At 44.4% G+C, this 565,082-nt stretch overlaps 7 protein-coding genes across 24 annotated transcripts; 3 read left to right on the top strand and 4 right to left on the bottom strand.

Moving 5' to 3' along the window:
• Positions 1–134,433: 134,433 nt before the first annotated feature.
• POLR1A (RNA polymerase I subunit A) lies at positions 134,434–212,426 on the bottom strand. Its single transcript, XM_080685128.1, has 34 exons — positions 212,278–212,426; positions 203,949–204,153; positions 202,683–202,832; positions 197,506–197,613; positions 196,454–196,539; positions 196,224–196,327; positions 191,132–191,218; positions 190,093–190,198; positions 189,633–189,795; positions 186,778–186,948; positions 186,518–186,640; positions 183,468–183,698; positions 178,347–178,601; positions 169,716–169,907; positions 163,005–163,154; positions 161,778–161,961; positions 160,286–160,368; positions 160,015–160,173; positions 158,197–158,295; positions 157,102–157,254; positions 155,660–155,742; positions 153,340–153,505; positions 152,302–152,523; positions 151,314–151,528; positions 149,746–149,913; positions 148,761–148,896; positions 148,124–148,281; positions 142,397–142,523; positions 140,968–141,078; positions 139,977–140,276; positions 138,911–139,111; positions 137,105–137,222; positions 136,115–136,279; positions 134,434–135,821 (listed from the first exon to the last, which is right to left on the bottom strand). Exons 1-34 carry the CDS (start codon positions 212,352–212,354, stop codon positions 135,721–135,723), a joined length of 5,157 nt encoding a protein of 1,718 aa, XP_080541254.1. The 5' UTR covers positions 212,355–212,426; the 3' UTR covers positions 134,434–135,720.
• Positions 212,427–212,805: 379 nt separating this feature from the next.
• Positions 212,806–248,718, top strand: PTCD3 (pentatricopeptide repeat domain 3). Its single transcript, XM_080686524.1, has 24 exons — positions 212,806–212,928; positions 214,917–214,969; positions 215,077–215,113; positions 219,689–219,734; positions 224,445–224,513; positions 224,953–225,057; positions 227,699–227,822; positions 229,113–229,228; positions 230,756–230,826; positions 233,116–233,203; positions 233,877–233,937; positions 234,202–234,284; positions 234,935–235,079; positions 236,959–237,009; positions 239,600–239,689; positions 240,394–240,422; positions 241,500–241,606; positions 242,484–242,562; positions 242,661–242,751; positions 243,661–243,746; positions 244,455–244,603; positions 245,854–245,895; positions 246,304–246,462; positions 246,766–248,718. Exons 1-24 carry the CDS (start codon positions 212,825–212,827, stop codon positions 246,848–246,850), a joined length of 2,070 nt encoding a protein of 689 aa, XP_080542650.1. The 5' UTR covers positions 212,806–212,824; the 3' UTR covers positions 246,851–248,718.
• Positions 248,719–248,841: 123 nt separating this feature from the next.
• Positions 248,842–299,407, bottom strand: IMMT (inner membrane mitochondrial protein). 12 transcript variants are annotated; one of them, XM_080686512.1, is made up of 15 exons: positions 299,223–299,405; positions 286,185–286,258; positions 285,055–285,244; positions 279,331–279,439; positions 277,336–277,473; positions 276,910–277,005; positions 272,416–272,552; positions 266,490–266,593; positions 264,985–265,120; positions 264,082–264,211; positions 257,939–257,953; positions 256,425–256,648; positions 252,429–252,560; positions 250,677–250,806; positions 248,842–249,766 (listed from the first exon to the last, which is right to left on the bottom strand). In XM_080686512.1, exons 1-15 carry the CDS (start codon positions 299,265–299,267, stop codon positions 249,153–249,155), a joined length of 2,274 nt encoding a protein of 757 aa, XP_080542638.1. In that variant the 5' UTR covers positions 299,268–299,405; the 3' UTR covers positions 248,842–249,152. The 12 variants fall into 12 exon arrangements, with proteins under 12 accessions (XP_080542638.1, XP_080542643.1, XP_080542644.1 ...); XM_080686517.1 differs by having other exon boundaries at positions 277,336–277,440; XM_080686518.1 differs by having other exon boundaries at positions 277,336–277,437.
• An 89-nt stretch (positions 299,408–299,496) lies between these two features.
• MRPL35 (mitochondrial ribosomal protein L35) lies at positions 299,497–315,007 on the top strand. 3 transcript variants are annotated; one of them, XM_080686511.1, is made up of 5 exons: positions 299,497–299,786; positions 304,558–304,634; positions 308,608–308,797; positions 309,464–309,608; positions 312,801–315,007. In XM_080686511.1, exons 2-5 carry the CDS (start codon positions 304,592–304,594, stop codon positions 312,987–312,989), a joined length of 567 nt encoding a protein of 188 aa, XP_080542637.1. In that variant the 5' UTR covers positions 299,497–299,786; positions 304,558–304,591; the 3' UTR covers positions 312,990–315,007. The 3 variants fall into 3 exon arrangements, with proteins under 3 accessions (XP_080542637.1, XP_080542636.1, XP_080542635.1); XM_080686510.1 differs by having other exon boundaries at positions 299,528–299,603; XM_080686509.1 differs by lacking the exon at positions 299,497–299,786 and having other exon boundaries at positions 304,543–304,634.
• Positions 315,008–318,747: 3,740 nt separating this feature from the next.
• Positions 318,748–422,039, bottom strand: REEP1 (receptor accessory protein 1). 3 transcript variants are annotated; one of them, XM_080686505.1, is made up of 9 exons: positions 421,795–422,039; positions 367,940–368,012; positions 356,414–356,490; positions 355,447–355,567; positions 351,812–351,925; positions 334,205–334,379; positions 330,250–330,285; positions 323,619–323,770; positions 318,748–321,726 (listed from the first exon to the last, which is right to left on the bottom strand). In XM_080686505.1, the coding sequence occupies exons 1-9, from the start codon at positions 421,824–421,826 to the stop codon at positions 321,655–321,657; spliced, it is 852 nt and encodes a 283-aa protein (XP_080542631.1). In that variant the 5' UTR covers positions 421,827–422,039; the 3' UTR covers positions 318,748–321,654. The 3 variants fall into 3 exon arrangements, with proteins under 3 accessions (XP_080542631.1, XP_080542630.1, XP_080542632.1); XM_080686504.1 differs by lacking the exons at positions 323,619–323,770; positions 330,250–330,285 and having other exon boundaries at positions 421,795–422,021; XM_080686506.1 differs by lacking the exons at positions 323,619–323,770; positions 330,250–330,285; positions 351,812–351,925; positions 355,447–355,567 and having other exon boundaries at positions 421,795–422,036.
• Positions 422,040–496,616: 74,577 nt separating this feature from the next.
• On the top strand, positions 496,617–560,664 carry KDM3A (lysine demethylase 3A). Of its 3 annotated transcripts, none has more exons than XM_080686502.1 (26): positions 496,617–496,777; positions 497,268–497,474; positions 504,372–504,527; positions 505,966–506,076; positions 511,978–512,080; positions 513,021–513,145; positions 513,386–513,458; positions 513,568–513,656; positions 520,653–520,816; positions 522,533–523,050; positions 529,759–529,963; positions 533,415–533,629; positions 536,818–536,970; positions 537,099–537,194; positions 537,561–537,688; positions 539,372–539,567; positions 543,532–543,704; positions 544,068–544,304; positions 546,031–546,202; positions 548,974–549,061; positions 549,947–550,077; positions 556,879–556,998; positions 557,079–557,215; positions 558,876–559,052; positions 559,135–559,269; positions 559,967–560,664. In XM_080686502.1, the coding sequence occupies exons 2-26, from the start codon at positions 497,298–497,300 to the stop codon at positions 560,063–560,065; spliced, it is 3,978 nt and encodes a 1,325-aa protein (XP_080542628.1). In that variant the 5' UTR covers positions 496,617–496,777; positions 497,268–497,297; the 3' UTR covers positions 560,066–560,664. The 3 variants fall into 3 exon arrangements, with proteins under 3 accessions (XP_080542628.1, XP_080542627.1, XP_080542629.1); XM_080686501.1 differs by having other exon boundaries at positions 557,076–557,215; XM_080686503.1 differs by lacking the exon at positions 536,818–536,970 and having other exon boundaries at positions 557,076–557,215.
• LOC308256196 (nuclear transport factor 2-like) lies at positions 499,879–500,259 on the bottom strand (the record flags this gene model as incomplete). Its single annotated transcript, XM_080684263.1, has 1 exon — positions 499,879–500,259. The coding sequence occupies one exon, from the start codon at positions 500,257–500,259 to the stop codon at positions 499,879–499,881; it is 381 nt and encodes a 126-aa protein (XP_080540389.1).
• Positions 560,665–565,082: the final 4,418 nt, after the last annotated feature.

Below are 565,082 nucleotides of genomic sequence, written 5' to 3'. Positions count from 1 at the left end.
TTGATTCTTGTATGTGCCCTGAGCAGGGATCAAGCCCCCAACCTTGGTGTATCCAGATGACACTCTGACCAACTGAGCTACCTGGCCAGGGCAGGAATTTAATTTTAATTTGGCAAATATCAAAAGATAAAACTTCCATTACAAATTTTCTCTGGGATCCTCAGTAATTTTTAGAAATGTAAAGGGGTCTTGTGACCAGAGTTTGAGACCTGCTGGTCTAAGCCACCCAGAGGCATCCCATCCTCCTTGCCTCTAGGATTGGTTCATGGGTGCCCATAGAAACCAGACTGATCCAATCAGAGGGAATCTCAGGAATTTATTGGATGGTGGGAGAGAGATGCTTTCATTTCCTGGTAGACAGGAACCAGGCAGTAAATGGCCTCAGAAGCTGCTGATAAGGCAGCAATTTTAAGTATTGGAAGAGGTTATCTTAGAAAGAGAATAATGTTGTGGGAAGCAGGGAGAGAGGTTAGGAAGAAACCATTTCCTTTTTGACATTTTTGAGCCACCAGATCAAACCACCCCACGGCCCATCCTACTGTTTGCTATACATTCCAGTTTTATGAGCTAATTAATTCCATTGTAGGTTAAACCAGTTAACCTCAGGTGCCCCAAATGCCGCATTGTGACCTGTTTGTGCATATTTCTATCTAAACCAAGTACCTAATGTCTCAGATAATATAGTTTGTAGGGTTTACTCATTCAGCCTTTATCATTAAAACACGAGTTAGCTTCTGAAGTAAAGTTGGAAGGCAGAGTGGGCTCTATAAGGAAAGACTAGCAGAGACAAGTAGGGTCAAAAATGCTAACAACATTTTTGAGGAAACCAAGATGGCAGCATAGGTAAACACCTGAACTTGCTGCCTCGCACAACCACTTCAAAACTACAACTAAAAGACAAAACGGACATCATCCAGAACCACAGAAAGGCTGGCTGAGTGGAAATTCTACAACTAGAAGGAAAGAGAAAAGCACACTGAGACTCAGAGGAGCTGCGGAAGTAAAGTGCAGAGGTACGGAGGTGAGCAAAAGGGCTGGCAACTGAGTACACGGCTGTCTTTTTCATTCGGGAGGGAGACACAAGCTCCCAACTGCTCTGAACTCCAGTTCCGGGCGGGACTCTGGGAACCCAGACTCATATGGGGAGAAACTGGACTGTCTGGCATCGGGCGAACTCGAGGGCGGCTTTCTCTCAGAGGTGCTTTCAGCGATTACCGCGGGACATTGAGACCCGGGGGCCTCTTAGGGCAGGGCTGACAGGAAGCCATTGCTGTTTGCTCTGCCCTGAGACCCCACCCCACGAAGCCATTGCTGTTTGCTCCACCCTGAGACTCCGCCCCACCCAAGCTGTGCACAGAGACTTTTGCATATGAATGGCCTGGTCCTTTGAAATCTAAAATTACCTAACAAACTGCAGCTGAGTCAGAGAGACCCAGAACATCCAAAAGAAGGCCCAAGGCCCTACAGGAGCTTGCATTGCTTCACAGCTGGGCCTCATCTGGGCACCTCCAAAAACCAAACAAAGAAGAGGAATCTGTAGATCTCTCCATAGCTCCTGCTGGGTGGCCTCAGGCAGAGGCTAAATTAGCACCTCCTTGGAGATCCAAGAGCCAGTGTACCCAGTGGTCAGAGTGGGACCATCCAGGTTACAACTCCTCAGATCCATAAGGGACACACTCAAGGGGCAGATTCAGTAAGCACCAAAGCCCCACTGAAGCAAATCTTGCCCCATAAGGGTGTCTCCAGCACAGAAGTTCTTCCATCGTAGACACAGCTGATCCTCACAGCCAATTGGCCTGGAGGTCAGTGCCTCCCAGTGATAACAACAACAATCAAGGCTTAACTACAACAAGATTGTGCACACAGCCCACAAAGGGGTGCACCAAGAGTGTCCACCTCAGGTAACTGGGGAGACTGAGCCACTGGGCCCTAGAGGACACCTACCACACAAAGCCACTCTGTCAACACAGGGAAGCAGCTAAAATGTGGAGACAAAGAAACAGGTCACAAATGAAAGAAATGGAGGATATAGAGTTCAAAACCACGGTTATAAGGTTTTTCAAGAATTTCCTACAAAAGGCCGATAAACTTAGTGAGACCCTCGAGGATATGAAAAAGGACCAACTAGAAATTAAGCATACACTGACTGAAATAAAGAATAATATACAGAGATCCAACAGCAGACTAGTGGATCACAAGAATCAAGTCAAAGATTTGAAATACAAAGAAGCAAAAAACACCCAACCAGAAAAGCAAAAAGCAAAAAGAATCCAAAAATATGAAGATAGTGTAAGGAGCCTCTGGGACAACTTCAAGTGTACCAACATCTGAATTTTGGGGGTGCCAGAAGAAGAGAGAGAGCAAGATACTGAAAACCTATTTGAAGAAATAATGACCGAAAACTTCCCCCACCTGGTGAAAGAAATAGACTTACAAGTCCAGGAAGCGCACTAAACCCCAAACAAAAGGACCACACCAAGACACATCATAATTAAAATGCTAAGAGCAAAAGACAAAGAGAGAATATTAAAAGCAGCCAGAGAAAAACAGTTAGTTACCTACAAGGGAGCACCCATACGATTGTCAGCTGATTTCTCAACAGAAACTATGCAGGCCAGACAGGAGTGGCAAGAAATATTCAAAGTGATGAATAGCAAGAACCTACAATCGAGATTACTCTACCCAGCAAAGCTATCATTCAGAATTGAAGGTCAGATAAAGAGCTTCACAGATAAGAAAAAGCTAAAGGAGTTCATCACCGCCAAACTAGTATTATATGAAATGCTGAAAGGTACTCATTAAGAAGAGGAAGAAGAAGAAAAAGGTAAAGATAAAAATTATGAACAACAAATACATATCTATCAACAAGTGAATCTAAAAATCAAGTGAATAAAAAATCTGATGAACAGAATAAACTGGTGAATATAATAGAATCAGGGCCATAGAAAGGGAGTGGACTGACAATCCTCAGGGGTAAAGGGGTGTGGAGGGTGTGGGAAGAGACTGGACAAAAATCATACACCTATGGATGAGGACGGTTGGGGGGTAAGGGCATGGGGTGGGGTGGGAACTGGGTGGAGGGGAGCTATGGGAGGGGGGAAGAAGAACAGCTGTAATAATCTGAACAATAAAGATTTATTTTAAAAATAAATAAATAAAATTAAAAAAACAAAATGGTTACTGAAAACTAAAAAAAGAAAACATTTTTGAAAGCAATGATAAAGTGTGGAATATGATATTGAATAGCAAGATTATAGCAGATTTTTTAAAAATACATTTTTATTGGTTTCAGAGAGGAAGGGAGAGGAAGAGCCTGCAACCCAGGCATGTGCCCTTGACCGGAATCGAACCCGGGACCCTTCAGTCTATAGACCGATGCTCTATCCACTGAGCCAAACCAGCTAGGGAAGCAGATTTTTTTATTTCATTGCATTTATATATTTCTCAAATTGGACAACATAAGCATGTATTGCTTTTATTTTAAGGAAAAACTAGAACTATATTATTATTGTTACTGGAGGCCCGGTGCACGACATTCGTGCATTGGGGGGGGAGGGGTCCCTCAGCCTGGCCGGAACGGCGAGCGGGCCTAAGCCAGCAGGTGGACATCCCCCGAGGGGTCCTTAGCACTGTTGCAGAGGTGGGAGAGGCTCCCGCCACCGCCACTGCGCTTGCCAGCCATGAGCCCGGTGCTTGGCTGAGTGGAGCTCCCCCATGGGAGCGCACTGACCACCAGGGCGCAGCTCCTGCGTTGAGCGTCTGCCCCCTGATGGTTAGTACATGGCATAGCGACTGGTTGTTCTGCCGTTCGGTCAATTTGCATATTAGGGTTTTATTATATAGAATTCTTATTGATTGATTTTTGAGAGAGAGAGAAAGAGAAACATCAATTTGTTGTTCCACTTATTTATGCATTCATTGATTACTTCTTGTATCTTTCCTGATCTGAGATCGAACCCCAACCTTGGCATAGTGGGATGACATTCTAACCAACTACTCAGGCTAGAGCTACCTGGCCAGGGCCTATATTATTATTTATGTATTTATTTATTTAAATATATTTTTATTGATTTCAGAGAGGAAGGGAGAGGGAGAGAGAGAGAGAAAATCATCAATGATGAGAGAGAATCATTGATTGGCTGTTTCCTGCATGCCCCACACTGGAGATTGAGCCCACAACCCAGGTATGTGCCCTGATTTGGAATTGAACCATGACCTCCTAGTTGATAGGTCAATGCTCAACCGCTGAGCCACGCTGGCCGGGCTATGTTATTATTTTTTAATAGCCCACTGAATGGGCTTAGAGAGCAGGTTGGCATGGGGATATGCCAAGAGAACTCTTGCGCTAAAATTGCTGGCTTGGAAGAAAGAAGATCTGTAAGGAATGCAGTGTGGCCAGAAAACAGCGTTCCTTTCATTTACAGTTTGCCAGGAGCCAAAGATTCAAGGGGATGAGCAGGAATCCCAAGGGTTAAGGAATCATTAATTATGCCTCAGTCAAATCAGCTGAAATATTTGCAGTTAAAAAAAAGAGGATAGAGGTCAATGTAAAGATTATGTCAACACTGGGAAAGGCTTAAGATATAATATTAAGTGAAAACAAAAAAAAGAGGACAGACATTATATGCAAACTTCTATCATGTGGCCAAAAACTGGAAGAGAACTTAAAAAAAGGAAACCGTTGTGGTGTTAGGATGGTGGGATCATGAATAATCTTGCCTTTCTTTTTAAGAAATGGCCTTTCATGTTGTTATAATGTTGTTTTTTACAATAAATAAAAACGAGTGGAGTCACTGGTTCAAATTACTGAAGTCTCGGAGTCCTCTCCAGATGGCCTGTTTCTTTGTGCCAGCCAAATGGCTCTCATTGGACACCAAAAAAAAAAAAAAAAAAAAAAAAAAAAAAAAAAAGCTGTGCCTTCCCCGGGACCTGGTATTTTCAAAGCTATTAGGGGTGGCACTGATGTGGCTATTTTATAGGTGGACAGAGGAAAGGAAGGAAAGCAGTTGTGGCAGCCAAAATTGAGGATGTGTGTGAAGCAGGGGATCAGGAATCCCTGGCCCTCTACCATCACCTTATTGTGGGGGTCCTGGCCCAGCCACTGTCTGTCTTTTTCTCCTGGTGGGCTTCACCTTGTGTCCAACTCCTATTCTCATCTTCCTCAGATGCAGTCTTTCCCGCAGTCCCCAGGGCGGGGGGTGTGTGGGGGGGGCGGGGAGCACAGCTGCAGCCAACAGAACACAGACTGTCTGCTGCCCTGAAGCACAAAGGAAGTCAGTCCCTTGAGGTTTTTCTAGGAATGTTTCCTGTGAGCAATCACGGGAGAAGCAGGAGTAAAACAAACAAGGGAAAGAGACAGAAACATCAGGGGAAGGCTTTCTGTTGGCAGAGGGCAGCTCAGATGGAACAGTCCCACGAAGACAAAAAAAAAATTTTTTTTTTTGGAAGCTGTGGGACACATCTTCAGACACGTAGAATCGGGCCTCATTCTGTCTATTATATAAAATTGCAAAAACATTTGCGGAGTGCCTATTATGTGCCAGGTATTATGCTAAGTGCTTTACATAAATTAATCATTTTATCTTCAAAACACCCATTTGCGGTAGGATCTCCTATCCCCATATCTTATCTAAGGAACGTCAGGCTTGGAAAAACTTAGGGAAATGAAGTACACTGCCCAAGGTCTCATGGCTAAGAAAAAGCAGAACCAGGATTTGAATCTAGGCCATCAGACTCCAGAGCACACCTAAGACATGGTCCTTGCCCTGAAGGACCAAATGGTCTAACTGGAGAGAAGGATATTTTAAAACTGATTAACAAATAAAACCAATAGCATAATGAGATATAAGAGAAGAACTTTTAAAAAACCCTGGGAGCTTTAAGGGAAACATGGCTGGATATTCCTCAGAGCTCAAGGACACCTCAACGCTGTGGAAATAAAAATTTTGACCAAGAACTGCAAGACAAACAAAAGCTTTATTTGGGGGTCGTTTTTTAAAGAATTGCAATCCAGGAGACACAGATTTGGGTAGAAACCTAACATGTGCCAAAGGGAAAAGGGACACAGTTTATAAAGACAGAAAAGAGGGGGGTTTTCAAAAGGATTACAAGTTGTTTTGAAAGACTTGTGATTGGTGCTGACAAGTAAACTTAATGTATGTGATTCCTGATTAATTGCTTATGTCTATTGCTAGGTGAAATTTTTATTTTTTAATAGGAAGTTCAATAATGCCAAACCATTTGTATCAGCATGTACTCATTTGGTTTAGCTCAGTTCAAATGTTCAGTTTTGACTTCTGGTCAAGATGGTGGAGTAGCTAAGGTTGCTTCTCCCATGACCACATCAAAATTACAACTGAATTATAGAACAACCACCCTTGAGAAGCACCTGAACACTAGCTGAACGAACTCCTATAACTAAGGATATAAAGAACAAGCCACACAGAAACTGGTTGAAGGGTGGAGACACAAAATGAGCTGGTCCCACACCCATGTCTGGTGGTTAAGAATCAGAGGGAACCCTAGCTGGTTTGGCTCAGTGGATAGAGTGTTGGCCCATGGACTGAAGGGTGCCTGGTTCAATTTTGGTCAAGGGCATGTACCTCAGTTGCAGACTCGATCCCTGGTCCTGGTCAGGTCACATACTGGAGGCAACCAATCAATATGTTTTCTCACATTGGTGTTTCTCTCTCTCTCTCTGTCTTCTGCTCTATCTAAAAAATAATCGATGGAAAAATATCCTTGGGTGAGGATTAACAACAAAAAAGAATCAGGAGGGATATCTCAGCTTCAGATGTGCCCCCTGAGAACGAGGCGTCCCAGTCCCACACCAGGCTCCACAATTCAGACCACCAGTGTTGGGAAGAGGAGTCCCCACAATATCTGGTTGTGGAAATCAGTGGGTATTCCGTCCAGGTGAGACAGAGGGCTGCTGGAGTCCCAGGCATTCCCTTTAAAGGGCTGAGCAAGGATTTAGTTGCTAATAGACTCACTTACTTTGAGCTCCAGAGCTCAAGTAGCAGCTTGAAAAGGGCCAGGGACATACAAAAAGGAACTGAATTGTCTGGCTTCAGAGTGAGGTCTGGAGGGACAGCTCTCTTCAGTTAAAGTGCCCGTAGGTGCCATTGTGCTCTAGCTTTCACCCCTTTGAGCCTTCAGGCACAGGCCACACCAAATCAGAGCTCTCCACTAATCTGCCTAATACTACTCTCACCCCACCCAATTCACACACCTAGCTGGAACCTCTTTCAGAAGCTAACCCAGCCAGCCTTGGCTGTGCACTGTAAATTTTCCTAAAATCTCTCAAAGGCCCACAAACTCCAAACAAGCAGCAGCTGGCTCAGAGTTCCCTTGCTAAATGCCCCCAAATTCAGCACTAGTGGAAGCCCACCTTGGTTCACAGGATAATCACTCCCAGGTGCTTCCAAGCCCAGCACAGACAGCTACCAACCACAGATTACTCTGTAGCTCCTACCAGGTGGTCTCAAGCCAAACACAGAGAGCAGTTGACTTTAGCTTGCATTGGAGCCTCTCCTAAGAGTCTCCAGAACCAATACACTTGGTTGCTATCTTCAGAACTTAACAGAGTACCACCCAATTAGTGCTACAAATAACAAACCCAAGGGGTGGACTCCACAGACACCAGAAACCAGCTAAAGTAAATCTTGCTTCATGAGGTCATCCCCCGCATAACAGCTTGTCCCCTGTAGTCAAGACTAGTCCTTATAGCCAGTCAGCCTGAGCATCAAACCCACCCACTGACATACCTACAGCAATCAAGGCTCACCTACAAGAGAGCACACGCAATGCAAACAGGTGAACAGGGAGACTGTGCCACTGGACCCCACAGGATCCCTACTACATAAGGCCACTCTGCCAAGACCAAGAGATGTAGTTCTACCTAATAATAGAAACAAATACAGGGAGGTAGCCAAAATGAGGAGACAAAGAAACAAGTCACAAATGAAAAAATAGGACAAAATTCTAGAAAAAAAACTAAACAAAATGGAGGCAAATAAACCACCAGCTGCAGAGTTCAAAACACTGATTATAAAGATGATCAAAGGACTTAGTGAGAACTTCAACAAAGAGATAATAAGCATTAAAAAAAGAACATAAAAACCATAAAAAACGGTCAGAAATAAAGAATACAATAACTAAAATGAAGAACACATTATAAAGAAATCAACAGCAGGTTAAATGCAGCAGAGGATCAAAGAATTATTTGAAAAACAATGTAGCAGAAAACACCCAATTGGAATAGCAAAAAGAAAAAAGGATAAAAACAACAACAAAAAATGAGGCTAGTTAAGGGACCTCTGGGAAAACATCAAACATAACAACATTTGCATCATAGGGGTACCAAAAGAGGAGAAGGAGCAAGGACAAGAACCTAGGTGAGGAAATAATGATTGAAAACTTCTTTGTACTAGGGAAGGAAACAGACACACAAGTCCAAGAAGCACAGAGAGTCCCAAACAAGATGAACTCAAAGAGGCCCACACCAAGATACATTGTAATTAAAATGCCAAAGGTCAAGGACAAAGAGAGAATCTTAATAGCAGCAAGAGAAAAGCAATTAGTTATCTACAAGGGAGCTCCCATAAAATTGTCAGCTGACTTCTCAACAGAAATTTTGCAGGCCAGAAGGGATTAGCATGAAATATTCAAAGTGATGAAAAGCAAGGGCCTATAACAAAGATTACTCTATCCAGCAATGCTGTCATTTAAAATTGATGGAGAAATAAAGAGCATCTTAAACAAGAAAAAACTAAAGAAATTTGTTGCCAACAAAGCAGTATTACAAGAAATGTTAAAGGATCTTCTTGAAAAAGAAAAAAAGACATAAATATGAATCATAAAATGGCAATAACTACATATCTATCAACAATTATTTTATTTTACATATATTTTTATTCATTGATTGAAAGAGAAAGGGGGAGGAATAGAGAGATAGAAACATTGATGACAGAGAAACATTGATCAGCTGCCTCTAGCATGCCTCCTTCTAGGGATCAAGCCTGTAACCCGGGCATGTGCCCTGACTGGGAATCAAACTGGTGACCTCTTGGTTCGCAGGTTGATGTTCAACCACTGAGACACACTGGCCAGCCTAACAATTATTTTAAATGCAAATGGATTAAATACTCCAATCAAAAAATATACGATGTTTGAAGGGATGAAAAAACAAGACCCTCATATATGCAGTCTACAGGAGACTCAATTCAAATGGAAAGACACACACAGACTAAAAGTAAAGGTACAGAAAAGATATTTAATGCAAATGGAAATGGGGGGTGTAGAGCTGGGGTAGCAATACTTAGACAAAATAGACTTGAAAACAAAGGCTATAAAAGGGACAAAGAAGGACACTACATAATGATAAAAAGGTATCAATTCAACAAGAGGAGATAATCTTTGTAAACATTTATGCACCCAACATAGAAGCACCTAAATATATAAAGCAAATATGGATGGACATAAAAGTAATATAGTCATAGAAGAGGATATTAACATCCCATTGCCATCAGTGGATAGACTTTCCAGATACAAAATCAACACAGAAACAGTGCCCTTAAATAAAAAATTAGACTAGGTGGATTTAACTGATTTTTTTTAGAGCATTTCATGCCAAAGCAGCAGAATATACATTATTTTCAAGGGCACATGGCACATTTTCTAGGCTATACCACATTTTTTTAGGTAAAAAAAATAAAACACAAGTCTCAATGAATTTAAGATTGAAATCATATCAAACATGTCTTCGAACGCAATGGAATGAAACTAGAAACCAATTACAAGGAAAAAATTGAAGAACACACAAGCACTTGGAGGCTAAATAGCATGCTACTAAATAACGAATGGGTTAACAATGAGATCAAGGAAGAAACCAAAAGATACCTTGAGACAAATGTGAATGAAAACATAGTGGTCCAAAATCTATAGGACTCAGCAAAAACAATCATAAGAGGGAAATTCATAGCAATACAGGCCTACTCAAGAAAACTCTCAAATAAACAATTAAATCTTACACCTAAACAAACTAGAAAAAGAACAACAAAGAAAATAAAAAATGAGTAGAAGGAAGGAAATAATAAAGATCATAACAGAAATAAACAAAATAGAGTCTAAAAAGGTAATACAAAAGATAAGAAAACAGCTGATTCTTTGGAAAAATAAATAAAACTAATAAACTTTTAGCCAGACTCATCAAGAAAAAAGTGAGATGATTCAAATAAATAAAATTAGAAACAAAAGAAGAAAAGTGGCAATTGACACTACAGAAATGTAAAGGATTATAAGAAAATACTACAAACAACATCAACAAATGAAACATTTGGGAAGAAACAGATAAATTCCTAGAAACATAATATCTTCAAAGACTGAATCAAGAAGAAACAGAAAATCTGAACAGACCAATTACTGCTAATGAAATCAAATCAGTATTTAAAAAAACTTTCAATAAACAAAAGTCCAGACCAGATGGATTCACAGGCAAATTTTACCAAGCATTCAAAGAAGAATTAACACCTATCTTTCTCAAACTGTTCCAAAAATAATTGAAGAGAAAGGAAGGCTCACAAGCTCATTTTACAAGGCCAGTGTTACCCTGATTCCAAAAATAAAGACATTACAAAAAAAAAGAAAATTATAGGCCAATATTCCTGACAAACGTAGATGCAAAAATCTTCAACAAAATATTAACAAACTGGATTCAGCAGTACATTGAAAAGATCATACACCATGATCAGGTGAGATTTATTCTTGGGATGTAAGGTTAATTGAGTATTTGCAAATCAATTAATGTGATATACCAAATAAAGGATAAAAAATCATATATTGATAGATGCAAAAGTAGCATTTGACAAAATCAAGCATCCATTTATGATAAAAACTCTTAGCAACTCTTGGCAAAGTGGAATAGAGGAAACATACCACAACATAATAAAGACTGTATATATAATAAAGACCACAGCTAATATCCTAGGCAACAGGAGTAGCTAAAAGCATTTTCCTTAAGATCAGAAACAAGACAAGGATGTCCACTCTCACCACTTTTATTCAACATAGCATTGAAAGTCCTAGCCACTGCAATCAGACTAAGTAAGTAAGTAAATAAATAAATAGATGGCATCCAAATTGGAAAGAAGTAGTACTGTCATTAGTTGCAGATTACATGATACTATATAGAGAGAACCCTAAAGATTCTACCAAAAAAATATTAGAACTGATAAATGAATTCATTAAAGTATCATGATACAAAATAAATATTCAGGTTGGCTGCATTTTATGCACCAATAAAAATATCAAAAAGAGAAATTAAAAGAACAATCCCATTTATGATTGCATCAAAAAGTAAAATACCTAGGAATAAATTTAACCAAGAAGGTAAAAGATCTGTACTTGAAAAATTATGACATTGAAGAAAGAAACTGGAGAAAATGCAAATAAATGGAAGCATACAGTATACCCTGCCCAAGGATAGGAAAATTTAGCATCATTAAAATGTCCATTTACACAAAGCATTTATTTATTTAATACCTGACAAACTACCAATGGCATTTTTCACAGAATGAAAACAAATAATTCTAAAATTTGTGTGGAACCACAAAAGAATCCAAATGACCATAGCAATATTGAAAAGAAAGAACAGAGTCGCCCTAGCTCCGTGGTCGGCAAACTGCAGCTCGCGAGCCATATGCAGCTCTTTGGCCCCTTGAGTGTGGCTCTTCCACAAAATACCACGGCCTGGGCGAGTCTATTTTGAAGAAGTGGCGTTAGAAGAAGTTTCAGTTTAAAAAATTAGGCTCTCAAACGAAATTTCAATTGTTGTACTGTTGATATTTGGCTCTGTTGACTAATGAGTTTGCCAACCACTGCCCTAGCTGATTTGGCTCAGTGGACAGAGTGTTAGCCTGCATACTGAAGGGTCCCAGGTTCAATTCTGGTCAAGGGCACCTTCCCAGGTTGCAGCTTGATCCCCAGTAGGGGGTGTGCAGGAGGCAGCTGATCAATGATTCTCTCTCATCATTGATGTTTCCATCTCTCTCTCTCCCTCTCCCTTCCTTTTTGAAATCAATATATATATATATACTAGAGGCCCGGTGCACGAAATTTGTGTATGGGAGGGTGTGTCCCTCAGCCTAGCCTGCATCCTCTCCAATCTGGGACATCCCTCTCACAATCCAGGACTGCTGGCTTCCAACTGCTCACCTGCCTGCCTTCCTGATTGCCCCTAACTGCTTCTGCCTGCCAGCCTGATCACCCCCTAACCACTCCCCTGCCAGCCTGATTGATGCCTAACTGCTCCCCTGCCAGCCTGTTTTCCCCTAACTGCCCTCCCCTGCAGGCCTGGTCACCCCTAACTGCCCTCCCCTGCAGGCCTGGTCACCCCTAACTGCCCTCCCCTGCAGGCCTGGTCACCCCTAACTGCCCTCCCCTGCAGGCCTGGTCACCCCTAACTGCCCTCCCCTGCAGGCCTTGTCCCCTCCAACTGCTCTCCCCTGCAGGCCTGGGTCCCCCCCAACTGCCCTCCCCTGCAGGTCTGATCACCCCTAACTGACCTCCCCTGCAGGCCTGGGTCCCTCCCAACTGCCTTTCCCTGCAGGCCTGGTTGCCCCCAACTTCCCTCCTCTGCCAGCTTGGTCACCCCTAACTGCCCTCCCCTGCAGGCTTGATCGACCCCAACTACCCTCCCTTGCAGGCCTGGTCCCTCCCAACTGACCTCCCCTGCTGGCCTGATTGCCCACAACTGCCCTCCCTTGCAGGCCTGGTCCCTCCCAATGGCCCTCCCCTGCTGGCCATCTTGTGGTGGCCATCTTTTGTCCACATGGGGGCAGGATCTTTGACCACATGGGGGCAGCCATCTTGTGTGTTGGAGTGATGGTCAGTCTGCTTATTACTCTTTTATTAGATAGGATAGAGGCCTGGTGCACGGGTGGGAGCCAGCTGGTTTGCCCTGAAGGGTGTCCCGGATCAGGGTGGGGGTTCCCTTGGGGCGTGGGGTGGCCTGGGCAAAGGGCCTGTGGTGGTTTGCAGGCTGGCCACGCCCCCTGGTGACCCAAACGGAGGCCCTGCTATCTGGGGTTTATTTATCTTCTACAATTGAAACTTTGTAGCCTGGAGCGGAGCCAAGGCTTCTGCTTGCTCCGTGGCAGCAGCCATTTCTATTGGGATTTATGTATCTTCTATAATTGAAACTTTGTAGCCTTAAGTGAGGCCTGGGCTGGCCAGGGTGTGTGGAAAGCTTGGCTTCCTCCATCGCAAGGGGCAACCCTAGCCTCCTGCTATTTCCAGCTCCAAGGCTGCTGCCATTTCTGTTTGGATTTATGTATCTTCTATCATTGAAACTTTGTAGCCTTGAGTGGAGGCCTGGGCCAGCAAGGGCAGGCGGAAAACTTGGCTTCCTCCATTGCCGGGGAAACCCAAGCCTCCCTCCTGCTCTCTGTGGCTGTAGCCATCTTGGTTGGGTTTATTTGCATATTCACTCCTGATTGGCTTGTGGGCGTGGCTTGTTGGCGTAGCGGAGTGATGGTTAATTTGCATATTACTCTTTTATTAGATAGGATATATATATATATATATATATATATATATATATATATATATATATTTTTTTTTTTTAAAGAACAGAGTTGGAGGTATCATACTAACTGATAGCGAAGTATACTACAAGGCTATAGTAATCAAAAGAGCATGTTACTGGCGTAAAAACAGACACATAGGTTAATGAAACAAAATAGAGAGCCCAGAAATAAACGCACACCTGCATGGCCAATTAATCTATGACAAAGGCAGCAAGAATATACAATGGGGTAAAAACAGTATTCAATAAATGTTATTGGGGAAACTAGACAGATACATGCAAAAAAAAAATGAAAGTAGACCACCTTCTTATACCATATGCAAGAATAAACTCAATATGAATGAAAGATTTAAATATAAGACCCAAAACCATAAAACTCGTAGAAGAAAACATAGGCAGTAAGCTTTCTGACATTGCTCTTAGTGATATATATTTTTTTTTGGATATGTCCCTTGGGCAAGTGAAACTAAAGAAGAAATAAACAAGTGGGACTACATCAAACTAAAAAGGTTTTGCATAGCAAAGGAAACCATCAATAAAACCAAATGATAACCTATCAAATGGGAGAAGATATTCACCAAAGATATAGCCAATAAAGGGTCAATATCCAAAATATATAAGAAGTTTATACTATTTAACACCAAAAAGACAAACAATCCAATTAAAAAATGGGCAGAGGACCTGAATAGAAAACGCTCCAGAGAACATACAGATGGCCAATAGACATATAAAAATATACTCAATGCCATTAATCATCAGAGAAATGCAAATTAAAACTATAATGAGGTATCACCTCACACCTGCCAGAATGGCTATCATTAATAAATCAGCAAACAAGTGTTGGTGAGGATGTGGAAAAAAAGAGAACCCTTGTTCATTGTTGGTGAAACTACAAATTGATGCAGCCACTACAAAAAACAGTATGGGAGAGAGAAACCAAGATGGCGGCATAGGTAAACACCTAAACTGCTGCCTCGCACAACAATTTCAAAACTACAACTAAAAGACAGAACGGACACCATCCAGAACCACAGGAAAGCTGGCTGAGTGAAAATTCTACAACTAGAAGGAAAGAGAAAAGCTCACAGAGAATTGGAGGTACGGCAAAGGGTCTTTGTGCACGCAGAGAGGAAGGGCGGCTGAGAGCCTGGCTGACTTTCTCTGGCGGAAGGGGGAAGGAAGCCCCCGACCGCACTGAACCCCAGTTCTGACCGCACAGAACCCCAGTTCTGACTTTCTGGGCGAGCCCCTGGGGACCCACGCTCTTACGGGGGGAGTCTGGACTCTCGGGTGGAGACTCGGGAGCCGGGGAAGGCGGAGGACTGAAAGCCCGCGTGCCAGTGCGCACAAAGGCTGCGGAGGTTACCACAGGCTTTCCCTAGTGGAAGGGAGTCAGAGGCTCCTGAATGCACTCAGCCCCAGTTCTGACTGCAGTGAACCCCAGTTTCAGGCGAGCCCCTGGGGACCCACGCTCTTGTGGGGGGAGTCTGGACTCTCGGGTGGAGACTCGGGAGCCGGGGAAGGCGGAGGACTGAAAGCGCGCGCGCGCGCCAGTGCGCACAAAGGCTGTGGAGGTTGCCACAGGCTTTCCCTAGTGGAAGGGAGTCAGAGGCTCCTGAATGCACTGAGCCCCAGTTCTGACTGCAGTGAACCCCAGTTCCAGGCGAGCCCCTGGGGACCCACGCTCTTGTGGGGGGAGTCTGGACTCTCGGGTGGAGACTCGGGAGCCGGGGAAGGCGGAGGACTGAAAGCGCGCGCGCGCGCGCGCCAGTGCGCACAAAGGCTGTGGAGGTTGCCACAGGCTTTCCCTAGTGGAAGGGAGTCAGAGGCTCCTGAATGCACTGAGCCCCAGTTCTGACTGCAGTGAACCCCAGTTCCAGGCGAGCCCCTGGGGACCCACGCTCTTGTAGGGGGAGCCTGGACTCTCGGGCGGATACTCGGGAGCCGGGAAGACAGAGGTCTAAAGGCACGCACGTGCGCGCAAGGGCAAGGCTGACAGGAAGCCAAGACTGAGACTCCACCCCATCCAAGCTGAGCACAGAGGCTATTGCAATTTGGCAAGTCTAATCCTATAAGGCTGTCTCTAGCACCGAACTTCTCCCAGCATAGACACAGCTGATCCTTACAGCCAACTGGCCTGGAGGTCAATTCTTCCCAGTGATACCAACAACAATCAAGACTTAATTACAACAAGGCTGTACACACAGTCCACAAAGGGGTGCACCAAGAGTGTCTACCTCAGGTTAACTGGGGAGGCAGACCCACTGGGCCATATTGGAAACCTAGCACACAAAAAACAGTATGGAAGTTCCTTAAATAAATTAAAAATGAAACTACCTTATGACCCAGCAATTTCACTCCTGGGTATTAACCCAAAGAAACCCAAAACAATAATTTAAGATATATGCACCCCTATATTTATTGCAGCATTATTTACAACTAGAGGCCCAGTTCACAGTCTGGGACCCCTTGGGGGATGTCTGCCTGCTGGCTTAAGCCCGCTCCCTCAGCCAGCATGTGGACATCCCCCAAGGTGTCCTTAGCACTGTGGATGTGGGAGAGGCTCCTGCCACCACTGCTGTGCTCACCAGGTGTAAGTCCGGCTTCTGGCTGAGCAGCGCTCCCCCTGTGGAGCACACTGACCACCAGGGGGCAGCTCCTGCATTGAGCATCTGCCCCCTGTTGGTCAGTGCGCGTCATAGCGACTGGTTGTTCTGCCATTTGGTTAATTTGCATGAGCCTTTTATTATATAGGATAGCCAAGATATGGAAGCAATCTAAGCACCCATCAATAGATGAATGGATACAGACATGGTATGTATATACAATGGAATATTATTTGGCCATAAAAAAGAATGAAATTTTACCATGAGACAACATGGATGGATCTAGAGGGTATTATGCTAAATGAAATAAGTTGAGAAAGACGAATACCATATAATTTCATTTATATGTGGAATCTAAAGAACAAAATGAACAAACAAAACAGAAATAGACCATAGAGAAAGCAACCTGATGGTTGCCAGATTTAAGGGGGTTTGGTGGGCTGGGTGAAAAAGGTAAAGGGATTAAGAAGTACAGATTGGCAGTTACAAAATAGTCATGGGATATAAAGTACAGCTTAGGGAATATAGTCAATTACATTGTAATAACTATGTGTGGTGCCAGATGGGTACTAGACTTATGGGGGATATCACTTCATAAATTACATAAATGTCTAACCCCTGTGCTGTGCATCTGAAACCATTATAAAATAATATTAAATGTGAACTGAAATTGAAATATAACAATTTTTTTAAAGAAAAATATAAATAGAAGAAGAAACAACAGGTGCCCTCAATGAAAACACATAATTAGGCCCTTCAAACCAGACTCTGAGGGAAGTAGTAAGTCCTATTTCTGAGGCAGTGACTTCATGTCCTCCATATATTGGGTTAAATAAAACTCAGGTATTTTCTATATATTTGGGTTAGGATTGAAAGATTAGCATGGGTTTAGTTGTTCCAAGTTTTCCACCTGGGATTCCCTAAGACAGTGGTCGGCAAACTCAACAGAGCCAAATATCAACAGTACAACGATTGAAATTTCTTTTGAGAGCCAAATATTTTAAACTTAAACTTCTTCTAACACCACTTCTTCAAAATAGACTCGCCCAGGCCATGGTATTTTGTATTTCATTTATTTTTCATTAAATACTAGATTTTTGACCTAGTCCAGAAGTAGTATTTGGGAGTGGAAGAACGTCTGCTTTTCAGGATTGAGTGGCATTATTGCCTGAATATCCCCACATTAGAGTGACAATGCAAGAAGTAGCGTGGTAGCTGCTTAATGCCCATTGAGTTGTGAACTCATGCTCATCTGAATCATACAAGAGAGTGTAGATACACATTTTCAAAGGGACAAAATCCCAGATTCTGCCTGAACCATTTATTTTTTCAAAACTGATAAAGTTATCAGGAAGAGTCCAGATTGTATTTATGGGTATTCCCTTGTGGGATGGGGAAACTTATGGATGAATCTGGCTACAGGAAGGTCTTATCAACTCTTTTTGAGGTTTGAGACTTTAAATCCAGCTTTACTAGTATGTCCAATTAGGTTTTGTAAGTTTTCAAGGCTTAAAGGCCAAGCCACTAATTCTGTTTTGATTATCTTGGGTGACTATCCAATTAAATTGGTGCTGTTGGATAACTGTTAGATGGCAGAAGCAGAAGAGTGTTGAAGGGGAAATAGGGTAGTCGTTTCAGTAAGCAGACATAAGATTTGAGTATGTTTATCTGAAGATAATATGTTTTCTCAAGAGTTTGTTCAGGCAAAACTTAGATTATGACAGCAATATAATCAGTAAATGAAACAAAAGTGGTCAAAAGGAAGACCAAGTGCAAGGGTTTCTGGGTGGAATCGTGTGTGACTGGCCTGGTCTGGGTCTAGGGAGAGCCATGTATATCAGATGCTGTCTGCTTTGATCCTGGAATGAGAACTAAAGTGTTGGTCTCGGGTTGTTTAGAGATATTTTGACTTAAGATCTGCAATAGGCTGAGTGACCATTCAGGTGTGACTGTCCTTTTTAAATGAGAAATGTGAATGCATGGGTCAATACCTTTAAGTTTAGCAGCATAAGGTTTAGTACGTAGTGCCTGATATGGCTTCTTCCATTGGGACCGAAGGACATCCTTATGAAGATGGTGTTTCCAGTAGACATTATCCTAGGATTGGAGATCATGATGTACATCTTCATCTCCTGGGAACATGCTATAGAATGATTATTCCATGAGCTGTTAGTCTTAAGGGTCCTTATAAATTATCTACAGTAAATCAGGTGGTCTACTTTCAGCAGTGCAAGTTCATAGATTCCCTGATCTACTCTTATGGGTCTGCCAGTAATAATTTCAAATGGAGATGCTCTATATTTGCCAAAGGGAGATCTAAGGTTGAGTAATACCAAGGGAAGAGCCTTAGGTCAAGGTAGATGAAAAGACTCCATGACCCCAGCTGGTGTAGCTCAGTGGTTGAGCATAGACCCATGCACCAAGAGGTTGCCGGTTCAATTTCCAGTCGGGGTACATGCTCAGGTTGTGGGCTTGATCCCCAGTAGGGGGTTTGAAGGAGGCAGCTGATGGATGTTTCTCTCTTACTCTCCATCTCCCTTCCTCTCTCTCTCAAATCAATTAAAAAAGCATTAAAAAACAAAAGACTCCATGAGTTGTGCTAATTGAGTTTTAATTATCACAGTCCATTCTACAAGATCAGAAGACTAGGAATGATAAGCACAATGAACATGTTGTACAATTGGCCAGATCTTGCAAACAGATTGTACAACTTGTTCTGTGAAATGAGTTCCCCAATCACTATGGAGATCTGAGAAAATCCTCCAAGGGGGAGAAGATCTTTTCTAGGAGTATTTTACTTATTGCTGAGGCTGTGGCTCTGTAGCATGGGTATGCTTCTACCCAACGAGAAAACATACAAATCATTACAAACATAGACTTGTACCCTTCAGAATGGGGCCACTGAATACATTCTATTTGCCAGACCTAAAAGGGTCCTAAAGGCAGGAGGAAATGCGCCATAGAGTTGTGAATGGGCTTTCCAGGGTTGCACTTTGGGCAGATTTGACATTTTTTGTATACCTGGGAAGCTGTCTTTAGAGATGGCTTACATTAGTATTGTTTTCCCCATGAAACCATTTTGTCGGTGTTTTAGTGAGTTAAGTCATGTATATATTGTAACGTGTGATGTATGCAATTAAGGAGGAGGGGTCAGCCACTTGGACCTACCCATTGATTTCTTTTAGGGTCAAATTTATAGCTTCGTTCTAACCATTACTTTCTATTTTGTTGAGCATCTAAATTCTGTGCTTCCGTAATATGATCTTTTCAATCTTCAATTACATCAGCGACTAGCACAGGTGCTTCCATTAGAGGCTGAGATTGTTTTAATGCTACTAATTTAGCAGCAGTATCAGTCAAATGATTACCTCTACTTTCTTCTGTGTTTACCATTAAATGTCCAGGGACTTTTATGATTGCTAAAGACTTAGGAATCGAATAGCCTCTAAGAGTTCTAAAACAGAAAAACTGTTTTTTATCTTTTGTCCAGAAGTTGAGAATTCTCTTTGTTTCCAAAACACAAAAATATGAACAACACCAATAATAGATATTATATTATGCTCATATTATGTTATGTATGCTCATATTATAAAAGGTAATTTATATTACCTTTTGTCAATATAAATGTTAGCCATAACATAAACTGATGAACAAAAATAGAACCAGAGACAAAGAAGCATCGAACAGACTGTCCAACTTATGAGAGAAGGTAGGTAGTGGGAGGCGGAAGGTGGGGGAGGGGGTAAGAGATCAACCAAAGGACTTGTATGCATGCATATGAGCATATCCAATAGACAGACAGTAGTGGGGTGAGGGCAAGTGCTGGGAAGTGGGAGCAGTCAGGAAGAGGTCAATGTGGGGGAAAAAGGAGACTCATGTAATACTTTCAACAATAAAGGATTTAAATTAAAAAATAAAAATAAAAAATGTTAGCCATTTTGCCTTTGGCCACATTGCAAGCTCAATTAATACAAAGAGCTCTGCTGGTAGAGCAGAAGTTGCCTGAGGCAGCAAACTGGTCTCAATAGTTTTATTTAGAAAGACTATTCTGTAGCCTGCTTGACAGTGGCTTGTCTCATCTTCTAGGTAAGAACCATCAGTAAACCAAACTAATTCAGCATTTTCAACAAGTTTTTCCTTACAATAATAAACTCAAAATGAATTAAAGACTTAAATATAAGATTCAAAACCATAAAACTCCTAGAAGAAAACGTGGACAATAAAATCTTGGACATTTATCTTAATAATATTTTTCCTGATATAGCTTCTCAGGCAAGGTAAACAAAAGAAAAATAAACAACTGGGATTACATCACACAAAAATGTTTTTTTTACAGCACAGGAAGCAATCAACAAAATGAAAAGATCCACTGGATGAGAGAACATATTTGCCAGTGATACATCAGATAAAGGGTTAATACCCCAAATTTATAAAGAACTCCTACAACTCAATACCAAAAAACAAGCAATACATTTAAAAACTGGGCAGGTCCTAGCCACAGCAATCAGACAATAAGAATAAATAAAAGTCATCCAAAATGGAAAGGAAGAAATAAAACTGTCATTATTTGTAGATGACATAATGCCACACATAGAGAACCCTAAAGATTCCATCAAAGGACTACTAGAACTGATAAATGAATTCAGTAAAGTAGCAGGAGACAAAATAAATATCCAGTTGCATTTTTTATACACCAATAATAAACTATCATAAAGGGAAACTAAGAAAACAATCCCATTTATAAATTCATTAAAAACCCTCACAACAACCTAAGAATAAATTTGACCAAGGATGTTGAAATTATAAGACACTGAAGAAAGAAACTGAAGAAGATATAAATAAGTGGAAGCATATAACGTGTTCATGGATAGGAAGAATTAACATAATTAAAATGTCCACATTGCCCAAAGCAATCTATAGATTCAGTGCAATTCCTATGAAGATAGCAATGGCATATTTCACAGAACATGCACAAATATCCCAGAAATTTATATGGAACCACAAAAGACCCTGAATAGCCACAGCAGTCTTGAGAAAGAAGAACACAGTTGGAAGAATCACACTATCCAATATCAAACTATACTACAAAATGAAAAGATAACCCATTGAATGGGAGAACGTATTGGCCAATGATACGTCTGATAAGGGTCAGTTCCAGAAACTGTATGAGGATATAGCAGTTTGAGGGATTGAGTTAGCTCAGCTTCCCAGAGGACTCCTAGCTCCATTTTAGACTTCTCTCTTGGCGATGCCAACTCCATTTTGCTGTTATTTTTTCACAGGTGAAACTTGAATTTGTCTTTGAAGGATAAGGTAGATATATTGGTAGGTATATTAGTTTAAGGCTGTATTTGTTTTTTAATGCTGTGTAACATGTTACCACAAATATAGCAGATTGAAACAACACACATTTATCATCTCACAGTTTAAGTCTAGGTACATTGTGACTGGATTCTCTGCTCAGGCTCTCACATGACTGAAATCATGGCCAGGGCTGCAGTTCGTATGTGGGTTCAGGGTCCTCATTCGAGCTCACTGGTTTTGGCAGAATTTATTTCCTTGCAGTTACAGGATTGAAGTCCTCATTTTTTGGCTAGCTGTCAGCCAAGAACCACCCTCAGCTCCTAAGGGCTGCCCATAATTCCTCGCCGTGTAGCCCATGGGAATTCACAACATGTGTGTTCGCTTTTTTCCAGGCCAGCCTGAGCACAGCTCCATGACTTTCTTTTCTGCTACCAATCAGGCAAAACTCTCTGCTTTTGAAAACCTCAGGGGGTCAAGTCAAGCCCAGATAATGTACTAATTTTCAAATCAACGGATTTTGGATGTTAATTACACCTGTAAAATCCTTTCACAGCAACACCTAGATTAGTGTTTTATCGAATAACTGGGAGAAAATATGCATGTACCAGAGGCTAGGAATTTGGGGAGCATTCTTAGAATTCTGCCTATAGTAGGCAGTACATCTTAGCAAATGGAGAAGATGATGAAGATCAACGAGGAAGAGGAAATAGGATGAGCAAAAGGTTCTGGGAGACTGCTGGAAAATGAAGAAAGTAAAGTGTCATGTTTCCAATAGCTTAACAGACTAGTTTCTGGAGAAGTCTGCCAAGTAAAAAGTCCCAAAGATGCTGGAGAAACTATTAAAAACATGCTTTCACAGCAAGGCCGAGCTGGTAGGAATGGGAGGATACTGCTCAGAGGCAGAAAAATAAGAAAGTGTAAATCCAGAGAGGTGAGCAGAAGCCAGAATTTCCCCTGGAAGTTTTGTTTCACCCGTACAGTGTTCATCTGCACTGCAGTTCGAAAAAATAACTGAGTTTGTTGCTAACTTTTAAAAACTGAGAGAATTGACTTAAAAAAAATCCACATTTTCTAGCCTCTCTGGAAAAATCTGAAGTTCTGGCAACACAGGGTGCTCAATTTCCACATGGTAGCAACGGGCAAGAGCTGACTGTCCCCTTTATTTATTTGTATTTTTTTAAATATGTTTTTATTGCCCTAACCGGTTTGGCTCAGTGGATAGAGCGTCGGCCTTCGGCTTGAAGGGTCCCAGGTTCGATCCCGGTCAAGGGCATGTACCTTGGTTCCGGGCACATCCCCAATAGGACGTGTGCAGGAAGCAGCTGATCGATGTTTCTAACTATCCCTCTCCCTTCCTCTCTGTAAAAAAAAAAAAAAAAAAAAAAAAATCAATAAAATATATTAAAAATATATATATATATATATATTATTGATTTCAGAGAAGAAGAGAGAGAGAGAAACATCAATGATGAGAAAGAATAATAGATAAGCTGCCTCCTGCATGCCCCATTACTGGGGATTGAGCCTGCAACCCAGGCATGTGTCCTGACCAGGAATCAAACTGTGACCTTGTGGTGCATAGGTTAACGTTCAACCACTGAGCCATGCCAGCCGGGTCTGACTGCCCCCTTTAGATGGTCTCTCCAACTGCCATAGTCCCCATATATTGGTTCCACTTCCTATTGTCTCACACCCAGCTTTCTTCACTCATTTAAGTTACCTCCCCCTCCCTCTACACCCCTCCACCCCTAGTCATCTAATCTCATCCCTTTTTTTTTAAATATAAAAATTCAATTTCTCCTGCCAGGTGAATAAAGGCCAAATGCCTTAGGCCAGTGGTCGGCAAACTGCGGCTCGAGAGCCACATGCGGCTCTTTGGCCCCTTGAGTGTGGCTCTTCCACAAAATACCACGGCCTGAGTGAGTCTATTTTGAAGAAGTGGCATTAGAAGAAGTTTAACTTTAAAAAATTTGGCTCTCAAAAGAAATTTCTATCATTGTACTGTTGATACTCTGTTGACTAATGAATTTGCTGACCACTGTCTTAGGCTAGTAAATCTTTCAAAATCCGGCCTGAAGTTTTGTGACCTCTGGACTGAGAAAGAGGATGATGTGGAAACTTGAAAGGTTGGTCCCAGGTCTCTTCTGCCTCTTCAAAGATTACCTTGTCTAGTCAGGTTTGGTTTTGTTTTATTCAGAGGAGCCCTGTCAGGTCCTCAGAAGCAGAGACCTCCTCTTCTCTGAACATTCTACAGGATAGAGCAGTGGTCGGCAAATCGTGGCTCGCGAGCCACATGCGGCTCTTTGGCCCCTTGAGTGTGGCTCTTCCACAAAATACCACGTGCAGGCGCGCACGTACAGTGCGATTGAAGGAGTACCCTAATTAAGTTAATAACAATGTACCTACCTATATAGTTTAAGTTTAAAAAATTTGGCTCTCAAAAGAAATTTCAATCGTACTGTTGATATTTGGCTCTGTTGACTAATGAGTTTGCCGACCACTGGGATAGAGCATATTGCTTGGCTTTTAGAAGGTAGGACAGACAACCTGGTGAGAAATTAGCTCTCTTGCATTATGCTAAGTGAAATAAGTCAGTCAGTGAAAGAAAAATGCCACATGATCTCACTCATTTGTGGAATATAAAGAACATTATAAACTGATGAACAAAAATAGATACAGAGGCAAAGAAGCATCTAACAGACAGTCAAACTACAATGGGAAGGCTGGGGAGGGTGGTGGGGGAGGTAAGAGATCAACCGAAGGACTTGTATGCATGCATATAAGCATAACCAATGGACGCAAGACACTGGGGGAGGGCATACGGCGGGGGGGGGGGGGGGAGAGGGGATGTGCAGGGGGGAGTGGGAGGGAGAGGGGAGGCTGGGGGAAGGTCAATGGGAAAAAAAAGGAGACATGTACTACTCTTTGTAATACTTTAAATAATAAAATAACATTTAAAAAAAAGAAATTAGCTCTCTTTTTCCCCCTCAAAATTTCATTCCAAAAAAATGGAGGTATTGTTTCTTCTCTCCAGCCCCTCAGGATTGTTGTACCCTAGGGATTTGGGTTTCCCTGACCTTAGCTACAGTGGATGGCCGCCTAGAGAGGCTCCTTGGCCTGTGATCGGTACCATTGTTACCATTCACCTTCAGGTCTTGTGCTGCACATCTGCTGCTCCAGGGCCCACAGAGATGCCCTCACCACACAGAGCTCAGCAATAGTATGGGCCACAGGACTTCCAGCTTCCTGCACAGCTGTGGTATTTAGTTCTCAGTACCTGGGCATCTGCAGAGGTTCCTATAGAAGGTTCTCCACGTCCTTGGGCATTTTAGAACTGGCATAAGTCTCAGCCTCTGTAGGAAGTCATCCACTCACACCCAAAGTTGGACATTTAGATCAGGACTTGAGTTTAGGATTCCCACCATAAGTCCCCACTTTTCTTTTCCTGGGGCACCTTTTAAAATAACCACTTAGAGTTAAGTAGTGACCTCTGACCCAACCACCTTATAAGAAATAGGTGATTGCTACCCTGCTCTCTATCTCCTGCTCACTCATGACTTAGGATAGAAAACTGACCTTCCCCAGGTTCATTACCCGCTCCCACTCCTGTCACTCTACTTCCTTTACATGAGTGTATTGAAACTTTGACTTCAACCCAAATGACCCTGTGGCTTTCACTTCCCAAAGTGGGAGCTCAGATGCTGAGGGAGCCACCTGAGGTGGCTTGTGCCCCCTCATTCAGCAGGTCATAATGTGATTTTTTTTTAACAGAGAGAGAGAGAGAGAGAGAGACATTGATTGGTTACCTTCCATATGCACCTGACTGGGGATTGAACCCACAACCTAGGTATGTGCCTTGACTGGGAATCAAACCCACAACCTTTAGGTGCATGGGATGACATTCCAACCAACTGAACCACCCAGCCAGTGTGTAATCTGATTATTCTTAATTCAATTCACCAGCTCCAGCTTCTCAACACACACTGTTAGGCTAATCTCATGGGCATTTGTGAAATAGTTGTGGAAGCTCCACCAATAATGGAAATTGAGGGAGGTGGAAACGGGAGACTTACCAAGCCTTCAATCATCAGGGACATGTCATCTATACTTATCCCAGAAAGCCACTTCTTTTGTGGCCAATCTTACTAGGGCCAACGTGGGGGTGGGCGGGGAGGGGACGGCAGGGGAGGGGGATCACAGCATTCCCATGTTCTGAGCACTTAAAATAAATTTTTTACTGAAGTATGAGACCTACCACAAAGTTTAAAAACCACAAATGTATAGTTCAATGCATCATCTCTAGCTGAATATACCACATCAAGAAACAGAGCATTGCCTCCCTTCCCAAAGCCTGCCTCCTGGCGCCTTCCGGTCACCATCATCCTCCTCTTGCAACGGAAGCCACTCTTCTGACCCCTTGGATGTAGCCTGTGTTTGAACTGTATGTAGAAGACATTTTACAGTTTGGACTCTTTGTGTCTGGTTCCTTTCACTCAATGTTGGGTTTGTGATTTTATCTGTGTTGCTGCATGCAGTTTAAATTTGTTCATTTTTCATTGCCACGTAGTGTAAATATATCAATTTTTTTGTCCCCTCGACAGACATTTGGCTTGTTTCAAATTAGACTATAACAAATAGTGCTGCTGTGAATGTTCTTGTTCATGTCCTTGTGCTTTTTAACTTTCAGGAAGAGGAAGAAACAATCTTAAGAGAGTAGTGGGAAGACTAGGGGTCCCGTGATCATCTGACCATATCACTCATGATCATAACATTTTAATGAACTTAGATTATCTATAAGTACACTATCATATTCTTGGCGTTTTCTATGTACAATAAGTCCTCACATCATTAATAGGTTCTTGGAAATCACGATTTTAAGCAAAACGATGTATAGTGAAATCAGTTTTACCCCTAGGACAATTGATAGAAACAAGAGTTCTATATTTCTGGTCACAAAAATATCACCGAACTTCTGAATAAAGATCCCAAAATTCTAATATTAAACATTGAAATAAATGTGAGCTCTACATACATTTTAGAGAGATTAATAAAAACAAGTAAGATCATTCTTTTCCAGACCCCTGATTTCAGTCCAGGGTCTCGGGTGGCCGGAGCCTCTCCTGGCAGCTCAGGCCACAAGGTGGGACCCACCCTGGACAGGACCTGCTTCCATGGCAGGGCCCCTCACACCCGCACACACAATCACTCAGACCGGGACAACGCAGACACACCAGCTCCTGTCACGTGCACACCTTTGGATGTGGGAGGAAACCGGAGTCCCCAGAGAAAACCCACGCAGACATGGGGAAGCTGTGCCAACTGCACCCAGACAGCAGCCCCCGCCCAGAATTGATTTTTTTCTCATCAACATTATAACGAAATGATGTTGAATGAAATGAAGTTATTTGAGGACGTGCTGTACTCAGTTTAGACACATAGAAACTCAAACAGAGTCAGAGATGGGAGAAATTTTATGTTAGCATCCAGCCCAGAATTTCCTGAGCTTCAGTTGACAAATTCCATCTCCCTGAATTTTGCCATAGTCTTGTACCATCTGTACTATCACTTAATATTTTTCTTCCAATTGTCTAACTTTTAGTCACTTCAAAGTTAGTCTTATCCTAAGCAATAATAGCTGTAAACTCGTAGCTTTGATGTGCTAGCTATGTTGTTTTTGTTACACATTAAAATAGACATATAATGACTCAAAGTTTGTCAGCCCGCTACCTATGTCAGATATTCTTTGTTGCCTCCTTATGGCCCATTCCCTGGCCTGCTATGTCTGGGAAGCTGACCTCTAAACTATCTCAACCTGCTCTCCGGCTTTGGCTTGTGTTCAGCTGAGCGGCACTGGAGGGTGGCTAGAGGTCAGGGTATTTATTCCCTGGGCCTCTGCCCTGCTCTACCACAGTTGGCTGTGGCTGCATTCTCTATCCAAGACTACAGGTCTGGTCAGACAGCCCCTCTCTCGAAGCTAATAGTTTCATCCCCTCGCACCTTCAGGTCAAGGAGTGATAATGGCTTCCAGATGTTGCAAGTCCCTGACATTTTACCATCTCTTGTTGGCTCCCTTCACTGTGCTCAAGCCTTTATAAACAACCTTTCACTCAGTCCTCCTCAGCGGCCCTTCATGGAGCCACCTGTTTCCTGCTGGGAGGGATGTGATGTCAAATACCACCATTGGTAGGCACACCTTCCTTGCACCTGTACAGGTGCTAGCTAGACCCAGGAGGCAACGCATTTATCCAAGGTCCCCCAGCCGAGAGTGCTAAAGCCAGGAATGTCTCCCTAATTCAATGCGTTTCTCACCATAGATGTTGCTCCTTAGGGGGGAAATTAGTCAGTTTCAATAACGTCGTCCAAACGTTCAATATTGCAAGTCCTCTTACTAATCTCTCTCTCTACACATACTCACCCGTCCTATCCATTTGTTGCTGGGCCCAGATCTAACTGAATCACAGCTGGCTCAATTCTTCTCTCCCCTAACACAATACTCACAAATGTCCTGCTCCAGTCCTCCCAGAGCACTTCTCTTCCCTCAGACACACCTGCCTTTCACCTCTCTCCTTAGATCATGTATCTTTTCCTGGAAACAGCCCAACAACCTAACCTTCTTCTATAAGCCTGTTGCCTATCTTCTCCCCTTTATCCAGAAATAATCATTGCCTCCCCTATTCTCCCATTACTCAATCTTAGCACTGGCCTGAATGGTAACTACTGGTGTATGAGTTTTCTCGACTACACAGTGACTGATTCTATCAATGACCATCCGGAATTCGTACCCACCACAGAGCCTGTCTCAAATAGGCCCTCATAGGGCTATGTTGAATTAAACTGCATTCATTAGGCCATCAAGAACATTAAAGCCTGGAAGATGTTCTAATGGGTCATAGCTGAATTCATATCCTGGTCATTTTTATGATTGTTTATTTTAAAATAAGATATTGGAGACATGATCTGAGCCTAGAGGATGGGGGAGGGGCCATTTCCCAGTCTCCTATTCTTCCCTTGTGAGGCCTGAGGGAAAGGAGGAGGAAGTGGTTATCTAGTTTCATTATGGATCTTTCAGCTGAAGTCCTTAGATGGGCAGCATTGGACCTATAGAACTCAGTAATCATGTGCAAACTGTTGAGTATGTGTGGTTAGAAGGGGAGTATCTGGGGGAAGAGTTGTCGGGTGGGGGGGGGGGGTGGTCTCAAAGCTCTCCTTGAATTCCCAAAAGTACCCAGCTCCAAAGAGCATTTTGGACAACCTCCTTCCTTCTTTGACCTTGAAGATAAAGGAGGTCTTGATGATCCCACATCTGAGGTTGTGTCAAAGCCCCCACACGTTATAAATTGTCCTTTCTGAGCATGGATCTCCCACAGGGATCTTGAGGAAGGGTAGCTTTGACCTCAAGAGGTACCTTATCTGGGAAGTAGGTGTTTGAATCCAGAGTCAAGGCCACATCATTGTCTCTTTCAGATATAGTTTCTATGAGCATGTGTCCAGGGCCTGAGCTTTGGAGGCAAAGTCCTTTGTGGAGAGCATCAGCTCCTACACCAAGAGCAGCCCCTGTGTTTACCACTGACAGTGAGCTCCCCACAGGCAGTCGACTCCCAGCCTCAGGCACCTTGAGCTAGGGTGGTCACATGCACAGGGGGCGTGTAGAGTTCCCCAAGAGGGGCCAAGCTCTTACACGGCAATCTTCCCTCTGGTGGTTGTAGGCTTCCCCCAGAGGAGCAAAGACTAGGATGAAGGTTGAGTTTTAGGGTTGATGGGTGACCCAGGGTTTACTGCCCACTATTCCCTTTATCGCTCTCACCCAGAGCTGAGAGAAGAGGCCTGAACAGTGGGTGAAATTTAGAGGGGCCTGACTGTGGCTTCAATCCTATCAGTTGGTGGTGTGCCCAACGAGTTCCCAGCTCTTGTTCTCGAGGGTCTTCTGGTGCCCTTCCTACCGCACATCACCCTGGGAAAGTGCACCACACCCCAGACTATCACAGCTCCCACCCACACCCAGGAAAAAGCATCCACTGGATGTGAGGAGCCCTGGGTTCATGTCCCAGCCCTGCCAACAACTACCTTGGGCAAGTCACTTAGCTTCTCTGGGACTTAATTCCCTCAGCTGTAAAAGGGAGATATTAATCCTATCAGGCCCTCTGTGCTACTTTGAGGATCAAGATGATGAATGTGAAAGTCTTCAATTTACCCTAAAGTGTGATCAGTATTTATTATAACTTGTCCTGGAACCTCTTTCTTCCTTGGGCTGAGATATAAGTGGTTAGTAACGAACTTCTGTTTCCCTTCCAGACAATTATTTGTACTTGTAACCACGACCTCCTATGCCTTTATTTAGAGAAAAGAGTAGGGAATAACTCTAAGTTCACGGGCATGCTGGCCAAGAGCGACTTCTGAGCAGAGATCCTGCTTCCTTCACTGGAGACTTTGTTGGTGTTGCCATTCTCCTTGGGAAAGGGGGACCTTGTTATCTACTTCAGGGAAGTCATTGTGCAGAAGGCTGGTGGGGGAGAGACTTTCCGAGGACAAAAAGCTCCATGGCAAACCCAACTTCACACGATTCCTTCACTTGATGCTTCGATGAGGCTGTTCTGAGCTGAAAACACCACAGCAGCGTGATGGGGAAATAATCCCTCCTGTGCATCCCAGTGTTAGACTGGTTAAAGGGGAGAAAACTGCCAAAGAGTTTAGCAATGTTTGAAGTCTCGGGCCAAATTCAAGGTGTTTGTTTTCATGCAGATAAGTTGGCAGCTGCTTTCTTTCTCTCTTGCTTCATCCTTCCTTCTGCATACCACGCAAATTCTTGTTTCCCACCCAAAGGGCTCAATTTCTTTCTGAGCCATATCGGTTTTCTAGTCTCCCATTTCCTCCTCATCCTACACATATGGCCACTGCTCCATCTCAGAGTTTCCCAGTTAACCTTGGTATAGCCACGCAACGCCTCTCTCAGCATTTGGCTCATAAATGAATTCATCCTTCAGTCTAACTCAATTCTCTATGTCACTCTCCTGTTCCCAAATTCTCATCAGGCTCCTCATTATCTACTGAATTAACGTCCATCTCCTATGCCTGGCCTCAGAAGCCTTCTTCCATATGGTCCCAGGGCAGCAGCCAGCACAGACCCAGGGCCAGATGTACCATTTCCATGGGCTGATACAGCCCCAGGCCCAGGCAGGGTGCATGGCTTGGAAAGGGGAGTTTGACCTGGATATTACCCCATTGAACCCACTCACCCTGGTGCCTTTGTCAGGCACCTGTTGGTCCCAGACACCCTTTTCAACCTCATCTCCTGCTTTTCCTTTACTTCTACCCAGCTCCCTGGCCCAGTGCCCTACTCACTGCCTCTCTTAAAGACTCACCCTGTCCTGTGTCTGCACATTTGTTATGTTATTACGTCCACCAAATTCTTTAATTTATCTCTTTAAAAAACAAACAAACAATAATTCATTCCTTTTTCTTCTAAAGCTTTGTGAATTTACAAAAAGAAAAGATTAAAGTTTACAGACTAAGAGGTGAGACCCTGAGCCACCGCGATCACTGGGTGTTCGGCAGATATGCACGGACATCTGATTTGTTTCATCTCCTTCAAAGATGCTGCAGCCCTCACACACCATCTCACATGACATACTTGGCTCATTAGTCAAAGTCACTGGAATGGTACAGAGGTTTTGGTTTGGCGGGATTTTGGTTTTTTTTTGGGGGGGCCTCCTGCTATAAAATGAAATTGTCAGTTCATTTCTGAAACAAATTGGTCAATAAATTCATTTTGTTCTGCTTTTACTTTACACAAAGCTTCACATTCAACCCAATACCTTTTGAGCTGCATTTTCTTCTCTGCTGATTAGTGCTTGGAGTTGCTGCTGTTGGGCTTCTCTCTGCTTTGCTATAGATTTGAGCAAGTTCCAAGCACCAATGGCCTTTCGCCTGAGCTCACAGCAAAATCTCTTCCTTTATCTTTCCATACCGTTGGTTAAGAGAGGCCCGGCTGAGAAATAGTAACAGGCAGTGAGAAACAAAAATGAGACTATTTTATCTAATATGCATTTGTTATACATTTAAGATATACGTTTTTTAAAATTAATACACTTCTTTTTGAGCAGTTTCATTTTAGGTTCACAGAAAAATTGAGAGAAAAATACAAAGTTCCTTTATACTCCCTCATCACTATTAACATCTTGCATTAATGTGATACATTAGTTTTAATTAATGAACTAATATTAATACATTATTTTATAATGGTTTCCATTTGAGATCACTCTTTGCGTTGTACATTCTGTGGGTTTTGACAAATGTCTAATGACATGTATCCACCTTTACAACATCATACAGAATCCCCTGTGCACCAGCTTTCATCCCTTCCTTCCGCTCCTACTATGAACCTCTGCCTGTGTTTCTTAATCCTGCGTTCTCTATTTCCTCCAAATCCTGATGCTGACAAACCCACCTCAGCGCCCCTTGTTTGTGGGGTAGAGTAGGAAAGGGAGAACTGGGGAGGGGGTGCAGGTGCTGCAAGCTTCCCTCTGCTCTCCAGGTTTCCTCGGGGCTTTGTTCTTTTTTTCTGCTCACCCAGTACCCCTCCAGGAAGGAGGGTAGCTACCCAAATCAATAAAAGCCAAACCTACTACTTTTCTCCCCTTCTTCTTTGAGCTGCCTCACATTAGATCCAGGAAAAATGAGAGGAAATAGTCACTCATGAAAGAAAAACATCCAATGGCTCAGTGGTTGAGCGTCAACCTATGAACCAGGAGGTCATGGTTCCATTCCCGGTCAGGGCACATGCCAGGATTGTGGGCTTGATCCCCATTTGGGTGCAGGAGGCAGCTGATCAATGATTCTCTCTCATCATTGATGCTTCTATCTCTCTCTCCTTCTCCCTTCCTCTCTGAAATCAATATAAATATATTTTAAAAATTAAAAAAGAAAAGTGAAACATACATCCTTTTATTTTGTGGTGATGGATTTAAATGTTTCTAAAAACACATTTTATCTGAATGTTGGTAGAAAGCATCTATTTCATTATACTGGCAAAGTTCAAGTGTTAAAAATAGGGTTTGGGAATATGTTTGTAACTCATGTAATTTTGAGAATTTCCAGTAACAGTCTAGCAATGTTCTTTCCAAGAAAACAACTCTGGTTGTCCTGTTTGGGTGTCAAGGAGACAACCATATGGGCAAGGTGACAGTCAAAATATGTAGGAACTTATAAGCACTGGTGCATATTAGTCAGGATGCACTGAGTTATGTTGCAGTAACAACCCTGCAACATTAGTGTCTTAAAATAGATTTATTTTTTGGTCACATTTCATGCTCCTCCTGCATTGGTGGGGGTAAAGGGTGTGCTTGCTTAAATGCTCTGCTGTTACCATCTTGAAATTCTTAATAATTTTTAAAGTTTTTATTGAATTATTGGGGTGATATTGGTTAATAAAATTATATAGGTTCCCAAGTGTACAATGCTATAATACATCATCTGTATATTGTATTGTGTGTTCACCACCTAAAGTCAAGTCTTCTTCCATCACTTTTATCCCCTCTTTATCCTCTTCTACATACCATAACCCCTTTCCCTCTGGTAATCACCATGCTGTTGTCTGTGTCTACGAGTCTTTATGTTTTTTGCTTAATCCCTTCACCTTTTTCACCCAACACTCTAACCCCTCCCCCCTTTGACAACTGTCAGTTTGTTTTCTGTATTGGTGAGTCTGTTTCTCTTTTGTTTGTTAGTTTATTTTGTTCATTAGATTCCACATAAGAGTGAAATCATGGCACTTGTCTTCCTCTGACTGGCTTATTTCACTTAGCATAATGCTCTCCAGGTTCATCTATGCAGTTGCAAAAGGTAAGATTTCCTTCTTTTTTATGGCTGAATAGTAAATGTACCGCAGCTTTTTTTACCCACTCATCTAATGATGGGCACTTGGGCTGCTTCCAAATCTTGGTTATTGTAAGAAATGCTGCAATGAATATAGAGGTGCACACATTCTTTGGAATTAGTGTTTCATGTTTCTTTGGGTATATTCCCAGAAGTGGAATCTCCGGGTCATAAGATAGTTCCATTTTTAACTTTTTGAGGAATTTCCATACTGTTTTCCACAGTGGCTGCACCAATCTGCATTCCCACCAACAGTACACAAGGGTTCCCTTTTCTCCACATCCTCACCAACACTTATTGTTTATTGATTTATTGATGATAGCCATTCTAACAGGTGTGAGGTGATATCTCATTGTGGTTTTAATTTGCATTTCTCTGATGATTAGTGACACTGAACATCTTTTCATATGTCTATTGACCATGTGAATGTCCTCTTTGGAGAAGTGCCTATTCAGGTCCTTTGCCCATTTTTTAAATGGATTGTTTGGTGTGTTTTTTTTGTTGTTTTGTTTTCTTTTTTGGTGTTGCGTTTCATAAGTTCTTTATAAATTTTGGATATGAATTCCTTATCAGATGTATCATTGGTGAATGTGTTCTTCCATTCATTGGATTATCATTTTCATTTTGTTGATGGTTTCCTTTGCTGTGCAAAAACTTTTTAGTTCAATGTAGTCCCATTTGTTTCCTTGCTGGAGGAGTTATATCAGAAAAAAATATTGCTATGAGAATGTCTGAGATTTTACAGCCTATGTTTTCTTTTTCTAGAATTTGTATGGTTTTGAGTCTTACATTTAAGTCTTTTAATCTTTTTAAATTTATTGAGACTTGTCTTGTGGCCTAACATATGGTCTATCCTAGAAAATGGTCCATGTTCACTTGAAAAGAACATATATTCTGGTACTTTGGGGTGAAATGGTCTGAAGACATCAATTAAATCTATTTGATCTAGTGTGTCATTTAGGGCCACTGTTTCCTTATTGATTTTCTGTCAGGAAGATCTATCCATTGATGTCAATGGCATGTTAAAATCAGACACTGCCTATGACAGGCCCTGGGCAACATGTTTGGAGCTACAACGTGATCCACAGTTGGTGGTTGCCTCTGCTGGGCCTTGGTGTGAGTGGGAAGGACAAAGCTGTGCACCAAGGTCAACTCCCACCAGCACTCAGCCCGGGGGCAGGTCAGCAAAAGACCCACAGCACTCCAGTATCTGCCTCTGCCTGCCAGCCACGTCAGGCCCTGTCACTGAAAGAGCCTCTAGCAGTACTCCAGTTGCATGAGGCAGGTTCAGTGAGTCACCAGGTAGAGATGATTGGAGTTCATCAGATTGGTACAGGTTCACACTCAGTGCCAGGATTGGGTCTGAGGTCACTCAGCAAAAGCCTCAGGGTATGGCAAGTCTAGCTGCTCTCCACTGGCTGCCCACAGATTTTTGTGGTGTGGTGGGTGGGGTCTCATGGAATCATCGGGGTGGGGCTAAGAGTTTATCAGTCCCAAACAGACCAAGATTTGGCTCTGTGAAGGGAGGCTCTGCACCACTCAGACATGTGAGGGAGAATGGCCCCCATCCCTAGAGCCACATAACTCAGTCTGTCCCAGATTCTGCCAGGGGCTGAGCTCAGCAGGATGGTGCTGCCAGGAATCATGAGTCACATTGGTGGGGCTGGATCTCCTGTGCCAGTCAGGAATGGGGAAGATGGGGAGGTGGCCCCCACCCCAGAGCCACCCAACTCCGCCTATTCTGGATTCTGCCCAGATCTCCTGGGGAGCCCATGCTTGGCAGGGCAGGACCACCAGGAGCCCAGAGGGTAGGGCTAGCATATCTCCCAGGAGGTCAGGTTCACTGGAAAGTGAGGAGAATTACTCCTGCTTCAAAGGCACACAACCTAGTCACTGATACCCCCTGAGTCTGCCTGAACCTCTGCCCCCTGGCTCAGGCAGCTGACTCCTCAGCAGGGCATGTGCTCCTCAGGATAGGGTGATAGGGACTCCAGAGGGTGGGGTTTTGCATTCCCCAAGCTGATGCCACAAGGAGGGGAGTGCTCCACCCAAGAAAGTGGATATCTCTGGTGTGGGAGAGGGACTCAGCACAGGGATTCTGGTCCCTTCAGCTCTCTCCCGAGAGCCACAAACCCCAGTCTCTCCTCACACGACTCTAGTCCACTTCACCCTCAATAGACATTTTAACTAAGAAGACGTACAGATGGCCAACAGGTACATGAAAAGATGTTCAATGTCACTAATTATCAGGGAAATGCAAATCAAAACACAATGAGATATCACCTCACACCTGTTAGAATGGCTATTATCAATAAAGCAACAAATGACCAGTTTTGGTGAGGATGTGGAGAAAAGGGAACCCTCGTGCACTGTTGATGGGAATGTAAACTGGTGCAACCACTGTGAAAAACAATATAGAAGTTTCTCAAAAAATTAAAGACAGAATTATCATATTTTACTTCTGGTATTTATCCGAAGAAATCTAACGCACTAATTCAAAAAGATATATGCACCCCTATGTTCATTGCAGAATTATTTACAATAGCCAAGATATGGGAACAGCCTAAGTGCCCACCATGAATGAATGGATACAGAAGATGTGGTACAGCCCTAGCCGGTTTGGCTCAGTGGGTAGAGCATCAGTCCATGGACTGAAGGGCTGTGGGTTCCATTCCGGCCAAAGGCACATATCTTGGTTGCAAGCTCCATCCTCAGCCCTGGTAGGGTCACGTGCAGGAGACAACCAATGGATGTGTCTCTCTCACATCGATGTTTCTCTCTCTCCCCCTCCCTTGCACTCTCTCTAAAAATCAATGGAAAATATCCTCGGGTGAGGATTAACAAAAAAAGAAAAAGGAAGGAAGAAAAGAATGTGGTACATATATGCAATGGAATATTACTCAACTTTAAAAAGAAGGAACTCTTGCCATTTGGCAACATGGGTGGACTTTGAGGGCGTTATGCTGAGAGCTGGAGCTCTGAGCCAAGTGATATCAATCTGCAGAGGTCGGGCAGCTGAAGACTGAGTTCAATCATGTGGCCAGTGACTCAGTTAATCATGCCTTGTAATGAAATCCCAAGGAAAATCTGGACACTGAGATTTGGGTGAACTTCCTGGCAGGTGACCACATCAGTGTGCTGGAAGGATGATGTAGCCTGGATTCAGCATGGGAAGGACCTGGGAGCTCTGAGTTCAGGACCCTCCCAAACTTCTCCCTATGGGCCTCCTCATCTGGCTAGTGCCGATTTGTATCCTTTATAATAAAACCAAAATTGTAAGTATAGCACTTTTCTGAGTTCTGTGAATCATTCTAGTGAAACAACATCCTGAGGGAGAGTAGGAAGCCAGGACCTCTCCTACCTCTGAGGGACAAGCAAGGAAGTGGCTAGAGTATGGGCCACCTGGTAAGAGCTGTACCTTAAACTCCCAAATTTGTAGCCAGTTGTTCAGAAGTATGGGTGGCCTGAGGATCCCTGAACTGTGGCTATGTGAAGCATGACAGTTTTGTTGGAGACTGTGGCCTAAACCTGTGGAGTCTGGGGAGTTAGTATCAGAACCACACCGCAGTATTGCAAATATGAAGGGCAGGAAGGAAGCCATACTCCCCATGGTTGCCATTGGTAACAAGAGTGAAGGAGATGAAGAGGTCTCCATGGGCAAAGCAAGCCTTTCCGGACCGTTGCTCTTGCAACCAGGGCATTCTCCCTCCACTGCCAACCTCAGAGGAGCTGGGTTTTGGTAATAAAATATGTGAGTTTTCCCAGGCCTCATAGGTACAAATGAGGTTATATTTATGTCCTTATTTCTCAAGTTCTTCCCACATCCACCCCTAAGTGCCAGTGCCCCATGACAATTTCTAGAGTGCCCAGGATGGCTCGTGTATGCTCACAACAAACACAGTCAGCTCTTTCTGAGGCCCACAGGGCACTGTAGCTTCCACCAGATGGGACTGCATTGGATAAACTCTGCTTGCCCCTCCGGGTCCCCTCCCCACTTTCCTCAGCCAGGCCTGGTGTCCTGCAATGCTGACCTTTATGAGTTGCATCATCCAGGCCACTTGCCCTGGTTTATGGTCAGGTTCAGCCAAGGAAGGCGCTGGAAGGAGGAGGAAAGTGAGGTCAGGGTGTTTATTTCCTGCTGCCTCCCAGCAGTGGGTTGGCTGATTCCCCTAAGAAAGGCTACAGCTCTTACGCAGGTGCAAGAAGCAAGGACACAGCTATCTTACTGTATGTACACTGCACAGGCGTGCCCCTCTATAACCCAAAATAGTGAGGTCACTATTTGGAAATAAGCGTTTTTTGTCTAAGTCAGTATTAAAGTATGTTACTGACCAGCAGGTAGCAGGCTTGGAGGAGGCTGCTTAGTGAGGCTGTAGCTCTAAGGATGGCTCCTGTATAGCTTCCAATGTTGGAGGCTGCTGCAACTTTGTAGGAAAGATGTATGGTTACCTAGCTGGTGTACAGCTACTTATGGGACTTTACTTTGAAGAACTGCTTTCTCTAATAGCTCCTGTCGTAGCAATGGCTACTTGGCCACTGGCTCCTACAATAAAGACTCTCTTATATATACCCATGACTTCTTTTGTCTTCTCCGTCGAATATCTGGCATCCCAGGAGGTCCAGTCCAGGAGATCCAGTCCCTGGCAGAGGGGCTCGGACCTGACACTCCCCTTGACCTCTGGTAGCTGGAGCACATGAACGAAGTACAGCCAATCAGGGCCTCACCTTGGCTTGGTCCCTCACTACGAGTGAGAACTTGGGTAGATTACCTAACCTCTCTGAGCTTCAGTTTCCTTATCTATGAACTGTGCTCCTCAATGCTCGTGTTCTCCAGGTGCTGGAAAGAAGAGCTGAAAACAAGCTGAACCCATAGCTCAGTGTTGTCTAAATAGTCCTGTGTGTGGTCTCTCGGTGGCCCTGTAGTGGGGGTGGGAGTGGGTGGGGGTTGGGAACACACTAGAGGGGTGGGGTGAGAGCAGCATGGATGCTGGTGTCAGGAGACCCGAGTTCTAGTCTTGTCGCTGACATTCATGAACGAACTGGGAGCTCTGAGTCTTATTTCATGTACTGTGACATAGGGAAATACTAGTGCCTGCCTCACAATGGTGTAAACAGTGAATAGGCCACTGATATTTTCATAGTTTATGATTCACATACCATAAAATTCACCCCTTTAAAGTACACGCTTTCATTGCTTTTTATACTCACAGAATTGTGCAACTAGCACCACTCTCTCGCATTAGAACATTCTTATTGTCTGGACCCATTATCAGTCACTTCCTATTCTTCCCCCAAGAGGTTTATTTTCAAACTGTGTAGTGCTATACCCATTTTGATTGGTATAGAAAAGTTGATTAGTAATAGCACTTCATCATGGCTGCACAATAGTCTGCTTCTGAAGTAATATCACAATGCTTTATCAGGATCAGTAATACGTGGCTTGAGAATTGTGTCAGGAGTAAGCTCAGCAGGGGAATGTTAAAGATAAAGATGTTTAAGAAACACAATTTATTTGTCTCTTATAGAATAGCCTAGGAAGCTGACTACTCCATCTTCCCTAGGCTATGGCTTTCTTCCTCAGGACCCAAAATCTCAGCAAGAGCTCCCGCCATCATCTCCTTGCTCCAGATAGCAAAATGCAGGAAGGGATGAACAGGGCATGCCACAGGTCTTTAAGGAAGGGTCTCAGAAGCTGTCACACAACACTTATGCTAACATCTCATTGACCAGAACTCAGTTATATGGCCACACCTTGCTGTAAGGAAGGCTGGGAATCTAGCCTTATTCCAAATAAGCAGTTAAAATTTGAGGTTTGCATTGTTATGAAAGAGGGGAGAACAGTATTAACATCTGTCAGCAATTGCTATAATAATTCTGCATAACAAATAACACATAACTCAGTGACATACAGCCATGAGCATTTCTTTTCTTGCTCTTAGGTCTGTAGGTTGGCAGGGAAAGGCTGCAAGTCTGCTGGGCTAGGACTGAAGCTCAAGTTGGCTCCAGTCTACGTATCTTCATATTTTCCTTGGACCATCCCTACTAGGACATGTTCTTTTCATAAAATTGCAGGAGCACAGGATGCCTCTTGAGACCTCTTGAGTCACTCCTGCCCACATTCCACTGACCAAAGCAAGGCACATGGCCACTCCAATATCCATGGCAGGAGCTGTCCTCCACTCACACTACTAGGGAACACTGTAATGTCACATGACAAAGGGTGTGTGTGCAAAATTCTAATACAGGAAGTGTCTGAAGAATGGTTGAGCAATGACTAATCCTGCCACAGAGGACAACCAACATTCCCAGGAAATGCAGTATCAGTGGCCTTTGTCCCCTGAGATCTCCCAGGGGCATCCTGCTGCTGTTCTTAAGATTGAAGTCTCGCCCTGCCGGTGTGGCTCAGTGATGGAGCTTCGACCTATGAACCAGGAAGTCATGGTTCAATTTCTGGTCCGGGCACATGCTCAGGTTGTGGGCTTGATCCCCAATGGTGGGCGTGAAGGAGGCAGCCGATCAATGATTCTCTCTCATCATTGATGTTTCTATCTCTCTCTCCCTCTCTGAAATCTATAAAGATATATTAAAATAATAATAATTTTTTTTAAATTGCAGTCTCCTGCTCTGGCTTCCTACTTTTGATGGCCCCACTTTCCAGGTAGGGACTGTTTTAGTATAGCCTCTCTCATGGGCTTTCTAAGCCAGAATTCCTAGTTCCTGGCCTCACCAGCTACCCTACCATTTCCTCTGAGATCTCACCAAGAGAAGCAGGGCTTCCAGGGGTTCTGGACTACCCGCGCCCCCCCCGCCCCCTGACCCCGGCCTGGGACCAGCTGTGGTCACACCCTTCTGCCCCAGTTCCCAGGGGTCCAACCAAGGTCAGAGCCCTTTCTGTTCAGTCACCCAAACACAAAAGTGTTCTGTTCTGCTTTCTTGTACAATATGGTTTGATGCTATATCTGGCAGAGAGTGAAGGCCCTCAAGTCACAGAAAGGCTTGTTTATCTTTCCTGGAGTAGGACAGGAGTCTACAGCAGTGAAAATTCAGAACTCAGATTCACTGTTCAAAGGGTGACCTTTCCATAGTTTATGTTCTCAATAAATCACCCTGCTAAATTGTAATTGGTTGAGCTTAAGGCAAAATTCCAAGAGGCTTCATCAACATTTTAGTGTAAATAACCTTCAGTGTGTTTCAGTACTGCTATCCTGCTTAGTCCATTTCCATTAGTAATGTGAATAAATCATTTTCTTGGATACAGTCCAAAGTTAGCACCAATTATGAAACCCACTCAGGAATTAGTTAATGCAGAAGCTATTGAAAAACAGCTTTCTTCAATAAGAGCTGTCCACTCTCTGCTACCAGTTTCCCTCCTGGAAGGTTGTTTTGGTGTGGTATTTACAAGCTGATTTCTAAACATCCTCTCAAGAAGGTTACATAAAAAAAATAAGCCACAAATCTTTTATAAAGTTAAACATACACTTATAACCCAGGAGTTCCATGCCTACGTATTTTCACCCCAGACAGATGAAACTTCTATCCATCCCACACAGAGACTTGCACATAAATGTTCATAGCAGCTTTATTCTTAACAGCCCCAAACTGCAAAAACCCACATGTCTATCAACAGATGAATGGCTAAACAAATTGTGGAATCTACGTACAATGGAAAACTCTTCGGGAGTAAAAAGGAAGGGACTGCCCGTACATGTGACAACATAGATATTACGCTAAGTGAAAGAAGCCAGACATAAGAGATCATGTACTGTTTTATTCCATTTATATGACACCATCTTGGTCAGTTTGGGCTGCTTAACAGAATACCATAGACTGGGTGACTTATAATCAACAAAAATGTATTTCTGTAGGTGGGAAGTCCAAGATCAAGGGGCAGGCAGATTTGGCATCTGGTGAGGGCCGTCTTTCTGGTTCATAGATGGCTGTCTTCTCAGTGTGTCCTCACAGAGCAAAAAAAGGCACAGGAGCTCTCCGGGATCCCTTGTTTAAGGGCACTAATCCATTCGTGATGGCTTCATCCTCATGACTTAAACTCCTCCCAAAGGCCCACCTCCTAATTATCACATTGGAAGGTGAGGTTTCCACATATTTTGGGGCAGTGGAAGAGAATTTCCCACTCTCCCCTTCTTTAGTTCTTATGGCTGGATTAGTTATCCTAATATATAAAAACCCAGGGTCTGTAACGACTGACTGAAGGCTCGACCAAACACCAAAAGTCAGTCCTGCAGTCAGGTGACCCAGCACTGACTGCCGCCAGTGTGGGTGCAGCGACCCAGCACTGACTGCCAAGGGAGCTGCAGATCAGGACCAGAGAGAGGCCCAGAGAGAGAGGCAGGGTCTGATCTGCAGCCTCCATGGCAGCTGTTGATCAGCTGTTGTCTCTCTTTCTCTCCGGACTTCGCCAATAGCCATGCCTCTGTTTTTCTCCGGGCCTCCGTGGGGGCTGCTGATCAGCTCCGCCTGTCTGATCAGGCCTGGAGGTAGACCCGGAGATGCTGACTGGCATAGAAACTGACTAATCAGAACCAAATCTGGGTGAACTGTGAGGAGCCAATGGCTGCCTAGGAGGCAGAGCTTTTGATGCTGACTGGCATAGAAACCGACCAATCAGAACCAAATTGCCTGGCAGGGGAGAGCAGTTGGGGGCAAGATCAGACTGGCAGGGGAAGGCAGTTGGGGCAACCAGGCCGGCAGGGGGAGGGCAGTTGGGGTGAGATCAGGCCAGCAGGGGAGGGCCATTGGGGGCGAGATCAGGCCAGCAGGGGAGGGCAGTTGGGGGCAACCAGGCCAGCAGGGGAGGGCAGTTGGGGGTGAGATCAGGCCAGCAGGGGAGGGCAGTTAGGGGTGATCAGGCAGGCAGGCAAAGGGATTAGGAGCAATCAGGCAGGCAGGCAGAGGTAGTTAGGGGCAATCAGGCAGGCAGGCAGGTGGGTGGTTAGGAGCCAGTGGTCCCAGATTGCGAGGGGGATATCTGGCTGCCAGTTTAGGCCTGATCCCACAGGGCAGCCAGACATCCCCCAAGGGGCCCCCGATTGGAGAGGGTGCAGGCTGGGCTGAGGGAACCTCCCCCTCCATGCATGAATTTTGTGCACCGGGCCATTAGTTAAATAATAAAATTGACACAAGACTAGACTAACAGAAGAAAGGAAACAATTTAATACATGTGCACAGGAGAATCAGTATGATGCTCAGATCATAAAAGGAGTCTCAAAAGGTGATTAAACTAGGCACCTTTTTATACTTTTTAGATAAAGAAACAGTAAGTGTGTGAGCCGTTGACAGGACAAAGAAAGTTAGTGCTTATTAGAAAGTGTTCTAAGCAGGTTTGGTTATTTGTAAGTGAGGAATCTAAGCAAAGTCTGGGCCCAGGTAGTAAACTAGTAAAGGCATTATGAGATTTATTTAGACTCACTTTTTCTACTCTGGATTTTATAAGATAAAGTTGTGTCTCAGGCCTTCAGGGGTGGAAAAGGCAGCTGTCATGGAGATTTGGTTACTGTTTTTAATGGGACAGAGGAGAGTCAGAGAGCTTTTCCTGCTCTGGCTGCTTCTCGGGTGATTTTAGTTTGAAATAATTCATATGCCGTAGTGGAATGTCTTGGAACAGCCTGCCCTGGGCCCTGGCAATATGAACTTTGGAGGGACACAAACAGTCTGTCTGAAACAGATACCCTAGAAAAGTTAAAAACAATCTATGGTGTAGTCAGAACAGTGGGATTGATTGGAAAGAGGGGAGAAGGAATTTTCTAGGTGATGGAAATGTTTTCTGTCTTGATTGGGGTGATGGTGACACCATGTATATATTTACCAAAATCATCAAACTCTGCACATTAGATCTGAGCATTTCACTGTATATAAATTATACCTCAATAAAAATACTTTTATAGCCCTAGACAGTTTGGCTCAGTGGATAGAGCATCAGCCTGCAGACCAAAGGGTCCCGGGTTCAATTCCAGTCAAGGGCAAGTCCCTCGGTTGTAGGCTCCTCCCCGGCCCGGGCCTTGGTCTGGGCTCGTGTGGAAGGCAACCAGTCGATGTGTTTCTCTCACATGATGTTTCTCTCTGTTTTTCCCTCTCTCTTCCACTCACCCTAAAAAAATCAATGGAAAAATATCCTCGGGTGAGGATTAACAAAACAAAACAAAACAAAAAACTTAAAAAAAAAATCAGACTATTTTCTCAAATGTCCCAAGAGCAAACTTAGGAGATCCATGTCCTGAATATTAATGGAGACATTGATGACCTTCGAGCTAGAGAGGTGGTTTGCAACATGCAATCAACAGCCAACTGGCAGCATTTTAATTTTGTGTCGTCAATCATTTACGAAAGAATTTTCTGAAAATGGAGTATGAGGCTCATCCAAACAGGTCCTTAAAACCATTTTTCAGGTGGATCTCTGTTCAATAAACTTAAAATGTCATTATGGGTGGCTTTGACATCAAGGTTCCATGATGGTCCCTTGCTGAGAAGCAGGGCTTGTCCAAGCCTTCAGTCCTTGGGTCTGAAGAGACTGTGACATACAGGTCAGGAAGAGCACCTCTCTAGCCCCAGACAAAACATGAGATTGTGGAGGCACCACAGAGTTGGAGGAGACCACGGGCCCTGTTTGCTGGGGTGGTGGAAAGAGCTCTGGGCTTGGAGTCCGGAAGCTTGAAGAGAAACTTTGCCCTTCCAATAACCTTCACTGACCAATAAAGCTATCTGGGGTCCTGCAGACACTCAACCAGAGAGAAACAGTGCTGTGACCTTGGGCAAGGCATTTGCTGCCGATCCTGCAACCTATCCAGGGCCTCGGGACTCCTGGAACCGGATGTTCATTATCACACTCCCTTGACTCAAATCCTTTATAATCCCCATGCTCCTGTTTCTGGCAGGAAGGGCAAAAATCTTTCTTCTATTGAAGACCTTGCTTTGTTTAATGTAGCCTGGGCCTGACACCAGCCATGAGTTTTCTCCCACATGCTCAATGGGGCAAGCTCTTTTGATACAGCAATACTGAAAAAACAAACAAAACAAAATACACTCCCCCCGCCCTCCCCCCCACACACACACACATACACAATCCATGCATAAACTGCTAAGGAAGACAAAGAGCTCCTACTCCCATTCCAAATTTTCTTTGAAATGTGTTTTCCTTCCCACCCTGTAGGGGCAGGGGTCCCTCCCAATCAGGGGCGGGGGGGGGGGGGGGACATTGTTGGGTGCTGTCAGTTGCTGAGTGGCCTAGCCAGGCTCCTGCTCACTTGCTGCTGGGATGATCATGTACAATGCACTTCAAGGGTTTGGCTAAAGATCCCCTCCATTCTTTTTTCTTCTGGTCACCATCTTCTCAGTCTCATCAAGACTACTTGCCTCAGCACTTTCATAACATGTGCACAGATGTATGTACACCCAACCACACCTATATACCATATCCATGGCGCACAGCACAGAAACACACACACATACTACACACATAACTACACATCACACACACATATAGTGCATACACACACACACACACACACACACACACACACACACACACACACTCAACTATTGTTCCATGATGATCCCTTGCTGAGAAGCAGGGCTTGTCCAAGCCCTCAGACCATGGGTCTGAAGAGACTGTGACATATTGATCAGAAAGAGCACCTCTCTAGCCCCAGACAAAACATGAGATTCTGAAGGCACCACAGAGTTGGAGGACAGATACCAGTACCCACAGCCTCCAGTGCTTCTCAAACCCCAGGTTACAGGGAAATGTTGCTGGGGGCTGATTGTCCCTCTCCCCATTTTGATCATGCATAGTTTGCTGATACCCGCCAATAATGTTATTTTAAGCAACTAGCAGACAAGCTGTCTTTTCAGTCATTTAACCCACTCCAGTTCTGTATAATCCTGCCAGTGACTGCTGTTGCTGGTCACTTCAAGGAAGTCATTGGTAGAATAAAAAATGCACATAGCTGGAATGCACCACGATGGCCCCACTGGTATTGAAATGCGTCTGTACCAACTGCTAAACACCTGCTGTCAGGAGCCCCTGAAGGCCATGCTCCCTGCAGCTCAGGCCCTTCTCCTGGGCCTTCTCAGATTCAACAGCTAAAGGGCTAGTGCTTTGCCTTTCAAGGGAGCCTGACACACTGGTCCCTTGGTGTGATTAGTTGTGGTCCATGATGCACTAGTTGTTGTACTTCAACCATTATCCCAGTCCTCAGGGAATGGGGTAAGGCTGCCTTGCCTGCTTCTAGGTTTTTTATGATTGTCAAACATATTTTGTCCAAGTACAGAGTAAGCCCTTCTCTGTGAATGGGGCCATCATTAGGGACTCAGGAGGATATGGCCCAGTTGGTGGCAGTGAGAGTCCCAGGAGGAACCACAGCCAGGCAGACCTACTTACCAGGCGGGGAAGCCACGGGGCTCAGGGAGGACAACCAGTCCAGCAGAGAATGAGGGTCTGGAGAATAAGACCGCAGCAGTAGCAGTCAGCATCCCTGTCCCCTGCCCCGGACAATACCGTGGGATGGAACTCTTCAAGTCAAATGGCCTTATGTTTGCGAAGATTTTTCCTTTCTAACTAGGCAAGTGGGCTTGATGCTGCTGAGCAAGTTTTAATTCTTAAGCAATTCTCCTTTCCCTGAAAGGGAGGCCCTGCAGGGAAGACATCACAGGCTGAGACAGGCAGACTCTGCAATGGAGGCCCAGGGAGTGGTCGCTGGAACGCTTCCTATCTGCAGCCTGAGTCACATGCCGAAAGGGGAATGCCAGGCTTGTGTTTACTCATATGGTCATGTCAACCACACTGTGATATGTTGATCAAACTAAAATCCAGCTTTGAAATAATACATATTGCCATGCCTAGAAACTCAAGATAAACGGTTTCTGCTTTGAATTGCATGGTTTACTTGAAAATTGCAATGCACCTATCATTTACTCTGAAGCCTTTATGTCAACCTTTGACCAAAAACACTAAAGTTCTGGAGAATATGATGAAATAAATGTTATTGTCTGCTTAGCACTGTGCCTGAAGCAGAAAAGATGTTCAACAGATGGTAGCAATGTTCATTCTCTTTCATTAATTTTTGACAAACATTTAAAAATTTTATATCTAAGCCAAAAGAGTTAGAAAAAAAAAAAAAAAAAAAGCAGTCACCCCTGTACTTGAGACTCCTGTAGGAAGATTTTAAAAGACATTGTAGCCCTAGCTGGTTTGGTTCAGTGGACAGAGCATCGGTCCTCAGACTGAAGGGTCCTGAGTTTGACTGCCAAGGGCATGTACCTGCCTGCAGGCTAGATCCCTGGTCCTGATCTGGGCGTGCAGGAGGCAACCAATCGATATGAGACACATCGATGTTTCTCTCTCTGTGTCTCTCCCCCTCTCTTCCACTCTCTCTAAAAAATATAATAAAATATGGAAAAATATCCTCCAGTGAGGATGCACAAAACAAAACAAAAAAGGCATTATAATTATTGTCCAGGGTTTCTCAATCTTGACACTATTGACACTTGGGGCCAGATAGTCTTTGCTGTCTATGTATAGGGTGTTCAGGACATTGTAGGATGTTTAGCAATATCTTTGGCCCCTCTCCCAGGATGCCAGTGGCACCCCCTTCTCGACTGTGTAAACCAAAAAATGTCTTCAGACATTTGTCAAATGTCCTCTGGGCAGAAGAAAGGTGCAAAATTACCTCCAGTCAAGAGCAACAGATCGTCAAATTCTCTCTGTATGAACTGTATCAGAGGGGAACAAATTCTATGCTCAACCACAACTATCTTATTAAAAAGTAGCTCTGGCTGGTTTGGCTCAGTGGATAGAGCATCGGCCTGCAGACTGAAGGGTCCCAGGTTCGATTCCAGTCAAGGGCACATGTCTGGGTTGTGGGCTCGATCCCCAGTAGGGGACATGCAGGAGGCAGCCAATCAATGATTCTCTCTCATCATTGGTGTTTCTATCTCTCTCTCTCCCTCTCCCTTCCTCTCCGAAACCAATAAAAATATATTTTTTAAAAAAAGTAAATCTGTTGTGCAATTGGCCCTTTTGCCTAGCTCTAGCCCGCTGACAGTTTGGGACATGCTCAGATCAGCCTGGAGCTGAATTTGTGGAGAAGCAGCCATCCAGAAGTGCTTATTCCCAGCAGAGATGTCAGAGAAACCTTGCCAATGAAGAGTACTCATAGATACTGAATACATTATTTTTTAAAAACAGCTTTTAAAATGTAGGGTTAGTGTTAGGTCTGATCAAATAATCGAATTGATACCCCCTTCCTAGGAAACTGACCTTTGGGTCATTTTGCAATTGACATTCCCTTTTGCTTAGATCACATTCCATTTGCTCTAATTTTTCTCTCCGGACTTGCCCAGGATATGTACCCGCCCAGAGAATTTCCCACACAGAAAAAGCCCGCATAGAGTCCTTTAAAATCTCTGACTCCCCATCCCTGGGTGCTGGCACCATTTGGGGGCTCAGCCCATCTGGTTTCCAGATGACCTAATAAATGTATAATTCTTCACCACTTTCGGCCTCATGCATTCCTCTTTTGATGACCCTAACAGTTAATAGTGTGAAAGCAAGGGAAATCCTCAGAGGCCCAAGTTGAGAAAACTCAAATACAGTTCTGCTGAAGTCAGAACTCACCCTGAAGATATCTGCCAATCCCTAGGGGGCCTAGAGCTGGGAACAGGAGCCAAACTCTGGGACCTATGTGGGATAAAGGTAGGATCAAGGACTCCTTCTCAGGCCAGTTCCTCTGAAAGGTAACTGAAAAAAGCAAAACAAAAAAACACCACACCCTCAATGTTCTGTCTAGGTCTTGGCTCTGAGTTGAATGGAAAAAAGATCTTCTCTACTAATTCCTAGTCATAAGCCTACTCACATTTGTTTTAAGGGCTGGAATTCACACTCCTTATGTAATTACAAATTCAAAACTAAACATTTAGTGTATAAGAGTACCAGGTTGGTAGTACCCCAGGCACCTGGCAGAAGAAATGCAAATCCTCCTAAGAGGAGCACATGCCAAACTCACACCTCAAAACATCACAACAGATAAAACACTGAGAAATATTCAATAACACTAAAGAAATCATAAATATTTAGAAGAGCCACCAAGAGTTAGAGTCAGCAGAAACAACAATATGCAGAATCAAACCCCCAGAGACAATAGATATGAAATGATTGGATACATATAGAAAATAAATATGTTTAAAGAAATAAAAGAGACTAGAAGTGTGACAGAGAAGTAAGAATCTATTAAGATTGACCCAACAGAAAGGAAGAAATATGTGCTGTTTTTTGTAGATGATACATTTATGTGTATAGAAAATTCAAAAGAGTCCTGGCCCATGTGGCTCAGTTGATTGGAGCATCATCCTGTATACTGAAAGGTTACAGGTTCATTTCACAGTCAAGGCACATACCTAGGTTACAGTGCAATCCATGGTCGGGACACAGATGGAGGGCAACCAATCAACACTCTTTCATATCAACATCTCTCTCTCTCTCTCTCTCCCTCCCTCCCTCCCTCCCTCCCTCCCTCCCTTCCTTCCTCCTTCCCTCCTCTTCTCTCTAGAAATCCTCAAGTGAGGATTTAAAAAAATCCAAAAGAATTTTTAAACTAATTATTAAAATTAAATAAATTTAGCCTGGCTGGTGTGGCTCAGTAGTTGAGCATCAACCTATGAACCAGGAGGTCATGGTTCGATTCCCAGTCAGGGCACATGCCCAGTTGTGGACTTGATGCCCAGTATGGGGCATGCAGGAGGCAGCCAATCAATGATTCTCTCTCACCATTGATGTTTCTATCTTTCTCACCCTCTTCCTTCCTCTCTGAAATCAATCAAATATATATATATTTTTAAATTAAATAAATTTAGCAAGGATGAGGGATAAAGGTAATACACCAAAACCCATTGTACCCAGAATAGCCAAAATAATAAAAAAGAAGAACAAAGTGGAGCACTCACACTTTTTAATTTCAAAACTTACTACAAAGCTGCAGCAATCAAGATAGTGTGGGTCCTGGTGCAACAGTAAACAGATCCATGGAATAGAATTGACAGTCCAGAAATAATGGGACAAAACTTTGCAAATAATATGTTTGATAAAGGACTTGATTTAGAATATATAAAGAGCTTCTACAACTCAGTAATAATGTGGCAAATAACCTAATTTTTAACATTGGGCAAAGAATCTGAATATACGTTACTCCAAAGAAGATATACAAATGGCCAATAAGCACATGAAAAGATTCTCAACATCATTAGTCATCAGGGAAATGCAAATCAACACATATATGTTCACCTGATTGATGACAAAGGTGGCACATGCAATTCAGTGGAAGACAGGGGAAGAGATGTTCTTTTCTAGAGCAATCCAATAGCCAAAGGGACAAAACAAATCTTGACAAAATAAATCATTCACAAAAATCAATTCCAGGTGGACTATAAATCTAAATGTGAAAGGTTAAAAAATAATCTTTTAGGATAATACTTGGGCAAATATTTTTAAACATGACACAAAAATTACTAACTGAAAAGGAGAAAAATAATAAATTGGACTATATTAAGATTGTTCATTGTCTATCCCAACTATTGTTTTTCTCTTCCTTATGCCAGAACCACAAATTTATTTGGGGTGGCAATGTCAACTACTAAAGTTGCATAATTTTTAGCCTTCCTTGCACGTAGGTATGGCCATGCACTAAGTTCTGGGAATTGAAGTATAAATAGAAATGTGTAAGACTTCTGGGCAGAATCCTTATGAAAAACAGGGCAAGCCCTCCTTTCCTTGCACCACATGACTTATGATAATGCAAATGTAAGGGCTGGATCTCCAGAAGCTAACTTGGACCTTGAGAAGGGAAGTCATGGGCTATAGGGCAGTAGAGTAATGAGATAAAAGACCTATAACAGTCAAATATTGTCTAGCATCTAACCACGTATATGTGAGAAATGATCTTCTTTTACAAATTACGATTATTTTGAGATTTCTGTCACATGTGCTTAATCGAGTTCTAACTAGTATAGACATAAATTGTCAGATCCAGAATGCCCAACAAATCTCATGCAATAAAAATAAAAGGAAATGTATATTTAGATAGCTTTGTGGTAAGATCGCAGAACACTAGAGACAAAGAAATCATAAAGACAGAGAGAAAAGACAAAGAATGATAAACTATTGACTTGCATAAAAACAGAAGCCAATAAACAGTTCAATGATATCTTCAAAATATTAAGAGAAAATAAGTAACATTTTATATCTACAGAAATTCTCATATGAAAACAAAAGAAAAATAGGTATTTTCAGCTAGAACTTTCCACCAATAGACCCTTGACTGATAGAACTTAAAAAGATATACTTTAAGAATAAAAATGAGCCCTAGCTGGTTTGGCTCAGTGGATAGAGTGTTGGCCTGTGGACTGAAGAGTTCCAGGTTTGATTCCAGTCAAGGGCACGTGCCTGGGTTGCAGGCTCAATCCCTAGTAGGGGGCATGCAGGAGGCAGCCAATCAATGATTCTCTCTCATCATTGATGTTTCTATCTCTCTCTCTCCCTCTCCCAAATCAATAAAAAAATATTTTTAAAAAAGAATAAAAATGAGTTCAGAAGAACAATGTAAGGTGCCAGAAGGAAAAGTGAGCAACAAAAATTATAAACATATGGAGAAATATAAACAAACATTTGACTATATAAAATCATCATCATCATCATCTCTAATTGTGTGGTTAAAAAGAACTAAAATTCTGGGCAAAAATAGCATATAATTTAGGAGAGAGTGGTTTGAGTGAAAGTGTTCTAAGGCCTTTGCAGAATTAAGGTATTCTAAAGCCTTTGTATTTGGGGGAGGAGATTAAAGACATTAACTGTACAGATGCTATCAAAGCACAGAACTAAATAAATGGAGAGATATTCCATGTTCATAGATAGAAACTCAATATTGTCGAGATGCCAGCTCTTTCTAGTCTAATCTATAGATTAAATGCAATCTCAATAGAAATCGTAGCAAGTTATTTTGTAGATATTGACAAACTGATGCTAAAGTTTTTATGGAAAGACAAATGATCCAAAATAGCCAACTTAATATTGAAAAAGAAGAACAAAGTTGGAGAATGGACACAACTCAACTTCAGGACTAACTATAAAGTTATAATAACTAAAACAATATAGTATTGGCAAAAGAATAGACAAATACATTAATATAACAGAATAGAGAGCCTGGAAATCCACCACATAAATTTAGTCAACTGATTTTTGACAAAAGAGTAAAGACAATACAGTGAAAAAAAAAAAAGACTTTCTCTTCAACAAATGGCGGTAGAATAATTGGACATCTATATGCAAAAACTGGTTACAATCTTTATAAAAATTAACTCAAATGGATCAGAGACCTAAATGTAAAATGCAAAACTATAAACCTTTTAGAAGATAACATAAAAGAAAAGGTAGATGACCCTGGGTTTGGTGATGACTTTTTAGATGTGATACCAAAAGCATGATCTATGAAAGAATTGATAAGCTGGACTTCATTATAATTAAAATTGTCTGCTCCAGGAAAGACACTGTCAAGAGAATGAAAAGACAACCACAGCCTGGAAGAAAATATTTGCAGAAGACACATCTGTTATTCGAAGGACTGTTATTCAAAGTATACAAAGAACTCTAAAAACTCAACAATAAGAAAATGACCCACTTTTAAAATGGCCTTATCAGACACCTCATCAAATAAGATATATATATGTCAAACATATGAAAAGATGCTTCACATCATATGTCATCAGGGAAATTAAAACAATGAAATACCACTCCACATGTTAGAATTTTCAAAAACCGAACACTGACAACACCAATTTCTGAAAAGGATGTGGAGCAACAGGAACTCTCATGCATTGCTGGTGAGAATGTAAAATGGTATAGCCACTTTGGAAGACAGGTGGCTTTTTACCACCTAACTTAACGTAAACATACCCTTACCATGGAATCCAGCAATTGTGCTCCTTGGTATTTACCCAAAGTAGATGAAAACTTATGTTCATACAAAGGCCTGCAAAAGAATGCTTATGGCAGCTTTATTCATAATTTTCAAAACTTAGATGCATCCTAGATGTATAAATAAACTGTGGTACATTCCAGACAATAGAATATTATTCAGTGCTAAAAAAGAAATGAGCTGTCGAGCTATGAAAAGATATGAAAAAACATTAAATGCATATGACTAAAGCTACTCACTGTATGATTCCAACAACATGACATTCTTGAAAAGCCCAAACTATGGAGACAGTAAAAAAAAATCACCGGTTTCCAGGAGCTGGGGGTGATGGAGGGATAAACAGGTTGGAGCACAAAGGATTTTCAGGACAGTGAAACTACTCTATCAGATACAATAAGGGTAGATACATATCAGTATACATTTATCCAAACCCATAGAATATAGACCAATAAGAGAGAACTAATGTAAACAATGGACTTCGGGTGGTAGTCTGTCAGCATAAAATCAACAATTGTACTTCTCTGGTGGGGGGTGCCGATATTGGGGGTGGCTATGCATGTGTGGGGGCAGCGAGTATATGGAAAACCCCTTTACCTTCTGCTAAATTTTGCTGTGCATTTAAAACTTCTCTAAAAAAATGTTGATTTTTTTTTAAAAAAGAGAAAAATTATAAAAACAAGGAGAAATTAGCTCATTCATGATCATAATGGGAGATGTTAATACACCTCTGTGTAATTTACAGACCAAGCAGATAAAAAACAAAAGTCAGTAAGAATATTGATGATTTGAACAACACAAATAATGCTTGACTTACATAGAACTCTGCACAAATCAATTTAGGAAAACATTCTTTTCAAGCACCTAAGATATATCCCATAAAAATTGATCACATACAAGTATATAAAGCAAATCTAAAGAAAGTTCAAAGCATCGAACATACCGATCACATAGATTCATACAGATCACATTGTCTAGCAAAAACAATGAAGTTAATAAGTAACAAGAAAAAATCCAAAGATTTGAAAATTAAAGCAGATCGTCTAAATAACTCATGCCATTGGTCAAAGGAAAACTGATGGTTTGAGGCTCCAGACTTTCATGAGTGGAAACAACTAGTGACAAATCTCTGATGGGAGGACTGAAGAGCCTGTAAGAAAAGAGGGTCTACTGCTGAATTTGAAGCTCCTTTTACTTTTTCAGCATTTTCTGGATAAAGAGGACCCCTCTTCTCCAATACTCATCTGTCAATCACGATTGGCCCTGCTTAGGTCACATGTCCATAATTGAACCAATCCCTCTGGATAGAGAAATGGGGTCTTGATTGGCCAGCCTGGGTTGGGTTCTATCTCCGTGTAACGAAAATAGGGGTGGGAGTGTTTTTTTTAAATGTGTGTGTGTGTGTGTGTGTGTGTGTGTGTGTGTGTGTGTGTGTTTATTTCAGAGAGAGAAAAGGTGAGGAAGAGAGATAGAAATATCAATGGGTTGCCTCCTGCATGCCCCCTACTGGGGATCGAGCCCACAACCTGGGCATATGCCTGACCAGGACTGGAACCACAATCTCCAGGTGCAGGGTAAGATGCTCAACCAACTAAGCCACACTGGTGGGGCGGGTGGGAGTGTCTTGACTGCTAGAGTCTCCAAAAGCTCATGGAGTTAGAAGGAAGTCCTTCCTGGGAAGGTAGCTTGACAAACAAAATCACTCTTCCTCCCATAAATAGAATGCTCTAAACGCCCCCTGACTAGCATAACACAATGACTGTATAAACAAAAACTGTAAAAACCAAAATCATGTCTCATTGTCACATCCAACCCCAAGCCCAGGATTTCTGGGTGATGTGCTTTTCTCTTTCATCAGGTTCCAAAGCAGCCCTTCATGGATTTGGCAGCCCACAGCTAAAAGATAAGTTTAACCACCCTCACATTCCCAGGACCCAATGACAAAGGGAAAACAGAGACATTGCTCTATGTCTCCCATTAGGCAACAGGGAGAAGGGAAAACCTCAAACACTCCATGCTCTGCAGCACAGGGACAGGGACAGCCCCAGGCAGAGCTGTCAGTCTCTGGGTCAGCCCACCCAACTGCCCCCCTTCCTACTAACTGCTAGGACACCCTTGACGAGGATTTCCATGGCCACTTCTGAGGAGGGTGTAGAGGAAGGAAGACTCCCCATCAGGGGTCAGTTTAGTGGCCACTTCCTCTCAGCAAAATTGCAGGGCCTGGGACTTGCCTTGGGGTTTGGAGCAATCACAGACCACTGTTCATCAAGCTTGGGAGTTTCTGGAAATAGAATATCCCCACAATCCTAGTGGATGGATGTTCTATTTGAGTTTACAAACTGTTAACTAGTAACTAACTCCAGAAGTCTATTCCTGGTCACGGTCCTTGAACTGAACTTGCCCTTGCGGTTTCTGAGATAAGCACAGTTCCTTTGGCCTTGTGCTCAAATTGAGGGCTTTCTTCTGGACTTGAAATGAGAAACAGAGCTAATGTGACCCCTACCTCCAGTCTACATCCCAGTGCATGCTGGGAAAAGAGAGTTTATTAACTCCAATTGCAGGCTATATCCAGGGGTGGATCTGGCTTTAGGCATAGCTAGATGTTGTGACTCAAACAATACTATCAAGGTTCTGTCTTAACCTCTCAGTCTGCTCGCTTCTGCTTGGCCTCCTGCAAAATAAGTCTGTGTCCTTATGTCGGGAAAGATAGTTCCTAGAACCCTCAGATTTATGCCCTTTCAAATTAGTAAATAGCCAAGAGAACATCTCTCTCCCATATTGATCACAGGTAATTCTCTTATTGGCCCCTCTTGTGTTACATAGCCATATCTGTGGCCTTGTGGGTGTGGCACTTTGGCCAGCCAGAGTCAGGTACCCACCCGGTCATGAGGGTAGGAGATGGTGCTGGGCACTATGATTGGCAGCTCTGTAGAGGTTATCTGGAGTGGGGTGAAATGCTCCCAAGGAAGGGATGCTGGGTAAACAAAGACAGGAAAGGTCCACAATAGAAGGGCAAGAGTGAAAATGAAAGCCAAATAGTAGGATAAAGCCTAGGAAGAAACTCTCCAAAAGTTCATGTATCATAGGGACCTCCAGTGTGACTCTGAGCTTCCTGACAATGAAAGCCAAGACGGAAATATGATCAGTGATGCAAACCAGATGGTAGCTGAGGTCCCCAGGCCTGGGGAGGTTCAAAGCACATCCCAAGTTTCCTCCGTCTCCCTAGAGGCTCACTTTCTCAGAGTTTATGATCCCACAGGGCTACCTCTGTTCCACATCACATGGCTCCCAGATGGGAGGCGTACTTTTTCTTTGACTTCTACTCACACGAAGTAGTTAGTGAAGATTTTCATAGGAAGACAAAGTTGTGGGGGTGGAGGATGGTCTTCAAATGTCCTTTGGCTCCTGTTACAGGCTGCATTGTGCTCCCCCAAAACCTATCTGCTGAAGTCCTAACCCCCAGAACCTCAGAAAATGACTGTGTTGAGAGAAAGAGTCTTTAAAGATAAAATTAAAATGAGGTTGATGTGGATGGGCCCTAATCCAGTATGACTGCTGTCCTTATGAGAAGAGGAGATTAGGACACAGACACACACAGAGGGAAGACCATGGGAGGGTGCAGGGAGAAGCAGCCATTTATAAGCCAAGGAAAGAGGCCTTAGAACAGCAGTTCTCAACCTGTGGGTCGCGACCCCTTTGGGGGTCGAACGACCCTTTCACAGGGGTCGCCTAAGACCATCGGAAAACACATATTTCCGATGGTCTTAGGAACAGAGACACCGTTCCTCTATCTGTCTCCAGGCAGGTCCGCCCACATGCAGATACGTCCACATACAAGTACCCGGCGCGATGATGTCATCGCGCCAACCCCATCACATACACCCCATACAATACAGGTGTATGTGACAGGGTTGGTGCCATAATGTACTTATTCGGACCAGTCACACATGTAGAGAGCAGCTACTGTGTTGAAAGCAGCAGTAAAACATTGTGGGGGTGGAGGATGGTCTTCAAATATCCTATTGGATGTAAAATGATACTTCATGAATTATAATTACTGGGTAAATGTAAAATCATGTCCTATAAAATCATCAACTACTGCAAAAAAAATATCTGTACCATGGGAACTTAATCTGGATGCTGATCGGTCTTTTTATATACAGCTGTGGTTGATGTGAATACTAACCCCTTGTGATAGTAACAGGTATGTAAAAAAAAACAACACAGAATGGTAAATCATAGGAAACTTTAATGAACTGTATTGACTGAACTATGCCATGTATCCTCTTTTGTATTATTAAAGCTATTGTTATATATTATTTTCATTATCAAACCATCCCATGACAATGGATCATGTAGAGAAGAATGTTAAGAAAAGAAAATATAGTGAGGATTTTTTACAGTATGGTTTTACCTCAATAATTACAGCAGGAATTGAGAAACCGCAATGTGTTATTTGTTGTGAAGTTCTATCAGCCGAATCTATGAAGTCGAACAAACTAAAACGCCATTTTGATAACAAGCATCTGAGCTTTGCCAGCAAGGAGACCAACTATTTTAGAAGCAAAGCTGATGGACTCAAGAAAGCCAGACTTGACACTGGTGGCAAGTACCACAAACAAAACGTAGCAGCCATTGAAGCTTCATATTTGGTGGCACTCAGAATCGCCAGTGTGCTTTCTTCTTTCCTGACAGTCCAGATTCCCCCAGAATGAGTCTGTTTCCCAGTGTCTCGCCAGGGACTGGAGTTCAGTGCAGTCGGGAGCTTCCTTCTCCCTCCCGCTTTAGAAAGCCAGCCGTTGCCCTAGCTGGTTTGGCTCAATGGATAGAGCATCGGCCTGCAGACTGAATGGCCCCAGGTTCGATTCCAGCCAAGGGCACATGCCTGGGTTGCGGGCTTGGGCCCCAGTAGGGGGTGTGCAGGAGGCAGCCAATCAATGATTCTCTCTTGTTGATGTTTCTATCTCTCTCTTACTCTCCCTTCCTCTCTAAAATCAATAAAATATATTAAAATTTAAAAAAAGAAAGCCAGCCGCGCACTCAGCTGCCCGTGTACACAGCCACCCGTCCTCTCCACATGCGAGTCTCTGTACCTCAGTCTTTTGCAGCTCCTCTGAGTCTCAGTGTGCTTTCTTCTTTCCTTCTAGTTGTAGAATTTCCACTCAGCCAGCTTTCCTGTGGTTCTGGATGGTGTCCGTTTTGTCTTTTAGTTGTAGTTTTGATATTGTTATGCGAGGCAGCAGTTTAGGTGTTTACCTATGCTGCCATCTTGGTTTCTCCTTAATCTTTGCTGATATTCTTGATCAGGTAATCCAGGAAATTAAATCTGCTCCACTTCCAATATTTACCGTGTTCCCCAAAAATAAAACATCCTCCGAAAATAAGACCTACTTACAGGTTTCCTTCTGAGTGAAATATAAGGCATCCCCCGAAAATAAGGCCCCCAGGCTCTGTCTCAGAATGAAAATTAATTTACCGTGAACTGGTCGCTAGGGCCGCCCCGACTGGCGTCTAGCAACCAGTGACGTTATGCGGAGTCCTGACGTCACTGCTGTGTGGAGGTGGAGCGGAGGTCGGAGTGAGCGGTGAGCGCGGGGCGGGAGAGAGGAGGAGACTTTCGCAGATGCGTGTAGAAGAACAGGAGGATTAGAGTGGATGGGATGCGGCGAAGGTGGTGAGTGCTGGTCTGTCTCTGGTGACACTACCTGATGCTCGCGGTCGCCTTCATGATGACTGAAGGTTCTCAGTCAGTGGCAGACCCTGCTCCAGCCCAGATCCAGGCCCCAGCAAGCCCAGTGACAGTCCCCAGGCAGGCCCCAGGGGGTAAATGTCTGATAAAGGGTTAGGGGGGATGTCTGGTGAAGGTGTTCAGTGGCACAGGGGTGGGGGGAGGGGGATCACTTAAAATGACACAGGAGGATCAGAGGGGGCAATCAAAATGACACAGGAGGATCAAAAGGGGTTACTAAAATGGTAATCCCCCCTCTGATTCTCCTGTGCCATTTTGATTCCCCCCTCTGATCCCCCCTGTGTCATTTTGAGTGATGCCCCTCCCTCCACCTTGATACCCCAATTCCTTTTTTTTACCCCTAGTAATGAGCGCAAAAAGAAAAAGCTACTCCATGGAGTACAAGAAAGGAATCGTGGAAGACTCTTGGGGCCAAAATCTTACTGCTTTCTGCAAAGAGAAGATGTTGAGTATCCGATTGGTCTGAAAATGGCGAGCAGAGTATGGTAACCTCATTGAATAAGTGGACAAGGGAAATGCTAAAAAGCGCAAGTGTGGATCAGGTCAGCAACCATTATTTTCCGAGCTGGAAGACCTGATCTGTGAACGGGTTGTTGACAGGAGAGCAAAGGCTTTGGTTGTGAATAGGGCTCAGATTCAAGAATTTGCCCTTGCAATGGCACCACAGTTTGACATAGCCCCCGAAGACTTCAAAGCATCACAACACTGGCTGGATAATTTCCTTCAGCAAAGTGAACTGTCTTTAAGAAGATCTACAACATTGTTTAGGTTGGAAGATACTCAAGTTATTAAGCGAGCACTTGCATTCAAGTCCTTTATTGATGATGCTGACTTCTCTAAATACAATCTTCCAACATGATTGCTATGGATGAAACTGCAGTGTTTATGGGCCAATCATCTCAAACAACAATTGAACAGGGGGGTGCCTCCTTAGCGTACATTCCCTCCACTGCTTACGAAACTGCACGTGTTTCCTGTATTTTGGCAATTCGTCTGGATGGCACTAAAATCCCACCTTTAATCATTTCTAAGGGCAAGAAGGAAAAGATTGAACGTGTTTTGGGCGTTTTTATTCTTGAAACTGAAAAAGCCTGGGCCACACAAGCAGTTATAAGGAAGTGGGTCGATTTAATGCTGCCGCTTGTTATGCGAGGGAGCCAAAGAGGTCTGCTAGTCTGGGATGCAGCCAGCACTCACCGCACTAAAGACATGAAGACATTTCTTCACGAAAAAAAAAAATAGATCAGATAATGATTCCAGCAGGAATGACGGCCTATCTCCAGACTCTTGATATTGCAATAAACAAGCCATTCAAAGACAATTTGTGCATGGAAATTAATGACTACATTGAAAATAGAATGGAGAGAAATCAGCGTGGAAACTTTGTGAAACCTAAACTGCAAGAAGTTGTGACTTGGGTGAAGAATTCATGGGAGAAAATCACTGACAGTTGCATTGCAAATGCACTGCGAGCAGGCTACCTTGACAAGAAGTACTCATTTAAAGACAGTGCTATTGCTAAACATGTGAGATTTGGTCCACTGATTCTGAAAGAAATGGAGTCACAAGAAATTCACCAGGAAATTCAGGAATTGGATTGTTATGATGATGTTCCAGAAGATGATGACATGATTGTCATTGAATAAATGAGTAAATTCTTGATACTGTAGGATTCACAGTTAGTCTGGTTTGTGTTGACAACTACCGTACTACCATACCGTATACAGGTAATAAATTTCCTTTATTTTCATTTAACAATAAATGTGTACCATATTCTTCTTCATGGAAAAATAAGACATCCCCTGAAAATAAGACCTAGCGTGTCTTTGGGGGCAAAAATTAATATAAGACACTGTCTTATTTTCGGGGAAACACGTTAGTATCCAGCTTGATGAATCTACAGACGTTACAAACTGTTCACAGTTACTGGTTTACTTGAGGTATATTAATGATGGTGACTTTAAGGATGAGTTTCTTTTTTGCAAACCTCTTGAAATGACAACTACTGCACGTGATGTATTTGACACACTTGGTTCATTTCTGAAAGAGCATAAGATCTCTTGGGAAAGGTTTGTGGTGTTTGCACAGATGGTGCTCCAGCTATGCTAGGATGTCGATCTGGATTTCAATGTTTGGTACTGAATGAGTCACCAAAAGTCATCGGAACTCACTGTATGATTCATTGGCAAATATTAGCAACGAAGACGCTGCCACAAGAGTTACAAGAAGTAACGAAAAGCATCATAAGTTCTGTCAATTTTGTAAAGGCGAGCACTTTAAACAGTCGACTGTTTTTGCAACTGTGCAACAAGTTGGATGCGCCGAACAATGCTCTGCTATTTCACACTGAAGTGATATGGTTGTTGAGAGGAGAAGTTTTAAAACATGTTTTGAGCTTCGTGATGAACTCAAAACGTTTTTTAATCAGAAAGCAAGACCGCAGTTTGAAGCACTTTTCAGCAATAAAAGTGAACTGCAGAAAATAGCTTCCTTGGTTGACATCTTTGCCATCTTGAATGAGTTAAATTTATCACTGCAAGGACCAAATGCAACATGCCTCGATTTGTCTGAAAAGATCCGATCATTGCAAATGAAACTTCAGCTTTGGCAAAAAATATTGGATGAAAATAAAATTTACATGTTGCCTACCTTATCTGCTTTCTTTGAGGAACATGTCATTGAAACAGACAAAAGGATTATGATGATAATTTCTGTGAAAGAACACTTGCACATGCTTGCAGACAAAATTTCATCGTACTTTCCAAATCTACCTGACACACCATTTGCACTTGCCAGAAGCCCATTCACAGTCAAAGTTGAAGATGTTCCTGAGACAGCACAAGAGGAGTTCATTGAACTTATTAACAGCTATGCAATGAGAACTGATTTCTCTACAATGCCAGTTACAAAATTCTGGATCAAGTGTTTGCAGTCATATCCTGTTCTGTCTGAGACTGTGTTGCACCTTCTTCTTCCATTTCCAACAACATATCTTTGTGAAACAAGGTTTTCCAGCTTGTTTGTTATCAAGTCTAAATACAGAAGTAGACTTGTTGTGGAAGATGATCTTCGTTGTGCTCTTGCAAAGATTGCCCCGAGAATTTCTGATCTGGTGAGAAAGAAGCAATCTCAACCTTCGCACTGACGTTGGCTTTTTATGCATACTGTTGCAAAATGTAGCAATGTAGTTTACTGTTGTTATATTAAGACTGTTACCCATGCTACACCATGCTTCAAGACAAAATTTCATTTATTTGTAATTAGAAATAAATATTTCACAATATATAATTACATATTATTTTTGTGATTAATCACTATGCTTTAATTATGTTCAATTTGTAACAATGAAAATACATCCTGTATATCAGATATTTACATTACGACTCATAACAGTAGCAAAATTACAGTTATGAAGTAGCAACGAAAATAATTTTATAGTTGGGGGTCACCACAACATGAAGAACTGTATTAAAGGGTTGCGGCATTAGGAAGGTTGAGAACCACTGCCTTAGAAGAAACAAACCCTGCCGACACCTCAAACTTAGACTTCTAGCCTCCAGAACGGTGAGAAAATAAATTTCCGTTGTTTAAACCCCAGTCTGCAGTATTTTGTTATGGCAGCAAATTAATCCAGCCCCTCACCTGCCATTTTACAGGAATCTCTTCCTACTCTTCCCCTGGCTTCCCTGAATTTCCTGTCCTCCTTCTCAGAGGCCAGATTCCCTCTTGGTCTCAGGCAGAGCTGTCTGCACCTTATCTTGAGTGCGTGCCTTACAGAATCACCCAGTTCTCCGGCTCCTACTCCCATGCTTTCAGCTTATCAAAATATTTTCCCAAACAAGGACTGCTTCCTGCCTAAGAAGAATTCTACCACCCGCAATTAAGATCAAAACATTTCCCCTCGGGTTCGCATCATGCCTGTGCTGCAGACAATGCCTGGGTTAGAGAAGTGTTCCCGAGATCCTCCTGGAAACCCTCAGGAGAAATGTTTTTGTGACAAACCAGAAAGATATCAAGAGCAAGAACAGTCAAGTCGTTTTTAGACTCACAGAGCAGGTTAAAGCAGGAAAGGTTCCAATAAATCCTATTGTTTAAGAAATAATCTAGTAAAGAGCTTCTAAATCAAAGGAAGGAAAAGGAGGGACAGGAAGAGGAGGGAAAAAAGGAGGCTTCATCCCCAGGGGCCTTAAGGGAGCATCTGGATCCTCCCCTCAGTACCCTAAGCACCGCCCTAGCCTTCAAACTTTGAGCCTCCCTCTCCTCCTGGGCCTGACCTCTCATGTCTGATGGAGCCTTTGTTACCCTTTGCTGGTCAGCTGTGGTCCCTGACACAGCCTTCCTTTTGCTGGAGCTTCCCTACCCTGAGCTGGTGTTTTCTCTCTGGCCAAGTAACCAGACCCAGCCTCCAGATGCCCCTTCCACTTCACCCTGGGACAATCCCACACTCCAATTAACCCCACCTTCTTGTCCCTCAGATTGTCCCTCAGGACACGGGCATCAGCGACCAGTGATGTGCCTGAAGGTGAGCCTGGTGGCACCTATGTTACTTGGTGACTTAGACAGACCTGGGAAGTCCCTCTCCAGGGCTGTCTCTGCACACACAGCTGTTTATTGTAGTTGTGGCAGCAAATCCTTTCTCTCATGTTGTTTTTTTTTTCCACCCCCAAATGCCAAGCACAGAGGCAGTCACATAGGAATTGTTTCATGAATGCCATTGGGAATGGCAATGTTTGCCACAAAATCTATTTTGGTAGAGTCTCTGCCTCACCTCTAGGGGCCCCGTGGTGGTGGTGGTAGGGGGTTGAGGTGAGCCCATTTGGTGGTGGCTGGGCTCTGACTCCAGCCCGGGACACGTGATGAAGAGCTGAGGAAGTGTCCTTCCTGTTTCCTTCCTGCTTCCTGTTTCCTTCTACATGCCATGAGCACACGCTTCTGAGTTGCCTTCCTCCTGTTCCACAAACACTCTGAGGTTTCCTGGCTGACATGTCAGTTCTTCCTCCGGACACAGGGGAGGAACTCCTGGAGTCCATGGCAGCAACGGCACGTTGGATCCCAGACAGAAAATCCCAAGAACAGCTCTAATGACCTTGATTTTGGGTCAAGGTAATTGGCTTCATTGCTGTGCCTGGTAATCTGACCCAGATAGAGCATCCACTTCTTACCCCGGGACACAGACCACAGCTTGACATGCTGTGACACCCCATGGGTTGTGGAAGGGGAGTGACCACACAAACCTGCACAGGGCATGGCTGCCTATGAGGCTCTGTCGCCGAGAGCTTGCTCTCGTTTCCCCTCGCTGCTCTCCACGATATTTTGCCACCCTTTTAAAGAGTGAAGAAAGGGCCTGAGAGAGGCCAGGGGCTTGCTCAATACCACACAAAGTGGCCTTTGTGCTCCTGGTCAGTGTTCTTTCCACACAGAAGGACCACGTGGGGTCAGGAGGGGTGGGAACATCTTGTGTTCTCTCGACACTCACACCTTCCCAGGGTGTCCCGCTCTCCCTCCCTCCTGGACACGGAGACCAGCACTCACCTGCCACCCTGCTGGCACAAGACTCACTGGGTTTGAGTTTGCAGAGGAGAGACAAGACAACCACTGTATGTGTTGCCCATCCTTGGTCCTGAAAAGGGCACTTGAGGCAGGAGCAAGGCCTACGGAATTCTTGGCACAGGGTGAAGTGGAGCAACTGGGTGGTGGGGTAGGGTGCCCTATCCTTGCCTTGGGGAGTCTAAGTAGCTCCTGTTCTGAAGTGTTTAATTGGCCAGGAAAGTGTGCACGAAGAACAAAAAGGCAAAAGTAAACAGCGGTTACACTTACACACAGTTAAGAACTTGCCCATCTGCAAGTTCTGGTGTTTCAACATAGTTTCAGATCCAAAGTAGAATTTTAACCCTCATTACTTCCCCCAAATTAAATCCTAGGGCTGCCTTTGCCAGAGAACAAAGCTCTGGCTTTCGGACCTCCTCGGGTCCCGTAATGAATGTCTTCTGTTTCCATTTTTTTAAAAATATATATTATTGATTTTTTACAGAGAGGAAGGGAGAGGGATAGAGAGTTAGAAACATCAATGAGAGAGAAACATCGATCAGCTGCCTCCTGCACACCTCCTACTGGGGATGTGCCCGCAACCAAGGTACATGCCCTTAATCGGAATCGAACCTGGGACCCTTCAGTCCATAGGCCGACGCTCTATCCACTGAGCCAAACCGGGTAGGGCTTCTGTTTCCATTTGAGGGCTGCTCCTGGCATGCCCTTCTCCTTGCTTAGATTCAACTCTCATCGACTGGCACAATATTAGGGGTTTTCACCCGCACCACCTCATGCAGCCATAAGATTGGTTCCTTCTCTCAACTTCAGAGATGAGGAATCTGAGGTTTCCCGTGGTTAAGTCATTTGTCTAAGATCAGCAGACAGCAAGCGGTTCCCACGGTGCTAGCCAACATCACACTGACATGTGTAGACATGACATGGATCCAACTAGGTCAGGACCTTTCCTAGCCCCAATGATATTGTTTATGTTTTTCTTACTACTCCCCAACAGCCTCAACCACATCTTTCAAGTTATTCAATTATCCATATGTTTGATTGACCTGTCTAGATCTTCTTCTGAAGGGCTGACCTTCCTCAACACCCCTCCTCATCCTCTCGGGACAAGGCGTTTCATCACAGGCTGCAGAGGCTCTCTGAGGCCCTGTTAAGAATAGTCTATTCCCAATGCCTGACTATTCCTCCCTCTGTACCAGCTACTCCTGCTATACTGGATGGAGGTAGCTAGAAATTCTGTTTGCTTAACAGGTTTTCTCATCCCTAGTCTTCTGGTAACAATGCTTTCCCTTTTTTTTGCTTTGGGGAACTTCCTCTCCCTTAGACCTAATCCTCATCTGCCCATGATGATTCTCCTCTATTACCAGAGATGAGTGACAGAAGTTTGCCCAGTCAGAGGACTTGATCCCTCTGGCCATCCTGATTGGTCCAAAAATGAGCATGTGACCTGATCCACTGATTACAATTTTCCCTTCTTCAAGCAATGATACAATGAATCTACTCTGCTGGTACTGGCATCTTTTTTCATTTGTCCAATTATTCCCATGGAATAAATACCTGGTTTGGAATTGCTGAGTCATGTGTATGTACATTTTTGATATTGGCACATTTTGTGAGGTTGCCCTACAGAAAGGTTGGCCCAAACTTACACCATCCCAGCAATACGTGAGAGTCGGCTCTGCACAACAGCAGCTGGCGTTGTCAATCTTTACATGTGTGCCCTTCCGGAAAGTGAGGACAGCTGTTGAAATCTGTTCCCCATCAGGCCCTCTTTTTGAGTCATGTTCCTACATGCCTGTTCCTAAAGTTACCTACCCCTGACCTTGCTTCTAAATTTCTTGCCTGATCCTGTGTCCAAATCCATTGGTCTGGTATCCAAGTCTCACTCTACAAGACTGGAAAGTGAGTCTTTACCAGTCATCCCCCTTTTCCCTTTGAACTCCTTGCAGGTGCTAAGAGTAGTTTGGAACCCAGTAATTACTTGTTGAATGAATGAATAAGTGAGTAAAAACTCTTCTGTTAGTCACTCATTCCCTGCTCAGTTTTGGGTGGTGCCTTTCGTCAGTCAGGGCTGACCTGACAAATAAATGCCTAAGAACATCAGATTTCAAGAATCCCAATAGTCTAACGGCATCACCTCTTTTATTATCTCTATCTTTTCCTCATTATAATGAGCCTCATAACCCTTAAGTTAGGATGATGTACATTGCCCTGTCCCCAGAGTTCTTCCTTGGCTCTTTTTTTTGGTTAATCCTCACCCAAGGATGAGGATATTTTTCCATTGATTTTTAGAGCGAGTGGAAGAAAAGGAGAGACACACAGAGAGAGAAACATTGATGTGTCGACTGGTTGCCTCCTGCATGCGCCCGGACCAGGGCCGGGGACCTAGCCTGCAACTGAGGTATGTGCCCTTGACCGTAATGGAACCCGGGGCCCTTCAGTGCGTGGGCTGACACTCTATCCACTGAGCCAAACTGGCTAGGGCTTCCTTGGCTCTTAAAGCACTTTGCCACTTGTGGTTGTAATTGTTTTTTTATTAATTGATTGATTGATTATTTTTATTGTTGACAGTATTACAGCTGTCCCCATTTGCCCCCCTCCACCCAACCCCCGCCGCATCCCAGCCCTTTCCCATGCTATTGTCTGTGTTCATGGACTATGCATATATGCACATATGCTCCTTGGTTAATCTCTCCTGGTCCCTTCCCACAACTCTCCTCCCCTCTGAGATCTGTCAGATTGTTCCATGCATCCATGCCTCTGATACCATTGTAATTAACTTAGTTATTAATAACAGGAAAGGAATAAAGGGGTAAGCCAGATATTATAGGCATGTCATTTAGGCAACTTCACTAGGAAGCTACAACTCTGCACTCCCCAGGGGTCCAACCAAGGAGAGATATACACATGCCCAGTAAAGATGGGGGGATTAGTGAAGGTACTTGTTGTCAGTCACACTTGAGAACAAAGGTCATTGGGCAAAATGGGCGTGGCTGATGCAAGGACTCAAACTTTGGGATATTTAATCCCCTGAACAGAAATCACGCCCCTCTGTGCTCTCTTGCTTCCTCTTGCTGCTCTTGGGACTCTTAGGATTTGTGTGACTCTGGGCTTGTGGGCTCCCTTGCTTTTGCCCGGTTGGCCCACGGCCATGCGGGCCCCATTCACAGTGGACTCATGTGTTAGAAATAAGGCAGGCCCCCCAAGTCAGGGGTTCTGGTAGAATACAAAACATACTCGGGAGCCAGGCAGCAAGGCAAATATCTTTACTTCTACGTAGAGGGGTGAGCACACATGGTCTGGAAGCACGCATGCACACTGAGCAGGCGGTCTGCTCGGGCTTATCATCCCTGACACATGTGACCTGTTCTTTGCTCTTGATTGGAGCTCAGGCGCACAGGCTTTCACGATTGGCTAATTCAAAGGGAGGGGTTGGCCTTTGCTGTTTCAAAATGGCGGCCCCCAGGGGAGCTGCAAGCCATGCAGCCAACATGGTGGCTGCCAAGTCACGCAGTCCAAAATGGCAGCTGTCTCAACTGTTCTTTGACAGAAAAGATGTCTTGTTTATTCTCACACATGTACTGCAACTAGCCTGATACTGAACTGGACCCGGCTCTAACATGGAGAGGACACTCTGGACTCTGACTCTGCTTCTAGCTTTACCGAAGGGATGTAATGCCATGGAAATAAAGCGTTCTGCCATCTCATCCTCCAGTGGGGCCTCCAGAAATGCTTATTTCGGTGGTACCCTAAGAACCCCACTTCCACCGATAGCACCTCTGGACCTATTCTATTCCTCAGTTTTTAAAGAGTTCGTTCATCACGTTCTTCATGGTCCCTGTGATGTTTGCTTGCTCTTCTAGAGGGAATCCCCATGGCCATTCCTGAAGTGGGGCTTGGGGTGCAGGGGATGCTTGGAAGCCATGCTTTAGACCTCAGTTTATGTCCATCAGTAAAATTGCTTTGTTTTAAAAATTTATCTTCTGGGTAGTTACATCCCAGGCCGGTATCTTCACTGACAAGGTGAACCTTTACCTTAACTGAGCCTATGTGTCTTTTTGCATCTATGATAACATACCCTTTGAAACGTCTGGGTAACTTGTAACTTCCCTATTTCTGGACCTAATGTGCTGGGCGCCAGGAAAGATACCACAAAATCCTTCATTGTTATCATGTTAATTGTTCCTGCACCCACCTAAGTATGTGTCTATCATTTTACTTTTTATCCAATCCCAGGGGTTTCCCTGCTTTGCTTTCTCCCGCCTCTCTAGTCCATCACCAATGGAGTTCATGTAACCCACCTATGTCCCTTTCCTTTGATTGCAATGTATAAATACAGATGTCACCCACCGTTCTCTGGAGCATTATCTCAATTCGTTGAGGTTCTGCTTCCTGGCATATGTTGACAGTTTGGCTCAAATAAACTCACAAAAATTCTTAAAAATAAATTTGTTTTCTACATATCTTATTAGGTCTATTCTTAGGTGCTTAATCTTTCTGTGTATAATAAATGTGTTCCTTTTCCTGTGATGTTTTGAAAGTGGCTATTGTTTGTTTATTACCACATGATTTTTGTATCTTGGTATTGTTCTTGGCCACCTGACTAGAGCCTCTCACTTTTATGAGTTTTTAAGTTTATTCTCTTTGATTTTCTAAGTAGATAAATATCTTCTAAATAGTAAATATCTTATATTAGAAAAGATGATTTTTTAACAGCTTCATGGAGATATAATTCGTTTCTCATACAATTTACCTACTTAAGGGACACAATTCAATGTTTTTTTAGGATATCCACAGAATTGTACAACTATCATCACAACCAATTTTAGAACAGCAAATAGCAATTTTTAAATTACTTTTCTAAGAAATTGAATTGGTTAGGGTCACCAGTGGACTGTTAAGTAGTAATGGTGATCATAGAAAACCTTGTCCTATTCCTTACTTTCCTGGATTGCTTGATTTTTCACCACTGAATAGGATGTTTGCTAACTGGTCTTTGTCGTGGTAAGAAAGTTTCCTTCTGCCCTGGCAGGTTTGGCTCAGTGGTTGGAGCATTGGCCAGTGGACTGAAGGTCGCGGGTTTGATTCCAGGTCAAGGGCATGCCCCTCGGTTTCAGATTCAGATGATCCCTGCTCCGGATCGATGTTTCTTCGCCCCCTCCCTGCCCCTTCCCTCTTTTTCACTCTTTCTAAAAATCAATGGAAAAAATATCCTCGGGTGAGGATTTTAAAAAGTAAGTTTCCTTCTACCTCCAGCTGGCCAAGAATTTTATGTTCTTGTTTAGAAATAGGTACACATTTTATCAAAACCACTTACCAAAGCATTTATTGTTATGGGAATATCTTTTCTCCCATTTAATCCATTAATGTAACAAATTAATAGATTCTCTGCTTAAAACATCTTTGCATTCTTTATGTATAATCCTTTTAAGATACCATTAGATTCAATTTGCTAATAGACTATTTAGAATTTTTGCCTTTCACTTTTTAGTGCTAGTAGCCTATAGTTTTTCTTCCTTCTTTCTTCATTTTCTTTTCTTTTCTTTTCTTTTCTTTTTTTAACATGCTGTGGTAAGCCAAGGTCACGCTTTTCTCAGGATGTGTTCAAATAATGACTAAGCAAAACTGAGGAAGGTACAAGGGCTGAGCTATTTTTGCCCAACACAGGATTCCTCTAATGGGCAACCTTTGCTCTGGAGCTTCTCGTTGGGCAGACAGAGGTTTGGACAGAACTGCCTGCAGCTCTGACAGTTTCTCCTGCCAATCTGGATGCCACCTTTTCCCTTTCACAGGTGCTGTTCATCAATAAACTGCCTGCATGCCTACCTCCATTCAGTATCTGCTTCCCACAACCCACAACTGATGCATAGGCCACCCTTTCCAGTTTGGCATGTAGACTTTTGTTTTCTATACTCTGGAAGAATTTATGCATCACAGAAATGATCAGGTCCTGGAAAATTAGATGTAATTCACCAACAAAATCATCCTGAGCCTGTTTTGTTTTTAAAGATTTTTTATTGATTCTTAGAGAGAGAGGAAGGGAGAGGGAGAGAGGGAGAAACATTGATGTGAGAGCATAACATAGATCAATTGCCTCCTACATGCCCCCTACTGGGGATCAAGCCTGGAACTTGGGCATGTGCCCTGACCAGGAATTCAACTGGCCACCCTCTAGTACACCGAAGGATGCCCAACCAACTGAGCCACACAGCTAGGGCTTTTTATTCTTTTAAGGGAAGGAACTTTAACAATAATTATAATTTCTGCTGTGGTTATTGGCTAATTCTGGTTTTCTATCTCTTTTTGTATAAATGTTAGTAATTTGCATTTTCCAAAAATTCTGTATTTTGATATAGATTTTAATTTTTAAGATTAATTTTTAGTAGTTTCTTAAAATATTTTAAAATTTCATTGATAGTATCCTATCTCATTTCAAATGATATCTCTAAAATTTTTATTCAAATATCTTATTTATGAGATTTAATTAGATTCACCTATAGTAATGGTTTTTTCAAAGATTAAGTTTTCGTTTTATTTATTTTTTATGTGAGTGTCCCACATCATTAAATTCTGCCAGTTTTTATACTCCATCCCTCTACTTTCTTTGGGTTTATTTTGATGACCTTTTATTCTAGCTTCTTTTTTTAAAATCCTCACCCAAGGATATTTTTGCCATTGAACTTTAGGGAAAGAGAGTGGAAGGGAAGGAGGAGGGGCAGAGAGAGAGAAAGAGAGAAACATTGACTGGTTGCTTCCCACATGCGCCCCGACTATTAAATTTCAGAACTCTATTGTGAGCTGCACTGAGGCATTTGACTATTATATCTTTTTGGTGAATTGTAGTTTTTACCAATATGAACTAATCTTATTTGCTGTGGTGCTTTTTAATTATTTGATTTTTAAAAATTGTGTTAAAATACATATAACAAAATTTGCCATCTTGACCATTTTTAAGGTACATTCACATTGTTGCGCGACCGTTACCACCATCCACCCGCAGAGCTCTTTTTACATTGCAAAACTGAAGCTCTGACCCATTAAACAGAGCCCCCTTCTCCCGTCTCCTACCCCCAGGCTGCCACCACTGTACTTTCTATAAATCTGTGCTCTAGGTCCTGCATATAAGTGGAATCATACAATATTTATCCTTTGTTGCTAGCTTGTTTCACTGAGCTTAATGCCCATAAGGTCCATCTATGTTGTAGCATGTGTCAGAATTTTCTTTCTTTTTAAGAATGAATAGTATTCCACTGTATGTGTACGTACCACATTTTGTTGCTTGTCCATTAATCCATGAATGGACACCTTTTAGCTATTGTGAGTAATGCTCTGAACATGGGTGTGCAAATATCTCCTCCACTCCTGCTTTCAACCCTTTGGATATACATCTACAAGTGTAATTGCTGGGTCGTATGGTAGTTCTATTTTTAATTTTTTGGGAAAAGGTCACACTGTTCTCCATAGCAGCTGCACCATTTTACATCCCCACCAACAGGGCACAAGGCTTCCTATTTCTTCTCATCCTACCAACACTTGTTATTTTCTTTTTTTGTTGTTGTTCGTTTTTTAAAAAATAGTAGCCATCCAAGTAGGTGTGATGCTTTAATTTTCATTGTTTCTGTTTTAATAGCAATTATGTAATATTTTATACCTATTTAGGTGGTATATATTTCCCTATATTGCATAATTTTGTTTTATATCTACCTTTTGGAAATGGGATACAACTTTATCTTTATCTTTTTATTAACCTAAACTGAAAACGTATGTCTTGTAATAGGCTAATTTAACCTATTCATAGGTACTGTGATTTCATATATAACTAGACCTATTCCTGTCCTTTTATTTCGTGTTTTTATTTATCATAATTTCTTCTTAATTCTTTTTTCCCTATATTTTCTTCAGCTGATTAGATTTTCTTATTCCATTGTTTTTTCTCTTGTGGATTGGAAATTATATATATTCTATTTCTATTCTTTTAGAGATTACCATTTGGCCTATGGGCCAAATCCCGCCATTTGTCTTTGTACAACCTACAGGCTAAGAATATTTTTTAAGTTTTTATTTATTTCTTTCTTAATAAGTTTTTAAATGGTAGAAAAAATCAAAAGAAGAATTACATTTTGTTACACGTGAAACTTCTATAATTCAAATTTCAGTGTCCCTAAATGAAGCATTATTGGAACACAACCATGTTTGTTGTTTACATATTAAATATAGTTGCTTTTGTACTGCAGTGACCAAGCCTAAAATATTTATAATCTAGTCCTTTTTGAATAAAATTGCTCGTCTCTGGTCTAGATGCATCTCCCTCCAAACAAGATAAGAATAATTATAGCCCTAGCTGGTTTGGCTCAGTGGATAAAGCATCCGCCTGTGGACTGAAGGGTCCCAGGTTCGATTCCTGGTCAGGGCACATGCCCAGGTTGCAGGTTTGACCCCCAGTGTGGGGCGTACAGGGGGCAGCCAAACAATGATTCTTTCTCATCATTGATGCTTCTATCTCGCTCTCCCTCTCCCTTCCTCTCTGAAATCAATAAAAATATTTTTTTAAAAAAAGAATAAATATAAAGATTATTTCTTTCTTCCAATCTTCAAGCTTTTCTCCATGCCACCCCTATGTTGTATTCATTTGGGAATTTTAGTTCCAAAAACTGAAAACAACCCAAATGTCCATCAACAGGTGAGTGAACTAACAAATTGTGGTACATCAATACAATGGAATGCTTCTCAGCAATAAGAAAAGAACAAACTATTGCAACACAAACACATCTAAAAGCATGATGCTAAGTGAAAGAAACTAAATGCAAAGGGCAACATACTGTATGATAACATTCTGTGAAATTCTAGAGAAGGCAAAGCTATAATAATAGAAAACAGACCCGTGTCTTTCAGGGCCCAGGGGTTGGGGAACGGTGATTGGCTGCAAAGAAACATGGGGTGATGAAATCCTATATAATAAAAGCCTAATATGCTAAGTGTCCGACCGTTCATTCGACCGTTCAACCAGTTGCCATGACGTGCACTGACCACCAGGAAGCAGACGCTCTGACTGGTAGGTTAGCTTGCTGCTGGGGTCCAGCTGATTGGGACTGGGCGAGACAGGCCGTACATGCCCTCCCGCGGTCCCTCCCCAGCTGGCCTCCCCGGTTGGTCCTGATCGGGACTAGGTGAGATGGCCCCAATTGGCCCTGATTGGGACTGGGCAAGACGGGCCAGACACACGGTAGAGCCCTCCAGCGCTCCTTCCCAGCCATGGTCGTGCACCCGTGTGAGGGACCCCACTGGTGCACAAATCCATGCACCAGGCCTCTAGTATATCATGATGATGGTCATGGTTGCACAACTGTATACATTTGTCAAAATGCATCCAATTGTGTGCTAAAAATTAGTGAATTTTATTGTATATAAATTATCTACACATATAAAAGCTTAATATGCAAATTGTCCCCTCGGGAGTTTGACCTGGAGACAGGGAGTTCGATCACTCATTATGATGAACAAAGGAAGGCCCCAAATGGCAGCCTGCAGCCAGGGAAGGGAAGCCCCGGCTGGCAGCTGACATCTGCTAGGGACCCTACCCATGCACAAATTTCATGCACTGGGCCTCTAGTACCTCAATAATGTTAATTTAAAAAACCTGTTCTGGGAAAAACTGATCTTTCATGGGAGGAAAAAAATCAATGATGAGAAAGAGCATGAGAGAACTTTTTGAGGTGATGGTAATGCTTTATACCTTGATGGAGGGGTTGCATTACACAGGTTTAATGCATTTGTCAAAATTCAGCCAACATACACTCCAGATTTGTGTATTTCATTGTACACAGATTTTACAGCAAAGGATCTGTATTGAACCCTAGTTATGATATGCATATTGAATATTTAAGGGGACCTATCCTGATGTCTGCAATTTACTTGGAAATACATCATCTTGAGAGGCACTGCTGGGAGGATTCCTGGGGTTCAGTGAGGTGGTAACAGCCTCATTGTGAGTGGGACCTGGGTTCAACCCCTGGCACTGTGACCTTGGGCAAGCTAGTTAATGTCTCAGCTGGGGTTTCCTCACAGGTACAATAGAGATAACATCTTCCTCCATAGGGTGTCCATTGTTTATTAAGCAGTTGGCACAATGTCTGGACCCAGTAAGTGCTTGCTCCAAGGGAACCACTGTTATTGTTGTCACTGGTAAGTACACTATAATGAGACCCTTAGAAACCAGATTTGGGCTCTGGTGCTACACTTACAAGCTGAGACTTTCATTCTCACAACAATCCCCAAGGGAGTAGTATTTCCCATACTTACAACTAAAGAAACTGATATGCATGTTCAACATCAAGTCTTCAGATCTTGATCAAACACAGATATGATTTTCTAACTAGAGGCCCGGTGCACGAAATTTGCATGGGTAGGATCCCTAGGCCTGGCTGGCGATCAGGGCCAATCAGAGCCTTCCGGCTGCCGGCCGAGGCCTTCCTTCATTCCATGCCACCCCCTGGTGGTCAGCGTATGTCATAGCGAGCGATTGAACTCCTGGTCTCCTGGTCAAACTCCCGAGGGGACATTTTGCATATTAGCCTTTTATATATATAGATTAGAGGGCAGTGCATGAAATTTGTGCACTGTGGGGGGGGAAGGGTGTCTAGCCTGCACCCTCTCCAATCTGGGACTCTTCAGATATCCCTCTCACAATCCGGGACTGCTGGCTCTAAACCATTCGCCTGCCTGCCAGCCTGATCACCCCCTAACCGCTCCCCTGCCAGCCTGATCAACGCCTAACTGCTCCCCTGCTAGCCCGATTGCCCCCAACTGCCCTCCCCTGCCAACCTGGTCACCCCCAACTGCCCTCCCCTGCCAGCCTGGTCACCCCTAACTGCCCTCCCCTGCTGGCCATCTTGTGGTGGCCATCAAGGGTATGACCGTCAATTTGCATATTTCCTCTTTATTATATAGGACTAGAGGCCCAGTGCATCAGACTCATGCACTTAGTGGGGGGTCCCTCAGTCCAGCGTGTGCCCTCTCTCAGTCCGGGACCCCTTGCTCCTTACCGCCCACCTGCAGTGGAGGCGGGAGAGGCTCCTGCCACTGCCGCTGCACCCACCAGCCATGAGCCCTGTTTCTGGCTGAGCGGTGCTTCCCTTGTGGAAGTGCACTGACCACCAGGGGGCAGCTCCTGCATTGAGCTTCTGCTCCCTGGTGGTCAGTGTGCGTCATAGCGACTGGTTGTTCAGCCATTGGGTCAATTTGCGTATTATACTTTTATTATATAGGATAATTCTTTTGGCAGGTATGGTCGCAGCAAAATTACCATTCAGCAAAGTGTATTTTAGCACCTCCTTCATTTCTTTCCAAGCTTCTCCCCACCAAGTTGGTGTGAGGAATAGAAAGTTGGGGGCAGCCTGAGATTCCTGGGTGATAGTTACACCCTAGGGACATTTCCCAGGACCCCTCAGGGCGATCTAGAAAGCTCTCCCTTCTTCTAGCTCTGGCTGACAGATGCAGCCAGTAAACAGAGAAGATTCACTTGTGATATCCTTAAGGCAGTGCCACTCAACGCCTGGCGCACTGACCAGAAGCATATGCTTAGGGGAGGGAAAATTTTTACTTGACCCTCTTAGGGTTCCTGGCTCAGTCTGAAAATTAAACTGACACAGACTAACAGGAGAAAAGCTTAACTTTTTTTTTTTAATTTTTACATGTATATGGGAGCTTTCACAAGAGAATGGACACCCAAAGCAGTGGCCAGAGCAGGAAGCTTCCACACCTTTTAGACAAAATAAATTTGTGAAGAGCTGACAAGTCTGGGCTAGGGGTAGTAAGGGGTGCAAAAGTAACTAGGAAGTCATGAGCTAGTTTAACAAGGTTTGTTGATACAGATTTCTTATCCCTAGAGGGGTATATAAAAGGACTTTTCACAAGGGAATTCTTATGATCTGTTAGGGCAGTGGTCGGCAAACCGCGGCTCTTGAGCCACATGCGGCTCTTTGGCCCCTTGAGTGTGGCTCTTCCACAAAATGCCACAGCCTGGGCGAGTCTATTTTGAAGAAGTGGCGTTAGAAGAAGTTTAAGTTTAAAAAATTTGGCTCTCAAAAGAAATTTCAATCGTTGTACTGTTGATATTTGGCTCTGTTGACTAATGAGTTTGCAAACCACTGGTCTAGGGGAAATAGAGTGACCTTTGCGCTTCCACTATTTTCTCATATTCCTTCAGCACTTAAGATATTCAACATGCCAAGGTGCTATGTTTTGGGGTAATGGGTCCTGAACCCTATCATATGCATTATCTGAGAGTTTGTCATAAATGACAATTCTGACCCCACCCCCATCTAGACCTACTGAAACAGAATCTCTGGAGTTGGGGCCCAGGATCTGTTTTAGCCAGTTCTGCAAGAGATTCTTCAGCACAGTAAAGTTGAGAAGTACTACTCTAAGGGACTAATAAGGGGACATGGGAGTGATCTTACCTTTTCCCAAAATGGGGGGACTGCTATGTGCTGATGGTCTTTTCCAAGGAGGAAACAAGACTGAGAAGGGGAAATTGCTTTAAAAAATGTTTTCTCATTTTTCTTACTCTCAAAGCATTCTTTTCAACATGTTTTTTTCACACAGAAAAACTATTTCCATATTTCTGCCTCCATAGAAATGATGGTGTGGTGTGTTTGGCAGCATGGAACAAATCAGAGAGGAGTGCAAAGTGGATTCATTCCTGACGTGACCAAGACAGGCAGGAAAGCAGCTTGGTTAAGGGATCTTGGCAGGGTGTTATGGAGCCTCGGACTGGAGGTGGGCCCCAGCCCGTGCTTTAAAACAATTTTTTTTGTAAAAGTCTTCTTATCTGTGGTGCACACACTAGCCTGTCGACTGCTGCCCTGCTGTGCATTCACCAGCTGACCTTGGGTGGGTGACGTGGCTTCTCTCAGCCAAAATGATTATGTGTGTTAAAGTGCCTGGTACCTAGGAGACTAGTTAAAGCAACCTCACTTTGGGTCCTTGCTGTGAAAGGAGGTGTGGTACAGAATGGAAACCAAGAGGTCTTTTGCAGACCTCCATCACATGGAGGGCACCCAGAGTCCCTTGCATCAGGTCTTCCCATAGAGAATCCTTCGAATCAGGGTTTGGTGTGACTCCTCTATTCTGCTGAATGGGTCACTATGGCCGCGCCCCAGTGTGGAAGACTTGGGACACTGCCTGTGGCCACCTTCTTGATGAGCTAAGACCACTCTCCAGTCCCCCAGCGTCTCTCCTCTATCTCCCCGCCCTCCAGCTCCTTGGCATTTTTAATGCATTACCCGCTGAGCCTGGCCTTCAGTATGGTTGGCCAGTCCTTCTCAGACACATTTGGTTCCATGGCTGGTTAATGGGCAGGGGGAAGGAGGAGGTGGGATGGTGGGAAATTCCTCTGGATTTGACTAGATCTTAAAGTAATAATCAGCTTTAGGGTGGTGCATCCACAGCATCAGATGTTCAATCTACAAAGAGCAACCCTCCTGGTTGCATTCCTGCTATACTTTGTTATGATAAAACGATAGTCTCCTTCCCAGCCTTCCTTTGTTGCCAGGTTCTAGGAAGGGGGCGCCAAGGTGGGAAGAACTCTTGCATCTCCGTGCTATTATTGTTGATGGATGTTTCACCCAGGGCATCCTCAAAGGCTCTAATGGGCCTCACTTTGGAGGTTTATCCCTTTCATCTCACTGGAGCTCATAAGAACTTGTGTGCTCAAATGAGGATTCTATCATGTACTCAAGAGCCTAGGAGATGTCCTGTGATGACTCATGGCTGAGACACCGTGCTTGAAAGGCTTTCAAAGCTGCCTGACCCCACAGGAGGTTACAAAATTAGCCATGCATCTCCTCACAACAACCACCTCAATATGCTTTGATATGAAACTCATCATGTGTTATCAAGATGAACACCGGTAGAACTCTCAGAGCCAAGTCTAGTCCAGACAATGGTTTGCTAGAGGGAGATTATATTAGGGGTTTAGAAGACTGGAGAAGCTCCCAACAGTTTATTTTCTCACCCCCCTGGCCAGACCCAGCTCCCCTCACTGCCCTCACCTCTGTTTTATTTACACCTTTTTATTACAGCTCCTGTCTCTCATCACTCCCAGTTCAGATGACCTCTAAACTCCATCCCCAGAGGCAGAAACTACCAGAGTCCTAAATGCAGCTAGAAAAACATCCTAGAAGCAGTGATATCTCACTTCTTAACTAAACTTGATCACTGGCAAGAAGAACCTCACTCCACATCTGGCCCCTTGCCCAGCCGGGTCGGGTGCCAGGGTGTGGCTGGCATGAGATTAAGTTCTTTAATGTATTAACAATAGTGCTGCATTTAATAAAAGTCGAAGAGCTTCTGAACACACATGTTGGAGGAGAAAAAGAAGTAAAATAGAGCTCAGGAGCTAAGCAGAAGCAGGGTATGTGGTTAGAGGGTATTGGTGGGGGTTGGGGAGTGGGATGGGGCAGGAAGGATGATGTCGCTTAAGACCAGAAGCCCAAGGCCCTAAGAACCATGGGGGAATCTTTGCTCTATTAAGGCAATAATAATCAGTTAATTCATTCCACAAACATTTCTTGGAACTGTTCTAGACAACAAAGATGAGCACCAGAGATGGCTGAGTAAAAGGCAAGGGTATTTTTCTGAAATTTTTCCTTCAGAAAAGACCAATCCAAGTAGTCTTACACTGGAATCCGTAGCCTCCTTGCTTACATGCATGCTACCTTCCTCCCACCCTTCCTTCATTCCTTCCTCTCTTCATCTCTCTCATTCCTTCTTCCTCCCTCCTTTCCTTTTTTCTTCCTTTTTTTTTTTTCTTCCCTTCTTTTCTTCCTCTTTTTCAGTAATCACAACTGTCTGGGGAAGATACCTTAGCCTGAAATGACCCCACTGCGACTTTGTTTGTAAAGGTTATCTGAGGACACTGGTGAAAAAGAAATGAGTAAAGAAATTTGAACACAGATTTTCTAAGTCTCCCTCGGAATATAATCTCACAATGAAGAGCTGCATGTTTTTGTAAACAGGGCTTTCAAAGGTCACCGTAAAATTCAAGCTCTGGTGATGACAAGCATATACCTACTGAGTAAATGGGGAGAAAAACTGTCCTAATGTTATGCTAACGGGTAACTGTGGTTTGGCTAAAATTTTCAATGTCAGCATCACATGCGAGTTCAAAAAATATTGTCTTTCAAACTACCTTCTGAGCTCTCTTACATAAAGGCATTAATCTCATTTATGGCAGTTCCACCCTCATAACCAAAAGCCATCATATTGGGGGTTATGTTTCAGCATATGAATTTGGGGGAATACAAACATTCAGTTTATAGCACCCAGCCTCTCAGTTCTATGACCTACTCTACACCAATGGCCTTGTCACCTCTACTCCCTCCCACAGCCATACCCTGGAACCTGTCACTACCATTGACTGTAGCCTTCAATTATCTCAGTTTCTAATGTCCCAGCCCCAAACCACTAGGCCCTGTCTTCCAGAGCTTGTATTTTTCTCCTTTTCTTTCACAGACTCCAATAATTCTTCTTCCAAGTGAGACCTACAATCTATGTATGACTCAAGTATGCTTTTGCTAATAATTTACTCCTTCATGGCTTCATTGTCCTCAACTTAGATTTCACAGCTCATCATCACAGAACTTCCTTTCATATACCCCAGCTCTCTCCATTGCATTTGCCTGTCAGAACTTCAACCATGGCTGACCTAATCAGTAACAAGATGGAGAAGCAAAGTGACAACAAATGTCTCTTCCTTTATCTCTCATCCTGCTTCAGACATGGCTCCATTTCTCTGCCCCCTTTAGAACTCTTTAAGAGGTGTCCAATTACTGTCATCAGTTTCTTTTCTCCCTTCTTGTTGGAGCTCACACTCATTGACTTTGTTACCTTGCTCCGAAGTCCAGTTGTCAAATCCAGTGGGCAAACCTCAGACCTCATCATCAGCCTCCTTTGATGGAGCAGATCACTCCACCCTCCTGGTTTGGACATGCACTCCCCTTGGATCTCCTCTGACCTCGCTACGTCTCCTTACATTTCTCTGACCCTAAACTTTGGAGTATACCAAGGTTCAGGCCTTGGACTGTGCCTCTATCACTCCTTTCTAATCTCATCCAGTCTCATGGGCTACATGACTCCTAAAGTTAAGTCTCTACCAACCCAGATCTCTACCCCAAACTCCAAACTTTGATCTCCAATTTACAATTTGACTTATCTACTTGACTATCTAATGGACATCCCAAACTTAGTATCACCGATCCCTCCAATGTGTGCCTCTCGATCACCTTCATCACAAAATTAACAACTCCAGTTGCTCAGGCAAAAGCATCTCAGGGTCATCCTGGATTCCTTCCTTCCTCTCATGACCTCATGCAACCAATTAGTAAATCATGTTCATGTTCCTTCAAAATACATCAGAGCCCAGTGCTTCTTACCACGGCTTCCAGTATGACCCAAGCCACCATCATCTCTCACCTGTATTATTTTGGTAGCCTCCTAACTGGTCTCCCTGCCTCCATCCTCATCATTATAAACCTCTCTCCACCAAGCAGCTTAAGTAAATTTTTAAAAACTCAATTCAAATCAAATTATTCCTTTTCTCAAAACCCTCTGTAGGCTTCTCATCTCATACAGAGTAAAGGTCCAAATCCTTACAATGGCCCACAGGCCTACTATTATCTGGTCTCCACTGACCTCCTCTCCTACTTCTTCCCTACACCACTCTGCTTCAGCCACAGTGGTCCCTGTTCTTAGATCCAGAAAGCACAGTCTTACTTTGGGATTTTTGTACTTTGAATATTCCTTTTCCTAGGACAGTTTCCCCAGATAGTCACAGGGCTTGCTCCCTTACTTCAGATGTCACTGTATCAAAGATGACTTCTCTGACTACCCTATAGAAAGCCAAACCTACCTCTACCCCTGTCTTCCTGCCCCCTTCAAGTCCTGCTTTACTCGTTCCCCTTGGAGAGGCAGAAGCCAGACACTAGACAAATAAGGAACATGGAAGGCAGAGACTTGGTTGTCCTAGCAATGATTTTGGAGTAAAAGTCAAACCCTGCCTCTTCTCCAGCCTCACCTTTCGCCCTATATTCTAAGCCACGAGCTTTCCTGCACCTCTCCAAGTGATGCCCTGCGACAGTGTCATTGTCACTCTCTTCCCTACATTTGGAATCCCATTTCCCCCTCCTCTGCCTGACAAGCTCAAGCCCATAACTCCAGTGCCAGGGTCTCCCTTGTGAAGTTTCCCCAGCCCACACCAGACCAGCCAGGCTCCCCTGCCTGTGCCTGCACTCTGCTTTACACACCTTCTCATATCATTTGTCAATGACAGGGCCCAATCTGTCTTCCTCCTCTGGCCTGTGAGCCCCTTAAAGACACCATGATGTCTCATCTCTCACCTTCACCTCTGATCCCTAGTCCTTGGCACTCAGTTGAATTGTTGGTTAGCTCAGAAACATTGTGGTATTAGGTGTGACAACAGAGGCCTCTTGAGTAATTGTCGGCAATAGGGAGCTAATCATCTCCATTCATTGGGCAGGAACTTCTATGTAGTATATTTTATTTGCATTTCACAAGAATACCTTGTGAGAGAAGTATAACCAGCTCTATTTACAGATGGGACACTGAGGCAGTCAACACACGACACTGGCCTCCCCTTCTGGGGTAGCTCATTCATTTGAGGGGAGACTTCATTATGAGAATTCTTTAGAGTTCTCCCGTTTTATTTTTCTAAACTAGGAAGCCAGGCTGCTGCATTTCCATTATTTAGTCCCACATCAACTCTAGGAGGAAGACAGTGGAATTCTCATTTACAGAAGAGATCAAAGCAAGACTTCCATAATGACAAAGCCAGGACTTCAAACACTGTCATCTGAGACTGGGAGTCAAATGAAACAACAGATGGGAGTGAAGCAATACCTCAGGGACAGCATTATCTGGAGGAGCTGGCACAGACCAAACAGGAGCGGAGTCGGTGTTCCAGGAGCCTTGGGCCTTCCTCTCCCTCAGCCCTAGGGGACACCCAACTTGAACTCTCCATCACCACTTCAGGGGGTGTTTAAGTATGTGCCTTATAGCTTTACGCAGTGGCAGTGTCGTAGCCAATGAGGTTTATCTGAGGCGTGATTATTGCTAAAAATAAATTTTTTTTACATGTATGTGCCTTATGTGTGGGATGCTGGGATAGATTTCTTGTCCTTAAAAGGGCAAAAGCATAAAGTTTTGATTTAAAAAAAAAAAAGGCAAATACTGGGCCCACACAGAGCTGGGTTGTTGGCACTTGCCAGCCAACGGAGCAGGAAGGGAGATTGAGCAAAGATAATCTGTGGTGAGCACCCGGGTCTGATGAGGACTGGCAGCTTCTTGTAGGAGCTTCACCTGACCAAGGTGCATATTCCAAGCACAGGAAACCACAGAGTAAACAGGGCTTTTCACAACCTGGACTGAATGCAAATAAATTCAAATTGCATGGAAATGCAGCAGCTTGACTTCCTAGTTTAGAAACACTTGAAAAAGTGGTAGCACTTCCCAGAAATGTTTTAGATGCAAAGAAGACATGAAAATGTCCTGGGTGTTTCAGTATTACTTTCCAGAAAGGAAGCAGTGAGGATTAGCAATGGTGCCAAAAAGGACACAGGGCCTGGTTCATCAGCCACTTAATAAATGGTAGTGGGGGTGACCAAGATGGCCACATAGGTACACAAGGTACTCCCGTCCTTCCACAACCACGTCAAAATTACAGCTAAACTACAGAACAATCATAATGCAGAGCCACCTGAAATATGGCTGAACAAAAGTCCTATGACTGAAAATATAAAGAAGAAGCCACATCAAGACTGGTAGGGAGGCCCTAACCAGTTTGGCTCAGTGGATAGAGCGTTGGTCTATGGACTGAAGGGTCCCAGGTTCGATTCTAGTCAAGGGCATGTACCTTGGTTGCGGGCATATACCCAGTAGGGGGTGTGCAGGAGGCAGCTGATCGATGTTTCTCTCTCATCGATGTTTCTAACTCTTTATCCCTCTCCCTTCATGTCTGTAAAAATCAATAAAATATATTTTAAAAAGACTGGTAGGGAGGAGTGGAGATGTGGAACAGGCTGGTTCCACATGTATGTGTGGCAGTTAACATTTGGGAGGGATAGCTCTACTGCAGAGGTCCCACCTGAGAATCCAGGGGACCCAGCCCCACACCAGGCTCCGCAGCCCAGGGTTCCAGTGCCATGAAGAGAAGTCCCCATAACTTCTGGCTGTAAAAACCAGGAGGGATTATGGCTGATTGAGATGGAGGGTGCTAGAGTCCCAGCAGTTCCTCTTAAAGGGCCTGCACACTGACTTACACAGACTCACTTGCTCTAAGTTCCAGAGCTGGGGCAGCAGCTCGAAAAGCACCAGGGACATATAGGAAAAAGCGGAATTACCTGGCATTGGGGCGAGAGGTGGCGGGGGGGGGGGGGGGGGGGGGCGGGGGGCGGGTACAGCTTTCTCCCAGATAGAAGTGCTGGCAGAGGCCATTGTTCCTTTGCTGAGTTCTCCAACCTCCCACAGAGCTGGCAGGCGAGTAGCATGCCTGAGGTTCCATCAACCTAGCTAACACTGTTCCACCCACCTTGGTGATTCCCATATGAATGGCCCGTATTAGCTCATGCTTCAGACTTTCCTAAAAATCTCTCAAACAAGGAGCATCTGGCCTCGGCATGCCCTGTACCCTCTCTAAGCGGCCCTAGGCCTGGCACTAATGGCAGCCTGTATTGGTCCTCTCCTGGGACAAAACCCTGAGATGAATGGAGGTCACGGCCTGCGGGCAGATGCCCTTGGTACGTGTGGACAGGGTGCCCACAGTGTCTGCTCCAGTGCTCTGCCTGACCCAGGATGACCAGCCTGTTGTGACAATGGATCTCAACCCAACACCTTGCTCCTCCTGAAAGACAGGCCTGACTGAAAGTTCCCAGGGGAGGTGGTGCAGCCCTGAGGGACAGACGGGCTCTACAGTCAGCCAAACCTGAGTCCATATCCTGGTGCAGGCTCTGTGACTTCGGGCAAGTTTCTGGGCTTCTCGGCACCCTCATAATAACCCGGGGGTAACATTTCCTGCCCACCAGTGTTAGCTGACTCCCCTCAGTCTCCCCTCCCAGATACTTCCCTGACACAACAGTCAGCACTTGCTGCCCCCACCGCATCTGCACACAACCCTCCCCACACACAGAAACACACACTGCGCCCAAGCCCAGACCCGCTTCCTGGAGAAGATCTGGAAGGACAGCGCTGAGCGGCCACTGTGGACATAGATCCTGGCCAGGGCCTTCCTGGCCTGACACCAGGTACCATATCTACACGCACCAGACGACAGTCCGCTGGGCAGTGGGAAGAGGATTTCAGAACTTCTTTTTATCCTTATTTTTAGTTTTTCTCCTAATATTGTTTTTGCTTTTGTTTTATAATAACCGCAATAGAACTGTGCAAGTGCATAAGTTATCATACATAACAATACATACGCCAGGGCAGTGATCGGCAAACCGCGATCCACATGCAGCTCTTTGGCCCCTTGAATGTGGCTCTTCCACAAAATACCATGGCCTGGGCGAGTCTATTTTGAAGAAATGGCTTTAGAAGTTTAAGTTTAAAAAATTTGACTCTCAAAAGAAATTTCAATCGTTGTACTTTTGATATTTGGTTCTGTTGACTAATGAGTTTGCCGACCACTGTGCCAGGGTATGTGCCTGCAAATGTCTTATGGGTGTGTGACCTGCAAAGTTTGGAGACAACGGCCACGGATCCTCTTTCTTGGCCTGGATAGTTCACAGCTGGCCTTTTCCCTGCTTGGTCCTTTCCCCACACCAGCCCTGCCTGCAGTCTCATTCTCTCCTCCGAGAATGGCCTCTGGCTGAGATTCAGCCCCTGGCTTCTCAAGGTTTATAAAGGAAAATGTCCCTTGTCACTGACATAATTGCCCCAAGAGGCCCAAACTTGCCCCTTCCCAGCCTTGGATTCCCTTCCTGTGGCCCCTCTCACCGCCACCAGCACCACCACCATCTCCCACACCTGCTGCTTTCCTAATCAGAAATGGGCAGGGTCTTCCTGTTGGCTCCCAACCAAGCCCAGAGTCCTGTGTCAGCTGAGCTGAGCCTGCCCACTTCCCCAGCCACCTCCCAGGCTTCTCATTCCCAGACCTCTGCTCCAGCCAGACCACCCCCATGATCCCTACATACACATGGCGGCCAGGGCTCCCTCCACCACAGCTGCCTTATCAGCATGGTGAGCCAAGCATCTCCCCTTCCCACGGGCCTGTGCCCACCCACAGTAGACAGGTGTTCCCCAAGGAGATTGCAGCCTGCGGTCTGGGATGTGGCAGGTACTGGATCAGGGCAGGGTAAGAGGTTTGCCCTGGCCCAGGACAGAGATGGGGCTCCTGCCATGCCCTCTCCTAGGACACAGCAGGGCCCACGTGCCTGGGCCCCTCTGGCAGGGCAGCGAGCAGCAGTGATTGTTGGGCAGGGACAGGGAGTGGGAGCTGGGAGAGCCTGGGACATGGTGGATGAGGGGAGTGGGTGCCAAGACCATCAGCTAAACGGAGGCTCCAAGCCACCAGCACAGGCTTCAATGTCCCATTGCTTTTCACTTACAAAATACAAACTCAAGGATAAAATTATTAAAAACGTCAAGACAATGCACTCAGAGCATTAAATGCCGAATGCAGGACCGTTCTGACAGTGGGGCCTGTGGGACGCCACTGGCCTCGCTCCCCTAAGTCTGGCTGGGCTTCAGGCTAGATCATGAACATGGGTTGTGCATGTTGAATCTCCTCTTCAAAGTCACTGTTTCCCCGGGGAGGCTCCCACCATGGCTGGGTACACAAGATGCCATGTGGTGATATGCTGATAAGCATGTTAAACACTTTAATTATTTAGTATTTATTTTAATGTGTGTTCGAAAAATATAGGACTATCACATTCCAGCTGTAATTTCACAATGAGACTAGCTTAGTCAGTTCAGGCTGCTATAATAAAACACCATAAACTGGGTGGCATATCAACAACAAAAATGTATTTCTCACAATTCTGGAAGCTGAAGTCGGGGTGCCAGCATGGCCCATTTCTGGTGGGGGCCTCTTCCAGGCTGCAGATGGCCAACTTCTCGTTGAAAGAGAACAGGAAAGCTCTCCAGGACTCCCCTGTGAGGGTACCACTCTCATGAGCTCGTCACCTCCCAAAGGCTCCACCTCATAATACCATCACCTTGGGGGTTAGGTTTCCACATGTGAATTGTGGAGCAACACAAACATTCAGTCCCTAACAGGTATGCGGACTCCCTTAGAAACACATTTATTGAGGGAAAATAAATAAGTTGCTCTAAAGAAAAATATTAAGTAAACGAGTGACCTGGTGCACGAAATTTGTGCGGTGGGGGGGGGGGGGTTCCCTCAGCCCAGCCTGCACCCTCTCCAATCGGACATCCCTCTTGCAATCAGGACCGCTGGCTCCTAACCACTCACCTGCCTGTCGGCCTGATCTCCCTAACTGCTCTCCCCTGCCAGCCTGATCGTCCTAACTGCTCTCCCTGCCAGCCTGATCCCCCTAACTGCTCTCCCCTGCTGGCCTGATCGCCCCTAACCACCTCTGCCTCGGCCCCGACACCATGGCTTTGTCTGAAAGGACATCCGGGAGGTCATCCAGAAGTTGTTCGGTCTAATTAGCATATTACCCTTTTATTAGTATAGATCAGTGGTCTGCAAACTCATTAGTAAACAAAACTGCAAACCGCGGCTCGTGAGGCTCATGTGGCTCACGAGCCACAGTTTGCCAACCGTTGGTATAGATAATAGGATGTGTGGTTCTCAGAGATGGCAAAACACGTGAAGATGGTGCCCAGAGTTTGGGAAATAGGGTGCTGGACTGTAGCTTGTCTTTACAAGTCCCCTCCTCTTGCTCATCAGCCCTTCCTCTAGGGGCAGCCAATGCTGAATAAACGAATAAGCAAATCAACCATGGAAAGCTTGGACCCCCAGAGTCTGAGTCTCTCCTTTGAAATTTGTATTTGTAGGACTTTCTCTGATTAATTGACTTAGGATTAATTCCTAGACATTTTAGAAAGATTTGCTCAAGAAATTATTTCCTCTTTACAATATACAGAGCTTTCCCTGGCCGGTGTGGCTCAGTGGGTTGATTGTTGTCCTATGCACCGAAAGGTCTCCAGTTCATTCTTGGTCAGGGACATACCTAAGTTGCTGGTTTGATCCCCAGTCAGAGCCTGTCCAGGAGGCAACCAATCAATGTTTCTCTCCCTCATTGATGCTTCTCTTTCTGCCTCCCTCTCCATTCCTCTCTCTCTCTCTCTCAAATCAATAAAAATGTATTTTTAAATAGTAAATAAAATATGCAGAGCTGGTTTTAGGATAATCTTTGTGCCTCCCTTTTTTGGGGCCTCTCCCTGACTACTAGTTCAGAAAGAGAGCCTGGTGATGGAGCAAATTCACAGCATGATGCAAAGTGTGCTCCCATCCAGCCCTGGGCCCCAGGAGGCTGTGTCCTGCAGGTGGTCTTAGATGACACTTTGTGACATGTACTTCTGGGCATGGATGAACAAGTAGCCAGCTTTATCATCAAAAATTGCCAGCCATTGCCGGTGGTGCTCAGTGGTTAGAGGTGTCTGGGGTTCAATTCCTGACCAAGGACATGTACCTGGGTTTTGGGTTTGCTCCCCGCCCCGGGTCAGGGCTCATGCAGGAGGCATCCAGTTGATGTGGCTCTCTCACATTGATGTTTCTCTCACTCTCTCAAATTAATTAGGAAATTTTAAAAATTTATCAGCCCTTAAAGAAATGGTCTCTAGCTTCACCTCTTAATCAAATTTCCCCTTATCAATTTTTTTAAAAAAATAGAGACTGAACTGTCACCCATGACAAACATTTTTGAAACAAGTTTTTCTAAATTGGAGAAAAAGAAGAAACATATTTAATGGTTGTAGGCCAAAGCCACCTGCAGTTTCAGTAGTCTTTGCCAGGTGGCTGTTTGTTTCTTGAATAATTACTAATATACTAGAGGCCTGGGGCATGAAATTCATGCGTGGGTCTGGTCTCTAGGCCTGGCCTATGATCAAGGCTATCTTCCCCAGCTGCCCGCAGCTGGCCCCACCCCCACCGCCACCCACCTCTCGTTCCCCATTCGCCATCGCCATCGGGTGATCAGTGCCTGACGGCCGGGGGGAGGGACCAAGAGGTGGTAAGTGGGCCTCATAGTGACTGGTCCAGTGGTCATTCTGCTGTTAGGGTCAATTTGGATATTACCCTTTTATTATATAGGATAGAGGCCTGGTGCACTGGTTGGGGCCGGCTGGCCTGCCCTGAAGGGGGCCCCGGATCAGGATGGGGGATCCTCGCTGGGGGTGCGGCTGGCCTGAGAGAGGGGTCTCAGGTGGTTTGCAGGCCAGCCCCGCCCCCGGCTTTGTCAGGAAGGATGTCCGGAATGACATCTGGAAGACGTCCAGTCTATCTGGTCTAATTAGCATGTTACCCTTTTATTAGGATGTTTATATGGGGGTTTTTGTTTGTCGTTTTTTTGTTTTGTTTTGCTGTTTTGTGGGGTTTGTTTGTTGTTAATCCTCACCTGAGATATTTTTTCCAATATTTGAGAGAGAAGGGAGGAGAAGAGAGAGAGAGAGAAAGAGAGAGAAACATCGATGTGAGAGAGACACATCGACTGGTTGCCTCCTGCACACGGATGCCCTGTCCTGCCAGGGATCAAACCTGCAACCCAGGTATGTGCCCTTAACTGGGAATCAAAACTGGGAACCCTTCGGTCCTATGGCCGTTGACCTAACCATTTAACAACACTGGCCAGTGCTCAGGTAAACATTTTGAATGGACTCATACTTTTTAGGACTTACCCATCCCAAATCAAGAGCTGGACATGCATGCTCATTGTAAAAATTTCAACATTACAGACATGGGTGACTCAAAAGGCAAAAGTTTCCTCCTATAACTGCTTTCCAGTGTTTCTAGTCCTTGGTATATGCTTCTGGATTTTGTCTGTGCTTGTGCGTGCACACACACACACACACACACATGCGTGCGCATGGTGCAGGGTGCCACTACTCATTATGTGGTAAGATTTGCCTCTTTTGCCCTAACTGGTTTGGCTCAGTGGATAGAGCGTCGGCCTGCAGACTAAAGGGTCCCAGGTTCGATTCCGGTCAAGGGCATGTACCTTGGTTGCGGGCACATCCCCAGTGGGGGTTGTGCAGGAGGCAGCTGATTGATGTCTGTCTCTCATCGATGTTTCTAACTCTCTATCCCTCTCCCTTCCTCTCTGTAAAAAAATCAATCAATATATATATATATAAAGATTTGCCTCTTTCCCTTGACTCTGCCTTGGACATTGCTTCACATCAGTTCATAAAGATCTGCCACGTAAGAGGACTTTTTACAATGGCTCCTCAGACTCATATTTTGGTCAGATTCAATAGAACACCAAGTGTCTGCTGAACTTGACTTTCTCCCCATCATCACAGGCCAGAAAAGATGACACTCACCAGCTTTTGAGAAATTGCCACCTGTTTTCTAAGACCATCCCATGCTCACTGCCCACAACCCACACCCTGTCCTGCACATCCCACTGTGGGCTGTGTTGTCCATCCTCACTCCCTGGCCAGGTCCACCCACCTGACCCAAAGGTGACTTCTCAGGCAAACCTACCTTCTCAACTGGCCACTATTCTCATAGGAAAAGTCCGAGTTCTAGGGAAGAGTTAATTTATTCCAAAATGTACAAAGAAAAATTGCATAATCAAAACGAATAAATGTTTAATTATGTCAACTTTATTAATTTAATATAGTCAGTATTTATAAAAATTTCATTACATTTGAAAAATGATTTGGAAGTAATATTTCCTCCTTTGCAAGAATTCTTGAAAAGTGCATGGAGGCCCTGTCCAGGTAGCTCAGTTGGTTAGAGCGTCGCCCCGATAGGCCAAGGTTTCAGGTTGGTCTCTGTCAGGGCAAGTCCAAGAGGCAATCAATGAATGCATACATAAGTGGAACAACAAATCAACGTTTCTCTCTTTCTCTCTCTCTCAAAAAAAAAAAATTAAAGCAAGTTTTTTTAAAAAAAGAATAGTGTATGGTATTGTCAAGAAATAGTGTGTCACTCATATACTATTGTTTTAAAAAGCAATATTATTAAAACCATTTAAAAATATTTTGCATCTCGGTTGGTGTGGCTCAGTGGGTTGAGTGTTGATCTATGAACCAGGAGGTCATGGTTCAATTCCCAGTCAGGGCACATGCCCAGGTTACAGACTCCATCCCCAAGAGGGGGCATGCAGGAGGCAGCCAATCGATGATTCTCCTCATCATTGATGTTTCTATCTCTCTCTCCCTCTCCCTTCCTCTCTGAAATCAATAAAAATATATTTTAAAAATATTTTATAATAAAAATATAGACATATGTGAGTATATATATATGTGTATATATACATACCTGCATAATAGTGTGGGTTGTGTTTAACGTGTTTGATGTGTCATCGGAACAGAGTCTTTAAAAGCAAGCGGAAGGCCAGGGGCTGCGCAGGTCTACACAGCACCGCCCACCTCCGGGAGCCTGTGTGCAGCCAGGCTTCCATTCTGCAGGCGGGAGATAGGAGTCCTGCTGAGTCAAGAGGAAGTTCTCCTTGAATAGCCTCTAAAAACAGTCTCTGGCACACGGATCGAGGTATCAGTGGTCTGAGACTAGGAGAATCAGAGGCAGTGTTGAGAGAGCTGACCAAAAAAGGGAAGCCCACAGCCTAGCAGGTGTTTTCAAAGCTCCCTTGGCCCTCCAGAAAAATGTAAGATTCTGTCATTAGAGATAATGCCTTTATTGGCTTAGAACCCACTGAAATGCAAGTAACTTCAGGAGAAAACGGCTCTTTTTTTCCCCCCTTAAAAAAAAAAAGTGTAACATGTATAAAAAGAGCACATGTGTTAAAAGTATGACTTAAAGCCTTTTTACAGTACATATATACACCCCCAGGTTAGCACCATCCTGAAAAATATGAAGAAAATTTCCACCTGGAGCCCTCCCTGCTTCCTCCCAGGGAAAGTTCTCCCGCTAAAGGAACCACTGTCCGATTTCTGCCACCAGAGGCTAGTTTGCCTGTCTTTGAACTTCATATAAATGGAATCACAGGGGCTGTACTCTTTGTGTCTAGCATCTTCGCTCAACGTTGCATCTGTGAGCTTCACCCTGTTGCCGAACGGGAAAACAGGCCTTTCGGGTGATAGATTTAGCCAGGACAGATTGCACACAGCCAGACATGTCTCCTACCACTTCTCCACATCCTTTTCTACATCCTGCAGTTATCACAACTCTCCTTCTTCCTCCCAACACACAGACGTATAAATGGACAAATAAAAATCAGAACTTTTTACAATTTAAATGTCTTTTTCCTCCGTGCAGAAGTTACACATGTTCGTTTAAAATAAGAAAGTCTGGCTTTGAGAATCTTCATGGCTCGCTTAGGACTTCTGGCTTGGCCCAGCCCAGAACAATGAATTGGGTCAGCCCCAGGCTCCCTCTCAGGGACGTGGCCTCCATGACTCAGAGGGAAGTTGCATCTGGTGGAGACACTGGTCCCACTTGAACTGCGTGGTGCCGCCTACCAGGGGTGGGCAAACTTTTTGACTCGAGGGCCACAATGGGTTCTTAAACTGGACCAGAGGGCCGGAACAAAAGCATGGATGGAGTGTTTGTGTGAACTAATATAAATTCAAAGTAAAGGAGCGGAGGGGAGAGCAAGAGAACCGGATAGAACAGCCGGATCCAGCCTGTGGGCCGTAGTTTGCCCACGGCTGGCCTAGGCCCTCCTCCAGGACGGAAGAGCCTAACGCCCTGGCTGCCAGCCTTTCTGTCCCGACTCAGGACAGCTCTCAGAGGCCAGCCAGCTCCAGAGTCCGTGCTCGTGGGGTTGGCGGAGGCCTTCCTTGAGACGGCATGGCTGCCCAATTTCTCCTGCTACCCACTTCTGCTTTTCCCTTCACCCCCACTGCCGCTGGGCACACCACAATAAACTGCCTGCTCACTCATCTCCATCTCAGTCTTTCCCAGGGGACCAACCTGCCCCGGGGAAGAAAGAAAGGATGACACCTAAGCATCATGTGTGCTTTGAACAGTCCTTCCCTTCTGACCTGGCTGAGGCCTGTACTTTCTTGTGGGGAGGGGAGACGCTCTTCCCCTCCCTCACCCCCAATCCCACCCCATGATTCTGCACTTTCATCCTCCAAGAGAATTGCTTACTGGCACTCAGAATCTCCGAAGGAAAAGGGCAAGTTTTGCAAAAAGGCAAAGCCAGATCTATATTACCTATCTGAGCCTTAGTTTCTTCATCTGTAAAATGGGCCTTTTCCAAGGCCACTCCACCCCCTGTGTCTTTCCCACCACCCTCCATTTCCCTCCTCAGCCCCACTTCCACCACCCCTTATCTGAGCTCCCCTCCCCAATTCACCCGCCACACTTCACCCAACAGCATTCTCCCAACAGCATTCTCCAGTGCTGGCGGAGGGGGAGATATAGCAGGGCACAGGTTCCTATGGGGTTCACATTTTACTGGGGAAAATGGGGTAAACGACTGCCTTCACAATTAGCCATTTCATGACAGTTGTGTGAGAGCAGTGCTGCTGGTTGGAGCACTTTAGCAGAGTGGGCTTTCTGAGGCCCCATTTAAATTAAATAGTGCCCCCCAACACCTTCAGTGTCTCCCCCACCTGCCCAACCAAACCTGGATCTGTAAGTCTAATGCAGAGCACTGTGATCTCTCACAACCTCAACTCCCATCACAGGTGCCACAGTTCGCTAGACATTCCCAACTCTGCACACTCACACCCACAGTTCACTAGACATTCCCACCTCTGCACACTCACACCCACAGTTCACTAGACATTCCCACCTCTGCACACTCACACCAATACTTCTCTAGACATTCCCACCTCTGCACACTCACACCCACAGTTCACTAGACATTCCCACCTCTGCACACTCACACCCACAGTTCACTAGACATTCCCACCTCTGCACACTCACACCTACAGTTCACTAGACATTCCCACCTCTGCACACTCACACCCACAGTTTGCTAGACATTCCCACCTCTGCACACTCATACCCACAGTTCACTAGACATTCCCACCTCTGCACACTCACACCCACAGTTCACTAGACATTCCCACCTCTGCAAATTCACACCAATAGTTCACTAGACATTCTCACCTCTGCACTTTCACACCAATTGTTCTCTAGACCAGTGGTTGGCAAACTGTGGCTCACGAGCCGCATGCGGCTCTTTGGCCCCTTGAGTGTGGCTCTTCCACAAAATACAGTGGCCTGGGAGAGTCTATTTTGAAGAAGTGGCGTTAGAAGAAGTTTAAGTTTAAAAAATTTGGCTCTCAAAAGAAATTTCAATCGTTGTACTGTTGATATTTGGCTCTGTTGACTAATGAGTTTGCCGACCACTGCACTAGACATTCCCACCTCTGCACACTCACACCACAGTTCACTAGACATTCCCACCTCTGCACCATTGCTCATACTGACCCTGCCTGCTGAGGCCCAGCCCAGATTCCAGCTCTTCTATAAAGCCTCCTAGAACACCCAGATCACTGCCAAAGCATCTTTTCCCCTTGACGATAGCATTTGCCATTAGCTGCCTTGTGTTAAAGGCTAAGTAGGTTAACTAGCTACAATACTTCTTTGGTTTAAAAAAAAAAATAGTGAGCCCAGCTGGCGAAGCTCAGTGGTTGATCATTGATCTATGAGCCAGGAAGTCACAGTTTGATTCCTGGTCAGGGCATATGCCCAGATTGCAGGCTTGACCCCCAGTAGGGGGCATGCAGGCGGCAGCCGATCAATGATTCTCTCATCATTGTTGTTTCTATCTCTCTCTCTCCCTCTCCCTTCCTCTCTGAAATCAATAAAAAATATTAAAAAATAAAAATAAAAAGGCAGTGGCATGCCTTCATGGCTTGGTAGCATGTAAAATGCCTCCTATTTCCCCAGACTTCGCACCAAAACCTATCATTCCTATAGATGAGTCCTATGGTAGAGGGGAATGTTGATATAATGGCTTAGATTTGGGGAAAATGCACAAAACGGGTATGTGTCACCTGTCTGCTCCCCTCCCCAGGTGAGCAAATCCTGCACAATATAGGTGGGGACCTCGTACAGGCCCACCAGGAGAGCCTCCAACATCTCTGTCCTTCCAGGAAAAGGGGGGTGGGGTCCTGAGAGGCCCCTGGAGACTATCCTACAGCTCTGTGCTCGGAGGCATTTGCAGAGCCAGGGGACATGGCCCCCAACCCAGGGGCAAGCCTGGGACTCAAGGACTCCCACACAATGCCCCATTGAAACTAGTGGCCAGTCAGGATCTTGGTGCCATGGAAACCTCTCTTGGGAGCAGAGAGGGAAAGCAACATCCCAGGCCTCAGACACTAAGTCCATTATCCTCCGAGCCTGCCCTCCCTGAGAGGCCCTACAGCCCCCTCCAGCTCCCCGCCCCACAGCAGCGACAGCTTTCCTCCTGCTGGCCCAGGGGGGGGGGGGGGGGCCGGGAGGGAGGGGACGTAGAGGCCTCACCCACCTCAGTACACTCCATCCTGCCCCGCCTACTCCCTTGAACTCAAAGACAGCCCCATTCTGAGGCCAGAGAGCTCATTTCTTAGCTGCCCTGAGAGTGGAGGGAACACCAGGCAGAGAGAGGCAACCCAGGTAGTCAGTTCCCAGCACACAATCCCCCTTGTGAAGTTGAAAAGAAGAAAACCTGCCCTGGGCAGTTGGTTGGAGCATCGTCCTGTACACTAAAAAGTCACGAGTTTGATTCCCAGTCAGGACGCATACCCAGGTTGTGGGTTCAATCCTGGTCAGAGTGCGTACATGAAGCAACCGATCCATGTTTATCTCACATCGATGTCTCTCTCTCTCTGTCTCTCTCTCTCTCTCTCCCCCTCTCCCTCTTCCTTCCTCTCTCTTAAATCAATAAAAGCATGTCCTCAGCTGATGATTTAGGAAGGAAGGAAGGGAGGAAGGAAGGAAGGAAGGAAGGAAGGAAGGAAGGAAGGAAGGAAGGAAGGGAGGGAGGGAGGGAGGGAGGGAGGGAGGGAGGGAGGGAGGGAGGGAGGAAAAAGGAAAATCTGTTCTCTGGTTGGGCAGCCCCAGAGCCACCGCTGTGCCCTCCCACAGGGAGGAAGGCGAGGCTCCGAAAAATGTCTCTGGACTGGACTCGAATAAATGCATGTGGACCCCGCAGTCCCTGATTCTGCTTGTAGGCCCCACCCATTCTTTTCTCCTCTCCCAAGTCCTGGAAACTTCCTCAGAAACTGTTCCCTAGTGTCCCTGGTCCCACCACCTCCCTCTCTTGTCTCCTGGGACAGAGACCCTGATGCAGAGTAAAATCCCAGCACATCCGGCCCAGAAGAGGCCCGAGGAATTTCATCCCTGTGCCTGCCCCATCTCCATCCTCCTTTACCATTTTGTAGAGAAGCTGAGGCCGGAAAGGGGCAGGGACTTGTATGGGCTCCCAGGGCCAGCCCAGCACCCAGGAACCTGCCTGTGGCTCCGGCCGAATTCCCAGGCGCTGCTCCCTGGAGCTCTGAGCAGACTTGATAGTCACAAGCCCGAAGCAAGCAGCAGAACCCACAGGGGCTGGAAGCTCCCAACCCAACCCATCCAAAGTGGGGGTTTCAAAAACTAGAAGGAAGGGCTTGTGACTACGGCGCCCCCTCCCCCCAACAGTCACCCAGATGTCCCCAGAGCACTCTTTTCACAGACGCCAATATGGCCAATGAGGGCACCTGGCAAAGCACCTGAGTCTGCTCAGGTTCCCGGAGGGAGGGGCTGGGCTGGGCTGGGCGGGTAGCTGAGAGCAGCCTGGGCTTTGGACCCAGAGCTGGGGGGCTCCGATTTTAGCTGGGTGACCAGGGACAAGTTTCATAACCTCCCTTGGCCTCAGTTTCACCATCTGTAAAAAGAGAGCAATAAAAGATGTCTACACACCTTGTTGGGATGGTAGAAGTACTGGCCGAGATAGATAGGAAGCGTTCAGCGGGGCTTGCAGAGAGCGCTCGATAAACAGATCCTGCGGACAGATGATGGATCATGTGCTATTATTATCTACACGCAACCTTTACCCCAAAACTCTGGGCACCAACTTAGGTGCGGGAGCGGGGAGCACAGGGAGGGCCCCGCGTGACCCCAGAGAGGCCCAACTGGCCCGAAGCAGGAGGAGGAGACAGCCAATGGTGGAATCGTAGTTGGCATAAGGCCCGTCCAGGGGCCTCCCTAACATTCCTTTTGGGATTTAACGGGGGGTGGCTGGTCAGTTCCCGGAATGTCCAAGAAAAACAAAGTGGTTATTCTGAGTGAAACTGCAGCCTGGGTGAGGCAGGCTGGGTCTGCTTTAAATTAAACACAGCATTTCTGAGATTCTTTCATCTCCTGGCCACTGTGGGTTAGAGGTTAGCAGAGACATTACCTCATCTCACCTTCCTGCTCTGAGGTGGGGAAGCTGATGGGGTGTGGGCCTCGGGTTGGGATGAAATGTCGGGGGGGGGGGGGGGGGGGGCGCGGAGATGGCTGATAGCCCCACCTGGGCTCCTGGGGCTAGAGATGAGCAGGTCCTCCTTCTCCAACACCCGGTCTCCCTCTGGGGTTGGGGATACTGGATATTTGGGGGTGCAGAAGTGTTTCCATGTTTGTGGTATTTAGCTGAGTAATGACAGCATTTACAAATATACTCCTTTTGGAGGACTTGCAAAAACTCAACTGCAGCTCTGCAAGTTCAAGGCTGGCCCTTTTTTGCGCTCTGTCAAACACGTGGGCGCTGGGTGGCCAGGCCTGCCAGTTCCCCTGCAGAATTTCCCCACAGGAGTGTCCGGGTTAAGGGTGGAGCTCAGTTCTGGTTTGGGAAATGGCTTTTGGCCAGACTTGCAGCTTGTGGGAGTCCTAGAAAATTCCAGGTGCTGGAGTCAGGCAGCCCCAGGGTGGTTCCCACACCCTGAGCGGCATTCCCCTGCTCTGCCCGGACCTCGAATATCCTCATCTTTAAAATGCAGGAGAGGATGCCTACCTTTCACGGTTGTCATGTGGATTGAATGGGATGCAGTGTGTTCAAGGTTCTTTTGTTTCAAATGAAGTAAATCCAGAGTTCTTTGGTTGTAAGAAATAGGAACTTCCTCAAGCTGCTTTATGTTAAAGGGAAGTTTGTGGTATGGAATCAAGGGACCTTCATGAAAAAGGCCCAAGTTCTTTCCGAGAACTGAAACCAGGAACCCGAAAAGAGATTTGCATTTTCTCTCTTCCTGCTCTGTCTCTGCGTGTCCTGGGGTACCCATTCCTCCTGGCGCCTCATGTCCTGGGGTACCAGTTCCTCCCTGCGCCGGCGGCCAGTCTCCTCCCACTGCCGACCAGCTTCATCTTCTCCAGTTACCCACAGCCCAGGCTGCTAGGTCCACCGTCAGTGCTCAGTAGATGAAGGGCGGCTTCTGCTGTGTTACTTGCGTTAGTTGTGTGTGTGTGTGTGTGTGTGTGTTTTATGTTTATTGATTTCAGAGAGAACAGGAAAGGGAGAGATAGAAACATCAATGATGGGAGAGAATCATTGATTGGCTGCTTCCCACTTGCCCCTGCTGGGGATCGAGTCCTCAACACAGTCCCAGGAATCAAACCATGACCTCCTGGTTCATAGGTTGACGCTCAACCAGTGAGCCACGCCGGCTGGGCATGTTCCTTTGGTGTGTATGTTAATAGGAACACGCTGAACATCCCACTTAGCCTCCAGAGGGGCTCCTTCAACTTCTCCACTTGCTCTGTCCCTGGGGGCTGACCTGTGTGCACTGTCTCAACTGAGCTTCCTCGGCTTCTGGGTTCTGGCTGAGTCCAGCCCCCGGTGGGTACCAGCAAGAAAAGGGAGAGCAGGAGGGAGAGCCGGCAGGGCATTCACTGTTCTAGCTCCTTGCCTGTGGCGATGGGCTGGCAGCGGGGTGGCTGGTTCCCACATGGAAGGCCACAGCACCCTCCCAGCCGTCCTACTTCAGTGACAGCCTGTCCAGGTTCCCTGACCACCTCCTCTCCTGTCCCTCAGGCTCCCCATGGTGATGGCTCTCCACAGCTACGACCCAGAGGTGCTGCACAGTCCTTGTTGGCCTCCTTCCATCTTGCCCACAGCTTTATGAATAGTCCATTCATTTGACTCTCTCCAAAAGCAGACCTGTGATTTTGAGTGGCCGTCTCTCTCCTGGGGGCACTCTGAGAATACAGGAAGGTTGAGGGCAAAGACAGCTGCGTCTCCTGGCCTCATCTCCCACTCTGGTTCCTATTGGAAGTGGATGAAGGAGCTAGAAACTCTTTGAGATAGACATCCCAGGTAAGATATGCAGAACTGAGAAGACACCCAGAATTCTGCTAGAAGTGAAAAACAGTACAATTGCCGTGAGCGGGAGGGGGGTTGCGGAGATGACTTCTCTTGTAAGAAACGCTCCATCTTCCTGGAGGATTGTGGCCCACATGAAAGAGTTGGAAATATGCTGCCAATCCAGCGAAAGCCTCTCTCTTTCTCGGAACACAGCTGCCTAAAAGTGAGCGTCATACAGGCTGCGAACAGAGACTACTTTTAAGTTGCCGACTTCCCTGTGTTTTTCACTCCCAAATTCAATGTATTGGTCGCCAGAAACTCAGTCTTTTTCTTTCCTTTTCCAGTTGGCTCCTGCATATCTCCCCGTGGACTTGGCCATGACATTGGCCTATGACAGACCTCCCTGCCCTGGTCTCTCTTGTTCAGTCTGTTCCACAGCTCGCTGTCAAATTTGTCTTGGCCTAACACAGACCCGTGCAGGTCTAGTTCCAGATCGAAAGCACTCCTCGGCCCCCTGTGGAAGTGTCTACCTGCTGCAGCCTGACCGTCAAGGCCTCTGCAGTCAGTCCCCAGCTCAACGTTCTGGTCTACCCCCATTCCAGGAACGTCCCACACCTGACAAGTCAGATTCCTCACTGACCTGCCAATCCTCCCCGCCCCCCACCCCCATCTAGTCTTTAAAATGCAGTTCAAATCCCACTTCCCAGGAAGGGGCCAGAGGTGTCTTCTCACATTGAACCCCTACCATTCAGAAGAGGAGCGCTCAGAGGTCAAGGAGGAAGAGCTGAGGGAAGCATCGCTGAGTTCACACAACAATGACAGTATCTGTGCTTGCCCACTTGGATGTGCCTCCCTGTGCATAAGTGTGGCCACCTCCACCCCAGAGGGGCTGAGGGGAGACCCTTCGGTTTCCAGTGAGGTCATCTCTCCTCAGGCCTCTGCCTTCTCTGGTTTCATCACATGGTGGTGCCAGTGGCCTCCCTCTTCACAGACAAACCTGGAGCCCCTGGTTTTCCCATCTGAATGCTTGGGTCCAAGGTTAAGTGGGAGTCTTGAGGATTCCTGGACACTGGGCTGATCTTATTTCTCTGGAATTTTAAGCGGGCATCAGGAAAGGCACAATCGTATTCTTCGGACAGGGAGTCCTGACCTGGCTTTAGGAAACCTTGTGCCTTCTTTCGCCCACATAGAAAGCCCAAGTCTTCTGCTGCTTTTGAGGTTGAACTTCAGCTGGTTTCAACCATTTTTGGTTACACACTCATACACACAGCTTTGAGCATTCATCACACTTCTGATCATTCAATCCAGAGTTTGCACTTGCCTTGACTACCTAACAAAGGCCTCTACAACACAGTAACGATGAATACCATGTGATTAATTTTTGGTAATTGATTATGCATGCCTTAAGAAAACCATAGGCTTGTAAGGTTATTTTTATCCCCGAAAGAATTCCAGAATGATTAGTTAACCATTAGATTGTGATCACTAACAGTATGAAAATGAAAATAATTTAAATTGGAATACTTCTTAAGAAAAAAATATTTGTCATGGGATGCACTATAATTTACTAAGAATAAATCATGCCTAACTAATCTCATTTTCTTTATTTGTAGTCATCAGACTGACTAAAGATGTGCTGCAGAAGAGAATCAAGGAATGTCAAGCTTGCAACTGAGGTACATGCCCTTGACCGGAATCAAACCAGGGACCCTTCTGCCTGCAGGCCAAGGCTCTATCCACTAAGCCAAACCACTAAGCTAGGGCCTTCTTACCAGTTTCTTGAGATAGACATGAACTACCATCTTGTTTAAGCCATTGTAGTCACTGTATTTCAAGGTATCTTTGTTACTGCAACTTCACTTGTATCTTTACTAATATAATAATTAAACCTACTACTAAGAATATTCTTCAGCTTCTTGTTTCTGAAGATTAATGGGACAGAAAATTGTGGTGGTGTCTACTGGCATTTTTTCCCCATTTCTTGGTCAGTCAATCCATCAGTATTCATTGAGAGCCGCCCAAGTGCCAGCGGCTATTCACAGTGCTGGAGATTCAGTGGGGAATGAAACAGACATGGGCATTTGCTCCAATGGAACCTCCCACATCGTGGGGAGACCAGCATTAAAGAAATGCCACAAATAAATACCTAATTACACATTCTGATTTGTCTTTGAATTAAAAGTATAGTAAGTCTTACAAGGCTCTAGTGGGGTCTTCATTTAGTTTGGAGAGCTCTGGAAGGCCTTCCCGTAAGAGAGACTTTTATGCTAACACCTAAAGAATGCATAGGAATTAACCAGGTGAAGACATCAGGAGAAGTGTTCCTATGGCATGGGTCAAGGTCTAGAGGTAATAAAGAGATTGGTACCTCAGGCATAGGAAGGTTAGTGTGGCCAAAGGAGGGCAGACATTAAGGACAATAGCTTGAACTGGGTAAGAAGGGAGAGAAACATAGCAGTCCAATTATGCAGGGCCTTGAAGGACATCTGTGGTAGGCAAGATTCTTTTTTATTTTTTATTTTTATTGATTTCAGAGAGGAAGGGAAAGGAAGAGAGAGATTGAAACATAGATGATGAGAGAGAATCATTGATTGGCTGCCTCCTACACACCCCACACTGGGGATCAAGCCCACAACATGGGCATGTGCTCTGACCAGGAATTGAACTGTAACCTCCTGGTTCATGGGTCGAAGCTCAACCACTAAGCCATGCCGGCTAGGCGGCAGAATTCTTTTATAATTATTATTATTTTTTTTATTTTAGAGAGAAAAAGGAAAGGAGAGGGGGAGAGAGGGAGAGGGAGGATGAGAGAGAAAAAAACATTGATTTGAGGGAAAAATGGCGGCGGAATAGATAGACGTGTTCCGAGCCTTGTCCCGGAGCAGAAAGAAAGAACAGCTGAGGGTCGCACGAGGAGTGTTTGTTGGCTGGTTGGGAGACAGCTGAATTCCAGAAGGAGGAGGGGGACTGCTAGACGGGGTTCCCCTGACCTGGCAGCCGCCACTGCTGCTGGATCCCCTCCCGGAGCTGCGAGCTTGGACGCGGAGTCTGAGCCATCTTGAACCGGAAAGTGGAGCTTATCGGAAGCCTGAAAATCCACAACTGCGGCACCCATGGAACAGCTGCGAGCCCCAGAACAACGCTCCCCAATTGGCGCAAACACTCGGATTCAGAGGAGCTCTACACTCCACCACGGAAAGGTCCGATTTCGCCTGGGATAAGGTGAGGTCTCCGGTCCCAGTGGGAGAGAGGAACACCCGTTTTGCGGGAGCTGGAGGACCAGGGAAGTCTGTGCCTAGAAAAATCCATGGCTGTTGGGGCTGGCGTGATCTGTGAATGTGAAAGGGGGTCCTCAGAGCTGCTAACAGAAGGGCTCTCTAAAAAGCAACTCATTTTGATCTGACATGCAGGGACACCCTAAGAATTTCAGGGGTGTGCCGGATGCCTAGACTTAGACGCAGCCCTGGAGTTCGCACACTTGGGCTTTTTCCTCTTCAAATCCTTGCTTCTGATTACTAAGCCCAATACATAGGATCACCCAGTTGGGGACACCCTGGGAGACTGCAGGGGAAAGTTGTTTTTCTGGAACCTGGGGATTGGAGCAGGGAGTGACCATTGGAGAGCCAGCTCTGAGGCAGCCCACTCCCACAAACCTGTATTGAGTGCCACAGGGAAAGAAGGCTCTCACACTGCCTAGAGAGGCCATAGATAGACCCGGAAGTCAATCCAGAAACACTGCCACCCAGGGGCTGAATCACAAATTGACTCTTGTGTAATCAAAAATAAAGGAATACGAGAAATTAAGACACACCGCCTGCTTAAAATCAGGACTGGCTTACAACACTGAAGAGCAGTGGAACCCAGGGAACTGCAATACTGTCCGGACTGAGAAACAGGCATGCCAAACAGAACAACGGAGGAAGTGAATGACCTTCACTACTTCACATTTTATTTTTATTTTTTTATTTTTTTTTCATTTTTTGCATCTTTTACTCAAGAAACTAATTTTTTTTCTTTTTTCCTCACTTGATTTTACCTTTTTAATTATTACATTTTTATTTTCAATCCGTATTATTACTACTGCTATTTTAGCTTTTTTTTTTTTAAGTGTCATTTTATTTTCTCTTCATTTTATTTTGGGATTAGTGTTCTACATTCTATTTTTATCTTTCCTTTAGCATCATTTTACTCTATCTCAACTCTACCTTTATCCATCACTCTCTTCCTAACCTTCCCCTTTTCGGTGTCCTGTTTATCTTACCCCTTTCCTGCTTTAGATTTTCCCTATTCTTTCTGTTTACCCCTTGTTAAAATTTCACCCTACTTACATATCTAATCTCCAATCCCCTGCTCCAAGTCCATACACACCTCTCTCTTCGCTGTCGTAACTATCCAAAAATTGTTTTTCTCTCTGTCCTTTTGTTGTTGTTCGCTTGAATGTAAATTATATCGAATTTTTATGCTTTTTTGTGAGATTGTTTTGCTTATTCTTCCTTTGTTTATTTTTTTGTTTGTTTTGTGCTTCTGTTTTCCCTTGCCTCACTCAATATTAGTTGGTGTTGTAGTTTGTATTAATCCCCAGGTACTTGTTGCTGGCATTTGCTGGGATTAGTGATTGTTCTATTGGAGTTTTATCCCCAATATATATAGTCTGTTCCCCTTTCTCTCTTAGCCTCTTTCTTGACTCTCTTACTTTTTTTCCCCTTTTCCCAATTTCATTTTGACACTCCTTTTTTTTCTTTCTTCTTTCTTTCTTTTTCCTCTTCTTCGTTCTCTCCTATCCCCTAATTTACCTTTCTCTGGTGGTCACTTTTATTGGAGGTTATTAATATCGTGAATACATTTCTGTTCAGTGCCTTGTGTGTTGTACCTGGTAGTGCTGTATTTTGTGCCTTTAAATCAACACAGGAGAGAGAGAACTACATAACCAGACACCCAGAGAAGAGAGACCATGGGGAGACAAAGAAACAGCCCGCATATGAAAGAAAAGCAGGCATCAGCAGAAAAGGAAGTAAAAGAAATGGAGGCAAGCAACCTTCCAGAAAAAGAATTCAGAGAAATGGTCATAAGGTGGCTGAAAAGAATGGAAGACAAATTCGACAATATAAGCAAGAACCAAGAGGAAATGAAGAAGAACCAAGAAGAAATGAAAAATGACATCGCTGCTGTAAAGAACTCAATAGAAAGCATCAAGAGTAGACCAGAAGAAGCAGAGGACTGCATCAGTGAGCTAGAAGACAAGATGGGAAAAAATACCCAAGTAGAGCAACTTCTAGAAAAAAAAATTAAAAGGCAGGAGGAGAGCCTAAGGGAACTTTGGGACAACACAAAACAAAACAACATCCGCATAATAGGGGTTCCAGAAGGAAAGGAAGCTGAGCAAGGAATAGAAAACCTGTTTGAAGAAATAATGACAGAAAATTTCCCTGATATAGGGAAGAAAAAACCCACATGAATCCAAGAAGCTCACAGAGTCCCAAGCAAAATGAACCCCAAAAGACCAACGCCAAGGCACATAATAATTAAATTGGCAAACACCAACGACAAAGTAAGAATCTTAAAAGCGGCAAGAGAGAGACAGAAAGTTACATACAAAGGAACCCCCATCAGACTAGCAACTGATTTCTCAACAGAAACTCATCAGGCCAGAAGGGAATGGAATGACATATACAAAGTCATGCAAAGGAAGGGTCTGAATCCAAGAATACTGTACCCAGCAAGGCTATCAATCAAAATTGAAGGTGAAATCAGGAGCTTCACAGACAAAAAAGGACTAAGGGAATTTATTACCACCAAACCAGCAATGCAAGAAATGCTAAAGGGTATGCTGTAAAAAAAAAAGGAAATAGGAAGCGAAGAAGGAACACAGGGGTAAAGGATAGGAATGGCAACAAATAAGTACCTATCAATAATAACTTTAAATGTAAATGGATTAAATGCCCCAATCAAAAGACATAGGGTAACGGATTGGATAAGAAAACACAACCCATGTATCTGCTGTCTACAAGAAACCCACCTCAGAAAAAAAAAGACACACACAGACTGAGGGTGAAGGGATGGAAAAAGGTTTTCCAGGCGAATGGAAATGAAAAAAAAGCTGGGGTAGCAATACTTATATCTGAAAAATTAGATCTCAAAGTGAAGGACATAACAAGAGATAAGGAAGGCCACTTCATAATACTAAAGGGAGCAATCCAACAAGAAGAAATAACTCTGGTAAACATATATGCACCCAATACAGGAGCACCCAAATACATAAAAAAACTCATGGAGGATATCAAGGGAGAGATTGACAGCAATACAATCATAGTAGGAGACTTTAATACCCCACTATCACCATTGGACAAATCCTCTAAACAACAAATCAGCAAAGAAACATCAATCCTAAATGACTCACTAGACCAGATGGAATTAATTGACATCTTCAGAACATTTCACCCCAAAGCCACAGAATATACATTCTTCTCAAGTGCCCATGGGTCATTTTCAAAGATAGACCATATGTTGGGACAAAGTCTTAGGCAAAGTCTCTTCAAATTCAAGAAGATAGAAATCATATCAAGCATCTTCTCAGACCACAGTGGCATAAAACTGGAAATCAACTACAATAAAAACAACCCAAAGAAATCAAACACATGGAGACTAAACAGCATGCTATTAAACCATGACTGGGTTACCAGAGAGATCAAAGAAGAAATAAAAAACATCATGGCAACAAATGACAATGAAAACACTACAATCCAAAATCTATGGGACACAGCGAAAGCAGTCTTGAGAGGGAAGTTCATAGCTCTACAAGCATACTGCAAAAAACAAGAAACAATGGTAATAAATTACCTAACCCAACAACTCAAAGTGTTAGAAAAAGAGCAACAAGAAAAGCCCAGTGTAAGCAGAAGGAAGGAAATAATAAAGATCAGAGCAGAGATACACGACATAGAGACCAAAGAAACAATACAAAAGATCAACAAAACCAGGAGCTGGTTCTTTGAAAGGATAAACAAGATTGATGAGCCGAAACCGGTTTGGCTCCGTGGATAGAGCGTCGGCCTGCGGACTGAAGGGTTCCGGGTTCGATTTCGGTCAAGGGCATGTACCTTGGTTGCGGGCACATCCCCAGTGGGAGGTGTGCAGGAGGCAGCTGATCGATGTTTCTAGCTCTCTATCCCTCTCCCTTCCTTTCTGTAAAATATCAATAAAATATATTTAAAAAAGAAAAAGAAAACAAAGATTGATGAACCTCTAGCCAGGCTCACCAAGAAGCAAAGAGAGAGGACCCAAATAAACAAAATCAGAAATGAAAGAGGTGAAATAACAACAGATCCCACTGAAATACAAAGGATTGTTAAAAAATACTACGAACAACTCTATTCCAACAAACTGGACAACCTGGAGGAAATGGACATATTCCTAGAAAAATATAACCTTCCAAAACTCAATCAGGAAGAATCTAAACAGCTCAATATGCCAGTAACTATGGAAGAAATTGAAGCAGTCATCAAAAAGCTTCCGGCAAACAAAAGCCCGGGGCCAGACGGCTTTACAGGAGAGTTTTACCAAATATTCAAGGAAGAACTAAAACCTATCCTCCTCAGACTATTCCAAAAAATTCAAAAGGAAGGAACACTTCCAAGCTCCTTCTATGAAGCCAGCATCACCCTAATACCAAAACCAGATAAAGACAACACAATGAAGGAGAAAGACAGGCCAATATCCCTCATGAATGTAGATGCCAAAATCCTCAAAAAAATTCTAGCAAATCGGATCCAGCAGTACATCAGAAAGATCATACACCATGACCAAGTAGGGTTTATCCCAGGAATGCAAGGATGGTACAATATCTGCAAATCAATAAATGTAATACATCACATAAACAAATTGAGAGATAAAAATCACATAGTCATAACAATTGATGCAGAAAAAGCATTTGACAAAATCCAACACCCTTTCTTGATAAAAACTCTCAACAAGGTGGGAATAGAAGGATCATACCTCAACATAATAAAAGCTATATATGATAAATCCACAGCTAACATCATACTCAATGGGCAAAAACTAAAACCATTTCCCCTAAGAACAAAAACAAGACAGGGATGCCCACTCTCACCACTCCTGTTTGACATAGTACTGGAAATATTAGCCATTGCAATCAGAAAAGAAGAAGAAATAAAAGGCATCCAAATTGGAAAAGAAGAAGCAAAGCTGTCCTTATTTGCAGATAACATGATATTGTACATAAAAAACCCGAAAGACTCCATCAAAAAACTAATAGACTTAATAAATGAATTCGACAATGTAGCAGGATACAAAATTAACGCCAAGAAATCTATGGCATTTCTATACACCAACAGTGAACTTACAGAAAGAGAGACTAAAAAAGCAATCCCATTTTCCATCGCACCAAAAAAATTAAGATACTTAGGAATAAACCTAACCAAGGAGGTAAAAGACCTATACGCGGAAAACTACAGGACACTGAAAAAAGAGATAGAGGAAGACGTAAACAGATGGAAGAACATACCATGTTCATGGATTGGTAGAATCAACATCATTAAAATGTCCATACTACCCAAAGCAATCTATAGATTCAATGCACTCCCCATTAAAATACCAATGGCATATTTCACAGACCTAGAAAGAACTCTCCAAAAATTCATCTGGAATAAAAAAAGACCCCGAATAGACACAGCAATCCTGAGAAAGAAGAATAAAGTAGGAGGGATCTCAATACCAGATTTCAAGCTGTATTACAAAACCACTGTCCTCAAAACAGCCTGGTACTGGCACAAGGACAGACATATAGATCAATGGAATAGAATAGAGAATCCAGATATCGACCCAAACCACTATGCGCAATTAATATTTGACAAAGGAGGCATGAGCATACAATGGAGTCAAGACAGTCTCTTCAATAAATGGTGTTGGGAAAATTGGACAGATACATGCAAAAAAATGAAACTAGATCACCAACTTACACCATACACAAAAATAAACTCAAAATGGATACAGGACTTAAACATAAGATGGGAAACCATAAAAATACTAGAGGAATCCACAGGCAGCAAAATCTCAGACATATACCAAAAGAACTTTTTCACTGATACTGCCCCTAGGGCAATGGAAGCCAAAGAGAAAATAAACAAATGGGACTGCATCAAAATTAAAAGCTTTTGCACAGCAAAAGAAACCATCAACAAAACAACAAGAAATCCCACTGTATTGGAGAACATATTTGCAAATGTTATCAGTGATAAAGGTTTAATCTCCAACATCTACAGGCAGCTTATACAACTTAATAAAAGGAAGATAAATGATCCAATAATAAAAAAAAAGGCCAACGGACCTAAATAGAATCTTTTTGAAAGAAAACAGAAGGAAGGTCAAGGGACACATGAAAACATGCTCAAAGTCACTAATTATCCGAGAGATGCAAATCAAAACGACAATGCGATACCATCTCACACCTGTCAGAATGGCTATCATCAACAAATCAACAAACGACAAGTGTTGACGAGGATGCGGAGAAAAAGGAACCCTCGTGCACTGCTGGTGTGAATGCAGACTGGTGCAGCCACTGTGGAGAACAGTATGGAGTTTCCTCAAAAAACTGAAAATGGAACTCCCATTTGACCCAGTAATCCCACTCCTAGGAATATATCCTAAGAAACTAGAAACATCAATCAGAAAGGATATATGCACCCCTATGTTCATAGCAGCACAATTTACAATAGCTAAGATTTGGAAACAGCCTAGGTGCCCGTCAGCAGATGACTGGATCAGAAAACTATGGTACATCTACACAATGGAATACTATGTTGCCATAAAAAAGAAGGAATTACTACCATTTGTAGGCACCTGGATGGAATTAGAGAACATTATGCTAAGTGAAATAAGCCAGTCAATGAAAGAAAAATACCACATGATCTCACTCATTTGGGGATAATGGAAAACATTATAAACTGATGAACAAAAAGATAGATACAGAGACAGTAAAGCATCAAACAGACTGTCAAATTACAGCCGTAAGGTTAGGGAGAGGTGGGGGAAATAAGAGATCAATTGAAGGACTTATATGCATGCATATAAGAGTAACCAACGGATGCAAAACATTGGGGGGTGAGGGCATGTATGGGAGTGGGGGGGGGCAATGGTAAGATATGTACACATATAATACCTTAATAAAAAAAAATTAAAAAAAATCATTGATTTGTTGTTTCACTTATTTATGCATTCATTGGTTGCTTCTTATATGTGCTCTGATCCAGGATTGAACTCACAATCTTGGCATTTCAGGATGATGCTCTAACCAGCTGAGCTACTTAGCCAGGCTGTGGTAGGCAGATTCTAAGACAGCCCCAAAGAGTCCCACCCCCTGTGTACACATCCTATATAGTCCCCTCCCCTTGAATGTGGGTGGGGTCTGTGAATACAATAGGATGTTACTCTTGTGATGGCTACATTATATGGCAAAGGTTGAGGAATTTTGCCAATGTAATTAAGGTCTCTAATCAGTTGATTTTAAATTGATCAAAATGGAAATTATCTTGAGCAGACTGAGTAGGTTAGGTGACCCCTTTAAAAGAGTGTCTATAAGCCACACACAAAAGGACAAATACTACATTGTTCTACTTATATGAGGTACTTATTGTAGCCAAATTCATATAAACAAAAAGTAGAATGGTAGTTGTCAGGGCTGGGGTGAGGGGAAAGTGGAAGTTATTGCTTAACAGGTATAGAGCTTTTATTAGGGATGATGAAAAAGGTTCTGTTGATGGATGGTGGTGATAGTTGCACTACAATGTGAATATACTCAATGTTGCTAAACTGTACATTTAAAAATGGTTACACCTTGGCCAGCATTGCTCAGTGGTTAGAGCGTCAGCCCATGCACCAAAGGCTCACAGATTCTATTCCCAGTCAAGGGCATGCACCTGGGTTGTAGATACAATCCTAGTTGGAGCACATGCGGGAGGTAACCAGTTGATGTGTCTCTCTCACATCAATGTTTCTCTCTCTCTTTCCTCTTGCTATCTCTCTCTTCCCCTCCCCCTACCCTTCCATTCTCTCGGAAAATAAATGGGGAAAATATCCTCAGGTGAGAATTAACAGCAACAACAACAAAAAGAAATGGTAAATTTTATATTATGTATATTTACCACAATTTAAAAGGTCTGGATGTCAAAGACAGAAAAAGCAACAGAGATAGTACTAGGTTGACTTTGAGGGAGTAAACTGCCATGCTGTGCAGAGGGCCATGTAGGGAAACACGAAGCAGACTGAGGATCTGTCCTACAGCTGCGAGGAACTGAGTTCCGCTGACAGCCTGTGAGCATGGACGAGGACCCTGGGGTTCAGAGGAGAGCATGGCCCCGTTAACACCTTGATTGCAGCCTGTGGGATCCAGAGCCAAGGACCCGGGTTAGCCATGCCCAGACTCTTGACCCACAGAAACCGTGAGATTATACATGTGTGTTCTTTTAAGTTGCTAAGTTTGTGATAATTTGTTATGCAGCAGTAAGATATTAATATACCTGGCTATGGGTTTAGGATCTTATCCTGTGTCCAAGAAGAATCTATGGGATACTTTAACGATGGGAGTGCCAGGATCAAATTTATACTTTTTAAAGATCATTTGGGCTGCTTCAAGGAGAGTGAGCATGGGAGTAGGGACATCATTTGGAAGGCTACTGAATAGCCGAGGCAAGAGGTGACATGGTTGCTGGGACTCTACTGGTGACAAAGAATGGAAAGGAATGAACTGATTGTAAATATATTTGGAGATGAGTGGATAAAAAAGCTGTGGTACATTTATACCATGGAATACTATGCAGCAGTAAAAAAGAAGAATCTCTTACCCTTTGAGACAGCATGGAGGGAACTGGAGAGTATCATGCTAAGTGAAATAAGTCAATCAGAAAAAGACAAGTATCACATGATTGCACTCATGTGGAATCTAAGTAACAAAATAAAATGAATGGAGTGGATCCAGAGACATGCAAGCATGGACCAGAGTGCAGAATCTCAGAGGGAAGGCAGGGGAGGTGGGTGGGTGGAAGGTAATCAACCAAGGACCTTGTATGCATATATGCATAACCCATGGACACAGACAATAGGGTGCTGAAGGCCTGGGAGGTTGCTGGAGGGGGTCAATGGGGGAAAAGGGGGGACATATGCAATATTTCAACAATAAAAATTATTTAAAGAATATTATATATATATGTATATATGTATATATGTGTGTATATATATATATATATGTGTGTGTGTGTGTGTGTGTGTATATATATATATATATATATATATATATATATATATATATATATATTTGGAAAGTAGGTGATAGATTGGAAAGGTGGAGGGCAGTGATGGAAGGGTCAGTGATGTCTTCTAGACTTTGAACATGAGCAGCTGTGATAGGAAACCCTAGAAGGGAAAATGTGTCTATGGGAAGTGCTTTCCTGAAATCCTTTAGGGAGTTTTCTGTGCTAGTTAGGAATGCATTTAGCTGCAAAAACTCAAATGACTGGGCTGAAATGATAAATATGTTTAATTATATCACGTACCAAAGGCCTGGAGGTAGGAGTTCCAAGGTTGGTTTAGCAGTTTTGCAGAAACTGAAAACTCTGAGCCACATATTCATTAACTCAGCTCTGGCTGGAAAAGTTTCATTCAAGTTCAAGGCTGCAAGCCCAAGTCTATAGGTAATGAATAACCTTGACAGAATGGGAGTCTATTGACACAGTACTTTAGGAAGACAAACCCTGAGTCAGCTATTATATTTTGTTAGATAGCAAAACAGCAAAGCTCAGCACTGGCAAGTGCCATTTTTGGCCATCTCTCTCAACCTTGATAGTATCACTTGCCTCACCCTGAGCTCTGCTGTGGCCCCACCCTGCCAAACCAGGTTGGCAGCCTCTTCCCACCCAGTGTTCCACCGTGGCCTCACCCCACCAAACCCAGAAGGTTTGTGCAGCCCACACAGGGAACTCCCCTTGAACGTCTGGTGCTGGTGCTCGGGAGGAGGGGGTCTTGTGTTTCTGGGTCCCACAGAACTGGAACAATCAGAGGGACAGTTCTTGGCAGGCTACTGCTCCCAGGGCACTGCTCAGACAACAGACTGAAACACATCCACAGTCTTCCCGTGATCATTTCTTCAAGATGGGGAGGGATTGCTGTTTTGCCTAATACATAGAAACAAACACAGAGAGTCAAGCAAAGTGAAGAAACAGAGGAATATGTTCCAAATAAAAAACAAGACAAACCCCAGAGAAAAACCTTAATGAAACACAGGTAAGTAATTTACCTGATGAAAAAGTTCAAAGGAAAGGTCATAAAGATGCTCACTAAACTCAGGAGAAAAACAAATGAACACCGTGAGTACTTCAACAAAGAGATAGAAAAATAAAAGGAAGTTCCAAACAGAAGTTCAAGAGCTGAAGAATACAAAAACTGTACTGAAAAAATTACAGTAGAGGGGTTCAACAGCAGACTAGATGAAGCAGAAGAAAAAAATGGTGATCTGGAATACAGATCAGTGGACATCACCCAAACAGAACAGCAAAAAGAAGAAAAAAAATTAAGATAGTTTAAGTATGGGACAACATAAAACAGAACAACATTCACATTAGAAGAGTCCCAAGAGGAAAAGAAAGAGAAAAATGGACAGAGAACTTATTTGAAGAATAATGGCAGAAAACTTCCCTAACCTGAGGAAGGACACAGACATCCAGATCCAAGAAACCCAGCGGCCTTCAAATAAGATGACCCCAAAGAGATTCACACAAAGACACATTATAGTTAAAATGTCAAAGGATAAATATAAAGAGGGAATCTTTAAAGCAGCAAAAGAAAACCAACCCCTTTGTATTCAGATTTCTCAGCAGAAACTTTACAGGCCAGAGGGAGTGGTTTGATGTACTCAAAGTGCTGCAAGAGAAAACTTGCCACCAAGTTTTTTGCAACTTAGTTTTATTCAGGTTGTAATCTAACCAGTAAGATTATCATCCTATCTAATAAAAGGGTAATATGCAAATTAACCATCACTCCGTCACAAAGATGGCAGTGCCCATAGCCATAAGATGGCGGCTCCCAGTCCTCTCAGCCCCGCCAGAGTCCCCCAGTCCCGGGGTGGGGCGGGGTAGCTGCTGAGAGCAGGCAGCATGAGCAGCCTGGCAGAATGCAAGTGTTCCACACCTGGCCGTGGATGGGCCTCTGGCCAGGCCGGGGTGCAGAACGCATGCATCATGGAGAGCCTCTGGGCAGCAGGCACAGAGCGGCCAGGCCCCACAGAGAGCTACTGGTGCATGGATTTGTGTGCAGGGTTACTAGTTGAGAATAAAAAGAGATCATTTTCCAGACAAGAAAAACTAGAGTAGATCACTGTGACTAAACCAGCCTTGCAAGAAATGTTAAAGGGACTTCTGTAAGCTGAAAAGAATGGGCACTAATTAGTAACAAGTAAATATAGAAAGTAAAAATCTTACCAGTAAAGGTAAATTTATAGTAAAGGTAGTAAACTAGCCAGTTATAAAGCTAATATGAAGGTTAAAAGATGAAAGTAGTAAAAATAATTATAACTACAACTATTAGTTAAGTGATATGCAAAATAAAATGACATAAACTTTGACATAAAAGTTTGGTGGTGGGGTGGGGGAGTGTATGAAAATAGAGTTTTAGCCCCAGCTAGGTGGCTCAATTGATTGGAGTGTCTTCCTGTACACCAAAAGGTTGCAGGTTCGATCCCCAGTCAGGGCGTGTATGGGTGGCAACCAAGTAATGTTTGTTTCACATCTATATTTTTCTCTTTCTCTCTCTCCCACTTCCCCTCTCTCTCTGAAATCAGTAAAAACGTATCCTCGGGTGAGGATTGAAAAAGAAAGAAGAAGGCCTTCTTGACTGGACTAGTGGGACTTCTAGGAAGATGCTGAGGAAATGGAAAGGCTGACGCCCTCTGGTGAGTCTCCTGGGAAGGCCTGTGAGGGGCCTGGGAAGTGATCACAGGCTTTATCCAGACTTGGGAAACTCGCTGGAGGCCAGGACCTGGGTCCCCTCAGACCCTGATCAGAGCAGGGCTCTGCTCCCTTCTCTCCCACGGTAACTATGTAAGACAGTGCCCTTGTGTAAGGAGACAAAACCCGAATAAACCAGCCACAGAAAGTCCTCACTCTGTTTTTGAAGCTGCAAACCCCACAGAGCAGCTGTCTGTTTGCTATGCAGTGTAGCCCCAACTGCCCCCGCCTCGTCCGGTCTCCTCCCCCTGCCCTCTGCTCCCACCCTCCTCTGCAGGCCAACAGGGAGATGTACTGGCCTCACCAAGCCCACACAGCCCTGAGCCTGCTCACCTGCCCTTCCCATTTGGAAGGCTTATCTTTGATCCCCCAAGCAGACAGGGTCCTTGCCCCGGGCCTTCCCAACACACAGGATGGGATGGTCCTGCTGCTAACACAGGCCACCAGCTCCTCAAGGGCAGGAGCACATCTCACAGTGCAGGCATGGCACTGGCTGAGAATTAGTGCCCAGTGGGCAGAGGCCACAGCAGGCCCTAACAGGCCCGAGCCGGGTAAAATGTCCATGTGCAGCAATTCGCAGAAGGCTTAGCCACTTGGCACAGGGCCAGGCTGACTGAGGCAGGTCCAGCTGCTGGTTGAGTCAGCATGGTTAAGCACAGGAACGGGAAGGAGCAGGCCCTCACAGACACACCCTCAATCCACATGAGCTGTGTCCTAACAAGTGGACTTGAGATATGAATATGTTTTCCCTTTAAACATGTACCCATCTTCCCATCACACTCACCCTCACCTGCTCTCAATTTTCCTGGGCCCCCTGTCTCCCATCAGAAGGCAAATCAATCTCTCCATTGCTCTACCAAGGCCACAGAACCTATTTGCTTCTCATTCAAAGTGACGGCAGCCAGAGGGTGGAGGTGAAAGCCTTGGAGTGAGTGGGAGCCCCGGGGTGAGGGGCAGCAGGAAGGGCAAAGGCCTTAGCTCCTTCAGGGGACAGGAACAGAAAGAGCCACCTGTGACCCAGCTAGACCCTAGTCCAGGCTTTAAGACAAATGCAGCACCTCCAGCACAGGGTAAGGGATGAGATTTCCAGCCGTCTTTGGTCATTAGGCCCTACCTCAAGGGCTGCCGTGGAGCTTAAACGAAATCATGGATGTGAATGTGAGCTGAGACCACTACTCGCTTGTGGATTCATTATTAAAAATGTGCCGAGGGCCAAGTATGTGTCAGGTGCTGCATGGGGGCCGAGAGAGGGTGGCAAAGATGAGCACATAGAACAGGGAAAGAAAATACATTGTACATGAGCCATCACACTCTCTCTTTTCTAAGCACAGCTCTCTTAATCAGGAAGCCTGGGAAGGAACTCAGAATTCTCAACACAGATCCCTAGGGAGCCACTCATAACTGAACATTATGAACTGAATGTTTGTGTCCTCTCCCAAAATTCATATGTTGAAGCCCTAAACCCTAGTGGGGCTGTATTTAGAGATGGGGCTCTAAGGAAGCAATTATAGTTAAATTCAGACATAAAGGTGGGGCCCTGGTTCAATAGGGTTAGTGTCATAAGAAGAGCTCATTCTCTCTCTCCCTGTGTGTATACATCATGTGAACACATGGTGGGATAGCGACTGTCTACAAGCCAAGGATAGAAACCTCAGAATGAACCTACCCAGCCAGCATCTTGAACTTGGACTTTGAGCCTCTAGAACTGTGAGAAATAAATTCCTGTTGTTGAAGTCACCTAGTGGGGTGTGTGTGTGTGTGTGTGTGTGTGTGTGTGTGTGTGTTTTAAATTGATTTCAGAGAGGAAGGGAGAGAGAGAGAGAGAGAGAGAGAGAGAGAGAGAGAGAGAAACATCAATGATGAGAGAGAATCATCAATTGGCTGCCTCCTGCATGCCCCCTACTGGGGATCGAGCCCACAACCAGGCATGTACCCTGACCCAGAATCAAACCATGACCTCCTGGTTCACAGGTTGATGCTCAACCACTGAGCAACACCAGCTGGGCAAATCACCTAGTTTTATGGTTTCTGTGATAGCAGCCTGAGCTGACTAAGACACTCAGAAAGAGGAGGTTTGTCATCCCTGGGGCAATGGCATGAAGGTACTAACAGACATAGCTGTATCAGATACAGGGAGCAGCATGCTATGTCCAGGACCCATGTTATTTAGAGAGGGGAGTGGACAGAGAGCAATGCAGCCACCATATCACATACGGATATGTAGGCCATGCCAGGGCCTTGGGACTTAACCTAAACTATTGGCAAATGATCATCAGATCTGCATTTAGAAAGATCAATCTGGCAGCTACCTGCAGGCTTGATGCGGGGCAGGCAGGGTGGGGAGGTAAAGATTGGTAGGTGGCTGCCCCATGGACCAGTTCTGGGATAGATTTGGGCCAGGTGAGGAGATGCACCTGGTGACCAATTGGCTGCAGATAAAGAGGAGAAGGTGAGGTGACTTCCTAGTTTCTGGCCTGGATGATGGATGACCCCCCCCTTTGGCAGGGATATGACCTTTCGTAAGGAGGTCAACTTCTCAGCCTGGGCAGGCCCCAGATTCCAAGCAGAGCAAGTCCCCAAACCTCACTGCACCCACATTCTATTGGTCAAGGATAGGCACAGGCCAGCCCAGATTCAGTGTGGATGGTGACTTTTCGAGGGCATGGATACAGAGAGGCATGACTCTTTGGGGCCACTTTGCAGCAACCCACCAACATGTCCCAATTACAGGCAGGAAGAAAGAGGCAGGGCAAGACCCAGTGCCAGATGCACCTGCTACTTGGCCCTATCGCCTTTGGCAAACCTTTCCTGAGGCCCCACTCAGGGTCTTCCTCTAGGCCAGGGAAAGAAGTGAGTCATGCGACTGCCCCTAGCTGCAAGGGAGTCTGGGAAACTGGATATTTTAACCTGAGCACATTGTCACCACTTCCCACCCCAATCTGAATTCTCAGTAAGGAAGAAGGGGAGGATGGCTTTTGAGTAGGCAAGTAGCGTAGTCTGCTCTAGAAACCTCAGGAAGGTAGGGAGGAAACAGTGGCCACTGAGTACCTTTATGGAGGAGAAACCAGCTCAGCACTGTCCAGAGCACCTCATGAGACAATAAAGAATGTGGTTCAGTGGATCAGGGGTTGGACCTGAGAATGTGCGTCTCCAGCAGGTGCTCAGGGAATGCCAAAGCTGTGGAAAGAAAAATCACACTTTGCATAGCCCAGAACTGGGTTACACTGAGGAACAAGCAACCCCCAAATTTCAGAAGCTTAAATTGCAAAGGGTTGTTTCTTATTCATGCTACACATTCACTGTGAGTTGCTGGGGCTTTGGTCCCAGGAGGTAGGCAGCCAGAGCAGCTGCCTCCTAGAGCAGTGCCGGTGACCTGGCCAGGGGCAAAGAAATGGCAAAGCACCAACTGGCTCTTACAAGCCTTGAAGTTGGATGGCCGGGCCTGGCATCAGGAAGGGAGGGGAAGCTGGTATTGATGAATGATGCTGCAGGCTACCACAGGCTCCCTGGGAGAGGTGGGATTGGAGCGTTGGGCTTTGAAGAATGAACAGGAACTTACCCTGTAGAGAAGGGGGAGAACATTCCAGGCTGAGGAAACACCATAAATAACTACCATTGTTCGAATACCTAGTCTATGCTGGAAGCTGTCAGATCACTTCCTACTTGGCCTTCACAGAACCCCACAATATTTTTAGTCCATTTTATGAAACAAGAGACTGAAGATGTTGTAGAAGGTCAGAGGTCCAGAAAGTGGGAGCCAAAGAAATGAAACCTCATGTCCAGGGCTTTCTCTTCCTCCCCCCGACCTCCCGGCCTCCCCTTCACTCTCTCCCCCCATCCATAGTGGGGCCATTAAGGTTGTGTGGCTGTGTAGGTTGTTTGTAGAATAGTCTGTATGTTGCTGTTTCCCTGGAAATGGCCCCGACCGAGATCCAGAGGATTTGGGGGTGAGTAAATTATTATGGATTGCAATTTTTATTACGGTAAAATATATATAACATAACACTTAGCATTTTAACCATTTTTCATTGCACTGTTCAATGGCAGTAAGTACATTCACCTTGTTGTGCAACCATCACACCATCCATCTCTAGAACTTTTTCATCTTGCAAAACTCTGTCCTCATAAAACAGTAGCTCCTCATTGCCCCCCTCCCAACCCCTGCCAACCACTATTGTACTTTCTGTCTCTATGAGTCTGACTATTCCAGGAACTTCATATAAGTAGAATCATATCCGTATTTGTCCTTCTGTGTCTGGCATATCTCACTTAGCATAGTGTCTTCACTGTTCATCCACATTGTAGCATGTATTGTTTCCACCTTTTTGGTATTGTGACTAATGCTGCTATGACCATGAGTATGCAAATATTTTCTTTAGTCCCTGCTTTGAATTCTTTTTTTTTTCAGAGCTAAGATTACTTTTATTTTATTTTGTTTTTATTTATTTATTTATTTATTTATTATTCAGGTATTATATGTGTACATATCTTACAATTGCCGCCCCCCACCCCACTCCCATACATGCCCTCACCCCCCAATGTTTTGCATCCGTTAGTTATTCTTATATGCATGCATATAAGTCCCTCGGTTGATCTATTTCCCCCACCTCTCCCTAACCTTACCGCTTTAATTTGACAGTCTGTTTGATGCTTTACTGCCTCTGTATCTATCTTTTTGTTCATCAGTTTATAATGTTTTTTATTATCCACAAATGAGTGAGATCATGTGGTATTTTTCTTTCATTGACTGGCTTATTTCACTTAGCATAATGTTCTCTAATTCCAGCCAGGTTGCTACAAATGGTAAGAATTCCTTCTTTTTTATGGCAGCACAGTATTCCATTGTGTAGATGTACCATAGTTTTCTGATCCAGTCATCTGCTGATGGGCACCTAGGCTGTTTCCAAATCTTAGCTATTGTAAATTGTGCTGCTATGAACATAGGGGTGCATATATCCTTTCTGATTGATGTTTCTAGTTTCTTAGGATATATTCCTAGAAGTAGTATTACTGGGTCAAATGGGAGTTCCATTTTCAGTTTTTTGAGGAAACTCCATACTGTTCTCCACAGTGGCTGCACCACCAGTCTGCATTCCCACCAGCAGTGCACGAGGGTTCCTTTTTCTCCGTATCCTCACCAACACTTGTTGTTTGTTGATTTGTTGATGATAGTCATTCTGACAGGTGTGAGACCGTATCGCATTGTCATTTTGATTTGCATCTCTCGGATAATTAGTGACTTTGAGCATGTTTTCATGTGTCTCTTGGCCTTCCTTCTGTCTTCTTTCAAAAAGATTCTATTTATGTCCGTTGCCCTTTTTTTTTTATTGGATCATTTATCTTCCTTTTATTAAGTTGTATAAGCTGCCTGTAGATGTTGGAGATTAAACCTTTATCAGTGATAACCTTTGCAAATATGTTCTCCCATACAGTGGGGTTTCTTGTTGTTTTGTTGATGGTTTCTTTTGCTGTGAAAAAGCTTTTTATTTTGGTGTAATTCCATTTCTTTATTTTCTCTTTGGCTTCCATTGCCCTAGGGGCAGTATCAGTGAAGAAGTTCTTTCGGCATATATCTGAGATTTTGCTGCCTGTGGATTCCTCTAGTATTTTTATGGTTTCCCATCTTATGTTTAAGTCCTATATCCATTTTGAGTTTATTTTTGTGTATGGTGTAAGTTGGTGATCTAGTTTCATTTTTTTGCATGTATCTGTCCAATTTTCCCAACACCATTTATTGAAGAGACTGTCTTGACTCTATTGTATGTTCATGCCTCCTTTGTCAAATATTAATTGCGCATAGTGGTTTGGGTCGATATCTGGATTCTCTATTCTATTCCATTGATCTATATATCTGTCCTTGTGCCAGTACCAGGCTGTTTTGAGGACAGTGGCTTTGTAATACAGCTTGAAATCTGGTATTGAGATCCCTCCTACTTTATTCTCTTTTCTCAGGATTGCTGTGGCTATTCGGGGTCTTTTTTTTATTCCAGATGAATTTTTGGAGAGTTCTTTCTAGGTCTGTGAAATATGCCATTGGTATTTTAATGGGGAGTGCATTGAATCTATAGATTGCTTTGGGTAGTATGGACATTTTAATGATGTTGATTCTACCAATCCATGAACATGGTATGTTCTTCAATCTGTTTATGTCTTCCTCTATCTCTTTTTTCAGTGTCCTGTAGTTTTCCACGTATAGGTCTTTTACCTCCTTAGTTAAGTTTATTCCTAGGTATCTTAATTTTTTTGGTGCGATGGAAAATGGGATTGCTTTTTTAGTCTCTCTTTCTGTAAGTTCACTATTGGTGTATAGAAATGCCATAGATTTCTTGGCGTTAATTTTGTATCCTGCTACATTGCCGAATTCATTTATTAAGTCTGTTAGTTTTTTGATGGAGTCTTTTGGGTTTTTATGCACAATATCATGTCATCTGCAAATAAGGACAGCTTTACTTCTTCTTTTCCAATTTGGATGCCTTTTATTTCTTCTTCTTGTCTGATTGCAATGGCTAATACTTCCAGTACTATGTCAAACAGGAGTTGTGAGAGTGGGCATCCCTGTCTTGTTCCTGTTCTTAGGGGAAATGGTTTTAGTTTTTGCCCATTGAGTATGATGTTAGCTGTGGGTTTATCATATATAGCTTCTATTATGTATGATCCTTCTATTCCCACCTTGTTGAGAGTTTTTATCAAGAAAGGGCGTTGAATTTTGTCAAATGTTTTTTCTGCATCAATTGATATGACTATGTGATTTTTATCTCTCAGTTTGTTTATGTGATGTATCACGTTTATTGATTTGCGGATATTGTACCATCCTTGCATTCCTGGGATAAATCCTACTTGGTCATAGTGTGTGATCTTTCTGATGTACTGCTGGATCCGATTTGCTAAAATTTTGTTGAGGATTTTGGCATCTATGTTCATGAGGGATATTGGCCTGTAATTCTCTTTCATTGTGTTGTCTTTATCTGGTTTTGGTATTAGGGTGATGCTGGCTTCATAGAAGGAGCTTGGAAGTGTTCCTTCCTCTTGAATTTTTTGGAATAGTTTGAGGAGGATAGGTTTTAGTTCTTCCTTGAATGTTTAGTAAAACTTTCCTGTGAAGCCGTCTGGCCCCGGGCTTTTGTTTGCCGGAAGCTCTTTGATGACTGCTTCAACTTCTTCCATAGTTACTGGCATACTGAGCTGTTTAGATTCTTCCTGATTGAGTTTTGGAAGGTTATATTTTTCTAGGAATATGTCCATTTCCTCCAGGTTGTCCAGTTTGTTGGAATAGAGTTGTTCGTAGTATTTTTTAACAATCCTTTGTATTTCGGCGGGATCTGTTGTTATTTCACCTCTTTCATTTCTGATTTTGTTTATTTGGGTCCTCTCTCTTTGCTTCTTGGTGATCCTGGCTAGAGGTTAATCAATCTTGTTTATCCTTTCAAAGAACCAGCTCTTGGTTTTGTTGATATTTTGTATTGTTTCTTTGGTCTCTATGTCGTGTATCTCTGTTCTGATCTTTATTATTTCCTTCCATCTGCTTACACTGGGCTTTTCTTGTTGCTCTTTTTCTAACTCTTTGAGTTGTAGGGTTAGGTAATTTAATATCATTGTTTCTTGTTTTTTGCAGTATGCTTGTAGAGCTATGAACTTCCCTCTCAAGACTGCTTTCACTGTGTCCCATAGATTTTGGATTGTAGTGTTTTCATTGTCATTTGTTGCCATGATGTTTTTTATTTCTTCTTTGATCTCTCTGGTAACCCAGTCATTGTTTAATAGCATGCTGTTTAGTCTCCATGTGTTTGATTTCTTTGGGTTGTTTTTATTGTAGTTGATTTCCAGTTTTATGCCATTGTGGTCTGAGAAGATGCTTGATATGATTTCTATCTTCTTGAATTTGAAGAGACTTTGCCTAAGACTTTGTCCCAACATATGGTCTATCTTTGAAAATGACCCATGGGCACTTGAGAAGAATGTATATTCTGTGGCTTTGGGGTGAAATGTTCTGAAGATGTCAATTAATTCCATCTGGTCTAGTGAGTCATTTAGGATTGATGTTTCTTTGCTGATTTGTTGTTTAGAGGATTTGTCCAATGGTGATAGTGTGGTATTAAAGTCTCCTACTATGATTGTATTGCTGTCAATCTCTCCCTTGATATCCTCCATGAGTTTTTTTATGTATTTGGGTGCTCCTGTATTGGGTGCATATATGTTTACCAGAGTTATTTCTTCTTGTTGGATTGCTCCCTTTAGTATTATGAAGTGGCCTTCCTTATCTCTTGTTATGTCCTTCACTTTGAGATCTAATTTGTCAGATATAAGATTGCTACCCCAGCTTTTTTTTCATTTCCATTCGCCTGGAAAACCTTTTTCCATCCCTTCACCCTCAGTCTGTGTGTGTCTTTTTTTTCTGAGGTGGGTTTCTTGTAGACAGCAGATATATGGGTCTTGTTTTCTTATCCAATCCGTTACCCTATGTCTTTTGATTGGGGCATTTAATCCATTTACATTTAAAGTTATTATTGATAGGTACTGATTTGTCACCATTTTTATTCTTTACCCTGTGTTCCTTCTTCGCTTCCTATTTCTTTTCTTTTTTTTTTACAGTAGACCCTTTAGCATTTCTTGCATTGCTGGTTTGGTGGTAATAAATTCCCTTAGTCCTTTTTTGTCTGTGAAGCTCCTGATTTCACCTTCAATTTTGATTGATAGCCTTGCTGGGTACAGTATTCTTGGATTCAGACCCTTCCTTTGCATGACTTTGTATATGTCATTCCATTCCCTTCTGGCCTGATGAGTTTCTGTTGAGAAATCAGAACACCAACTAATATCAAGCTAGTCTGATGGGGGTTCCTTTGTATGTAACTTTCTGTCTCTCTCTTGCCGCTTTTAAGATTCTTACTTTGTCGTTGGTGTTTGCCAATTTAATTATAATGTGCCTTGGCGTTGGTCTTTTGGGGTTCATTTTGCTTGGGACTCGGTGAGCTTCTTGGATTTGTGTGAGTTTTTTCTTCTCTATATCAGGGAAGTTTTCTGTCATTATTTCTTCAAACAGGTTTTCTATTCCTTGCTCAGCTTCCTTTCCTTCTGGAACCCCTATTATGCGGATGTTGTTTTGTTTTGTGTTGTCCCAAAGTTTCCTTAGGCTCTCCTCCTGCCTTTAAAATTTTTTTTTTCTAGAAGCTGCTCTACTTGGGTATTTTTTTCCATCTTGTCCTCTATCTCTCTGATGCGGTCCTCTGCTTCTTCTAGTCTACTCTTGATGCTTTCTATTGAGTTCTTTACAGCAGCAATGTCATTTTTCATTTCCTCTTGGTTCTTCTTCATTTCCTCTTGGTTCTTACTCATATTGTCGAATTTGTCTTCCATTCTTTTCAGCCACCTTATGACCATTTCTCTGAATTCTTTTTCTAGAAGGTTGCTTGCCTCCATTTCTTTTACTTCCTTTTCTGCTGATGCCTGCTTTTCTTTCATATGTGGGCTATTTCTTTGTCTCCCCATGGTTTCTCTTCTCCGGATGTCTGGTTGTGTAGTTCTCTCACTCCTGCGTTGATTTAAAGGCACAAAATACAACACAGCCAGGTACAACACTCAAGGCACTGAACAGAAATGTATTCACGATATTAATAACCTCCAATAAAGGTGACCACCAGAGAAAGGCAAATTAGGGGATAGGAGAGAAAGAAGAGGAAAAAGAAAAAAAGAAAAAAAAGGAGTGTCAAAATGAAATTGGGAAAAGGAAAAAAAAAGTAAGAGAGAAAGGAAAGAGCATAAGAAAGAAAAGGGGAACAAACTATATATATGGGAAGAAAACTCCAATAGAACAGCTACTAATCCCAGCAAATGCCAGCAACAAGTACCTGGGGATTAATACAAACGACAACACCAACTAATATCAAGCGAGGCAAAGGAAAACAGAAGCAAAAATCAAACAAAAACAAAGAAAACAAAGAAACAAAAAAAAGAATAAGCAAAACAATCTCACAAAAAAGCATAAAAATCCGATATAATCAACATTCAAGCAAACAACAACAAAAGGACAGAGAGAAAAACAATTTTTTGGATAGTTAAGACAGCAAAGAGAGAGGTGTGTTTGGACTTGGAGCCGGGGATTGGAGATTAGATATATAAGTAGGGTGAAATTTTAACAGGGGGCAAACAGAAAGAATAGGGAAAATCTAAAGCAGGAAAGGGGTAAGATAAACAGGACACCAAAAGGGGAAAGGTTAGGAAGAGAGTGATGGCATAAAGGTAGAGTTGAGATAGAGTAAAATGATGGTAAAGGAAAGATGAAAATAGAATGTAGAACACTAATCCCAAAGTAAAATAAAGAGAAAATAAAATAATACTTAAAAAAAGGTAAAATAGTAGTAGTAATGATACTGATTGAAAATAAAAATGTAATAATTAAAAAGGTAAAATCAAGTGAGGAAAAAAGAAAAAAAATAGTTTCTTGAGTAAAAGATGCAAAAAATGAAAATAAAAATAAAATAAAATAAAATGTGCAGTAGTGAAGGTCATTCACTTCCTCTATTGTTCTGTTTGACACGCCTGTTTCTCAGTCCAGACAGTATTGCAGTTCCCTGCGTTCCACAGCTCCTCAGTGTTGTAAGCCAGTCCTGATTTTTAAGCAGGCAGTGTGTCTTAATTTCTCATATTTCTTTATTTTTGATTACACAAGAGTCAATTTGTGATTCAGCCCCTGGGTGGCAGTGTTTATGGATTGACTTCCGGATCTATTTGGCCTCTCTAGCCTGTATTTAGATCCTTCTTTCCCTGTGGCACTCAATACAGGTTTGTGGAAGTGGGCTGCCTCAGAGCTGGCTCTCCGATGGTCAGTCCCCACTCCGATCCCCAGGTTCCAGAAAAACAACTTTCCCCTGCAGTCTCCCAGGGTGTCCCCAACTGGGTGATCCTATGTATTGGGCTTAGTAATCAGAAGCAAGGATTTGAAGAGGAAAAAGCCCAAGTGTGTGAACTCCTGGGCTGCACGTAAGTCTAAGCAGCCGGCACACCTTTGAAATTCTTAGGGTGTCCCTGCACATCAGATCAAAATGGGTTGCCTTTTATTTTTATTTTATTTATTTTTTAAAAAATATATTTTATTGATTTTTTACAGAGAGGAAGGAAGAGGGATAGAGAGTTAGAAACATCAATGAGAGAGAAACATCGATCAGCTGCCTCTTGCACACCTCCCATTGGGGATGTGCCCGCAACCAAGTTACGTGCCCTTGACCGTAATCGAACCTGGGACCTTTCAGTCCACAGGCTGACGCTCTATCCACTGAGCCAAACCGGTTTTGGCAAAATGGGTTGCCTTTTAGAGATCCCTTCTGTTAGCAGCTCTGAGGACCCCCTTCCACATTCACAGATCACGCCAGCCCCAACAGCCATGGATTTTTCTAGGCACAGACTTCCCTGGTCCTCCAGCTCCCGCAAAACGCGCGTTTCTCTCTCCTGCTGGGACTAGAGACCTCACTTTATCCCAGGCGAAATCTGACCTTTCCGTGGTGGAGTGTAGAGCTCCTCTGAATGCGCGTGTTTGCACCAATTGGGGATCAGTGTTCTGGGGCTCGCAGCTGTTCGGGGGGTGCCGCAGTTGTGGATTTTCAGGCTTCCGATAAGCTCCACTTTCCCTTTCAAGATGGCGCAGTCTCCGCGTCCGAGCCCGTAGCTCCGGGAGGGGCCCCAGCCGCAGTGGGAGCTGCCTGGTCAGGGGAACCCCGTGTAGTAGTCCCCCACCTTCTCCTGGAGTTTAGCTGTCCCTTAACTTGCCAACAAACACTCCTCGTGCAACCATCAGCTGTTCTTTCTTTCTGCTCTGGGACAAGGCTCGGAACACGTCTGTCTATTCGCCACCATTTTTCTCCCCTCTCCCTGAAGTCTTAAATATGTGTTTTTTTCCATTGATTTTTAGAGAGGAAAGGGGAGGGATAAAGAGATAGAAACATCAATGAGAGAGAATCATTGGTCAGCTGTCTCCTGCACACCCCGTACTGGGGATTCAGCCCAAAACCCGGGCATGTGCCCTCACTGAGAATCAAACCATGACCTCCTGGTTCCTGGGTCAACACTTAACCACTGAACCTCACTGCCTGCTGGATCCAGAGGGATTTTTAACATGAAGGGCTTTATATGGGCCAGGGGTGCTGGCAGGCTTTGTTGGGATCCAGAGGAAAATGGTGCTCAGCACCGCAGAGCAGCAATTTTCAACCTTTCTCATCTCATGGCACGCATAAACAAATTACTAAAATTCTGTGGCACACCAAAAAATATACTTTTTGCAGATCTGACCAAAAAAAAAAAAGGGTATAATTTTGATATATTTATACCAGATGGCTATTGTTGTGTTGGCTGATGTCATTATTTTATTCGACAGTCTAGCAGGAAAGAGGTCACTGTCAGATATGGTGTGTTTTAAATGTTAAAAATTACTGCCATCAAGGATGCCCGTCCCTTCCACATTTCCCCATGATGTCCTCCTTAGCTGCCCCCCACCTGCTGCAGGAGCTCCACACCCCACCCAGGCCCAGAAAGGCTCTCTGCCTTGTTTAGCTGTTTCACAGGCACAGCTCTTGCCTCCCAAGAAGTTAGGACATTCTTGAGGGAGCATATTGTTAACCCCTCTGAGTCTTCCTTTTCTTCATCTACAAAACTGATAAAACTGCAGCGCTGGTATCCGTCCACCTACCTCACACATTGTCAGAGGTTCAAATGAAGGATGAATGTTAGGGACACGGAGATGCTGGTGACACTCCTCCTGCAGCCACCTGCTGCAGACCTGCCCCCCCCCCCCCCCGCCCGCAAGGCCACCCTCAGGGTACTGCCCGGGCTCGGCTGGGAAGCTTGAGGGGCCTCTGGGGCTATTTCCACAAGGTCAGAAGAGCCCTGGGCTAAAAGAGCTTCTACAAAAAGAGGGCAACAGGTAAGAACACTTCCAATGAAGTTTCTCGGACAGTGGTTCTCAGACTAGATTGGAAGTGAGGCTCCCCCAGAGGGCTTAAGTAAGATACAGAGAACAGGCCCACTTCAGAGTTCCTTTTTTTATTTTAATATTTTTATTGATTGATTTGAGAGAGAGAGAGAGGAAAAGAGGGAGGGAGAGAAGGAGGGAGGGAGAACAAGATTTGCTGTTCCACTTATTTACTAGTAAATACTACTTATGTATTTACTAGTGGCCTGGTGCATGAAATTCATGCACATTAAAAGGGAATTAATTAGAGGAAATATTTTAATATTGCTATTTGCCCTTTCTCTATAATAGAAGTGTCAGAGATGAAAGAAAATTAGTAAAATGTATATGAAAATTTTCCTCCTGTCAGAGTCTGGGGCGCACTGCAGAACCCAGAGTCAAGTCCCCGCCCACCTGCGTGTGCCTTGAAATTGCACGAGACCCAGACCCGGCCGGCCCCACCCCTGTCAAGCCTCACTGGGCAGAGGGTGCAGCCTCAGGACCCCCATCAAGCCCCGCTGGCGGGGGGTGCAGCCTCCCATCCCCCAGTCCAGTGGTGGGCGGGGGCACAGCCTCAGGTCCCCTGGTGCACCCTCAGGTCCCCTGGCCCGGCACTGGGGCGGGGCGGGGGGGGGCACAGCCTGAGGTCCTCCAGCCTGGTGCTGGGGCAGGGAGTGTGGCCTCAGGTCCCCCATCAAGCCCCGCCGGGCGGGGGGCAAGCCTGAGGTCCCCTTTCAAGCCCCGCTAGGTGGGGGCGCGGCCTGATGTCCCCTGTCAAGCCCTGCCAGGCAGGGGGCATGGCCTCAGGTCCCCCGGCCCAGCACCAGGACATAGGGCATGGCCTGAGATTTCCCGGGCCAGGGTGGGGGGCACGCCTTGAGGTCCCTGTCAAGCCCTGCATGGCGGGGTCACGGCCTCAAGTCCCCCGGCCTGGCGCCAGGATGGGGGCCATGGCCTCAGGTCCTCCAGCCCACCACTGGGGCGGGGGGCACAGCCTAAGTTCCCCTGTCAAGCCCCGCCAGGTGGGGAGCATGGCCTCAGGTCCCACAACCCAGCACTGGGGCATGGGGTGCAGCCTCATGTCCCCCCGCCCGGTTCTGGGGCAGTTTGTACGGCCTGAGGTCCCCCATCAAGCTCCGCTGGGCGGGGGACATGGCCTGAGGTCCCCCGTCAAGCCCTGCCAGGCGGGGAGGCATGGCCTGAGGTCCCCTGTCAAGGTCCGCCGGGCAGGGGGTGCAGCCTGAGGTTCCCTGGCCCGGTGCCAGGGCGTGGGGCATGACCTGAGGTCCCCCGGCCTTGCACGGGGGTAAAGGGCATGGCCTGAGGTCCCCTATCAAGCCCCACCAGGGGGTGCAACCTGAGGTTCCATGCCTGGGCACAGCACCACGCAGCCTCAGGTCCCTGCTGATTGCTTGTTAAGGCTCATTATGAGAACTCAGCCTCTGCTGTGGGCGCAGCCATCTTGTGTTACAGGATCCCCATCTCTGCTGTGGGTGCAGCCATCTTGTTATGGCGTGATGGTCAATTTGCATATTCCCTCTTTATTATATAAGATTGGTTGATTTTTCTATGTGCCCTGACCAAGGATTGACCTGAAACCTTGGTGTATCAGGACGATGTTCTAACCAAGTAACCTACCTGGCCAGGGCTCACCACAGATTTTCTGATTCAAGAAGTCTGGGGTGGGGACTGAGAATTTATGTTTCTACAAGTTCCTGGGTGCTGCTGGTGCTACTGGTCTGGGGGACCCCACTTTGAGAACCTCTGCTCTAGAAAATGGAGGAGAAAAGGATACTCATTTTGAAGACTACAGACACAGGCGTTCCCTCCATCCTTCCTTTTCACTTCCCTTCTTTCTTTTTTCTTTCTCGCTTCTTTGTCCCACATTTATTATTAGAACACAAGTCTGCGCTGGGCTGACCAGAGAGCCATTGGCTGCCGGGGGCCAGGCCTGTGGTGTGACTAGATGTGGAGGAGTTGAGTGAGTCAGCCACCAATGGAGGGGAAATACCATGTTCCGGGCAAGGCGCCAGGGCATCCTGCCAGGCCCTGTGAGAGGCGGGGCACTGCACGAAGACAGGGCAGCCCCCCACCCCACCCCTCATCCCCCACTCCTGGTCGGGTGGTCCCCAGGCAGCAGGATGCTGGGTGAACAGCTGGTCTGTGGGGGAAGCACCTGACCCAGTGGGAAGCCTGGCCCCAGGCCCTCGCCCAGCCAGGCCTTCAGAGGCAGGGCTGGAGAGCAGGCTCAGCAGCACAGGGAGCAGCCAGCCTCTGGCCCGTAGATGCCACGTTGTTGAATTTCCCCTTTGCTCCAGTGTCTTCATGCCCCCTCCCGCCCTGGGACCCGTGTTGAACCCCGGAGTTCACCTTCCCTTAGACTCAGCCACCAGACTCCGTGGGCCTCCCGTGCCCTCCCTAACTGACCAGGGTCTCATTCCTCAGGGCTCCCCTTCCTATTTTCAAAGATCGCTAACCAATCTGGTCAATGGAAACTAAGACTTGCCACCTGTGGCGCAGCTGGCATTGTTCAGTGGTTGAACATCGACCTGTGAACCACATCACGGGTTGATTCCCGGTCAGTGCACATGCCCGGGTTGCAGGCTCAGTCCCCAGTAGGGGGTGTGCAGGAGGCAGCCGATCCATGATTCTCTCTCATCATTGCTGTTTCTATCTCACTTTCCCTCTCCCTTCCTCTCTGAAATCAATAAAATATATTACTAAAAAAAAAAAAAAAAAAAAAAAAAGACTTGTGTCATCAGAGCCCGATGAAAATGCCAGGATCCACGTCATGCAGAGGCGCAGCTCCATGAGGGACTCGGCCCGGGCTTCTTCATGCGGTTTAACTCCAGGGCATTGCTTCCTCCTCTTCTAGATCCATTTCTTCAGCCAATAGGATGCACACAGCAGGGCTGTGGGGTTACACGAGATAATATCACAGAAGTCCTTGGCAACTTTACCAGTTGCCCGCCACAGCCAAGGGCTGGCCCCAGCTTCTGAGATTCCTCTGGTAACGCAGCCGGTCAGGCCCCACTCCCTGTGCTGCTCAGCCTGTGTCAAGCCCTGCCTCCGACGGCCTGGCTGGGGGAGAATTTGGTGCCCTCACATCTACCTGCCAGACTCCATGCAGGCAGCCTCTGATATGAAACCCCTTCCTTGGGGTCTGCCTGGGCAGAGAAGTGGCTCAGTGAGGAGACTGGGAGCCCAGACTCCAGAGCCAGCAGCCTGGCCTCAGGTCCTTGAGCCTCCACTGCTGATTGTGTCTGTGGGCAACGTACTGTGGGCAAGGTACTGTGAAGGGAGGGGCGCACTGCAGCCTGCCATGCGGTGAGGGGGATCTGGTGGATTCGCATGCTAAGGGACTTGACCTTGGTGAGCTCCAGGTGAGCCTGGGCATCAGCACTTGTCACCTAGCTGAGCAAGGCCATGCAGGAGCCCACGCAGGAGCCCAGGGCTCTGTGTTCCGCTCCTGACTTTGCTGGCTCCTATGGTGCTCCCTTCAGCACTGTGGGTTAGTCCCGCATGGCGGGGAATTTGCTTTCCAACCAATCTGTGTACCTCAGAGGTGCTTCTGCAGCCCTAACTGGAGTCCAGGGGTGAGCACAGCCCAGCGTGGCCCACAGCTAAGTTATTGGTCCGTAAATAAGTTATTTAAACTTGACAGTCAAGGTCAATAGAAACAAACCAATAGAAAAATGGGCAAAGGACACAGAGAGACACTTCTCTGAAGTGCATGTCAGAATGACCAATAAGCACATGAAAAGATGCTCAGATTTGTTAATAGGAAATTGCAAATGAAAGTGAGATGCCATTGTTTACCGATCAGAGTGCCCAAAGTTTAAGTGACTCCATTTGTAAAGAAGCAATGTTAACCCCCATGCGTGTGCCTGTGGCAGGGCCTCTCAGCTTCCGCACACTGATACTTGGGGCCAGATAATTCCTCACCGCGGGGCTGTCTTGTGTGCTGCAGGCTGTGCAGCAGGGACCTGGCCTCCACCCACTAGATGACAGTAGCACCCGCTCTCCCTCCAGCTGGGACAACCAAAAGTGTCTCCAGACACTGTCAAATGTTCCCAGTGCATATACAGAACCACTGTATATAAACACTTATAGCCATATATCATTTTCTGAACATATTTTCCTAAGAAAATGTTTTATCGATTTTTTTTTTTAGAGGGAAAGGGAAAAGGGGAGAGAAACATGGATGGGCTGCCTCCTGCACACCCCCTACTGGGGATTGAGCCACAACCCGGGCATGTGCCCTGACCGGGAATGAAACTGGCGACCTCTCGGTGCATGAGACGACGCTCAACTATTGAGCCACACAGGCCATGGCGGAACACATTTCATTTTAATCACCATTTTACAGACTAGGAGACAGGCAGAGAGGCCCAGGGACTTTCTCGGGGTCACAGTGTCAGTTGGGTGTCTGATTTCAGAGCTGTTTCTTGCCTGAAACACATCCAGTTGCTCCACCACAGTCGTCTGACTTGTTGTAGGTGGGGGAACTTCAGGGCCATGTGTCCAGGCAAGAGTCACGGTCGGGGAAGGAGCGTTTGCTGTGGTCCAGCTGAGCTCCGTGGTGTCTGAAACCTTCACGGTGAGCCCCAGCTGCAGCCTCCTGCAGGGACACCAGCCTCCTGAGCAAGGCTGACAGCCACTTGCAAAGACCTAGAGCCAGCAGCATGTTGGCTGAACCAGAGCGGCCTCTTCTCAATTCAGGGGGAAGGTGGAGCAGTGGGGTGAGTGTGCGCATGAGGAGGGGTAGTGATGCCAGCCTGGGCCTGGTTCTTTCTTGATTTCCCTCCCTCTGGCCCTCTCCCAAAGCCCTGCTGCTGCTAGCAGAGTGAGCCGTGGTCCTACCCAAGTGGGGGGCTGCAGCAGGGTGTGCCAGCTACATGAAGCCTGGTGGCTCAGCCTTGGGCCTGGCCATGGTGAGGCCGATTTCCTGCTGGCTTGTCTGTTTGGGGCATTGGATTAACGAGCTCCAAGGTAAGAACCCGTGCAGTAGCTCCTGCACCCCTGGGTGTCTGTGCAGTGGGCATCCAAGCTGGGTGGGTGCAGGATGGAGGAGGGAAGGGTGGCAGGGGAACGGTCAGGATATTTGGGTTGGAACATGCCTTCCAGACCTCTGAGCCCAAATCTGTTTTCTAGACTTGCTCACGGGCAGTCACCTGAGCAGCCTGTGACACCGGAGGCAGTCAAGATGCGCAGAGGCGCCCAGCCCTGTTCCCTGTACCATCTGGCTGCTCCCTGGGCCTGTGACAGACCAGAGCGGGAGGGAGCTCTGGACTGACCTGAGCGCCCTGGTCACACTCCTGGGAGGACAAGTGCTGCTCAGGGAACGTGAGGTGCGATCTTCATTAAATAATCAAGGCTTAGCTTTTTAAAGGGAAACTTCTCAGAGCGGCTTCTAAGAAATCCTCTGGTCATGTGCCCCCCTCCTGCCCTGCAGGGGCTCTGCTGGCAGGAGTTCAGGTTGAGCAAGCAGCCCCCTCCCTGGCAAGGAGGAGCTGATGGGCATCCTGCCAACCCCGTCTCCTGGCAGATGTGCACATGCGCCCTGAGAGCGCTATCATATGCACACTCCTTATGGAGGGCGGGTCAGAGCTCAAGATCTTAGTGGGGAAACCAGGTGCCAATGACTCGCTCCTCAGCTCATCACACCTCAGGGAGGCGATGGCAGCTGTGACAGGCACTAAGTAGAGCTTCCTCCAAGCCGTGGGTTCTCCACCTGCTGCACACGAGACTCCTGGGCTCCGCCAGCGCCCAGGCCACACCCAGCCTTGATATCAGATTCTCTGGGAGAGGAGCCTGGGAATCAGTTTTTAAAAAAACACAAGCTCCCAAGGTGGCTCCAATGCTGAGTTAAGAACCTCTGCTCTCAGTGGACTTCGGTACAAAGCGGGACTGGATGCCGTAGGAATTTTGAAATTTCCAATTATTTTGGAGGCTGGGACTGAAGGAAGGGCCCTTTGTAAATGAGGCAGGAGATAAAGGTGCCCCAGGGCTGGGAGAGCTGCGGGACCAAGCACAGGTGCAATGCCTCCCACCCTGCAGCCCGGCCCCCCACTCAGCAGTCTGCACAGAAGCCACTGATGGACAGCATGTCACCTAACCAGCCTTTAAAGTACCAGCCTTTCCTACTTCAGGACCCTCACAGCCCGATCCAATCGTAGGCTCCAAATTTGAGATGGGCAAGCAGCCATATATCATTTGGCTGACAACTCCTAAGTCATTCCTCACTCTGTGTAGGTGCAGATCATGAAGGGCCCCAACATCTGATTAAAACCACCCAAATCTAATCCGTATTACCTCACAGCTACTAGAACGGCTACTATCTATAACCTACATGTATATTTATTTACAGAATCAGGAAATAGATACTGGCGAGGGGGTGAAGAAATCAGAAACGCTGTGCTTGTGTGCTGTTGGTGGGGATGTAGCATGGTACAGTGACTGTGGAAAACAATATGGCCAGCTCCTCAAAACATTAAAAACAGAATCGCCGTGTGACCCAACAATTCTGTCTGGGTCGAAACTCAAAGGAATTGGAAGCAGGGACTTGAGATATTTGTGCACCATGTTCACAGCAGCAGTGTTCACAACAGCAAAAAGGTGGAAGCAAATGGATAAATGGATAACTAAAAAATGTTCTATACACACAATGGGACACTATTCAGCCTTAAAAAGAGGATTCTGACACATGGGACATGGATGAAGCGTCACTTTAAGCAAAATAAGCCAATCACAAAAGGAGAAACACAATATGATTCCATTGGTAATAGTCAAATCCAGAAACAAGGAGAATGGTAGCTGCCAGGGGCTGGAGTGGGAGAGGAATGGGGAGTGTGGAATGGGCAGCTTCAGTTTTGCAGGATGAGTTCTGTGGAGGGATGGTGGTGGTGGATACAAAACAATGTAACCACCTAATGCCATTCAACTGCACACTTAAAAATGGTTAAGATGGTAAATTTTGTTAAACCCCCACACCCTTTCCCCCTCCCCCACCCACCCACCCACAGCCAGCAATGGGCACACACACAGGAGCCGACACTTTCACCAAAAGTGGTTTATCAGAGTAACGGCTGGAAGGAGCAGGGAGGCGGGGAGGAGCCTACACGTACAGGTGGGCAAAGTGGGTCCACAATGGTTTGTCTGGAAAATACAGTAATTAATAAATAGTACAAGAATAAACTGTGTTTTGTGCACTGATAACTGTAAACCAGTTTGCCCACCCTGTATTCATTCGGCTTCTACCTGGGGGCAGGGGACTAGAGAGGAGAGCTCCAGCTCCAGATGGGGCAGAGACCAGGTACTTCCGACGTGCCTGGATTCCTCCCGATTCGGACAGGAAATGTCTGATTCACAGGGGACTTGTAATCAAGCTGGTAGTGTTCTTGATGAGAACCCAGAAAGTCAGCCTAAACGCACACAATCTGTTACAAGCAAGCGAGTAGGGTGGGCGCTGCCACCTGGAACCTGAGGGGAGGACCTCCGACAGCGCTGGCTGCGGCCCACCTCAGGGTCCCAGGAGCTCACAGCTGCGCTGAGGCCTGTGAGCCCCGCCACTCACTCTCCAGGCCACTGGGATTAGAGAACAATATTGTAGCTAGACCCATCCTCTTCATCCGTTCTGGTGTGGGCCTACTTATGTTTCAAAAAAAATCAAATGTGCCCTCAGAGAAGAGCATTTCCAGGACTGAGTATTCCAGGGAGCATGCCGTCTTAAACAGAAGGGAGGCCGCCCACGAGGCTGCTGAACTGAGGGGAGCAGGGCGAGATTCCTGGCCACCACAGGAAAGCTCTACATGTCTGCTCCCAGACCAGGAATAAGAATATTCTAGGAGAGAAACTCAGCTACACAGGAAACACCTGGAAGGAGTGGGCAGGAAGGACAGAGGCCACCTCTCTCTGGACACAGGTCACGGCCTGTCTGTGTCCAGCCCCCTGGCGCTGAGTTTTCTTCTGTGCTGATGCCCGGCCCTGGGGCTGGGCAGCCATGTGCCTCAGACCACAGAGGACTGACTGGCTCCCACAATCGGGGATGAGGGGAAATTAAGTAGGCTTGGCCCCTTACTTTCAAGACGCAGCTTCCCCTGTGGTGCAGGGCTCACGGGACCCTTCTTCCTGTACCCTAGCTGGCGAGCCCTGCTCCTGGGGGTTTCCCCAGTGTGGGCAGGGGAGGCCCAGCTGGCTTCTGTCACATGTCTAGAGGAAGCAGTGTGGTCACTCCCCCCAGCAAGGCCTTCTTCCCCACCCAGACGCACAGCTCCTCCCCCCGGCTTCCTCTCTCCTGGCCTTGGGGCCAGAAACGGGCTTCAGGAGGGCAGGCTGCAGCGGAAGGGGCAGGCTGGGGTCACAGGGAAGGCTGTGGAGCTGAGTTCTCCCCCAGGTCCTCTGCCAAGAACAGGAAGAGGAGCCGAGAAGGGACTGTGCTGAGAAATCCCAGTCCTGAGCTCTCAAATCACAAATGCAGAAACCACAAACCAAGGAAAGAATAAAAAAAACCCAAGCTTTAATTTTTTTTTCTCTCCCAATAGCTAGTTCCAGTGATGTTTATTACTCAGCCTGAGCTGGAATAACCTTAGACAAAAATAGAAACAGCCTCTGGTTTTACTGAGCCTTCGTACAGTCCTGACTTTTAAGTTCACGTCAGGGCCCCTGGCTGTGGTGCCAGAGACCACGGGAGGCCAGACGGAGCAGGGTCTGCACAGAGCAGCGTGGGCCTCAGAGCAGAGCCAGAGAAAGACAGCCAAGCAACTCGTTCCAACAGTGCAGCCTGGCTGGCGACAGGGTTTTACGTGTAGGGTGAGCTGCTGGGGCCCTGGAGAGACCAGCCCAGACTCAGAGCTAATCTGGCCTAGAAGGACATGTGGCCACATGCCAGCAGGGCCACGGCCCTGGCCCAGGCCCAGAAGCTGGGTGGATGGAGGTCTGTGCCACCCTGTGCTTGGCCCAGGGAAAGAGCCTAGGTGGAGTCTGGGGAACTCTGTCCACAGGACCGATGCAGCAGGGGTGAGCGTGGGCGGCGGGCTCTGTCCGCAGGGTTGGTGCAGCAGGGCCGGGCGTGGGCGGCGGGCTCTGTCCGCAGGGCCGAGTGTGGGTGGCGGGCTCTGTCCGCAGGGTTGGTGCAGCAGGGGTGAGCGTGGGCGGCGGGCTCTGTCCGCAGGGCCGGGCGTGGGCGGCGGGCTCTGTCCGCAGGGCCAGACGTGGGTGGTGGACTCTGTCCGCAGGACCGGGCGTGGGCGGCGGGCTCTGTCCACAGGGCCGGATGTGGGCGGTGGACTCTGTCCACAGGGCCGGACGTGGGTGGCGAACTCTGTCTGCAGGACCGGGCGTGGGCGGCGGGCTCTGTCCACAGGGCCGGACGTGGGTGGTGGGCTCTGTCCGCAGGGCCGGGCGTGGGCGGCGGCTGTCCCTTCTCCGGAGCCCAGGATCCCGCCTGCAGTCACTGGCTGCTCAGGGCAACGGGCCCTCACCTTCCTACCTGGAGGAGCAGGGCTCTCACCTCTAAGTTTCCTGCAGCACAGGGGGCCCTCCCCTCGGAGGGCCTCGGGGATTTGCTAAACTTGTGTACGTCCTGAGATGGAGAGGGTGAGGATGACCAAAGCTAGCACTTTCCTGGGGAAGCTGCTCCTCCGAACCCAGCATCACTGCTGTGCTCTGCATTGTCACTGGACCGCCGGGTTCCGGTCTCCTGGTTCTCACCGAAGGGCAGGCCAGGCCGGCCCTCCCGGGGCCTCTGGGCCACTCCAGGCCAGACAGCCGGCTGTGGCGGCTATCGCAGGGGCTGCTTGAGCTCGAACAGGCCTGTCCCGCCCTTGACAACTTTCCCAACCACGAGGCAGGCGGAAGGAGACCTCAGCTCGTCATGGGATCCTGGGGGACAGAGCACGTGTTAGGTGGCTGAGGGAGGAGCTGGGGGTCGTGTGAAGGCTTGGACGGGGCACTTTGGAGCAGCCCAAGGTCCCGGAGGCTAACTGCCCTGCACTTGAGAGAAGGCCCTTTTCCCTTCAAAACAACACAGAGGCGCTTCCTGCCTGCTGCCACCCTCCCCAACCGCTTCCTCCATGAGATCTCGCTTGGGAAAGGCGAAGGCGTGTGGAAAGGTGCCCCAAGAACAGCCCGCTTGTCCGGAGCAGATTCAGGAGGGCCGCCCCGCCCACACTGACCCAGCATGGTGGCCTGCTTCAGGAACTGGAAACTGGTCTCAAACGTCATCTGCTGCAGAGGGGACGAGCTTGACTGGATCCCAAAGCGGTTCAGCGGCTTGTAAACACCCTCAAAGCACATGTAGTCGGCAACCAGGGAGAGATGGCGGGGATCAACCGCAATGCCTGTCACATGGGCAGCAATGTCAGGAAGGATGCAGTGCTGGGGCAGTGGCTCCCGACAGGCTCCACCCCCAGCTCCAGCACGTATTCCCTCCCTAACCGGGCCTGTCCCCCCTTCTCCCTCACTACACTGCCTCCCTGCTCCGCCGCCACAGCCACACAGGAAACAGGGAAACAGGTTCCAGATGGGGTGTGAGAAGTGACAGCACTGCTTTCACTCGAGAACTGAAACCCTGAGGGCTGGACAGGCCAAGTTGTTGTTAGCATGTGCTGCCCCTGGTTTGCTCTCTGACATGTACTGTTGTAAGTTTTTCCCCGTAGCTTGAAGCAAACGGCCTGCACCTGCAGAGGATACACTCCCCAGCCGACTCGCGCGCTCCCCTCTGCCTGACCGAGTTGTGCCCACAGACATCCTGCTGTCTTCCCAGGGTGCCCCATTGTTCGGGCAGCTACCCCAGCTGAGGGTGAAAGCCCGACCCAGCCCCTCTCCAGGACATAAACACTCCTCGGTGCTGACGCCGCCGACACCTGGCCTCAGCTGCGGTGAGAGGATGTAATACAGTTTCTTAAACGCTCATGTCTCCTGGCCTGGCTCTTGCTGTGCGACCTAACAGTTATCAGGCAGAAGCTTTCAGAGGCCGGCAGGTGAGACACAAGTGGTGGCCCTCGATGATGGGACTTGCCACACGACACTGAAACACAAGTCGCCCCTTCCCCATGGTCACTCTCAGGGCCTCCTACAGCTACATGCTCATGGTACCCCATTTCAGTTCCCCGGCGCTGCTGGACGACACCCGAATCTCCCAATGCGTGTCCGCAGTCTCTTACCATACACAGCAAACACGTCCTTGATCTCCTTCTCGATCACGCGCAGGGCGGCCTCGATGCCGTACGTGCTGGCCATTGCATGGATGTCGTTGGAATAGAGGCGGCGCAAGTCCAGGACCTGGGGAGTAAGGAGGGACTGACTGGGAGGGCCCGGCCTCTGCAACCTCCACAGGCGACACCCAGGCTGCTCTCTCCTTGTCTGGCAGTCGAGCACAACTGATGACAAAGTGGCCAACATGTGGCCCAGGATAATCCAGAGGAAACAGTGTGGGCTGAGCTGCCGACAGGACACTGGCCGGGCCCCGGTCTGCTCCTCATTGCCAGAGCCAAGGGACTTGGCGCCCGCTTTAGAGTCAAGGTATTTTTTTTGTTTCGTTTTTGTTTATTTAACGGAAAGACCAGTTTCCTAGGATCGAGACACCCTCGATGGGTGAGGAAAGTTCCCTAGTGGAAGTACAAACACCTGTTCAGGGCACTTGAGCAGGGACAGTCAGCTGCAGGGCGTAACCTGGGCCTCGTCAGGGTCCAGTTCGACTGCCCTGGGGGCCCGATGGGGCTCCATGAGATGGCAGTCACCCCCACAAAAGACCTCGGAGGACCTGGGGGCTCGTCTGGGCTTGTTTAAACAAACTCGCAAGGATGACACAGAGCTCGCCCTGGTTGCCTCTCAGCAGGCGTGAGCCCTCCTGCTCTGTCTTCCGGAGGAAGATGTGGTGAGAGGGTCCAGGGCAGAAGGGGCGTCTGTGGGCAGCTGCTGTAGGGTAAGTCTGCGAGGCGGGAGAGCTCTGCGGCTTGCTGGGGACTAGAGGACCCTGGTTAGAGGGGTCCCAGCTCCCAGTATTCTGTGGGAAACACTTGTGCCCAGGGGCTGAGACAATCTCAGAGCATGGGGGGACTCAGGGAGGTGGGAGGAGCCAGGAGAGCTCAGACGAAAGGATAGACTTGCTGGCGGAGCAGGTGGGACAGAAACGTGGGCCTCTGCCGGCCGGGCCTGGGGGCTGGGCCTGGATCACCTCTATGCCTAGGGCCTGCTTCACCAGATAAAGTAAGCAGCTCCCAGGCCAGCCACTCGGCCAACTCTGTCTTACAACTGTGCTTTGAGAAGGTTTAATGTCAAGGAAAAGCATCTGTACTCAAACTAGTCTGAGAAACGGGGTTACAGTTAAGCAGGTTTCTGTACTGCGAGCCGTAACTGGGCTTACCCGCATTGTAGATCCCACACAGGTGGGCCAGGCCATGCCAACTTGGTTTGGGGACCCTGGGCTAGAAGTGCCAGCGGCTCAGCAAGGGCCAGAGCAGAGCAGCTGGCCCTGGCCCTGAGTGCGAGGCAGAGGCAACGCAGGCTGTGCACCAGCAGAGGGCCTGGGGGCCGTACCTCGGAGGCCAGCAGAGGGATGGGGGGCCGTACCTCGGAGGCCAGCAGAGGGATGGGGGGCCATACCTCAGAGGCCAGCAGAGGGCCCGGGGGACGTACCTCAGAGGCCAGCAGAGGGCCTGGGGGACGTACCTCGGAGGCCAGCAGAGGGATGGGGGGCCATACCTCGGAGGCCAGCAGAGGGCCCGGGGGACGTACCTCAGAGGCCAGCGGAGGGCCTAGGGGCCGTACCTCGGAGGCCAGCAGAGGGCCCGGGGGACGTACCTCAGAGGCCAGCAGAGGGATAGGGGGCCATACCTCGGAGGCCAGCAGAGGGCCCGGGGGACGTACCTCAGAGGCCAGCAGAGGGCCTGGGGGGACGTACCTCGGAGGCCAGCAGAGGGCCCAGGGGCCGTACCTCAGAGGCCAGCAGAGGGCCTGGGGGGACGTACCTCAGCATACTTGAACAGCTCTGGAAGGTTGATTCCTTCTGTGTTTAGGATGAGCTCCTTCTCGTTCTGGCTGTTGGTGGTTTCATTCAGAAGGCACCTCGTGATGCCCTTAGTTGCATAGATGACAGCACTGTGGGCCAAGGACACCACCAGGGAGCTCATGTCAAAGTTAATCTTCATCAGCGGGAGCTTCACCGTCACCTGCCAGAGGAGGAGAGCTGAGCCCAGGGAGATGGCCACCCCGAGCCCCGCAAGAAGGCAGAGGCCGCGCCAACTGGGTTCCCCGCGGTGCTCCAAAGCCCTCTTAGTAAGCACCTCGGCCGGCGACAGGTGGCCCTGCTGGGGGAGCTGGGTCAGTGTGTCTGCACGGTGAACCTGTGGCTAAGCCGACCATACAGAGCAGCCATCTCCAGTCCCCTACCGTGGTGGTAACAGCGGAGCAATAGGTCACAGGTGTCGGTGAGAATGGTGAAAATCACGTTGCCCAACATCGCCCTCGCTACCCTTTCAGTGACCACAAAGCAACACAGGGATCTGTGTGTGATCCTGGTCAGTGACTCCTGCCTGCACGGCCATAGGGCAACCTGAGTGGGTCAGGGCACAGGAAAGCCCTGTGTGGACTGTCTGGGCATCCACACCACCGGCTGCAAGGGAGCCACGTCCCAGGTCAGAGACCAAGGGCGGCAGGCAGCGGGTGGCAGGAATAAGTAAGTACCCTGTGGCCCCATGCAGCTTCCACAGGTGCCGACAACCTGCCGAACCGGGGCTGAATGAGGCGACATGTGAAAGCACCTTATAGGGCCTGGCAGGTCAGACCCCACATACACTCCTACTGAGAAGTCAGAGAAGTGGTCCTCTAGGGATTTGTAAGTCAAATGTGTGAGGCCTGATCTGGGGCAGAGGGTCCACAGCTGTCACCACATGTGAGCTTAAGGGCTCTGGGATTAAAGAGAGACACACCAACTCTCACGTGCCCCAAATGGTCGCCCAGCCCAGCAGCAGGCCCCTCCCGCCGCCCGCTTTCCCCCCCGCCCAGCCACTCCCACCTGTGGCACTGACCACTGACCTGGCACCACAGGCTCTCCTCGGCGTCGTACTGGTAGTCCTCTATGAATGGGTGGGACTCCCGGACGGCCTGCACCCGGCGCTCCACGGCCTCGGCTCCCTGGGGCTCCTGGCTGCTGCTGAGCTTCCGGGGCTGCCTCGAGGGTGGAGCAGGGGCCGAGTTCTCCTCGGGGCCTGAGCCCACCTCTTCATCCTGCTCCTGGGCCGTGGGGGCGCCTTCCCCACGGACGTTTCCTTCCTCTGGCACATCCTCGTCGTCATTCTCCACCCCCTCCTCCTCGTCCTCACTCTCATAGTCGACCTGGCAGGGACGGAGCGCAGGCTGTCGCTGGGCCCACCATCGCTCTGGCTGTCTGCAGAAGCTTTATCTGACGGGCACACCCGGGCCCCACCTGTTCCTGTGGCCTGGGCCGCCATCCTCCTTGCCCCGCTGGCCCCCCAGTGCCCATGCCCCTCCTCACCCTCACCTTGTGAATTCCCTCAGAGCCCCCACCCTGCCCTTTGTCCTTAAGCCACCATGACACCAGAGGACTGGTTTGGGGGAGTGGACAGAGGTATTATCTTTTCATTTTAAAAACAGGAGGCAAGCTGATCGATGTTTCTCTCTCATCGATGTTTCTAACTCTCTATCCCTTTCCCTGCCTCTCTGTAAATTATCAATAAAATATATTTTAAAAAAAACAAAAACAAACAAAAAAAACAGGAGGCAGCCTGACTTCGCCTCCTTGCCAAAGGCCGCTGGGTCCTAGGCACTGATTCAGGTCCAGGGCAGCCAGACCCACAGGGCAGCCCTGGATGGCACCGCCCGATGCCTGCCCCGAGAACACCCTCTTCTCAGCTGAGGTGTGAGGGCAGGCTGGTCTGGCTTCAAGGTTCCTGACAGGTCCCAGCAGAGACAAAGGAGCAGCCTTATGTGTCAGGAATGACCTTTTAGGTCTGACGGAGGAGGGGAGTGTGACCACAGCCCCTCACCCTAGCCCAAGTCCCCTCACCTCCTCCTCTTGCTTCTCCCTGCGTTTGACATCAGAAGCATCGGCGTCTCCCTCCTCCGCTTCGGCGTCCACAATGTGCTCCTCCTCTCCCTCCTCGCCTTCCTGCTCTCCCTGTGGTGAGGCCCAGGAGGAACAAGATTCGCTCCAATTCCCACTGCCCGGGGAATCCATCTGTCCACCCACCAACTGATGCACCTACCTCCCACCTACCCTCCCACCCAACCCAGGGCATCCACCCAGCATCTACTCTGTGTAACCCTGATTCTACAGCTCCTCTTTGGTCTCTGTTTTCACATGGACCACCTGCAAAATGTTGCATTTAAAAAAAGTTTTTAAAGGGCCCAGACTCTCCAAGTCACTAAAAAGAGATGGTGCAAAATATTGTTCCAGATAATTTTGTTGCATGTGGAGATGAAGAGTAAGGGTTGTCATGGTGGAATATTGAGCATCTTAAAAACCAAGTATTTATACCTTTCTCTTTCTGACCTTGGCTCCTACTTTCTCAGTCTCCTTCTGAGTGATTTAATGATAAGGACTGGGCAGCCTTTCAAAAACAGTCCATGCCCATCTCTGCTTGAATTAGCCAACTGGTAGACGTCCATGGCAGGAGACCCAGAATGCTCTCTGGTCGAGGCCAGTCCCTCAGTTTAGGGATGAGGAGACGGGCCCAGAAAGAGGAGGTGGCACAGCTGAGGTCACAGAGCAGGCAGGGGCAGTGCCTGTCTTTGCTGCAGCCCCAACTAAGTACAGCCCAACAAACCCTGGCTCAGAGGACACTAAGGGACCTGCCCCCGCACTGCCTTGGCTCCAAAGGCTTTCCCTTGCTCCTTCCTTTTTGGCCAAAAAGTCCAACTTCCCTGCTTCAAAATGCCTCTGGTCCCTGCCAGACCTGTTGGCCTCAGTGCATTGGGCCTAGGTAAGTCGAAGGCAGAGAACAATGAAACCCAAAAAGAACTTCCAAAAGCCCAGCAGGTACCATTACTTTGAGTCTATCCTCAGGATAAAAAAATCAATTTGGGGCGGGGTGTGGGGAGGGGATGGGAGTGGAATCCTTAGGAACAGACAGATGAATGACCTGGGGCCCTGCCCAGGGCCAACAAGACCACGCTGCTTGCCTGCATGTCCCACCAGACCACGCTGCTCCCCTGCATGGCCCACCAGACCACGCTGCTCCCCTGCATGGCCCACCAGACCATGCTGCTCCCTTATACAGCCCACCAGACCACGCTGCTCCCCTGCATGGCCTGCCAGACCTGAAAAGTCAATGTTGCTTTTCAGCTCTCAGCACAGCAGATAAATGCTAAGTGGAGAGATGGGCCAACATCAGGGAGGGACTGAGGAGCCCTGAAAACAGTCATGGACCCGTCCCAGGAGAGAAGACCCTCCCTGGGCCAGTCCCCAAGGACCCCTGAGGGACTCACTCACTCACCGGAGTCTTCCCTGACTCCCCCGCGTTGTCCAGATCCCGCTGGGTAGCTCTTCGAGTGTTCACGCTTCTGAAAGCTGACGCTTTGTTATTCTTCTTTCTGATGGACTCCATCAGGATTTTAAAGAATCTAAAGCAAGAAGGCCATGCAGACTGTTCAGGAACAGCATCTCCACTCCCCCCTGCTGCAGGGGTAGGATGTTCTGTTCGAGGATTGCACACCACGTAGGCTGATATTGGTTGGGGCTATTCCAAAACCTGGCCTCCCCTGTCAGCTCACATTTTCCCTCTTGCTGTTTCTGAATGGTACATGGCATGTCAGAAAGAACACGGCTCCCCGGCCTGCCAGGCCTGCTCTGAACACATGCTCTGCCCATCCTAGGGAGTGTGGCTCTGAGCACGACAGTCTAACTCCCTCGCCTGTGAAAAGTGGGTATTAATATATTTCATGCATCTTGTTTTAAGGCTTAGCAATCACACTATGTCTGACACCTGCCACAGGGCCTGGCGGAGTGATGCTCAGTAAGTGACAGTTGTTGGTGCAGCTGTGGCTGCCATCTAGCAAAGGGCCGAATCTACAGGAGAGGGTCCAGCCAGGACTGGGGCCTTCCCCCTGCCTGCCCGCCTTGCCTGCCCGCCCCTGCATCTCCAGAAAGTGGGACAGCTCAGGCCTGGTAACTCCTGTCTCCTTGGTGTGCAAGCCCAGCAATCTGATGAAAGAGCTAAGATGTGGACAAGCTCATTGGAATTTCAAAGGCAATAATAACTTACTTTGTGGCAATAAATCCTGTCATCAGGTTAGAAGCAAACCAATTTAAAAGAACCAATTCAAGCACAGCCTAGGGGGCCTTTCCTGCCCCCGCCCCTTCCTCCTGAGATATTTTTTGTTCCCTTAGGGACTCATCCCATCCCACTCTACCGCACCCCTGCTTCTGTGTTTATTACTCTCTACCTGCTTCATCAGGCTGCAACCATACCAAATGGACTGCTCTTTGGTTGGTTGGTTAATCCTCAACGGAAGATATTTTTCCATTGATTTTTAGAGAGAATGGAAGGGAAGAGGAGACAGAAACAGATGTGAGAGACACATTGGTTGGTTGCCTCCCACACGCACGCTGGAATCATTGAGCCTGCAACCAAAGTATATGCCCTTGACCAGAATCGAACCTGAGACCCTTCAAGTCTGCGGGCCAGTGCTCTATCCACTGAACCAAACCGGGTAGAGCTGGACTGCTCTTAATTATGTAAAGTACCAGGTGCCTCCGGTGTCCAGGCAGCCAGCCAGTATTGAGCCTTTACTGTGCCCAGGGGCACAGTAAGGATGAAAGCCAGGAGTTTAGAGTCTTAATGTGAGAAGCAGGCAGGTCAAATGTTTACTATTGGGGGAATTATAAACAAAATCACTGCCACTCTTCCTCCTCATTATTCTTTAAAACTTAGCTGTATGTAGTTTTACCAAGGGCAGAAAAGGGCTCCTCTCCTACTCATCTGGGCAAGAGCTTGGTCACTAGGCACTGGGGCCCGAGCTGAGGGCCCGACGCGGGGAAGCCAGGTTTACCTTTGGAAGAGACTCCAACTGGGAAGCGAAGTCTCTAAAAGGACAGGCTCTGGTTCAAGATCCTGTTCCACCTGAGCTAGAGAGGAGGGCCTGAGCTCCTTGGCACAGTGGGACCACTCCCAGCTCCTTCCACCCACTGTGCAGAGTGCGGGAGACGGAGAGAGAGGACCACGTGTGAAGCACTGGGCCTGCACACAGGGGCTGCTTGCTGCTTTGACTCACCAGGTGGTTACTTTGTGGCAATATCACCCATCTGAGGCTCTTCCCTTCAGCATCCCAAGTCCCCCCACAACTGTCCTCAACCCCAATTACATATCTGCTCCCACCCACCTCTGTGCATGCTATGAGCTCATGCTCAAGCCATTTGTTCTGCTAGTGATTTTCCCAGCCCCTTATTTAACATGGAGCTGCATTCCCCACCTCACCCCACCCCAAGGTTGGGTCTAAGTGCAGATGTTATTCCAAGAGGCCTTCTCTAATCTCCCTGGTTGGGAATCCTTTCTACCTCACCTGCCAATTTGGCAAACAGGACTAGTGCAGAACACACGAGAAGGTGAAAAACTAAACACATGACTGGTAAGTGGCAGAGACGCTGCAGTGTGCGAGTCCTGGAGGTACAAACCGTGTGCCCTTCCGTGATTTTGCCAAGAGCAAGGGAACGAAGGCCCCAGTGACTGCCCGGGAAGGCTTGGCTGATAGTCAGAACGTGGCAACTGAAAGGGAACAGCAGGGGAGGCTGCACAGAAAGCTCCCATTCCACATAAATGATTATAAACAGAGAACATGACCCTTGGCTGTTTCCGAAAGTGCCTGCCAATAGCTCCACCACCTGCAGTTTTCCAAGTCGGACTCACAGAAGCGCTAACTGCAGATGGCTCGCCTGGTCCTTTCATGGCTGGGACCGGAGGCCAGATCTTACACTTCCTGACCCTAGTTCAAGGCTCTTTCTACTTCTCCACCCCTCCCACCCACCCCCCCCCCCCGCCCAGATAATTTACGTAAGTGTTCAAAGCTACCTGCCAGTACGAATATGTGTCACTGTGTATCTATATAGTTTGTTTCCTATCTGTGTTAAAATAGTCTCATGAACCCTCATACACCGTTGGTGGGAATGTAAATTGGTACAGCTACTATGGGAAATAATATGGAGGTTCCTCAAAAAAGAATCCAGCAATTTGACTACTACTGAGTATCTATATAAAAAAAGAATGAGCTGGCTGGTGTGGCTCAATGGTTAAGAATCGACCCATGAACCAAGAGGTCACTGGTTCGATCCACCAGTCAGTCAGGGCACGTGCCTAGGTTGTGGGCTCGATCCCCAGTAGGGGACCTGCAGAAGGCAGCCGATTGATGATGTTTCTCTCTCATAGATGTTTCTATCTCTCTACTCCTCTCCCTTCTTCTCTCTCTAAAATAATAATAATAACAATAATAATAATAATAATAATAATAATAAATGAAATCCATCTGTGATAATATGAATGGACCTAGAGGGTATTATGCTAAATGAAATAAGTCAACAGAGAAAGACAAATACCATGTGATTTCACTTACATGTGGAATCTAAAAAACAAAATCAAAACCCAGACTCACAGAACAGATGGGTGGTGCCAGAGAAGAGAGGGCTGGAGGAAGGGGGAGAAATGGGTGAAGGGGATTAAGAAGTACAAATTTCCAGTTATAAAATAAGTCACGGGAATGTAGTGTACAGCCTGAGGAATATAGTAAAAAATATAGTATTAACTTTGTAAGGTGACAGATGGTGACCAGACTTATTGTGGTGACATTTCACAATGTACAAAAATGTCGAGTCACTGTGTTGCACACCTGAAACTACTATAATGTCAATTATATCTGAATTAAAGAAAAGTGTCATGATCCCCAGCTGGGGGAGAAGGGAAGAAAGGGAGGGAAGGGAAGAGAGAAAAGGGGGCAGGAGAGAGGAGGGAGAAATGAAGGAGAAGCAGCTGTGTGTGGGAGGGTCACGCTTCTGCAGCACACGCACACTTCCTGTGGTCTGTAAGAGGCCTTACTGGGGGCTTCACTGCCCACACCTGACAACAGGGGTCCTAGCCATGCCCCAGCCCACTTTCGGCTCCTTCCCTCACCTCGGGCCCATTCTGCTGAAGTCACAGAGCAGCTCCACCAAGAGCTACTGCACATGCTTTATCACAGCTTTTCAAGTGCACAAGCAAAGTACAAAGTGGGAGTTGTAAAAGTCTTTCACTGCTGGAAGAAGCCAAGCCTGTCCTTCATCAAGAAGAAATTTTAAAAAAGTGATAGATTTTCGCTTAGCTGGTCTGACTCAGTGGGTAGTGTTGGCCTGCGGACTGAAGGGTCCCAGGTTCCATTCCAGGCAGGGGCACATGCCTGGGTTGAGGGCTCAATCCCTAGCAGGGGGGGTGCAGGAGGCAGCCAATCAATAATTCTCTCTCATCATTGATATCTCTCTCTCTTTCTCTCTCCCTTCCTCTCTGAGAAAAAAAAAAGTAATGTACTTTCAACTCCCCAAGATAAGGCAAGTAAAGGTAACTCTCCACACAGCCTGGCCTCCTGCAGACCCACCTGCTTACAGACCTCAAGATGACTAGAAATGGGGCAGAACATCCAACTCCACGTTCTTGATAATGCTCAAGAGGCCACGTGGTCCTAACTCCCATTTCCCAGAAAAGGGCTGCGTGGCCAGCACACACATGCAGGCCCTGGGGAGGCATCTCCTCCCTGGTAATTAATGAGCTGGCAGGCTGCAGCACAGATGGGTCTCCTGGGACATGGCCCAGCACCAGGAAAGCACGGGCCCGCCTGAGAGAACAAACCTCTTACCCAGGTGGACAGCGATGGAGGTGTTCCCGAGGCCCAGCCAGTGACAGCCTTACCCAGGACTCACATGCACCAGGACAGGATCCAGAGGGCTGAGTTCACGTCCGAGCTCCCCATCTGCCACAATACCCATAATCCTAAATGCCACCTGCTTTAGGGGCCCAGCCCTAAGCCAGCTCACTTCTTCAGGGGAGAGGACAGCTGCTCTCTCCTGGCCACGCTGCCTCATGACCGGCCTCTGAGTGGGCGTCACTTGGGCAACGTTTGTGGGACAAGAGAACTCATGGACTTTCCGCTGCTTCTCTGCCATTGGTTCTCTCTGAGCAGCTTAGAGACAGCCAGGCGGTCTAAGTTAGAGGCAGGTGGTCTGTGGTCCGTGGCCAAATCCCGCCAACAGATGGGATCTATTTGGGCCATACCAGGCTTTTAAAAAGATATGAATTGGTTGTTGATATTTAAAAATCAGGAAACTTATTTGTAAAAATAAAAGCAAGTAACTGAACAACCAAAGACAGAAGAAAGATGGGGGCGGGGACTTTCTTCTTCTGTAAACCAGATCGGGCTCCCCGGCTCACACTCCCTCGCCCTGGAGGCAGGTTCTGCGCACTCCAGTCTGCCGGGAGCTTCCCAACCTGCCTCTCCGGCCTGTTACCTGCGAGGCCCTGCAGCCACGAGTTTGCTCTCCTCGATGTGGGGTCAGCTGGCCAATCAAAAGGGCTTTGTTGACTCTGTCTGGCTGGTCCCACCCCGATGTGCCCACCTCCCATTCCTGTGTACTCAGCATTGTGGCCCGTGCTTTTCAAATGTCCAACAGTGACTTGAACTGGAGAGAAAAAGGATGTTCATTCTTCCTACCAGAAGGCAACCAGGATTTCTCTGCAAGAAGCTGGAGGTAACCCAGTTACAGAACTGGCATTTACAAGCAGCAGGCCACAGGTGTACTGCTCATCACCAGGAGATACAAGTACCAGGAACTACATTATCTGCCTGGAATCACATCATGTCAGAAATGAACACCTAGTGCCGGCCCGACATCACAGCAGCACCGCTGTGGCGGGCCGTTCTCTCTGCGGTCACCTTCTTCCATGCCTGAAAGCCTACAAGCCCAAGAAGACAAGGCTCACCAACCAGCAAGAACGGGGTTTAGGAAGTGGTGTGTGGTCAATACAGTCACACTTACAAGCCAGAGGGGAGATGAGGGTTCCAGATTAGGCTGCAGGGCCCACTGCTCCCTAAACACTTCCCATGAAGAACTAATTTGGGCAAATGAGTCCCAACCTTCAGGAGTCCTGAAGCCAGGAGGGCTCAAGACCCACGACAAAGTCAAACAACCAAGTGGCCCGAGTCCTGACCTTGTCTCCATGAAGTGCAGAATGTCCATGGGTCTCAGGCACTTCTCCTGCTCGTAATACGCATGGGGCAGGAACTGAAACCGCAGCTCGTACACCCGGAACTTGTTCTGCTTCTCTCCCATCCAGAAGGATTCCTGGACATCAACTTTCTGCAATACCTAGAACCAGATACACAGGGAGAACCCAATTGCTCAGGTACCAGGGCATTACAGGTGGGTTATGGGAAACCCGAGGGCTTGGGGGACAGGCTGGGACCACTGGCCAAAACCCCAAAGAAATTCCCCAGCCAACAGGTCACCCCGAGAGAACAGCCCCCGCTGCAGGGCGTGGGCTCCAGCAGGGCTGATAAGCTAACTCAGGACGTCTCTTTATTTGTAAGGCACACGAGAACGCTGCGTGATTACTTCTAAAGCTTCCTGCTCAGCCCCACCCCTGCTCAGCACCTGGCAGAAAAGCTCCCCTCTCATTGGTGAGAGTCTGAGCTCAGGGTCTGAACAGTCCTGACAGGAGGCCGTGGGGAGAACGCATTGCCCAGTCTGCAGCAGGTCGCCCAGTTGGCAGCTTGTTCCCCACTCGGCAGCAGGTCCCCAGTCAGCAGCAGGTCCCCCAGTCGGCAGCAGGTCCGAGAGACAATTACCTCCCCCAGGCACACCCTGGTGAGCTGTCTCTTCAGGTTTTTCACTCTCTTCAGGGCTTTTTTGGTGTTGAGTACGGGCACGCTCATCATGGGTGTTTTGATATTGGCGCTGGCCACCATGAGAATCTCCCTCAACCTGTCACAGAACAAGGACACCTGATGGTAAGAGGCACCCAGGTCCCCTTTCTTGTCAGGACCCTTTGGGGTGTGGGACAGACCCTGGGATCTTGCAGGGAAATATGCTCTGGCCCCATGTGACAGCAAGTGACTCTCCTGTCCGTTTCCTCCACTGGAGCGCGACTCCTCAAAAACAGGACTGCATCTTATTCTCGTTTCCTATTACCTGTGCCTTGCATACAGCAGGTGCTTACTAAGAGCTTACTAAATGAATGAAAGGTAACTAGAGTCTAGAGGCACCCTGCTCAGGCCGTGCCCATGAGCTCAGTCAACCTGCACAGCCTGACTGCACGGGAAGGTGGGCCCCACAGGTAAGGATCCTGAGACTGAAGAAGCTAAGGAACCCGTCTAAGACAGTGGCAGGGCCAGGTATGGATGCAGGTGGGTCTGACCCTCACTCTTTCCTCTCACCCACTGGCCATCATCCTGCAGGTTGCATACAGTTACCTGCAGGGCCAGGGCTGCTGTGGGTCATGTTCTAGGTGGATGGTGCCCCAGAGTTGGGCAACCAGGTGGCCCTGCAGGGGCTTGCGAGCAACAGCTTCCCGAGTCCTGCCCCCGGGAGTGGGAAACTGACAAGCATCCAGGTAACTCTGATACAAGAGCCGGCAGAGGGATATATGGGGATTCAAAGAGGCCAGCCAAAGAAACTGCACAGAAAAGCCGAGTCCCCCAAACTCCAACCCTCATGCCCACTTTGATGAGCCCTGACTTGGTCACGGACACACACTCTAATTAAATGAGTTCTTCTCCAGGAGTGGGCTAGGACAGACCCCACATCACGCCCCCCCCAACCCCAGTATCCCACCTCGGAATGCCCAGGGTGACGTTCATCTCCCCTCTGCCAGCGAAGTGGAAGGTGTTCAGCGTCATCTGTGTGGAGGGCTCCCCGATGCTCTGGGCGGCCAGCAGGCCCACCGCCTCTCCCGGGTCGCACAGCGAGCGCTGCCACTTCAGCTGCAGCAGGGTCCGCAACCTGGAAGTGGGGTGGGGACAGTGGTTAGGAGCGGACACCATCCATCTGCCGGTTGGGTGTCCATACCATCCCAAACTAGGGTGCATGGAACTAGTCCCTCTCCCTCCTCTGGGCTGGTATTTCCTAACAAATCATCCTCTCATCCTTAAATTCCTGCTGGCAACCCTGGAATGTCTTCATTAGCCGGGAGGGATCCCAGCGGGGTGGCCAAAGTTCTGCGTGTCCACCTTGGACTGTTCACGTTCTGAGGATGCCGCGTGTCCACTCTACACCAGTTACCAGTCCCCTGAGCAGTGAGCATGTCTAAGCTCCCCAGTCACATTTTCTTCCGTGAACCCTTTCCCCCACTGGTTGTGATAGTGTGGAAAGGTTAAACCTCCTGCTGTACAAACCAGGATGAGGTCCACAAAGCAGCTGTGGGGCGGGGGGCAGGGGGCGGGGGCTGTATTTTCTTAATTAGTGCAAACGCTGCCATGTCAGAAGTGTGGGTCCTATACAATTTTGTAGTTACTAGCTTTTCTTCCTTTTAGAACAGCAGGGAATACTGTCGTATCCCTACACATGGAACAAGGAAGGGCTCAACAAACGGAGACTAAATGGACAGGTGTGCAAATGCAGAAGAAAGCAACCAACTACATTTCTATGCAAGTTCTTTTTAAAAGTCAGACTTTGCATTAACCCAATGTGTCTACTCTCCCAAGTACCTCAAACCAGTATGAACAGGATGAGCAGCCTGGACACAGCAGGTGATCTCGGACGTCCAGCACCGCAGGCCAGGCTTACTGAGCGAGGGCAGGACCCCTGACAACCCCCAAGACCATCCCCACCAGGCATTCCTGGGGCACTTTTGGTGTTTTAACCCGTTGTGGCTCGGTGCTGGTTCCTGTCTGGCTTCCCACCCACCTACACCACAGGATTTTTTTTCCTGTTTTGTGTGTGTGAATGGGCTCAAAGTGAGGAAAACATGTGTTCCTTCTTCCTTAAGGCTTTGAAACCCAAAGCTCAAAGGACCAGTGGAATAATCAGGCCCAACCCTCACAGAAGGCTAAGACATGGTGTCATAAAGCAGCGAATTATTTGCTCTCGGAGTTGGAAGCCACTGAATGGCAATTAGGTTCCCTGACCCCCAACTGGCCACACCCATCACACCAAACTGAAGAGAGGCCACTTCTGAGAGCTGTCCCGGCAGAGCTCTTGTCTCCTCTCGGCCAATGGGGATGCCCACACCTGCTCTTGTCTCCTGTCCCAGAGCCTCAGGGCTTGCAGGCTGCCCTTCTGGTTCACTTCCCTCCCTCCTGCTGGGGTCTGAACCTGGGACACTGCCCCCCTCTCCTGAGGTAGAGAAGGGCCTACAGCAGGTTTCCTTTTGCACGCACCAAGCAATGCATCCACGTCATTACCTGTCAAGAGAAAGCTCTGATTTCTCAAAACTCTTCTCTGCCTGAGATGCCCACTGGCGACTGTAGTCATCCATCTTTTTTTCAAATGTTTCTGACACTGAGGCAAAGTAGATGTCCGGGCGCCAGACGGACAGAGTGGGGTCAGGACAAGGGGCTGCCTTCTTCTGGTATTTCCTTCGGCTCTGCTCATCCAACTCGCCCCACATCCTCAGCACCTGAAAGGAAGGGCGGCTCAGCCACACCGGAGGCACCAGCAGTGGCTACTTCTGGGACACAGGAGGATAAGGAGAATCAAAGGCACTGGCTTCAGAGGCGAGTGTGGAGAGACAGAATCCTGACTGCAGTGAGAAGCCAGCTCTACATTTAAAACGGGGAAACAGAATCCGTCCAGAGCTCAGTGCTCCACCCAATTCTGTGAGCTCTTCGTCCTGGCCCACCAATGATAGGGAGTGAATGTCCAAACTGGGATTCTTTTAGAATAAACAGGGCACTGGTACTAATAATGCCAGGACAGGTGGCAGAGCCAGGTGATCGTCTGCCCCTACCTGGGCTTTCACAGACCCCGCGCCCCATGCTGTCCCACAGCTGCCACTTCAAAGCATGCACCTGCCTCTCGGCTCCCAGCTGTGCTTGGCCAGGAGGCCTCATCAGCAGAGGAGAAGGGGCGAGAGTGAACCCTGGCGTCTCCCTCCCACCCTCTCAGAGGAGCCCCCGAGTGGGCCACCTCCCTCTACTGAGGGCTCCTGTCGAGTGGCCTCTGCCCACAGCCACCTCCCAGCCCCTTCCAGTCTGGGGTGGTGTGGAACCGAAGTCAACAATCCTGGTTCGAACCCTGCCCACACCTCTGCAGTGCCTCCTTACATCACTATTTGACTGCCATGTGTTTCCTGACAGTGAATGAAGCCAGATTTCATGATTACACCTTCCATTAGGGAAACACCCTCCTTCCCTCAGCCCCTGGCCAAGGAGGCACAGCCCCCCAAGTCACCTGGCAGGTCCCGGGGCTGCGGCCGGGCTGACTGGCGCCCTGGAGGTCCGCGGCTCTCACAGCTGCCTGGACTTTCTGGGAATAGCTCAGGAAGGCGCCCGTCCTCTGCAGGGGGCCGGGATGCTTGCTCTGCCATTTTTTGATGGCTCTGAAGTGGCGGAGAGCTTTCTGGGGATCTGCTCTGGATAACACTTCATGGAGATGCTTCGATTTCATGATTACCTAAATAAACACACCACACACACAAGACCAAGAGATGAGGGTGATCCAAGGGCCATGCCACACAACTTCCCGGGACCAAGAGGGCCTTGCGGAACTGTCACGACAGCTTTCACAGGCCGAGCACCCGCTACTCATGGGGGCCCTCACGGTGCAAACCAGACCTGGAACTGGCGGTCCTGGGAGCTGAGGAGTCAGGAGAGAGAAGGGCACACACCGGGCCCCTTCAGAACACAGGGGAAAACCCAGGAAGGAGAAGTGTGGCCCAGAGTTCGGGGCCAGGGCCAGGATGGAGGAGCATGGCCAAGTGTAATCTTCCTTCGGCCATCCCTGCGCGACCCTGGATAGGCCACATCAGTTTCAGCTTCCCAGCCGGCACAATGGGGTGTCTGCGGGTCAATAGTGGTGGTCATCCCTGGGCAGTGAGGTACGGCTGGTGTCTGGGTCTGGGTTCAAATGCTGGTTCCGCCACTCACCAGCCAGGCACTGAAGCTCTGACCGGGTGGCCTCAGCTGTGACATGGGCAGAGGAAGGAGCGCCTCCTTCCCCAGGTTACACGAGGATGAGACCCAGACAGTGTCCACAGCTTGAGTTAGGGTCCTGCCCGTGGCCAACGCCCCTCACAGCAGCTGTTGTCTGGGGTGCTCACGCCTTTCTGCCACCTCAAGCCCACCGACGGCTGTGCACGGCATCGAGGCAGTTTTAAACTCTTCCCACTCCACTTCTCAGCAGCCACTGTAACTGGGCGGCAGAGCCTGGAGGGCGGGGCCCGTGACACAGCCCTGAGCCCACACCCTGGCCGCCAGGGCCTGGACCCACCTCGTAGTTGCTGGCGAGGAAGGGGAACTGCTTGGGCTGCAGGAACTGCGTCTTGGGGATGTCCAGGCCGTCCTCCCCGTACAGGAACTGCACCACGCTGCCGTCACTGTCGCGGACCGTCAGGTCGTACTGGACCACGAGGCCCTCCAGGTGCTTGATGATGCACCTGTGGGAAGCCTGGCTCAGAGCCCACCAAGCTCACCTCCCAGGGCAGGGAGGGAGGCGGTGGGAAGTGGGAAGGAACTGCTTCTCTACAGCCAAACTAGACTCCAGGACAGACAGCCTCCAAGGCCCAGGCTCTGAGCTACGGTCTCCCAGCTGGAGGCTGCAGCCCTGTGCCCAAGAGGTTGGCTGTCACTGCTGGCCCCTGGCTCCCTCTCCAGCCCCAGCTGCCAGTGCCCTTAGAGCCACAGGCAGGCAGAGCAGTGGGGCTGTGTCCCCACCCAAAGCTTCTGCAATGCTCTCAGTCAGAGACACTCAGTCAGAGGCACAGAGGACATTAGGAACTAGATGCTGTAACATCCCTAACCCAGGCGCTTTCCCTCAGTTCTCCCAGTGGTCAGCTGCCTCCCTCCTCTCCCACTCTGCTGCCCGGTAATGACCCCTTACCTGATTTCTGGCCACTCGGCCCTGGTTTCTCCTCCTGCCACTTTAGGAGGTTTCCCAGGAGCTACTTCTCCCCAGGCTCCAAGGGCAGAGCTCAGTGTTATCAGCACTGTCTCCTTGGCACCCAGCCCACCTGCCGGGCTGACACTGAGCACCCACTGAACATGCTGAACACACAGAGGTGTCCCCCCTGCTCGGCTGTACACACCCAGGGCTCCGGCTCGGCACAGCAGTGGCCTCTCCAGGCTGCACCTCCAGGTCTCTCGCAAGTGTCAGGCCTCATCTAAGGGCCACTGAAACGTGTCTACTCGATTGCCCTGCTGCTGCCACCTCGCACCACCCACACTTCTCTCCCCTTGGCTTTCCGTCACTGGGCTGCCACGGAGGCCTGAAAACAGCTTGTCTGCCCTCACTCCTGCATTTCAGCCAGCTGCCCCACGTCTGCCACATCTGTCTCTTCCTCCCCATCGCCACCCTCGAGGGGTCCCAGCCTGGGCTCCGCACAGCTGCACTAGCTCCTCGCCCATTGCCGGAAGCACTGCACCGGCCTCCTCCACCCGGAACTCCAGCAGCAGGCGTCTGTGCCCTCTGTCCCGTGGCTCCCCATACCCTCCTCCCTCCCACCCTGCATTCAAGTGGCCTCGGGTCCTCCCACCCCAGACGCAGCTCATCATTTGTTCTCTAGCCTGTTCTACACTACATGTGTTCTTGAATGGTTTAAAAGGATGGGGGTGGGGTGTCACCCCTGCTCTTGGGAGGAACTGGCCATGTGATCCATGCCCCCTGGAGGGGAGCTCACCCCACTGTACTGAAGCAGCCAGCTCTGCAGATGGGCTCCTCTCCGACAGCCAGCCCCCTAGGCTGCAGCTTTGGGTGTCAAGGGGAACGGACCGAAATAAGGGCTGCACTTTGGGAATGTGGAGCTCAGAAGCAGCACAGTAGAAGCGGGAGGGACAGACAGGCCTCTGAGGCAAGAAGAAAGGAGCTCTGCCTTCCTGTGCACAGTCAGCAAGTGCCCTGAGAACGTGCTTAAAATCAGGCCTGCGAGGCATGGGATTTATTTTTGCTGCCCCTCCATTTTCCACCACCACTGGCTCCCTGGGCTCATGAAAAACCATTACCCCAAATCCCCAAGGGACAGCCACCCTGGCTGCATCCCAGGAGAGGGAGGTTGGTCGCAGGCATCTGCCACCCCGTCTGCCAGACCCTCTGGAGTCAGGCCTTGTCCAGACTGAAGCTTCATTCCCCCAACCTGCTCAACAGGCCCATGAGAGTGGCTACTTGTTTTCTTTCCTCCCAGAGATGAGAGAAACAGGTAGGCCTAGGCTGTGGACCCCAAAGTGACACCTACATCCGGAGCAACAGTTACTCCAATTACAGATGCACAGGCAGGGACCCGGGCCCAGCATTCCCTTGGCTGTCCTGGACTGCCGAGCTCTCCTGGGGCAGAGGACCAGCCCATCACCACCGAGACCTTTCCCGTATCGTAACTTCTCTCAGAACGCAGGGGCCCTTTGTCTGAGCTCATGTGCTATTAATCCTTTAAAAGGGGAAGAATATCTGCTATTTTCTGTCTCAGGATAACCGTGGGCATTTTAAAGATGTTTTTTCATCCAAAGAAATTCCAAGTGAATCGTCACTGAAAATGTGAAGGAACCGACGCGAACAGTGTTGGGCGCTGAGGCCACCGAGTGGTACAGAGCAGGGGCATTACCTTTGGAGGTAGCCAGAACGGCTGGTTTTCACAGCGGTGTCGACCAGACCCTCGCGCCCCGCCATGCAGTGAAAGAAGAACTCCTGCGGGAGAAGCGGGACCCAGGTCCCAGAGACGGCAGTGAGGACAGAGTGCTTCTGGAGGACGGCTCAGGCCAAGCCTCCAGCAGCCCCGCCTCATCTCCTGGGGCCCTTGACGGCTCCAATGGCCCAGTGCCTTCTGCCCTCCCCTGTGGTGACCGCTGTCTTATCCGCCCGAGAGCAGAGGCAGCATGAATGAGAAGTAACAGGTCCTGCTCCAGGAGCCAGGTGTCTGCCTGCACGTGTGCATCCACCCATGCCCATTTCCCCAACAGAAAGGCACTGGTGCCTCATCACTGTCCGGTGCAGCCCACACATCTGAATTTCACTTCCCACAGTGTTAACAGAGGTAAGGGTGTTTTCCAAACTCTTTGATTGTAACCCACAGTAAGAAATACATTTACAACAGTAATCAGCGCGCACACACATACACATATCCACAAATGCACAAAAAGATATAACTAGAACTTCATGAAACTACCCCATCCCTTGTGCTCTCTGCATCATCCTGTTGTTTCTTTACATAAGCAATGCCATCACTATCTATTACAGCGGTTTCATGACTTACTATGGGGTCACAACCAGTTTTAAAAATTCTGGTCTCTGTGGACACTCCACCAACCCGTGCCAGAGGCCAGGGGTGACCACTGGAGCCGAGGCACGAGCCCTGGGGCAGCGGGCAGCCTTGAAACAAAGGGTCGCTCCTGTTCACAACCTGGACTTAGCTGTCTGACCACAAGGGTCATCCTTGCAGAAATGCACTCAGCAGAGGACAAAAGGTGCCAATGTTCAAAAAGCCGTTTGACAAGTTTGAGGAGAAAACCCTCCCCCTAGGGGAGATTCTGTTGTTGTCCAAGGGAACACTGGACATTTGTGACAGCTAGTCAGTTTCCCAATGGAAGGAGGAGCCGTGGGAAGCTCTGCTGGGGGCTTTGTGAAATAAATCTCCATGAGGTCCCTTTGGCGATGGAGAGACCCCAGTGGGAGTGTGGGGCCTCTCTTTCCCTGTCACCTTCAAGTGCAGGTAAGATTGGATAACGGGGGATGCACAGCAGGAAAAGGTGGAACTAGGATTGGTCTTATTCATCTTCTCATTTATCAGCAAACACTTACTGAGCTCCACCCTGTGCCAGGCACTATGCTAGGCTCTGGTGTCACAATGGTGGACACGAGATGGTTGTGTCCTTATGATCCGCGTGGGCCACAGCGTCTAGTGGGTAAGCACCAAATGGCTTGAGATAATATTCACTTGGTATTTATACTTGATTGTCCTTGCTCAAAGTTGTTGGGGAAAGTCAAAGGCCTTCTACCACTGAGCCGGATATGAGGAGAAACACCAAAAAGAAAACCCAAAATACATACAGGAGGCTTGATGCCAGTGAGGAACCTGCCAGTGACGAAGCCGCCAGCCCTGGGGGTGAACTCGTAAGGCTCGAAGCAGGGCAGTGACTTGCCAGACGCCATCAGTGGGGGTCTCCGACCTTCCAGTTCAATCTGGCCCAGCAGGCACGAGATCTGGGGAAAGGAAACATCTGTTAAGCAATGCTTCGTCCTAGCAGGAGAGGGAGGGCCTGCCCTTCAAAAAAGCTGCATGGAAACTGAGTTCTTAAAGGCCAACCTAGATCTGTAAATGAACCAGGGAAGTTTGTGTTTTGAGAAAGTAATTGTTTCCCTTTTGTTGACTGATGGGAGAGTTTCCACATTTGGTGTTCTGTCAAATGGGCTATTAAAGAAGCCATGTTTAAGAATCATTACGCTCTACTTGGAAGGGACCCAAGTGCTGGTCCTAATGGGGAAACTGAGGCCTGCAGGAAAAGTAACTTACAGTGATCCTTAAATTTTAAGGCCAAGAGAATAATACTGACCATATTTTGGGGGTGGGGAGAACACTGTGCCTGGCTTTCACTTTTGTCAAAGGGACTTCCTGATGGCCTTTAGGCTTTAAGCCCATTCCTATTGCTCTGAGTCACCAAACAATGAGATGGTCCTTAAGACCCTCTCAAGGTCATCAAGATTTTTTAAAAAATTACAATTTGTGAGAAGGTGCCATAGCACTGAGGTCATCTGAGGAGGTAATGGGCCTCAAATTAAGGGTTAGAAACCTCTAGGACAATACTTATAATACGAAATGGGAAAAAGCAGATCATGCAAAACTGCAGGGTCTCAGCTAAGATTATACACACACAGTGTTTCTATATAACGTGAATATATGTAACACAGTAATCTAGTGAGTAAATTTACAGTATCTACTGTATTATACGTAATATCTGGATACTTACATCTATATTTGTTCATGACGTTATTGCTAACAGTGGCAAGTTCCTGTACTGACTTCTATGCGCTTTTATATTTTTCAGTACTTGCCACATTTTCTATAAAAATGGATCCTTTTAAAATCAGAAACTACCTCCTGGGAATATCGCACCCTCAGTCAAGCAGCCAGCCCTGTGCTCACACCTGCATGGTGTTCACAGTCGAACCTTTGGCTCCAGACTGCACCATCATCTGCAAGTTGTTCTCTGGAAACTGCCTGTGAAGGCCAAAAGGCATGCATGCCTGTGGATTAAAACACACCAGTGAGCACACCCTTCTGAAATCCCAAACTCAGAAGGTCAACTCAGAATGTGGCAGTGACACACTCACACTATTTACTCAGAGAAGCACCAAACCCCACCTGAGACAAGAAGTCCCATTTGGCATGAACCCTCTTGCTAGAAGCTCTGCAAGTCTAACAACGGCCCCGTGCGCTGCCCTTGACATGGTTTGTCAGGACGCCCGAGGTTCCTGTCACTGGTAAACAGCGGCCGACAGGGAGAGGTAGGGGCCAACAAAGGCAGCTGTGATTCTAACAAGAAGCTAGTTAAAAATAAAATCTGAGGCTATGCCCTGGTGAATTCCCCCAGCACTGCATGGGCAATTCCCTTGGCCTGGCAATGCTGACCAATGTCCCTGTCAGAATCACATTTGCCAACATGCTGCCCAAGCACCATGTGGGAGCCTTGCCTCGGCTCCGTGGCTATTGCAAGTGAGCAGCACCCTGGGGTGGAACCTAGGGAGACAGTGGGAGGGAGCTCTGAGTCTACTGAGCCTCTGCCTAGAGCTGCAGGGACCCAGTCCACCACAGGGGAGACACAGGAGTGGGAAGAGGTGAGCTGGAGGGATAAGAAGCAACACAGAGATGCCGCTGGGACAATGCCCCGCAATGCCCCCACCCCCGCATTCCCAGGCAACGCTGGAAGCCATGCCTCCTGGCTCTAGGGGAGGAGCTGGGAAGGCTCCTCTGAACAAAACCTCTCAGGGACAAACCTGTACGAATGAGCGGTCTGTGCTCTTGGGAGCCTCAGGGCTGCTGAAAGCCAGTCAAACACTGACTTCTATTGAGTGTTGGCCTTGCCTTTTCCTCTCCTTCTCAGGCTGGGCCTCGAGGCCCAGGAGGCAGGGTGAGGGTTAGGCAGGGCGCTTCCAGCCACAGGACTGGGAGCCCAGCTCTGGGACCAGAAGATGGAGAGAAACAGACTCTGGTCTTGGCTCGTGCAGGGATTTCCCTCTCCTTTCTTAATTGCACAGGAACTGGCTTAGTGAAGAGCAGACAGGGCTTTGGGGGGACTTCCGCAGCGCTCCTGCCATGCCAAGAGCACTACATAGGTCAGGCCCTAAACCCTCTCAGCAACCCAATGAGGCAGGTGCTTCTAGCATTCCTCCCTCCAGGTGTGGAAACCAAAACACAGACTGGTTCCATCACTTGCCTGAGGTCACACAGCAAGGGTATGGCAGAGCTAGGGTTTAAACCAGGCCTTCAGCTCTGGCTCCAATATACAAACAGCAATGGTGTTTTTGGTCCCTCAATCTACTCCTCCACTGGCTGTGGCACCATCGGAAACTGCCCTTGTCTTCAGTCCCTTCACAAACATTTTTTAAAAAGTGCACAGGGGACAGAGGCAGGGAGGGGAGGAGAGGGTGAAGGTGGAAGAGGGCATAGAGGGAATAAATGGTGATGGAAAAAATAAAATAATAAACAAAGCAAACAAAACAAGTGCAGAGCATTCCCGCTCAACATTCAGCAAAGACCTTTCTTCCCAGACCCTGACTGGGTGAGGGAATGAAGCCCTTGGCGCCTCAAAGCGATGACTTTTGCACATCCCACCTCACATCTCAACAAGTCAGCTGCTAAATAGCCAAATTACTCTAAAGGGCCCTGAGTGAAAATCAAAATGTAATTTTTTTAAAAACCAGCATTAAAATGGTGGGGATAAGTGTGCGCACTGCCAGACTAACCTTGTTAATCTCATTACTGTAATGGTTCACTTCCTCCTTGAACTTCAGATCGATCATGTTAAAATCTCTCTGGTCTTGGCCCAGATGGGCATCCTGCCATCTCCCTCGGACCTCATCATATGGCGTGGCTTCTGACAGGTTTAATGCAGACCTGACGGCCTGGAATGAGAAAAGGGACACGTCGGAGGCAGCAGCCAAGTGAGGAAGGTGTGGGTTTCACTGTGTCGGAGAGCTGACCCCTCCGCAGGCCCAGCCTCCCAGCCCTCCTCACCCGGGGCCCGCAGTGGGTAGACTCGTCAATGATCCTGTGTCTCTTGACATCCGCCTGTGGCTTCACCAAAATGTCTTCCACGCCTGTGAAGTGAGACAGACAAGCTCAGGGGACATGGGGCCTGGCTTCTCAGCAGGACATAAACTCAGTGAGGTCAGGGCATGGAGCACAGTGTCACATACCCAGGAAGCACCTGAATAACAGTCACCTAACAACCTTACAAGACTGCTACGCTCTCCTAAGTGCTTCCCATCCCGTCAGCAAGTGTAGGGCCAAGCATTACAATCTCTATTTTACAAATGTCACAACTAAGGCTCAGACTCGAGCTACCTGCCCAAGGTCACACAGGTAAAAAGCAAACCCAGGCCCGAGTCCAAACCTGTGCTCTTAGGCACAGCTCTACTGCCTGAACTCAATAAATGCATGTTTCATGAATGGGCTACGGGTGAAGAGGTTGTGGATAAAAAACCAAGGTTAGGGAAGGAAGAGAGGGAAGGAGAGCACATCCTGGCTCTGATTCCCCAGAAGTCGGGTGTTCCAGAGACCACCCATGCAGCTGTGAGGATGCGTGTGCAGACACACACACACACACACACACACACACGAGCCTGGGTGACAGGGACCACACCACAGGTTCTGCCCAGGAAGAAAGCCTGGGTCACTAGTTAGGCCTGTCTTTCTGGCTCCACAGGGATGAGGAATTCCTCACCTTGGGCAGGATGTCTTTCTACTTCATTTTTCAATCAACCATTTTCTATCTGTATCTGTGAGTGTTACTGGGGCCAAAGTCCCTCAGCCAAGATCTGAGTGGGAAGGAAATAATGGTTGCACTATTAAAAGCTGGACTAAACTATTTGGAATCCCAACGCACTCTTCTGGAAGCTTGAGGGCTCTACAGAACATGTGTGTATGGAAGGGGAAAGAAATATTCCCTCTGTGAGGAAGCCATAACCACAACAGTGGGTCCTTCCATGGGGTCAGCTCCAGGCCACCACTGTCCCTTCACTGACCCCTCTGGCTCTGAGGGCTGGAGAGAAGGCACCATCTCTAGCCTGCCCTTCCCTCAGAGCTCTGTGTCCAGCTGGGCCACACTCCCTCTCAGCCTGGCGGCATCAGGATGCTCTTTGCACTTGGGCCAATTTCTCTTTCTACCATATGGTAAGCACCCTTTGCAGAGCATGGAGTGCCCAGGGAATTCTGGAAGAATGGAGGTGCGTGTGAGTGTGAAAAATCAGACTGAGAGACTGAAAACTGTAAAGGATGGGGTGGAGAACGAGACAGAGCCGTCACTATGAGGTCGATGGTGAAGAATCACTGGCTATGGGGGAGGGGCAGGAAGCACTGACGAGATGCAAGGCTGCAAGGGAGGACATCCTTGTAGAGGCAGCTTGGCCACTGCCCCAGAGGCTGGAGGCTGCTAGCAGAGCCGGGAGACGCCCTGGTTGGCATGCTGGCCGGGGAGGGGCCCCAGGAGCCGCTCCCCAGCACTCACCCAAGGTGAAGCCTCTGTAGAGCTGCAGGTAGGCGGTGAAGAGGCGGGCCAGGCAGGTGAGAACCTTGCCACTGGTCTCCCCGCCGTAGATCTCATAGCAGCAGTGCACCAGGCCGTAGGCAGAGCTCCCATAGTGTGCTTTGTCCAGCACCCCGCAGAGCAGCTCCCCTTCCCTGATGATCACCTGCAGAGAGCATGGCCATGACCTGAGACAAGGTGCCGCCTCCAGCACAAGCCACCCCTCCCCTTCACTCCATGCTTTAGTGACCTTACCATACCCATCCCTCCACCGTAACTTGCCTCAAGTCCTTGATGGAAGGAGGTAGGCGATTTTTTTTTTTTTTTTAATAAAGGAGGTGGGCACATGCAGACATTAAAGTAAGTCCCTCTGGGACTGCACCACATGTTTCAGTGTGTTCAGAAGTCCTCCCATCCCCACTCCGCCCACACTGACTCAAGGTCAGGGACCCTTGACAAAGACTTTGTGACTGGAAATGAGAACATTTGGTATAAACTTCATAACCATGACCTTGGCCAAGGTACTCCCTTTCCTGTGCCCTGGGAGTAAGAACAAGATAACTTTTCCAACGTCCTTGAAAGCCTGGATCTGTATTCTCACAAAGTGGGGCTAATGAATTAGAATCTAACTAAAAGGAGGGTTCTGGTTGCAAAATGCCGCATGCCTTAAGCATGGGATCTATAAAGAAAGAGTGGCAGCTTCAGCGCTAATGGACTGTGTCGGACCTGGTGATAAAGCAGTGTGAGCGGGGGGGGCTTGGGGATACTCCCCCACCAAGAACATGCAGAGGCCTCGGAAATCTAGCGTGAGGGCAGTCTCGCGCTCTGGCGGCAGCGCAGTGCTGGTTTGACTGTCCTCGCCTGCCTCTCTGAGGCCTGTTCCCGAGGCACGAAGCTGGGAGGAGTGAACCTCACCGCAGCCCCACGATCTCAGCCACTCGGGGTCTCCAGGGAAAACTCAGGCTCTGCATCTGCAGGCTTTGCAGTCAGGTCCCTGCTGGCTGCCAGTTTTACGCTGAGGGCCAACGCTAGCAATCAACTCTGAACCTCTCTAAAACCAAAGCTGACACCAGCTTGGGCACAACTCTCTCTTATGAGCTACAATGCCTCCTCCTGCGCATGTGTCTCTATCTCTCTGTGCCTGTTTTAAATCCATGTGCCTAAACCCAGGACTTGCAATCTCCAACGGAAGCGGCTGGGCAGCCATACCTGGGACTCACACATGGAGTCGGGGTTAAAGCCGGGCACGGGCCGAGGAGACTCCTTCACCCAGGCTTTCCCGCCAATCTTGGCCTTTCCGGATAAGTTCAATGGGCTGTGCTCCTCGGGGATTATGTTTATGAGCAGCGTGGACACAACCTGGAAAGGAAAGGAAGGAAAGATGAGAGTTCCCTTTAGGACTTCCTGTCCCTGTTCATCCTGAAGAGCCAGGCAAATCCACTCTAGTGGCCTGTAGGTAAAGCAAGGGCAACAACGGTTCCAGCTCTGTGGGACCAGTGGATCTCAGGGCTCACTGTTCTACTTATGTGACTTAGGAGGGAGCTTAGGAGCGGAAACATACACACGCCACTAAGGACTTCACTGGGACTCTTATTGCCTAAAATAATTGCTGTTAAAGTGAACAAACCCCCAGACCTGAAAAAACATATCCAGTTCCTGAACAGGCCAGAGGAAGGAGAGAAAAGCAGTAAACTGCTGTGGGGTCACTGTACAAAGATTCGAATGTGTGGTAGAAACAGAGACAGCAGGGCCGAGAGAGGTGGGGGCTCACGACGCTGCCCCTGCCAGGAGGAAGTGGCCTGCGGCCGCCAGTGCTAGGACAAGGCAGAGGCTGAAGAACATTCTTCCCTGTCTCCAGGCCTCATCCAAATCCACGGCAATTATTACACACAGTCAATGTGTCCTCCCACGGAACAAAGGAAACAAGCAAAACAGATGCACAGATACAGAGATCAGACTGACAGTTGGCAGAGGGGAGAGCGTGGGGGGCCTGGGTGAGAAAGGTGACGGGATTAAGAAGTACAGATTGGTGGTTACAGAATAGTAACAGGGAGGCAAAGCATAGCATAGGGAATCCTATATAATAAAAGGGCAATATGCAAATAGACCTAACGGCAGAACAACCGAACCATCAATCAAAGCGTAATATGCTAATGATATGCTAAGTCTGCTCAACTACTTGCTATGATGAGCACTGACCACCAGGGGGCAGATGCTCCAACTGGTAGGTTAGCTTGCTGCTAGGGTCTGGCCGATCGGGACTGAGGGAGATGGGCCAGATACACCCTGGAGCCCTCCCACAATCCCTCCCAGGCCCGATTGTACACCGGTGGGGTCCCTCAGCCTGGCCTGCACCCTCTTGCAATCAGGGGATGTCAGAGAGTCAGTTTCAGTCCGATTCTGCAGACCACTCCCCTTGGGAGGGTGCCAGACGCAGGGCTCATGGCTGGTGAGTGTTGCTGTGGCTGCTCGAGTCTCTCCCAATTGATTGGGACTGACTGGGTGCCAGCCCGCAGCAGGCACAGTGGGGCCAGGATGAGTGGGAGCGGCAGGTAGGAGCTGCAGGCGGCATTGGACTGAGGGACCCGTGCACAAATTTGTGCACTGGGCCTCTAGTATAGTCAATAATATTGTAATAACAATGTATGGGACCAGTGGGTACTAGAAATATTGGGGGGACTACTCTGTAAAGTTCATGATTATCTATGCTGTAACATATGAAACTAGTAGAGAATAATATTGAATGTAAACTAACTGAGAAAAAAAATAATGTCCTCCCACAGAAAGCTCTGACTTCCTGGTCAAAGGAGGGAAAGGATGCGAAGATGAAGAACTGAGAGCTTTTCCTCTGTAGGCTTCACTGAGGAGGCCCGAGGGGTCTGAGTGAGAAGCAGGCTGCAGGGAAGCTTCGGGGACAAGGTGTTCCAGTGCCCGCCCATTACGGACAGCCGTGTGCTACGGGGAAATGGCCACGCTCCCTCACCCCTAGCATTGCTTATCTGGAGAGCACAGATAAGGCCCCATCATTCAGTCAGCAATTACACCGTACTTCCTATGAGCCAGGTGCTGGGAAGAACATAAATAAAATATGGTCTCTGCCTTCAGTGGAGCCTCTCTCCTGAGGGGCACCCATGTTTTGGAGGAAAATAGAGCAGGAAGGGCCCAGAGCAGCACGGGGTGTATTTGGGATTTTAAGTGAGACGGGGAGAGAAGGCCCCGCATGGTGCGGTGGAGAGGAAGGGAGCCGCGCAGAGGGCAGCTCCTGCGTTTCAGGCTGAGGCTTTTGTGTGATGAGAAGGAAAGTGATGTGGGAGGTTCTGATCACAGGGATGACATGCTCTGCTTTAACTTTTAACAGGATCATTTGTTCCAAATACATTCCTGGTCTAGACCCTGAAGCTAAATAAATGCCATAGAGATAAGCCTCCTACATGACACTGACAAGATAAGACCAGTATTTTAGAAGTGGTTATTAAAGCAACCTGGTGGGAGTCCCTATAAGGCACATCGGAGGACACAGTAATTAGGAGACTGTGCGGCAACCTGACAGCTTCCACAAATAAGCTGTTAAAGAGCTGACACCAGAAATAAATTTACGTGACTAGAATTAGTCATGGCCTCTAAAAGGCAGGGGGTCCATCCGCTGCCCCAACTGGCCCATCAGTGTGGCCATCCACTCAGCAAGTGGCTGCTAACAGGAGGCCAGGAGGGGCAATTTCTCAAGCAACTGCTCCATAGAGAACCCAAGTGAGATCAGCTGAACCTAGTGGACAATCATATGCTAATACATTCCCAAAGCAAACCTTCCCAAAGATATAGTAGGCAGGGGGCAGACAGGCTGGTAGAACAGGCCCTGAGGGCTGAGGAGGGGCTGGGAGCCATCAGCTTGCATCAACAGCACTTAGTGTTCCCATGCCAGGTCCCACAAAGTAGCCTCGTTCACAGTGCACAACAGAGTTGGGGCAGATAGGAGAGCAGCTACCTTTTCATGTGCGTGCACCAGGAGGTGGGGGGGGGGGGGGGACAACTGGCAACAGCATCTTTTATTTGTTAATTAAAATTATTATAAAGATTTTTAAATTGATTTTTAGAGAGCGGAAGGCACAGGGAGAGAGAGAAACATCGATTGGCTGCCTCCTGCATGCCCCCTACCGGGGATCAAGCCCACAACTCAGGCACGTGCCCTGACTGGGAATCCACTATTTTTAACAACTATATAATACCTTTTTTTTTTTTTTAATCCTCACCAGAGGATATTTTTCCATTGATTTTTAGAGAGAGGGAAAGACTGAGAGAAATATTGATGTGAGAGAAACTCATCGATTGGTTGCCTCCTGCACGAGCCCTGACCAGGGCCCCGCTGGGGAGGAGCCTGCAACTGAGGTACATACCCTTGACCAGAATTGAACTCGGGACCCTTCAGTCCACAGGTCGATGCTCTATCCACTGAGCCAAACCGGCGAGGGCTACCATATATTAATAAATGGATGTTCCACAATTTACTTAGCTCCAATCTTAAGTATCTAGGCTTTCCTGGGTTTCTACCACTATAAACCAGTGTTATGGAATGCTTTTCAAGTAGCCTTTCTACATTTCAGCTTGTTTCCTGAGGCAAGGCTTCCAGATTGAAGGGAACGAACATATTTAAGGCTCTAGGTAACAAGGGTAGGCAAAAGCAGGTTTACAGTTGTGAGTCTACAAAACACAGTTTACTCTTTTATTATTATTTAATTATTGTATTATTATTATTATTATTATTATTAACCTACTGTTGCCCACCCCATATATCCTTTGTCCACTATTTGGTTTTATTTTGAACACATTGCTTACATACACTAATAAAAGAGAAACATGCAAATTACCGTCACTCCGCTACGCTATCAGCCAATCAGAGTATGCAAATTAACCTGAAACCATGGCGGCAGCCCCACCGCTCCAGGCCTGTGGGGATCAGAGAAGTCGGGCGCCAGCGCCTGAGGCTGGCTGCAGCCTGGGAGACGAAGAAGCCGCCTGCCCCCTGAATCCCAGGCCGCAGCCAGCTGGAGAAGTTGCCCACACTGCATCCCAGGGAAGACAGAGAAGCTGCCCATATGCGATCCAGGCGCCAGCACCTGTGGCTGGCTACAGCCTGGTAGACGGAGAAGCCACCCACCCCACGGTCCCAGGCACCAGTACCTGCGGCTGGCTGTGGCCTGGGAGACGGAGAAGCCGCCCACCCCACAGTCCCAGGCACCAGCACTTGCGGCTGCAGCCCAGGCGAAGCCACCTGCCCACCATCCTCTGCGGCTGCAGCCGGCCTGGGTGCCTATGGCTGACCAGAGGGAGGGAAACTTGGATCCTGTGTGCCTATGGTCGGCTGGAGGAGAGAATCCTGGGTCCCAGATGCGGGGCTGAGGCAGAGGTGGTTAGGGGCAATCAACCCAGCAGGGGAGCACTTAGGGACAATCAGGCTGGCAGGCAGAAGAAGTTAGGGGCAATCAGGCAGGCAGGAGAGCGGTTAGGAGCCAGCAGTTCTGGATTGTGAGAGGGATGTCCGACTGCCAGTTATCCCCTGAGGGGTCCCAGATTGGAGAGGGTGCAGGCCAGGCTGAGGGACACCCTACCCTCCCCCCACACACAAATTTCGTGCACCGGGCCACTAGTGTTTAAATAAAATTCTAATAAATTCTGGGCATTAAATTACTTAAGACTTATAATACATTCACTTCGAAGACAACTTGAGATAGCTTATAAAATAAAGACATATAAATAGGAGTAATAAAGTGGACAAATACATATGGCCAACTAACTAAATCAGGAGTAGGCAAATTAGAGTCTGCAGGCCAAATCTGGCCCACCACCTCTATGTGTAAATAAAGTTAGATTGGATAAAAGCTATGCTCACTTATTTATGTGTTGTTTATGGCTGTTTTCATGTTATAATGGCAGAGCTAAGTAGTTGTAACAGAGATTGTGTGGCCAGCAAAGCCTAAAATATTTGCTATCTGACTTTACAGAAAAAGCTTACCAACTCCAGGAACTAAACTGTCCATGTTATAGATTTTAATCAAACTGCAGAATTGCCTTGGTATTTGGTTAAGTCGACTTTCATTCTGGCCAGGATGGAGCAATGGTGACCTGATTACTCTCCCACCAGAAACACCAACAAAAGCAGACAAGAATATGAAACAATGATTTTCAAGACAACGGACAGCAGGTAATGAAGGACAGTGATCGGCAAGGATAGAGTAGACTTGGACTACCTATCAACTGAACCCAACTGACATTTATAGAACAGTCCATCCAACAACAGCAGATTATACATTATTTTTAAGGGCACACCAACCATTTACCAAGACAGCCCATAATTGAAGCCACAAAACAAATCTCAATAAATTTAAAGAAATTCAAGTCATCCAAGGTATATTCTTTGCCACAAAATACTTATATGGGAAATCTGTAACAAAGGTATATGGAAAATCTCTCAATATTTGGAAACTAAATTATGGACTTCTAAATAACTCATGTGTTTAAAAAAGGGAAATTTGAAAGTATTTTTAAATAAGTGAAAATATAACATATTATAATTTGTAGGATGTTATTAATCGAACTTAGGAGGAAACTTATACATAAAGTACTTATTAAAAAAAGGAAACAGTCTCAAATCAATGATGTCAGCTTCAACCTTAAGTAAGTAGAAAAGGAAAAGCAATTAAAACCCAATGAAAACAAAGAAATAATAAAGCTCAAAGTGAAATCAATGAAACAGGAAACAGAAAAATAGAAAAAGTCTATGAAAGCTGTTTTTTTGAGAGTAAGAAAACCAAAAAACCCTAGGCAAATTGATCAAGAAAAAAGAGAGAGAAGACATAAATTACCAATCTCAGGAATGAGAAAGGTGGCCCACCTACAGATTGTACAGACAGAAAAGGATGATAAAGGAGTATTATGAATAACTTTATGCCTATAAATTCAACAACTTATTTAAAAAGGACAAAATCCTTGAGAAAACAAAGTATTAAAGCTCATTCAAGAAATAAGATGACCCACCCTGGCCAGTGTGCTCAATGGTTAGAGCAAAGGCCCATGCACCAAAAGGTCACTGATTCGATTCCCTTTCAAGGGCATGTTCCTGGGTTGCATCCCTAGCACCAGTCGGGCACGTGCGAGAGGCAACCAGGTGATGTGTCTCTCTCACATTGATGTTTCTCTCTCTCTCTCTCTGTCTCTCTTTGTCTCTCCCCCTCCTCCTTCCTCCCTTCCACTGTCTGAAAAATCAATGGAAAAAATATCCTCGAATGAGGATTAACAACAAAAAAGATAACCTGAATAGTATCCCTATATGAATGTACTAGAGAAATAAAAATTTTAGTCTAAACAAAGGATTTCAGGTGGATGATTTCGAAAGTCTCTTTCTGCTCTTCAGTCCTTTAAGTCTGTGGACCTGGATTTGACTGGTTTTTAGTTGTTAAACCAACCTCACATTCCTGGGATAATCTTTACTTGGTTGTGAGGCATTACCAATAGCAGAAACACATACATATTTTTTAAAAATATTTTTATTGATTTCAGAGAGGAAGGAAGCGGGAGAGAGAGTTGGTTGTGAGGACTAAGTAAAATAACATAGCTAAAACACTCAGCAAAGCACTTGGCCCCTCCCAACAACTACTAATAATACTACCGCCAACACCACTGCCTATAACCAGCTATTTGGACTACGAGGACATCACGTTTAAGTTAGAAGCAAAGGACAGAAACCACGCAGCCTACGACTCCATTGAAACAGCCAGACCCAAGAGCCTCTCAAAGAGAAAGTCACACTGTTGGCTGATTTGTTATTTGTCTGTCCCTGGCTGGGCTCCTCTGGGAATGAAGCCTTATATAGGAGTGGCCGGTTGCCTTCCAATATACTGTATACTCTGGTTGTTTTCTCCCAATTACCTGCTTTCCTGTCCACAGTGGAAGAGGCTTCAGGATGGCAGGAGCAAAGAGCTTCACGCGTCCCACTTTGTCAGTGAGTCCTCGGTATACCAGTTCCATATACTGCTCCCGGGTGAAAAAGCAACCTCGAGTGGTCATATTTGCACCGGCAATCATGTGATCTTGGATCAATCCTGCCAACGGCTGGCCATCCTACAAATCAAAACAGAAATGGGAAGAAGAACAAAAATAAAGTTTAAGTCACATTCTAATTCCTAATCATCTGCTTGGAGGCCGCCTCCTAGCAACAACCCCGTCTCATGGCCTCACATTGTCCTTTACCACAGCCTCAGGAGGCAGGTGCCGAGGCCTCTCATTTTGGCAAACTGCCGCCCAGAGCACATGACCAGGGTCACCTTCCACCTTTGCTATTGCCCATAGCTCTATATCAAAACTGCATCAAAACCATCCATTTCCCCAAGCCTTTCTGCCATAATCCCATCTGGTTCTAATTACTCCAGCATATTTTTGGCATTTATGCACAAATTTGGTCTGGCTGCTGTTAGCTATGTTCTTGTTTTTATATTTTGGTTTTATGCTTTAGTATTTTTCACACATTTCTGGCCTGGTTCTCCTCTAAATTGGTCATCCATTCAACAAATAGTTATTGAGAGCTTACTGTGAGGTCTAATCACTTGGTTAGAACTTCAATCTACTTCTGTGGACCAAACAGGCACAATCCTTTATGAGAAGGAAGAGCTGGACATAAGCAGATGTTTGGATAAATACATCAGCACAAAGAGTTTTAAATGACATGGAGGAAAATAACAGAGCGGATCATCAAACAGATCTGAGGTAGGGGGATCGTCAGGAATGGTCTCTCTGAGGGGCAGCATTACAGCGAGGCCTGAGAGTGACGTAGCGTCAGCAGTGCAGGGGGCAGGGGTTCAGGCAGAGACTCCTGAGAGGGTCCTGACATGCATGCCTATTGAAGGAAAGAACGTCCCTGGTGAGTGTGTTCGCAATGCAGCACGTGCTCACGGTGGGCCCGTAAAAAGGCTGTTCTCCACCAGATGTCCAAACAAGGGCTTTCATAAAAGCCCCGGGTTTGGTGGGTGCATTCACCTCCTTGGGCACTTGCCACAGGGTTTCTGATCCTTAGCCTCCTGAACCCTCTCTGCAGGTCTGTGTTCATGGCAACATAAGGCACACTCAAGTAAGAATAGCTGTGCTCACTGACATTCTTTCAGAAGCAGTTTTTGCAAACTTTTCAATGTTTATGGGAACTTGGAAAATACCCTGAAGATTGTTAGCATTTGATTATTTGCCAAATATGACCCAATATTATGGCCATATTTCATAACTAGGGCTAAAGGACTCACAAATGCAGCCTTGGAGAAGCACCCAAAATTAAACCACAAGTACTAATTCAAAAGCTAAAAAGTGTACTTGTAAAATAGTCTAAGTACGGGGACAATGGCTCTATGTAAATTCAAAGTTAATTATTACAAATGGGTGGATAAGTGCTGTCAATCTAGGCAAGATCAGATAGAGCAAACAGCCCTTCCAACTTTAACAAAAATTACATTCTGGCCCTGGCCGGATAGCTCAGTTGCTTAGACCCGTGGTCGGCAAACTACGGCTCAAACGAGCCACATGCAGCAAATCTTTGGCCCCTTGAGTGTGGCTCTTCCACAAAATACCATGGCCTGGGCGAGTCTATTTTGAAGAAGTGGCGTTAGAAGTTTAAGTTTAAAAAATTTGGCTCTCAAAAGAAATTTCAATCGTTGTACTGTTGATATTTGGCTCTGTTGACTAATGAGTTTGCCAACCGTTGGCTTAGACCGTTGTCCTTACACTAAAAGGCTGAGGTCTCGGTCCCTGGTTGGGACGCGTATGGGGGGGCAACTGATGGATGCTTCTCTCTCACATCGATGTTTCTCTCTCTCCCCCTCTCCCCCTCCCTCTCTCTAAAATCAATAAACATATCCTCAGGTGAAGATTAAAAAATATATACTCTGTATCTTGTTCCAAAGCATGATTTTATTTTGCTTGGGGGAAAACCCAAACCAATATTATACATTTCACTCATCCCACAATCTTCGGAGGCAGATAGAGATTTTTCCTTTTGTTTTCTTCCTTTAAAGAACATAATTACAGGTTATGTGATCCATTCCATGCCTTCTCCTCTCTCTGTCCAGATTTCTACATGACTAGAAAATTACCTTAATGGTTAAATTGTTTTCAGTGCAATAATCATGAGTTCTAGGAAGGAATGCTGATTAAAGCAATTGACTAAGGGTCAACTTATGATTCTGGATTTCCTAACTCCTGCTTAGGATCAAAAAGACCATCTCTAAATAAAAAACCCAGATAATTGTAGCTATCCTATTCTATTTAATATCACAGCAAAATGACATTACAAGTAATGTCTTTGGTCAGGATGCTCAGAGAATTAGGGTTTTCTATGACTTGAATCTTCTAGCTGACTAAGTAGAAGTCAGAAAACTATTCTCAAGCCTTGTTAAAAATAATTTCCACAAAGCACTGGCCCTCAATAAATTTAAGAAAGAAAAAAGTTACTTCACAAAGAAAAACATAAATAAAAAGTTTAACTATTTTCTGAAAAGAAATAAAGTCCCACTCATTTTAAGTAAATAGACAGTATACAACTCTATTATAAATACTTACAAACCAAAAAAAATTTTACTATAATTGTGTATATGTTTAGTCAAGGAAGAGTACCTGGAAATGTAAAAAGAATGGAAACATGAACAAAGAGAAATGAAGAAAAGAAAGATATACCAAAAACATTAAAAAATATATGGCTCTCCTAGTTTAATAAAACCACTTCTTGCCAAAACCGGTTTGGCTCAGTGGATAGAGCGTCAGCCTGTGGACTGAAAGGTCCCAGGTTCGATTCTGGTCAAGGGCACGTAACTTGGTTGCGGGCACATCCCCGGTAGGAGGTGTGCAAGAGGCAGCTGATGTTTCTCTCTCATCAATGTTTCTAACTCTCTATCCCTCTTCCTTCCTCTCTGTAAAAAATCAATAAAATATATTAAAAAACAAAACAAAACACTTCTTGTTCTCTTAGGACATTGCCACCAAAATACTTCAACACATGCTGCATTTTTATAACCATTAGTAAAAATAAGGATTCCACCTCTTGGCATTAACACTAAGGACTAAATGAAATGTATCAAAAATTAAAAACTCTTTACCTAAGACAAAAGATATTGACTAAAAGTGAAGCAAACCCTCAGATCATTCCCTAGAATTTTTCACTATTTGTTAAACCAACTATGTTGGTTAATTTATTAAGCCAATTATAAAGCTACTAGAGGCCCAGTGCACGAAATTCGTGCATGGGGGGGGGTGTCCCTCAGCCCAGCCTGCACCCTCTCCAATCTGGGACATCCCTCTCACAATCAAGGATTGCTGGCTCCCAACTGCTCGCCTGCCAGCCTTCCTGATTGCCCCTAACCGCTTCTGCCTGCCAGCCTGATCACCCCCTAACCACTCCCCTGCCAGCCTGATTAATGCCTAACTGCCCTCCCCTGCAGGACTAGTCACCCCTAACTGCCCTCCCCTGCTGGTCTGGTCCCCCCCCAACTGCTCTCCCCTGCAGGCCTGGGTCCCCCCCCCAACTGCCCTTCCCTACACACCTGGTCGCCCTCAACTTCCCTCCTCTGCCGACCTGGTCACCCCTAACTGCCCTCCCCTGCTGGCCTGATCGCCCACAACTGCCCTCCCTTGCAGGCCTGGTCCCTCCCAACTGCCCTCCCCTGCTGGCCATCTTGTGTCCACATGGGGCAGCCATCTTTGACCACATGGAGGCAGCCATCTTGTGTGCTGGAGTGATGGTCAATTTGCATATTACTCTTTTATTAGATAGGATTACAAAGGTTAAAAGATAAAAGTAGGAAGAGCATGTATACTTAAAACATAAATTAAGGGATACACACACACACACAAAACTAGTAAAAAATAATGACAAAAACACAAGCATGAAGGGAGTGAGTAAAAACTATAGTGCTTTTACAACATAATAAAGACCATATGTAACAAACTCACAGCTAACATCATACTCAACAGGGAAAAGATAGAAGTGTTTTTCTTAAGATTAGGAACAAGAAGGGATGTCCACTTTCACCACTCCTAATCAACATAGTACTAAAAGTAGCAGCCATAGCAAATAGACAAGAAAAAGAAATAAAAAGCATCCAAATTGGAAAGGGAGAAGTAAAATTGTCATTATTTGCAGACGACATGATATTATATATAGAGAACCCTAAAGATGCCACCAAGAAACTACTAGAACTACTGAATTAATTCAGTAAAGTAGCAGGATACAAAAACATTCAGAAATTGGTTGCATTTTTATACATCAATAATGAACTATCAGAAATGGAAACTAAGAAAACAATCCCATTTACAATTGCATCAAAAAGATAAAATATCTAGGAATAAATTTAACCTAAGGGCCTGTACTCAGAAAACTGTAAGACACTGAAGAAAGAAATTGAAGAATATACCAATAAATGGAAGCATATACCATGTTCATGGATAAGAAGAATTAACATCAGAGCATCTACAGATTCAATGCAATCCCTATCAAATATCAATGGCATTTTTCACAGAACTAGAACAAATAATCCTAAAATTTATATGAGCCCAAATAGCCATAGCAATCTGGAGAAAGAAAAATGAAGTGGGAGGTATTATGCTATCTGATGCAAACTATATTAGAAGGCCATAGTAATCAAAACCACATGATACTACCATTAAAAAAAAAAGATACACAGATCAATTGAACAAAATAAAGAGTCCAGAAATAAACCAGCTATATGGTGAATTAATCTATGATAAAGTAGACAAGAATATACAATGGAGTTAAGATAGTATATTAAATAAATGGTGTTGGGAAAATTGGACAGATACATGCAAAACAATGAAATTAGACCACTTTCTTACACCATATATAAGAATCAACTCAAAATGGATTAAAGATTTAATGTAAGGCTCAAAACCATAAAATTCCTAGAAGAAAACATAGTTAGTAAATTCTGACATTTCTTAGCAATAATTTTTCTGATATGTCTCCTTGAGCAAGGACAACAAAGAAACAAAAATAAACAAATGGGACTACATCAAACTAAAAAGTTTTTGCACAGCAAAGGAAACCATGGACAAAACAAAAAGACAATCCACTGAATGGCAGAACATATCCATCAATGATACATCTGAGAAGAAATTAATGTCCAAAATTATAAAGAACTCAGATAACTCAACACCAAAACACCAAACAATCCAATTAGAAAATGGGCAGAGGACCTGAATAGACACTTCTCCAAAGAAGACATACAGAGGTCACAAATGAAAGAAATGGAGGAAAGCAAACAATTGGATATAGAGTTCAAAACAACGGTTATAAGGTTTTTTAAGAATTTTCTAGAAAAGGCCGATAAATTTAGTGAGACCCTCGAGGATATGAAAAAGGACCAACCAGAAATTAAGCATACACTGGCTGAAATAAAAAATAATATACAGAGATCCAACAGCAGACTAGAGGATCACAAGAATCAAATCAAAGATTTGAAATACAAAGAAGCAAAAAACACTCAACCGGAAAAGCAAAAAGAATCCAAAAATATGAAGATAGTGTAAGGAGCCTCTGGGACAACTTCAAGCGTATCAACATCAGAATTATGGGGGTGCCAGAAGAAGAGAGAGAGCAAGATACTGAAAACCTATTTGAAGAAATAATGACAGAAAACTTCCCCCACCTGGTGAAAGAAATAGACTTACAGGTCCAGGAAGCACACAGAACCCCAAACAAAAGGAATCCAAAGAGGACCACACCAAGATACATCATAATTAAAATGCCAAGAGCAAAAGACAAAGAGAGAATATTAAAAGCAGCCAGAGAAAAACAGTTAGTTACCTACAAGGGAGTACCCATAAAATTGTCAGCTGATTTCTCAACAGAAATTATGCAGGCCAGACAGGAGTGGCAAGAAATATTCAAAGTGATGAATAGGAAGAACCTACAACCAAGATTACTCTACCCAGCAAAGCTATCATTCAGAATTGAAGGTCAGAAAAAGAGCTTCACAGATAAGAAAAAGCTAAAGGAGTTCATCACCACCAAACCAGGATTACATGAAATGCTGAAAGGTATTCTTTAAGAAGAGGAAGAAGAAGAAAAAGGTAAAGATAAAAATTATGAACAAATACATATCTATCAACAAGTGAATCTAAAAATCAAGTGAATAAAAAATCTGATGAACAGAATAAACTGGTGAATATAATAGAATCAGGGACATAGAAAGGGAGTAGACTGACAATTCTCGGGGGTAAAAGGGTGTGGAGGGTTCGGGAAGAGACTGGACAAAAATCGGACACCTATGAATGAAGATAGTGGTGGCGGGGGGTGGGGCGGTTAAGGGCAGAGGGTGGGGTGGGAACCGGGTGGAGGGGAGCTATGGGGGGAAAAAAGAGGAACAATTGTAATAATCTGAACAATAAAGATTTATTGAAATGAAAAAAAAAGAGGACATACAGATATCCAATAGATAAATGAAAATGTTCAACATCACTAATCATCAGAGAAATGCAAATTAAAATCATAGTATCAACTCATAACTGACAGAATGGCTATCATCAATAAGTCAACAAACAGCAAGAGCTGGCGAGGATGATAAGGAAAGGAAACCCTTGTACACTGTTGGTGCAAATTCAAATTGATGCAGCCACTATGGTAAACAGTACAGAGGTTCCTCAAAAATTAAAAATTCAGATACAGAGAACAAACTGATGATCCCCAGATGGAAGGAGGGTTGGTGGGACAGCTGAAAAGGTGAAAGGTATTAAGAAGTAAAATTGCCAGTTATAAAAATAGTCAAGGGGTCCTGCCTACATAGCTTAGTCGTTAGAATGTCAGCCCTCAAACAGGGAGTGCTCAACAGATGAGCTTTTATTGCCACCACTACCACAGCTATGACCACCACTGTTTTATATGAAAAGGCAAAAAGTCAATTTCCAAATTAATCGTATCATTCCAAGTGTATCTTCTAATTATTAGTCAAATTAGTAGTAAAAATTAGTAAAACTATTTCTTCTAATTTCTGAGTGACCTGAGTGGGCCCTAACTCCTCCTTCCTACTTTCAGACCTTCTCTAATCAACAGCTGGATAAAGTGGGCAGAGGAGGGAAATAAAGTTAAACTCAAACATTTGGGTCCACATGAAACTACTGTGGTGTGTCTGCTGGGAAAAGAAGCTGGGATACTAGGCCCCTGGCCACATGCCTGACTCCCAGGGAGGCAGATGAGATGGGGAAAGAGTAGTTCCCGAGGAGAGGACGCTAATTGATGCTGGACATCTCTGAGCAGCCTCCAGTGATCCCTGAGTGCAAAGGTCTCCATCCCTTCTGCAGAAGGCTGGCAGGGCCCACAGAGGGGATACGAATGAAACCCCAGAGAACCTGGGAGCTCCTGTATTTCCTCGTGCTTCTCAGCTGTGTCCAGGGGCAAGCAACAACACTCTTGTATAAATGTGGACATCAACAGCACCTACTCCACCCTCTGCCGGGAGGGTGAAAGGAGAAGCCTCCAAAGTCCTTTGCAGTGTCTGGTGCTGAAAAAGTACTTGGAAATGGTAGCCACAATCCTATTGCTATCACTACTAGTTCTTTCATACTCCACCACAGTCCAAGTGAATGATGTGTTATTCTGAATCACTGTGATGCAAAGGCTTATAATTTAAAAGACCTCAGGCCTTTGGGTGAGGGGTGAGGGGTGAGGGGCAAGGGGGGACTGGCTCTTTCCCCACTCTGTTCCTCCCCTGAACATGCTGACTCACGCCTCTGCAACTTAATGAGAATGGATCATCTGGCCAGGCCAGGGAGAGGGAAGCTGCATTCCCAGGGTTCCTCTAGACGGCCGTGTTCACATGGGTCTGCCTCTGAGAACCAACCTCGGAATGAGAAGGAAGGGGCTCAAAGAGGAGGCCTCCGTGGCCTGGAAGGGGCTCTCATTCAGCCCTTGGAGTTGTCTCTTAAAACTCACGCATATGAGAATTCAAAGGATCAAAGTCGTCTGAGAACCATGGGGACCAGCACAGTTGGGATGCTACTCCTTGTCAAGGGTAATAAACATAAGACTGGAAGACAAGACCTATTATGTAACTTTTGGTGATGAATCTTTTTTTTTTTAAATTTTTTAAAAATATACTTTATTGATTTTTTTACTGAGAGGAAGGGAGAGGGCCAGAGAGTTAGAAACATCGATCAGCTGCCTCCTGCACACCCCCCACTGGGGATGTGCCCGCAACCAAGGCACATGCCCTTGACTAGAATCGAACCTGGGACCCTTCAGTCCGCAGGCCGACGCTCTATCCACTGAGCCAAACCGGTTAGGGCGGTGATGAATCTTATGATTTCTATTTTTAAGAGGCAGCAACACAGAAACCTTTCCCTGGCTCTAAGCAACTAGAGGGTCGAAATCCCATCTGGAGGAAGCCAGGACCCTATGATCCACATGCTTCTGCCCTGAGCTGTCCCCTGACCCCAGGAGCTGTAGAGGGCCCAGATCAAAAGGGCCACGCTGTGCCAGCGATGACTGCGGACCAGCCTCAAGGTCAGACCTACCTTGGGAACAAGGTACTGCTGATCTGTGCAGGCCAGGACGTAGGCCTCGGCTCGGCCCAGTTCACTCTGGGGGAAGTGGGCATTCATCTCGTCTCCATCAAAGTCAGCGTTATAGGCCTTGCAGTTGGCGTAGTGGAGCCGTAGGACTTTCTCTTCGGGCAGGATGCGGGCGTGGTGCGCCTGGATGGAAGGTCTGTGCAGGGTGGGCTGTCGGTTCAGCAGGAGAATGTCCCCGTTCTTCACGTGCCGGCACACCTGGGCCAGAGTGTAGGACAGACTGTGATCAGCGGCAACTTCAACATCGTTACCACTATCCCAAGAGCTCACCTCAGCCTGGCCGAGTGTGGTTTCTATCTATCTCATGCTTTATTCAACCAAATAAAAGGGAATTTTTAGTCTGGAGCAAAATTCTAAAAATCTTTGAGAAATAGCTACTAGTCCAGCATAGCTCCATCTGGGTTCTGGGCTCAGGTATAGCAACAGACAAGGCTCTAGGCCCCTGTCCAGGTATCTCTGTCTCCTTCAGAGATGCATGGCCTTTCTGGAGTCTTGAATTCCTCAGAGAATTAATCTGAAGAAAGAAATGAACACTTCTGAAGGCAGCATATCTGGTTAGAATCCTAAGAGCCCTGGGTTTGAAAGGATTTGGCAGAACTCTAGCATCCCCTCACCCCCGACGCTCACACATGAGTATGTTACTCTAAGTATAAATTCCACATTTTACAAATACTTTGCCCAACCTCATATAGCAGAGCCAGGACCGCTGGGGCTCCTGATTCCCAGTACACTTAAAAAAATATTAAAAAGTTTAAATTGCCATAGGCTTTGGGAAAGCAATTTGAAAATAGATTCTAGAACATTTAAAACTCATTTCCTTTTGGCCTTTCAGAAGAAAAGAAGCACCAATGCACGGTTGTATAAACATCGTTATGTAGCACACTGTTTTCAGTGGCAAAAACTGAAAATAATCTGGCTGCCCCACTGAAGGGGCCCAGGGGAATAAATCATGGTGTACACTATGGAATATTATGCAGTGATGAGCAGGGCCGAGTTAAATCTCTACTAGTCCTGAAGTGATGGCAACAATGTATTCCAGTATAAAAAACATATCTAGGTGCTGATTACATTGATAGACTGAGGCAATTTAAAACCCACCCCATCTCTGTACATGTTTATATACATAAGAGAAAAGGGGGCTTAGATTCTCAACAACCTGTTACTATGGTCTCCTCAGGGGCAGGGGCACATGGGGAAGGTGAGTAAGGCACAGATTATCATTACATTATTTTTATTACCTTTATACATCTGATTATTGTTCATGTTACAATGAGCATTATTTACCTCTGCAAGAGTATTTAAAAAGACCTTAAACTATTTTTAAAGAAAGCAAGAACTATTGCACAAATAGTATGCTCACTATGAGGGAAAAACAGAAAACAGACTAATTTGAAGAGAATAAAAACCACAACTAATTTTACCCCTTAAAGATAACCACCATTCCTGTGTTTTCCCTCTCACAGATATGTTATTGGTCATGTCCTCCTGACAGAACACCTCCCTCCACAAAGCTGGCTTTAATATTAAGCTCATTAAGCCTTTTACTGCCTTTATCTTATGTTACATTAACCATCGGGCTTCCTAAATGATAAATATAAATGCTACTTTAAAAAACAAATGCATAGCCCGGCAGGTGTGGCTCAGTGGTTGTGTTAACCTATGAACCAGGAGGTCACGGTTTCATTCCCAATCAGGGCACATGCCCTGGTTGCAGGCTTGGCCCCTTTAGGGGGCATGGAGGAGGCAGTCAATCAATGATTCTCTCTCATCATTGATGTCTCTCTCTCTCTCTCCCCCCTTCCTCTCTGAAATCAATAAAAATATATTTAAAAAATAAAAATAAAGAACAAATGCATAAAGGCAACTGCTACTCCAACTAATCTGCATGCCCTCTAAGCAGCCAGGGGAATCATGGAGATGAGGTCTCACCCCAAGTTTCCTCTATATCCCAGCAGACAACAGGCTGGGGGACAACAAATTACGATAAGGCCAGTGTATTCTTATGTTGTACACATTTCTGCAGCTGCATCAGAAGGTTGGAGACAGAGGGGCTAGAGGTTACGAGAGATGCTCCCCACCTCCTTTCTCTGATTCCTCCTCCCCTGAGCTGAAGGTTTCCTCCAGCTCGGGAAGGACAGGGCAAACCCCTCACATCCTGAAAGGCAGGCCCAAGAGCACCTGGTAGAGTCAGTCTTTCTGCTCCCTGAGAAATTCCAACTCTGCCTTCCTGCCTCCACATCCATGTTTCCAAGGAGACCTGGATTCTGAAGATCCCCATGAGCATTTGCGCAGGGCATGCCCCGGAGCCTGAGCTGACTTTCAAGGTCATATTTCCTTAGGCTCTCAAGGGAGAAATTGCTGGACCTGTGGCCCAGGCCCAAACCTCCAGGCTGGGCCTTGGATCTGAGTCTCACAGCTTCGACACATCCTCCAGTATAAGCAAAGCCCACAGCTGGGAAGGCACACAGGCCAGACGGGCAGGCACCAGCCAATCCAAACAGAAACCCTGGAGCACAGAGTGTTCCCCTGGCCAACACAAACCTGAGGCCCTTCCTTTCTCTTGTCTCTAAATAAACATTGCAGTGAAAATTAGTGTGCCCAGTGCCCGGGTCAGAGCTTTCAGAAGCAGACCCGGAGCCAAAGTCAGCTTCTGGCAGACTGCTGGGCTGAGAACTACGACTCAGCCCTCCTGGCCACTTCCTCCTCCATTTACAAGGTCCACGGAAGCAGCAGAGACATCACACCTCCCAGGAAATAGGTCTACCAGTCACCCTATCCCCTTCTCTCTTAACCCTCTCATCCTCACCGGGACCTGTCACTTCACCCAGCCCTAGCCTGGCCCTGATCCATACACAACGCCATTAACCAAAGTCCTTACAAATTGCAAATAGGCTGTAAGTGCACGCGTATTTGATGAATCGTGTAAGTATTATATGTGACATTATTGAGATTTTGGAGAATGGAGATAATCATCCTGCCCTATCTGGTTTGGCTCAGTGGTTACAGCATTGGCCCTCGGACTCAAAGGTCGAGGGTTTGATTCTGCTCAAGGGCATGTCCCTTGGTTACAGGCTCAATCCCCGGCCCTGGTTAAGGCACATATGAGAGGCAACCAATGAATGTGTCTTCTCTCACACTGATGGTTCTCTCTCTCTCTCTCTCCCCCTCCCTTGCACTCTCTCTAAAAAAATCAATGGAGAAAATATCCTCAGGTGAGGATTAATGAAAACAACAAAAAGAATCATCCTGAGTCCTCAGGTTGACGTAGGAACCACTTTTCTTTCATAAGCCCCTTCTTGCCTTTGCCCCTGGGCCACATCATCAGGTCCAATGTGGTCCCTCGCACCTCAGCCTCCTGAACCTCAGCCTGGATCCGTCCCTCCACAAGGGTTTCCTGTAGCCCTCACCTGTCTCCTGATGTCTCCAAACCCTCGCTCCAGTCCATCCTGCAACACTGCCCTCAGACTCCTTTCTTCTCAAGCTCACGTACTTCAAGTCACCATCTCCACTGCTATTCCCCATTGTGTCAGCCTCAGCACTTAACAGTGGGCAACACATTTAGCTCCAGGGTGCCGGGACCTTGTCTCCGGTGACTGGCAAAGTGCAGCACGTAGCAGCAGTGGACCCTCACTCAGTACCGCCAGACCCCACTCTGCTTTCCTCTCTCAACATTTCTCTCAAAATTTTCTACCGAGGCTGTTTCACATGCTCGACTTGAGTTTACTGTAAATTCAATGAAATACACCTGGACTTCTCTTGCACCTCTCACCTCTCCTAGAAAAACACCAAGCACTTAAGGAGAGCAGAATAACCTGTGAGCCTAAACACTAATCTGAATGCACTAGAAAGTTGGTGACTTGTTCTGTTTCTGCATGTGTCCCCTGCCACCAAAGTGGAAACCAACAGTGCCACAGACCATGTGGCATGTTACTGCTCTACCTCGGGAGAGCTGAAAACGGGAGGAAGCAGACGACAGGCCTCGGTGAAGAATGGTGGAAACCTTGTTGGTCCCACAACAAGGCCAAGAGTGCTTCCTTTTCCCCTGTTTCTCTTCCAAAGTTCTTTCAGGGCTGAGCAAACAACAATGCACTGACCCATTGCTAAAGACCCAGTCAGCCCCCCAACGCTGTCAGTGAGAAACCCAGACTGAATCTATAGAACTCTAACAACTTCTGCCACAATCACCTGCTACCCTCTGCCAGCAAGAATGGCTATTATTTGACAAATGTTGTCACCTGCTGATTTCACGCTCTCAGCCAACATAGCTAGTCAGTCCTTTACTCTTACCAGTGGAGCCTAGATAACACTCAGGATCCCTTAAAAAGGTACCACAGACCAACACCAGCAACTGCCTGAAACTGAAGCAGCCGATAAAACCTGTGAGTTATCACTGACAGAATATTTCTTTCCTTTGGGGCAGTTCTCAAACTTTAGCATGCAGAGAAACCCTCCAGAGAGCGTGTGAAAACACAAACACCTGGGTCCCATTCCCAGCCATTCCCAGCGATTCCAGTTCTGTACGTGAGGGGAGGGGGGAACGGGACACATCTATTTCTCTTAAGCTCCAGGAATGCTGATGATGATCTGAGCACCACCCTCTGCACAGCCCTAGTCAAGGACAGCAAATTCTGCTGAGGCCACAACTGAGTTTGTATTAAAGAGCTTTCTCGAACTCCTGATGTGTGCCCAGCATTGTGCTGCATGGTGTGAGACAGCCAAATGAAGCTTTAATCCTGGTGTCAGGGGCCCAGGAGCTTCGGTTCCAGCTGAGAGATAGAGTAAGCACCATGAAGCCCCTAAGGAACACCCACATGTGGGAGAAGCTTTATCTCGGGGAGGCAGAAACTGCTCACACAGCATCACCACAGCCAGCACTCACTGTAGCCCCAGCATCCTCACAGCCAGCACTCACTGCAGCCCCAGCATCCCCTCAGCCAGTACTCACTGCAGCCCCAGCATCCTCACAGCCAGCACTCACTGCAGCCCCAGCATCCTCACAGCCAGCACTCACTGTAGCCACAGCCAACAGCCAGCACTCACTGATCAAACATGCCCACTACTCACAATTTTTGTCCCCTGGGGTTTCGGTGCCCCGGTGGCTGGTGTCAGGAGCTGTTTAGCCACAGCTTCCCGTTGGGTTAGGTCCACAGCGCTCAGGGCTGTGCGACTGCCATCCTCATTGATGACCATGGAGGCTCCCGGGTGCACATTGGGGCCATTGATGACTGCTTGCCTCAGTTCCTGAACGTTCCAGGGGGTAACTGGCTGAGGGTAGGTCAGTTTTGTGGCAAACACCTGAAAATGATGAATGGATATAAAAACTCAGGGTGGGCAAGAAAGGTTACATGGACCCGAAGTCTGACTCAACAAGCTGTGTGGTCTTACCCAAAAAAGGTTCTTTAAGGAGTAAAGCAGCATCCTGTCTGTCTTTTCCACAGGCCATATCTCCATATTCGAGGCCTGAAGGCAGGGGAGGGGAACTGTTTTTCTGCCAAGGGCCATTTAGATATTTATAACATCATTCGAGGGCCATACAAAATTATTAACTTAAAAATCAGCCTGCTAGCCTGGATGGCATGGCTCAGTGATTGAGCATTAGGTATGAACTAGGAGGTCACTGGTTCAATTCCCCGTCAGGGCACATGCCTGGGTTTTGGGCTCGATCCCCGGTAGGGGATGTGCAAGAGGCAGCCGATCCATGATTCTCATCATCGATGTTTCTACCTCTCTCTCCCTCTCCCTTCCTCTCTTTTTAAATCAATTAAAAATTTATTTTTTAAAAATGAGCCTGCTATATTTAATTGACTCACCCCCAATGCCTTGGCAGGGCCAGACCAAATGATTTCTCAGGCCTTATATGGCCCAGGGGCCGGCTGTTTCCCACCCCTGCCTTAAGGGAACAGAGTTTGGGCCCTGTCCCAGAAGTCTGTCTGAAGAGAATGATCTGAGTATTGCCTTCTACACTTAAGATTTTTTTTTTTAAATTTGAGAAATATGTACCTATATGTCCACTGCAGCATTTTTCACAGACCCGTTCTCTCTTTTTTATTGATTTGAGAAAGGGAGAGATAGAAACATCAATCGGCTGCCTCCTGCATGCCCTCTACTGGGGATGGAACCCGAAACTTGGGCATGTGCCCTGACCAGGAATCAAATTGTGACCTTTTGGTTTATGGGTTGATACTTAACCACTGACCCACATTGGCTGGACATGTAAGAATTTTTTAACCTATTCTAAAACATCATCATTTCCTCCTCTGCCAATAAATTCATGGACCCCAAAGGGAACACAGAATGGGACACTAGCTTGAGAGAGGTGGCGAGTGCTGGCCTTCAAGTACCACCACACCCCAGCAGGCATTACCAATTGATTGAGGCTCTTGCCCTGAGCCCAGACACGGCATCAGGATCTCTTTACTCGGCAGCTCCAGCAGCCATCACAGTCAAGGTGGCACCGGAAACCAACTCGGCTTCCTGAGACACGAGATGACGCAGCGCCCCATGGAACACGGACTGCAATATGTCCACTCCAAGGAAAATAAGTTTCCTGCTTCAGGAGTTTCTGAGCTACTGAATATTCTAAACTCTTTGATGCTTCTAAATGCACATAAATACCTCCGAGAGTCTGAGTCCTACATAAGGGACCTTGTTGAATTTTGTCCCGTTCTCAGCCCCAACTGCACCTTGGGGGCGGCCTTCCTACGCTCCCTTCCCGTAGCCTGTTCTGCTTTCGCTGATGCACTGACACTGCCTGAGTGTTTCGTTCCTATGTACCTGTTTATCTGTCTCCACCACTGGCATGTGAGCTTCATGGGGGACACTCTAGTCTATGGGGTTCACTACTGAGTCGTATTTCACCTCCTTTGCTCCCGTAACACTTCTCCACAGGTGCCGGGGGAAGGGTGTACCACAAGGACCAAGAGCAGTTCCACACGCTCTGCTCCTCACAGCCATCAGTGAGCAACAACCCTAGGCCTCCATGGCCCTGAGACCTGAGGCAGGTTGGGGGTGGCTGAAGGTAACTTCCGAGTCCCCATAAGGGGACAGCCGTTACCAAATGAGCTCAAATCAATCCAAGAACGAGGCTTGGCCGCTCTGAATGTGGAAAGAGAAGGTAGCACTAACAGTCTCTCCCAAATTTGGGACACTCTAGGCACCACGAGGCCAAAGCCAAGAGGGGCAGCCCCTGCCCTCTGCCCAGAAAAAGCAACCAACCAGGTGTGGCCTGTCTTCCCGGGGCCTCAGACTCATGAGCATCACCACTGGCTCCATGATGCCATTCCCAGCAAAGACTTAAAGTTCCCAGAAGATGGTGGGCACAGGACTGAATGTCCCCTGACTCTCGTCCCCTCGACCGTCATGCCCTTGCTGAGGAAGCCCTAGTGTGCCAAGAGAGAGGAGGCAGAGAGCTCCGCTCATTCCCATCACTCCCGAGAGCAGCAGCAGCAGGGCAGTGCATGCAGAAATGACACTCTGCACGGAGGGAATTAAATCATCTTCATTATTACTGACCTCAAGGCCCATTAAGGAGGAAGCCGATTAAAGGGCTGCTGCTAATGAGCACCACAGCTTGCACTGGTGGGGAAGTGAGAAACGGAAGCTGGCTCCCTAAGGAAACGCTAATGGGTGGAAGGGGTTAACCGCTACCCAGAGGAAGTGGGAGAATGGATGACTCACACACGCCTCCTCTCTGGCAGCGTGCTCTCCTCCCTCTCCCAGGCAACCAAGGGCACACATCCCTGACTCCTGGCACCAGGTGAGTCCATGGGATGAAATCCCCTTCCCTGTTGTGCAGCCACACTGACTAGGAGGGTGTAAAGACTAGGCCAAGACAGGCAGAGTTAAGAGATGCGGGTGGGACGTGGAACACCCTACAGTCAGCTCCCTGGTGGCCCAGGAGTGGGTCTTCCTTAAAGGGAGAAGGTGTTTGGAAACCTGGCAAGGAGTGAGAGCAATGCCATCACATAGCCTCGCATCCCCTCCAAACGACTTAACCAGGAAGAGGAAGCTGTCCCCCTTCAAGTCACACAACCTGCCATACGCCTTCTCTCCAGCCCTCCTCCACACTTCCATCTGCCGCCCAACAGCAGCAAACATGGCCCCTCCGCACACACCATGGGGATTCCGATTTCATTGGTGTTGATGTACATGTCTGGGCAGATGACGGAACGGGCCGCGTAGTCTACTCGCTTTCCCATCATGTGCTTTCGGAATAAGCCCTCCTTCTTCTCGAGGATCTATATGGGGAGAAGGGAAATCCAAAGAAGGAATTTTTTTAAAAAAAACCAAGTATGTTTATTATTTTCTTGGTTCAATACAAATGCTTATTATTTGACCCCTTCAGATAGCAATAGGAATCTAACTTATTGCTCACCTGTCTAATGCCAGGGTACTTTTCCGTCATTAATTTGTCCATCTCGCTATCAAACACAATATTGACGTGGCTCTGAAGGCGAATCCAAATGTTGTAAAGTTTGTCTGTGAGGGACTGGCCTGGAAGCATACTCAAAAAGGATCGGTCCATCCCATTCGAAGAGTCTTTTTCCTGGCAAGACAACCAAGAAAACAAGCATGATGGAAAACCCTCAAAAATGCAGGCTTGGTTTTATTTTTCTTGCTTACTCTAGCGTCAGTTCACATCAACGAAACATGAGCCCCATTACATACTTCCCAGCCAATCTCTTTCCAGTAGTAAAACGAACTCAATGTTATAAGCAGGCTTCTTTCTTTTCTTTTAGGCCAACACACATTTATTATCTCACAGTTCTGTGTCAGGCATCTGGGCACAGCTTCACTGGCTTTTGTGCTTCAGTGTCTCCCAGGCTGTGATGCCATCAGCCAGTGCTGGGCTCTCATGTGAAGGTTCGCTGGGGATGGATCTAACTCTAAGCTGACATGGTTGTTGGCCGAATTCCATTTCTCAAGGGCTGCCAGACTGAGCCTCAGTTCCTAGTCGGCTACACCTTCAATTATTTGCCCTGTGGGTTCTCTAACATGGTAGCTTGTTTCATCAAACTGCTAGCAGCAGTTGCCAAAGTCTCTTAATGTCTCATTTTTAAGGCAACCCTAGAAATTCTTCCCCCATCCATACTCTTTTTATGAAACTCTGTTATCCTGTCAGGTAACGGATTCTCAGACTGAGTTACAGCTATATTTACAGTCTTGGAAAAACTTGATCCAAAGCACTTACAAAAATGCAGGTGGAAAATTTCTTAGAAGGAAAAAACGTTTGCCATATGATTTTTTATATCTTTAGTCAGGATGTGGGTCCTCGATTGGGCTATGTCGAGGGGCTGGCTGATCTCCAAGCTTCATTGGAATATTTATCCAATCCTTTTCTGTCCCTGGCTCTGCCTCCTTCTCTTCTCCCCTCCTGCTAGGAGATAGGCTCTGAAGCCTTCAGTTGCCTAAGAGCACCACCTACTGACACTGTCCAGCCACCACCGGGCCCATCCGGCTGAGGATGACATAGGAGCTGACAGAGGGTTCCATGTCCCTCAGTGTGGGTATGAGAGAGGAAACCTGGAAGTGTGTTGGAGGAGGGCAGAGGAAGGGTGAAGACCCAGTACACGGGAATGCTGCGGAAGCCATTAGTGATGAAGTAGGCTTGTCCTCAACCTAAGAACAGAGGGACGTCCTTAGTTACAGGGAGGGATGGATGTGTTTTCTGCTCTGGCTGAGGCCGGGAGAGATGGTCACCTGTACGACGACAGAGGCCCTGTCAGCCTAACTCACTGCTCTGGCATTACCTGACTCAGGCCCACGTGACGACTTATGAAATAAGAGACTCTGTCTCACCGGATTTTCAGCGCCTAGCACAGTGAGCACCTGGCCCATGCCAGGCATTTGCAATTCGTGGGAGGACTGCCATGGGAACAGAATGTGGGAAGCGAGTCGGGGAACAAATAAGAACGTGTCCTATAATCAGATGGAAAGAGGGCACTGTGACTTCAGCTAACAGGACCTTAAGAATCAGAGAGGATACTGTTTACTTCTTCAGAGACTCAGCTTTTTTGTTGTTGTTTGTGCGTTTTTTGACAAGGGACTACTTTAATTTTTAAGGGACATCAAAATAAAGTTCTAATCCCTCGTCACTGGACCTGGCTATCCTATTGCTTTCTCCTCCAAACTGGACTAGGGCCTGAAGATGGCCGATTTCTCTTAGACTCAGGATTTTTAAAAGCACAACTACACTGCCCTGGCCGGTTAGAGCGGCGGCCGGCACACCTAAGGGTTGAGGGTTTGATTCCTGGGTTGTAGTTCGATCCCCAGCCCCAGTTGGGGTGCATGCGGGAGGCAACCAATTGATGTGTCTCTCTCACATCGATGTTTCTTTCTCTTCCCCCTGCCCCCACTTCCACGCTAAAAACCCATGGGAAAAATATCCTCGGGTGGGGATTAACAACAACAAACAAAAGCTCACCTATACTGCAGATCAGAAACTTAAGGAAACCCAAAGAAAGCCCAAGGAGAAAGGCTTGGTAACGACTGCGTGTCCAGGACAAGTGCTGGTGCCACCTGGTGATGGGCCTTGTTCATAGCAGGACTGTTGCGGCAGCTAGAAGGGAGCCTGAGCCCAGTCTCCTCAGGCCTGAGAAAGTCCTTCCTACTGGCACCCAGACAGCAAGCACCTCAGCGCTGGGCAGGACCTCAGTGACGTCAGCAAGCCTTCCTATACCCACTGACCACCTGGCACACTGAAGGGCTCGAGAAGTGTTTACTGAAATGGAAAAGCTGAATTCAGCTCTACCACTTATGGAGTAGGAAGCTGAGGCCCCAAACTTCACAGTCCTATTCAGAGAAGTTCCTAGAATCTATAACACTGCCTTCCTGGCCCCAGTCCTGGAGATCTTAATGAGCCAAACCGCTGGGTGAGTTGGGATCTGAACTTGTAACCCAGGAGGAACATTCTCAGGGCCCAAGGGAAGCAAACTCTTCTTTCTAGAGCTGCCAAGGGTAGGAGGCCCAGACAACCTATGTGTAATACCTCATGGCAGACCATACCCATGTTACAGTAGAGGTGAGTCCACAAAATTAAAGCAACTCAACCAAGGTCACTGGGGTGAACTCAGACCTTTCCATGCTCAGACCGTGCTTTCCCCCTGACATTACCTGTTTTCCCAAACTGAGCAAAACCAGCCCCTCCCACCATCCACAGCATTCTGCATCCACTGGAGAGTTAGAACTCAGCGTGGGAATTTATGACATCAGCTCCAAGACAGCCCTGACCTCATCTGTGGCAGGTGCTGCCACCTCCCATGGCAGCTCCTGTTCTTGGGCCATCAATGCCAGAAGCTTTCGGATCAGAACCACGTCCTTCATGACAGCCTGCAAATTCACCGTCTGGCCATTCGTAAACATCTGGTCCCCCAAGCGATTGACAGGACGATACCTGCAGGGGGACGCACGGGATCAGTGAATGTTTAGTGTGGGGGAAGGGTCATGTTCTTCAGCCTCTCCCCCATCCCTACTATAAGCATCTCAAACCCCGCCACACACAAAGGACAACCAACGTTCCTACCACATTCAGGACAAACGGGAGGGAAATTCTTCCATCACCTGCCGCCTGGAAGCAGAACTGCTGTTCTATTTATCTGTGCCCGCCACCCTCCCATCCTCTCCCGAGGCCATCATTCAGTTACCCAGTGCACCCTCTCCAGGTGAAATAAGGTCAACTAAAGGGCATCACCTTGAGGGTGGCACCACCAAGAAATCCAGGAAGAACATAGTGGGGTTGAATCTAGACTCCATGTCAACATCTTCCAGTCCCGAAAAAAGGAAGTTCAGAAAGAATCCTGTGTTTGAAATGAACCAAAAAGATCATTTAAATCTATGTTGGAACATGGATGGATAAAATGTTTTACTAATTGAACTAAAAAACACAACCCACCAGAATATAGGACAATATGTAGAATAAAATCACCTCTGAGAGCCTGCACACAGATGTGACTAAGGGTACAACAGTGCTTAGCCCAGGGGTTGAAATGGGGAGGGATGGAAAAGAAGAAAGGCCGCTTGTCTCAGACTTACACACACATGTACACTTTGGTGTTTATAAAACATATATTCAAAATATGGAAAGAAAAAAATTCAAACCAAAAAAGTTAGCCTTAAAATCAAAACAAAATCCCTGCACACTGATGCTACCAAGAGGGCTCTTCTGTGGATTCAAAGCTAATATTCCAGTGACCTTAAAGAAAACGTAGGGAGAATGAATAAAATGTGTCAGGGCCTGCCACATACACCACCATGGTACCCTGAGTGCTCTTTTCCTGCCCCTGACAAAGCTTGGCACCAGTTTCATTGTTAAGTGCTTATCCTCACACAATGGTTACACCAGTGTTCCAGGACATACTCTCAGAGGTGGGTGACATGAGGGTGTGGGTATACTGCATAGGTTTTGTTATACACTCAAAAGGGAAGGATTCTCCTTTCCGTAGGGAGTTAAGATATAACAATCCTAATTAAAACTACATATTAAAGTTCATTTTTTGATTCGCAGAAGGAATGTCCATAGAAACCTCACAGTTCGAGGTTAAGGCTTTCTCCTTTCCATAATGCATCAATGACAATGGACCTGAAGGCTGACCCAAACCTATGCATTGGCTTCAGGAGAGATCTACAATAACCACAACTATGAAAAAACGAAAGCAGTAAGGCAGGGTAATGAGCCCAGGGAATGAGAGCTGGGAGGAGATAAAGCGTTATCCTTTCGGCTGGTGCAGCACCTTCATTCTTCCAAAGGGCGCTGAGATGCTCTCGTGCGCCGGTGGGTGTCAGGTACCCTCGTTTTCCCATTTGAGCTTCCTCAATTCCTGGAGCAGAGGAGGGAAACAGGTTAAATCAATATCAGGCACTCCTTTTGCACTGGGATTTATCAATTCTTTCTCCCCATCCTGCCAAGCCTGCAATTTGATCATAAAAACTCTAGGATAGCATAGCCTCAGCTCTGCATATTTTCCCCCTTAATCTAATTTTTAAAGTCATGAGAACAATGTAACTACTTTTATAAAATCAATAGAGCAAAAGAAAAAAAACCCACCTACCATTCCATCACATCACATTATATCACTATTATCACCTTTATGTATCCCTTTCCATGCTTCTGTTTAAGCAGTGTTAGATCACTGTTATGTTAACCGTGGACTTACCTGTATACTTGGCTCTTGTGAGCATGTTGCCCGGCCATCGTTTTCAATGGCTGCATGAAAATCTGCTCAGAGGATGTTTTCCGAAGTGATTTAACCATACTCTTACAGTTGGACATGTGGGTTTTTTACTATTATAAGTAGCATTGTGATTTTTTTAAAAAAACGTGTATGCACATGGCTTTTAAAAGAAACATTCACTGAAATAGGTAAATGGACATGAACACTTTTTTAAAACAGTTGTTGATTCCTTTTTTAAAAATATGTTTTTGTTGATTTCAGAGAGGAAGGGAGAGGGAAAGAGAGAAACATCAATGATGAGAAAGACTTATCGGTTGGCTGCCTCCTGCACGCCCCCCACTGGGGATGGAGCCCGCAACCTGGGCATATACCCTGACCAGGAATCGAGCCATGACCTCCTGGTTCATGGGTCCATGTTCAACCACCGAGCCACACCAGCTGGGCATGAACATTTTTATGGGTATCTGTATACTCCATTTCTTCTTATGTATATCAAAGTCTAGGACAGCATAGTCACAGCTCTGAATATTTTCCTCCTATGTGAGGAGTAGGTTGGTTTTGGTTTCTCAGGTCAAGCAAAATCACTCTGGGATACTATCAGCTATACCCAGGGTGGGTCAGAAAATCAGACCTGGGCTGCCACTCGGGAGGTCAGACTCCAGGCACTTAGATGGTTAACAAAGATATAAGTAATGTGAGCGTCTAAGTTTAAAACTATCAACTTCTTCCAGGATACACTCATGGAAATTAAATATTGCTCCATCTTCTCTTTTTATGTATTTATCAGGGCAGGAACCCCATCTGGTCTGTTCCTAGCACCTGACACAGTGCCCAGTACATTGTGTCAGAAACTAAACAGTTACTGGCCTGAATGCACATGTTCAAGATATGCTAAGATAATCTACATTTAAAAACCTCATTCTTTTGCCCTTTTCCATAGTTGTACAATCCAGCTTCATTCCACCTCCAATTCTCCAATTAGTTTCTTGACCATCCGCAAAGGTTACGTTATCACAAGTTCTTTCTTTTTTAAATTTTTTTTTAATTGATATCAAAGAGAGGAAAGGGAGAGATACATAAAAAACATCAATAATGAGAATCATCGATCAGCTGCTTCCTACACCCCTCACCCCCCACCATGTCCTCCACTGAGGATCCATCCCACAACCCGGGCATGTGCCCTGATCGGGAATCAAACAGTGACCTCCTGGTTCATAGGTCGATGCTCAAGCACTGAACCACACTGGCTGGGCTGTTATCACAAGTTATTGGAGAAATCTGTAACTTGGGTAATAATGAATAGATATACCATAATTTAGTTAACTATTCTCTATTAATGGGCATTTAAGCCATTTCAAATTTTAAACTACTTAAACAACACTGTGGGTATTCTTAGGACAAAGTCATAGAAGCTGAATTGCTAGGTCAAGGAGTCTACATTTAACATTTTGATTCCTATAAAAGCAAAACATTTCAACCAGTTAATGTAACAGAAGGGAGTGGGGTTATGAAACAAAAAGGCGTTGACCTTCAGAAATAACCAAAGCATCGTATGTTCAGAAGGGAAAAAAGAGGATGCTATTAACCTAAGGAACAACTTTGTGGGCATTTCTGGAAACAACTCTGTTTTCTTTCCTCCTAAACAGGCTTGAAGGGCTGAGGAAGACCAGCTGAAGCTGCAGTCTCTCCAGGCATGAAGTGCCCTTCCTTCCCCTCCCTCATTAACAGACTACAGTTGTTCAATCACAGGATTCGAAGCAGAAGAGACCTGCAGGAAGCTACCACCTCCCAGGAAGCACCCCTCCTAACAGCCTGCCAGAATGAAAGCTGCCTAGATGGGAGTTCAGAACATCGCTGGCATGTGTTTCATTCAGCTCTGAGAGCTGCCATGTGCAAAAGGAAGTTGAAAGGTTATATAACTTGGGAAAGACTCAATCACAGTGGTGGAGCGTCTTGGCTATGAGAATTCTCATTTAAAAATGCTAATGTGGCTCTGGCCAGGTGGCTTGGTATGTTGGAGCATCATCCCATACACCAAAAAGGTTGCAGGTTCGATTCCCACTCAGGGTACCTACCTAGATTGTGGGTTCAATCCCAGGTCAGGGCGTGTGCGGGAAGCAGCCAATTGATGTTTCTCTCTCTCTCTCTCTCTCTCTCTCTCTCTCAAATCTAGAAACATATCCTTGGGTGAGGTTTTTAAAAAAGTTAAAAAAAAAAAAGTAACAAAAAAGTAAAATAAAAATGCTAGTGTACACTGTGGGGCTTGAGGTGCACTCTGAGTGTATGTAGCACTTCACAAGTTATGGCTCTCCTCATGGGTGACTTGTTTGTGGGGACAATGAGGCAGTCACTGCTTGGCTCCCTTCGGTATCAGGAATGTGGCCAGATCACCTGCTCTCTAGAGTTACTGACCTGTGACTCCGGTAGCCTCCTCTAAGAGCGGAGGCCACATGGTCAGGTCTCCACCCTGGCACTATGCTCAGCCACAAGCATGTTTCATGAGGCTGAGGGCCCAAAAAGTAAATGTTTGTTAAATACTAAAAACTCAACCTAGAACCATGGAAGACAACTGTTGACTTGATTCTAATGCAGACTTTTGTTTGGCACCATCATATTCTCATAGTTGTAGTGAGAGATTACTTCAAAGGATGGATTTGACAAAGACACTTAAAAGGTTACTTATCTGTTACAGATATTTGCTCCAAAGAAACAGTTATCTTCTAGAACTCTGACCATCTTTGTTCTCAACCTGTGAACATTTTCTAAGGCACCCTAAGGAATAGATAAGCAGTTCCCAGCCTTAAAGATTATGTTAAGGGCTATTTATAGGTAAGTGCAGAAAAATCTACCCTGTGGTTAACTATAAACCATTAAACAAAATTAAACAGGCTTTTAAAATGCAGTGTGGTCCTGGATTGAATCCTGGGACACAAGAACATTACTGGAAAAATTCAAATAAAGCCTGTAGTTCAGCCTTGGGCAAACTACGGCCCGCGGGTCGGATCCAGCTGTTCTATCCGGTTCTCTTGCTCTCCCCTCCGCTCCTTTACTTTGAATTTATATTACTTCACACAAACACTCCATCCATGCTTTTGTTCCGGCCCTCCGGTCCAGTTTAAGAACCCTTTGGGGCCCTCGAGTCAAAAAGTTTGCCCACCCCTGCTGTAGTTCATTAACAGCAGTGCACCAATGCTAATTCCTTAGTTTTGACAGGTGCATCATGGCGATCTAAGATGAAGCATTAGGGCAAACCGTAAAGAGTACATGGGAACTCTGTACTATCTTTGCAACCCTTCTGCAAGTCTAAAATTAGTCAAAAGTAAAAGGTTTTTTAAAAAGTAATAAATGGTTTTGTTACTGCTATGGTCTGAATGTTTGTGTCCCCCAAGTCACAGGTGTTGAAATCCTAACTGCCAAGGTGAAGGTGTCAAGAGCCTTTGGGGATGATTAGGTCATGAGGACAAACGCTCATGAATGGGACTGATGCCCTTATAAAGACCCCAGAGAGTTCCCTTGCCGCTTTCTGCCACATGAGGTTATAGGGAGAAGTGGCTGTCAATGAGGAAGTGGGCCCTCAATGGACACTGGATTCGCCAGCACCCACCTTGGACTTCCCAGCCTCCAGAACCGTGAGCAATAAATGCCTGGGTTTATGAGCACCCAGTCTCTGGTGTGTTGTTACAGCAGACTGGACAGACTAAGTTATTTATTCCCGCCTCGCCAGAATCCTCAAATGTAAAAGACAGGCCATGCACCTCTGGGAAGAGACTTCCTTCCCTGCCTCTTCCACATTCTCAAGCTCTGCAATGAAGTTTAGTTGCAATATGCTGTGGACTTCCACACATGAAACTTCCTAAACTCTGGGCAAGGGGTTTTGTTTTTGCCACTATATAGAGTTGGAAACAGAAGCTCCCAAAAGTGGCCTTCTCTAATAAGGCGACTTAACTGCTAGACCTCCTCAGAATCAGTAGCAGAGCGAGGAGTCAAGCAAGGTCTTCCCACCCTGGCACGCTCACTTACAATAAAGATGAACAATGAACATCTACAGAGCACATACTGCATAGCAGGCTCAGGGCTCAGCACTTCGAATGGGATACTTTATATAATCTTCACCACTTCAAAATACAAAACAAACCTACAACTAACAAAAATACAAAAGCAGGAAGACTAAGTCAGTCTCTAAACATTTTCCTCAAGGACCCCAAGGGTGGAACCAAGCTGAGGAGGAGACACTACCCAGGAATTTATGGACCCCCAGGAGCCGCCTGCAGGAGGTGCTAATGGTCTTTGACCTCATAGCGTTTCTTTAAAATTCACTTACATTATACATTTTACTTCAAAATAAATCCACACTTTTGGACAATAAAATGGTTCTAAATATTTGCCAAGTATATATCTCTTAACTTCCTCCTTCAGAAAATGACCACCTGAAGCAAGAAGTGCCTTGTTCAGCCCTCAAAATGCAGCCCAGCCCGTCAGCTGTGCGAAAGGCTAGGGCTGGGCACTCCCCAGGATCCCCTCCGCCACTGGCTCACCAGGCATGCAGCTGAGACACATGGCACAGAGGACCACTGTTCCCAAGGTCTGGGACACACCCGATGGCCACGCCTGAGGAACATGACCGAGGGCCGCCCAGGGCTCGGCTGCTTACCCGGTGGCTCTGTGTCCTCCTGGCCAGCTTTCCTGTGCACCACGGCTGGATACGTGACGGTCAGTTTGCTGTTGTGCTCCTTTCGGACAACTGCCCGCCCGGTCCTAGACAAGAGGACAGCTGAGACTGAGGAGAGGAGGAACCCACCAGGACATTTACTGACAGCTGTGAGCGACTGACCAGAGGCCTCTTGCTTGAGGAAAGGGACAGGCCAGCGCCCTGAGACTCACTTGCAGTGGGGACATCGCTTAGCAGTCATGTGTGTCCTCCAGAAGCAAGCAATGAGCTTGCTCTTGCTCTCACAGACATTCTTCACCTGTTGAAAAGAAAGAACCGCAGAGTGCCATTTGAAGAGAACCTAGTATGTATTCAGAGATTTTTACCTTATTTGAAAAACCAGAGGAAGCCACCTTCTTAAACAAAAATTTCCATAGAACTCTAATACAGCCAAGCTCTGCCAGTCACTGAGTGGCTTCTTTTCTCATTTATAATACATGAATAAGAGGAGAAACAGCCTCACTGTGCTGTCACTAAGGTAGATGATGAATGCAGTGGGGGGCTTGCACAAAATACTTCATAAACGCTGGGTTCCCTTAATTTAACTTAAAATAAACCTCTTTGAAATAAATAAAATATTTGAAAATAAAAAATAAAAGAAATAAACCTCTTTGGAGGCAGTTGGTGCACCCTCCCTGCTCCCTCCTGGGCTGGACCTCAGGGTTCTGAGAAAAGTACGTCCACAGTGAAGCTACAGGAGTGGCTCTGAGCCTGGCTGCAAATGAGAGCCACACGGGCCCTCCCCCAGACCACTTCAATCAGAATCTCTGGTGTGAAACTGGGCATGAGGTGAATCAGGTTTCAAGTTAGTCCTGCAGGCTGATTATTGACATCATTCATTCACTGAACAAATGAACACTGACATAGATGCTATGGGGGAACAGGGATGAGGGTGGGATCAGCGCTCACAGTAATTTACAGTGCTACAGAGAGAAAGAAGAAAAGAACATGGACCTCATTCTCAAGTGAGACTGCAAGCCAGAACCTTGCTGGACGCTGTGCCTACACTACCTAATTTCATGTAATCTTCTCCTCGGTCCCGCAGGCAGGCATCAAATACTAAGGACATAGTGGCTCAGGAATAGTTATGCAATGTGTAGGGTCACAGGCTTCATAAGAGGCAGAGCTGGGATTCAAACCCAGGTCAACTACGGGAAACCGAATGTGTACGTAAGTGACAGGGCGAAAAACCGAGTGTTCTGGGAGGAAACAAGGTATAACGCACGTGCGAGCCCTGGGATCCAAGGAGGTTGTTCTGTACAATTTCACGTGTATATTGTTCTAATTCTTCCTGGATTTCAAAAGCAGTAGGATCAGCATTTTCTTCCAGAAACTGAAAAACAAAGAGAAAAACCGTATTATCAAACAAAGCCAGTGTACGAGTAGCAGAACCATAGGGCCAGCCTTTCCAAGAGGGGAGAGTTTGGTTTGAGAGCAGAGAAAGACACTTCATGGCTGCTGTGTTGCATTCTTAAAACAGTGAGGCTGTTTAAATAAACCCAACGAGAATATCCTGCTTCCAATAATGGTGGGCTACATTATTCATACCAAAACTAAAAAGAACCTAGACAGGATAAAATATGTTTCTATTGTTGAAGCTCTCAAGAGCCGACAGGACAGTGAGGAGGATCCAGGCCTAACTGAAGGGAAAACAGGAGTCCGATGCGGGGCTGCAGCACACGGGGCTCCAGGGCACCCCTCAGGACAGTTACGTCCAGCTGGGGAGGATCCCGACAGACTCCCATGGTGCTCTCTGGAGCTATGAGACATGGCAGCACTGGCCTGGGGCACATTTTCCAATCCAGGAATTTTGAACTTTTCATTTTGGGGGCCTCAAACAATGGATGGGACAGAAATCAAAGCCCTGAGTTAGTGCCACGACAGAAATCTAACAGGATACCTTCCCTCCCATATCCTACCCACAAACACAGGAAGCTGGGAACCTCAGGGGCTGTGCCCCCAGGAACTAAACTGGCCCTCGAACAGGGCCTCGTGGATTGCAATCACCCAGCAGTCCCGAGAGCCATCAGCTTTGAACCCAGACTACGATGGTCCCGGGCCATTGAGTGTATGGCAGAAGCCTCTTTGGAGGAAGGCAGCAGCACCTGAGGCCTCAACTTACTTCCACAAAGAATTCTTTAAGTACAATGTCAAACTGTCAAAAATGAGCACACCAGGACAGGGGAGAGAGAGGGCGTTTCTGGGAACAGGGACAATAGCTTGACACTTTTAACTATTTGTTGTTGGATTTTATGTATGATTAATGCATTTCTATGGGTATATTTTACAAAAAATTTTTCTTAAGGTAGGCATCACAAATAATTTTATGCCAATAATTTTGAAACTTTAGATGAAATGGACAAGTTCCTAGAAAATATAACTTACTCTGAATAAAGATTTAAGAAAATCTCTCTCTCTCCTCTCTCTTTTGAACCAGTTTGATTTGGAGTTACATTTTTAATTCTGTTCCCTGGAAACTTTATAAAAGTGGAAATGTCAATCGCGTCATTAGGTAGCATTGCTGATGGCAAAAATGACCTCTATTGCTTAGACCCGTGGTCGGCAAACTGCGACTCGCAAGCCACATGCAGCTCTTTGGCCCCTTGAATGTGGCTCTTCCACAAAATACCACGGCCTGGGCAAGTCTATTTTGAAGAAGTGGCGTTAGAAGAAGTTTAAGTTTAAAAAATTTAGCTCTCAAAAGAAATTTCAATCGTTGTACTGTTGATATTTGGCTCTGTTGACTAATGAGTTTGCCGACCACTGGCTTAGACTGTATCTGAAGTAGGAAGACTGAATGAATTATAAACACCACAGCTCTGAGCTTGCCTGGTGCTAACTAGGCATGCCCTTGAGAGTTTCTGGAAGCTGGGCCCACAGAGCTGTCACAAAAGATACTAATTCCTACTTAGGGTGTGGGGCTCCTGGGCCAGGGTGGCTCCCATGTCCACTGGTGTAATCGCGTCCTTTTACTCTTGAATTTGGAGAGCCAAAGAAGACTAGACTTAGCCAGCTGTGAGAACACCCACTGAAGAGAGACCGTCTGGCAGCACCCAATCTTACATGAACTCTTTCAGGACACTTTAAGAGAGAAAAGAGAATTCCCTACCTCATTTCACGAGGCCAACATAATCTAGATAACAAAACTCAAAAGGACAACATGAGAAAGGAAACCTACAAAGCAATGACATGATCACAGATGCAAAATCCTAAGCAAAACATTAGGAATTCAAATCTAGCAACATATTAAAAAGGTAAATTATTGAGAATAAGGAATCCGAGGAATCCAAGGTTAGTTTAATATGAAAAAAGGAATTGAGTATTTCACCATGTGACCTTGAGAAAAATTATCTGAAACTTTCAGTAGGTGCAGAAAAGATTTTGATATAATTCAACATTCAGCCATCTTAGCAAAATAGGAATAGGAAAAAGTTTCTTTAATCTGATAAAAACTATAAAAGTTCAGCCAATATTATACTTATGGTGAAATGGTGAAATGTTTCCCCATTTGTTTAATATAATTTATTTTTATACTGACACAATCTCAAACTCACAGAAAAGTTGCTTTTCCTTGAACCATTTGAGAGTAAGTTGCTGCCCAGATACTTGGGTGAACATTTTCTACAAACAAGGACTCTCTAATATGACAATACAATTTAAAAAAACCACCGAAACCGGTTTGGCTCAGTGGATAGAGCGTCGGCCTGCGGACTGAAGGATCCCGGGTTCGATTCCGGTCAAGGGCATGTACCCTGGTTGCGGGCACATCCCCACTGGGAGGTGTGCAGGAGGCAGCTGATCGATGTTTCTCTCTCATCGATGTTTCTAGCTCTCTATCCCTCTCCCTTCCTCTCTGTAAAATATCAATAAAATATATTTTAAAACAAAACAAAACCGTAAATTAACATTAATTACTACCACCTAATCCTCAGACACCATTCAAGTTTTGCCAATTCTCTAGTAATATTCTTTATAGCAAAAATAGCCAATTCAGAGCCACCTGTTGCATTTGCTTGTCATGTCTCTTGCATCTCCCTCAGGCGCCTAGTCTAACTTTAAAGACATTAACACTTTGAAGAACTGAAGGCGAGTAAAATCTGGGTGTCTGCTGAGATCAGATTCAGCTTGTGCATCTCTGGCAGAAGATTCAGAAGCAGTGGATGCTCTGCTCTTCTCACTACACCTCACTATCAGGTGGGGCATGATTTCAATCTGTTGCATGGGGTGATGTCCACTTTGACCACTTGCATACAGAGGTGACTGCCAGACTTCTCCACTGTCAAGTTACCGTTTCCCCCATTTTGTAATTAATAAATATTATTTGTGTGGGGGGAGTACTTTCAAGCTGTATAAGTAGCCTGAGCAAAATTACTTATAATTTCAGTTCATTCATTCATTTGTATCAGTATGAACACATGGATTTCATGGATTCTTACTTTATCCACTGGGTTATAATAGTTCCTATCATCATTTACTTTGATGCTCAAAAACTGTTCTAGATTTGGCCAGTGTGAGCTAAGATAGCTCCTGTGTCATTCTGACATGTCCCCTTCATTCTTTGAGTACCGACTTGCTCTCTGGCACATGATATTCCAGGTTCATCTTGTACTTTCTGCATCAGCCCTAGAATCAGCCACTTATCCAAAAAGCCCTTTCAGTGAAGAATGGTATTTAGAAGCCAAGACATAGGCACTAGGTGTGCTCATTGCTAACAGCACTCCCAGACCCTCTCAGGGACAGAAGTAGGAATATATGTGCATATGCACACACACCCTTCACACTAATACTTTTAATTCCATTCCAACACTACAGGATTAATTCTGGGTCTTCTCTCATTCATCTATTTGTGACTTCCCTCTCTGGTGGTGTGAAATCTGGCTGTCATTAACCTTACTGTATGTACTAAATTTGATCCTTCTCCCTGTAAGTAACCCCTCTCCCAATACTGCCACCACCTACTCCTGTGCATGACCCCCCTCTCACCCAACTTGGGCTCCCATCCTGCTACAGGCCACCCTCCTTATGAACACGCCCTCACGCTCTTTGGGCTCTCATACACCACACTGGACCATTCAGTATGGGCACCCTCTTACCTGATTTGGATGCCCACCTCCCATGCTGAGCTTTTACCCTAAATGAACACTCTCCTCATGCTATTTGAACTCTGACATTCCAGGTTAGGCTGCCCGCACATGCAGAGATGCCCTCCCCTTGAATGTTTTTCTCACTTTAGTTGGCTTGACAACCTACTCCTGGCCACACCTCTGTGTAGAAGCCTATGTGCTCTGCCCACTTGCAGGGGTCCTCAAACAAAGGCCTGCGGGCCACATGCGGCCCTCCGAGGACGTTTATCCGGCCCGCCGGGTACCGCTGCCTGTCCTGCTTAGCAGCCGACTTGTCCCGGGCCCGCAGTGCGCATAGGAATTTGTTCATAGTTTTTTTTTAAACTATAGTCTGGTCCTCCAACGGTCTGAGGGACAGTGAACTGGCCCCCTGTTTAAAAAGTTTGAGGACCCCTGAAGGGTCTGAAGGGAAGGGGAAGAAGAAAGGTGAAAGGTTTTCCTTTGTGAGAAGAAACAAGACGAGGATGCAAGCTACCCCTTCAACACAATACTGTAGATCCTAGCCACCAAAATAAGGTAAGAAAAAGAAACAAGACATGTAAGGATCAGTAAGAAATAAAACTGCTTTGTAATTCACAGGTGATGACTGTGTTGAAAATCTAAAAGAATGTACACATAAAGTATCAGAATTGATGAGATGCTTTTGCCTGGCTGTTTCATACAAAAATCAATATACAAAAATGAATAAGATTTTGATCTACAAACAGAAAATGAATTTTAAACAAGATATTGATAATAGCACCAGAAAATCTGAAGCAATCATTAGTCACAAAGAAAATAAGGTCTGCAACAGAGAGATCCCGTGTTCACCACCTTACCTAAGTAATTAAACTAAGCCTTATCAATAGAACAACATGACAGCATGTGCCTCTAAAATGATGCAACACAAAGTGTCCTGTAATGTGTATGCTTACCAAAACATGAATCTAATGAGGAAATAATCAGACAAATCCAGGATGTGAGAAAACCTACAAAGTGTTAATGTCTTCAAAAAAGTCAGTATCATAAAAAACCATTTTCTACATTAAAAGAGACCAAAGAGATGTAACATCCAAAGCAATGTCTGAACCTTGATTGGATCCTGGGTCCAGGAGAAAAAAAAGCTCCTGGGTAAATGGTATTTCTATACTGTTTTTATTAACATTCCTCCAATTACTCTATGGCTTCATGTTTTCACAACTAGTGATTGGTATCCAGTCACAAGGTATAAGAAGGGACAACGAACAGCCTTTGTTCCCAACTGTGGCTTGCCTGATTTCTGTGAGAGCCAGGCACCTACCCTGTTCAGAATTCTCTCCAGCTCGTACACTGCTTGAAGGGCTCCGACTTCCAGAACTCGCAGCTGGCAGACTAGGAGGTGAATCACAGCCCGGGGGCAAGTCAGCATGTGGCAGTTCAGACAGGAGCCCCTGAGCAGCAGGTAGAGTTTCTGAAGGAAGGAATAAAAAGCAGGATATTAGAAAATGTAGTAGGGTGATTTTCAATGTCCTTCCAATTTTTGTTTTTATGGAATCAGTTTATTCACATAAGAATTCCACTTCTCCTGTATACCTACAAAGGCCTTCGTGACTTTAAGAACTAGATAAATATTCCTCCATATTTTCTATATGATTTCATTTTAAACCATTAAAATTTGAAATTTACTTTGGGTCTGAGGTAGGGAACTACCTTTATTTTATTTAACTAAGTACTAAATACCACATTTAGTCAAATATTTAGTATTTAAGACAATTCTCTTTCCTTGATACGATTAACAGACAGAAATCACGTCCATGTACGCTATCATCCGTATAGCTTAAAGCAAATCCTGGGGGCTGGGCTAACCAATATAGAGCGCTGAAATGCACCAGTAGGACTCCAAACAGGAGCTTCATTCTTAGCGCCCTCGGGTCTTCTGGCTTTGCTCCTCCTGCCACCAAGCAGAGCCTACAAGGTCACCTAAGAGCTCAGGGCCTGGAGAACCCCAAAGGACCCCCTATTGCCAGGGTGGCTCTGCCTATGTTTCTAAAGGGTGTCAAGCCCCTGACACAAAAGGTGCAGGGGATGGCCCTAGCCAGTTTGGCTCAGTGGATAGAGCATTGGCCTGCGGACTGAAGAGTCCCAGGTTCAATTCTGGTCAAGGGCACATGCCCGGGTTGCAAGCTCGATCCCCAGCATAGGGTATGCAGGAGGCAGCCAATCAATGATTCTCATCATTGAAGTTTCTCTCTCTCTCTCCTTCTCCCTTCCTCTCTGAAATCAATAAAAATATATTTTTTAAAAAAGTGCAGGGGATGGATGATGTTCTCTTCCCCTCCTGTGAACAGATCCAAGCTGTGGTTCTTCTCAACTGGAATCAAACAGATACACTTAGGTAGGGCTAGATGCCAAGTTGAAGTCCTGGATTTGGCTCCTCAAGGTTTAAAAGTTCACGGTAAGGAGCATTTTAGCTCAAAGTGTCCGGAGCTAACCTCCTCAGACCCCTCTTGTGGGGAGAAGGGTGGCCTCACAAATCCCCCCAGCAGCCGAGACCCACACATCCAGGGTAGCCTGGGGCAGAACGTACGTCGAAGAGGAGAGGATTGTACACAGTGAGTGGGAGCTCAATGTGGCCCAGGTGGCCGGAGCAGTTGTTGAAGTCCTGCACACAGGTGGAGCACACCTCTTTGGAATCTGCAGGGCCCAAAGCTAAATCGTACAGGCCGTTGACCGATGGGTTCCCCAGGCTGTCCAGGTACCGAGGGTTTGTAATGGATTTAACACTTAGTTTCCTAAGGAGATAAAGAAGACCAAGGAAAGACAGGTTACTCGACTTCTCGGACGTTTCCTCTTTGCCGTCAAGTGAGAACTGTGTTTCCTCAGACATGCTGGCAGCCAGAGGACAGGATTGGTGCCTGCTGCGCTCACGACTGCAGCGCAGCACTTAGTGAGGAGGCTGCACACAATACTTGCTCCATAAATATACGCTGGATGAGTAAAAGCAGTAAAATCACTAAAAAACAGACTTAGTGCAAATCTTGCACTGAGTACTGTTTCAAAGAGTTAAGTAACTACTACATGCCAAATGCTTTACAGGCAGCACTGACCTTAACCCTCTGAGATGGGCATCACTATACACAATTTTTAAGGAGGAAGCAGGCTCTGAGCAGTCAGGTGATTTAACCCAAGTGACACAGCAAGAAAGGGAGGAGGTGAGGGGATATGGGGAACGGGGAGGCTATGGACCAGACTAATTCTAAAGCTCACGTAATTCAATAAAGGAGAGGTGAGCCAGTAATCCCTGCACAGTATGCAGAAATAGTAAACTGAGGTACATTAAACACAAATATGCAGAAATATAGCCTGCTTTACTAAAGATTTCATCACAGTATGTTATGTTTGGTTTAAAGGGGTTTCCCACAGGATGCCTAACTACTTTTACCAAAATTACATTCATTTAACTTTTTTTAAAAAAAATTAGAAAATAAAGTCATGGACAAAGAAATCATCCAAATCTCACAACCTAGAGAACATTCATAGACTTTTTTTCTCTGGGAACATTTTTTTAAAGATGATAACTAGGATCACTTGGTATTCCTAGCATTGCATGTGCCTATTTTCATTTAGCATTAAATGAGTGCTTTTACATCACTAAAAATTCTTTGGAAACATAATTCTGAAGAGTTGCAAAATCTTTCATTCTATGGCAATTAATGTAATTCATTTAGCCAAACTCTATTATAAGTAAGCTTATGATACCTACCTATGTAAAGACTTTTACACAGAATAACTCAAGTTTCTATTTCCTAAAAATTAAAATCATTTCTCAGTGGAATGGATTCATGAATCTAAGAGTTAAAACCAATTTGAAGCTCTTGATATATCCGGCACCTTGCATTCCAGAAGGGGTGGGCTAACAGTAGGGTCTTAGCCAGCACCAAGTTTTGGCACTTAAAAATCTTTCCAAGCCCTAGCTGGTTTGGCTCAGTGGATAGAGCATTGGCTTCAGTTCTCAGGTTTGATTCCAGCCAAGGGCACATGCCCAGATTGTGGGCTACATCCCCAGTGTGGGTCGTGCAGGAGGCAGCCAATCAATGATTCTCTCTCATCACTGATATTTCTATCTCTCTCTCCCTCTCCCTTACTCTCTGAAATCAATAAAAATATATTTTTAAAAAATCGTTCCAAATTTAAGAGGAGGAAAAAAATGCTACCCAATTGTCATGTTAATTACTTTTTATTACAGTACTAGAGGCCCGGTGCACGGAATTCATGCACGGGGGGTGGGGGGTGTCCCTCAGCCCAGCCTGCACCCTTTCCAATCTGGGACCCCTCAAGGGATGTCCGACGGGCAGTTGGACATCCCTCTCACAATCCAGGACTGCTGGCTCCCAACTGCTCGCCTGCCTGCCAACTGCTCGCCTGCCTGCCTTCCTGATTGCCCCTAACCACTTCTGCCTGCCAGCGTGATCACCCTCTAACAACTCCCCTGCCAGCCTGATTGATGCCTAACTGTTCCCCTGCCAGCCTGTTTGCCCCTAACTGCCCTCCCCTGCAGGCCTGGTCACCCCTAACTGCCCTCCCCTGAAGGCCTGTTCCCCCACAACTGCTCTCCCCTGCAGGCCTGGGTCCTCCCCAATAGCCCTTCACTGCAGGCCCGGTCGCCCCCAACTTCCCTCCTCTGTCGGCCTGGTCACCCCTAACTGCCCTCCCCTGCAGGCTTGATCGCCCCCAACTTCCCTCCCTTGCAGGCTTGATCGCCCCCAACTGCCCTCCCTTGCAGGCCTAGTACCTCCCAACTGCCCTCCCCTGCTGGCCATCTTGTGGTAGCCATCTTGTGTCCACAAGGGGGCAGGATCTTTGACCACATGGGGGCAGCCATCTTGTGTGTTGGAGTGATGGTCAATCTGCTTATTACTCTTTTATTTTATTAGATAGGATAGAGGTCTGGTGCATGGGTGGGGGCCAGCTGTTTTGCCCTGAAGGGTGTCCTGGATCAGGGTGGAGGTTCCCTTGGGGTGTGGGGTGGCCTGGGCTAGGGGCCTGTGGTGGTTTGCAGGCTGGCCACGCCCCTTTGGTGACCCAAGCAGAGGCCCTGGAATCTGGGATTTATTTATCTTCTACAATTGAAACTTTGTAGCCTGGAGTGGAGCCAAGCCTCCTGCTTGCTCCGTGACCGCAGCCATTTCTGTTGGGATTTATTTATCTTCTATAATTGAAACTTTGTAGCCTTAAGCGGAGGCCAAAGCAGGCCAGGGTGTGCGGAAAGCTTGGCTTCCTCCATTGCCGGGGGCAACCCTAGCCTCCTACTCTCTCCAGCTCCGTGGCTGCCGCCATTTCTGTTTGGATTTATTTATCTTCTATAACTGAAACATTGTAGCCTGGAGTGGAGGCCTGGGCCAGCAAGGGCAGGCGGAAAGCTTGGCTTCCTCCATTGCCGGGGAAACCCAAGCCTCCCTCCTGCTCTCTGTGGCCGCAGCCATCTTGGTTGGGTTTATTTGCATATTCACTCCTGATTGGCTTGTGGGCGTGGCTTGTGGGTGTAGCAGAGGTACGGTCAATTTGCATATTACTCTTTTATTAGATTAGCTAGGATTTCCTTAAGTTGTTTTGGTCCTTTACTTATTTTTAAATTAAAATCTTAATTTTTTTCATCATTGTTATACATGAGCTCCTTCCACGTGAGGACATTAACTTTTTACTAACATGGTGGCAAATATTTTTCCTAGTTTATAATTTACCTTTTGTCATTTTTCCTATGAAGTTAAGAACTTCTTAAACAACTTTGAGATATACTTCACATACCATATACTGCATCCATTTAAAGTGTACACTCACCGTTTCTCAGTCCATAGTCATGCAACCATAACCACCACCTAAGTTTAGATTTCCATACCCACTAAAAGAAACTGTGCACCCATTCGCAGTCACTCTCCACCCTCTCCACCTCCCTTGCCATATGCTACGTAATGACTAACCTACTTTTTCTCTCTAGAGATTTGCCTATTCTGGATATTTCACTTTCACACAAATGGAATCATACAATATGTGGTCCTTGTAACTGGCTTCTTTACTTGGCACGTTTTTAGTTTCATACAGGTTGTAGTATGACTCCTTTATTATTGCCAAGTCATAGTCCACTGTATGGCTATGCCATTTTCATTTATCCATTCATCAGTTGATGGACATTTGGGTTAGGTCTACACTTTGGCCGTTATGAATAATGCTGAGAAGAATATGGTGTGCAAGTTTTTGTGTGGATATATTTTTTCATTTCTCTTGGATATACACCTAGGAATGCTGGGTCATATGGTCACTCTGTGTTTAATTTTTTTTTAAATATTTTTATTGATTTCAGAGAGGAAGGAAGAGAGAGAGATGGAAACATCAATGATGAGAGAGAATTGTTGATCGCCTGCCTCCTGCACTGGAAATTGAGCCCACATCCCGGGCATGTGCCCTGACCCTAGTCTCCTGGTTCATAGGTTGACACTCAACCAACGAGCTACACCAGCTGGGCTGTTTTTAACTTTCTGAGGAACTGCCAAACTGTTCTCCAAAGCAGCTGCACCATTTTACAGTCCCGCTGGCAATGCGTGAGGGTTCTTAATTTCTCCACATCCTCACCACGTTTTGCTCTGGCCATTCTAGCAGGTGAGATGTAGTCCCTTCCTGTGGTTTTCACTTGCCTTTCCCTGATGACTCATGATAGTGAGCATCTCTTCTTGTGCCTATCAGCCCATTGTATATCCTCTTTGGAGAAATGTCTATTCAACACCTTTACTCATTTTAAAACTGGATTATTTGCCTTTTTATCACTGAATTGTAAGAAAGCTTTGTATAGTCTGGATATAAGTCCTTTCTCATATATATATTTGCAAATATTTTCTCCCATTCTTTTCACTTTCTTGATGGTATTATTTATATAATTTAAAAATTTTTAATGAGAAGTTCTTTTCCATGGTGCTTTCTTCCACTACTCTTAGGCTAAGCGCTTTCCCTTCAGAGTTAGATAAACATTCATCTGCATTTCCTTCTCCTCCATTTTATACTGAGCTCCAAAACGTACCTGGAACTATAAATAAAGAAAACATTTACTGCGTAAGGCATATGCAAACTAATTAGGTCTTGGTGCAAAGTCTTTCACCTCTAGATCCTCTTTCTATCATGTTCTGTAAGATGCTACTTCACTTCCCTGGCCTAGAACCTACAATGATGGAAAAAGAGTGGGCAGGTGGGGCCAGCACAGACCTATGCTAACTGGCAGAAGAATGATGTCCTATGCTTTAATCAACTGGAGAATGGGGCCCCATGGGGAGGAGAGGAGCCCCTACTGACATAAACATTCCTTTTCATGAAGCCTGAATGGTGACTTTTGAACTGAGTGTAAAATGATGGTGGTGCATCATGAACTAAGAACAGACTCAGGAGACCCTAGCTTGCATGACTGGTATCACTCTGAAGGCAAAGGGAGGCTACACAGAGACCTGTTGGTGTGGCTCTTGTCTGCATATCACTTTGCTGCAAATAAACTAGTTACAAGAGAAATTTAATCTAACCCCATGTTGTGTGTGTGGTCTCTCACCACAAACTTGGAGCTCACTTCAAAAAGTAGACAACCTTGGACAAAATACTTAGCTTTTTTTTTTTTTTTTACCTAAAAATTCATCAATGCAGTAGCTTCATTACGATAATCACAAGATAACATATATAAAATACAGTGCTTGGAACAAAGTTCCTCTCTCTTGCTGGGGAAAAGGAGAAATCCACGTAACCATGGCAGGAATGGGATGGAGAGGAGGGGCAACCAGCAAGGATTCCACTGAAGAGAACAGAGCTTGAGACAAACACACTTGGGATTGAGGATGACCTTCACTGCTTCCTAGAGTCACTTTGTTCTCTCAACCTGAATTTCCTCTCCTGTAACTGGAGACACCACCACAATGGTGGCAGTAAGAACTGAGAGTGCCAAGTGCTGTATAGACAACTCCCTCACCCACACATGCATGTACTCGACGAACACCTATTGAGAGCTTACTAAATACCACACACTTTTGCTGGAAAAACAGACAAGACTCCCTGTACTCAGGGGCCTTACATTCTATTGGAGAAAGATAGGCAGACAAAAACCAAAATAAATAAGTATATAGTCTGTTAAATGGCAGAAAGCGGAGAAAAGTAAAGCAGAAAAGAGGATGACAGGGTGGGCCAGTAATCAGGGAAGCCCACACTAAGAAGGATGTACTAAACTTGAGCAAAGGCCTGAAGGAGATGAGGGAATAAGTCATGCAGTCACCTGGGCAGAGGGCTTTATAGGAGAAAGAAGCAGGGAGTGCAAAGGTCCTGGGGTGGATGTGTGTCTGTGGTGCTATGGGAACCGCAAAGCAGCCAGGATGGCTGGAATGGAGGCAAGTCCGGGGACCAGAATGGCTCTTCCAGGCCATTTTAAGGACTTGGCTTTTACTCCAAATGAGATGGGAAGCTATTAGAAACTAGCACAATACTAGTAAAAGGTAGCACAGTTATTGAAATTTCTCAACTCTAGACACACATAAGTCTACAATGTTTGTAATGGATATCGATTTGCTCCTGCAGTTTCCTGTTTGAAAACTCTGGATTACTATAATTATTAATTCAAGCAACTTAAACACATTTGCTTTTGGATGAAATTGTATCTATGACTGGTGATGATATAATAGGAATTTCTGGGCTAGCAAATGTTCCCAATGTTACCAGAGCTGGCACTCACCCGTTTATTCAACCAGAGTTGAGGATGAAAAGAAAAGAATGAGACACACAGGGAGCTCAAGGCTAGAGGAGGGAGACAGAAATATAAAAAAGCACAAAAAGTGACTGCAGTGCATCGTAAACAACTGGTAAAGACCTCAGACAATAAGGTTGAGCTGAGCCGTAGGAGTGGCAGAGATACTCTCCAGGTGTCTGCGGGGTGGGGGAAGACAGACAGGAGAGGACTGCATGCAGAGAAAATAGTCTGGCGAAAGGGCCAAATGTTAAAACCGGATGGCAGGTTTTGGAATGTGCAAATCTGCACTGACCTGATCATGGCAAAACTTGTGGGCTAAGCTAAGAAAGTATCCTCTGCAAATCCGAGGGACATGCACAGCCTCTGGGAGGTTTTAAAGGTGACATGATCATGTGACATGACCAAGGTCTGCCTGGGGCGGCCTGTAGTGTGTGGGTTCTTGACTTGTGCAGGAATGAGTCCAAGTGATTTTGAAAGTACATTTATGACAGTGAAACAAGGAAGGGCTTAAGAGAGAAGCAGCAGCAGGAGAGAGCATAGGCAGTGCTGCTTTGGCTTTTTAAAAACACTACAGGAAAGAAGCGGGCCACGTGGGCTGTGTGAACTCACTGAGAAGTAAAAGTCACAATGATGTAAGTGAGCCAAGGCAGGGCTGCTGTTAGCTCACTGGAAAGTCAGAGAAAAAGGGGGCCTCAGAGACAGGTTCAGGGGATAAGCCCGGGGATGAGCCGCTGCCTGCTGCTCCCCTGGTTGCAAATTTTCTGGGGACCCTTAAGAGTTTAGGGGAGAGCAAAGATACAAGCCTACGGGAGAAAGGCATGGGTGTGCTCTAGGTCCTCTGTCTTGAGGCTTTTTATCTTTCTTTAACCAGTGGAAATCCTAGGAGAGGTCTCAGGGGAGAGTCTCAATAAAATATTCATCAGCTTTCTAGGTGTGTCCTTCAATATGTGCTATAGAGGGGCCAGGGTTATTTTCTGGTTAGGTTTTTTTGTTGTTGTTATTTTCCTTTCTAAAGAACATCATGGAAGAGGGGCCTAGATCTATTAGGTCTGCCCCAGGAAGGTCTGGAATGTGCAAACCATTTGCTCCTAAGTATACTTGGTCAGGGAAGATAAAACCTTGTGATTCATTAGCTGGCTGTAAATTGCTCAAATTGTCTGGCTTTGTTTAATTATTTGGCTCAATTTCCCTTATTTCACTTGTCAAGGAATTTTCCTAGCTTCTTCCTATCCTGCCTCAATCACATTTGAAGTAGCATGATCATATTTACACTTTGAAAGAATAACTTTGACAGCAATGTGAAGGATGAACTGGACAGGTGTAAGATAAAAAAAAGACATTTCAAACAAGAGATTGAAGGTGTGACCTAAAGTAGTACCAGTAGTAGTAGTAGTGATGAAAGGATGGTGTAGAACAAATAGTTATGTAGGTGACACACAGAAAGAGCCCAATAAATAAATTAGATGCCAGGAAAGACAGGTCTAGAATTATTTCCCAGTCACAAAATAATGACCATTTTGCACTAAACTAGATACCCTTTTGGAGTGAAATCAAAGGGATGACATTTAGGAGAAGAAAGGCAGTAGGACAAGAACAAAACCTCGAGGAACACCAAGATTTAAGGAAAAGAGGAATCATCTAAGGAGCCTGGAACATTCGAATAGAAACCTTGTTCACCAATGTGTCACTAACGTCTAGCACTCTGCCTGGCAAAAACTGAAAAATCAATAAATATTGGTGGGTTAATAAACATCAAATAAGGAAGAATACTTGTCCCAGAAACAGAACCTGAACTGAGTCGTGAAGGATAGTAATTTTATAGACAAGAAACTAATTACGTGCTTAACTAACCGCTTCAGAAATATTACAGTAACTTCACAAACGCTGGTTAATTACCGAGAAGACTGGCGGATGGTAACGCTGCACCGTGGGAATACCATGCGGCTCAGAGAAAACCCATTCGCAGCCCCACCAACTCTAAACAGTGAGCGCCAACCCCAGACGTTCTCGGAACTACTGGTCCCGGCAGGCCACGCGCCCGACAACCCAGGGCTCAGAACATAAACTGGGCGCAAGACATTTCGGGAATAGTAGTTTATAAAGGCACCAACCTCAAGAGACAATATCCGCACGCTTCCCACAAACTACTTACTTGAGCTCTTCGGCCGAATACATCCCGAAGGAAATGCCCTGCAGCCGCCGCCAGGGCATGTTCTTTGAGCCCAACATCCTCCAGGTCAGTTTCGAGTTCTGATACACAGAGAGAAGTTCCAATCACCCCAGTAGATTCCCAACACAGCTACCAGCCCGCAGCCGCCATGTGATTTTAACTGCGCTTGCGCGCGAGAAATGCTCGCTGGGAGATTTATCTGGACGAGATCATTTTCGCTCTAGGGGTGGGGGGGGAAAGGAAGGTACTTTCATGACTCACTAGCCTTCTTATTTTGAAAACAATCGAATATATATACCATTAGAATGATCATTTTAGAAAAATCTCTTAGATGCAACTGAGGCGTACTGAGCCTTAACTTCCTTAGCGAAGTGTTTCAAACAATGAGCTTGTAACCTCTATTACGTTTGCTTTCGTTTTGTTCCGTCTCAGCCAATAGCCGGGCTATTCCGGTCCATCTTCCCCCTCCCTCGGTAATCCAGAAGGTGGAACGCATGCTTTCCCAACATGCAATGCGAAGAAAGCAAAGATGGCGGCGGTGGCCTCGGTTCGCCGGCTGCTGGTCCGCTGCAGGCTTTGCCTGCCGCTGACGGGTCGGTGGATAGGTGCATGTGAACCGGCCCCTAGCTGCAGGTAAGAGAGGCTTGAGGAACCCACGAGGAAGACCCAGGTGTCAACCTAATCCTGTGTGTACCCTTTTCCCCCCCGCCCCTGAGAGCTGTGTAATGAGGCACGATGCAGTGGAATGCGCGTGCGCCCTCTCGTAGCCGCGTGCTTCGGGAAAAGATCAAAACCCATTTATGAGGAAGATATTTATGGGTTGGCTGGCCCACTCTGGAGTATAACTGCAGATAAGACTAGAATCCTTCTGTTGTGGAGCCAACATTCTAGTTAGTACGGCTGTTAGCAATCCCATCCCAAATTTAAAAAAATAGTGATTTGGTCTCCTTTTCACGCAACCAGTAGGAACAGGGAGAACTCTTTTAAGACTTTTCCAAGTTAAAGGTAGTTTACGAGCTCTACCTTTTCTGTTTCTCTCACTCCAGCCTGCTGTGCTTTAATTAGGACATCTCAGAATGTTCACCTTGTCAAAGACAACAGTCCTAATGTCATTTAAAAAAAAAAAAAAGCATGATTTGAAAGAGTTGATCCTTAGCAAAAATAGTATTGTTTTTTTAAAAAAAATGCCTCGGCCCACGCATGGAAGGGTCTCGAGGTTTGATTAGGGTCAAGGGCTGGTACCCCCGTTGCAGGTTCTGTAACCGGACAACCAAGGGGCCGGGGCTGCCTGTCACTACTTCAGCTAACTAAGCAGAGACAGGGTTGAATCATATGAGGGTTTATTCCAATAATGCCAGCAGTATGAGAGCAGCAGGTGCACCCCACCATAAACTAACTGCCAAGATTAGTCAAGATTACGTGGGGAAGTAGGAATTACAGATGTGGGAAAGTGGGCATGGGATAGTCATTACAGGTTACAAGTCATCCGGGCTGTGGGGAGTCACTGAGAGCAGGTGCCCCGGGACCAGATTACAGGTAAGAGGGGCAGGGGGTTGTAAAGAGCAGGTGCCTCCAGGACTATGTGCCACGAGGTTGTAAATCTTTCCATAAAGATAGGCAGGAAGGAGGAGGGACTGCATTCCCATGTTAGCTCCCATGTCCTGGGGCATACAACTCTCACCGAGGTTAGTATGTGCTTTCTCTAATCAGAAAAGAACAATCACGGTTAACAGAGCATGATTAATATTTCTTATAATTATAGTTAATTTCTAATATTCTATTTCTGCCCCTAACAATTCCATTCACAACCACATGCAGGTTGTGTCTCTTTCATAGATGTTTCTCTCTCGTAGTGGGAAAGCTATCCTCTGGTGAGGATTAACAACCAAAAGAAAAAAAAGATGTCTGAGACCAGATGCCAGTAGAGGAAGTTATTTTCCAATCACATCTTGACAATTTTCTGAATGGTACCAATGCCATTTAGGAAGGCAGTATACAAGATAACAATGCACATGATCTGTGTGGTATTATATTGATTGTTTTTTAGTGTGATAAGAAAATTTTATAGCTCTGTCATGGGTCAATGGTTATACATTTTGAATTTTAAAAAAAGCAGTTCCAAGTTGAAATTAGGACATACATATTTGATCTGGTACTTTCCTGATTGTTGAAGTGGATTGAAATTATGAAAATAACTTCATAATTGCTTTAGGTGGATAGATTTTCATTATTATTAGGACATTATCCATATAAAATTAGCTCATTATCTTGTCCCTCTTAACTTTAGTGTTTTAGATTTCCAAAGTTGAAAGTCCCTTATTTCACATCAGCTGTTCAGTTGTTCAAGTGCTATTAAAGTTCTTTTTCCCCTGACTTTATTTTATTTAATGTGATTACCGCGTTTAAAAAATTTGTGACCATATTGTGCCCAGATCTTATAGCTGTTTTGTAATGGTTTTGAATGTGGTGTTGAGGCCATGTCTTCTCAGTGTACATTGGCATGAATTATCTCACTTTGATCCATGAAAATTGTAAAGTTTGGGTGCAAAGTGCACATAGATGGAGGTGAGGTGGGAACTCCATTAATAATTATTAACTTTAGGGCTTTTACTTTTTTGCAGATTTTGTTCTGGAAGTGCAGCCCTCCCAAAGGTTGAAGGAACTGATGTAACAGGTATATAGAAATATATTGAAATAATTCCATTTGTATATTAACACATTGTACTTCTTCATAGTACTAGTATTGGGAAATTGATTCACTGTTTTACTTTTCATATTAAGGGATTGAAGAAGTGGTCATTCCAAAAAGGAAAACTTGGTGAGTATTTAGTCAGTGCTTATTCATCATGGGGTTGAGTGCTTATTATAAGCAAAACATTGGTAAGTAAAGGATTCAGTGACAGAGCAATGGAGAGCATTCTTGGGAAGAGAACAGTTGAGGGAGGAAAAACTTGGAAGTTTAGAAGAAAAACAGGAATGAGATTTACTTAATTAAAAGACTTTCTGAACTGAGTTTAGGTTAATGTTTACATAACAGTGAGTAATCATGGGAATAATTTCTTTAGAATAATTTTTTAAGGGGATTCTCATGGTTGGGAAAGCAGACAAAAATACTATCTTTATGGTCTTTAATAAGTTAAAATAAAATAAATGATGCGGATTGCAAAATTTAGCTTTTTTAACTCATAGATCCTTGAGCAAATTGCCTTGCTTATTCAAGATTTGTTGAATAAGAACTAAAACATCTTCACAAAAATTCTTATAGTAATGATACTACTGAATGTGTTTAAAAGCTCCCTAAAAAAAGCCAGATCTTTCCTGAGTATGACCTGAAGACTGATGTTAATTAAAAAAAAAAAGTCCTAGCTGGTTTGGCTCAGTGGATAGAGCATTGGCCTGTGGACTGAAGGGTCCCGGGTTTAATTCTGGTCAAGGGCACATACCTTGGTTACATGCTCCTCCCTGGCCTGGGCCCTAGTCGAGGCTTGTGCAGGAGGCAACCAATTGATGTATTTTTCTCACATTGCTGTTTCTCTCTGTCTTTCCCTCTCTCTTCCACTCTCCCTAAAAATCAATGGAAAAATATCCTCAGGTGATGATTAACCGAAAAAACTTCCTTAAATTATAAAAGTATTAATGGTTATTGCCAAAAGGTGTCTGGGGTAAATAGAACACGCAGAAGGAAACAAGATTTTTAGTGATCACACTACTCAGAGGCAAATTACTTTCATCTCTGTGCTACAGTAAAATGTGGGTAATGACAGTACCTACCTCAGAGGGTTAAATAAGCATTCGATTAATGCTTGCCACATTGTCAGAGCTCTGTAGATGATAGCTGTTATTTTAAAGTTCTGGAGTATGACATTTTTTATATAAATTATATGTATGCATCTAGTTTAGTAGAATTGATTTGGTAAATGTTCTGTTCTATACTCTGCTTTTAATTTTTAATTACTAATAGTATTTTATTATATTTAATTTTTAATTACTAATAGTATTTTATTATATTGAGGTTTATTTCTGTCTTCCCTGGCATGAGAATCAGAACCAAGATAAAAGTAGAAATAAACATATCCATGAATGAGTCATTTTCCTGAATAACATTCAAGTTCAAAGCATTTTATCAACCTCTATCCCTGAAATACAAAAAGGAGTTTTTGGAGGGTATGCTCAGATAGCTTATGATCTAGTCCAATCTTATGCATAGTTATACTTTATACCTTATACTCATATTACATGTGTACATAACTTACACACATAAGTAAAGGCAATACAGGATATGATATAAATCAAGAGTGGTTGTATTGCAATAACCAAGGTGAGTTTTATTGAAAAGTGTAGAAATTTACCTGTACCTTAAAATGGATAAGATTCTTTTATTAGCATCAGAGTCACCTAGGAATTTTATTTATAAAGCATATTCTTACAAGTAATTCTCATGAACCCTAAAGTATGAGACTCTCAGATACGGAAAACATGATCATGTCATGTGGTGGGAAGAGGCCAAGCAGGCAGGCCTGTGAAATGCTCTATTAGAACAGGGAAGTAAGAGTTGATACAGAGCATTGATCAGCAAACTGAGGCCAGTTTTTTTACAGCTCATGAGCCAAGAATGGTTTTTACATTTTTTTTACAGTTAAGTCAGAAGAAGACTATTTTAGCCCCAGCCGGCACAGTTCAGTGGTAGAGAGTCAGCCTGTGCACGAAGGGTCTCAGGTTCAATTCCTGGTCAAGGGCACATACCTGGGTTGCAGGGTCGTTCCGAGCCAATTGCGTGCTAGAGGCAGCCAACCCATGTTTCTCTTTTCCTCCCTTAGCCCTCCCTTCCTTCACTCTAAAAATCAATGGGAAAAATATCCTCAGGTGAGGATTAACAATCAAAGAAAAGAAAGACTTATTACATGTGAAAATCACATAAATTCAGATTTCAGTGTCAATTAAAAAATTTTTGGAACACCACCTCACTCATTTGTTAATATATGGTCTGTGGCTCCTTTGATGCTACACTGGCAGAACTGAATAGTTGTAACAGAGTCCCTGTAGCCGATAAGCCTAAAATATTTGCTATCTGTCCCTTTGCAAAAAAAAAATGATTGATAGAGATTCTCTGATAGAAAGCCCCTGAATTCCAGGCTCAGGAATTGATGCTTTTAGACTTGGAAGAAGTCATAAGGACTACACTTTTTGTTGCTTTATTTTAGAGGTGAAAGTGATTGGAGGCTATGATTTCCCAGATCACTCACGTGCCACAGAAAACCCTGACAAATTGTAGAGTCATTGTGAGCTTTCATAATGAATGAGACATGATAAAGGTAGTGTTCTGAACAGGCTAATCTGAATTGTATAGTTATTTTAGGGCTAGCAGGGAGCCCAGTTATGATCAACATATAGGTAACTAGGCTCATGAAAGGATGTGGAGAAATGGGTGCTCAAGTTTGTTGATAGGGCAGTCAGCATATATAGTTGGAACAGTACTGTGGTGGGAAAATTGCCAGAATCACAATTTAAAATGTGTATACCTTACAGGTTAGACATTCTAGAGGAACACTTGAATATACATTCAGAGACATGGATGAGTAAGTTCTTTATAACTTGAGAGTAATACCAAGTTGAGCCAGCCCCAAGTGCCCATCAATAACTAGGTAGATAATAAAAGTAGTTATTGTACAATGTAACATTTAAAATGTTTTTATTGATTTTGGGGAAAGAGAAAGGGAGAGAGAGATAGAAACATCAGTGATAAGAAAGCGTCATTGATTGGCTGCCTCCCACACGCCCCCTACTAGGGTCGGGCCTGCAACCTGGGCTTGTGCCCTGACAGGGAATTGAACCTGTGGCCTCCTGATTCATAGGTCCATGCTGAACCACTGAGCCACGTAGGCTGGGCTACAATGTAACATTTAAATAAATTAGATTTTTATGTAGTAACATGTATAATACAGTCAAACTTAGAACGCATATATACAAAATGACAGTATATGTTTTTTATGGTGATATATATATGTAAAAATACTGTAAAGCGTTCTAGAAATACTAACAACAAACTCAGAGTGGAGTAGGAAAGGGTTACAAGATGATGCCATGCACTTTAGCATAACCTGTAATGTTCTAACTTATTTCTTAAGGATAATGTATTCATTGAGATTGTTTAAAATAACCCTTTAAAAAAAAAGAACTAGCCCAGCAGGTGTTGCTCAGTGGTTGAGAGTTGACCTATGAACCAGGAGGTCACAGTTCGATTTCCAGTCAGGGCACATGCCTGGATTTCAGGCTCAATGGCCAGGTTTCATATCATTGGATGCAGCCAATCAATGCTTCTCTCATTATTGATGTTTCTGTCTCCCTCTTCTCTGAAATCAATAAAATATTTAAAAAAGAGAGAGAACTAGTGAGTAGTCTGAATGTCATGAAGTATGTTATTTATTTAGTATGTTATGAAGACTGCTCTATTATAAGACTGAAATGTGCAAATTTTGTTAGGGAATGCTCAAAGGTGAAAGAATATCTTTGTCTTTTGCTGAAATTACATAAATGTGACTTTTAAAAATCTATAAAAAAAAAACCCAATGGGTATTATATATCTACATCAGGGAATTACTCCGCCTTGATGCAATATAAAACTTCATGTACTTTCATTTTCAGATGACTTCTATTAAGTTTTTTTTAAAAAAATATTTTTGGTTTATTAAATTTTACTCTTTCCTCTTTGGAAATGCAACACATAAAATCTAACAAAAGTCGTAAAATGTTTCAAACCAAATTATCTTGTCAGTTATTCTGATGAAATCTTCTTTTCCAGTAGTTGAGTAAAGGTCTGTACCCAAAGGTACAGTGGGTAGTGGCCTGACATTCTTATAAAGGTTATATAGTTGAGACATTCATTCTAAATTAGAAGGGTGGATCCGAATCATCTGGGAATTCAGTAGTAATGCATGTGACAGTTCTCCATGGAAATTGGAGGTTCTGATTCAGTAGGTCTCAAGTACAGCATGTGATTTATTCTTATATATAGCTGAATTAAGAGTCACCAATTCAGATAATGAAGGCAAGAGCAGTCCAAAATGCTACAGTGAATATGCATCCGAGGGGTGCAGATAAGAAACAGAATAGATCAGGATACACTTTTATGAGATGAGGGTGGAAATCCCTAACCCTGGGTGATGGTTTTAGGGTAGGTAGGTACAAAAGGTAGGCAAAGCATAGTACTAACCACCTTTAGGCAAAAGAACTAGACAGCTTTCTCTCGTTATTCTAGTGATCTTGAGATGTAAGAACTGACTTTAGTGAGACCTGAACTTGGTTATTGACCAGCTCATTCTGAGAGTAGAATCACTTGTTCATTTTGTGAGTGTGAAAACCATGGTGAGGGTTAACTTGTGGTTCTCATTCTTAGGGATAAAGTGGCCGTTCTGCAGGCTCTTGCATCCACAGTAAACAGGGTAAGTAGGACTTTTAGGTTTCTGTGTCTAACTCTGCTAATATCACATTTAATGTTCACACCTCTTGTTATTCACGATTGAACTTTTATGGATCTAGAAAGTTTCTTAGAAATTATCTAATCTAGTCTCTTCATGTAACAAAAAGGAATATAAAGCTTTTAAATTTTCTGACTCAGGGCTGGTTGGGATGTTAAAGCCTTGACATAGTTTCATGTCTTTTGTTTCCAAACTTAGTGTTTTTATGCTGTACCACTGATCGTTAAACCTGATTCTCTGAAGAGCTTGTTGAAATGCATGTACCTGGGCAGGGGTGGGCAAACTTTTTGACTCCAGGGCCACAATGGGTTCTTAAACTGGACCGGAGGGCCAGAACAAAAGCATGGATGGAGTGTTTGTGTGAACTAATACAAATTCAAAGTAAAGGAGCGGAGGGGAGAGCAAGAGAACTGGATAGAACAGCCGGATCCGGCCCGCGGGCCGTAGTTTGCCCAAGGCTGACCTGGGGGATGGTTTGGGTGTGATGCTATAATGCAAGTGAACTGTACCAGCTGAACAACAGTACCTGCCTGCTGGAAACAAAAGTGATCACCAATGTGGGTCCTGAAGCCAGAGCAACTAGCTTGTGATCTTTATCATAAAGTTGCTTTATCTCTTGATGCTTCTGTTCCCTTTTCTATAAAATGAGGATCAATTATAGCACCAAACCTCAAGGTTTTGGTGGGAAATAAATTAGTATATGTGAAAGAGCTTAGGGCAGTGCCTAACACAAAGGAAATGCTCAATAAATGCTAGCTATTTTAGTCTTACTACAACTATCTTAGTGGTTTTTCAATAATTGCTCTGTTGACAATTCAAGAATAGAGCTTGCAGTCTGGTAGAGAAACTGGAACCTTGGTAAAGGCCTCACAAATGGAACTTGATTGAATGTAATTTTCATTAGCTGGAAACTATACTTTTCATTCCAACTATGGGAAATGTCTAAAGTAATTAAGTCCCTCCTTTTGTCACTACATCTGTGTGACTACTGACCCTCCTTAAGGCCATTATCACAGATTTCCAGAATTGCTCTTCGGTTGCTGATGTTAAACCTCACGGGGTGTAGGGCCAGATGTGCACTGATATTCCCTGCCAGTTCTGAGGAAGGATTTTAAAGACTGCATCTCTGCAGTAGCAGGACATTGAGATACTCAACCACTCACTCACCCATGAATAGGTACCCGAAATATAAGCTACAGAAATGGGCCTCTGAGAGTGCTCTTGGCTTTTCAGTGAGAATGGCCCCGAAGTTGTAGAATTGAGTGTACAATTGTCTAACTTGGGATCCTTAAAATCCAAGGGATAGTCATTATTCTTTCAGTAACCCCTTACGATGCTCATCAGGCACTGTGCTGGTGGTTGTAGACTTAAGACACAGTTCTTGCCTGGTTCCCAGAGAGGGAAGCTGTAGGAGCACTAGCAGAGTGTCCATGACCAAGATTGGGAAGGATTTCCAGAAGACCTGATGGTTGGATTGGTGCTTGGAAGGTGAGAAATTAGGATACAGTCCTGGGAAAGGGTATTTCTGATAGAGGCAGCACCATGAGCAGAGGCCCAAAGGCATACAATGAGTTTGTATGGTGGGAATCAAGGATGTGTGAGGTAGAGAAATGAGAGAAGAGACAAAATCAAGAATGCTATTCTAGTGACTTCTGATTTTTATCCAAGCGCATTGAGGAGTTTAAGCAGTGGTGAGATAGACAAATTTTAGAAAAGATAGCAATGTAGAGATGGGAGACCTTTGAATGCATGATAAAGATCTTAAAATTAACATCTCAAAGCCAAACCCCCTTCCCTCCAAACCAACTCACACGTTACTTTGCTATCTTGTTAATGGCAGCTTCATCCTCATAGTTGCTCAAACCAAAGTCCTAGGAGACATCTTTGACCTCTGTCTCTCGGGCCCCACCTTAGTAAATCCTTTCTTCAAAATGTATGTGAGTGGAGTTTCCGAGGCCACTCCTGCCATGTTTTACTACAGTGAAAGGATACAAAGCAAAATCAGCAAAGGGGAGGGCACTTGGGTGAAGCCCAGAGGAAACCAGGTGTGAGCTTCCAGGGTCTTTTCCTGGAATCAGGATTTGCCTGATTCCTCCAGCAGAGTAGTGATGACCCATGTGCAGTGTCTGCCAGGAAAGCTCATTAGGGACTCAGTGCCCAGAGTTTTTGGGAGGCAGGTCATTTAGGCACCTCTGCCTGGCACATACCAAATTCCAGACTCCCAGAGGGAAGCAGAAGTTCAGCATAAACTACATTGTACAAACAGTTCGGGCACAGTGACCCAGTCTTACCAGTACTGGGAATGGTGGGAACCATTCTGAAATCCAGGTTTCCAGCTGCCAGCCGAGGACCAGCTGCAAGCAGGCCTTTCTAAGAATAGCAGTCCCATATTCTCAGCACTTGCCACCACCGTGATCACCTTGGTCAGCTAAGCCACCATCATCTCTTAATAACCTGAATTAGTTAATACAGTCTCTGTCCCTCCCCTTCACTTCCTCCACACTCTACAGCCTGTCCTCGATTAAGCAGCCAGGGGGACCCTGCTGAAATGGTAGATCACGGCACTCTGCAAAGAACCCAGAGCCGAGATAAAAGCTGAAGTCCATCGTGGGCTCCTAAGGCCCTGTGTGATCCTCACACATGTTACCTCTGCCTGCCCATCCTGTCTTCCTCACTCACTATAAACATGCTGGCCTCCTGGCTACTTCTCGGTTTCTCAGTGGGCGTGCATCTGGTCAGAGCTTTAATATCTGCTCTTCCTCTGCTCCCTAATCTCTTGAAGTTTTTGCTTAAATATCACCTTTTCAGTGAGGCCTCCCCTGACCACCCCATTTAAAATAACATATATCATTTCCTGATACTTCCTTATCCCTTTCTCTATTTCATTTTTCTGCATAACAGTTATCTCCTTTATACTATATATTTTATTGTTTTGTTTACTTTCTGGAGGATCCCCCCCCCCCCCGCCACACACACACACACACACACACACACACACAATTGTAAGCTTTATAAGGGAGTGAGAGTTTTATCATTCCCCTGGTAGAATAATGCCTGGCACATAGGAGGTGCCCAATAACAATAGAATGAATGAACAGGAAAGTCCCGGAACTAAGGCAGTGGTAGTTGGGATAAGGGACTGGGGAGCAGGTGGATATTTAGGAGCTGAAGTTGGTTGGGCCTGGTGACAAGTTAGTTGAATGGAAGGAATGGGAGAAGATCTTAGGATTGGACTGCAGTGGTCAGTACCATATACCACTCAGTGAGGGTGGGAACTATCAGGGAAGTTCATTTGGGGATAAATCTGGTTTGAGGAGTCTGAGCTACAGGGCCAGACTAGAATTGTTTCTCAGAAACCATAAAGAACTTGGAAATCATTAGGGGAAGAAAATTGGGAGACAAATAGAATAAGTCTAATAAGTTAAAAAGACATTGGGCATGTCAGCAAAACCAGAGACCCTGAACAGGTATTTTAATATGGGTGCTGATGAGGATCAGAACCAATGCCAGGCAGCAGTGTGCGTGCTCTCCGGGTAGCCCAGGCAGCAAACCTGGAACTGCTCCCTCTGGTTCGCCCCTCCATGCCTGCCTCATTGTGGTAGAGTGGCATAGCCAGAGGAAATGGGCCTCAGATGAGGAGTGGGAAGGAATATGGGTTTGAAGGTGGCATCAGGAAGCCTCCAGGCCCTTGGTATGAACAGCCTTCCTTTGAGAGCTACAGGGAAGCTCACCAGCTGGTCCACCCCAGCCCTCAGAGAAGTCATGTCAGGAAGACAAGGCATCAAGGGGGCAAGCAGAAGATTCAGGACCTAGGGTGAATATTTTTCTCTGGAACAAAGGTTCCATAAGGCCTGGGGAAGGATGCTCTGGGGGAGAGGAAGTAATCGGGGAGCTGTTCTGAGTGAGCCCCTGGTGTGCTGGAGTTGAAGGAAGTATAGAATCCTGGACAGGAGGACATGGAGAGCTGCTGCTCGTTCCACTTGCCGAGAGGACCTAGTAGGACCCTCCATTTGGAGGCGAGACTTTGGGTAGTGACCTTGCTTTGAAGGAAACGCTCGTGTGGGAAACGGGTGCCCCGACGAGTTAGTTTAGAGCAGTGGTCGGCAAACCGCGACAGTTTGCCGCTCTCTTGACTAATGAGTTTGCCGACCACTGGGTTAGGGGCTTAATCACAAGGAACAACAGCAGCCTGTAATTATTGAAATCGAGAATCTAGGTCAGTGGCCGCAAACTCATTAGTCAACAGAGCGGCAAACCGCAGCTCGCGAGCCGCAGTTTGCCGACCACTGGTTTAGAGGATCTTTACATAGAGTTTAAAATAACAATACTCCCTTTTGATAGCAGACTCGGATCTTAAGAAGCAGTTGTGGGGGTTTGAAGAATTATTTGCTTTAATTGTGTGTAACTAGAACCATGTCTTATAGAGCTGAGAAACCATTAGTCCGTTTCTCTCTCTCTCTTTCTCTCTCTCTCTCTCTCTCCTCTCTCTCTCTACATATATATACACACACACACACACACGTACAAATACAAATCTACATACGTATTACTACATTGTTTTACATGTATAATTGAAATTTATTTTATAGACTTTTGGGGCATCTGTGAAACTCACAAGGTCAGATCCTCTTCATAAAAAATCTAGCTAAAGAGACTTCTGTGTCTTCTCCACAGGATACCACAGCTGCCCCTTACACATTTCAAGATGATCCTTACCTCATACCAACCTCCTCTGTGGAATCAGTGAGTACTTACTTTCGTGTGATTTTTCTAGTATGTTTTTTCTTGCTGGTTTGAGTACAAGTAATTTAACTTAGTTGTAAAAATCTAAATTGGTAAACTTTTTGAATCCTTTACTACTTCATTAAAAAAGTTTTAGAGACTAGCCGGTTGGGGCAGGGGTATTTAGGCCGTTTCACTCTGGAGCAGTCCACTCAGTTGAATGCATTGTTTTTATGTGCCTCAGTATGTATATAAGACATGACCTGAAATCATGTCACACTCAGCAGAGGTGGATGTGTATTATGTAATTTAACTTCTAATTGGGATTCTGTGTATTGATGCATTCCTTTTTAAGGGGGAGAATAATAAGTCTTACTAAGAATGTGACTTGGATCTCTTGAATCTAAATTACATGTAAATACCAATTTATATCTGAGTTGTTGTTTTTTTCTTTATATAGCGTTCATTTTTATTGGCAAAGAAGTCTGGGGAGAATGCAGCAAAGTTTATTATTAATTCACATCCCAAATATTTTCAGAAAGACATAGCTGAACCTCACATACCGGTAAGGAGAGGTAATTGCGATTTTCAGATAATACTATATAAATGTAAATTTAACCAAGCTCTTATGGCTAACATTTGAGGAACTATTTGAATGCCCTCAGTATATGGAGGGGGAAAGTCTTTTAATGTGTAGTTATTTGTGCCCACAATACTAACTTTTTATAGTTTTTTTATTGATTTCAGAGAGGAAGGGAAAGAGAGAGAGAAACTTCAATGATGAGAAAGAATCATTGATTGGCTGCCTCCTGCACACCTCCTACTGGGAATAGCCTATAACCTGGGCAGGTGCTCTCTTGGTTCATAGGTCAGTGCTCAACCACTGAGCCACACCAGCCAGGCAATACTAACTTTTCTTTTAACCTCCTTCTATATGTATTTGCTCTTTATTTTCCCAATTTGGCTTCTGATCTTTACCTATATGATTTTTCGTTTTCGGTTTCCTTCGGTCGCTTTTCTATCCACTCCATAAGCATTGCTGTCTTTCTTCGATTTCCATGCTCAGTCATATTCTGTCTTTGTCTGCACTCTTCTTGCTTCAAGCCTTGTATTTTATTTTGCATTCTTGTATATCTGGCCTAGATCCCTTCTGTGTTGAACTCCAGATTTTATTTCCAACTACCTCTATGTACTATAGTCACTAAGAGTGAGTATTTTTGCAGTACCTGTCTGCTGTATGTTAAACATTGTGCTTAGTGGTATCAGTACAGTGGTGAGCAAAACATGTGCCTCTGCCCTCCTGCGTTTTTTAGTAGAACTATAACCTTGGACACATCATGTCCAGAAGTACTCCTCTCACGTCCCCCTGCTTCTCAAAGTACACATTCCCAAACAGAGCCCTCCTGCTTCTCAAGCCTCACTCTTAGAGACAGATTAGGAAGCCGATACGGTTGTATAGGAAAAGACTGAAATCCTGGACTAAGATGCTGGCAGCCATGGACTGATCATTTGTTGGCCCACCCTTTCCTCTTTATATTTTTGACTAACAGTTACCCGTCTGTGCTTCGATCATTTTTGCTTAAAGCCTTACATGGTCCCTTGCCTCTGTGGCAGGCAGCACTCTCACAGCCATGAGATCTCTTATGTCATTACCATTTACTCTGCATCATAATTATTTCCTTACTAGAGGCCCAGTGCATGAAATTTGTGCACTTGGGGTGGGGGGTCGTGTCCCTCACCCGGCCTGTGCCCTTGCAGTCTGGGAGCCCTCAGGGGATGTTTGACTGCCACAGAGGTGGGAGAGGTTCCCACCACTGCCGCTGCGCTCACCAGCCATGAGCCTGGGTTCTGGCTGAGCAGCGCTCCCCCTGTGGGAGTGCACTGACCACCAGGGGGCAGCTCCTACATTGAGCATCTTCCCCTGGTGGTCAGTGCACGTCATAGCTACTGGTCGTTCCACCATCAGGCCAAAACCGGCTCTCCAACATCCCCCAAGGGGTCCCGGATTGCGAGAGGGCGTAGGCCATACCGAGGAACCCCACCGGTGCACGATCGGGGCCGGGGAGGGACCGGGGCCGAGGAGGGACGCGGGAGGTTGGCCAGCCAGGGAGGGACCGCAGGAGGGCTCCAGGGCATGTCTGGCCCGTTTCACTCAGTCCCGATAGGCTGGACCCCAGCAGCAAGCTAACCTACCGGTCGGAGCATCTGCCCCCTGGTGGTCAGTGCATGTCATAGCCACTGGTCAACCAGTCAACTGTCTGCCCCCCTGGTGGTCAGTGCACGTCATAGCGAGCTGTTGAGCGGCCTTAGCATATCAATAGCATATTATGCTTTGATTGGTTGAATGGATGACAACACTTAGCGTATTAGGCTTTTATTATGTAGGATTTGCTTTCTCCATTAGTTTGTGAGTACCTTGAGGGTAGAGAATGACTTCCATTTCTATATCCCCAATATCTGGCGTAAAGTGGTTGCCATTCAATAAGTATTTGAATAAGTTACTGAGTGAGGTAAAATCAGCATGCCCTGGTGATATTAAAAATTTAAAGTAAAAGAAAGCATAAAGGGTGAAAGGTTTCTGTACTTGGACACTTAACCAAGACTGGGAGGAAGGGCCTGGCTGCGGTGGCTCAGTGGATTGAGCGTCATCCCATGGAGAGATCTGGGTTTGATTCCCAGTCAGGGCACATGCCTGGGTTGCAGGCTCCATCCCCAGTAGGGGGCGTGCAGGGGGCAGCCAATCAATGATTCTCTCTCATCATTGATGTTTCTATCTCTTCCTCTCAATTCCTTTCTGAAATCAATAAAAACAACTATATTTTTTAAAAGGTTTGGGAGGAAAGGAGATAGGGTGGTTTAGCAGGGAGATATAATAAGTTCAGCTTGTTGGGAAATTTAGTTCAAGTAGAATTCTTTGGATATGAATTAGATATTTATGTTTGGGTGCTTTTTAAATATTTCTTCTCAAGCTAGTAGACAGCTAAATAGTCTTGTTTTCTGGACTGAAGAGGATTTTTAAATAATTTTTTAAAGTTATATTCCCTGCAAAGACATTCATGTTAAAATGATATAAATAATACTTGGTGCATGAAATGTGAGTTGGAACAGTGACATTTTATTTCGGTGTGTCGGTGATAAAAATGTCCTACTTTATTGTCCTTTCACCTGCACCTGTTTGTAGTAATTTTAGTATCTTGTTTTCCTAGTGTTTGATGCCCGAGTGCTTTGAACCTCAGCTTGAAGATATAAGTGAAGCTGCCCTAAAGGAGCGAATCAAGCTCAAAAAAGTCAAAGCTTCGGTGGACATGTTTGATCAGCTCTTGCAAGCAGGTGACTAGGTTCATTGAAAGCCCCCCCCCCCTAGCAACAGTTATACAATCCCAATAGTTGTGAGTAAAAGTTACAGGGGTTATTGTGCTACTTGATGGCATTGCTGCTTGATGGCACTGTTTATATTTTTAGTAATTTAGTAAATAATATTTCAAGTTCAGCTTTAGCTTCACTTTAAAATTATAGGTGAGAGAGAGTTGCAGCTTTGTTAGTTTTTGTGCACTTGTGCTGTATCATAGGTAGAGAATTGATGCTAGTATTTCTGGGCAAATATTTCAGTGAGGGCCTGGATCCAAATGGAATGGTTCCGAACCAAGTGGCAACAATTTAGAGTGTTCAGTTGGGAAATGGTAGTTAAAACCCATGAGATAGTTTCTCTGGGGATATCCTATCTAATAAAAAAAAGTAGTATGCAAATTGACCATCACTCCAACACACAAGATGGCTGCCCCCATGTGGACACAAGATGGCCAGCAGGGGAGGGCAGTTAGGAGGGACCAGGCCTGCAAGGGAGGGCAGTTGGGGGCGATCAAGCCTGCAGAGGAGGGCAGTTAGGGGTGACCAGGCCAGCAGAGGAGGGAAGTTGCAGAGGACCCAGGCCTGCAGGGGAGAGCAGTTTGGGGGGACCAGGCCTGCAGGGGAGGGCAGTTGGGGGTGACCAGGCCTTCAGGGGAGGGGAGTTAGGGGTGACTAGGCCTTTAGGGGAGGGGAGTTAGGAGTGACTAGGCCTTCAGGGCAGGGCAGTTAGGGGTGACCAGGCTGGCAGGGGAGGGCAGTTAGGGGCAATCAGGCTGGCATGGTAGTGGTTAGGGGGTGATCAGGGTGGCAGGCAGAAGTGGTTAGGGGCAATCTGGAAGGCAGGCAGGTGAGCAGTTGGGAGCCAGCAGTCCTGGATTGTGAGAGGGATGTCCTACCGGGATCATGCCTAAACGGGCAGTTGGACATCCCTTGAGGGGTCCCAGATTGGAGAGAGTGCAGGCTGAGCTGAGGGACACACTCCCCCGTGCACGAATTTCGTGCACCAGGCCTCTAGTGAGTACATAAAACAAGTGAGTACAGGGTCAAATTTCATCTTATATCTTAATCTTTTAGTCAAACCATATGATTAGTAGGAATTGTGTCCTTGTCTGTATCATCCTAGGTGTTCAAGTTGATGGGAAGTGTATCTATTGTGAACATGGAGAATAATACTAAAATATGGCTCGTAGAAAAAGTGAAAATTTTTAATCTAATGGGCTTTAGTTCTTTGATGTTTCAAGGTTTCTTTCCCTTTTTCTCTTCTGCCCACAGGAACTACTGTATCTTTGGAAACAACTAATAGTCTGTTGGATTTACTATGTTACTATGGTGACCAAGAGCCTTCAGCTTACTATAATTTTCAACAAAGGGAAAAATCAGAAGAGTTGGTAATGGCTTTTGGCAATAATTTTCTAAGTTTATTTTGGTAGTAACTCCTCAATGTAAGGTGGTTCTTGTGTTATGTGTTAGGGTAGTAGAGATTTGTTCTTACCTGTGGTGAGGTACAGTAGCTTTAATAAAAATTGATGTGGAGGAAGGGAGAGATTTAAACAATTATTTTAATACTTCCTTTCAAACTATTTTGACCTTGCCTACCACATGCAGGCAAAGCTTTGACCAAAAATGTTTGTAAACCTCTATATTGTCACTTACAGTGACCGTGTAATGTCTGGCAGACAGGGAAAGACCCCCTGGTCACAGCCCCCTCAAAATTTCCTACAGGAGTGGGCACGCTCTGCTGGGGGTACGGAGCATAAGTGGGCAAGTAGGCTCAATACATATTCCATTTTTATTAAAAAGTTTTCATATACACAAGGAAAAAATCAAATTAAGTGTTTTGGGATGATGGGACTCATGGGTGTTTTTGTTTTGTCTTTTCCAATTTTTATCCATTAAATGTGGAATTTTTATGTACAGAACTAGAGGCCTGGTGCATGAAATTTTTGCACTCTGGGGGGGGATCCCTTAGCCCAGCCTGCACCCTCTCACAGTCTGGGAGCCCTGCAATGGATCGCCCCCACAGAGGGAGGTCCCACCCACCACAGCCTGCCGGTCGATGGCCTGGGCCTCCCTCTGCAGGGCGATCATGGGGTGATGGCGGGGCACCCCCCACCCGCTGAACAATCGCATCACATCCACCTTGGCTGCCCTGGCGCCCCTGGCGCCAGTGGGTGTCATAGCGTGGTTGTCCAGATGATGGTTCCACTGTTTGGCTGTTGAGTCGAGTTGCATATTACACTTTTATTATAGATATTACTATAGATAAGCCTTTTAAAGTGTAAAGGCAGGGGTTGCAGTCATACCTTGTTTGCCAAGAGTATCTTTAGATTCCTTGACCTGCCAGCTCTCTGCCTCTCCAGTCCCAGCTGCAGAGCCTCTACTGACTGTGCAGTTCTGACCAGCCTGCCTTGCTCCACATCAGCCTCCCCCAGAGCTTCGTTTATAACAAAGGACAAAATGTAGTCTTATAAAAACACTTTAGCTGTGTGGGTTAGTATTAGACATTCTGTGTTCCATGCCCAGTTATGTCGTGTTCTCTTGTTTTCACTCGAATAATGAACAGCATTTCTGTATAGATCAAGCCAGACCTGGCCTCTGAGGAGTCAGGCATGTTGTTTTAGGATCCAGTGTCTGAGTCAGGGCCCCACACAGCGCACTGGGTTCATGGTTTCTCCAGGCTGTCCCTGCGTTAAAGGCCATCTTTACTTTTCATCTGTAAATGAGCTGATTTATGCTTAATAAATGCACATTTCTTAATAAACATTTAATGGGTTTCCTCCTCACCTTCTGCTGGGTCAGTACTTCCTTTATTTTCTGAAGTTTTCTTTGCCTTCCTGATTTTGGGTAGTCTAATGAGGAGAATGCTTTTTGTTACCATCTTTTGTTTTATTTTTGTTGATGATGGCTCATTTCAGGAAGAGGCCACAGAGGAAAATACCGAGAAATCTAAGAAAAGGGCTGGCCAGCAGTTTGGAGTTGTTTGGAGGTATGTTGCACATCATTAGAATTTCTTTTTTATTTTTTTAAAATATATTTTATTGATTTTTTACAGAGAGGAGGGGATAGGGATAGAGAGTTAGAAACATCGATGAGAGAGAAACATTAACCAGCTGCCTCCTGCACACTCCGTACTGGGGATGTGCCCACAACCAAGGTACATGCCCTTGACTGGAATCAAACCTGGGACCCTTCAGTCCGCAGGCCGACGCTCTATCCACTGAGCCAAACCGGTTAGGGCTAGAATTTCATATTACAGTTTTCTTTGAGGCATGTTCCCATCACCCCCTGAAGAAGGTATGATCCTTTAATGTTCTAGAATATAATTTCCTTTTAGTGGGCAATATAAATGTCCCAAGTGGTATTCATGTGTGCGTGAATCTATTTTCATAAGATCTTTACCTCAAACCAACAGCACCACGTTCACACTTGGTTCCCACCCCCCCACCCCCCCCCCACTTAATTCACATAACTTTCTCCGAGTATGGTTCCTTTGGTAGTTCATCAGTTGTTAGTTGTACCTTACAACGGAGACCTCAGTTCTGAAAGATTTAGTATTTTTGTGTACATAAGAATACACATATACCAAAATGTAGTTTATCACTTCCACACAAAAGATGAATACCATTTAACTAACATTTGAGAGTTTAAATTAACTAAATAGACGTGTCTAAATAGCCATGGCCGGTGTGGCTCAGTTGATTGGAGCCTTGTCTTGTGCATCAAAGGGTTGCCGGTTCGATTCCTGGGCAGGGCACATACCAAGATTGCAGGCTCGAACCCCAGTAGGGGGCTTGCAGGAGGCAGCCGATCAAGGTTCTGCTCTCATATCGATGCTTCTCTCTTCTCCTCCCTTCCCCTCTCTTTAAAAATCAATTTAAAATTCTTTATAAAAAAAAGTGTCTAAATAAAAGAACGGTATTTTATGTGACTGTGTAGAGAAGGAAAGATATTAATGTCTAAAATCTCCTTTGAAGTGATAACTAGAATTGCTGATTAAATTTCTTCATTAGATTTTAATAATTTTACATAGTAAAAGGTTTGGAATGACATCCTGGCTCAACTTCTGGTTCTTTGTGATTTCTAAGACATATTGGTAAGAGGGAGAATTGAGGTACCACTTAGTTTGTATAACATGGTACCTTATTTTTAAGAAAGAGTAGATACACTAGGTCAGTGGTTCTCAACCTTTCTAATGCCGCGGCCCTTTAATACAGTTCCTCATGTTGTGGTGACCCCCAACCATAAAATTATTTTCCATAAATGCTACTTCATAACTAATTTTGCTACTGTTAATGAATCGTAATGTAAAGATCTGTGTTTTCCGATAGTCTTAGGCTCTACAGCAGCGGTTCTCAACCTGTGGGTCGCCTAAGACCATCGGAAAACACAGATCTTTACATTACGATTCATTAACAGTAGCAAAATTACAGTTATGAAGTAGCAACGAAAATAATTTTATGGTTGGGGGTCACCACAACATGAGGAACTGTATTAAAGGGCCGCGGCATTAGAAAGGTTGAGAACCACTGACCTAGGTAGAATATGACATATACAATAAAATGACTGAAAGGATTCAGGAAAAACTGCTTATTTGTGGTTGCCTTGGAGAACTTGTACCTGATGAAGGAGGATGGGGAAACTTCACTGTGGACACCTGTACAGGTTGCCTTTTACCTCAAGTATACAGTCACATGCCACTTAACAGTGGGGAAACACTGAGAATGATTTCATCATTCTCTCATTAGATGATTTCATCCTTGTGTGACGATAGGGTGCACTTTCTCACACGAGCCTCAATGGTGCCGCCCCTCCTGTGATTGCATGTGCTAACCTCACTGGCATCGTGGTAGCTTGTTCACTCCAGTACCACCACAAACACAGGAGTAATGCACATGCCATGATGTCTCTAGGTAATAGGATGTTTTCCGCTCCATTATAATCTTTTAAGACTACTGTCATATATGCGGTCTGTTGCTAACCAAAATGTCATTATCCAGCACATGACTACATATTACTTATTTGTAAACATTCCTTTTCAGTCCTGGTTCTGCCATTTAACTGCAAAACCTTGGACAACTTAAGGTCTTTGAGCCTCAGGTTTTCTCATTTTCAAAATGATGGTAACCACTTTGCTCTCTCTGGGTGGCAAGAATTATTTGAAATTATATGCATAAAGTGCTTGCACAGTGTCTGGACATTGTAAATTCTCGATAGATTGTGGGAGATGTTTGCTACTCCTTTCTCCCTTGGTTCACACTTACTCTCTTGTACCTAGAGCAAAAAACAATGCTGAGAGAATCTTTGCCTTAATGCCAGAGAAAAATGCACATTCCTACTGCACAATGATTCGAGGAATGGTGAAGGTAACATTTGTTTTATTGGTTTGTTTATTTTTTGTTAATCATCAACTGAGGCTATTTTTTCTATTGCTTTTCAGAGAGAGTAGAAAGGAGGGAGGGAGGGGAAGAGAGATAGAAACATTGATGTGAGAGAGACACATTGATTGGCTGCCTCCCACACGCTCCCGGATTAGTGGCTGGGAACAAACCCACAACCCAGGTACGTGCCCTTGACTGGGAATTGAACCCATGACCCTGCCATGTGCGTCTGATGCTCTAACCACCGAGCATGCCAGCCGTGGCTCTGTTTATATTTTTATCTTAATTTCCACTAAATCGGTTCCTCAGTCTCAGAACTATTGACAACTGGGCCAGACTATCAGGTGTGGGACCTGTCCAGTGCATTGTCATAGGGTGTTTTGTTGCTGCCTGGCCTCCACTGCATGCCAGGGTACATCCTCCCCTTGCCCTCCCTAGTGACAGCTCAGAACACCTGCAGGCAGTGCTGGAATGGGACCTGGGAGACAGATGGGCCCCTTCCCAAGAGCCACTGCACTAGCATGAGTTTTATGAGAACTAGAGCTTCGTCTGTGTTGTTCACTGCTGTGTCCCCAAACCTCAGGCCAGAAGACATGCAGATATTTCTTGAATGTGAATGCATTTGATGAAGCTTAATTTTTTTTTTCCCCTCTTCCAGCACCGAGCTCCTGTGCAAGCACTAAACTTGTATGCTGAATTATTAAACAACAGACTCCATGGTCAGTATTTGGCAAACTCTCCTCTCCTTTCCTTCTCTCAAGAATCTATAAAATCTTTGGGTCTTGATCCAATCATTGTGTCACTTTTAATCTTTTCCTGTGGTATTGATGCTTGAAACAGGAATAGAGAGCCAGGAAAGAGTGGTTTTCTACTTTTGTGGTCACGTCATAATGAACCAGGAGCCACCCATGCATGATCAGTTTGCCTTAAATTGAGTGATTTAGGAGTTAATCTTCACCCCCCAATTTTTTTTTCTTTTACAGCTGATGTATACACCTTCAATTCATTGATTGAAGCAACAGCAGGGATGAATGAGAAATTTGATGAAAAGTGGAATAATATATTGGTAAGGAGGAGCTCTTGTGTCTTTACATAGACCTGAAATAGCCTTTGCTAGAAATACGTGGGATGGAGACAGCATTCAAGGACCATCTTCGTGGCAGTCGCTGCTGGGCTCTCAGAGGGTGGCTCCTTGTTCACGCCTTCTGGCAACGCTGCTACCTGTTACCTGTGTCTGACAATAAGAAGAAAGTTACTTTGTCCAGAGCATACAGCTAGAATTCAGGAAGACCAGGTTCCTTTATTCATTTATTTCCCATAATAGGTTTTTTATTACAATAATAACGTATATTTGAAAAATTATTATCAGGTAAGTTTAATAAAAGTGAAATTGCTGGATTGGGTAGAAACATCTTTTATACCATACAACTCATTTAAAAAATGAAAAAGGCACAGTCCAATTTTTAGTCTCCTTTTTTGCTTGAGTCTCAGATTCCCTGGCAGAGGGCTGGAGATAGTTGGACACCTTGATCAGGTGGAGGTGGGGTGGGGGACTGACACTGTTCCCACTCACTAATAGGTAATTCTTAAATTAGGGATATAGTAACCTGCTTTAGATATAGCCAGAGAGCCAAGTTCTTTTTTAGTATATAATACTTCTTTATTGGACAAGTTATCTACCCAGGCTTAAGAAATACTTGCTTTTAATTCAACTAGGAGCTGCTGAAACAAATGGTTGCACAGAAGGTGAAACCAAATCTACAGACTTTTAATACCATTCTGAAATGTCTTCGAAGATTTTATGCATTTGGAAAATCGCCAGCCTTGCAGACCTTACGTGAAATGAAAGCCATCGGAATAGGTAAGGATGCGTCCTAGTGACCAAGATAGTGCTGATGAGAAGTTTCAGGTCCAGACAAGCAAAAAGGAAACTCTGTTCTTTTCTCCATTTACACAGTATGTAGGGATTTCCCTTTCCATCTGGCGCATGTAATAAGCATTTACATGTTAGGAGTGCCCTTGTTGTCTCCATGTTCCTTATAGCGGACTACAACGTTCTTTTAGTATTTTAGGTACTTTTTTATGGGGAGAATTGTTCACTTATAGTTAGCTAGTTTTAAATCCCAGGACATTATCTTTTTTTTTTTTTTTAATATATTTTATTGACATTTTACAGAGAGGAAGGGAGAGGGATAGAGAGCTAGAAACATCGATGAGAGAGGAACATCGATCGGTTGCCTCCTGCACACCTCCCACTGGGGATGTGCCTGCAACCAAGGTACATGCCCTTGACCGGAATCGAACCCGGGACCCTTCAGTCCGCAGGCCGACGCTCTATCCACTGAGCCAAACCGGTTTCGGCAATCCCAGGACATTTTCTAGCATAAGTAGGTGTTTGACCCTGTGTGCTGATGTGTTGTATATCTTTCTGTAATTACTTTATTGAAGGTTGTTTTGGGAATCCGTTCACATTGGTATGCTTTAGTGTGTTTTTTTCCTTTTTGCCGGGGTTCTTGTCCCAGCATTACAAAGGGTTCAGCAATCTGGAGAAAGGCTGTGCGTAGATTAAGTAAGAGTCCAAAGACGAAAGGTAATTTTGAAAGGCATTGGGAGTCAGAGGAGCTTCAGCTAAAGGAGCTAAAGTCTCAAGTTCTTACTTCTTCATTCTTAGTTCCCCTTGTCTTGACCCCTGCTTTTTATTAACACAATTTGTCCTAAGGCAAGGTAGAGATAATACACTTAAAAGGGTAGGGTATAGATTCTATATACTATATACCAGGGGTGGGCAAACTTTTTGACTCGAGGGCCACAATGGGTTCTTAAACTGGACCGGAGGGCCGGAACAAAAGCAAAGTAAAGGAGCGGAGGGGAGAGCAAGAGAACCGGATAAAACAGCCGGATCCAGCCTGCGGGCCGTAGTTTGCCCAAGGCTGCTATATACTATAGAAGCATTGTCAGATTGGGGAATAGCCTACAGCTATTCAGGTGTTTGGACAACGGGAAGCAATAAATGTAGATTAAGATGCCCTGAGCTGTCTGGCAGCAAACAATCATCCTATTCAGGTTTGGGGGAAGTGCCTTTTAGCTATTCCAACAGTTAATTACATATGTGACTCAGCCCTTGTTGAGCCCCCAAGTTTCATCAACCTTTTGATGAAACTCTTGTAATTATGACATGCTGGAATTGGCTTCCGGCACTTTTTATTTTATTTTTATTATTGATTTCAGAGAGGAAGGAAGAGGGAGAAGAGAGATAGAAACATCAATGATGCAAGAGAATCATTGATCAGCTGCCTCCTGTGTGCCCCTGATCAGCTGCCTCCTGTGTGCCCCCCACTGGGGATTGATTGAGCCCACAACCTGGGCATGTGCCCTGACCAGATATCGAACTGTGACCTCCTGGTTCATAGGTTGATGCTCAACCACTGAGCCACACCAGCGGGCTGCTTTAGTCTTTTTAAGTGAAGGCTCATAATACACAAGCACATTAGGGATAACATTTTAGTAATAGGTGTCTGGGCTCCCTAGAAGTGATTCAATCTTTATGATACCTCTCCACCTTTTCCTTAATCAGATTCGCTGGGAAATGTCTTTGTTCAAAGGAATAGAAATGTATCATCTTTTATTTAAATACCAGCATCAATGTGTTTTTAGTTCATTATGCCTCAGTAAGTTATATTTTGGATAGCTGTGGTTGACTTATTTCTTTTTTTTTTTTTTCTGTGCACCTGAAATTGGAGAACCCTCACTTGCAACATATCACTATATTATTCAGCTGTTTTATCAACATGGTATGTATGACATTATGTTACATTAATTTATGTAGAAAATTGATCCAGCATACTTAAGTTTATGTGGTTAATTGTTGTAGGCTTTCTTCATGCATGTGAATTAAGAACAGAGAATTCACAGATTAATCCACAGTCTGAATAAAAATTCTTAAAGACAGTATCCTTGTTTGTGATGAAATGTAAAACGAGCGGGAAAGGAGGGGTCGTTAAATGTGCTCACAGGATTGGCGTACAATTAGAAATGATCAGAAGGTACTTTATTTTTTTTTTTTTAAATATATTTTATTGATTTTTTACAGAGAGGAAGGGAGAGGGATAGAAAGTTAGAAACATCAATGAGAGAGAAACATCGATCAGCTGCCTCCTGCACACCCCCCACTGGGGACGTGCCCGCAACCAAGGTACATGCCCTTGACCGGAATCGAACCTGGGACCCTTCAGTCCGCAGGCTGACGCTCTATCCACTGAGCCAAACCGGCCTCGGCGGATCAGAAGGTACTTTAGTTGGGAGTACGTTTTGCTCTCCAATGTAATAGCCACTATTACATGTGGCTATTTAATTAAAATTAAATCAGGTTTAACATTCCATTGTTACTGAGCATCAGAGCTCAGCAGCCATGTGTAACTGCTGACTAGTTTGTCCAATGATACAGATAGAGACCATTTTCATCTTTGCAGGAAGTTGTGGGACAGTGCTGCCCACAGTAACCTTGATCGTATTTTGAAGTCTTTTGTGGGAGACTCTTGAGGCTCCATTTGCCACCTACTTTTAGGTCAGCCAATCTCTGTTGGGAGCTGTGCCCTGTTGAATGGACTTTGGAGCAAGGCACACCTGAGCTGAAATTTCACCTCTAGCATTTACCAGCTCTGTCTGAAGGCCCTGGATACCTTCCTTTGGTAATACCATTAGGTGTAATGACTAAAGGAATTGTGCACATTGTCTAGTCCCAGGCTTGGGGGCACATAGTAAGCACTATGTCTGTTGCTTCTTATTCATTTGCCCCAATTGAGAAAGAACCTGGGTTCAGAAATGATAATTCTGGTCCTCTCCTGCAATAGATTTTTATATATAAAAACAACAGAAGAGCTTCATTGTCTGTATTTTAGAGGGCTAATTTTTTTAGAATATATTTTAATTCTAGATTTCAGAGAGGAAGGGAGAGATGGAAACATCAATGATGAGAATCTTTGATTGGCTGCCTCCTGCGTGCCCCCTACTGGGGATCGAGCCCACAAGCTGGGCATGTGCCCTTGACTGGAATTGAACCCAGGACCCTTCAGTCCGCAGACTGACGCATTATCCACTGAGCCAAACCAGCTAGGGCTGGAGGGCTAATTTAACAAAATCTGCATCCTCACCTAAAAAGAAGTTTGATATCTTTTAGTGGGGAGGGAACGGGTAACTGACTTTACTTTGGAAATAGGTAAGCAGTTTCCATAATAATTGTATCTTCTAAAATTTCACTCAACCTTGGTGACATGGTAGTGGAACTGACCCTAGAGCCTCTCTATTCCTCAGTACCATCACATATTGCCCTGGTTCAGTTGCTCACCAAGGTCAGTGGTACTGATGCTTCCTAAGCAACACCCATGACCATGGGGGTTCGGTGAAGGGGGGGGTGTCAGGTTATCTTCCTTTTTCCCTAGTTTGTATTAAGTATGTCATTTGGCCGCCTGCAGTAATGATTTCTAGGAATTTACCCAAAGGAGAAAGCTTAAAATAATGAAGCAATAATAAGAAAATATATTATCACCTAATGTGTAAAGTACTTAAGCTTGCTAGTAAATGGAAACATACTTGAGGGAATTTAAAAAATAACATCTGTACCCCAGCCGGTTTGGCTCGGTGGATAGAACGTCGGCCTGCGGACTGAAGGGTCCCAGATTCGATTCCGGTCAAGGGCATGTACCTTGGTTGCAGGCACATCCCCAGTAGATCGATGTTTCTCTCTCATTGATGTTTCTCTCTATCCCTCTCCCTTCCTCTCTGTAAAAAATCAATAAAATACTTTTTTTTTTTTTTTTAAATACATCTGTGCTGTCATTAAAACTGTTATCACTTGCATGTGGATAAGGTAAGGAAGGAAATGTGGATAGACTGTGACATATTTGGGAATATTGCACCTGTAGTATAGGTGCATTTTCTGACTTATTAATACTCGGGTCATGTGATTTTAAAGATCTGCCCACACCCATTAACTGCAGTTTTCTTTTTCTTGGACTTGTCATCCTGTTTATACCTAAAAGGAACACAAAATGATGACTCACGAAAGCCATGTTTGTTTTCTAAGTATGTTCTCTTGGTGAAGGTGTGTTTGTGTGTGTATGTCCATCTGTCTCCACCTCAATGAACATTAAGCTGTGATTATTCATTGAAGTGGAGACAGACAGAAGGGAAATGTCTCTGTCAGGAGCACATGGACACAGACCTGTGACTGTCCCAGACCTCAAGGAGCGTTTCACTCTGTGGGCACTTTCGTTCCTTTAGCAGCAGGAGCCCTGGTCAACCTGGTGCTCGGTGTCCTGCGCTTGGCAGGTGGTGCAGGAAGTGGACTCGTGATAAAAACTCATTTGCTTTCTTGTTGTGCAGAAAACCCTCCGAAAGGCTTCTCCCTGGTGATCTATGACATCATGAACGAAATCGTGGGAAAGAAGTTCTCGCCACAGGACCCGGATGATGGTATGTCCAAGAGCTTGCTTTCTGACTGTGGTGACCAGAGGCCTTTTGGTGGGATAGGGTTTCATTGAGCTCAGTCATGTTTTGGGTGGTTATTCAGAGAAAGCCACATTATATGTACACTTTGCTGTGTGCTTCCTCCCCGCTTGCGTTTTTATTCCTTCAGGTTTATCTTATACACTAGCGGCCCATTGCACAATACTCGTGCAAGAATAGGCCCCTGGCTTCACTCCCAGCCGCCCGGGAGCCGGCAAGTCCCCGTTCCCCAGCTGCCCAGGAGCTGGCTAGTCCCCGCTCCCCAGCCACCCGGGAGCTGGCAAGTCCCCGCTCCCCCCGCTCCTACTGGGAGCCGGCAAGTCCCCGCTCCCCGGCCACCCAGGAGCCGGCACATCCCCGCTCCCGGGCTGCCCAGAGCCGGCAAGTCCTCGCTTCTGTCTGGAGTACCACTCCAGTAGCTCCCTCCGCCGCCCCCCTTTCCCTCATAGCAGGCTTCACACAGCTCTGCACCTGCATATGCAAATTAACCTCCATCTTTGTTGGGTTAATTTGCATACTCTGATTGGCTGTGGGCGTAGTGGAGTGATGGTTAATTTGCATGTTTCTCTTTTATTAGGTAAGATTGCTGTATTGTTGCCACGATTTTTATTAATGATTGAAAATATATTTTATCTAGCATAACCAAGGCTCTTCTGAATTTTGATTTTCAGATATGTTTTTTCAGTCAGCCATGAAAGTTGTAAGTACCATTTGTTGTTGGTTATTTAACTTTTTCTTTTAACCCATTTCCTAAATTCATCTGTGATTGGAGTGGGTGGGAGAGGCCTCTACCTGATTCTTTTTCTAACTGACTCTTCTACTTTAAAAAAATGTTTTTATTCATTTCAGAAAGGAAGGGTGAGGGGGAGAAAGGAATAGAAACGTCAATGATGAGAGAGAATCATTGACCGGCTGCCTCCTGTATGCCCCCTACTGGGGATCAAGCCCACAACCCAGGCATGTGCTCTTGTCTGGAATTGAACCATGACCTCCTGGTTCATGGGTCAACGCTCAACCGTTGAGCCACACCTGCTAGGCCTGTTGATGTCTTTGGCTCTTCATTTTTCTAAAATCTGTACTAAATCACATTATATCTCAACCCTTTGTTTATTGTATCCTTGTCTTTTGTCTTTTTTCATACCTTTGTTCAGATAAGGTTTTAGAGTATTTCATATTTGCCTGTTGGTAACATCTTACGTTGATGGTAGTTGTTATTATTTTCTCATTTTATCCTGCTAATATAGGAAAAACTTCAGGCAGCTTCAGAATAAATAGCCTATTCTGTTCCCTGAGGAGCATTGCTTCACAGTTTAGTGTGTGTCCTTCTAGGCTTTTCCTCCGTATGCAGAAAGTACACACAGGCACATTTCCATGGTGCTGTGTTTGTTCATAGCAGTTCAGTGTTTCATAGGAGGAAAGGACCAGTTTACTTAACTCTCTTCCTGTGCTGGGTTTGGAGTCATTTCATGGGGTTTTTGCTTGTACTGACTGAGCACCCCGTCTTTCTCTCACGGGACCTAGTGTTTTTATAGGATTGATTTCTAAAGATATAATTACTAGGTCAAAATCATTTTGCTTTAAATGTCATAGAACTTGGGGGTTGGTTTAGGGTTCCCCCTTCCCCCCAATTACTTTTATCTCATTTGGTGTCAACCAGTAATATGTTGAATCAGCATAAATGTTCCCACAAGTAACTATACTTTTTTTTAATGTAATGAGCGGGTGTTTGGCTGCTAGCAATCTCTAAGAGTGATGCTTATTACCTACAAATTTTCAGTGCTCCTTTCTCAAAGATCTAGAACTTGCTTACCAAGTACATGGCCTTTTAAACACTGGAGACAACCGGAAATTCATTGGACCCGATCATCGGCGTAATTTCTATTAGTAAGTGTATTGATCTGTATCCTTTGGCATTGATGGAGCACCTTCATGCAGCCTTTAGGTGAATCTGCGAGTGGGAGACTGGTGGTGGCCCTCCCTGTACATTTCTGATTTCAGGCAGCACGGCCCTGACTCAACAGTACATGTGGGTGGAGCCCTGGGAAGTTTAAACAGTGGTAAAGCTGGTGGCCGCACTGAGTTCCTTTGTAACATTAAACATATCTTTTTCCCGTATGCCCTCCTATTTCATGATTTTTAACTTTACAGCAGTGACGGTCCCTTAAGATTTCATCAGTCTTTTCTTTCCCTTAAACCTCATCCGAGGATATGTTTTTATTGATTTGAGAGAGGGAGAAAAACACTGATCTGAGAGGAACATCTATCAGTTGTCTCCTGTAGCGCCCCAACTGGGAATCGAACCCACAACCTTTTGGTGTACGGGACAACGCTCCAACCAACTGAGCCACCCGGCCAGGGCACAATGAGGCTTCTTAAATGGATTTTCTCTTAGACAGATAAGAACAAGAACTTAATGAATTGGCTTGTTACTAGGTGTGTGGTGATTGTCGTCTGTATGCCCAAACCCGTTCTTCACACTGAATCTTTAAAGTGAATATGATACTGTCCACTACCAATGAGCCTCTAAGAGTAGGAGAGGCGGCAGTCGTGAGGGCCAGTGGGGGTAAGTGGTATTCATCGGGAAGGCCGGACAGCGGTTAGCACCTCCTGGGTTAAGCGTGGGCCCATGTTACTTGAAGTTTTTTGTAATTTGTCAATTGTTTGTAAATTCTGTGTCACACATTCTCATACAACGATGCTGTAATTTAATCGTTCTGCTCTTAGGGATTTTAGACTAAACATACTTTTTCCTTCATTGCAGTTCCAAGTTCTTCAGTTTGCTTTGTCTCATGGAACAAATTGATGTCACCTTGAAATGGTATAAGGACCTGATACCTTCGGTAAGATGATTCATTACTTCTCATGGGTCATTGTATATGTCTTTTTGTTATCCTTGCTGATTAATATTTTTAAATGTATTTGTATTTCTCTTAACCAGGTCTTCTTTCCCCATTCCCAAGCATTGATCGATCTGCTCCAAGCCCTGGATGTGGCCAACAGGCTGGACATGATTCCTCAGGTTTGGAAAGGTCAGTTCAGCTGTGTGTCCAGACCTATCTCACATCCTTGTCCTGCATTTTGATTAACAAACATGTTAACATTGTTAGGGATGGAAACTTCCATTTTTAACTAAATTGAATATATTAGTTATTTTATTTCAAGATCACTTGCTTATGTTGCATATTAAATTGCATGACTAAAAATATTTTTAAATGGCCTAAATTAGTTCCTTAGTGACAGGAAAAGGCTAGGTTTTGTGTAGCCTTTGTGTGATATGACAAAGATTAGAATCCATGCTAATTATGTAGCACACCCTAAAAGTAAATGCAGGTTTCAAACCCCAAGGCCTGTCCCTATCTACCATATTTCTTTTCATCACTGGTTCGCTTGCTAGGCAGACAGTGATACTTAAGTTTCTAGGAAACAGCCCTGACTCTGTGTGTGGAGGGGAGAGGGGGGAGGGTTGGGAAAGGGGGAGGATATGTGTATGAACTGGCTACAGAAGATGCTGATCATAAAGTAAATTTCTATCTGCCTCAAGTTCCCATGTCTGAGACACTGAGGCTATAGCCCTGCCCTTCTACTTCATAAGCCTGCACTAATGATTATATATAAAAGGTCACTGGCGATTCTCAAGTGCTGTAAAACAGGATCTTGCCATTTAGAGCTGGTGCAGCTCAAGTGTGGTGTACCTGCTATGTTAACACTTGGCCAGGAGCAGGCATAGCTTTCACTGGTCTTTATCCACTGTTAACACTGATCAGCTGCTAGTTTTCTGCATTTCTTTCCTGAAATAAACCTGGAATAGATCATGTCAGCAGCTTAAGTTTACCCACTGAAAGTATGGGTGACAGCTGACGATAGGTAAAGGTCCGCCGGAGAGGATTGGCTGTACATGATGGTGATCACTTCCCTCTGCGTTCCTTTTTTGTTTGAAGATAGTAAAGAATATGGTCACGCTTTCCGCAGCGACCTGAAAGAAGAGATTCTGATGCTGATGGCCAGGGATCGGCAGCCAGCAGAGGTAGGTGTATGCCCATTTCATGTCAGCATGGATGTATGCTAACAGTATGTCCTCTGACACTGAGGGCCCTGGAGGGGTACCTTCCCTGGCTCCATCTGACATTGTGAATTCTGCCGTCTACACCCAGGTTTGAATTAAACACCTAAACTTACCCAGCCATTAGCACAACACCATTTCTGTAAGCCACTCTTGTTCCTGTCGTCCAGAGCAAGCAACATGGAAGTGGCTTCTTTCTGTCCTGGCGGTAGCAGCTCGCATGAAACTAGAATGTCTGTCTAAAAAGAAGGCCCTGGCCAAAACCGGTTTGGCTCAGTGGATAGAGCGTCAGCCTGCGGACTGAAAGGTCCCAGGTTCGATTCCGGTCAAGGGCATGTAACTTGGTTGCGGGCACATCCCCAGTGGGAGGTGTGCAAGAGGCAACTGATCGATGTTTCTCTCTCATCGATGTTTCTGACTATCTATCCATCTTCCTTCCTCTCTGTAAAAAATCAATAAAAATATATTTAAAAAAAAAAAATTAAAAAGAAGGCCCTGGCTTACCCCAGGGCAGGCGCTTTATTTTTTCCATGTTACTTGTGTGCTACGGATGTGATGTGTTCAAATGGTCAGGTGCACTGCTCAGACGCTGTTCTTGGTCCTGTGGAGTCTCTTCAACTTCATTTCTCATCAAACCAGTTAGCAGTTCTGACTGTGCAGCCTTTCTTTCAGCTTCAGGAGGCGTTTGCTGACTGTGCCGCGGACATCAAGTCTACTTTCGAAAGTCAGGATGCCAGGCAGACTGCTCCGCACTGGCCAGCCAGCGCTCTGCACTGCATAGCTGTCCTCTTCCTCCGGGCTGGGAGGACCCAGGATGCCTGGTGAGTCCAGTCCCACGTGTGTCAGTCAGAAGCACTGTACTTGCATCTCAGCGGACATTCATCCTGGTTAGGAGAGTCTCAGATTTGACTGTATGATGTATCATTTATCAGGAGTCAAATGGGTTTTCTATGGGAACTTGCAAAAAAACTGAAAAGCAAACTTTTGGAAGAAGACCTCTCATTATATGTGATTAAGAGAGGACAGACAGAGGGCTAATTTTCTTTCCATTATGACCTTTCTGTCTGGCAAGTAAGTCACTTGTCCACTTCAAGAGAGTAAAGTGATAAAAAATTGTATTTTTGAAAGTGTTTTGGGCATTTGGTTTATTCAAGTATTTCACTGTGGGTGCTCGCCCATGACCCAGCTTAAAATGTAGACTGTGGACTTGGATTTCAGGACAGTGGCATTTACCAGGATGTATTAAACATGCCTTGACCAGAGCCCACCTTTGCTCTGTGCCACACTAATTTCAGTGTTTGTGCTTGGAGACCTTCTGCAGAGGAGTCAGCAGAAGAATCCTATGTAGGGGTCATTCCTATCCAATGGGGATGAGAGTTAGTGAGAGGCATACTGTGTGCACTGCTTCAGCACAAGAAAAGAACTTAATGTGAACACAGTTCACCATCTCCAGGAAAAGCTGGGGAAGGCTTACTGCCTCCACGGTTTTAGGACAGCGGATCTCGCATATGACCTCGATGCTGCTAGTCAGAAACTGACGCTCGGATTTGTGACCTCAGGCAGGTTGAGACACACTTGTTATGAATCAGGCTGTGATGATTGGCGCAGGGGTACGGACCTCAGCTGAGTCATGGGAGCTGAATGTATGTGTTTCTCCTCCATCCTGCATGTGGCAGGGTGGTGGCGAGCATGTACATGAGACATGCCTCGATCTGAGCCTGCTCTTCATACGTAATTTTAGAATACAGGGAGCTCTTACTGGATGGCAAGAGAGGAAGGAGGTCACATTCTAGTGCATCCCTGTCTTCTAGCTGCCTGTAGGATGCGGGGTCCTCCCGGAGGACATACCCCGCAGTTCTCTCCGGCAACATTCAGACTTACCTATGAAACTTGTCAGGTACACACATGAGGTTTGGGAGGAGGCCGTTGAAGCACCTGAGGTGAGTGATGGACAGACAGGGCCGGAGCCATGGAGCTCACAGATGTGCGCCTGCAGGTGGAAGGACAGCTCATCTCTGAGGACTGCCTTCAGTTCCGCAGCCTTCTTAGCCTTTCTCTTCCTCTCCAACAGGAAAATGCTGGGGCTTTTCAGGAAGCATAATAAGATCCCTCGGTAAGTTGAAGGTAACAGGCCTGCCTGCCTAGGTACGTCCTCAAATGGGCTTAACTTCATGGGATGATTGGAATTTCTTCACGTACCTCAGCCGCAGCAGTTGGGCGCTCTGCTGATAGGCAAGCAAATGGACGGTCGCTCTCACCCTCCAGGCAGGCTTGGGTTTATTACCTGTGATCAGTGGTCACAGCACTGGGGTGACATTGACCAGACCCCCAGGAAAGGCACAGAGAGCCTGTTCATTTTCTCTTTGGCCCTTTAACATGAGACTTCATGCAACTTTGCCTCCAAAGCTCTAGTTGAGGATTTTGACTGTACTTTCTAAGATGCTGGATTCTGCACATACAGCTGTGAGTGGGTGGTTAGGGTTCAGTTGAGGAATGTTGACATCCTGCCTTTCCTTTGCAGGAGTGAGCTGCTGAATGAGTTTATGGACAGTGCGAAAGCATCCAACAGCCCTGCCCAGGCCATTGAGATAGTGCAGCTGGCAAGTGCCTTCAGCTTACCTGTTTGTGAGGGCCTTACCCAGAGAGTGATGGCTGACTTTGCACTCAGCCAGGAGCAGAAGTAAGTGGCTACTGTATTGGCCCCATGAGGGGACATTATCGGGATGGAGCAGACCATTCAAATGGTCAAATCTGAATCTGCCCGTTCAAATGTGTATGTGTATAGCTTTCTACCCCCTTGGTTTCCTTTCTTTGCAAAGCGTCAGCAAGTGTTGATTTAACAATAGTTTGTGTTGTACGGGTCAGGGAGACCTGTAGATTTGGCTGTAGGACCCTTTTCCTTTGTTAATATGGTTTAGTGAAGCAGCAGAATTCCCCGGCCCCAAGACTGAATTGCAGTGTAACGTGTTTATTTTCCTTACAGGGAAGCCCTGGGACACCTGACTGCCTGTGACAGCGACAGTAACAGCAGCAGTGACAGCAACAGTGACATCAGTGGAGGCAAATAAAAGTGGGCCAGTCAGGAAGCTGTGGCCTAGCATAGCATGTTAACATTTAACCAGGATATGAATGAAACAAGACTATAGGTTTGGTGAACTTTGAAATACAATTGCTACAACACTGACCTATTTAAAGGTTATATTCTGTATTTGATACCAAAGCATCCATTCAAGGTTATGGTTTAAACAGAAGCAGCGCTACCATTTTCAGTTCTTTGGATCCACATTGTGAGGTGCATAGCTCGATTGCAGCATCTCTGCACACCTGTGGGGCCTGCCTGCTGACCTGACACTGCTTCATCAGTGTGGTTCATTTGCCCCTGGACTGAACTCGAGCTTCTGTCAGCTGATGCTGTGACGCTTGTACTTCCTTATCTTAGAGAAGGTGTCTAAAGGTTTGCCTACAATTACATCACTTTTGATACTGGGTTAATAATATCCCAATTTCAGGGAAATTTATATGGGGAAAAACTGTACATCTTAGAATCAATTAAATGACAATGGCAAGAGTTCAGGCTGCACAGCTGGGAAAATGAAGGCTGTAAATAAATAACCAATGTCCACGTGTATGCGTTTCCATCATTGTTATATAGCCTTTGCCAGTCTTCCCCGGGACAGGGCTGGCACAAGAGTGTTCCATCCCCCCCCTTCTCTCCTGTCCTCGTTTTGTCTGGGGTACCTTAGGCTGTGCTGTAATCACAATGTCTAAAAGGGCTTGTCCTGCCCTAGCCGGTTTGGCTTGGTGGATAGCACGTTGGCCTGCGGACCGAAGGGTCCCAGGTTCGATTCTGGTCAAGGGCACGTGCCTGGGTTGCAGACTTGGTCCAGTGTGCAGGAGGCAGCCAATAAATCAATGATTCTCATCATTGATGTTTCCATCTCCCCCTCTCCCTCTCTGAAATAAATGGGCTTGTCCTGACAAGTGGATTGAAATGTCTTAACATGATTGTGTGTTGCTGTAATCAAGTTAGGCTTGCCTCTACTTCTAGCATCTGTCTTTTACCATCATGACTTTAAAATGTGGAAGCTGACATGAACTTGAGGCTTGAAGGAGTGTGCTTACCTTTACAAGGGATTCTCTACTGCAGGCTGCTTTGCTCACCTGGCTCCCAGATACACTGAGGACGCCAGGAGTTCTCGCAGGTGAGCACCTTCATGCTTACCCTCCAGGACTGCCATTCATAGGCACTGCACTGTATTCCTGTCTGATCCCAACTTGACCATCCTCACTAGGCCAGGAACCATTCCTATCCTCAGAAACCTAAGTGTTGGCTCTTGTTTTCTCCTAGAATGTCAGTTTAAGACATCTAATTGAGGGACGGGGTGGGGGTTACAGTAGTTAGCTGCTTATGCATTCATGTGCATTGTGTCATTAGCTCCTTGACCCATCAAAGCAAATGAGCGAAAGACAGATTGAAATTAGCCTTTTGATCTTGGTTTGCAACTCCAAGGAGAAGAACCTGGCTACCTGGAAGCTTCTGCTAACTCAGCCCTTTCCCCTTGGTTCTTGGGCTCTTACAAATGCCTCTCTTGGCCAAATACTAAGTGGTACACTGTGTGTGTTGGGTCCCAAAATAAAGTAACTTTCCTGTGGTGCCAATCAAAAAAGTTTGGAATATATACTACAGGATGTCTCCCCAAAAATGTATAGTTTGAATGATTATAAAGTCAGTGTTTATTAACATACAGTTCATTTTAAAAATTGAGTTATCAGCTGTTAAATGTGTATACATTTTGGGGGGGCACTCTAAATTTCTAGTGCCTTTCAATCACTAGAACAATCTACCTCTAACTAAATGTATTTGGCATTTTGGCTTGTACATCACTCTTGAGTTTGACCAGCAGGAATGAATTTACCACCAAGAACCCTTGGATTTCTGGGACCCAACTCGCAGCCCGGAACTGAGTGCACAGGACTTCCTACCTCTGCTGTTGCTGCTTCCCGAAGAAATTTTCTATACGTACAAGCTAGAAATGATACTTTTTGAAAACGGATAAGCTCAGTTTTCATCTGTTTTATTCAGTTTGCTCCAGGGGCAAAATCAATAATAATAGGGATCACAAACATCATTTTGATTGGCTCACAAGCCTGCTCAGTAAAACCTGAAAAACGGAAAATGTTATTACACAAGTTGCAAAGAAAGTACTCCTGGAGTTCACTGACATGATAGCAAGTGGAAATAATATAAATGCAACAGGTGTTAACATTTAGAACAGCATTTGTAACCTGCCCCTTTCTAGACAATTCTGGGACCCAGCTGCTAACCCTTCATGTATTACTGTTGACTTCCTCTGACAAAACTTCTAGGCCTTACTCTTGCTGCACTCGAGTGGTTCCTATTCCTACAGCACTGGCGTATGCTGTCAGGATTTCCACTATCTGTTTAGTTTCTAGAGTCATCCGGGCTTCCTTCAGCCAGTCCTGCGCCACTCGTCTGGACTCCCCTTTCAGCTGATTGACAAACTTCGCCGCCAGCTCCAGGTCACCATGCTCAATGCAATAGGAGGCATATGACAGTAACTTAAATGTGTTTGTATCCTCAGGGGAGAGCTCCACTGGTGGCTTCAGTTGCTGGGGTGGGAATAGGAGCAGGGACTGCAAGTAGGAGAGGAAGTATTGGTATAAGCTATTTCTGGTTTCATCAATCATTGCTACTCTCCGGGCCAGTTTTTGGACAGCATAGAAACGGGCTCTAAGGGTCTCTTCACTGTACACCCCACGGGTCAGGGACTCTGGAGGGATCGCTGCGGTTAAAGTTTGGGCAAATTCACTATCAGAACAGGTGGCTCTGATGGCCTCGACAGCACTACCCAGTGGGACAGTGGGCAGTTCTGCAGATGCCGTCTTCATGCTGTACTTGAGTGCCTCCACCGAGAGCCAGAGTTGGTGGGCTTTTCTGGCCTCCTCTTCGGCAACTGCGTGACCTATGAAGAAAACAAAGGCAAAGAAAAACATTTTTCTTTCCACTTGACTAATGTCCTTTTCATACATGCAGAGAAAAGGTGTACCTTCAATAAGCTAAATCCACACATGGGGAAGATGGGGCCACAAAGCCTCCTCCAAGCCACCCACCACTTATTTCTGGAGTGTTCTTTCCTGGCTGGCCTCTTCAGGGGAGGCAACAAGCCACAACAATTGGGTGAGGACTTGTTTTTCCTAAGGCCCTGGAGAAAACAGATGTACGTGCATAAGCACAACCCAGTCTCCTTTCTGTGACATCCAGGACAATGCATGGCATCTAATTCAGATGTTTATCTGTAGAAATGTTTGAGAAGAAAACATTTAAATTAGGCTAAGGCCACCAAAAAACTCCCGAAAAGGGATGGAAGACTTCAAATATATTTAATGGACTACTTATCTGACAAAAAACTTCCGTTAACACCCCAAAGAAACCCATTTTACCAATATCTTCATTGTTAAGATTTCCCTTTTATGTGTACGTGGAGGCCTCAGCATAACTACTGTCCATTGGTGGGGGGGACCAGCACATCACCACAACCAGATAACACAACAGGGCTGGAGGCAGGTCAGCACAGCCTGGAGGCAAGCACGTGATCACACTAACCTTTTACTCCCATCAGGACATGTGTAACACAACCAAAGCATGTTGGGTAAACTGCCTCGTAAATGGTGAGCTCATGTCTGTCAACTTATTTTAGTTTTCAGATTGTTTTAAATTTCCTCTCACAATGCTCTGTTCCAAATTTACCAGATCTGGGGCTAATTTTCTAACAAATGAATAAAGTTTATTACAGTGACCTCATCTTGTGTGCCCTCATGTCGATGCATATATCCTACTATCCTCATAACGATCTAAGAGGCCCGAGGACTCACTCTGAACGGCCTGTTCGATTCCTCTCAGTCTGGCATAGGCAGTGTTTATATCCAGAGTAAAGTTGTCAACTTGCTCCTGACTGAGCCGACGGAATTCTAATTCTTGTTCAGCAAGTTTTTCAGATAGGTCCTAAAGTAAAACATAAACAGTGTACAGAAGAGTCGATGCTTCCACAATGCACACCACTTATTGGGACACTAAAGTCTTCCAGCAACTGCTTGCTTATCTCCAAAAGCAAAGGGGGCCTTTTAATTCTCAAAGTAGTTGTCATGAATTATGTGTTCTCAAAATTTCCTAAAACTCCTAATTGATCCGTAATTTTATACAAATTTACTAATGAAAGCTAACATTAGAGGAGGCAGACTAGCAGAAGAAAGAGGCTATGAAAATGAGAAAATAGTTTAGAAAGTAACTGTACTACCACACAAATATAATAACTTGTATTCAATATCCTCTATATTATAAAGGACTTGAGCAGAAACTAATTATGATTTCCAAACTTAACCTTTCTGGGAGGTTTCCTCAAATATAAAAATCTAGGAACTACCACACAATCACAGGAGTTTATGGGGTGAAGCAGTGTCAATTCCCTCACAGTGTCCTACTTACTTTCTAAAAACAAGTATCACAATCAGATGTCCCTTTTGTCTGACGATTGGTTCTGCCTGATGGTCTGCCTTAAGCACCACTGCATCCTAGCACATAGCAGGCACTGCCTTGCACGGAGCTGGCTGAATGGACTCATTGTCAAGTATTAGTGTCTGCATTCCTAAAACCACTTGTACTAACCCTCCTTAAAGCTCTGAAGGCTCCAAATGACAGGACAGATAAAAAAAACACATGTGATTAATAACAAAGGTACACCTTTATGTAAAAAGGAGTTTTGCAATATACAAAAGCCCCACTCCAAGGGTAGGTACCATTAGCAATCTTCCCCCGGTCTTCCATATCCTCAGAGGGAATGCCATTCAAAGCATGTTAAAAGGAAAGGAGAGCCCCGGCCAGGTGGCTCAGTTGGTTGTAGTGTTGTCCCATACACCAAAAGGCTACGGGTTCGATCCTGTCAGGGCATGTACGGGAGGCAACCAATTGATGTTTCTCTCTCAACCCCTCCTTCCTCTCTCTAAAGTCAATAAACATATCCTCAGGTGAGGATTAAAAATACTGTATATAGCCGAAACCGGTTTGGCTCGGTGGATAGAGCATCGGCCTGCGGACTGAAGGGTCCCAGGTTCGATTCCGGTCAAGGGCATGTACCTTAGTTGCGGGCACATCCCCAGTGGGAGGTGTGCAGGAGGCAGCTGATCGATGTTTCTCTCTCATCGATGTTTCTAACTCTCTATCCCTCTCCCTTCCTCTCTGTAAAATATCAATAAAATATATTTTAAAAAAAAACAGAAAACCGGCGGGCGCAAAGGATCTTTTTTAAAAAAAAAAAAATACTGTATATAAATAGCCCGGCCGGTGTGGGTCAGTGGTTAAGTGTCAACCTATGAAGCAGGAGGTCACGGTTTGATTCCCTGTCAAGACACATGCCTGGGTTGCAGGCTAGATCCCCAGTAGGGCGTGTGCAGGAGGCAGCCGATCAATGGTTCTCACTCACCATTGATGTTTCTCTCTCCCCCTTCTCCCTTCCTTTCTAAAGTCAATAAAAATATGTTTAAAATATATAGATATGTAAGTAAATAAAGGAGAGATCGCTATGAATAGCAAGGGGGAAGGGGAGCCAATGTTTTACAAGAGGTCCTCACCTGTTCGAATTCTTGTTTCAGTTCCTGTTCCTGCACCCTGAGGACATCTTGTAAGTGATCAGTGTGTGCAGCAGTCTGTCGGCGGAGCTGGGTTCTCATTTCATTCTCCATGGCATCTCTGACTTCCTCTACCTGTGAAACCAAACAGTAATGATTAGTCCCCATTTCTCCACTTACACTCTTAGGAGAAGAGAAGACTATAACCATGGTGACAGAAGCCTCCATGTCCTGGTCCCTGGTGATGTGCCGCACAAGCCTACACATCTTTACTAGTACTTCTACTTATCTGAATCAGAAAGCTGAATGCTGAAAGGCAACTCAAACAAGGTCACACAGTTGTGGCAAAAATCTAATTTCAAACAGTAGTCTCTCTGGCTCCAAGTTTGTGTTTCTTCCATATCACCAGGCTGCGTCCTGTACAAAGCAAACACTGTCATTCCCCTAATCACACACTCCCCTTGAGAATGAACAAATCCCAGATCATAGGGGAAAAAATCACTACAGAGACTTGGGATCAAACACAGCTTCACCACAACCATGTGTGTGACCCTAGGGAAATGATGTATCTCCTCAAGTCTTCGCTTTCTCATCTGTGAATAATAACGCCCACTGTGAAAAACTGTTAAGAAAATTAATATCTGGCCCTAGCTGGTTTGACTCAGTGGATAGCGCGTTGGCCTGCGGACTGAAGGGTCCCAGGTTCGATTCCGGTCAGGGGCACATGCCTGGGTTACGGGCTTGATCCCCTATGGGGGGCATGCAGGAGGCAGCCGATCGGTGACTCTCTCATCATTGCTGTTTCTACCTCTCACTTCCTCTCCCTCCCTCTCTGAAATCAATAATAATAAAATGCACTTCTGAAGCTCTTCCTATTAAAAAAAAAAAAAAGAAAATATCTGGCAGTTGCTGAACACACTTTCTTTTAAACAAAGAAAACTGCTTTGAAACTGCTTATTTTATATTAATTTAGATTCAACGTGGGCCAAATCAAACCAAACTATGAAAAGCCCTGCCTAACCATTAGCCCTGGGTCATGTTACAAGTTATTTAATGCTGATTACCTACAATTCATTAACTGGCTTATTCTCAGAAACAATATAATCAATAAATGAATCCATTTAGTTAGTGTATAAATATTTATGGAGAGGGAGCCCTATGCAGGCAGTGCCTACTATATGTTTAGATGCAGTGGTATTCAGGCAATCAGACAATAAACTAAATGAACATCTTAAACTGTGATACTTGTTTTTAAGAAAATGGGGCAGTATGAGAGAGAGAAATATAGAGGCTCTACTTTAGATTGAAGGGTTAGGTATGGAGTTGTAGAGGTGACACCCAAGCTTGGAAGAAAAGTTTAAAGAGAGGAACCTGAACAAGATACCAGGCAGAGCAGAGCAAAGACCCCAGGGAAAAACATGTAGTCAAGCCCTAGACGGTTTGGCTCAGTGGATAGAGCGTCGGCCTGGGGACTCAAGGGTCCCGGGTTCGATTCCGGTCAAGGGCATGTACCTTGATTGCGGGCACATCCCCAGTGGGGAGTGTGCAGGATGCAGCTGATCGATGTTCCTCTCTCATCGATGTTTCTAACTCTCTATCCCTCTCCCTTCCTCTCTGTAAAAAATCAATAAAATATATATATATAAAAAAAGAAAAACATGTAGTCAAGGTACCACTCACAAAAAAAACAAAAAACAAATGGCCCCTGTTAAGTAAGGGAAGTAGGGAAGCATGGCTCACAGCAAACAGGAATAAGTTCAAGAGGCCTTGTTGATACAGGTTGAGTCTGAATTTCATACTAAATGCAGGCAGTCAGTGAAGGGTTTTCAGCAGCCTGGTGTCCGATCAGAATGTTTTCTAAGGACTACTAGCCTGTGTAAACAGACACAGAAAGATGGGTATGGAAACATGGAGCCTCTCAAGATGACACTCTGGACAACAGTGGTAGGAATAAAGAATGAGAAAGTGAAGAGATCTGGGATTTACTTGTATGGAGATCTGGTAGGATCTGTCGATGGACTGGATGTGCAATTGGTGGAGGAACAACTAAGCATGATTCTTTTTTAATATATTTTATTGATTTTTTACAGAGAGGAAGGTAGAGGAATAGAGAGTTAGAAACATTGATGAGAGAGAAACATCGATCAGCTGCCCTTGACCAGAATCGAACCTGGGACCCTTCAGTCCGCAGGCCGACGCTCTATCCACTGAGCCAAACCAGTTTGGGCTGATTTCTTGCTTGAGCAACTGGGCAGGTGTACGTTCATTTAGAGAGAAGCAAGCTGAGGGAGGAGCTGGGAGACTGATTAGAGAAAATCAAGAAATTTGTTGTGAATATGCTGAGTCTGAAATGACAGAATCCAGCAGGAGACAACAAGTGGGCTGCTCTCAGGCAACTAGAAGGCAAGGCAAATATTGGAGCTAGCAACATAAATGTCTCGGGTGACAGGTAATGCTTACACTTCAAAGCCACAGGACTAGTTAAGAGCACCTGGAGACAGATTAGATGGGTAGGTTTCAGAACCAATGCCAATGCATGCCAGTATCCGAGAGGCTGAGCAAAGGAGGCCAAGGAGTGGCCAGCAAGTTGGGAGCAAGGCCAGAAGAATGTGGTTCTAGTGGAGGGAAGGAAGAGTTTCAAAGAGGAGGGAGTGGTCAGCTGTGCAGCTGAAAGGACACACAGGTAGGATGCATAGTCAGGTTCCCAAATCAGCCTACAGACCCCTATTTAACACATTATGTACCCAGACAGAAAACTAAAGAGCAATTCTACCCAATCTTAACCACCAACTACTTAAAAACACTGGCAGAGGCTGCCTGGGAAAAGGTGAGCTAGATAACCCTAGTACCAGCAGCTTGTTACTACACTTCTGCACCTGCTCCACATAAAGGCACTCTGGCAGCTACTCTTTCCCTGGAAGTCCTGACTACAAGGACCAAAGCTCCATTCAAGAGGTGGGTTGGCATGGCTTACATGTAGTATTTTAGTCAGTGACTGCTGCTATTATCTCGAGAGAGAGAGATAATCGAGTTAGATTCACTTTAAATGCTAGGCAATCACGCCCTAGCTGGTTTGGCTCAGTCAGTGGTCAGCAAACTCATTAGTCAACAGAGCCAAATATCAACAGTACAACGACTGAAATTTCTTTTGAGAGCTGAAAACCGACTTCTGCGCATGGGCCATGAAGTTTCAATCGCACTGTACATATGCATGCCCGCACGTGGTACTGTGTGGAAGAGCCACACTCAAGGGGCCAAAGAGCCGCATGTGGCTCGCGAGCCACGGTTTGCTGACCACTGGGTTCAGTGGATAGAGCACCAGCCTGTGGACTGAAGGGTACCAGGCTCGATTCCAGTCAAGGGCACATGCCCTGGTTGTGGGCTAAATCTCCAGTGGGGGGCGTGCAGGAGGCAGCCAATCAATGATTCTCTCTCATCACTGATGTTTCTATCTCTCCCTCTCCCTTCCTCTCTGAAATCAATAAAAATTATTTTTAAAAAATATTAGGCGCGCCGAAACCGATTTGGCTCAGTGGATAGAGCATCGGCCTGCGGACTGTAGGGTCCAGGGTTCAATTCCGGTCAAGAGCATGTACCTTGGCTGCGGGCACATCCCCAGTGGGAGATGTGCAGGAGGCAGCTGATCGATGTCTCTCTCTCATCGATGTTTCTAGCTCTCTATCCCTCTCCCTTTCTCTCTGTAAAATATCAATAAAATATATTTAAAAAAAAAAAATATTAGGTGCCCTGACCGGTTTGGCTCAGTGGATAGAGCGTCGGCCTGCGGACTAAAGGGTCCCAGGTTTGATTTCGGTCAATGGCATGTACTTTTGTTGCGGGCACATCCCCAGTGGGAGATGTGCAGGAGGCAGCTGATCGATGTTTCTCTCTCATCAATGTTTCTAACTCTCTATCCCTCTCCCTTCCTCTCTGTAAAAAAATCAATAAAATATATTTTTAAAAAAATATATTAGGCAGTCGTAGAAGTGTTTCTTCTACCTTTCTGTCTTGTTCAGCCTGTATCTCACTCCTGTGGTGTTCTAATGCTTTTGCCACTGCAGAGTCAAACGCCCGCTTTTCTTCCCGCTTCTGTTTCTCCAAGGCTAACGCAATGTGCTGCTTCTCCGTGGCTTTCTGCTCTGCGAGCTCTCTGTTTAGTTGGTCAATGCGACGATGTGCATGAGCAACCAGGGAGTTCAGGTCATCGGTAGATAGCTTGTCAGCTAAACAGAAAACCACAATAAAATTAATTATTTCACCCAAACTACATATCCACAAGGTAACTTGTTTCAACTGGTTATAAAATTTAACTTTAACAACTGTAAAGAAAAGCAAAGAGTAGCTAACATTTGAAAAGAGACTTAGATTCTCCGGTGCAGTCAGAAATTCATAGCTCATGACCAACGACTAAGGTGTTTTCAATCCCAAGCAAAGTAATTTTGGTCAGCTTTCAAGTATATATTAAGTTCTTTTCCAGGAACCCAAATTAACACTTCTAATCTGAACTAATTATAAATTGGCTTAATAGCGCCCTATAATTTTTTCTCTAACGACAAAGCTTACATATGGAATCACTTCTCTATTTTCTTTTATAAATGACTATGATTAGTCACAAAAGGCACCCAATAAGTGTGCGGATACTTTTACTCTTAAACAGATGATATTATCTAGGAGTGTGATCTGTACCCAGAACTGTCAACCAGAATCACTTGTAGAGCTTTAAAAGTACTCATGCCCAAAGATTCTAATTTAGGCTTAAACACTCCTTTTCCCCTAATTTCATAATCCAAAAGTGTTTTACTATATTACCATAGATTAAGAATTATGGCTCTAACAGCAAAATACAGAATGTGATAAATACTACATGATATATGATTCAACTTTATAATAAGACTAAAAAGCAAAAAACAAAGTGGGGATAAGAGATTTATTGACCAAATTCAACATGTGTAAAACCTTTGTAGATTGATTCAAATAGAACAATTACAACTCATTTTATAAAAAACTGGGGATATTTGAACACTGAGTAGACATTTGATGATATTAAGGAATTATTACTGTTTTAGGTGTGGTAATGGTATAATGATTGAGTGGGGGTTTTTAAATTATGCTGAAAGTATTTATAAGTAATAGGATATAATAGTTGGAATCTGCTTCAAAATAAGCTGTGGAAGTAGACAAAACAAACCATGTGTTGATCATTGGTGAAGTTGGGTGATGGGTCCATAGGAGTTCATTATAGTTTTCTTCGGACTTTTTACTTTTTAAAATTTTACAAAATAAAAACTTAAAACATACACACACCCATACAGGTTTCCAATCACTTGGTGAAACATTTTTGTAGATGAGAGAACATGGATGACAAAAATATCCAAATCAGATTTCTCACATGCAACATAATTCTACTTTATATTATTTAGATGGTATAGTGTAAGAATCATAAGCAAAACAAAAAGACTTCAGTCTTTTAAGACTCAAAAGCCTTGAAACATAAAAGACACATAATTACTCACCTAGGTCAGAAATAGCTACAAAAGAAAAGAAAAAGTTTTTTAAAAAAGATATACATATTTCAGCTATTAATAATTAATAATTAAATAGAAATATCCCAAAGGAAACAAGAAGGAATGAGAAACGAACAGAAAAAAACATATTTTAATATTGGGAAGCAAAATAATAGTTTATTTCCTAAAAATTTAAAGGACTGTAAAACTACAAATCAAGGTAAATTTTAACATCTTAGAAAGTAAGAGGAGTTAAAAGCAGTTTTCATTTCTAGGCACTCATCTCTATTTTTGCTAAAGCAATCAATTTAGTTTTTAACACAGAAGCTGTAACTCTCACCCCACCCTCCATTGGCATTAGTTCATAAAATATTTCACGACGACACAGTCCTGACTCTGTTCTCAGTACTAGGCTTCTCCTAACATTTCAAATAATTAAGAAGTTGATCTTTCTTCCTTGGAAATCTGAAAACCGTGAGCTCACATGAAAGTTGCATTGAATCTGTACAAATCACACTAAGAGCCAAGACCGCCTGATTCAATGGTGAGGAGAACACACTGCACAGTTTGGACGATACTCCCCACCACGGGCACCAGCACCGCTGTGTGGACAGCTGCCAGCAGAGGGAACCACAGCTCTCCTGCCTCTCAGTATGAGCTTCTTACATCCTGGGTATGACCCTTGGATCCAAAAAGTTCAAGTACAGGTATTTCTCATCCAAAACAACTCTTAATTTCAGCCACTCAATCTGATATTCAACCAGAAATCTGGTTAGAAATAATATGTCAGTCTTAACATGGCACATACTAGTAAATGTGCCTATATATACTAGTGTTGAAGCAATAAAGGAGATACTCCCTGGGAATACAATTTACAGCCTGCACCTGTCCTCCCATCCTGGAAACAGCACGCTTCCTAATGGCTCCCCCGCCCTTTCCCCACAGTGGTGTTGACCATTCATTTTGTTATACTTTACATATGTATGCATCCTTAAACAATACATGGTTTTGTTCCGCACATTCTTAAGCTTCATATAAGTGGTATTCTACTCTATGTATTCTTCTGCAACTCTTTGTTTTTAACATCTACATTTGAGAGACAGATATAGTTCTGGTTCATTCATTTGTACTGCTATATGTGAGGCACACTGAGCTGTTTCCAGTTTTTCTGCTCTTAAAAACAGTGCGGCTAAGAACATTTTCACGACTCTCCTGGCACCCATGTGAGTCTTCCAGATCACATATCTATCTAGGAGTTGAACTGTTGGATCAGGAAGTATTCACATAATCAACTTCACAAGATACTATAACTTGTGGTTCAACAAATCAATCGCTAGGTGACTGCGATGATGTTTTATTCCTATTCTTCATTTTCAGTGCTCCTGGCACACATACTAGGAGGCGCATATCACTCACCCTCAGATTACTCCAACAGCTTTTAACTAGCTTCCTTGTCCTTAGGCATCCCTCCCTATACCCTCAACCTCATAAAAATGAATTTTCCTCCTTATTACAATCACATCACTGCTCAAAAACCTGAAAGGCAGAGAGAACAGTGAGGCTAGTGGGTAAGAATGAAATCCTGGCTCTATCTCCAACCTTGGGCAAATTACTTGTGTTTTCTCATCTATAAAATGGGCATAACAACAACACCTCCTAGGATTATAATGAAATTTAAATAAGTTGATACCAGTGAAGCAATTAGAACACAGTGCTAGACATAAACTAATGCTCAAGTGTGGAGAGCGGCTACAGCGTTTGGACAGGTTCAAGCCTGGGACTAATGAGAGGGCACGATCCTCTCGCGGCAAAGCCACGTGCAAGTCCCAGCACAATTACAGCCAAAGGCTATAGTTGTAACCTTGAACCAATGGTCCGAACCTGTGGTCCCACATGGCTGAGTGATATGGGCTGAGGGAGGTGCAGCAAGTAAACAAAGCTTGATCAGGTGCATGTAATTGAGTAGGTTTGAAACGCACGAGAATGTTATAAACATCTTGACCATGCCCTTACTTTGCCTTGTGGAAACTGGCTATAAAATAAAGACTCGGCTTGTAGTCTGCTAGCCTGTCGCGCTGTCGCTAGCTCTCCATCAGAGAGAACAGCATCCCACCCAGACCCAGCTTTCTTCTCTTGTATGTCTTTTCTCAATCCTTCACCGCCCCCTCTCAGGCTCACCGAAACTGTCTGTGCTGGTGTGGCACACTGAGTATGGGGAACAGGGGCTGAGTTCAGGCTTGCCCATGGCCGTGCTGGCACGGCACATTCAAGGATGTTAGCTATTATTTTATACTAGAGGCCTGGTACACAAACTCGTGCATGGGTGGGGTCTGGGCAGCCGACCCCAATCGGGGCCCATCAGGCCTGGCTGACGGCGGGGAGGGGCCGAGGGCAGTTGGCCGGCCAGCCCTACCCTCTGGTCAAACTCCTGATCAAGGGGACAATTTGCATATTAGCCTTTTATTATATAGGATTTGACACTATGCTCAGCTATGGAGAACACAGAAAAAGTATTAGACATGAATATCACCAGGACATTTATAACTTAGGGAAATAAGACTAATAAAAGTAAAATAACTGGTAACACAAACCAGTACTAACATGTTTGGGATAGGTCTTAAATGAGCTCAGATTCCAGAGGCGAGGATATCTATTAAGGGCTGGGATAATAGCGGAATACTTCACTATCTCCAGAGATACACAAGAACTCAGTAATGGGGAGGAAAACTGTAGCTGTGGGCACAAAAAAGGAAACTTCACCAGAGGCCATTTGTCCCTTTTAAATTTTGTACTATGGGAATATGTAATCTTTTGGAAACTGCCAGGCCAGAGTGGCTCAGTGGTTAAGAGTTGACCTATGAACCAGGAGGTCGTGGTTCGATTCCTGGTCAGGGCATATGCTTGGGTTGCAGGCTTGATCCCCAGTGTGGGGCATACAGAAGGCAGCTGATCGATGATTCCCTCTCATCATTGATGTTTTTATCTTTCTCCCCCGCTCAGAAATCAATAAAAATATATTTTTAAAAAATTAAATTAAATTAATAAAACATTAAATGGAGGTTGTGCAAAAAGAAAAAAGAAAAATTCAGAGGTGGCATTGTAGGGGACTTTCCCTTTGTATATGATACATTTCTTTAATGCCATGTATTTCAACCTCGTTACTACTAACATTCTGGCCAGCTAATTCTTTGTTGTGAGGGGCTAGGCTGTAGAGTGTAGGATATGTAGTAGCATCTCTGGCCTGTACCCACTAGATGCCAGTAGCAACCCCCAATGTGGCAAATAAAAATGTCTTCAGATATTGCCAATGTCCTTCAGGGAAGGTGGGGTAACAAAAATGACTGGGTTGGGAACAACTGCTTTAATGTTTTCATGTTTTACAATGGGCATTTTCAAAACCAGCAAAAGAATTTTTAAAAAGTTAAAAACTTCACTCATACAACTTAACAAAAGGAAGATAAACAATCCAATAAAAAAATGGACAAATTATCTAAGTAGACACTTTTTGAAAGAGGACATACAGAAGGCCGTGAGACATATGAAAACATGCTCAAAGTCACTAATCATCTGAGAGATGCAAATCAAAACAACAATGAGGTACCATCTCACACCTGTCAGAATGGCTATCATCAACAAATCAACAAACGACAAGTGCTGGCGAGGATGTGGAGAAAAAGGAACCCTGTGCACTGCTGGTGGGAATGCAGACTGGTGCAGCCACTGTGGAAAACAGTATGGAGTTTCCTCAAAAACTTAAAAATGGAACTCCCATTTGACCCAGTAATCCCACCTCTAGGGCTATATCCCAAGAAACCATAAACACCAATCAGGAAGGATATGTGCACCCCTATGTTCATAGCAGCACAAATTACAATTGCTAGGATTTGGAAACAGTCTAAGTGCCCATCAGCAGATGAGTGGATTAAAAAACTGTGGTTCATCTACACAATGGAATACTACACTGCTATAAAAAAGAAGGAACTTTTACCATTTGCAACAGCATGGATGGAACCGGAGAGCATTATGCTAAGCAAAATAAGCCAGTCGGAGCAAGATAAATATCACATGATCTCACTCATATGTGGGATATAATGATCAACATAAACTGAGGAACAAAAATGGATCCAGAGACAAGGTGGCACTGAGCAGACTATCCAACCTCGGGGGGGGGGGTGGGGGGGTGGCAAGAGATCAACCAAAGGACTTGTATGCATGCATATTAGCATGACCAATGGACACAGAGAGTAGGGGGGTAAGGGCATGTGCTGGGGCAGTGGTCAGCAAACTCATTAGTCAACAGAGCCAAATATCAACAGTACAACGACTAAAATTTCTTTTGAGAGCCAAATTTTTTAAACTTAAACTTCTTCTAACACCACTTCTTCAAAATAGACTCGCCCAGGCCGTGGTATTTTGTGGAAGAGCCACACTCAAGGGGCCAAAGAGCCGCATGTGGCTCGCAAGCCGCAGTTTGCCAACCACTGTGCTGGGGGATGGGAGTGACGGGGGGGAAGGGGTTAATCAGGGGGAAAAAGTAGACATGTAATACTTTAAACAATGAGCCAGACATGCAAAAATTAGCAGAATTTAGCCTAGTGAGACCAAAGGCAGTATTTTAAATGAGAGAATGCAAATTCCTAGGGATAGCACTCATAACTAACTCTCCACAGACACAGCCTGTCCCTATCCTGCCCTTTCAACCTATTGCATTTATTTCAATCAACCGAGACTCCGCACTGTATTCCAATGTCACAGATACACAAAAACCAGTAAGTAAGAATTTCAAAAAGATAAGATAATGTAATGTGGTAGAGTGACTTCTGGAGTAAGATGAAGAGGGAAGGTCTCTGGGTGGTAACAGTTACCTCAATGAAGCACAGCCCTGGAGAAATTGAGGAGGGAAATGTGCAGAAGTGGCTTCACTTACCTGCTTGGGTAGTCTGTCCACACTACCCTCTTGTCCAAACAAGAACCACTGTTCCCAGATTGAACTATGTGTGTTTCTCCTCCTTTTATTTTTGTCTTTAACATAAGTCTGATATCTCCTTCTTAAGTCAATAAACTGATAAAAATACTAAATGTCTGAGTTAATTTTTGAAAACCTTATCATTAAAGTTGCCTGACTGGCCACGACGCAGACAAAATCCCTGAACTGGTCTTTTTCACCTTAGCTCCTTGGACCAGCCATGGTTCCATGATGCAACCTTGACACATTAATACCAGTTCTTCAAGTCCTACCTGATGTTCAGTTTCTAACAGACACTGACATTTAAGTAGTATTTTGATTTTGTTGAGACTGGTAACCTCTAATTCTTACTACCTACAGAAGAGCACTTCAGGAAATGAAATATATTCCCTACAGGTACACTGTGTAAGTGCTTAACCATCAAAGTTCCCTGCAATCTGAGCCATTTACAAGGCAAGAGCCTCACAGCCAATTCCCTTCTCACTGCAGTGTCCCTAGGGGAGTTCTCAACCACAGTGTTGTCACAGAGCAGTAAGAGGCACCTTAATTCATTATGAAGATTTTTAAAGTACCAAAGGTTTTGAAGAATTTTACATATATATAATATTATAACAGAATCAAGGTTATAATATCACTCTCACTCACTTGGATATCAATAAAAAACAAAACAGCCCTAGCTGGTTTGGCTCAATGGATAGAGCGTCGGCCTGCAGACTGAAGGGTCCCAGGTTCGATTCCGGTCAAGGGCATATGCCCAGGTTGCGGGCTCAATCCCTGGTGGGGAACGTGCCGGAGGCAGCCATTGATGTTTCTCTCATCATCGATATTTCTATCTCCCTTCCTCTCTGAAATAAATAAAAATATATTTAAAAATAAATAAATAAACAAATAAATAAAAAATAAAAAACAAAACAACTTTTTTCTTTTGAGTAGCAGAGACCAGATTGGAATCAAACACTGGCTAGAACTTGTGTTCACTATGGCTAAAACCATGAGAGTTCTGTCACAGGTGTGTTACCTGTCACACCAGTGACCAAAATAAAATGTTGAAAACACTATACTATATGCCAAATGAGGTATGCATGTCAGAGGGGTTTGGACTAGATGAATGGAGTTGAAGTCAAATTAGTCTGTCGGTTGTTTAAAAATGAAAAAAGAAAAGTGCCAACACTTCAATTATACTTACTCATTCCTTTCCACCCTGGCAAGATTTGTGGAGTAATACTGTCCAATTCTCGCTTAAAGTCATCGCGGGCTTGGACCACAAGCTCATGATACTGAGACACAACCTTAGCCTCAGACTGAGCTGCTTCAACCTGAACAAACACAAGGGTTACATGGTTAAAGTGACAAAAACACGTTCTAAAACACAGAAGTTATATTCATCTATTTCTTTACATTTGGTTGGGAATATATAAACAATATATACAGAGAAATCTAAAGCTCAGGAAAAGAAACAAAACCCATGTCTTTGTTTCCTTCTAATTCTATTCCAATACCGCGGGCAAGCCCTCTCCCAGCCCACTGTGCCCGTGTATCTCTTTCTCTGGCTCACAGGAAACTACCCACACAGATCACAGGTGCAGAGGAAGGTCTGCTAAAATGGAAATTTTCTTTAAGTGGTAACAACCATAACCAAAAATGTTACCTATTATAAAAAATAACAATACTGGCCGAAACCGGTTTGGCTCAATGGATAGAGCGTCGGCCTGCGGACTGAAGGGTCCCGGGTTCGATTCCGGTCAAGGGCATGTACCTTGGTTGCGGGCACATCCCCAGTGGGAGGTGTGCAGGAGGCAGCTGATCGATGTTTCTCTCTCATCGATGTTTCTAACTCTCTATCCCTCTCCCTTCCTCTCTGTAAAATATCAATAAAATATATTTTAAAAAAATTAAAAAAAATAACAATACTGAACAATCCACTTTGTGTCCAACTCAAGTTTGTAAAATCTGTAACAACTAATATTCTTTGCAGGGGAAAAGGGACAGATATAGTAGGAATTTATTATTTTCCTGAATTTTTAAAATCTTTTGTCTAAAGGATAACATTTAAAAGTAAAATATACTTGTAAGCGACGTAAAACCCCACCTTTTGGACCACATTATCCAGATCAACTATCATGTTGTGAAGTTTTCCCTCTGCAGCAGTTATATGAGGTTTGGCCCCAGCAACCTCTTTTTTCTTTGCATTTTCAATTACACTTTTCATCTTCTCCAACTGTTCTCTGAAAACCAATAAAACAAAACAAAGATTTAGTATTATTCCTTGTCAACTTTTTTAAAGAGTTTAAATACAACATTCAATTGTTTAAAGTTTTTGGAAAAATAATTACTCAATGCCTTCTCAGTCAGTAGGCAGAGAAGCTGTTCTTGCCAACAACTGAAAACACCTCGGTCAGAAGCTAGACTTCCCAGAGGGACCCAGGGAAGTGGCATAGTGCACAGGAAAGACAGAGGCCGCAAAACCAGAAGACCTGGATTCTGCTCCCAGGTCAGCCTCTCCTTTGCTTCGGACGCTTGCATCAACAGGGATCAGAGGCAATTCATAAGCCTGGCACAGTGCCTGCCACATGGTGGCTTTTGCAAGGATTAGGCTGACTCCTCTGCCAATGAGAGAGTGTAAAGAAGGCAAAAGCAAGGGAGGAGGCCAAAGAGCTCAATGAACAAGTAGCTGGTGTCGGGGAGACCTCACTATTCAGAATGTTTCACAAGCCAGAGACTGTGGTCTGCCCACCACAAAACATAGACCCAGAGCCCTGATTCATGGTCTAGAGCAGGGGTGGCTTTTTCTGCCAAGGGCCTTTTAGTTACTTTATAACATCATTCGCAGGCCATACAAAATTAGCAACTTTAAAATTAGCCTGCTATCTTTGGTCGAACATTTAATTAACTCACCCCTAATGCCTGGGCAGGAGCAGACCAAATGATTTCATAGGCTGGTCGTTCCCCATCCCTGGTCTAGAGTAATGTAAGCAAATGTCTTACTAGTAAATCTCCTAATAGGCATTAAGGAAGACAGCAAAATTTTGAATGACATATAACGTTTCCATTATGTTGATGAGAACCTTTATTCAAATGTAAGTAGGTTTCCATCATCAGAGGTTGATCTTGTATTTGGTTTGCATGCTTGATCCTAGTTTTAGCCAACCTCCAGAAATTGAGGTCAAGATGGTATAAAATTAACCCATTATATTTATATATAACTACTTTGATAATTAAGGCAAAGAGATTGTGAGATACTCTCTAAATTCTAATAAAACTGCTCAAAATATGCAAGAAAAATCTTGAAATTATGGCAGAAGCTCAGTAAATCTGTGGAGAAGCATCACCTAAGCAATAACCCAAAGAAAAACTGCTTCTCACACAAGATCTCTTTTACAGGTTTCTGTCAAATTTATTTTGGCCTAATTATATTTCATTTCATCTCTCATTTTTAAACTTGTGTTCCTAATACCAATATAAATCAAGAACAGGTGGAGAGGGAGGAAAGTGTTTCTCTACTTCCTCTTTCTGTACAGACAATACAAAGAAAACCCAGCCCAAAGAAAGCCACCAGGAGGCCCTAATTACTTGTTAAAGTCCATGAGTAATTACTTGGCTTTGAGAAGGGCATCGGCAGCCTCATCTACTGCCTTTCTGCGTTCCTTCAGTGCACCTTCCACTGTGCGCCACTGAGCTGACTTCTTCTCACCTGCAATCTAAACAAAAAGTTTTCATTACTAGCTTTATTGGGGCAATTGCTTTGTAAGATTTATAATGTCTAATCAGTATGCTGGCACCTGAAACTAATACAATACTGTGTGTCAAATGTACTTAGAAAATAAATTAATTTTTAAAAAATATAGGGTGGCTCCAAAAAATGTATATGTACACTTTGAATAATTATAAAGGCAGTGTTTATTAAATGCATTTCATTTTCGCCCTACCGGCATGTCTCAGTGGTTGAGTTTTACCTATGAACCGGGAGGTCACAGTTTGATTCCTAGTCAGGGCACATGCCCAGGTTCAGGCTCCATCCCCAGTGTGGGGCATGCAGGAGACAGTCGATCAGTGATTCTCTCTCATAATTGATGCTTCTATCTCTCTCTCCCTCTTTGAACTCAATAAAAATATATTTTTTAAAAAATACATTTCATTTTCATAATTGAACTATCAGCTGTTAAAGTGTGTATACATTTTTGGGACATTCTATAGAAGGAGCCAAATACCATCAGTGCCAAAAAAAGGTCTAAATTATGTAAACATGAATAACTGCTATTATTGTCATAGTACAGGCCAACAGGGTCAAATACAGAAACAAGTGACATTCAATTCAAAGGTAAAAAGTTACATACAATAATTATCATTATCCAGAGTAGGTACTCTTTTCTTGTTGTTTGGATTTTTTTGGTTAATCCTCACCCAAAGGATATTTTTCCCATTGATTTTTAGAGAGAGTGGGAGGGAGGAAGGTTGTGGGGGAGGAGTGAGGCCAGGGATCAAACCAGCAACCCAGGTACATGCCCTTGACCGGGAATAGAAAGTGAGACCCTTTAGTGTGCAGGCCAAGGCTCTAACCAGTGAGTAACACCAGCCTGGGCCAGAGTAGGCACTCTTAATGTAAGGTTTATGGTGAGGCTCAAAGAAATCCATGAACCATCTCCCATTACCCTGCCCCCAACAAAATTGTAAGACTGTTTCTGTGCATAAAAGCATTTTTATTAGATCCTCAAAAGAAGACACAAGACAGAAAAAGTTAATAAGAACAATAACTTGTCATGAATTGTTTGTTAATTAAATCATTATTCAATGAAGCACGGGTATGCCTACCAAAATCATAGTTTAAGGATAAGTAAAAAGTTTATGCATTTGTAGGGTCCTTACTACTCCAAAACACTATTCTAAAGCATGTCCTCTATAATCTGCAAGGTTAAAATCAACCAATGTTAACCCTCCCATGCTGAATTTTATAGAATGTGAATTATATACATAGATAAATAAAATGTATATACTAGTATAAATAAAAGTTTCCCTTGAAAATTCCTTAGGCAGGTCTAATATGGTTTTGTTGCAGCATTGGAACTGACTGCCACTTCTTCAACTGAGCAGAGTTGCTCATATTTAGGAAACACATCATACCAAACCCCACTCCCAATCGGTAACACTATAATCACACTCAGTGCAGCAAGATGCTCACACTATGAGATGCAAGAACCCAGATCACTGGAAGCATGAGTCCAGCTCCCATCCTCCTCCCCACATTCTGCATCACATACACAGTAAGTGCAATGTTATTTGGAACTGTCTGAACTACTTTAAATATTTTTTCTCTCTTTCCTTTTGACAAGTGCATACAGATTCAAGTGAATGTGTTCTGTGTAGATATGAACCAAAACTACTTTATGGCTTATCTTTTTTTTTCTTTTTTCTCTTTTTTATGGCTTATCTTGAAAGTACAATGTGCTAGGACCCTGGAGATGAACAGGAACAAACTAAATTATCAGAGAACAAAACACTTTTATCTAGAAAAAAATAACTGAATTGGTCCAATAATTACATTTCAAATTGCCCAAAGAGGGCTACTGCAGTGGCTGCTGCCCACTCAGAACATGACTGTCATTTCAGTAAGGTGACCTGGGCCATGGATGCCCAACTTATATTATACCCTTGGAAGAAGTACAAGTAGTTCTGCCTCTGCAGCCCAAGGCCTGCGGCTTTGGGAAGAGGGCTCAGCAAAAGGAACACTTCTAGTTTGGGTCATTCAAAACCAATTCTCCACATTATGTTCCCACTGACATCTAATCTAGCATGGTCTCCATTTTAAAGGTACATCTATTGTCAATGGTAAGTTTAAAGAGCCAAGTCCCTTAACCTTGCCACTGGACCACTGTGGGCATCTGAAAAAGTTTCTCAGAATACCATTTTTAAATGCTTAAAATGAAACTATAAGATTACAAAAGAACTCAATTACATTGAAATATTGTCGTAAGAAATTTTTAATTTTGTGAAACAGAAACCAAGATCCAGTGATAAGACTAATAAATACCCTACCTTAGAAGTAGTGGTGAGCATAGATCCTATTGCAAGGGATCTGCAAGTACTGTAATGTGATTTGGGAATACCCGTGCTTCCTGCTGGGGACAAAGGTAGGAGCAGTGCTAACACAACTGTGGTTTGTTGCTGATATTCATAATTGAAGGAAAAGGTTTTGAGACTATGGAAAATAAAGATGTTTTTCATCCAAGTTCCTCAAGCCCCTGAACTCTATCCACAGACCCAACTTCAGGTTTAAGAATCCCAGCTTTTAGAGTCCTGGGAAACGGGGTGCAGCCAGAAAGGGGGCCGCCCCCTCGCCCTTCACGCAACGCACGTTCATTGGGAACCTGGTGCTAAACCATTCGTAGATGACCGGCTTCTGGGTCGGGTTTCGTACGTAGCAGAGCAGCTCCCTCGCTGCGATCTACTGAAAGTCAGCCCTCGCCCTAACTGGTTTGGCTCAGTGGATAGAGTGTTGGCCTGCAGACTGAAAGGTCCCAGATTCAATTCCGGTCAAGGGCATGTACCTTGGTTGTGGTCACATCCCCAGTGGGAGGTGTGTAGGAGGCAGCTGATCGATGTTTCTCACTCTCTATTCCTCTCCCTTCCTCTCTGTAAAAAAATCATTAAAAAAAAAAAAAAAAGAAAGAAAGAAAGAAAAGTAAAGAAAGTCAGCCCTTGACACAAGGGTTTATAAAAAGAAAGTAAAATTTTTAAGAAAAAAAATTATAGAAAGAAAAAATGCAAAAAGCAAAAAAAAAAAAAAAAAAGAAAGAAAGAAAGAAGGATCCCAGCTTTTAGAGAAAATATTTGGTACTTTTCTTCTGTATCTCACTTTTTTGTTTTTATATTCTACGTAAATTGTTACAAAATGACAAAGCAAATTAATGTCCTGGTATGGATAATGAAGTTGATGTTTCAGTGAATTGCCACCTTAGTCATCTTGCCAAATAAAATACATTAAGAAAGGATGCTGGTATATGCATGGTCCATGGACACAGACAATGGGATGGTGAGGGCCTGGAGGGGTCGATGGGGGGAGAAAGCGGGACATATGTAATACTTTCAACAATAAAGAATTATTTTTTAAAATAAAGTAAAAATAAAAAGAAAGGCCCTAACTGGTTTGGCTCAGTGGATAGAGCATCGGCCTGCAGACTGAAGGGTCCCAGGTTCGATTCCGGTCAAGGGCATGTACCTCGGTTGCGGGCACAACCCCAGTAGAGGGTGTGCAGGAGGCATCTGATCCATGTTTCTCTCTCATCGATGTTTCTAACTCTCTATCCCTCTCCCTTAAAAAGTCAATAAAATATATTTTTAAAAATAATAATAAATAAATAAATCAATACAAAAAGAAAGGATGCTGGGTTGGACGATAGCAGTATCTTTTCATGTATATCAAATTTTCCAAGGCTCTATAGTATGCTGTTAGAGCCACCTGGTATTATATTAACAGAGTCCTTTATAATGAACTCAAAAAGGTTTATAAATCATGTAAGTGTTAATGACATCCTGGGGGCCAAAATGTGTTTCCCTTTGAAGGTATTTCTATTTCTAGATGACCAAAGATAAACTGCCCTGTGAAACAGACACCAGACTCTCCTGCCATCAAGCCAACTCTGTTTCCAAACACTGCTCTGATAAAGTAATGCACTATATTATGGAGCCCACATGCACCTGTAGCTTCTTTTACTAGAAGAAATAGAAGTTGGAATCCATAACATTTCAAAACTTTTGTTCATACGTTTTTCTGATTATTTTGTAATACTAGCTAATACTCCCTAATCTAGTTAACTGCTACTACAAGGTGTTCTTTAGCTGTAAAGTCTGGACTGCAGTAGATTTCATACTCTCTAATCCTCATGCACTACACATTATGCGCTCACTAGGAAGAGGAAATACCCTCTTATGTAGCCTTCCACCCAAGGAGTACCATGACTATTTACAGTTTCTAACCAGTGTTCTTCTGAAAGACATTGGCTCACCTGGGTTTGAAACCAACTTCCTGATATGCAACTTCTAGCTTTCCCATACCTGCTTGTATAACAAGCATATTAAATATTCTGTGTGGTTTCCACTTTCCTGACTGAACTCTGACTGAATTTTTTTTTCCCCCTTGGACTTTGAATAAAACAGAATTTTCTTTAAGTTTTCAAAGGTTATAGTTTCTATTTATGTCAAATGTCTAATTTAACACTTTTGTGATATATGTACACTTTTGTGATATATGTACATGTGATATATGTACTAAAACAATGTAAAGTGTATTTAAATTTTTTAAAAACTATAGTTATGGTGAAAAAGTAACTTTACTGATTATGCATGATCCTCCTGATCCATGAGATTTACAGTTAACGTATTTTATTATTTAAATGACTTGGTATCAAGATATATTTTTATGTACTAAATAACTGAATGTAAAGTATGGTAGCAACCATACTTGGGTAAAAATTGCTGTTTAATATTTTAACCTTGCTGTTTTGGGTTCTGTACTCATTTAAAAGTTATTTTGATTTTCTGAACTTATGTATGCTATCCCAATACTCCATTGATGATGGTTTGAATATCCCATTGATTGTGATCTCACTGGTTACTGAAGCACATTCTTCTGAGAACCAGGACAGCTCAATTATCCCAAATTGTTTCAGTAGCTAGATAACTGAATTTCGGTTGACTCAGTGGTCCCGGAATCTGGACAGCACAATTATTCTAAATTGCCCCGGTGTTCCCAGATAATGTGTTTCTGATGATTCAGTGATTCGTAAATACTTTAGATAACTAATTTGCTTAATTTTTGCTTCTGTAAAGAATGCTTTTCGCAAAACAGGTTCCTCATTCCAGACCCAAAGATGTAATCGATACCTTTGTGATATTCTGCCAATATAAGCCAGATGTGGCAAGCTGTTCGGGGCTGCGAGGTTTGGAGCGCTTTTGCTCCCTCGTATGCCGCCGGCTTTTAATAAATGACTCCATAATTTGATTTTTTGAGGCATCCTTAGTAAGATGGGGGTTACACTACAACAAATGTAATTATAAAGGAAACTTACTGAGTTCCAGTATTACATTTTTAAATCAATGTAATTACTTTTTCCTTTAACATGTTAAATATAAGTTAAATAATCAGCATAAGCATGTAAAATAACTGGTGTTTAGGGTACGTGGGATCTCCCTTATTACTTCTTACAACTGCATGTCAATCTAAAAGTATCTCAAAACGAAAAGGTGTTTTTTTTAATTAGCTATTTTAAAGCAAAAAGTAGAAAGCAAACAACAAATGAAGCACTATTAAGATATGAAAGCAAATCTGAAATAATTTGTGTACCATATCATTGTTGTGAGATAAAACACCACATAAAAATTCATTAGAGAACATTTAAAGGTCTTTCTTGTTCCTTTGTGTTGTTTTTTAAAAGACAATTACTTTAGATTACCTTCGCTGAGTGAGAGAAAGCCCCTGCTAGGAGGAAGACATCAGTTTCTTAAGCACCACAGGTCTTGGGCTCACCTCAGAATTGTCCATGGCTGCTTTCAGTATGTTGGAGTGGGCATTGACGGCCTGGACTGCAGCGTTCTGAGCTACAACGGCCTGCTGAGTGATGTGAGCAGTTTGGCTCAGAGCATCTTCTAAGCTCTTGGCTAGAGCTAAAGTAAAAAGAACAGTTAAAAAAAAATAGACTCCCCCCACAAATGACTTTATTTTAAACTTTCACTCTTCTACTGAGTTTTCCATTGTAGTTCTCCCAAAATGTTAAAAAACAAAAACAAAAACAAAAAAACAAACGTAATTAGTAATTATTGAATTTGGATGATAGATTTGTGGGGATTCATTATACTATTTTATTGTTATGTACACCTAAAATTTTTCCAAAATAAAAAGTGTTTGGGAGTTATTTTAAGAAAAAAAATGCTTAAAGGCGGCTAGCATTTATTTCAAATGGGAGGAACAAGATTTAGGGCACTATAGTCCCTTTCATCTATTAGAAGCTGTAAGTTCAGCATAACCACTGGCATTTTTCATTTTAAAAAATAATCATATAGAACCACGGGAAAAAAGAGATAATAAAAAAAAAAGAGGTAGGGAAGGAACATTCACAGTAAATTATTTCTGTCACCAAGATAGAAGATAACAGGCAGACAAGAAAAAGAAAAAGACAAGCAAGAAAATAGGCAAACAAAAAAAGAAAAGGTAACTTGAAAATGGACAGTGTTTTCCACAAAGAACTCAGAAAATAGCAGACACCAGTATTTAAGAGATAACATTGCTATCTGCTGCTTCAGAAGTCCAAAGAAACCTAATTTTTTTGTTTTAAAGTAAAGCAAGGAATGATTTTAGATACAATACTAAAGTGAAAAAAAATGGTCATTTGAAGAAAGAAGGCCAGTGAGAATATGAATTTATCCGATATCAGATGACCAAAAAAAGGAAAATATATTTGGTACCTGAGACAAAAACAAAAGGTGACTTGGAGCAAAAGCAGCATAAGCTAGAGGACAAACGGAACCTGATGAACCACACACAATACCTCTGCGACACAGATAAAAAGAGAAAGCTAGCCCTGGCCAGTGTGTCCAGTGATTAGGGTGTAGGCCTATGCACCAAATGGTCATGGGTTGGATTCCCAGTCAAGGGCATGTATCTGGATACTTGGGTTGCCAGTTAGCTCCCTGCTCCCCCTTCCTTGCCCCCCTCCGTGTCTCTTTTTTTTTTTTTTTTTAATATATTTTATTGATTTTTTACAGAGAGGAAGGAAGAGGGACAGTCAGAAACATCGATGAGAGAGAAACATCGATCAGCTGCCTCCTGCACACCTCCCACTGGGGATGTGCCCGCAACCAAGTTACATGCCCTTGACCGGAATCGAACCTGGGACCCCCTCAGTCCGCAGGCCGACGCTCTATCCACTGAGCCAAACCGGTTTTGGCCACCTCCGTGTCTCTTGGAGGCCAACCACCAGTCAATGTGTCTCTCTCATATCCATCTCTCTCTCTTTTTCCTTCCTCCCTTCCTCCCTTCCCCTCTCCCTCTTTTCTACTTTCTCTGAAAAGCAATGGAAAAAATATTCTCAGGTTAGGATTAACAAAGAAAACACACAAAAACAAACAAACAAACAAAAAAACAAACAGGATAAAGCTAATACTAAGAAAATACCAAATGTGCAACTGAAGTTCAACTGAAAATACAGGGGATATAGAGAGATAAAGAGGCTACAAAGAAATATGCCTGAATTAATGGTGAGACATTATTTCAAGCATAAAATAAACCACTTTACAGAGGTTAGCAGACCCCAGGAGATCAGGCTGCTAGCTTGAGGCCCTCTCAGAGTTCTATTCACTTTGCTTTGTCTTTTTATATTGAGTTGTACAAGTGCCATATATATTTTAGATATTAAACCCCATATTAGATATATGGTTTGCAAATATTTTCTCTCATTCTACAGGTTGCCTTTTCATTTCACTGTTTCTTTTGCTGCATAGTTTTTTTAGTTTGATGTAGTCCAACTTGTTGATTTTTTGTGCTTTGATTCTTGACATTTACACACACATTTTTAAATTAAGGTTTGAGAGAAAACTATGAGGTGACAGAAAAAAATCCTGAAAATTCTCACTTTGCCCAAAATGAAAGATAAAAACAACTAGACAATGAAAAAAGGAATGTAATGAAGCAGCAGACATTGCCATCTTAAATTTATGGCTTACTTCAAGTTGTCCATATGATAAAAGAAGAGTAAAAAATAAATAAAAAACATAAATAAAAGGGAAAAGTGATTTTGATTTGTAGTAAAGAATTCAGAAAAAAATTAAAAAGTGGAAAAAATAGAAATATTTCACTTATTTAGACATCAAAATATTCCTCAAAAAATACAACATTCTCAAAAAAAAAAAAAAAAAAACAATAAACAAAAAAACACACAAATCTACACCTATGCTCCTTTGTCCCTTCTACACTTTACACAATTCTAACAAACTTGCCTCCTCAGAGTAGGGCGGATCCAACGCATTAGAAGGGAAACAGGAACCACTCAAGGCAGAAGACAAATAGAAAAGGGGTAGGGAGAGACAAAAAAAAAAAAAAAAAAAAATCACACAAAAACAAAACTCTAAAAAATGTAAAACAAACAATTCCTCAATTCATCATAAAGCTACATGCCCACTACTACGAGACATCAATATATTGCAGCACAGTACAATAAATTATGTTACATGTGCCTTAAGACAGGAAAATACATTTTACACATCTATTATCTTTTTTTAGACCATCAGAAAACTTAAAATTGAAATGTAAAAAGAAATATGCTTCAGTTAGCTGGAAATCAGAAATGTGTGGAACATCTGTCCCCCACCAATGTCAGATAAGAGGGCTACTACAGTGAGAGCACAGAGGCTGGGTAATAAAGCAGAGGGTGAGCCACTCTGAACTGCACAAATAAATTTATGAATTTAACAATTAAAAGACTCTTAGGCCATGCAACTTAACACCAAAAAACTCAAACAATCCAATTAAAAAATGGGCAAAGGACTTGAATAGATATTTCTCCCAGGAGGACATATGAAAAGATGCTCAACATCTCTAATCATCAGAGGAATGCAAATTAAAACCATAATGAGATATCACTTCACACCTGTCAGAATGGCTATCAAGCATAAATCAACAAACAAGTGTTGGCAAGGATGTGGAGAAAAGAGAACCCTCATGCACTGTTGGTAGGAATTCAAATTAATGCAGCTGCTATGGAAAACAGTATGGAGGTTCCTCAAAAATTAAAAATAGAACAGCAAGCCGAAACCGGTTTGGCTCAGTGGATAGAGCGTCGGCCTGCGGAATGAAGGGTCCTGGGTTCGATTCCGGTCAAGGGCATGTACCTTGGTTGCGGGCACATCCCCAGTGGGAGGTGTGCAGGAGGCAGCTGATCGATGTTTCTCTCTCATCGATGTTTCTAGCTCTCTATCCCTCTCCCTTCCTCTCTGTAAAAAATCAATAAAATATATTTAAAAAAAAAAAATAGAACAGCAATTCCACTTCTAGGTATTACCCAAAGAATCCAAAACACTAATTCAAAAAGACATATGTATCGCTATGTTCACTATTGCATTATTTACAATAGCCAAAATATGGAAGCAATCTAAGTGCCCATTAATAGAGGAGTGGATAAAGATGTGGTACATATATATATGTATGTGTGTGTGTGTGTGTGTGTGTGTGTGTGTGTGTGTGTGTGTATATATATATATATATATATATATAGTGGAATATTACTCAGCCATAAAAAATAATGAAATCTTACCAACTGTGACAGCATGAATGAACCTAGAGTATTATGCTAAGTGAAATAAGTCAGACAGAGAAAGACAAATACGATACGCTTTCACTTATATGTGGAACCTAAAAAAAAAATAAACAGAAACAGACTGATAGATACAGAGAACAAAATGATAGTTGCCAAAAGAGAGGGGGTTTGGGGGACTGAATAAAAAAAGTAAAGGGATTAAGAAGTATAAATTGGTAATTACAGAACAGGCATGGGGATGTAAAGTACAACATAGGGAATATAGTCTACAATATTGTAATAAGGATGTATGGGGGAATCACTTAAATTATATAAGTATCTAACCACTGTGATATATACCTGAAACTAATGCAATATTGAATGTCAATTGTAATTGAAAAAAAAAAAAAGACAGGCAAATTGCTAACAATATCTGTCCACCAGAGTACAAAGAACCTTTATCACTAACCATAATAAAAACAAATGGAGAAAGTACAAGTATTATTTGGAGTTTTCACCAACGGTACACTAATAGCCCTTGTTACCTGGGTAAAAGAAGTTTAGATAGAAAGAACACAAATGATGAAATGAAGGTGGTGAATAGAGCAAGGCCACTAAAGAAACAAAAGGAATCAGAACTAGCTGATAGATGAGAAACTAATGCTGATGGTTGAAGAAGAAAGCAACTAATAGGGATAACTCGAAGTACTTCAGAAATCGTCTGGTTTACATACACTCAAGCTTAACTTGTTCTTGCTTTTCTTGTTGTGCAAGGCGAGCTGCAACTTCTTCAGGTGGTCGCTCCCTTACAAAAGTTGAGGATGCTTCCTCTTGCAGCAAAAGTAGAGAGGAAATCAAATTTCAGCATAGAATTTCGAAAGCTCAGAGGGATATAAAAATACCATCGTTTTACTTGCCAGCTATATCAACTGAGAGCATCATTCAATGACTCCAACATGAAGAAATAAGAAATCAGTTCTTAGACTTCTTGTTTCCAAAGATGTATTCAGACTTTGAAATTGTAAAAATTACCTAAGAAAGTCTGCAGACTTAAAATCAATATAAATGTGTACTTACATAGTATCTAGGGGTTGTCTAGGTATTAAATAGTTCGGATGAGCATATCATTTGTAAAACCACAATATAAATAATTAAACTACCTGAAGTTGCAGACTTGGGTTTTCCTTCATCAATGTAAGGGTGACCAGTTTTTATAGATTCCTCATGCTGAACCGCAGGGGCTGGGACCGACAGTGTATCACCTGCTGCAGAAATAATTTTGGCTGCCTCTGTCGATGCTGTAAATATGTTACTCATGGTATTTATAGTTTCCCGGAATAACAGAGACACACAGGTATCCACTACTACTACCACCCTTAAAAATACAAATGGATGTGCCGCCACTATTCAAACACACAAATACACCGGGGCACTGTCCATCACATACCCAAACCCACAAGATACAACAGCTAGGAAACACTGGAGAAAAGAGTCTTGCCAGCATCCACCTGCAGTTTAACCATCATTATTCTCAAGCAAGGCTTCTAGTAACAGTACTAAGTGCACTAAATATCAACATATGAGAGGCGTACATAAGATTTACACAACATGGGAAAATAATAACAAAGGGAAAAGGAGCCTATAATGAAGAAGGCAGACAAAAGAAAGTAATTAACCAAAAAATCATTTTTAATTGAAGAGTGGTAGAGATGAAACAAGAGGTGTGAGCAAGAACAAGATGAACATTTTAAACACAAGAAGATCACAGTAAAGATAGTGGATTAGTGAAGAACAGAAATCTGTTAAAATTATTTCATAGACATATTTTTAAAGAAAGGAAAGTTGAAAAAACTCAAGCGCTCATAAATTATAAATAAAAGTGAAGAGAAAATGAGTAATTATAGAGGTGGAATAAAAGGGAAAAGAGCAACAAAATGGAGAGAAAAATTTTTAAGAACTGAAGGTCCCATTTAAGAGATAAAGCTGGATTATCACAAAATCCATTAGCCTCCTGCTCTCCATTGGACCCTTGTGTATTCTCCACAGTAGTGATCTTATTAAAATAAAAGTCAGATATCAGTCCCCTGGCTCAGAACCCTCCCAAGGACTTCCCATCCAACTCAGATATAAAGCAAAATTCTTTTTTCTTTTTTTTTTAAGCAGATTCTTATGATGGCCTCCAGGACTGCCACAGTAGGCTTTCTGCTCCCTCGCTGGCCTCATTTGCTAGTGTTCTTCTCTTGCTCCACACTCCAGCTTCATCTGCTCCCTGCTGGAAAATGCCAAGCCCATGCACTAGCTAATCCCTCTGCCCGGGATGCCTTTCCCCGCCAGCCTTCTATGACTCACTTCCTCATCTCTTAGCCTTAGCTCAAATGAAACCTTCCAGGCGAGCCTTTCCCTACTGACTCCATTAGAACTGCAATATTCCCTCCCACACTTACTTACCACTAACATCCTATATATACATTTTACTTATGTATTTAATATATGATCTCCCTCCCCTCATCCCACTAAGGAATATTCCCATAGTTTGTGGTAGTTAGTTTTTACTATTTATTCATTGCTATATCTCCAATACCTAGAAGACTGCTTGGCACATGGTAGTGAATATTTGCCAAATGGAAAAAAGTCAACTGATTTAATTGAGGACAGAGGTGACTAAGGAGTTCAAACATAACTAGCCTAACTCTAACCTGTTCAGTAACACATTTGAAGTGTATCACTGAACAGGTTAGAGTTAGGTTCAGTGCTGTACACTAAGGTGTGACTATTAATAAATCATGATGGCAAAAAATATCTACAGATCCAAACTAGATCAGACACTTTAATCACTAAGAATAGAGAGGAGGAAAAAACTGGTGAACAGGAAAAAAATAGGTGCAAAAAGAGAATATGTAAATCTGAGGGGGAAAGCTAGGAGTCAGAAGGAAAAAAAAAAGAAAAGAAAAAATAAAGTCTGTTGCAGGTAAGACAATTCTTGCCATTACCCTCACTGAGCAGCTATTCATAATAAAGCCCAATTCCATATCCCTCTCAACCCCTAAAATGAGAGTCCTTCATGCAGAAGGGCCGCCCTCTTAACCACAAGTACAAATACATTAAAACAATTCATTTAACCATAATTTTAAAAGAATGATTATAAATACTGGTACCTGTTGAAGCTGGAGTGTCGCCCTTTTGTTTTTGGAGCTGTGAAGCAGGCAGTTTAGATTCTTTCATTACCTCTGATACACTGGAGATTTTTAGTGGACCAGACTCAATCTTGGAAATGAAAAACATTTAACATTTCGGATATAATACTGTTGATTCAAAAAGGTAGCATACAGTAACATGTGTTTTTTCAACAACCAAGTCTTTCAGGCTTTTAACATAGAGTTAGCACTTTACAACATAATGTTTTATTAACCATATTAAGAGAAGCCTTCATATTAGAAGAATGCAGTTCAAAAATTTCATTCCAAAGGATTAATAGTAACAAAGACTTCTCTTAAGGCAACTAATAAAGTACATGATGTATAAGTCTACCTTTAAATACCACTCTTTTTACATATACAATATTGAGAAGACTATTTCCATTTGCTTCCTAAATCATGTGTTATCTTCTGTATACATTCAGTTGGAAACAAGTGATTTTTATAGGCTCTGATTAAAAATGAAAATTAGCTTTTTATATCTTTAATCTCCAAGATTCATGCAACTACATACTAAAAATATATAATCTAATTGTCACGCCTCGCTCTCAACTACCACCTGCCTTTAGTTTAAGGCACTGTTCATTAACAGGACTGCCAGATGAGGTGCCAGAGAAAATTACTGAGTAATAGCAATATTTTCATTTACCACCTATGTTGTCCCACTTTTTGCCAGAACTTGGTAGGCAGTGGGACTCATATATCGCAAAGATGACTACTCAAACAAAACAGAAATGGTACTGAATTTTATCACTACCAGAAATTAAACATATATGTATTTTATTTTTATTAAAATTTTATTTTTTAAATCACGAAATACACACTCACTATAACAAGCAAAATAATATAAAGATAAAGCAATAGTTTTACTTTGCCTCTCTATTGCTCCTTTCCTTTCCAGCACTCTCATGTTGCTACTGCTAATAGCTGAACTCAACCCTCCCCACACCCGCACCCTGAGTAGAAGCTCAGGAATATACACACATACAAATTCTCATTTCTTTAAACTAAAATAGGGTTATATTATACAAATTACCATGTAACTTGCTCTTTTCTCATTTAACAATATATCATGGACATTCTCTTCCAGGTCAAGAAATTCTTTCTTGTTGTATAATATCCTAATTTAACTGCATACCCTAATGTAGTTGCAAAACCCATAATTTGGCCAATTACTCCCCTATTTTTGGTCATTCAAGTTGTTTTCTGTTTTGTTAAACATCCTTATCCATATAAATGAAAAGCACTATAGAGTGGTATCTGTAAGAGAGTTTGCCAAAAAAGGAACTGCTGGGTCAAAGGGATTGAATATTTTCAACATATATTAACAGATCACTTTCATATATGATTCTAGAAACTCATACTCTCACAATAAATGTGCTTGTGTATGAATATGATCTATTTCTAGACTTATTTATTCTTTTTTAAAAAAATATTATTTATTTCAGAGGAAGGGAGAGGGAGAGAGAGAAAGAAACATCAACGACAAGAGAGAACCACTGATTGGCTGCCTTCTGCACACCTCTACTGCGGATTGAGCCCACAAAGCCAGGCATGTGCCCTTGACCAGAATCGAACCCGATACCCTTCAGTCCACAGGCCAACACTCTATCCACTGAGCAAAACCAGCCAGGGAGTAGCCTTATTTGTTCTATTTCTAATTTCTAATCCTGTGTCAAAACCTTATTGTTTTATTAAAGAAGGATTATAACAGTCATTATCTGGGAAAGCAAGTATCATCTGACACTTTTCAAAAATGTTCTTAGCTACATTATTTATCCCTCTATATGAACTAGAATCGTCTTGTCTAATTCTTCAACCTCTAGAAAAATCTATTAGAATTCTATTAGCTATGTGTGTGTGCGTGTGTATGTACATGTAGATGTCATTTCCCAACTATATACAAATTTGAGAGAAATACATAAATTTGAGAGAAATTACATTTTTAACATGCGAAGTCTCATCAAAGAATATAACATTTGTCTCCATTTATGCAAGTCTTATTCCATGTCCATCAAAAAGATTTTAAGTTTATCTTCTCTCAATATTTACTGTCTACGTATAAATAACCATGTTGGCACTAAAAGGATTCCCATAAAATGTATATTTTTTAAAAGCAATAAGTTGAGCCTTGGCCAGCATGCTCAGTGGTTAGAGCATCGGCCCACAGCACCGAAGTTTTGAGGGTTTGATTCCTGGTCAAGGGCACGTACCTGCGCTGTGGGTTTAATCCACATGGTTGGGACACAATGGAAAACATATCCTCAGCTGAGGATTAACAAAATATAAAAATAAATAAATAAATAAAAGCAATGCATAACAGTTCAGAATGCTAACAAATAAATGGTAAAAATTTAAAAATAAAAACACTAACTGCTATTTTAATGTAGAGGTGAGAAAACTCACTTTGGTCTGTGTAGTGAAGGATGCAGGACTTGAAGAGAACATTAGTAGGCAAAAGAAAGGAAGTAATTCTGGGTAGAAGACCACAATGGCAAAAGTTGTGCAAACAGAAGGGATCTTAGTGTAGTTCTCCACTTTAACCAAGGCCCTGGAACAGTGCCTGGGTACATAATAAGCATTCAACATACATTTGCTGAATAAGAATGGAAAGCACAGGCATATTTATAAAGTAAACTGGCATGAAGCCAAGGACCATTCAGAGATAAGGCCCGAAAGGTAAATGAAAGCCAGACTGGCAAACGTATCAAATGCCAACCTAGGAACTAGTAAAAACCACCAACTACAGAATAAAGGAACTGATGACCAGCTCTTAGGCTAACAGTTAACCACTCTTGGATCCACTTTCCTTATTCAGAACATGAGACAATTTCTAAAGTCTCTAGTTTTTACATTCTGTGATCTTGTCTTTTAAACAATAGAAAATGTACAAAAGTTCCTGATAAGTGAGCTCATAAAAACATTATAGCACTTATAAAGATTCTCTAATATTGATATGAGGATAGCCTAGATTATGTTAGGAGAGATCTGGGGGGTGGAGACTGGGAGAAGGATGGAAAAGGCTGTGTGCATCCTAGCTGTTTTTGCTCAGTAGTTATAGCGCCAGCCTGAGGACTGAAGGGTCACAGGTTTGATTCCGGTCAAGGACACATATCTTGGTTGCAGGCTGGATCCCTGGCCCTGGTCAGGGCATGTGTGGGAGGCAACCAATCAATGTGTCTCTCTCACATCAATGTTTCCCTCTCTCTTTCTTTCCCCCTCCCTTCCATTCGCTCTAAAAATCCATGGGAAAAAATATCCTCTGGGTAAGGATTAACAAAACAAAAACAAAAAGGAAAGAAAAGACTGTGTAGGAGGAGAGGAACTAATCTAGTCTGTAAAATCATTTGCATATCTATACTAATAAAAAGGTAATATGCTAATTAGACCGGGAGACCTTCCATGGTGGTGGGGCCGAGACAGAGGCAGGTTAGGGGCAATCAGGCCAGCGGGAAGAGGGGTGGCAGTTGGGGCAAGCAGGCTGGCGGTGGGGGGGGAGGGGCAGTTGGGGGCGAGCAGGCTGGCAGAGGGGACAGTTGGAGGCGAGCAGGCCGGCAGGGGGGCGGGCAGTTGGGGGCGAGCAGGCCGGCAGGGGGGGGCAGTTGGGGGCGAGCAGGCTGGCCAGGGGGGCAGTTGGGGCTATCAGGACGGCGTGAGGGGAGGCAGTGGAGGGCGATAAGGCCGGCAGGGGGGGCAGTTGGGGGCAAGCAGGCCGGCAGGGGGGGCAGTTGGGGCAATCAGGACGGCGGGAGGGGAGGCAGTGGAGGATCAGGCCAGCAGGGGGGGCAGTTGGGTGCGAGCAGGCCAGCAGGGGGTGCAGTTGGGGGCGAGCAGGCCGGCGGGCAGGGGGCAGTTTGGGGCAATCAGGCAAGCGGGGGGGGGGCGGTGGCAGTTGGGGGCAATCAGGCCGGGGGGGGTGGCAGTTGGGGGCCAATCAGGCCGGCAGTGGGGTGCAGTTGGGGGCGAGCAGGCTGGTAGGGGGGGGGGCAGTTGGGGGCAAGTAGGCCGGCAGGGGGAGCAGGTGGGGGCAATCAGGCTTACAGAGGTGGGGGGGAAGTTTAGGGTGAGCAGGCCAGCAGGGGGGGGCAGTTGGGGGCAATCAGGCTGGCAGGGGTGGGGCAGTTAGGGGTGATCAGGCCGGCAGGTAGAGTGGTTAAGGGCGATCAGGCAGGCAGGCAGGTGAGCGGTTAGGAGCCAGTGGTCCCGGATTTTGAGAGGGATGTCCGACTGTCCTGAGGGGTCCCAGATTGGAGAGGGTGCAGGCCAGGCTGAGGGACACCCCCACCACATCCATGAATTTCGTGCACCGGGCCACTAGTGAAATGATAAAGGTCAGAACTGGGATAAGGATACTAGTAATGCCAGAAAGAGAATAAATATCAGAGATTAAACACAATAGAATAGCTAATAAAATATAGGCAACTATGGAAATGAATCCAAGAATTCTAACCTATCTACCAGACAGCATGGTACTATCCTTAACACAAATAAAGCAAATTGAGAAGTATGTAAGTTTTGAGGTGGTCCAACATGGACCTGCCAAGTTATCCTAGTGGAAAATGTTCAGAGGAGTAGCTAAAGGACTGAGAAGAAGTCAAGGTTATTATTGAGAGAGATAAACATGTCACTTACAAAGAATGACATTAAAGTCATGTGAAGTGAGAAAAGAATACTACTATGAGCTATTCAGCCTGACTCCATGCTCCTAGAATTGCTTCCAGCTATTTCTTCTGGGTCATGGAGCTTAAAATGGACTGAGGATTATAGAATGAATCAACAGGATTCTGTTCCTTGATTATTGGAGAAGCAAGACTATCTCCCTCAGGCAGCATAGACATTTTAAAGTTCATACAAAGAATAAATGATGCAGAAGACTAAACAAGAACATTTTGAAAAAGCATGTTTGGGTGCTGGGGATTGTCAGAGGATACTTGCTTTTCTAAATATTAACTTTGTGACAGGATTGGTCTCTAGACCATGCTAGATACTAGAGAACAGAAGTCTACCCAGCTTCTATGAATAAACTGATCAAGCATGTCCAGCCTCACAGCATAAAGAAATACCCAATACTAAATCAGGAAATATCCACACTCTCTTTAGTAAATTTTTTTCAAGCAATTGTTTGAATGAAAATATATTTAAGATTTTTTTTTACGCTTGATGGGAAAAAACAAGGGTGAAACTCTGAAGAATATGTACAAAGTCCAAGGAATGCCAGTACTGAAGAACCAGTTAGTATGTAGCTGAAAATTCTGACTCTGATTTGTGGCCTCAAGGAGCCATTACTAACAAAAACATTTGGGTTCTGTGTCAGGACCATTCTACGTTGGTCTTCAGTGGTGTAAGTCAGAGCTTAACAGCGGCAGTGGTGTGGGCTGACGCGGACCCCCCCAGTTCACAGGACAGCCAGAGTTACCTCTACCGGAGCTGGCTCTTCCATTTACCTGCATGTGCCAACCAATTATTTCCTATATGGTGTATACTAAGTGGGAGCACTTACGGGAATCCAAAGGGATAAAAATCCAACAGTACAGATTAATATTTTAAAAAACCTGACAAACGCATCTACTGAATTATACATGCAAGATCTATTGAATTATACATGCAAGATACTTTCAAGATGAAAACAACCTGCTTTTAAAAGTATGTCATAGGGTAAATTGAAGTATTATTTAAAATGCTTACCGGCTTCTTTGACAATGAAATACTATAAGGTGAGGAACCAAGAACAGTCTCAAAGAGCTTGTCTGAGTAAGGTATGGTTTTCTCTACACTTTCTCGGAAATGAGAATCCAATTTGGCATACAGGATAGTGCCACCAATACCTCCGCCAACAAACAAAAGACCAGCCCCAGCAATTTTGGCAGGAGACAACCTAAGTGAAAGAAATAGGAACACATTTATGTTTCTTGGCTCTCCTAACTCTATGCCAGTGGTCGGCAAACTCATTAGTCAACAGAGCCAAATATGAACAGTACAACGATTGAAATTTCTTTTGAGAGCCAAATTTGTAAACTTAAACTTCTTCTAACGCCACTTCAAAACAGATTCGCCCAGGCCATGGTATTTTGTGGAAGAGCCACACTCAAGGGGCCAAAGAGCCTCATGTGGCTCGCAAGCCGCGGTTTGCCGACCACTGCTCTATGCAAAGACCTTGAACCGCTACTTCTTTACCACTGCTTCAGATCACAGCAAGTTTATTAGTGCAGCTGCACATCACCTTTCCCTGATTTATTTTAAACATGTCCACAATAGAAAACCACATTTATTTATGAGTAACTAAAAAAAATTAAAATACAGTAATAGCTAGGATAGGTAGCTATGAAGCAATCTACCCTTTAACACTTAACATTCAAGATGTTCACAATCATGAAATTTCTTTTGAACCCAAAAAAGAACTATCACTAACTTTCAAATTTCCTCTTCCCTTAATCAAACATTTCTGTAAATATAATAAACCATTTATAAAAGTAAGATAATACAAACAAACAAACACAACTAACAAACACTTTTTAAATTACAATGTGCTGAGTTCTGGATATAAATCTATTTGCCATAGAGTGGAAGACAGCACAGGAGGGGGGAGCTTCTACCTTGAATGCCACCCAATTACCAAAGAACCAAAAAGAGAATTGCAACAAACTTGTACCTACAAATACCAATGACCCAAAGATATTACAGTAAAGCTTCAGTGTTCGTACCCCTTAACAAAAAGGTTCAAGCAGCTATTCCCATAGTCAAGGAAAACACACACACACACACCCCTCTCTTAGCATACAGTTAAAAGTCTGTTTACAGTGAGACATACTACATACCCAGAACTGCCTGCAGTAGAGTATCTACGGCATGGTCGTAAGGGACGGAGGATAAACTTCCCACAGAGACAACTCTAGAGAGGAAGAAGAAAACATCAGAACCAATGCAGTTAAAGGAATGTGGAAAGCTTTTAGAGTTGGTAACTTAAGAACTAATACTTTTATTGCAAATGTCTTCATTAAACAAAAATTTACTTTCAAAAATTAATTTACCATGAAGCACAGTTATAGACCCTTAAAAACAATGATGTTTCTTGCACCCCAACGTTCATATAAAATAAATTTTAAGATTTTTTTAAAGGGATTATCAGACTCTGATCAATTAGCACTTTTAAGTGTTATATATGTTAATTATTTCTTGGATATAAGTGGGATTTGCCATATGTTTGTTGTTGTTTTTTTTTTTAATTTCAGAGAGGAAGGGAGAGGGAGAAAAAGAAACATCAACAATGAGAGAGAATCACTGATCGGCTGCCTCCTGGCCGCTCTCTACCAGGGATGGAGCCTGCAACCCCCGCATGAACCCTGACTGGGAATTGAACTAGTGACTTCCTGGTTCATAGGTTGAAACTCAACCACTGAGCCACAACAGCTGGGTTCTCTCTCTCTCTTAATTAAAAAGAAAAAAGTGTGTCCTCAGATGAGGATTTCAAAAAAATACATTTAAAATGAAAACTCAAAGTTTAGTTGTGTATAGAGTGAACCACAGACTTCTGACCCCCAGCTAACTCGGAGCCCCTTTCCACAAGCAGCCAATGCTATCCAGATACATTCTGTGCCAGAGAATTCCTGACACACAACCTTTACACAAATGATACCATGTTAAACACCCAGTTCTGTACAAAAGTTCTTTCAACAATACATATTTGAAATCATCCTATCTATCAATATATGACAATCTTTGGATTTTACATATTCAGTATTCCACTGTATAGATTCTACTTAATGTATTTAACCAGCCCTCTTTGGATTGACATTGGGTTTTTGTCTTTATTTTTGTTATAATAATTCTGCCTGAGAATCATGATGTCATTTTGGGTCAATTCTTAAAGTAAAATTTCCAATATTGATAAGTATTGCCAAATTAGTCAAACTGCTAATAATAATATGAGAATGTTTCCACAGCCTTCCAACACATTTTCAATGCAGTTTTAATCACAATTTCCTTTACTATGACTTTCTATCTTTTCTTATATTTATGATTCCTTTTTATTTCCTCTTATGTGAAGTATCAGAGCATTCCTTTTACCACTTTTAAGACTAATCTTTTTCATACTCTTTTAAATGTTCTTTATGTATGAAGAGAAACTAGCCATGTATCTGCTAAGTGCAATGTTTTTATCCAGTCTGTGATCTGTTTCCTTATCTTTGCCTATGGTAGCTTACGCCATGCAAAAATATTACTTTTATGTAGTCAAAACTGTCAATATTTCCTTGTATGCCTTCTGGGTTTTCTCATATTCTTAAAAAGCCACCCTCAGATTATACAATAATTCTTCCATGATCTCTTCTACTCAGATGGTTTCACTTTTTTATATTTAAATCTTTGAATTTTATCTAAAATATAAGGTATAGATTCAATTTTATTTTTTTCCAGATGTCTATTCAGTTTTCCCTAAATCATAGAAATAATCCACTTTTTCTAATGATTTGAAATGCCACCTTTAAAATATACTAAATTTCTAGATGCATTTAGAGTACCTAATTTATTCACTTATCTGTTATCTATTTATAATATCACAATGTATTAACTACTGCATATTAGAATTAGCTTTCAATCTGGTAGGGCTAGTCCTCTCTTTTAGTACTATTCTTTTTCAGAATTTTTCTGGATTAAAAGAATTTTTATTGAATTTATTAGGGTGACATTGGTTAATAAATCTATATAGGTTTTAGGTGTACAATTCTATAATACATCATCTGTATATTGTAGTGTGTTTACCACCCCAAGTCAAGTCTCCTGTCGCCATTTATCCTCCTTTTACCTCCCCCCATATCCCTGTCCCTCTGGTAATCACCATACATACCGTTGTGTCTGAGTTGTTTTTTTCTTTGCTAAATTCCTTCACCTTTTTCACCCAGTCCTCCAAACCCCCTTCCCTATGACAGCTGTCAGTCTGTTCTCTGTATCTATGAGTGTTTCCATTTTGTTTGTTAGCTTATTTTATTCATTAGATTCCACATATAAGTGGAATCTGCATTGAAAATGTGTTGAAAGGCTGTGGAAAACATTCTCATATTATTACTAGAGGGCAGTTTGATTAATTTGGCAGTATTTAGCAATACTGCAAATTTTACTTTAAGAATTGAACCAAAATGACATTATGTTTCCCAGGCAGAATTACTTATTATTATAACAAAAATAAAGACAAAAACCCAATGTCCATCCAAATCATATGATATTTGTCTTTCTCTGACTGGCTTATGTCACTTAGCATAATACTCTCCAGGTCCTTCTATGCTGTTCCACCAAAAAGTAAGATTTCCTTTTTTATAGCTGAGTAGTATTCCACTGTGTAACTATACCACAGCTTTTTTATCCACTCATCTACAGATGGGCAGTTGGGCTGCTTCCAAACCTTGGCTACTATAAATAATGCTATAGTGAACAGAGGGGTGCATTTCTGGACTTTTAAAAGCTTGGCTATTAAAATGCTTTCAATGAAATAACACACCTTCAAGTATAAAATGCACCCTGATTTAAAAGGGGTAAAATGTGAACAAATTTATCTTTTATGACCAAAAATGATAGCAATAAAAAGTTTCATACTTTGGTATGAGAAAAAAGCAGAAATGATTATATCATGACTCAAATTAATAGGAGTTTTATCTGAAACTGTGGCTCTTGATTTTTAAAAAAAGTATCATATTCATTAGCCTACCTTCATATAGCACTTAATATCCTGAATAGAACATTAAAAGTTAGAAAATTTAAGGCTTTTATGGTTTTATTACACAAGTAAAAGTCCATAGACACCAGTTTAGTTTTGCCTACTTTAAAAAAAGTTCATTATCTTCTAAATCTCTTTTAATCTAGAGGTCTTCCCTCCAATATTTAATTTGTTGAAGAACCTGGGTTGCTTGACCTGTAGAATTTTCCAGACTGGATTTTGTTCAAGATGCAATTTAACATGTTCCTGTCCTCTGTATTTCCTGTAAACTAGTGTTGGATCCAGACACTTGCTCAGGCTCAGGTTCACCCTCTGGCCAAGCTTTAGGTGATATTATGTTCTTTCATCAGGAGGCACATAATGTCTTGGTTGTCTCTCTTTTTGGATGTTATCAATTGTGTTACTGTACAATGTCTATATTCATTACTTTATTCAAAGTTGCAAAAAGTAGTCTCTAATTCATTGTTTTTCATTTATTTGACATTTTATTTTTTTTAGTTAATCTTCATCCAAGGATATTTTTAAAGAGATTGGAAGGAAGGAAAGGAAGGGGGAGAGAGACATCAATTGGTTGAGCTGGGGACTGGGGCCACCTGGAGCCGGGGAACTAACCTACAACCCAGGTACATGCCCTTGCCTGAGAATTGAACCCACGACCTTTTGAACACTAAGCCACACCAGCCAGGGCTATTATTTAATACTAGAGGCCCGGTGCATGAAATTCGTGCACAGGGCGGGGGTGTCCCTCAGCCCAGCCTGCACCCTCTCCAATCTGGGACCCCTCAAGGGATGTCCGACTGCCCATTTAGGCCCGATCCCACTGGGATCGGGCCTAAATGGGCAGTCGGACATCCCTCTCACAATCCAGGACTGCTAGCTCCCAACTGCTCGCCTGCTTGCCTTCCTGATTGCCCCTAACTGCTTCTGCCTGCCAGCCTGATCACCCCCTAACCACTCCCTGCCAGCCTAATTGATGCCTAACTGCTCCCCTGCCAGCCTGTTTGCCCCTAACTGCCTTCCCCTGCAGGCCTGGTCACCCCTAAATGCCCTCCCCTGCAGGCCTGGTCACCCCTAACTGCCCTCCCCTGTAGGCCTGGTACCCCCAACTGCTCTCCCCTGCAGGCCTGGGTCCCCCCCAACTGCCCTTCCCGGCAGACCCAGTCACCCCCAACTTCCCTCTTCTGCTGGCCGGGTCACCCCCAACTGCCCTCCTTTGCAGGCCTGGTTCCTCCCAACTGCCCTCCCCTGCTGGCCATCTTATGGTGGCCATCTTGTGTCCACATGGGTGCAGCTATCTTGTGTGTTGGAGTGATGGTCAGTCTGCATATTACTCTTTTATTAGATAGGATAGAGGCCTGGTGCATGGGTGGGGGCCGCCTGGTTTGCCCTGAAGGGTGTCCTGGATCAGGGTGGGGGTTCCCTTGGGGTGTGGGGCGGCCTGGACAAGGGGCTTGTGGTGGTTTGCAGGCCGGCCACACCCCCTGGGAACCCAGGAGGAGGCCCTGGTATCTGGGATTTATTTATCTTCTACAATTGAAACTTTGTAGCCTAGAGTGGAGCCAAACCTACTGTTCACTCCGTGGCAGCAGCCATTTCTGTTGGGATTTATGTATCTTCTATAATTGAAACTTTGTAGCCTTAAGCGGAGGCCAAAGCAGGCCAGGGCTGCAGAAGCTTGGCTTCCTCCATCACCGGGGGCAACCCTAGCCTCCTGCTCTTTCCAGCTCCCTGGCTGCCGCCATTTCTGCTTGGATTTATTTATCTTCTATCATTGAAACTTTGTAGCCTTGAATGGAGGCCTAGGCCGGCAAGGGCAGGTGGAAAGCTTGGCTTCCTCCATCGCCGGGGAAACCCAAGCCTCCCTCCTGCTCTCTGTGGCCGTAGCCATCTTGGTTGGGTTTATTTGCATATTCGATGACTGGCTTGTGGGCGTGGCTTGTGGGCATGGCTTGTGGGTGTAGGGGAGTGATGGTTAATTTGCATATTACTCTTTTATTAGATAGGATTATTGTATTATTTTTTTCCATAGTTACAACTGTACACCTACTTTTGCCCCATTCTGTATAATGTATGTTGGTTATATGGGCAACAGACAACTTGTCTCTTTAGTTAACAGGTCTTTAGGCTGAAAAACAAAAAATCTGCTTAAGGGAGCTATATCCTAGGAGTCACATTCACATCCAAAATGTCTTATTTGCAGAGGAATCTGATTTCGATGACAAGACCCTGATGCTGTGATGGGATCAGATTTTGAAGGGTTTTGAGGAAGGTTGTGAATGTATTTGCAAATTGTAAAGGGCAGGCAATATTATCCAAAAATGACAGCAATAATATTTCCTGTACCACATGCTCTTCCAGAATACTGCCACTCCTCCAAAGTGAGTTCTACTACCCTTCCCTTGAACAAAGCCAGGACTTGGTTATTAATTTACTAATAGAGGGCACTGAAAGTGCTGCTGTGTGACTTCGAAGACTAGAACATAAAGGGGATACAGTTTCTGCCAGCTGTCTCTCATCACATTTGCTCTTGGAACCCAGCAACCAAACTGTGAGGAAGCCCAGATACACATACTGGATGTGTAGGTGTTCCAGCCAACAGCCCCAGCTGAGGTGTCAGCTGCAGCCGTTATCAACTGCCAGACACGAGAATGAGAAGGTGTGAGATGACTCTATCCCTAGCCACTGCCTGACTACAACCTCATGAGGGCCACTGAGCCCAGCTGAGCCCAGGCAACCCCCAGAACTTAGACAATAAATAAATGTTATTTTACCCCAAGCTCGAGGTAATTTATGTAGCTATAGCTAATCAGAACACTATCTTTATGAATTCATGAATTCAAACACTTTTGGTGGACTTTAACCAATTGTAATTATTTATCCTTTTAAAAACTTAAATTGTCCCATATTTGGCCAATTAATGCCACTTCAATATATATATTACTTTTTATATTAATTATATATGTGTGTATGTGTGTGTTGTATATACTATCTAATAAAAGGGTAATATGCAAAATTAACCATCACTCTGCCACAAAAATGGTGGCGCCCATAGCCACAAGATGACGGCGCCTAGTCCTCTCAGGCCCTCCAGAGTCCCCCAATTCCAGGGGGGCGGCCACTGAGAGTGGGCAGCATGAGCAGAGAGCCTCTGGGTAGTGGGAGCGGAGCAGCCAGGCCCCACAGAGAGCTACTGGTGCACGGATTTGTGTACAGGGCTACTAGTGTGTATATATATATATATATATATATATATATATATATATATATAGAGAGAGAGAGAGAGAGAGAGAGAGAGAGAGAGAGAAAGAAAGTGTGTGTGTGTGTGTGTGTGTGTGTGGTCTCTATAACTCAAGCCATCTGCAAATACCTAGCGGCAAGTTGTTTTTTTCCCTGTGTATAGTAAAATTCACTTATAAAAGTCACCATTTTAACCTGGATGCTGTGGCTCAGTTGGTTGAGAATGGCCCCATTAACCAAGAGGTCACCAGTTGGGCCCCAGCCAATTGCTCAGTGGTGAGAGCGTTGGCCAGCAGACCAAAGGGTAGCAGGTTCGATTCCCAGTCAAGACAAGTACTCAGTTGCAGGTTCGATCCCTGGCCAGTCGGGGAGCGTGCAAGAGGCAACCAGTCTATATGTCTCTCTCTCACATCAATGTTTCTTTCTCTCTCTCCACCCCCCCAACTTCCTTCCTCCCTAAATATCAATGGAAAAAAATATCCTCAGGTAAGGATTAAAAAAACGTTTTAAAAAGAGGTCCCCCATTGGATTCCAGGTCAGGGCACATGCCAGGGTGCAGGCTCAATCCCCAGTAGGGGGTGTCAGGAGGCAGCCAACCAATTTCTACCTCTCTCCCTCTCCCATCTGCTCTCTCTTAAAAATAAACAAACACTTTTATTTCAAGTCGTGGTTTTAAAGTGTACTTTCAGTATATTTGCACTGCTGTGCAACAATCAAAACCTCTAATTCTTGCCGAAACCGGTTTGGCTCAGTGGATAGAGCGTCGGCCTGCGGACTGAAAGGTCCCGGGTTTGATTCCGGTCAAGGGCATGTACCTTGGTTGCGGGCACATCCTCAGTGGGAGGTGTGCAGGAGGCAGCTGATCGATGTTTCTCTCTCATCGATGTTTCTGGCTCTCTATCCCTCTCCCTTCCTCTCTGTGAAATATCAATAAAATATATTTTTTAAAAAAAATTAAAAAAACAAACAAAAAAAACACCTCTAATTCTAGAACATTTTCATCACTCCAAAAGGAAATTCTTGTGCCAACTACGTAGTCTCTCCATTTCCTCCTCTCTCCATCCACTGACAATCAGTAGATCTATTTTCTGGCTCTATAGATTTGACAATTTTGGATATTTTGTATAAATAAAATCATATGTAGCCTTTTGTGCATGGCTTCTTTCACTTGGCATAATGTTTTCAATGTTTATCCTGTTGTGACATGTATCCTACATATAGATGTACTTAATTTCTTTTATGGTTCAATGTAATATTTCATCATATAGATATATAACGTATTTTATTTATCCAGACATCAGTTGGACATTTGGGTTGTCTCCATCTTTTGGCTACTGTGAACAGTGCTATGAACATTCATCTCAAGTTTTTGTTTGAACACCTGTCTTCAATTCTTTTGGGTAGAAATTCAGGGTCAAGGTAATTCTATGTTTAACTGTGTACTATTTTACATTCCCCAGCAGTGTATGAGGGTTCCAATTTCTCCACATCCTCACCAACACTTGTTCATCACCTAGTGAGTGCACCTTCTGATGTGCTTGTTGACCACTTGTATGTCTCCTTTTTTTAAGAAAATATATATTTTATTGATTTTTTACAGAGAGAAAGGGAGAGTGACAGAGAGTTAGAAACATCAGCTGCCTCCTGCACACCTCCTACTGGGGATGTGCCCGCAACCAAGGTACATGCCCTTGACCGGAATCGAACCTGGGACCCTTGAGTCCGCAGGCCGACGCTGTATCCACTGAGCCAAACCAGTTAGGGCTATATGTCTTCTTTTGATAAACATCTATATACATAGTGGTAAGAGTTACAAAGTAAAACAAAAGTAGGGCAATAGGGAGAGTAGTTAGGTCTGTTTTAGATAGGGAAGATCTTTCTGAAGGAAAGTTGATATTTGAGGAAATATCTGAATGAAGGAAGTAAGCTAAGCAAAGATGTGTGGGAAGACTTCAGGGCAAAAGAGACAGCAAAAGAAAAGGCAATGAGGTATGTGCTGGATATGCCAGAAAAACAGACTGAGAGTAGAAAAATGAGATATCCAAAGAGCCAGATCATGAAGGGCCTGGTGGGTATAAAGCAGGGGTGGGCAAACTTTTTGACTCGAGGGCCACAATGGGTTCTTAAACTGGACCGGAGGGCCGGAACAAAAGCATGGATGGAGTGTTTGTGTGAACTAATATAAATTCAAAGTAAAGGAGCGGAGGGGAGAGCAAGAGAACTGGATAGAACAGCCGGATCCAGCCCGCAGGCCGTAGTTTGCCCAAGGCTGGTATAAAGAGTTTAGATTTTATTCTGAATATGATGAGATGTCATTAAAGAGCATGGAATGATCTATATGTTTAAAAGAAAAAAAAAGCCTAGCCCTGGCCAATTTGGCTCAGACTGAAGGGCCTGCAGACAAAGGGTTGCAAGTTTGATTCCTGGTCAAGGGCACATACCTCAGTTGCAAGTTCGATCCCTGGCCCCAGTCTGGGTGCATGCGAGAGGCAACCAGTCAATGTGTCTCTCTCACATTGAAGTCTGTCTGTCTGTCTCTCTCTTCCCCTCCTCCTCTCTCCCTTCCACTCTCTCTCTAAAGATCAATGGAAAAAAATGTCCTCCGGTGAGAATTAAAAAAAAAAAAAAAAGCCTTTATTAACTAGTATGTAAAGAACTGAATCTAGGGGGACAACAGTAAAAGCAGGAAGATATTTAAGATGTTTGAGCCGAAACCGGTTTCACTCAGTGGATAGAGCGTCGGCCTGCGGACTGAAGGGTCCCGGGTTCGATTCCGGTCAAGGGCATGTACCTTGGTTGCGGGCACATCCCCAGTGGGAGGTGTGCAGGAGGCAGCTGATCGATGTTTCTCTCTCATCGATGTTTCTAGCTCTCTATCCCTCTCCCTTCCTCTCTCTGTAAAATATCAATAAAATATTTTTTTTTTTAAAAAGATGTTTGATAAAGTGGAAAGAATTTTGACAAGTGGTTGTTCTCATAAAGTTGACAAATCAAATAAGATTTTTTAAATTGGGGTACAAAGATCAAAAGAGGCTACAGAGTCATCTGCTTAGGGATTAAAGTTCTGAGAATTGATGTAATCCCAAGTAATAGCATATAAAGAGATGGAATAAGATCACTACACACCTATTAGAATGACCAAAATCCTGAACACTGACACAACAAATGCTGGCAAGGAGGTGGAGCAACAAGAACTCTCTTTCACTGCTCCTGGGAATACAAAATGATATAGCCACTTTAGAAGATAGTTTGGAAGTTTCTTACAAAACTAAACATACCCTAACCACACAATCCAGCAATCACACTCCCTGGTATTTACCCAAAGGAACTGAAAACATGTCCACACAAAAACCTGCACAGGAATGTTTAGAGCAACTTTATTTATAATTGACAAAACTTGGAAGCAACCATGTCCTTCAGTAGGTGAAAGGATAAAGTGTGGTATATCCAGACAATGGAATATTGTTTAGCGCTAAAAATAAACAAGCTATCAAGCCATGGAAAAACCTTAAATCCATATTACTAAGTGAAAGAAGTCAATCTGAAAAGCCTATTCACTGTATGATTCCATCTAGACGACATTCTGGAAAAGGCAAAACTATGGAGTCAGTAAAAAGAACGGTGGTTCCCTGCCCAGCCAGCATGGCTTAGTGGTTGAGCATCTACCTATGAACCAGGAGGTCACGGTTCAATTCCTGGTTAGGGCACATGCCCGGGTTTTGGGCTCAAATCCCAGTAGAGGACATGCAGGAGATAGCCAATCAAAGATTCTTTCTCATCACTGATGTTTTTGTTTGTTTGTTTGTTTTTAAATATATTTTATTGATTTTTTTACAGAGAGGAAGGAAGAGGGATAGAGAGTTAGAAACATCGATGAGAGAGAAACATTGATCAGCTGCCTCCTACACACCCCCTACTGGGGATGTGCCCGCAACCAAGTTACGTGCCCTTGACCGGAATCGAACCTGGGACCCTTCAGTCCGCAGGCTGACGCTCTATCCACTGAGACAAACCGGTTTTGGCATCACTGATGTTTTTATCTCTCTCTCCTTCTCCCTTCCTCTCTGAAATCAATAACAATATATTTTTAAAAAATCAATGGTGCCGAAACCGGTTTGGCTCAGTGGATAGAGCGTCGGCCTGCAGACTGAAGGGTCCCGGGTTCGATTCCGGTCAAGGGCATGTACCTTGGTTGCGGGCACATCCCCAGTAGGAGGTGTGCAGGAGGCAGCTGATCGAAGTTTCTCATCGATGTTTCTAGCTCTCTATCACTCTCCCTTCCTCTCTGTAAAAAATCAATAAAATATATATATATATATATATATATAAAAAAAAAATCAATGGTTCCCAGGGCAAAGGGCTTAGGGTAGGAGAGTGATAAATAGGTAGAAGACAGGATTTTAGGAGGATGAAAATACACTCTATCATGCCACAATGATGGATAATGTCATCACATATTTGTTCAAACCCACAGAATGTACACCAAAAGTAAACCCTAATATAAACTATGGAGTTTGGGTGATTATGATATGCCAATGTAGTTTCATCAGTTGTAACAAATGTACCACTCTGGTAGAGGATGTTCATAATGGGGAGGGGGAGCAGAATGCATATGTGGAGGCATGGATGGGGTTTATGGGAAATGTCTGTACTTTCCCCTCAATTTTCCTGTGAACCTAAAACTATTCTAATAAATTAAATCTTAAGTTAAGTAAAAAGAGAGACAGAGAAAGAACGAATGAACCTTGGGAGTGTACTTAGAAGTACATGAAAGCAGCACACTCAACAAAGGAAAACAGGGATGAGAGAGGGTAAGATGTACCCGAAGTTATTACATAGAAAAGCCAAGAGTAAAGAGTTTGACAAAGCAACAGCATAAAATGCTACTGAATGATTGAGGAAATAGTAAGAGTAAACGAATGAATTTTATATAATTTATTTTTAAAAATCTTGTAAGATAGCAATTTTAGGAAGGTAAGAAATCTTGGTTGCAACCCAGAAAAGTGTTCATATTTTAGTATGAATCTTAATCTGTTTTCTTCTCATTTCCTAAATGGGAACCCAATAAGTGGGAAACATTTTGAGAAAGGCAAGGGAAAAAAACACACGTAATTTTGGACTTCAGGACAGAGGGGACAGATCAGTGACAACCATGATGTAATCTGAGCACAGAATAAGGAAAAGTGTGCCATGAAAGGAGGGCTCCAAAGACAAACTCAACAATTCTGCCCTGAGAGGTAGCTCTGCTTTCTTCATCCTCCCAGCCCCACTTGGGTACTATGTTAGGCGGGACTCAAAGGTGGCCCCCTTGATCTCCATCCCTTGCTGTTAAGCCCAAGATTAGGATTGGTTGTGTGGCAAAGGGAATTTTGCAGATGCAATTCGGGTTACTTATCAGTTGATTGGAATTAACCTAAAGGGAGGTTTTAACAGGTGAGCCTGGCCTAATAATAGAAACCCTTTAAATCGGGGTCTAGAGATCAGAAATGGAAGTTAAGAGAGACTTTTGTAGTCAACGAGAGAAGCTCCTGATAGCCTGCCAGATAGCAGACATCCATGTTATGAACTGTCTCTAAGGATCTTGCAGTAAGAAACTTCAAGCAGCCTCTAGGAAAGGCTAGGCGAGAGCTAGCAAGAAAACAGGGACTTCAGTCCTACAGTTGCAAGGGACTAAATAAATGCTGCCAACAAACTGCATGAGCTTGAAAGAGAATCCTGAACTCCAAATGAGAACCACAGAAGAGCCAACACCTTGACTGTAGCCTTGTGTGACACTGAGCAGAGAACCCCAAATCATTCATATCCCGAAACTGTAAGATAGTCAATGGGTGTGGTTTTAAGCTGCTAAATTTGTGGTATTTGTAATGTAGCAATAGAAAACTAATACACACACACAAAAAGAAAAAGAAAAAAATACAGACCATTTTCCTATGGAAGTCAACGAGAGACGCTCCTGATAGCCTGGAAGAGGCTGCTTCTCCTACCCTAACAACGAATGGGGAGATAAGCAAACTTGGGGGGATAAAGTTTGGCTTCTATGGATGTTATTCCATACTGCTTGAATCACAGTGCCTGTTTTGCAATATAACATTTTGCCAAAATATCAATATTCTGAAAATTGTGCTCAATGGTAATAGGTTTACTTTTTAATTTTAGAAAGTTACTTTGATAATTATGACGAAATAAAAGTAACTGGGTATCTAGGCTCCTTGGATGTCTGCCAAAGTAGTCCCAGCACCTGGGAGACTCAGAGCCCCAGGCTCATCTCATAAATGAGCACAAGGTCATGACTCCTGTCCTTCCTCAAGTACCAAGAGTTTGAACTCCATAAACTACAATCTTTTCTTTTTGTTTAATAATAGCTCAGAGGTGGAACAAGATATCACTCAGGGACGGAAAATAAGTCCCTCCCGAATAATCACAACCTTGACCCCGAAAACGCGGACGCTTAGAGTGCAAGCACCTCCTTATTTAAAAATGCAACAAGCCAAGGCTCTGCTCTGCATTTCCTGCTGGGAACTGTAGTTCTCCCCCTCGACCTTCAACCACTGGCTGCGCGAAACCATCACACGCACAACCGGCGACCCGGGCGCCAGGAGCCACGATTGGTCCTTGAATGGGACAGCGCAGGGCTGATTGGACGACACGTCCCGGCTGCCCTGTGCCCGCCTCCCCGCCACCTTCTCTTTTCCACACCCCATCCGGCTTCAGCAATAACTCTCAAAGCATCCCTGCCCAGCGAACTCCCGAATTAACTGCCTGACGGACCCGCCTAAGACTCCCGCGATGAGGGCGGCCTTGAGACACGCCTCAGTCCCGGGGCCGAGGCAGAGCGAAAGCCTCCCCCACTTTCCGTTGTCTGCCCTTAGTCAGCTTCATCACGCGCTTTCTCCCGCGCCCTCGCGCTCACCTGGGCGGCGGAGGTCACGCCCGATAAATGACAGATCCGCAGCATCTCGGACAGGTGGACAGCGCTGCTAGTATACGCTGGAGCTGCGGGAGCGGCGCGAGTAGAAGAGGGCCGGCGTGCGTGCGTCTGTGCGTGCGTCCGCGCCGCCTCCCTGCGCTGGCGTACCGGAGGGCACCAACGCCACTGCGCACGCGCAGCCTCCTTTTCCAGTCCCTGCCCTGGCAGCTCTAAGTGGGTGGGCCCTCCCTTGGCGGAAAGAACGATTTCTTTTTCCGGGTCACGCTTTGGGTTCTGGTCAGCACCCCGAATCCGGGGTTACTAGGTGAACGGGAGGCTGGGAAGGGCATCTGAAACTCAGGCTTCGATCCTCTCGGAAAACGGGTAGGCGTGACTCTACGGAGAATTCAGCAAGAAAGCGTCTCTGTCCGATGGATATTTCGTAAATAGGAATCGACTTGGCCAAATCGGTGTTGTCTTGGTTGGAGGCATTGGTTTCGTTTGACAGTTATTCTAGAGTCTTCCTGACTGCGGGAGACTGGGTGAACGAACACTGGAGAGACCTTTGTGCGTAATGTTTGTGCGTAATGTGTCGTTCACGTTAACAACTAGCAGAGTGGGGATCGGAACCCAGATTCTTCGGGTTCACAGCTTCTACTCCTTCCAGATTAAACAGCGCAAGTTTTTATTTTAGAAAGATAATTTGGCCTCAACCTGTGGTATGGGTTGGGAACATAAAGAGGTCAAAGTATTCCACTGAGTCTATAATCAAGGTATAACAAATATTGAACACAGTATTCAATACTATTAGTACAATATCACAGGAACGAAATAACTATATCAATTGTGCTTGCAAAGTACTTTCAAATCTTAACTAGGTAATTTATTATAATATGATGTTCTCCTTAGAGCAGTAGTCGGCAAACTCATTAGTCAACAGAGCCAAATATCAACAGTACAATGATTGAAATTTCTTTTGAGAGCCAAATTTTTTAAACTTAAACTTCTTCTAACGCCACTTCTTCCAAATAGACTCGCCCAGGCCGTGGTATTTTGTGGAAGAGCCACACTCAAGGGGCCAAAGAGCCGCGTGTGGCTCGCGAGCCGCAGTTTGCCGACCACTGCCCTAGAGGTATACAAGGTTACTAATCACGTGTAAAAATGGAAAGATAGATTTGAAAATTAACTTTATACAATTACTTAATTTTGTATATATGTTTGATGTACTTTAGTAATTACACTCTCCATATCACCATCCCCTAATGGCCTCCAAAACAGTCTATCTTATTTAGTAATTTTAGCAATTAAATTGGTTTCCCCACCCCATTTCTGCCCACTGTTGTCATGTTGGAAGATGCCCGTGTGACGACTTTTCTAACATCTTGGCCATAAACCTCTCATTGCCAATAAGCAATTTCAGTCTGCTCCAGCCATGGATGGCACAGCCACACCTTAAGCCTGAACATCATTAACAACTTTAGCTTCAAGATCTCAAATTCTAAAATTATTTTCTACTAGAGGCCCTGTGCAGGAAATTCGTGCACTGGTAGGGTCCCTAGTGACTGCCAGTGGGGTACTCCCTCCCTTCCTCTGGCCACAGGGGCCTCCCTTCCCCGTCAGGCCCTGCCCCCTGGTAGAACTCCCAGACAATTTGCATATTATGCTTTTATTATATAGGATATATTGGATAGTTTCCTAACCTCTCATTTAATAAAGCCCTTAATCCTCATTCTCCACTTGCAATTTATGATTTGGGGGGCTTTAAAATGCATTCTCCTAAAGTAACTCAAATTTAAGTCACATTCCTGTTCAAAAACTGCAAGGACTCCCACTGCCATTTCAAAGAGCCTTTATGAAATGTCTCAGAGTACTTTTCCAGTGTATGTAGTGTTTCTCAGCTCACAGTGGCCGCTGTAGGTATGAAATCAAGACAACAACAATAGCCCTAGCTGGTTTGGCTCAATGGATAAAGCGTCAGCCTGCAGACTGAAGGGTTCCAGGTTCAATTTCGGTCAAGGGCATGTACCTCGGTTGCAGGCTCCCTGACCTGGTTGGGACTATGCCGGAGGCAACCAATAGATGTGTCCTCTCTCACTTCAGGGTTTCTCTCTGTCTCTCCCTCTCCCTTCCACTCTAAAAATCAATGGAAAACATGTCCTTGAGTGAGGATTTTTAAAAAAACAACTGTAAAGACAGCAACAATAGCAGTCCAAGCTCATCACCCACCTAGATGCCCTATAACCCAGAGAAACTGAAGGATAACCATGTCAGTAGTTCTCAAAAGAGTGATCTGGGACCCCTGGGGGAGCCTCAGACCTTTTCAGAAAGATTTTCAGACCATTCTATAAAATGAAAATTAGCTTCATAATATTAAGATTATTTGCTGTTTTCATTATCTTGTAGAGTTACCCAGATAACGCAATAGATTGAATGCATAAGCAAATTTCAGAATCCATCTTTCTATTAATCCAGACATTAAAGAGATTTGCAAAAAGGTTAATGCCACTCACTACTCTTTTTTTAAATCTTGGAATAGTTATTTTTCATTAAAAATGTGTTAACATGTAATAGGTTTGTTATTGTTGTTTTAAAATAATGTGTAGTAGGCAGAATAATTATCCCCAAATATGTCCCCACACTTTCCTAATCCTTGGAACATGTGAATATATTACCTTAAATGACAAAATAAAATTTTATTTTGCAAGTGTGATTAAGTTAAGAATCTTGAGCTATGGGAACTATCCTGGGTTATCTGTGTTGGTCCAATGTAATTGCATGCACACTGATGAGTGAAAGAGAGGGGCAGGAGGGTCACTCAAAAAAGATGTAACAATGCACACAGATGTAAGAGTGATACTATTACTAGCTTTGACGATGGAAAGAGGCCACAAGCCAAGGAATACAGCCACCCTCTAGAAACTGGAAAAGGAAAGGAAGCAGATTCTCCCCTAGAGCCTCTAGGAACACAACCCTACAGACCTTGATTTTAACCTGTGAAACCCATTTTGGACATCTGACCTACAGAATTATAAAATAGTAAGTTTGTATTATTTTAAGCCACTAAATTTGGGTAATTTGTTATAACAGCAATAGGAAACTAATACAGTAAGTATTTTTAATTTTTTCCATTTCAATTTCCCATATAAATACTAATGGATATATAATCCAAAGAATTAAAAGCTCTCTGGGATCCTCAATTTTTTAATTTTTATTTTGTTAATCCTCACCCGATAATATTTTTCCATTGACTTTTTAAAATATATACTTTTATTGATTTCAGAGAGGAAGGGAGAGGGAGAGAGAGATGGAAACACCAATGATGGATCATTGATCGGCTGCCTCCTGTATGCCGCGCACTGGAGATCAAACCCACAACCCGGGTATGTGCCCTGACTGGGAATCCAACCTGTGACCCCCTGATTCATAGGTGGACGCTCAACCATTGGGCCACACCAGCTGGGCTTTTTCCATTGACTTTCAAAGACAGTGGAAGGGAGGAGGATAGGTTTCCACGTGAGAGAGACATCATTTGGTTGCCTCCTGCATTCAAGATCAAGCTTGTAACCTGGGTACGTGCCCTTGTGCCCTTGACAGGAATTGAACTTTCAGTCTGCAGGCCTATGCTCTACCCAGTGAGCCAAACCAGCCAGGCAGGGCTCCTCAGTTTTTAAGCATGTAAAGAGGTTTAAGACCAAAAAGTTTGAGATCCATTTCTCTAAATAAATCCTGACTGTCTGTCTTGGTTCTCTCTCTTACCCTAGCCCTTGGTGTTCTTACCGCCAAGAATGACCTTGCCCTTGTTGAAATCCTCCCCAGTCTTTAAGAACAACATTATGTTCTACATCCTCATCCCAACCAGAAGCCTCTTTTCCCTAACTTTGAACTTCCCCTATGAGTCATTTATCTGCCTTGTACTTGTCTCTTTATTAAAAGTGAACTCCCTGCCCCTCCCCACCAAAAAAAGTGAACTCCTTGAGACCCAGTGTTCAACCCTTACCCAAATAGTGTAATATATTGTATATGCATGGACTATTCTTAGGCAACAAGAATGGGAGAGAGATTATTTTTTTGTTGTTGTTGTTTTGTTTGTTTGAACGAACATTAGAAAAGACATATAACCACTGATTCTCAGGAATAAAATAAAGCACTGTTCAGGAACTGTAGAATTGTTCAGTAAGAGTTAAGATGCTGTTCTACCTAATGACAATTAGTGTAATTGATTAGAAAAAAATGTATGTGGGATATCCTTAGAATATTTACATTTATTTGGTTATAGTTGGCATTCAATTTTTTAAAACTAATTTTAAATTTTTAAAAATTTTAAATAATATTGCTATTTCCTATCTACCAGTTTTGTAAGGATAATAAGTTTTATTCTCTCAAACTTAATAAAATTATCAAAAAGATTGTTTCAAGTGTCATGTATTTTATCTCTTTTCATCTTTATTGCTGAAAGTATTACAGATGTCCTCCTTTTTCCCCCATTAACCCCATCTAGCCTGCACCCACTGACCTCCTCTTCACCACACTATTGTCTGTGTCCAGGGGTTATGCAGATATGCATACAAGTTCTTTGGTTAATCCCTTCTTTTTTTTTTAAATATATATATTTTTATTGATTTTTCACAGAGAGGAAGGGAGAGGAAGAGAGAGTTAGAAACATGGATGAGAGAGAAACATCAATCAGCTGCCTCCTGCACACCCCCTGCTGGGGACGTGCCCGCAACCAAGGTACATGCCCTTGACCGGAATCGAACCTGGGACCCTTGTGTCCGCAGGCCTACGCTCTGAGCCAAACCAGTTAGGGCGGTTAATCCCTTCTTTACCCCCGCCCCCGACCCTGCCTTCCCTCTAAGATTCCACAGTCTGTTCCATCCTTCTATGTCTCTGGATCTATTTTATTCATCAGTTTATTTTGTTCTTTAGATTCCACATATGAGTGCGATCATAGCAAATAGTCATGTATTTTATTTTACTTTTAAAAATGTTTTAAATTGAGTTTTACAGAGAGGGAGAGATAGAAACATAGATGAGAGGGAAACATGGATCAGCTGCCTCCTTCACGCCCCCCCACAGGCGGGAAGAGGAGAGGGAGGCCGGTGACCTTCCAAGCGTGGGTGGACACTCAAGCACTAAGCAACACCGGCTGGGCTATGTTCTGTATTTTAAATAGGTTTTTCAATCAAATGCTCAGTAAAAATTTATTAAGAGCCTAGGTGAAGGACAGCCTGACAAGTATAAGACATTCAATAAAAGTTGATCTGGCACTTTTAATTTTTTTCCCCTTCCTTGACTCCACCTGGTTTTCCTTAATGCCCTTTTGCCCTGATTCTTTTAGACCCAATGCGGCCGCCGTACGGCGGTGTGGAAAGATGGCGGCTCCTGTACTTGCGGGCGCGGTGAGAGTAGCATCAGGTCAGTAGGAAAGCAACGCGCTCGATTCTTGCCTTCACAGAAGGGGAACTGCGCTGGATGGAGTGGGTGTTTAGCGTGGGAGGTAACAGGAACAAGCGGGGGGAAGGTGTCTCGTTATTTGAAACCAGAGGGTTGTCCGAAACTCCTGGACCCTCGCGTACCTGCGTGTCCTGAAGTTGGCTTTCTTACGGGCTCCTAGCCATTCCGCCTTCCTTAGAAAACAAACCAGAAGGACTGAGGGGAAGGGGAGCTAGGATCCACCACTCGCGACCTTTGACCATGACAGTTATCTAATTTCTCGGAGCTTCGTGAAATGGGGATAATAATGAGCTCCAGCACGCAAAGCGCCTTGCGTGGTGCCCGGCACAGAGTAATGGGTGTGTGTGCAGATTCACAGACGTGCAGGGAATCGGGCTGTTTCGTTCACGCAGACACCGCACAAGGACAGGCTCAAAAGATGACAGGAATGAAAGCAACTTAATTTAGTTCCATAAGGACTTTTGCAAAAAGTTAAAGATCATTCAAATGTAAGATTACAGTAAATTACTTTCATAAAAAATAAATTAGAGTAAAATTCTGTGGAAGAATGGAAATAAAAAAGATCCCTGCCTGGCTCGACCTATGAACCAGGAGGTCACGGTTCCATGCGGGTCATTGTACATGCCCGGTTGTGCGGTTTTGGGCTCGTGGGCTCTATCCAGGTGTGAAGTGTGCAGGAGGCTGCCAATCAATGATTTCTATCTCTCTCCCTCTCTAAAATCAATAAAAATAAATATTTTTTAAAAGCTACGATGTGAAATTTCCAACTCACATAAGAGTTTGTTTACATGGGTTATTTTTAATTTGTGAAACAACAAATGAAAGTTTATGTAACATATATGAATGGCTTAAATACAGGTCTGCCTGGTTTTGTTGCACTTTGTAGATATTGCCTTTTTAAAAAATATATATTTTATTTATTTGAGAGAGCAAGGGAGAGGGAGAGAGAGGTAGAAACATCAATGTTGAGAGATGATCGGCCACCTCCTGCACGCCCCTACTAGGGATCCAACCTGCAACCTGGGCATGTGCCCTGACCCGGAATCAAACCGTGACCTCCTGGTTCATAGGTAGAGACTCAACCACTAAGCCACGCCAGCTGGACTTTTTTTTTTTTTTTTTTAAACAAAGTAAAGGTTTGTGGTAATTCTGTGTGGAGCAAGTCTATTGGCTCCATTTTTCCAACAGGCACAGATGATGTTTAGTATTTTTTTTTAATATATTTTATTGATTTTTTTACAGAGAGGAAGGGAGAGGAATAGAGAGGTAGAAACATCAATGAGAGAGAAACATCCATGAGCTGCCTCCTGCACACCCCCTACTGGAGATGTGTCCGCAACCAAGGTACATGCCCTTGACCGGAATCGAACCTGGGACCCTTCAGTCCTCAGGCCTACGCTCTATCCACTGAACCAAACCGATTAGGGCGATGGTTAGTATTTTTTAACAATAAAATATTTTTTAATTAACGTATGTATATATTTTTAAGACACCAATGCTATTGCACACTTAATAGACTATAGTATAATCAACGTAAGTTTTATATGCACTGAGAAATCAAAAAATTCGTGTGACTTTCTTTATTATGGTGTTTGCTTTATTGTGGTGGTTGGTAATGGAGCCCACAGTGTCTGCAAGGAATGCCTATAACTCTAAAGCAAACATTGGAAATCTGACAGCCAAGAGCCTCTTCTGCACCCCTGTGAGCCTCCCCAGTCAAAGTCCCGTTTTGGGCCAAATATAAACACTATTCTATTCTCATTATTATTGCCTTGTCTTTTTTTTTTTTTCCTGTAATAGTTTCAGCATCTATTTATGCATCTTTTTAAAAATATATATATCTTTATTGATTTCAGAGAGGGAGAGAGATAGAAACATCAATGATGAGAATCTTGGATCGGGTGCCTCCTGCACATCCCCTACTGGGGACGGAGCCCACAACCTGGGCATGTGCCCTGACCGGAATCCAACTGTGACCTTCTAGTCCACGCTCATTGCTGCTAAATAATGGTCTCTTATGTGACTGCCCCACAATTCTCCATTTTACTATTGAAAGGCATTTGGGTGTTTTCAGTTTGGGACAATTAGGTACAAAGCTGATTAACCTTGTGTCCTATATGAGTGCCAGAGTTTCTCTAAGGTGTGTGTGTATACATATAAAACTAGCTGTAGAATCGCAGCATCAATGTGTGTGTGTGTGTGTGTGTGTGTATATATATATTCAGCACTGCCTGCTACTGCCAGTGATGAGCTTCTTTAAAGTCACCCCAGCATTGTATTCTTTACATCCTCATCAACAATTAATATTGTTAGACCTAGGAAATTTTTGTCAATCTGGTATATATTTAGTGATATCTAATTGTGGTTTAAATAGCATTTACCTCATTAGTAATGAGCCTGAATACCTTTACACCATGTGCATTGGCCATTTAAATTTCTTTTATGAAGTACCCACTTAAATATGTTGCCCATTTTTCTATTCAGTTGTCTTATTGACTTATAGTTCTTTATATATTCTAGATATGCGAACTTTCTCATTTAATTGTGTTTTCCAATATCTTTTCCCACTTTGGCTTGCCTTTTTAGTTTATTTAAAGTATCTTTTGATGAAAAGAAATTCTTATTGTCATCAACTTGAATTTATTGTCCTTGTGTTTTTGACATAGATGACATAGGTGAGTATCAACTCACTATGATATGTAGATTCCATTGGAAACACTTAAAAGTGATGTGACAGCTTATTTTTTAAATTTGTTTTTTTGTTTATCCTCACCAGAGGATATTTTTCCCATTGATTTTCAGCGAGAGAGTGGAAGGGAGGATGAGAGAGGGTGAGACAGAGAAACATGGATGTGAGAGAGACACATCGATTGGTTGCCTCTCAGATAAAGGAGACTCCACACATCTAGGCCCGCCCTTCATGATCTCCCTTCTGACCTGCCCGCCCTATTTCCCACTACTTCCCCCCAGGCATTTCCAATACAGTCAGGCACGCAGTGCCAGCTTCTGTGGCAGTCCAGTCCCCACTCCAGGCTCATGTTTGTTTCAGCCTTGTTTTTGCATGTTTTTAATCCTACCTATACTGTGTGCCCTTCCTCTCATGGCCTGTTCATTTTCTAGATGAGAGTTCATGTACCTCTTCTGTTTTCTTTGCGTCCTTCTCCTGCCAGTCTTGTCTCTCCAGGGAGTTGTCACGCTTTCGTGTCTATGCTGCCGTTGCCCTCTGTGCGGGGTTCTGTCTCATCAGAGCATATGATCTGGAGGTTGGGAATTCATGTTACGTATATTTTGTTTTGTACTGTTGAACATAGAACTAGGACACATCAGACTGAATCCTGGTGATGGTTGCACAACTTTAAATTTACTAAAAAGCATTAAGTTGCACACAAATGGGTAATTTTTTGGTGTGTAAGTTTACCTTAATAAAGTTGGTAAAAAGCTCCACAGGTGAGTCTGATCTTCAGGACACATTGATAATGTATAACACTTAGTTGTTTTAAAAATTTCGTATTATTATTTTTTAAATTTTATTGTTTAAAGAATTACATATAGTAGTACATATATCTCCTTTTTTTCCCCATTGACCTTCCCCCAGCCTCCCTTACCCCCGGCGCACATGCCCTCATCCCACCCCCCAGTGTCTTGTGTCCGTTGGTTGTGCTTATATGCATGCATACAAGTCCTTTGGTTGATCTCTTTCCCCCCCTCCCCAACTCTCCCCATCCTTCCTGCTGTAATTTGACAGTCTGTTCAGTGCTTCACTGCCTCTGTATCTTTTTATTCAGGTTATAATGTTCTTTATTTTCCATAAATGAGTGAGATCATGTGGTATTTTTCTTTCATTGCCTGGCTTATTCGTATTACTTAATTTTAAATATCTGGATTCATATTTTGGTGTGTCATATTAAGCATGTATGGTTTTCCATCTTTACAGGAATCTTACGACCCCTGAATGTTTTGGCATCTTCAGCCTATCGAAACTATGCCAAGAATGCCTGTCTTAGTTCTGCACTGTCTACCCGACACCTTTGTCATGTTCAAACTCCAGTTGTTTCCTCTGCACCCAGACTTATGACATCTGTCAGAAACCTGGCATGGGGGCATACTGGAACAATCCTCAATAGGTATGGTATATTTCAGTAAACATGGTTCTTGGACAAAAATTCTAAAATATTCATGCCTGCAAAGACATCTTAGAAATAGATGGTGTACCTGCCTGCAGTTTGTTGTATAGACTTTGCCTGATGGAGTGGGAGAATATGATTGACATCCATATGCCTATGTGCCAACAGCAGGGACTACCAAACAGCACACTTCTGGTGTTCTAGGTGTGGTTTCCTGGATGGAAGCTGTCAGCCAGAGGAGGGTGAGCGAGATGCTCAGCTTACCAGGGTGGGCTGCATGTGGTGTTCATTCAATCAGCAAACATTTAGTTAAGCACACCTGGCTGCCTAGCACTGTACTTGGCAGAAAGTATACAAAGACAAACAAGTTGAAATCTTAGGAGGTGATAATCTAGTGGGCAGATGGGTTAAAAATCAGGTGATTGAAATATAATAGATTCATTTCTCTCCTAGGGATTGAGAGGGTAGATGACAGTCTGACATGCAAGTTGGTGATAGTTGCTGTTCTTAATTATGCATACATTCATGGATCTTTGGAAGAAACAATGGATATTAAAAGTCAGCTGTGTTCCAGTGGAACTACTTTACTTATTTCTAAGCATAGAAATGGATTTTATCATTTAATCATTCTTACTGCTGAGTTAAAATTTAAAAAATATATTTTAGAGTGGCCCCCCTGCTTCCAGATGTCCTGAAGCTACCGGTCAGAACTGTAACATACTACAGTGCACGAAAAGGCAAGAGAAAGACTGTGAAAGCTGTCATCTACAGGTTTCTCCGACTTCATTCTGGCCTTTGGCTGAGGAGGAAGGTGGGTCTTCAACTGTTACTTGATTGAAAAAGGAGTGTGAGCAGATTAAAATGAAGCCGAGTTCAGCCTATTCATTGACATAGCTCCCTCCCATCTTACCAATAGCTGTTGCAGGGCTGTGCTTAAGTACTGGCTTGGCAGGCATCACTTCATGTAAGTGAATCCATGTGAAGGAAACACGATTAAACGTTCATAAGCATTATTCACAATGGTGAAAGTCTTCAGTGTAGGACAGGTTCATCTCAGGTCTCTTACATTCCTGGCTTACCTAATGGTTACTCTGTGAAATCCCCAATGCTTAATAACCTGTGGGGAGGATCTGTGTAACCCTAGAGCAGGCATCCTCAAACTATGGCCCTCAGGCCACATGCGGCCTGCCGAGGACATTTATCTGGCCCGCCGGGTGCCACTGCCTGTGCTGTTTAGCAGCCGACTCGTCCCGGGCCCGCAGTGCACATAGGAATTTGTTCATAGTTTTTTTTTTTTAAAAAAAACTATAGTCTGGCCCTCCAGCGGTCTGAGGGACAGTGAACTGGCCCCCTGTTTAAAAAGTTTGAGGACCCCTGCCCTAGAGTGTTATATCAGAGGAGGCTCCAGCAGGAATTACTCACGTGGCTCAAATTTGGGGACTGAAGAGCTTTTCAGCCCACCTGAATTGGATTCTCCAGGCTTAATCTTTATGGCAGGACATTAACCCCACCTACACTTTTTTTTATAACTTTATATGTGTTTCTCTGTTGGTGAGTGTAATTGGGGACCGTATCAGTCAGAACTTCAGGACTTGCTCTGGCCACAGACCACAGCCTCTAAGGGGGCCTGACAAATTGTTACTGCTCTGTCCTCCCCCACAGAGTGTTGTGAGCATGACTGTGGGCTTTTTTGTTCATGTTGTTATTCATGGAAACAGTAACTGATCGTTAGAAAGCAGTAGACGACCAGAAGTTTTGTAAAACCACCTTTGAGTTTTGATAACTTCAAATCCTAACTTCCTGTTATTTGGAAGCTAACCAGTGAATCTTTAAAGATAAAAAAATTTGCTTCCCTATAAAAGTAAGCAATTGGTAGGACTTTGTCACTATTTGATAGGTTGAAAGTATTATCCCCTATCTCATAAACAACCCTAAATTTGTACGTGAATAGGTTGGTTGGCACTCTCAGCTCATTTCTCCACTGGAACAATACTGGGGTAGCTTCCTACACTAGTCGATAAAAGTTCCTCTAATCCAAATAGGTGAACTAAGTAGTTGAGCTGATAGTTCTGAATTTTGAAAATTTTGGACCATCGGAAACATTTACTCTCCCTTCTAGCCTACTAATTATTTCCAGGTCCTCATCTGACCCTAGACCAAATGAAATGGGTGGTTTTCTTTGCCTCCCCATGTCCCTTTTATTGGGACCTGAGACCCTCATGTTGTGGGGGACCTGATCAAATTCTCCAGTCACATCATCTAGTCCCCATTCAGGGCCACAGAAAGTATTCCATATACACAACGGCCTGTTTCAGCAAAATCTAATTTTAAGAGGAAAATAACAAATTTGGTCAGATTAATAGACACTAATGTGTGAAAAAACAAAGTATTTTCTGTGGGACAGTTCCATCCAGGTACCCTAATTTTTGTTGTTTATTCTTTCCTTCCATTTCTGAACCTAGAGGTTGTCTAAATGTTTCAAATGTCTTCACTTTGTTGCATTCCACAGAATAATCTTCGAATGATACAGGAGGTGATGGCTAGGACAGCAAATTAGTTGTAAGTCAGAGATCCACAGGGACCCAGTTTGGCTTGCAAACTACAATATTATTATACAAATACAAGGATTTTGATTTGAATCTTTCAATTTTAAGTTGTAATGAGTAGTAAAACCTAATCTCTGGCCTTTTAAAACCAGAACTCAACCTTTTATTTCTTTTTTTTTTTAATGTATCTTTATTGATTTCAGAGAGGAAAAGAGAGGGAGAGACAAATAGAAGCATTACTGTACTATGGAACTTGCTGGTCACAGTGGTGACACGGAGACTTGTCAGAAACCCAAGGCACCTTCTCAGCAAAGAGCTACGGCTTTGTTCAGTTAGTATTTTGTTCAATGACCTAGAGAGCGCTTGGCTTAAAAGGACCCAAGGACTCTTACACATAGCATGGGTTCTTGTCTCCCCTCCCCTGTAAATTACTCTGTGGTTTTAGTCAAACATTAACCGGGGTGGCACCTGTGGTCTCTTCCAGTTTAAACAGGCTATGATTATAGTTTTAATATGCAATCTAATTTTCTGTTTCTTCAGAAATTCTTCAAAATAAATAATACATTTATGACAGTTCTGGGTTAAACATGGGTTAACCATTCCTTCACCACTCCTAGTAATAGTTTTCCTGCATTCATTATTCCTTACAAAGTATTTACTACAGAAATTGGTCCCTAGTGTGTGGAAAGAATAAATATATTTGAGAACTCTGCTCCTTGGCCCTTATAATACTTGGCCCCTTAAAAGAGCATAAATGTTATCAACCTAGCCAGTACGCCCTTCATGCTCCTCCACTTTAGGAATAAAAGTAGTATAGTGCCTAAGAACTCTGACCTCAGTCTGCTACATAATTTTTCTAATCAGTAGCTGTTTCTCTTTAATTTGTAAAATGAGAATAATAGTATGTTGTTGAAGATTGTTAAAGAGATAAGGTAATGCATATAAAGTAAGCTGTTATCTATCATTACCCTGTACTTCACCAGGCACATAGATTTATTTAACTTTATTTTCTGTGGTTTTAACTTAAAAATTTTTCAAAATATTAAATTAATATTTCTTTTTCAAACTACACATGCTTTCTCTATCCAACCCCATTGAGAATCACATCTTTCTGAGAAACATACCAGCCCCAATGAAAGTCGGTCTTTGTTGCCATTGGGCCCATAAACCATGAGTAATAAAGCTAATATGTTTTTTTTAAAAAATATATTTTATTGATATTTCACAGAAAGGAAGGGAGAGGGATAGAGAGCTAGAAACATCGATGAGAGAGAAACATCGATCAGCTGCCTCCTGCACACCTCCCACTGAGGATGTGCCCACAACCAAGATACGTGCCCTTGATCGGAATCGAACCCGGGACCTTTCAGTCCGCAGGCCGACGCTCTATCCACTGAGCCAAACCGGTTTCGGCAAAGCTAATATGTTTTAAATGTCCTTGTAATATCATCTAACAGGCTGGTTATAAGAAAAAATTATGGAAGAAGACGGCTGCAAGGAAAAAGCGCCTGAGAGAATTTGTGTTCTGCAATAAAACCCAGAGTAAACTCTTAGATAAAATGACGACGTCCTTCTGGAAGAGGCGAAACTGGTATGCTGACGATCCTTACCAGAAGTACCATGACCGGACAAACCTGAGAGTGTAGGTCAGAAGTGCTGTTACTGGATATGCATCTTGGGTATATGATGTCTTTGCAAAAATGAATGTAAGAGTTGATGTACTAACTGATATGGAAACATATAGTACCAACATTAAACTTATTAGAGTTTTAAAAAGTAATGGCTTAAACATTCCCAGCTTTGTTCAGGGAAATAAAAGTTTAAAATTATTGATTACTTTTAACAAATGGTAATGGCTTAACTAGTTGTTCCAATTAGGCTTAGTTACAAAAAATCTGTTAGAACAGACATAAAAAGACTCTAAAGCTAAAACGAGAGTTCAGGCAGTGTGACCTCGTTTTCAAGGACACATGCCTGGGAACTCAGGAACCACCACCCCACCGCCATCTCCCACCCAGAACTAAACCAACTTCCAGCCTCGGGAAGAGCACAAATGGGTAAGGGGAGCCTGGATTCGAGGCACCTCCAGGAGCTGAGCAGCAGGGAATGGTGGATCCTTAGGCTTGGAGTCTGCCATACGTTTCAGTTCTTTATAGATTGTAGGCTCCATTCTCTCTCTACTCACCAACTTGTCTGTCACAGCTTTTGCTTACTCTTAGTTTCTGCTTCCTTTCTACATCATGACCCTCTGCTCCTGTCTCTAATTGCCAAGAGCTCTTAACTGGCCAGCTTATCTTTTAATACCAGGTCTCATCTCCGGTCACAAACAGTGCAGGGATTGGCTGTTCTTAGGTCAGGAGCCCACCCTGGCTCACTTGGCTGTGTTAGCAATTCATGTGGAGCAAAAAGTAATTACGAGGGCAGTTTCACTTAGAGGTGAGCACGGGAGGCAACACCTAGCTAATATACTAGGTTCACTGTTCACAGCAGTTCTCACGTAGTTTATTGGGACAATATCTTTTTATAGAGAAGAGCAAATGAAATAGCCTATCAGTATGCCCATTCATGAAACAGAAGTGGCTATACAAATGAAGATAGACACTTTTTACTCACAAGTTGAAAGATACTGTGTTTTTACAAATTTAATTTATCCACTTGAGAGTTCTTATTTTTAATTGTGAGGATAAACTTTTCCCAAAATTTTCCAAAGGTACACTGTAGAAACTAAGGGGAAGGAGTCTTCTCAGTCATTTTAGAGATGATGCAAGCATTAAGCTTTTCTCATTTGAAGAGGCTCAGGTAAGAAGCATCGAGGAAAATACAGTCAAGTCTTGGGCAGTGGTTCTCAGCTCTCCCATCAGAATCATCTGGAAAGAATTTTCTTTTTGGGGGGAAAGTATTTTCAAACAGAAGCACTTTGCCTGATTGACAAACCATTATTTACTGCTTCAAATCCTTTAATAGCTGATGATAAGACAAAGGTCCTCTATTGTTATTAAGGGGAAAGATAACCAAATTGAAATTCTGTGACATGTCATGCTAGGATCATTAGAGGAATTCTTTGAAATAGTGTGTGTGTTCATTAAAAGGAAAAGGGGTGACAATCGAGTTCTAAAACTAGATGGCCACATGCGTCTGTTTATAAGATTAAGTAATAAGGAACATGCGTTTGATCTGAGATGAAGTAAGAGCCTGGCGCGTGGAATGGCATTCTGCTTTGATGGGCTTTCACTTCCTCAGAAATCCACCACTGACAAGGCTTCCCGGCATCCCCACCTCTGGCTCCTGCCTCTGGTGGAGGGATGGAGACGGCGCCCGAAGGAGCTGCGGAGAGAGACTTTCACCCGCCTCTCTGCCTCCTTGACTTCTCAGTGCAAATGTGGACAAGGGTCTGTCCCTGTGGCCTAGAGCACTTTGGTTTCTCCTCTAGGCCTGGGAAGGGAGAGACAAGGATGCAAGCAGGCCTCAGCATCCAGAGGGCCTGAGGGCCTGGAAGGGAAGGGCCAGCAGTGAATGCTTTGGGGGAAGGGATTTTCATGTATGTAATTTTTGTTTTGTGGGTGGGATAGAGATAGGCATGCATCTACAACGTTGCTAATCTTCATACCAACCTTGCAAGGAGATATTATTTTTTTTTTAAATAAATCTTTATTCAGACTATTACAATTATTTCTCCTTTTTCCCCCCATAGCTCCCCTCCACCCATTTCCCACCCCACCTTCTGCCCTTACCTCTCCCCCACTGTCCTCATCCATAGGTGTATGATTTTTGTCCATTCTCTTCATGAACCCCCCATACCCCTTTCCCCCTGAGAATTATCAGTCCACTCCCTTTCTATGCCCCTGATTCTATTATATTCACCAGATTATTCTGTTCCTCAGGTTTTTAATTCACTTGATTTTTAGGTTCTCTTGTTGATAGATATGTATTTGTTGTTCATAATTTTTCTCTTTACTTTTTTCTTCTTCCTCTTCTTTAAGAATACCTTTCAGCATTTCATATAATACTGGTTTGGTGGTGATGAACTCCTTCAGCTTTTTCTTATCTGTGAAGCTCTTTATCTGCCCTTCAATTCTGAATGATAGCTTTGCTGGGTAGAGTAATCTTGGTTGTAGGTTCTTGCTATTCATCACATTGAAAATTTCTTGCCACTCCCGTCTGGCCTGCATAGTTTCTGTTGAGAAGTCAGCTGACAGTCGTATGGGTGCTCCCTTGTAGGTAATTAACTGTTTTTCTCTTGCTGCTTTTAAGATTCTCTCTTTGTCTTTTGCTCTTGGCATTTTAATTATGATGTGTCTTGGTGTGGTCCTCTTTGGATTCCTTTTGTTTGGGGTTCTGTGGGCTTCCTGGACTTGTAAGTCTATTTCTTTCACCAGGTGGGGGAAGTTTTCGGTGATTATTTCTTCAAATAGGTTTTCAGTATCTTGCTCTCTCTCTTCTTCTGGCACCCCCATAATTCTGATGTTGGTACGCTTGAAGTTGTCCCAGAGTCTTCTTACATTATCTTCAACTTTTTGGATTTTTTTTTTTGCTTTTTGCTTTTTCGGTTGAGTGTTTTTTGCTTCTTTGTATTTCAATTCTTTGACTTGATTCTTGTGTTCCTCTAGTCTGTTGTTGGGTCTCTGTATAATATTTTTTATTTCAGTCAGTGTATGTTTAATTTCTAGTTGGTCCTTTTTCATCTCTTCGAGGGTCTCGTTATATTTATCGGCCTTTTCTAGGATATTCTTAAAAAGTCTTATAACCGTGGTTTTGAATTCTATATCCAGTCGTTTGTTTTCCTCCATTTCTTTCGTTTGTGATCTGATTCTTTGACCCCGCATTTTCACTGATTCCCTGAGTTGGTAAGGTAGATATTTGTGCTAGGTTTCCAATAAGGCCCAGTGGGTCTGCTTCCCCAGTTAACCTGAGGTGGACACTCTTGGTGCACCCCTTTGTGGACTGTGTGTACAGCCTTGTTGTAATTAAGTCTTTATTGTTGTTGGTATCACTGGGAGGAATTGACCTCCAGGTTAGTTGGCTATAAGGATCAGCTGTGTCTATGCTGGGAGAAGTTCGGTGCTGGAGACAGCCTTATAGGATTAGACTTGCCAAATTGCAATAGGCTCTGTGCTCAGCTTGGATGGGGTAGAGTCTCAGTCTTGGCTTCCTGTCAGCCTTGCCCTTGCGCGCATGTGCGCTTTCAGTCCTCCGCCTTCCCCAGCTCAAGTCTCCACCTTAGAGTCCAGACTCCCCCCACAAGAGCGTGGGTCCCTAGGGGCTCGCCTGGAACTGGGGTTCACTGCAGTCAGAACTGGGGCTCAGTGCCGTCAGGAGCCTCTGACTCCCTTCCACTAGGGAAAGCCTGTGGCAACCTCCGCAGCCTTTGTGCGCACTGGCACGCGCGCGCACGCACTTTCACTCCTCCGCCTTCCCCGGCTCCTGAGTCTCCGCCCGAGAGTCCAGACTCCCCCCACAAGAGCGTGGGTCCCCAGGGGCTCGCCTGGAACTGGGGTTCACTGCAGTCAGAACTGGGGCTCAGTGCAGTCAGGATCCTCTGACTCCCTTCCACTAGGGAAAGCCTGTGGCAACCTCCGCAGCCTTTGTGCGCACTGGCCCGTGCACGCCTTCAGACTTCTGCCTTTCCCAGCTCGAGTCTCCACCCGAGAGTCCAGACTCCCCCCGTAAGAGCGTGGGTCCCCAGGGGTTCGCCCGGAACTGGGGTTCAGTGCAGTCAGAACTGGGGTTCAGTGCGGTCGGAGGCTTCCTTCCCCCTTCCGCCAGAGAAAGTCAGCCAGGCTCTCAGCCGCCCTTCCTCTCTGCGCGCACAAAGCCCCTTTGCCGTACCTCCAATTCTCTGTGAGCTTTTCTTTTTCCTTCTAGTTGTAGAATTTTCACTCAGCCAGCTTTCCTGTGGTTCTGGATGGTGTCCGTTCTGTCTTTTAGTTGTAGTTTTGAAATTGTTGTGCGAGGCAGCAGTTTAGGTGTTTACCTATGCCGCCATCTTGGTTTCTTTCCGCAAGGAGATATTATTTATCCCTAGTTTAGATTTGAAGACACTGAATCTTTTTTCTTTTTTAAATGTATTTTATTGATTTTTTACAGAGAGGAAGGGAGAGGGATAGAGAGGTAGAAATATTGATCAGCTGCCTCCTGCACACCTCTTACTGGGGATGTGCCCGCAACCCAGGTACATGCCCTTGACCAGAATTGAACCTGGGACCTTTCAGTCTGCAGGCCAATGCTCTATCCACTGAGCCAAACCGGTTAGGGCAGGACACTGAATCTTACAGAAGGTTAATAAGTAACCCAAAACACAACTAATAAGTCACTCAGAACCCAGGTCTAACTCCTTGGAATCCTGTGTATTTTCCTGAGTCTTCTAGCAACATGAAATTTAGTACCTAAATCAATAAGGGACTATAATCTAGCATTGTAAATACTAGCTACTTCATGACACTGCACCAAGTCAGTTCTTACATTTTCTGTCACTTAATCTGGACTTGGCTCAGTAAATGAGTAAGTGGTTTTCAGCCTGTCCATCTCCATCTTCCTTTCAGTCTTCTCACGCTGCCTTTCCTGCCGCTGCGCTTTGTGGTGCCCGCGACAGCCATACGCAGCGTAAGACTGAAAGCAAAGAAGGTGTTTCATTTTGACATTTCAAACGTTTCCATGTCTTTGCGACCACCCAGGGAAGTGCAGTGGGCCAGTCCGTATTTTAAAGGCAAGGGCTGCAGTGGTGCCAGGGCGTGCGTACCCCCAGCCACCTCCACATGCACCACCCTCTGCCCTGCAGACGAGGACACAGGTTTCAAGAGGAAAACGACAGGCCAAAAGCCTGCTCGCAGAATTAAACTGCCTTCCAGTTGAACTGGTACCCTAGTTTCAGAGCTACCCAGTTTCCATGGCGACCTTTGAAAATGTAAAGCAAGCAGACTACCAGATTTATTCATGTGATCACCTGTTTTTTTAAAACACTGGTGTCGGTGAATGTTTTCCTTGGCAGCAGTTCTGTGCAGTGGGTTCAGGCCAGGTCCCCAGGCACACGCCTGTTAGTGGTGAGCGTTCAGCTTCTAGTCCTTGCTACCTTCCACGTTCGTTTTCTTCACATTTTTTTTACAAGTATTTTCTCTTTCCTCGTAAACCCAACGTTATAAAGGTATTTTTTTTTTTTAGAGAAATGCTCATTGCTTTTTTTTTTTTTTTTTAATGTATTTCATTGATATCAACAGAGAGGAAGGGAGAGGGATAGAGAGTTAGAAACATCAATGAGAGAGAAACATCGATCAGCTGCCTCCTGCACACCTCCCACTGGGGATGTGCCCGCAACCAAGGTACATGCCCTTGACTGGAATCGAACCCGGGACCCTTCAGTCCGCAGGCCAACGCTCTATCCACTGAGCCAAACCGGTTTCGGCACAAAGGTATTTTTTAACAGAAAACTGTTAAGACTTTATTCAAGATATATACCAAGCATTATAACAAAACAGCAGAACATCAGCCTTGGGAATCCTGGGGGTTTACGCCCCTTGACACACAGTCCAGTTTGCTGTTTTATTACAGAGCGTTCTCTAGGGTCTACAGAACTAAGTAGGGGGAGTACGCACAGTCACAGGCCGACAAGGCAGCTGTCTGAGAACGAAGCTCACCCTTTACCGTTTCAAATACTGCGCAAGGGGAAGAATGAGGAAGGTGCCAACGGTGGTCACATGGACAAGCACTGTTATCACAAACACAGACAGCTTCTGCAGAGAACACACATTTTCAGATCCAGCGAAACGAGCAAGCTGTTCACACACAGCCAGTAGGGATTATGACTAAACTCTCCAGTTTATAGGTACAACACCCACCACTCCTCAGAAACAGATCAGGTGTTCAATGGCAACTAACCAAAAGCTATTACATGAAAATGACAATTACAGACTTTTGAGCCAGCATTTTGTAAACAGCTTGTGTCTATACCAGCAAATTAAAAACGTTTCGTTACATCCTCGAGACAGAACACCAGGCCACTACATGTACACTTTGAGGCGTTCACATTTTATGTCAGTCCACACACCAACAGAACAACTGGCTGAATAAGTAAACACATTTTGCCAGAAATGACAGCTAGTCTCAGTTGTACAATGAGTGTTTTTAAGAGAGAAACCAACTCCCTAATCAACACATGAAGGAAAAATAGTTACATTTACATTAAGACAGCAGTTTGGATAGCTTTGTATTTTTAAATCTTGAAGGAGAAGTAATACAGCATGTCTGAGAGGAGAGCGCTTGGAATTTATTTTTGGCATAGTTAAGTGCAAACTTGACAGTCTGTACTTGTCAAAACTGTCCACAAAATAGTGAAAATCTAGTCTGCTCACATTAGAATTATAATCTCTGCTGCTACAGGCATTATTTGGGGGAAGAAGGGGGGAGCTGCTTAAGTGAAGCGTTCTATGCACTTGTTTCTGATGATCCTGGGCACTCCCAACTAACAGATACGTACCAAAGCATACATTTTTCCTGTCTGCAACTATTCAGTGAGCCTAAAGGAAACAGACTTTCTGTATTCCCTAAGCAGGTTTCAGTGGGTGTGAAGCACAATGAACAGACAGCTTCCGTTTGTCCTCTGAATTACAAATTTGTTTTTAGGTTTATTTTCCTAAATCCTTTTTGTAAATTACAAAGTCACCCTCAGAGTAATTATGGGGAAAAGGGATTTAAATATGCGTGTCTGGTAACAGTCGACTTCAGGTAGAAGCCGCTGAGGGGGCTGGGATGCTGCCAGTGTGTCATTAGGGAAGCCCGCTGATGCCATCCCATCATCCCACGGCCTTTCCCCGGGGCGCTGACAGCTGGAAGTTCTACGTGGCAGGTAACACTAACCTGTCTAGTCTTCAGGGCATATCTACGAACAAACACAATCCAAGTGCTGTAAATAACAGGGTTGTAACCACTGCATGCATTACACTGAGAGGAAACACCAGCTCTAAGCACAAACACACACCTGCCTTTAGGTTCAGCTCCAAGGGGAGAGCAGCTAGCTACCTTGGGCCAAAATGCTATTTAATCCAGATCCGTCTTTTCTAACAAAGTTCCTAACTAAGTAGGGAGCCCCCTGGGTAGTGTGCTATTCTCCTACTAAGCCATCTGGGCTTGTATGAAATGCCCATTAAGACCTGGCGTGCCATAAGCCTGCGGTTTCCCTCTCGTTCACTCTGCACAAGCCAGAAGGGGAACGGGTGGAAGGAGCTGAGCAGCATGTCACATCCATAAAGGTCTCGGCCTCTAACACCCGCCCAGAACCCGGTGTCTGGCTGTGACTCGGGGGTCTCATAGCACACGTCTGAAAGCATGGTTCTCGTGTTGCATGGTTTGGCAGGTGGGTGTTTCTGCTGTATTCTCTAGAAGAAGGTGCTCAGAGCGTAAGCCCCTCTGCCTGAGGAGGCTGGTCACAGCACAGGTTACTATAGAGGAGAAAGAGTCCTTCATCAGGAAGTTTTGAAACATTCAACATGGTTTCTCACAACAGCTCTGAGTCCACGTCCCAAGGATTTTTCCCATGGGTGAGCCACCTGCCCAAGGCAAATGGTAATCCCTCCCCCTTCCCCCCAAAGGATTCGGAAGCTCCTCACCCTGAACCCAAGGGGAAGAAGAGCTTCCTGTGACTCTCCTCTTACTCGGGCTGTGTCCCTGACCTCCCTGCTCCCCTCTTCCTGACATACGGACAAAGCAACTGTCTGAGCGTATGGACCGGCGTCCGCAGCGAAAGGGACGCTGAACTAGAGTTTATCTGGAAGCTTTCTAAGCACAATCTAAGATGTGCTCTAGAGTCAGAAACACTTTTTAAACTTCTGTTTTATCAGAACCTCTGGCAGCCCTTGCAAGTCCATTATATGAAGCCAAAAGCCATAAATATGTACACTGTAGTCCAAAGTATTAGTACCAAGAACAAAAAACAGTTTTAAAAAATGGCTTTGTTTGCATTTACAGGACTAAAAATGAAGTATGCAACAAATAAATTACAAATGTACATCTCAGCAGTGGGGGGATTCCCTTGTATTTCTATAAACACTGCTGTCTGTAATGACAACCCAATTGTGGGAAATCACTAACCTCAGAAGACTTAGTGTCACACACCCTCCCCCCCAAAACACTACCTTCCCTTTAGCCTTTCCCAGCAAAATAAGAAAAGGAGAAAACAATATCCTAAAAGGGGGAGGGGAGAAAAGGCCATGTCTGTGAGGCTGCACACAGCACACCAGCTTGCAGACGCCGTGTTGTTAGTGAATAGCTCTTTAAGGCAGAGAAGAAACATTCGGTGTATCCGGTGCTATTGGCTCATCTCACTCATGTGGTTTCAGTGGCTGAGGATGAGGTACTTTTCTTCCTGAAGCGAGATCGAAGGAGTCTAGGCGGTGCCTGGCGAGGAAGCAGAAAGAGGCATCTCTCACTTTGCATGAACGTGGACTTACGCGGACAGCGCCTGGCTGGGCTGTGGTGAGACATCTAGTCCCTTGGCCCAGGGCTGGGCTGGGGGCTCAGAGCAGGACTGGAGCCCCTTTCCAGGCATCGCTGGGAGCTGTGCCCCAGGAAGGCCAGGCCGCCCCCTCGTGCTCTCCCGAGTCCCTGGTCTCCCAAGCGAAGGATGACACATCTTTCTTGTTTCTGCCTCGGGAGCAAAACGATCTGAACGAGTGACTCAGCAGAGAGAAACGCCTCCCATCTCTGTCCCCACTTTGTTATTTCCTCTGGAACCGCCGCCCCATGTTTCTCAGTGCATGCTCAACGTTTCCATCACCAGGTTTCCAGTCCCCTTTGGATGGGAAATCCTTTAATTCATGGCAAACCACACAACAGAGTGAATCACTGTCTTTAAATGTAGAGTTTTCTCCCAGCTTAGCACTCGAGGGGTTCACACCGCCCATCTGCCTGCTCTGCACTCACCTTTATCTGCACACACTGTCCTTCCGCAGCTCTACTTCCACCAGAAGCCCTTCTCCCTCTCCCTCTCCCTCTTGCTATTTCTGGTCCTCTGTACGACCCAGCCCAAAGGTCACTCCTGAGCCCTCCCCCAGGCCCATCACACCACCAGGATCTTCACCCCCTTTGTTCTCACAGTGGCTCCCGCATGAGAGGACAAGGGGGCTCTGCACCCTGGGCAGGTGTGCTCGCTCAGTCCACCCCCCACCCCTCCACTTCCCGAGGGCAGGTCCTGTCAGGTTCCCAGTGCTGTTCAGTGCCCAGCAGGCACTGGGGTCAGGACCACCGCACCGTTACAGCAGCGAGCAACACAGCGCCCTGTTCAGTGATCTGCCTCAGGCTGCTGAAGGCAAAGCGGCTTGTGCAATTTTAAAAAATAAAACCCTCGGGCCCTAGAAAGAGTTTGGCACCCTCCTCAGGGCTTCCCAGGCCCTAATGGACTCCTCGAGCAGTGTCCAAACCCAGAACTCCTTTTACTAAAACCTCTACTTCAACATGGCCCGGCCCTGCCTTGGAGAGGAATCTGATGGACTCCCACACTGCGGGCTACTGACTGCAGTCCTAGTGTGAATGGGGCCCTGGGCCTGGTGTGTGTGTGTAGGGGAACCTCCCAGTGCATTTCCTCGTCTGGGCCTCATGGACAGGGACTCCCCGCGTGCCTCAGATGGATTCTCAGACCGCAGTACCCAGCAGATGGGGAATAGGAGAGGTGACGAGAGGGGCCGAGAGGAAGACTCTGGGGACTCCCAATTCTGCCAGGCCTGAACCTGAGCCCAAGGCTCAGAGCAAGGCCCAGGAGGCTCTAGGCTTGGCCCTCCTACCAAAGTCCATCCACATCTACAACTGGCAACAGCACAAATATCAAGTGTATTGCTTTTGGTTATTTTAAAGCGCTGTGTTCCTTTAATAACACTTTATGAACATCTACTTTGTACCAGGCACTCTGCTGTATTTTGGAGATACAGTGATAAACAAGCCAATATATTTATAAAACCTTGTCAAATAACATGTTCTGAGTTCTTCTTCCCCCAAAACTCTCATTTGGATTGCTTTTCACTTACATAGGTTTATTTTAAAAATATAAACCAATTAAACTTTAGACACTATCCCATCTCCTATTTCTAAATTGAATTGCTAGGGTCTTTTCTGTCCCTTGGCAAATAACGGGATGCTGCCTAGTGCCGGGCCACCTGTGGGATGGAGGGAGAGCCTCCCGGCCCGGGCGCTCAGCAATGCTGGGTGCCCCAAGAGACGGCTTCCAGGACACCCAGGTTTCCCGGGCGATGCCCTTGAACAAACACACGCTCCCCCCCAGCCCAGACACCGTGTACCTCCAGGGGGAACTCCGTCTTTCGAAGTGTCTTATACTTGTACATGAAATCCAGCAGGTCTTCCTCCTCCTCGTCGGAAAAGGCCAACGGGCTTTGGACCTGGTGGGGCTCCCATGCCTTCACACCACCCTCAGCCACATCTCCCTCAACCACTTAATGTCCATTTACAATCTACACAGAGGAGACAAAGTAAGCGAGGAGGGTCAGTGTGGGAAGGAGACCCGGGGGTGGGGGGGCAGCCAGGGCAAGGTTAGCACACAGCATGGAACATCAGGCCTGTTAGCTCAATCCTCCCTCTGAAGCAGCAGCCAGAGTCCTCTGGGGATCCTGCAGGGGTCGAATGGCGAGGGAGCAGCTGTGACTGACCACACACTGTGCACAGGAACAGGCACAGGTTCAGAATCTACTGATGAGCTACCAACAGGACAGGGCACTGCTGCCCTGGGAGAAGAAAGATGCTGCTTAATGGAGATGTGTCAACCCTGCAGCTTAGACCTGGGACACCAGAAGGATGCTGTGGAGAGAGTGTCTCCTCTAAAAGAAGAGGCAGTGATTTCAAGAGGGGAGTAGCACCGTGTTCTCCATTCCACAACAATGCTGACATTGCATGTCCAGCCCCAAGTGTCATATATATATAAATAATTGATTCCAGAGAGGAAAGAGGGAGAGAGAGATGGAAACATTGCTGAGAGAGACTCACTGATCGGCTGCCTCTGCACACCCCCACTAGGGATTGAGCCTACAACCCCTATGTACCCTGACTGGGAATCGAACCGTGACCTCCTGGTTCACAGGTTGACGCTCAACCACTGGGCAACACTGGCCGGGCTCTAAGTGTTCTTTAAGGAACAGCATGTGAAATGCCAGGAAGCATCACAGAGAAGCTTAAGCAAAGCTATGCAGATGTTTATATATATAAAATAAGTGATCCTGCCCTAACAAGTTTGTCTCAGTGAATAGAGCGTCAGCCTGCGGACTGAAGGGTCCCAGGTTCGATTCTGGTCAAGGGCATGTACTTTGGTTGCGGGCACATCCCCAGTAGGGAGTGTGCAGGAGGCAGCTGATCGATGTTTCTCTCTCATCGATGTTTCTAACTCTCTATCCCTCTCCCTTCCTTTCTATAAAAAAATCAGTAAAAATTATTTTTAAAAAATTGACAGCAGGAGTCCTGCTTTAGCCGGCCTCAACGCCTCCACAGGGAGAGCTCCAGAATTAACCCACATCATGGAGTGCACAGAATTTTTTAAATGTTCAAGGCTGAGCATGTTCCATGCCATCTGGCCAGCTAGTGCCTCTTAGTCAAGATGCCCATACCCAGCCTATCTGACATACACAGACGCATCTTTCTGTACTTTATCTAATTTTTTTTTACCTAGAATCACAAAATGCAAAGACAGGGGCTCTCAATCATCCTGCGAACTGCCCTGAGGCCTGCAGATAGAAACCAGCGCTCTTCCTATTCCTCCTCCTCCTCCTAAAACTCGACTACACCCTACTCCTGCTCCTAAAAACACAGTCAGCCACAAATGTGTTCCCTCCATTAAAAGGGGACTCGCTAGACTACAAAGCACCAGGTGTGGGCTAAGTAAAACCAACAACGGAACCCTAAATTTGAGCAGCTGCCCAACTATTGCTGCAGTACTCCAACATAGCCAGCAGGTGGCAGCACGAGAACACAGTTGTCTTAACCGCCTACTCAGCAGCACTTTCATAAGGGTCAAGCCTGAGATCATTAAGATTCCTTTTATTTCTTTGCTTTGTGTGTCCCCCAGCCTGTTTTCTCCGGGTTTAAGTTATTCTCTGGTCCCTTCCCCTGCCCAAATCAGCTGCACTCCGAACACTGACAACTCCAGGGAAAACACTCATTTGGATTGCTCCCTGAACGCTCTGGCCCTCCTGGCCTCTCCTCTCCCTCACCAGGACAGCACTTGGAGCCCGTACCACGGGGCTTGTGCTGCGTGCCCTGGTTCTCATGTCAGTCTCACTGCCTCAGCCCCCTAGAAAGCATCCTGATCCTGGAGTGCATGGCAGATCCTCCCTCCCATCCTGAACAAGGCGCAGTACTGACATCACTGCAGAGAACTCAGCACTTGTCCCAAATCAGAACTCAATACCCACCCACAGGAAATTGCTTCTGGGCACAGACACCTCCGGCCTGAGGCAGAGAAAAAGCCAGGAGCCCTTAGATCAGAGCAGAAACTGCAGAAGCAGCCTGGCCAGCTCCATCCCTGCCAGGAGCCCTGCATCCCGGGAGCGGGCTGGGGGCTGGGTGAGTCTGTGCCTCTACACCCCGGAGCAGGGCTTCTGCTGTCCTGACCACTCTGGGGCTCAGAAGGCAGCCCAGAGTCACCACAAGGCCCTCAGGCACCCAGCAATTCGGCTCAGCCGTCCAGGCTGGAGTCACTGAGGCCGGGAATGAACTCACACATTGCCAAAATCATAACAACAGTAACTCCTGCCACCACCACTAGCTCAGCATGAAACCAAATGGCTTTGCCTCCAGCACGGACTGAAGGGTAGGAAAGAAGTGATCCTCTGCTCACTCGTGGTGACCAGTCAAAGGGAACGCAGATATCCAGGCAGGAACACAAAGCAAGTGTTCAACTCAGCAGAGGCTGGAGCTAAGGAGGCGAGTGTGGGCACCTCCGAGGCCAGAGCAGCCTTGGATGGAAGCGACCAAGAGAACCTACTACTAAGAGCAGAGCCCTGCTGATCACTGTTCACCGAGAGTTTCAGCCAAGAATGCTGTTTGCAAGACTCTGCCTTCCTAGCGACTGTGAGAATCAGCGCCCTGGACGCGCTGAGCCTCCGGTGGGCTCTGTGTGACACAACCTCTTACTGTTTCCCTCTTTGCAGCAGCCACAGGGACGCCCGTTGACAGTCCACTTCAGGGCACGCATTTAAAAATTTCTTCTCACCTCTGCCTCATCTTACCCACCTGTTCCCTTTCCCCCAGCATCACTTTTCTTACTGAGGCTTATCTATCATCTATATTTCTGCGAGAAGACTTCTATTTTTTCTGGAACAGGGAATGCTATAAATCAGTGGTCGGCAAACTGCGGCTCGCGAGCCACATGCAGCTCTTTGGCCCCTTGAGTGTGGCTCTTCCACAAAATACCACGGCCTGGGCAAGTCTATTTTGAAGAAGTGGTGTTAGAAGAAGTTTAAGTTTAAAAAATTTGGCTCTCAAAAGAAATTTCAATCGTTGTACTGTTGATATTGGGCTCTGTTGACTAATGAGTTTGCCAACCACTGCTATCAATAAAGAAACCCCACAGAACATGGTCCTGCTAAGAGAGGCACCAGGATGAAGATGAGGACGAGTGGCTGAGCAGGGTGATGCTCCGGAGACCACTGACAGGAGGAGTCTCCTGTGGAAGGTCCTGGCACAACAACCCGCTCCAGATCTCGGGAGGTGGCAGTCAGGGCCTTGAGCCTGCAGAGCTTCCACCACAGTGCCCGCGACTGGGGGCCTCGGGAAAGGGCAGGGGTCCCTCTGATTCTCACAGCAGGGCAACGGGCGCGGCCTGGGCTGACATCCATATTAGCGAGGTCAGCAGGGCTACCACAGGCTGGGAAGCAACTCCTCCTCTCTGTGGACAGGGTGAGGGCAGGAGGGAGACACTGCCTGGCTCCCAGCCCTTAGAGGCCCAGCAGACCCATCAGCACCAAGCCCTGGGCGCCCTGACCCAGCAGGCAGTGAACAGGCCCCAGGTTAGCAAACAGCCCACACGGCAAACATGTGAAGAGCACACCCGCCTGGAACACTTACGTCCACGTCCAACAGCCACCGAGGGGAGAGAAAAGAACACTGTGTGAGGGCGGGTCTTGGAGATGAAGCTCACACCGTGCGGCAGGCAAGCACACACACCTGCATGCACACACGCCCCCCAAGTCTCACCCTCGGACCGCTCCTGCTGAGCCCGAGGACACCTGGCCAGCCACACTCAGCAAAACACCTTCCCCGCCCCATGGAGAACGGAAATAGGGGTGACTTTGCTTTGGAAACGATGTCCCACACACTTGATTAAAAACAAAATCCATCATCTATGTTCATTCCCAGCAGCACTACAGAGTTCAGTTCTATGTTACACCAAGGGAGGAAGAAAGGAAAGAAGGGAGGAAGGGAGGTAGGGGCAGGAGAGAACCGAAACAGAGAAAGATGGAGGAAACAATAGGGAATCGACTGCCAGAGGGGCAGGAATGGAGGGGGGGGATGTTCTCCTGTGACCTGAGAAGCAAATGAAAATCAGTTCTGGAGACCAGGAGGGCCCTCCGACCAGAGTACCTGTGACCCTCTGAACTCTCCCATGTCACTGCCCAGAGCTTGCCTCCAGGCCCCTTCTCCCCCTGGGGCAAAACAGAGCTCCCCTAACACAGGTGATCTTCTGGCACTTCCCACCACACCTTCACTGCAGAGGTGGCCGGAGCTGTGGGCCCAACGTTACCCTTTAGAGGAGGGGACTAAGGCCTGGGAGGGCAGGGACAGGGATGGGGTGCAGAAGAATCAGCTGGCTCCTTGCAAGGATACTTTAGGGAGCAAGTGGAACTCAGGCCACTGGGTGCTAAGAGGGCCTGAAAAAGGGAGACCTGGGGCAAAGACTCCCAGATCACACCGCAGGCAAGGCCACCGCAGCTGAGGCCTCCTCTGAGCCCCACTGGCTGCCTTCCCCCATAGCAAACTACGGTTCCTGCAGTCAATTGTAGTCCCATTGACATGCACTGGAAACACAGCCTCTGGTTATGAACCCAGCAGGTGTTCTAGGGCTGGGGTGGGTGGGGGTAGGGGGCTGGGGCATACTTCCCAGCAAGCTGCACAGAACTCTCCTGGAGAAGGCAGCTTTCCTCTCCCTGGTCCCCAGGTGACAGGACCTCAGAACCGAGGCTTTCTGAATGGCTCACAGAATTTACAAACTCCAAAGCTTAAAGGATGAATTGACAGAAAAAAACAGCCGCCTGTGGCCACTGGGACTGCGAGGTTGTCAGGCCCGAGATCGTCCAGCCATGTGCTGACAGCAGCTGCGTGCAGCCCCCCCCCTCCTTCATCCTCCCTCCCTCCCTCTCTCTCCTCCCTCCTTCATTCATTCTCACCCTCCTGCCCTCCCTTTGAGATGTCACTGACAGACAACACTATTAGCTTCAGATGTATGACTTAACAATTATACATATAGCCCTACCCTTTCTGATGTGGATCAGGAGGCCCCAAGGGACACGTGGCTGGTCAGAGTCATAGCCAGGGCAGGAGGGTGGGCTCCCGGTCCCCTGCTCATGACTCCTCTGTCAGTTCACATTGGGCTTATGGCCTCCCGAACCCCCAAGTCTTTACAACCTTGAAAATTCCTGGCATTGAGAAACCTTAAAATGAAGAAATATAGCACAACAGGGCTCTTCTTATAGCACAGCTTCACACCCTCCTACTCGCCACTGACGTGGGAGGGACGTGCCAGGCCTCAGCAGCATGGGGCTGGTGCACAGGCAGTAACAGGCACTGTGCTTGCCCCCCTCACACCGGCAGGAGCTGCAGGCCAGGAGGGGTGAAGGGAGCTGGGTGGGCCTAGCACCACTGCTAGTCCCTGAGCTGTCCAGTTAAGGTTAGGGAAACAGCAGGAGCAGGTCAGGACAGCAACGGGCCAACTGCAGCGTGGCCATGGCCCCAAGTGGTCACACAGAAGACAGCAGCAGGCCCAGGGGACCCAGGCTCCTTCCCTTCCCCTGAGGTTGCCTAGGTGCTCCGGGTTACAGCCATTATCATCACCACCATCATCACCACCACCATCATCACCATCACCCCCCCAAACCCCCTTTCACACCACTCTCCCAGCAGCACATGAGGTGGGGGCGGGATCTTCATCCCCATTTTAAGCTGAGGGAACAAGGCTCAGAGTGGTTAGGTGACTCACACGCGGTGACACAGCTAGTAAGTGGCAAAGCGGGACCAGGGCTCCCTTGGTGGCAGCAGGACCAAACCCCGGGCCTGCAGGGCTTCGTCACATGGAGGGCCTGGTGAGTTCCCGTGACCTCCTCCCAGAGCTCGGGGAAGCACGACCCTGTGCTGGTTTGAAAACAGCCCCACACACTCTTGGACAGGCCTCCCTTCAAGAAGTGAAGATTAATTCCCTCCCTTGAGTGTGGGCTGAACACAGTGACTCACTTCCAACCAACAGAACAAGGCAGAATGGTGACGTGCAACTTCTAAGACTAGGTGCTAACAGGTACCATGACTTCCTGCATTCACTCATTCATATTCTCTTTCTCTTTCTCTCTCTCTCTCTCTCAGGCAGCTGTCATGCTGTAAGGACACGCAAGCTGCCCTAGATAGGCCCGTGTGGTAAGGAACTGCAGCTGCCCTGAGACAGCCATCCTGCAAGAGGATCCTCGAGCCCATCTAGCCTTCAGATGACGGCAGCCCTGGCTGACATCTTACTACAACCCGAGAGACCCTGAACCAGATCTGCCTAGTTAAGCCACAGACACCGTAAGGTAACACAGGTTTGCTGTTTTAAGGAGTTAACCTCCTGACCCCTCCCCCCAGACCATGCAGCTGAAAGGGAGCCCGGGTCAGGTGCCAGCTTGAGGTTAGAGCCTCCTTCCGAGGCGAGGGCAGCGCACTGCAGACGGGCTGCTTACTCACCTTTCCTGGTCCTGCAGGTGGAGCAGCAGGTACACACTGTGGGGATGGGGGGCACCATCAGTGATAACCCCCTCTTGACAAGAACTGCCCCAGGCAAACAGGGAGGCCCCAGGGAAGTGTGGGGAGGCCAGTGTGTTCAATATAGGGGTCCCAGGAATGTGGGTCTCTGTAGAGACACCAAGGCAGGGGAGGGGATCATTGCAGATTCAGCTTCCTCTCGGGTTATGAACCCAGCAGCTGGAAAATGCCCTTGCCTGGCCCACAGAGGTCAGTTCTTATATCAGGCAGCCCTAGGGAAGGCAGGGGCTGGGGTCACAATTCCCTCTGGGAGATAACTCCACGCAGCCTGCCTAGAAACCCCTCCTCTCTACACCTTCCAGGGCAGAGTGACCTCTATGAAACCTCAGCCCGACCTCTGACCCCCCAAAGTGCTTGTGTCTGGCCATTCGGTCGAGGCCTAATTTGCTGCTTTGCGCACTCCATTGGTTTTGGTGTACACACAGGCCTGATGTACAGCAGGCGCTCACTAAATACATGCTGAGTGCCTCCACGTTCAGGGAAAGCAAGGATCGTCCTTTCAGCTCCCTCTGTACCCTTCACAGGTCCCAGTGTCGTCCAACAGATGGCATCTGACAAAACACCTCCCAGTTCATTCTCTCAGGAGGTCAATGTGTTCTTGCTAACTCCATATTGTTCTTTTGCACATTGGGCACATGTTTTTACTTTACACTAGAGACCTGGTGCACGAAATTCGTGAACTCGGGGAGTCCCTCAGCCTGGCCTGTGCCCTCTCGCAGTCCAGGAGCCCTTGGGCGATGTCCGACTGCCGGCTTAGGCCCGCTCTCCGGGAGGGGTGGAGGAGGGAGCGGGCCTAAGCCAGCAGTCGGACATCCTTAGTGCTGCCACGGAGGTGGGAGAGGCTCCCACTACTGCTGCTGTGCTCGCCAGCCGTGAACTCGGCTTCTGGCTGAGCAGCGCTCCCTCTGTGGGAGTGCACTGACCACCAGGGGGCAGCTCCTGCATTGAGCGTCTGCCCCTTGGTGGTCAGTGAGCGTCATAGCAACCAGTCATTCCACCCTTCGGTTGATTTGCATATTAGCTTTTTATTATACAGGATGACTTGTTAGAGAAGATCTCATTCTGTGTTGTACCTTTTCACTAGGCATCACGTTTTCAAGATCAAACAGTATGCACACTGGGACTGTTGGCTGCACACAATTGTCTTCTCCCAGGTTGCCTTAACTCATGCTACATCCAGGGTTTGCAAATTATTTGTTTGCTCTCCCTACAGCCCTAAGACAAGGGCTGAACAGGGATTATTGTGACCTTTTATTGGCGAAGAAAACTTAAGATTGGGCTCCTCTTCCGTGCCGACGCCAAATCGGCAGCGACCTCCTGGCTATAACTCTGAGAAAGGCCAGGGCAACACGTGTGGCGACACTCGGTGACATCTCCTCACTGTGCTGTGTGTGCTGCCTGCACAGGTCAGTGTCGCCCGGCCAGGACGGCAGCCCAGACTCGGGCCTTTCTCCTACCGGACCATGCCCATGTCCAAGGCCCATATGGGGGCTGGGCCTTCTTTGCCAGACTTCCTCCTAGATACCCCACTCCTCAACTTAGGGGTTGTGATGGCCCCAGATTGGGGCGCCTTTGCCCCATGCTCAGGCCTTGGGGCCATCTTTCACATGTCTTTTTCTTTCTGAGATAACTTTTATTTTAGCTCCCAGAATAGCTGGGAAGAAGGCCACATGGCCTTTGTCCTCCCTGCTGGCCCAGCACCTCCACTCTCTGGCCCTGAGACACAGGTGCCGAGGCCCAGGGCGGGCAGTGCGGAGAGCTGGGCCGCACCGCAGCACGGGGGGTCGGGTTCTCCAGCCAGGGCACTTCCCACTGCTGCCCTGGGGCGCATCAGAGCAGGTCCCTGCAGTGGAGGGTGGCCAACACCAACACAAACATCATTCAACTTTGCTTTGGGCCCTCCCAATGTCGGGGGTCTCACTGCCTCACAGGCAGCCCATTTCTCTCCTGGACACGTTCATATTATAAAGTGCTTTCATAGATGAATGAAAGAACAAGGACAATAACAGCAGCGACTACATAGTCCCAGGCCTGGTCCAAAGCAGTTTTACATGGTTATTTCACAAGAATCTTCAGAACCCCACAGATGGGAATTGTCATTCCTCGTGTACAGGTAAGGAATCTCAGGTGCAGGGAGAGTAAACCCTTGTCCAGGCCACAAAGACAACAGGTGACTCCCCCTTGGAACTCTATGCCATCGCTGCCTGCTCTGCCCTCTGAGCCTCACAGAATTGGGGCCCCTTTTTCTTCCGAATGACAGCTTGCCTTTGAGGCTCAGTGGCCAATGAGCTGCTTAAGGGTGGAGGCGATACCCGATTCCACTCCCTCCCTGTCCCTGAGAGGGTGCCCCGTGGATCAGAAGCTGTAGATGTTGAGGAAACCTGGATGGTCAGTGAGCAAACAGCGGGCACTGGCCCAGGAGCCAGGAGGCCACAGGAGAAGGCCACCCGCGGGTGACCTGGTGGCAATTCCCTTCCCTGGGCCTTGGTCCTTTTGTTGGTAAAATCAGAGGTTAGACGAAATGGTCCTGAGTCCCTGCCTGCCTGGCCTTTGGGATTGCATTCTAACTTTTCCTGGGGTGGGTTCCCCAGGAGGTAACCTCTCCCTTAGGGGGTCCGCCCTGCCATGGCCACGCCTTGCCTCCCAGCCCTCCCAGGGTTAAAATAAACACATCCTCTCCAGCAGGAAAGCCACAGTCTTCCACCTGGGGCCGGTGAAGGGTTATTCTAGAGGTGAGGAGCCTGGTGGACTCAGGCTGACTCCAGGCTGGCCGACCTTCCCCAGAGAGCACCTGGCTGGCATTCGCTGGGAGGCCACAGGGCTCCTTCCAGCCACGGCTGAGACCTCCCAAAAGCAGGCGGGCTCCCTGGGGCTCGGGCCAAGGTGCCACTTGCAGGCTGCACTTCACCGCCAGGGCCCAGGTGGCCTGGATGTCCCTGTTGCTACATGTAAGAGCAAGGCAGCCACCAGGCACATATCACAGCCACAGATTCCAAAAAAGTGGCCCAATTGCCACCTGAAGCTCCATTTCCCACAGGGCGAGGGCAGAGGCAGCCATCCAGACCTGTCTCCTCCCCCTTCACCAGCACCCTCTGCTGGCAGTGGCCGTGCTCAGCTCCTGGGGACCAAGGTCCCTGTGTCCCCCCAAGGAACAGCCCAGGAAATCTTGAGTCCTGGCCCAGCTCCCTACCCGGACCCATGCCCCAGCTCTCCACAAGCCTGAAACCCAGCGATGAGCCAGATGTCCCTGCACGCTGCACCGCCTCTGGGTCTCACCCCGACCTCACGAATTCCTGCAGATGGGCCCAGCTGCCAGGTCCCAGGTCAATCCTAATACAGGCAACCTTGTGCCCCGAGTCTGACAACCAGAGGCAGACGGCAGAGGCAGAGGTGCGATTTCCACAAAGCCCGAGCCTCCACAGGACTTAGACCTCAGAGGAGAGGGGACAGGAAGTAATCATGCAGGTAAAAGGAACTGTGGAGCCCTAAGTCCTGGGTAGGTGGGAGAAGCCCTCAGATGCTCGAGACAGGTAAGCCCCCCTGGGAGGGAGGTCAGAGAGGAAGAGAGCAGAGAGGGCTACCTGGGCCCAGGCCAGCTGTGCCTGCTGCCTTTAGGTTTGGTCCAGGCACTGCGACCCAACCACCCCAGTCCCCAGACAACCACATGTGGTACACCTGCCCCCAGTCAGAGTCCACAGGCAGCTTCCTGTCCTGGCCGCAGGAGTGCTCTGCCTGTGGCCGGCCTGGCATGGTCTGATGAACTCTGTGTTGGTGGCAAGTCCCTGGGCCAGGGCCCGGTTACAGGCACACAGTGGATGGGCCCTTCAGTGTGAGTGAGGCTGGGGAGGTGAACAGGGGAGAAGGGAGTGACACTTACCTGAGCTGCCAGCGCTCTCAGAAGCACTCCTGGACATCTTGGGCTGGCCGTGTTTGCCGGCCCGCCCAGACCCCGCGGGAGGGGGGCCTGAGGGAGCAGGGGCACCGTCTCCCCTAATGGTGGTGAGGTCCTGCATGCTGAAGCTCCGGAGTCTCTCCGATAAGGCACCCTGTCCCTGGGTACAACACAGGAGGGGCACACGTCAGAGGCCGGATCCCCGGACCAGGGGCCAAAGCTAAGACAAAGCCAACAGGAAGCTCTGCCAGTCCATGAGGTAGGAATAGAGACCCGGAGGGACTTGCTGGAAGCACTGAAGGTCAAGGTCGGGAATATCCCAGGGTCACTGTGGGGCTCAGCAATTGCTCCTCTGGCTCTGGCTCCTTCCTCCCCTTTGGCCGCCTCTAGGAGCCTCAGACAGACCCAGACCAGGGCTGAGGAATGTGGCCGTGGCCTGCAGCTCTGCTCCCAGGGCCTGACCGCTGCTTCTCAGGTTTATAGACCGAAACCTTTTCTTCAGCTCTCAGTACTCGAGTATTTGGTCAGAAAAGCAAAACCTAGTAATATGCATGTTCCACCCGTACTATTTTCACAGGAAAGGAAATACAGACAGTACTAATTGTGCGACAACAGCATTTCTTTTATCTGTTCCCGGCACTGTTTATGAGCACATTTACTCCCGTGGTGGCACCGGAGCTTCATGAAATACTGAAGGGGATGAATCAGGAAGGAAAATAGGATGTGGAAAACTCCTGCTGGCTGTAACCACTACATATTGGGAGGGAACCACGGAGCTCAGCTCAGGGGGAAACTGTTCTTTTGTTCAGGAAGCAAGACCAATCCACTACAGTTCTGAAGGGAAGGTCCTGGCTGCCTGCATGAGAGAATGGGTGTTGGACAGGGACAGGGTGGTGCTTTAGTGTCTCGGGCTGCAGAGGGACCATGTTTGGGGGAGAAGGAGAGCTGGGGGGTAGGGGGCGGGGAGGCTGGTAGGAGACTGGGGTTGTTGAGAATTGGGTTGAGATTTGAATGAAAGGTGACAGGCAAGTAACCACCAAGCAAAGGAATGAACTCTGGGCTTCAGAAATACTGGGGGGGTGTCAGCCTTCCCACAGGTACATGGGACGGTGGGGATGGGAAAGGGACATGCATTTGCATAATGAGGAAAGAGTGGCTCTGGAGGGCTGAAGGGCTTGGGGACAATAAAGCACTACAAACAACAGAAACAACACATCAGCACAAAGTCAATGAGACGCTAACAGGAGGGCCCTGGGCTGGGCTGCGGTGGCGGGGGCCTGGTTGCTAATGAAACAAACAAGCTTTGTCAGAGGCTTTCAGAGGCGGCAGAAGGGTCTGGGGAACTCTTTCATTTTACTTAATAAGAAAATAGTAATGAAGACGGGCCACCAGAGCACAGGAGGTCACTGTCTGACCTCAGAGAGAGCTGCTGACAAAGGAACAAGTGCGACTGAGCTCCTGAGAGGGGAGGAACACAGGGGCTGTGGACAGGTTTAGAAGAAATGTCAGAATAAAAGAGATGCATTAAAATGAAAGGATAAGTAAGTCCTCCACCTCCCAAAGATATGAAGATAATGCCTCCAAGAAACAAACAACGGAAAGAAACCTGTTTAAATAATCAAATATATACAATCAGAATGATAAATCCAGGCGAAGGGGTTTGGGAGGACGTTATGTGAAAAAAGGCCGCAGTCACCCCAGTCGCCTCAGACCTGCTCTGGAACCAGGGACACGGGGTCTGAGGCCTCACCGTCTAGACATGAACGCTGGGTGGTCTCTGCCAAGAACACGAGGGAGGACCTGCTGCCCAGTGTAGTGCCCTTCAAATCTATCAGCAATGAGCCATGATTATTTTACTCAGAACATTCTAGAATCTGGATTAGGATTTAGAAGAAATTAGATGGCTAAAGAACAAAAACTGATTCTGAAAAGAGAAAATACTCTGATCATTACAAAGGAGTAATTCAATGTTAGCTTAAAATTCAGGAAAACCGCTCCTGACTCGCTCTTCCATTTACCCTCCCATTTATTCATTTACCTGGTCCGTAATCTCCTACTGAGGGCAAGGCACTGTGTAGGTATTGTTAGGAAATACCCAAAAACACAGCTTGATTTCTGACGAAATGTGGAAAGACCAATGTCCAAGTAAGACAAAGGTGTCAGACCAGAAGCTACGGAGAGCGAGGCTGAAGAACAACAGCTCTAGAGTCACACCTGGATTCAAACGCAGCCTTATCCCCAACAGCTGGGGGACCTGAAATTCTCTCCGCCTCACTACCGTCATCTGCAGAAGAGCGTTCTCCCAGCAGGATGGCAGTGAGGACTAAACGAGATTATGCCCATAAAAGAACCCACCACAAAGCCCAATGCATAGTAACTGTTCGAGCCCTAGCCCACTTGGCTCAGTGGATAGAGCGTTGGCTCTAGGACTGAAGAGTCTTGGGTTCGATTCCAGTCAAGGGCACACACCTCAGCTACAGGCTCGTTCCCCAGCCCCAGTTGGGGAAACGGTGCATTCAGGAGGCAACCAAGCGATGTGTCTCTCACATCAATGTTTCTCTCTGTCTCTCCCCTTCCCTTCCACTCTCTCTAAAAATCAATGGGAAAAATATCCTCAGGTGAGGATTACAAGAACAACAACTGTCACCTCCTGTGCTGGTAACTGCTGCTGTGCCTAAGACACACAAGTTGCTGTGGGAATTTAAAAAAGAAAGAAAGATCACTTCTGACCAAAGGACCAGAAGGGGTTTCATGATCCCAAGCCCAAATAGGTGACCAGGAACTAACCATCAATGTGTCTGCCAGCTCTCACAACGCTCAGCAGTGTCTGAGAGACAGCGGCAGCAGGCATCACACATGTCCATTTCACAAAGGCCTCGATCCACTCCCAGAAGCCAGCCAGCCTGGCTCCAATATCACCGGCATCATGAAGACTGGAAGTGGCACAGGTTAGGAAAGAGGAGAAGATAATAATAGCTCGGTACCAACCTAGTCCTGACTCCGAGGAAATCCCAGCGGCAGGGCCACAAGGCTCTTAAAAACAAATTAGCTGTACCCGTCAAAAGAAGCTGAGATGGTCAACATTAATCTCTAAGCCTCTCAGCCCTGCCCTGCCTCTATTCAAAGCCCCATTTCTTTTTTTTTTTTTTTTATATTTTATTGATTTTTTACAGAGAGGAAGGGAGAGAAGATAGAGAGTTAGAAACATCGATGAGAGAGAAACATCGATCAGCTGCCTCCTGCACACCCCCCACCGGGGATGTGCCCGCAACCAAGGTACATGCCCTTGACCGGAATCGAACCTGGGACCCTTGAGTCCACAGGCCGACGCTCTATCCACTGAGCCAAACCGGTTTTGGCCAAAGCCCCATTTCTATTCACTCTCCACAAACCCATCCCTCCAGTGGGGCCACTTCAGCTCCGCTCCAGGGAACCTTCACTTCCTTATTCTGGGAACAAGCAGGAGTTGTTCACTGGCATTAATGCAAAGCTGGGTTCTCCATTTTAGAAAAATAAATTTGGATTCCCCAAGTTTGGCAAAGCTGAATAGCATATTCTCCATAATTCAATGAGCCGCATTACCATATTAAAAGCTATGACAGTCCTACAGTATTTTGGATTAACTCAGTAATCCCAAATGTATCTGACGGCAGTGGGACATACTGTTACTAGTAGTTGACCATCCAAACGTCATTCCTAACCCCATTCTTGAAATGATGAGGAAAAAACAGTTTTCCCAACCTCCCTCATAGCCATGGATGGCCAGGTGAGGCAGTCCTGGCCGAGGGGAGGGAAGGGGAATCTGCTAAGGGATTTAGGGATGCAGGGGAAAGGCCTGACCCTGCTCCCTGCTTCCTGCTTCCACCTGCGAGTGGGCAGAACTGCCACCTTGTGACCAGGAGACGCACACCCAGAGCCCTGACATCACTAAGTTGCTGGAATAATGACGGCACCTACTCCTCAACTTCTTGGAAATGATGTTTTTGGGTGTTTTGTTGTTTTTTTTTTTTACAGATTTTTAAATTGATTTCCTCAATTCTAAGACATAGTCTTCACCTGAAACTGGGGTGGGCCTTACAATTGCTGTTGCGTGACATCGCTGTCCTTGCCTGCACACAAATGCCCTTGGTTGTTATTCCCCATGGCCAGACCGACCGACAAGCCTGCGTGATCAATTAACAAACCAAGGAAGAACCACTTGGAGAAGGAAAATGAGGCCAGGTCGTTAAGCTATAAAGCACTTCACTGACACCTTCTGGTAGGATCAAGAAAGTGGCAGCATCCCAGCTGGCAGAAGGGGAATCAGCAGCAGCACTGACTCCCGAGGCCAGACGATGGCCCTGCATCACCCTCACGCAGGGAGGCCAGCGAGCCCAGCGAGCCCAGCGGCAAGGCCATAAATGGTACCCATCAGCTGAGCTGACAAGTGATGCAGAAGAGTCAGACTCTGAAAGCGAAGACGTGAGGTTAGGAAGACCTCAGCCAATACATTGTGTTTACATGTTCCCTTCAATGTTTGTGCAAAAGTGACACACAGAAAAATCTATGTCTAAACAAGTCCAAGAGTCTTTTTAATAAGGAGAAGTAAACGTTTAAGTGGAAAAGCATTATGTCCTAATTTAATTGGCACTATTTTCTTCCTTAGTGGTACATTAAGATGATTATCTTTAGATTCAATGCACTTCAGATTCAATGCAAAATGGCTGCTTTTCTCAGAGGAGCGTTCTCTAACCGGCTCAGCTCCCTGCCATGCCCTCAGCACAGTCTGTACTTATTTGCTGTACTCCACACAATCGTATTGAACTGTTGGCATTGTTCGTTGTTTTGCCTTCCCCTCCAGATTGTTTCACTATGGCAGCCTTGGCACCCCCCACTGCATCCGATACACATTAGGGGTCAAGGACTTGACTGAATGAACACATGGCCGTTTATCGAGCAAGCCCCTGGGTAAAACAGGGAGGCAGGAAACCCCCACCCCCTCCCCAGCGCATTGCCAGGGCCCCAGCCCTGAAGAGCACCCTACTGAACAGAGAATTTGGCTTTACCCACAGGCATGTCTGAAAGATGCCAGAGATCTACAGGGTGCACCGGACACAGGGCACACAGAGCAGACTGCACTTGACCTGGCCTTGGAGGACTTGGGGTGGGGGTGCAGGTGAAGATGGGAACCAGGTGGGAGCTGTCACCACTCAGAGCTGCCACTGCAGTCCATCCCACATGAGGTCTTTGAAGTTTTGTCTGCTAAGGAGATCCAAGTTACACTGTGCTAATGGCCAAATGAAGGGACTAGTGAAAGTGCCTGCTGAAAGGTTATAGGGTTTCCTTTAAAATGGCCATGCCACGCCAAAACCGGTTTGGCTCAGTGGATAGAGCGTCAGCCTGCGGACTGAAGGGTCCCGGGTTCGATTCCGGTCAAGGGCATGTACCTTGGTTGCGGGCACGTCCCCGGTGGGGGGTGTGCAGGAGGCAGCTGATCGATGTTTCTCTCTCATCGATGTTTCTAACTCTCTAACCCTCTCCCTTCCTCTCTGTAAAAAATCAATAAAATATATTTTAAAAAATAATAATAATAAAAAAAATAAAACGGCCATGCCAGCCCTGGCTGGTGTTGCTCAGTGGTTAGAGAATCAGCCCACAGACCAAATGGTCATGGGTTCAATTCCTGGTCAAGGGCACATGCCTGGATTGCAGGTTTGATCCCACGCCTCTGTCAGGGCAGGCGCAGAAGGCAATCAATCAATGTGTCCCTAACATTGATGTTTCTCTCCCCTCTTCCCTTCCATTCTCTCTATAAATAAATAAATAAATAAATAAATAAATAGGGAAAAAATATCCTCATGTGAAGATTAACAAAAACTAAACTAAAATAAAGCAGCCATGTCAGTGGAGGGCAGGAATGGGAATGAGCTTACTCTCACTGCATGCCCTCTTTTGTGCTTTCAGAATTCTGTACCACAAACATGCATTAACCATTAAGGAGTCATTATGATTTCACTTTTAACAATTCCCACAGCACTTTCTCAAGATCACCTGGAGGACCCCATTTGGTGAACACAGAGCTTGCATGATGGTGAGAAATGCCAGAAAGAAGGAAGAAAGAAAGAAAGGAAGGAAGGAAGGAAGGAAGGAAGGAAGGAAGGAAGGAAGGAAGGAAGAGAGAGAGAGAGAGAGAGAGAAAGAAAGAAAGAAAGAAAGAAAGAAAGAAAGAAAGAAAGAAAGAAAGAAAGAAAGAAACTACTTAAAAACAAAACAAAAATAACCGAGAAGGAAGTGGCACCTTCAGAAACTGCGATGCACTGGCCTGCAGCCCTGAGCGCCTCACCTCAGCAAAGCCCACAGGACGGGGTCTTCTCAGCCTTGCAGTTTCATTGGGAAATTAAAGGGTGGAACAAGATTCCCTCCCAACTGGAGAATTCTGAGATCAAGAATGTATAACCCTCTCCTATGGCTCACTATCTGAATCTGACTGCAATTCTAAAAGGAGAGTTTCTAAAATGCTTTGAGCCCTGACCAGTGTGGCTCAGTTGGCTGGGTATTGTCCCATGCACGTGCAGCGAGAGGTCACCGGTTAGATTCCCAGTCTGGACTCCATCCCCAGTAGGGGGTGTGCAGGCGGCAGCCAAGCGATGTTTCCCTCTCACATCAATGTCTCTCTCTCTCCCCCGGCCCCGCCTCAACTCAATAAAAACATATTTTAAAAAATAAATAAAAATAAAATTCTTTGAAAATCTCTAGAATACATGTTGGCCCCCCCCCCTCCAAGGTAACTCTGAGGAAGGGTGAAAAAGTTCCTCTGTGTGTGTGTGTGTTTAAATATTTTTTATTGATTTCAGAGAGGAAAGGAAAGGGAGAGATAGAAACATCCATGATGGAAGAGAATCACTGATTGGCTGCCTCCTGCACGCCCCACACTGGGGATTGAGCCCACAACTCGGGCATGTGCTCTGACAGGGAACCGAACTGTGACCTCCTGGTTCATAGGTCAATGCTCAACCACCGAACCATGCCAGCGAGGCCATGTGTGTGTGTTTTTTAAATGTCTTGTATAAATTCCCCCCGTCAACACTGAATTCAGAATATGAGCCACAGGAAAAGCTAAGAAAATAATTTGGGGGCCATTTAATGAACTCAGGTCAGCCTACTCCAGGCACATCTGAGCACCTGTCCTGGGGCTGTCACAGCACAAGTCAGCACTGTCCTCAGCACCCCCTCCTGGAAGCACCTCCTCTTGAGCTCTTTGCTCCCCTCAGTTTACGTGCTGTTTGCTTTAACTGGCCAACCTGCTGCTTTCTGGGCAGGACAGCACATGAGGCCCAGTGGTTCTCCCAGCGGTGCTCCACAGAACAGCAGAAATTCCACAGAAGTGTCTTGGGGGCAAAGGCAATGATATTCCTGATGATCATTATTATTGTTGTTGTTAACCCTCACCCGAGGATATTTTTCCATTGACTTTTAGAGAGTGTAGAAGAGAGAAGGAAAGACAGAAAGAAACATCAATGTGAGAGAAACACATCAATTGGTTCCTCCTGCACGAGTCCTGACAGGGCCTGGGCTGGGGAGGAGCCTGCAAGCAAGGTACATGCCCTTGACCAGAATCGAACCCAGGCTCTTTGGTCTGCAGGCTGACATTCCATCCACTGAGCCAAACCAGCTAGGGCTATTCCCTATGAATCTTCTTTTCCTAGGTAAAACTCTTGGAAAATGGAACTTCAAGAGGTAAAGTGTGCCACTAAATTTTCTATTAATCTGAGAGCTTTAATTTCTAATCCTTCCCCCAGTTTGTAAAGGATAAGAAAGCTATGTAGCCAACACACAGCCAATTCTGTATGTTTCAATGTTTTCTTAGTCAGAGGATGGAGGGTTCAGAGAAGACCCAGACCCTTGTGTCTGGATATTTCAAGTGAGGCAATTTACCGCCAATAGAAGGCCCACCGAGCCCTGACTCAGCACAGCAGTTGAGCTTGTCTGCAAGCCCCTGATGAGGTCCCCTCTTCCAGAGGGACACGGCGCCAGGGGAGAGGAGGGTGTTGGGGTTCTGCTGCCGAGCACACATTTTAGCCCATCTCACCTCATGCGTGTCTAATCCCCTCAACTGTCAACAATGAGAATACAGACAAGAGGTTTTAGTGCGATGGGCAATGGACAGCCACACTTCCCACTAGCAATTCAGAGTTAGTAGTTCCTTCTGGGACCCCGGTGCAGCCACCTCCCTGGCAGTTCCCTCACAGCCCCACATGCTCCACAGCGGGCCAGGCGGACTCCTCACCACATGCTGCGTGAAGACCGCTGTGTTTGTGACATAACAGGGATTAATAAACAAGAAAGAGAGAGGCTTTCTTCCCACCAGAGCAGCAATCATCAAACTGAATTCACATCCCAGGCATCAGAGAGAAGAAAAATAAAGAAAGATGGGTAAGTTAGGCGCTACCCAATTAATACAGTGAGAGGCTCCGGAAGGTCGGAGAAGTGGGACCCGGCCCTGGGATTAAGGCATATGCACACACACACAGGTGTCAGCGGGAGGCACCTGGCTCTGATCCAGACCATGCGAGGGTGGGTTGTGGGGGCTGCTGGCCTCTCTACCCCACTGGATCAGTCTGGAGTTAGTCACACCTCTCAACGGGGTTACCTGCCCTTCTCTGAGGTCCAAAGAGTAGACAAAATGAAAGAGTCGAGCCACCTGATAAAGGGTAAAAGAAAAAATGCCATGGGCACCAAGCCTACAAAACAGGGTTGGAGGGAGCTATGGTACCCTCATCTCCTCCACTGACACATTTCTTCATTCACTCATTTATTCACTCACTAATTTATTCACTCACTCACTCGTTCATTCACTCACTAATTCACTCACTCATTCATTCATTCACTAATTTATTAACTCACTTATTCATTCACTCACTCGTTCATTCACTCACTAATTCACTCACTCATTCATTCACTCACTAATTCACTCATTCATTCACTCACTAATTTATTCACTCATTTATTTGCAGGAAACAGTGATGTTTACAAAGCTCTGTGTGAAGTTCTGCAGAGAAATAAAATGAATATGAAACATGATATGGTTCCTACTCCCAAGGAGCTCACAGTCTAGCTGGGGCATCAGGACATAAATGCACACAGGTCGGCAAATGACAAAGATGACTAAGTGCATGACGGAAATCCAGGGGAGGGAGAGACGCACTGTTGTTTGAAACGCCCCCGGGGAGGCCTCATATGGGAGCTCCAGCTTGAGCAAGGCAAGGACTGCATGATCAGACAGAAAGGGAAGGAGACTGGCTAGTGAGTGGTGTGGGCCAACACAGGAGAGGAAAGCCGAGGTGCACGTGGGAAACTGGGACTGAACCAGTCTGAGAAGAGGGTCTGAGGCCAGTGAGTAATGAGAGAGAAGCCTGGGAAACGTGTGCGGGGCTGCCTACGTGTGAGCTTTGATGAGAGCCCACTGAAGGTCTGAGCAGTGAGCGACGTGAAGGAAGCAGGACTTTAGAATAAGGAGAATATCCTGGAGGCACCGTGTGGCGCACCCGGAGAGCCTCGGATACCTGCTCTCTCCTCCTCCCTCAGGCTGCAGCGGGGCACATGGATGTCTGGAAGCAAGACTGTTTCCTAGCCTCCCTTCTGGGAAGTGCCCTGAATGGGAGACGAACCGCTGAGAGACAGCTGGTTTGGAACAGGCTGGACAAAGGGGCTGAGAGAAGGCTGCTGAGCTCAGCAGCAGGTCGGGGAGGTGAGGCAGGGCTGTACTGAATAATGATACGCAGAGATGAGTCAGGTCCCTGGAAACCAGACCAGGGCCTGGTCATCTGAGTCGGGCCAGCACCCAGGTGCTGGGATTTCGGGGCTATCCCTGCCCTTGCAGGTAGACGCCCCCACTGAGGTGAACTGTCTCAGCTGGGAGCTTCGCCTGCTCCATGCTTCCTCCTTGGAGAGGAGGCCCTGGGGGAGGTTAATGTCCAGCAGATCTCTTCATTGCAGGGAAAGGTGGCACAAGCACCTGCTGGAAGGGACAGTGAGAGGGAAGGAGGGACTGAGAGAGCATCCACCAGGTGAGCTTGCTCAGCTGTTAGTGAAAGTGGAGCTGTGGTTAGACTTACAAACGTGCCCACATTATCCTAAGGGCTAAAGAACTGGATCTCATATAAATATAAAAAAATAATTAAAAAAATAAAGAACTGGATCTCATGGTAACAAGTGCGTATGGACCCCCTCCTGCACTGAAGTGTTGCCCCAGCCTAGCCTCGAGGCCAAGAGGGAGCTGCCTTGGCAGCACTTGCTGGCTGGCTTTGCATATTAATGCACCTTCTAAACTCCCAGAGGGGTTTGATATAAAATGGTCAGAAGGCAGGCAGCCAAACTTAAAAGTATCCAGGGCTGTGGCTGACTCTAAATTCTCATGGGAAGACCCCCATTTCTCAGGCCCTCAGCTCAGGTCCTCGGGGCCTGGTGGTGTGATCTAAGTAGAAAATGGTCAGGAACCGTCAGTCCAGTGTGTGTGTGGAGGGGAGTGGGGTCAGGAGTGCTTGGAGTGATGCAAGGAACGCTGGACTGGAAACTAGAAATTCTCCCTCTGGCTCAGCTCGGCGGTATGACCTTGGGCAAGCACTCCACATCCCCGCCTCAGTGCCCTCCCCTGTGAAGCAAGGGGCTACAGAAGATGGCATCCCAGGTTCCTTCCTGCCCTAGCAATCCATGGTCGTTCTCTCCTGGGGCAGGAGGGGACAGGAGGGGGAGAGAAGGGGACAGGTGCTCATGTGTTGTAAGCTGCCCCACGGGGACCCACTCACCTCGAGGCTGAAGAGGAGAAAGAAGCAACCGCATGGGAAGTTGGGCCCAGAGCCAAGTGGGACCAAGCCCTGGGCGGGAGAGTGGCTTGCCCAGGGAGACACGGCACAGGCCGGGCTGACCGGGACAGGAGAAGAGAGGCTAGATCACAGAGTGGGAAACACTTCTGAATTGCAAACACCTGGCCCATGGCAGCACCTGTCTTATTTCTTTTATTCTGTCCAACAGTGAAGAGAAGACCATGATCAACCTCAGAGAGCAACCCCAGAGAGCAGACATGAGTAACAGGTAACCTTATCGATCCCTTGGTATGAGCTCTATGTCCTGTGAAGTCTATGTGCATCGTCTCAGCTGTCCTGGGGAGGCAACACTCTCATGCCCATTCTGCGGGTGAAGAGGCTGAGGCTCGGTGGTTCATCAATAAGTGGGGAGCTGGGGTTTTTAACCCCAGTCTGCTTATCTCCAAAGCTACTCAATGCTAAGAATTGCTCTATTGGCCAGCACAGTCCTTCATTCCTTTAACATTTACTAACACCTACTGGGGATGATAAGGCACGAATATAAATGACTACAAGAGTAAGAGAGGCCAGTTCCACCTGGAATCGGGGGGTTTTGTGAGGCAGCAGCATTTGACCTTGAAGGTGGACTGAATTTCAAACAAGCAGAAACTGGGGCAGATGAAGAACCAATATGAGCAGGAAAGAGAAAATTCTAGAAATAGTGCACAGTGGTGCTGTGAGTGCAGCACAAGAAGAACCAAAGGTAAGGCGGGACAAGACAGGAGGCTGGGAGCAGGCTCTGACTGCACAGGCCTCAAACGGGAAGGGAGAGGAGCAGTCGACCACGTGGGTGGCTACTGCAATGGTCCAAGCTAGAAGGGAGGAAGCAGGTGCATCAGGTGACAGCTGATGGCCCTGGGAGGGAGCGGAGAGCCGGGGGAGAAATCCTACCCAGCACTCAGAGAGAGAAGTGTCAGGAAGGACAAGGTGACCAAGAAGTTGCCGCATCATCACAGCCAAGAAACAGCTCTTCCCCTCACATGTGATCCTAAAAGTGCTTTCTCAGACCCCCGAGGCTCAACCAGGCTCTTCTCCGAAGTCAGGCAGGCAGGCTTCTCTCTTTCCTCTAGGACCCCTGATGCACACGGCTACATATAATCTCCACGGGTCAGCACGGAACAGAGAGGGGCGAGTGACGTCAGACAAGCACCTGTGTCTGAGTTCCAGCCCTCCCTCCTCAGCGGCCTGGGATGCTGGGCTGTGTGTGTGTTAGTCCACTTGCCACCTGCCGAGTGGAATGAGGAGAGGTGACATTCCCAGGAGAAACATTTAGGGAAAGGGATCCAGAATGGTGGGGCGTTGAATGGCAAGGGGAGTGTGGCAGAACCGTACTGGTCTGAGGTCCAGCTCGTTCTGCTTCTGTGTGTTTAGGAAAGCTAAGCTGGGTGGAAGCTCATTTGTGTGGGAGGCTAGATGGTAGGGAATACTTCCAAAAATTTTCAGCCGGTTGTCCAATTCAGTTTAGATAATCCTGGTGTTTAAAACCCGTTGCCGTGGTAAATTCCAAATATTAATTTTATGGCACACGGTCTACAGCTACAACAGAAGGCAGCTAACTTGATGGGAGCTAGCCAGTGGCTGGACACGGTCCTCGGGGGTGAAGGGACAAGCACGAGGCTTCCTGTAGTCCTTGGTTGCTTGAGGGTGTGAAGCCACAGCAGTGAGGCCCAGGGATCTGGAGGGGACAGCTGTCTTCTCTTGTTCCTTGAAAATACCTTCTAAGCACAAGGGAGGTTTTTTAAAAAGAAAAGCGACACCTGCCCTCTGGTGACCTGCACACACAGGTGGTTTTCTCTAGGAAGAAAGCAAAGGCCAGAGCAAGTGAGTCTGCCCGGCTAGAGCCTCAATCACTACGCTCATGACCTTCCCAGAACGAGCTTCTGATTCCAAAAATAAAGTTACAGCAGCATTTATTCAAGCAAGAGGTTTAGCTATAGCAGTGATGGACATGAGAAAAGGATACGAGGGAGAGGATTTTTTAAAATGTTTAATCCTCTGTGCTGAGTAATTCTGAGTTCTCTTTCCTTAGACAGTTCTCTTTTCTTAGAGTGATAACTGATTTGTGAATTGAGTGTTTTGTAGAATTTGTTTTATGTTTAAAGCAAAATTGAGGAGGAATAAGACAATGAGTGAGAAAACACGTCTCCGTGGACCTGTTGTTCAGATGCTAGGGCTACAACCAAGACTCGGCTACCCCCTGGTGGCCGCCGACCTTACTGCAGGCAAAGTGCCTGAGTTGGATGGCAAGTCAGAGCAGTGGAGGTCATGGTCAAGGTGTTGAAGAAAGCAGGACCAGACCAGGGAGAGGAGGAAGAAAGGCTGAGTTTCCATCTCCTGTTTTCCTAGTGAACCTCATATACAGAGCCCCAAAGTGCTGGTTGGATAAGCCATGGTCCTTGTCAGGACAGAGCACTGTAGGCGAAGGGATGAAGGCGAGGCAAAGAGAACCAAGAGGCTTAACAGAGGGCTGGGAGCAGTGCTCCAAGGACAGCCATCTGCGAGGGTGGAAACGTCCACATCTGTGCCAGCCCCAGCCATGGCGCCTGCTGAGGACATGCAATGGCGTCCTAGGACTGAGGAATTGGATTTTACGCTTACTTACTTATAATTAATTTGAATGTAAATAGTCAGAGGTGGCAAGTGGTCACCACATTGAACAGAGCAGGACTGGAGAAATAAAAAAGGTTTATTCTTCAAATCAATCATCAAGGTTTAACAAGCAGCTATGCAGTAAAACACTAAACAAGTGGGCACTGTTTGGTTTTGTTTTCTAAGTAAGAAAAAAGGAAAAGAATCCAGAGCCCCTCACCTCCAGAAGCTGGCAACCCAACGGGAAATATTTGATTCTAGGGGGAAACCCTCACACACTCTGGGGAAGAAGAATCCCTGATTCCCAGATCGCCTGCTTAACTTAGAGCCTTCAACACGTGACTTTAATAACGGGATTGCTACCAATGCAAATGCTCTGGAGATGGGATCCCCGGGGGCAGGAACAAAGCCTTATTTTCAAATTCTGAGACAAGTGGAAAGCAAGGTCGGTTTACCAGGTCTGAGACTTGGACAGATGGAAGAGACCTCAGATGTGGTTCAAGTTTCAAGGGGGACCAAGGGGCCTGGAAACCTCATGGTCTTGATCAATTGGTTTCACTATGATTTTTTGTGAGAGAATGTGTTTTGCTTAATAAATGAATTTCCAGAGCATTATTTTTAAAAAGGGAGAGAGATTTCCAAGACTGGTCTCCATGAGACCTGGGGGCTCCATTTCCCTGGGGGTACAATTACAGGCTAGGAAACAGCTAATGTCCAGGAAGGAGGCAGTCAGAGACGGGACACTTAGAAGGTGCTGGAGAAGGGTGTCCCCAGGGAGGACACAGAAAAGGTACAACACTTCCAGGGACAGAGGTTCCACTGAGGGAAAACTTGGGGTGGGATTAGGGGTCATAGGCCTGAGGAGAAATTTCCCGTGTGTAATTTTTTTGTTTTAGCATTTCCAGTTCTAATGTAATATTAACAATAATAACAACATATTTGTACAATGATATGGTTTTAAAAAAACTTCTTCACACTTCATGGTGATGCAAACAAAAACCCTGCAAACATTCATTTTTTTTAGTGGAAGGGTTCAGGGCTCAAAGTTATAAGGGGAAAAAAATTTAACTGGGAGTATAGCCAAAAGACCTTTATTTTTCCAGGTAAGCAGGGAAGTTTCCTCAGAGGGAACCATCAAAGGATGCAAAAAAGAGCAGAAGTTAAGGGAGGGATGACCCTCACCCAGTCACCTGGTCCCTGCCTCATTTTAATCCCTTCAAACTAAGAGTATTTCGCTTACCTCACACTCTCTCCTGCATCCGTGTGGCTAAATACATTCGGTATTTAGAGTGAGAACTGATTTGTGAGTTGAGAGTGCTTTCTGGAAAGACAGGCAGGGTCGAAGAGATGTAAAATGGAACCATGAGCAGGGTGACCATCAACCCCCATTTGCTTGGGACAGGCCGAGTTATACCTTTTGTCCAGCATCATTCTTACAGCACCCCTTCCACTCTCAGATGTGTCCTGGTTTGGACAATAAATTACGTGGTCATCCTAGCCATGGGTGACTAGGCAGGGTGTCTTTTTAAAAAATATATTTTTATTGATTTCAGAGAGGAAGGCCGAGGGAGAGAGAGATACAAACATCAATGATGAAAGAGATTCACTGATTGGCTGCCTTCTGCATGCCCACTACTGGGGCTTGAGCCGAAACCCAGGCACGTGCCCTAACCGAGAATCAACTGTGACCTCCTGGTTCACAGGTCCATGCTCAACCACTGATTGCTTTGACTCTTCCCCTGGGGGGGGGAATCAACAGGGTTGTTCACGCTTGGCTTTCTCATTCTCAAGGTTAATGCTTCTAAGGAGCTAAGTGTGCATCCCAGGAATGTTAAAGAGGTTAACGGTTTTAACCCAAGTCACCTGTGCATTTATGGTTCTGGATGGGGCCTCAAGCAGTGACCCATACAGAGCTGGCTGTTTAAAAAATCATCTGGGGAAGTTGTTAAAAATAGAGATTTATGAGCCAACTGCCTGAGATTCAGATTCAGCATAACTGAGAACCTATTAAAAAATGAAAAATAAAGCTTCCCAGGTGGTATGGACAGGAAAGCTGAATTCCACCCCTTAATGAGTCTTTGTCCTTTGACCCCTGCCTGGAGTGATCCATTGTTGCTAAGGAAACCACTGATGTGCCTCTCAGCCAAATTGGAGTTTACTTCTTTTTTTAGTAAAAAAAATAAAAGTAAACTGTTTCAAAAATAGAGGGCACTATTTTTGGAAGAGATTTGTCTCTTCTCTTAAGACATTTCTATTTAGAGACAAAAAGCAAAGTCTCCCAAAAGCAGAAAACTTTCTCCCCTGAAGCCCAATCCCGCAGGAAGCAGGCATCCCTCCCTATGTTAGTCCATCTGGAAAGAACTAGGAGAAGTTACTTCCTGAGACAAGTTTCCGACTGTCTGGAGCTTCCTGCAGGTTAGTTATCGGCAGGTGCCTGGCAGGAGGCCTGGGCTCAGGGCTTCCCGAGGAGGTCAGAGTGGCCGGCGGTGATTGACCAAGATGGTATCAAGACACTGGCAGCTCCAGTTGAGGCAGACCTGGAAAAGGATGGCCCTACAGAATAACCACCAGAAGAAAATGTATGCACAATGGCTGAGTGGACAGGTGGCCCGTACTGAGCCACCCTGATAAAGGTACCACATCTATGCTCCAAGCTGGGTGAGGAGCAGTAACACATCCTCCTTCAGGCTTCAGAAGCAGAGGAGATGGGGCAGAGAGAAGAGCTGAAGGAAGGTTTCTGTAGCTTTATATTGTAAAGTTGGCCTGATGAATTCAAAATTCAGTAATTCTGAGTTCTCTTTTCTTTCAGCTCAAAAATAAAAGCGTAAAATGGTTGCATCGCAAACAGAAATATCTTGGAATTCTTTATAAATCCTGATACATCTCCTTGGGACACCAAAGCGGATGTTCCCTCCAAAGTACTTACTGGGCCCCATCACCCGGCAGCAGCTTCTGTACCAAGGTGGGCAAGGCCCCGCGGGTACCAGTGGTACAAAGTTCTGTCACAGAGGAGCCAATCCTCTGAAATAGGAACCATCCACTTTTGGTTCTCCATCTCTCTCCCAGCCTTTGTGTGCAGAACTCCTTGATTTCAGGTGGGAGGCGCTTTTCAAACAGACACTCAGTCCCGGGTGCTGAGTCTTTCTCCCAGAATTGTTGCTAATGGGCTTCACTCTGAACCAGGGCACAGAAAATCCCGCTCAGTCTGCTGATCCAGCTGGCTGTCAGCACCCTCCGTCATACCTTCCTCTCAAAGCCCCCGGAGCACCAAGATCCGTATTCATCGCCCTCTTCCAAACCCTTTCGTAGCTCTACTTCCTTTTGCCAGGAGCCCTCACATCGCCACCCAGGACTAGCTTCCTTTTGCTAGTACAACTCACGTGCCCACACGTGGATTTGGGGCAAGGGATAGTCACCAGGAAAACTAGGACAATCTGCTGAACTTATTCTGAGAGTAAACGTCTACTAACTTAATTTCTCAGGGCTGAACACATGATAAGAAACTGACACAATGACAGGGAGAAAGTGATGTGAGAAGAAAGTAGGAAGGAACACAGAGGACCTGCGAACAGGCTGGATGGAAAAGAGAGGGAAGGAAAGCTTACACCACAACAGCCCTCAAGACCAGTGTTTATTTCAAACCTCCCGCACCTCTCGCTGCTGCTGTTACACGTATGCTTGCCCTCCAGGCCTGAGCCGCTCAACTTCCTCTGGGAGCCTGGGTCTTCGCTGGGGCTGCTGGGCCCTGAGTGTGGAGCCCATCACTCAGGGAGCCTCCGCCTGTCTAGCTTGTGTTTAGGTGACTCTCCCAGTGCACCCTGGGAAGCTGCAGAGAAGCTCTCCCTCCCTCCCTTCCCTCTATTTCTCCGAGGCCGGAGCTCCAAGTAATTTAGAGGGTATTGACCTGGGACCCTCAGAGGAGCTTCATGGGCTCTGGGAACCTCTTAACATTGTGTACGTTGTGTGTGCGCGCGTGCCAGTAATTTTCTGGGGGCAAGGTTCACCATTTTTTTCTATTAGCTTTTCAAGGGACCCCCCAAAAGGATAAGGAACCACTGACTGGTCCTCAGCTTGTCTTGTGCAGGTTGCAGAGGTGTGAGCAGGGCAAGCTGGAGGGATGGAGACGCTCATGCGGCATGGAGGTCAGGGCCCAGCACGATACCTTGGAGGCAGCCATCACCGCTGCTGTGGCCGCCACGTTCAAGCCTCGCTTCCCGAAGTGCACAAGGGCATCATAACTCCGGTCTTTTGCTTGGACCAGGCAATCATCGATTTCCTGTCAAAGGAAAAACAGAGACACACTGAGCGGGAGGGTTCCGACGGATCTCTGTTCTTTCTCCCTTCTCCTGAGGCCTGGGCTTGGCACCTTGCCCAGTCATGATTCTCTCTGGGACTGAAGTCACGGGCACCTTGGGTGTGTGTGAGTAAATATAAGGGGGGCGGGGGAGAGACAGAGGAGGTGCAGGGGAATGGAAAAGGGAATTTTGAAACACAGCCACTCACTGACTGACCCTTCTACACACAGCCACTCTTCTGAGCCACAGAAGGACCCTGGGGTGCAGAGAATAAAGTGTCTAACCTCAGACCTGCCATTAGTTGGCTGTCAGACCCTGGCAAGTACATAGCCTCTACACAGTTTTGTCTTCTGAAAAGCGGGGGCAGCGATAGCACCTAACTTGGGGAGCACAGTCAGGATTGCATGAGGTCATCCCCGTGAAGCATCTGACACAGGGCGGTTTCCATCAGCGAGGACACTGAGACCTTCCTTACCTCGGGCGCTGGGCCCTTGCAGCTCTAAAATCCTATGACTGTATGGCTATTTCATACTACATCCTAACAGCTCCCCATGTGTTCATCGTCGGGAGGGATTAGGACATAGAAAGAGATAGGTGTTATTTCTGTTGATAAGGTAGATCATTTTTTTAAAATATATTTTTTAATTGATATTTTACAGAGAGGAAGGGAGAGTGATAGAGAGTTAGAAACATTGATGAGAGAGAAACATCGATCAGCTGCCTCCTGCACACCTCCTACTGGGGATGTGCCCACAACCAAGGTACATGCCCTTGACCGGAATCAAACCTGGGACCCTTCAGTCCGCAGGCCGACGCTCTATCCACCGAGCCAAACCAGCTAGGGCAAGGCAGATCATTTTGTAGGTAATGAAATAAAGGCAGAAATCAGAAGTCACCTCAGCATCATACCCCAAGGTAAAGGTAAGGTGGGATAGAGGACGAGGTTGCCTTCGTGACTAAAACAAAGTAAAATACTGGTTTCGTCCCCATTGGAATCAACTCTGGCTTATTCCTTCCAGTTGTGTGTTTGTTTGCAGTTGTTCTGTTTCATACAACAGCTGCTGTGTAATCACTAGCTCATTTCAGAGTCCAGTGAGAGAGGGACAGTGGCCTCAGTCTCCTTTGCGGTTCAGCACATTCGTGCATGTTCTTTGCTCGGAGGTGCAGGTGGGCAGTCAACCCCTGCTCCTTCCTTGTTTGGCTTCCCCAGGAAGTCACCACAGTAAGTTTTCCTGTGACCTGACTACCTGGAAGTGAATCTGCGCAGTACTTAGGAGTCAGCCGCCTTCACCTCAATGGAAATCACAGTGGCAGCTTCAGGGTGGGACAGCCTTCCGGGAAAGGAAGGTAGAAGAAGAGGGATTGGATAACCTGGTCAAGAGAGGGCTCGCCATTCCTCAACATCCACCCTGTGAGGTAAGAAGTGCTGTGTCATCGCTTCTAGAGAGATTCTCAGAGATGTCTACAGTAGCCTGCTCACCCCACTGACATGTTCCCCAAAGCCTTCCCTAGAAGTCCAAAGAATTCCACTTTCATAATAATACAGATTAACATAGAAAGCCACCTACAGTGCTCCTGTTTCATGCTTAAGAAGCCTATCACATAACCAGTTTAGAACGTCACATAATATAAGTAATGAATTATACAATTTGGAACCAATAATGTCACTCTTGGGAATTTAAGTAAAAAAAAAAAAAAAAAGCCAAAACCGGTTTGGCTCAGTGGATAGAGCGTCAGCCTGCGGACTGAAAGGTCCCAGGTTCGATTCTGGTCAAGGGCACGTACCTTGGTTGCGGGCACATCCCCAGTAGGAGGTGTGCAGGAGGCAGCTGATAGATGTTTCTCTCTCATCGATGTTTCTAACTCTCTATCCCTCTCCCTTCCTCTCGGTAAAATATCAATAAAATATATTTTTTTAAAAAAAGTCAAAAGAAGGAACTAAACTCCACACATGGTGGTGTGCACTTGGTCATTATGAAGACCAAGTGAAAATGAATTATGGTACATGCAAAAGCATGTTTACGATCTCAGAATACAAATACCATACCTGTGTTATCTTTTTGTTTGGTTTTTGAGGTTTTTTTTGGTGCACTTAAAATTTTATTTTAAAGAAAGGTTATAAAGACTGGTATGCATAAAAAAGAAGTTATCAAACAAGTTAGCAAGACAAATCAATGTTTATTTTAATGGACTTTGCATTCATTATGGTATAAAATATTAAAGAAACAACAGAACAATACATTGAAAGCAAATTGGCAAATTAGGTTCAGTAGAGATGTTAAACAAAAAGTAATTTTATAAATAGTGACATTATCTTATAAGTAGCCCACAATTACGTTACTTTTCAAAAGATATAAGTTGTAATTCTTTAATTTTTTGTTGTTATTGTTAATCCTCACCTGAGGATATTTTTTCCATTGATTCTGAGAGAGAGTGGAAAGGAGGGGTAGAGACAGAGAGAGAGAAACATCAGTGTGAGAGAGACACATCGATTGGTTGCCTTCTGCACACATCCTGACCAGGGCCAGGGATCAAACTTATTTTTCCCCATCTCTGACATTGGAAAAATCTTACATTTTTATTTTAAGGATGTTTGTAAAGTACTTTGAAGCAAAACAAACAAAACAGGTAAAGATCATGAAACAAATAATGATGATTGTTCTTATGAATACTTACTAACTGATAATTACCAAAACAACAGGTATTTCATTGATAGCATACATTTCATCATTGAATAAAGCAAACATTGTACTCGAAAGTTTTATATTCCAGTCTCTATTAGAAGCTACCTGGGTAGCTACCTGGGTATAAGTCAAAGTCTTTTAACCTCTCAATGCTTCTGTTTTCCTCCCTATGTTAAGTTTTAAAAGTAATTTTAATAGTCTATGTGAAAATCATGTCTGGCCCTAGCCGGTTTGGCTCAGTGGATAGAGCGTCAGCCTGGGGACCAAAAAGTCCCGGGTTTGATTCTGGTCAAGGGCACGTACATTGGTTGCAGGCTCCTCACCGGCCCAGGCCCTCCAGGTTCATGCAGGAGGCAATCAATCAATGTGTTTCTCTCACATTGATATTTCTGTCTTCCCCTCTTTCTTCCACTCTCTCTAAATCAATGGAAAAATATCCTCGGGTGAGGATTAAAAAACAAACAAACAAACAAACAAACAAAAATCATGTCTGCAAAAGGCTAAGCATGATAAAAGGAAGGAAATTCAGTTTGGGGAGTGGAATTATGAGTGAATCTTTTGTCTTTTGTTTCAATTTATGAAAATGTTTTACAATAAATAATGACAAACAATATCTTTCTGAGAATTTCACAACTATTTCTAAACATGTCAGAAAAATAGACTTTAAAAAAAAGACCAGATGGAACAACTTGTTAGGGATAAATAAGAGCCCTTTATTTCAAGGGTCTTCTGAAATAAAATAATCTGCCCTTTTTATTTATTACTTTTCAGAGTTTTCACTCGCTGAAAGGAGTGAAAGGCAGAGCAGCATGAATTACCTTTTCTTTTGAAGACAGCGTGGGATGGACAAACTTCCTGTACAGGAGGCTGGAGCCTTTTGTGTAGGGAGATAGCAGCCAGGCTACAAAGGCTATTTTTAGTTCATAATAGAATGGAAACCTAGAGAGAAATGAGAAATACACATTCTATTAGGTTCTTGGCAATGCGGCCCTGGGCCTGGGAAGGGCTGGACACGGCACAGACACCTGTCCTGCCTGCACAGGGCTGCAAGGCCCAGCTCCCTCCTTTCCCTACCCATGAAGGTGTGCACACACATGCCCACCCAGCTCGAGCCCACGGCCTTTTCTGACAGCTGGTTTGTGTTTTCTTTTGTTGCCAAAGAAAGCCAGGTCCCAGGTTCTCTCAGCAAACCCCACATCATGCCTGGCAATAACTGGCACCCCTGCCTGGCTGCGCTCATTTCTGTTGGAGCTGGTGCTCCAGCCCCAGCCTGCAGGCTCAGGCCACACGGGTGCCACTCACCCAGACACTGTCACTGGCAGCCAAGAAGGCACAAGCACCTGCAGGATATACAGCAGGGCGGAGCAGAAAAAGAATCTTTTATGAGAATAAAAGCTTCCCCTCCGTGGCAGTCTTCTCAGCCCCAAAAGAGGAAGGGACAGAAGCCTAAGTCTTGTCAGGAAAGAAGGTGCTACTCACCCCACTCCAGTCAAGGGCAGGCAAACAGCGCTTATCTTTTTGGTGCCCAAAGAAAGAAGTGTTCAGGGCACAGGTAACATACAATTCTGGAGTTTGAATCCTGCATACCATTCATTTATTCACCCCATAGCAGACAGGATTTCCATTTAGCAAGACTGAAATACCGATGTTCCTGGGGAAGAGTTCATAAGACAAACACTACCCCCCCTGATGTTCCTGAGAAGGAGCAGGAAGACAGCAGGAGGCCAGCCATGCCAGAAGAGAACATGGTTAGGAGGGAAAAGTCCCAATTCTTGGAGTACTCACCAACAAAGGAAGATGTCGGTGAATGTCTCTGCTGTGGTGAAAAGTGCAAATATAATCCAGTACATCATCCATTTGACCTGTTGAATGAAAAAGTAACAAAGCTAGTAGAGAAGGTCAAGGGTGAATGGCTGGCTGCCCAACATGGAGAAGAAAAGGCCCAGATGCTGGGGCACGTCCAGGCAGTGCTGCTGCATTTCTAGCCCACTCTCCCTATCTTTCTTTCTTGCTTTCTTTCTTTCTTTCTTTCTTTATTTCTTTTTTTAATATATTTTATTGATTTTTCACAGAGAGGAAGGGAGAGGGACAGAGAGTTAGAAACATCGATGAGAGAGAAACATCGATCAGCTGCCTCCTGCACACTCCCCACTGGGGATGTGCCCGCAACCAAGGCACATGCCCTTGACCGGAATCGAACCCGGGACCCTTGAGTCTGCAGGCCGATGCTCTATCCACTGAGCCAAACCGGTTAGGGCCCACTCTCCCTATCTTTCCCAAGCTCATGTCTAGTTCCACTCCAAACCTTGGGGCTGGAGGCAAATGGGCTGTTTCCACAATTGACCCAGGCTCAAGGTCAATGTGGACCCTAGGTGACCTTCACTAGCCCTCAGGTGAGCCAGGGAGGCCTGCGGACCAGGAGTGACTCAGGATTCACTCAGGTTATTTTTCCAAGTAAACTTCCCAGGCCTTCACAGAGACACACCCGGGAATGAACTGTAGCAAGGCCAGTCTCTCTGGGATGGAGTAGTAATAATCCTCACTGGCCACCTAGGACTCTCTCCTGTGAGAAACTCCTCACGCCCAGCCCCTTACAGAAACTGGATCTTTTTATTTTTTTTATTTATTTATTTATTTTTTTTAAATAAATCTTTATTCAGATTATTACAATTATTTCTCCTTTTTCCCCCCATAGCTCCCCTCCACCCCTTTCCCACCCCACCTTCTGCCCTTACCTCCCCCCCACTGTCCTCATCCATAGGTGTATGATTTTTGTCCATTCTCTTCATGAACCCCCCCATACCCCTTTCCCCCTGATAATTATCAGCCCACTCCCTTTCTATGCCCCTGATTCTATTATATTCACCAGATTATTCTGCTCCTCAGGTTTTTAATTCACTTGATTTTTAGGTTGGCTTGTTGATAGATATGTATTTGTTGTTCATAATTTTTTCTCTTTACTTTTTTCTTCTTCCTCTTCTTTAAGAATACCTTTCAGCATTTCATATAGTACTGGTTTGGTGGTGATGAACTCCTTCAGCTTTTTCTTATCTGTGAAGCTCTTTATCTGCCCTTCAATTCTGAATGATAGCTTTGCTGGGTAGAGTAATCTTGGTTGTAGGTTCTTGCTATTCATCACATTGAAAATTTCTTGCCACTCCCGTCTGGCCTGCATAGTTTCTGTTGAGAAGTCAGCTGACAGTCGTATGGGTGCTCCCTTGTAGGTAATTAACTGTTTTTCTCTTGCTGCTTTTAAGATTCTCTCTTTGTCTTTTGCTCTTGGCATTTTAATTATGATGTGTCTTGGTGTGGTCCTCTTTGGATTCCTTTTGTTTGGGGTTCTGTGGGCTTCCTGGACTTGTAAGTCTATTTCTTTCACCAGGTGGGGGAAGTTTTCGGTGATTATTTCTTCAAATAGGTTTTCAGTATCTTGCTCTCTCTCTTCTTCTGGCACCCCCATAATTCTGATGTTGGTACGCTTGAAGTTGTCCCAGAGTCTTCTTACATTATCTTCAACTTTTTGGATTTTTTTTTTTGCTTTTTGCTTTTTCGGTTGAGTGTTTTTTGCTTCTTTGTATTTCAATTCTTTGACTTGATTCTTGGGTTCCTCTATTCTGTTTCTGGGTCTCTGTATAATATTTTTTATTTCAGTCAGTGTATGTTTAATTTCTAGTTGGTCCTTTTTCATATCTTCGAGGGTCTCGTTATATTTATCGGCCTTTTCTAGGATATTCTTAAAAAGTCTTATAACGGTGGTTTTGAATTCTATATCCAGTCGTTTGTTTTCCTCCATTTCTTTCGTTTGTGATCTGATTCTTTGACCCCGCATTTTCACTGGATCCCTGAGTTGGTAAGGTAGATATTTGTGCTAGGTTTCCAATATGGCCCAGTGGGTCTGCTTCCCCAGTTAACCTGAGGTGGACACTCTTGGTGCACCCCTTTGTGGACTGTGTGTACAGCCTTGTTGTAATTAAGTCTTTATTGTTGTTGGTATCACTGGGAAGAATTGACCTCCGGGCCAGTTGGCTGTAAGGATCAGCTGTGTCTATGCTGGGAGAAGCCCGGTGCTGGAGACAGCCTTATAGGATTAGACTTGCCAAATTGCAATAGCCTCTGTGCTCAGCTTGGATGGGGTGGAGTCTCAGTCTTGGCTTCCTGTCAGCCCCGCCCCTGCGCGCATGTGCGCTTTCAGTCCTCCGCCTTCCCCAGCTCGAGTCTCCGCCTGAGAGTCCAGACTCCCCCCACAAGAGCGTGGGTCCCCAGGGGCTCGCCTGGAACTGGGGTTCACTGCAGTCAGAACTGGGGCTCGGTGCAGTCAGAATCCTCTGACTCCCCTCCACTAGGGAAAGCCTGTGGCAACCCCCGCAGCCTTTGTGCGCACCGGCGCGGCGCGTGTGCGCACTTTCAGTCCTCCGCCTTCCCCGGCTCCTGAGTCTCCGCCCGAGAGTCCAGACTCCCCCTACAAGAGCGTGGGTCCCCAGGGGCTCGCCTGGAACCGGGGTTCACTGCAGTCAGAACTGGGGCTCAGTCAGGATCCTCTGACTCCCTTTCACTAGGGAAAGCCTATGGCTACCTCCGCAGCCTTTGTGCGCACTGGCCCGTGTGCGCCTTCAGACTTCTGCCTTTCCCAGCTCGCGGTCCGAGGCTTCCTTCCCCCTTCCGCCAGAGGAAGTCAGCCAAGCTCTCAGCCACCCTTCCTCTCTGCGCGCACAAAGCCCCTTTGCCGTACCTCCAATTCTCTGTGAGCTTTTCTCCTTCCTTCTAGTTGTAGAATTTTCACTCAGCCTGCTTTCCTGTGGTTCTGGATGGTGTCCGTTCTGTCTTTTAGTTGTAGTTTTGAAATTGTTGTGCGAGGCAGCAGTTTAGGTGTTTACCTATGCCGCCATCTTGGTTTCTCTCGAAACTGGATCTTTTTAAAAGTCTCTCCCACATGAACATCCATTCCACTTCCACTGCCTCTCTCCCTGAGTTGAGGTAGTGGCCCCCTCTCCCATTTCCTTGTCTCTTGGCTTTCCCCTCACCAACCCATCCTACAAACCAGCCATCACCAACCTTTCAGACCTCACGGACCACCGGTTGGCGACTACTGCTATAAACCACCCCCCTATAATCTTCCAAAAGCATGAACTCATCAGACTAATACCATCTTTTGCTTGGTGTCTATATGTCTGCCTCCTTCCCAATCTGTCCTCCATATTCTAGTCAGAATGATCTTATTAAATCCAAACTTGATGATTCTCTTTCCAAGCTTTTAAAGTCTTCAATACAGTAGTTCCTTATTGTTGTTAAGATAAATCCAAATTCCTTAAAATGTTATAAACGCCCTTGCATGAACTGGATCCTAATTACCTCCATAGAAAGCCCTCCTTCTCACCCACACTTTCTTGAATTTTCCATTCGTTATAATGAACCTGAACAGTGCATCTTCCTTAGCCTCCATATTTCAGCCCTCAGATCTCAGTCTAAATGTCATTTCCTCTAGGAAGTGTCCAAAGTTGGGGTAAGTACACTTTCCTTTCTCTCTCTCACAGTGTCATACATGCTCCCGTCGTAACACTAAACATTCTGCTTTGAAAGCACCTGTTTATTGCTATGCTTTTCTTACTAGATTACAAGCTCCCTGAGAGTGGAGGCCAGTTATTTTTGCACAACACTGTAGCTCTAATACCCAAAACAGTTCCTGGCACATAGTATGTGCTCAGTGAATATGTTTTGAATGACTGGATTAGAATATTGGCATTGTTAATGGGAAAGAAAGGATGGTTTTAAAAAGACTGAGAAGAAATATACTTTGGGAAATACTAGTCTACCTGGCTTCTTGAGAAGAAAATAGAGAATTAGGATGCTTTCAAGGTAACAGATGCTCTCCATGAGTACCTGCTGAATAGATGATGGGTATACATGGGAGGAAAGGGGCCTGTTGAAGTTGGGGCATGGTGTGACATGGAGCCACTCACACCAGCAAGAAAGTAAACAATGGGTCAATTTAGGGAGAAGAGGCTGAGATCCAAGAACCTGAGGGCAGTCTGAGGGCCCAGGAGACATCTAAGAAGAATGCCCAATAGGCCTCTGGAAAGGCAAGACCAAATCTCAGGAGGGAGAGTGGGGCTATGGCCAAAGATGAAGGAGGCATAGGGGAGAGGGGGCCTGAAGTGTTAGCCTAAAGAAGTTTCCATCATGAACCTCTTCACTTTAAAATGCTTTCATGTGGAAAGGACGGTCTGAGAATGATTCACTGAGACTCAAAAGGTAAATGGAATACTGGTGGCTCAGAGATGGAAACCATAAATAAATTAACAGGAAATGTTTTCCCCCATCAAACCACAGAGTAACCAAATGATGGCTATTTTTTCCAAGGTACGAAAGAGAAGTTGCCAGGTTTGAGGGATTCTATCCAAAATTCCCTGCAAGATGTGGAGAGCATGGGCAGGATGGTGTCCAAAACAGAGAGAGGGAGCTATGGCCAATTTGAGAGGTGATGACCAGGAGCAACTCTGGAATGGATAGTTGATAGCAGGGCTAGGGAGTCCCTCTGGACTGATCAGGGCAGGACCCAGCAGTGAGGACACTGGAGAAGTTGTGATCCTAGGTCATAGCAGGAGGGTGGGAAGCAGAGCCTAGAGACCTCCAATGAGCCACAGAGATGGGCTGAGACATCAGGACCCCTAACACCAAGCCTCCAGGGCTCCTGGCAGCCTGCAAGAGCCTGCCCCATGGGCTGTGCAGGCAGCAGGCTTAGCCACCTCTGTAGCCTCATCTCACCTTTGGATCCTCCTCTACATCAGTCACCCTATTTCTTGAGTATTTCACACTCCCTCTTGCATCTGGACCCTGCTTCAGCCTCCCAGGGAATTCCCTATGCCTAATGACCGAGAAAGCAACAATTTGAGCCTGGTTTACAGCTGACTCGGCACCATCTGCTGGCAGGAGCTCACAGTGGACAGCTGCATAGCCGGGGTAGTCCTGAGAGAATGAGGAAGTGAAATTCCCTCACAGGCAGCACTCTGAGCAGGGCACTTAGCCGGAAGGAGAAGTGTCCTGAGGTCATGCACCTACACTGCCACCAGGTGTACTATTTTCTTATTTTCTGTATTCTTGATGCTTGGCATCTGAGGTCTTGCTGACTGGGGAGAGACTTCCTTTCCCAGGACCAGCCAATTCTTAGAAGAAGACTTGCCCCAGGGTGGACTTTCCATATGCAAACTGACCAATCCCAGAGCCCATGGGTTGGGCCAATATTCCCCAGCCCTAATAACCCCAGGCCAGGTACCAAGGCAGGCAACTAGGGCAGCCCCCACACCCCACAGCCTGCTGAAATTATTCCAACTAGCCAACCCTAAACCTGATATCCTGCCCTACCTGACTTCCCTGCAGAAACCAGTAGAGATTGTGTCCCACCTGCCCGCCTCTTCCTGACTCCTGACCAATCCTGGTGCTTCTCCATGTGGCCCTGGGTAGTGTGCTGGGCCTCCCACTTTTAAGGAGCTGTGCGTAAATAACGTCTTTCTTCATGACAGTCATTTCTGTGTCTGCATGCCTTACCATACCTGATTAAAGCAAATCCCAAGTACATTTTAAAATACAAGGTAAGGATTTGGCAATACCATGAGGTACATGGAAGGATGGCTGAGACTGGTACTGGGCCATGATCACATTTTGGAATGATGTGGATGGACCTCCAGATTGCAGACATTTGTTAAAAGCCCATGCCTGACCAGCACCATCGGAATCATAGAGGAGCTCGTTAGAAATACAGAATCTCAGGCCCCACCTGAGACCCTATGGATCAGAATCTGTATTTTAATGAAATCCTCTGTTCATTCATACTCATGTTGAAGTTTGAGATTCACTGGTCTTGTTACAGAGTAGCAAGAAGCTAGGAACATTCCAGGGCAGGAGGAATAGGGAAACTGAGACAAGAAAATTAAACAAGGCCAAGCAGTTTGGACAGCTTGCAGCTGGCCTGTAAATAACAAGCCATTATCTTCCCCCAACCAAAGACACTTGAGAGCAAATGGTTAAAAGCCTCTCTAAGTAGGGAATGCAGGAAAGGAGAGGAGAAGGGGGAGGAAAAAAGAGCCGTTTATTTTACTCCCTAAACAGAAAAGCCATCAGTCTTGAGGCTTGGCAAGATAAAATTGCCAGGTGTTTCTCACAAATTCTGGGAAAGCCACAACAAAGTGAAAGGGGGACCTTGAAAACTAATCTGTACCCAAGATATATGGCAGAGAAATTTTAAAATCTATAGACAGAAAAATATAAGGCAGAAATCTCCACCCCACTCGCTCCTCAGATTAGCCGAGAGAGCCCATCCGAACTTTTTGCTGGATGATTGCTTGCCTTGTTCCTTTAATACACTTGCATGTTTTTTTTTTTTTTTTTCAAATTTTTATTAAGGTATTATATGTGTACATATCTTATCATTGCCCCCGACCCCCACCCTACACTTGCATGTTTTACTTTCTTAATAAATTCACTTTAACACAACACAGTTATCTGAAGTCACTTGTTTGGATTCATTTATATGAGCAGATAAGAACTGAGATGGGGACAGCTCTCTCCCTCTGACTCGGGGCTGTCGGATAACTTATACCTCTCTGTGTCTGTGAGAGGTGCCTGTAACAGTCTGACTCACAACCTTTCTGCTTCTCAACCCTAAACTTCTGAGTTCTATTTTTAAAATAATTTTAGTGCCTGGAGGATAGGTGCTTCTAGCAGGGATACAACTGGTTCCAATGAAATAGAAGCAGAGACTAGACTGTCACCTGACCACTTCAGGACCACCATGCCACTAGGAAGTGGATAATAAAGGGACTTAGCTTGGCCACCTAAGACTCTCTCCTGTGAGAAACCTCTGTGAGAAATCGATGGGGTGACTGATCCTGATGATCAAGGGAACCAGGGTTGCTGCTACACAATGTGGCAGGGGGAGGAAGTTAATGGTCCTCGGGGGATCTCCTACCACAGTCTCATTCAGAGGTAAAAGTCAATGACTCACCGAGGCAGGATTACTAAGGCCTCATATTCCTCAGGAATGAAGATTCAGGCCACACCCTGGATTAGGAACCTCAAGCTCTAACTGAACCAAAGCTGACTGAAGGCAAAGGGAGCATGCTTTAGATGGTGGAAGAAGGAAGCAATAGGAAAAAATGCTGGATGTGTTATGGAACTGTAGGTGCCCGGAGCACCTTCTGAATTATCCTGGTTCTACAGGTGTCATGTTTTTCAATGTCTTTTGAGCTATTTTACAACTTTGATTTCCCCATTTTCCCAAGAATTCAGTTGAATATTTTTTAAAAATTCATTTCATCACTCCTGATAGGTTATGTGTCTGCTCTTTGGAATCTCCTTTGATGTATTTTTAGCACCTTACTGGTTCCCTCATTAATCAATGAGTTATGTAAAATTTTTGCATGTGTTAATTTTATATTCGTACAAGAGTCATGATTTTACCCTTTAAAGATTATCTTTTAACAAAAGACATAAATACAAGTTATGAACTTATGACCACTTGCATGAATAAGGACTGTAGCTTCTGCCAATATTTTCTTCATTTTTTTTGTTATGTATAGATTTAAATATTTTAACCTTATTTATTCTCCTTCTCCCCCTAATAGAGTATATGGGTGGTTCACTTGAGAATTCAATTTTTTAGAGTGCTGAATATTACGGTTAGATCCTGTCAGAGCCAGAGGAAGAGAAGTACTGGACCTGCAACTGGACTCAGCTGAAGAAATTTGGATTTAACAAGTAAATGGGTTGCACAGAATTCTTGTTGGAAGGTTTTTTAAAAGCCAAAACCTGGGTAAAAGAGTGGATGTCAATGTTGGGCAGCCAAACAAGTAACTGTAATGGATATACATATGTTTTATATATACATAAAATACTGTCATATTATATACTGTATTTTAATTTTATTAAATATCATAAATTTTATTAAATATAATGACATATATATAAAAATATATGTTTATTGCCAGTATCCAAAGCCTTCTAATATTGAGATTGTCTTTTTGGGCAGCAAGTCCTATTATCTAGGCTTGGAAAAAATCAAATGCCCCTATCCAGGATTTTGAATCTTCACAGACTGTTCCAAAGGCATAGGCAGCCGGAAGCCAGTGTCCATGGTGACAATACTGGCAGCAGCTTACTAATCAGACCTTTCCTGTAGCATAAGCTTACCTGTCACCAGATTTCTGGGATCCTCCCCAATTTCTGAGTATCTTCCCCTCAGCCTTCTAGTTAGTTCTAGGAATTCCCATAAGTTCCTTTCTTTTAAGTGCATGCGTTTGGGAAGACATAAGAAGCTATGAATGTTGAGAGCAGTGTTTCTCAAACTGAGGATCCTATAAAAAGTCTGATTTTCATTCCGGAAGTCTGGGTAGGACGCAAGAGTCTTTGTTTCTAACAAGCTCCCAGGTGATGTTGTCATTCTAGTCCACAGGCCACAGTGAGTATGGGCTGGAGAGCACTCAATGCTTGTAGGGAAGGGGCTGGGAAGTAGGGAGGAGCAAGACAGAGGGTGTTCAAGCCTGTATAATGGGTCTGCACTCGATCTTGCAGGCGAGAAGCAGTCATTCAAGGAGTGAATGACTGCTTCATCAGGGGAGTGAAATGAGTATTTCCACTGTTAAAAGGCTTCTAGAAGTTATATAGGGTCTATATTATAGACAACAGAGTGTGAGATGAGAGACAGGAGGCAGGAGAACCGATTAGGAAGTGTGGCAGGCAAAATACTAGCCCCTGCCCACCCCCAAATGATGTCCTCATCCTAGTCTCCAGAACCCATGAAAATGTCTACAGCAAATGGGCCTTTGCAGAGTCATGAAGCTAAGAACTTTCAGATGGGAAGACCATCCTGGACTAGTCAGGTGGCCCACTGTGTCAATGAGTACTTCAAGGCGGAGACCCTGGCCCGGCGGTGGCCACAGGGAGATGTGACTAAGGAAGAATGTTCAGGGATGAAACACTGTTGACTTGAAAGAGGGAGAAAGAGGCTCCAGCCCAGGAATGCAGGTGACTGGCCTCCAGGGACTGAAAAAGGCAAGGAAGTGGATTCTCCCCTAGAGCCTTGCCTGTGTTAAGGCCCTAAATTCATGGCAATGTGTTACAGCAGCAATAAAAACTAACAGGGAGGCTATTGCAACATTCCAGGGAGGAAATGATGACAACCTCGTTTAAGAGAGTGGCTGCAGAGAAGGAGAGGCCTGGTCTGAAAGATCATTAGGGGATGAGGGACATGGTCGCCAATCAGGTGTGTGCATGGCTGGGTGGTGAGGGAGAGGCAGGGGTGCAAGGAAATTCCCAGGTTCTCCCTTGGACAAATGGATCCATGGCCAAAAGGAGAAGAGAAGTGAGTGTGCACTTCTAATTTCATGCCTCTCCTACTTGATTTCAGCATTGGTGTGAGCGTGCCAGTCTCCCTAATACTAGTCAGCTCCTTTCTTCCAATTCCATTTTTTACCAAGAAACCGTCTCATCTTTACTCGCAAGCTTTCCTTTCGGGAAAAACACGTGTTCACCAGCCAACACACACAGCTGCTCTGCTTGTCAGTTATATGTTTCACTCTAAATTTATGAATTGCCCTTCTAGTTACAAAGCAGGCTCCGGTGAGATTGGTCAGAGCAAAACAATTTACCAGGCTTTGATCTCTCCCAGAAGGGCTGACAGCTGAGTTTCTGCCTCTGCAAAGCAGATCAGGCCTTGAACCACGGTGACCCCAGCTTTGCCTCCTCACCTGGCACAGCTGCCCTGTGCCCTGGGCTGGAAGGGAGATCTGGAAGAGGCTGCCTCATGCTTCACCCCTATGCCAGGTCAACGGAGACTCAGGAGGCTCTGTGCTTATAACTTAACAGCTCTTTATAGCTCACACTCTGAGGTTCCCAGACTCTGGGGAGAACCCAGCCCTGTCTGGACCCCCGGCTTAGTAGCAAAGGCAAGTCTGGGCGAGCAGTTCTAGGAAACCGAGAGGGGAGGGAGGTAAATGCAGTTGACTTGGAGGGAGATGGTTTCATCATAAAGATGTCCTGGGAAATCTTGGAAAGGAAATGTTTCCAACCCTCTCTGAGTTATTTCTCTACCTGCCAGACTTGCCAAGGGACACCTCTGAGTCAAAGAGGGAGAGCGAAGACCCTTTGTCCCTCACGACACGGGGGGTCAGGGCTGTTGCTCTTCACCCCACAGCTCAGGTGAAGAAAAAGAGGTTCTTGGAAGCCAGCTTCTCGCCCCGCATTGCATCAAGCAAATTGCCAGAGCCAGGACTTGACTTCAGGCTCCTGATGACAAAATCCAAATCCTTGAACTTTGACCTGGGTGTCTCTCCTTCCCTCAACCCAGCCCCTGCAGGTCTTTGTCAATCAGGGGTGGTCTGGTGGTTCTGTCTAGAGGTGCCCAGCATATCTAGGGCCGTGACCATGGCTCCCAAATCACTCAATAATAATACATCCTCCAAGCCAAGGAGCCCCTTCGCACGTGCTCAGCCCTCGGCTAGGTGCTGTGGGGTAATAGCTGTAGAATAATGAACAACTCCTGCCCTCTAAAAGCTTATAAAGCAACTAGAGGCCTGATGCACGAAGATTCGTGTAAGAATCCTTCCTTCCCCTGGCTGCCAGCACCACCTTCGCTCTGGCCTGAGCCGCCTTTCTGCTTTCCCACACTACCCAGAGGCCCGGAGCAGCTGGGGCGGTGCGGAATGCCTGCATCATCACCATGGCCACAACACAAAGTGTCCCTCCCCACCCCCGGCCGCTTGGCGCCTGTGTATGCAAATTAGCCTGCCATCTTTTTTGTTAATTTGCATACTCACTCCTGATTGGCTGGTGGGCATCGTGAAGGTACGATCAATTTGCATCTTACTCTTTTATTTGTGCAGATAGAGCTTACATCCTGGGGCATCTGAATCGCAGAATTGGGGTGGGACAGAGCTCGAGTCACAGACCCAGGAGCTGAACCAGGTCTGCTGCTCCCAGGACCCCTATTCCTGCCCCAGGGTCCCAATAACAGTGCTTTCTGGTCACACAGTGTTTTCCAGACAAAGAAACTGAGGCTCCGCGAGGTGAAGTCACTCATCCCAGGCCACACAGTGGCATGTGGAGGACTGGGGACCTCGGTTCCTCTCGCTGTACCTCCCTGCATTCCCCGCTTCTGCACTCTAGTTCTAAAGAGGAAGTGTAGACGGGAGAGGATCCCTGGGCCACACCACTTGAGTCTCATGAGGAGAATGATGAAGGGACTCCTCTGCCTGCTGCCAGTGCCCACAGCAAAGAGCGCCCACCTCCTCCCACCAGTTCACTCCCCAAAGTGCTACTCACATATTCTTTAATGTCCTTTGACTTCACGGCCTTGTAGGAATAATATGCAGGGTAAAGGGTGCCAAATATAAGCCTGGAGGGAAGAGAAAATGAGAAATGTGATTTTCATTCATGATGGGAAATGTCTTCAATGGCAGGAAAGTTCTCTCAGCTACAGAAAGTGCTGCTGTGGGCTTGACTTATTGTTTCCAAATGCCCTGAAGGTCTGCTCCTGGCTGGGATGTGCTTAGGAACCTCCTGTTACAACTTACAAGGGTGATTTGGGGTCATGGAAGCCAAAAATGGGGTGAGGTGGGAAGCCAACCTGAACAGTAAGACCCCTGAAATTAAAGGTCAACCGTTCCTCTCCTGCTGCTAACCCCCGAGATGCTCTATGGTGGGCTTCCTTCACCACTGAAACCCGTTCACTAAAAGTTCCTTTTAAATTCACGCCTCTCCTGCTTGATTTCAGCACCCTGCGGCCCAAATCAGCTTTCCAATTGTAAATCCACTCAAGCCCCGCCACACGCATCCCCACCCGCATTAACCCGCTTCTCCCCGCTCTTCAGACGAAGAAGCAAAAACAACAGCAGCGTGACTGTTGGGCAGCAGCTCTCACCGCAGCTCTCACTGCCCGCGAGCAGGGCTGCACCCGGTCATTAAGGAATCTGACTCTCAGCCCTGCCTCTGAGGGCCTGCCTGGCAGAGCCCCACCCGACCTCATTCTCTTCACCTCGCTCCTCTCCCTCCCCCCACAAGCCTTTGCCTGGGCTGTGGTCTCCTTCTGGAATCTTCCTCCTCTTCTGTGTCTGGTTCCCATGCCTGTTCACCAGATCCCAGATCCATCATGACTTGGTCACAGAAGCCTTCCCTCACCTCCAGCTAGGTCAGTCCCCACCCCCTCTTCTACCGCCCCCCCCTTCACAGCAAATGTGCATATTATCAGGATGCTCTTTCACTAGTGTTTGGGTGATACTTTGATTGACAGGATCTCCCCATTGGACTGTAAATGTGTTCAGGACACAGAATGGACATGTTTTATTTCAACCATGTATTTCTAGCACCTGCCACATAGTAGGCTCGCAAGGGATATTTTTAAATGTATGACTTGACAGAATGTTGGTGCTGAAAGAGTTTATTCCTTTCACCTGACAGATAAGGTCACCCAGGTGAACTGAGTGGGCACAGGAGGCGCACTGGCTCCCCACCCCACAGGAGCCAACATCTCCTGTGAGCACCCACAGACAGAGCTTCCAGGGCCCCTGCAAGGAGGCTCCTCATTTGGGAACCTCAAAGGCCTGGCTCCCTCATCAGTATTTAGAGGTTGTACAGAAAACTCGGAGTCCAGATACAATTTACCACGCAGTGGTCAGCGTTCCCACAGCGCTGTGGCCAGGCAACACCCTGACATTCTACTGCCTCAGGTTGCCAGGGAAAACCAGTTAACTGAACAGAGTCAGTTTCTAAGATGCTGACAGGGAAAGGGTTTTTGCACCCTTGCCTCACACAGGCCTGGTCCTACATGCTACACAGGCATCGCCTCAGTCCTCAGGCCACCTCAGTTAAAGGAACCTCTTTCTTGGACGGGACACCAGTGCACAGAGCGGTCAGTCGCTTGCGTGTCTAAGGTCCCATGACCGTTACGGAGTAAAGCCTCTGAAGACTGGTTGATGTCGGCTGGGGCCCTGGCCAGGGCAACCTCCTCCCAGCCTGGCCTTATACTAACACTGTCCTCTGGCTTGGAGAGCAAGGCCATCCTCTGTGAGGGTTGGGATTATGTGCGGGGAGCAAGATAAGCTCACAGAGGGGACGACAAGTGTCTGAAGGGGAGGAGAAAACGTAGGACTCAGGTAGGTGGGAAGAAATTTAAGGCAGAGAGCAAAGGCACCAGGCATGCTGAGGGGGGCACGGCCTGGGGAAGCCCACTGGGTCCAGGAATGAGCCAGCTTGGAGGGGAGGTCTCCCCAGCTGTCCCCCGCTGCCCCCTCCCAAGCATTCTCAGATACCAGAGAGTCTGCTTCCCTCCATGAGGCCTTTCCTGACCTTATCACCCCCTGAAGATTAGGTTCTTCTCTGCCTACATGCAGCAACATCCCTCTTTCTTAGCCTTGATGCATACACTTGCAGTGGTTTATTCAGTGTCTATCTGCCACGTTATATGCCCCACAAAGCCAAGGCTGGTATCTGTCTCATTCATAACTGCGCCCCAGGGCCTGGCAAGTGCTCGGTAAGTACCTGGTGTTCTATGTCTGGTGAAGTAAAGGGCGGAGCCATCCAGGGCACATCCATGACGTTGGGACTAAGCTCTCGACAGCAAGGGAATGCCAGATGGCAATGGCTGATTCAGCAGAGCCTCAGGCAACGTGCCACTGGCTCCCCTGGCACAGATGCCCTGGTTTAGCCACGTCTGCCAGGAGGGTTTCCAGCCCCTGCCCTGAGGCAATGTGCGACTGGCGGAAGAGAGACAAGTGCAAACTCAACAGCCGCTATTGCTCCTCTGTGAGCTCCCACGAGCAGCGACAACTCTGGTCACATAACTGGGACCCCTCAGTGGTGCACGGACGGGAGCCTGTGCTCCGTCTGCTGGACTCCTGATGTGAAGTGGTGGCCAGTGTCCCCCTACCTGACAGCATGGGGACAGCAAGACAAATTTGCTTTTTCAGTCCCTAAAATCTCAATAGCCCTGGCAGGTAGAGGAGTATACTTGGCATTTTACTGCCCAGGGAAGGGAGGATGGGATTAAAATGCTGAGCACTTCTAAATCTATTTTGGAGACAAGAAGTAACAAATTAAGCAGGTCCAAGCCAAAAGCGGTTGGGATCTATGTCCATGCAGACCAAGTGCCCCTGCAAGTCCCTTGCCCCCCACCCCAGCCCTCCCTCGGCCTCCAGATCTCATGGGCAGCAGCTGTCCCCAGAATGAGCCATGCTCATCACTCACAACTGTGACTTCCCGCCTGCTCTCCATCCTGCCTAAATCTTAGTGCAGGATCTTCCCACAGCCTCACAACTGTTTTTCCTGATAAAGTCCCACTAATCCTTTAAGCTCCTTCTCAAAAAAACCACTTCTGTGAGTCTTTGATCACTTGTCCCTCAGAATTTTCTTGATAGTATTTAAGTCCATTACAGCCCTTATGCTGTCATATTAATAAGACACTTAAAATTATGATATCAATATCGCTGAGTACTACTGCCAGGCACTGCTCTATAGGTAGTATACATGCCTCACTTAACCCTCAACGCCCATATGGAATAAGAATTCCATTCCATTTTATTTTTTTGTTTTGTTTTGTTGTTGTTGTTTCTTAATCTTTATTGTTGAAAGTATTACATATGTCCTCTTTTTTTTCCCACTGATCCCCTCCAGCCCACCCCACCCAGGCCTTCACCACCCTATTGTCTGTGTCCATGGGTTATGCATATATGCATACAAGGTCTTTGGTTGATTACCTCTCACTCACCCACCCTCCCCCACCTTCCTTCTGAGATTCCACACTCTGTTCCATGCTTCCATGTCTCTGGATCCACTCTGTTCACCAAGTCTACTCCATTTTACAGACAAGGACACTAAGGCCCCAGGAGACCACAGCCAGGAGCAGAGCGGGGATGTGGACCTGGGCAGCCTGACAACAGGGCCTGTCTGTGTCCTCCTGCGTTAACTGTGCTGGCTGACTCAGTGTCCCCATCCAAACCACGCAGTCCTCGGTGATCAGGGGGGTCTCTAGTGCCTGGCACAGCCCCTGCTGAAGTGGGTACTTGAAAAATTACTGTTGAGTGAATAAAGAACAAAGAATTGAAATGTCTCTCTGGGGAACTTAACCCACTTGATAGATTGACAAAACTCTCTCTACAAGGTCAAGAGGAAAGCGGTAAAATACTTAGGAGGATCTACAGCTACTTAAGTGCTCACGGTCAGCCCCAGCAGAGGGGAGGAAAAAGGCGCGTGTGCCTCTAGAGAGGAGGCTGGGCTCTGTGCGGACACACTCCTCCCAGTTACCTGTGACGGAGCCTTGCACTCCACTTCACAGCCTCAGAGCTCTGCACCACCCTCCCTTCTCCACAGTCACTTGCTGTGACCTTGAAGCCTGCCACCCCTAACTTACTGGCCCCATTTATCTGCCTGTCACGTTTCTCCTATGTTTGCCCCCTCCTTCTTCCTCTTCCTTCAAGTTAGGGGCCTTCAGAATGTTTGCTTCAGAATGAAAACAATATGCATTCTTTCCATCTGTGCATGCCACAAGGCCATGATCACAGGGGGGCTATGGAAAGAATTGTCCTAGTGGGGGATGTCCAGGAAGCCAACACCAAAAGTGAAAGCTTCACAGTTTGACCAAAAAAAGAGTTAGCATCACATAATAACTGGTGCCAATGGTTGCTCTCGCCAGGTGCTGGGCACGGCTTTAGGTGCTTTACCTGCATTTTGCATGTACAGAAACTATGACGTGGTCATGATTTTCATCTCTATTTCACAGATGCAAATAAAAACCAGAGAATGTAAATAACTGGGCTCAGGTCACACAGCAAGTCCAAGGCAAGGCTGGACAAGAACGTGAGATTTCACAGTGTGGGCGCTAAATCAGTGACGTTCCCACTTGTTTGATTGAACAAAATCAGTAACATATTTTAATCACCCATTATTTGTATTACCATGAATCTTCGGCTTTGTTGAGGAAATTATTTTTAAGTCATCATGAGAAGCAATTATTTAAAATGAAATTGTCTAACACATAAGCCCGCCTACCAAGGCTCAAGCAAACTGTAACACAGCTTGGGTTCTGCTGAAAACGAACGAAAGAGTGAGGGACTCTCAAAACCCATGTGTTGTGGACTCCCCCTTGTCCACCAGAATCCTCTACATGCCTAACACTTCCTTGATCTCCTTCCACATTCAGAACACCCCGTGGCTTTCCCTGTCCACAGAACTGCTCAGCTCCTGTGAATGGGGGACATGGCCTGGCTGTAAAGCCACGTGAACCTTAAGCTACACATAGAAGGAGGGACAACCTCGGAGGCCTGGGAGCTGGGGGGCCTTGGTGCTAGTCTGTGCTGCACCATTCAACACACAAGAGTCCTTGGATAAGTGCCCAGGAGCCTCACCTGTTTTATTTCCTCTGCCCATTGGGGTGTCCCCACAGGTGCTGGTGGGAAGGTCAAGTGTGATGACATACAATAAAAAATGTTGAAGACGAAAATGCTGCACAGATCTGTGAAATTATTTCCCCCACAGTGGAGGCTCTAAGCTGAGGACCCGGTCTATGGTGTCCCACCACCAGGAGGGGCAACGCCTCCGTGGGAGTCATTTACTCAGTCCCAGGGTAAGGCTGGGTCCAGCACTTGTGTCCATAAGACCCAGGAATGCCTGGTGGCTGGGAGACCCAGGACAGCCACTGCCTGCAAGGCAGTCCCCCTGGGGGTGGGGTGGGGGAAAGAACACGGATGTCTTTCAGAGGTGTGGGAAGTGGTTCCACTGTCACAGCAGAATCATAAAAGTATCCTACCCCGTGATTTGCTCCTTGGTTCTGGGTGTGTGACATCAGGGAAATGCCTTTTTCCAGAAGGTTCTGGATAGAGAGAGAAGATGACTGACAAGTTCATACTTCTCCCTTGGCCTTATGCGCATTTGACCCAAGAAAGCTTTACTATAAGTGACATAGTTTGGCCCAAACTTCAGCACCTCTAGGATCTTACCGTCCACCTCAACCCTGACTGGTCTGTGGAGAAATGCATGGGCTGAGGCATCTCTGGAGATACCCCTGGGTGTATAACTAAAGTAACTGGAAGTCTTCCACATTTTAGTGTAGCTAGTTCTACAGTGCCTTTGCCATGGCAGCAGGTAGAGAAGAAGAGCTGGCTGGTTGGCTTGGGAAGTGGTTGAATTCAAGGAACAGGAGGGACTAGAGCACAGGGCCCTGGGAAAAGGTGCCTGGTCTGGGAGAAGTATCAGCCAGGGCCAAGAATGACATCTCTGGGTTCCTGTGCAGTGAAGGGGGATGTGGCACCGGGGAAGGAGTCCCAACTGAAGGTCAGGAACCTGGTTCTAGGCTCAGCTCTGATCTGAACTGGTGGGGTGATCTTGGACCAACATGCCCCACCATTCCCCTGAGCTAGGCAGTCTCTCTCTCATTTTTTCTTTAATCCTCACCCGGGACATGCTTAGAGAGAGGAAGGGGGAGAGGGAGAGAGAGAGAGAGAGAGGGAGAGAGAGAGATTGATCGGCTGCTCTCTGCACATACCCCGACCGGGGATCAAACCCACAACCCAGGTAGGTGCCCTGACTGGGAATTGAACTGACAACCTTTCGGTGCACAGGACGACGCTCAATCAACTGAGCCACTCTGGTGGCTGGGCTTGGCAGTCTCATTTTTCATTCAGGAAATACTGACCTACTGACCTGGTAAATATTGTACCGACCTGGGATAGTCGCTGGAGAGCCAGCAGTGAACAGGTGGGTGGAGCACCCCCTCCCCCAGCTCAGGCATTCTTTCTTCCCATGATTTCGGTCTCACCCAGGTCTGGCCCTGGCCTCTGCTCAGCAGCTTGAACTGTGTGGATACTGCTGAGCATGCACTATCCCACCTCACACACACTCCACATCCTGAGATAGCATGAGGATGTGAGCAAACACCCAAATGGTGGTGATAAGCAAAACAAGCAAAGCTGTTACAAGGCCATCAGGCCAGACATGGACAGTCACCGGTCACTCTGGTGTATTCCTGGGAACTGCAGCAGCAGAAGAGGAGTCAAAGGGGGTCATTATTTTTTGCTGTATCCCTTGTCACCAGCAGGTGGGAATCATGGGTCAGCAAGGCAGAGTGCTGACAGCTGTCCTTTGGGAGAGTGGAAAACAAAGAATGGATGGACTGGAAAACAGGAAAATATGGGTGTGTTTTAATCTCTGTGGATGTACAGACAAGCAAGCAATGACACGAAGCCAGGGTGACAAGAACTGACACCATTCTTGATGGAGAAATTCCACTGCTCAAAAGACTTCCATAGCTCCCTACGGCCCAAAAAAACCATCCAAACTGCTTACCTTTGAAGGCGGGCTTCCACCATCTAGCCACAGCCCAGCCCACCAGCTTCACACGCCCTTCACTAATTCCTGTGCATACCTCGTGCGTTTCTGCCACTGTGCCCTGCCATCATTCCAGAGCTTGGAATGTTACTTGTTTATGTTTGCTGTAGAAAATATTTTAAAGACAGTAGTCTCCCCTTACCTGCAGGAGAGATGTTCCAAGATCCACAGTGGATGCCTGAAACTGTGGACAGTACCAAACTGCACAGGTACTATGTTTTTGTCCTACACATACATACCTTTTTGCTTAAAGGAAGCACTTTATGGCTTCTCTTTGGCATATCTGAATCACCAATATCACTGCTCTTGCACTTTGGGGCCATTATTAAGTAGAATAAGGGTTACACAAACACTGTGATACTGCAACATTGGTGTATATGTACAGCATGGATACCCTGGACAAAGAAATGTTCACATTCCGGTGGGAGTGAATGGGACAGTATGAGATTTCATCACACAACTCAGAACAGCACACAAGTTAAAACCAGCATGTCAACTCAAAAACTAACGCAGGCCAAATAAACAAGGTTTAAGTTTATGGGGGCCGCAAAAAAACAAAAGCTGCAATTTTTATAGAAATGTAGGTTTATTTCTATAGAGACATGCTGACTACAAAGGGCTGAAATAAATGAGTAATTGTTAACATAAAATAATAGAACATTTTAATAGAAATTAATATTTTTTCTTGAACATTAACTTATCAGACACCAAATAACTGAACAAATTAATAAGTGTAATGCAAATAAACCTATTTTTCTTGTTCTCCAAAAGCGAAATATTTCCTGTTGCGCACACCAAACAAGTCAGTCCAAGACAAATGAGGTGTCAATCGGCTGCTAAAATATTTGCTGCTAGTATTAGTGGAGAGAAATGGTGCACCTGCGTGTAAAACGTGTAAGGGAAATGAATGCAACACGATTATAGTAATCAGTTATTAGCGAACGTTGTAGTTCGTTATTAATAATTATGTATAACAGGATATTGTAAAAATTAAGTTACAAAATTTTTATTAAAACGTTTCTTACATACTGTTATATTGGCTGGGCCGCAAAAATATTCGTTGTGGGCTGCATGCGGCCCGTGGGCCACGAATTTGACATGCTTGAGTTAAAACTTACGAATCGTTTATTTCTGGAATTTTCCATTTAAAATATTTGGACTGTAGTTGAATGGGGATAATTGAAACTGCAGAAAGCAAAATCATGGATAAGAGAGGGCTACTGAACAGAAAATAATTAAACAAAAATCAAAATCACCCACAATCCAAGCACTCAGCAATAATAGTAGTTAAAATACTGCTATGCTGGATATGTCCCTCCAATACTGGGACACCAGTAAGTACTTGCATATGTCCCTCCAACCTTCCCCATGCATGCAGAGTCTAGGGGAAGTATCTGCAGCAGAGGTAGCAGCCCAGCTCAGACTGTCATGGCCACAAGGGGCCCTGAAGGCCATCTGATCCACCCTCAGCATCCACCATCCCCGCATCCCATCAGGATGCTACTGCTGACTTTGTTTGAACCCTTGCATGCACAGAAATTCACTGTCACCCAAAGCAGTCTGGTCCCGAGAAGTTGGCATTGGGGCTGAGAAACTTGAGTTAGTAGTTCCTGCTGGGTAGGTGGCCTGAAGAGATATAGACTCGGGAGTGGGGGCTGCTACTCTGGGTGCCTATGTTTGGCCCTATATCCTATATGCAAGAAAAGTAGGAGTCTAGAGAAAGAAACACATACAACAGAAGAGAGAGAGAGAGAGAGAGAGACAGAGAGAGAGAGACAGAGAGAGAATATAAAGCAGGTGTGACTAGAGAAGCTGAGAAGTGAGACCAGGGCCTGGGGGAGCGGGGCAGGGGCGGGGAGGGACTGAAGAAGGAGAACAGCAGGCTTCCCAACAGCTTCCCACCCTGGGTTCGAGCATCCATGGAATCCAGCTGCAAATCCCTGCCTCTTTATAATGAAGAATTCCGTTTTGGCTCATGCAAAGTCCAGTTGATTTTATCTATCCTGGTTCATGCAACAACAGCAAGAAAAAGGGGAAGATGCCTTGACTAAGAAACAGCCTTCAGACCTCTGACCACTGATGCCCGAAAGCTCAGGTCCCCTTAGCCTTCTCCTCTCCAACCTGAACTGTCCCCTGGGGCTGGCGGAAGCCTCGCTGACAGCAGCTTATGCATCTATGGGCACAAAGCCCGTGGCACCGCAGTACCACCAACAACCCAATTTATGATGGCACCGAAAGGTTAGGATCTAGTTCCTGGGCTGAGACAACCAGAAACCCAGTCGTGCAGCACTCAGGAGTGAAGAAGGTGGCCACGTTTGTGTAAGAACTCACATCACCCCAACCAAGCACAAGCACCCACAGTGCTTGGAGAAGCTGGAAGCTGTCCAACGTCTCTATCTGTGTCTCCTTTGAAGCCAGCTCACAGTGTTCCTCAGAGCAGATTCCGGCCCAGCAGAAAGCACAGCAGGCTTCCCCAGGAGCCACAGCCCTGCCTTCCCCTCCAGCAGACAATGCAGCAGCTCACAGCCCCTCGCTCAGCCCCTGCCAGAGCCAGAGGCAACAGCACCCTGAACACTGCAAGGGCAGGGCTCTGGGGCAGACAAACAGATTCCCATCTCATTTCTGCCTCTGACTGGCTTTATGACTTGAATTAAGTTACTTAATTTCTCTAAGTTTCAGTTTCCTCATCTATAAAGATAAGAAACAACAACAGTTCCTATGGTAAGGATTAAATAAGACAAGGGAATTTTAAAGAGACCAGAGTATTAAAATGTTTTAAATTCACCAGGTATTAGTTTCTCGTCTCCCATCTAGTTCATATTAAATATGCTAATTAAATTTTTCAATTTACTAAGTCACCATCTAAAGTCAATTTTAAAACATAATTTATGATTCTCACTATACTCAATCCAGCTGGAAAATAAGCACTTGATTTGGGATCATCTTATTTTATTTTGTTTTTATTTTTTATTTTAAATATATTTTATTGATTTTTTTACAGAGAGGAAGAGAGAGGGAGAGAGAGTTAGAAACATTGATGAGAGAGAAACATCAATCAGCTGCCTCCTGCACACCCCCTACTGGGGATGTTCCCACAACCAAGGTCCATGCCCTTGACCAGAATTGAACCTGGGACCCTTGAGTCTGCAGGCCGACGCTCTATCCACTGAGCCAAACCAGTTAGGGCGGGATCATCTTATTTTATAAAAAAAAAAAAGTATTTTTATTGATTTCAGAGAGGACGGGAGGGAGAGGGAGAGACAGAGACATCAATGATGAGAGAGAACCACTGACTGGCTGCCTCTTGTATACCCCACACAACCCAGGCATGTGCCCCAACCAAGAATCGAACTGTGACCTCCTGGCTCATAGGTTGGTGCTCAACCACTGAGCCACACCGGCTGGGCGGGATCATCTTATTTTACTTTCCAAGTGTCCTCTAAACAGCACCAATTCCAGAAGTATAACTAAGCAATACCAACAGAGTATACCTAATACTTCAACAGATGCACATATCCACGAGGCTGCAAGTTCAGCTCCCAGGCAGGTCCGATTCCCTATCAAGCAACTGACTGACGTCTTGGAACCCACATTTGCTCCTGAGCTTAACTGGCCAGGAGACCCCATGCACGAAACCAGAGTAGTGACCTCCCTGGACGGTGACAGCAACAGATGCTCCCCCAGGCTCTGTTGGCCTTTAATTCCCGTTAGGCTTTACAGCGCCAGACGCTCTTCCCAAACCTTGAACTCCTCATTAATGGGTGTGTGGCTAATGGAGGGCAGTGCCTTTCCCTCCCTGCTTCAGAAAGCTGCGCAGTCTCTCAGGGAGGCTCCCTGAGTCCCCGAGTCCTGCCTGGAAAAGGGTGGCTGTGCCCATAGCACTGGCCCTTGTCACTCAAGGCCAAGCTAACAGCCTCAGCAGCAACAAGCGTTCTCCACACCCGCCCAATCCTCTCTCCTGACCCTACTTCCCCCACTCACCCTGGCTCCTAACACAGGGAAAGCTGCCACTCCCTGTGAGATCAGCAGGGCCTTGCTCTTTGTCTCCATCTCCTTTTAGAATTTATAAACCCAACTGCCAAAAAGCTGCCGATGGGAGTAGAGATTGGTACAACCTTCCTGGGAGGCAAGCTGCCGTTATCTCTCAAATGCTCACAGCATCGATGCCCTCTGGCCTAGTAACTGTACTCCTGTACTCAGGCAGTCCATCACACCCAAACAACTCTGCACTCTTGGGAATCCATCCAGAAGAAATCCCAGAGGCAAAGATGAAGGCACACATGCATTGCATGGCTTTTTATTATGTAAAAATTTTTGAAATAAATATCCACCAAAAAATTGACTATATAATTTAAAAAGGTCACTAAAATCCTGTTTAGAAATATTTTGGACACAAGAAAATACTGATATATTAATGTTAATGGGAAAGCAAAAGGCACAGAAACTTCAACCATATAAAAGTTTTGTATTCATAAAGTCTTAGATCTCTCCAGAATGCATCTCTGGGTGATGGAATGATGAGTGGTTTTTATTTTCTTCTTTCTCCTTTCCTTTTCTCCCCATCCTATTGCCCACAGCAGCATTAATCCTTTATCCAACACTGTTATGCTATAAAGGCGAGTGGGACAATCCCCAACACCACCAAGTTCAAGTCTAGCTGGACAACACTCAGGCAGACCATCTCACCCAAACTACACCCTGTGAGCCAGGCCAGGGCTTCTAAATCAGCAACGTCTCCAAGCAGGGGATGCTCCAGCAGGTCTTGAAAGATGAGCCATGGGTTAGTAGACTGGGGAGGAAGGGAGGCCGGGAAGCATTCCAGGAAGGGAGAGCAGCTTGCGCAGACCTGCTATCACTCCCCTGAGCACATTCTGCCAGCGCCCACCCAAGTGCTGAGGGCAGGAGGGACAGTTAAAGAGGAAAGTGGAGGCTGGCGACTGAAATACAAAGTGTGAGGAACTCTACCTCCCAGCACAACGCTTGGCACATAGCGGGTGTGTGCTAAATATGAATGAGTGAATGACTGAATGAATGAATGGCTCAGGGTGAAAGGAGGTTAGAGAAGCAATTTACAACCAAGACTGTGAAGGGAACTAGCGAGTTGAAGGTCCCCCTCCAAGATCCATTCACACAAATAAATGCCCTGGGGCCGTGGTCGGCAAACTACGGCTCGTGAGCCACATGCGGCACTTTGGCCCCTTGAGTGTGGCTCTTCCACAAAATACTACGGCCTGGGCGAGTCTATTTTGAAGAAGTGGCATTAGAAGAAGTTTAAGTTTAAAAAATTTGTCTCTCAAAAGAAATTTCAATTGTTGTACTATTGATATTTGGCTCTGTTGACTAATGAGTTTGCCGACCACTGCCCTGGGGTGTCTCATTATTATTCCAACATAACCAAGGCACATAAGGCACAATTCCTATAAAACCATTAGCAACCAAGCCCTACGTTTCATGGCAAAGAAAGATGAACGTAGGTAAAGTCACCACAGCAGTACCACCTGCATGAAAGGCAAGTCTCCTCCGGCTAAGAAAAAGGAACCTAGAAGCCACTGTGATCTCCTTCTCTCCCCTCCCAGCCAAGGACCTGGATGCCCAAACCCTGTTGTTTCATTTGTAATCACAGACTCTCAGGGTAGGAGGAACGACTTAAAGGCTATCTACCCACCCCCAAAAGAAAAAGAGAATTGCAGCCATCCTTTCTGTACCAACAAACTCCTCCCCAACAACAATAGTGTCTAATAATTAGCGCACACAAACGCACCATGGGGCCCTCCCGGCCTCCCTCCCGGCCTCCCTCCCTCCCTCTGGAAGCAGCCACATCATTGCTGGAGTCCTCTGTTAAGAAGCTCATTATGAAGGAAAACAAGAACCATTTCCCACACAGATTGCACTACTAAAGATGAAAACAGTGCACTCTGGAACAGGGTCTGGCACCGCCGTGCTGCCGTTCCCCTCTCTCATGAGGACCACCCACTCCCACCCCAAGGGGGTGTTCAAGAACCCTGCCTCCTGCCAGAGCTGATTTGCCCAACGCTGGGCCCAAGCGGGGCCTCTCAGATTTCTGCCTCTCCTGGGAATTCAGAATCAGGGCAGAGACGCCTGCAGGTTACTTAAAATGAAGACTGTAAATTAGCAGCCATGGGGTGGTCACAACTGGCCAAATGCTCACTAAAGCAGAAATGTCTGCAGAGATGGAAAAATGGAATACTTCAAGCTAAGAGAGACAGACAGACATGTATGAAGGCAGAACAGGGTCTTTTTTTGTTATTTAAACCATCATTGTTGCCTAAAACAGGCACATGGTTAGGGGTTGAACAGATACTGGTTCAAGGCATCAAGAAAGAGAGACTGAGAGAAGGGGACAGAGAAATGGAGAGGGGAAGAGACACCAGAGAGAAGCTGTCCTGGTTCGTTTCTCCAGGAGGTCGGGTGGACCTCTACCCTTGCATCCCAGAAGCTGCCCCTGCATACTACCCATCAATGCCTCTTGCTTAAGCTGATCTAGAGCAGACTTCTGCTACCTGCAACCAAAGAAGCCTCTCTCAGGCACCCCAAGACTTCCTGGGGCCTGTGCCCACTTCCTCCCTCAAAGCATAACTTACTCTCTGTGCACCTGTCGGGCGAGCCCCAGGGTCCACATCAGCCCGTTCCCCTCCCTGGACTCCCGCTCCCCATCTCCACAGCCTGCTGGATATTTCATCTTGTATCATATACGCTCACTCAGTGTCCCTATTTCAGTGGCTCTTAAACTTGGGGGTGCATCAGAATTCCCTGGTGGGCTTGGTAAAGCACAGACTGCCAGGCTATCCCCAGAGTGTCTGATTCAGTAGGTCGGAGGTAGGGTCTGGGAGTCTGCATTTCTTTTTCTATATAATATTTATTTTCTGTTAATCCTCCCTGGAGGATATTTTTTCCATTGATTTTAGAGAGAGTGGAGAGAGAGAGAAACATCAATGTGAGTCATATCAATTGGTTGCCTCCCACAAGTGTCCCAACCAGCAACCCAGGTACATGCCCTTGACGGGAATTGAACCCTGGACCCTTTGGTTTGTGGGCCGACACTCTAACCACTGAGCACACTGGCATGGGAGTCTGCATTTCTAACAAGTTCCCAGGGTGGTGGTGCTGCTGCCCAGGGACCGCACTTTGGTACCCACATCTAGCGGGCTCCAAGCTTTGGACTTTTCTTCTGTAGTGACTTTGCTACTCAGCTCTTTCCTATGTCTCTCACCACACTGGCCTCCTCATCTCACTCCTGGAGGACTGTGAGAACCTTCTAAACAGTTTCCCTTCCCTTTGTTCTGACCACAAGTGGCCTACCTTGCACACCACGGCCAGATTCCCCTGCCGGGGCAGTTCTCCTCAGGCCACTTCCTGTTCATAACCTCTGGCTGTTATGGATAAAGCTGCCGTGGACAGCGGAGTAAAGTCTTTGTGTGGACATTTGTTTTCATTTATCTGGGTAATACTTAGGAGTGGAATTGCTGTGACACATGTTAAGTATAGCTTTAATATAAATAAAAAGCTGACAAACTTTTCTAAGTGGCTGTACCATTTTGTAGTTCCTGCCTGCTCATAACCTTTCGATGATTCCATATAGAGCATTAACAATTTTCCAGAATCCTGGCTTTGGTTTTCCAGGATCCTGCCATCTGGCTCACACCTGCCGATCCAACCAAACAACATACCACAGAAGTTCTAATCGGTCATCACTAGGATCCCTCTAAATCAAGTCCTACTTCTTCTGTGACACTTCCCCTCCACGCCCCCACCCTAGTCTAATGCACTATAGCCTCTCTTCCCAAAACACAGAATACAGCAAAAATAGTTGAGTAAAGACAATCCAGTTCCCTATTTCCCCACCTTTTGCTTGAAAAGGTGTGATCGTAATAAAATATTTACAGCTTGCTTCAATGGTTATCTTTACCCACCAAAAAAAAAAAAAAAAGACAACTGAAGGATTTTTATGTAAAATTGTCTACAGTATCACATTAGCAACATTTCCCCATACACTGGGGACAAACAGTTAGTGTAACTTTATCATGTGAAAGGACAAAATGCATATCCCTCCCCCTTGGTAAGTGTCATTTTTTTCTACAAACTGGTAGCTGGGAGTTCTCCTAACAGACTTCAGAGAACAACAATAGAAACAGGTGTTTATTCTTACATGTGTATTTATTCAGAGCCTAGGACTGAGAGATGTACAATGGCATTCTGAGAGGGCCTTGCTCAGTGCTGGTTACTACTGTGTGAAAAGTGACATGGTGATGTGTATCAAATGCCATCCAGTTTATGGAATCTACCATAAGGAAAACATCCAAAACACAAAGGAAAAGATGGTACCATTACCTACAGTCAATCAGAAACAAACAAAATGTCTCATAAATAGAGGCATGGCTCTCACAGTTCATGTATTCATTTACTGTCCATTCATGCCCCAAAGGATTCACTATACACTTACGTTAATTGTGCTCAACTTACTAGAACGAATATAGACATTAACACTGATATTGACAAAATGTTTGAAACAGCACAAACTGCTTACAAGATTATTAGTACATGTATGTATAGTTCTAATTTTTAAAATTGATTTTGAGAGAGAGAGAGAAAGGAAGGGGGCAGGGAGGGAAGAAGGGAGGGAGGGAGGGAGGGAGAAACACTGATGTAAGAGTGAAAAATCGATGGGCTGTCTCCTGCATGTCCCCCACCAGGAATCAAGCCTGCAACCCCGGCATGTGCCCTGACCAGGAATCGAACCGGCAACCTTTCAGTGCACAGGACAATGTCCAACCAACTGAGCCACACCAACCAGGCACAACTATATATAGTTTTTTCAAAATAAGTTTGCAAGTAGAAAGCTCCTGGAAAGATTCTCTATAATGCTATAGGCCCGTGGTCGGCAAACTACGGCTCGTGAGCCATATGCGGCTCTTTGGCCCCTTGAGTGTGGCTCTTCCACAAAATACCACGGCCTGGGCGAGTCTATTTTGAAGAAGTGGCGTTAGAAGAAGTTTAAGTTTAAAAAATTTGGATCTCAAAAGAAATTTCAATCGTTGTACTGTTGATATTTGGCTCTGTTGACTAGTGAGTTTGCCGACCACTGCTATAGGCAGTCGTGGTGGGATGGGGAAAGGGAATAGTAATAACTTCTCCTTTCTATTGTGATATATTTTCCAATTAATGATGAGCTCACTTAAAAATATATCTTAAAGTAAATATAGAAACTAAACAGGCATGTGTATCAGGTGTTTCCTATCATATAGCTCAGAGAAGATCACCTGTTCTTGATAGAATGTGTATCAGATTACCATAACACAAGGAAGACAAGTGAGGAGAATAAAAGAAGGGTCAGGAAGCCCTCTGTTGTCAGCCAGTGCACGCTGGTTGAGAATCGCTTACATGTACGATTCAAAGGTCAACATGCGAGTGGTGACAGCCCTGCTACTCAAGTTGACAGGATGGCAGAAAAGGGGGCAAGCTCTTGTGATGCTGGACAGGCACTTCCAAGTATGAGAGAACACATCCTGTTTTAAAAGGCTGGCAGTAGAGGAGTAACAGCATCTCTGCTTGTTTCAGAACCTCCCTGGTCTGATCACCAAGTTCACGGCGAGAGCCTGGAAGGGCAGGGATGGGAGAGAGCTGGTCTGAAGACTGGACCTGCAGCCTGAGCCCTGCCACTCACTAGTGCATCCCTGGACGAGCGGGCCCCTCTGCCCTGGTTGTCCTCATCTGTGGAATGCGGAGGGTCCTGTAGAGGTTCTTTTGGGTCTAAGTAACAGAAACTGACTGGGGCGGATGTAAGCAATACGGAATTTGTGGGGAGGACACGGGGGCAGTGCAAGAACCCCAGGGCAGTAGGGGCTTGTAAGCGTCTGGAACCAGGGACTGCGGAGTCCTGGGAAAGCCATGCAGCATTTCTGCCAACTCAGTGCTCTCTGAATCGCTCTCATCTTCCTTCTGTGCTGGCCCAACTTCATGGCAGAACACAGCCCTCCACGACTCTCACTCTTGCTCTTTAGAGCTCCTGCCTCTTGCATAACTGGTGTCTTAGCTTAGGCTACTACAGACTGGGTGGCGTAAGCAACAGCAATTTATTCTCCCACAGTTCTGGAGGCTGGAAACCCAAGATCAGAGGTGGCATGGCTGGGTCCTGGTGAGGACTTACAGCCGCCTCCTCTCTATGTCCTCATGTGGCAGAAAGAGAAAGCTCTCCTGTCTCTTCTTATAAGGGCACCAATCTCATTACAAGGGCTCTACCTTCATGACCTGATCTAAACCTACTTACCTCTCCAAAGACCCTCTCTTCAAATACCATCATGATGGGGTTAGGGCTTCAACTAATGAATTTTGGGGAACACAATTCAGTCCATAGCAACTGGCTACCTCTGAATCTCACTTATGGCCCAGCCGGTGTGGGTCAGGGGTTGAGCGTTGACCTATGAAGTAGGAGGTCATGGTTCAATTCCCAGTCAGGGCACATGCCCGGGTTGTGGGTTCCATCCACAGTGTGTGTGGGGGGGTGGTATGCAGGAGGCAGCTGATTAATGATTCTCTCTCATCACTGATTTTTCTATTTCTCTCCCTCTCCCTTCCTCTCTGGTTAGTCGCTATGACGAGCACTAACCACCAGGGGGCAGACGCTCAACGCAGGAGCTGCCAAGCTGCAATGACTTGGCAGCGGCAGTTCTCGGGTATTCACCCCGAAACCAGAGAGGAGGGAGCCTGATCCTCGCGGGGCTGAGTGATTTCATCTTCAGCTGTGGATTACGTTGTTGCTGGGGCATTGTTGGCCCCAAATCTGGTTTACTGCACACTTGCATTTGCGTGCCACATCCTGTACGACAGCAACTTTGCAGAGTGCCCTCTTGCACTCCAGGACCCCTAGGGCACCAGGTAATGACACTACGTAGCAACACCCAGCTTCCTCTCCCTAGCGACTAGCCTCCTTGGAGTTTCTTCAGCCCAACTTGCTTTATAGCCAGGTGCAAACTTTTTACACTTTAACCAAATGTTTGTGAAATGTTTTCCCGTGCCTTATCTCATTTGATCCTCACAGAAGTCCTGGAGTAGGTAGATAGGAGACTCAGTAGAATACTATTTTCTTTTCATTAGCCAGAAAACAGAGATTTGGAAAGTTTAGAAACTTGACCCGACTGAAAAGAAGTAAGAAATGGTGGACTTTGAAAATGACTTCAGGTTTTCTCACTACACAGAATATAGTCAAACACTGCTGTAGTTAAATATTTCACCCTTTGTTCTCCCTGCGTGATCTACAACAATAATCTGGTTCATGTTGATATTTACTGCTGTGTTGCTGACAATTACCTGAAAGAGAAGTTGGGGTGCTTCACTGGGCTGGAAAAAGTTTAGCTAAATCAGAAAGCAGGTCTAATTAAGCAAGTTTATTCTACATATATAAAAGGCTAAGTTGACTTGGGCATGCACAATACATATAAAGCTCTTGCTGGCACCAATTGCATGCATGTGTTTCCATCTGTCATTGTTGATTGTGAATTTAGTTGACACTTTTATTATAGAGAATGGGCGAATAGCGATATTAAAATATTTCTTCTAATTAATTCCCTTTTAATGTGCACAAATTCGTACACCAGGCCACTCGTAATGAACATAAAAAGGGATAACTTGTGACAACTAAAACACAAAAGGGGAGGGCGTGAAAGACTGAACTTGCACAGGGAAGGAGATAAGATGCAATCAGAAGAAAAAGGACTAATGTATACAGGGTGGGGCAATAGTAGGTCTAGGGTTGTGAAAACACAAAACACAGTTTATTCTTGTAAAATTATTTATTCATTATTGTATTATTTTCTTCTTAAAAATATATTTTTATTGATTTCAGGGAGGAAGGGAGAAGAGAGATAGAAACATCAATGATGAGAGAGAACCATTATCAGCTGCTTACTGCATGCCCCCCTCTGGGGATCGAGCCTACAACCCAGGCATGTGTCCTGACCAGAATCAAACTGTGATCTCATGATTCATAGGTTGACACTCAACCACTGAGCCATGCCGGCTGGGCATTATTGTATTATTTTCCATACGAACAACTGAAAATCTACTTCTGTCCCACCCTGTATATGAAACTTACATATTCCTAATGGTAACCACACAAAAATCTAGAACTGAGACACAGAACATAAAAAAAGGAGGAAATAGGAAAAACTCATACAATACCACCAAATTCAAATAACAGAAAAAAAAAAAAAGAGAGAGAAAAGAGACCTGGAGACTTAGAGCTTTCAGGGGGAAAATGGCTATAGGAAGTCCTCATATATCAATACTCACCCTAAATGTAAATGATCTGAACTCACAATACTAGTAAGATGCACAGAGTAGTGGGTTGGATCAGAAAATAAAACCCAACAATATGCTGCCCTCAGGAGACACATCTCAGCTGCAAGGACAAACATAGACTCAAAGTAGATGGGGTGGAAAATGATACTCCAAGCAAATGGCATCCAGAGAAAAGCAGGTGTAATCTTACTTGTAAGTGACAAAGTAGATTTCAAGATAAAAAGGTAACAACAGACATAGATGGTCATTTTATAATGATAAAGAGGACACTACATCAAGGAGACATAACACATTAATACATATGCACCAAACCTGGGAACACCAAAATATATAAAGCAACCATTAACAGAACTAAGGGAAGAAACTGCCCAAAAAACCCCAATTATAGTAGGGGACTAAATACCCCATTGACAGCAATGGATACGGTCATCCAAACAGAAATTCAATAAGGAAATATTGGCTTTAAATGACACATCATACCAAATGGACATAATCAATATTTACAGAACTTTTCACCCTGGAACACCAGATTATACATTCTTCTCCAGGGTACATGGAACATTCTCAAGGACAGACTATATGCTGGGACACAAAACTAGCCTCAACAAAGTTAAAAGATTAAAATCATACCAAGCATATTCTCCACCCCAGTGCTTTGAAATTGGAAGTCAACAACAAAAAGAAAGTGGGAAAACCCACAAATATGTGGAGATTAAACAGCACACTGCTAAACAATAACTGGGTCAAAGAAGAAATAAGAGACCAAAAGATACATAGAGACAAATGAGAATGCCAATATGACATCAAAATTTTGGGGATATAGCAAAAGCGGCAATAGGAGGTAAGTTTATAGCATTACAGCCTACCTCAAAAAACAAGAAAAAAAAAAGAAACAAGAAAAATCTCCAATAAACAATCTAACATGTCACCTTAAAGAACTAGAAAAAGAAGAAGAAATGAAGCCCAAAGTCAGTAGAAGAAAGGAAATAATAAAAATTAGAGCAGAATTGAATGAAATAGAGAACAACAACAACAACAAAAAATAGAAAAATTAATGTAACAAAGAGCAGGTTCTTTGAAAAAGATAAATAAATTGACAAACCTCTGGCTAGACTAACTAAGGAAAAAAAAAAGACTCAAATAAATAAAATCAGAAATGTAAGAGGAGACGTTACAATGGCCATCACAAAAATACAAAGGACTATACGAGTATACTATGAAGACTATATGCCACCAATAACCTAGAAGAAATGGACAAGTTCTTAGAAATATACAATCTTTCTAGACTGAGTCACAAAAAATCATAATATCTAAACAGACCAATCAACAGTAAAGAAATTGAAACAATCATCAAAACCTCCCAAAAAGTAAAAGTCCATGACCAGATGGACTTCACTGGTGAATACTACCAAATAGTCAAAGAAGACAGGTATTAAATATACATATCCTTCTAAAACTCTTCCAAAAATTAAAGGGGAGGCAATACTCCCTAACTCATAATAAGGCCAACATTAACCTTAATACCAAAACCTGGCAAGAACAACACAAAAAAGGAAATTACAGACCAATATCTCTGATGAATACAGATGCAAAAATCCTAAAAAAACACTAGAAAATAAAATACAACACATAAAAAGATAATACATCTTTTTTTTAAAAATATGTTTTATTGATTTTTTATAGAGAGGAAGGGAGAGGGATAGAGAGCTAGAAACATCGACGAGAGAGAAACATCCATCAGCTGCCTTCTGCACACCCCCCACTAGGGACGTGCCCACAACCAAGGTACATGCCCCCGACCCGAATCGAACCTGGGACCCTTCAGTCCGCAGGCTGACGCTCTATCCACTGAGCCAAACCGGCTAGGGCAAGATAATACATCTTGATCAATCTTCCTGATCAATAATAACATAAAATCATTCCATTGGTTCAACATACACAAATCGATCAATATGATACACCACATTAACAAAATAAAGAATAAAATCATATGATCATATCAACAGATGCAGAAAAAGTATTTTACAAGATACAACTTCCATTTATGATTAAAACACTCAATAAAATGGGTATAGACGAGGAAAGTGCCACAACAAAATAAAGGTGGTATATGACAAACCCTCAGCTAATATCATACTCAATAGTGAAAAACTGAAAGCGTTTTCTCTAAGAGCAGCAAAAAGACAAGGATGCCTACTCTCACACCTGTTATTCAACATAGTACTAGAAGATCTAGCCAGAGCAATCAGAAAAAAGAAATAAATAAAAGGCATCCAAATTGGAAATGAAGTAGTAAAATTGTCACTTTTTGCAGATAATATGATTCTTTATATAGAAAACCTTAAAGAGTATTAGGCCCTGGCTAGGTGGCTCAATTGCTTGGAGTGTTGTCCCATACACTAAAAGGTTGTGGGTTCGATCCCCAGTCAGGGCACATACGGGCGGGAATTGATTGATGTTTCTCTCTCACACCGATGTTTCTCTCTCTCTCTCTCTCTCTCTCTCTCTCTCTCTCTATATATATATATATATATATATATATATATATATATATATATACCCCTTCCCCCTCTCTCTCTAAAAAAATAATAAAAAAATATTTCCTTGGGTGAGGATAAAAAAACTATTAGAAATAATAAACAAATACAGTAAAGTTGCAGGATACAAAGTTAATGTATAAATATCCTTTGTGTTCCTATGTTCTAACAATGAAATTTCAGAAAAAGAAATGAAAAAACAACAACAAAAACAATTCCATTTGCAATTGTAACCAAAATAATAAAATACCTAAAAATAAACTTAACAAATGATGTGAAGGACCTATACACTGAAAAGTATAAGACATTATTAAAAGACATGAGGAAGACACAAAGAAATAGAAAGATATTCCGAGTTCAAGGATTGGAAGAATCAACATAGTTAAAATGGTCATTTTAGCTAAAGCAATATACAGATTTAATGCAATACCCCTAAAAATCCCAGTGGCATTTCTCAAAGAAATAAGAGTCCTAGCCAGTTTGGCTCAATGGATAGATTGAGTGTCAGCCTGTGGACTGAAGGGTCCTAGGTTCGATTCTAGTCAAAGGCACATGCCCAGGTTGCAAGTTCAATCCCCAGTGGGGGGCGTGCAGGAAGCCCCCCATCATTGATGTTTCTATCTCTCTCTCCCTCTCCTTTCCTCTCTGAAATCAATAAAAATATATTTAAAAAAAGAAATAAAACAAAAAATTATCAAATTTGTACAGAACCATAAAGGACCCTGAGTAGACACAGCAATCCTGGAGGTATCACCCTATCTGACTTCAAATTATACTACAAAGCAATAACAATCAAAACAACATAGTACTGGCAGAAAAAGACACGCAGATCAATGACTTGAAGCCTGGAAATAACCCCACATATACATGGGCAAATAATTTTTTACAAAGGAGCCAAAAACATACTTTGAAGAAAAAGTTTCTTCATTAAATGGTGCTGAGAATATTGGAAAGCCCCATGCAAAAGAATGAAATGAGACTGCTATTTGTCACCATACACAAAAATTTACTCAAAATAAATTTAAAAAATCTAAATATAATACCTAAAACAATAAAATACTTAGAAAAGATAGGTAATAAACTTAAGGATCTTGTTTTTAGAGAGGATTTACTAATTTGCCCCCGAATGCAAGAGAAAAGCAAAATGAGACTATATCAAACTAAAAAGCTTCTGCACACCAAAACAAACCATCAACAAAACAAAAAAGCAACCAACCAAATGGGAGAAGAGATTTGTAAACATTACCTATGATAAGGGGCTAATATCCAAAATATATAAAGAACTCACAGAACTCAACAACAAAAAGCAAACAACCCCAATTTAAAAATGAAGACATGCAAAAAGCCAACAGATATATGCAAAGATGCTCAACTTCACTAACTATAAGGGAAATGCAAATCAAAGCCAAATGAGATACCATCTCAGACCTGTTAGAATGGTTATTATCAACAAGACAAGAAATAACAAGTGTTGAAGAGGTTGCGGAGAAAAGGGACCCCTCATACACTACTGATGGGAAAATAAAGTGGTACAGCCACTGTGGAAAAACAGTATGGAGGTTCCGCAAACAATTAAGAATAGGGCTATCACATGACCCAGCAATCCCTCTTCTGGGTATCTACCAGAAAATTTTGAAAACATTTATTCATAAAGACATATGTACCTCTATGTTCACTGCAGCATTATTCATGATAGCCAAGACATGGAAGCAACGTAAAATGTCCTTCGATGGATGATTGGATAAAGAAGATATGGTACATATATACAATGGAATACTACACAGCAATAAGGAAAGATAAAATACTGCCATTAGTGACAACAGAGATGGATCTTGAGAATACCATGTTAAGCAAAATAATTCAGATGGAAAAAGACAAGAACCTTAGGATTTCATTTCTATGTGGGATATAAAACAGAAAGCAACAAATAACAAAATAAAACAAAAAACTCGCAGACATAGACAACAGAATGGAAGTGACCAGAGAGGAAGGGTAAAGAGAGTCAAATATATGGTGACGGAAGGAAATTTGACTTTGGTTGGGGAACACACAATATAATATACAGATGATGCATTATAGAATTGTACAACTGAAACATATGTAATCTTATTATCCAATGTCATCCCAATAAGTTTAATAATATTTAAAATATATATTGAATGCCAACTGTAATTGAAAAATAAAGTAAATTTAAAAAAAAAGAACTATACACTGAGTGGCCAGATTGTTATGATCTCTGAACGCATAATAATCTGGCCACTCAGTGTATATCTTATATAACAAAAGGCTAATATGTAAATTGTCCCCTCAACCAGGAGTTAGACCAGCAGGCAGGCTGGCCAACTGCCCATGTCCCCTCCCCCTGGCCAGACTGGCTGAACCCCACCCATGCACGAATTCATGCACTGGGCCTTTAATACACACACACACACACACACACACACACACACACACACACACGAGTGGCCAGATTATTATGCGTTCAGAGATCATAATAATCTGGCCACTCAGTGTACATGGAGGGCCCTAAACATCAACGTAAAATTCTAGATAGAATTGTTAAAATGACTGTGAGCACAAGAAAGGAAAGAGACAAGTACCTGAAGCCTGCACAGGTTCTCTAAGCACAATAAGGGTAGCCTTATTTCCTCATAACGACAGGGTGGCCAGCAGGAGGCTATGACTTTTTCAAGGTAAGAGGAATTGCATTAGTTTCCTGGGGCTGCTGTAATAAAGTACACAAACTTGATGGCTTAAAACAACAGAAATTTATTCTTTCACAGTACTAGAGGCTATAATTTGACATCAATGTGTGAACAGAGCCATGCTCCCTCCAAAGGTTCTAAGGGAGGACCCTTCCTCGCCTTTTCCTAGTTTCTAGTGATTTCAGCCACCCTTGGTGCTCCCTGGCCTGCAGCAGCATCACTCCAAAATGCCTAGTTGTCACATGGGAATTCCCCTGCATGTTTCTGTGTGTGTCCAACCTTTCTTCCTCTTACAAGGACACCCGCCACTGGATTAGAATCAACGCTAGTCCAGTATGAACTCATTCTAACTTCATTTCATTTGCAAAGACCTTATTTCCAAAGAAGGTCACATTCTGAGGTAACCATGAATTTTGGGGGGCACTATTCACCCCAGTGCAGATGCTAAGTAACTCTCACCATTATGTGTTGAAGCTAACGGCCATATAATAAACAGTTCTGCTATCCTGCACTGGAAGTGACTCTGTGCACAGCTGTCACAGATATCACCAAAGAAGGAGTCCCTGCACCAGGACAAGGTGGGACCAGAGGATTTCCAAAATTCCTTCCGATTCCATGCATGTGTACAGTTCAAGGTTCTGTCAATTATTTCTGTTCTACTGACTTACCAATTCAGTCCTTTCTTTCCATCCTCACTGCCGAGACTTTGTTTCCACCTCTGTTGCTTCATACGTGACATCAATACACTGCTTTCACATGGCTCCCCCTTACTAAAACCTCAATTGGTTCACCCCCGCCTAAAATCAAAGCTCTGCAATTTGACCTGAAATCTACCGTTCCCACCTGAACTCCCAAGATATCACTACACTAATTCTCAACTCAAGCCCATCGGGTCCTTCAAACACAACTGGCACATTCTCACCCTTCCACCTGACCTCATGCTGTTGTGAACATGCCTCCCTCCCCGCAGAAGGGAATCCAAGCTGCATTTCGAAGAACATTTCGAAGAGCATTTACTCCTCTTTCATGCAGCCGCTCTGCACCAGCCAGTCCAGACCACAGAATGTCTGAGTTTCCATGAGTCTCACTGCTGGCAGAAGCACTGGACCCTCACGCTCATCACCTTCCACTATTAATGGTGCTTTCAGGGAGACAGGTGACTCAGCAACACTCAACACAGACAGAGCAAAGGCTGTGAAATCTGGCTCTAACATTTAAGAGCTGGGCAAGTTCCTTAACTTTTCTAAACCTCATATTGCTCATCTGTAAAATGCAAGTCATACTACGTACCTATCCCACCGGAAACTGTGGGGGTTAAAGTGAAACAATGAATACAAACTGCCGATGCAACATCTGAGAGATAGTATAGACATGTGTTAATAAAGTACTTATTTGTTTTTTTGTTTGTTTGTTTGTTTTATAATAAATCTTTATTCAGATTATTACAATTGTTTCTCCTTTTTCCCCCCATAGCTCCCCTCCACCCAGTTCCCACCCCACCTTCTGCCCTTACCTCCCCGCCACTGTCCTCATCCATAGGTGTATGATTTTTGTCCAGTCTCTTCATGAACCCCCCATACCCCTTTCCCCCTGAGAGTTATCAGTCCACTCCCTTTCTATGCCCCTGATTCTATTATATTCACCAGATTATTCTGTTCCTCAGGTTTTTAATGCACTTGATTTTTAGGTTCACTTGTTGAGAGATATGTATTTGTTGTTCATAATTTTTCTCTTTACTTTTTTCTTCTTCCTCTTCTTAAAGAATACCTTTCAGCATTTCATATAATACTGGTTTGGTGGTGATGAACTCCTTTAGCTTTTTCTTATCTGTGAAGCTCTTTATCTGCCCTTCAATTCTGAATGATAGCTTTGCTGGGTAGAGTAATCTTGGTTGTAGGTTCTTGCTATTCATCACATTGAAAATTTCTTGCCACTCCCGTCTGGCCTGCATAGTTTCTGTTGAGAAATCAGCTGACAGTCGTATGGGTGCTCCCTTGTAAGTAACTAACTGTTTTTCTCTTGCTTCTTTTAAGATTCTCTCTTTGTCTTTTGCTCTTGGCATTTTAATTATGATGTGTCTTGGTGTGGTCCTCTTTGGATTCCTTTTGTTTGGGGTTCTGTGCGCTTCCTGGACTTGTAAGTCTATTTCTTTCACCAGGTGGGGGAAGTTTTCGGTCATTATTTCTTCAAATAGGTTTTCAGTATTTTGCTCTCTCTCTTCTTCTGGCACCCCCATAATTCTGATGTTGGTACGCTTGAAGTTGTCCCAGAGTCTTCTTACACTATCTTCAACTTTTTGGATTTTTTTTTCGCTTTTTCCTTTTTTGGTTGAGTGTTTTTTGCTTCTTTGTATTTCAATTCTTTGACTTGATTCTTGTGTTCCTCTAGTCTGTTTTTGGGTCTCTGTATAATATTTTTTATTTCAGTCAGTGTATGTTTAATTTCTAGTTGGTCCTTTTTCATATCTTCGAGGGTCTCGTTATATTTATCGGCCTTTTCTAGGATATTCTTGAGAAGCCTTATAACCGTGGTTTTGAATTCTATATCCAGTCGTTTGTTTTCCTCCATTTCTTTCATTTGTGATCTGTTTCTTTGACGCCGCATTTTCACTGCTTCCCTGAGTTGGTAGGGTAAATTTGTGTGCTAGGTTTCCTATATGGCCCAGTGGGTCGGCCTCCCCAGTTAACCTGAGGTGGACACTCTTGGTGCACCCCTTTGTGGACTGTGTGTACAGCCTTGTTGTAGTTAAGTCTTGATTGTTGTTGGTATCACTGGGAGGAATTGACCTCCAGGCCAGTTGGCTGTAAGGATCAGCTGCGTCTATGCTGGGAGAAGTTCGGTGCTGGAGACAGCCTTATAGGATTAGACTTGCCAAATTGCAATAGCCTCTGTGCTAGGCTTGGATGGGGTGGAGTCTCAGGGCGGAGCAGACAGTCTTGGCTTCCTGGCAGCCTTGCCCTTGCGCGCACGCGCAGACCTCTGCCTTCCCCGGCTCCTGAGTCTCCGTCAGAGAGTCCAGACTCCCCCCACAAGAGCATGGGTCCCCAGGGGCTCGCCTGGAACCGGGGTTCAGTGCAGTCAGAACTGGGGCCCAGTGCGGTCAGGAGCCTCCGACTCCCTTCCACTAGGGAAAGCCTGTGGCAACCTCCACAGCCTTTGTGTGCACTGGCACGCGCGCGCTTTCAGTCCTCCGCCTTTCCCGGCTCCCGAGTCTCCGCCCGAGAGTCCAGACTCCCCCATAAGAGCGTGGGTCCCCAGGGGCTCGCCCGGAACTGGGGTTCAGTGCGGTCGGGGGCTTCCTTCCCCCTTCCGCTAGAGAAAGTCAGCCAGGCTCTCAGCCGCCCTTCCTCTCTGCGCGCACAAAGACCCTTTGCTGTACCTCCAATTCTCTGTGAGCTTTTCTCTTTCCTTCTAGTTGTAGAATTTTCACTCAGCCAGCTTTCCTGTGGTTCTGGATGGTGTCCGTTCTGTCTTTTAGTTGTAGTTTTGAAATTGTTGTGCGAGGCAGCAGTTTAGGTGTTTACCTATGCCACCATCTTGGTTTCTCTTAAAGTACTTATTTGTATTATGGTAAAATGAATTTAACTTTTGGTTTTAGCTTGGGAGAACAAGGACATGAGTTGTATTTTTTTTTCTTGGAACCAAAAGAATGCTAACTGATATACCTTCAAACCTTGACAATGAAGAATCAAAAGACCACGGTTTCCAACAATATCAGACAAGATAGTCCAAATTAGCCTCCCATTAAAACTAAAAATTCTGATTTAAAGAAACAGCAAACCTTGAGCCCAGTGATCAGGTTTCGTATTACCAGTTGTGGGACAGCCTGGCATTCTGTTCTCCTGACAAAAGGCAGCACAATGCTTGGTCTGAATCTAATCCTAAGGACAAGTCTGACAAATCTAGAATGTCTTGCATCACAGCTGGTCTAGACTCTTCACAAACTCCAGGGTGGGAGGGGGCCTGTTCTAGGGTAGCCAAATTCAAAGTGTGACCTTTATTCACATCCAAGTAAAAACAAGAAAAGAAAAAACAACAAAGGATCTTTTAAAAATTTTGGTTGAGTATGGATCACATGTTGGATGAAGCTATGGAATGAGAGGTGATTTTCTTAGGTGTGGTAAATGTTTTTGACTGTACAGACTAGTGATTAGTTCTCAGAATATGATCACAGACTCCAAAACCTGTTCAGGGGTTTCCTGGAACCCTTTAAGAGGGTCCATTAGGTCAAAACTATTTTAATAGTAATAATACTAAGACATGTGCCTTTTTCATTGTGTTGAATTTGCACTGATGGTGCAAAAAACAAGGAAGTTAACTGCTGCTGGTGCCTTTGTACAAATCAAGGCTCCAGCACCAATCTCACCAGTAGCCACTGTATTTACTCTTCACCCTAATGCAGTAGGGAAAATGCCTGTCTTGTTTAAGAATGTCATTGATGATGCAGTGAAAATCATCAACTTTAAAAAAAAAATATCAACCCTTGAGGACAGGTGTTTTTAATATTCTGTGATGAAATAGGAAGTATGCATACAGTACTGCTGCATACATAAGTATGACAATTGTCTTGAGGAAAAGCAATTGTGTCATTGAGCTGTGTGCTGATTACCCACGTTTTTCCCCATGGAACACCACTGTTACTTGAATGAATGCCAAACTATAGTTATTCTACTTGGGTATCTGGCAAGCATTTTCTAGAAAATTAATGAAATGAGCCCATTACTTCAGGAAAATCAAATAGTGTTTGTTGCCAATGACAAAATTTGAGATTACAAGCAAAAATTAGAATTTTGGAAAAGCTGTATCCACCATCATGAACTTGACAGTGTCCCAACACTTAGTGATGCTGATATTAGTGAATGTGATTTTTGGATAATGTGTAATGAAATATGTCAACATTTATATTTAATTTGGTACAGAACCAATCATTTCCAAATAACTAATGCATGATGCTACAAAATCATACATGGATAAAAGATCTATTCAAAGTGTAAGATAGATCAACCTTTTTAATTAGATTTCAGATTCCACATTGCAATTAATCCTATATAATAAAGAGGTAATATGAAAATTGACCCTCACGCCCTCGCACAAGATGGCCGCCCCCATGTGGTCAAAGATAGCTGCCACAAGATGGCTGGCAGGGAAGGGTAGTTGTGGGTGATCAGGCCAGCATGGGAGGGCAGTTAGGGGTGACCAGGCCAGCAGGGGAGGGCAGTTGGGAGGACCAGGCCTGCAGGGGAGGGCAGTTGGGGTGGACCGGGCCGGCAGGGGAGCAGTTAGGCGTCGATCAGGCTGGCAGGGAGGTGGTTAGGGGGTGATAGGCTGGCAGGCAGGCAAGTGGTTGGGAGTCAGCAGTCTCGGATTGTGAGAGGGATGTCTGACTGCCGGTTTAGGCCCAAACCAGCAGTCGGATATCCCCCGAGCGGTCCCAGATTGGAGAGGGTGCAGGCTGGGCTGAGGGACCCCCCCAAGTACACAAATTTCGTGCACCGAGCCTCTAGTCTTGACATAAAAGAGACTTGCACCCTGGCCAGTATTGCTCAGTGGTTAGAGCACTGGCCCATATACGAAAGGGTTGCAGGTTTGATTCTTGCCTGCCTCACCCACCCCCACCAGAGCAAGTGCAAGAGGCAACTAATCGATGTGTTTATTTTACATCAATGTCTCTACCTCTCTCTCTCCCCATCCCTTCAACCTCCCTCCCTTCCACTCTCTAAAAATCAATGGAAAAATATCCTCAGGTGAGGATTAACAAAAAGAAAAAAGAAAGAGACTTGCAAAAATTCATGATGCCTTCTTCTCACCATTTTTTTGTTGTTCTGCAATACACGGTTATTTTTAGTAAAACATGGTATTTATTTTAACATGTAATGAGGTTTTATTGTTATTTAAAGTAACAAATACATATTTCAAAATGTCTTCATTTTAATTTTTAATAGGGTAAATATTGAAAGATATTAAGCCACATAAACAAAAGTTTTTGGGGATCCTCCATTTTTTTCAGAGTGTAAAGGGAACCTGAAACTAACAAGTTTGAGGACCACTAGTGTAGCTGAATAATCTTGTCCTTGAGTGACATGCTTAAGTATTAGGGGTGAAGTGACATGATGAATGCAACCTACTTTCAGACGGTTAAAGCAAGAGGGAAACATGTGCACTTATGGTGCAAGAGATGGAATGGGTATGCAAGGTCAGAATAATGCAGGTATTCATTGTTATTTCCCTTTTGACCGTTTCTGTGGGTTTCAAAATTTTCAAATAAAAAATGTAATCAATTTAAAGAATTTAAAAAGACATATTGTTATATTAATGTAAGGGTATCTTATATGTCAAAATCCAAGTAAAACATGATCCTCAGAAAGGTAAATTAAGGGCACTTGCTGAACAGAAGCACTGAGCTTCAGATTACAAGGTTTAATGGGGTGTCGACTACAGGAGCAAAGTCTGAGGCAATGCTTCTGCAACTGCAGCCTGCATAAGAAAGCCTGGAGTGCTCATCAGTACACAGATTCCCGGTCCCACCTGCAGGTATTTTCATTGGGGGCAGGGGCAGGAGCTGAAAATTTAGCGTTCTAATAAATTCCCAAGTGATGTGATGCTGGGGTACTCAAATCACATTGTGAGTAACACTAGCACAGGGCATTCCTCCGTAAAGCCTGGATTCTGTTACGGATTGAATTGTGTCCCTCAAGAAGGTACACTGAAGTTCTGATCCCCAATACCTGTGAATGTCACCTTACTTACTTGGAAATAGGGCTTTGTAATTGTAATTAAGTTAAGATGAGGTCATTACAGTGGGCCCTAACCCTGTATAACTAGTGTCCTTACAGGAAGAGGAAAAGAGACAGACACAGAGAGAAAACCATATGACAACATAAGGAGAAACTCTAAGGATGCATCTACAACCCAAGGAAGGCCAAGGACTGCCAACGACCACCAGAACCAAGGAATATATTCTCCTGTAGAAACTTCAGAGTGAACATAACTTTGCCAATGCATTGATTCTGGACTTGTAGCCTTCAGACTGTGAGAAATAAATTTGTTGTTTTTAGCTACCCAGTTTGTGGTACTTTGTTACAGCAGCCCTAGGAACCTAATACAGACCCCAAAGAAGTACACCATCAGTAAAAAAGTAACCTAGAGATAAACCTGCTGCCACACCCGAAGGTACAGAAAAGGAAAATGCTCATTCTTTAGCCATGACAGTGTGAGGGAAAGAAAACAATATTTCCCCTGCTATTCTGTAACCACTAGCTTTCCCTCACACAAGTTTGCAGTCCAAATTTACACTACCCAAATGGTCAAGTAAAAAAATCACAAGAGCCCAGGCAGTGTGGGTCAGTGTTTGAGCATCGACCTATGAACCAGAAGGTCTGGGTTCCATTTCCGGTCAGGGGACATGCCTGGGTTGCAGGCTCAATCCCCAAGAAGGGGCGTGTAAGATTACTTTCTAGTAGTCTAGTATTAGTAGTGCCTCTAGACACCCAGCAGAAGCCAATGTAAATCTCTGAAGGAATGTATCTTTACCCCAGGTCTCAAAGAATATAAGCTCATTGTAAAATAAATAAATAGATAAATAAATAAATAAATAAATAAATAAATAAATAAATAATCTTTAAATTGGAAAGCATAAAATATACCTTGATTGATAGCAACAGAAGCAAGATACCATTGATTTAGACCTTCAAAAAGAGGTTAGATACTAGAATTATCAGACTCAGAATATAAAATAAATGTTTAATATGTTAAAGGAATAAAAGTTAATTTAAAATATATAGAAAGAGCCTGGCCAGCATGGCTCAGTAGTTGAATGTCAACCTATGAACTCAGGGGTCACAGTTTGATTCCCGGTCAGGGCATATGCCTGGGTTGCGGGCTTGATCCCCAGTGTGGGGCGTGCAGGAGGCAGCCAATCAATGATTCTCTCTCATCATTGATGCTTCTATCTCTCTCTCCCTCTCAGAAATCAATAAAAAATATTTTAAAAAAATAAAATAAACTATGTAGAAGGAATAGAGACCACAAAATATGGCTGGTTTTAAAACAGAACTAAATAAAATTTCCAAAATATAATTGGAATTTTAAAACCAATTACTATTTTCAGCAGCTGATTATATATGGCTAAGAAGGCAGACATGAAAGTTATGAATATTTTACAGTAGAAACAGAAAAAGGAATCAGAAATAAGAAATGAAGAGATGTGGAAGACAGAGTAAGAACATCTAACTTTATCTAACGAGAGAGCTACAAAAAGAGGAAAAAAGGAATGGGGTACAGACGTGATGTTAAAACTATCAACAAAATGTTTAAATGATGCCATTTTACATTTATTAAACGACAGTTCAAAGCACAAATTTACACATTCTAAATACACTAAACAGGCCCTGATGGATAGCTCAGTTTGTTAGAGTATTGTCCTGATATGCCAAGGTTTCAGGATCAATCCTCGGTCAGGGCACGTACAAGAATCAACCAATGAATGCATAAATAAATGGAACAACAAATCGATGTCTCTCTCTCTCTCCCTCTCCCCCTCCCTCCCTCCCTCCCTCCCTCTCTCTTTCTGCCTCTATCTTTCCCTCCCCGTCCCTCCCCAGTCTCTAAAAAAGCAATCAATACACTAAGCATCTAATGAAGTCACACTGGTCTTCCACTGACATTTGATACATCTGAGTGAAAGACATTAACTTTACAGGACTTTCAAACACAAATCATTAGTATAAAAACTGTGTACTTGTACATAAAAAATTTAATGGGGAACCCAACAAATTTGGGAAATTTCTAAAATAAATGAACTCCTAAGCTAATATTGACTCAAGGAAACAGAAAATATATAACCATTGAAGAAATCAAATCAATCAATAGTTTAAAATCTTGCCACAGAAAAAGCACCTGGATCTGATGATTTTACTGACAAATTCATCTATTTTACATACAAGAAAGACATCCCATCTTACACAAACTATTCCAGAGTACAGGAAAAGAGGATATATCCCATCTTAGCTTAAGAGACAAGCATAATCTTTATACAAAAACCAGACTAGGACAATACAGCCAATACCCCTCACAAACATAGCTTTAAAAAAGTTAACAAATTGAATCTAGCATTGTTCCAACAACAACAAAAATATACCTAACTATATGACCACATTGGGTTTCTCCAGGAAAGCAAAGTTAGTTCATGGTAAACTAACTAATACAATTTTCCACTTAATAAATTTAAAGGCAAAAAAAAAGTTATAATCTCAATGGTGGCATTAGATAAAGTATAACATCATTCATTATAAAAACTCTTAGCAGATTAGGAAAAGAAGAAAAGTTAGAGTGATAAAGAACATTTCCCAAAATCCTACAGCAAGCACCATACTTTATGGGAAAATGGTGAAGCATTCCTTTTTAAATCAGGAATAAGGCAAGAATGTCTGCCTTTGCCACTTTTAGTCATTTTACACTAGAGATCATAACCAGGACAGTAAGGGTAAGGGGGCAGAAAGGAATAGTTACCGGAAAGACACAATACTATGCTATTCTCAGATGACATAATTCTTTGTCTGGAAAGCCCAAAAGAATCTACAATTTGGCAAGATTGCATTCTTCTAAAAATTTTAATAAGATACTACATATAATGGCACCAACAAATATCAAGTCTAACATAATGCACAAGAAATTCACAGCAAATTGACAAAATTCTATTAAAATCATTAAAGAAGGCCTAAAGAGAGATAAATACCATGTTTAAACCAAGAAAGTCCTTCACACACACCCACAAAATACCCACCCAATGGAAAGAGCACTGGCCAGGCAGGAAAAACCCTGACTTCAAGTCCAAGTTTCCCACTGACTGGCTAGGTAACCTAATAAATGTCTCAAAGATATAACTGAAACTCATTCATCTTTATACTCCTGGTGCCCAATGTAGTTTTACCTGGCACAAAGCAAATGGTAAATAAGTGGACAGTGAATAAATAAATGAAATCAATTGATCTTGAACAAGGATGGAAGGCCTACCCACTGAAAAAGAGAAACTTTCCAATATCACTTACCTCTCTTCCTCAACCACTATGAGGGAAACGATTAAAATCATGAGTCTAAGTTGGAAGGTCTTAGGGTTTGAAGCCAGGAGCTCATTGCCTCACATTAGCACCATTACTGGAAACCTTTTCCTTCTATCAAGCCAAAAATCTGTCTTCTAGACACCCACGGGTCCTAGCCCAACCCTCTAACCACATAATCAAAGCTCCTCTTTCTTTCATATCCTAACACTTTCAGAAACTGGAGACCTGGCCTCAAGTCTTGGCCTAGCCAGTGGTCGGCAAACTCATTAGTCAACAGAGCCAAATATCAACAGTACAACGATTGAAATTTCTTTTGAGAGCCAAATTTTTTAAACTTAAACTTCTTCTAACATCACTTCTTCAAAATAGACTTGCCCAGGCCCTGGTATTTTGTGGAAGAGCCACACTCAAGGGGCCAAAGAGCTGCATGTGGCTCGCGAGCCGCAGTTTGCCGACCACGGGCCTAGCCCATGAGGATAGTGACCTTGATGAATGACCTCCTCTCTGGTCCTGTCTTCCTTGTCTGTCAAACAACAGCCCAAGATCACTAAGATCCCTTCTAGCTTCAAGATGCAGCATGGGAAACATCATTCCCTCGGTGTTCAATCCCTCATCATTTTAAACTATCCAATGGGATTTTAATTTCAATACTTTATTTTTTACTTTTAGAATTGCTTCTTTTCCTAATGGGCCCATTCCTCTGCCCAGTTCACCCCAGGATCTACAGTCATCTTATATTTTCAATTCTTTCCTTTAGTTACCTTTTTCATTTAAAAGGCTTAGTCTCCAGCGTGGTATTCTAAAGATGGCTGCAAATTATTTGCTACCCCTCCCATTGACAGATGGGGTCTCCCTCCTCTCAAATCTAAGATGGCCTTAGTGACCTGCTTGGCCAATAGAATGCAGCTTAAGTTTCATCCTGGGACTTCTGAGACCAGGTCATAAAAAGTCTTGCAGTTTCTACTGATGCTTTTGGACACTCACTCTTAGGGCCCTGAGACACCACAAATGTGACTATCCTGAGGCCTCAAAGCTGAGGAAATCACATGGAAAGATCATAGGAGAAGCTCTGGAACGCATGAAAAAAAAGCTATGCCCAGCCTGCCACTGCCATTTGCCTCATCCTAGTTGAGACCCAGACATCATGGAGCAGAGGTGAGTTTTGTGTGCTGTATCCTGTCCAAATTTCTGACCCACAGAACCAGGAGAGATGATAACAAAATGGCTTTGTTTTAGCTAAAATTCAGGGTAGTCTGGTAGGCAGCTGCTACAGCACTAGTTTACATCCTTGCAAAAGGATTCTATCTCTGTTTTGTCTTCTGGTAAATTCTCTTATACTTAAAAGCTCAACTATACATTTTAAGGGGACTGCTGTTTCATTTTACTCAAAAATTTGAGATTTTAAAATTCTGTCTTATTATGGGAGGGCTTTCAGACTATATTGTCAGAAACAGAAATCAAATCTTTCATTGTACAGATGAGAAAATTGAGGCTTAGAGATGTTAGGTTATTTGCCATGGTCACAAATCAAGTTTCTATAAATTTATTGTTTAAAAAGAATCTTCTAACCCCAAAGGGAATATTAAGCTATCATTCATTCCATAAAAAAATTTTAAACACCTACTATGAACTTAGAACTGCTCTAGGCACTGAGAAAACAGCTATGAACAGGATCAAGTCTCTAAAGTCATGGAGATCAAACCCTAGTGGAGAGACAGACCACAAACAAGTATGCAAGTGAATTAAAAAGCATCGTTTCAGGGAGTGGTGAGAGGACAGAGTGTGTGGGGTGTATTTTGGAGAAGGTGGTCAGAAAAGGCCTCTCCTGCAAAGGTGACACGTGAGCAGAGACCCATACGGAAAGAGGGAGAGGGGAGTGTGTTCCAGCAGAGAAAACAACAATTTGGTCATATTCTAGGAACAATGAGGAGGATGCTCCTGAGTGAGGGAGGGGAGAGCAATATAAAGTGAAGTCAGTGCAGGGGGCAGGGGCCAGGCCTTGCTCAATCTTGTTGAGGATGGTAAGGAGTTTGAATTTTACTTAGTGTGACTCAAAGTCTCTGGACAGCTTTTATACAGCAGGTGAAAGACATGATTTATATTACATTTTAAACAAATCTCTGGAGGCACAGGAGTAGAAGCAGGGAGAACAATTAGGAGGGTTTTGAAATGGGGCAGAGAGCAATAATTTAGGGTTGGAACAGGGTGGTGGTAGTGGAGGTGGGAGTCGATCGGATAGGGAGGATTTTGAGGGTGGAGCTAAGTGGGCTCACTGGTAAGATTGAATTCCACAGCTTTCAGGGCCTGACCTGAAGAGGATGCAGAGCCTGCTAAATACTGAGACTTCCTCAGATGGACACATGGGGACCACTGGTGCTCAGCCTTACACTCTCATGAGTAAAAGTCCTTTCACGTTCCTGTAAATCCTGTGTGTCCCAGCATCAGCTGACTGTTTCACAGTGCCTCTCAGTTCAATATTCCGTCTGACAGGTTTTACCTTGACAGTCAAAACCCCAACATTTTACACAGATCCCAATTAGGCAGCCCATCTGCGAAAGGCTCTTGAGTGGACAATGGGTTGGGGGAGTCCAATTATGCCATTCATAACTCATAAAAAGTAAGGGTTGGAATCTCTCAGAACAGAGAGAGGCTCTACAGCCAATAATGGGAACCTTAGGCAAGTCCATATCTTTTCATTTCACTGGGGCAATGTGGTACCTGACTCAGCACTTCTCAAGCTTCATAGGGATCTTGTAGGTCACGAGTGGGACCTGGGACTCTGCATTCCTGGCTAGCTGCTGGTGATGCCGGTGTTGCTAGTATGCAGGCTACAATTTGAGTAGCAAGGTCCTGACTCATTCGTGACCCAATGTGTACTGAGTGGGCACCTACTACACCTGAAGAACTATGAGGGAGACAAAGAAACAGATGTGGTCCTTAAGGGGAGGTAAAATGCACAAACTACCACACATAAGGTACAATGTGAATGTGCCACTTGGGAGACCCAGAGGACAGAAGTCATTCTTCAGTTAGAAGCCCACGTCGCCATGGAGAAAGACAGATGAGACAAACACATGGAGCACAATGAAAATCACAGGGCACCTTCAAGGGATTAGCAACGGAACAGCACCAGTTCTTTACAACTGCTAATTTCTCCTCAAAAGTAAGACCTTTTTTAAAAAAATATATATTTTTTATTGATTTAAGAGAGGAAGGGCGAGGGAGAGAGAGATAGAAACATCAATGATGAGAGGATCATTGATTGGCTGCCTCCTGCACGCCCCCTACGGGGTATCAAGCCCACAACCGGGGCATGTGCCCTTGACTGGAATCAAACCCGGGACCCTTCAGTCCCCAGGCATACACTCTATCCACTTAGCCAAACCAGCCGGGGCAAAAGTAAGACCTTTTTAAACTCACAAACAGAGTAAAGAAAAGGGGTCAAAGGGGAGTGAGAAATTTTTCTAAAGTAAAAAGGTAAAGGCGTGTGTTAGGACTTTTCCAGTTGCAAAAGCGGGGGGGGGAATCCCATTTTACACCAACTTTAGCAACAAAAGAAGACATTTAGAGATTTGAAAAGCTGGCTAGGATTCATTCATTCAACATATATGGTGGTCATTGGGGCTGTTCACAGATGTTTAGTAAAACTGTAATTATCCAACCACGTTAATCCAGGCTTGGCAATATGATTTTCTTTGGCCAATGAAATGTGAGCAGAAGTGACATGTGTCACTCCTAGTTAGAGTACTTATGAGACAGTGCATGGTTCCCATTTTTCTTTCTCTACCCCAGTGAATCCTGCTGCCTTGTGTGGCAATGATAGCACCCTACAACAAAGGAGATGCAGTCAGCCTGGGACTCTAAGGATTACAATGAGCAGAGTGCCTCTGTGGAACCACAGTGAGCAGGCAGGTAAAGGAAGAAAAAAACCTTTGGCCCAGCTGGTGTGACTCCATGGTTGAATGTTGACCCATGAACCAGGAGGTCATGGTTCAATTCCTGGTTAGGGAACATGCCCAGATTGCAGGCTTGATCCCCAGTGCAGGGGGCATGCAGGAGGCAGTCAATCAATGATTCTCTCTCATCATTGATGTTTCTATCTCTTCTCCCTCCCTCTTCCTCTCTGAAATCAATAAAAATATTTTTAAAAACAATAACAACAACAAAAAAGAAATAAACCTTTGCTGTCTTCAGTCACTGGGATTTGGGAGTTGTTACTGCAGCATAACCCAGTCCATTCTCACCACTATAATACATTCTATCTAATAAAAGAGTAATATGCAAATTGACCATCACTCCAACACACAAGATGGCTGCCCCCATTGGTCAAAGATGGCTGCCCCCATGTGGACACAAGATGGCCACCACAAGATGGCCAGCAGGAGAGGGCAGTTGGGAGGGACCAGGCCTGCAAGGGAGGGCAGTCGGGGGCGATCAAGCCTGCAGGGGAGGGCAGTTGGGGGTGACCAGGCCTGAAGGGGAGGGCAGGTGGGGGGATCAGGCCTGTAGGGGAGGGAAGTTGTAGGCTATCAGGCCAGCAGGGAGGGCAGTTAGGGGTGACTGGGCCAGCAGAGAAGGGCAGTTGTGGGCAATCAGCCCAGCAAGGAGGGCAGTTAGGGGTGACCAGGCCAGCAGAGGAGGGCAGCTGGGGGGGACCAGGCCTGCAGGGGAGGGCCATTGGGGGGGACCAGGCCTGCAGGGGAGGGAAGTTGTGGGTGATCAGGCCAGCAGGGAGGGCAGTTAGGGTTGATTGGGCCAGCAGAGGAGGGTAGTTGGGGGAGACCAGGTCTGCAGAGGGGGCAGTTGTGGGCAATCAGGCCAGCAGAGGAGGGCAGTTAGGGGTGACCAGGCAAGCAGAGGAGGGCAATTGGGGAAGACCAGTCCTGCAGGGGAGGGCCATTGGGAAGGACCAGGCCTGCAGGGGAGGACAGTTGCAGGGGACCCAGGCCTGCAGGGGAGGGCAGTTGGGGGGACCAGGCCTGCAGGGGAGGATTGTTGGGGTGGCCAGGCCAGCAGGGAAGGGCAGTTAAGGTGACCAGGCCGGCAGGGGAGAGCAGTTAGGGGCAATCAGGCTGGCCGGGGAGCAGTTAGGCGTCGATCAGCTATCAGTGGAGTGGTTAGGGGGTGATCAGGCTGGCAGGCAGAAGTGGTTAGGGGCAATCAGGCAGAGGCAGGCGAGAGGTTGGGAGCCAGCAGTCCTAGATTGTGAGAGGGATCTCCAACTGCCTGTGTAGGCCCGATCCCATTGGGCGGTCGGACATCCCTCAAGGGGTCCCAGATTGGAGAGGGTGTAGGCTGGGATGAGGGACACCACCCCCCACCCCCGTGCACAAATTTCATGCACCAGGCTAGTATTTAATAATATAAGCACTACTCAAGGCTTTCCTTCTAGAATATGGAACAGCTCAAGGCATCAAAGGAGAAGTGGCAAGAACTGGGGCCTGAGTAGCTAGAATCAAGACTTGTGCCAGCTTTCTTCTCTCTCTGCCCATCTCTCATCTGTTTATCTCTGCTTTGTCGTACTCATCTCTTTTGTCTACAGGCCTTCTCCATGTGCCAGGGCATTTAGCCACCAGCAACCCCACCTTCACACCTTTTCAGTTCTGGGCTCTGTAGGCAAAGCTATCCTCTCCCAGCTTCAAATCAAGAAAGATCTAGTGACTCAGTTTGGGCCACATATCCACCTCTGGACCAATCTCTGTGCCCAGAGAAATGTGTAGCCAGGCCTGGGTCATGTGCCACTCCTTTGGCTGAGTGGCAGGAGGCAGGATGGGGTATGTTACCAGAAGGAAATGGGAAACTAATTTTGAAGCCCAAAGTACCATCTGAGGACCCATACAAGGAGGTAGAAAGGATGTGAATGCATTACTACACAAGACAAAACCAAGGAAGACTTCCACTGAGCTGTGATTGGTGAAAGGCAAAGGAAAAAGGGAAAATGGGGTATGTGCGGGAGTGTCTTAAAAGAGGCAGACTAGATGCCCTGTGCTGGCATCAAGGAGGCACCTTTCGCTTAGAGCTGCCAGGTGATGAATAAGGCCTGGTGGGAGTGAAAGTCAGGAGGAGGTGTTAACTCAGGTAAAGGATGCTGCTCTCTGTTTACCAATTTCGGGAAGTGCATAGAGCTCTGCCAGAAGCACAGACCTCCTCTAACTGGGAGCAGGCTAAGTCTGGGAGAGCAACTATTGAACCAACATGTGTACCCCCATGACCATCTTCCATACACGAATCACTCAAGGTACTCATTCCCTGGAGAGCCCAACCCAGCTTCCTCCTCCTCCTCAAGATAGTGTCCGAGGTAGCCTCCTCCCAATCATGAGAGATGAAACTCACTTGCCATCCCTGGTCTAAGTAGGCACTCCATGCTTGAAGGCCTATTATACCAGATTACTTGTCAAGATTCCTTCAGACACCCTTATTGTGTGCCAGATATTTGGTCCTTTATCTGTATTTCTTTTTTCTCTGTAATCCCAGGAAAGCCCCTGGGTATGACTGAAAAACCAAAAGGGAAAACAATGTTCTTCTGTGTTAAGACAGATGAGATGTGAAAGTTCAGAACAAGCTATCTATATACACTGAGTGGCCAGATTATTATGATCTCTGAACGCATAATAATTGGGCCACTCAGTGTATTTGTATCTCAAATGGGTACCAGAAGTATTCTAGACTTTTGCTGGAGATCAACCACCTATTTGCCCTGAGCTTTCTATCAGCCAGTGCAAAGGGGAAAACTGATCAGGTGCACAATTTATAGTATCTTTGATATCAAATAAATGAGGTACTCAAGAGAAGTACCTCATTTAGAAGCCTAATATGCTAAGTGTCCAACCGGTAGGTTAGCTTGCTGCTCGGGTCCAGCCGATTGGGACTGGGCGAGATGGGCCCGACACGCCCTGGAGCCCTCCTGTGGTCCCTTCCCGGCCTGATCATGCACCAGTGGGGTCCCTCTGCCTGGCCTGTGCCCTCTTACAATCCGGGATATTGGACTGCTGGTTTTAGCCGGATCCCCACAGGCCAGGCCGAGGGGCTCCACTGGTGCACAAATCCATGCACCGGGCCTCTAGTCCTCCTATCTACTAAAAGAGTAATATGCAAATTGACCATCACTCCTTCACAAAGATGGCTGCACCCACAGCTGAGTCCAAGTTCCCTTAAGGAGCCTTAATGAGCAATCAGCCGAGACCTGAGGCTAAGCCCTCCCTTGCACCCATGGGGCTTGATAGGAGACCTCAGGCCACACCCCCCACCTGGCAGGGCTTGATAGGGGACTTTAGGCTGTGTCCCCCACCCTGGCATCAGGCTGGGGAACCTCAGGCCGCACCTCCTGCCTTGGCACCAGGCCAGGAGACCTGAGGCCACGCCCCCCACCCTGCGGGGCTTGACAGGGGACCTCAAGGTGCGCTTCCCACCCTGGTGCTGGGCTAGGGGACCTCAGGCTGCTCTCCCTGCCCCAGCGCCAGGCCGGGGGACCTCAGGTCGTGCTCCCCATCAGGTGGGACTTGACAGGGGACTTCAGGCCACACCCCCAACCCAGCACAGGGCCAGGGGACCTGAGGCTGCACCCCCTGCCTGGCTGGTCTTGACAGGGGACCTCAGGCTGCGCCCTCCGCCCAGCAGGGCTTGATGGGGGACATGAGGCTGTGCCCCCATCCCAGTGCTGGGCCGGGGGACGGGAGGCTGCACCCCCCTGCCTGGTGGGGCTTGATGGGGGACCTCAGGCCATGACCCCCACCCAGCGGGGCTTCACGGGAGACCTCAAGGCACATCCCCCGCCCCGGTCTGGGCTGGGGTACCTCAGGCCATGCCCCCCATCCTGGCGCCAGGCCAGGGGACCTGAAGCTATGTCCCCTGCCTGGCGGGGCTTGACAAGGGTGGGACTAGCCAGGTCTGGATCTAGCACAATGGCGGGGGGCGGGGGGCGGCCAGGTCTGGGTCTCATGCGATTTTGAGGTGCATGTGGGTGGGGGGGACTTGACTCTGGATCCCATGGTGCGCCCCAGACTCTGACAGGAGGAAGGTTTTCATATACATTTTACTAATTTTCTTTCATCTCTGACACTTCTATTATAGAGAAAGGGCAAATACCAATATTAAATTATTTCCTCTAATTAATCCCCTTCTAATGTGCATTAATTTCGTGCACCGGGCCACTAGTTTATTCATAATTGCCCAAATGGAAGCAACCAAGATGTCTTTTCATAGGTGAATGTGCAAATAAACTGTGGCACATCCAGACAATGGAATATTATTTAGTACTAAAAAGAAATAAATTATCAACCTTAAAAACACATGGAAGAAACTTAAATGCATATACTAAGAGAAAGAAGCAAATCTGAAAAGCCTTCATATTGTGTGATTCTGACTATATGACATTTTGGAAATGGTAAAACTAGGAGACAGTAAAAAGATATGTGGTTACAAGGGGAGTGGTGGTGTGGGGAGGGGAGAGTAGGCAAAGCACCGAAGACTTTTGAGGCAGTGAAATTATTCTGTACTAGAGGCCTGATGCACAACATTTGTGCACTTGGGGCAGAGGTGGGGGTGTCCCTCAGCCTGGCCTGTGACCTTTAGCAGTCCAGGGGCCCTTGGGGGATGTCTGACTGTGGGGAGTGGGCCTAAGTCGCAGTCGGTTGTCCCTAGCACTGCTGCGCTTGCCAGCCCTCAGCCCAGCTTCTGGCTGAGCAGCGCTCCCCCTGTGGGAGTGCATTGACCACCAGGGGGAAGCTCCTGCGTTGAGCATCTGGCCCCTGGTGGTCATTATGTGTCATAGCGACCGGTTGTTCTGTTGTTCAGTTGATTTGCATATTACCCTTTTATTATATAGGATGGTTCGACAGTGGAAAATACATTTCATTATATATTTGTCAAAACCCATTGAACATATAACAAGAGTGAATCCTAATGTGATCTATGGACTTTGGGTGATAATGGCAAGTTAGTGTACGTTCATGGATTTTAACAAACATGCCACTCACTCTTGCAGGATGTGGAGAGTAGAGTTGGCGTGAGGGGCAGAGGTATATGGGAACTCTCTGTGCTTTCCATTCAATCTTGTTGTGAATCTAGAATTACTCTAAAAAGTAGTTGATTAATTAGGATATATATATATATATATATATATATATATATATATATATATATATTTGTTTATACAAATGATAGTCCACTTTTAAGAGGGCTGAGGTAGAAAAGAGGAAGCTACACAATCAAATACAATGTGTATGAATCTCAGTCTGCTAACTTCATTTTCTTTAAACCAACTCCAATTCTAACTCCAAGACCTAGTCCTTCTTGTAAGATGCCCCATGGACACTGTTGGGCACTGCACCTGCGGGGGGTCATGGCCCTCCAGAATGCTAATATAGAGCCCTAAGAATCAGAGAAGGGTCTCTACTCCCATTCATCACAGTTGTCTCTGACCTCACTGTTCAGGCCTCTAGTGTTTCTAGGTATGATACCTTTCGCTTTGAGGTTACTTGTGGGACCTGGGGATCCTTTTTACGGTTGGAAACTCCCTACTGGGGTCTCAGCTTCCCTCTTTTTCATACTCAGCCCTCCTGCGGCCTGGCCACCATCTCCTGGAAGCTGGAGTAGAGTAAGAGTGACATCTCACAGATCCCCACACCTCCTTCCCTTCCCATTCCATTGAGTATGGCAGAGGAGGGGCGTCCTCTGATTCTCAAAGGCCCTGCCCCTCATGCACACTCATAATCCCTGCAGTGGTGACCTATGTTATGATAGCAGACACACCTCCCTCTAAAGACTGTCTGGGTGCTCTGCTTCAAGAAAAGTTCAGGCGGGAAGGACCCCACAGCTTGGTGACTTGCGCGAACTAGGAAGGGATTGAAAGGACAAGGGTGGGGATGATGGGGGGAGAAGAGAAACAATCACTTCTACTTTTCCAACAGCTGATAGTGCCAGGTGAGAACCAGTATGGGCCCTGGGGGTGCTGCCATGAGAACAAGGGGAGCAAACCCAATCTGCTCTTCTCAAATTTCCTCACCCGAAGCTGCCCAGGAGGCCTCAGGTGCAGAGGAAGGAATGGGCATTTCCCCTGACACTGCTGCCTTGCCACACTCTTTCCTTTTTTTTTTTTTTTTTTTAATTGACTTTAGAGAGAAAGGGAGAGAGATAGAAAGATAGAAACATCAATGATGAGAAAGAATCATTAATCGGCTACCTCCTGCACACCCCACGCTGGGGATTGAGCCTGCAACCCCAGCAGGAATCGAATCATGACCTCCTGATTCAATGCTCAACCACTGAGCTATAGCAGCTGGGCCCATCTCTTTCCTTTTGATCCACTCTGTGAAATTCCCTATTCCTGCCCCTCCCGCACACACCCAGAGCAGCAGGAGCCATGTGCTACAGAGGAAGAGGTATCCCCAGGCTAAAACTCAGCCTCCTAGAGCTTTCTGCAGTCATACCTACCTGCAGGTGCACCCTGGCAGGTGGCTCACTGGAGCCCACAGGGGAGTGTGGCCCCATGAACACTCAGGATGCACTGAAACCCCAGACCTCGCCTGCTGCTCTGCAGAGTTGCTGGCCTGGCATTCCTGAAGGGCCCCTGAGTGTAATGCCCCAGGCCCACAGTCACGGGAAAGAGGTGGGGAGTTACACATTCTGGCCTTGAGGAGACTTCACTCAGATTCTGCAAACCAGACCTGATGGGGCACAGTTATACACACATTAACTGTGTGCTCGTTTATTGCTGGGTCAGTGGGGCCAGTCTGAACTGCTCACCCCCATCCACCCAAGATGGCTTTGATGGCCCAGGGACAGCTCTCCCAGGATGTCTCAACAGATTCACCCACTCCTTTATCTCCTCACTATTACACTCACCCCCAGGGATTATGCCTGCATGTGAAATAGAAATATGGGAGGTTATAATGCAGTGCTTTCACCCTTCATGCATGCACCACCTCTATGATTTTTCCATACATGCCTTCTTATGATTTGCTCATTTTTCCTTATCACGACTTACTTTTATTTCTTTTTACCTAAATAAATGCAAGCCTACGTGTTTATTGTGCTTCACTTTGTTGAGCAAAAAGATTGTAACTTGCTTTGTGGTGATACTCATTTTATTGCAGTGGGCTGGACCACGCCCACAATATCTCTGAGGCATTCCTATACATAATTCTCATAAACAGAAGAGATCCTATCTAATGAAAGAGTAATATGCAAATTGACCATCACTCCAACACACAAGATGGCTGCCCCAATGTGGTCAAAGATGGCTGCCACAGTTGGCCAGCAGGGAAGGGCAGTTGGGACGGACCAGGCCTGCAAGGGAGGGCAGTTGGAGGCGATCAAGCCTGCAGGGGAGGGCAGTTGGGGGTGACCAGGCCTACAGGGGAGGGCAGTTAGGGGTGACCAGGCCTGCAGGGGAGGGCAGTTAGGGGGGACCCAGGCCTGCAGGAGAGAGCAGTTGGGGGGCGACCAGGCCTGCAGGGGAGGGCAGTTAGGGGCAATCAGGCTGGCAGGGGAGCAGTTAGGCATCAATCAGGTTGGCAGTGGAGTGGTTAGGGGGTGATCAGGCTGGCAGGCAGAAGGGGTTAGGGGCAATCAGGAAGGCAGGCAGGCGAGCAGTTGGGAGCCAGCAGTCCTGGATTGTGAGAGGGATGTCCGACTGCCCGTTTAGGCCCGATCCTACCGGGATCGGGCCTAAACGGGCAGTCGGACATCCCTTGAGGGGTCCCAGATTGGAGAGGGTGCAGGCTGGGCTGAGGGACACACACCCCCTGTGCACGAATTTCGTGCACTGGGCCTCTAGTATGTATATAACTACCCATCTTCCATTCCATCAAGTCCTTCCCATGTCCAGAAGTGAAAAGAAAACATCCCCATAGACCCATTACAAACGCCCTTAGCTCTTGTTGGTTCTCAGAAAAATTCCCACAGACACCAAGAATCCTGGTAACTGGATGGGCATGTGTGTGGCTCATCTTTGGTACCACCATATACAGTGACTACTAGTCTTCCCTTGCCCCAGCCCCTTGAACCCCCTAGGAAAACACACAAATACAACACAAAGTGACAGACTCACTAGGTGGCAACCGAGGGCCTGACACCCTTCTCTCATTCTTCCCAGTGCTCTTCCTCCCACCACATAATAAACAGCCAAAAGAAGAGCAGCGAAACCTAAGCTGGTATTTTTCACTTCCTTGAGGATACTCCTGCTTATAAATAAACATGGAGCACTGGGCCAGCTAGTGGGGGGGCAAAGGGTCCGCAGGAGCACTGCTCTTAAAGCTAATGTCTCAAGAAGATCTCCAGCCCTTCTGGAGATCTGGATAGAGCGTCGGCCTGCGGACTCAAGGGTCCCAGGTTCGATTCCAGTCAAGGGCATGTACCTTGGTTGCGGGCACATCCCCAGTAGGGGGTGTGCAGGAGGCAGCTGATCAATGTTTCTCTCTCGTCGATGTTTCTACCTCTCTATCCCTCTCCCTTCCTCTCTGTAAAAAATCAATAAAATATATTTAAAAAAAAAAAAAAGAAGAAGAAGACCTCCAAGGTAGTGCTGGCCAACACTAAGACCAGCGCTAGGGATAGAACCCAAATATGCTTCCAGCCCAGCATCTTTCCTCTTACAATTAAATTTAAATATTTACCCAGCTCCTGCCCTGTATCACAACACAGTGCCAGGAAATAACTCCTCAACCAGCCTGAACCCTCCATTAACAGGATCATTTTTCTGCATTCCACTTTTTAAAAGCAGGCCCCAAGGAAAGGCAAGCTTACATTTAAGAATTTATGGTTTTTCTCTTCTTTCCTACTTGTTTTGCAACAGTTGGGGAACATCTTGGGGATGACCCACATTCCTTCCAGTCCACCCCACTTGTGCATCGCTGACCCACCGACTTCATATTTCAATCACAGTCCCAGCATTGGCCAAATTTTCAGCCACAAAATAAGATTCTATTTTAAATATCACACTGTACTTTCTAAAAACTAACATTAAAAAAAAATATGTTAATGTGGAAATAAGGTTTTTTTCTGCACACCTATCAGTTATTTAGAAAATTTATTGAAGTAGGACTCTCTTTTTCCCCCATGGAGTAACATGGAGGTTTTTGTCCACTGACCCCAGCAATGGTGGGATGCTCTGGATCTAACATTCTGGCCATCAGTCAAAATTCTGTCTGGAGACAATGAGGCAACACTTACTCTTTGGAATAAATGCTTTAAAACAGAGCATTCTCCCAAGAAGGCACAGGGCAACCTCTGTGTGCCCCTCCAGTGCACATGAACATACTCTCCCCAGTGGAAATTCTTTCCTGCCTAGGTCTTGAGTTGTTTGTAAAGAGAAAATATTGCCCTGGCTGGTTTGCTCAGTGGTTAGAGTGTCAGCCAGGGATTGAATGGTCGAGGGTTCAGCTCCCAGTCAAGAGCACATACCATGGGTGCAGTGACTGGGGCACATACGTGAGGCAACCAGTCGACGTGCCTCTCTCATGTAGATGTTTTCTCTTTCTCCCCCTCCCCTCTCTCTCCTACTTTCTCTAAAAATCAATGGAAAAAATATTCCAGGGGTATTTCTATTGACTTACATCTCCTGGGGATAATGCAGGCAGACTCATCTGCTTAGCCCAGGACCTCTGATTTCCTTCAACACAACCACCCTTTTCGGAGTGCACTCAGGTGCTAGGTACTTCAAAAAAGACCCTTGTAAGGGGGCAACAGGTTGGAGAGGGAAATGAGCCACAATCACTGACCTAAAAACACTCACAGCCAATGGTAACACAGATTCCACAGCACCAGCTGGCTGTCCCTAGGTGCCATCAGCTCGTCCTGAGGCCTCTGGTTAGAAGGAAGACTCCTCTCCATCCTCAGAACATAGTACTAGGTCTTCCTGAAATGTTCTTTGATGTGACAGAGGCTTATAAAACCATGAAAAAATTGCTATAGAAAATGGGGCTTGTGAACAAAAATCATAGCGCTTCATACCAGAGGTTGTGGGAGCTTGAAAGAGATCAATTTTTAGGGCCACAGTCAAGCCGGACAGAAGCAGAGAGGGTATCGGACCAAAACTCCAGAGCCTGTTTCTTTACCAGCTAACCTCATGTCCTTGGGCAAGGCACATTCCCTCTGCAGTTTTACAGATGAGAGGGGAGGACAGGAGCAATGGGTTTTATTAGTAGTAAAACCCGTATACTCTGCATGTTCTATTTTATCTAAAACCCCAATATATAAAACAAAAGGGGAGTTGCGTGTGCTGACTTAGGGCTGGGGAGCCCAGATCTGGGTGCCCTCAGGAAAGCCAGTTTGAAAACCACAGGAATAGAGGAAAAACCAAGATGGCGGCATAGGTAAGCACCTAAACTGCTGCCTCGCACAACAATTTCAAAACTACAACTAAAAGACAGAACGGACACCATCCAGAACCACAGGAAACCTGGCTGAGTGAAAATTCTACAACTAGAAGGAAAGAGAAAAGCCCACAGAGAATTGGAGGTACGGCAAAGGGTCTTTGTGCGCGCAGAGAGGAAGGGTGGCTGAGAGCCTGGCTGACTTTCTCTGGCGGAAGGGGGAAGAAAGCCCCCGACCGCACTGAACCCCAGTTCTGACTGCACTGAACCCCAGTTCCGGGCGAGCCCCTGGGGACCCATGCTCTTGTGGGGGGAATCTGGACTCTCGGGTGGAGACTCGGGAGCCGGGGAAGGCGGAGGACTGAAAGCGCGCGCGTGCCAGTGCGCACAAAGGCTGCGGAGGTTGCCACAGGCTTTCCCTAGTGGAAGGGAGTCAGAGGCTCCTGACTGCACTGAGCCCCAGTTCTGACTGCACTGAACCCCAGTTCCAGGCGAGCCCCTGGGGACCCACGTTCTTGTGGGGGGATTCTGGACTCTCGGGCGGAGACTCGGGAGCCAGGAAGGCAGAGGTCTGAAGGCGCACACGTGCGCGCAAGGGCAAGGCTGACAGGAAGCCAAGACTGAGACTCCACCCCATCCAAGCTGAGCACAGAGGCTATTGCAATTTGGCAAGTCTAATCCTATAAGGCTGTCTCCAGCACCGAACTTCTCCCAGCATAGACACAGCTGATCCTTACAGCCAACTGGCCTGGAGGTCAATTCTTCCCAGTGATACCAACAACAATAAAGACTTAATTACAACAAGGCTGTACACACAGTCCACAAAGGGGTGCACCAAGAGTGTCCACCTCAGGTTAACTGGGGAGGCAGACCCACTGGGCCATATTGGAAACCTAGCACACAAATCTACCTTACCAACTCAGGGAAGCAGTGAAAATGCGGCATCAAAGAATCAGATCACAAACGAAAGAAATGGAGGAAAACAAACAACTGGATATAGAATTCAAAACCACGGTTATAAGGCTTCTCAAGAATATCCTAGAAAAGGCCGATAAATATAACGAGACCCTCGAAGATATGAAAAAGGACCAACTAGAAATTAAACATACACTGACTGAAATAAAAAATATTATAGAGACCCAAAAACAGACAAGAGGAACACAAAAATCAAGTCAAAGAATTGAAATACGAAGAAGCAAAAAACACTCAACCGAAAAAGCAAAAAGCAAAAAAAAAATCCAAAAAGTTGAAGATAGTGTAAGAAGACTCTGGGACAACTTCAAGCGTACCAACATCAGAATTATGGGGGTGCCAGAAGAAGAGAGAGAGCAAGATACTGAAAACCTATTTGAAGAAATAATGACCGAAAACTTCCCCCACCTGGTGAAAGAAATAGACTTACAAGTCCAGGAAGCCCACAGAACCCCAAACAAAAGGAATCCAAAGAGGACCACACCAAGACACATCATAATTAAAATGCCAAGAGCAAAAGACAAAGAGAGAATATTAAAAGCAGCAAGAGAAAAACAGTTAGTTACTTACAAGGGAGCACCCATACGACTGTCAGCTGATTTCTCAACAGAAACTATGCAGGCCAGATGGGAGTGGCAAGAAATTTTCAATGTGATGAATAGCAAGAACCTACAACCAAGATTACTCTACCCAGCAAAGCTATCATTCAGAATTGAAGGGCAGATAAAGAGCTTCACAGATAAGAAAAAGCTAAAGGAGTTCATCACCACCAAACCAGTATTATATGAAATGCTGAAAGGTATTCTTAAAGAAGAGGAAGAAGAAAAAAGTAAAGATAAAAATTATGAACAACAAATACATATCTCTCAACAAGTGAACCTAAAAATCAAGTGCATTAAAAAGCTGAGGAACAGAATAATCTGGTGAATATAATAGAATCAGGGGCATAGAAAGGGAGTAGACTGATAATTCTCAGGGGGAAAGGGGTATGGGGGCGTTCAGGAAGAGACTGGACAAAAATCATACACCTATGGATGAGGACAGTGGGGGGGAGGTAAGGGCAGAAGGTGGGTGGGAACTGGGTGGAGGGGAGCTATGGGGGGAAAAAGGAGAAACAATTGTAATAATCTGAATAAAGATTTATTAAAATTAAAAAAAAACTGAATAAACATATTTACTCTAAAAAAAAAAAAAGAAAAAAAGAAAACCACAGGAATAGATTAAGTCAGAGAGCCCCCTCCAGAACTCTTTTATTTTATTTTTCAGAGAGGAAGGGAGAGGGAGAGAGAGAGAATCAATGATGAGAATCATTGATCAGCTGCCTCCTGCATGCCCCACACTGGAGATCGAGCCCCAACCTGGGCACGTGCCCTTGACCAGAATCGAACCTGGGACATTTCAGTCCACAGGCTGATGCTCTATGCACTTAGTCAAACCGGTCAGAGCCCCTTCCAGAACTCTTACACCCTCTTAGGTACCAGGCAGGGCAGGAAGAAGAAATCATCATTTATTTACTGCTCTTCGTGGTGCTTGGCCATTTATATATATTATGTCATTGAAATCTTTGCACAGAAACATCAGGTAGACTAGCCTGTGAACTAGGATCTCTTGTAAATTGCAATTTGTTGGCAAGAAGCAGGACTGGGATTTGAACCAAGGGTTTTGTGGCTCCTAATGCAGTATTCCTACTCCTTGCTAAGAAGTATGGTGAAATTTAGGCTAAGTCCATGATTTCCTTCAAATATAATGTACATATATACATAGAGAAAAAGATCTTGAACATTATACCTCTCAAAATGATCATTAGCTATCTCTGAGTTATTTTCTAATTTTCCTATAATGAACAGGTATTATTTACAAGAAATAGCTACTGCTTATGAAAGTGGTTTTTGTTGTTGTTAATGCTCATGGAGGCTATTTTTTCCATTGATCTTGAGAGTGGAAGGGAGGGAGCAATAGAGAGAGAAAGAGACACATCAACCAGTTGCCTCCCTATCGAACCTACAACCCAGGTACGTGCCCTTGACAGGGAATCAAACCCAAAACCCTTCTATACGTGGGCCAGAGCTCTAACCACTTAGCTACTGACCAGAGCTAAAGTGGTTTTACTAATTCCCCACTGACACGCCATGTTGGATTTCTATGGATAACTAGGGACTGGGGGACAGGTGATATCTCTGACCTTCTGGAGTTGACAGTGGGAATAACAATCCGAACCCCACAAACTCTCACTTGAGAGGGTCCTAGGCTGACTTGAGGGGCAGTTCTCATAGTCATTTAAGGTCTCTGAAGCTCTACCACTGGGAAGTGTGTTCGTTTTAGAAAGTAAAAGCAAGTCCCCAGTACCCCTCCCAAATATACACCTTCCTCTCCAGCCCTTCAATTGCCTTGTGTAGTTGGGGGTACGGGAATAAAATAAAAAATGGTCACATGGATGACCCCAGACCAGAAGCCCACACTCCCCAGCCCAATAGTATCTACAGAGAGTGAGCCCCCAGCCAGGCTGACTGACATTCGCTGGCCCCACCTGAAGACCGCCCAGAAGCCACCGGCAAGGATGAAGATCACAGCACTCCTTTAGGAGAGCAATTACCACCCTGAAGGCAAAGCAGGCTTTGGTCAAGCATGAGGTGGGGCAAGGCGTGCCAGCTTCTTCCCTGTATTATTCATGCCAGTCCTGCCCACAGAAAGCTCTTAAATATTTAACATGCCACCTCGAGGTACAGCACAAACCCCCAGCAGTAGCAACAGCTGTGGAGGGGCCTGCAGGGAAGGAGAGACCTGGGGCTGAGGCACACTCTCTGGCTTTGGTAGGAAAGCCCAGAATGGTGGCCAGGAGACAATGCTGAGAAAGACTTCAGAAGGCTGCCCCTGACTGCTTCTTCGAAAACCAGTCAAGAACTACAGCAAATGGGAGATGCTTCCAAACGTAGGGAGAGGATGGTGCCTGATCAAGGGAGTCCAGACAAAGGAAAAGCCTGAGGGACACCTCCCAGTCTGCCCCCCCCCCACCCCCCACCACCACCACCAATATCAGCCCTGGTTCTACCGAGCAGGCATCGAAATATGTCCTGACTCCGGCGAGAATGTAGGGAAAGAGAAGACCTGGGACAGCCATGTCTATCTCCAAAGGGGAGAGAATCCAGGAGGGAAGGAGCTCTTCAAATGTCTACTCAGCTCTGGGACTTGACAGAGTAAAACGACCCCCACGCCCACACCCAGTGACTTCACACAGGCCTCACCCCAGATGACTCTGCTCTGAAGGCCTGGGAGATGCCTTCGCAGCGGCCCAGGTGGCTGTCACTTGGACATTTCCCGTAAATGCCTGGAGATGTCTGTCCCTACCTCTCTCAATGCCCCCGCCAAAGGAATCGGACACGGAGGACTCGCCTTGGCTGCTGTCAATTTGAGAAACCTAAAAAGGAGTGTTTTCAACCCCACTGGGAGCCCCGCCTCCATCTCTCCACCCTTCCCCGCGCGGACCCCTCCAGGCAGCGCCCCAGGCTCATCTGGGCTCTTTCTGTCATTTTCGTTTGACAAAAGCCTGGCGGCCCGCGGGGCGCGGCGACGGGCGACCCCAGCCAGCACTTCTCTCAAAGGAGAGACGCGTGTCCCCGCGGCGCGCCCATTCGGGGCCTCCGCAAATCCCACCAGCCGGGGGAACAAAGCGTCAGGGCGCCTCAGCGCTCCCGGCCCCGCCGGGCGGTCCCCGGAGCCGGGCCGGCTGGCCGGCAGGGCAGCAGTCGCGTCCTGCGCCCGCTCGCCGGCGACCTCGGCCGCTACTGTACCTGCTAAAATTAGCGGCCGCCGCGTATTAATAGCCGCAGCGCCCGGCGGACGCAGCCGAGGGCCGCGCGCAGAGAAGGAGGGGAAGGAAGGGGCGCGGGGAAGAAGGCCACTTACACCACGAGCCTGGAGATGATCCATGACACCATGGCGGGCGGCGGGCGGGCAGCGCGGCCCGGGCGGGCGGCTGCGGGCGCGGGGTGGCAGGGCGCCGGGGCGGCAGGGCGGCTGCGGCGCTGCAGGCACGTCCGTTCGCGCACGGCCGCCGCCGCCAGACTGAGCGCGCTCGCCCGCTGCCCTGCGCCCGCGCGTCGGCGCAGCCGCGGCACGTTGCGGCGGCCCCAGCCCCTGGGGCTCGGGGGGCCCGCGGCGATTGGGCGGCGAGCGGGTCGGGCACCAGCTTGACCCGCCCCGCCCGTTCGCCCCGGCCCGCCGCTGGTCTCGGGCAGTTCCTCCGTGCACCCTGGGCACCAACCGCTCGAGTGGAACCCTGAGGTGGCCCCGCTGGCTGGGCAGAGAGCTGGCTGTCGCCCCACCCTCAGTGCTATGGTGGGGAAACGGAGGCGTGGACCTGGACCTTGGGAATCTGTCTACCTGTTCCGGTTGGAATTCAGGCATCCCTTCCTCAGATACAGCGCTAGCCTCCAGAGGGGCTTACACCTACCCTTCCCATCTGCCCCCACATCTGGGCATATATCTCCCCTAATGAAAATGTTTGAGTCCCTACCTGATCCAGTCTCTGCCTACAGACTCACTGCCACCACCATTCCCCAAACATCCGCGGAGCTCTCTTTACTTCAGACGTTTTGAACTTACATATGTGCTGTTTCCTCGTCCCTGTTCATGCTGTACATACGCCTCTGCTTTTCCAAGGCTCAGCTAGAGGGTTGCTTCCTGGGAAAGGACTTTCATAGGGGGCTGCCCAGCATTTGGTGTGGAATTGCTCAGAGGCACAACCTGGTCAGGAGGAAGCTAGAGCTGCTATTGCATAGCACCACTATCCTGCTGAGCCATTTGGAGCATTAGGCAAAAGGGAAAATGTGCATTCTATACACACTCTCTTCTTTTGTATTTAAAAATACATATTGCATTTATTTGATTACTGCATTTTATGGCATTCCCTTAAATTTTGCCCCTGGGGCAAGTGCCTCTCTCTCCTCACCCTAGTCCTGGCCCTTATCATGTAGGTCCTTGCACACTGTTCCCTTATGCTTGGAAAACCTTTGTCCCCTGCTCCTCAACTCTGCTGCTGCCTTCCTCACCTCCTGCTCTGGTGCTCCCTAAGAGCACTGCTCTCCTTTACTGATGCTCAAGTGATGTATAATTCAGTGTCAGATATGAGAGGCGCAGGAGAGAGATGGCAGAGGCGAGGAAACCTCAAGCTTTGGCAAAAGGGGGCTGGAAATGTACCACAATAAGGGGCCATCTTCTATGACAAAGGTCTCCAAAGAACCCATAAAATACCTGTTGTGTGTGTGTGTGTGTGTGTGTGTGTGTGTGTGTGTGTGTGGTTTTGTGGGGTTTTTTTGTTAATCCTCACACGAGGATATTTTCCCATTGCTTTCTAGAGAGAGTGGAAGGGAGGGAGGAAGGGGGAGAGAGAAAAAGAGAGAGAAACAGATGCAAAAGAGACACCTCCACTGGTTGCCTCCCCTATGCTCCCTGACCAGGGCAGGGGATTGAACCTGGAACCCAGTCGCATACCCTTGACTGGGAATCAAACCTGAGACCCCTGGGTGCACGGGTCCAACGCTCTAACCCCTTGGCAACACTGGCCAGCTGTAATATTTGTTTAAATGCTGTCTTGACCCAGTTTTGAGGCCCTGGCTAGAGGTGGGTCAGTTTTGCTTCTTAGGCAGCCAATTAAGTCCATGCTCCCAACCACCTCTCTTATCAGGTTGTCAAATCCAGGCCTCTATACACCTGCCCTAATCACTCCAGGACCAGGTCCCAGACAACCAGGGGCAGCCCCTGTGCCTGAGATCCCACAGAAATTATTCAGACCAGCCAATCAGACTGCTTGCCCTGCCTGGTCCTTTTCTACTGCAGAAACCACAGTTACACACTCTCTCTCTGCCTTGCAACCCACCCGTGTTTACCCTGAGTGGCCCTGCATGGCATGCGGGGTTCTGTCCAGGGAACTGTGAGTGTAAGAAAACTGTAAAACTTTCTGGTGTCTTTCTCTTGATCTGTGTCTAACATCTCCATACCTTTCCCAAGGTAATATGGTTAAGAAAATATCCCACAGGAAAAAGCTTGGGCACCTGCCAAACAGATCAGCACAGTACCAAGCCAAGGGGACCTTCCTGGGACCTCCCCCTCCCTCCACCCCATTTCCTGGAGAGGTCAGAAAATGCTGTTAACAATCTTGGGGAGTGGAATATTGTAATTCAAAGAGATCCTCTTGTTGGAAAAATGGAGGAGAAGCCCTATACATGCTGTTTCTCTCCAGGAGCATGTCCCCTGTTCCTATACATGGAATCCTTAGGTTTGTCTATTACACAGAACTGGACATTTAAATTAATGAAATGAGACTATTCATGGGATTAAAGCATCTGGAGGTCTTTCTGTTATCTGAAGAGGAACAGAAAATTAGTGGGACCAACCCCAGAGGTCACTCAGGGTTGGTAATAAAAAGTGTGTTCCACAGAGCAAGCTTCAATGGACAGAGTTGGGGAAAGAACAAACAGAGAAGAAACTTGCTTTTTTATTTCACTTTATCTCTTTCAGTGTAACTGTTACACATATCGCATCTCTCCATCCGAGCCCCCCTCCAGTTTGTCCTTGACTCTGGAAAACATGAGGCCAGGAAATAGATACAGCTTTCTAGACAAAGAGCTTCTTACAGCTCTATTCGTTGGTTCACTTGACGTTCTTTTTCACATGAACTGTTGTTTGTAGTGGATGCTTGATGTCTGTTTTTGCCTGCACCCTTTCCCCTTTCTTCTGGGAAGCCCTCTCCATTTTGTATTGGGGAATGATTATTCCTGAACTCCAATCTTACAAGGTGTCCTTTTCTCACATGTTCTTATCACCTTGATTGGTTCCTGAGTGAGCCAAAGTTTTCCCCTAGGATTTTTAAAGTTGAAAATAGGAAAAAGAGAATTCTACTTGCATCCATGAAGTACTAACTGCCATGGACATTTCCCTCCATTGTAAACAACCAGAAAAACAAACAAAAATACATCCAGCAACTGTTTTCAAGCATCGGACAACAGGCAGCACAGGATTGTGATGACTGTCAAAAGGGAAATGAATGATGTGAGGCCTACAATTGCCCCAGGTTGCTGTCTCAAAACAGTTTCCAGGTATCATTGCAGGAAGGAGAACCCAGACAGAGCCCAGCAACCTCACAGTGTTCAGGAGACAGAAATCAGAGTTCAGGAAAACTGAAGCAGCTAGAATTTGTGGAGCGGAATATCAGAGAGGAGGACATAGAGAGAGCTCCAGACATCTGAAGAGGGAGCCCCTCAAGTCTTTAGCTGAGTACTGTTCAGAGCCTGCATGGATGATATTCTAAGAGGCCAGGGAGCAGCACACCAAACATTTCCTGGAGCTCACACAGGGCTGGGCATAGTTTGTCTTCACATCAGCCAAAATGGAGAGACTTCTTAAAATATTAAGCATTGGACAGAGTTCTCAAAAGCAAACTTCGTATTGGGGCAACATTTGCTCTAGATTGAAAACTGATCTGAGCCCTAGCTAGTTTGGCTCAGTGATTAGAGTGTTGGCCCTTGGACTGAAGGGTCACAGGTTCGATTCCTAGTCAAGGGAACATACCTCAGGTTGAATCCTGGCCCTGCTCGGGGTATGTGTGAGAGGCAACCAATTGATGTGTCTCTCTCATGTTGATTTTTCTCTCTCTGTCTCTGTCTCTGTCTCTCTGTCTCTGTCTCTCTTTCTCTCTCTCAATCTCTCTCTCTCTCTCTCTCTCTCTCTCCCCTTCCTCTCTCCCTTCCACTCTATCTTTAAAAATCAACGGAGCCCAGCCGGCGTGGCTCAGTGGTTGAGCGGCGACCTATGAACCAGGAGGGTTTCAATTCCTGGTCAGGGCACATGCAAGCTTCAACGGACAGAGTTGCCTGGATTGCAGGCTCGATCCTTAGTGTAGGGGGTGTGCAGGGGACAGCCAATCAATGATTCTCTCTCATCCTTGATGTTTCTATCTCTCTCTCTCCCTCTTCCTTCCTCTCTGAAATCAATAAAACTATATTAAAATGAAAAAATAATTAATTTTTAAAAAGTAAATGGAAAAATATCCTTGGGTGAAGATTAAAAATAATAAAAATAACAAACTGATCTGGACCTACCTTAACACAGCTTAAAAGCAAGACTCAAAAGGACCTTGCCTCCTTTGTCAAACGTACCATGGAGTCAAGACAAACTCTCCAATAAATGGTGTTGGGAAAATTGGACAGATACATGCAAAAAAAATGAAACTAGACCACCAACTTACACCATTCACAAAAATAAACTCAAAATGGATAAAGGACATAAACATAAGATGAGAAGCCATAAAAATATTATAGGAATCCACAGGCAGCAAAATCTCAGGCATATGACAAAGCAATTTCTTCACCGATACAGCTCCTAGGGCAATGGAAGCTAAAGAGAAAATAAACAAATGGGACTACATCAAAATAAAAAGCTTCTGCACAGCAAAAGAAACCATCAACAAAACAGCAAGAAAGCCCACTGCATGGGAAAACATATTTCCCAATGTTATCACCGAAAAGGGTTTAATCTCCAACATTTATAAGGAACTCATACAGCTTAACAAAAGGAAGATAAACAACCCAATCAAAAAAATGGGCAACAGATCTAAATAGATACTTTTCAAAAGAGGACATAAAAAAGGCCAAGAGACATATGAAAACATGCTCAAAGTCACTAATCATTAGAGAGATGCAAATCAAAACAACAATGAGGTACCATCTCACACCTGTCAGAATGGCTATCATCAGCAAATCAACAAACGACAAGTGCTGGTGAGGATGCGGAGAAAAAGGAACCCTGTGCACTGCTGGTGGGAATGCAGACTGGTGCAGCCATTGTGAAGAACAGTATGGAGTTTCCTCAAAAAACTAAAAATGGAACTCCCATTTGACCCAGTAATCCCACTTCTAGGAATATATCCCAAGAAACTAGAAACATCAATCAGAAAGGATATATGCACCCCTATGTTCATAGCAGCACAATTCACCATAGCTAAGATTTGGAAACAGCCTAAGTGCCCATCAGCAGATGAGTGGATTAAAAAACTTTTGTACATCTACACAATGGAATACTATGCTGCTATTAAAAAAAAGGAATTCTTACCATTTGCAACAGCATGGATGGAACTGGAGAACATTATTCTAAGTGAAATAAGCCAGTCAGAGAAAGATAAATATCACATGATCTCACTCATTTGTGGAATATAATGAACAACATAAACTGATGAACAAAAACAGATCCAGAGACAGAGAAATATTGATCAGACTGTCAAACCTCAGAGGGAAGGTAGGGGAGGGTGGGGGTAAGGGGAAGAGATCAACTAAAGGACTTGTATGCATGCATATAAGCCTAACCAATGGACTCAGACACCAGGGGGGTGAGGGCATGAGTGGAGGATTTGGGGGGCCAAGAGGGGATAAGGACACATATGTAATACCTTAATCAATAAAGAAAAAAAAAGACTCAAAAGAACCAAGCTTATCCCAAGTAATTTAACTGTGCTCCAATAAAAAAAAAATGCAAAAAAACAGTTCAACACTATTTAGTGAAAAACAGCAAAATCCAATATTCAATGAGGTAAAATTCACAATGTCCAACATGCAAACAAAAATGATCAGGTATGAAAAGAGCATGACTCATAAGATGGGGTCGGGGGGATAAATCAATAGAAATGGACCAAGAAATTACAGACATAATGTAATTAGCAAAGACCTTAAAATATATAATATTTCAACAAATATTTCACCAAAGACAATATATAAATACAAAAAAAAGACATGAAAAGATGCTCAACATCATTAGGGAAATACAACTTGAAACCAGAATGAGATACCACTACACATCTATAAGAATGTCTAAAATCAAAAAGACTGACCATACTCAATTCTGACAAGGATGTGGAGCAACTAGAACTCTCATACACACTGCTGGAGGGAATGTAAAATGGTACAACAATTTTGGAAATGTGGTTTGGCAAGTTTCTTTTAAATATATAGTTATGTATGACTTACAAATTCCACTTTTTAGATATTCAGCCAAGGAAAATGAATACACACATCCATATAAAGACATGTTCATAGCAGCTTTATTTATAAGTGCATAAACTGGAAAAAATGTTAATCAACTAATGAATGGATAAACAAATTGTGATACATTAGTTCCCCTTATCCAGGGTTTTGTTTTCAATGGTTTCAGCTACCTGTGGTCAACCTTGATCTGAAAAATATTAAATGGAAAATTTCAGAAATAAATAATTCATAGTTGTAAGTTATGTGCCATCCTGAGCAGTGTAATAAACTCCAGCTAACTTGCTTTATCCCGTCAGAGACGTGACTCATCCCTTTGTCCAGAAGAGCCAGGCTGTATATGCTACCCACCCTCATTAGTCACTTAGTAGCCATCTCAGTTATCAGGTGTACTGTCATTGTATCACAGGACTTACGTTCAAGTTACCCTAATTTTACTTAATGGAGACCCTAAAGTGCAAGAGTAGTGATGCTGGCAAAATTTAAATATGCCAAAGAGAAGCCATAAAGTACTTCCTTCATGTATGTACTAGTGGCCAGGTGCATGAAATTCATGCATGAAAGGGGAGTGTCCCTCAGCCCGGCCTGCACCCTCTCCAATCTGGGACCCCTTGGGGGATGTCTGACTGCCGGTTTAGGCCCGATTCAGCCTAAACCGGCAGTCGGACATCCCTCTTGCAATCCAGGACTGCTGGCTCCTAACCGCTCTGCCTGCCTGCCTGATCGCCCCTAACCATCTGCCTGCTGGCCTTCTCACCCCCAACTGCCCCCCCCCACTGGCCTGATCACCCCCAAATGCCCTCCCCACCTGGCCTGATTGCCCCTAACTGCCTCTGCCTCAGCCCCGCCACCATGGCTTTGTCCTGAAGGACGTCCAGAAGTTCTCCCAGTCTAATTAGCATATTACCCTTTCATTAGTATAGATAGGAAAAAAACAAAGTATACACAGGGTTCAGTACTATCCATGGTTCCAGGCATCCACTGGGTGTCTTGGAGTGTATCTCCTGAAGATAAAGGGCACTAGAGTATCCACTCAATGGAATACTACACAGCAATGAAAAGGAACAAACTACCAATAATTGCAACAACATGGATGAATCTCAAAAGCATTATGCTAAGTGTAAGAAGCCAGATACTTAAAAGACTCATCTTGTATAATCCTATTTCCATGATAGTCTAAACATTACAAAATGTTTTGCTCTACAAATTCTAACTGCTTTTGCCTCTCTGAACTCTATCATAGTTATAGAAAGTACATCAGTGGTTCTCAGATGCAAGGTATGGAAAAAGAGAAATGACTGCAAAATGTTAAGAGGGAAATTTCTATGTCCTGATTGCATAATCATATACATTTGTCAAAAGTCACAAAACTTTACACTTAAAATTGGTGGATTTTATTATATGTACATTATATTTCAATAAAGTTAATTTTAAAAACTAGAAAAAATATTATGATATATTATGTGAATCTCACTTCAGTACCTATGTTTTTAATTTGTCTTCTTATTGATTGATTTAAATTATATACATATATGTTCAGAAAATAAGCCTTTCAATCCAAGTTGAAAATGTTTTTTTCCTCCAATTTGCCATTTTTTGTCCCTTTCGACATTGTTCATGGTACTTTCTTCTTTCCACACTGTTCAAAAATTTTAAATGGTGTTATTTATGTATTTTCTATGGCTTCTGAGGTTTGTAATTATGCTTACACAGGCCTTCCTTACATTAAAAACACTCATTTTTAAATGAGTTCCCTCATTTATTTTACAGCTTACTCAGACAATATATTCATTTCATCAAGAATGTTGGCATTAAGTTTTTAAAATTTTTCTTTAAATTTTTCAATTAAAGTTGATGTTCAATAGTGTGGTGACTGTTGGGGGAAGGTGGGGGTTGGGGAGATGGGGGAGGGTATGGGGGATAAATGGTGATGGAAGGAAACATGACTTGCGGTGGCAAACACATAATATAGTGTACAGATGGTGTGTTGTAGAATTGAGCACTTGAAACCTATATAATTTTGTTAACCAATGTCACCCCAGTAAATTCAATAAAAAGGAAAAAAATAAAGTTAACATTCAATATGATATTAGTTTCAGGTGTACAGCATAATCATTAGCCATTTATATCACTTATGAAGTAATTTCCCCAATAAGTCTAATACCCACCCACCCCCGACACCATACATAGTCATTAGAATATTAGTAAAGTCTCTTTTAAAACTTTATGTATGTATAATATCTCATTTCCCTTTGCCAGGAATTGGTTGGGGTGACCATCTGACCCTGTTCTGGCCTCTGAAATGCCAGGGGAAGTCTAGGGGTGGGGAGCTTCTGGGAAATAGTTCATCCTTGTTTGCCCTGGTCGGTTTTGCTCAGTAGTTAGAGCACTGGCCCGCAGGTCAAGGGGCTGTGGGTTCAATTCCCAGTCAAGGGCATGTACTTCCATAGTAGGTTCGGTCCCTGGCCCCAAGTGGGGCCAGTGCAGGAGACAACCGATTGATGTGTCTTTCTCACATTGATGTGTGTCTCTCTCTCTCTCTTCCCTCCATTTCCACTCTCTCTAAAAATGAATAGAAAAAATATCCTCGGGTGAGGATAAAAAAGAATGCCAGAAGTCCTGCTCTTTCTTTCTTGCCTTTGGACAATATGTGCCAGAACATATTGTCTGATGCTGCTGCAGACCTCTCCTAGTCCTTTGGACATGGGATGGGCTTCTGGCATTTGCAAGCAAGAGAAATAAATAAATTACTCTGACTATAGGGCCCTGGGCCCTTGGCCAACCCAACTCCTTAGGGACCTCAGTGAGGAATGGCCCAGCTGTCACTGCTAACTCTTATCATACCTGTGTCTTCGCTGTTGAATATCTTATGTTGTCCAAATCCCCTGGCAACAGGTGCCAGCCAAGTGGGTCAATCCCCATGCTTCAGCCTGCTGAAGGCAGAGGACAAGTCAGGGCAAGGTCCCTGAAGGCAAACAGATAGTTAAAACTCAAGCGAGGCAAAACCCAACACTGAGCCCAAAGGGCAGCATGGGAACCAAAGAACAAGAGGCAGAGCTCAGGGCCTGGCCTGCAAGGCTGTTATAATAATGTTATGGTCAAAGGGAAACTCCTCTAATGTGTGAAATAATTGTTGTGTGAAATGTTTGCGGCGTGGAGACCCCAATACTCTGTAACTTCCAAAATGTTATAAACATGGTGAATGCCCCACTATCTTGATGTAAACGCCCTAAGCCCTTAAAGTGTAAACGCCCTGCTCCTAGCATAAGGCACACCGTCTGGCCCACACCGATAAGGCACAAGTTGTTTATTACTGGCTATATAAGCACCGGACCTTCTTCAGTCAACGTCTCCTGCCTGATAGAGAAGGACTCCACGTCGCTCCCTGGAGTCAAGCCCCTGACTGACAAGCCCCTGACTGACTGCTCTGCTGTGCGAGCCTGAACCAACTGCGGCCACCTGTCTGTCTCTGTCTTCGCCGTCCGTCTTTCAGTGTGCATCGCCGGGTGGCCTTTGCCGGAGCCTAGGACCCACTAGGAATAGGTAAACTTTTTGTGATTGCATACTAATTCTGTCTTGTGTATGTGTTCCGGTTTGGCTCAACTGTAGACATTGAAGTACCAGGGGATAGGCCGTTATTGCTGACCCCTGGTCACCTGCGTATGTCCCACTAAATCTAGGCAGATAATTAATTAATTGGGGCATAATTGGGACAAAGGCTAATTTATGGGAATAAATCAGCCAAAGTGAAAGGCAGGACCCTGGCCCCTCTTCGGGCAGTGTTAGGCACCTGCAATTCCTTCCCTTCCTTGGTGAGAGGGTATGGTCTGCTGGCTTAAAGGTTCACTGGAGAGGCCATGAGCATAGGAAAATGTAGGAAGCCAGTTATTAGCTCAGTACTTTACTAGTTTGGGGTGAATTTTATGGTCATTATGAGCCTCAGTTTTTTATTCTATAAAATGGGGATGATACATAACTTGTGTTGTTCATGTGAGGACCAAATGTGATAACCTCAAAGTGGTGGTTTTTGTTTTTTTTTAATATATTTTATTGATTTTTTACAGAGAGGAAGGGAGAGGGATAGAGAGTTAGAAACATCGATGAGAGAGGGACATCAATCAGCTGCCTCCTGCACACCTCCCACTGGGGATGTGCCCGCAACCAAGGTACATGCCCTTGACCGGAATCGAACCCGGGACCCTTCAGTCCGCAGGCCGACGCTCTATCCACTGAGCCAAACCGGTTAGGGCTCAAAGTGGTGGTTTTAAAAACATGGCTACAACTATGCAAAACAGTATGGAAGTTTCTCATAAAATTAAAAATACAACTACCATATGATCCAGCAATTTCTCTCCTGGGTATTTACCTGAAAATATGAAAACACTTATTTGTAAAGATATATGCACCCGTATGTTTATTGCAGCATTATTTACAACTAGGGGCCCAGTGCATGAATTCGTACACCTTGAAAGGAACTGTGGGCCTCGAGGCTGAGGGAGGCACAGGGGCGGGTCTCGGCCCATTCTCCACACCACCGCCCGGCCCCTCCCACCCAGGCCCCCAGTCCTCTATATGCTGGCAGCCCCACTCCCACTGCCACTGCTACCATGTGCTGAAGGTGCTGGCCCCGCTTGCACCCGCTGACGGCGTGGAGTGTTTGGGGCCAGCACTAGCAGCAGATGCCAGCAGGGCCAGCTGCTGCCCCGATCACCCCTCAGGAGCAGGGGGAGGTGTAGAAGCCCGCAGGGGCTATCGGGACGAGTGCCAGGAACCGGCAGAGGGTGCAAGTGGCAGCTCCAGTGCTGGCTGCAAGTGCGAGCAGGGCCAGCGCCAGCAGCAGTTGCAAGCACTGGGTGGGACCCTGGTGCACGGGAGCAAAGAATTTTCAGTAACCACCAGAGGCTTGCCCCGATGACAGCCACAGGCGCCCCACCTTGGTCTGGTACCCCTGCTCACCTGCTCCACCATCCCACCATGGCCAATGCTGGCCATGTTCTGCACATGCCCCCTGGTGGTCAGCACATGTCATAGCAACTGGATGTTTGGTTGTTCGGTTGTTCCAGTTGTTCCAGTTGTTCCGCCATTCGGTTTATTTGCATATTAGCCTTTTATTATATAGGATAGCCAAGAAAATCAAACAATCTAACTGCCTGGTGACAGATAATTGGATAAAAAAGATGTGGCCTGGCCAGTGTGACTCAATGGTTGAGCATTGACCTATGAACCAGGATGTCACTGTTCAATTCCTGGTCAGGCCACATGCCCTGTTGTGGGCTTGCCCCCCAGTAGGGGGTGTGCAGGAGACGGCCAATCAATGATTCGCTCTCATCATTTATGTTTCTCTCCCTTCTCCCTTCCTCTCTGAAATCAATAAAAATATATTTTTAAAAATGTGGTACATATATACAATGAAATACTACTCAACCATAAAAAGTTGAAATATTGCCATTTGTGATAACATGGATGGTTCTTGAGAATATTACGCTAAGTGAAAAAAGTCAGATGGAAAAGAACAAAAATGCCATGATTCTACTCATGTGGAATATGAAACAAAAAGAAACAAAACAAAACGAACTCATATATACAGACAACAGAATAGTGCTTACCAAAGTGGAAAGGGGGGAGCAAAGTGGGTAAGGGGGTCAAATATACAGTAACAGAAGGTAACTAGACTTTGGGTAAGGAACATGCCATAGGGTACAAATGCCAAATTATAATCTCATACAGCTGAAAATTTTATAATGTTATTAACCAATGTTACCCCCAATAAATTTAATTTTAAAAATATTTTTAAGTGGTTGCAAATTCTTTGATATGTCTCTTATTAAGAGGTGTGGTCGATGTCCCATTCTATTGAATCCAATGAAGGTGTGAATGATTCCACCATCTTACATAAGAAGTGATGTCATATGACTTCCAAAGCCATGTCTTAAAAGGCTATGTAGTCTCTGCCTTATATGTTATGCATTCTTGGAGCACTGAGCCAACTGGCTTAATAAAATAAGTGTGATGCTTTAACCAGTTTGGCTCATTGGATAGAGCATCAGCCCACGGACAGAAGGGTCCCGGGTTCGATTTTAGTTAAGGGCATGTACCTTGGTCACCTGCTCGATCCCCAGTAGGGGTCATGCAGGAGGCAGCTGATTGATTTTCTAACTCTCTATCCCTCTCCCTTCCTCTTTGTAAAATCAATAAAATATATATCTATAAAAATGAAAGAAGTGTGACTATACTGAGGCTGCCATGCTATAAGCAAAGCCAAATTACATGGAGAGGCCACAGGTAGGCACTCCAGTTGACAGTCCCAGTGGAGCCCAGCCTTCAAGCCATCCCAGCCCAGGCACCAGGCATGCCAGTGAAGAAGCCTCCAGGTGACTCTAGATCCTAGTCACTAGAGTCACCCCCAGCCATTTGAGTCTTCCCAGCTGAGTTCTCATAAATACTGAAGTAGACATGCCACTGCACTGTGTCCTGTCCAAATTCCTGACCCAGAGACTCTACAAGTGTAATAAAATGGTTGTTGTTTGCCCACTAAGTTTTGGGGTAGTTTGTTAGACAGTAGTAGATAGGTAACCAGAATGCCAGGCAAAGCTCCAGGTATAGTAACAGAGATGGGATTTAAACTTATTTCTCTGATTCTTTAGACCAAGCATGTCAAACTCGAGGCCCGCAGGCTGCATATGGACCACAACGAATATTTTTGTGGCCCAGCCAATATAACTGTATGTAAGAAACGTTTTAATAAAAATTTTGTAACTTAATTTTTACAATATCCTGTTATACATAATTATTAATAATGAACTACAACATTCTCTAGTGACTGATTACTATAATCGTGTTGCATTCATTTCCCTTACGCGCCTTACACGCAGGCGCACCATTTCTCTCCACTTATACTAGCAGCAAATATTCTAGCAGCCAATGGCCAGGTCATTAGTCTTGGACTGACTTGTTTGGTGTGCATAACAGGAAATTTTGCTTTCAGAGAACAAGAAAAATAGGTTTATTTGTGTTACACTTACTAATTTGTGCAGTTATTCAGTGTCTGGTAAGTTAATGTTCAAGAAAAAAATATTAATTTTTATTAAAGTGTTCTATTATTTTATGTTAATGATGACTCATTTATTTCAGCCCTTTGTAGTCAGCATGTCTCTATTGAAATAAGCCTACGTTTCAATGAAAATTGAAGCTTTTGTTTTTTTGCGGCCCACATAAACTTAAACCTTGTTTATTTGGCCCATGTTAGCCTTGGAGTTTCACATGCTTGCTTTTAGACCATAAACTTCCTACTTTACCAGTAGTTTCTGGGAACCAGCACCTGGCAATGGTAGCATTTCCGGTGAGAAAAATTAGGACAATGTACTGAATTTTTCATAAGTGAATGTATTCCATCTAAAAGACCAGCTCATTTTGAGATTGTCTTTTTCACTTTTGAAGTTATTAATATGTCCTTTCGTTTATGACATAATGGTGCTAGAAATTATTGATTATTGTTTTATTAATGGCCTTCTTGGCAAAGTAAAAAGCTACCAAACTATGTCATTTCCTTCAGTTACTTTTTTTAAAAACTTCACTTGTATTGAAAATCAGAAGTCCAGGATCCTGTTCCTGGAGTATCATTGAATCAGGGGTGGATGCATTGGAAACTTGATATTATTGCAGGGTTTTGTGTTTTCTTTAGTTGTCCCTTACAACCTTATAGGACTAGCACGTGTGTTCATTTATAATTTACACCCCACCTGTTTCCAAAAAAAAGATTCAAGGCTACAGGATAGTATTTCCCTGGCACACCACAGATTCTTATAGCATTACTGTTACTGAGTGAGACAAGGCCCTTCCCTAGGCACCAAGAGTATTTGAACAGTAGAAGGGGGTGAATGAGGGATGATCTTGCACACTCTGTTGAAAGCAGAGCTGCCACGTTACCCTTTGGTAAGGCTCAGCAGGGAAACACTGAGATGGCAACCAGGGGCCCTTGGCCCTCATCCTGGCCCAGCCCCAACTGTGGGCTGGCAGCTGCAGCTTCTTCTATTTCCTTGTGTGTGGCTCCTCCTACTTCTATCTTTAGGCTATCGAGCTTTGTCTCAGGCAACACCTCTTCTCTTCAGGTGACTGGCTGCTGTTTCCAACCCTCCATATAAATGACCACCATGGTGGGACCCAAGAACTTCGTGGGAAGCTAGCACAGCAAAGGGATTCAGAGTCTGACCTCTGGAGGCAGAACACCTGGATTGAACCCTCATACTGCAGCTTAATAAGTATGTCGTGACCTTGGGCAAACTAGTTAACATTTCTGTGTCTCCTTTCCCCCACACATAAAATGTGGATAATAATAATAATACAGCCCTCGCTGGTTTGGCTCAGTAGGTCCTGGGTTCAAATCCGGTCAAGGGCACATGCCCGAGTTGCGGGCTCGATGCCCAGTAGGGGGCATGCAGGAGGCAGCCAATCAATGATTCTCTATCATCATTGATGTTTCTATCTCCCTCTCTGAAATCAATAAAAATGTATTTTTTAAAAATAGTACATACTTCATAAGGTTGTTATAATAAGTAAATTAATAAAGAATTTAAAATAGTGCAAGGGAAAGATGAGATATCCTTCTTATCCATGAGAAGACTAAAATTAAAAAGACTGACACTATCAAGTGCTGACAAGCATAAGGAGCAACTGGAACTCTTTTTACTCTTTGCTCACAATTTTTATAAATGTACAACAAATGCTTCATTAAAATACAGAGAGAAAAATGAAAAAAACTTATAGAATGTATGATTTTCTAAGAAAATGTTGAGCTTGAAAATATATTTATTTCATAATTATTTTTTTAAAATGAACAATTTGAAAATCATTGTTAGTAGCCTGGTGCAAATAATTCACTATGCAAAAAGCCCTAATAAAGGTTATATAGTTTTTAGAAATGTATTCCAAAAGTAAATCTACCATGTTTGATGAAACATTTGTTCTGAAGTCTAAAAGCAAGAGGAGGAGAGAGAAAGCAAGAATTGAAAACCTATATGAAGAAATAATGACTGAAAACTTCCTTAACTTGTCAAAGGAAATAGACATACAAGTTCAGGAAGTGCAGAGAGTCCCATACAAGATGAACCCAAGGAGACCCACACCAAGTCACATCATAATTAAAATGGCAAAGGTTAAACATAAAGAGAGAATCTTAAAAGCAGCAAGTGAAAGACAGCTAGTTGCATGTAAGGATGCTCCTAGTAGACTGTCAACTTATTTCTCAACAGAAACTTTGCAGGCCAAAAAGGATTGTCACGAAATATTCAAAGTGATGAAAATCAAGAACCTACAACCAAGATTATTATACCCAGCAAAGTTATCATTTAAAATTGAAGAAGTAAAGAGCTTCCCAGACAAGAAAAAGCTAAAAGGGTTCATCACCACTAAACCAGTATTACAAGAAATATTAAAGGGACTTCTTTAAAAAGAAAAAGAGAAGAAAGAAGATAAATATGAATAATAAAATGGCAATGGCTACATACCTATCAATAATTGTTTTAATGTAAATGAACTAAATGCTCCTATCAAAAGATGTAGGCTAGCCCTAGCCAGTTTTGCTCAGTGGTTAGGGTATCAGCCCTGGGGACTGAAGGGTTACAGGTTTGATTCCAGTCACATACCTTGGTTGCAGGCTTGTTCCCTGGTCCCAATCATGACACCTGTGGAGGCAACTAATCAATGTGTCTCTCTCACATCGATGTTTCTCTCTCTGTGTCTCTCCCCCTCCCGTCCACTCTCTTTAAAAATCATGGGGGAAAAATATTCTCAGGTAAGGATTAACAAAGGGTAGCCCTGGCTGGTGTGCTCAGTAGTTAGAGCATTGGTTCAAAATCTGAAGGGTCATGGGTTCAATTTCCAGTCAAGGGGATGTGAGTTCGATCCCCGCCCCTGGTCAGGGTGTGTGTGGGAGGCAACCAGTTGCTGTGTGTGTGTCTCATTCTCCCCACTCTCCTCCCACTCTCTTTGAAAAGCAACGGAAAAAATATCCTCATGTGAGGAGTAATCTAAAAAAAAAAAAAAAAAAAGACATAGGGTAGCTGAATGGATAAGAAAACAAGACACCTCCACCCTCCCTCCCCCAATCCAAAAAAGAAAGAAAACAAGACCTATACATATGCAGCATCCCACTTTAGATTGAAAGACACAGACTAAAGTAAAGGGATTGAAAAATAGTTTTTCTGATATATCTCCTCAGGAAAGAGAAACAAAAGAAAGACTAAACAAATGGGACTACATCAAACTAAAAGTTGTTTCACAGCAAAGGAAACTATCAAAAAAACAAAAAGACAACCTACCAATTGGGAGAAGATACTGGCCAGTGGTATATCTGATGGGGGTTAATATAAAGAATGTATACAACTTAATATAATGAAAACAAACAGTGCAATTAAAAATGGACAGAGGACCTGAGTAGATATTTCTTCAAAGAGAACATTCAGATGACCATTAGACATATGAAAAGATTCTCAACATCACAAATCATCAGAAAAATGCAAATTAAAACCACAATGAGATATAATCTCACACCTGTCAGGATAAATATCATCAATAAATCAACAAAAAAGTGTTGACGAGGATGTGGAGAAAAGGGAACCCTCATGCACTGTTGGTGGGAATGTAGAATGCTGCAGCCACTATGGAAAAAAGTATAGAGGTTCCTCAAAACATTAAAAATAGAACTACCTTATGACCCAGCAATGCCACTTTTATGTATTTGTCTGAAAAAATCCAAACACTAATTTGAAAATATATACACATCTGCATGTTCATTGCAGCATTATTTACAACTAGTAGCCGCACTGCGCACGAATCCATGTGCCAGTAGCTCTCTGCAGGGCCTGGCTGCTCCATGCCCGCTACCCAGAGGCTCTCTATAGCCCAGAGGCCCATCCGCTGCTGGGAGCGGAATGCCCTGGCCTGGCCAGAGGCCCATCCACAACCGGCGCAGAACGCTTGCCTCGTTGCCGCGGCGACGAAGCAAGCATTCTGCCAGACTGCTTACACTGCCTGCTCTCAGCGGCTGCCCCCCAGGACTGGGGGACTCCAGTAGGGCTGAGAGGACTGGGCGCTGCCATCTTGTGGCTATGGCCACCTCCATCTTTGTGACAGAGTGATGGTTAATTTGATATTACCCTTTTATTAGATAAGAGATATGGAAGCAAGCCAAGTGCCCATCAATAGACTATTAGATAAAGAAGATGTGGTACATATATATAATGGAATATTACACAGCCATAAAAGAAGAATGAAATCTTACCACTTGTGACAACATGGCTGGACCTAGAGGGTATTAAGCTAAGCGAAAAAAGTCAGACAGAGAAAGACAAAATACCATACAATTTCTCTTATATGTGGAATCTAAAGAACAAACTAAATAAAAAAAAATCATAAACAGACTCATAAATACAGAGAACAAACTGATGGTTGAGAGAGAGGGTTAGGGGGATGGGTAAAAAAGGTGAAGGGATTAAGAAGTACAAATTGGTAGTTATCAAATAGTCACAGGGATATAAAGTACAGCATGGGGAATCTATAATAATAAAAGTGTAATATGCTAATTAGACTCAACTGCCGAACGACCTCTGGATATCATTCCGGACGACTGTCTGGACATAGCCACAGCAGCGGGGGCCGAGACAGAGGCAGTTAGGGGCAATCAAGCAGGCAGGCCAGCGGTTAAGGGTGATCAGGCAGGCAGGCCAGCAGTTAGGGGTGATCAGGCAGGCAGAGTGGTTAGGGGCGATCAGGCAGGCAGGTGAGCAGTTAGGGGCATTCAGGCAGGCAGGCAAGCGGTTAGGAGCCAGTGGTCCTGGATTGTGAGAGGGATGTCCAACTGCCAGTTTAGGCCCGATCCCGAAGGGATTAATGTGGGATTGGGCCTAAACCAGCAGGCCGACATCCCCCGAGGGGTACTGGATTATGAGAGGGTGCAGGCTGGGCTGAGGGACCCCCCCATGCAGGAATTTCATGCACCAGGCCTCTAGTACAGTCAATAATAGTGTACTAAATATGTACAGTGCCAGATGGATACTAGATTTATCAGGGGGATTACTTTGTAAGCTATATAAATGTCTAACTATGATGCTCTACACCTGAAACTAATATAAAATAATACTGAATGACAACTGTAATGGAAAAATTAAAAAAGAAAAAGAAAAACTTAAAAAAAGAGAGACCCCAGAAAGATTCTCCACCTTCCCATAATGTGAGGACACAGCAAAATGACAGCTGACTATGAACTAAGATGTGGGTTTCCCAAAAGACATGGAATCTGCTGGCATCTTGATCTTGAACTTCTCAGCCTCCAGAACTGTGAAAAGGTATGTTTGCTGTTTTTACCTTCTCGAACAAAGTAGAACATCTGGCTGTACAAATGCTGAGCAGAGCTCACTGCACACCCTTCCTTTCCGAAGGGTCCCAGGGTCCTCTGGTCAAAGCCCTAATGAGAGCTGATTCGATTTCAGTAATGTCCCACTGAGAAATGTAAAGGAAGTTCACGCTTCCTTCAATGCCATTGTTCCAGAAGACCTGGCTGACAAGTCCGGAAAAACAAGTAGGTAGCTTTCCCTTCAAATGTGAGAACTGTGTGGATTATCAAGCAGAAAATTTCTAGAACAGATAAAACCTGGTTCATGGCCCAGCCTTCAGGAAACATAAATTCTAAACTATCCAGGAAAGAAACTCTATCTCGGTAGAAATGATGATGATGATAACAATAATAATAATGATAAATTGTAGCTTTTGGAAACTCGGTTTCTTATCCACAAAATGGGAATCTCCCACAGCGTTGTTTATAAGATAACAGCAAGTGAAGTAACACATATGCAGCAGGGTGGACACAGAGGAAGTGCTCCCTAAATTTCCGCTGCTTCTCTGCCACCACAGGGTCTATCCCCTCGCAGTGGATAGCTTAAATGAGTACACACACATATTTATTCTGGCTCTTTATATTCTTTTAATTCAATGATCAGGTATTATTTTTCTAACAAAATAATATTTTGCTTTTATATTTTAACTCAGTGGTTCTCAACCTTTTAAATGCCGTGACCCTTTAATACAGTTCCACATGTTGTGGTGACCCCCAACCATAAAATTATTTTCGTTGCGCCGAAGCCGGTTTGGCTCAGTGGATGGAGCGTCGGCCTGCGGACTGAAGGGTCCCGGGTTCGATTCCGGTCAAGGGCGTGTGCCTTGGTTGCGGGCACATCCCCGGTGGGAGGTGTGCAGGAGGCAGCTGATCGATGTTTCTCTCTTGTCGATGTTTCTAGCTCTCTATCCCTCTCCCTTCCTCTCTGTGAAATATCAATAAAATATATTTAAAAAAAAAAAAAAGAAAATTATTTTCGTTGCTACTTCATAACTGTAATTTTGCTACTGTTAATGAATTGTAATGTAAATATCTGTGTTTTCCAATGGTCTTAGGTGACCCTGCTAGCGGTTCTCAACCTGTGGGTCACGACCCACAGGTTGAGAACCACTGCTGTAGAGCCTAAGATCATCGGAAAACACAGATATTTACATAACGATTCATAACAGTAGCAAAATTACAGTTATGAAGTAGCAAGGAAAATGATTTTATGGTTGGGGTCACCACAACATGAGGAACTGTATTAAAGGGTTGCGGCATTTAAAAGGTTGAGAATCACTGTTTTAACTAGAAGCCTGGTGCACGAAATTCATGCACTGGGGGGGAGGGGAGGGTTCAGCCTGGCCTGCGCCCACTCGCAGTCTGGGAGCCTCAAGGGACATTCTTAGCGCTGCCGCCATGGAGCGGGCCTAAGCCATCAGTTGTACATCCTTAGTGCTGCCGCTGTGGAGGCAGGAGAGGCTCCCACCACCACAGCTGTGCTCACCAGCTGTGAGCCAGGCTTCTGGCTGAGCCTGTGGGAGCACACTGACCACCAGGGGGCAGCTCCTGCATTGAGCGTCTGGCCCCTGGTGGTCAGTGCACATCATAGAGACTGGTCATTCCACTGTTTGGTTGATTTGCATATTAGCCTTTTATTATATAGGATTGGTTTACTTTAAAATGGTTACTTCTAGCCCTGACCAGTTTGGCTCAGTGGATAGAGCGTCGGTCTGCGGACTGAAGGGTCCCAGGTTCAGTTCTGGTCAAGGGCATGTACCTTGGTTGCGGGCACATCCCCAGTGGGGGGTGTGCAAGAGGCAGCTGATGAATGTTTCTTTCTCATCAATGTTTCTAACTCTCTATCCCTCTCCCTTCCTCTCTGTAAAAAAATCAATAAAATACATTTTAAAATAAATAAATAAATAAATAAAATGTTTACTTCTATATAAGATCAACATTAATCATTGGAGCTACCCAAGTGTGTGGGGTAATTTAATTTTTGGTTTGCTTTCTCTGCTTGATAGACTGGAGAGATCTTTTTCTAGTTATTTTAATTCAGAATTAATTAAACTCTTTTCTTTTTCTCTCCAGGCAGAAGGGGGTTCTATGGAAGCTGGATGAATTACTATCATAAACTCTAATTAATCCACCCAGAGTCCTGTTACTGTAAAGAAGTATGCTTGCGGGCCCTATCCGGTTTGGCTCAGTGGATAGTGTCAGCTGCAGACTGAAGGGTCCCGGGTTCCATTCTGGTCAAGTGCATGTACCTCAGTTGCAGCTTCATCCCGGCCCTGGTCGAGGAGAGGGCACACAGAGACACACAGGGAAGAAGGGTGACGGTAGAGACAGTGGTGCAGCTATAAGCGAAGAGACGCCAAGGACCGCTGGCCACCCCCTGGGTTTGGACAGAGACATGGGACAAGTTCTCCCTCACAGTCTCCAGAAGGAGCCAACCCTGCCGACATCTTGATCTCAGACTTCTGCCCTCCAGAACTGTGAGAATAAGTTTCTGTTGTTTTAGGGCACCAAGTTTGTGGTAGTTTGTTATGGAAGCTCTAGGAAACTAACACAGGAAGCTGCCTTCAGAATCCCCAGGAAGCTGCCCTGCTCCCCCATGCTCTCTGTGTTCTGGGTTCCTCCAGCATCACCTGCATGGCCCAGGGGTAGGAACCATCATATGAGCAAATCATACAGGGCTTTGCTTTGTGACTGTCAGCTGCAGGGTGGCACTCTGAAAGTAGCCCTGTGCAAAGTCCAGGCTTGAGCCCAAGGCCAGAAAGTACTCCACATCTCAGGTGCCTCCTCTCTGCAGCCAAAATGACAATATGGCCCCACTGTGCAGCAAATGTTAGTCAATAAGCAGAATTTTGCTAAAAATAGGCAAGGCTGGGTGCTGGGGAGACAAGAAGGAGGCAAAAGCATTTAGAGGTTAGGAGGTAGTTCTTATGAATAATGTAATGATAGAAAATACCATTTATTGAGCACTTAGAATGCCAGGCACCATGCTAAGTACTTTACAAGCATTGTCATTGTAGCCTCACATTAGACCTTTTGAAAAATAACGTGGCCAGAGTGAAAAAGCTGGTAAGTAACAGAGAAGGGCACATAAGACATATGAACAAAAGAAGAAAGAAAGGAAGAAACAACAGAGCTGAAGATATGTGCTTAGGATGTGATTTAGCAAAAGAAGCCACATGCAATGTAGAAAAATCTGTAACAGAGAGACAAAAACAGTTCCAATCTCATAGTGTGCTCCGGAGCCTAAATGAGCTAATGTCTCAAAGGATTTCTTTCTTAAGTGTCTAGCATAGAGTGAACTCCCGATAAATATTAGGTATTCTGATTATTCAAATGGGTGGGGCCCAGAGCCAGAGCCTTCCAAATGGAAAGATTATCTAAATAGTAATTTGGGAGTGGGTATATTTTATTTCCAAGCCAGGGGTCTACACTGAGCATAGAGATGGAAAAACAAACAAACAACAACAACAACAACAACAACACAAAAACAACAGACATATGTGTGGCTAAATAAAATAAAATGCATTGGGAAAGTTTTCCATGGTCTCCTGGGCCAGGGGGTCCTTAGAGTTGCTGGAGGACAGGTGGGTAGAAGGCAGACGCCACAGGCTCCAAGCCCTTCCCTACCTCCTCCTTCACTGTGAGCCAAACTGTTATTTTACTCTCAGCATGTCATCATGGGATTATGTCTGAGAAAAGGACTCTGGTCCTAGCTTTACCCCTTCTAGTCCTGAGATGTTGGGCACATCACTTCACCTCAGAGCTTCAGTGTCTCTACTGTAACACAGGGCCATCTTCCAGTGTGGCTAGGAGCAATATATGATTGTATGTCAAGAGCATAGAACAGTGCTGATGCCTGGTACTAGCAAAAGGATCCTGGTGCCACCTTACAGAGGAGGAAACTGCTGACCAGAGACAGGAAAGGACTCTTCAAGGTTGCCAGGCTGGCTAGTAGCAAAGCCAAGCCAAACCAAGCTTCGACATGTCTGATACACTCCCATAACCCTGGCCTATGCTTCCTCCATGCCAACACTGTGCTACGGGCCTCACAAATATAACTCACGTAGGCTCATGGCAATCCCAGTAGGTGAGTATTCTTATTCTCCCATTTAACAGACAAGGCAACTAAGGCCCAGAACAGTGAGTAACTTGTCCAAGGGCTCAGAGGTGGTTAGTGGCAGAGCCGGGGTGCAAACTCAGGCAGCCTGGCACCGCACTGTTAAACTTTGCCTCAATTAAGTAACATCCATTTGTTATCGGGAGGGCTGGGATACCCTTTCAGGGGCAGAGGGAGGTGGCTTGCTGGGCACTGTGTGGAATAGGCAGCCTTTGGGCTGCCTTTGTCTGGGAAGCAGCCCAGTGGGGGAAGTGTCCTCCAAGACTCAAGTCCCCTTGCTGAGTCCCCGTTGCTCGTCCCCAGGTGCCATTCACTCTGTGCTTCCTCAGTGTCCTGGCTTCCACTGAATGCCACTCTGAAGAGCATCTCAACTCCTGGGTTCAGACATCACCTCTGCCATGTGCTGGCCGTGGGCGGGTTATTTCACCTCCCCACACCTCATTCCCCAGCTGTAGTAAAGGTATGGTTGCCTTTTATTTCCTTTGCTTTACTCTGAGGATTAGAGCAAACAGTGTCTATAAAGCAAGAGGCACACAGTATTCACTCAATGCCTGTTGCTTCCTCCCCCACCCCCAGCCTGCTAAGCCCCCCTCATGTGCCCACATCTTCCTTCTCATTGCAGAATTCCAGCCCTGGCTCTTTCCTGCAAACATCCTTCCATCAGGTGAGAAAATGCTTAACTCAAACGGAAGTCATTGGACCCAAACTTAAGACTAGCAGCTATCATTTAGAACACTGTTAGTACCAGGCTGGTGGAAGTGCTTTAAATGCATTTTCTTGTTAAATCGCCACACTAATCCGCAACCTCCCGAGGTTTCAGAGTAATTGCCCGGGGTCACGCAGGAACATAGTGTCAGGTCAGGACCCAGCAATCCGATTCCCAAGCCCAGGCAGAGGGTCCCGCCCCCGTGCCGGCGCCCCACAGTCTGTCCCGTCTGGTCTGTCCCGCTGAGAAGCTAGTGCGGGTTCTGGTCTGTCCCGCTGAGAAGCAAGTGCGGGCGACCTGATTTCTCCCACAGCGAGGCCTGTCTAGCCAAAAGGAGGCCCAGGTTCTGCCGCCCAGAGAACGAACTCTCCAGGATTGACTGGGGGGGGTGGGGGTGCGCCCCCTGCGGGAGCCAGCCCGGAGGACCGGAGGGGCGGGGGGAGCTACCAGGGGTCTGGGGAGGAAGGGGGAGGCTCTTGGCACTTCCCGAGGGACCACAATTCATTTATGTCCTCAAATCAAACCCAAGTTCAAACCCGGACTGTTAGCATACTATGCCTTTGGGGATACAGAATGACTAGGGAATAGGTGATTGAGAATTTCAAAACAAGGGCGGCTTCCCAGCGGAGCCCGCTTCCCAGGCGACAGTCCCTGGTGCTGGTCAGCTGACATCATCTTCATCCGAGCTGGTTTGAGGAAGCAGGGTGTTCATGTCCAACTCAGCGCCACTACTTGAGGGGCATAGGGCTGTTACAGAGGAGGAAACTGCAAGTGTGTGTGTGTGTTGCGGGGGCGGGGGGCACGTGATGGTCAAAGGGTTCCTGCTTTAGATACAAAATTGGAATGAAGAGAAAACTCGGAAGTGTCTCATTGAAGTTCTGTGTCAAGAATCTGATTCTGTGGCAGGTGCTGCTCTGGGGAAAGTGCGCCTTGGGAGTCTCCTCACACCTGGGGCTGATCTGAGCCGCACAGAAGCACTTTTGGAGGGAATATTGAAAAAGATGGGGGCGGCCTAGCCTAGTGGGTCTCAAAATGTGGTCCCTGAACGGTAGCTTCAACCTCATCTGGGAACTTGTTTTTACTGAACTAGAAAGTCCATGGGTGAGGCCCAGGAATCTGTGTTCAGCCTCCCTCCCCTCGCCCAGGGATTTTGATGAGGCTAAGGTTTGAGAACCACTTGTCTAGTGTTCATCTTATTATGGCTGTTCTTGCCATCTGTATGTTTCATACAGAGTATTGCTGTTATGACTGTTGATATAACACTATAGCATTCATTAATTTGGCACTTATGAATCAACACAAAAGTGAACAAGATATGGTACCTTCTCAGTGGGAATTCATATCTGATGGGAACCTTGATTTTAACCCAGACATACTGTGACCTGGTCGACAGATGATAAACAGAATCAGGGCAGAGAGGAAAGAAGGGACTCACCCCACTGACGAGCTGAGGGAAAGCACTCCGGACACAGTGACACAAAATTCGGACCGTGAAGGATGTATGTAATTTTCAGCAAGCAGAGGAGGAGGAATTTATTATTAATAGCTGTTCAAATATCCTTAAACGGGGTTTTCTTTCACACTCAACGGAGCAGAATAACTGTTATCCTTGATATCTCTTATTTACACAGCAAGTATGGCAGCCTCATTTGCTGGTGGCTGTGGATGATAACAGAGGGAAAATAAATGACCTCCATTAGTCCACAGGTCACTAACCACCAAGGTCAAGGCTGGGGATGTTGACTCAGATGCCACTTATTTTGAGTAGAGGAGCAATGTGCAGCAAGGAGAATCACTGGGTGACAGCAAGAATGCATTGCTGTGTGCTGAGGATTAGATGCCTGAAGTGGGGAGAGGAGAGTGGAGAGACATCAACAGAGACAAGGAGAGAAGAAACAGAGGAGTAATGGACTGAACTTGGTGGCTGCTGAGTAGAGGCCATCGGAAAAGAGGAAGGAGCAATAGTTCAGCAGTGCCTATACTTTGCTTCCTAAATTAATTGCCAATAAGGCTTTCAACCTCAAAGCTTAACATGAAATTTAGGTCAGAGTTTCCATGTTTTAATCGGACAACATAGAATATGTGGGGCTGGGTCAGAACTGAGATCCAGGCTGGCTTGAAGAGTCAGTTACCGATGGGAGAGATCAAGGTAATTCAGCCCATGGATCAGCAAGGTTGGATCAGAAAAGGGAAGGCACACAGCAGTTTGAACAAGGGAAGTTTACTATAATGAGTTATGAACCATGATAGTGGATTGGAGTAAAAAGGGACTGGCTAGTAAGAAGCAAAGAGAACTCTAAAGAATATAGGAACAGAGATACAAGGAACACTGCTACACCGAAGGCTGCCTGGGGCACCAGATGGCAAGGTCCTGAGACACCCAGCAGCAACAGAACTTGCCAGGAATCACCTTCCATAGTGCTGGGGAAAGCTGCCCACAGGGAGCTGTCACTGCAGGCACTCTGTTACAAAACTGCCAGAGTAGGATGCCAGGGTAAGCGGGTGGCCTTGGGTGGGGCCTTGGCATGGAGAAGCTGTGCCTACCACAGGAACCTGTCTTACGGGCACCCTGGAACCTAGGAGCCACACTTTCCTTCTGCAGTGTCTGTCCAGCGCCCTCTACTGACAAAGCTTTAATGCCAGGTGGAAAAGAAAAAAAATGTTTAAAGGTCCCAGCCTGTTTTCACAGAGCAGTAAAAAAGGGTGAATTTGGAGCCGAAAAAGCAATAAAATGATAAACGGCACATTCTGCAACTATCTTAGCATGTTCAGGACACTGAAAAACGGTATCCTTTGATTTGCATGGGGCTCACATTACCTGTAGGAAAACACCTTAAACTTGTGTACAACTAGAGTTTTGTTGCATCAAAAACTGTATAAAAATTCACATTCTTTAATCTAGGATTTCCACTCATAAAGGCCTATGATAAGCAGCTGCAAACAAATGTTCATTGCCTTGTTATTTATAAGAGAAAATGTGCTTATAAGTCTGATAACAGGAGAATGGTTAAATAAATTATGGTGTGTTGACAAAACGCAACATTATGTGGTCATTAAACATGATATTTTATTTTATTTTTTTATATATAGTTTATTGATTTTTTTACAGAGAGGAAGGGAGAGGGATAGAGTGTTAGAAACATCAATGAAAGAGAAACATCGATCGGCTGCCTCCTGCACACCCCACACTGGGGATGTGCACGCAACCAAGGTACATGCCCTTGACCGGAATCGAACCTGGGACCCTTCAGTCTGCAGGCTGACGCTCTATCCACTGAGCCAAACCGGTTAGGGCTAAACATGATATTTTAAAACAATTTTTAATGAAATGGTAAAATACTCATGATGTAATGTAAAATGGGAAAAGGACCAAAATAATGCATTTGTAGTATATTCCCAATTATTTTAAAATAAAAAAGTGGGCCTAGAGCAAAGAATATCCTTATATGATATTATTCTACAATGTCATTATAATTTTTCCCAGATCTGTATTACTCCCATTACCTATAATAGTACCTCGCACCCTTGGGAATCAATAAAAAATCATCTTTTTGGTGCTTGGAGACAAAGGTAACACATCTCTTGATATTTTAGAATTACAACAGCATAATGTACAATTATCCCAAACAAACTTACAAACTAATTCTTTGAATGTCTGGCAGCAATTTAAAAAGGACATGAAAGGATTTAATCCCTTCCACTGTGTAGAGGGCTCCTGGGAAGGCACCTGAGCATTCTATATTGGCCCCTCTTGCCCTTTTGGCCAAGAGGGACCCTCTTCTCACAATCCAATTGCCCACAACTGTTGCCTGTGCTTTCTGTTCATGCTGAGGTTGAAGCCTCGTGGTGGCTGGTACCATGGATTTGTCTCTCGCCCAGTGGGGTGAGCTGGGCCCTCCCTGGAAGAGAATACTGGGTTCCCCAAGATATGTGATTAGTGCCGGGGCCCCTCTAGCAGGTGAGGGGATCCCAAGGCAGGTGCTGGGCGTGAGGCCACGGGGGCATAGGCTACCAAGGAGACAGAACTGAACATCACATCACCCTGCTTGGTCCCGGAGGATGGCTGGTTAGCCAGAGACGGGTAAGATTCCTCAGGGAAGGAACAACCTAAGACAGACACAGTCACAGAGGGGCCATCAAGGGGGGAACTTGGGGGTCAACAGAGGTGGGGCACAGACCCCCACCCCCCCAACTTTGCAGGGGCCTGAATCCTCACCCCTTCTGAAAGAGGTCTCCTGCCCCCATGGCTGCTTCTCTTCCCATGTCCAGCTCAAATCGGGACCCAGGTAACAGACAAAGACTTGGCCGACAGCAGCTGCCCTCTCTTTGCAACAAGACTTGTTTGAGTTGTCTTGTACCCATGGTGTGGGGAAGTGGGTTTTTGATATCTAAATCCAGCCTAGTACCAGGAATGCTCAGGGCCTACTCAAGAAGGCAAATAATCTTTTCCACTAATATTTACAGGGTAAAATAAGATTGTTGTTAGAGTATTAAATTTGACAGTAAAACAGTAGTCAAGTTCTCAGACTAATTTAAATTGGCTAAGTGAAATAAGCGAATATTCTAGAAAAATTACTGGTACTGGACAAAAAGCTGTTCCTAAAGTGTTAACTAAAATTTTTATTGGTAGTTCATCTCATGGTAAAATTGTGTAACATGTACTGAGCCTAAAGCAGTCATATTTTAGTGCAAAAAATTAAAATTTAAAAGCTCTCAAGACTACATTATAAAATTTCCAAAAGCCTCCTAATATTTAAATCAAAAAAGGGGGGTTAGTAGAAGAATATCATGTAAGGAAAAATGTCCTGTAACTAAATTACATCTAGAAAATTTTTACTTTAGAAAATTAACTTTCATTGGTAATGCTAATAGCAAGACACCCATGAAAAACACACACGGTGTCAAAACAAGCCAAAGGAAAATCATTTGGGCAAAAAATGAAAAAGGATCCCAAGTCAAATTTATAGAAAAGATTCCTTTATTAACTTTTGGTCGAGAATATGTTTGTATATTTTCAGAAAACAACTCCAAAACCATGTGGATTCCTGCAACAGAGAGGAATTGACGGGACTGCTCCAGCCATGAAGACAGAAGAGAAACAGTCCAGAGATGGAAGACGCTGGCGACGCCTTGCCATACTAGCAGTCAGCAGCTGTGCATCGCTGCAGGTTGCTCAGGACCAAACCAGAGAGGGTCGGACCTGCATTACCACCATTTGTCCACCATCCAGAACTGAAATATCATTGCTGACATGTACACATAAGGAACTGTTTGACATTGAAAGTGGGACTCAAAAGAACTGTTGGGGTCGGGATCCAAGATGGCGGCATAGGTAAACACCTAAACTGCTGCCTCACACAACAATTTCAAAACTACAACTAAAAGACAAAACGTCTATCACCCAGAACCACGGGAAAGCTGGCTGATTGGAAGTTCTACAACTAGAAGGAAAGAGAAAAGAGCATTGAGACGTACACAAGCGCTGAAAAGCTGAGGTATGGAGGCGCGCGATCCGGGCTGGCGGGAGGCGTTGCTTTTTTCAACCTGAAGGGAGACAAGCTCCTGATTACTCTGAAATCCAGTTTCTGGGGAGACGCGGGGGACCCAAACTCCTACGGGGAGAAGCTGGACTGCCTGCCATCAGGTAGGAAAGTGAGGGTGGCTTGCTTGCAGAGCTGCGTGAAGGAATAATTGTTTACTGCACTGGGGTGCGGGACACGGGGACATGGTCGGAGATGCAGAGACGGCTAACTGGCAGCCATCACTGTTTGCCACGCCCTAGCCTAGTGATGCCCTGAGACCCCGCCCCGCACAACCTACAAACCCACCCAAGCTCCAAGCAGCGGCTTTAGCATATGAATGGCCTGCCCTATGGCAGCTTAACCTAGCAAACTTGCAGCCCAGGTCAGACAGCTCCAAAACCTCCAAACCCCAAGCAAAGAGGAGAAAACTGTAGTTCTCGCTGTAGCTCCTGCTGGGTGGTCTCAGACAGTAGCTGACCTGCACCCCATTGGAGATCCAGAAGCCAGTGTACCTAGTGGTCAGTGTAAGACACCAGATTTCAACTCTTCACATCCATAAGTGACACATTCAAGAGGCAGACTCAGTGAGCACCAAAGCCCCACTGAAACAAGTCCTGCACCATAGCGTGTCTCCAGCGCAGCAGTTCTTCCATTATAGACACAGCGGGTCCTCACAGCCAATTAGCCTGGAGGTCAATTCCTCCCAGTGTACCAACAGCAATCAAGGCTTAACTACACCAAGATTTTGCACTCAGCCCACAAAGGGGTGTCCCAAGAGCATCCACCTCAGGTGATTGGGGAGGCTGAGCTACTGGCCCCTATAGGTCACCTACCACACAAAGCCACTCCATCAACACAGGGAAGCAGCCAAAATGCGGAGACAAAGAAACATGTCACGAATGAAAGAAATGGAGGAAAGCAAACTACTGGACGACATAGAGTTCAGAACCACATTTATAAGGTTACTCAAGAATCTTCTAAAAACCGCTGAGGAACTTAGTGAGACCTTTAAGGATCTTAATGAGAATGCCAAAAAAATGGAAAAGGACCAGTTAGAAATTAAGCATACACTGTCTAAAATAAAGAATATACAGAAACTCAACTGTAGATCAACGTACCCCAAGAATCAAACCAAAGATCTGAAATATGAGGAAACAAAGAACACCCAACCAGAAAAACAAAAACAAAAACAAAAATCCAAAAATATGATGATAGTGTAAGGAGCCTCTGGGACAACTTTAAGCGTACCAACATCCAAATTTTTGAGGTGCCAGAAGAAGAAAGAGAGCAAAATATTGAAAACCTATTAGAAGAAATAATGACCGAAAACTTCCCCCACCTGGTGAAAGAAATAGACTTAGAAGTTCAGGAAGCGCACAGAACCCCATGCAAGAGGAATCCAAAGAGGACCACACCAAGACACATCATAATTAAAATGCCAAGGGCAAAAGACAAAGAGAGAATCTTGAAAGCAGCAAGAGAAAAACGGTTAGTTACCTACAAGGGAGCACCCATATGACTGTCAGCTGATTTCTCGGCAGAAACTATGCAGGCTAGAAGGGAGTGGCAAGAAATATTCAAAGTGATGAACAGCAAGAACCTACAACCAAGATTACTCTACTCAGCAAAGCTATCATTCAGAGTTGAAGGGCAGATAAAGAGCTTCACAGACAAGAAAAAGCTAAAGGAGTTCATCACCACCAAACCAGGATTACATGAAATGCTGAAGGGTATTCTTTAAGAAGAGGAAGAAGAAGAAAAAGGTAAAGATAAAAATTATGAACAACAAAATGACATCAAATACATACCTACCAACAAGTGAATTTAAGAATCAAGTGAATAGCCGAAACCGGTTTGGCTCAGTGGATAGAGCGTCGGCCTGCGGACTGAAAGGTCCCAGGTTCGATTCCGGTCAAGGGCACGTACCTTGGTTGCGGGCACATCCCCAGTAGGGGGTGTGCAGGAGGCAGCTGATCGATGTTTCTCTCTCATCGATGTTTCTAGCTCTCTATCCCTCTCCTCTCTCTTCCTCTCTGTAAAAAATTAATAAAAAAAAATGAATCAAGTGAATAAAAAATCTGAAGAACAGAATGGACTGGTGAATATAACAGAATCAGGGGCATAGAAAGGGAGTGGACTGACAATTCTCAGGGGGAAGAGGGTGTGAGGGGTGCGGGAAGAGATTGGGCAAAAATCTTACACCTATGGATGAAGAAAGTGGCAGGGGGTAAGGGCATGGGGTGGGGTGGGGAATCAGGTGGAGGGGAGCTATGGGGGGAAAAAAAGAGGAACACCTGTAATAATCTGAACAATAAAGCTTTTAAAAAATAAAATAAAATATTAGAATTCCTTTAAAAAAAAAAAAAAAAAAGAACTGTTGGCCCAGAAAGAAACTCACTACAGACTGATTCATTTGCCTCTCAGCATAACCATTATTGCTTGTCTCATTTTCTGTTCTTATAAGGGTATTTCTAGTATCACATGATCTCACTCATCTAGAGGAAATAATGAACAACATAATCTGATGAACAAAAACAGACCCAGAGACAGGAAAGCATCGATCAGACCGTCAAACCTCAGAGGGAAGGTAGGGGAGGGTGGGGGTAAGGGGGAGAGATCAACCAAAGTACTTGTATGCATGCATATAAGCCTAACCAGTGGTCACAGACAACAGGGGGGTGGGGGCATACGTGGGGAGGGGTCTGGGATGGGAATGGGAGGATGAGGACAAATATGTGATACCTTAATCAATAAAGAAATTAATAATAAAAAATAAAATAATAATAAAATAAAATAAAAAGTGTGTGTATATATAATGAAACAGAAGGAAATTATAATAGTGTTTATGTCTGCATAGAGATTAATTTTGCTTTTCTTTCTCACATTTATCTATATTTTCTATGTTACTTTGATTATTAAAAGGAAATGCATGGTACACCTTAAGGAATATGACCATCTCCAGCATTCAGTAGCAGGAGGGAGGCTGGACATCACAATTCCTCCTGGGAGCCTACATTCAAGGCCTGATTTCTCTCCAGGAGCAGACATTTAATTGCCTACTTACAGCTCCACTGGGGTGGGGGTGGGGGTAGGGGTCTATTTCTGCCCTCCTCATTTTCTCTTCATATCTTTCTCCAATCGTTCCTGTTTGTGCAAGAGGAGAGAGCGCGAAAACATGCAGCCGTGTGACGGTGTGAGGTGTGACGGTGTGGTCTTCACAAAACTGCCCCTGCTGGCCGGCAGCAGGGCCTTCCAGTTCACCTACAGATCGCAGCACCTCCCTCCCTCCTCCTCAAAACCTCCCTCCGGCTCTGCTAGATACTCACCAATTTAGTTGTAGCTGATGTTCCCTTTGAAACAATCACTGGGGATAAGGTGAGACCCCCCCCCCCCACCCCCAGATTTTCACTTGCCAGAATAGCATTCCAGAATCCTGTTTTTTAACAGAACTCAGTTATGGTACAGATTTGCATGCTACATAACAATAAAATCTAATGTTCCCTGTCAAATAATAAAGAATATTGATCAGTATCCATTAATAGCTTCCTATATAATAGAAGGAATTGCATTTTCCTAGGACACTTAAATAAATCACTGAGTGACCAACCCTTCCTCTTCTCATGAGGTTGATGAAAGGCCAGCAGTTTAATGACATGTCACAGAAAATGATGGAGAGGAAGAATGATGACAAAGCTGAGGGAAGAGGTGTTTAACTATTAATCAACCCTGGCCAGTGTTGTTATGTGGTTAGAGCATTGGTGCACTGGAGGGTCTTGGGTTCAATTCCTGGTTAGGGGCACATGCCTGGGTTGTAGGTTGGATCCCAGGCCCTGACAGGGCAAGTGCAGGAGGTGGCCTATCAATGTGTCTCTCTCACATCAAAGTTTCTCTCTCCCCCTGTCCCTTCCTCCCTTCTACTCCCTCTAAAAATCAATTGAAAAAAATATTCTGGGGTGAGGATAAATAAATTAAATAAACAAACAAACAATTAACCAATCCCCAACCCCTCACACACACACACGAGAGGAGAGAGAAGAGATGACAATTTTCTCTGGCTTATGGAATAGTATACAGCCGAGAAAAGTAAGAAAACTGGAGGCTGCTGGGGGTCTCAGAGGAGAGGGTATCTTTTCTCACCCATGTTAGATCCAAATGAATGGAAAACAATAGGTGAGTGTTGTCCAGTGGAACTATCTGCAACGATGGACACATTCTATACCTGCACCATCCCACACAGTAGCCACTAGGCAAGTGTGGCTGTTGAGGCCCCAAAGGGTGGCTACTGTGACCAAGGAACTGAGTTTTAAATACAATTACATTCAATTTAAATTTAAATGCCTACATGTGGCTAATGGCTACCATTTGGGCAGCACAGAAAGAGATGCAGTAAGTTAGGAGATCTGAGAGCAGGGGAGCTCTGTTCCCTCTTTCCCTCCAGAACTCTGGGAATGCGCAGGAGTTTCTCAAGTGGGAGCCACTGAGTAAAAACAGCAGCATGGGATACCAGGGACACAGAGGTCTGGACAGCCTCATTTAACTCCCCATGGCTCTGAAGTGGCATGGGGGAACAGCCAGCCACATTTTCCTAAGTCCCCCTCCCCCAGAAAAGTATAGAAATTAGATTTTTAAAAGAGAAACAGTAACCTCCAGGCTCTCCTTGGTCATAAGGGGGGGGGGGGGGGGACACAGCTGTAGAAAGTGGCATGAGCTCCAGGACTGTGGCCACGAGGAGATGGACCAAGAGCAGGAAGCCTCCCTATACAGGGACTGTGGCGTTCCCCCCATGTTCTCTATCTAAGGGGAGCACCCATCCCCCAGCTGCTGACCAGTATTCAGTGGGAATTGCCCTGGCTATGGGAAACCCACTGGGTGGGAGAAGCCCACATTGCTGATATGGGGATGCAAAGACCAGCTTCCCTCTCTTCACTTTGGGACAATTCTAAAGGGTCATTCCAACTCCAGACTTCCTGCTAGGTTGTGCTGAGGCCTCAGTTGCCACCACATCACAGGCCAGCTTCTCTCTCTCTCCCAGGCCTGCCTTTCTCATTCCCTTATGGGTGCATTTCCCACAGTTTCCAATGAGCCCTGGACGGGTGGACAGTGTGCAATTATCCATGTCAGAATGGGAGCTCATTCTAGGATAGTCAGTGCTAGGAGGGTCCTAGGAAGCCAGCTCTAAAAAAGGATTTGGGAAATGGATCATTTGCTGGTTAGCTGGCAATGAGGACCCCATAACTAGTCATTGGTGGGATAAAAATAGCCCCTGGCATGCTGTAGCTATACAAGTGCTAAAACTTGCACTGGTGCTAAACTGGAATGGTATACCCATAGAAGGGGACACAGTGGCAGGTACAATAATCCCATGGAGAGCTGTCTGGAAGGACTATGAAATTGGATGACCATTGCTAAGAGCAATTGAATCATTGAAGAGAGATAATGGCCAGCCCAGGGGGTCACTCACCAACTCATGGCAAAATGTGAAAGCCAGAGACCTCTGTGGCAGTATTTAAGGAGACTGTCGCTGAAGGGCAGACAGAACAGAGGAGCAGCTCAGGACTTAATCATCATTGTGGAGCATCAGGGAAGGCTGAATTCTCATTTGTGATGGCCTTCTAGAAGGCCTCCGTAGGCAGGTCCCCACAAGGAAAGGAGTGGAATTCTGATACCTACCTGGGAATATTTGGGTATACACAGCTGAGAACTCTGCATGTTCAGATTCCCCTGAATACTTTGCAGAAGTGGCAATAACCCCTGGCTAACAAGAATTTTTATAAATGGCATCCTGATGTTACTTGGCCCTAAATATACCCAGTGAGATGAGCAAGGTTGGTGTTATTTTTCGCATTCTTCAGATGAGGTAACAGAGGATGGTAGAGCTATGAATATGAAGAGAATGACTAATCTGAGACCTCTGACACCTACTCTACTGCTTTTCTCATTAGGGAGGCCGAGTCTGGCTTATGGCCACCAATGCAGTTGCTTTCTGCTCTGAAGGGCAAGTGGCCTGGGAACACAACTAAACTACATGTCCCAGGCCACTTGCCCTTCGGTGGGAGCTTTTTGATTGAGTTCTGGACAATGGGCCATAGACAAAAATAGTGTCTCCACTTCCAGACCTGCCTGCTTGTGTGTCATCTAATTCTCTCTTCTCCACCCTGAGTGACTTTCGCAGTTCTATGTTGAAGATGATGGTATTGCCAGGTATGCACTTATTATTATACTAGAGGCCTGGTGCACGAAATTCATGCAAAAAATTCATGTATGAAATTCGTGTATCCCTCAGCACAGCCTGCACCCTCTCTAATCTGGGACCCCTCGAGGGATGTCCGACTGCCCGTTTAGGCCCAATCCTGGTAGAATTGGGCCTAAACGGGCAGTTGGACATCCCTCTCACAATCCAGGACTGCTGGCTCCCAACTGCTCACCTTCCTGCCTTCCTGATTGCCCCGAACCGCTTCTGCCTGTCAGCCTGATCACCCCCTAACCACTCCCCTGCCAGCCTGATTGATGCCTAACTGCTCCCCTGCCAGCCTGATTGCCCCTAACTGCCCTCCCCTGCCAGCCTGGTCACCCCCAACTACCCTCCCCAGCAGGCCTGGTCCCCCCCAACTGCCCTTCCCTGCAGGCCCAGTTGCCCCCAACTTCCCTCCTCTGCCGACCTGGTCACCCCTAACTGCCCTCCCCTGCAGGCTTGATCGCCCCCAACTGCCCTCCCTTACAGGCCTGGCCCCTCCCAACTGGCCTCCCTTGCAGGCCTGGTACCTCCCAACTGCCCTCCCTTGCTGGCCATCTTGTGGCAGCCATCTTGTGTCCACATGGGGGCAGCCATCTTTGACCACATTGGGGCAGCCATCTTGTGTGTTGGAGTGATGGTCAATTTGCATATTACTCTTTCATTAGATAGGATTTCTTCTGTTTATGAGAATTATGTATAGGCATGCCTCAGAGATATTGTGGGTGTGGTCCAGCCCACTGCAATAAAATGAGTATCACCACAAAGCAAGTTACAATCTTTTTGCTCAACAAAGTGAAGCACAATAAACACGTAGGCTTGCATTTATTTAGGTAAAAAGAAATAAAAGTAAGTCGTGATAAGGAAAAATGAGCAAATCATAAGAAGGCATGTATGGAAAAATCATAGAGGTGGTGCATGCATGAAGGGTGAAAGCACTGCATTATAACCTCCCATATTTCTATTTCACATGCAGGCATAATCCCTGGGGGTGAGTGTAATAGTGAGGAGATAAAGGAGTGGGTGAATCTGTTGAGACATCCTGGGAGAGCTGTCCCTGGGCCATCAAAGCCATCTTGGGTGGATGGGGGTGAGCAGTTCAGACTGGCCCCACTGACCCAGCAATAAACGAGCACACAGTTAATGTGTGTATAACTGTGCCCCATCAGGTCTGGTTTGCAGAATCTGAGTGAAATCTCCTCAAGGCCAGAATGTGTAACTCCCCACCTCTTTCCCGTGACTGTGGGCCTGGGGCATTACACTCAGGGGCCCTTCAGGAATGCCAGGCCAGCAACTCTGCAGAGCAGCAGGCGAGGTCTGGGGTTTCAGTGCATCCTGAGTGTTCATGGGGCCACACTCCCCTGTGGGCTCCAGTGAGCCACCTGCCAGGGTGCACCTGCAGGTAGGTATGACTGCAGAAAGCTCTAGGAGGCTGAGTTTTAGCCTGGGGATACCTCTTCCTCTGTAGCACATGGCTCCTGCTGCTCTGGGTGTGTGCGGGAGGGGCAGGAATAGGGAATTTCACAGAGTGGATCAAAAGGAAAGAGATGGGCCCAGCTGCTATAGCTCAGTGGTTGAGCATTGAATCAGGAGGTCATGATTCGATTCCTGCTGGGGTTGCAGGCTCAATCCCCAGCGTGGGGTAGGAGGTAGCCGATTAATGATTCTTTCTCATCATTGATGTTTCTATCTTTCTATCTCTCTCCCTTTCTCTCTAAAGTCAATTAAAAAAAAAAAAAAAAAAGAAAGAGTGTGGCAAGGCAGCAGTGTCAGGGGAAATGCCCATTCCTTCCTCTGCACCTGAGGCCTCCTGGGCAGCTTCGGGTGAGGAAATTTGAGAAGAGCAGATTGGGTTTGCTCCCCTTGTTCTCATGGCAGCACCCCCAGGGCCCATGCTGGTTCTCACCTGGCACTATCAGCTGTTGGAAAAGTAGAAGTGATTGTTTCTCTTCTCCCCCCATCATCCCCACCCATGTCCTTTGAATCCCTTCCTAGTTCGCCCAAGTCGCCAAGCTGTGGGGTCCTTCCCGCCTGAACTTTTCTTGAAGCAGAGCACCCAGACAGTCTTTAGAGGGAGGTGTGTCTGCTATCATAACATAGGTCACCACTGCAGGGATTATGAGTGTGCATGAGGGGCAGGGCCTTTGAGAATCAGAGGACGCCCCTCCTCTGCCATACTCAATGGAATGGGAAGGGAAGGAGGTGTGGGGATCTGTGAGATGTCACTCTTACTCTACTCCAGCTTCCAGGAGATGGTGGCCAGGCCGCAGGAGGAGGGCTGAGTATGAAAAAGAGGGAAGCTGAGACCCCAGTAGGGAGTTTCCAACCGTAAAAAGGATCCCCAGGTCCCACAAGTAACCTCAAAGCGAAAGGTATCATACCTAGAAACACTAGAGGCCTGAACAGTGAGGTCAGAGACAACTGTGATGAATGGGAGTAGAGACCCTTCTCTGATTCTTAGGGCTCTATATTAGCATTCTGGAGGGCCATGACCCCCCGCAGGTGCAGCGCCCAACAGTGTCCATGGGGCATCTTACAAGAAGGACTAGGTCTTGGAGTTAGAATTGGAGTTGGTTTAAAGAAAATGAAGTTAGCAGACTGAGATTCATACACATTGTATTTGATTGTGTAGCTTCCTCTTTTCTACCTCAGCCCTCTTAAAAGTGGACTATCATTTGTATAAACAAATATATATATATATATATATATATCCTAATTAATCAACTACTTTTTAGAGTAATTCTAGATTCACAACAAGATTGAATGGAAAGCACAGAGAGTTCCCATATACCTCTGCCCCTCACGCCAACTCTACTCTCCACATCCTGCAAGAGTGAGTGGCATGTTTGCTAAAATCCATGAACATACACTAACTTGCCATTATCACCCAAAGTCCATAGTTCACATTAGGATTCACTCTTGTTCTATGTTCAATGCATTTTGACAAATATATAATGAAATGTATTTTCCACTGTCGAACCATCCTATATAATAAAAGGGTAATATGCAAATCAACTGAACAACAGAACAACCGGTCGCTATGACACATAATGACCACCAGGGGCCAGATGCTCAACGCAGGAGCTTCCCCCTGGTGGTCAGTGTGCTCCCACAGGGGGAGCGCTGCTCAGCCAGAAGCTGGGCTGAGGGCTGGCAAGCGCAGCAGCACTAAGGACACCCGACTGCGACTTAGGCCCGCTCCCCACAGTCAGACATCCCCCAAGGGCCCCTGGACTGCTAAAGGTCACAGGCCAGGCTGAGGGACACCCCCCACCTCTGCCCCAAGTGCACAAATGTTGTGCATCGGGCCTCTAGTACAGAATAATTTCACTGCCTCAAAAGTCTTTGGTGCTTTGCCTACTCTTTCCTCCCACACCACCACTCCCCTTGCAACCACATATCTTTTTACTGTCTCCTAGTTTTACCATTTCCAAAATGTCATATAGTCAGAATCACACAATATGAAGGCTTTTCAGATTTGCTTCTTTCTCTTAGTATATGCATTTAAGTTTCTTCCATGTGTTTTTAAGGTTGATAATTCATTTCTTTTTAGTACTAAATAATATTCCATTGTCTGGATGTGCCACAGTTTATTTGCACATTCACCTACGAAAAGACATCTTGGTTGCTTCCATTTGGGCAATTATGAATAAATTGTTATTAACATCCATGTGCAGGTTTTGATGTAAACGGAAGTTTCCAGTTCCTTTGGGTAAATAGCAAGGAGCATGTCATCGCTCGATTATATGTTAAGAATATGTTCAGTTTTGTAAGAAACTGCCAAACTGTCCTCCACAATGGTTGTACAATTTTGCATTCCCACCAGCAATGACTGAGTTCCTGTTGTTCCACATGTTCACCGCATTTGGTGTCATCATCATTCTGGATTTTGATCATTCTAATAGGTGTGTATTGTATCTCATTGTTTTAAATTTGCAATTTTCTGGTAACATGATGTTGAACATCTTTCTTTTTTTAAATTTCAATTATTTATTGTTTAAAGTATTTAAACAATACATATGTCTCCTTTTCTCCCCATTGACCTCTCCCACCCCACCCCCAGCACATGCCCTCACCCCCCTACTGTCCATTGGTTATGCTTATATGTATGCATACAAGTCCTTTGGTTGATCTCTTATCCCCTCCTCCCTCCACCATCCCTTGCCTTCCCACTGAGGTTTGATGGTCTGTTTGATGCTTCTGTGTCTTTGGATCTATTTTTGTTCATCAGTTTATGTTGTTCATTATATTCCACAATTGAGTGAGATCATGTGATATTTATCTTTCTCTGACTGGCTTATTTCGCTTCGCATAATGCTCTCCAGGTCCATCCATGCTGTTTCGAATTGTAAGAGTTCTTTCTTTTTTACAGCAGTGTAGTGTTCCATTGTGTAGATGTACCACAGTTTTTTAATCAACTCATCTGCTGATGGGCACTTAGGCTGTTTCCAAATCTTAGCTATTGTAAATTGTGCTGCTATGAACATAGGGGTGCATATATCCTTTCTGATTGGTGTTTCTGATTTCTTGTGAACATCTTTCATATGCTTACTTGTTATCTGTATATATCTTCTTTGGTGAGATGTCAGGTCAGGTCTTTGGCCCATTTTTAAATCAAGTTCATGTTCTTATTGCTTACTTTTAAGAGTGCTTTGTATATTTTGGATAATACTTCTTTAACTGATGTGTCTTGCAAATATATTATTTCAATATGTGGCTTGTATTCTCACTGACATTGTGTTTCACTGAGATATTTTAATTTTTTTAAAAAATATGTTTTTATTGATTTTTAGAGAGAGAGAAAAAGCAAAGGAGAGGGAGAGAGAGAGAGAAACATTGGTCTGGAAGAGAACCATCAATCGGCCCCCTCCTGCATGACCCCAACTAGGAATCGAACTGGTAACCTTTCAGTACATGGGGTGTTGCTCAACCAACTGAGCCACACTGCCAGGGCAAAGAAGATTTTTAAAATTTAATAAATTCAAGCTTGTCATTTCATTTAGTTCAAAATACTTCTAATGTCTCTTGAGATTCCTCTTTTAACCCATGTGTTATTTAGAAGTATGTTGTTTGATCTCCAAGTATTTTGGAATTTTCCAGCTATCTTTCTGTTATTGATTTCTAGGTTAATGCTATCATTATCTGAAAGCAGACATTGTATAGTCTCTAATCTTTTAAACTTGTTAAGGTGTATTTTATGGTCCAGGATTTGGTCTATCTTGATGACTTGAATACAGCTTTTACTTTTTATAATGTGGAGAAAATTGTATAATGAGTTATATACTCATCACTCAGCTTCAACAATTATTAACACACTAGAGGCCCTACCAGCGCAGGGTCCCCAGCGGCTGCCGGCTGGGGTCTCCCTTCCTTCCCCCAGCTGGCCCCGCCCCCTGGTGGACCTCCCAGATGACCTCCCAGGTTGAGGGGACAATTTGCATACTACCCTTTTATTATATAGAATACCTAATCTTATTTCATTACTGATGTCTCTCTTCCCAGACATTTTAAAGCAAATTTTAGACCAATATAATTTTATTCATAAATAGTTACATATATATTACAATGAAGCCATCATGTTAGTGAATGTGGTCCTTTGGAGCTCAACAAAATCAGCCTGCACTGAGACCCACTGGCATCCTGCCTTCACCCACCCCACCCTGTGCCCTTTCCCTTGACCAAAGATAGATAAATCTAAATTATTCCTGTGCACTGAGAAGATTCCATGGACTGTGATGTAAACATGGCTTCAGGCAACTATTTGGGTGAGCAAAGAGACTGTGTTGCATTTGGCAGTCTGAGACCAGCTGTTGCCACTTGATAGCCATGTAAACTTGATCAAGGCATTGAACTTCTAGAGCCATATCTAGGTTTTTCACTCTGATTAAATGGAGATCATAAAACCCACTTGATCAAATTGTTGTGAAGCTTAACTAAGATAGTAGAAGTGAAAACCATGTTGTCCTCATCCTGGTGTATGCAGCAACTAAACCATGTTAGAGAAGATGTTCAGTTAGGCTTTAGTGCAGGGCCTCGTTTGCACACGGGAAACCCTGTGCCTTCTTTAGAGAAGAGAATCCAGAACCTTCCATGAATCCACAAGTACCTGGGCACCAATTCTTGGAACAAGGCTAAGTTTAGGTCCTCATAGAGATTGAATCTCGAACATGAGATACTAGGCAACCCAAACTGTCTATCATGATCTGGGTATTATTTATTGAGTCATAAAGTTGGAGCAGCATAAGGCTCAAAAAAGTCAGTCTAAAAACTCAATAAAATTACATGAACAGGTGACCCACACTCCCACAGTTGCTCCTATTGCCTTATCAGCTCTTTCTCAACCCACATTTGTAGTCTCATGGGAAATTATGACTATTTCACAGGGGAAGAAAAAGTGCAGGCTTAGTTGCAGGTGGGTTTGTATGATATAACCACAAGGGAACAGCTGGTATTTTACATTTTCTCTCAGGAGTAAGTCTGAAAGACAGGGGTGATGGGAAATTTTTCCAATAGGCAGTTGGTACATCTGTTGTCCACTGAGTGCAGAAGGGAAGGTAGCCTGGGGCATGAAACTATACCAATTTATAATCAATGGTTAATGAATTGGAAAGAACAATCAACTTGCAAAGAACAAGATTAGAAGACTGGTGACAAGGTCTGGTTCTCTGCCCTCCCCCATCTTTGCCTTCACCCACTTCCCCTTTATAACTCTGGTCTTGCTATTGTTTTCCACACTTTCTTCCTTTTCATGTTCCTTGTGATTGAAACTTCCAGTTTTCACAGAGCAAACCAATGTCACCAAACACCATCCTATACTTGTAAATAGGGTGCTCACCTCTATCCACACAGATGAGCTCCAAGAAATTGGATTTAAATGATACCTCACTATGTACCTTTCTTGATTATGGGAAACATGAGGTGTGTTCTCAGAAGTGGAGTATTGTGTTTTCTTCTGACTCAGGAGCCATCCACTGTTCACAAGGTATGGTAAAAGCAGCCTGGATCCAGGCTTGTTTCTGAATTCCAGATCTAGATATTAGCTGTGGTCTTGAGCTTCACTTCTCTAAACCTCCAGCCCACTCATCTATACTAATAAAAGGGTAATATGCTAATTAGACTGGGAGACATTCCAGATGTCCTTCCGGACAAAGCCATGGTGTCGGGGCCGAGGCAGAGGCAGTTAGGGGCGATTAGGCCAGGAGGGGAGGGCAGTTGGGGGTGGTGATCAGGCCAGCGGGGGAGGCAGTTGGGGGCAAGCAGACCAGTGGGGGAGGAGGCAAGTTGGGGGTGAGCAGGCCGGCAGGCAGAGTGGTTAGGTGTCATCAGGCAGGCAGGCAGGTGAGCAGTTAGGAGCCAGTGGTCCTGGATTGCGAGAGGGATGCCCGACTGCCGGTTTAGCCACCAGTTGGACATCCCCTGAGGGGTCCCAGATTGGAGAGGGTGCAGGCCGGGCTGAGGAACACACACACACCTGAATTTTATGCACCAGTCCACTAGTCTGTGAAATAAAGATAATGAGATCTACCTGATAAGATTCTACGGGGCCGAAACCGGTTTGGCTCAGTGGATAGAGCGTCGGCCTGCAGACTGAAGGGTCTCGGGTTCGATTCTGGTCAAGGGCATGTACCTTGGTTGCGGGCACATCACCAGTAGGGGGTGTGCAGGAGGCAGCTGATCGATGTTTCTCTCTCATCGATGTTTCTAACTCTCTATCCCTCTCCCTTCCTCTCTGTAAAAAATCAATAATATATATATATATATATATATATATATATATATATATATATATATATAAAGATTCTACGGGAAGCAAATACCAGGGCATATAAAACAACACAAGGCACAGTACATGGAAAAATAAGAGCTCAAAACTTCTCTTTTTCTTCTAAATCTTGTACATAACACTAGATATATTCCTTAAAATTTTTTGCTTTGAGAAATTTGGCCTTTGATTATTTCTGTGTTTCCAGAAACTAGTATTTGGATGTGAGTAGTGTGTGTGTGTGCACATGTACACACATGTGTACTCTCCAGGTCTGCTAGAGGGAGAGTGCCAAAGTAACCCTGTGTATGCTTGTGTGTATTTGCATGCCTACCTTGGAGATTTCAAGAAAATGAATCCCTTACATTTGATTCAGAAAATTGTGTTAGTTTTTAAAGCAAGTTTTTATTAAGCCCTCACTTTGTGCTTGCTCTAGATGCCATGAGGCATAAATCAATATACAATATGATTTTATACAATATACAATGTGGTCTTGAGCTTCACATACAATATGGTTTTTGCCTACAGGGGTTTACTGGCCAAGATTCTTCAAACTAGCTTAGGCACGCAGGGGAAATGTATTGGCTCAAGTAGAAAGACTGCAGAAAAGTGCAGGAATAGATTTAGACTCAGGTTCAGCTGGATCCAGGGCTTAAACCCTGCCAGGACGCTTTTCCTGTACTTGTCTCTTTTCTCCTCTCCATGCTAGTTTTGGCTCCTCCATGGAGAAGGGAGGGAGCCACGAACAGTCTCAACCTTACATCCACAGAGCGTACAACCAGAGAGGAAACAGAGCTCTCTTTTCCAAGTTCTACTGAGACAAATTCCACAGGAAAACTCTGATTGTCTAGGTTTAGGTCATGTGTCCATAACTAATTCTTATGCTTGAATAATTAATGTCTGTCTTGTGCTACATACCCTCACTGTTGGCCAGAAGTGTAGGGTATCAAGAATAGCAGACTCATGTGGCTGGGAATGAGGTACAGTTTCCCAGAAGAAGAAGATTGCTGTTATGGGAAGATTATTCAAATAACAGTCTACCATACGTATGCACACTAAATTTTGTAAGGGAAAAAATACAGCCCAACAACACCAGAATATACATTCTTCTCAAGAACATGTAGAACATTCTCCAGGAGAAACCTTTTGCTAGGCCACAAAACAAACCCAAATAAAATATAAAAGATAGAAATAATACAATGTTCTCCTACTATGATGGAATGACATTGGAAATAAAAAAAAATAGAAAGAATTTGGAGATTAAAGAACACATTTCTAAATAACCAATGGATCAAAGAAGGTATGAAAAGGAAAATTAGACAATACTTTGAGATGAATGAAAATACTGATACAATATTCCAAAACTTATGGGATGCAGTTAAAGTAGTGCTTACTAAGAAATTTATAGTTGTAAATACCTATATTAAGAAAGAAGATCTCGCCCTGACCAGTTTGGCTCAGTGGATAGAGCGTCGGCCTGCGGACTGAAGGGTCCCAGGTTCGATTCCAGTCAAGGGCATGTACCTTGGTTGCGGGCACATCCCCAGTAGGGGGTGTGCAAGAGGCAGCTGATCGATGTTTCTCTCTCATCGATGTTTCTAACTGTCTATCCTTCTCCCTTCCTCTCTGTAAAAAATCAATAAAATATATTTTAAAAAAAGAAAAGAAAGAAGATCTCAAATTGTAACCGCATATTCTATGTTAGACACCAGAAAAGGAAAATCAGACTACACCAGGAGAAAGGAAATACTGAAGAGGTGAGCAGAAATTAATGAAATAGAGAATTGGAAAAATATATTAAAAATTAATTAAACCAGCCGAAACCGGTTTGGCTCAGTGGATGGAGCGTCGGCCTGCGGACTGAGGGGTCCCGGGTTCGATTCCGGTCAAGGGCATGTACCTTGGTTGCGGGCACATCCCCAGTGGGGGGTGTGCAGGAGGCAGCTGATCGATGTTTCTCTCTCGTCGATGTTTCTAGCTTTCTATCCCTCTCCCTTCCTCTCTGTAAAACATCAATAAAATACATTTTAAAAAAAATCTTTAAAAAAAAATTAATTAAACCAAAACTTGGTCCTATGAAATCTCAACAAAACTTTAGCTGATTTATCAAGAAAAAAGAGAGAAGACTCAAATCCAAAATTAAAGAGGGGACATATTTACTCACCATACAAAAGACAAAAGGGTTATAAGTGAATATTAGTCAATATGCCAATAAATTAGATGACTTAGATGAAATGAAAAAATACTTAGAAAGATACAAACTACCAAAATAGCCTCAAGAAGACAACCTGAATAGGCCTATAACAAGAGATTGAATTCATAATAATAATTAAAAAAAAAAAAAACAGGGGAAAAACTACACACAAAGAAAAGTCCAGGCCGAGATAGCTTCTCAGCTGAATTGCACCAAACATTTAAAAGAGAATTAATATCAATTCTTTACAAACTCTTCCAAAAAACAGAAGAGGAGGAAACACTTCCCAACTCATTCTATGAGGCCAGTATTAATCTTATACCAAAACCAGACAATACATCACTATAGAGCAATATCTCTTATGAACATGGACACAAAAGTTTCCAAAAAAGAATATCAGACAGTATCCAAATATATAAAAGTAATTATATACCATGACCAAGTGGGATTTATTCCAAAAGTCAATTAATGTAACATACCATATTAATAGAAAAAAGAAAAACCACATGATTGTCTTGAAACAGAATTTTTGGACTGGAACCCAGATTTTTCTTCCGCCAGAATCGAAGAATGAATCCATGGACAGAAAGTGGTATAGCAAAGGTGGAAATTAATTGAAGAACAAGTACAGACTCCCACGTGGGGACAGGGAAAGAGTCCCACAGAATGGACTCCTACATGGGGAGGGGGAAAGGGTCCCCCTGAGTTCATTTTCCCTATGGCTTATAAAGGCTGCAGACCCTGGTGCCTTGATATCCCCTCTGATTGGTCACTATCCTCTTAGACTGGTTACTATAGTAACTCCTGGCCTCAAAGGTTGAACCTCACATGGGACGTGTGAGGTTCTCCCCTGCCTCCTTCCCTATTGTTTTCCTATACCCTTTGGGCTTTCTTCTTCTCCTTCTGGAGGAAGGGCTTCCTTCTCTTTATTTTGTAAATATAGACCTTTTGCTGTTCCCAGCTCCCTCATTCTATGGAAATGTACCTGTTGCAGCTTTTCAGTTTCCCTATTCTATGGAAATAAATACTTTCTGCTGCTCTGCAGCCCTGTGCTTCCTCCATGGTCCCCTTAATTTCCAAAATTTCTAAAATTTCCTAAACCTGTCCTATTTTACCCCTAAAATTCCTGTTTCAGTCTCAATGGACACAGAAAAAGTATTTGACAAAAATCTAACACCATTTCATAGTAAAAACATTAAATAAACTAGGAATAGGAGAAAACTTTTCAACCTGGTAAAGGGTATCTACAAAAACTCCTACAGGTAACATCATACTTAATGGTGAAAAACTGGATGCTTTTCTCCTATGATAAGGAGCAAGATAGGGACGCCCACTTTCACCACTACTAGTCAACATTGTACAGGAGCTTTTAGAACAATTGGACAAGAAAGATAAATAAAAGACATGCAGATAGAAAAGAAAGAAGTAAAATTATCTCTATTTACAAATGATATGAATTTATATATAGGAAATCCTAAGAAATCCACTAAAAAACAACAACCCTATTAGAACTAATAAACAAATTCAGCATGGTTGCAACATATAAGACCAATATAAAAAATAAGTTATATTTCTATATAGTTGCAATGAACAATCCAAAAATGGAATTAAAAAAATAATTCCACTTCAATAGCATCAACAAGAATAAAACACTTAGGAATTAATTTAACAAAAGAAGTGTAAAACTTATACCCTGAAAACTATAAATACATTGTTGAAAGAAATTAAAGATCTAAATAAATGGACAAACATCTCATGCTCCTGGATTGAAAGACTTAATATTGTTAAGATGACAATACTCCCCAAAGTTATCTATGGATTCAATACAATCTCTGTCAGTGGACTTCTTGGTAGAAATTGACAAGCTGGTTCTAAGAAAGTTTAAGGGAATCAGAATAGCCCAATCTTGAAAAAGAACAAAAGTAGGAGGACTCAAATCTCTCAATTTCAAAACTTACTATAAAAAAACAGTAATAAAGACAGCATGGTGCTGAAACCGGTTTGGCTCAGTGGAAAGAGCATCAGCCTGCGGACTGAAGGGTCCCGGGTTCGATTCCGGTCAGGGGCATGTGTCTTGGTTGTGGGCACATCTCCAGTGGGAGGTGTGCAGGAGGCAGCTGGTCGATGTTTCTCTCTCATCGATGTTTCTGGCTCTCTATCCCTCTCCCTTCCTCTCTGTAAAATATCAATAAAATATATTAAAAAAAAAAAAAAAAGACAGCATGGTACTGGCAGGTGGCTAGATATAGAGACTAATGAAATGTAATTGAGAGTCCAGAAATAAAACCGTTATCAAGGGATTTTGGTATTCACCAAGATCATTCAATGGGAAAAAAAAGTCTTTTCAACAAATGGTGCTAGGAAAACTGTGAAACAGGAATTTGGGGGGTAAGATAGGACAGGTTTAGGAAATTTTAGAAATTTTGGAAATTAAGGGGACCATGGAGGAAAGCACTGGCTGCAGAGCAGCAGAAGGTATATTTCCATAGAATGGGGGAGCTGGAAACAGCAAAAGGTCTATATTTACAAAATAAAGAGAAGGAAGCCCTTCCTCCAGAAGGAGAAGAAAGCCCAAAGGGATACAAAAACAATAAGGAAGAAGAGGGGGAAAACCTCACATGTCCCATGTGAGGTTTAACCTTTGAGGCCAGGAGTTACTATAGTAACCAGTCTAAGGGAATAGTGACCAATCAGAGGGGATATCAAGGCACCAGGATCTGCAGCCTTTATAAGCCATAGGAAAAAGGAACTCAGGGGGACCCTTTTCCCCCTCCCCATGTGGGCGTCCATTCTGTGGGACTCTTCCCTCTCCCCACATGGGAGTCTGTACTTGTTCTTCAATAAATCCCCACCTTTACTATATCACTTTCTGTCTATGGATTCATTCTTGGATTCTGGTGGACAAAGAATCTGGGTTCCAGTACAAAAATTCTGTATCAACTGGATATACACATGTGAAAGAATGAAGTTGGACCCTAACTCATACCACATACCAAATTAACTCAAAATAGATAAAATATTTAAATATAATACTTTTAGAAGAAAACATAGAATAAAACTTTGTGACCTTGGATTTGGCAATGAATATTTAGTTATGACACCAAAAGTGTGAGCAATAAAATAAAAAATAAATAAATTGGGCTTCATTAAAATGTAAAACTTTTGTGCTTCAAAGGACTCCATTGATAAAGTGAAAAGAAACCCCACAGAATGAAAGAAAATATTTACAAATCATGTATCTGATAAGGAACTTCGACTAGAATGTATAAAGCATTTATATGACTCAATAATAAAAAGACAAATAACCCAATTTAAAATGGGCAATGAAACTGAATACATATTTCTCCAAAGAAGCTATACAAATGGCCAATGAACTTGGAAATATCAGTTACTCAACAATATCAGTTATCAGGAAAAGGCAAGTCAAAATCACATTAAGATACTGCTTCACACCCAGAATCGCTAGAATCAAAAAGTCAGAGAAAACAAGTGTTGTCAAGAAGCCTGAGAAATCAAGCCCTTATGCATTACTAGTAGAAATATAAAATGGTACCACCATTTTGGAAAAGAGTCTGGCAGTTCTTCAAACAATTATACATACAGTTACCATAAGGCCCAGCAATTCCATATCTAGTTATATATCCAAGAGAAATGAAAACATGTCTAGATAAAGACTTATATACAAATATTCATAGTACCACCATTCATAATAGCCAAAAGGTGTAAGCAACCCAAGTTTCTATTGTGGCAGGATAGTAAGAAACTAGGAAAATTCCCAGGCAAGAGGAATAGGGAAACTGAGACAAGAAATTTAAACAAAGCCAAACAGTTTGGGCAGCTTGCAGCCAGCTTGTGAATTGCAAGACTTTATCTTCCCCAACCAAGGACACCTAAGAGCAAATGATTTATATCTCCCCTCCCTGGTCAGAGAATACTTAGCTTAAATCACCCTGGCCTGGGAAAATAGAGAACAAAGACCCAATTAATGCCATGTGTGCCCACTAAACCCAAGGACAGATGAAATTGGGGGAATAAATAACAAAAACCCCATTAAAGCCAGACAGACCTAAGATAACAGTAAAACAGACCAAAGAATAATCCCAAACTCCCCTATAAACTCATTTTGATGCATCAACATATTAAAAATGCACCTGAAAAGATGATGAATATTCTACTGAAATCCTCCTTTAAGATCCTCACCTGCAGAAAAAAAGAAAGGATAAAAAGCCCCTAGGACAAAGACTCAATACAAGCTTGCTCTAGAGCACACACAGGCCCCTTCCTGGGCATGAACTTTTTATTTATAAGGGTCCCCACAAGACATGCAGCCAGGGGAGCAGTGGGCAGTGGCAGCTCCACCCGGCTCCCCCTCTGATTCTGTCTCCAAGGCCCCCTTGGCTCACTTCTTTCCTATGACATTTCTAGAGAACTAAAGCAGAGCACCACCTAGGCTCTCCCCTGTGTTCTTCTACCCCTATTTCTTTTTTTTTTTTAATATATTTTATTGATATTTTTACAGAGAGGAAGGGAGAAGGATAGAAAGCTAGAAACATCGATGAGAGAGAAACATCGATCAGCTGCCTCCTGCACACCCCCCACTGGGGATGTGCCCGCAGCCAAGGTACATGCCCTTGACCGGAATCGAACCCGGGACCCTTCAGTCCACAGGCCGACGCTCTATCCACTGAGCCAAACCGGTTTCGGCTACCCCTATTTCTTCCTTTATTTCATTGTCCTCAGTATTAATAAACATACTCTCAAACCCATCTGAACTCGTGTTTTGAAATCTTTCCTACATGAAGTCAAGGACCCATACACTACAGGCTGGCCTGAGGCTGACCTGCTCTGGGCCAGGCCCCTGTCAGGTAACACTATCAATGAATGGATGAACTAAATGTGGTATATTCATACAATGGAGCATTATTCATCTTATAAAAATGAATGCAATACTAATGCATGCTATAACCATGAATGAATCTTGAAAGCATTATGCTAAGTGAAAGAAGCCACTTGCAAAAGACCATACATTGTTTGATTCCACTTACATGAAATGGTCACAATAAGAAAGTGTATAGAAACAGGAAAATAGATTAATGGTTGTTTAAAGGCAGGGGGGCAGGGATGAAACATAGGGAGGAGATAACTAAAGGACATAGGTTTCCCTTGGTCATGACTAAAGTATTTAAAAATTGACCATGGTGATTGTTACATGTCTATGGATATATTGTACCCACTTAAATGGGTGAATTCTATAGTATGTGAATTATATATCAATAAAGCTGTTTTTAAAAATAACCAGCTTCCTGCCTGAAGGTAGGACCAGCATGGTGTCCAGTTCATGCTTTAGATGTCCCTCTATGATCAGGCTGATCAGATGAGACCACATTCTTGCTTAGCTCCTTCACCCAATGTTATCTAGCTTCCCTCACTCTCTCTTCTGAGAGCATGCCATAGTAAATTACACGCACCTGAATCCCTGTCTCAGGCTCTGCTTCCAGGAGACTTGAGATCAATCTCCAGCCGCCCCTACTCAGGAACTGGACCCACTCTCTAGCCGCGCTGGACATGGAAAAGAGAGAAATATTTACACCTGTGAATGAGGGGGGACTATGATCCCGGTGCGCTCCCACCACTTGCCTCCTTGTGCAGCTCTGGCTCTGCCTCTGTGACTTCATCTGACAAATGCTCCCCAACCTCAGTGATGTGTCTGATACATCCACACCCCTCAGCTGATGCATAGCAAGCTGTCCAAAGCCAGAAGGGCATTCATTTCAGGGGTAATTTGTTTCTCTTTTATTTTTTAAAATCTTTTGAGTGCCAGGAGCATGTGAAATCTATAAAGAGAAACCAGAGGGACAGCTGTAGCCAGAGCAGATAGAAATGTCTCCAGTTTATGGTGAGAGTTTTGGCCAAAGCTTTCAAAGTCCCACCAATTCCCTGATAACCATTTTGAAAACAGAGTAAAAAGTAGATGAATAAGAAATAGATAAGATGAAGTTTCTTTTTAAGGGGATAAGACTAAAATGAAAAAGAGAGGAAAAGAATCATGGTTCAAATGAATTAAACAAATTTAAATATGAAAATAAATACCAACAAAAAAGTACCAAATGTCCTTTAAGAATGAATAAATCCCAAAGCCAATATAATGTGTTCTGATAATAAGAGAAACTAAAAGCTTAAGAATAGAAATTATAAATAAGTAAAATAAGGAAGCTAATTAATTTAAAACGTAAAAAATTTTAAAATGATTGAAACAAGTAAAACCAGATAAAAAATATTGAAGACAAAATAGTTACTACTAAAAAAGAAAAAGATTAAAGGGAGGAAAACAGAAACAAAAGATTAAAAATCAAACACAATGTTAGAAAAATAAAATATTTTAAAATTGCATTCAAAAGAAAAGTTACTTATAAAGCGAAACATACACCTAGCAACAACTCAGTCATCTGCTCCTAGGTTTACCAAGAGAGATGACAAAGTGTCTGTTTATAGAAAGACTTGTACATGAATGTTCATAGTCACTTTATTCACAATAGCCCCATCTGGACATTACTCAGATGCCTGTCAATAGGAAAATGGAAAAACAAACTCTGATACTGCTACTGAACCTCAAGGGTTTCACAGCTTGGGGTGCTCTGCTCAAAAATGAGTGCAAAGTAGTTTCATTTGCTTGCAGTCACAGGATTCGTATCCAAAGCTCTGCCTCCCCAAGGGAGCTTAGCCATATGGCTCATATACACTGTTTGGTCAATTACATGTTGATTTCTTCTTTGCAGTTGGCTACACTTATCAGTTGAATTATTGTCCAGCTAGCTAATCCTGTTTACAGTTGCATCTAAGAAACATTAAGCAAGAATAACAGTAATAACATTGTTAACTTCCCAGACCTAACAATACATCCATACAATGGACTACTCTTCATCAATAAAAATAATTGTACAAAAACAGTTCCAGAGACAGAGAAGTATTGATCAGACCATCAAACCTTGGAGGGAAGGTAGGGAAGGGTGGGGGTAAGGGGGAGAGATCAACCAAAGGACTTGTATGCATGCATATGGGCCTAACCAATGGACACAGACAACAGGGGGGTGAGGGCATGAGTTGGGGGGGTTGGGGGGGTAATGGGGGAAGAAGGACACATATGTAACACCTTAATCAATAAAGAAATTTTTAAAAAATGTACAAAAAATAAAAAAATAAAAGTTTAAAAGGAAACATGTAAAGCAAAACATATGAAAATATTAAAAAGATAAAATTACAAAACTGACAAAGATTTGAAGGGTGTAAAACTAAGAATACTGTTTAAAATAATTCAAAGCAACATAAATCAGAATAGAAAGTATACACAATACAAAAGTCAAATTTAAAAATATTTCAGACTGCCCTAGTCAGTTTGGCTCAGGGGATAGAACGTCAGCCTATGGACTGAAGGGTCCAGGGTTCGATTCTGATCAGGGGCACATGCCCAGGTTGTGGGCTCAATGCCCAGGGTGGGGCATGCGGGAGGCAGTCTATCAATGATTCTCTCTCATCATTGATGTTTCTATCTCTCTCTCTCCCTCTCCCTTCCTCTCTGAAATCAAAATATATTTTAAAAAAATATTTCAGTCTAATCTTATTAAGGAAAAATGTACTCGTGAAAAATAGTCAAGGGTGAATGTTTAAGAAGAAATTTAGGTCTGCAGCAGCCCCACGGGGAGGAGAAATGGGATCCAGGACCAAGGCCGAGAAAGGGAACAGTACCCCTGTCCTCTGGCCTCAGCCCCCTGTGGGAGCCCCCTGAAGGCTGTTCCAGGGAGACACCCACACTGCGATAATAAGCAGCTGGCAGCCAAATCTGTCAAAACAACTGGGCTGCCGGGAGGCCCCTCACACCCCCTTGTACGTACAGCTGCAGCTGCAGCAGTCCATAGTGGTCTATGGCAGGGTCCAGTACCTTTTCACACTGACGTTTCACAAACAGTATAAGACAGGGGTAAATGGACATACCAGCTTTGAAGACAGACTGACACACCGTCTTAGCTACATGTTCTTAGGCATGTCAAAGCTTCAAGGTTCTCAGGAGAAAAGTAGGAATATCTACCTTATTAGGCTATTTTGAAGATACCACAAGATAAAGCTTACAAATTACGTTATAAGAAATCAACAAAGATAGTCTTTATTATTAGCTCACTAGGAGAAAGAAGTCCATTTTCATTATAGCTGCACAGGAAAAAAAAAACTGTTGTTATTGTTAATCCTCACCTGAGGATATTTTTTCCATTGCTTTTCAGAGAGAGTAGAAGGGAGGGAGGGAAGGGGAGAGAGAGAAAGATTAGAGAGAGAGCGAGAAACATAGATGTGAGAGAGACACATGTATTGGTTGCCTCCTACACGTGCCCCAACCAGGGCTGGGGATCACCCTGCAACACAGGTATGTACCCTTGACCGAGAATCAAACCCATGACCCTTCAGTGCATGGGCCAACGCTCTAACCACTGAGCAACACTGGTCGAGGCAGGGAAAGACATTTTTTAAGGTGTCATATTCTTGAAGGAGAACCAGAAAAGGTTCAAACATGCCATGCTTTTTATTTTTGGCTTAAAACAACACACATTTCCTATTTTGTAGTTCTGGAGCTCACAGTCCTAAAATCAAAGTGTCAGCAGAGCTAAATTCTTTCTGGAGGCTGTAGGGGAGAATCCGTTTCCTTTCCTTGCCAGCTTCGAAAGGCCACCCAAATTCCTTGGCTTGTGCCCCTTCCTGCTCCATTTTCAAAAGCAGCAGGATAGCGCTTAAAATTTTTTTCTCTCTCACTCTCCTCTTTCTTTCTCTCTCATTTCTGTCATTACATCTCTCTGACCCTCCTGCCTCCATCTAAGAACTCTTGTGATCATATCAGGTCCACTCAAATAATCCAGGATAATCTCATCTCAATATCCTTAATTTAATCATATCTGCAAAGTCCCTTTGCTATGTGAGGTAACATATTTACAGGTTCTGGGGATTAGGACAAGAACATCTTTAGGAAGTCATTCTATCTACCACATCTTCTATAAGGATTAGCCAAGTATTCATGCTAAAGTGCACTATGTCTTTAAGCCCTAACTCCTTGTAGGGGGAAATTATTCGGATCTGCCTCAGAGGACCATCTGTCGCTACAGCCTTCTGCAATTGAGAATGCTGTCCCTGATTTTTGACCTAATGCTCAGTCCAATGGCAAACAGAGAACCTTCCTCCCAAAGGGGATAGAGGAGTGAGGACCAGTGATTTGTTGTGAAGACCAAGGGGACACTATACCCTGGGTATGTAACTGCCCCAGCTCTCCAGGAAGTCACAACACAGGTAAAACAAGGAGAAGAACCCATTGGAAGAAGGAAAAAAAAAACACAAACTCAACCAGCTTCTACACTTTTTCAGCTTCACTTACATAGGGATGTGAAAGAGAGAGAGAGAGAGAGAGGCAAATTTCACATAACATAAAATTTACCATCTCAACCATCTTAAAGTTTACAATTCAGTGGCATTAGTACATCTATGATGCTCTTAAACCATCACCACAATCTAGTTCCAGAACATTTTAATCAGTGTAAAAGGAAACTCATACCTATTAGTCACTCCCATTTCCCCCTTCCCTAACCCCTGACAACCACTAATCTACTTTGGTATAGAAATCTCTATAGAATGTCATATTCTAGGTATTTCATATAAATGCCATCATATAATACGTGACCTTTTGTCTGTCTTCCTTCACTTAGCACAATGTTTTCAAGGTCCATACATGTTGTAGCATGTATCAGTGTTTCATTGTTTTTGTGAGCAAGTAATATTCCATTGCTTAGATATACCACATGGGCTTATCCATTTATCAGTTGATGGACATTAGATTATTTCCAACTTTTGGCTATTTTGCATGTTGCTGCTATGAACATTCATCTACTTGTTTTTCATTCTTTTGAGGGTATACCTAGGAGCTGAATTCCAGGATTACATGGTAATTATATTTAATGGGCCATCTTTTAAAAAATACAACATAAATAAAACTTAGGTAAATTCAACAAAATCATTATCATATTTTAGTTGGAAGTAAGAGCTCTCAAAAAGATGATGAAAGAGTGCCCTAGCTGGTTTTCCCAGTGGTTAGAGCATCGGCCTGCAGACCAAAGGGTCCCTGGTTCAATTCCACTCAAGGGCACATGCCTAGGTTTCGGGGTCCTCCCTGGCCCAGGCCCTGGTTGGGACTCATGCAGGAGGCAACCAGTCAATGTGTTTCTCTCACCTTGATATTCCTCTCTTTCCTTCTCTCTTCCACTTTCTCTAAAAATCAATGGAAAAATATTCTCAGGTAAGGATTTAAAAAAAAAGATGATAAAAGAGGAGAAGAGAAGATGAAAGAGAAAATATGTAGATGGAAATAAACATCTACAGGTTTCTATTTGCTGTAAAAGAAGCCAAAATAACAATAGCCTGAACAAAATAAAAAGTTTGTTTGTCAATTATTTAAGAGTCATGGGACCAGGAACCAGAATCTTTCTGTCTTTAACAGCTTCCAAAATAGATACTCCAGTCTCTACCATCACATTCACACTTAGGGTGACCAACTCATTCCAGTTTTCCTAAGACTTTCCTGGTTTTAGCTCAGAAAGCCCTGCATCTCAGGATCCAGTCCAAACTGGGACCATGGATCACCGTATACAATACGCCATCCAGCAGGAGGGGAGAGGAGGCATGGAAGTCATGTGCCTGGAGGTGCACCTACTGTTTCCCATTATCCAACACCTAGTCACAGGCCACATCTAGTTACAGAGAAGGCTCAGAAATGTCATTTTCAGCTGGATGACTGTGCTCAGCTAAAACGTGGGGATTCATTACTAAAAGAGAATAATAGATATGTAGAAACAGCTAGCTATCTGTGCCAGCACATATGACAGAGAGGTGGCGCTCTCCACATACATCACAGGGACACGATGTAAGTAGAGAGAACTGTGCAAGAAAATAAGGGGGACTTGCCATTAGGTTTGTCATTATGGGGGTTTGTAAGTTTGTTTGTTAAGAGATTATTTCCTCAGGGGGGTGAGGATATGAGGGATGGGGTGGGGATGGGGGGCAATGGGGAGATAAGGACACATATGTAATACCTTAATCAATAAAGAAAAAAAAGAGCAAGAGAATTTTAAAAAACAGATGATTTCCTCTGGATACTTATAATTTCACCAATTGGTACTAGTACCAACTTGGACAGGTGACAGTTAAATCTGTACCTCTTTCTCCCTCGCTTCCTCCCTCCATCTCCTCATTCTCTCCCTCTCTTCCTCCCTCCCTCTCCTTCTCTCCCTCCCTTCCTTCCTCCTTTTCTTCCTTCCTTCTTTCCTTCCTTCCTTCCTTTCTTCCTTCCTTCTTTCTTTTTATTAAGGGACATATTTTATCTGTCAGGATCCTGGCAGCGGACAGCAAGCTCAAGAGATAACTGAGGCCAGTCTGGTGTGGCTTAATAGTTGAGCATCGACCTATGAACCTAGGACCGTGGTCGGCAAACTGCGGCTCACGAGCCACATGCGGCTCTTTGGCCCCTTGAGTGTGGCTCTTCCACAAAATACCACAACCTGGGCGAGTCTATTTTGAAGAAGTGGCGTTAGAAGAGTTTAAGTTTAAAAAATTTGGCTCTCAAAAGAAATTTCAATCGTTGTACTGTTGATATTTGGCTCTGTTGACTAATGAGTTTGCCGACCACTGACCTAGAAGGTCATGGTTGTGTTCCCAGTAAGAGCACATGCCTAAATGGCGGCTCAATCCCCAGTGGAGGGTTGTGCAGGAGGCAACTGATCAATAATTCTCTCTCATCATTGATGTTTCTATCTCTCTCTCCCTCTCCCTTTCTCTCTGAAATCAATAAAAAAAAGTTTTTTTTTTAAAGAGATAACTGAGGAGTATATAATGAGCAGACTCATTATAGGGTGAGGGCAGAATTAAGGTTGACCACAGGGTTGGTGCAGTACCCCAAGGCTAGCAACAGTGTGGAGTTATCACTGCCCTCCCCTCTAGGGGCAAGAGGAAGAAGGGTTACTGGGGCCTGGAGGAGATGTTGTGGTTGTAGAGAGCACCACAACAGGAGCTGTGGCATCTGCTAAAGGAACGCAGTTAACCTGGGCCCAACTGGGAAAGCAGAGTCTGAGGAAAGAACCTGCCAGCCTCCTACTCTCCCCTCCAATCTCCCACCCAATAGGAGGGTCAACCTCCTGGAGCACAGGGTCAAGAGGAGGGCAAATACAAAATACCCAGCAAATCAACTTTTCATTAAAACAGCTCAAGTGTACAGACTTAATAAGCATGATTTAAATGAATTGACAAACATTAAATAGAAGGAGTTACCATTCACATTTAATTTAATCCTGGTCTCATAAGGAGGCCTCAGTTTGCAATTCCCTTTGGAACTCACCTTGAATCTTATTTTGAGGCCTGATCACTTTGTAAGTTTCTGTCTCTGTTTCCAGTAAGGTGTTTTTACCATATTGTGAAAGGTATTTTGCTTACCCCTTCGATTATCCCCTTGATATGGCGTATTAATTAGGAATGCATTTCCCCTCCAATAATGACAAATGAAAACAAAACAAACTATCTTTCTGAGCATAGGTTTATCCTAGGCTTCCAGTGAGATGTTTTAAAATAGGTTCCAAGCTCTCAGAAGGCTATTGACTTTTAAAATAATACCTTTCCTTAGAAAGAAGACATATAAATCAGTAATATAAGCATGAACTCCCTAACTGATCAATGTGCAAAAGATATGATTAACAGTTTTTGGGAAAAGAGTTAAGAAATATTCAGCTTTACTAGTAATCAAAGAAAATCCAATTTAAAACAATCAGATTTGAATTTGGTTGCTAGCAAATTAGCAAAGACAGAATTTGTGTTTCTTATTCAATACTACCAAGGGTGCAGGAAAAGAATGTAAGTTGTCCGATTTTTTGGAAAGCATTTTGACAATATGTATGAAGACTCTAAAATGTTAAAAACATTTCCACAATTGAGCATTTACCATGTACTAGGTCCTTTTCCTGTAGGGTTTTTTGCAGTTAACAAAACACGCCCATTTCTCTCTGGTGTGTGAATGAAGGTGGAAATGGATAATAAACAGGTAAATAAATCAACAAGATAATTTAGGTTTCATAAATTCCAGATATAAAATAAGTGTGTTAGTGGGGAGTTGGGGGGGAAGGGAGGGAGCACAGAGAGGCTTTTTGGGGAAGGCCCCTTTAAAGAAATAAATGGTGACTTGAGATCTCATGAATAGGAAAAGCCAGTCTTGGGAAGATCTGGGAGCAGAGAGTTCTAGCCTTGACTGCAAGTGGCACGGGCCTAGGTGGGAACCGGTCTAGAACCTAGGAAGTGCTTGAAGGCCTGTGTGGATGGTGCATGCCATGGTGAGGGTTTGGGTTTTATTCTGAATATGATGGAAGCCACTGGAGAATTTTAAACAGGGAAGTGATAGAATTTAGGAAGATCACTCTGTTATCTGTATCTACTAACTTATAAGCACAGTCATCCCTCAGTATCCTCAGAGCGTTAGTTCCATGACTCCCCCTGCCACAGAATACCAAAATCTGTGGCTACTTACGTCCTTTATATAAAATGGTGTAGTATTTGCATATAACCAACACAAATTCTTCCATACACTTTAAATCATCCCCAAATTACTTATACCTACTACAATGTAAATGCTGTATATAGTTGTTATGCTGTATTGTTTAGGAAATAATGACAGGAAAAGAAGTCTGTATATAGTCATTACAGATGCAACCATCATAGATCTAACTACATAGCACACGTCAATAAAAATATAACATTTTTTTCAAATATTTTCAATCCACAGTCAGTTGGATCCACAGATGTGGCACCTGCGGATATGGAGGGCAGACTGCATGTCCACAACATAGTGTTATAGATCCAACCCTGATGCAGCAGAGGCTTGAAAGAGAAATGAGGTTGAATTATCATAAAAGTTAATACCTGTTGCTTGTATAAAGAGGCAATTGTTTTGTATTGCTGCCAGACTGCCTAGGTTTGAGCCCCAGAATCCCAGCAACCCTGCTTATTAATGATATATCCTTAGACGAGTGCATCAGTCAGGGTAGGCTAGATTATGCTGTGGTAACAAATAACCCCCACATCTCAATAGCTGATAGTAGCAGAGGTGGGTGGCTTTTTTCCTCTCCCTCATGCAACTTGTTTCTTGAGGAGTAAGCTGCGCCCTACTCCATGTCGTTTTCACATCAGGACCATGCTGATAGAGCAGCCTCCATATGGAATAGGACCTGTGCAGGCTCATGTACTAGTTCTTAAAGCTTCTACTTCAAAGTGACCACTCACTTCTTTTTTTTTTTTTTTAATATATTTTATTTATCTTTTACAGAGAGGAAGGGAGAGAGATAGTCAGAAACATCGATGAGAGAGAAACATCTATCAGCTGCCTCCTGCACACCCCCTACTGGGGATGTGCCCGCAACCAAGGTACATGCCCTTGACCGGAATCGAACCCGGGACCCCTCAGTCCGCAGGCCGACGCTCTATCCACCGAGCCAAACCGGAAAAGTGACCACTCACTTCTGCCAATATATGTTACTCCTGAGTTCAACAGTGTGGGAGTGGGGGCTGTCATAAAGGAAGGAGAACGGGGGAAATCTCAGGGAGAATAAAAGAGTTACGTATTTCAAAATAGTTTGTAGCACATAAGCACTGAAAGTACGTGCTTCTTGGGGGTCATGCTAAGAGGGTACAAAGCATGGCTCAGTTATTTTGTGCTGATTGAAAGCTGCCACAATCGGCACTGTCAAGCTCAGATTCTCATGGAACTAGACTTTGTGGTGAACCACACAAGTGAGCACAGCCACTAAGGGCAAGTCACTCATGAAGAGCATCTTCAAGTAAGGTCACTGGGTGAAATGGGGGGGCGGTTATATCAACATAGTTCTGTCCCTGACTCTTCCCTTTCTCTCACACCTCACATCCAATCCATCAGCAAAGCCTTCAAAATACATCTATAATCTGACTGCCTGGTTCCACCTCCACTGCCACCTCCATTGCTCACCTGAATCACTGCAACAGCCTCCTAACTGGGACCCCAATTTCTACTCTTAATCCCAGGAGGATCCTGGACAAACATATGTCAGACCATCTTCGTCTTGTCTGAAAACCTTCCAGTGGCTTCGCTTTACACTTAGATGAAAATCCAAAGTGCTCACAGGGCCTGCAAGGACCGGCGCTGGTCTTCCGCTACCTGTCGGCCTCATTCCTCTTCACTCACCCTCTGCAGCCTCTCTGGCCTTCATGGGACACGTCAGGCACACTCCTTTATGGTGCTTGCTGACCTCTCTGCAAGGAAAGGTCTTTCCCCAGTTACCCACATGGCTTGTTCCCTCACATCCTCAGGTCTTTGTCCAGATATCACTTTCTTACTTGGGAGCCTATTCTAGCTTTCTTTTTCTCCAGAGCACTTATCATCTTTTGAGACTCTGCATAATTTACTAACTTAATTTCCACCATCTCTCTATGAGCATGTAAGCTCCAGGTACAGAGAACTGACAAATGGTTGCCAGAGGGGAGGGCACTGAGGAGCTGGGTGAAAAAGGTGAAGAGATTAAGAAGTGCAAATTGGTAGTACACAATATTCATAGGGATGTAAAGTACAGCATGGAGAATATAGCCAATAATATTGTAATAGGTAGGTACAGTGCCAGGTAGGTAATACCAGGCGGATAACTTTGTAAAGTATATGAAAGTAGCAAGTGAAGGAAAGCATGGAGAACCTCAAATGCCTTTTTTTTTTTGGTTGTTGTTTCTGGTCACTGAAAGATTTTTGCTACAGCCACTCCAGGAGGACCACTCTGGTGGGGTTATGGGAAAAGTATTTTTTTAAGACTTTATTTATTTTAGATCACTTTTAGGTTCACAGCAAAATTGAGGGGAAGGTACATAGACTTATTTCCCGCTTGTACCTTCCCCCCGAGGCTTTCATAGCCTCCCCCATTAGCAACATCTCCATCAGAGTGATACATTTGTTACAATTGAGGAATCCATACAGATGCATCACTATCACCCAAAGTTCATAGTTTACATTACAACTCAATCTGGGAGTTGTACATTAGATGCACAATGTATATGATATTGTATTATGACATGTATCCATCATTATAGTATCATAGTGAGTAAAAATCCTCTGTGTTCTGTTCATTCATCTCTTTCCCTGCCCCTACCCTCTTTCCCACAACTCGTGGCTACCACTGACCTTTTTACTGACTCTATAGTTTTGCCTGTTCCAGAATATCACACAGATGGAATCACACAGGTTGGCATCTTTCACTTAGTAATATGCATTTAAGGTTCCATGTCTTTTCATGGCAGCTCATTCCTATTTTTAAGCACTGAATATTATCCCATTGTCTGAATATACCAGTTTTTTTTTTAATTTTTTTAAATATATTTTATTGATATTTTACAGAGAGGAAGGGAAAGGGATAGAGAGCTAGAAACATTGATGAGAGAGAAACATCGACTAGCTGCCTCCTGCACATCTCCCACTGGGGATGTGCCCGCAACCAAGGTACATGCCCTTGACCGGAATCGAACCCGGGACCCTTGAGTCCGCAGGCCGACGCTCTATCTACTGAGCCAAACCGGTTTCGGCTATACCAGTTTGTTTGTTTGTTTGTTTATTCATTCATCTACTGAAGGGCATCTTCATTGCTTTCAAGTTTTGGCAATTATGAATAAAACTGCTATAAACATCTGTGTGCAGGTTTTTGTGTGGACATACGTTTTTTTCCTCTGGAAAATAAATACCTAGGAGCACAATTGCTGGATCCCATGGTAAGTGTATATTTAATTTCATAAGAAATTGCCAACTATCTTCCAAAGTGGATGTACCATTTTGCATTCCCACCAGCAATGGATGAGAGTTCCTGTTGTTCCAAATATTTGCCAGCATTGGTGGTGTCAGAGACTTGGATTTTGGCCATTCTAATAGGCATGTAGTGGTATGAAAGATGGTTTTCAGGATGCCACATGGCAGTAAGTGAACCAGTGAAGGGACTTCACTTTTCTAGAGCCACATCATGGCAACTATGTCCTTAAATCTCTTATTATTGGTCCTAACAGCCAAGTTAGCGAAGTCAAATAATTAATCCAATAGTATGCTTGAGTTTTTTGGAGAAGAGGAGATGTTCGTAATAAATATTTTGATAGAAAAAATTATTCAAAGTGGTCTATTGAATAGTTCATTTTTTCATAATACTTTCTCAATTTTCCAAGTTTAGGTATTACTTCCCTTTCGCTCTTGTTAAACCAGGAACTGCAAAGATGAAAGTCATGCTTCCCCTAATATGGAAAGAATAAAACTAGTTTAAATTTAACAGAGCTTTGTGATAAGAAACAAGGGGGAATGCCTCTCTCATTTTAGGCAAATGAGATGGAGTTCTAAAGGACTATCAGACTCTAAAACATCACTGATGGTGAAAACTGCTCACTCAGTCTCAATTTTCTTAATCTCCTGGTTTCACCAATTTGACTATGAGCCCTTGGATAGTTAAAAACATAATACTTATATACATATTTTATATTCCACAAGTCAAACCATGTTTTCTTGATGTATTAGAATGATAATTTTCCTCATTTTCAAAGGATATTGAATATTTTAATTAATTTAAAAATTTTAAAATTAATTTTATAAATGCTATGGTAAAATAGTATGCATAACTAAACATCTTTTATCCCATGAAATAACATATTTAAATATTTATATTTCATGAAATGTATAATTATGTATATTATACATTATTTGATCTTGCCCTCATGAGCAACCTGTGTTGTAGGTATTACTGAAGCCATATTATCTGTGAGGAAACTGAGCCCAATAAAGACTATGTGCCCCATGGAGTGCCCAATCATTTAGTAAGGCACTAATCAGAGCTCATGGCCAAAGACCTTTTCCTTTTCACTGTACTCTCCTGTGTCTGTTCCATCAATGCAATTAAGAACCTCCAGCAACACTGTCATCCCTTTAGAGGTGAAAGGGGCTCTTAGAAGATGTACCTAATGACAAAAGTAGAGACCTTAGGGGGTAGGACCCAGAAGCACAACTGATTAGTTGTGGATATTTTATCATATAAATGCTAAAGCTTTGCAGACTCTGAAACACCTCCAGATAGATCCGACTAGTACAGCCTACACCCAAGGCAGAGCCAATGAGTTGGATTTATGTTTACTTTACAGGTTATTAGCATTTCATTTGGTGAAATGCTGTTTCTGGAAAGATGGAGTATTAGGGACCAGACTTACCCCTTGCCTGTTTTAATGTTGTTTATTTTAGATCTGTAAGCTCTTAGATACTTGATTAGAAGACAGAGATTAAAAAAAAAAGAAGTATTTTAAAATTGTTCTTAGTTTTCTTTTAATATCTTTACAGTTTTATTTTTTCCTGATTAAGTCTTTAACCTGCTGTGAGGTGGGAAGTAGGAATTCAATTTGATTCTTTTTCAGATGACTGTCCAGTTTTTGTTGTGGGAAAATTTATCTTATTTGTGGCAACCTAGTGTCATTTGAATCTCATTTCTCTACTTGGGGATACTCTCATGTTATGTACCCTACCTCCTCAAGCTATGAGCCAAAACTCAATTCCTCCCTTCTCTTGTGGCTTCATCAAACAGGCAAAGCCTCCAACAAGTGAGGTCTTGATTTGGAAAAAAGCATCATAAGGAGACAGATATGGTCCAAATGTAGATCCTGAAGAAGGTGATGAGGCACAGCAGAGACATGTGGAGAAGCCAGCAGCAGCAAAGCACATCTATAACTTCAAGAGTGGTGCCAGCACCAGAAATGGTATCATCATTCTTTGAGTGATTGGACAGGCTAATTTAGTTTCCAAATGCTTCATCTCAAAGCCTAACTCTGACCCTTCTAGACATTTTATTCTACTTAATATTGATTAATACATTTCTGTTAAAACTATCTCAATGAGATTCTATAATTGCAAATTAGAACCCTGGTTAATACATGAGCTGATACCATTTATTGAATAATTCATCTTTTCCTCTACTGATCTGAATTGTACCTTTGGTAAAATTCTGCTTCTGGAAAGATGGAGTATTAGGGACCAGACTTACCCTCTGCCTAAAACAAATTTTAAAGCAGACGAAATATATGAAACAATGTGTCACAGACATATAACATTAGGTGGTACAGGACTGGATCACCGAGAGAGGGGAAACATGAGCCCTACAATTGCCCCAGCTTACTTTCATAGTTTTCTTTTCTTTCTTTCTTTTTTTAAAATATATTTTTGTTGATTTCAGAGAGGAAGGGAGAGGGAGAGAGAGATAGAAACATCAATGATGAGAGAGAATCATTGATGGGCTGCCTCCTGCAAGCCCCCCACTGGGGATTGAGCCTGCAACCCAAGCATGTGCCCTTGACTGGAATCAACCCAGGACCTTCCAGTCCACAGTCCAACACTCTATCCACTGAGCCAAACCAGCTAGGGCCTTTCTTTTTATCTTTTTATCCTAACCCAAGGACATGCTTTCAGAGAGGAATGGCTGGGGGAGGGGGCGGGGGGAGAAGGAGAAGGCAAAGGAAAAGGGGAAGGAAAAGGGGAAGGGGAAGGGGAAGAGGAAGGCGAAGGCGAAGGGGAAAAGAAACATCAATCAGTTGCCCTCCATATCCACCCTGACCAGGGAGGATAGAACCTGAAACCCAGGTATGTGTCCTGACCAGGAATCAAACTGGCAACCATTCAGTGCACAGGACAACGCTTAACCAACTGAGCCACTCCAGCCAGGCTCCTAGCTTACTTTCTTGAGAGTTTTCAGGTTATAGTGCAGAGAGCAGGAACCCAGGCAGAGCTTGGAGGTCTCCCTGAGTTGAACAGATAGAGGTGGGAGACTGGGAGGTCATGGAAGCTAGAGATCACAAGGCAGAGTACCAGAGGGGAAAGAGCTACACAAAGAAAAAGTTCTGGATAAATATGGTTGGCTAAATGCTGATCAGCACATATGAGTATGTAAACTACCCAAAGCTAGGAAAATAACTATCTGCAAGGAACACAGTCACCAGCGCTCACCAGGAAAAATAGAATGCATGGGGCATTGGGTAGAGTCCTCAGAAGGCAAAATAAGCCTGAGGCTAATTGCTTCAACAGAGTGGTAAAATTTACCCTTGTGTAAGCGAGGCTTGTTTCTACTTAACAAGTTCACAAGCGAGATTCAAAAGGATAAAACTGTTGTTAAGTAATTGCATTTCATAACAAAGTTAACCAATATTTATAGGAATATAAAAATACCCACACCCAGCACAGCAAAATCATAATTTCAGGCATCTGATAAAAAAAAACTACCAGACATACTACCTATAGAAAGGAGAAAAACTAATTAATTGAGACCTAGACATTTCATATATGATAGAATTAGTAGACAAGGACATTAAAACAGTTATTTTCAATATATTCATATGATCAGGAAGGTAGACAAAGGCAGGAAGATGTCAAGGAGAGACATGGAAAATATACAAAAATAAATTAAACTTCTGGAGATATAAAAAACAATGTCTAAAGTGAAAAATATCATGGAAGAGAATAGCAGCAGATTAGACAATGTGGAAAAATTATTAAACTTAAAGACAAAGCAATAAAAATTATCCAAAATAAAACACACAGAGAATAAAAAGACAGGGAAAAAATTTAACAGAACTTCAGAGAACTGTGAGACAACGTCAGGTGGCCCAATTAGGGTATCAGAATGAGAGGAGATAGAAGAAAACACAAAAATATTTGAAGTAGCCCAGTTGGGGTAGCTTAGTTGGTTGGAGCGTCATCCCATACACTGAAAGTTCATGGGTTTGAGTCCTGGTCAGGGCATATACCCAGGTTTCGGGTTCCATCCCAGGTTAGGGTTCATGTGGGAGGCATAATGTTTATGCCATCTTTCTCACATTAATGTTTCTCTTTCTCTCTCCCTCTCTAAAATAAAACCAATAAAAAGTAAAAAATATATATTTGAGGTAATAGCTAAAGTTTTTTCAAGTTATTTGAAATTACAAACCTGCAGATTCAAGAAACTCAATAATTTCTAGAATAAGAACAGGAAGAAAACTATCCTAATCAAATTGCTTAAATTCACCAGCATACTCACACTAAAGGAATCCCTATAGGCAAGAGAAAGAAAGTGATACCAGATGGAAACAAGGAACTGAAAACGCCCAGAAATGGTAACTACATGGGTAAACATGTAAGACTTTTTTCTTACCCTCTTAATCTTTTGAGTAGATAATTGACTTTAAACCAAAATAATAAAAATGTATTTTGGGGTGTTATGACAAATATAAAAGTAAAATGCATGAAAATAGAAGCATCACAAAAGACTGAAAATGGCAGAGTTGGGAAGTTTAAAATTATGTTCCTCCTTCAAATGATTAAGTTAGCAAAAACTGTCTAAATCAACTTTTACAGAACTTCAAAACATAATAAAAATTTATAATAAGCTGGGAATGCTAACTGAAAAGGCTGTTAAATTTTTGTAATAGAGCATTGTGGCATTTTAACTTACCCACCTCCCATTCCCCATCCCCTAGATCAGCAGCAGCCACAAAACAAGTCTCAATAAATTTTAAAAGATTGAAACCATACCAAGTATTTTGGTTGATCACAATAGAATAAAACTATAAATCATTAACAGAAGGAGAATGGGACAATTCACAAAGTGTAAATTAAACAACACTCAATTAATGAATCAAAGGAGAAATCACAGGAGAAATTAGAAAATAATCTTGAAACAAATGAAAACAAAACACAACCAAAATTTATGGGATGCAGAAAAAACAGTGCTCAAAGAAAAAGAAAAGATCTCAAATCAATAACTTAACTATGCACTATAAGAAACTAGGAAAGGGGAACAAACTAAATCCAAAGCTAATGGAAGAAAGGAAATAAAGATTGAAAATAAGTAAAATGGAGTTTAGAAAAAACAGATTTTTTTTAAAGCAAGAAAATTAAATCCATTGTCAAGAGAAAAAGCAGGCATGCCCAGCCAGTGTGGCTCAATGGTTGAGCATCTACTAGTGAACCAGGATGTCACCTGTTCAATTTCTGGTCAGGATACATGCCTTGGTTTGGGCTCAATCCCCAGTAGGGGGCATGCAGGAGGCAGCTGATCAATGATTCTCTCATCATTGATGTTTCCATCTCTCTCTCCCTCTCCCTTCCTCTCTCTGAAATCAATAAAAACATTAAAAAAGAGAGAGAGAAAGCAGGCAGTAAAACAAGACACAGAACTGTACCATTTATTAACATAATCAGACTTCATAATTTAAAATAAACATGTAAAATATTTCATAGAAAAAGTGGACAATGTATGTTAACAGAGATTGAAACTATAAAAAGGAGCCAATGCTAGAAATTAAAAACATGATATATGAGACAAAGAATTATTTTAAAGGGAAGGTCAGACACAAGCATCAGACAAGTCTTTAGAAATTACCCTAACCAAAATAAAAATAGGAAAAAGAGTAAAAATTAAAAAAAGGACAAAGTATCTGAGTTTTGTAGAACAATACTAAACAGTTTCATATATGTGTGAATGGAGTCCCATAAGGAGAAGATAGATTAAGTGGAGCAGAAAACATTTGAACAGATAATAGCTGAGAAGTTTTCTAAAATTAATTAATGACATTAGCCTACAGATCTAAGAAGCTCAATAATCCTACAATAGGTTAACTACAAAGAAAATCACATCTGGGCACATCAGAGTCAAATTGCTAACAACCAAAGGTAAAGAAAATATTTTCAAAGCAGTGACTTAGACACATTACATATAGGAGAACAATGATAAAGATAATGTCTGACTTACCATCAGGAATAATAGAGACCAAAAGATAATGTGCTAGCGTCTTTAAAGATAAAGCCCTGCCAATCTATAATTCTATATGTAGCAAAAGTATCCTTTAAAAGTGAAGGTAAAACTGAAACTTTATATGGGTGAAAACAGAAAGAATTTATCCCCAGCAGACCTGATGGCAAGATTTACTAAAAGAAATTAATTAGTATAAAAGACATGCTGAACTCTACTGGAAAGCTGTGAAAATTAATGGTTTAGATAAATTTATAATAAACTGAACTTTTTAATAAGAAAAATTAAGATCACTTATTTAAAAACAAAGATGAAGTCTTGCCTTCCAATTTGCTTTCTCATTCATTTCTTCCACAGTAAGGTCTTAAAGCTGTGATTGACATTTTTCTCATAATGAATCCTCTCAGGACATTGTGTAGCCTGTGTAAGCACAAAGGGGGAGGAACACATATGTATTTAAGAGCTTTATCATTAGTGTAACTATTACTAGTTGAATGCTCTTCTCTGGTTCCATTAAGTCAAAATAGAAATCAGCATCTGATATTCAGTTCCCAATATTTAAAAATGTAATGTTACTTATGAAAAGTGTTCTTTTTCATACAATTGTATGTGTATTGTGCTTATATCTCAAGTTAAATTGATGGCTTAATGTATGCTCTAAAGCAAAGTGAATTACACAAAAATTAATGATATCCTTAGTTAAAAGCATAATGAGATGAGTCCTGACATTGGTGCTACATGCCATTTTATATTTTTCCCCTATTTTTCTCTGTATTGTATACTTACCTCCCCAAATCATTGAGCTGCTCTTAAAAACAAAAAATAAAGCAGCTTGACATTGTGTACACATTTTCTTTTTGTTGATCAAATCACACACATGCATCTGAGTGGAATATATAGGGGTTGGCAAAAGTAGGTTTACAGTTGTGAGTATGTGAAACAAGAGTTTATTCTTGTACTAGAGGCCCGGTGCATGAAATTCATGCTCTGGTAAGGCCTGTAGGCCTAGCCGGCGATCAGGACCAATTTGGTCCTTCTGGCTGCCGGCCAGAGCCTTCCTTTGTTCTGTGCTCCCCCCTGGTGGTCAGCAAGCATTCGAACTCCTGGTCTCCCGGTTGAACTCCTGAGGGGACACTTTGCATATCAGCCTTATATATGTATATTATTAATTAATTATTATATCATTTATTTGTATTACAACTGTAATACAAATATCAAAGTCTTGGCTTAGTGTTATCAATGGGCAGAATTGCTCATTGAGCATTATCAGGTTATTCCTTTTATTGGTGTTTATGCCATCTAATTACTAAATAAATTGTTAATCCACTTTTAAAAGTTTAATAAACTGAAGGGAAATTAAATTGTATAGAAATCTGGCTTTATAGAAAGGAATGAAAACTAGCAAAAGAGTTAAAATGTTAAAAATATAGACAAAATAAGACAAACAAATCAAACACTAAGATAGTAGACAAATTCAAATATATTCATAATTATATTATTCATAATAGTCAAGAATTGAAAAACAGTTCAGGTATCCATCAACAGAGCATAGATATACAAACTATGGCACATTTAGGCAATGGAATACTACCTAGCAATGAAAGGGAATAAATATCTTTAAGATATAATCACACAGATGAATCTTGAAAACATGCTGAGTAAAGGAAACTAAATACAAAAGAGTAAAACCTGTATTATGTCATTTAAATAAAATGCAAGAGCAGGCAAAGCCAATTTATGGTGATAGAAATGGAAAAAAAGATTACTGTGGGTAATGGTATTAACTAGAAAGAAGCAGGAACATTCAGGCATGATGGAAGGTTCTCTACCAGGGTTTGGCAAACCTTTTCTGTAAGAGGATGGAGAGTAAATATTTTAGGCTTTGAGAGACATACTATCCCTGTTATAGCTACTCAACTTTACCATTGTAATATGAAATTATCCAGAGATAAAACATAAACGGGTGTAGCTGTGTTCTAATTTTATTTATAGGCACTGAAATTTGAATTTTGTATAATTTTTATAGTCACGAAATATTATTCTTCTGCGTTTCTTTTCAAACATTAAAAAATGTAAAAACCATCCTTCATAGGCTGAAGAAAATTAGGTGCTGGGCCAGATTTGGCCTGTGGGTTATGGCTGATCCCTGTTCTATATCTTTTTTGTTTGTCCTCACCTGCAGATATTTTTCCATTGATTTTTAGATAGAGTGGAGGGGTTGGGGAGAGACACAGAGAGAGAAACATCCATGTGCGAGAGTCACATCGATTGGTTGCCCTGACCAGGGCCAGTTATCAAACCTGAAACTGAGGTATGTGCACTTGACCAGAATCAAACCCGGGACCCTTCAGTCCGTGGACTGATGCTCTATCCACTGAACAAAACCGGCTAGGGCCCTGTTCTATGTCTTTTTATGGGTGTGGATTTTGGGGATGTACGTTCTTATAAAACTGATGAAACTGTTCACTTAAGATCTATGCTTTTTCTGGATGTTAATTACTTTCAACAGAAAAAGTGTACAAAGAAAAAGAAGCAAGAAACCGATGCTCTGCTTGCTTCATTGTCACAGGTGCACAGCATTAACAGAAATAGTGTAAGACATTTAAATTTTCACACCATTTTGTGCTGTTTAAGGGAAGCAGATTTAGACAGAAAATATTGTATTCGAATTGTTTTGCAGTTGAGGAATCAAAGATCCAAAATTATTCCAAATTTCTAGTTGCTAACTTTCTTAAAGACTTTGGAAACTTCTGAGGTCTCTTGTGATAAAAGGAAACTCAGTGGCAGGATTTTGACTAGAACATATATGCTGGAGCTTGGATAACAGTTTTTACTATCCAGTATAAATGAGCTCTGGTGATACCTTCAGACTAACATATGTTTGTTGGAAGAGTCAATATCCTACTGCTCAGTCCTCTATCTGCTGACCTCAATGTATCCTTTGACCTCTCCGTATGGTTCTCCAAATTGAAATTCTCTGCTGCTTTGTTTCTAGGATGCACCTCTCTCCTAATTCTCCTTCTGCTTTTAAGATCTATCTTGGTCTTTTCAGTGTCCTCTGTTGGTCCCTGCATGAATACTCTCCTCATACTCCTCAAGCTCATATACCCGATGCCAGGCTTCCTCCCATACCTCCCATGTGGGCAGTGTCTTCACTCTGGTCCATCTCTAACATACCACAGTAGGCAGTTGCCATTCACAGATGCCCTTCTTACCTCACTTGGGCTCTGACTCTCCATGCCAGGCTACTACTCCTTTTTTGAGCTCAAACATTCCATGCCAGGCAGCATCTCCTGATGAAAACCTATTCTGCTCTGTACTCCTAATGGCTTTAGGACTGAAATGCTCAGGAAGAGGAAGGGAAAGCGAAAGAGGAAGGAAAGGGGAAAGGAACCTTAAAGTATTTTACCAGATAGTTTATATTTAATTCTTCAATCCACCCATAACTTATTATTGTGAATGTTGATGTAGGGATCTTACTTGGTTATTTTTCCCCTAAGAGATAACCAATAGACCCCATAGTATATACTGAATAGTTTATTATTCAAATGGTGTGTTCATCATAAACTTTTTATGTATACATAATCCTGTATTCTCTTACCTATTTATATATTTATATTTTGATTTTTCACTCATTGAAATTGTAGTTTAATTTGAGAAGAAATGATATATTTTTTTAAAATATATTTTATTGATATTTTACAGAGAGGAAGGGAGAGGGATAGAGAGTTAGAAACATCGACCAGCTGCCTCCTGCACACCTCCCACTGGGGATGTGCCCGCAACCAAGGTACGCGCCCTTTACCGGAATTGAACCTGGGATCTTTCAGTCCGCAGGCTGACGCTTTATCCACTGAGCCAAACCGGTTTCGGCAGAAATGATATTTTTTATAAGGAGACAGAATTTTAAAATTTTCTTTTATGCCGAAACCGGTTTGGCTCAGTGGATAGAGCGTCAGCCTGCGGACTGAAGGGTCCCGGGTTCGATTCCGGTCAAGGGCATGTACGTTGGTTGCGGGCACATCCCCAGTGGGAGGTGTGCAGGACGCAGCTGATCGATGTTTCTCTCTCATCGATGTTTCTAGCTCTATATCCCTCTCCCTTCCTCTCTGTGAAATATCAATAAAATATATTTTAAAAAAATTTCTTTTATGCCTGTCAGTAAAGTCTTATAGTATTCTTCATATACATTTTATTATATGGTTTTTTTCTTAGGTAGTTTCTGTAGTTTTATGATCATAAATGGTTTCTTTTTTCTATTTTTAACATTTTTTTAACATTTAATAGGTGCTCTAATTGAAGTTATGGAATAGAAATTCTTTTGACTTTTGTTTGTTGATCTTTTATTGTACCACTTTCTTGGCTCTTATATTAGTTCTAGTAAATTGTTTTGAATGCTCTTGAGTGTTAGTGTAGTTTATTTCATTCATAGGATTTTAGTATTAACTTTAAATTTCAAAAGTAACATATGAACTTAGCCAGTTTGGCTCAGTGGATTTAGGTTCAGCCCTTGGGCTAAAGGATCCCAAGTTCAATTCTGGTCAAGGGCATGTTTCTTAGGTAGCTCAATGTTCAATATAATTGCATGCTCTTTTTAGCCTCTACTAAAATGATCATATTTTTCTATTTTAAGCTGTTGTGGTAAATTATAGTAATTTTCTAATCTTGAAGTATCCCTGTATTCATATGATAATCTTAATCATGGTGATTGCTTTAAAAATATACTGCTAGGTTTAATTTGCTGATATTTTATATAAGAATTTTCCATCTTAATTCCTAAGAGTCATTGAAATATAGTTGTCCTTTTTTTGTATTTTCCTAGTTCAGATTTGGTAAGAGTTTTGCAAGTTTTATAAAATGCATTGGGTATCTTCACATCTTTCCTAAATTCTGGAACCATGAATATAACATAGGAATTATATGTTCCGTGAAGTTTGGTAGAATTTGTCCCTAGCGACTTTTTTTCAAATGAATAATTATGTAATCTAAGGTCTCCATACTCTCACTTATTTTATTTTTAAAAATATATTTTATTGATTTTTTACAGAGAGGAAGGGAGAGGGATAGTTAGAAACATCGATCAGCTGCCTCCTGCACACCCACTCCTGGGGATGTGCACGCAACTAAGGTACAATCCCTTGACCAGAATCGAACTTGGGACCCTTCAGTCCGCAGGCTGGCGCTCTATCCACTGAGCCAAACTGGTTAAGGCTACTCTCATTTATTTTAAAAATCTATCTGATGTGCCTATTTCTGGGATAGATATATTTATATTTTCTACTCTGACTACATATTGTCAAAATTTCCTCATAGTTCTAATAGTTTAGTCTTAGCTTAGGCTAGGCTATGTTTTCAGGGTCACAATAGTTCAAGAGTTAGCTTCATGGACTTTATCCTTTATTAATACAATTATTTTCTCTTTAGATGCTTTTGTTTTCAATTATGTTAATATCACGATATTGCTTTCTTTTTATTATCATTTGGTTAGAAAATATTTTAACCCAAAATTTTCAAGTTTTCTGTGCTGTTGGAGTTTGCTTGGAGTTAATTTGTAGCTGATTGTTTTTTAATCCATTGTCTTTTAACTTATGAGTAAAATTAACCAATTTATATTTATTGCAAATAATGCTTGGACTTATTCCTCTAATTTTATTTTCTTCTATTTACCATACTTTTATTTTCCTTTTCTTGTTTCCATTTTTTTTACTTGTGTTGGACTGTATAGGTTGTCTTTGCTCCCTATCTTCCTTTTGAATGGTCTGCAAATTATAAATCCAATTTAATTCTTCAGTGTTTGTTCTTTGTTAAAAAAACGAATATAAAACCATTCTGAACATATACGTTTAAAAGCAATACCTAGAGTTAACTTGCATCTATAATCTCTGAATACATTTCCAAAGTTTTTCTGATTCTCAGTTTTCACACTTCGTAAGTTCTTCACTCATTAGTTTAAGGATTAAATGGGATGCCATGTCAAGTACCAGCTTTTATAAAAAAGGGATCTTCAATTCCTTCATTTTATTTCTTCATTCAACCAAAAAACTTCCAAATCACACAATCACTTCTCACCTCCTTTGTCCTTCAAAGTCACAGTCGCTTCATAACTTACGGTCTTAGTCTTTCAACTTGTAAGTCTCAGAATATCTTTTCATTCTTCCTTTACATTAAAAAAAAAAATCCCATTCTGCATTGTACTGAATGGCCTCCTTTGCTCTAGATTTAAGGAAGGTCATTTCCTAGTGACTCCAGGCCTTTCTTCATTTTTCTTTCAAAATGGCGGACTTTAGACATTCCATGATGAGCACCACGTGCGCCTGCGCCTCCGGCGGCCATTTCGCCCAGCAGCCCCAGCTCCGGCCTCTGCTCCGCGAGGCGCCTGCGCAGGAGCCCCCAGAGCACTGTCGCTCCACCCTCTAGTTGAGTACGCCTGAAACCGCACGTTCCCGTCTCTTTCCTCCCCCACCGGCTCTGCACCGCCTTCACCCCTTTCCTGTGAGATTCTTCCGCCAAGTAGAAAGCCCACCTTTGGTCGACAGCCTGTGCACTTGAGGAGCACATACAATAGGCGCTTATAGCCCGGGTTCGCCATTCGATCTTAGCTGTGCACCACTGCAATGTTCCTCTGGGCCCTAAAGTTGATAACCGATTTCGCTGGACTTTTTTGCGTTCCGTGAGGCAACAACTAAGAAGAATGGCTGTGGCGGAGGGATCTCTCGCTTACGTTGTGTGTACTTTAACCTAATGGGGGTCGTCCGGGAGTCGGAAGGGGGAGGGCAGAGGGAGGAGGCAGCCAAGGAATTGTTTTTTCCTCTCGCCCCGCCCCGGCCATGCGGGCCAATAGCGACCGGCTCTGTCCCCACGAGCCTCACTCAGCTCCACGGGCTGAGCCAATCAGCGGCGGCAGCGGCTCCGAGGGGGCGGGCCGGGGAGGCAGTGCGTGTCTTGTGAGAGCTCTTGAACCAAGTCAGAGCCGGAGTCGGCTGGCTGGTTGGAAACAGCGGCGGCCGCGGGTGACTCAGGGAGGCGGGGTGAGGGTGCCGCGGCCTCGGCTGCGAGGAGCAGAGGGAGAAAGGTGAGGGGGCCGACCCCGCGGCCCTGCCGCCCGTGCGCCGCGGGCGGGGGCGAGGGGCACCCGGGGGAAGCGGGGTGTCGGGGCGGGGCAAGTGCGGAACCGTGGGGGACTCGGCCGGCTGGGACAGGCTCTCGGCATCGGGGCCTTTTCCTTTCTGGGAGAGGGACGATCACTTTAAAAGACCCACTTAAGCCGCCAGTATTTCTCCCCATACTCTCTTTGCGTTGAGGTTTAACGTTTTAGAAAAGCGAAACTTGGGAGAACGAGGGTCACGCGGCGCTTGGGCCCGTGTTTGCTGTGGGGGAGGGATGGGGGGGCGGAGAGGGTGCGGTTGGGGCGATGGGGTGAGGGGGTCCTCCTTCGCTCCGCCGCCGCCTGGGGTCTGGCCCTCCAAGCGGGGGTTAGGACCCCTCCCGCCGTCCCCGCCCGTCTCTCACCGACCCCCTACCACCTGCCGCCCCCATTGCATTTTGTTTTTGTGCTTTTGCAGGGAGGAGCCCTTCCTGCAGGCGTGGAAACCATGGTGCTCACGCTCGCAGAAAGTTGGCCAGTGCTGGTGGGGAAGCGATTCCTCAGTCTGTCCGCAGCCGACGGCGGCCACGACGGCTGGGACGTGGGGCGCGTCGCCGAGTGGCCCTGGCTCTCCGGGACCATCCGCGCCGTCTCCCACACGGACGTCACCAAGAAGGATCTGAAGGTAAGACTGGGCCTCTGCGGTCGGACGTTTCGTAGCTACCCCCGTCTCGAGACGGCCAGCACCCCGCTGCCCTTTTGTGGAAAGGGCGATCAGAAAGTTGGCATCGGAAGGTGCAGAAAACGAGACCTTAAAAGTTTGAAATGGCTTTGTGGAGCCGAGGTCTGTTTCGCCTACAGTTGCTGGTGTCTGAACATGGGTTTTAGGGTTGTCCAGACATGTTTCGGCGTTGCCAGCGCTGGGCCCCATTAGGGCTGTGCGAATATTTCTCCGGAGGGGGAGTGTTGTTGTTAGTATGAAGTTGGCTAGTGGGTGACGTTTGGAATTAAGAATTTAAAGCTAGTGTTTGGAGGTGCTTTCATTGGGTTTTTGCTTGTTTATTTGTTCCTCTTAATTTCTTCACCCAACTCCTTAAACTTTTAGTCCTGTTATAAATGAGAAGTGTGCGTGTGAGAGTGTGTGTGTGTGTGTGTGTGTGTGTGTGTGGAGGAGCTTGGTTCTATTATGCATATGAGGGTGGGTATCTGTCCATATATGGTGGATCCGGGGAGGAGCGGGTTCCTGGTTGTGCTGATTAGCCTGCGTGTGGGTGTGGGAGAGACCATATATGGAGGGGTGGGTGGAGCTAGCTGTCCCTGATAATGGTGTGTTGGAGGAATGGTTTAGAAATATTCCACCTTGGTGTTTAGGGGAAGGAGATGAGTTGACAAGTGCGGCCAGGGGTTTTTCATCAGAACACAACACTCAGAACTGTTATCATTTAGATCTTTTCAAAAAGCGATGAATTCTGATTGTACTCCCTAATAGAAGTATTGGTGTGAATACTTTGCACCAACAAAGACTCCTTTGTGCAAAAATAACTGAAAAAAGGTCCCTAACAAAGACTCCAAAGTGATGATGATGTGAAGGAAGAAGCACTGTCAGAACAGAAGGTATTTCTAAACTTGGGTAATGTGTATTTCAGTATCATGGTCATTATCTCTGCTGGTTCTTGAAACTGCTCAAACAAGGGAAGCGAGTTTTAGCATTGACAGTTGACTATGTTTTGGTTTCTGAAACCGTTCATTTGAATACTCTCAAGGTGACCATGCATGCCCAAACCTGAATTACTCTGCAAAGGGTTGTGGGAAAAGGGTGTGTGGTTATATATATTTTAAAGTTTATGTAGTGAGACTTGTCTCATGTTGAAAAGGAGGAGTGACCAGTGAGCATTTAACCACGTGCCAGGAATCATGCTGAGCACTTCATAGCCATGATTTTATTTAGCCCTTACAGCAGTTCTTTGGAAGTAGGTACTGATACTGCTCCATTTTATAAATAAAAATTCTGGGGCTGGGGGAGATTAAGTATCTTGCCTAGGGTCACACACCTAGGAGTTGACAGCCTGTGATCTAAACCAGGAAGTTTTGCCTTCTGAGCTCACCCTCTTAATTATCATACTCCCTGATTTTCTCCTCTGTTTCACTCCTAGCAAACCAGGTTTTGATGTTACAGAACTAATGTAGTGAGGTGCAGAGATGGTCAACCCATTGGCTTTAAGCTAATAGTATTTCTCCATAAAATGGGCTTTATGTACTAGATTTCAGTCATAGTTGTGGTTTATTTCACCTGCCAAATAAAACTTTCTCATGTGCATTTGTTTACCTGTGATTTGAATGGACACAAATTTTATTTAAACTTTATAGTTTTTAGTTCTTTCTAAAGATGATGAGAGACTAGGTGTTTGGGTGTTTGAGTACCTGTTGGGTTGGGAAGGCAATCTAGGAGGGTCCTTTATGAGTATACTTTTAAATCTCCACATCTCCCTACCCTCCAACCTTTGAGGTGGTGGTAATATCTTCATTTTCAGAATGAGGAAATAGAATTAGGAAAAGGAGTCTTGTCTAGACTTTCATAATGAGTTACTAAGTGATGGAGGGAGGAGGATTTGAATCTAGTTTATGCTGTGTGTGTTTTCCACTGAACTAAGGTGCCTAACCTGGAGACAGCAGGGAATTTTATTTATTTATTTATTTATTTGTTAAAATTTTTGTGGTTTTATTGTATCATGAGGCATTGAAACATCTGAACAAATCATTATCTGGATGGTGAGGCAGCTGCTTTCTCCTTCATTTCTTTGGGTTACTAGAGCAACTTGTCAGTAGATTAAAAAAAAAAAAGACAACCTTTTGCGTTACTTAAGTCTTTCCAAGGCATGCGCTGGTACAACACAAACTTCTCCTGTCAGATGTAACTAGTCTAGTGTCCAAACATCATGCACAATACCTAGGTAGCAGCAGCGCACTGCACCCGCTCCCACCTCAGTCCTGCTCATTTGTGTATGATATTTGGAGCATCTGGAGGAGTGTGAATAGTATCTGGAAGAGGAGGGAGGAGGAAACAGCATGAGTGCCTGGCTGGGAGGAGGTCAGCCAAAGTTGTGCAGGGCAAGCCTGAACATGTCATTGGTGCAAACCCAAGCATCATTGATGTTCTTCAATAGGAACATTTGGTGGAACCCCATGATGGGGTCTTCAGCCTTAAGCTGGCCCACAGCCATGCTGAGGATGCAGCTATCTGGCGTGGGCTGGTGGTCCTGTGCTGTGATGCTGTGCTGGATTTTCTGGAACAGAAGGCTAGACAATTTCTCCACAATGGCAGCTTTCCCCTGGAATTGCTGTCCTTCCCACGTAAGGCATGATGCATCAATGTAAATTGCGCCTAGTTGGGTTCTGTCATTATCAAATAGCTGGTGGTAATGTTGAATGAAGCTGGATCCAATCTGCTCCCAAATTGGCTTGTCTCCCATTCTGGAGCGTCACCCAGCCTCGTTGAAACCCGAGGGGCTGGCACCATGGCGGCAGTGGTGGCCGACAGCAGGGAATTTTAATTCAAGAACAATTTTTACTTATATTGGATTTTTGCTTTACCTGCAGACCTTACAACCGAGTCTCATGTAAGATACAAATCTAGTTGATGTCTTTATGCTAATTATGACTTATTGCTACCTTCCTTAGTTGATAGAAGATGAAATAATTGGCTTAAGTTTAGAGCCAAGTTTAAAAACATAGAATTTTAAAACAATAGAATGGAATTGTACTTGGTGATATGTAGGCAGGAATTAAACTAAGTCACTGACCATCCTTACTTACGCCTGGGTTTAGGGATATTTCATTTTGAGGTCTGGGGTGGGACTGGGGCCTGAAATGAATATGAATGAATGAAATTCAAGCACTGTCCCAACTTTTTAGTATTAGTAGAAGTACAGGTTTGTCTATGATTTGCTTAGTTAGGATGATATTATTGTGGTCAAGGCTTAGTAACATTGTTTTACCTTGAGAGAGACTTTGTAACAAAGTCACTTACTCAGATACAATGTAACTAGTTCATTACAAATAAGTTCAGGTGAAGATTCAATAATGTTAAATGCTTATTATATGGCAAATACTACTTTATTTAACCCTTACAAGTATTCTAGACGGTAAAGCCACATTATTTTAGTGTTAGAAATTAACTCTTAAAGAAGTTAAATAACTTGCCCAAGTTTGTCTCCAGATCTTAAACATTAGATTTTAATATTCAGGTAGAGTGAAGTTAGAACACTTTATTTTACTGGCCTTTATATCCTTAGTACCTAGAACACTGCTTGGGCATGTAGTGTTTGTCAAAATATTTGAATGAGTAAATGAAGGAATCATAAAATTATTATCTCTACATGGAAAAGCAGTTTAGAGAAATAATCTAACAATGAAGCAGTGACATTGTCTTTATCTGGAATAGCAATATTGGAAATAATAGGTTGAGAATTATAATTAATAGACCTCTTTTTGGCCTTTGGAATCAGCATAAATAACATTTTTGTAGTTACACCAAGGGAACATGGAGGAAATAACACAATTTGGAACGAAAACTAGTTACATCTGTCAGCTTGTAGGAGCTTGATCCAGACACTTCCGTTCCCCCTGGATTTGAATTCTTACTGGTATGTCATTTCATATTAATTTATGCAGAAGAGGTGTTTTGGAGGCAGGGCGATGTATATATAACTCAATCCTCAGACACAAATAAAAGACATATGTGGTTTTAATAGGAAACTTTTGAAAGAATGTTGAAGAAAGCTCACAATCTGTTGGGTTCATTTTATATGTATATAAATACACACATTTATACACAAATACACACACATATATATTAACTTCTCTTTATTGTTGAAAGCATTACAGATGTCTCTTCCACCCCCACTGAACCCTCTGTAACCACACTCCCCCCACACCATTATATATATATATATATTTTTAAGTCATCTTTTTTTCAAACCAGAGTTAATGTGAATTTTTGACCAATGCAACCTAATACTTCCAAAGTCATAAACTAAATTATTTTTAAGGATATAAAATATCCTTATTTTTTAAGGAACTAAAGGAACTAAACTTAATTTTCAAATCATTCAAAAATTAGGATGTAAAGAGTGACCCTGTCTAAATTTTGGTTGAGGGTTAATGGTAAGCTTTATAGATAGCAATCTAATAAGAATTGTGATATTCCTTAAATTTTGTGAATCCCTTTAAGATCTTCTTTACTTTTTTTTTGCTGAATATATGTTAGATAATCATATTGAAGATCCTCTCTCCTCCATTCCTAACTGAAGGCGTTAAGATTAATTAAGATAAATTAAGATTTGAATTACCAGAGGGGTCTTCAAACTACCTCGTCTCCTTGCCCTATACTTTATACACATTGTCTTTAAAATCTACCTAGCAATGCAGTGAGGGGTAGGTGTTAGTACTTTCATTTTTAAACTAGCAAAAACATGATTCAGAGAGCTTTGATTTAAGCAAGGTTTGTTTGTTTAAATCATATAAGCATTTATTCCAATACTGCCAGCAGTATGGGAGAGCAGCAGGTCATACACAAAAATCTGCTCTAAGCAAGGGTTCTTAACCTGGGGTGTAGGTTAATTGGTTTCCTTTGTAATCCTATGCATTTTATTTTATGCTCCTAAATTCATTCTAAGAAAAATTCAGTATAGCTGGGATTCAAACCAGAGCTCTATGTTTCTGAAATTTGTACCATTGTGATGGGAAAACTGTCATCCAAAACTAGCTTGGGTTTGAGGTTGATGTGATATGGGTCAGAAGAGGAGATATCAGAAGAGCTGGATTCTGTGGCTAGGGAAATAGAAATAAAGGAAGATGGGCAGTCTGACCACCTCTGTGAAAGGATCATTTGGTTGGTTATAGTGATGGATGGAATATGTAGAACCAAAGAGAGTCCATGGAGCCTTGTCACATAATAAGTATTCACATATTTGCACTTATTCTCTAATAACTACAAAGTTAAAAGCCTGCCATATGAAGAAGATATGCAGCTTCTTGGGGAAAGTTGCTTGGGAAGTTAGGGATGCACATTTTGTTGTTGGGGAATGGGGGTTGGGTTAGGTCTTCAATTTCATTGATAACCATAAAACTGGAGAAGGTTTGGGATCAGGACTAACGGTATGTCAGTTAGGAACTTCCTCCCTTCTAAATGGGTGAGAGAAACAGAAGGTAAGAGCCTAATTCAGAGAGAAATTTATTCAAGAAGTCTTTGAATAGTGACTTGGGACTGATACCAGTGAAACACAGTGGTAAGTAAAAGCTGATACAGACTTTGGCCTATTGGAATTTATAACATGTCAATCAGGTAACCACAAATAAATAATTCAAAATGTGGGTAAGTGCTGGGAAGAGAAAGTACAGTGTTTTGAGTACAGTTAGCAAGGAAGCCTCTCTTGGACTTCTTTGAGAAAAGGATTTTTAAATTTGGTTCTGACAGATAAATGAAGTTATCTAAACTTTTTTTAAGTTAAAAGTTAAAAAGGGAGATATTGCCTATAAAATTATGAACAGTGCTATAGAATTATTAACTAATTACTTGAAATAAAAAATGAAAGGCCTTTTTAGTAAGAGGAAGAATTTTAAGTCAAATAGAAATAGTGACTATTACACCAAATATTGAGGAAGTCTATTGTATGTAAATTAATATACAAAAAAATCCCCAACCCATTTTAAAAAGTTTAGATTAAGGGATAGCATGTTCATAATGGGTTAATAAATAAGCTAGGGTGTTTTGATATATTTATATCAAATTAAAGGTTTGTGAATGTTTCTTTTTCTGGGTGAGAGACCCACTTTTGGAGTGAGTTCTTTTATGTCTTAAAATATTTATACAAATTGTAAGGGTTTTAGCTTTAGGTTAAAACATACTTTGCAGGTCTGAGGCAGAAATTTTCACAATTACTTGGAAAATGGTATTTCCATTGTAGTTTAACTTTCATATAAGAAGCTAGAGGTAGTTCTGGAAAACTCTGGGGTCATTTATCAATTACTTGTTTGTCTAGTTAACAAAATAGTCTTAGATGCTAGAGTAAATTTCCCAGCTTATTCAATTGAAAGAGATTTCTGAGGCTGTGCCATCTATTAGGCCTTGTGCTAAATCCTACTGATACCAGGGGAATTCAAAAGCAAGTGGTGGATTGTGGTCATGGGGAGTCATCTTAAGCTCACAATGTCAACATAGAGTTACAGTGCCAAGCAATTAGTACTTCTTTTAAATTTATCTTTAATTCTCTAAGCTCTGGTGTCTAATTAACATATGTAAGAACCTTCTACGCGGGGGTTCTGTGCTTTGTGGGCTTCTGAGAGGTAACTTTGGGGGGCAGAGACTGGCCCTCAAAGCCCATGATTTCTGCTTCCCAAAGTGGTTTGGGAGCCAGAGCTTGATCCATGTCTGGATAGTTTATTGTGTGAAGAGAAGAGCAGGAAAGGGGAACAGTACATTCAGATATTTGAGTAGAATAAAAAGTGTATAATTCAACTTGAGCATTTTTTCCTGTTTATTTTTGTTAATCAAATCTACTTTTTCCTCATTTTATTTATCTAGGTGTGTGTGGAGTTTGATGGGGAATCTTGGAGGAAGAGAAGATGGATAGAAGTCTACGGCCTTCTGAGGAGAGCATTTTTAGTAGAGCATAATTTGGTTTTGGCGGAACGAAAGTGTCCTGAAATTTCTGAACGAATTATACAGTGGCCTGCGATTGTGAGTAAAAATTTGAGCTTATTGAACTCAATGAAAAAAGGGCATTTCATCCATTATGAGTGAAACAAGAAAAATATATATGTGATAACTATATTCAGCCCTCTGGAAAATAATACCACAAACATATGTCAATGTAGATGAGTCATAAAAGCACCCTGGATCTTCTGTTAGTCCTGCTAGGAGCTCTGGGCCCTTAACTTTCTTGGGCCTTACTTTCTTCACTTGAAAACTAGGAATGGAAGTAATGTGGGGAATGTCAAAGCTCAGAGGTCGGGAACTAGTAGACATGCACAGACATACAGATCTGTTTGATTTGACCCTCACAGTGTTTTAAGAAAATGTAAATTAGCTGTCTACTTATAAGAATGTGGAGTGGAGTAGTTTACCCTTGACCTGTGAACCAGGAGGTCACTGGTTCAATTCTTGGTCAGGGCACATGCCAGGTTGTGGGCTTGATCCCCAGTATGGGGTATGCAGGAGGCAGCCAATTGATGTTTCTCATTGATGTCTCTATTTCTCTGTCTCCCTCTCTCTCTCTAAAAATCAGTAAAAACATTAAAAAAATAAAAAAAGAATATGGAGTATTCACTTAAAAATCTAGATTTCCAGTTTCTTTTGAAAAAACTATAAGATATGGCAAAACTGCAGCCTTGTGGCAGTTCTTTATCACAACAGTTGGCTAGAACTGAATAATGGCTATTGCCTGGCTCCTGGAAGGGTTTCCAGTTTTGATCTCATGGCCTCTAAGTTTCCCCCTGGGTCATAATATTCTTTGGCTCTAAAGATACAGTCAGGATATTGAGTGTGCCATTTCCACATCATTAAATTAGAGGAAAAGAGTTATCACTATGTTTGGAGAGGCCATTTGAGGTTTTATGAGACATGAGCTGGGGCATGAGGTGGAAGGGGCAGATTTGGGTAGTTGAAAAGACTCGGAGGATGACTGAAAGGCTGACTAGATTGTGAAGGGCCTTGTGTGCTGTGCTGTCAAATTGAAGGTTTGCCCATGAGTCAGAACAGCTTTTAGAGATTTTTGAGAGATGCAAGATTTTGGTTAAAGTTGTATTTTGCTCTTTTGCTTTTTAATTTTTTTCCCTCCCAACTATTAAGAATTTGCTAAAAATATGGTCCTGTCTCTCTAGGAAAATATATGTACACATAATTTTTTGCATAAAATTTGGGGAAGCCATGTGTCTCTGGGCCCAGACTTGTATGTTAATAACTCCCAAATGTGTATGTGGTTTAAATTATTGATTGGATAAAAATTGTGTGCTCTTGTTGTGGTTGCATAAATAGTTGTTAACGAGATACTTGCAGTGAATAAAAAACTTAATGACTTTCTCTCTTCCTGCATGTGTGCAATATTACCAGTCCCCAATTTCAGAATTATGCTGACAGCAGTTATGATGCCCAAATATTTTCTTTTGTTTTGTTTTAGGTATACAAACCTCTGTTGGACAAAGCTGGTTTGGGATCCATAACTTCTATTCGCTTTCTAGGAGATCAACAGAGAATATTTCTTTCTAAAGACCTTTTGAAGCCTATACAGGTATAACACAGAAACAATATTAAACGCTAAAAACAGAATTTATAAAATTGTCTTTGAACATGAGAACTAAAATACTGACGTTGATTGCTCTAATTCAGGTATCTTTTTGTTGTTGTTAATCCTAAGTGAGGGTATTTTTTCCATTGATTTTTTTTTAGAGAGAGTGGAAGGGAGGGGCGACAGAGAGAAAGAGAGAGAAACATTGATGTGAGAGAGATACATTGATTGGTTGCCTTCTGTACATGCCCCAACTGGGGCTGGGAATCGAGCCTGAAACTGAGATACGTGCCCTTGACCGGGAATCAAGCCTGAGACCCTTTGGTCTGCCAGCTGACGCTCTTAACTACACAGCCAAACCAGCTAAGGCGAATTCAGGTATCTCAACAGAGAAAAGAACCCATCCCATCAACAGATAATTGTTAGGCATTATCCCTCAGTGATAGTCATTGGGTTGGTGCCGACTGTATGAAATTGGAAGGACAAAGGTACTACAATTAATGGTGTGTGTGTGTGTGTGTGTGTATAAATACCTAGGCGATAGGACAATAATTTTTAAAAGATTGACTATCATTCTATGTGTACATATATCTATATATACATATATGTTAGCCCTCATTAGCTATGGATTCTATATTTGTGAATTTGCCTGTTTGCTAAAATATATTTGTAACCCCAAAATTAGTGCTTTGGTGCTTTCACAGACATGTCCAGAGTGACAAAAAATTTGAGTTGTCTGACACATGTTCTCAGCTGAAGTCAAATAAGGTGGCATTCTGCCTTCTTGTTTCATCTCTTGTATTGTAAAAAAGTATTTTCTAGACATACTTTGTGCTGAATGTTGGTGCTTTTTGTTGATGATTTCACTGTTTAAAATGGCCCTCAAAAGTAATGCTGGCCCTGGTCAGGTGGCACAGTTGGTTGGAGCACCATCCTGTATACCAAAGGGTTGCAGGTTTGATCCTGATCAGTATTTCTCTCTCACCTGGATGTTGTTATTATTATTATTTTTTTTAATCTCTGTCCCTTCCTTTCTTTCACTGAAATCAAGAAACATATCCTCAGGTGAGAATTAAAAAAAAAAAAAAAAGTGCTAAAGTTTTGTCTAGTGTTGCTAAATACAGGAAGGTTGTGATTTGCCTTAGGGAGAAGATACATGTGTTAAATAAGCTGTTGGTCTTGAGTTCAAGGCTAATAATGCAGTAATATATACTAAATAATGTATCTTACAACAGAAACATACATAAAACGAAGTTATATATTGATCAGTTGATGGAAATGTTGTGACCAGAGGCTTGAAAGAACCTAACCCTATCTTTCCCCTAGGAGCAGTGGTTCAGTATTCACTAATTCAGTGTTTGTGGTGACTTAATAGAACATAACTACCATGAATGATGAGAACCGAATGTGAATGTGAGTGTGTGTGTGCTTTCCAATTAGCTTGTAAAATTCCCACCTTTTTCTTCACAACATTTAGGCTCCTGGATCTTCTTCATATGTGATTGTTTTCTTTATTACGAAAATGTTAGGAGGAGGAGAACACACAGATTAATTTATCTCCACAGATCATTACCTTGGGAATAATGGTCTTATAATAACATTCATCTTTTAGATGTCACTTATGAAGCTTAATAATCCCCTTTACTTCTATTCAGTGACCTGTAGAACAATTCACCCTGTTGTTTTTTTTGCTTAAAGGCTATCTAGGGCCAATGGGCATTGCTATTGCTGGCCCTGAATTGGAAAACCCAGAACACTGCCTTTTTCCTCTACTCAAGTCTCACTTTTACTTCCACATCTTAGAAGTGAGTGAAAACAAGGTTCACTCGCTTATTTTATAATGTTTAAGTAAGTGGAACGGGGAGATGCTTTTACTTAACTTCAGGTGCCAGTTACCTTCGTATATTAGATAAGGCATCTTGATATTTTTCCTGCCTTAAAAGAAAGAATGACTTGCTCTTAAGGACTGAGGAACATATAGGAGGGGCTGTTGATATATCTTGCTTTACGTAGTGATAGAGTATATTTTACTTGTTAGCATTTTTTTCTCCTGGACAGTTCTGTTTTATATCTTGCAGGTGTTCAAGTTTTTCAGTTAAATAGAATTCATAATTTTGTCTGTTGAGATTGAAAAAGAAAAATCTCTATAGCAAGTTTATTTGTTCTCAGGGAGATGTACTGTGGCCATCAGTGTGAATGCTGTTTTATATAACATTAATTGAGAGAGACTGTGATGTGCTCTTGACTTATATTGATGACAACAGTTGTCAAAGTTTGGTGCTTCAGGGCATTCCCTTGTAGATATGGTCACATCAGGCTTCTACTGTGTGAAACTCTAGGTTGGGGGATGTGATTACCACAGTATGATGCTTGAATAAGTAATGCACAGAGAACCTGAAAATCATTTAGTCTATGTAAAGGTTGTTATTGAGGAGAAACCAAGATGGCAGCATAGGTAAACACCTAAACTGCTGCCTCGCACAACAATTTCAAAACTACAACTAAAAGACAGAACGGACACCATCCAGAACCACAGGAAAGCTGGCTGAGTGAAAATTCTACAACTAGAAGGAAAGAGAAAACCTCACAGAGAATTGGAGGTACGGCAAAGGGGCTTTGTGCGCGCAGAGAGGAAGGGCGGCTGGGAGCCTGGCTGACTTTCTCTGGCGGAAGGGGGAAGGAAGCCTCCGACCGCACTGAACCCCAGTTCTGACTGCACTGAACCCCAGTTCCGGGCGAACCCCTGGGGACCCACGCTCTTACGGGGGGAGTCTGGACTCTCGGGCGGAGACTCGAGCTGGGAAAGGCAGAAGTCTGAAGGCGCACGCGGGCCAGTGCGCACAAAGGCTGCGGAGGTTGCCACAGGCTTTCCCTAGTGGAAGGGAGTCAGAGGCTCCTGACTGCACTGAGCCCCAGTTCTGACTGCACTGGACCCCAGTTCCAGGCGAGCCCCTGGGGACCCACGCTCTTGTGGGGGGAGTCTGGACTCTCGGGCGGAGACTCGGGAGCTGGGGAAGGCGGAGGACTGAAAGTGCGCACGCGCGTGCGTGCCAGTGCGCACAAAGGCTGCGGAGGTTGCCACAGGCTTTCCCTAGTGGAAGGGAGTCAGAGGCTCCTGACGGCACTGAGCCCCAGTTCTGACTGCAGTGAACCCCAGTTCCAGGCGAGCCCCTGGGGACCCACGCTCTTGTGGGGGGAGTCTGGACTCTCAGGCGGAGACTCGAGCTGGGGAAGGCGGAGGACTGAAAGCGCACATGCGCACAAGGGCAAGGCTGACAGGAAGCCAAGACTGAGACTCCACCCCATCCAAGCTGAGCACAGAGGCTATTGCAATTTGGCAAGTCTAATCCTATAAGGCTGTCTCCAGCACCGAACTTCTCCCAGCATAGACACAGCAGATCCTTACAGCCAACTGGCCCGGAGGTCAATTCTTCCCAGTGATACCAACAACAATAAAGACTTAATTACAACAAGGCTGTACACACAGTCCACAAAAGGGTGCACCAAGAGTGTCCACCTCAGGTTAACTGGGGAAGCAGACCCACTGGGCCATATTGGAAACCTAGCACACAAATCTACCTTACCAACTCAGGGAAGCAGTGAAAATGCGGCGTCAAAGAATCAGATCACAAACGAAAGAAATGGAGGAAAACAAACGACTGGATATAGAATTCAAAACCACGGTTATAAGACTTTTTAAGAATATCCTAGAAAAGGCCGATAAATATAACGAGACCCTCGAAGATATGAAAAAGGACCAACTAGAAATTAAACATACACTGACTGAAATAAAAAATATTATACAGAGACCCAAAAACAGACTAGAGGAACACAAAAATCAAGTCAAAGAATTGAAATACAAAGAAGCAAAAAACACTCAACCGAAAAAGCAAAAAGCAAAAAAACAAATCCAAAAAGTTGAAGATAGTATAAGAAGACTCTGGGACAACTTCAAGCGTACCAACATCAGAATTATGGGGGTGCCAGAAGAAGAGAGAGAGCAAGATACTGAAAACCTATTTGAAGAAATAATGACAGAAAACTTCCCCCACCTGGTGAAAGAAATAGACTTACAAGTCCAGGAAGCGCACAGAACCCCAAACAAAAGGAATCCAAAGAGGACCACACCAAGACACATCATAATTAAAATGCCAAGAGCAAAAGACAGAGAATATTAAAAGCAGCAAGAGAAAAACAGTTAATTACCTACAAGGGAGCACCCATACGACTGTCAGCTGATTTCTCAACAGAAACTATGCAGGCCAGACGGGAGTGGCAAGAAATTTTCAATGTGATGAATAGCAAGAACCTACAACCAAGATTACTCTACCCAGCAAAGCTATCATTCAGAATTGAAGGGCAGATAAAGAGCTTCACAGATAAGAAAAAGCTGAAGGAGTTCATCACCACCAAACCAGTATTATATGAAATGCTGAAAGGTATTCTTAAAGAAGATGAAGAAGAAAAAAGTAAAGAGAAAAATTATGAACAACAAATACACATCTATCAACAAGCGAACCTAAAAATCAAGTGAATTAAAAACCTGAGGAACAGAATAATCTGGTGAATATAATAGAATCAGGGGCATAGAAAGGGAGTGGACTGATAATTCTCAGGGGGAAAGGGGTATGGGGGGTTCATGAAGAGAATGGAGAAAAATCATACACCTATGGATGAGGACAGTGGGGGGGAGGTAAGGGCAGAAGGTGGGGTGGGAAATGGGTGGAGGGGAGCTATGGGGGGAAAAAGGAGAAATAATTGTAATAATCTGAATAAAGATTTATTTTAAAAATAAATAAATAAAGGTTGTTATTGAAACTTAAGGTCTGCCTTTTGGATTGAATTTGGTTCAGTTATCTGTGGTTAAGAAAAAAGATAAAGTGTCCAGGTCAACTCTCTGGCACTTCTGATGAGCCTAAAACTCTCCTAAACTGAGTAGAATTATTTTAACTTATTTAAGAGCCTTTTGTGGCTTTCCCCATTATTGTGCTGTTTTGTCTCATAGTAGTAGGAACACACTTAGGTTTTTTGAAATTGCAGTAGCATGAGGGAAAAAAAACCCTCACAGGTGACACATTCTGGTAATTAATGTTGAGCTCTTATGAAGACTCTAGTTAAGTCTAATGTTACTTAAATTTTCCCAGGATGGCCTCTAAAAGACTAGTTATCTTTTCTAATGGGAGAAATGGATCACTTATTTTTGGCCATTTCACAGTGGCAGAAAAGCATGACAACCTGATACTGGAAGGGCTTCTGTGCAATATAGTTTGGGTTGGCAGTTTATTCCTATCGACAGTTTCTGTATACATTTATCATAACTGAGTGTATGCACAAAGCCAGAAGACTGGAATAGTGCCCAAAATAGAACCACTGTGAAGAATTTAGTGTTTCAAAACTGGCTCACTGAAGATTTAGGCTGTTCATTAAAATTTTGTCATCATCACCCTCCACCCCTTTACTATTGAAGAATGCATTTGGAATTCTAGTTAGGTTAAATGATTCTGTGTGAAATGATTTGTTAAAAAATAAAAACAGCAATGTCAGTGAGCTGACAGTATGGATCTCTGTTTCTGTGTCTTTTTGCCCTGGTGTTTTGGACATGGATTCACCTGTTCATTTGTTTGCTTATTATGTTTCCCATAACCAAAGTTATGTCTTATTTTAAATTATGCTTTGAGCCACTCTTAGTGTTTGTCTTGCTCTTATCTTGGGGTGACTTCTCTTCAGTCTGCCTTAGACCTGTGCTCATTTGGTTTCCTGCTATGACCTGTTTGGTTCATTGATGCCATCAAATGGCTAATTGACAATACTTTAACCTCTCTGATTAAACTGATTGAAATATCCACTGGCATTTCAACAACTCTTCTTGTTACCTTAAAAATGTAATGATCCTCCATTTCTCAGGATGTAAACCGTCTTCGACTTTCCCTTATGGATAACCATGATGTCAGTAAAGAATTTCAAGCTTTGATTGTGAAACATTTGGATGAAAGCCATCTTTTACAAGGTATGTGGATAGTTCATGAGTTGATCAATGATTAACTTCTAAGAAAAGCTATGTTTTAGCCCTTTTCACTCCTTCTTTCATTGCAGTTTCTAATTTAGAAATTCTTATGCTGCTTTCTCCCATGCAACTAGATGATTGAAGGACTTTGTATTCTGTAATATATTCTAAAGCCTCTGAAATTTGGACCGTTCAGGGATTATGTGAAAACTATAAAAGTAAACTAGATATCTTAAAAGTTCAGCTATATTTAGACATGAGATTTGATATTAAATTAAATTAAGGAAACATTAATTTGTAATCCTGAGCTTCCCATTTACTGTTACTAAGTTTCTTGGTCAGTTTTACAATCATTCTTTTTTAAATATACATTTTTTAAATTGATTTCAGAGAGGAAGGAAGAGGGAGAGAGAGAAACATCTTTGATGAGAGTGAATCATTGATAGGCTGCCTCCTGCACGCCCCACACTGGGGATCAAGCCCGCTACCCAGGTATGTGAACTGACCGGGAATCAAACCGTGACCTCCTGGTTCATAGGTCAACACTCAACTACTGAGCCATGCTGATCAGGCACAATCAAAGTCTTTTTTATCAGACTTAGCAGTTCTGTTGGGGTTCCTGAATTTTTGGATCCTCTAAAGACTCTTTCTAGGACAATGAGTTAGATCTCAATGAGTTTTCTGATACTATTTGATCTGATACAAATGCTAAAGTAAATATATTGCCACTCTAAGATAAATCAATAGAAGAATGGAGCTTTAAAATAAAAAGTTTTAAATTTTCTTCTAGCTTTATGGAAATGTCTTCTCTTGTTTATGAAATATCTGTTAATGTTCACTTTTGTCTACTACAATTTAAAAAGATTTCGGAAAAGATTATTCTGGATAATGGTGCTGTTGAAAGATAATCCAAATTGCTCTAAAAATTTTTATTTCTTTTAAGGTGACAAAAACTTAGTTGGTTCCGAAGTAAAAATTTATAGCTTGGACCCATCAACTCAGTGGTTTTCTGCAACCGTTATAAATGGAAACCCAGCATCTAAAACTCTTCAAGTCAACTGTGAGGAGGTAAAGATGATGACAATGGCATGTAATATGACAGGGGAAGATAATTATAAAAAGGAATTTTATCTTAAAGGAGCTAAACATCTTTATTATGTTAAAATATTAGAGTAGAAAGGGAAATATCACAATTGTCTTAAAATAAATTATTTGTAAGAAGCTCCTATTAGGTTAAAAGAGATAATTTCTGTTATGTTCCAGAGCATTTTCTAATTTTTCATTATCTTTGTTTTATTTATTTTTAAGATTCCAGCACTGAAAATTGTCGATCCATCACTGATTCATGTTGAAGTTGTACATGATAACTTTGTGACATGTGGTAAGATATATTGTTTGTTTAAAATCTTTCTTTTTCATCCTGTCTTTCCCCTTTATCCTCATGTTAAGGGAAATAGGGAAGCCAACTTAATTATTTTTAAATATTTTAGGTAATTCTACAAGAACTGGAGCTGTGAAACGCAAGTCTTCTGAGAATAGCGGAAGTGTAGTTTCCAAACAAGCAAAATCTTGCTCTGAGGTAACTTGATTTATTTTGTCACTTGCCTGGAGTGTTCTTTAACTCTAGCAGTGCATGGCCAGCTTGCTTCGTGGTTTTAAAGCTGTCTTCTTTCTCTGCTATTCTTTGCTATTTCAGAGCTTGGCCATAATTTCTACCCTCAAGCAGGTGGAGATAATTAAGTTTCTGGTTCACTATTTTTGGGCAAAAAATTTTTGTTTGATGTTTTCTGAAAATTCTCTATAGATTTCACAATATGGAGGTGTTTATGACGGTAAATTGAGTTTTTGTGTATGAAATTGGGAAGAACTCCTGGAATGAGAAGAGGGCAAGAACCTTAGATTTCTGAGTAGATTTGGTACTGAAATAGGACTCCTACCTCCTCAATAGTAACAAGGTTTTATTGGTCATTTATGATTGGATACTCACGTTTTGAAGGAAGTGGTTGGTTTGTCATTACAATTTCTGCCCCCAAAAATATAGGCTTCTATAAAGGTCATTGTGAGTTCAAGTATTGGATTTAATTCTGTTCTGAAATATTTAGGACATATTCCTATGTTACACAAATACTTAAGAATCTGAGCATCTGGGAATGATTGGCTTTCCTGAATCTCAAACCTTTATATAGGCAACAGGAACTTTGATACTTGACTAACAACTTTGTAAACCAAAGTATCTAATACCACTATCTTCCTTCCATGTGTGTAGGCCTGATCAGGTTGTTCAGGAAAGATTGAAGAGGTAATTATGGAAATTAGTATTACTACCTTTCATTTTTGCTTTAAAGTTTACAAGGGTGAAGTAATGTACAGTAGTCCCCCCCCCCCCTTTCTATGAGAGAGATACTTCCTAAGACCCTCCTCCCCCACCAGTGGATGCCCATAACCACGGGTTATATCAAACCATACATATACAATGTTTTTCCTCTCTACAGATACTTATGATAAAGTTTATGGTTGGTCTTGGGCATAGCCAAATTGCCAGGGTCACTACTCTTGCATTTTGGCGAATTATTAAGTAAAATAGGGTAACTTGAACACAAACACTGCAATATAATGGCAGTAGATCAATAACCTACCTCACTCCTAAGTGACTAGCATTTGGGTAGCATGTACAGAGTGGATACACTGGACAGTGGGCTACTTCACACCCTGGGTAGGATGGGGAAAGATTTTATTATACTTCTCAAACTGTGCACAATTTAAGATTTATGAATTGTTTCTGGAATTTTCCATATAATATTTTTGGATCGTGGTTGATAGCTGAAACCATGGAAGAAGAAACAGCAGATAAAGATAAAGAGGAACTACTATAGTAAGGATGTCAAGGAAGTGATTATTGCCTTTTAGAGTTAAGCTCACAGAGGATATTGTCAAGTAGTCCACAGAATTAGAAGCTGAACAAGAAAGGTTTTGACATCGGATAAATTATTAGTGATCTTGGATAGAGGTAATACAGGCCAGTTTGAAGAAGTTGATTGGGTGTTGCCTGTCACAGAATGTATCAGTATAAACGTTGGCGTGATGAAAAGGAGAGCCACATGATGTTGTGGTGGGGAGGAGACCAAGGAATAGCAAATGGCATCCTGATGGATCCTGGAGGAAGCAACCTGGGATATAGGTAGGACTGGGGTCAGTGGGGACTTCCTGTGGGGGAAGGTACCAGTTCTTCAAAGTGTCAAGTTTATCAGTCTTAGGACAGGTAGTTGAGCAAGTCAATTTATAACCTTTAAGAAGTTACTTGTGGAATGTGGTAATCTATATATGTAAAAGCCTAATATGCAAAGTGTCCCCTCCAGAGTTCAACCAGGAGACCTGAAGTTCTATCACTAGCTATGACGTGCACTGACCAGTAGGGGGTGGCACGGAGTGAAGGAAGGCCCTGGCTGGCAGCTGGCAGCTGGAAGGCCCCAACTGGCCCTGATACCGGCCAGGCCTAGGGGACCCTACCCATGCACGAATTTCATGCCCCGGGCCTCTAGTGTGTGTGTATAAAATAAGTGATCCTCTCTACCAGATTCATATTTTTAAGGCAGGGAGCATGTCTTTTTTATCTCTCAGCATATTGTTCACCTCAGTAGGTTTGTATGCTACTAAATTAATTGTTGGACACCATAGAAGGTTTTTTTGGTTTGGTTTGGTTTGTGTGTGTGTGTTTGATTTTTAAAGAGAGGGAAAGACAGAGAGAAACATTGATATGAGGTTGGTTGCCTCCTGTAAGCGTCCGACCAGGGCTGGGCCGGGGAGGAGCCTGCAACCAAGGTATGTGCCCTTGTCTGGAATCGAACCCAGGACCCTTCGGTCCGCAGGCCAACACTCTATTCACTGAGACAAACCAGCTGGGGCTGTTTTGTTTTAAAGCCTGCACTTTGGCTGCGGGTTAAGTCCTACCTTAACCTATTTGTATCTTAACTTCTTCATCTAAAATTTGAAACTGAATGTGATGTTTTAAAAATATGTTTCAGCTGTTGAGCCCATGTTAGCCATTTCATTCTAAAGGAAGTTGGAGGTGATAGAGATTTACCTGGGTATTGACATTCTTAGAAATTTCTTAAAAATTATAAGTTATTCTCTTTTTTACTGCACTTATTTGTCAAAGTAAAGATGATCACATTTTTAAAAAGTATGCTCATTAAAGTTTTTTTGTTAACTTAAAAAAAGCATAGTAAGAAAAAGAAACATCATATAATCATACTTCTCAGAGATCTCACTATTTACATTGTGGGATACCTGCCTTCCTCCTCCCCCCCCCCCCCCCCGCCCCCGTCTATTCATGGATATTCACCCTCCTTTTTAAAATTAAAAAGTCATACCCTTTTTAGCCTCCTTGATTCCTTTACATTATATTGTGAATGTCAGTAAATACTCTTTTTTTTATCCTGGGTGATTCTTGTCATCAGGCAAGTTTTGGTAACATTGGCCTGGCTGAGATTTCAAGAGAGCTGGAGAGATAGTGGAAGAAGTGGGGAAAGAGAGTTCATTTAATGGAGTGAAAGATGAGCACAGTAACACACATGGCACATGCCTCACTGTGTTTGCACTTCCCAAATGTGTGGACTGGCACAAAGGTTACTTTTAGGGTGGTCTTTGGATGACAGAAGTTTGGGAATAGATAGAGGAGGCTCTTGGTTGCTTTGATGAGTACTTTTGGATAAGATAAACTTGTTTGCCAGTAGCATCTGGCTCCTTGAAGGTCTTCTCTGCCTAGCAGACTGTTCCTCAGAGTTGCTTGGTTAATTGGGAGAGTCTGCTAAGGAGTGCGAGCCAGCAGTGTCCTTTTTAGAGTACCATCAAACACTCAATTATATTATCTTCGTCTGCTGGCAGGGAGGAACTATTGCCATGACTGGTATAGAAGACCTTCAGGGAAAACTCTTCAGGTAAGAAGAAACTTTGACCCTTGTCAAGTCAGGCCAGTGCAGTGGTGTGCATGTCAAGATGGGCTTTGGAACTGAAGCCCTATTCCTTTTGAGCTAACCCTTAGGAAAGTTGTAGAGTGATGTACTTCTGTTTCTTAAAGGAAAAGCATCCTGAGTTATGTTAACTCTAGCTATGGTGACTGAACTGAGACAGGTTTTAGGATGTTGCTCTACTTTTAGACAGCTGATCTATGTGCCAGGCACTGCGGTAAAGCATAGCCCTACAGAGTAAACTTCATTGCTCTCATTTTACTATTGAGGAAACTGAAACTTACGTTAAATAATGTGCCAAGAAGTGGTCACAGGCTGAATTCAAATGGAGGTCAAATACCAAAACCCAATACCCTTTACCACTGTGCTGCTGTTGCCACTCCTCTCCAAATATTTTTTCTTGGTGTGGTGAGTTACAGCAGTTCCTCCTTCCTTCCCTCCATTCCTCCATCCCTCTTTCCAACAAATATTTATTGAGTATTTAATATGTGCTAAATGCCTGGTTCTTGAGGTAACTCATATGAATTATTTATAGCTATTTTGAAATACTAAATGATAGCAGCATTCATTCACTCATGCATTACACCAGATTTATTCATTGAGCATCTGCTATGTGGCTGGCTTTATGAGCTATAACAGTAGATATAAGCAGGGTCTCTGCCCATAGGAGTGTACATTACATTGCAAGGAAACTGACAGTAAAAAGGTAATTTAAATAAAGGTACTTTCACAGTGTGATAATGCAGTGAGAAACACAAACATGGTGATAGGATAAAGAGTAAGGGAGGGACTTGTGAGGCACTGTTATGGAAAGGGTGATCAGAGATTCTTTTTTTTTTTTTTTTTAAATATATTTTATTGATATTTTACAGAGAGGAAGGAAGGGAGAGGGATAGAGAGCTAGAAACATCAATGAGAGAGAAACATCGATCAGCTGCCTCTTGCACACCTCCTACTGGGGATGTGCCTGCAACCAAGGTACATGCCCTTGACCGGAATCAACCCGGGACCCTTCAGTCCGCAGGCCGACGCTCTATCCACTGAGCCAAACCGGTTTTGGCTGATCAGAGATTCTGAGGAGGTGATTATTGAGCAGATAGGGCAAAAGGATGGAACCAGCCAGCCACATGAAAACTATGCAGACAGATGGAGTAGCAAGTACAAAGGCGCAGGCAAGAAAGAGCTTAGGACATTTGAAAATCAGAAAATAAGGTGGTGTAGTTGGAGCAGTGTGGACAAGTGGAATATGAGATGAGTGGGGAGGGGGTTGGTAGAGACCAGACCACATAGAATTTTTGTAGTCAGTAGAGTGCCATATTCTGGTTGATGGATGTTTTATAGGGTTTGTTCTGTAGTTGAATAAATTTGGGGCAGAAGGCTCAGGCAAAAATGGAAGGAAGTCAGGCCAGTTAGGAGACATAGAATCCGGGGGAAAGATGGTGGTAGTGGTGGCATGGAAAGGAATGGATAGATTCCACAGATATTTTAGAAATAGAGGCAGCATTTACTGGTTCATTGGTTGGATATGGGAAATTAGGCAGAGGGTTTTTTGACTAGAGCAGTTCAGTGGATATACAAAATAAAAAATTATGCCTAGGTTTATAATCTAAATCTCTTAAGTATGTTACTCTCAGGAGAGTAATTTAAGAAAAGGTATTGATTGTATTAGTGCATCAACTAAAACATAATTGAGAATAAGAAACATGATATGAGGGAAGATGCTTAGTAAAAGTGAACCTTGAATAGCATTTTAAAAAATATGTATATATTTTTTATTGATTTCAAAGAGGAAGGGAGAGGTAGAGAGAGAGAGAAACATCAATGATGAGAATCATTGATCAGCTGCCTCCTATATGCCCCACTCTGGGGATGGAGCCCGCAACCCAGGCATGTGCCCTGACTGGGAATCGAACTGTGACCTTGTGGTTAATAGGTCACTGCTCAACCACTGAGCCATGCCAGCTGGGCTTGAATAAGCATTTTGAAATGACTTGGCAGTTAAACTCTGGGAGACTGATCTTTAATAGAATTATAGAGTTGAAAAGGACTTTGGGAATAAACTATCTAATTTCCTCATTTTAAGGATTGGGAAACTGAGGTCTAAAGAGGTAAAGTTGACTGTCCCAAGGATATTCTTATAATAGACAAAGCTTCCCCCCAAAATCCTTCTGGGGAACACTAAACTAATAGTTAACCAGAATTGATTGGACTAAATAGTACAGTATCCGATCAGATAATTTAGTACTTTAAAATAGTCTGACGGTATGCCAAACTTCGATAGTGATTAAGTACATTCTTATTTTTTAATATTCCTGTTTAGCATTTACTAGAGAGTCTTTTCAAGGTCTCCAGAGTAAATGTCTGAGAAAAGGATTCATGACTAGACTACATGCAAATAAATCTATTCAGGATTGTGAGTGTTAAAAAACTTACTAAGGAAAGTTGTTTTACATTTAGAGGTTAAAGACTAGAAGATGAAACTTTGACGATTCTTCAAGTTTAGGTTTGTGGTAAGGTAAACATGAAGGTCACTGGTGTGAAAGAGAGGATTGAGAGGGCACATGACTTGAGGCTAGTGAAGATGGTGAATGGGTTTCACCTGGATTAGCCATAGACTATTTAGTTGTCTGGAGTTGAGTTTCATTTCTTCCTTCTCTTCTCATGGTGGGAAGTTTATTTTTATGGATAGTACAAACTAAGAAGTGGGTTCATTACTTACAGTTTTGTAAAGATTAAACACTACATGGGAAGGGAAGGAGATGGGTGTCCCAGACTGTCCCACAGCCCGACTTGGTATTTTTTGCAGCATGGGATGACCTTTGTGAGTTGATGAGCCACATAAGAACAAGAATCATGTCCTCAACCTTTACTGCATTGTAAAGGCTTATATTATCCAATAGGCACACTGCCTACAAGAGTCCTATGTGGTCTGGTCTCCTGCCAGTCTACACAGTAAGTGGGTGGTGGGCACTCAAATAATATTAAACTGAATGCATGTGAAGCTGCCACCATTTGAAGACTGTTAAAAGCTCACTTCTGTGCATTGCATTATTGAAGTAATTGCCACATTGCTGCATTTTCTTCACATAATGAGTCAGAGGTCTGTGAAAAAAGTTCTGTCCTTAATGTTTTTTTTTTTGTTTGTTTTGTTTTAAATATATTTTATTGATATTTTACAGAGAGGAAGGGAGAGGGATAGAGAGCTAGAAACATCGATGAGAGAGAAACATCCATCAGCTGCCTCCTGCACACCCCCCACTGGGGATGTGCCCGCAACCAAGGCACATGCCCTTGACCGGAATCGAACCCAGGACCCTTCAGTCCGCAGGCCGACGCTCTATCCACTGAGCCAAACCGGTTTCGGCAGTCCTTAATGTTTTATAGGAAGACCAGTGTTGTGAAAAACCAGAGTGATTTAATTAAAAGCCTTCAGATATAAATCCTTAATTTTGTGATTTATCACTTGTTCTCCTGTGCTGTTTATCTGGTGTAGGTATTACACTGGTTAATACTAAATCAAACAAATAAACTTGAATCTTGCTAGCACTTTGTATTTCCCCAACTAGGGACTTTTCCTTTTAATATCTATTGGTTTGGTATTTTTTTAGGCTTCTCCCAGTGTATGTCCTATACAGTCTGTTCGCACAGCAGTTTTTAAGGACATACTACTCGGCTGCACTGCAGCAACTCCGCCTAGTAAGGACCCGAGACAGCAGACTGCTCCCCACGCTGCCAGTTCTCCACCTAACCTTGGAGCCAAACTTCCTCCAGGGTGAGTGATCTGTTATCTGTGAAAGATGTTTAATCATAAGAAGAAAAACTATTTTAGCCATGGTTCTTCCTACCTGAGCTTACATTGCTCAGGTGGCAAGCCTTTTCCACATCAGTGCTTCATAGATAGAAAATTAGTATATCTAAAATTTGGCCTGCCATTTACTACATTTAGGTTGTCCAGAGAGGTTTTTCATTAGAGTTTCCTAATTTGTCAGATGCCTTCAGAAGTGAAAAGGTATCAGGCATGCAGAACAACATAGAAAACATTACAGAAATGAAGGGGTGTGAAGAAAGAGCAGTTTTCTTGATACAGTGAGAATGGTCAATTGAAATAGTACAGATAGTAGTAGACTAGATGTCTGCTTTCAAGGAAAAGAGCAGATTCGTTCATGTGGCAATCTGGGGTCCACTGGAGTGTGAAGAAGAGGGAGACATGCTTACAGTGAATGGTTCTCATTGGCCCAGACCCCAGGTATGGGTGAGAGATGTGACAATGGGTTAACAGAGAGAAGCGTTTTAAGGGAAGGATCTCTTTTAGTAAGAGGGGTGGAGTGTAGGCAGTTGGTAAAGACTTAAGATGCGGGTCAGAAAGACAGTGGTAGGTTTGGAAGACAGCTGCAAAAAGTTGGGGGAGTGTTTGAGCACATCATTCGCTGGGAGGAGAGAGGGCTTCATGGCCTAGAGCTTGGAGGATGACCATGTAACAGTTAGATGGAAGGGGGAGCAGTCTTCCAAGTAGAAGGAGAAAATACCAAGAACTTCAGGGTGAATTTCAGAGAAACAAAAAGTTCTTTAAGGGTACCCCTATAAAGATTGGGGGTGGAGGATTGCCAAATCATCTGTGAACAAGGAAGTAATCTATCGGCTCTTCTATTCACTTTAGGTTCTGAATATGGATCATACAACAGTGAAATTATCCACTGTTGCCCAGCTTGTGTGGCTCAGTGGGACTGAATGTTGTCCCATCGACCAAGAGGCCCCAGGTTTGATTCCCGGTCAGGGCACATGCCTGGGTTGTGGGCTCGATTCCCAGTAGGCGGTCGTGCAGAAGGCAGCCAATCGATGTGTGTCTCTCATCGATGTTTCTCTCTCCCTTCTCTATCTAAAAATTAATAAAAACATTTTTAAAAAATATATTTTGTTAATTTTTTTACAGAAAGGAAGGGAGAGGGATAGAGAGTTAGAAACATTGATCAGCTGCCTCCTGCACACTCCCCACTGGGGATGTGCCCGCAACCAAGGTACATGCCTTGACCGGAATCGAACCTGGGACCCTTCAGTCCACAGGCTGATGCTCAATTCACTGAACCAAACCGGTTAGGGCATAAAAACATTAAAAAAAAAAAAAAGAAAGAAATTATCCAGTGTTGGGGCTGGTTAAATTCATAGCAGGATAGCGTTTTGTGCTGCTGGTGGTTTAGAGGGAGAGCTCAGATTCATTATGCTGTAAGAAGTAGAACTAACTTGAAGTACTTCAGGACTCATGAGAACATGCAGATAGGATTTAAGGTTGTATTTTTCTTAATGTTTAAGATATTTTTGCAGAGCCATTGACCAATTACTTTTAACTCTAGATCACAGAAACCTATCCTGAATCTTCTAATATAAGTAGTTTTATCTTTCATTTAGTTGCCTTAGGGAACCACAGAATTGTTTTTGGTAGGGGACAGGTAAAAAAGGCCTAAGATGTTGGTTTTTCATATTATGTTTTCAGATGCCATAAACAGAGTTTGCCAGAAGTAGTTTCTTCCTGTCTAAATACGAAGCCTGATGCACTGCGAACAAAACCTGATGTCTGTGCAGTAGGAATGCTCTCTTCAGAGTCCTCGCATGTTGGAACTGGAGACTCGGAAACCCTGAATGAAGTGAAAGGTAGCGGTACCCAGCTGAAGACCAGCGCTGATCAGGAACACAGGCTGGACTCTGTTCCACAAGCATCAACCAGCCTCCCGAAGGCAAGCTTACCTACAAAAGCTGCTTCTGTGGCAGAAGTGGAAAGTGCCAAGGCTCCTGAACTGCAGAAGCACTTAGAACCTGCCCCTTGCACATCTAAATTCCTTTCAGCTAAGCTAGAAGAGAAAGCAGTTATCAATGGTGATAGCCCTAATGGTTGTGTGGAGAAAAAGATAGAACCTTCAACTTTAGGTTGCCAGTCACAGAATTTAAAGGAATCTTCAGTAGGAGTAAATAATGAAAGCTACTGTACAAGAAGCAACAATAAAACCCAGAATGGTGAGTGTTTTCTCCGTATCTTTATTGGTCGAGGGTAAGAGATGGTAGTGGATATACTGTATATAATTTCATCCTGCCTTACGAGGAAAAATATGAAAATTATTTGTAAAAAAAGTTCATGCAATCAGAAAAGTCCAAAGGAGTGAAATTCTAAAATCCTCTCAGAAATGATTACTGTTAATATATTGTTGGACCTGGTTCCATGTATGTAAAAATACAAGATAAACTATTACATGGCTTTATACTAACAACTTAAACTGGATTAGTGAAGGTGTCTATCAACATCTTAAAGGCTGTAAGGACTCCATTTTAGGCACTTACCATATGATTTAACTGGATCCTTTATATGGGTAATGAGGTGGTTTCCAATTTTTGGTTGTAAGAAAATAATTTGGAACAAAATCTAAAGTACTCTGATGATGACTTTATCTTCAACCCAACACATCTTTCTATGACATCCAGGTGAAAGTGGAAGGGGTGATTGATACTTTATGTTCACATAGGTAGTTCAGATCTGAAATTTTTTTAAAAGATAAGAGAATTGCATCACTACCTCTACAAAAGGGATGTTGAGTTAAAGATGCAAAGAACAAGGCCAAACCACCCTGCAGAGTCTGATGGCTTAAGAACAATGCCCTGCTGCGCCCACATTTTAAAACTGAATACTCTTATTATAGAGAAAATGGCACATTGTATGTCATTACTTACATTAAGTTTGAGGATGCACTTCATTGATGGTTTATCAGAAGCTGTCTTAGAATTAAATGGCTTCAGTGTGTCAAAGGTTCAGAGCTATTACAACCTAAAAATGCCTTTGATAATTGTCAGCTGTGTGGGAAAATTAGTGTGGGTTTTGATAACTTTTAAAAAACACTATTCATTTGGATACATAAAAAATGAGTATGTCCACACTCTAGCTTTTATTGCAGGCCTCTGAAACTACAAGGCAAGGTGGATGTATTGAACTGTGGGTCTTTTTGATATAGAATTGGAGGACTAGAAAAAGAACTTTCTTTGTCTGTGATACTTCTAAACCATCTTCATTCTTGAGGTGGAAGTTAATATAACTTATTAATTTGCATAAAATTACTTGCATAAGAGTATACTGTTCTCAGGAGTTGTGTAATTCCCAAAAGAAAATTAATATTCATAACCATATCCTTGTTCTATTTCTTTATTCCTTTTTTGTTTCGTTGTTAATCCTCACCTGAGGATATTTTTTCATTGATTTTTAGAGAGAGTGGAAGGGAGGGGAAGAGACAGAGAAACATCGATGTGAGAGAGACACATCAATTGGTTGCCTCCTGCACATGCCCCGACCAGGGAGGATTGAGCCTGCAATGGAGGTATGTGTCCTTGATCGGCATTGAACCAGGGACCCTTCAGTCCTCGGGCTGATACTCTATCCAGGGACCCTTCAGTCCTCGGGCTGATACTCAGTATGCTGTGCAACTATGCCCCATCTAAAGTGATTTTATTTTATTACTAGAGGCCCAGTACATGAAATACATGCACTGGTAGGATCCCTAGCTGGCTGCTGGCTGGGTACTACCTCCCTTCCCGCTGCCGCTGCTTGCTGCTGCTGCTGCCGCCAGCAGGGCCTCCTTCCCTTCCCCCCAGCTGGCCCCGCCACCTGGTCGAACTCCCTGATGACCTCCCGGTCGAGGGGGACAATTTGCATACTGCACTTTTAATATATAGGGTTTTAGTTGTTAATCCTCATCCGAGGATATTTTTTTCATTGATTTTTATTTTAGCATGGATGAGAGGGCAGGAGGGGAAAAATAGAAACATCAATATGAGAGAGACACGTAAGTTAGTTGCCTCTCCACCGGGGGCGGGATTGAACAGCAACCCAGGTACGTACGTGCCAATGACTGGGAATCAAACCCTGTGACCCTTGAGTATGCAAACTGACGCTTAACCATTGAGCACACTGGTCAGAGCTAAAGTGATTTTAAGAGAATGAAAAACCTAGTCATATCCTGGTGCATCCCATCTACTGGGACTCTGGCTGAGGCCTGAGTGTGATCAGAAGCCTACCAGGATCTCTGTTGTTTTCATTTGTGTTGCTTGTGGGTATAGAAAGACCCATTTAGAAACTGTTCCTCTCTCTTGCACCCTTGCTCTGCTTAGGAGCTAAAGCAAACTGGGAGTGAAGAGCTGCCTTTTCTTCTGTCAGATAGATGTCTGGGTCCTCTGAAGCTGGCCTTGCTTTTCTTCTCCTTGGCTCTGCTTTGAACTGAGAATCACTGATAGGATCAACTATTGCTTTCCTCAATAGAGAGCTAGATGTAGATAGTTCAACTTGCTTACTTCTAGATATTTCCTCTTTTAAGCCAGGACAGAACAGATAAGATAACCTTTGGGCTCTTTGCCCATGTTTGTGAAAACCTGGTCCAGTTCAAAGGATGATGCCATTTCAATACCTAAGTAATTAAAATTCCACTCTTGAACTACTGATCTATTTCCTTTCTTACTTTATCTTCCCTTTCACTATAATTGGATAATAGTGTCTAAGGAATCTAGGCCTGACAACATCCATTTAGCGTCTTACAGTGTGCTCTAGGTCTGCTTTAAAAGTGAGGTAGCGTTAGATCACTTCTAGGATAATTAGTAAAGATGCTTATTTATTTAAAGCCTTCTTTGGTTTGAGATCTTTCAATTTCCTCTCAAGACTACTACTCTCTCCCACCCATCTCTGGACTGATTCCCTAAGAGGAGTTTTTGGGTTTTTTTGGTTTTCATTTATTTGTTTGCCTAAGAATCTACCTCCCTTTTCTCAGCTCCCTTGGGCCCTGAGAAAAGGTCTTTGCTGTTGGTTTTACATGAAATATTCTTTAAGGCTCTTGACTTATAAATGGATTCCTTTTTGTGTTATTTAGACTGACGCAGTGATTGCTGTTTCCTATTATCTCTACTTTTTTTCTCTTTTTCTTTAGAAACCATGTTAAAATTTCCTTTTCAGTTCTCCTGCCCATTACAAGTTAAAACTTCAAACAGACATTTACTTAAAATCATAATCCTGTCTTTAGCCAATGCTCTTTTTTTAAAATAAATATTTATTGTTCATATTATTACAATTGTTCCTCTTTATTTCCCCCATAGCTCCCCTCCACCTGGTTCCCACCCCACCCTCTGCCCTTACCCGCCCCCCACTGTCCACATCCATAGGTGTACGATTTTTGTCCAGTCTCTTCCCGCACCCCCCACACCCTTTTCCCCCCTAGAATTATCAGTCCACGCCCTTTCTATGCCCCTGGTTCTATTATATTCACCAGTTTATTCTGTTCATCGGATTTTTTATTCACTTGATTTTTAGATTCACTTGTTGATAGATATGTATTTGTTGTTCATAATTCTTTTTTTTGTGTTTTTTTTTTGTTTGTTTTTTATATTTTATTGCTTTTTTACAGAGAGGAAGGGAGAGGGATAGAGAGTTAGAAACATCGATCAGCTGCCTCCTGCACACCTCCTACTGGGGCTGTGCCCGCAACCAAGGTACATGCCCTTGACTGGAATCGAACCCGGGACCCTTCAGTCCGCAGGCCAACGCTCTATCCACTGAGCCAAACCAGCTAGGGCATGTTGTTCATGATTCTTATCTTTACCTTTTTCTTCTTCCTCTTCTTAAAGAATACCTTTCAGCATTTCATATAATACTGGTTTGGTGATGATGAACTCCTTTAGCTTTTTCTTATCTGTGAAGCTCTTTATCTGACCTTCAATTCTGAATGATAACTTTGCTGGGTAGAGTAATCTTGGTTGTAGGTTCTTGCTATTCATCACTTTGAATATTTCTTGCCACTCCCATCTGGCCTGCATAGTTTCTGTTGAGAAATCAGCTGACAGTCGTATGGGTGCTCCCTTGTAGGTAACTAACTGTTTGTCTTTTGCTGCTTTTAAGATTCTCTCTTTGTCTTTTGCTCTTGGCATTTTAATTATGATGTGTCTTGGTGTGGTCCTCTTTGGATTCCTTTTGTTTGGGGTTCTGTGCGCTTCCTGGACTTGTAAGTCTATTTATTTCACCAGGTGGGGAAGTTTTCTGTCATTATTTCTTCCAATAGGTTTTCAGTATCTTGCGCTCTCTCTTCTTCTGGCACCCCCATAATTCTGATGTTGGTGCACTTGAAGTTGTCCCAGAGGCTCCTTACACTATCTTCATATTTTTGGATTCTTTTTTCTTTTTGCTTTTCCGGTTGGGTGTTTTTTGCTTTTTTTATATTTCAAATCTTTGACTTGATTCTTGCGATCCTCTAGTCTGCTGTTGGATCTCTGTATATTATTTTTTATTTCAGTCAGTGTATGCTTAATTTCTAGTTGGTCCTTTTTCATATTCTCGAGGGTCTTGCTGAATTTATCGGCCTTTTCTAGAAAATTCTTGAAAAACCTTATAAACGTGGTTTTGAACTCTATATCCAGTAGTTTGCTTTCCTCTATTTCTTTCATTTGTGACTTGTTTCTTTGTCTCTGCATTTTGGCTGCTTCCCTGAGTTGATAGAGTGGCTTTGTGTACTAGGTGTCCTATAGGGCCCAGTGCTCAGCCTCCCCAGTTACCTGAGGTGGACACTCTTGGTGCACTCCTTTGTGGGCTGTGTGCACAGTCTTGTTGTAGTTAAGCCTTAATTGTTGTTGTTATCACTGGGAGGAATTGACCTCCAGGCCAATTGGCTGTGAGGATCAGCTGTGTCTACAGTGGGAGAACTTCTGTGCTGCAGACACCCTTATGAGGCAAGACTTGCTTCAGTGGGGCTTTGGTGCTCACTGAGTCTGCCCCTTGAGTGTGTCCCTTATGGATCTGAGGAGTTGTAATCTGGATGGCCCTACTCTGACCCCTGGGTACACTGGCTCTTGAATCTCCAAGGAGGTGCTGATTTAGCCTCTGCCTGAGGCCACCCAGCAGGAGCTATGGAGAGATCTGCAGATTCCTCTTCTTTGTTTGAGTTTTGGAGGTGCCCAGATGAGGTCCAGCTGTGAAGTAATGCAAGCTGCTGTGGGACCTTAGGCCTTCTTTTGGATGTTCTAGATCTCACTGACTCCGCTGCAGTTTGTTAGGTAAGTTTAGATTTCAAAGGACCAAGCCATTCATATGCAAAAGCCTCTGCACACAGCTTGGCTGGGGTGGGGTCTCAGCTCATAGCAAACAGCAATGGCTAGCAAACAGCAATGGCTTCCTGTCAGCCCTGCCCTAAGGGGTCCCTGGGTCTCAGTGTCCCTTGGTAATCGCTGCAAGCACCTCTGAGAGAAAGCTGCTCTCGAGTTTTGCCCACTGTCAGACAGTCCAGTTTCTCCCCATATGAGTCTGGGTACCCAGAGTCTTGCCTGGAACTGGAGTTCAGAGCAGTTCCCTCCGGCTTGAAAAAGCCAGCCACGTACTCAAGTTGCCAGCCCTCTCCATGCGTGCGCCTCAGTACCTCTGCACTTTACTTCTGCAGCTCCTCTGAGTCTCAATGTGCTTTTTCTCTTTCCTTCTAGTTGGAGAATTTCCACTCAGCCAGCCTTCCTGTGGTTCTGGATGATGTCCGTTCTGTCTTTTATTTTTTATTTTTATTTTTTTAAATATATTTTATTGATTTTTTACAGAGAGGAAGAGAGAGGGATAGAGAGTTAGAAACATCGATGAGAGAGAATCGATCAGCTGCCTCCTGCACGCCCCCTGCTGGGGATGTGCTCGCAACCCAGGTACATGCCCTTGACCGGAATCGAACCTGGGACCCTTCAGTCCGCAGGCCAACGCTCTATCCACTGAGCCAAACCGGTTAGGGCCGTTCTGTCTTTTAGTTGTAGTTTTGAAGTTGTGCGAGGCAGCAGTTCAGGTGTTCAGATACCTATGCCACCATCTTGGTTTCTCCTTTAGCCAATGCTCTTAACCCTGAATGGAACATACACGTGAAGGAAATTGACGATGTGTCAAAGGTCAAGTGACATCTCATGGAAGTATTTATAAAATAGCTCTTATTTTGTAGACCAAGGCACTGTGCGTGAGAGCGATTTGGTTTTTATGTTTTTATTAGAATGGTTAGCTTTTGCAGAGAACACACCTTAAACCAGTCCTTTTTTGGGTGTGTAAAGTGACTTCCATATAGTGTTGTGTTTGTTGAGGTGAACCTATCTCTGTGCATTGCTAATATTGCAGTGAGTTTGAATTAAGTATCTGATTTGGAAAAATCTTCCTGAAATATTTCTCTTACCTAGGATGGTGAATAAAAGTATACACTGCTTGGAACTGTGAGTCTGGTTGTTAAATTTGAGGTTTTAAAAAATATATTGATTTTTTTACAGAGAGGAAGGGAGAGGGATAGAGAGTTAGAAACATCGATGAGAGAGAAACATCAATCAGCTGCCTCCTGCACACCCACCACTGGGGATATGCCCGCAACCAAGGTACATGCCCTTGACCGGAATCGAACCTGGGACCCCTCAGTCCACAGGCTGACGCTCTATCCACTGAGCCAAACCAGTTAGGGCAAATTTGGGGTTTTAGTTGGCCAAATTGGTTCACCAAATAAGTATTATAAAGAGGGTAAAACTTTTCTAATTGTTTTGATAGTTGTCTTCTGTGAAGCCATTTTTAGAAATGACAATTGAACCAATTATTGAGGAGTTCTCCCTTTGGGAAAACTGGCCTTTTGAATAGAATTCAGTAGCATATTGATGTGATTTTTAAAAAATTTGAGGTCCCATTTTCTTAATCTTTTGTTTTGCTAGCGCCATCCAGGAAGTCCGTTTTGACAGACCCAGCCAAACTCAAGAAGCTGCAGCAGAGCGGTGAGGCCTTTGTACAGGATGACTCCTGCATGAACATTGTCGCACAGCTGCCCAAGTGCCGGGAGTGTCGCTTGGACAGTCTCCGCAAGGATAAGGAACAACAGAAAGATTCGCCTGTGTTTTGTCGCTTCTTTCACTTTAGAAGGTAAGGCATCTGGGCGGAAGCTCAGGTAATCTGGGCCTTATAGCATATCCCCCTGCCCTCCTGTCTATCAATAGTAAATCTAGAACTAAAAAGAGTAGAGATACTATTTTTAATCTCTGGTTTGGAAATCTAGACCTTACTGAATATTATTTCCTTCACATTCTCCCTTTAAAATTTTTTTAAAGCAAAGAAGCCAAAAAATACAAACTTCTATTTCTAAAAGTAACAAACAGAAAAATGCTGATGGTTCTGGAAAACCACTACAAATGACTACTGTTAACTTTTCAATGCATTTTAATATTTATATGGTCATAAAATACACTTAAGCGTACCTATTGTACAGGCCTACCTCATATTATTGTGCTTCACAGATTTTGCCCTTTTTTTCCTTCTTTCTTTTTTCACAATTTGAGGGTTTGTGGCAACCCTGAGTCGAGCAAGTATATTGGCACCATTTTTCCAACAGCCTCAGATGATGGTTAGCATTTTTAGAAATAAGTATTTTTTTAAATTGTTGACAGTATTACATATGTCCCCCATTCCCCCTGCTTTGTCCCCCTCCACCCAGCCCCTGCCCCACTCCAGGGCTTCACACTGTTGTCTGTGTCCATGGGCAATGCATATATGCAGTAAGTTCTTTGGTTAATCTCTTCCATCCCCTTCACCCCTCTCCCCTCTGAGATCTGTCAGTCTGTTCCATGTATCCAGGCCTCTAGACCTATTTTTTCATTAGATTCCACATATAAGTGAGATCATGTGATATTTGTCTTTTTCTGACTGGCTTATTTTGCTTAGCATAATAATCTCCAGGTCCATCCATGCTGTCTCAAAGGGTAAGAGATCCTTCTTTTTTTACAGTCGCATAGTATTCCATTGTGTAAGTGTACCACAGCTTTTTTATCCACTCATCTAGTGGACACTTGGACTGTTTCCAGATCTTAGCTATTATAAATAATGCTGCTATGAACATAGGGGTGCATATATTTTAGACAAAATGTTATTGCACACTTAATAGACTTCAGTATAATGTAAACATACCTTTTATGTGCACTGGGGGGAAAAATTGTGTGACTTGTTTTATTGCAATATTTGCTTTATTGCAATAGAACCCACAGTATCTCCAAGGTATGCTTCTATATACTATGTTGAATCTTTCCCAATACTTTCCATAGTAGGAACCACTTAATCATGTTAACATTTTTCTGCAAATATTTTTGAATAGCTATGTAAGAACCCATAATAACATTGGTAATTCACTTAGCCAATTCCCTTGTTGGTATTAAGATTATTTTATATTTTTTGCCACTAAAAATAATGTAGAAATGATCATTTCCTTGTTCACATCTCTGATTATTTACTTTGGGAGGATTACTGAAAGTGGTAAGACCAGGCCAGGTGTGTGTATTTTAAGGCTTTGATACCTGTGTTCTGCCACTTTGCCCTGCAGGAAGACTACACTTGCATCCATGCCTACTGGTAGGGTTTGAACATGCCTGTCTCTGTGTACCTTTGTCAGTAAGAAGAGGCATATCTTTTCTTTAAAAATCTCCAATTTTATAGACAAAAAACTTTCATTTTTATATATTAATTTTCTTTAAATTTTTGATCCTGAGTGCAGAAAGGCAGCCATGTCTTATTTTTGGTTTAGTTTTTGCCATATATATATATATATATATATATATATATATATATATGCAGTTTGTTCTGGCTATAGATTATCTTTAATATATTTTTATTGATTTCAGAGAGAGGAAGGGACAGGGAGAAAGAGAAACATCAGTGATGAGAGAGAATCATTGATTGGCTGCCTCCTGCACACCTCCCACAGGGGATCAAGCCCGCAACCTAGGCATGTGCTCTGACAGGGAATCGAATCTTGACCTCCTGGTTAATATAGGTCAGTGCTCATCCACTGAGTCACACTGACTGGCTGTTTTTCCATTTTTGACCTCTGTGAAGGGGAAAGTGCTTTTACTTAATGTTACATAGTAGAAGCCAATCTAGTAGAACAAACTAATTTCTTTGGTTAAAAAGAACATAATAATTTAAAAAATATTCTCCCCATCTCCCAAATGTTTAGAGTGAAGATTGAGGCTATCACAAGCTTTCTCGTCAAGTTTGTTTCTCATTAACTTCTTCTGTAGACAAAATAGGAGGGGGTAGGATAGGGTCTCAGTGATAAAGTCCAGTTTGCCATCTCCTTCCCCTTTGAAATGGCTTTCAAATTCTTTTTTTAGTATAATGACTACCTCTAATTTAAGCTATCAGTTAAAAACTTGCATATCTCCTTTGGACTGCTGAAAAATAAGCTTGCATCTCTTTTTTTTTCCCAATATATTTTATTGATTTCTTACAGAGAGGAAGGGAGAGGGATAGAGAGTTAGAAACATCGATGAGAGAGAAACATCAATCAGCTGCCTCCTGCACACCTCCCACTGGGGATGTGCCTGCAACCAAGGTACATGCCCTTGACCGGAATCGAACCCGGGACCCTTCAGTCCGCAGGCCGACGCTCTATCCACTGAGCCAAACCGGTTTCGGCATAAGCTTGCATCTCTTATGCAACTTTCAGTGTATTTTCAGTTCATTCTGTGCTCTTCTAGACAAATGGTTTTTCTAAAATACAACTTCATGTGTCTCATAGACTTGAGTTTTTGTAACTGCTGGTGACTAGTAAAGTAATCAAGGTCCCTGTTTCCTTGCCATGCCTTCCCTTACCTAGTGTCTACCTTTTTATTGCAAGGTCAAGTTTAGTTACTATTTTTATCTTTACATTAGCCCCACAAACCACCTTTGGTTCCTATAAAATTTAATGATTATTTTACCTATCATATTCTATTTCACTGTGGTTGTCTGTATGTCTATTATGTGTCTCCAAATAGATTGACATATAATGTATTTAAAATAAATTAAAAACCAACACATAGCTTAGAAAAAACATTCAGGTGTCAAAAATATTGAATGAGCATACTGAGAAAGTATTCTGCCTTTTACTCCTCTCTCTTAGGTACTGAGGCCCATCTTAACACTGCCACTCATTCCAGGAGCTTACACCCTAATTTGCAGCTAGGATTTATATGGATGCTAAATACCTATTTGGTCATGGCTTCAGTGACTGTCCAGTATTAGCCTTCCCTTGCTGAGCATTATTCTTGAAGCAATATTTGTATTCAGATCTGATCAGATAATTTACCACCTTCTGTTTGTCATTTTACTTTTCTGGTGACTTGTGATTATTCTTGCCCCCAAGTCGGGCAGGTGTTCCCCACCATGTCTTTTGGAAATATTTTTCTTATCTTTCTACTGAAATTGCCAAATAACAATTGGCTGTAATCAGCCATGGAGATTATAAAAAACTGGGAAGGAATTTATTGATTTTAATTAGTAACTATAAGTTGTAAATTAATTTTGTGTGTGTGAAATGCACCTGTTTTTTCCCTACTTCTTCTAGGTTAAAATTCAACAAACATGGTGTGTTGCGAGTAGAAGGTTTCTTAACTCCAAACAAGTATGACAGTGAAGCAATTGGCTTGTGGTTGCCTATAAACAAAAACGTGGTGGGGATCGATTTGGACACAGCAAAGTATATCCTGGCCAACATTGGAGACCACTTCTGTCAAATGGTGATTTCTGAAAAGGAAGCTATGTCAACTATTGAGCCACACAGTAAGAACATCTCTTAGTGGGTAGGATTTTTGAGTCCAACTTGATTTTTGTTCCTGAATGGCACCTAAGTCCTAATTGCTTAGGTTTCATTTTCACCCCAAAGTTTAGATGACTTTGGCATAATGAGGTTGTATTTTTTCTTTTGTAACAGATTTTACCTGTTGGTTTCATGGGAGTCAGTTACCTATCTGTGGGGTTTACTTGGGGCTGATTACCAAAGGAGTAGAACTCATTTTTAGTTAAGAAAGGCAAAGGTGAGGTGGTTTTGGAATTTGCACGTTACCAGCAGTGTAGGCTTATCAAAAGGGGTTGAAACCTCAGGTTGGTTTATTTTAAGACAAAGGTTCTTAATTATGAATACATTTCAAAGAAAATTAGAACATTAGAATGGACAGGTTCTACCCAAGACCTGTTGAATCAGTCTGGGGAACTGGGTCCCAATAATGAGAATGGGAACAAACTCAGATAAAAATGATTCTGTTAGAGGCAAGGTTTTAAGGAAATAGGTGTATGTTCCATATGGATGTGTGCAGGTGTCCTCCACTCTCACATTCATTCGTCAGCCCAATGAACCATAGGAATCAATCAGTGTGGTGACACATTAAAGCCAAAAGTCCTTCGTAACATCTCAGGGTATGACATCTGGGAGGACAGCACACCTCTGTCTGTCCATGTCCCTCTGTAAAACAGAGATATCCAGCCAGAAGCACCAAGGGGCATCTGTCTGTTAAGTCTCAATTTCCTTCCATCATTTTTTCTTTCCCAAGTGGTTGAGAGTTGCAGGTGAAATCTTTCCTTTCCTCTGGTGGGTAGCTTTTCAGACTTTGCATAGGCAAATAATGTTTCAGTGCAAGCATCTACCCATACAGCCTTAAGATTTTTAGTTGTAGGTACCAGAAACTAGCTGAAGCTAGCTTAAGAATAAAAATAATTTATTGGACAGGTATGGATACTGTTGCATCTCAGAGCCCAAGGAATGGGGCATTCCCAGGAGCAGGAATTCAGGTGGGGAGATGGAATTGTGAGCTCCGGGACAGCCAAAGTTGTGCTGAAGAGAAGAGAAGCTGTAGAATCACTCTATTCTGTTTGGGTAGCAGAGACTCTAATAAAGAATCATTGTTGTTTTCTCATAATCTTCTATTTAAGACGTGATGATGGTTTTCTCTTTTCGGTAGAGATACAAAGTGCCTTTATTATATACATTTAAGTAAAAGTAGTAGATTTAAAGAAATTTTAAGTGGTCGCCAACCGGTGGTCCGTAAGGTTGGCAACTGCTGATCTAGAAGGTGGCACATAATGATCAGAATATAGAAACACTTCTTTGGAACATATTAGTACTTCATTCCCAAATCAGCAGGGCTGTTTAAAGCAACTGATGTTCTTTCTTTGCTATTGGTGAGTCATCTGAAAAATGCATTTTTTTTTCCATACAGAAATAGGCATAATTAAGAAACACTGTCCTTGAAGATTTAAATGTGATTAACCTTTCCTCTTAGTCTGTTTGAGTCCTCTGTTCCTTTTCACTTCCTCTAACCAGCTGGTTAGTTGGAGAGAGGAACTCACTTTGAGTGATACTGAAAGATGCCACAAGATGTTCCCATAGGGATTACTCTCATCCTGAGATTAGGAGGCTGATCTCAACGTTTATACTTTGTCTTTTCAGTGACAAAAAAAATCATTAAATGGTGGCTCAGAGATCCAAGAATGTTCTCTAATAAAACAGTCTAATGCAAGTGACCAAGGTGAAGTTCATAAAATCTCATTTGCAAACTGCTTAAAGCTCTGTGTATTATACAGTGAACTATTGCATTATAATGAAATGGCAGAAGTTCACTCAGCAATTGGATTAATTCAGTGTGAAATGAAGTTGGTCATTTGCATTGTGGTCAGTCTGAAGAATTAATGAATTAACCACGAACTCTCCATAGAATAAGAATGTGGCAGTATTGATCCAGTCTTGTTCAGGAGAGGGAGACACACAGAAAAGAGTGTTCTTATCAGTAGACATTGGGCTTTTCTCTGACCCAGGAAATGTCCTTTCTTTGCTCATACTCCTTGAAACTTTCTAATACTTGATTTGATCATCTGATCTGGCATTTCTGCATAGGTGGGGGAGTGGGTTATATGTCCTGCCCATTCCTGGAAGGCCCTTCCCCCCAGTTATCAGGGCTTGGCCATTGGAATGGGAAATGCTACTTTGTAGAATTCTGGATTATGCTTTAACTAGAGGCCTGGTGCACGAATTTGTGCACAGGTGGGGTCCAGCTGGCCCACCCCAATGGGGGCCCATCGGGCTGGGCCTGCGGGGGGGGAAGGGCTGTGGGCGGTTGGCCAGCTGGCCCTGCCCCCGATCGGGGTGTTGGGGGCCAACGGGCCAGGCCAGCCAGGAGGGTGTGGGGGCCAATCAGGGCCCGGATCAGGCTCGTTGGCTGCGGCAGTGCATGTCATAGCCACCGGTTGTTCTGGTCGTTCTGCCATTCCAGTCGCTGGGCTTTTATATATATATAGATGTTGGATATTTGGTTAGTATGAGTCAGTCTTGGGTGTCCACATCACTCCTGGCACTAACAAAATCGAGTTCTGACTGTCCCGTGAAGGAACTATTGACTACTGTGCCCCCACTAAATTAATGTGCATCTCCCTCCCATTTCCCTAAGCACCCTGGGGTTTTTAATGGGCAGTCTGTGTGGATTCAGGGCATCTGTGACTAACCTGAGATTATGTCAAATGTTGCGTTTGTATATCTGAGTCAATTTGTTTTTCCTTTGGAGAAAGCATGGTCCATGCTGCCTTCAGATTCTCAAAGGGTCTCATGATCCCAAACGTGAAGAACCACTGTGGTGTGATACCTATGTCTGAACTCTAGTGTAACTGCTGCTGTTTTCTTTTTTTATTTATTTATTCAGTGGTACTTAACCCACATCAGTAGTGTGCAGAGCTCTTTGGAGGGTGGGAGGGACAAGGGTGCAGAGCCTGAGTATCTCCTAGGGGGTAAAACTGCACCCCCCCAACTGCTTATGGTGTGAAGAGGCCTGTGGGTGGGGTGGAGTTGAGATGGGCTCTGGGTGTTGAACAGAACTAATGGGAACTCCAGTCAGAGGAGAAGTAACATCAGCTCCCTTCCCCTTTCAAGTTGTATTTCATAAGCCCTCTTCTCCCAAGACTAAGTGATTAATTGATTTTTGTAGGACAGGTTGCTTGGAAGCGAGCTGTCAAAGGTGTTCGAGAAATGTGCGATGTGTGTGACACCACCATCTTCAACCTGCACTGGGTGTGTCCTCGGTGTGGGTTTGGAGTGTGTGTAGATTGCTACCGGATGAAGAGGAAGAATTGCCAGCAGGGTGAGGATTGACTTGATTCTCCTCCAGACCCCTTAGATTAATCCTTTTATTGGTTTGTGGTGATGGATTCTTGAGGTATTTGGGGCCAGAGTCCATGAGATCAGTTACTACAAATCAGTTATTTGCAGGTTCTGCCTACAAGACTTTCTCTTGGATAAGGTGTGTGAAGAGTCAGATCCATGAACCAGAGAACCTGATGCCTACACAGATCATCCCTGGAAAAGGTATTTCACATGGTGTAATGATTTCTTTTCACCTTGTTTTGGTTAGCTCAAAGGTGATTTCATTTTACTTTGTATAGTATATTACGTGCTAACTTTATTTTAGTGTGTACCATAAATTGTCCAGAAATTTGTAAAATAATGTCCCCAAAACTTTGTGATTAAGGTCTTGTAAACAGTTTTGTGGAAGGAAAGGAAATGGTACATTTGGGGGAAGACATACTTAGCAGGATGAAAAGGAGGACTTGTAAGCACCATGCTGTTAAAAAATAGTTATCCTGCCAGAAATGTCAGCTTCTGCTTTGTCATGTTGATATTGAAAATACGTGACATCCATGTTCAGATGTTTGCCTGTGCCCTTTTTTTTAGCCCTCTATGAAGTTGGAGACATTGTTCATTCTGTAAGAGCAAAATGGGGAATAAAGGCAAATTGTCCCTGTTCAAACAGGCAATTCAAACTCTTTTCCAAGCCAGCCTCAAAGGAAGACATAAAACAGGTATTACTGTTTATGCTAGATTCACCATCCTTATTGTTGTCTGTCTGCTTTCAAATAACCCAAGGATTTCTGTATATTTGAAAGAAATATGGGGACACTGACTGTGGAAGGAGAACTCATGTTTCACGTGCCATTTCATAGACCCATTCTCACTTTTCACATTACTATCGTGGAACTTTTAGTAGGTTTTTAATTTTTGTTTCTTGAAAAAGCAAAAAACTCTTCTATTATAGTCTAATAATAACCTAATAAATTGCTGTCAAATTTATATGGGTTTTTAACAACTTCTCATACTTTGCAGAGTTAAAGAGATTCAGATAAGCTCTAAAATGTTTTAAATTACTAAGTATATTTTACCTGTAATATATGTGAAGAGTTGAAGGAAATAATATTGAAATGAATCTTTATGTACCCATCACTCAACATAAAAAGATGTACATTTGCTTGGTGCTGATGCTCTTCCTAGAGGCATACCCTTCATCTCCACCATCATACCCTCTCTCCCACATCTCCCTTCCTCTCCCTCAGCCCATTATTCCACATTGTGTTTAATAATCAGAGGTTTTTACATTTACATAAAAGGCAGCATGGGTAGAAGAGTTGTGATTCTGGAGTCAGAACTAAATTTGAATTTTTTTCCCTTGCCACTTTCTAGTTGCATAACTTTGGCTCAAATTAACTTGTTTATATGTGCTTTAGTTTCCTCATCAGTAATCCTATATATTAAAAGTGTAATATGCAAATCGACCAAACAGTGGAACGACTGGTCAGTCCCCTGATCTGCCTGCCTGGTCACCTCCTGCAGAGGGAGGCCAGACTGCGGCTTAGGCCCACTTGGGCCTAAGCTGTCAGTCGGACATCCCCGAGGACTCCCGGACTGCAAGAGGGCACAGGCCAGGCTGAGGGACCCCTGCCCCCTCATGCACCGGGCCTCTAGTCGAGGAATAATGAACAATACCAATAATTGGACATCACAGAATCATATCACATGTAAAGGGTGGGCCAGGACCAAACAGGAATTTGACTAACCTTTTCCTTCTCCATGTATGTATGTATAACCTCCCCAGTTGAGTTGTCAAGGCAGTTTTTTAAGTAACGGAAAGATAAGTGGTGTGTTCTTTCCAAATTGTTTTCTTCTCAGTTTGTTTGACTTCTTTTAATGATCACTACATTTAAAAGCCCATTCCACTATGCTAAATCAAGTGCGTTTTCTCTACTTCCTATTTCCTTCTGAAATCACAGCTCTACCTTTCCTACCCTGCCTCCTTTATTCATTCATTCAGCAACCCTGTTTTGAGTGTCTATTCCAGATACTACGGTGAGTTCACTGGGGATATAGGCACAAACTGGTCATTTTAAAGCAACACGGTAGATGGAGCGCTCAGGATATGTATAAGTGTGAGATGGGAGATAAAGGGGTGTGGGCGGAATATTTTGCTGTATTTAAATTCTTAGCATATCTTAATGTTTCACTAGTAATACATAAAAGCTAAAAAATTAAAGTCTCCCCTACCTTATAGTCCCGTTCTGTTACTGTAAGATTACTGCAGCCATGGTGATGTCTAGGGCTGTTACTGGGCTTTGTTTTGGGCATTTGTCTCTCACTGGTGAGCTGTTAGGAGGAAGGTAAGAAAAGGAAAACATAATTTTTCAGCTTGTGTAAAATTCTCTTTTTATACTCAGATTTCCTTAGCTGGAGAAAAACCGACTCTCGGAACCATGCTCCAACAGAACCCCTCAGTGCTGGAGCCGGCGGCCATGGGTGGGGGAGCCGCCTCCAAGTCAGCCAGCAGCATTAAGCCAGCCTGTCCAGGCAGCACTTCTCCTTTAAACTGGCTGACAGACCTGACAGGTGGGAATGTCAACAAGGAAAATAAGGGTGAGCGTTTCCTCCTTTCCTGTGGGTTCCTGGGAACTTTAGTCCATTTGGTGTGAGAAGAGTAGAGGTCATGTAGAAGGAAAAGTGGTTCCCTATAGTCACCGTGAGACCTGGCAAAAGTGCAAGTGTTTTCAAAATGCAGCACCAGCAAGGACAGCTATTGCTGATGATAGACGGTAAGTTAGGTGAAGATTGAGACTTTTTTGCCTTCCTATTCTTATCCTATATACAGTTCTTGTTTGTCTAATGTTCAATGTCTGGCTTCAGTTTTATTTTTACCTGTGCTTTTGTTTCATCTATGCTCGACGATAATGTAAAGAATATGGCCTTTGGAATCAGGTAGTTAGATTAGAATTTACATGATTCCACTTTCTGTTTATGTTAAAGAAAAATTGCACGTCAATTTCTTTCATGCAAAGATCCTAAACAAAATTTAAGTGGATAGAATTCAGTACAATCAATAAAGGACTTATACAGCATGAACAAGGGCATCAGAAATGCAGGTGTAGTTTAACATTCAAAAATTATGAGACACAGAAAAGTAGAAAAATTCAATACTTGTTCATTTTTTTAAATTTTTTTTTATTTTTTTTATTTTAATAAATCTTTATTCAGGTTATTACAATTGTTTCCCCTTTTTCCCCCCATAGCTCCCCTCCACCCAGTTCCCACCCCACCTTCTGCCCTTACCTCCCCCACACTGTCCTCATCCATAGGTGTATGATTTTTGTCCATTCTCTTCATGAACCCCCCATACCCCTTTTCCCCTGAGAATTATCAGTCCACTCCCTTTCTATGCCCCTGATTCTATTATATTCACCAGATTATTCTGTTCCTCAGGTTTTTAATTCACTTGATTTTTAGGTTCACTTGTTGATAGATATGTATTTGTTGTTCATAATTTTTCTCTTTACTTTTTTCTTCTTCCTCTTCTTTAAGAATACCTTTCAGCATTTCATATAATACTGGTTTGGTGGTGATGAACTCCTTCAGCTTTTTCTTATCTGTGAAGCTCTTTATCTGCCCTTCAATTCTGAATGATAGCTTTGCTGGGTAATCTTGGTTGTAGGTTCTTGCTATTCATCACATCGAAAATTTCTTGCCACTCTCATCTGGCCTGCATAGTTTCTGTTGAGAAATCAGCTGACAGTCGTATGGGTGCTCCCTTGTAGGTAACTAACTGTTTGTCTCTTGCTGCTTTTAATATTCTCTCTTTGTCTTTTGCTCTTGGCATTTTAATTATGATGTGTCTTGGTGTGGTCCTCTTTGGATTCCTTTTGTTTGGGGTTCTGTGCGCTTCCTGGACTTGTAAGTCTATTTCTTTCACCAGGTGGGGGAAGTTTTCTGTCATTATTTCTTCAAATAGGTTTTCAGTATCTTGCTCTCTCTCTTCTTCTGGCACCCCCATAATTCTGATGTTGGTACGCTTGAAGTTGTCCCAGAGTTTTCTTATACTATCTTCAACTTTTTGGATTTGTTTTTTTGCTTTTTGCTTTTTCGGTTGAGTGTTTTTTGCTTCTTTGTATTTCAATTCTTTGACTTGATTTTTGTGTTCCTCTAGTCTGTTTTTGGGTCTCTGTATAATATTTTTTATTTCAGTCAGTGTATGTTTAATTTCTAGTTGGTCCTTTTTCATATCTTCAAGGGTCTCGTTATATTTATCGGCCTTTTCTAGGATATTCTTAAAAAGCCTTATAACCGTGGTTTTGAATTCTATATCCAGTTGTTTGTTTTCCTCCATTTCTTTCGTTTGTGATCTGATTCTTTGACGCCGCATTTTCACTGCTTCCCTGAGTTGGTAAGGTAGATTTGTGTGCTAGGTTTCCAATATGGCCCAGTGGGTCTGCCTCCCCAGTTAACTTGACATGGATGCTCTTGGTGCACCCCTTTGTGGACTGTGTGTACAGCCTTGTTGTAATTAAGTCTTGATTGTTGTTGGTATCACTAGGAAGAATTGACCTCCAGGCCAGTTGGCTGTAAGGATCAGCTGTGTCTATGCTGGGAGAAGTTCGGTGCTGGAGACAGCCTTATAGGATTAGACTTGCCAAATTGTAATTGCCTCTGTGCTCAGCTTGGATGGGGTGGAGTCTCAGTCTTGGCTTCCCGTCAGCCTTGCCCTTGCGCGCACATGCGTGCCTTCAGTCCTCCGCCTTCCTCGGCTCCTGAGTCTCCGCCCGAGAGTCCAGACTCCCCCCACAAGAGCGTGGGTCCCCAGGGGTTCGCCTGGAACTGGGGTCCAGTGCAGTCAGAACTGGGGCTCAGTGCAGTCAGGAGCCTCTGACTCCCTTCCACTAGGAAAAGCCTGTGGCAACCTCCGCAGCCTTTGTGCGCAGTGGCACACGCGCGCCTTCAGACTTCTGCCTTCCCCAGCTCCCGAGTCTCCGCCCGAGAGTCCAGACTCCCCCCACAAGAGTGTGGGTCCCCAGGGGCTCGCCCGGAACTGGGGTTCAGTGCAGTCAGAACTGGGGTTCAGTGCGGTCGGGGGCTTCCTTCCCCCTTCCGCCAGAGAAAGTCAGCCAGGCTCCCAGCCACCCTTCCTCTCTGCGCGCACAAAGACCCTTTGCCGTACCTCCAATTCTCTGTGAGCTTTTCTCTTTCCTTCTAGTTGTAGAATTTTCACTCAGCCAGCTTTCCTGTGGTTCTGGATGGTGTCCGTTCTGTCTTTTAGTTGTAGTTTTGAAATTGTTGTGCGAGGCAGCAGTTTAGGTGCTTACCTATGCCGCCATCTTGGTTTCTCCGTTCATTTTTTTTTTAAATCTTAGGAACAGAAGAGAATATCTATAATAATAATCTGTAATAATAAAAATTTAATATGCTAATTAGAATGGACATCCTTCCGGACGAAGCTGGGGCTGTGAGGGGAGCCTGGGTCCCAGGTGCCAGAGGGAAGCTGGTGCCAGCAGCCGGGGGAAGGAAGGCCTTCTCTTGCACGAATTTCGTGTATCGGGCCTCTAGTACTTACTGTAATGAGCTTCTACAATAAAACTAACATCCATCATCATAAATAGTGATTGAATTTCTTTAATTGGTTGAATAGGTTGTTTTTTTTACAGTGCTCCTCTTGTGTCCAGGAAAGAGACAAGCATACCTGCTATCGCTATTTTATTAAATATTGTACTGGAAATCCTGGCTATTGTGTTAAGGCAAACAAGAAGATATTAGAATTGGAAAGAAAGAGATAAAGTTGTTGATATCTGCAGACAATTTAATTATACATGTGAAAAATTAAAAAGCATATATTTAATAAACATGGTTGCTAGTTACATTGTTAATTTATAAAAATCAATTGTATTTTGTACACTAGGAACAAACAAATAGAAAACAGTAGTTTAAAAAATACCATTTAGCCTCCCTTCCTCTTCCTCAGGAGCACCTTCTTGTCTTCTCTCCTTCTTTCCCCACAGGCGTGCATCTCCTAACTCTAAGGGTCCCTACAAGGCTTGCAACCAGGGCAGCAATGGGCAGTGGCAGTGCATCCTGGGAAAACCCCCTGAGCCTGTTCCCAAGGCCCCCTTTTCTCTGACTTATTAGTGAACCAAAGCAGACCAGCTTAGGCTCATTTCCCTAGCTCTTCCTTGTTTCACTGTCTCCAGCTTTAATGTCCTCTAAAACTCAAAAACAAAAACATATATATATATATATATATATATATATATATATATATATATATGTGTGTGTGTGTGTGTGTGTGTGTGTGTGTGTGTGTGTATGTGTGTATATATATATATATATATGTTTAAATTTTATATGTATATAAAATTTACCATGTATCCCCTGGATATTGAATCTTTGTTATTTAATACCAGTTGGGAATCCTTGTCTAAATAATGTCATTAGTATTTATCCTGTTAAGTTTTTTTGTTCTAATAAATGAAAACTGGTTCCAAAGTAATTTTAATAGAGGACTACTAAGAGATTTTATTTTCAGAATGCTTTTCCATTTGGATTTTTTTTTTATTTTTAGAAAAACAACCAATGATGCCAATTTTAAAGAATGAAATCAAATGCCTTCCACCCCTGCCCCCTTTGAGCAAGTCCAGCACAGTCCTCCATACCTTTAATAGCACGATTTTGACACCTGTAAGCAACAACAGTTCTGGTTTCCTCCGAAATCTCTTGAATTCCTCTACAGGAAAGGTATGCATTTGTTTTGCTGTTTGTACTCCGCCTAGTAAAGGTGAATAGATGACACTAGAAAATTTGAAACAGAAAGTAGAAATGAATCCTAGGCTTTCCTTCATGGGTACAGAAGGCCGTGTGATTGGCAGGTGGGCTTCACAGGGTTATAGTACTTGGCTGGGCAATTTTCTCCTGTACCCACTTCTGTGAGTTGTGATGTCAAGTGGGGGAAGGAGACTTCCTTTTGTCTCAGAGTCCTGGCTTGGACTGTTTACTGGATATGTGATCTATACTTGTCCTACCATTATAGGAATGAAATGTATATTGTGTACATTTTGATGGTACGGAATGACATTTACTTGTATTCTTTCTCAAATTCAGACAGAAAATGGACTCAAGAATACACCAAAAATTCTTGATGACATCTTTGCCTCTTTAGTGCAAAATAAGACTTCCTCTGATTTATCTAAGAGGCCTCAAGGACTGACGATCAAGCCCAGCATTCTGGGTTTTGACACTCCTCACTACTGGCTGTGTGACAATCGCTTACTGTGCCTGCAAGATCCCAATAACAAGAGCAACTGGAATGTGTTTAGGGAGTGCTGGAAACAAGGGCAGGTAAGAGGGTCCTCTGCTCCCCCAGCCCAGTTCAGATCCCCCTTCTTGGTACCTTTGGCAGACTCTGACATCCCCTCCTTCTGCCACCCCTCCCCCCAATTATAAGTAGCATAACTGTATACTTTCTCTCCTGTTTTTGTACTTTTTTATTTAGAGTGAATGTAATTAAGGCAGAGTATGGCTTGTGAGGTTTTGATTGCTTCTGACTAGTCATTGGATTTTTTGTTCTTAATCCTCACCTGAGGATATGTTTCCATTGATTTTTAAAAGTGGAAGGGAAGGGGAGAGACACACAGAGAGAAACATCAATGTGAGAGACATCAATTGGTTGCCCTCCCACACATGCTCTGAATGGGGTTGAGGATCCAGCCTGCAATTGAAGTACGTGTCCCTGACCGGAATTGAACCTAGGACCCTTTAGTCCTTGGGGCAACTCTCTATCCACTGAGCCAAACTGGCTAAGGCTAGTCACTGGATTTTTGATGAGAGCACCTGGACTCAGTTATTCTTGTGTGATAAATTTCAATAAAAGTGGAGTATGACAAGGAGGCTTATGGGATTTGGGAGATTAGACAAAATATGACAATCATGTATCTTTCTTTCATGAATTAAAATCTTGTGCTGAAGGAAGTTATAGGTGGGCCAGAGCCAGGTGGTTTATCTTGTAATTGATGTATAGTCTCCCAAGGGGTCTGCTTTACAGGGCAGCATTGCTTCATCTTAAGTTTTAAAAAAAATTTTTTTAATTCTCGTCCAAGGATTTCTTTTTCCATTGCTTTTTTCAGAGAGAGTGGAAAGGAGGGTGGGAGGAAGAGAGAGAGAGATAACGATGTGAGAGAGACATTGACTGGTTGCATCCCACTTGCACCCTGACCGGGGGCAGAGAGTGAGCCCACAACCCAGGTACATACCCTTGACCAGGAATCAAACCCAAGACCCTTCAGTGCCGGGCCGATATTCTAACCACTGAGAAACACCAGCCAATGCACTGCATCTTAAGTTTTGGTTGATAGTTTAGGAGATGAATGGCTATGTACACCTGCTCCTCTACTTTCTTGTTTTGTTTTTTGTTTTCTGAATCTTTGGCTTTTCTTCCGGGCTAAATGGAGTCCTCACTAAAGGAATACTTTCCTCTTGGACAAGACTAGGGAATTGCCATACAGAAAAATGTACATATTTAACAAAAAAAATTTTCAGCCCTGTGTACTAAGATTTGCTCATGATGACAGTAACATACTGAATTTAGACCAAGAGCATGAATAACAATTTTTTTAATTGAACTGATTGCCAGTATTTTAGTCAGATTTCACAAAGTTCAGGATTTCTGGCTTGTCTTAGATAACTAAAGGACTTGGCAACCTCAGGTCCATATGCCTGTCTAGCAACAACAGGTTGGAGGCCTGTGGCGGTGCCCTGTTTAGACAGGACTCTTCTGCTGGCCTTTGTCTTACCACATCTTTTGCCTACCCTGAGCCTTGGCACTGGTATTCTGGGATACTGGGACTGGAGTCCTTGCTCCTAGAAGCTTACTAAGGTAGTTTGAGAGCAAGCCATGTTTGTAACAGATGAGTGATGAAGACAGGAAATGCTGTGGGTGCTCAGAAGTTTAAGCTGGCACTTTGGGACCTGAGATAAGATGACTTATAGACAAACAAGCCAGTAGCTGCCACAGCTGTGGGGTCAGAGCAGGAAGAGTTCAAACTAAAGTCTCTGTTCTCTTCTTTAGCCAGTAATGGTGTCAGGAGTGCATCACAAATTGAACACTGAACTTTGGAAACCTGAATCCTTCAGGAAAGAATTTGGAGGTCAGGAAGTCGACCTAGTTAATTGCAGGACCAATGAAATCATCACAGGAGCCACAGTAGGAGATTTCTGGGATGGATTTGAAGATGTTCCAAGTATGTATTAAAGATCTTTCAGAGGTGTTGAGGATTTGAAAGGAGGGGCAGGAATCTGAGACACTTTGGTGGCAGCAACAGCATTTCCCAGGATTTAGAGTTTAAAATTAGTGTCTTCTCTTCCCATTTCTTCTTCAAAGTTTGTTTTTGAACTGAGACAAGTTCATTTTGTAGTGTCTATCCTTCACGTGCTTCCACTTGTGCCCAGCAGGAGGGTACCACAAAGCCAGGGCTTATGAATCGAGGCTGGTGGTCATGTGTGTCTCACCTTCATTTTTTTTTTTAAATTGTTTAATAAGGTAAATAGACCTGAAGGTGCCAGGGAATGTGGATTCATTTAATACAGGGTCTCCTGGTCACTGTCGACTCCATGTGGATGAGCAGGGATTGTAGCAATAAGGCTAGAGTGGCCTGTGCTGAGGTTTGGCCCTTTCTGTGATTGGCCAATCAATAAACTGTTTCCAAGAACATGAAGTGCACACTGGGCCCTGTGGTTCCCATCAGCACAGCAGTGGGTCCCCAGGCCCCCATCACTGCTGGAAGATTCAGCCAGTTCATTCCTCAGACTCAGTAATTCAAATATGCTCATTCACCACTCATTCTTTTTAGACATACTTTCACATTTTACTCTCCTGCTTCCTTATTCCCTGTTACCCACATTTATAGATCATGGCCCATACTTTCAGACTTTATAATAAAGTTATACTTAACTCTTACATAAGACATGATGGGGTTTTCCATAGGTAGATGCCAAGATGGAGTTTCAGATGGAAAATATCTGAAATGAAGAGAGAGGTGGGAAGCAGGACTGGCATGAGGAGTCAGCTTGCAAGGCAGACTCAACAAAGCTTCAGCCAGTATGGCAGGGAATTATTGCTCCTCATTGTCACAGATTGGGCTGAAGTGGGAGATGTCAGGGCCTTCAACACCACCCTGTACCCCCCCCTCCTCAGTTTCTAGATCCTGGTGCCTGGGAAGGGCAGTAACCTGGTGAGACAGCTCCTTGCAGCTGAGGCAGACCCTAAAGCTATGTCTTGGCAGCAAGTTCTTTGAAAGAGTTCTGGTGATAGAGCTACCACAGTGTGCCATCCAGTTAGGTCTGGGTTCAAATCCTGACTGGATATGTACTTACTGTTACATGAGCCAGTGATTTGATTTTTCTGGGGCTCAAACTTTCCAGAGTCAACTGCAACTTGCCTTTCCATGTGATGTTCCTGCTGCACACCCCCAGCGTGCCACCCACACTGAAGTGATGCTAGTGTTCTGAACATATCCTGTTCCCTATGATTTCCTGTCTCTACTGCCCCATGAGTGCACCTGTTTAAACTAGGTTATGGAACAGTGTTTGGTTGACTAAAACATTTTACAAATGTTAGCCCTCAAGAGTACAAGCTCTGAAGTCAAACCTGGGTTGCAGTTCCAATTCTGCTGGATGCCCATCTGTCCGTCAATTTCCTCATCTAAAATTGAGAATATTAAAAAGGGCTTAATCTCATTGGGATATTGGTTTAGTTGCAAGGATTAAATCATTAAAACACTTAGCAGAGACTAGAACACAGCAAGAAGTGCAAAAGTGGTTGTCATTGCTGTTAATCATAATTATCAATATATCTTTTCCAATGAGAGCTCCTTGGGTCTTGGTTCCTTGGCATTACCTGCAATAGGTAGTAGTTCTATCACAAAAAATAGTTTTCATTAAACTCTATGTGTATCTGCCAGGGTGGGGCAGAGCGTGGGCCCTGTTGGCCCTAGGTCTCCCTGGACAGAACATCAGTTTCAGTCTCTCTGAGTAAAACAAGTCATTTCTAGTTCTTTTTTTTTTTTTTTAATATATTTTATTGATTTTTTACAGAGAGGAAGGGAGAGGGATAGAGAGTTAGAAACATCGATGAGAGAGAAACATCGATCAGCTGCCTCCTGCACACCTCCTACTGGGGATGTGCCTGCAACCAAGGTACATGCCCTTGACCGGAATCGAACCTGGGACCCTTCAGTCCCGCAGGCCGATGCTCTATCCACTGAGCCAAACCAGTCAGGGCTCTAGTTCTTTTTTAAAAATATATTTTGATTGATTTCAGAGAGGAAGGGAAAGAGAGAAACATCAATGATGGGAGAGAATCATTGATAGGCTGCCTCCTGCACATTGCCTATTAGGGATCTAGCCTGCAACGTGGGCATGTGCCCTGACCAGGAATCGAACTGTGACCTCCTGGTTCATAGGTCAACATTCAATCACTGAGCCACCTGGCTGGACAAGTCATTTCTATTTCATGCTAGCCTCAGAAAATGGTTTGTTTTTCCCCCTGTGGTCTTTGATTGTTAACTTGCATTGCTGTTTATTCACTGTGGAGCTGCTCACTTCTTCCAGAACTCGGTATGCAAGAGGAGACTGGATCTGAGTGAGAGGGACAACTGTCAAACACCACCTAGATGTAATGGGCAAAAGGGAGTGGCTGAAATCTCAAAGAATGAGTAGTAGTTTAATAAGCATCTAGAAAAGATAGGGCCCTGATACAAATGAGTTGGTGATCTTTATTTTGCTACCTCTTACTGCCTCCTGGGTATGGATGGATTTCTTGGCACTGTAGAAAAGTTAGCAATTGATGGACGGGAATATTAAAGAAAAATATTTATATACAAAATGTATCAGGCTATGAAATTTTAGTGATAAATTTTATTTGCATTGTTAAGCATAAAATGCTAATTTGCCATTTATTTTGGTCTGTTTTTGAGTTAATAGGAGCAATTCAGTTATTCTGGTTGTTTTTCAGACCGATTAAAAAATGAAAAAGAACCAATGGTGTTGAAACTTAAGGACTGGCCACCAGGAGAAGATTTTAGAGATATGATGCCTTCCAGGTATGACTGGGGGGAGGGGGGCGTAGATGGTTCAGTACTTGACTTGGTAGAATAAATTCTTTTTTTTTTTTTTTTTTTTTTATTGATTTTTTACAGAGAAGAAAGGAGAGGGATAGAGAGTTAGAAACATGGATGAGAGAGAAACATTGATCAGCTGCCTCCTGCACACCCCCTACTGGGTATGTGCCCGCAACCAAGGTACATGCCCTTGACCGGAATCGAACCTGGGACCCTTGAGTCCGCAGGCCGACGCTCTATCCACCGAGCCAAACCGGTTAGGGCTAGAATAAATTCTTTTTTGAGATGGTGTGAGAAAATAGTTCTCAGGGAAATATGAAAGTTGCCATGGTTTTACTGGGGTTGATTTTTCCTTTCTACTCTATGAAGTTTGGAGATGAGGTTTAGATCTGGCTAATGAAAGCTCCGTGTGTTTTCCCTGCAGTGCTCTGCCAGAGAAGAGGTGGCTGAGGTGTGCAGGTGCTGAATTTGAGGCAGTAGTGGGATCTGAATTGCCAGGGTTCCGTGTGATATAGTCAGTCTTGCGTTAGACAATGAGACAGCTAGATTGGTATATTAATTTTCCTGATTTTAGCTTGAACCTTGAAAAGTATCCTCAGAACTAATGAATAAATAAAACCGAGTGTTCAGAAAATTCATTGTTCAGATGTTTTTTCTGAGATATTCCAGATCATTTTGATACATTTTTTGTGGTGAAGGAAGGATTATAACCCCTATAATTCTGATTTTGAATATTGTTAATGTTCAGCTGTCTCCATCTTCATGAGCCAGGTATTTTTGTTTGTTCCTTTTGTGTAGAAGGAACAAATCATATAATAATGAATTAGAAAGGCAACTTTATTTTTCAAATTCTTTGTTTTGTACCAGGTTTGATGACCTGATGGCCAACATTCCACTGCCCGAGTACACACGAAGAGATGGCAAACTGAACTTGGCCTCTAGGCTGCCAAACTACTTTGTAAGGCCCGATCTGGGTCCCAAGATGTATAATGCTTACGGTAAGGAGGAAATGACTTGAAAAAATTAGAATAGAATAGAGAAAATTAAAATGTTTGGAAAATTGATTTTTTGTTGTTGTTGGGGGGATGAAAAATATGTATAGCCCCAATACTTAACATAGCAGTACGCTTCATTTTTGCATGTTTTCTTTCATTCCTGGCCAAATGTTTGTGTATTTACTTTTCATAGTTGTAGTTGTTGGGCATATGCAATTTTTTACTTTTCTCTCTTCTATATCTAATACATTGCAAAATCTTCACATGTAGTTTAATAGCCCTTTCCAAAATTTTAAAATGAAGTTTATTGGGGTAACATAGGTTAAAAACGTATTTCACATGTACAACTTTTTTTTTTCAAATTCAGTTGACATTCCATATTATATTAATTTCAGATGTATGGCACAGTGGTTAGATAGCCTATATAATAAAAGACTAATATGCAAATGGAATGACCCTATGATGCGCACTGACTACCAGGGGGCAGACACTCAATGCAGGAACTGCCCCCTGGTGGTCAATGCACTCCCACAAGGGGAGTGCCGCTCAGCCAGAAGCCAGGCTCACAGATGGCAAGTACAGTGGCGGGATCCTCTCCCGCCTCCACGGCGCAGTGCTAAGGATGTCCAACTGATGGCTTAGGCCCACTCCCTGGGGCGTGGGCCTAAGTCATCAGTCGGACATCCCCTGAGGGCTCCCAGATTGCGAGAGCACATAGGCTGGGCTGAGGGACCCCCCCCCCCCGATCCAACCCCCCCCCCACCCCCCAAGTGCATGAATTTCATGCACTGGGCCTCTAGTTTTATATAACTTACAAAGTGATCCTCTTGATAAGTTTATGTACTACTCACTTGACACCATACATAGTTATTACAATACTAGAGGCCTGGTGCATGGATTCATGCACCAGTGGGGTCCCTCGGCCTCGCCCATGGGGATCAGTGGACTACTGTGCCACCACAGCATGGCCTTACCCACTCATCGGGCTCCAGCCCATTGTCCACGCCGCTCCTGCTCATCCCGGCCCCACTGCGCCTGTCACCGCCACCACTCTGGTGCCCAGAGGATCCGCAGGAGAGGCTCACACCACCCCAGCTGTGCTCGCCAGCCGTGAGCCCGGTGTCTGGTGCCCATCTGTTAGCTGAGCGGTGCTTCTGCTGTGGGAGTGCACTGACCACCAGGGGCAGTTCCTGCATGAGCTCCAGCTAGTCGGCTGGTCACTTAGGCTTTTATATATATAGATTACTGACTATATTCCCTATGCTGTGCTTTAATATCCATGACTATTTTGTAAGTATAAATTTGTACTTCTTAATCCCCTCACCTTTTTATTTTATTTTAGAGAGGTAGGGAGAGGGAGAGAGTGATGAGAGAGAATCATCGATCTGCTCCTCCTGCACACTCCACACTGGGAATTGAGCTCACAACCTGGACATGTGCTCCAACCAGGGAATCAAACCACAGCCTCCTGGCTCATTGGTTGACATTCAACCACTGAGCCACACCGGCCGGGCCCTTTCACCTTTTTTACCTAGCCCCCCAATCCTCTTGCATTCATGAAAAAAATTTTTTGTCTGCTTCCTGAAGTATGGGATGGCAACCATCACTTTGTATCTATGAGTTTGTTTTCTTTGCTCATTTATTTTGTTTTTTAGATTTCACATTTAAGTGAACCATATATTTGTCTTTCTCTGTCTGACTTGTACTATAGTTTGATATCAGGTAGTGTGATACTTCCAACTTCGTCTGTTTTCAGAGAATGTTGTTTTGGCTATTTGGCATATGTTTCCTAAGGCTTGGGAAGTTCTGATTAACTATTTCTTTGAGTAGGTTCTGTGTTCCTTTCTCCTTTTCTCCATCTGGTATACCCATTATCCTTATGTTGCTCTTTCTATGGAATCAGATAATTATCATAGTTTTTTTTTAATTTTTTTTTATTGGTTTTAGAGAGAGAGGAAGGGAGAAACATTGATGAGAGAGAAACATTGATAGGCTGCCTTCTTCATGTCCCTACTGAGGATCAAGCCCACAACCCGGGCATGTGCCCTCACTGGGAATTGAATCGGTGACCTCTTGGTACATAGGATGACATTCAACCAACTGAGCCATACTGACCAGGGCAAGTTTTTTTCTTTCTTAACTTTTAGTTCTCTTCTTCTTCCTCCTGGGTCATTTCTAAGTTCCTGTCTTTGAGCTCACTAATTTTCTCTTCCATCTGGTTTGCTTTGTTTCCAGTAATATATTCTTCATCTCATTTATTGAGTTTTTCAGTTCCAGAATTTCTATTTGGTTCTTTTTTATAGTTTCAATCTCTTTGGTAAAGTGCTGCTTTTGTTCATTAATTTTCTTCCTGAGTTCATTGAACTGCCTTTCTGAGTTCTCGTGTATCTCATTGAGCTTCTTCACAACTGCAATTTTAAATTCTCTGTCATTTAAGTCACATTCTCCCAGGACTTTGAGTTTAATGTCAGGAGACATTTCATTTTCTTTCTGTACTTCCATGTTACTGTGGTGGTTCAAGGTATTTGACAGATTATCTGCCTGTGCATTGGAGATATGAGTTCTTTTGTTTGGATGCTGTTTTATTCTCAACAATTTAGAGACTTGATGGGTAGGGTACTTCTATTTTTTTCCAGCAGATGGTGTTACAGTACAAGGTGTTTTTGTTACGTGTTTTTTTTTTTTTCCTCTTGAGGTGAAGCAGCGCCACTTTGGTTAAGAAAAATGCTACATATTTACTGTGACCAGCTCACCTTGATTATTGGGCACTACCACTGTGGTATGGATTTATGGTGGGTGGTATAGAACTGGTTTAGTGAGCTCCTAGCACTATGTTTTTACTAATGATCACTGGCCCCACTGTATTATTTTGGAAGTGTCTCCATGGCCTGTAATGGGCTCTGCTGGATGAACTGGGCATAGGAAGACAAGTGTGTGATCTTTGGCTTCGCCCTCCTGCCAGCATCTGCTGTGGGTACTCCCACTGTCTGGGCTTCTCATCTTTCTTTACCAGTCTCTGCCTAGATGGGTGGGCCTGTGAAGTCAAGTTTAACATGCGTGGCTCTGTCCTCATTCCAGTAATGGCTGTCGGCAGTGCTGTGCTGTTTTAAGCTTCCCAACCACCTCTACCAGGGTCTGCTAGGATGGGAAAGAGAGAATGGAGGTAATTTTTCTCAGGGTTCTACTGCTTCTGCCCCTGTTACAATCCAGGCTATAGTGTGAGGGTTCAGTCTGACTCCCTCCCTGCCCCCATTTTGGCTTCTGAACTCACTGAAACCATGGTAGGCACCCAACTCTATGTTCAACCACCCTTGCTATCCATTCCCCCAATCTTGTCTCCTCTACTCATTCCAATCTGCCCCATCTTAAGATGTTTCAATGGGTAGATCTTTCAGGGGTGTTTGTGTGTTGAGTGTGAAGGGGTATGAGTATCTTTTGTTGAGTTATAGTCATCCTACTTGTAAATTTAAGGGGAGAAACAAAGGAGTCTTCTCACTCCACCATGATGCTGACTTCCCTCTATCATATTAGTCCTTAGTCATCTTTGGTAAGATAACGTTTTATAGTTGCATTGTACATTATTGAATCAATGGAATTTTATTAGTCATTTCAGTGTTCCTGGACATTCAGGTCATTCTACAAGCATTCCAGCTGTTTTAACATATACTCTTAAATGTAATGTTCTGTGTTGATGGGTAGTACTTAGTTACTTAATTTAGTATTTAAAGTACCCTTTGAATTGGGTTTTTATTCTTTGGCCATGACTTGATAAACTGCCCAATAAAGATTGCTCAGGATTGAGATTGGTTTCTACAATTTCAGCTGCTTCTGTTGAACTGATTTATGTAGGGTCTTTGTTCAGGTTTGGATTATAGTTGGCCATTTTGAAAGGGTTGTTTACCAATTTATCGTTGAATGAAATTTCAGTTGTTTGAATCATTCAGTGAATTTGATGTAGTATTTTATACTATTTGACTCCCATTTTTCAGGTTTTTTTATAAGTTACTTTGATTTTTTAATTTCTTCCTCCCGTAATTCCAACTCTAATCTCTCTGACTTGAGGATGGGATGGCAGTCCTCTTGAAGAAAGGAAAGAGTCTTTGGCATCTTTGCCATGTTCTTCAGAGACTTTTTTGCAGGGAGCAAGTGTTTGGACCTCAGTACCACCATTCTGTTATGGTGCAGTCAGCCCAGAGCACCACCAGGAGCAGGGTTGGGGAAACTCCCACAGACTAGATGCCCAAGATAGTTCTGCCAGCCTGGGGTGAGAATGGTCTGTGGGAGAGAGGACACACAGGCAGAAGTCCCCTTGCTTATTTACTCCCTTTGCTTCTCAGGTCTCAGATTAGAGAGCTCTGAATATATCTGAAGCCCATATCATGTTCCCTAAGTGAGTTCACTTCACTCAAGCCCTTCAAAGTAGCTGGATGGTCAGGATCTCAGGATACTCTGTTCACAGTAGGGGTTTATGTAAATGCAACATTTTTCCACAGAAGTAAATGGTGTAATGTTGCATAATATGAATATCCATGTTTTATTGAAATGAAGCTTCAAAGGGTACAAGTGGTCATCTGAGTTTTCAAAATACAATGGAACCTTGGTTTTCAAACTTCATTTGTTCTGAAAGGCTGTTTGAGAAGCCATTTGTTTGAAAACCAATTCATTTAGAAAGAGTGTAAATTGAATTCATTCCAGACCCCCAAATGATTCCCCGTTTTAACCTTTCTTATATACAGTACGTGTCTAATGTACTGTTAAATCTATATATAAGCACTTCTTAATTCATTGAATCATCCCCTCCTAGCCTTAAATGAATCACTTTTAACACTTGTTCCAGGGGTGCAGCATCTTTGCTGGTTCATGTATCACTGCCTCCAAAATGCTGTCACTAGCTAACTGCTTTCCTTGGCCAAATCAACAACAGGTTTTCTACCTCTTTAGTTGCCTGTGATCCCTTGTTTTGTGAGACTTTCACACCCTTAGCAACATCAGCACACTTGATGGCCTCTTTATGTTTTAAAATTTTGCTAAGTGTCCATTTTACCAGCAACAAAAGCAAAAACCAACAAGCAGGAAAAATATCCACAGCATGGTAGAGTGACTCACATTCTGTCCTTTGTGGCCTTAGAGATGCTTTTCGTCATGTTGATGTATTAGCAAGACAGGGTTGTCAGGTGGAGAACGTTGAAACTTGTTTGACAACCAAGACTTTTTTCTGTGAACAACTTGGTGGAGAACCAAATTGTTCAGATGTGAGAAGGTCAAGATTCGAGGTTTGATTGTAAATTTTCTGCTTGTTGAAACGGGTGGCAGATCTAGATTCCAGTAGATAGGCAGCATTAGTCTAGATAAGCTTTTCCTGTGACAAACTTGTTTCCATCCAGAGGCAGCAGTTAGGGATTGAAGAAAATAAAAATGTGTTCACTTTCAAACACCTTATACCTTACCACAAACATCATTAAAGAGTGGTCGTTTGTTAAAGATTGGGTGTCAGAGCCATGACTCCTCAGTGTGCTCTTGTGGCTCCACTCCCCTGCTAGCAGTGGCCGTGCCCTGCTTTCTAGTTTTGGCTTCTTACTATCTTTTCTTGCTAGCACAGTGATTCTTTTTTTCTTTTTTAAAATTATTTTCCCAATTATTTGATCCAGGATTTTTAGTTATTCTCAGCAGAAGGGTCTGTAAGGGACCTTTTGCCTATCACTAAAAACCAAAGCCCTCGGCCGAAACCGGTTTGGCTCAGTGGATAGAGCGTCGGCCTGCGGACTGAAGGGTCCCGGGTTCGATTCCGGTCAAGGGCATGTACCTGGGTTGCGGGCACATCCCCAGTGGGAGGTGTGCCGGAGGCAGCTGATCGATGTTTCTCTCTCATCGATGTTTCTAATATCAATAAAATATATTTAAAAAAAAAAAAAAAAACCAAAGCCCTCGTATTAGGAGGTGAGGTGATTTATTATACTTTTATTATATTTATGATTAAATGTTTAATAAGATGATTTTCTTTAATAGTTGAAAGGATAAAATAATCCTATATAAAAGGCTAATATGCATTGTCCCCTCGACCGGGAATTCAACCAGGGAGCGGAGCCACTGGCCAACTACCTGCGGCCCCTCCCCCCAGCTGGCCCAGCCCAATCAGCCCTGATCGGGGTGCGCTGGCTGGACCCCACCCGTGCATGAATTCGTGCACCGGGCCTCTAGTTTATATATATAAAAGCCTAAGCAACTGAATGACCATTTGACTGGTTGCTCTGATGTGCACTGACCACCAGGGGGCAGACTCTCGATGCAGGAGCTGCTCCCTGGTGGTCAGTGCGCTCCCATAGCAGGAGTGCCGCTCAGCTGACAAATGGGCGTCAGACACTGGGTTTATGGCTGGCGAACGCTGCTGCAGCGGTGTGAGCCTCACCTGCCTCCATGGAGTGTGCTACTGAGCAGCAGCGGCAGCAGCAGGCGCAACGAGGCTGGGTGAGTGGAAGCGGCACAGTGCCCAGCCCAGGCTCCTCCCCAGCTGCCTGCCGCTTTGCACATTACTATATCCCTTGGAGGATGTCAGCCCTGGCCTGCAGGGATTAGGCTGAAACTGGCAGTCCAACATCCCCCGAGGGTTCCCTAATTGCAAGAGGGCACAGGCTGGCTGAGGGACCCCACTGGTGCTTGAATCCGTGCACTGGGCCTCTAGTGTTAAATATTGTTGTCTTATTTTTACAATTAGAGAAGCATTTATGACCAGGTACCCTCCAGGAAGTAGGAAACACTGTCAGCCTTTGTTACCTTTAGTATATTTAAGGCATTTTCTGTTTGCAGGATTAATTACTCCAGAAGATCGGAAATATGGAACAACAAATCTTCACTTAGATGTATCTGATGCAGCTAATGTCATGGTCTATGTGGGAATTCCAAAAGGACAGTGTGACCAAGAAGAAGGTAGGGTGCTGAGGTAAAAGTAGGGCTCACTCTCCAGCTGGAGACTGTGTGCTGATGTTTGCTTTCTCTTGCTCCAGAAGTCCTTAAAACTATTCAAGACGGAGATTCTGATGAACTCACAATAAAGCGATTTATTGAAGGAAAAGAGAAACCAGGGGCTCTCTGGCACATATATGCTGCTAAGGACACGGAGAAGATACGAGAATTCCTTAAAAAGGTATGCTCCTTACCCTATGGCATGTGAAGAGAGGCATGGGGAATCCTATCCTCCTATATAATAAAAGCCTAATATGCAAATCAACTGAATGGCAGAACTGTTGCTATGACGCACACTGACCATCGGGGCAGACGCTCAACACAGGAGCTGCCCCCAGCCTGCAGGCCCCAAGCCAGCCAAGGCGGGTGCCAGCAGGGGCCCCCTGATCCGCCCTGCTGGTTGTCCCACAGATGGGCCCTGATTGCCGGCCAGGCCTAGGGACCCTACCTGTGCATGAATTTTGTGCACCGGGCCTCTAATAGCAATATAAATTACTACATATTCAAGAACTAACTGGGTTACTGGGGAATTATCACAACCTCAAATGTTAAATCTGTGCCTGTCAGATTAGATAGGCTGAAGCTGGTTGCTAAAGAAACAGGATTTCTAAATTATTAGGTTCACACCTCTGAAAAGAAGAGCCCTTGTCTTTTATAGTATAGTGTTTTATATTATAGTGCATTTGCAATTTTTTATGCTCTTTGTAAGTTACTTCCTCTGTAATTTGTTTTTATTGCCTTGAAAATATAAGCACTTCACAAGTTGTGTATCATTCCTTGGCCCTTGGTACCATGTTGTGAGTTACAAAAGACTGTTGGTCTTGTCTGCCCTCACATAGAAGCAGGTCAGGAAGGCCTCCAGCCCTGCTTGTGGCTATTAGCTTGTGAAGGGTCACTGGAAAGAGATGGAGTGGTTTTGAAGATTCTGAGTCTAGTTTGGCAGTTACTCGCAAAGGGCTATCTGTGGAAGTTCTAGGCAGCTGGAAAAAGATGGGTGTATTCAGTTTTTAAGCTGGTTGGCCATGAGGCTGCTGGTGGCAGCTCAGATATCTGTGGTTGATAGCCTCCAGCTATTTAGGAGCAATGGATATGAATACTCCTAGCCCTGAACAACATTTCTTTGAATCCAAGTGTTTCTGGCTAAGGGTCATTTGACTCTTCAAGAAAACCTGCTAATCACCATATTGTTTCTTTTAATAGTGTCACCCTGAGTCTGTGCTGTCTGATACTGCGTCTAGATTAAACAAATTTAATCTTGGTGACTATTTCATAATTCAGATTATACAGGTGTTTATTATCTGCAAAATGGAGCTTGGGCCAACTTATATTTAAAAGTCTAGACCAAAATACTGTCCAAATTTGTATTTACAAAAGTATACAGGCTGCTCTAGCTGGTTTGGTTCAGTGGACTGAGAGTCCTGGGTTTGATTCCTGTCCAAGGCATGTACCTCAAGTTGTAGGCTCGATCCCCATCCCTGGTTGGGGAGCATGTGGGAGGCAACCAACCAATGTGTCTCTGTATCTTCCCCTTCCTTCCACTCTCTCTAAAAATCAGTGGAAAAATATCCTCAGGTGAAGATTATACATACACAAAAACATACATATACACATATACATATACAGAAGCTGCCAGTCTGTTTACAGGAAATGATAGAAGGGAAGCCTTATTTTCTTTGTCTTTCCTTCATGTCTTTGAGGGGTACTCATCTTTGCTAATAGGGCACTTATATAAAGAAGGCCTATATGACAGTTACTGACTGTCCACCCAGTTCGCAGAAAGGAATGCCTTCATTGGGCCTTAGCATATTGCTCAGTTTCATAATATTTTTAATATATCCTAGGTATCAGAAGAGCAAGGTCAAGAAAACCCAGCAGACCACGATCCCATTCATGATCAGAGCTGGTATTTAGACCGATCCCTAAGGAAGCGTCTTCATCAAGAGTATGGAGTTCAAGGCTGGGCTATTGTACAGTTTCTTGGGGATGTGGTGTTTATCCCAGCAGGAGCTCCACATCAGGCAAGAACCAGTACTTTGTCCTTTTTTCTGGCTTTACTAAGAACTTCTGTGTATGTTACTGATGTGGCTTGGTGTTTTTTAGGTTCATAACTTATACAGCTGTATCAAAGTGGCTGAAGATTTTGTTTCCCCAGAGCATGTGAAACACTGCTTCTGGCTTACTCAGGAATTCCGTTACCTGTCACAGACTCATACTAATCATGAAGACAAATTACAGGTAAAAATAGCATTGATTCCTGGCATTGGCTGACTCTGGCTTCATGGCCCATTACTTACCTTATAAAGTCAGTGAACTCACACTTGGTCCAGTGATTTGATGAACTGCTTTATTTTGAATTTGTCTACTTAGAGGAGCAAGCAGGAAATCTCACCTTGGTCTGTAAGGACTGTCTGGAGAGAAAGTCTTGAGTGTTAAAAGTGAATAGATCTATCGATCCTGGCTGAGCTTCCAGGCGGGGGTCTTGAACACAGACCTTTAGTGCTCCAGTATTCTCACCCTTGGGCAGAGCAGAACAGAATCTCTGGGACCCAAAGAGGGCCTGAGTGGGTAGGTTTTTTAGGGACTTTTAATGGTCAACCAAGTAACAATTTTATGTTTGAAAATCAGGGGAAAATATAAACTGAAAAATAAAACTGTACCTCTGGACTTGCCTTTCCGTGCACTTACCAGGGGCAGGGCCACGTGGCATCAAAGCCTACAGAAGAGGTCTTTAAAGTTCTTCAAAGATAGGTTTAAAATGTTTATGAAATACGGGCCTAAAAGAGCCCAGGGACCTTTCAGGTACTGACATTTCATAGTGAATATTGAGTTTTAAATTCCGAGAATGGTATGAAAACAGGTAGGAAAGGTTTATTTTTAATAACAGGTTTTATATTTAACAGCAAACTGACCATACCTCCTCTCATTCGTTTAGGTGAAGAATGTTATCTACCATGCAGTCAAAGATGCAGTTGCTATGCTGAAAGCTGGGGAATCCAGCTTTGGCAAACCGAGGGTCCTCGAGACGCCTTGAGCCCTGTACATTGGAGGTGAATACTGGCAGCTGTTCAAACTCTTCAGGCAGGATTCCTGTGGACTTTGAGATTCATGTTACCTCATCTTTTTTAAACTGTACCTGGTGAGGGTACTCTGTCTAATGTATATTTCTAGTGTTTACAGACACTAAATGTGTATATGTAGTTACTATTTACAGAACATGCATCCTTCAACTGTGACTTCTCACTTAGTGCATAACTACCAACCTATAAAAATAAAAACCTCTTCTCAGCTCTGGAACAATACTCCAGTTATGACTCTAGCTGTTTTCTTGGACAGCTTAGTCAAAATGGGTTAAAACTATTGGGAACAACTGTGCAGTTTATTTGGGTTGTATTTTGTTCTGTGTCTGTCTGAGTATCCCCTCCCCCAACCCTTAGGGTTTAGAAAAGCAACGGAGGAAATGACAGCTAACGATGCCATTCTTGCTCTTTTGAATCAGGACTGGCATTATATAACAAATCAACTACTGTACAATTCTTGGGGTTAATCATCTTTAGTTAAATGGAATTTTAATTTAAATGAGGCTTTGCTAATTTTAAGTGTTGAGCATTTTGCATTAAAGTATTCATATAATATTTTGACTGTTTATTGGCATCTACATACCTTTCATCAAATGTCATAGATGTAAAAGATTGCTCCGGGAATTCATTCTAAAAGCAAAGAAATTAGATGCTGTAATGGTTTCCCATGATTACTACAATGCTAACATGGAAATAAGTTTCTCCCCACCTAGGTGGAAACCCTGTCACAATATTGCAAAGAAACACCACCAACAAACTAAAGTTAGAAGTGGGGATTAACAACAAAACAAATCGTGACTGGTTAAATGATTCTGTAAAGATGATCAAAATGCTCTGACTCTCTTCGGGCCCTTAATAATGCAAGAGTTTAAAAAGAAAAATGAAATTATTAGAATAGTTTTAGAACAGTAATCCTATATAATAAAAGCCTAATATGCTAACTGTGTGGTTGTCTGTTCAACCAATCAAAGCATAATATGCTAATGATATGCTAAGGCCACTCAACCGCTTGCTATAACATGCACTAACCATCAGGGGGGCAGATGCTCCGATCGGTAGGTTAGCTTGCTGCTGGGGTCCGACCAGTCAGGACTGAGTGAGATGGGCTGGACATGCCCTGGAGCCCTCCCATGGTTTCTCCCCGGCTGGCCAACCTCCCGCATTCCTCCCCAGCCCCAATCGTGCACCTGTGGGGTCCCTCAACCAGGCCTGTGCCCTCTCACAATCCGGGACCCCTCGGGGGATGTCGGAGAGCTGGTTTTAGCCCAATCCTGCAGGCCAGGCCAAGGGACCCCACTGGTGCACAAAGTCGTGCACCAGGCCTCTAGTACCTAAAATATTTATCTCTGAAGGGACAGAATTCAGGAAGTCACCTTTTTATATCTCACAGGTTCTCATAGTTCTGTCTACACTAAAAGAAATTACATTGAAATCAAGTAGTATAGACAAGGCTTAGAGCCTGGATTTTTACCTTTGAGAGGTCAAATATAAACAAAATTCCCTGAAAGAAATAAGTAGATTTTCATATCTGCCTAACTCAGTAGAAAAAGTATTCCCCTTTTAAGTACTAGTATACAATTCAGTAGTAGTACGAAGCTCTTCTATATAGGGTTACATCTAGAAGTGGCACCATTGCTTAGAAATCTCCCTAAGTCAAAGAAAGCTTGGGTCTTCTTTAGAGTAAACCCCCTTCAAGGCAGATCTCAAAAGAGTCAGAAGTCCAAGGCTTATTATTCATAATCAAATACTTTATAATAACAAATATAAAAACAGAAAGCCACCAAGAGCAAGAATCAAAAGAATCTTCATATGTATCATTAAATTTGCAAAGTTTGCAGATTCTGGAATGATCCGATATTTATTTTATATTCTGAAATGTTACGTTTTAAAAAATGAGAGTATAGGAAATATGATGAAAGAATGAAATTGCTTGAAATGATCAGAGTTGGAAAGTCAATAAATAGAATTTACAGAGTGAATTCTGTTCATGTAAATGCTGGCATGATGCTTAAAATTGGAAATTTAGCAGATGAATTAACAGAAAAATCTTCTTTTACAAACTGGAAGAGTGGTAAAATATACATCACTGAAAACCAGGAAGAGATGTTAACTTATAAGCAAGACACAGAATAATATAGATTTACTAATCTGTGACAAATAGCCAAGAGAATGGTGGGGGTGATGTCCAGAGACTGAAACTTTGCAGTATTGATGACACCATCGGACTGAAGAAGTCCAAGCAAGATGGATGGATGGATGGATGAATGGATGAATGACTAAATAAAGCAAGATAAATAAAAAACTCACACCTATGTGATGTATTGTAATAAATACCTCACGAAATAGTTTCTTAAAAGCGGCCAGAGGAAGAAAAACATGATCTTCAAACAAGTTACAGCTTAACACTTGACTTTCAACAGCAACAGTGGAAACCAGAAGAAAGTAGATGCCATTCTTAATTTTCAGATATGTCTAGAACATATCTGAAAACAAAAGTCTAGACACGTCAAAATTCTCTTCCCTGTTTTTTACAGACAGCTTTAAACAAAAAATAAAGCACCAGTTTATTTTCAGGCCCTTGCTAAAGGAACGTTTAAAGATATACTTAGGGACCGGCCAATGTCGACCCATGAATCAGGAGGTTATGGTTCGATTCCTGATCAGGGCACATGCATGGGTTGCTGGGTTCGATCCCCAGTAGGGAGTATGCAGGAGACAGCTGATCGGTGATTCTTCTCATTGATATTTCTCTCTCCCTCTCCCTGAAACCAATAAAAATGTATTTTTTAAAAAACAATATACTTAGGGAAAAAAATTAAGCCACATAATGCAAGGGGAAAAAATGGTATATAAGGGACATTGTAAACTCTTGGGTAAAATTAAACAAAAGTGGTATGAGAAATTATATTTAAGAAGTCTAGGTAAGCCCTGACCCAGTGGTCAGCAAACTCATTAGTCAACTGAGCCAAGTATCAACAGTACAACGATTGAAATTTCTTTTGAGAGCCAAATTTTTTAAACTTCTTCTAACGCCACTTCTTCAAAATAGACTCGCCCAGGCTGTGGTGTTTTGTGGAAGAGCCACACTCAAGGGGCGAAAAATCCGCATGTGGCTCGCAAGCTACAGTTTGCCAACCACGGCCCTAACCGATTTGGCTCAGTGGAGAGTGTTGGCCTGCGGACTCAAGGGTCCCAGGTTCGATTCTGGTCAAGGGCATGTACCTTGGTTGTGGGCACATACCCAGTAGGGAGTGTGCAGGAGGCAGCTGATCGATGTTTCTCTCTATCCCTCTCCCTCCCTGTAAAAAATCAATAATATATATAATATATATATATATTTTTTTTTAAGAAGTCTAGGTAAAGCTCCTCCAAAAATTAAACAGGATTAACATATGACCCAGCAGTTTCACTCCTAGGTATACACTAAAAAGAACTGAACGCAAGAATTCAAACATACTTGTACACCTTTGTTGATAGTAGCTTTATGCACAAGAGCCAAAAGATGGAAACAACACAAATGTCCATCAAGAGATGAATGAAAAAACAAAATAGCATATATATACAATGGAATATTTTTCAAAAAAGAAGGCAATTCTGACTCAGGATACAAAATTGGATGAATCTTGAAAATATGCTAAGTATGCCCCATACAAAAGGACAAGTATTGTATGATTCTACTATAAGTAATAATCATATTCCTAGAATAGTCAAGTTTCATAGAGACAGAAAGTAGAATGATGGCCCTAGCCGGTTTGGCTCAGTGGCTAGAGCGTCAGCCTGTGGACTTAAGGGTCCCGGGTTCGATTCCAGTCAAGGGCACATGCTCGGTGATGGGCTCGATCCCCAGCAGGAGGTGTGCAGGAGGCAGCTGATCAATGACTCCTGGCTCATCACTGATGTTTCCATATCACTCTCCATTCCTCTCTGAAATCAATAAAAAATTAAAAAAAAAAAAAAAGTAGAATGATCGTTACTGGAGCAGGAGGAAGGGGGACTGGGAATTATTTTTTAATGGGTACAGAGTTTATGTTTGTATATAGTTCAGTGGTAGTACATTTACAGTGTACACTGTTCAACCATCACCACCATCTGCTCATGCCGGGACGGGTAGGTCACGGGCTCACCCCACAGCCTCTGTCAGCACCTCAAGCCCCACAGCAGCAGTGGCAGCGGCAGCGGTGGCGCCCACATGAGCAGCCCCAAGCAGGCAGTGCATTCCATCAGCGGCCAGCCCAGTGCACGTGCATGAAGGTAAAGTCTCCGGCACCTGCTTTCCCGCAGGCCTGAGCCCAGGAGCAGCTGGGGATGAGCTGATGATCCCAATGGCCTGACAGCCTGGCGGCAGAGACTGCGGTAGGCCTGGGGACTGGCGGATGGGCAGAAGATGGCCCTGATCGCAGGAGGCTAGGCCTAGGGACCCTACCTGCACAATTTAATCGTGCGCTGGGCCTCTAGTGATGTTTATAAAAGATACAGTTTGACTACAGGTTAACAGTAAAAAGAGTTGTTCCTCGCACAACCAGTGTAGCTGAATGGTTGAGCATCAAACTATGAACCAGGAGTTCATGGTTCAATTCCCAGTCAGGGCACATCCCGGGGTTGCAAGTTAGATCCCTAGTAGGGGGCATGCAGGAGACAGCCGATCGATGATTCTCATCATTGATGTTTCTCTTTCTCCCTCTCCCTTCCTCTCTGAAATCAATAAAAAAATATGTATATTTTTTAAAAAATACGAAGGATTGTAAGAAAATACTATGAGCAACTATATGCCAACAAGCTGGACAATGGATGAAATGGACAAATTCCTAGGAAAATACAATCTTGTAAAACAATCAGGAAGAATGAGAAAACATGAATAGGCAAATACAATTAAGGAAATTGAAGCAGTAATCAAAAAACTCCCACCCACCAAACAAAAGCCTTGGTCCAAATGGCTTCACAGGGAAGTTTTATCAAACATTCAAAGAAGAA

This window comes from Plecotus auritus (genome assembly GCF_963455305.1).
Source record: "Plecotus auritus genome assembly, chromosome: 8".
Classification (NCBI taxonomy): domain Eukaryota; kingdom Metazoa; phylum Chordata; class Mammalia; order Chiroptera; family Vespertilionidae; genus Plecotus; species Plecotus auritus.
Note: the sequence above shows the minus strand (reverse complement) of the source record. Positions and strands in the feature narration are given on the sequence as shown.

Bases quoted from the DNA above. Each gene is read 5' to 3' on its own strand.
- POLR1A (XM_080685128.1), bottom strand. From the start codon at position 212,354: ATGTTGGGCTCAAAGAACATGCCCTGGCGGCGGCTGCAGGGCATTTCC. The intron at 196,540-197,505 runs GTGCGTTATACC...TCTTTTCAACAG, and splicing joins TTGGATCCCAGGGCTCGCAC to GTGAAGAATGTCTGTGAGAG. The intron at 157,255-158,196 runs GTGTGAGCACAG...TCCTTTCCCCAG, and splicing joins CGACTGTGAACACCATGCAG to ATCTCGTGCCTGCTGGGCCA.
- PTCD3 (XM_080686524.1), top strand. From the start codon at position 212,825: ATGGCGGCGGTGGCCTCGGTTCGCCGGCTGCTGGTCCGCTGCAGGCTT. The intron at 212,929-214,916 runs GTAAGAGAGGCT...ACTTTTTTGCAG, and splicing joins GAACCGGCCCCTAGCTGCAG to ATTTTGTTCTGGAAGTGCAG. The intron at 224,514-224,952 runs GTGAGTACTTAC...TTCTTTATATAG, and splicing joins CAACCTCCTCTGTGGAATCA to CGTTCATTTTTATTGGCAAA.
- IMMT (XM_080686512.1), bottom strand. From the start codon at position 299,267: ATGCTGCGGATCTGTCATTTATCGGGCGTGACCTCCGCCGCCCAG. The intron at 272,553-276,909 runs GTATGTAAACCA...TTTTTACTTTAG, and splicing joins AGAACAAGTTAAGCTTGAGT to CTCTAGCCAAGAGCTTAGAA. The intron at 265,121-266,489 runs GTAATTACTCAT...ATTGGTTTTCAG, and splicing joins GATGCCCTTCTCAAAGCCAA to AGAACAGTTGGAGAAGATGA.
- MRPL35 (XM_080686511.1), top strand. From the start codon at position 304,592: ATGGCGGCTCCTGTACTTGCGGGCGCGGTGAGAGTAGCATCAG. The intron at 308,798-309,463 runs GTATGGTATATT...AATATATTTTAG, and splicing joins ACTGGAACAATCCTCAATAG to AGTGGCCCCCCTGCTTCCAG. The intron at 309,609-312,800 runs GTGGGTCTTCAA...ATCATCTAACAG, and splicing joins GCCTTTGGCTGAGGAGGAAG to GCTGGTTATAAGAAAAAATT.
- REEP1 (XM_080686505.1), bottom strand. From the start codon at position 421,826: ATGGTGTCATGGATCATCTCCAGGCTCGTGGT. The intron at 368,013-421,794 runs GTAAGTGGCCTT...TCTTCCCTCCAG, and splicing joins ATCATCTCCAGGCTCGTGGT to GCTTATATTTGGCACCCTTT. The intron at 334,380-351,811 runs GTATCGTGCTGG...TGTTGTACCCAG, and splicing joins CGGTGATGGCTGCCTCCAAG to GGACAGGGTGCCTTATCGGA.
- KDM3A (XM_080686501.1), top strand. From the start codon at position 497,298: ATGGTGCTCACGCTCGCAGAAAGTTGGCCAGTGCTGGTGGGGAAGCGA. The intron at 557,216-558,875 runs GTATGCTCCTTA...AATATATCCTAG, and splicing joins TACGAGAATTCCTTAAAAAG to GTATCAGAAGAGCAAGGTCA. The intron at 559,270-559,966 runs GTAAAAATAGCA...TCATTCGTTTAG, and splicing joins ATCATGAAGACAAATTACAG to GTGAAGAATGTTATCTACCA.